The sequence below is a fragment of the Lonchura striata genome, chromosome 12 (assembly GCF_046129695.1).
Source record: "Lonchura striata isolate bLonStr1 chromosome 12, bLonStr1.mat, whole genome shotgun sequence".
Taxonomy (NCBI): domain Eukaryota; kingdom Metazoa; phylum Chordata; class Aves; order Passeriformes; family Estrildidae; genus Lonchura; species Lonchura striata.
The window spans coordinates 5,684,775-6,261,490 of NC_134614.1; the positions used below are offsets into that span (position 1 = coordinate 5,684,775).

At 41.5% G+C, this 576,716-nt stretch overlaps 2 protein-coding genes and 1 non-coding gene across 22 annotated transcripts; all 3 read right to left on the bottom strand.

The window, feature by feature from the left end:
• Positions 1-48,065: 48,065 nt before the first annotated feature.
• ATP2B2 (ATPase plasma membrane Ca2+ transporting 2) lies at positions 48,066-444,972 on the bottom strand. Of its 18 annotated transcripts, XM_031505907.2 has the most exons (26): positions 444,846-444,972; positions 343,705-343,756; positions 307,236-307,335; positions 216,061-216,545; positions 163,516-163,713; positions 140,822-141,079; positions 139,706-139,831; positions 138,908-139,033; positions 135,494-135,586; positions 129,621-129,662; positions 127,848-128,012; positions 125,526-125,740; positions 123,194-123,436; positions 101,093-101,334; positions 99,907-100,141; positions 94,025-94,204; positions 92,962-93,049; positions 86,500-86,606; positions 85,685-85,876; positions 77,006-77,219; positions 73,685-73,896; positions 72,027-72,134; positions 68,248-68,430; positions 61,915-62,086; positions 55,919-55,974; positions 51,400-51,539 (listed from the first exon to the last, which is right to left on the bottom strand). In XM_031505907.2, the coding sequence occupies exons 4-25, from the start codon at positions 216,257-216,259 to the stop codon at positions 55,967-55,969; spliced, it is 3,606 nt and encodes a 1,201-aa protein (XP_031361767.1). In that variant the 5' UTR covers positions 216,260-216,545; positions 307,236-307,335; positions 343,705-343,756; positions 444,846-444,972; the 3' UTR covers positions 51,400-51,539; positions 55,919-55,966. The 18 variants fall into 18 exon arrangements, with proteins under 18 accessions (XP_077642193.1, XP_031361764.1, XP_021386148.1 ...); XM_077786067.1 differs by lacking the exon at positions 55,919-55,974 and having other exon boundaries at positions 48,066-51,539; positions 62,000-62,086; positions 444,846-444,971; XM_031505906.2 differs by lacking the exon at positions 55,919-55,974.
• Positions 444,973-460,813: 15,841 nt separating this feature from the next.
• Positions 460,814-554,494, bottom strand: IARS1 (isoleucyl-tRNA synthetase 1). Of its 3 annotated transcripts, XM_021530477.3 has the most exons (35): positions 554,432-554,494; positions 552,674-552,763; positions 550,271-550,390; positions 549,639-549,795; positions 549,081-549,200; positions 546,193-546,275; positions 538,505-538,622; positions 535,842-535,989; positions 534,590-534,677; positions 530,717-530,777; positions 529,104-529,199; positions 524,316-524,438; positions 522,781-522,872; positions 518,365-518,463; positions 507,974-508,100; positions 503,144-503,217; positions 502,118-502,312; positions 497,222-497,308; positions 496,469-496,552; positions 492,956-493,103; positions 490,169-490,289; positions 486,407-486,498; positions 485,998-486,075; positions 485,488-485,609; positions 482,810-482,912; positions 482,634-482,717; positions 478,680-478,854; positions 477,672-477,775; positions 477,311-477,406; positions 476,391-476,567; positions 472,828-472,939; positions 471,769-471,894; positions 467,347-467,490; positions 466,304-466,456; positions 460,814-462,341 (listed from the first exon to the last, which is right to left on the bottom strand). In XM_021530477.3, exons 3-35 carry the CDS (start codon positions 550,387-550,389, stop codon positions 462,259-462,261), a joined length of 3,789 nt encoding a protein of 1,262 aa, XP_021386152.1. In that variant the 5' UTR covers position 550,390; positions 552,674-552,763; positions 554,432-554,494; the 3' UTR covers positions 460,814-462,258. The 3 variants fall into 3 exon arrangements, with proteins under 3 accessions (XP_021386152.1, XP_077642194.1, XP_031361849.1); XM_031505989.2 differs by lacking the exon at positions 460,814-462,341 and having other exon boundaries at positions 466,063-466,456; XM_077786068.1 differs by lacking the exons at positions 460,814-462,341; positions 554,432-554,494 and having other exon boundaries at positions 466,062-466,456; positions 552,674-552,759.
• On the bottom strand, positions 551,988-552,121 carry LOC116184109 (small nucleolar RNA SNORA84). The gene has a single exon (XR_004148849.1). It is a non-coding gene; the product is annotated as a small nucleolar RNA SNORA84 (small nucleolar RNA).
• Positions 554,495-576,716: the final 22,222 nt, after the last annotated feature.

Genomic DNA, 576,716 nt, shown 5'->3' on the forward strand with positions numbered 1-576,716 from the left:
TTAATCCTGGAATTTCACAAAACCAACTTGCCTTTGGATTGAGTCTATAGCATAATAATTAAAAAAATGAAATTCCAGCTTATAGATGAAGATGATCACTCCATGTATGAGGTGTCATGCTCAGCAGTAAAAAATGGGGCCAAGAGGGAGGGAGGACAATAATTTGAGTGATGATATTTGTCTTCCCAAATATCCCATGGGATTAAATCCTGCCCTCCTGGGAATGGCTGAACATCCACCTGCTGATGGGAAATAGGGAATTTATTCTTTGTTTGAATTTACTTGCACATGCTGCTTTGCTTCATGTGTTAAAGTGTCTCCATCTCAGCCCCTGGGCTTTCTCATGCCATGAGTTTTCCCACTTTTCCCTCTCTGATTCTCTACCCTGCCAATATGGGAACCTGTGCAATGTTCAGGTTCAGTGAGGGGTGGCAGCAATACTGCACGCTCTGCCAAGTGTTCTTTTAAAATACATTAAAATCAAAAGCAAGTTACCATTAGAAACACAGTGATGGGTGTGAATGAGGGAGTGGTTTGGTTCTGTGTCAACCTGAAATAGGAAAAAAGCTCCAAAAGACAGGTCAACCCAGAATGAAGATAATTTCTTTTTCTCCCCAGTGCAAAATAATAAGAATTATATATAACCTCCTAAAATTTCAACTCAATCATGTTTTACTTTTGAACTAGAGTGCAACAGCAATATATTGCTTCAAAATTTAAAAAGAGGTCCCATATTTTCAGAACATTTCCTTTATTGAAGTTTTTTTGGCTGAAGTTGCATGTCAGTAAAGCAAAGTAATTGCCTGGAAAATATTGATTAGCTCTTGTCAAACACCCCCTCTGCTATTCAGTATTTCCATTTCAGCACTGTCAGCATTCAAGAACCAGCACAGGAATTTAACTGTGTGTGTTAAGTTCTCTAAAGCAGCCCCAGTGCAGTCCCACAGACACTGAGCCACTGCAACAGCTCTGCCACATAAATTACATGTGACAACTTGGACCAACTCAGCAAACAATCCTGTCCTGAGCTGTCTACTGGCACATTGCTAATTAACAATTAATTGCCTTCCACAAGACTCCTGCAGAGCAGATGATGTGATACTGCAGATGTTTCAGCCAACTTGTGTTTCTCTGCAACATTGCAAAGTGCCCAAACATTTCTTTTACTATCTTGCTTTTTGTAATGGTATTTTTAATCTCATATATATATATATATATATATATATATATATATATATATATATATATACTAGTTTTGTTATTTTTAAAAATATGTATCAGTATTTAAATACTGAAACTTCTTTTACTAAAATACTTTAGAGTTGTGAATCATCAGTTGTTGGTTGACACCTGTAGGTTTATAACCTGAAAATTGGGTCAAAATAGAACTTAGTTGGCAGACTAGGAAAATAAATTCTTGTGAAACACCATCCAATCATGCCCAGCAAAAGCAATATCTCTGCTTCAAGAGCCAAAAGAGAAAATACTCTCAAATTTTATTACATCCACTTACTAAAAATGCATTGACTTCTTTGTCTTTCCCAGCTAAAAGAGGAATATTTTATTGTAGGCTAATCCACTGGGAAGGCAAATGGAGAAGACACAAAAATTATCCAGAAATTCATCTCTGCTGGAGAATTATTTTTCCCAATGACTCGTTAAAGGTGAAAAAGAAACACAGTGAGAGAAGAACCCTCCAGCAACAGGGCAAACCTCACATTTAGGTGCACAAAGCTGGGCCTGGAGGAGCAAAGAGCAGCAGGGGGATCCTGACTCGGCTGGCACAGATTGCAGGAGCCGGCCAAAGGCTGTGGTGGGAGGGCAGGAGGAGATCTGTGGGAATTGCTGCTGCACTCCTCTGGAGTGGATGAACAATTCGGGCACAGAGGACAAAATAGGCAGGTTCCTATCAGTGGGAAAAGCCTTCCTGGCAATTTTCAGAAAGCCCTGAGTTGATTTTAGGTTCTTGCCCCAGAGGGTGCTGGCACTGCCCATGCTCCTCAAGGAATGGGCACATTCCCAAGGCTGCCAGAGCCTAAGGAGTGTTTGGACAGCACTCCCAGGGATGCCCAGGGTGGGATTGTTGGGGTGTCTGTGCAGGGCCAGGGGTTGGACTGGATGATCCTTGTGGGTCCCTTCCAACTTGGCATATTCTATGATTATTTTTATGTTTCAGGATATTTCTGACCATTCCTACTCCCTCTCATCTCAGTTCCTTTCCTATCCACAGGAAAACTGAAAGAAAAGCTTAAAATACACTTGTCTCCAATTCTTTTCCATGTGTCTGGCACTGAGGAGAATCATCACTCTACCAGAAACACAGAGCCTAATCCATGGAAAACTGAATTCAGGAGAGGAGAAAGAATTTTGCTGGAGATCATTTTATGCATAACTTCTGCCTACTTTTGACTCCCTCAACACCCTGATGTTTGTAGGGTGACATATATAATAAATCAGGCAGAGAGAAGACATCCCATGTTACCTCAGACATGGAGTTCTGGCTTCACAACAGCAGGAAAAAGAAGTTGAGCTTCTTTCTTTTTGCAGTCTGTAATAAGGAAGGCAGTAGTAGAAATAATCAGTTGAGATTCTGTGCTCCCACCATGCTTTAATTTAAGCACAATATCTGGTGAATGGAATTCGCAAAGCAGCATCTATTTCTTTAACTCTTTCTCTAAAATTGACTTGGAATTTTTTTAATAGGAAAAAATCCCTATGCTGAGGAAGGCTAGGCATACATTTTTTTTTTTAAAACCCCAATTTTCTAGATGTTTAACTTTCTCTGAATATTGTTCTAGCCATCGTTTCCTCATGATTAGAAGTGTGTAGTTAACTAAAACAGGAAGAACAAAAAGATCTCCTCATTCAATGTCACTTTTACTTGTCCCACTGGGAAAGGAAGACTTTGCTGATGGAGTCAAGGCAAATAAGGTTCCCCTAAAATGTCAGAGCACAAGTGACAGTGACACATTCACAAATATCACATCTTTACCAGCCCTGCTATCACAACCATACAATTTCTGGGAGCATCATTCTGAATATGCTGTAAATAAACACAATAAAGTTTTCCACCAGTGCATAATTTACATAACTTTCAGCATATTCAGCCTGAAATTAATTTTTAAATATACTTTGCAGATTTGGGGTTTAAAGGTCAATTTTTTAGGAGCTAAATTACTGAGGTGGCCTTTTTTGCTGAAGAGGGGCAGAATATGGCACTTGATTCATTGTTTGCAATTCAAATGGGGTTTGTGCACCTTTGACATTGTTTCGATGATTAAAGTAGCTGAGACTACGGAGATATGGCTTTATATCTGCAAATACTTTCATCTTTCCAGAAAGTGTGGGTTTCCTCAGTTCATTACTGACTTTGCATACAGAATAAAAAGCTGTAATCCACACAGTAATAGAAATAAAGGTTTTAAATCAGGCAAGGTTTACTCTTCTGAGGTTTGTTTTCAAACCAAGCAGGGAGGGTGTGGAGCAGCCAGCTCTTAGTGCAATTAATTTCAGGTCCTTGTTAGTAATGATAAGAAAGTATTACATTTCAGATGATAAGAAAGTATTACATTGCAGCTGCTTGTGTTACATGGATTTTTGATTCTAACCGATTCCTATTTTAAGTCTCTTTAAGCTTATTAAGAGCTTCCCAGTTCAGCCCTGGCTTTTACAAGAGCCTTGAGCAAGGAGCAGAGCAAAATAATAAGAATTACTCTCCTCCAGCCCTTGGACACACAGGGATGGTTCAGCTGCTTCCAATGAAGGCAGAACTGACAGGTGAAAGAGCTGAGTTTATACAGACAGCAGGTGCCCTGGAAACTTTCTCCTGTGCTCCTGTACACTCAGAAAAATAACAATTTATGTTCATTTGCTGCATGGCCAATACATCTGCACAGATTGCACTTGTTAAACACGGATTTTGTGAGCTGTAACACAACACAGATCATTACCTACCAAATATTTCTATCATCTGAAATGCTTCTGCAGGCTGGGGGTTGTGCTCTGGCCTTTTGGCAGGGCTGTGGCACAGCACCCTGACCCATGGAAGGCAGCACCATCCCTCAGCAGGAGGACACACACTGAATTTTGTGTGGTTCATGAGGAGCAATCATGGAACCGTGGAACATCCTGAGCTGGAGGGGACCCACAGGGATCCCCGGGTCCAAGCCCTGCACAGACACCCCAACAATCCCAGCCCGGGCATCCCTGACAGCGCTGTCCAAACTCTCCTGCAGCTCTGGCAGCCTCAGGGCTGTGCCCATTCCCTGGGGAGCCTGGCAGTGCCCAGCACCCTCTGGGGCAAGAACCTTTCCCTGAACCTGCCCTGGCACAGCTCCAGCCCCTAAAACTCTTTGTTCACACTTTATACCCTTGTGCATTCAGGATATTTTTAAGCACGGGGGCTCTCAGTGATTTCTTGAATGGTTTCAGTGCCCCTTTGCTAACAGCATCCTGAAGTCCCGAGTCCCCTTTTCTATTTGCAAATCAGAATCCTGGCCAGACACAGAAAACAACCCATCTATGAGTCCATTTGATTAAAACAAAATTTGGCTGCTGCCTAATGGCTTGCTCAGGAAGCATTTGGGCTGCATTAAAATGAAGAGGCCGAAGCAAGTTCCTGAGCTGCATTCAAAATCCAATGTTAAAGGTCAAAATACCAGAGTGAATGGCACCTAATCTGTGGAACAGCTTTCAGGAACTCTTTTTTCCACCTTCAACATTTACCACCCTATTCTTAGCTGAAGCAGATGTAAATGATGGTCTCCTATTAAAACAAATGAGATATTCAAGAAAATTTCTTTGAGGAAACTGGAAGAGTTAAATACAATTAACTCAAGACACACTTGAGTTCTGTAATTAATCTTATTTTCCCATAAGTACTTTAATTTAATGAAGATTGTTGTTTTACAAGATATCACCCTAACATAAGTGTTGCTATCACATCTTTGTCAGGTACACTAAAATATCTGAAAATCTGCCCAAATTACCATTTCAACACTAGAAACATCATCCTATTCCAATTCTAGGCTGAAAATAAATTCTCACTCTGCACCTACAACTATGAAGAATCTAAAATAATTCATAGAGCTAAACATATATTCTAAAATTTTTTGGGAAAAAGGTATTTATGCTTTCCATGATCCAATTCCTAATTTAGATTTTTTAGAAGTAAATGCATCTTTGACCTGTTTGTTTAAAAAAGGGTTACATTCTAGTGTATGTTGCTTACAGTTGGTTTCTTCACATCTTCATCTTACATTTCAAGGCTTTAAGATTATTTTAAAATGCCTTTTTCCAAATTCCTGACCCTGTGATACCCCCCCTGCAAACCCTTTACAGCAGGTCCTTACCCAAATGGAAGGATTTACTCACAATAGTAACAAGTTAGTGTTTTATTTAAGGATTTGGGGGTGGAGTGTTTAAAAAGCAGCTCCTTGTAAAATTCCCTTTCAATTACAATAATGGTGCATCTCTAAAGTATGGAAAAATGAGTCCCTGAAAACTCCAGCCCAGTCCTGAACACAACACTGAAAACTAAACAGCAATAGTTGGAATATTTTAAAATATTCCTCAAACTTCATAGAGGATTTCATTCCCTATTATAGAAGTCAAGCCTTATTTTCCTGGGATTTTCTACAGGAAGATATCAAAACCATTGCCCACCTAAAACTCTCTTGACAAATTAAGGCTCATTTTGCTTCTGCTTTGAATTAATTTTTCCTCAAAGCTTTTGGGTTTTTTTTTTTCATAGTAATAACTTCCAAGACTTCTCAGTTCACAGTTTGGGACTAAAGAGTTTGAATGGAATAGTCCAGCTGGATTGCCCTGTCAGCATTTTACCTTTACTTCTCTAATGCTTGATAATGCCTCCCTAAAACAATTTTTACTATTGGTTTGCAAGGCAGAATTACCTGGATGTAATCAGGTACAGCTTTCCATTAACTGAAATATGTCTCTGGGCCATAAAGAGTTCTCTGTGGTTTTACAACATTATTTTAATGTATTATTCAACATATGTAATATTATGTGTTTTATTATTTAATGCATTATTTAATAATTTAATATATTAATTCATTTTATTTAACATATTACTTAACATGAGAATAACTTTACTTATAAATATAATGCATAACTATTTAGAGGCCATTTTAACTCCAGCATTATGATTTTGAAATTATTGTTCAGGTTGCATCTTGCATTTAGTTCCTCCACTCTAGATTACCTTAAAATATAATCACAAACACAAAAAAAATATATTAAAAAATCCTACATTTAGACATAATTGATGACCTAAAGTTTCCTGCCCATGGCAGGGGGAAAGAACAAGGTCATTTCTAAGGTCCTTTCTAAGCCAAACCATTTTGGAATTCTCTGAAAATGGGCATCCCATTCCCAATGCCCTTTTTATTAGTATTGCCTGATTTTATAAATCATGTTCCAAACCAGGCTGTGTTTGCTCCACCTCTGGATGAAACAGGTAACTATTTATATAGAATATTTCTAATTTTCTATATTGTCCCATACTGTTTCTACAGGTGCTTTCTAAAGACGGTAAAAATGGCATAAACAACAAAAATTCCTTGCTAAGGAATGGACTTCCTCCATTTATTCCTGTCATTAGCTTGGGAGCACCGTGCCTAATTGCTGCAAGGAGGGACTCACAGAGCTGAACAAGATCTTGGCACTGCAAAAAGAAACAGAGCCAGGCTTGCCTGTTTTCCTGAGCAGCTCTGAACTCTGCCCAGATGTGCTGGGATCCAAGGAACTCCTGAGGGGATCCCTGCAAACAGAACATTCCAGGTCACCAGCAGCTCCCCCACTGCAGGGGCTGGAGATGTTCTGCTTGGATGCTGGCAGATAAACTGATTTAAAACCCTCACCTAGACAGAAATAGGTGATAGAAATGGAGATGCAGAATTCTCAGTTCAGCAGGGATGACGTGCAACAATAGATTCATGAGAGAGGCAAGGAGGAGAGAGAATTCCCACAGGAATTTCTTATCTGGGTGAACCATGAGAACCCCAACATTACATCAAGGAGGAAGAAAAAAAATCCCACAGGAATTTTTTTGTCTGGGTGAACCATGAGAACCCCAACATTACATCAAGGAGGAGAGAGAAATCTCCTCCTTGATTTTTTATAGTTGTGAACCATGAGTGCCCCAGTATTACATCCCTGTTTTATTATGCTTGGTTCAATCTCCCACTGACTTTAGGAACAACTCAGAAAATTTTTTGTATGACTACACCCCCAAAGAGTTGACATCTATGATTTATAGCTGAATCTTTATGGCATGAGCTCTTTTTGAAAGAAAAGCCTGCTGTTGTCACCTTGTCCTGTGTTGGCAGAACAGAAAGGTACTGGGGTTTTTGAAGTGTGTGATCTGCAGCAGTGAATTTGAGCTCTCAGCCATAAAACCTGCTCCTGTCTCCCTGAAACCTGCTTGCTGCAGCTCTGACAGGTGTCCCAGACTGCTGGAGATGCTCAAATTCTCCTGAACTTGCAGATATTGAAGGCGAGACCTTCCCAAGGAGCAGCTTTCCTCCACCCCCTCCCACCCTGGAGAGGACTCTATTATTACAAAATGGGTTTCTCAGCAGGAGCTGCTTAACAACAAAATGGGCCCTTGGCTCAGCCACCCGATGTTGTCAGAGCTGAATATCTGCCTGGAACAGGACTTGATATTCCTTAAAATCAGTTCATTAACTGCTTGACCTTTTCTACTTCCTAGGAAGATAAAAGTATCAATGCCAAGCCCAAGCACAGCCCTGGACCACCTAGGATGCTGTGCCATGGTTTACGAGCAGGGAGGTGGGTGAAGCAGAGCCTGGGCTGCCCAGGGAGGGCAGGGCTCCAGTGAAACTACTAAAAGTCATTAACATTCTCCAGGACTCTGCTGGGAGCCTCAGTGCCTCGGAAATGCCCTGGCTGCTGAGCCAGGGCACAGGCAGTCCCTGAGCCCAAACATCCCCCCGTGCTGCAGTCCCCAGCTGCCAGGCTGCCTCTGTGGTTATCACTTTTACAAGTGAACAAAATGACTGGAAAGCAGCAAGAATTCTGCTCGTGCTCCAGTAAAGCACATTTTGTGGCTGCTGTTCATCTCAGTAACAGGGTAAACTGAGCAACTGCAAATCTGGGGATTGCGTTAACCACAGTGCAATAATGGCAATAATTCTGTTGATAACAACATCATTCAAAGCATTTACACATCCAATGACATCACTGATATATGAACAAAAAAGTATGCAAAAATATTTTCACCTTAACTGCTTTCTTGGGTTATTTTCCAAGGGTTTTTCATGCAGACCATCATGAATTTGTCAACGACTTGAGCAACCAAATGACTGTGTGGCCTTGTTCTGTACAAATCCCATCTTTCCTCTGCCTGCTCATTAGCAGTATTCCCCAAAATATCAGCAACTGCAGCCTCAGGCCTCCAAGGCCTAACCCATGCTTAGCTTCAAACATTTAAGAATTCCAAATAGCAACATCTCTTAACAACCAAAATCCAAACTTCTCTTTTTACATGATGGTTATGCACAGATGTGACCAGTTCTGGCCACCCACAGACAACAGATCCTCCTTTAGCCTCTGGAACCACTCTGCTAAAACAAACAGAAAATTAGTTTTTACTGGTGGCAAATCTGTGTCATTTTGATCTCATTTCAAGTTGAGGAAGAATTTCTTTTCCTCCCATACCAAGTCAGAATGATTAAACAATTTACACAGTTCCAGAATGACTTCAGAATAACTTCTTCCAGCATAACCAAAACCAAATCAAGGTTTTGGATGAGTGTCAGTTCAAATGATAATTGAGAGGATCCTGGAGTAAAAAATGACAATTGAAAGGATCCTGGATTAAAAATAATTTGGATACAAATATTACAGTATAATAGATGTTGATTTATCACACTCTTGCAGCCTAAAGTCATTGATCTACCTTATCCACATTTGTGTTGTGCAAACACCACTTAGAAAAAAGGGAAACTTTTTTTTAAATCCACAATGCTATTGATTTCAAATGCTATTATACAGAGAGGAGTTAGAAACTGGGGTCTGGACTTTACCTTGTAAAATGAATTTGAGAAGAGGTTATGTGGGTAAAGCTGGAGTCTCCTAGAGCACTTTCATGTCTAATTCAAGAGAAGTTGTACAATACAGAACACCAGCTGTGGGATGCTACAATACCAGTGTAATAATATATTAATAGAATAAATTATCAATACAATATCAGCCAACAAAATCACGAGATCCTGCCTGTGCTTAAAAATAATGAGAGAGATCCTAACTCCACTTCTGGATTTTGTAGATAAAAATTCCAAAACTAACTTTAAACTAAATTCAAAGGAAGAACAGACAGGAATTTGTCAACACTGTCAAAGCAGTGAGTCTTGGTGGCATCCCTGGGTTTCATTGCAAAGGGAGGGGTCAGAGCAGGGAATCAAACCAGTGCCCCTGGATTAATTCAGTGATTTAAATCAGGTGTGATGGCCCGGCCTCAGCTGGCAGATATATGTTGATGTATTACCTTGATAAAGTCCATTTGCATGCCAAAGAAATAATCCGTTTCTTCACAAATGCTTCCTCTACTCTCAGAAAATGTATTTTTATGAACAGACTTAAACTGACTTCATGATATTGTGGTTTATGGGTTAAAAAATACAGCTATTCTACCTCTAGATGGTTGAAATATATTCTTTCCATCAGAAGAGGAAACAGGCAGAACAAAGTTACTTCTCACACAGAAAATTGCTGGATAAAAAATGCCAAGCAAAGCCAACACTCCAAACATGATATGTGTATCAAGCATTGCTCACAAATATCACCTGATAGGATGACAGGAATTCATATCTTATACTAATTTTGTCTTTAATTTATCTTTCAGCAGAAGCATCTTCTTTTCAATTGCTCTGGAAAACAAAAAAAGTCGAAGTTGTTATACTAAAATATATTAATTCTTATAATACCAGCCAAGGCAGGAGAGTGCTTTTATTGCCCCACCCACCAGACTGAGCAGGCAGTGCTTTGGAGCCCCTTTTTCCACTTTGAAAAAGAACATTTCTGCTCTGTCACAGGGGGTTTGCCCAGTAAAGGGGCAAACCCAGCAGTAAATCGCCATAAAAATAAAAAATACATTGACAATTACAAAGTGACAGAATCAGTTAGCTTGATCCCTCAGAAAATGTCAGCTTTGCCTGGCCAATTCAAAGAGAAAAAAAGGATTTTGTTTTCTATAATCTTTGGAACATGTTGAGTGCTAATCCTGCTATGCTGAGCAGGACTTGGGGGATATTTTCTCTCTAAATCCACACATTTGCTGTTACACTCTCAGCCCATTTATTGTATATTTGAGTAGCTTGCTGGGGTTTATAAGTAATTATTCCCTGGCCCAAACTCTATCAAGCTCAGTTCTCCATAGGACAATAAGGGACTCTTTTTGGTCAATAAAAATAATTTCATCTGTTATAATTTCATTGCATGGCTCAATTTTTCTCCTTACATCACAGTCAAGATGATTCCTGACTATTGCAATTGGTTTAATTATTTTAGTAATAGCCTTCTGAGTTATCACAACTTATTTTTCTGCAGCACAATCATTTGAAATCCACAGGAACCTAAAAATACATGCAGTTTTTTAATATGTAATACATTTTTAATATATATACTAAAAATAGCAATATGTGGATAAAATAGCTTAAAGAAGAAATGGAATTTGTGGTTTTTTGCCTTTTCTGAACATGATTAAATGCAACAATTGTTCAGTGAGAATTCACTGGGTTTTGTGGCTCCTAGAACACAGATTTTCTATACTCTTGGTAAAGAAATTACAGCAAAATAAACTCCTTAGAAAAGTTTAGCTGAGATCTATTAAAGGCAGTTAAGTTTTATGGTTTGGCTGATGAATAGCTCATAAAAGATAAAGACCTCACTCTTCTGTAATGGATTTCACTCTAGATCTGCACACAAACTGCAGAAGAGATTTTTAATAATTCATCTGTAATTTCACATCACTGCAGAAATAATTCTAAATGCTGTTGCTGTCCACAAAGAAAAATGCTATAACCACCCTCATAATGTTCTTTGCAAGTTATAATTTTCCTTGCAGCCAATAATAATGGCTGTAATAAGCAGTAGGTGATGGGAAGGCAGAGTTTTATTTGCATTTATTTATAGCATTATTTAGACAGTGGTTAGAGCAAGTTAGGAAAGGATAACTTGGTAAGGCAGAACCATATCACAGATAAACATTTTGGGGAGAAATAATGTGGGAAATCATGTTTAAATTAAAAAAAAAACAACAACAACAAAAAAACACTAAATGTGGTGGCCCTGCTGAGCTTTAATGAGTTAAAACACTCCACTATTGATTGCTTTGCAAATCCATCACATTCCACTGCAGTAGCAGCAGAAAATCTGTGGGTGGAGGTGCAATATCAACTATGATAAAAGAGGATAGCCACCACAAAAATCCCAGGAGATTATAAACCAAAGCCTCGCCAAATGTTTGCACAATGGAGGAGCCTCATTCCACCTCTTTTGAGGGGAAGAGGAGGGTTGGCTTGTGGGAATTACTCTGTGGTAATAGTGTGCAGACCAAAGTTCTCAGAATTTATCTGACATTTCCAGTTTGGAAATTAGCTATCCCACTACACAGATATATTCATATTTTCCTTGTGGTCAGTTGTGTCTTTGAGAGCCAGCACCAAAAACCAAAGGGATTCTCCAAAAGTAAAAATAAAGGGTAAAGATCATCATGTAACTAGAAATCAACACTTTTTTAAAATACATGTAAAGGAAATGCTACATTTCATATATATCTTCTGTGGAAGAGCAAAGCAGTGTGAAGCCATTTGAAAAACAATTTAAGTGTATCCATGTACATGAGAAAATTCACAACTAAAGTTAACCTCATTATGGAAAAACCCAATGGCCTTATAGAAAAGATACATGAATCTAGCACAAAAGAGATATCTTCCAATATTCTGTGTGGAATAATCTGATCTTTGAATGTGGAAAACATGGAAATCAAGAGCTGCAGCCTTGTAAATTTTTTTTGTTAATTAGGAATCATCAGGGAAACACAAAAGTTTGTGAGAGGGCACATTCACTATGAGAACTGAATTATTGCTTAGCCTTGGTACACATGACCAGACTGTAGAAACATTCAATCCCAGCGAATCAATTAAGCTTTGTTACTTCTCCATAATTAAAAAAAAAAATGTGTGTGGAAACTTGTATTACCACACTGAATCCAAAGACAGTGTCTGGAAAACACACACAAAATTATTCAATGTTAAAAAAAAAAAAAAAAAAAAAAGGATTAAGATTTTTCATAACTTCCAGAATATTTTGTTCCCAGTCTGGTCAACAGTTTGTTTTACAGACATGAAATACATGAAGTAATCTATATTACATGTACACATTTAATTAAAAACTATAGAGTCAAGGAATTAAAAAATACCTGTTACAAAGAGAAATACTTTGAAGGAAATGGTCTAAAGCTAAATAAATATTCCTTGTCAAGAAGTTAGAGCTATATTCATCTTTATATTTTTTTCTTGCCATATCATTCTCCTTTCTCAAAAGGAGAATTGGAGTAGCTTTACAGAGATCTAATGCACTGCTACTGTGTTTTTGAGTTAGGTCTTGGAAAAGGACTGCTAGCTACCTGCTGGGGTTATTTTTAGGAGCTGAATACATCACCAAAGTCTGTTCTGCACTCCCAGAGCCAGGCCCAGGTGTCACACGGAGCCTGGATGCGTTCCTGAAGCCCACGGGCAGGGATCCAAGGGTGATGGTGCATATCAGGCTGCCACGGAGCAGGAGGGCTGCAGTGCACGCTGAAAAACGGCTCCAGGCAGCCAGAAATCATGCCAGAGAAAGGAACATGTTGGAATGGCTTCCTTTGTGTTCATCCCTGTACTTCTTAGAGACAAAGGAGGAACAGGAACACACTACCAGGAGTTTAATCTCTGGGACAGAAGCTTAATGGGGCTGATTAGAGGAACAGAAGGTCACACACACTTTTGTCCCCTGAGCAGGAAGAGCAGTGCTCATCCAGAGGGCAGCCAGCATCACTGAAAGGCATTAAAATTTAAAAAAAAATTAACTTGTGGGGCCTTGCACTGATGTTGCAGTTCAGGCACTCACAATAGTGCCCAGGGAGCAAGTGTTGATTCCTGAGAAGAGAACATCAAGGACGACAGAGACACCTTCAGTGCTGCCTCCAGGACACCAGCTGTGCCACTGGGTGTCCTGGGCGGGGAGGGACACACGAGAGTCACCCAGGCCAAGCCCTGGCTCTGCACAGACCCCAACAACCCCACCCGAGCCTTGTCCCCGTGCTCCTGCAGCTCTGGCAGCCTGGGGGCCGTGCCCATTCCCTGGGCAGTGCCAGCACCTCTGGGGAAGAACCTTTCACTGGTCTCCAACCTGAACCTGCTCTGACACAACTCTGGGTCATTCCAAGTCCCTGGCCACCACAGAACTGCTCGTCCTCTTCCCCTCAGGAGGAAGCTGCAGATCCCTGACGCCTCCCCTCGTCCCCTCCAGATGAGCTGCCCGAGTGCCCTCAGGATCTCCCCACATGGTTTCCCCTCACAGCCTCTGCCATTTTGTCTTCTTCCTTTGGACACTCTCTAGTAGTTTAATATTGTTTTTATATTTTGGCACCAAAAACTTCACACAGTACTCAAGGTGAGGCTGCCCCAGTGAGACATGAGAGGGTCAGAAAATTAACTTAGAGTAGAGCAGGAGAATGTCCTCCCTGGCCTGGCTGGCCACGTGGGCCTGGTGCCCTCAGGACACTGATGTCCCCCTTGGCTGCCAGGACACACTGCTAGAGCCTCAAGAGAAATATTTGCACCTCAAACCCCACCAAAGCACTGACTTGTGCTCACAGTTCTCTGGGAGCTTTGCTAAGTCACCTCTCTCTCTCATCATTGGGATTTTTGTTCAGGTGTCAGTCCTGTTCCGAGCAAAGCCTTTTCCTTCCATTGGATGCTCCCGGGATGAAGACTTTGCTCCAGACACACACTGTGTTTTGGGGAGGAATCTTCTCTCTCCCAGCACAAGGTCAGCCTGTCCCACAGGGTGGAAGATCCTATGAGCATCCATCCAGTGCCACTTTCTTCAAAAGGCAAACTGGAAGCGTATCAAAGGTGTATCATTTGTGGCAAGATGAAGGGAAGTCTAATTTAGTATAAAATGTTGATATTTGACAATAGTGAATTAATCTCAGCACTAATGAATGTGAAGATAAATTGTTTGACTGTCTGTTCTGTCCACAACACTGGTAGTCTTAGATGAGATGCTCTGGAATTGCCTCTTTATGGAAATGATCCTGATAGAACGGGTGGTGTGAATTTGTGAAGAAATGATTGACACCAAACATTGCATTAACTGCTAAAACAGCATAAAAAGGATTAGTCCAGGAGTAGAGGCACAGTACCATTCCAGATGAGAGCTTGAGCCTTGAAATTCAGGTAGCTTCACTACAAATATGCAAATGAAGCACAAGATTACAGGTTACCCCTGTATCCTCCACTCCACAAAACCACACTAAAAATTTTTGGCCACATACTCACAATTAACAAGAATTAAAGTTTTGTTTATATAGTGAATTCTGTTGTGGATTATATAATTTAATTTTTCAGTCAACCAGTACTCAAAAGTGCATTTCCTATGTATGAACTGTGCAAGAGAGCTTTCCAAACTCAAAAAGGCTGTAGCTTTCTTACATTCCAGCATTTGCTCTTCCATTTGTTTTAGAGAAATTTATAACAACATACTGGTTTAGCGTTCATACCCCAGAGTGTGTTTGAATGCAGTAAATTGGTTTAAAACCATTGGGCAGTGATTGACTCCTGTCCGTCACACGAGCACAGGCAATGCTGCAGGATGAGAGAGGAGCAAGTCTCCAGAGGGCAGGAGCTGAGATTGTGAGGATTACCAGATCGAAGGGTTTTCTGCTGTTTCCCCGATTTTAGCATTGCAACCCCCCTGAAACAGATGAAATATTTGTCCTTGGAAGCAAAACAGAGTAATTAATGAGGTGTTAACGAGGCAGTAAAAGCAGGAAGGTAAATTGCAAACCCATTTAAGAAGCCAAACTACAGACAACGGCAGTGCTATTCCATTCCAAGAGCTACCAAAGAGTAACAGGCAAGATATTCAACAAAAATTCCTCATCTGACTGCCCTCCAAATTAGGGTGGTCTACTCTGTGTGCTGCAGAAATACTTCCTCTGCTCACCTCTGGCTCCAGGTCACTTTCTCACCCAGCACAGTGACCAGAGTGTTAAAAATAAATCAAAATGAAAGTGAACAATCAAACCACTGCATTTCCAAATCCCTGTAGTTTTTGTTAAGTGGCTATGATATTTAAATCTCAATGGATGACCTATTGATCAGGAAGCCTTGCTGGACAGAGCTATCTCCCAATTTATAACTCAGAAGCAAAGGCCAAACCACTTGTCAGAGGTCCTGTGCATAATTGAGTGATCAGAGTCTCTTGAATTCTAAAAATGTTGTGGAGAACAAAAGATCTCTCACCCACAGAAAGAAAGGCAGCTCTTGGCAGTCCTCACCATCATTTATGGCAGCAGGAGAATGCCAACAACCATGCTTAAAAAACCACGTGCTGAATTTAGTGAGAAGTTCCAGCATTGTTTCAAACTACTATGGAAATGAAAGGGTTCATCTACCCCATTTACATATGCTGTGGAACCTTAGTGGATCTTCCTAGAAAAGATTGATTTTACCTGAACTTTAGAAACCTAAAACACCCAGAATAACCTCCATCCTCTCTTTGATATTTGTCATGGGCTACCAGCCTAGGAGATTCAGCATTTTCAGTTTTGGGGCTGGAGAGGGGAGGCCCATTTTTTATCTAGTCAGACTAGGATCCCTGTTTGGTTTAGATGAATTACATAATGACTATAATCAGAATTTGGGGATGGTTCATGGATAAGAAAACACAGGCAAAAGCTTTTGTGCAGCAGTAAGTGCTGGTAATTAAGTATCACCCATTCTTCCCTTTATTTGGTGAAACTACACACAGAATAACAATTATTCTGTGTGTATCAAATTCCCAAAGTTACCACAATGGAATTCAGTCCTCCCCCTTCAACCAAGGTGACCTAATTTGACTCATCTCAGTTTTACTTTAATCACCACAGTGCAACCAAATCTAGCCAGCAAATGGGGCAGGACATCTGCTCACACAGGACATGTATGAAATCCAAACTCATGCCAGGTGTTCATATTTGTCTTTTTGTGGCAGGATTAGGAAGAAGTTTCCTTACACAACTCATAAAAGTTATTTGCTGGTGAAGATAAAGGTGCCTGAGGAGCTGCGTGACAAATGTGAACTGATAGGGGCTTTTGGAAAACATTGTTCAGGTATTTGGTTTAAGGAACAAAAAGGGAAAGTTGGATTACACTGAAAGTTTGCCTCACCTTGGGTGTCTGGGAATGAGAGGAGACTCCTCCTATTGAGGCAATACTTCCCCAGGCCCAAATCCCTGCCCCATTTCCTGGGAGTGGGCTTGGGAAGCAAAGGTTTTCCTCGTGCCCACTATGCAGGTATTTGTGGTAAAATTTTCTCTTGGCTCCTTCAGTCTTTCTCACCTTGGAGGAGCCTTGGCAGCATTTCCCCGGGCACAGCTGGGTGGGAGCTGCTCCCTTGGGCTGTGTGAACCTGAGAAAAAAGACACAGCTCCCAACCTCAGCTTTTATCTCCTCCTCACTTGGGTTTTAAGCACAGGTGTTGTGGATTAAGGATAACAAGGAGCTGTCCCTGTGCTCCCACCTGATGGTCTCCTCTGGTGCTCCATTTTCAGCTGTCTGATTGCAATTACACCAATTAACCTCAGGAAAAGATGAAGGCTTGCTGGGGCCAGGGGTTAATTTTCCTGAAGCCACGATGTAAAGGTGTGACTTGGGCAGTCTCTTGTATTTGATGTATCTCTCTATGTTCTCAGAGTTTACCAGCTTTGCAGCAAAGGAGTTTTGAGCTCTAGGGCACACAAACGATGGACCATGGATGGAACAAGCCCTTTAAAAAAGCTTCTCAACCTTGTTTTGTTGTAGTCTTTATTAAATATAACCTGTGTATTAAATATGTAAATGGAACCTGTTCCCTGGCTGTATCGAGGCATTCCTGAACATTCTCCTTTTATCCAAAAGATGTCTGGAAGAACATGTGGAGGGGAGCTTTCCCAACCCCGTTCTGGCACTGGCTGCTGTTCCTAGCTAGTTTTCCATACCATTTCCAAGCTGTTGCTTGAGGAACAGACCATGAACAGCCCTGTTCCAGGAAAGCAGAAAGTCCAGAGCATCCAGGAAACAGGGGATAGAGATCTGGGGAGGAACTGGTCAGTAAGGCTCATTCCTGATGGTGGCATTTGTTTTACCAGCTGAGAAAGGCAGAAGTCTAAACTGGGAATAGAAAAGGGAGAGTTATCCAACTTTTTACCACCAAAAACCAAAACTGGCTGGTGCTGAAGCTGTCAGTTTGTAGCAGGCGTGTGCAGTCACCATGTGAAGCATTGAGCTGAGAGCAAAGCTGGTTTGGTTTGGGTTTTTTTCTGTTCGGTTAGGGTTTGGTGGGGTTTTTTGTTTGTTTGTTTGTTTGTTTGGGGTTTTTTTGCTTGGTTTGAGTTTGAAGTTCCTAGAGGAGCACATATGTTCCAGCACACGAACAGGCTCCCTCTGGTGGCTCATTTCCATAAATGACATTTTTTCCCAAAAAAAGCAGCTCCGTGCCGTCCAACCAATTGGAGTTGGCTGGATGAGGTGGAACCTGTTTGAGAGCACGTAGGTTCAGGAAGCTCTAAGGTTTTTTGTAAAGCACTGAACAATTAATTCTTTTATTATGAGTAAAGACTTGGGGGTTGTACAGACTCTTTGTTGTTGCTATGCAGGCTGAAAAAGCATAGAGAAATCTTCATCTTTAAAAAATAACAGCCTTTTAAAACAAGTATATTAACTGTGAAACAATGTAATTTTATTTAATAATGCTTAAAATTGCTGATTATTAATTCCACCCCCACTTTATTTAAAGAATTACCTCCTTGTGATTACTTCAAAGTTGATATTTGCTACTTTTGGAGGTACAGGAATAGAATGAGGCTTAGAAGTTTGAAAGACTTTAACAGAAACAAACCAAAAACATAAAAACTTGGAAGAGTTGATATTGGACACGTACATATCTTTTAGTTCAACAAGATATCAAAATTAAAAAAAAAAAACAAACCAAAAACACCAAAAAACAACAAAACCACATCCCACCTTAAAAATAAAAACCCAAAGGCCCTGTGATTGTATAACCAACATCACTGCACAGCTTCCAGCACTTGCACTTGCTATTCAGCCTTGCTCCCATGTGGTCCTACCCCAGACCTACCAGATTTTGACTGAAGTAGTTAAAATTTCATAGGTGGCTAAATATAACCTGCCAGTCAGGAAAATGCTGCATGGATGGAACCTTCCAGCAGGGCAGGGGCAGGCATGGAGATGGAATAGATAACCCAAGCACATCCAGAACATTTTACACCAGCCTGCTGTTAACTCTGGGCACGGCTGACAGCTCCTGGGGCTGCACCCGCAGTGAGCAGGAAATGGTTTGTGTTCATGTCATCTCCATGTCCTGTTATTGCTATAAATCTCATCAAGGAGAACTTTGATATTTCCTAATTCTAGCTGTAAATATTCTGGCTGCAGCAGAACAAACTCCGGGCCTGAATCGGCTTCAACAATTTTTTGTTGCTTCAAGTTTTCACCTCACCAAATATTATTCCTAAGGATTTGTCCCTGAGTCTCTGCAGGGAATGATCCCTAGCTCTGAGTTAGCCCTTTGTGAAGCAGAAATCCTTCTTCAGTGTAATATTCCATAGAGTTGCAAACTCTTGGAAGTTACTCCAGGATTGTTCTTCTGCTTTTTGTCCCCTTTCCCTTAAAACCTGTCGGAATTGTCAGAATGGTACTAAAGAAAATTGTGCCTTTAAGAAATGTTCTTCTGTCAGTTTGTTTTATATTTTAGGCCAATCTCTCCAGAATCCTTACCTAACCTTTACAGTGCTGGAGAAAGGGGAGGGGAAAAAAAAGGTTGCTAGGATACTTGAAAAAAGGCAAATTAGCTGCACTTGAAATAAAACAAAAGGATTAAAAATCTCTAACCTTTTGAATTAAACACTCAGTTCCAGCCACTGCCAAAATATCATGGTCCTTCTTTTTGAGACAAAGGAATGAAGAATGTCATAGAGCCTCAATTTCACAAGCATATGGGATTTTAAAGCATTGCCTCACTGCATTAAGGTTAAGATATGACAATCTCTACGGTAAGTTTCTCCTGCTATTGGCAGAAAATTTTATGATTATTTAGAAATTTATATATTTCTGTTTCTATCCCTGTTTGGAAGTGGAACTTTGGAGTTTTAGATATTCCATAACACACTGAGCTCAGCTGACCAAAGCTGAGTCCCTAAAACCAGGTAGAATGTAAGGCTTTAATTACTTTTGGACACAGCTGTGGAGTTTTCTTTTTACATCACTTTAGTTCTACTGAATGTTTCTCCTTTTGTAGCTTTGGCAGCAAAAAATCCACAAGGAAAGTAAAGCTAAAGATGGAGATTCTTTCCCTTCACTAAAATATGCACCACTGATTGAAACACTGATATGAAATCAACCCTTGCATATTTTCCTTCATCTTAAGTGTAGTAAAATTTCTGCTTATTTCAATGAAATCCTATTTTATTAATTCAAATCCACTGCAGCAGAGAGCTCCAATCCCCTGTGCGAGCTCTGAGGCAGAGCCAGCACTCAAGGAGAGCTGCTGGGATTATCAAAGCATTTTCAGGTCTCTCTACTCCACTGAGCTGAGCAGGTTCTGATCAGATCCAGGCAAAGGGTGAAGCCATCACTGCTCTGGCCCCTCCAGAATTTGGATGCAGCTGTGATTTGTAGGCCAGCAAGCACATCTGCATTGATGGCTCTTTCTTCCTCCCTCCTTGCCCCAGTAATGCCTGAAGTAAAACCCCTCTGTGCATGGGAGATCTTCAGAAGCACTCCACAGCCAGGGCATGTTTGGTGTTTCGGTCCAGAGAGATTCTACATTACATTTACCCCAAGATATTAAGAGGAAACACAAGGCAGAGGAGTGCTGGGCTTTAAGAAACCAACATTGTGGATGAAAATGGAGCAGGACTGGCCCCTTGCTCAGTCCCAGGTGGGAGGAGTGGCTGGCCTGGGTGCAGGACGGAGGGAGGGCAGCCCTGCCAGCTGTCTGCTCTGCAGGTGCTCAGCAATGAAAGGCTCCTCTGCCTCTTCACCTTGGCAGAAGGCAGAAGTCAGAAGTCAGAACTCCTTTTCCCTGGACAGCCAGTGAGAACTTTAGAAACTTCCGGGGAGGAAGAACACTGCCAGTTTCACAATCAGTTCCATGACTCTGCCATTCTGATGGCAGATGCCAGCAAGGATTTGTTCTGCACCCCTCCTGATGGCACAGAAGTCACAGATGGAAAGTTGGAGCTTCCTTACTTACAGGAGGAGTTGGAGATCATGATATTGCTCTGGCTTGACTATTTCCTTTCTCCAGCTGAGGCAGTACATGATATTTCAGACAAGAAAAATGTGTACCAGGAGCCTTCCCTTGATGTATTTTGTCATTTATCTCTTTGACCCCATGGATTTTTCTTTTCCTCTTCTTCCTCTCACCCTGACGTAAGTCAGAAGAATGAGTTTGCAGGTTTATTTTTTTAGTTGTTTTGTTTAAATTAAAAACATAAAAGTATAATTTTTGCATGCATAAATGGAACTGGAGTAGTGACAATCTGAGATGGCAAATTGGGAAGCATCCGAATGCAGCTGCATAAAGAGAGACAACAGCAAATTGGAATGAAAACACATTTGGACAATTACAAACTTGCCAAATCAGGACATGTAAATCTCCTTTTTTGTAAAAAAAGGCAAAAGATGTAATACTGTTGTGTTTCTGCAGTGCTTACTGAATTAAAAATGCAGAGGCTGTAGTAGTACAAAGCTCAGGATTCACAAAGGAAAATGAGTTGTAGGAATTTAGAATTACTGAGGTCTAACAGGTCATTTAAAAAGAACTCCAGAAGAGCAGAGCAGAGCCAGGGCATTCCATGGGCTCACTGCTCCCTAAGGAATGGGAAGCAAAAGGCATCAGCAGCCAGAGCCCTGCCCAGAGCAGCCATGGGAGGCAAGAACAGCCCCAGAGATGGTCTCAGGCTCAGACAGAAGCCCCAAGCTGCAGACAAGCCATGGAATCCCAGACTGAAACATCCCAGAATAAGCCATGGAATCCTAGACTGAAATGATCCCAGAATAAACCCTAAAATCCTAGATTCAAAGATTCCCAGAATAAACCATGGAATCCTAAACTGAAAGGATCCCAGAACAAGCCATGGAATTCTAGACTGAAAGGATCCCAGAACAAGCCATGGAATTCTAGACTGACAGATCCCAGAATAAGCCATGGAATTCTAGACTGAAAGGATCCCAGAACAAGCCATGGAATTCTAGACTGACAGATCCCAGAATAAGCCATGGAATTCTAGACTGAAAGGATCCCAGAATAGGCCATGGAATCCTAGATTTAAAGATTCCCAGAAGAAGCCATGGAATCCCAGACTGAAAGGATCCCAAAGCACTGAGGCTGTAAAAGAGCTCCAAGGCCAGTGAGGCCCAGCTGTGCCCCGTGCCCAACTTGTCCCCAGCCCAGAGCTCTGAGTGCCACCTCCAGGAATTGCTGGGACACCTCCAGGGATGGGCACTCCAACCTGCCTGGGAAGTTCCCAGGCCTGAGCTCCCTTTCCATGGGGAAATTCCTGCTCACGTCCCACCTGGCCCAGCCTGGGGCCGCTCCCTCTCCTCCTGTCCCTGTTCCCTGGGATTGGATCCCAAATTCCCCCGGCTGTCCCCTCCTGTCAGGGGCTGTGCAGAGCCACAGGATCCCCCTGAGCTCCTTTTCTCCAGGCTCAGCCCCTTCCAGCTCCCTCAGCCCCTCACAGGACTGACACCCTGCCCCTTCCCTCAGGGTCACCTTTCTCAGGAACTCAACAATCTTAGGAAAAATATTAAGGCAATTTAAAAGCCATTAGATATAAAACAAAACTTAATTAATTTTCTATTCCAAAATCCATAAAATGCCCTATTTTTATTTTTATTTATTTTAAATGGGGTATATATGGTGCAAGATGTTGGTTCCTGTAATACTTTGTTTGATGTTTTTGTGTGATGTTCCTCATTTCATTGGCCATGCTTTTGAGAGGACATTAAATATAATATATATTCTTTACAGGATAAATAAACTTTTAATATGCCAGACTTTTTTTTTTTTTTTTTTGGAGGGATGGGGAGGTAATATTAATAATTCAAGTCATCATAGTACTTGATTAAGCCTCTAGGAATTTCAAATTATTTGTTAAGGAGCTGGAGTACTTCAGAATATCTATTTCTGTTTAAGAATCTTAAGATTGAAATGACTGGTGTCTCACTCAAAAAAGATCAAAACATAAACTTGAATTAATTTGCTTTTATTCAAGCATATGGGAACCTGCTGGAGGAAAGAAAAAATGTGAAAATATAGTAGGCATGGCCACAGATAAACTTTTAGTAATAACTTCTGTTTGGTAGGAAAAAAAACCCTCAAAATTAGGCATGTCTTGGGGTAAAAAAAACCAAAAAAAATGGCATTTATAGTGTGAATCTCTGCTCCAGGACTGAATTCCTGCTATTACAGCTTTATGATTACAGCAAAGTGCAACAGAGTGTGTTGTTGTGTGTAAAAAGTGAAATAAGGTCTGGCAGGATCCAGCACTTTGGATTTCAGTGTAAGTGAGAAAATTAAGAACCTAACAGGAAGCATAACTTGGGAATGTGATTGCTGGTTTTGTTGTTTTCGTTTTTTGGTTTTTTTTGTTTTTTTTTTTTTTCTTTCTGTTAAAATAATTCCTCCATTTTTTAATCACCCTTTAAATCTTGTCCAGGGTAATTAGTGAGGGCACTAAGGGAGGCAGGTTGCAGTCTCACATATCCAGAGGGAAAATCATTCCCACTGTTTATTTTCTGTGCTACCCTTGATTTCCATCCTGCACCATTGTCTTAATCCACATATAAGTTTAATAGAAAATGACAAATGTCACTAATTTTCACCTAAATAGCTTTTTAGAATTGCTTTTTGTTTCCTAAAAATGTGCAGCACAGGTATTAAGTGTCAGTTAACTTTCACAGCACAACCCAAGAGTTGTAAACACCTCGGTGAGCAAACTCTGACAGGTGAATAATGTGAGTACATCCTCCCACAGGAAAGGCTTTTTCAGGGTGGTGAAAGTCTGGTGGTTCACACTTCAGCTTAAAAACTAAAACTTGGGTTTCTCCGAGGAGCTATTTTTGTACCACCTGTGCAGAAATAATGCATTAAACCACTTCAAAATATGGGGCAGTGAGCCCACAACTCTGCACCGTAAAGAGGTTTTATGCTTTAATCAGAATGAGATGCAAAACAATTCCTTGGTGGTATTTTTCAAGGTTTCAGTGGCTGAAACTCAGGTTTTATTGGTTGAAATTTTTTAGGAGATGCTAATAAGACATTTTTTGCTTTTTCCAGTCGTGCTGCACAGTCAAGAGTGACAGGGGAAAGGGGAAATGCCTGCTAGGATTTTAGAACTTATATCAAAATCTAAAAAAATATAGAATTCTCTGACAGAAACAACTCTGGAATTCCTACTAAGCTGATACCTTCCCATTCCCCAGAATGCAGCTAAATTATTAAATACAGCTTAAATATAGAAATAAATGTACTTCTGTAACATCTGTAGGAACAGGGGAAGTATTGATACTAATCTGGTCTCAGTGTTTTGTGTTTCCAGCAAGGGTTAATACCATTTTTATTGTCTTTATAAGTCAGTATTAAGAACTTTACAAAAGTCTGAACAAGTCCTGTGACACTGAAGTGTTTTCAGGGATTTGTTCTTCAGGGATGGAAAATTTCCTTTTTTTTTTTTCTTCTATGGCCAAACAGGAGTTTTCTGTCCTTTTCCCCCTGAAACAGGAGGGCAGCAAAATGCAAATGCCATCAAGCTGTCACCTCAGTCCCTGCTCCATGTGGGTTGCACATCCTGTCCACTTCCAGCAGGGATAAATTCTGCACACTGAGGAGTCTGTTCAACCCTTCCCCTGGGTTGTTGTGACCCCCAGCACCTGCCAAGCTTTGGTTCCCCCTGCTCCCAATGCCTCTCCTGAATTCCCCAGGCAAGTTCATCACAGGACAAGTTGTCAAATTCCCCCTGGCTGAAATGTCTCACCCGTGGGATGTTCTCTCATTATAAGCACACCACAGTGCCAGGATAAATGCATTAATACCTCAACATCTCTCCTGTTTAGGAGATGGAGCTATGCAAGCAAAATATAAAATGAGTATTTCAGAGGGGCAGTTAAGAGGCAGAGCGTGTAAGACATGAAACTTCCGTTGAGCTCCTTCCAGAGACTTTTAAAAACATCTTTCTTCCTCTAACAACATATTTAACTTGTTCCTCCTCTCTGTGTTTGTTGGGGATTTTGCATAATGCAGTGTCACTAGAAACTTTCTGTCTAGCTGAATTAAGAACCACCAAAAGTCCCTCTAGAATGGAGTTCCTGAGTGAAACTGAAAGGACTAAGTGGCTGAATAACTTTTTTTAATTAAAAAAAAAAGAGGATATGGCCAGTTGCTTTGGAAAAAAGGCCATTCACTTGCCAGAGGACTTGGAGATCTTCAGACCACCCAGAAGGCAGAGACCCTGCCAAATCAAAACCCCAAGGACATCATGCAGAAAGGACTGCACTTGGCTCCCAGGACTGTTGGGATTTCACTTTTTATACTCCAGCGTTTAGAGCCATAAAGAACGTCTGGCAGGGAAACTTTGTGTTTTATCATTCATGAGTCCCACCTGTCTGAAAAAAGAGGCAAGAGCAGAAGCAGAGATGAGGTGATCACTGGGAAAATCAGTTTTGCAGTAGAATGGGATTGGGAATGCCAGGAAGATTGAGATCTCCTGCTCCAGGATGCCCTTGCCTTACAGAGCACCCGGGGGAAGCTGCAGCAGGTGGAAGAAGAGGCCACAAGGACAGAAACTTTTGTACCAGAGGGGCAGCACTGGTGCCACTCAGTGAGTTTTGGGAGCTGACACATGACGTCACTCAGAGCTGAGACTTCTGCTTGGGGTTTCACAATTGTCATCCCTGAATTTCCAGCTCTGACATTACTCTGTCCCTAATTAAAGCCTAATGATGGATATTTGTGAGGCTTTAGAGCTATTTGTTGTGAAACCAGCTGCACTGTTAATAAATGGGGGAGTAGCACTGTCAGGAATGTTGCCGTGTAAATAATGGTGGCAGTGGCTGCTCTGGGAATGTCTTCAGAGTTTCCATTCTAATAAATTCAATATTAAATTGAGGAATATTAGAGTGAGGCTTTGTCAGGGCTACCTAAATCAGAGACAAGAGAGAATTAAGAGAATAAAAAGCAGTTCTACTTATTGAAGGGCATTCAGGTACATTTTGGGCAGATGAAGACCCCCCAAAATGGACCACAGGTCATGGTTTTTTATCCTTTTATAAGTTTATAAGGTCCATTTGCACATTGGGGTTAATCTTCCCATTCCAGCTGCAGGTAATGCAGTCACTGAGCCCAGGTTTGCTCCCCAAGTCCCTTTTGTTCCCATCCCTGGGGCTGAGGCAGTGAGGTGTCCTTGCGTGCCAGGCCTGGAGAGGAATTGTTGGGAAAGCTGCAGCTGGCACCGTGTGTGGGGTTTGGAGTTACACACTGAAGAGCTGCAGGGGTACAGATAGATGGAAAATAGAAAAGCTGAAATCCTAGGAGCATAGTATACACTCGCACTTAAAGATAATCAGATAAAAAACTCTGTAATGTTTATAAATGAGCAATCCATGCTCATGAGCTCACTTCCAAGGAGAACTGGAGAAACATTTATTGGTTTGCATGGCTAGGGAATGGAGCTTGCAGGCTGTGCTGGGGCAGCAGGGCAGCAGAGCCTGGCATCCCCGAGCTGGGATTGTGTGGCAGCACCTGCTCAGCAGCACCAACCTGCCAAATGGCAGGGACAATTCATGGCACGTGCCTGACTCTCCATTATTTCAATTTGTGTTGGAATGAGAGCAGTGCTAGCAATGAGAATAACACAAAAAATGTAATTTTAGCCATTTGGAGGTGCTGGTGATAACTCAGATTTACAAATTCTTTTACTATACTTGAAAAATGGAGCTGCACATTAACTCGAGGCACAATTAAAATTGAATTTCACAATTGAAATTCACTGCTCTGAGGGATGGCTGTGGCCTCCACCACCTGCACAGCACCTCAGTCAATCACACTGGGCAACAAGGCATCCACCAAGACTAAATTATAATTCCTCCCAAAAGTATTCCTGGTAGTTTTCCGAGAGTGAAAACATTCCTCCCTCAAGTTTCTCATTTGAATGCTCTATATTTATATAGTGGCGTGTTAAAATAATTAAATTTTAAGGCCAGACTATGATAATCTCTTTTGACAACCTAAGTGGGTAGAACAGCCATACTTTTTTTCTGGTAATTATTTGAGTTCTAGACCAGCTTTCAGGAAAAAATCCTGTTCCAGTTAAAAAATGCAGGTATAAGAGAGGTAGAACTTCAGGAATTTGTCACAGGTGAGGTAATATGTCACTGGCAAGTTGTGCTTTTATTTGACTGTGGGGTTTTTGCAGCCCCAAATTTAGATTTTGATTAATAAGTTCATACATTTCTTTTCTTCAGGAGTACCAGTTTCTGAATGCAGAGAAAACCTGACCACCCCCTAAAAACCAAGGAGGAGGGAAAGATTAAACTTCTGTGTGAAGTAGATAGGAAATAATTTTAAAAAATATTTTTAAACCATATTTTGGGAGAGGGGTAATATTTTTTCAAGTAAATACATATTTTTTTTTTACAATATTTGATGACCTGACTTGTCAAGCTTAATTTTTGCTAGTCCTGATCCTAAGCTATTAACTCTAGTCTGAGCATTCAGTCAAATAATCACTGAGTAAAATACAGAAATGTTTTTCTAATATTTTTGTAATATATATGATAAGCAAAATAAAAGTTTTGTGAACCAAAGATATTCATAAATTGAGGCAGATTTGTACCATTTCAGAGAAGGTCCTGAGTGTGGGCCCTGTATTTCACACAGTGGAACTCTGCAGGACTTTGAGGTGATTGAGCAGTCCAATAAATGAAAAAAAAAAGTAAATTATTGTAAAATAATTGCTTTTTCTGAAGTGGACACACAGAGATATAAAAGAGAGGGTTCCAAGAGCTCCTACAACACAGAAGGACTTGTGGTTTTTGGTTGGGATAGTACTTCCAAAAAATAAAATTTCATCCTTAAAGAAATCTCTTATCTTGTTGAGCACATGAGGCTTTCAGCTGGATAATACAAACATTTGGGGGCTCTATTCCTCTAGTACAGCCACAAAGTTAATTTTTGTCACAGCAACATTGATTCTGTCTCGTGTCTGCTTTTCACAAGATCACAGAATAATCAGGCTTTTTCTTATTTTTCTTACTCTATTCCAAAATGACTTACAAGGAAAAGCTGCTCTCTCCTGCACTTTGAAAAGGCAATAAAGCTTCTTTGGATATTCATTGTGCACAGGTGTAAAACCCCATCAGAAATTAGGAAAGGTTTTCCTCAAAGCATCAGGTGGTTGGAATAATTTAGAGAAAAAATTATACTGCAGAAATGACTTGCACAATGCATACTTTACTTTAAATATATTAAATTGCCTTTATAAATATAAATACTAATTCCAGTGTTATTTACTGCAGAACCAGGTGCTTTGGGTAGGACTCGGAAAAAACAAGTCACTTAGCTCTAATTGCTGAATATTCTTCTTGAATACTTGATTTTAAAAGCCCAAAAGTCCAAATTGTTATTTGAAAACCGAAAACATTTAATTGTTCAACTGGATAAATTATCTTAGACTGAGACAAGGCTGGAATTAAGTGCAGATATTTCTAAAACTCCCTGAGAGGAGGCTATGACCATTCCATTAACAGAATTGTTGTACTGCTTATGCTCAACAATCCACTTCATTTTCCTTTCCTCTCTGTTTGATGTAGTGGAGATCACAGCCCTCCAACATGTGAATTTAAGTTTTCAGTGCTGATGACAAGTTAAAATTGAAAGTAGTTTTGTACAATTGGGAGTGTCTGAGCAGACAGAACAGAACAATGTAATTAACTGCAGAGCAAGTCATTAAAGAGAGAGAAGAAATGAAACTGCAAATCAGCTGCAAAGGCAGACTCTGAACTCTTGGCATCACAAATTGCTAATTCATTATCAGCATTGTTGTTTTCAGCCCTCTGAAATATATGGTGACCTTTAAGTTTAGAAATGGAGCTTTGGGAGTTTGAGAAACTCAAACCACTAAAAATGTACCTTTTATATTTTTGCTTAATTGAAACAGGTTTTCTATTTAAGCACAGCAGCTGTGCCCTTCAGACAATCAGTTTTGTGGGATCACTACATAAATTCACAGAAGACCACTACAAACTGCATGGAGCAAGTCCATAAATATGGTAGGGAAGTGTTTTGAGCCATTATAGGCAGAAATTTTTTAACCAGAATCTATAATGCTTCTAAAGTTATGGGTTTTTAATGCTAGAGCAGTAATTATTACTTTTTAACTTCTGGAAATGAACAGATAGAAAACAAACAAAACCAAACCATTTGGTTCCTCACTGGAAAAAAAAGTAAAAATTAAAAATATTTGGTTTGACCATAATATTATATATACATATATATATATATATATATATATATATATATATATATATATTCATGCCAATAAAATTAATATGTTTTTGAAGGATGGGAAATAAGGGCATGAAGGGAATTATGGGCTCATTTTTCAGTGTTTATGGAATCAGCCAAGGATAGTTGCAAACTCCCCTACCTAGGGAGATAAAATCATGCAAGGAGTCACAAATTCACAGAACTGCACTTTGTACAAACAGACACTGCTGCATTTAAGACCAGAAATCACAACTTTCACCTCTCAGAAGAAAGTCCAGCCAGAAATGCTGCAAGGGCTTTCTGCATTTGCTGAGTCCAAGACAGTGATAAATGTTTATACAACAAGAGACAATTCCAGCAGAGAGAGTTTAGAGCTTCTCCATGAGCAGAAATGTGGAAATTCCAACACCCAGCAAAAATAATACAAAAAAAAGAAGTGGGAATTCCAGCAATAGGATCCCGTGGTGGTGGAGTTGCAGCATTCACATTTATGATTATTATCATTACTCCTCTCTGACAGGAATTTTAGGATTTTGTTTTGAGATGCATTTGTGCAGCCTGCTGTTTTAGCTGAAATTTACTAGGAATTTTAAGTCTGGAAAGAGTATTAGAATAAATCTTATTTTCTTGCAAATATTTCCATGGCCTCTATTAGTAACTGGGGACAGGAAAAAAAAACACTCAGAATTTCCCTCAATTTCTTTAATTCCGGTGTATACTTTATCTATAAAACTCCATTTGCTTCCAGCTGGAGAGCAAATATTTTAAGGCCCAAGGAAGAGCTGAACAAGGAAAAAAAAATCAAGAAAAATGGGAATTATCTGTCAAGTAAAACAAAGCTTTTTCAGGAACTCCTTAATTTCTTTATTATGATCCAAGCAGATGAAATGGCAATTTTAAGAGTCAGGAACAAGCAGCAACAACAACAACAACACCATGAGCGAGGGGCAAAGAAGTCCTGACCTCAGACTTATGTTGTTTTTTATTTTGTTTAATGTACTTTTTTACCTGAATATTGTTTACATAAAAACATATATTCATTTTTATATTATTTATAGTTCCTGTTTTGGGCTATTTTTGAAAGCCCATCTACCTCTAGTCAGCAATGCAAAACAAGTGTGATTCAAGAGAGCTCCAACAGAGGTCTTATTCTTTAGGGAAATCAGATTGAGTATGGGCTTGAATAAATTCAGGTTGCAGCTCCAGCAGCCTGTGGGTGTCTGTGAATGGCTCATTTTGTATTCCAGACACACTGTGAGCTACAAATGCCAACCACCAGAGCTGCACTACACAGACCAGGCTGTTTCTCCATCTTAAAGCAACCACTTCCTTTCTGAAAACACACTAAAATCCTCCGAGGACAGAGTGCTTTATTTGGGGAATTTTTCCTCATCAGTGTTGGGGTTTTTTTCTGATTTCGACTCAAATACTGTCCAAATGCAAGGTTGTAAACAAGGAAAAGCAGCAGCTCACGAACAAAACTGAAATGGGGGAGAAACATGGGAGTTTATCTGTTTTGGCAGATAAGAGATTGCTGCTGTGATCTGTCATCTGGGTCATTTTCCCCTTCAAAGTGGAAACTGAAATTCATTTTGCTGATATTTCCTTTGAAACTCTGCATGCAGGGAGGCAGAGTTTTCCCACAGGACAGAGTTATTTCACCCCAAGTTAGTCGAGACTCCAGCACCCAGGGCCCCCTGATGCCTTGTGAAGGCTGAGCTAGAACAGAGGTTGGACAGAGCTAAAGAATAAGGCAGGGATTTATTAAAGGATCTCCTCCATGGACCCACCCTGGGCAGCACCAGAGCCCAGCCAGGGCTGCACCCAAATGACCCAAAATGGTCCCAAAATGCACGAGCGCTCCCGGGGGCTCTCCCTGGGATCAGTTCTGCTCCATTGGCACCTGGAGTTCATTGTCCCATTCCAGCTCCAGCCCAGGCAGTCCCACCCTGCTTGTTTTTCTCTCTCCAGCCCACGGTGTTTGTGCTCCTGGGCTGAGGTTTGGATCATTTGTCCTTGGTGCCCAGCTGGAGCAGGAATTGTTTTGTGTCCCTGCTCTGTGCAGAGCTCACCATCCCATAATGTGAAACCCTGACCCACACATTAAAGCAGCTCAGAATCTGAAAATATAAAAGCCCAAACCTGAGGCATCCCCCCCTCTGCCCATCAGCTGGACTCACTCACACATGAGGCCCTTTCCCAGCAGCAAACCTGGGGTGGCTTTCAGAACAAAAGCAGAAAATCACTCAGATTTATTCCTGCACTGAGCATGCTCCTCCAGCTCTGGGCATCATGTGGTTCCCTGTTCCCAAGGAAACAACGGTGATGCTGAGCACATCCTCTCCTATCATGAACTGCAGGAGGCTTTGGGGATTTTTTCCCCCCCTCTGAGAAGTTTTTGAAGACATCAATCTGAAATAATTTGCTGCACTTGATTGGCATTGATTTCTATTTACAAATATGTAATTCTTCCCACGAGTAGAGGAGATTATCTAAATCTACGCTGAAATGAACTGCAGGAAATACATGGCACAGGCAAATTAATTTAATTATATTTAGGATGGGATTGCTGCAGTTGACAAGGGAATGAAGATGTTACAACATTGTGATCCCTAGATGGGGCTTTTATTTTGATTCTTTAGAGGCATAATTTGCATTATGGCTGATTTGTCATTTAAAAAAATAAAAGAGATTGACAGAGCAGCTGCTTCCAATGATCGTGTCTGGAGCACCTGGAAAACACTGAGGAAAACAAAGGGGAAATGGGGGAAAAATGGGAAAAAATCTTAAAGTGTGGCACACCTGAGAGAAGTGGTGCTTCTGCCTATCAGTGGATTGGTAAAATAAAGAAAAAATGGATTTACAGTTTCACAGGAGCTACAGAGAACCCTTCAGTACAATGATAAGGGATTCCTGAAGGATGCTTTTTCCCTTCTTGTTGGAGGCCTGGACTTTATAACCCAGGACAGTTTTCATGGATCAAACCTCATTAAATATGACTGGAGAGTTGCAGTAGTCAGGTTTCCAACTTGAATCCACATTCTAAACTATGAACTGTAAGTTTTCATTTCTTTGTTTCTTTGTGTGAACAGCACTAGTACAAAAAATGACATTATTAAATCCCCCAGAGAGTATCAAATTAAATTCTAATTAAAGTGAAGAAATCAGCTGAAAGAGAAATAGGAAGTGCAAATAACCCTTATTAAATCTATAAATCCGAAATGATACAAATTCAGGTAATTTCTAGTGTCTATGATTAGGAGCATTTGTAAGAGGGCTCTGAGGTATGCAGACATTAATTATTTTTAATGAAAAAACATACCCAGGAGATCACCAAAGCACCAAGAAAGGAGTCAAGCAGCCAGGAATGTTTCCATACCAAGGCAGGCAGAAACTCCAGGGATTTTCAGAGGCTAAGCTGGCTCTGTTTGGACACTCAATGAAAAGAACATCATTTCCTCTGCCATATTAAAAATCAAGAAAAATACTGCAGAGTTTGTAGGGCTCTGTTAATCTGCCACCTTTGGAGAGAATTTCCAGGTTTTTGGAGATCACATTGGGCTGCAAGTGCTTTCTGCCTTATCTCCAGTGGGAAAGCTGATAACGTGGCCAACATGAACTGTCCCCTGTCAACAGGCAGGGAAAAAGAGAATTGGGTCTGTGCTTTAGGAAGGGACATTTAAGTGACAGGATTTAAGCAGGTAATTTAATCTAAACACACTTAATTTGTTGTGCTGAGTAAAGAGAATCAGCATTTTAAAAGGGAATTTATTTAAATCCTTCTATCCTGATCAAAGAATCTCTGTACAGCCTTTGTGATAAGTTACAAAATCTTGCCCTGAAAAACCTCTTTCTTTATTACGTTCTATTCAAAAGCACAGAAATATTCACAGAAGGGAAACAGCTCTGTGGAGGTTTCCAGACAAAAATATTACTCCAATCAACTCCAATCGGCTTTAATCAACTGGTTTTACTGGAGGTCAGGAATGAACCTCAAAAAATTAAAAAAAAAGCCTTAGCAAAAAAAAGGGCCTTAAGCAGGTAATTTAATCTAAACACACTTAATTTGTCATTCTGAGTAAAGAGAATCAGCATTGAGAAAGACAATTTACTTAAATCTTTCTGTTCTGAGAAAAGAATCCTTCACCAAGGCCATTGCCCATTTACTGCCTTTGTGCTGAGTTATAAAACCTTCCCCAGGAAAGTATTCTGTTCAAAAGGACAGAAATAGTCACATATTCCTCAAATGGAATATATACCCTTTATATGCCTTTTGGAAAATATTTGTGTGGAGGTTTCCAGACAAAAATATTACTCCAGCTTCAATCAACTGGTTTTACTGGAGGTTGGAAGTAAGCCTCAAAAAAAAGAGACTTAACAGTGGGGCTTCCCTGAATTCAATTTAGCTGCAAAATACTTGAAATTTTCGTCATGAATGTAAATTAAAATTAAGAGCATTTTTCCAAGTTGAAACTGTCAACAGATTGTTTGATTAGACTCCAGATTCAAAAGCAAACAGGTGGGATTTCTGTGGGTTTTTTTTCAGAAAATAAGGACATTTGAAGGCCAAACCCAAGGCCATGGTGAGTTCCACACTCTTCATTGATGACTCTGTTAGAAGGGGTAGAGTTGATGAGCTTTTACTCTGAATCCTTTCCTATGCAATTCTCTATTAAAACAGAATAAAAAGGAATCAGAATTACTATTTACATTTACATATAAAAATTTAATTGATAGAGGAAATTTTTTTATGCAGCAGCATGAAAAGCAGAAATATCTTCAAAGTTTGAAGGTCTTTTCCAGCTTTTTTTTTTTTTTTTTTCCTTACAAATTCAAGAACTGATATTTGAAAGTTAAAATCTTGACAGGAAACCTCAAGGGTTTAGGATAAAGTGTTTCTGCTCAAAATTTATTTGGGGGGGGGGGGGGCAGGGAAGGGAACTTAAACATTTCTTTATCTGTCCCTGCACAGTGTAATATTAAAAAACAAAATTATTTCCTTTAGAAGGTCTCATGAATGGATGCAACATAGTGAAAAGAAAACTTGAGAAATTAAAACTCTCTTATTTCTGGGACATATATTTTGTTTTGGCTTCACTTTCTGATATCCAACTGTACTTAAATTTAGAAGGAATAAAATACAGGAATAAATATCCTGAGTATTGTAATCAAAGGTGTCCCTTATTAACCAAGAAGCAAAAAACTGTTGCAAAAATCAACATTTTAAAACAGAACATGTGATCATATAAGCTCTGATTGAACTTATTAAATACTGAATAATTCCTTTTTCAGTGCTGAAGACAACAATTAGACCAGGTTTACAATATCACCATTGGAAGATTAATTCCACTTTGGTTTAAAAAAAAAAAAACAACTTCTGCCAAAAATATTCTCCTCTTGAGTGTTATCCTGAGTGGGCCTTGATCTCTAGAATATCCAGTCTTGGGAACTGAACCTAGGTCAATTTGAAAGCACAGATTATGGACAAAGTGGCAAGAAAACTGTTCTGCAAAGCAATCTTCCCTTTAAAAATCCACATTTTAGGGCATTGCTCTTGCCTGAAAGTTGCTAATTCATTTTCTCTGCAAATTCAATGATATTTTCTTGAACATAAATGCATTGGAAAATAATTTACTTTTGGTCTTCCTTACAATATTTTCCTTTTGTAAACATTAAAACTTTTAAAAATGTATTTTCTATTCTACTTGTACCTTTCAAAGCTCAAAAAGCCAAACCCCCAATTTTCCAGACATGAAAATGATCACTCTTTCAAAGTTTTTGTATCATCTAGATCTAAATCTGGACATGGCCAGCTTCATTTTAAATGAAAGCTCTATGGGGAAAGTCCAGTAATATAAATCAATTTGTAGTCCAAACAATTTCAGAAACCAAGTAGAAGGATGTCAGATAGGAGGTTTTGCCTTGGGACCACTTCTGAAGCATCACTGGAGTAATTTATTGGAGTAAAGCCAGAGGGCTGGGCTTTTTCTGAACCCTATGTATGCCTTCAAACCCTAAATTATATTTTTCAAGTTTGGAAAATTCTGCGTTTGACAGGAAATCCCCAGGAATCACAAAGAGCAGACTTAGAATGTTCACTTGAAATCTGAAGAGTGCAGAGGCCAAGCTGTCAGGCATAAAGGAGAGCACAGAGCCCTGTGCTGATGGCAATTAGCACAGATAATGAGGTGGCTCCTGCCCAAAATTCCAGCAACACCTGGGCAGCACGACTGCCTTCAGAGGTGTTATCCAGGGTGGAATAGATCCACATGGGAAGTTTGTTAATTTATTTAGAAGCAGAAACCTTTTTCCAGCCTGTTTCCAGGCTGGGGATTTGGTTGAGTGCCTCTCATTAGGCTGTGTGATGGTCTAGGGTGACACTTTGTGGTTAATCCGAGCACTGAAATATCAATTGCAAGTCAGCTCTTGGAATAATTCAGGAAGAAACTGATCTCGCCTCCTGGTTCAAATCCTGAGCAGGCAAGTGTGGAGCTGCTCAGGTTTTTGGAGCGTGTCATGTGGAGTGGTGAGCATATCTGAACTGCTGTTTTCAATGCAAATCACCTGACATAAATCACTGAAACAAGGGAATGATCACACTGGAAGTGCCTTTAACAAGGGTAGAAGAGTTTGGCTTTGGGATAGAAAGAGAAAAATAACTGGTGGAATTTCTTTGTCAGTGTCCTCTTGATGCCTCAAGTTTTAGCTTTTCTATTTTTCACATTCTGTGCTGCTCTAGTGTGTGGGTCAGGGCTTCACGTTGTGGGATGGTGAGCTCTGCACAGAGCAGGGAGACAAAACAATTCCTGCTCCAGCTGGGCACCAAGGACAAATGATCCAAACCTCAGCCCAGGAGCACAAACACCGTGGGCTGGAGAGAGAAAAACAAGCAGGGTGGGACTGCCTGGGCTGAAGCTGGAATGGGACAATGAACTCCAGGTGCCAATGGAGCAGAACTGATCAAAGTCGGAGCTTTCATGTCCGAGCCTCTTTTGCTTCCGTCTTGGAGCCATGAGGGCATGGCTCGGTACTGCCAGGGTGTGGCCTTTGAGGGCACTTCAAGAAATCTCCTCTTTATTGCCCTTAACTCCATCTAGCCTCTGTTCCAGCTCCTCGAGGCACCAGTTTTGGTGACCCAGATGGAACAGTGAGGCATCTGGAAAACCCTTGGATCCGACATTCCCAGAGGGGCCCAGCTGAGCTCCAGAGGTCCGTAAGGCATCCCTGTCTGTCTGACATCAGCTGGTTTCCCTGGGGGTGCTGGGGAACAAAGAGCAGCTCTCAGTCCCTCACCTTGAGCTCTCTGTGTTAGCCTGGAGCTCAGTGTGGTCTCCTGGCTGCTCTCAGCCCTCACATTGCTGGAGCCCACCCTAGCTTGGGGGTGGCTCTGTGTGGTGGAAAAAATTCTCTTCTAACTTGTGCTTTTAAAGAAAGGCTCAGTAGCCTTTTGTTGTCTGATTTCAAGGCAGTTTATTGCATTATCTAAAAGATTCTCTTCTTGAGATGCTGCGGTTTGCTCAGCAGCTCAGGTAAAGGCACACACACACCCTGACATCCTCTCTGACTCTTGTCTTCTTCTTCTCTTTCTTTGCTTAAGACTGGTGCTATTTTTTATATGGTACATTAAGTGGTAAATGTTTATAGTTGTTTTCTAATCCTTATTACCCATATTAAATGGTGCTATTCTACTCTAAACCAATCTGTGAGTGCCAACATCACCAAGAACATGGAGGTGAGGAAGAAGAAAGAGGGAGGACAGGACAGGCCTAAATCTCTCTATCAAAAACTTCTGACCCCATGTTTAAAACTAAACCCCCCCTGTACAAGACTTAAAACCCCCCTGTACAGCACTCAAAAATTCTTCCCTCTACTTTGTGACTATTTCTGCTATAATATTTAAACTTTTGTGACTTCTTGTTCTTCTTGTAAGGTTGGTAAATCATTTTATGGTTTAAATCTGAAATTACAGCTGTTTCTAGCTGCCTGCCAGGGTCTCAAGTGCTTCTGACCTGGACCCAGAACATCCAAAAGTGTCTGAGGGACATTTTGAGTTCCAACATCACGCACACCCCTCCTCGTGCCCCATCCCTGTTTCTGGCTCACCCAGCCACGTGGACCTGCAGCTTGTTGTGCAGATAACACCAGACCTTCCCCTTTCCATGGATTCTCCTTTATCCCTACAGCTCATGGCTGGCCTCACACAGCTTTGTGTGAGGGGACTGTTTATTTCAGCTCATACATCTTGAAGGGGATGTAGCTCAGAATTCCACAGATTTCAACATAGCTTCACCCTTCACCCATCCAATGTCATCAACTCATGAATTTATGCAAGGAAAAATCCCTTCACAGGAGTCACTGGTGGGTGCAGCCATAACTTTTAATACTTTAAATACACCCGTTTAAATCTTCCAGCATGCACCCAGCTGGGAAAAACAGTCCCAGTGTGACACTTTGAGCCCCTCCAGGAGAGGGGCTCAGCCCGACACAAACCACTCTGAGCTGCACTACCTGCTTTGAGAGCATCTTCTATTGTCCTTCAGCTGCAGCTCCATTTTCACTTGTAAGATTTAGGGTAGAAAAGAGTTTGAGGCTGTTACAATGTGCAGGCCTCCTCCATTGCAGCAATGAGTAAGGGCTTTCATAATTAGCTCAAGCATTTTTGTTTCATCTCTACATAATTAGATCCTGCTTTTCTCTTGACTTACACAGTGAGTGAGGCTATTTTAGCAGTGTTTATACTGAAATTTCTCATCCCAGTTTGCAGCAGTGTTTCCCTCAGAACTAACATGAGTCTGGCTGGATTCAGAGACCATCCTAAAGCAGATTTTCTCTTTGGCTGCTCTGCTCATACTGAAATCCACAGGAGGATCAAATCTCATGGTGCTTCTGGGAAAGGTCCTCCTTTGGTGTCCCTTCACAGCTGTTTTGTATTCCAACCTTTGCCACATCCACTAGTGCAGTTTGGGGTCACAGTCCTTAAGTCCATCCTTCCCTCCTGCAGAGCCATGGAAGTTTTGGTGGTTAAGTCCCACCTGAGACATGTCAGATTTCAGCCCCTTCCTGAGCTATCACTGCTGCTCTCGGAATTTCTATCCCAAGAGATCACTTTTACAGCAGAACTGTCCTTTTCCAAACAATTTCTTTGTTCAAAGGGAATTTCTGGTTACTTTGATAGACACTTTTCCTTGCAATTATTACACAGTGAAAACCAGCCTGACAATTTTGGCTTTCCCTCACTTGAATTTTAACACTAACCTGTTAATTTTCTTAAATTCTTTCATGGGCTATATCACTATTGAGACATGAGTATCCCAGTGGGTTTTCCACTGGCAGGATGCTGCAGTGTCCTGTTTCCTTGCCACAATGGTTTCAGCAAACAGAGCAGCCTGATTGCCTCTTCAAAGATGTGAAATCACAACAAAGCTGTTATGAGCTGCATAAACTGTGGGTAGATTTGAAAGTCTGCATTTAAAACTATGATAAGAAAATACAATTAAAAGATCAGAAGGGATTTAATCTGTTTAAATGATTAGAAATTAATTCAGTCCTGCTGGAAGGTGCTGCTCCCCTGTTGAAAAGGGCTCAGAAGAGCTCCCAGTCTGAGTTTAGCCCTGCAGTTATCAAATATGTGAAGAATTGGGTTCTTGTACCGGGGGCACAGAGCTCTGGTTATAAAACCCAATTTCTAATTTGAATTCCTGCACACTCTGCAATGCCATAAAGAATTCTCTACTTGCAGCTGCCCAAATTCCTGGGTCCACCCTCCTTGTAAAGCCTCTGAGTGCTCTTGTGTCTTTGCCCTGTGAGTTCAGCAGGGCGGTGACAGAATTCCCCCTCTGGAGTGGGGTTTGTGATGTGTGGGATGTTTATCTGTGCTTCCAGCAGATCCTGCACAGCACTGGGAATTCCACACAGGAGCTGCTGGATCTGGAAAAGCCTCCTCTTTCAGCTCAGTGGAAAAAGAAAAATTATTGGATGAACCTTTTTCGTCTTTGCTATCCTTAACCTGAATGCTTTAATTCATCTTTGTGAAGAAAAATTTTAAGTATTACTTTTTATAGATTTAAACTTATATTACTCAGTTATTAGACTATCATCAACCTTTTCTGCAGCCACACTGAAGCCAAGCAGAAAAGAAGAAGCCCAAACAGGAAACAAAATCAAAGAATTTGGATCACCATGTGCATTGCTACTGAGGATGGCTTGGGTTTAAAAAAAAAAAAACAACCTCCTGAATAAAACCATAATTTACTGATATGATTTTTTTTTGTCCTGCTTTGATAAACCAAAATTAAAATTCCACCCACAGCAGTTAAAGACAGAAATGAAATCAAAAACCACCCCCCCCAAAAAAAAGAGGTAAAATGAAAAGAAGGAAAACTGATCAGAAAGAAAAGCAAGTCTTAGAAACAACTCTTCCTTTTGATCAGAGTAACTTCACATGGAAGAGACTGCTTCAAAGCTCAGCACTTTTCTGGGAATTATTGAAGCTTGAGGGGAGCATTTCAAGTGATAATCTGCTCCTTTCGTGGTGTGGACTGCACAAAATGGCCTTAATGAGATTCAGTTCTAATGTCACAGGTCTTTCATAGCCGCATTTTAATCTCTGCTGAGGGCACCCAGGATGGCTGAATGAATGGCATTTCTGTTCTGCAGAAATAAAAATTCCATTTGAAGATGAGATGAGATAATTTGTGCGTTTCTCCTCCACACAGAAGTGCTGCTGTGGGGAAAGGAGCAGGAATGGGATGTCAGGGTCTTCATTAACCCCTCAGAGGGACACACAGTGGTGGCACTTTGGTGACAGAGCTGTGCAATATGGGCAGGGGTGCTGGGGAATTGAGTGATGCCTTGGAATTTTTTGATTTTCTATTTTCCATCTATTTGCAATCCTGCAGCTCTTCAGTGTGTAGCTCCAAACCCCACACACGGTGCCAGCTGCAGCTTTCCCAACAATTCCTCTCCAGGCCTGGCACTCAAGGACACCTCACTGCCTCAGCCCCAGGGATGGGAACAAAAGGGACTTGGGGAGCAAACCTGGGCTCAATGTCTGCATTACCTGCAGCTGGAATTGGAAGATTAACCCCAATGTGCAAATGGACCAAACTTATAAAAGGATAAAAACACAAAATGACCCGTGGTTCATTTTGGGTGTAGGCCCTGAGCATCTTCATCTGCCCAAAATGTACCTGAAGGCCTTTCCATAAAAATAACTGCTTTTTATTCCCTTAATTTTGTCTGGCCTCTGGTTTTAGGTAGCCCAAAAAGGCATCAGGTACCTCATTGATTTCACACTTTTGCCCTCTGTTGTTACTCTTAACAGTTTTTTCCAGCCTGGGATGCCTTGGCTCCATTAGAAGGAGAATCTCTCCCAGCCTGGCCCACTGGCATGGTGACAAACACCCTGTCCCCTCACTGGTGCCACTGTCAGGGGCTGCACCTGCAGCGTGAGGCGAGTCTGGGGAATCACCACACACAGACCCCGCAGCACTCAGCTGTACTGGGCAGGATTCAAACAAAAGCAGCTTCTGAAGGTTAAAATTCCCTCACTCTGGCACTGCCCTTGCCCTGCTGCAGAGTGTTTCCCTCCTGTGACTCAGACCCAAACCCAGCCTCTCTGGGACGTCAGAAAGCAGAGCAACCCAAATGTTGTGTCTGAAGGATGCTGCTGTGATTCAAATTCTTTCGTTCCTCTGCAGCAAATGTTCCTCTAAGATGTGCCACCCTGTCAGAGTCCAGAACATCCCTCTGGCTGCCCTGGAGGACTCGAGCCCCTGGCAAAGAGCCCAGGAACCTTGACAGCAAAGGAAAACCACCTGTGGATTCGATTTCAGCCCGTGGGAGAGGCTGCCGACCTTACATGAGGAATTACAAGCAAAAAGGGTTTGAATGATGTAATAAGGAAATTGACAGAGGGTGGAAAAGTAGAATTTTGGGATTTTTTAGAATGAAATTCAGAGGTACAAGATGGAGGAATCTGGGCGTGCCCTAGCTTCTTCTTCCTTCTTCTTGTCCTCCATGTCTCGGTGTGATAGGGACACTTTTCTATTGGTTTAGGATAGGGACACCTTGTCCAATGTAGATTTTAGGTATTGGTACAGGAACTGTAAACATGGTACACGTAAATTTGGGTATATAATGTGGGAGCCACCTGGGGCGGGAAGGAGACTGCCACGGCTTCTGTGCTGGCTGGACCTCAGCAGGTCAGAGAGAAACTATTGTAGATAAGGAAAAATAAACAACCTTGAAAACTTGGCTTCATGCATTCCAGACCTCTTCTTCAGTGGCCGGGCTGGGGAAAAAGGACTTGCACACTGCTGGGGAAAAAGGACTTGCACACTGCTGGGGTCTTGCCCAGTGGCCCCGACACCACCCATGGCCCGGAGCTGACAGCTTTCCAAGCCTCTGTGGCACAAGATCAGCTTTGCCAATCCAGGGCCCCCGCGGGCTCCTCAGAGATTGGCGGGACAAGAACAGACCACCATCGTTTCTGAAATGTGACATTGCTATTTATTTTTCATTCAGTTTTCCATATCAAGCAGCACATCTGTGTTCTCTGGCTGGAAATCAGCTGTTTTTTCATGTAGAAACCTGGTCCTGGCATTTCCCTGTGTCTGAATCCAAAGCATACAAACCTTATGCCCACAATTTGGTTCATTTCTATGGCACCATCTCAATCTTTAATGCCACAAGAAGCACATAAAAATGAGTTGTGCACTTGCTATCTTTCAGTATTATAATCTGAGGAACACATTGAAAAGCCTAACACATGAATTATTCCAAGATATAAGACAAAGGACTATAATTTAAAAAGTATCACTGCAATAAGAAATCCACTATGAGGAGGTTTTAAAAAAACAACCCCCCCAAAACCTCCCTTAAATCTAAACCAACACATTCATGTCCTTTCTCTGCATGAACAGATTTTAAAATATTTAATATTAATCCTAAAAACAATGTACTGCTTGCACTGTTGGTGACAGATTAAGCACAAGAATGAGCAACAGGAGTCTGATGAGATAATTTTTTTTAGTGAATTTTAAGATGTATCAGAAGAATCTTTGAAATCTGATATTGATTTCCACTGAAGGTAATTCCTATCTGAATCCTGCCTCCCTGTTTAGACAACAATAAGTCATTAATGTTAATTTGTGCTCTGCTTATACTCCAGGATTGTTTTTAATCACTGCCCATGGCTTCCCATCAATGGAGAGATCCTAAAACACCAAACAACTACAGAATTAAAGTGCAAGCCCACAGTTCCTGTGCACCCTTTCCTGGCCTTGCTCTCTGCTACAACCCCCGTGGACACTGATGGGAAATTAAGGATGATAGATAGGGAAACTTGGGGGAACTCGCAGCAGGAAAGAGGTAACTCCTGAAATCAAAGATACCTGTGCTCTATCAGTTGAAAGCAAAGTTAAACTGAGATATCAAAAGCTACAAAACAATGCATTAACTTTGGGACACTGGAATTTTTCATGGTTTATGGAAATTATTCCAATTATAGGTCTCTAGTGCAATTTCAAACCAGCAGATTAGAAGCAAAAAACAACACCAGCAACTGGAATAATATTCCAAAGAACTGAAATAATGTTTGAGGATACAGACCACTGGCTTGCAAACATCTCTCATTGCCATCAAAGGTAATCACAGTTTTGGGAGGAGAGAAGAAAAGCAGGATTTCCTCACTGGGGCTTTGCTGTGCTATTCTGTCCCATAAAAGCCAAAATTTTACCAGGAATTTTCTCAAAGTCTCTAATGGCAAACAGCAGAATAAAGGAAAAAAAAAAAAAAAAAAAAAAGAGCAAGGATGTGCCAGATTCTAAATCCCAGCAGGGTGGGTGGGGAATGCAGCACACAACCCTCACTATTCCCTCGCAAACTCCATTAGCAGCAGCCTGCAGGACACAACAGCTGAACAGAGAGGGATCACTCCCCTGAGCTCCTCGAGAAATGAATTGTTCCCTCCCTGCAGCCCTGCTCAGCTCCTTCACCCTCTCAGCCTGACCCTTCAGCTCTTTAATGTGGATTTGATGCTCCTTAGAGATGCAAATGAGATAAACCTGTCACAGTTAGCAGAAGAGCTGGTGTAGCTCAGAGCTCTGGATTTAATTGTTTACATACATTAGAATTTCTGGGTGCCTTTAAAAATTCCCTTTTGGCACTGCTGTTTCCTTTGTCTGCCCAGCAGTCCCCTCAGCACAAGATTTCAAACACTTGTTTTGCTTTTTGGCTCAGCCTGGAATTGAGTTTCAGCTACTCAAGTCTTGAACACTTTTTAAAATGGTTTCACCTACAATTTTGTTTAAAGAATGGACATTTTCCTGTGTTGAAATTACTTGATCAGTGTTTCAGTATTTGAACTCTTCTGCCATTCTGACACATTTAGTTGCAGCTTCAGGAGAAAAAGCAGTATTTTTTAAAGCTGCTACCATTGCAAAAGGCAGGATTTCTTCTCTTTTCCTTTCCAACATTGCCTGCAAAGTCTTGACATCATAAGCAGGCATTTTCTGACCCCAATGACTAGTAGTTTGATTTTTTTTAAGCCAGCCAGATTTTTTTCTACTTTGACAGCATTTATGGAATGATATTCTGTGGAACTAATTTACAAGGAGAGATCATTCAGGATGTTTAAGTACCTACCTCTTTTCTCTGTTTAATCTCAGATTTCTGGGGAACCTAAAGAATGTTTTTGGTTTTTGGTTTTTTGTTTTTTTTTTTTTTTTTTTAATAAATCCATGATCTGTAAAATGTAACGTGTGCATGAACTACAGAAGAAAGCAAACTCAAATTGTGACCACAGCTTTGTCCCATTTCAGGATTCAATATTACAACCAAACACTTCAGTGTGGTGAGACTGCAGAGGTTCTGCATTGATGAAGAAATTAAATTAATTCTTGACTATAGGTAGCAAAGCTTTCCTCTGCTGTGAGGTGATTCAGGGCTGTCCCAGCCATTATTTGCAGTGTCTGGTGTTCGGAGGGATGGCAAATTTCCACTGGGCTCACCATTAGCATAAGGATGCTCTGCCAGTGGCAGATCATAGATCAGCCTCCAAACCTTCAGGAACAAAATGTCCTGGCAGGAACACTGAGGAGACAAAATGCTTTGGCATTATTGGGGAGTGCTTCTGTCCTGATACATGAAAATGAAAAGAAAGGCAATTGAATCATCCCTGCAGCAGGCTCAGCCAAAGTGGGTTTTCTCTGGGTTTTCTCATCCAGTGAAAATACAATTTATATCCAGGAGTCGTGGGATACAGGAGACTGTGGAGTTTAATACCAGGAAAGAAGTCAGAAGGAATATTTCACTACAGCCACTTTTATCACCTCAGGCTTTCAGAAAAGAGCACAGAAAATGTAATAGAGAAATACTGAAATGTTCCAAATCCCTCCCAAGCACAGACAGCAGGATAATAAAACCAGCTAGAAGGGATTTATTTCTTGCTAGTAGAATAAAATCTCCAAAAAGGTCCCTATGGCACCAGAACCAGCTTCCCAAAGAGCAGGCAGAGCTCGTTCTGCCTTCCCAGGAAGTGTGAAGCGTTTGGCACAGGAGAGCCTCTGCCTGGCAGGAATCCCTCCTCTCTGCAGATGTTTGTGACCCTGCAGCTCTGCCTCTGAAGCCAGAATCCTCTCTGAGAGGTGGCAGGACACAAAGACAGCCCAGAGCACTGAATCTCTGCTGGGGAGCTCAATTCCCTTTGTTCTGTAGGCTTGGTAGAACAGACATTTTACTCTGAATTAATTATGGCATCATTCCCTAATCAGGCACCACTCCCCACCAAACCAAGTGGTGAGACCAGGCTGGAACTGGAGAGAAAGCCACTGAAATCCCAAACAGACAAGTGGAGAAGCAGTCTGGCCCAGGCCAGGAACCCCAGTGCTCTTCCCAGCCAGTGATTTTGGGGGAGCAGCAGGGCTGTCACAGGGCCATGCAGCAGTGCTGGGCATCCAGCAGGGTCATTTGGGACAGGAAGGTTTCTATTTCATTCCCTTCCTTCACACAGAGCACTACTTATGTGCACAGTGACATCTCCTAGAACTCCTGGAATCTTTGTCTTCTAGAACATAATTCCAAACATGTATCAAATTAAAAATTGTAATTAACTCTCCATATGCAAAGAAGCATAAGAGAGCTTTCCCATTTGACGCGCTATGGTGAGAAAGTATTAGTAACTCACTCCTGTGACTTATCATCCTGTCATTCTTATTAAATTTTCTTTAATAATTTTAGATAATTATTTTAAATGCCTCTTTTGAAACTTGAATCTGGAATAATTTTAGATAACTGACTGATGAAAGCACTAGGAGGCTTTATAAATCCATGTGTCACCCTCTCTGGAGACATTCCAGACCCACCTGGGTGTGTTTCTGTGTCACCTACTCCAGGTGACCCTGTCTTGGTGGGGATTGGACTGGGTGATCTCCAGAGGTTCCTTCCAACCCTGGCTGCTCTGGATTCTGGGATAAAGGCCCAACTTTAGCAGGTACTCTGTGAAACTTTCCAAGAAAGCTCAAAGAAAGAAGCAGAACTCGTTTTTCTGATTTCCACAGTCTTGTGAAAGCTGTTTGCTGTGCACCAACAATGCTGATTTTATACCAGTTCAACTTCTAGAGATCCTTAAATGCCCACACACAAGGGGTAGAGGGAGGTGCTTTGTAATTTGCTGGAAAATCAACCAAATCCATCAGAGGAAGGAGTGAAGCACATTCCCTCACTTGGAATTTAACACTTCACTTATTACCAGGCAAATGTGGGCTCCCAGATAAACAGAAAATCAGTTTGTTTGAACATATGGGAGAAAATGTTGTTGTAAATATTTCCTTGGGTTTGTGTTTTTCAAACAGTCTGCCCTGTTTAATAAATTAGTTGTTTAATCATACTTCTCTTCAGTTCCCATTAGGTTGGATCATAATGTGCCTGTTAAAACCTGCTTGTAAAAAGAAAACCAGAATCAGACACTTCCCTATTGTTCACAGTACCTCCTACAGCAGTGTGCTAGTGATCAAACTCAAGCATTCCCTACAAGGATTTCATAAAATCAGAAATATGGATTTGTATTTCATAGCCCAGGGTGATGCACACATGGACCCTTGTCCAGATCTGAGCCAGGAATAAATTTTAAAATTATTATTATTATTATTATTATTATTATTATTATTATTATTATTATTATTATTATTATTATTAATTAATGTTCCATTCTGCCAATGTCTCACACAGCTGCAGGAATACAAACACAAATGGCAAATATCCAGTGCTTACCTTTTGTGGTGCCTCAAAAGCCACTCTAAAAGTGCTGGAATAGCAGGAGGAGGTGGGAAGAGTTGAGCCCTGGTGCTTCACCCGTGCCCACGTTGGCTGCCACGGGGAGGAAGCAGCACCACAGGTGGTGCCAGCCCTCCTGGTGGCATGGGACAGCAGCAGACACCCAGGGGCACAGGGATGCTGCAGGTCACCTACTCCCAGTTTGGGACTTCTTTGGAAAGGGCCTTCAGACAGGGAATACTCTTGGCTTGGAACTCAGTGCCAGATCAAGCCAGCAACCGGTCAAAACCAAGAAATTTCGACTCCATTTCATTTCATATTATAGATGCACCTGCATTTTCTTCCTCTTTCTCCTTTATTTCTCCTTTTTGCCTCTCCTTTATCTGCTATTTATGCACCATTTCCCCCTTCCTTATCAGTACAGCACCTCAGCAAATCATCACCCTCATGGTGGAGATCACAATGTTTACCCTCATGGTCTCGGCATAAAACAGCTACAAACTTCCAGCATTCCTATTTTGAATCATAGTATTCAACCTGATATCAACCTGATAGCAACCTGATAGTCTCCCTCATGGATCAATGGCCTCAAATATGTGCCTTTCTTTCTGAAGCCTCAGTTTTCTGCACAGGGCAGGAATTTAGCATTGTGGGGAGTTTCATTCCTGCTTTCATTCCCAATTTTCACCTACAGCTCACATCCATCCCATGCTCAGAAGTATTTCACAAACTCTGCTGCAAAGGTGAAGCTCCTAAAGCACATCTCAGGGGCTGCAGCATTCCCAGAGTGCCCAAAACACACTGAACAAAGCCAGAGCTTTTTCTTTCCAACACCTCCTCACAGATGCTTCTCTGCAGAGGTGGAGAGTCCTGCCAAAAGCACTCAGACTAACGCTGCAAATCAACTTCTGTGTCTAAGGAGGGGGGAAGTGAGTAACAGGGAATTAAATTAAAAATATTTTCTGATTATTACCTGCCCAAGCTCCCAAAATCAAAGCAGAAAATAGTTTCATTCCAAAGTAGCTGTAAAGCTACATTAGTCCAAGAAATCTGCTGTCTAAATAATTGTTTTCTCTAGGGGTTTTGTTGAATTCACTGTGCTGAGTACACTTTTATTTATTGGTAACTTTCCTCACCGTGTAGCACTATTTCATTGTGGACTCTATCAAGTATACCTTCTGATAGAGAATTGTTGAATAAAAAGTTTGAAATCTAGGCAAGAAGATGGGAAAATCTGTAATCTGAAGCATTTTACCTTTACGAATGAGATTAATTGACAGCCACTCACCTCATACCTGGCCTGCTTGGCTAACTCCTAAAGCAACAATATTGTGTGAGCACAGCTGCATCAATCTAAGCTGGAAAAAAAAAGAGAAGGAAATTCTGGGCTCAGGGCCTGAGCACTGGAATGAGAATTCCCTCCTTTTTCCCTAGGTCTTCAGTGGCAGGAGGAGTCCTGGACTGCACTCCCCAATTCTAATTCTCCTGGCTGAGAGTCCTGATGCACTCCCCAGTTCTAAAAATTCAAAGTTCATTTTTCTCACTCTGACAGAGGGAGAAAGAGCTGAAAAAAATCAGTATAAGTGCAGAGCTGTCATCAGTGACAGGAAAAGCCTTAGAGAGCTGCTGTTCTCAGGGCCAAGATTAAACTCCTTGTTCCCTAAGCAAATTCACTTCATTATTTGACTTTCCTGAGCACTCAGTGCAGTGATTTCCCTGCAGCACTCCCAGGAGCATTCCCAGCTCCAGGGAATGGGCCAGGCAGGCAGGAATTAAAGCCCTGGGGGCTGCTCAGCCCCTGGGGCAAGGAAAGCAAACTCTGCCTGGGGAGAAGGGTCCTCACTGCCAGTCCAGATTTCCATCCACCTGCACATCCAAATATCCCAGCGGGAATCCAGAGCTGCGTCTCGTGATTTCAGGTGAGAATAAAGAAAGCTGTTACATTCAGACCATTATTGTTCATGCTGCTTTGTGAATTTATTTCTTTAAATTTTCCACTTGTGCTCCTGCCAAGAGAGATCTATTAGACAGAAAGCAGCAAGAGTAAATCTTTATCATTTTGTTTCAAACTATAAAATAATTTACATCACATATTTTACTTACTTTTGTCTTTTTTGTTTGTTTTTTTTTTTGAAACCACAAACATTCCAGCATCACACTGTAGGAATAAGAATAACAATAGAAAGCATAACCTTTTGCATAGTATTAAATGAACAGACAGAGTAAGTTCTTTATTTACAATTATTGTCTAGATAAAAAAATTCATAAAAACAGATGAATGAACATATATTAATAACCCCTAGTGGGATGGATTGCCAATGTACCACTGTATTGTTGTCCACAAATCTCATGCTGCTAAGTACAGTACGTAGAGAGCGAGCATTTATATATTGCAGGGAATTTTAACAAACTGATCATTTTGGTTTTTGATCCATTGTTCCCATCACAGAGAGGTCAAGCAATAAAAGAAAGGAATTGTGATGCACGACTTGTAGTTGAAAGGTCATAGCTATTCTGCTTTAAAAAAAAAAAAAGTCTATCATTTATCATATACATAAAGCACAGTCTCTGCTCACAAAAGCCCAAGTTTTCTATGCATCTCAGTTTATATATGTTTTACTATATATACACAGAATGCAGTGTTCATTTTCTTAACAGTTTTCAAGTCTGCGAATGGTACCTTAGGGAGGGGTACTCCTACAGGAAAAAATTCAAAAATTAAAAAAAAAAAAAAAAAAAATGGAACCGAGAAAACATATGAAGAGTGTTGGAAAACAAAAAGGCAAACAGTCAGTGTGTTAAGATGCTGAAAAGAAACCGTTCCAGTATTAATAGCTTCTGTAGATGTTCAAGTCCAAAGCTAGAGGCTTCCCTGTCAATAGATACCGCTTTTGTCTTCTGGCCAGAGCTGCCCGGGAGCCGCTCCGCGGAGTGCAGGGGAAGCCCCGGGTACAGAGCACCTTCCTGCCGGGGCTGGTGCCTGGCAGTGCCCTGCTGCCCTGGGCACCTGCCAGTGCCACGGGGCTGGGGCTGAGCCGCAGCCAGCGGCGCTCCCGGCACGGGGCGCGGCCGCCGGCAAGGGAACTGCTCGGAGCTTTACCTGCTGAGAGTCCCGATGCACCCCGAAATCGGGGTCAGTCTGCAGTTTGGCCATGAGTCTAAGCTTGGTTTGGAGAGTTCTGGCTTGGTTAAGCTGCTGTGACTGCAGAGATGCACCACTGCATGGAGCCAACTTTAGGACAACCAGAAAGACACCTTAACGACTCAACGGATCGAGAGGGTTGGAGGGTGTTTTGTTCCGACACGCCTGGCATAATCGATTGTGGAACTCCAAATGTCTTTTGCACTGTACAGTTATGGAAAAAATCATATGCTGAAAATTCTCCAAGCAAACTTTATATTAAATACAAAAATTATTTATGAAAAATCTGTGATCCACAAAGTGCTTAGCATTCAAGTGGTTGACATAGCAATTGTATAAGCTCATAATTTTTACGTCTTTAGGGCTGTTACCATCTTGAAAAATGTTTGTCGCCTTCCATAATGCAGGTTTTCAAAGCAGCTTTCTTGGTAGAAAGCTCAAGGTAAAATAATGTATTACTGTGTTACTGCAGGAACACAAGCTTGATTAAAAAAAATTACACAAAGCACATCTCAATACACAATTAATAAAGATTCGTTCAGTCCTAATAGTGCAGAAATTATATTTTTCTTCAAAAAAAAATCAAAGCAACAACCTAGAGTGATTTTCATCCAAAATGCCAACAGCCCGTACTTTGCAAATAATAAGGAAATAAATGCCTAAAGTACTAATTGAAAAGGGTTAACACAGTATATCACAAGATTTTAACATTTCTTTTATCTCCATATAGACAAACCAAATATAAGTTATTTTAAATTATAAACTCATTTAATGTCTCTCTAAAAATAGTTTCCAAAGCCTGTATGTCTGTATGTCTGAAGAATGAAATAGCCTCCATTATTGTATGTTGCACCAAAACGAGTTCAAGCAGATTATCAGAGGGAAGGAAGGAAAAAATAAAAGGAGAGAACCTGATCATTTTGATTTTTATTTGAAACAAAGGAAGCCTGGTTTACCTCCCTGTATATAGGATCACAATGCTACATCCAATGTGTTATATTTTGGCTTCTTTTGTTATTTACTAGCAGTATCTACATTATTAACAAAAAAAAAAAAAAAAAAAGACCAAAAAAAACCCAAAAAAGAAATCAGGCAGAAATCAGAGCACGGTTGTAATAAAATATCCAGGGTGCGAGAGTACAGACATTTTCAATGAGCTGAGCTGAGCCATTTTTATACTACTTCGGCAGGAAGTGCTTTCTTAACCCTACAAATAGTTAAGGATATTATCTACAGGTTTGTAAACAAATTACATTCTTTTTTAGGACATAAATAAGTTAAAATAGTCAGAGCAATTTGAGCAGAAACAAGGCAACATGCCAACAAAGAAACTTTATATATATATAACTATATATATATAGATAGATATATACATATATATAATTAATTATCTATATACTTATATGTATATATCTCTATATATAGTCTCATAAATGTTTAAGTTCCTCTGTCCAACTGGTGCAAATCTACTGTGCAAGTTAAGCTTCGCAACTTCAAAAAAGTTATTTAAATTAATCTATACAATTGAGTCCATGCCACACAAGCATTTCAAAAACTCACAGACCAGTGAATTGGATAAATAGCCTCAGAAAGAAGTCCTCTGCAGTTCCTGCTTAAGGAGGAAAAAAACAAAAGAAAAAAAAAACCAAAAAGGAAATAAAAACAAACAAAAAGAGAGAAAGAAGGGCCAGCAGTGTACAGTACATTCATGCAGGAGGATTTTTTTTTGTTTTTGTTTTTCTGAAAGGGAATGGGGGGTATGTAAATCAGCCATTCATTCTTTCCCCAAAACCATTGCGATCAACAATTCATTCACTTGTCTCAGAGTGAATAAGAGTTCAAACAGCTTTTCAGCCAGCAATGTTTTTAATATATATATTTATATATCTCGGTTGCTGTGGGGTTTCTTATTTTATTTTACTTTAACTTTTTATATTTCTTTTTTGTTTTCTTTTTGCAGTGACCTTTTCAGCTAAAGTGATGTCTCCAGGCTATGTATTGGGCTTCCTGGACTAGAAGAGGTAGCTGATTTACTTGTATCAGTTGTAAGATTGATTCCACTGTCGATAGCACTGTTGTTCTTGTTCAGTGAGGACGGTGGACTCGAGTTTTTCTTGAGAGCAGGGTCTTCTTCTAGGTCTGTGTCATCAATGAGTGGGATGTGGGGCTGGGAATCTTCTATCCTAAATTCAGGATGAGTCATAAAGTTGTGAATAGAGGTTCTAGATTCTGGTTTTTCTAAACCTTCATAGAGAGAGCTACGGAATGCCTTCACGACGCGGATCTGGGGGGAGAAAAGGAAAGGGCTGTCAGAGGGCACCTCCCCAGGGCACAGCGGGCAGAGAACACTTGGTGAAAAATGTAGCACATGGTTAGGGCAGTGCAGGCAGCTGGAGTCCAAAGTCTCTGGATGTTATATGCATAAACGAGTGGCTCAGTTATGTGCATTTTGAATGTCTGTACCAACTGCAATATTAAAATAAACCAAGGTTTAAAGCCATCAAAGAACTGATGGGGAGGAGTGGTTAAAGAAAGCCAAGGTCCACTCGTGTGGTACATCCCTAGTAAAAGACAAGCCATGTTAATTGTAATGCAAATGTCAAACCATGCATGTTGATAGTTTTTGTGGGTTTTTTTTTTTTTTTTTGCAGTGAGTAAGTAGAAAGGCTTTTTTAAATTAAAAAGTCTCTTGTATTGTTGTTAAAAAAACCATTACACATAACATATCACACTTCACAAACAGAAAAGCACGGAACACGGACACGGTTGGATGGGTACGTATGAGACACACACAGGAGCCAAGTGTGAAAACTAGAATATCAATGTTTTAAAGCAAAATCTAAATGGATGCAGCCAAGAGCACAAAAAGCCAAGCAGACAAAGTACTAAGCGTAATCATGCTACCACAGGGGGAAAAAAAAAAAATCACAGTTACCACATGAACAGAGATAACTTGCACACAACAACTACACTTGGAAGCCTGGATAATGTGAACATAGTATCGTTGAACCAACTTTTATTTGTCCTTCATGCAGATGTGAGGTAAACACTCGAGTATAGACCCACTGTTCTAGCCATTCAGCTTGTTAATAAATAGAAGAACATGTAATAAAATAATGGATTGGTTGTTGGGTTGAATTGAGTCCCATTGTTAACAGCGAGCTGTTTGGATTTGGTGTCTTGGTCGTGCAGTTAAATGCTGAAAGCCACACAATTTATGCCATTTATGCAGTTCTTAAAGCAGGTCAGTGACCTGTGCCAGGGGCCACCTAATGCCAGAAATCACCTGGCAGTAAGAACAGAGGTGAAAATCAACTCAAGACTGAGCCCAGTGATTCTCAGGGATGGTGCCCACCATTTTCCCAGTAGGAAATGGGATGAGCAGACGAGGAGCAGGGACACTACGGCCTCTGTGGGTGGGCAAAGGGAGGGATGCTCTCTATGTCCCAGGGAACTACCAGTTCTCAAAAGAAGTGAAGGGTTGTGCTGGGTTACTGCTGAAAAAACAGAACTTTTTGGAAGGGAGCGGAGGGGCAGAGAGGAAAAAAACAGAATGGCAAAACGTGATCTGTTGGCAAATGTTTCATGACTAAGTATGAGTTCTATCCCTCTGCTTCCATGTAGCCCATGAGTGAACCTTGAGCATTTCTCAGGGGGGAGACTAAAACACAGGCAGAGGCAGAAAAGGTGCAAGCAGGTACTGTGAAAGCTTCTCCACACACATTTGAAATGGTTTGGTGGTTGGCATGTGGATCTTTTTACATGTAAATATGCTGCACATTGTTGGTTGGCCTGATACACCACTGCTTTGGAAAGCTTTAATTCCTCTTTTCCTTGGCAGACTGCACTTCAGTAATGGCACGGGCCACTGGGTTCCAGCTGTGGGGTCCAGCTGATCCCATGCTTGGAGCTGGCCAAGTTGTACAGAATTTCAGCACATTTGAGGAGGAGGCTGACTTGGTTTGGGTTTTTTTCCTCTTTGATCTCAATCCTTGTTTATGCTCTCTAAATTTGGATATTCGCCATCTTTTAAAAATCTTAACAGCTGAAGTCCTGCCATGTTCAAATCGCTGGACAGCCCAAATGCTCTCCCTTCCCTTCACAGATACATTTGGTAACAGCAGGGCACAGTACAAAAAGTAGTTCATGTGTCTGCTTATGCTCCAGGTAAGAGGATTGGAGTGGCACAGGACAGCTCAGCCAGGCCTTGGGGTGCGAGAACATCTTAGGTTGGCAGAGGTGCAAGAGGGAAGATTGTCTTGCACAAAAAATCAAAAAAAAAAAAAAAATCAACAAATAAATTTGGAATCAGTTTCACCCACTGCAGTCACACAGTGTACCTAAGAGGGCTCCTGGAATTAAAAACCAGGGGTTTATGAGAGCTGAATCTGAGTTGTGTGAGGGCTCTGTCAAGTCAACGGAGTGGGGTAAGAGATTCATCTGCATTGCTAAAGACAGAAAAGGTGACAAATCCCTTCACTATCTATGCCCTCCTAGCTTGTGTTTTAAAGTGCAGAGTAATTAGTCTAAATTATGAAAAAAATTGTATTACTGTTGAGGCAGCCTTAAAATCACATTCCCATATTGCCCTATTTTAAATCAGGAAACTTTCTGCACCATGGGTACTTTCTAGTATGGCCTGATGAGGTGACATTTCTGCAAACCTCCCCATTATTTCTGTTTTCTAAACACAAATACCAGTCACCTCTTCAGCTGCAGCTGGATGCTAGAGATAATCAAATAACAAGATAATTCTATTTTCTTGGAAACACTTCTTATGGCATAGACTTAGGTTCTATTTGCCAGCTGGATTCTTTATAGTGAAGGTAAATTTTTACTTAAATAAAAGAGTTTGTTATTACCCTGAACAGATCCAGCAGAATCCAAAGAAAGGAAAGCATTTCTTCATCACACAAATTATATTTAAGCCTTCAAGATTTAGCAAGGGAGGAACTTATGTCAATTTGTGAGATGTATGTCTCACAGTAGGGAAAGCATCTGTATTGCTTTAATACCAATATTTGGCATCTTGTTTGGATTTAATTCCAAGCACCTAATCCATCCAGGGAAAACTACAGATTCCAGCTGTGTTTGATAGGCAGCTCTGCAAATGTGCCTGCCATGACCTGGATTTGGGGCTCTGCCGTGGCTCTGGAATTAATTAATTAATGAGCCATTGAGGGGAGCAATAATGACTTTTAGCTGCATGACCTGAAGATAGAACTGCAGCTTCTCACTTTGGGTGAAGGTGTGTGGCAGAATTTTTGGCCTGGATTGTTTGGGTATTGCAAGAACATTGAGGTGTTTCTGGAATGGCTTCTACTTGTTCCCATTGGTTTGTACTGGAAATATTAGCTCAGGGCTGCTTCAGCTGCGCTGACACCTAAGGTAGGTCACCTCCTGAAGGCAATGGTCATGGAAGGGCCAAACTGGGCAAGTCCCTAAAGCTAACAATAAATCACATTAAATCTTTAAAGAGTTTTCTTCACAAGAGAGCTGTAGAAACCCATATCTTTACTTAAAATTTCTCTACATACATGTATATTTGATTTCCATTAATTTTTCACTTTAGAGGAAACTCCCTCCTCAGCTTAAAATGTTGCATCCTTAGCTTGGCATCCAGAAGAAAACATAGGTTTTCTTTAATTCACACATCATTCAGTGACAGAATTTCTGCATAGCAATAAAATTCAAAATCTTCTTCAAAGCCTGTCCCCCAACGGATTAAATTATTACTTTCAGGGACAAAAACTTAGTGGAAACAAAGGCAGGGTGTTTGTTGCATATAAAAGTGGCATTTTAATTTCTCTACCATAATACCACAATATTTAATCTACCTATTATAGCTGATCCAACTCCCAGATTTAAAAATATTATTTAGCCAGAGTTACATGGCCCAACAGCAACAAATTCTTTTAATACATGCTTAAATTCAAGGTTTGAAGTAGTATCTGGTGTAAAAATGTTTTGGGGCTCTGCTGAAACAAAGCCCAGCCAGGGTTTTTTTTAAGATAAAATAAAGCAGATGAACTTGGGATGTTGTTATGGCTGTAAAAGCATGGAAAAGCAGGGACATCCATGATGGATAGAACCTGGGAAGTGTTGGTTTAGTATGAACTATGTAAGTTCATGTAATGGTGTTTCTTTATGAGACTGACAATGCCAAGGGAAGACAAACAGTGAGATACAGCTCCCTTTTCTCACAGTAATGGAGACAACAGAAAAAAAATGAACTGCTTTTAACAAAAGACTGCGGGGACAACACTTCAGGACATTTTTGACATTGCTATAAGTTTCCACTTCTTTCTTCTCTGGAGCTGTAACAGAAAAAAACTCTTCAGCTTCATCCCACCTTGAAAGTCAGATTTATTATACTGCATCAGGCAAGAAAAAAAAAAGAAAAAAAAAACAACAACAAAAAAAAGAAATAGAATTTTAGATACTACAATTTTTTTTTCCCATCAGAAGAAAAAGGTGATATTCAGAATGTCAGTCCTAAGTACAACCATCTAGGCAAAATCTCCAAAGCCTGGTAAGCACCAACAGCTGTGTTCTGGTTGTAGTATGTGGGCTTATACTCGAATGTTTACCTGGCTTCATCTAAGCCAAGTATCTGGAGTTTGGTTCACATTCATTTCAGGCTCAAGGTTAAAGACTCACAACCTCTTTTTATTTCACTCTCTCCTGCTGAACCCTTTTGTCCAATGTTCTCTAGCCCTCTGGGAAAACAAACACATTTAATATTCAGACAGTAGAGAGTAGGGCACTGCAACAGCAAATAAATTCAATACTGAAAGGTCAGTAAGGTGATTAGTATAAAATTGTAAACAAGAGGTCAATTTTGCAAAGAGATGCCAACTCTTAGGTGTAAGTGAGACTATTCTAGGTCAAGACTAAACGGTACAAAGGTAAAGGAGTTTGGTTAAGGACTATTGCACATGGAAAGCTTTGAAATGGAAAACATCTTCAGTATATTGGGATTTCTTTTTGAATCCTCCCAATTTTAGATGAGTAAAATCAGATTAGGTCTCCACAGGAGATGTTGTATGAATTGGGGTCACCTGTAAATGTTGTGCCTCCTATGCTCTGGGGACTAGGATGCAGAAGTTGAGCAAATTCAAATGTAAAGTTAAAATTTAGAAATTCTAGTTCTCTACTTTAACGAGTGAAACAGATGCATAACATTAACTGTGCTACTCTCTTCCTACATAAAGATGCAGCAAATTCTGCAAATGCTGCTCAAAATTCAAACCACGGGCAGCAAGGAAAGCAGAGCACCCACACAGGTCTGGTTCTCATTCCACAAAAGGGCTGAATTCCATTGTATTTTAGAGCAAAAGAGCAGAGCCCTGTGCAGGGCTTCCACTTTCCACAGCAGGATCACTGCAAAATTATGGAGTTGGACATATTTGTATCAGATTTAAATAAATTACACAAGCCTTTAAAAGATCCTGTTTGTGCTTTAGGATATAACCCTTCCTGCCATAGCACGTCTCCACTTGAGGGCTTGGATTTATATTTAGGCTCTAAATCTGCTTAATTATCCGTCAGGGAGGAGATCCAAGGGTTGATTTTGATTTTTTGCATATCCCAGGAGGGTTTTGTCAAACCTTGGTTGCAGCCAGTGGGAAGTCCTAGACTTTAGTACGGAACCCCAGTCTCTGGCTCAATGGTGCAACTTTTAGAAACATAATTTTAGCTGTGGGTTTGATTTAAGTTCTGCTTGTTCCTTTTCCTCCTGTGATAGTTAAACCTTCCTGCATAGCAATTGCCGACTGGGCTTGGTCTGTGATCTGAATGTAGATCAATTCCGAGCAGCAATCTTTGCCTCAACATTTATTAAAATAGAGGATTTCTTTAAAAGAAATTAGTTCCCATTTTAATTCATGAAAAAATTCCATCCAAACAAGACTTTAGCTCAAGCTTTAGCTCTGAATTCTGAATTATTTCCTTCACAGAAAATTAAATATGCAAGAAATATAGAAGCTCTTCATACACAACAGCTTGCAAACAGTTAAATGGACTCTTTAAGATGATCTCCTGGGAAATGGGCTGTGAGAGCCACTGGAGCTGAGCTTGCTGAGTGCCTCACATGGGTGTGACACAGTTTGGAGATGCCCGTGGCCTCGTGCCAGTCCACAGCAAAGCCATGGGTGACACCTCCACCTGCACGTGACAGCTCTGCCCTCGTGCCACCCCCAGCAAATGCTGAATGTTCTACACAGGGCACATTCTTGGCACATCTCAGAAACTGCAGCCATTCTTTAATCGAAAGGGGATTGGGAAAGGTTCTCTTGCCGAGCAAGTGAAGCCCCAGTTCTGGAGGCTGTGGCTCCTCCAAGTGAGGCAGAACACAAATCCAGCCTTAAGGGTGCTGTGCTCTGCTCTTGCAGGAAGAACTTCTTAAAAACCAACCAACCAATCAACCAGACAGAAAAATAAGCCAAATAAACCTTCCAAGATCTGTGTGATGAATAAATATCGCTGAGAGCATTTTGTGGTTGATTGATGAAGTTTTAACCGCTGCTATAAAATTTGGAGTTGTGATTCTGTGTTTTCTCCTGTCTCACCATACAAGTGGGTCATTTGAGGCCACTGTTGCTGGGGTTCATGTGGTAAAAAGTTTCAAGTGATTGCTTTAAATATTCACTTCTAAAAACCCCTGACAAGACAGTTCTCATCAGAACCAAGAAAAAGGAACTCCGGGAGGTCACTTTTCCTGGGGTTTGTCTTTAGCTTGTTTGTTGTTTCCCCAGGGCTCCCTAAACTTAAAAATTAGAATATTTTCTGATAGAAGGGAGAGATTTTTTTTCAGGGACCTGCAGTTCCTGACTGATTCCACTTGGGAAGATTATGAGCTCCATATGAGAATGAGAGGAAGAGCAAGTACAAAGGAGTACTAAATGTGTGTCTTTCTTGGAAAATCTCCAACTGTGTTCTTTTGCAAGGGTTACCTATTGCTAACACAAACATCTGAGAACCAGGAATACACGGAGTAGGATAAATACTTGTTTACTTTGTGTACAGTTAGATAGTCTCACCCTCTACCTAACTAAAAAATCTAGTGATAAAAGCTTTAATCACATACTCAGTTTTAACTACAAGATAATTTTTGGTGTTACTAATTCTGAGCTTCAAAAAGAAAAAAGGATGTTGAACTGCCCCAGGGTTCTGGGGTTTTTCCCCCTACAAATAAAATATAGAAAGAAATGCATATAAAACACAAATCCACCAGAGGTTGTACCTGAACCCACCCTTAAATCTGCAGTGCAAGAGCTTTCAAATGATGGAAGTTTGTATCTGTAAATCAGTGTCTGAGAAGATCTGACACCACCTTGCTTAACTTCCCCATATTTTCATTTTCAGTAGCTTAAAGGTTTGCATATTAAACAGGTGCACGTTTAGTGTGCATTTAGATGAATTTCATAACTTCATCAGAATATACAAAATGCCAGGTTTTCATTTGCAGGAATTTTTGCTCTATTTAAAGCTGCAATGTCTTTCAAAAGAGATAAGAGACTCGCAGACATCACTGTTATCCATTCATGGTGTTATCCAGAAATGTGTAATTTGTTATCACAAATAACACGCTGACGGCTCACTAGGGAAATTTTAGTTTTGTATTAAATATTCCCTTGTACAAACTGCTTTTAATTAAGGGATTCCACAACTCTGAATGGACCATATTTGTAAATAGCTGCTAATTACTGGTAATAAATTGCTGACCTGTTTCACAAACCACTCTAGGGCTGGATGTATTCCACAAGCAGACTTCTCTTTAAGCAAGCATTAAGCTTTGAATTAAACATGAATTTGCCCAAAAGGGATAGAAAAATATTCCCAAATGTTACTATAAACCTGCAGCAGACATCTCACAGAGTGGCAAGGTGTCACAATAAACTTTATATTAAAAAGCAACACAATTAGTAAAGAGCTTCATGAATGCTCTGTCAAATTAGACTGGCATATCAATAGAGCATCATATGATTCCTATTTTTAAAATTAAGTATTTATTGATATAAGACCTTCTGCATTTTGGGCACCCAAAATGACACCTGAAATATCCCAATTGTTGCAACATCCTAAGCAAGTTTCAAGTAGACCCTTGTTTTCCTTCCTATACTTTCAAGGTTTTCCCTTGATACTACCCATAATACCTTTACATATATTTTTAACAATCCTGAAGACTGGGAAAGTACAATTATCCCATTATTCCCCTCCACCCCATAGGAATAAGAAAATGGGGTTTGAGCCATTCTGAGCATCTCAGAGGAAAGCATCCAGTCCTATGTGCCCACACACATTTTAAGCACAGAGCTGGAGAGCAGCCCTAGGTGAGCATTTTGCAAGAGGGATTTCCTCAAAAAATGCCAGTTCACAAAAACATCTCCCATTTTTATGAAATTTGGATTAGGAAAGGTTTTACAGGTTCTTGAACATGAGCAACCCACTGTAAACACCCCATTTAAAAATAAAAACCATGGGGGTTTTACTAGATGGGTTTTTTCACTGCCATTCATAAATTTGTGTCTTTGTATGAAGAATTCAAAACTTTCCCTAAGTGTTATAATTTTTGATTTACTTCCAGCAGACATTCTGCTGTGGCAATAAAACACCAAGAGTCCAGAATAACTCATTTAAATCCCAATCTCTAATTGCCCTCTGCCATAGAGATCCTTATCTCTGGGCATTTTAACAAATCAATCACCTAGCTTTTATTTTACTGAAGAAACGTGGCTATAACCACGAGGAGCTCTGGACACCTGTTTTATTTCTCCAAATGAAACATGACAAAGTCTGGAGCAGATTCTGCTTTCTCCTATTAATTAACTTCAGCCCATAAACGAGTGAGGCCCTTGTCAAGACACAATAACATCCAGTTCTTGTTGCTTTGCTGCAGTGGAGAGTAGAGAGGGAAGATAAATTGTCTATTTAAATTTTATTAGATCTTTCCTCCCCGAGTGCTGGCTACAGCATATTAAGGAAACATTTACCACTGTACAAGCTGCTCCCAGTTTCCTGCTCAAATGGAGAAATTCTATCCCAGGCAATCATTCCCTGGATGAAAAGCTGCTTTGGGATTTTGGGGTTTTGTGCCCTGCTCAGTGTGGAAATGAGGGAACCTGGGCTCAGGAACCTCCATGACTTTACTTGCCCTGATCCTGCTGCTGCCCTGGAATAGTTAGGGCTGTTAAGGTGAAAGTTCTCAGGCCAAACTTCCCAAGACAAAAAATAGGAAAATATAGAAAAATCTCCAAGAAGGAACTGACAAATTTGGAACCTAACAGCTTTAGCAAAACTGAAATTTCTCCTTTAAATCCAACAAAACTTCTGGTGCTGCGCTCTGCTCTTGCATGAAAACACTTTAAAAAACAACCAACCAATCAACCAGACATGAAAAAAGAAAAAATACCCTTCAGAGATCTGTCTGATGGACAAATACTTCTGAGACTATTTGTGATTGTTTGATACAATTTTAATTGCTGCTATTAAAGTAATGTCTGAATGTTTGGTGTGCAAATACTGTGAGGGTTTGCACTCAAACAGAATGGAAAGGTCAAGCTTCCTTTTTTCTGCAGAAGTTCTGGAATTTTACCCCCTCTTCTTCCCTGCCTTTTCTCTGTCTGCCTTCCCTTTCTCTGTTGGCCAGACAGATAAAAGCAGCTTCTTCTCTATTTGGCCAACTACTAAAACTTTTATAAGGAATATACCCAGTTATCTTCTGAAGTGTGTGACAGGCTCGTAAACCGAATTCTACATATTCAGATATTCTTTTAATACTGTAATAAAAATAGTTACTCACAGCCCTGAATAAATAAAAATCTAGAAAAAGAGTTAGATCTTTCTGAGCAACTGGCATTTTTCACAGCCCTTCCTTATCAGCTTCATCAAAGATTTTTCATTCACTTCAGTACTTCTTCAGTAGATATTTTCCCTCTTAAACCAAGCTGTGTCAGGATATTAGGATTCAGAAATCTGTTTCTTCTAAAAAAATTTGCCACCACACTGATTTTGTTATTTCAACACTGTCCTTTAAATTGTCTAGGTCCCTGCTGCTTCAATGGTTACCTGCCAGTGAATTTAGAGCTAATAAATCTACATCTAAATAAGACAGAGATAATAAAGCTAAATAAGATAGAGAGAATAAATCTAAATCTAAATAAGACAGAGGTAATAAATCTAAAACTAAATAAGATAGAGAGAATAAACTGAAAGAAGACTTTCATCTTTCGTGTAAACTTTAAGCCTGGCATCATAAACTAGATTCCCTGTTTCTTGTTCCTTCATTTCTATATCTTTCCTGGATGAGTTAGAAAAAGTCTTCGTGGTGGAATGGTCTGATATCTGAAAAGCTCTAGAATCAGTAAAAGTCTGTATTTTAGGTCTGAAAAAAGAAAATATGACAGAGAACTTTAACGAAATTGAAATCTCCTCACAATAAAAAATGACCCTAAATTCCTGTCCTCACTGTGAGTTAGCAAAGAGACAGAGAACAACTCCTGGGGAGCATCCACTGTACACAAAGTAATCGGGTCACGGGGTTTGGAGCTGATTCGAGGGGGAGCAGAGCCCGGGGAGGGGCAGAGGAGCTGAGTCTGAAGCGACTCTGGCTAAGTTGGCATCTCTGAGGGTCGGGTGCAGTAAGAATTCACACTCACGCCCAGCCGCAGCAGCAGAGGTGCTGGTAGGAGAGGAAAGAGCATTGGATAACGATACGTGACTAGGGCTAGAAATATTGGTTACATCCTGGGTCTGGCTTGTGACGGAGGACTGTCTCCTGAGAGCCCCCTGAAAGGAAGTGCCACTCTTGAAAGTATTGACTACTTCGATCTGTAACGGAGGAAAGAACGAGACAAGTTGCTTAAAGTATGGATACAGTTGCATAACTGACAGGAATAATCATGAAAAACAACAAATCAACCGTGCACGCATTTCTACTCCAGCTGGAATCAAGGTGCCCCTTCTCAGTGTTTTTACAAATGATTCAAATTTTCTGTCTGGATAAAATGAGGCAGCTCCGTAGGAGGCGGTGGAGCTGCATCACTTTAAACAAGTAGAATATTTGAAATAACAGGGTTTTTTTTAAAGTTTAAACCATTTTATTTAGAGGTAAATAAAATCAGCTGGAACACTTGATGTAACTAATCTCCACTCTTTTTTCCTACTGAGATTCAAATTATGCTGTTATGTCTCTCCAGGGGGAGAAAAGTTCAGTCACTCAATAGGAATCTGGGGGATGGGGTTGGGGATGACACTCAACCAAAACAGAAAAACTTTAAAATTCAATATATGACTCTATTTTGTCAACAAACACAGGGTTGTCAGTACATTAGTTTGATAAAAAAATTCTTCCACTAGTTTAGCCAACTTTTTCTGTAATGAAAGTTACAGAATAAATAAATGTATACATTTAGCATAGTGATAAAGAATGTTTGGGTTTTGTAACTGGAGATTTAAAAGTATAAATATTTTATCTTTATACAGAGCACTTAAAAGCATCCAGAAAATGATGTGGAACTGGATTGACCATTGCAGCAAATAACACGACAACTTTCTACTTATTTACATATGACCACTGTATTCCCTCTTTGCCAGACCCATCCTGGGCAACTTCCTTTTACTCCCCACCACAGAGGATGAGTTAAAAATGGAGCTGAGCATTTCAAGGCATCCTTTGGCACCAGTAAAAACCCATAGAAAGCAGGCTCTGGGTACAGAGGGAAAACCAGGGACTGGCAGGAGTAAATCCCACAAATCCCAAAATGTCCTCTGTGTTGCATTGGTGCAACCACAACAGATAAAGCAGTGGATTATCCACGGAGAAATTCAACTAACTACTTGTTTGAAGTAACCTACTGTTACCAGACCATGCAATCCACATTTCTGGAATTCCCAGTCTAGAAAGAGGTAAATTGGTGGTGTTTTTATCAATTTAAACAGCACAAATCTTGGTGCAAACTCTCCTAAATTTTCCAAGTGGGAAGCACTAGAATGAATTTATGATTTTCTGCTGTGGTCAGACTTGGGAATAAACCAATTTGTAGGGCTGAATCTTTAATAATATGGTTCTTTTCCCTCCCTTAATATTGTTTATGGCCATCACTGTTTATTTTCCTGCATGTTTTTATAGGAATAATCAACCACAGCCAGCTGGAAAAGGGATCCCAGGTTACTGCTGTGCAGTTATCATAGTGAATTTTCCTCCACAAGCCCAAGCAGCTGGTTTGCTCTGTCTGAGCCCTGGTACCATTTCTTTGTGCACACCCAGGGCTGGGCAGTGTTCAGCAGTCCTCACAGCGTTGGAGAGCTTTGTTTTTGGCAGCAGAATTACATGTCCAGTGCAAATCTCACAGTGAATCAAAGGTAAATCAGAGTAAATAAAATGTGAGGTGAGTTTGCACGTGGGGTAGGGGATGAGGGGGGATCATCAGCTCAGGCTCATGGAAACACCACATGGCTCCAACCACTGGTGAGGTGGCACACTAAATACTCACCTGAAATGCTCTACAAAAGTAGAATTAAATACAGATCTTGGGTTCTCAGGGTCTAACCCAGGTGACAGAGCACTCTTCAAAAGAGACCATTCAAAAAAAGACTCTAAAGACTCTCACTGAGGGCATGAAATGAGTATTTCTGTGATAAACCCTGAGATGTGCAAAAGCCTTCCTGGCAAACTGAAAGCCTTTGGTACAAGAGGGAAAAGATGAGGGAAGATCTGTATTTAATGGTTTCTTCAGAGAAGAAGAATTACAGCCATGTAATTTGCTTTTCTCCTGAAGCAATGAACTCCAGCTGTTCATGGATATAATTCCTGGTGGGAAGATGACAGCCTCCTCAGAATCCTAAAAGCTGAACATACAGGGCTGTGCTTTGCCTGAAGCCAAGAAAGAAGAGAAGAACTTGGCCCAAAAGTTTGTCTTCTCCAAGCAGAAAATAACAAGAAAAGAGCTCATGGAAATAAACAGTGAATTTTGAATTAAGATGGAACATTTTCATGACAAAGGAATGCATTTATTTAGAAGAACTCAAGCTGCTAAAGAGGAGAAAGGAAACAAAAATTCATAAGTTAAAATAATTTCCAACACAATATAGGATGCAATCATGTTTTGATTATAGGTCTTCAGGTAGAGAAAAAATACTGTCCTACATTTGAAGCTTATCCATAAGTTGACATTTTTCACACCTGTCTCATTTTTCTCTGTATTCTATACTCTAGAAGATCCATTTTTTTTAGGTTTGCACAGCAAATAAAAATATCAGTGATTAGCAATTAAAAAAATTTTAAAATCTGATAGTAGCAGAATAGTCTTGGCAAAACAGATACTTCTTCCTGATTTTTAACACAGATTTTCAGAAGCATTTCTGTTTTAATTTAAGTGATTAGAACCCAGGTGTCATTCCCCTAATCTCTAAGCAGGATATAAATTAACAAAAAAAAAAAAAACAACCAAAAAAAACCCAACAACAACAACAACAAAAAAAACCACCTAAAAAAGCCACCTTTCTTTAAGAAATAAAACAGTTTCCATTCCACTTACATGGGGCTACCACGATGTTTTCTATATTAAAAGCTACATGGAAACCATAAAATGAGGTGCTGGCTTTTTATCCAATTTCAGAACCTCTTGCCAGGAGTGACTTTCACTGCTGGAAGGTTTGAATTGGTTCAAAAAAAAAAAGGTTTTATGTTTCTTACATGAAAAATGAAGGGTGAAAAATGCAGTCCAGCACCTTGGTGTGGTTTTTTAGCATCTGAAGAGGAACAATCTTAAAGTAGCAGTTACCCTGTCACCTCTATTTTTTTTTTCAGCTTTTCCTTTTATTCTCAGAACATTCCAGGCACTTGCTTCCCCTCTGAGGCAGATAAAGCAAACTGAATTTCAGGATGAATGAAGCAGAAGAGGAAAGAATCAGGCCAGGGGTGTAAAATTCTGACAAACATGAGAAGTTTTTGAATCCCCTCACTTCAGAACATTTCTATTCTCAGATGTGAGGGAACTGGAGAAGTTTCCAATATACAATTAAAAGATGTGAGACGTGGGGTTTTTTCTGTTATTTTTTTCTCAGATTATGCAGTTTGGCCTGAAGGTGAGCTTGGTGAGCTTCCCAAAGGCTGTTAGACCTGCCAAGAAGGTGAGATCAGTCTTGTCTTCCTTCAGAATGAAGAATATGTGAGAAAGGCAACAAAAACTTGAGGAAAAATGCAGAAAACTCTTGAAAGTCCTGTCTCTATGCAATTTCAGACCTCTTTTAGACCTCCTCAAACTTGCATCTCTAAGGTAAGTCATTTGTGGAGCTTCACCTCTCAGTGGTCATCTGAGAGAGCTTTCCAGGAAGGAAACATTTCCATCCAGAGACAGGGAGCACACATCCATCCAGAGATTCCCTATTGTATATTTATCAGACAACAAAAGATCTAAATGAACAAAAGGAAGCCAAAAAGACCATCAGAAGTCGATAGCCAGTTCTGGCCTAGTTATGTGCATCTTTCATACACCTTTCTTTCAATTAAATTTATATGTTTTTTATAGGAACAGAAAAATCCCAGTGGAAATCCTTTCTCTGGTCCTTGGGTTGAAGCCTCTGTTTGAAGGAGGATGTAGACAAAAAAAATCTCATTAACACTGCAAAACTTCCTCAACTGACTGCGTTGTCAGCTCGGATGGGTTGAAGCAGGAGCACTCCAAGGAGGATGTGCTGGTTGTCTGGAAACAGCACCCACCCTATTGGAAGTTCTTTGTTTCACCAGTGAGGCTTTGCTGGGGGCTGGGGCCACCTGTCCAAGGGTGACTGAAGAGAAAATAAAGGCAAATAGTCCAATTTACAGCACAAGTGTGGAAACTGGTGCTGTTAGGATTGAATGACCAATGTGGTCCTGAGCCCAGAGTTTCATCCTGGTCTGCCATCCTCAGAGAGATAAAATGAGGGGATGCTCTGCCTTCTTCTTCCACATCTCCAGGAGTGCATTAGGCAGCAGAGGATTCCTGCAAATCCTCCCAGAGACGCTAAAGGTATCCCAAACTTTTCCAGAAGCTCTTCTTTTGCTGGCCTGAGAAATGTTTATAGGGGAATGAATCCACCTGAATGGGCCCCACACACAGCTCAGGGCCCTCCAGCTGGGGTCAAATTTGACCTAAGTCCACCACTTTCCACTGCACACCTCGGCACTGCTTTGGAATCTGTTGGCTTCTCATATTTTTTCTTTTTTTTTTTTTTCTCATTCCACAGATGTGAAATGAATGCAAAAAAATCAAGGTCATTGAGTAAATAAAATGAGAAGAAAAATCACAGAGGCCTCTTGGCAGAGAGGAGAGAGACATCCTACTAGAGGTGCTTCTACAACTAAGAGCAGAAAGGAAACCAAGATGGATGTTAGCAATGAGACATAATTAATGTTCATTTGGGTTTAAGTAGTGGAAAAGAATCATTTTTCTGTGAATTAAGTGGTCAAAGAGATGCAGAACTAAAAGCTACCTTTCAGACTAGAAAGAGAACTGGAAGGACGTCATTTGCTTTGTGTTGTTCGAAGCTGTTTACACTCACCCCAACCAGAAAGACATCCTGACAGAAGTGCCAACAGGCAACACTCCTCCTACAGCCACCAGGGAGAAAAGAATGCACATTAAGAGGTCATCTTTCCCTGAAGGTCACCAGTACCTGGGCACCTGTTTGTCACAAGTGAAATTTGAATTATCTCTAGTGATGAGTGCTCCTGACTCAATGGAGTCAAGACACAGAAGCTCAGAGCTGAAGATCCATATTTAATCACTTACCACAGAACCCTGGGAATTCCCCAGCTCTTAATCTCTCTACATTTTATGCTCTTCAGATGCAGCCAAGAGACCTCACCACCCCAATTTGATTCTTTCCATCATTTTTTATTAAATTCATGGCTGCATCTTCCCTCCTTCCAAAAAAAAGGTATCAATTTGTAGATGTGAAAAAGCAGTATGTGCTGTTTATCTTGGATGAAGAAAACCCCAAATCTTCTCAGACAAAAATGTGCTTTAGAAGATTCTTTCAAGGAAAAAAAAATAGATATTTTTCTTAATTATTCACCTCTTTTTCTTGTCAGGCTCATGTAAAACACACACATCTGATGTGATATCTGTTCTCTGCTGCAAGCTGGCAGAAATACTTGATCTTAGAAAGATCAAGCAGAGCACACCAGAGTGCAATGAAACACTTCACTGCAATGGAAAAGGCAAAATACTTCACATGATTTTCTTCAGCACTCCAGGACAAATTTCACAGCTCCTTAACCTGCACTATATTTAGCACCATGATTCAGTGCAAAGGTCTGGTATATTAAAAAATGCCATGGATTTTTGTGTTTGGCAAAAGTTGGGGAGAGATATATCTCAGGAATCATTCCTAATAGCCAACTCTTACACCTCAATATTTAATTGCTGCTTAATTCCTACTAAAATCCAGAACCACATTTTTCATTACCGAGTAGGAAAGGAAATCAATCCCTTTTAATCTTGATCGATGTGTGGCAGTGCCAGAACTGAACAGATTTATTTTTTTAATCAAATTATACATCATACTTCAGTCTCAATTTCAATTATTCTGTTAGTGCAGCAATGGCAGCAACAATGTATTTTTTTTTTTAGCAAATCAAGCAATACATTTTAAAAAGCTTTCATAACATTCTGCGAGCTGACATTGGCCAAGCAGCACAATTTTATGAGCTGTCATCACTCCAGGAGAAAAAGAACATCCAGTCACGGTATTCCCAAATCACAGATCCCTGGTTTTGCATTTGATCATTTTCTGTCTTTTCAGTTTATCTCTTCAGCTGCACACACCCCCTTTGCTCAGTTCTCCTATTTTGTTTTTCATGTTTTTCCTTCGAGAGCAATTAACCAGTGCCATTCCTCCACACACAAACACTCCATGGCTTCCCTTTTAACATTAGCTTGCCTTGATCTCACACAAATAATTTCTTTGGTGTTTTTAGACCTTGTGGACATTTATTTTTAGCATACCTGGGTCTGGATTCTGTTGAGCCCTCGGAACCAGAGGATTTGTCCACGTCGGAGCTCTCTCTCTGCATGATCTATTTCTTCAACATCTTCATTGAGCTCTTCCTCAGGGACCTCCTCCTTCTCAGTGAGCCTCCCTGCCTCCTTTAAAAACTTTAGCCTACTTGTTGGGATGGTTGCAATGACCTAAAATTATAAAAAAGTACTGAAAACATAAGCCTCATTCAAGAGCAACACTATAACAATCTGCTAATTACAGAAGAGTAATCATAATTTTAATAAGGTCTTTAAAGGTGAGCTAAGCCTGTTCCTAACAGCACTTTGCACCTGGACAACTCCACTTTAGTCCAAAAATATTTAATTTACTGTGTAAACAATTAGCATGACTTGCACCACTAAACCACAGTGTGGAGCAGGTTCAAGGCTGGGCAAAGTCTTATCAATTTAATAAATAGAAGGTAAAACAAGATGGAAATATTTAAATGCAATTATGCAAAGAAAACTTAAACAGATTTATAGCTCTGCAATTAGAGTTTGGGTATTTGCAAAAACTTATGGTAATGGGAGGTGAAAATTCATTGTATCTCATGCTGATAAATCTTCTCACACTCCCTTGGTTCATGGATTCAGCTTCCCTTTGTTCCAGCAGCTGGAATGCTTTTCTGGCATTTATCAAAATTGAGTTTTCTGAAAGGCGTGGGTCTGGTTGTTGGATTTCTCACAGGGCTGTCTCTCACTCTGTCCTTACCATCAATAAATTCTGATTAACTTAACCCCTCTTCTTATTCTCTTTGCTCACCCAAGTGGTCCTTGGAAGTAACTAATAAAGGAGAATAATCTTTAAAAATTGCAGATGCTGTAGCTGGACAATTATTTTAAATCCATTTCAGTGTTACCCTGTTGGGCAGTAATTTTCTCTTTGTTCTGATTCCTTGCATAAAACCAGGACCAAATCATGGCAATTTAAACAAGACATTACCTGGAACACACTGAAGGCTTAAAGCAAATCTCCTGCAAAGCAAATTTCTAAACCCACTTATCAAAAATCTGCTGCAATTTTCTTTTTTGTCTTCTTTTCAGCAGCGAGCAACCACAACAGTGAAGCTCAGATGTATGAAAAATGAAGAGAGAACTGAGACAGCTGCCAGAAAATTGAGGAGAGCTTTGGAAAACCGGAATGGATGCAGTGAAGGATAGGAAAGGTCCTGGATATTTTCAGGGTGAAGGCAAACCTCTGAGTTTGCTGAGGGTCTCCTTGAGCTTCACAATCCACAAGGCCAGTTTTATTATAATGCTTTAAAGACAGATTGAAAAAAAAAAAAAAAACAAAACCAAAATAACCAAACTAAACCCAGTTTCTACACTACTATAAAACCTTTTTAAAGGGGGGTTGAAAAACAAGATGCAAACCTGGAAAATTAATGGTGTGGCATGAGCAAAGACAGAACAGGAGAGAAAAAGAAAGGGGAAATGCTCATCAATTAAATACTTACTTAAAGTCCTTCAGCCTCCCAGCTTTCAAACTACAATGCCAGCACTCTACAGAGAGAAACTACTGCAAACTCTGGGATCTGATGAAAATGATGGTGATAAAGGATTTTTAAGCCAATATTCATTAAAAAATAACTCTATTGGGTCAGGACTGTGTTTGACAGAATGTTCCTCTCTTGCAGCACCTCAGCCAAGCTGATGAGACTCTCCTCTAATAATTTTCTTAAGGTGTTTCCATGGCTTTTTTTATTATTAATTTATTTTCTGTATCTGCCAACATCCACCCAGTTCAGGACACAGACTCAATAGATGCAGATTAAAGAACTAAATATTATTCCCAGAAAAATGATTACAGTTTTAATAAGTCACCAATAATTCTGGGAATGGGATATGAAATACTTAAGAAAGTCTTGGTTTTCAGAAGAGATGGGAGCTGTCAGAAAACTGTCCCTCCAAGCACCTCAAATTGCTGGAAACTCAAATTCCCTTCAGAAGTCCCTGCTTTGACACCAAAACTTGGAAATCTTGATTGCCTTTCATGGCTCACCAGAACAGCGGGTCCAGCATGTGGATTAAAAATAAATAAAAATAACAAATTTGTTTTGTGCTGAAGGAAAAGAATTCTTTCTCACTGAAGAGCTCCATGAAGATAGCCCTGCCACAGACTATAAATATGGACAAAATTGATTTGCTTTAGCATTCTATTTTCTCTTCTGGTCACTAAATATTGACCACAAGACATATTTTTTTCCCTTCATATTTGCTTTCCTCTCAGTGCTAAAACTGTGGAGGTGTTCTAATACCAGTTTTAATTTAATGTCTAAGGTTTCACAATAAACCTGGGGCAAGTAAAGTGAAAAAAAATTGCCGATATTAGTATTAGTTCTTGGTGGTTATGTAATAACCATGGATAACAAAATTTAGAAGCCAAAAAATTTGATCAAAGGCTGTGGAAAATTTTCACAGCTGAATGAAGCAATTTGGATCCTTTTCCCTCTCCCCGTTTGACTTACCCTTTCTCCAAAAGTTGGTGTACTTTCCAAACAGGAGGGAGTAAAAAACCAATATATCTTTCCTTTCTGAGATTATCAAACTGATTTTAGGTCTTCCTCCTGCAAGGCTTTATGCCAAATCTCAGCCTCAAGTAATAATTACAGCAGAATAATCTAATGGTGATGGTTTTCAGCCAGATATGCACTAAAAGCTGTTCTGATTCTGAGTTTTTTCTAAGGAAAACTGAGGTCAAACTGTCAAAAAAAAAAAAAGGGATTTTTTTTTCCCAGAAGAGAACAAATAATCAAAATTGAAAGTAAGCATTTATTCACTACAGTTCCAGTAGAACCACAGCAGAATTCAATTGCAGTGGGCAATTTCTTGACTCTTCATAGAGCCAAGCTGTGGATCTACAAATATCTTTACATCTAAGAGAAAAAAATGTAACTTCACATTTTTATTTACTGCACCAGGTGGCAACAACTTAAATACCCTGTTAGTGCATTCAGAAGTGAAAAAATATTTTTATTTTGAACTTTGCAACCTGTGTTTTCACATAAAAGAACAATGTAGAATGTTAACAATACTGATTGTGTGGTGTGTGTGTGTGTATCACTTAATCCCAATTTATTTAATATCATCTCATTGACATTTGTTTTTTCATCAATACATAATTCTATATTAGCCAATGATGACAGAGGATATGGCAGAAATTGAAACACGTGTTAATTTAACTGCCATTTTTTACAACTATTAAAGGCAAAAAGTTTTTGTTTTTGTTTTTTCCCTCTTCTATCCTGCACACACAGAATTAGGTGGATGGAGAATCACAGCAGAAATATTTTAAAGGCACTGGAATTTTTCCTATGACAGTAGCAGAATGACAATTTCAGCAAGGGAATTTGCTGGTTGACCTAGAACTGGAACTTCGTTTCAGCTCCAAAACTTTGCCACATCCTACAGGAGGAATTTTATTCCAGGGAAGGTCACAGTGCATTTGCCTTTGCTGCATTTTTTTGTGACTAAAAGACTGAAGTTGTGACTCAACACCTTTCACAAAAAAAGCCTGACTGAAGATGGCCCTGGTGATAGCACACCCTGCTAGAAAGGAGAGATTTGAAAGTTAACAAAAAGCTCCAAAGGAACAGAGAGATAAATTATCCTTACTAATAAATCTCTCCTTGAAGCTCTCAGAGAGCACCTCGGGTTTCAGTGAGGGCCGCACTGGGCACTGAGAGGAAACCAGAGGAATATCAACAATATCACACCTTTGAATGTGCATCTTCCTGAATGCTTACCTGACCCCACACCAGCTCTCCTAATCCAATAAATACACACCACATCCACTGGTCCAGCTGCAGGGGAGAACAGCTGAATGGTTTTCCTCCAAACTGGACAATTACTATCTACAAAGAGAAGCATGGAGGAAAAAGGGTCAATTTTTGAGGGTGAAAACACAACAAAACAAAAACAAATGCAGCCAGGCAAAAAAACCAACCAAACAAAAAACCAAACAAAAAAAAAAAAAAAAAAAACAAACAAACAAAAAAAACCAACAAACCAAAAAACCAAAACACCTGCATAATTTTTGCACCTCACAAATTTTTGCATCCCTAATTAAAAGTGAGAAAAAGAAATAGCAGTTCAGACTGAAGCTCCTCAGCCTCATATTTAACAGTGGTCAGATATGAATGGTCAGGAAAAAAGAGAACAGGACAGTCCCCATGAGCTCCCCCAGCTGATTTATTGACCCTGATCCAGTTAAATTTGGAATGTCCAGTGCAAGAGAGGCTTTTCCCTCTGAGTAACATTTTATTGTGTATTTCCAGATGTGCATCATGGTGAGACAGAGGGTACAGAAAATTCTAGGTCTGTTGGAGGAAGGTGGTGGGAGAACTCCACAGCTTCAGCAGGATAACAACACACAGTCTGAGCGGACTGAGAAGGTTTTGCTAACTGAAAATCAGATATTATTGATGTTTATTGTTAATATTGCTGCTGCAAAATCAGGGACCTGAAATCACATCCAGAGATTTAAATTGTCCAGGTTTTAAACTCATTTTGACTTAGATGTTTAAAACCATCACTGCGAGGTTCTGCTCCTATCGCTGCTGCTCTTCCTCCAATATTTAATTAATTGAGGAATTCTCCTTTTTAAATCACTGTAGCCAAAACTCAAACTGCTCTTTCCTCCTCCTTCCTCCTCCCAGGAGAAAGATGCCAATGCTGAGCTGCCACTGCAGAGCTGAGCAACAATGGCAAGATAAAAATAGATTTCTAAATTATAATATCAAATAGTATCAAGTACAGGATGGATGCCAGCAAAGGAATGGATGCAGGAGCAGAAGGGGTAATTCTTACAGAAGAAAAATTTGGGAAAAATATGTTTTACTGTGATCATGTTCACTTGTGATGGGACAACAAACTCAGGAGAGGAACATGAGGAATCACAATCCAGGGGCATCATTGCTGGGAATACTGAGCAGCATTGGGCAGTGACATTGAACAGAAGAACAGTTCAGCATCAGCTGTTTGAAGGTATATTTGTCTCTTCAAGTAGTAATAAATAATTGTAAAATGCTTTGTTGGTATGCTATTAAACAATTTCTTCTTTAAAAACCAGTTACAATATCAATGATGGCTGTTATTATTGTACATGCTAAGGTAAATTTAAGAAGTAACCCAGTTATAAGGATCAAAATTTCTGTTTTATTAGTATGGCTGCTTAACATTTTCCGTTATTAACACTTGTATTGATTGAGAAAACACATGAAACCGGGTGCTTTACTATTAAATGAGCCTCCTGCAGCACTTAGATTTAAAATTAAAGAAAAAAAAAAAAAAACACAGAGAAGAAAAGCCCCAAACAATTTTGTGTTTGATTTTTTTGAGTGGATTTGTGATGATTTGAATGGATTTGTGATGAACAGCAACTGCTTCTTGCCCAGAGCCTTACCTGAATGGCGAATGTGCCCAGGACAATAGTGCAAAAAATGGGGTTTCTGAAGATGCCATCGAAGACGTTCCTCTCGCCGTGGATCTTGCGGGCGTTGATCTCGTTGAAGAGCTGCATCATGACAAAGGTGTTGAAGATGATGGTGTAGTGCTCAGAAGGAGGAGAGTGAAGAGGGGCGTTCCTCCCACTGTCAATCTTAAACATTTTCTCACCTAGGTGTAAGACAAAAATAAAAGTTTCCTCCAGAATGAATCCAACCAGTTTATATTCCCCTTTTCTTCAGCCTGTTGCCTTCTCTGCTCTGCTTTTTCTAAATACAACTTTTCTTGGACCAATGAGCAAAACATATCTCAATGGAGCAAGAAGCTATACTTTTATCTAACAATACCTAACTCCTATCTAACAACACTTACACAATACCATCAGTCCTACTCTTACCTACCCAAGTAGGAATTACTCTGACCGCTCAATTCTTTCAGCTGTAACAAAATCTTAAGGTCATTGCCAGATTGTTTGAATTTTCTGCAATGGTTAGAAGCCACTCCTCTTCATCACGTTTTACCCATTTACTAATCAGTAACTTCTGCTAAGCACTGAAGGATATCAGTCACAAAAAACACAGGCATTTCTGGTTTTAAGAGATTTGGGGTTGTGCAGCATCAGGTACTGCTGTTTAGTTTGATAATTTGGCTTTCACTCATAGATCTGACCAATCAAAAAGCAACAATGAGTAACTAAAAATGTGGTGAGCTTTGAAAAAAGAGAGTTAAGATTTTTTTAATACCACAGTCTGACAGGACCAGACAGTGAATGCTGGAGTTTTGATGTCTCAGAGACATTTATGTTTTGTATTTTCAAATACAATGTATTTCTAAAAATAAAAAAGATAAAAACTTGATGTACTGGTCTCTGAAGAAAATTCCTACAAAAGAATTGACCAAAATAGAAATAATTCTCATTAAATGGAAATTTAATTATGGAGGCACTGAGTTTTGCACATCATGTCACTGCAAAGCTGAGCCTTGTGGAGTTTTGAAAGGAAAAGATTATTTCCAAGGCTTATCAGAAAATTGTCTGGGATGTGTCCTTCAAAGTATGCAAGAGTTTTCCAAAGACACACAGGAGAAATTAGAAGAGGGGAGGAAGGACTGATTTGCTTTTTATCTGGATTAGTATAAAGTATTTTAAACCATAAAATTCATCAAAAAGGCATTCTAACTATCCATAAAGATCACAGAAGTTCTTGTTTCAAGAAGATTCCATATCACACAAATTACCAAGAGCTTCTTCACCTGTTTTAGAGAACCTGAAATTCCAATTACTTAATGCAGACATTCTCAAAATTCCCTGTAAATCTAACAATGTTAGAGACCACCTCTCTTCAGAAACCTGGCAATTCTTTTGGTTTAATTCCATTGTGAACAGATCATTGCCTCCTCTGAGCATCCCAAATAAGCTGCCAGATGGCCATAAAGTGGACAAGTCTTTCACAATGAAGCACAAAAACCTCCTAAAATTCATAAAATTCATAAATTTACATGTGCAGATTCTCTAGAAGTCTATGCAAAAGGAAAAAAAAGAAACTGAAAGACAACACATGTGATTTAACAGTGACTACAAAGTGACAAGAAGACAATACCCAGCTGAAAAAAATCATCTGTCCTTTGAGAGGGTTCAGTTATTATTGTAGAGAAACAGAATCTATTATTAGCTCCTACTATTTCCTGCAGCAAGAAGCATTTCTCCTCCTTCCCTCTCCTCTCCAAAATACGACCTATAAAAAGCATCCATTGCCAGCAAGGCCTGAAGAAGAATCCAGTAATCCAATAAATTAGACTTTTCTCCCCCTTTTAATATCCATTCCAGAAATTAAATGTCAAAGCAGAGTGTTATTTGTATCAGTTAATGCTGATTACTTACTTTCCATACCACTTAAGATCAACATTATTTCTGGACTGTGGACAACACTTTGCTCTTGGTAAAATGGATCTTGATTTTTATTGTAGTTTGTTTTGCAGGATTTCTTAAATTTGTTTAAGTCCCTACTCACCACAACAAGCCTCACAATGAAATCTCAGTATTGAAGCAGCAGAGTGGACATTCCTATTACAGCATAACCTTCTATGCTGTGTTTGGATACAAACTTCTGCCAAAGCCTAAACCTGTATTTTACATGGGGAAAAAAGCTCAATGAGGCCATGCCCAAGGTAACAATACATGGAAAGTGACTACAACATCATCTGCCCTGCTTCTCATCCCATCAACCAGGATTCACAGAATTCACAGGATCACCAGGCTGGAAGAGACCTTCAAGATCATCGAGTCTAACACAACTCTAACACCCCAGTTAACCCTGGCACCCAGTGCCACATCCAGGCTTTGTTAAACACATCCAGGGATGGGGACTCAGAACCACACAGAGTCACAGAATCACAGAATGATGAGGTTGGAAGAGACCTCTAAGATCATCAAGTCCAACTTATGCCCTAACACCACAACTAGACTATAGCACCAAGTTCCAAGTCCAGTCTTTTTTTAAACATATCCAGAGATGGTGATTCCACCACCTCCCTAGGGAGACAATTCCAGTATTTAATTATTCTTTCAGTGAAAATTTTTTCTCCTAATATCCAACCTAAACCTTCCCTGATGTAGCTGAGACTGTCTCCTCTTGTTCTGCCAGTTGCTGCCCTATGGAAGAGATCGACCCCACCTGTCTACAACCTCCCTTCAGGAAGCTGTAGAGAGCAATAAGGGCACCTCTGAGCCTCCTCTTCTCCAGGCTAAACAACTCCAACTCCCTCAGTCATTCCTCACAGAGTTTGTGTTCCCAGCCCCTCTCCAGCCTCATTGCCTCCTCTGGATGCACTCAAGCATCTCAGTGTCCTTCCTGAACTGAGGGGCCCAGAACTGGACACAGCACTCAAGATGTGGTCTCATCAGTACTGAGTATAGGGGAAGAATGACCTCCCTGCTCCTGCTGGTCACACAATTCCTAATGCAGGCCAGGAGCCATTGGCCTTCTTGGCCACCGAGGCACATTGCTGGCTCATATCCAACCGGCTGTCACCAGCACCCCCAGGTCCCTTTGTGCCTGGACAATGTGCAGCCATACTGTCCCCACTCCACCACCTCCCTGGGCCTTTCCAGTACTTTATCACTCTTTCTGTGCAAATCTTTTTCCCAAGATCCAATAAGACCTTTAAGGACAACAAAGGCAGGCAATAAGTACGCGTTAATTCGTTACATTTAAAGCATTTTGACACGTTGGCCGCACAACCCAGCTGCTCGTGAGCTGAGCAGTGTGGGCGAGCTCCTCACCGACAAAGAGCAGGGTGAAGATGAGGGTGAGCTGGTAGACGGCATGGCCCAGGATGTTCTTCATCATGGTGCGGGAGATGAGCGGCTTGTTGCGGCCGTAGGGTTTGCGCAGCAGCAGCGCCTCGGTGGGCGGCTCCGTGGCCAGCGCCAGCGAGGCGAACGTGTCCATGATCAGGTTGACCCACAGCATCTGCACGGCCTTCAGGGGGGAGTCCTGAGGGGGAAAATCAGGAAGGTTTGTATTTCCCAGGAAAACCCTGGCTGGGGGTTCATTTTTCCCACGGCACTCAGAAATCTGTGCACTGAGGACCCTTCTTCCATTGCTGGGACCCTTCTTACATTCCTTCTGCAGGACCAGGAGTACAGTGATCTGAGCAGAGAGAAATTATCTCCATACAGGCATTTAATCAGCACCATTTGCAACCACAAAATTCATACCAAGCATGACAGTAACTCCTTCCAACACCTACTGCAATGCTCTCTGTTCCTTTCTGCATCATGCTTGAATTTTCAGCTGAAATGAGATATAACTAGAGAATCCAAGTTTCTCTCTTGGAAGAAAAAATATATTTAAACAGATTAAAAAGTAACATTTCCTTTATACTAAAACCTACCTGTCTTTTTTTTTTTTTCTTCAGAGATAGCTTGAAATTATAAAAATTTATGAAACAATTACAGTGATATCTTGATACATTGCACTTAAATAAGATCTTTAACAGTAGTGACATAACAAAAAAAAAAAAAGCCTGATATTTTGATTAAAAATAATCTGAAATTTATTAAACTACATCAAATGTGCAAAAAACAAGACAACCTATTATTTTTGTAGTAAAAGGAAAGCATATGTGGCACTATGGAAATGGAATGAAAAACCCAATACTGCTGATGCAGGCTGTGGTTTCAGAAGCAGCTCTCCAGTCACTAGAAGGAGCTCTTTCCTCACACAACCCCATAAAGTCTGTGGTCATAATACAGAGGACTTTAGGTCATGTTTAAAAAACCCAGAATTAACTAAATAAAGCAACGTTACACAGATCTCAGGAGGATGCTGGACAACTCCTGCAAAGTTTTGATGTGTAACTCCTTGGGGCAGCTGTGAGGAGAGAGAAATGTTTCAAGGAGCCAGGGGAGGAAAAACAAAAAACTCAAACTCCTGTGCCTTTAGACTCCATATAAAACAGGCAGCATTAGCAAGGTCTGCTTCCTGTTCTAAATGGACCGTTTTTATGAGGGGAAAAAGAATCAACAAAGTAATAAGGCATCAACATGACAAATTTCATCATGAAATTGAGTTATTCTGTTGTGTAAAAGCTAGGAGAGGGAGCAATATTTTTATGTATTTCATTACCATGGTGCTGCAGCAACAACACAAAAACAATGTAGAGGACAGGATACAAACCAAAGCAAAGCCAACAAAGCTCCCTGAGAACTCTGCCCATTTCTTCAAAGGGTTAAATGTTCATTTTTAATGAAATACCATAAAAGAACATGCATTCAGTATTCCAAGGACTGATAGAAAATAAGGGTAAGTGCTTTGGTCTCTTGAACATCTGGTTTAGATTCCAACTCTCCCTTGAGATAAAATATTATTTCCCCTTAAAAACACATTTTTAACCCATTTACACTGATTTTTATTTTTAAAATATTTATTAAAAATAAATAACTTTTGGCTTATTCAAAGGGATGGAAAAAGCGACCTCCTGTTTCTCCCCCAGTTTTGCAGGCTGGGTTCATCATGGCAAGGAGGACAATTAGCATTAATAGATTCTTGACCTCTTGGTTATGGGTTGCATTAATTGGGCTTATCTGCAGAGCTCAGCTCACTCATTTCAAATGCAGCTGCAGAAACAGGAAATGTCTTTGTCTTTAGACAAAGCTAAAAAACTAAAGGTGATCGCAAACTTCTTCATCCTAAATCAAGACTTCATTCATTTTTATTAATTTTAATGGCTCCAACAAAGAGAGCACTTGCAGTAAAAAGCAGTTTGTAGCTGGGGCTCACAGACTCTTGATGGGATACAGGTAAAAAGGAAAATATCTTTTCTGCTGAACAATTTTCCTTATCATGTTTTTGCCTGTCTCATTAACAAGTTTGAGCAACCTTCTCTGCTTTGATCTGTTGCAAAAACTCAATTTCCACTTCACACACTGAATTCTCTGTCAATAAAACCACAGTTCCCTGTTACATTTAATAGATGGAGTCAGAGATTCAGGTGTCTATCAGAGCCTCCCATATTCCCAGCAGAACAGAAAAGGCAGGGTATTTCAGTCTCTAAATCACACAACTGTAATTGGCAGTCATCAGTTTTGGCAACAACATGTTCTCACCATTTCACACTGCCAATCACCTTGGGTGGCTGTGGTGCCCCTAATAATTATCTATTATTGGCAGTGCTACACTGCTCAGTGGAGTGTGAGAGCTCATTCGAGGCTGAAGCCAAAACATTAAATACACATTAGTCTGGGCAGGCAGTGGAATGAAATTTCCACTGTAACTCTATCTGATTTCTGATTAGTTGGTGGAAACTAAGGAAAATACATATCAGCTAAGGAGCTTAGGCTCCCACTGCAGACTTTAGTCACTTATGCACGTGGGATGCAAATCAACCTTCTTTTTTTGTGTTTTAGCCACTAACTGACCGGCCAGTAATTCTCAATTCCCTCTCTGAAAACTGGGGATGTGAACTACCCAAAATCACCACTTATTCATCAAATTCGTCTCACTTGACCTTGGAATAGGTTAGCCTTGTCCTAGAGGTAAAAGGAAAATGTCCCTTAAATCAAGTGATGTTACACTTAATCTTGGAAACACTTAAAAGTACAAATCGCCAAAGGCTGGAAACAAACTACAAATCTTTTGTGACATGCAGAGCCTCACAAATTTTAGAGCTTGTTACTTTTGATTTAGATGACAAGCTGCAAGGGAACAAAAAGGTATTTTCACCCTTACCTCTTTAGTCCTGTTTGCCACAGAACACATGCAGGGATTCATAAAAATTAGGAGTTACCTTTCTATACATCAATGCAAAAAAAGTCCCTGTGCTGCTAGATCTCACTGTCTGCTAATTGTATGGAAGTGGCATCCTCAATTCTATTCCCATGACTTGACAAAACAAAGCTAAATAATACAGACTTTGATTTTATATTACAGCTTCTTCCAATTTGCCAGTGCTATTATTTTAGGATTTGCCAAGTACAGTTCTGCAGTAAAACATTATAACCACGTAAATTACTCCCTTTTACATGTAAGTATAGATCATCCTCATTTTTTTGAACAAGATCTGTAAAAACAATCGGTGATTCATGCAGCAGTTCATTGCTACAGTGCCTTTTAATTAACATTTAATTTTCCAAACATAATGTCCTATGGAGTCACTGTTTTCAGCTCCTAATGTCTGCTAAAACACTAAGTCTTTCTCAAAGTGCAAGAACAATAATTTGAATGTAAAATGCTAAAACACAGCCTTTGTCTTCCCTTTCTTCAGTGCAACCCTTTTGAAGAGTTAAATTGCCTCAACAGTTGGAGCCACAGACCGAACCTGGCACGGAGAGAAACTCGCTTTGTGGCTCCAGTAAAAAACTCTTTCCATTTGACTGAGCTGCATTTTAAAATCTTCATTTTTTTCATTGCCAGATCACTCTGGACAGCTCCAAATGTAATGAGGTGATATCCTCTGGGTGCTGTGCTTTTTTTGGGGACAGGGAGCAGGGTGAGCCCATACAGCCCATGTAGGACACCCAGAGATGTGGAGCAGTGACTCACTGCAAGCACAAAACTCACAAGAATCGTAGGCAGAGCTCCAAAGAACCACCCTCACTGCATCAATCAGGGGCTCTGCAAAACTGCTATTCAGAGAATGAAGTCAGAATATAAAAGTTTGTAGCTCATAAATCCGCTGGAAAAACAAACAGTGGGTTTAGGCTGAGGCAGTGGCTGCAGACGAGAAAGGACAATTCTACAGAAACTGGTCAAGACCACCACACCCTGACCACACTGAGTGTGCAGTGGGCACCACAGGGAAGGCAGCAAGAGGGACCTGAGTTAGATTAATTAAAAATAAGGTGAATGAGCCCATCTGAGCTGCACTGAGCTACTCAAACCTCTCTGGGAGTAAGCAGAGGTGTGAACTCCTGCGGGGTCCGTGCACACACAGACACAGAGCTAAAGCCACCCCTGCACCCCAGACTGAGGGCGACTGAGTCAGCTCCCACCAGAGACTTCTCCAAGCTCTGCTTTCCTGGATGACCCAGATCCCAGAGTGCCTTACATAATTACAGACTCACAACCCAGAAGTTCATTATTAGCTGAAAATTCAGATCTTGTGGCTTATAGACTGAGCAGCTGTAAACTGAAACAGGGCCCCATGTAAGTGAGATCCTGGGAGGGGTGGCTGTGGCAGCAGCTGTGCTAAGCTTGTCAGCAGGTGACACTGGATCTGTAATTCTTATGCTGCTTAGAATATGGCTGCTGTCACCTTAACATGACTTCGTGCTGGGAGCCAGGGGAGACAAGAGAAACAACCATTTGTATTGGTCCTGTGCATAATAAGTTCTTTGACAGCCCACTGTTTGTCCTGCATAAGCTTTATCTGGCACTGGAGCAGTACAGAGACATTTTGTACACATCACTATCCACTGAAACAGCAAACCAGGACAAAACAGAAATCGTAGATATGGCAGATATTCTCTAATAGCAGCATCTTCTTGAAGCAGGCATTGGGTAGATTAAAAATAAAATGATATTGGCTTAAAATTAACAGAATTAAACTAAACAACAGTTCCCTGAAGTGGAATTGGCACGGGCCCTCACTTCATTAATCTGTTTGAGGAAAAAAGCAGCAGATTATTAAAATGGCCACTAATGGTCCCAGGTTCTCCGTAATGTTTTTCTTAAGCTTCTCCATGGGCCTCCCAAGGTGCCCTGGACCAAACAAATCATCTCCTGCGTGGGCAATGCACTCTCTGGGTGCCCCTCAGAGGGTTGGCTTCACTCCCACCACACTCACACAGTCATTAATTAATTCATTAATACAGAATTGCAGTGCTTTCACTCGGAGGCCTGCAGGGAGATGACCACATTCTCATATTTACATGTACACCAGAGCAATTGCAGGATCAAGACTGAATAAAATTAAGCCCATTAAGTTGCAAAGCACAAGCCAAATGTTAAAAAAAGATTACTCCAAGCAAAGATTTTATTATCTTTGTACTTCCTTTAAGCACAAGCCAAAAAGAGTAGGTGAGTGTGCTGATTCCCAACTACAGAAGAGATAACCTGAGAGGTGGCATGAGGAAGAACAGAACAAATGTTATTATCTACAGAAAATTTTTCTCATTCTAGATATGAAATGTCACCAAAAGAACAGTCTGTGTAATGTTCATTAATCTGAATGTTAATGATGGACTGAAATTATGTTCTGTGTGTCAGAGAAAGTCAAACTGACCACCTAAACCAAAGGAAAACTTGGTCCAGTGTGGACTTTGTTCATGTTCATTTTGAAGGTCACAGGAAGATGTGCTGCCTTTTGGAAACTACAGATTTAAGCTCTGTCTGTTTGCTTGTTAAGGACTAAAACATTTCAGTCAAAATCTTTCAGTCAGACCTGTGCAGAGTTCTGCAGATCTGGAAGTACATGTGTGCACCTAGACTGTTGTAGGCAAGATTTTTCTGGGAGAGTCCTGCACTTTGTGCTGGGGCTATTTTCATAGCAACCAGAGGGTACAGCATGTTCCCAAGTGAAATTTTTAGCAAAGCTTTCAGGCCAAACAGAATGTCCTTTGGCTGGCTGGAGTCAAAGCCTAACACAATAATGTGCATTTGTGAGGCAAAATCCTTCTTGAATGAGACAGAACCAGGAGCAGCTCGAGATTATTCACAGAGTGTAAACAGTGGCAAAGGACAGAACTGCTGCCTTTCTGCTTCCATTTCCACTTCAGCTTCCCCCACACCTTTCCTTTAAGGAATTTCACAAGAATCTGCTTGCAAAGCAACCCAGGAGTTCTAGAAGGTGTCCACAAAAACCTGTGAGCAGGGACAACAGGCCCAGGGATGGTCTCACAGACCTCCAGGGCAAAAGAAATGCACTGGGCCTGATCCAAATCCTTGTAGAAGCCAAAGGAGTGATTCAAAATATGAAAAAAACTCCAGAATTAAAAAGGGGATTATGCTTGTACTGATAATGCACTTCACATCCACTTAGACTTGATTTAAAATAGTCCTTGCACTGATCCAGCAATGTTTATCCTCCTCAGGGATAAAAAATTATTTGGTTAACAAATAGAATGAGTTTCCCTTTGTGCTTTCACAAAAAACTGAAGAAATGCTGGACATTGAATAAGAAATTTCACCTTAAACAAATGCTTACAGTCAGACACCGATTGTCAATAAAATCAGTTCCAGTGATGGTGCTGCTGTCAGCACCTTGTTCTGGCTGGGTTTGTACCACTTGTAAAAACCTCCCAGAGTTTCACTCCTTATTCCTGTGTTACCAGCAAAAATCATTTCACAGCTGGGCATTTCCTCAGTATGATGGGAAATATTTCCAAAGGGAAATTAATCTAACTTTGCTGCAACTCCACGAGTTTTGTCCCTCAGCACAGGCTCAGTGGTGACAAGAAGGGACCTCCAAGGCCTCCGAATGCCAGCCAGGGCACAGGAGAAGTTTGAGCTCGTGGGTTTGTTAAAGTACTTGGGTTTCTGGTTGCAAGGATCAATTCCATGATTCCAATGTAAGTTTAGCCTGGAGCAGAGCTGATGACTTATTCATTGCTTTGCTCAGGTGTGCCTGGGCTGAAATGTACCTGCTGAAACAGGTATGGGCATCTGGGTGATGCACCATGAGGGAAGCATCAGCTTTCCCACAGTGCATCCCAATCCAGGGGGGCATTGTGACAGCACCTGTCTGCAGCATCTAAAATATACATTATTTTAGAGACTGACAGCACTAAAAACCCACATTTTGTTATTTTCTCATTAAAACAAAAACCTCACACTGTACTGCATAGATTCTGTTTACTCTCTAGAGGGGAAAAAAAAGTAATTGTATTGCCCAAAAAATTATAATTTGAGGAAAAAACATGTTTACTTTGAGATATGCTTCTTGCAAATGACCTGGACATTGCAATGAAGGATTAATGGAGTGGAAGAAAGAGAGGTCTAAGTCCAACTCTATGTGTCATTTAATTGGTTTGTCATCTGCATCTGGAATTAAAAGTAACTGCCTGAAAGCAACAAAATAATTTTATCAGTCAAAAAGATTGTGTGTCAGCACTGCTGTCTTGAAAATAACCTCATTCCACAATACATAAAAAAATTATGTATTTATTAGTGAAGTATTCTGAGAGGAAAAGGCAAATTGACATAATCTGCTCATTTCCCAATCTATGGTGTTTTCAATTTGACCATCACAGGCTCAGGGATGACAACACTGAGGGTGGCAAAAAAGCTCTTAAAAGGGAGTTTCTCTGGGGAAAAAGCTAGATTAATCCAGCCTGACCTCAGCAGCTCTTTAACCCTCAGCAGCCTGATCCTTGGAATGCTCAGGATCTTTCCAAAGGTTTTGATGCCACGACAATTTTTTGCCCTTTTCTTATATACCTTTTATGTATTCTCAGTGCTCTTAGCATGCATACTTGTAATTTCTCAAATCTGATAATTTAGCATAGTCCTGATATTCTGTTAAGCCAGAAAACCAAACATCCTAAAGGCCTTGCAGTTAGAGGCCAGAAAGCCCTAAGCTATCTTGAAAAACCAAGGTCTCCTCTCAAATACATCCTGTAAACTAATATTAAGCCCATTCAGGAAAAAATAATTCAGGATAAAAAGATATCACACTATTCAATCAAGCATTTCATTGGGGCATCTTTGTTGGATATGCTAATTTGCAGGGTTTATAAAAGCTCATATGCAATCTATGGTGTGTACGCATTTTGGCGTGCTCCACCTTGGTGAAGTGTTACTCCACAAAAATCCTTATTAAATACAAGGTAAAAACCCTTTAACCCTTAACCAAGCCTAGCTCTTCATTTTAGGACCAAGGAAAAGGCATCAGTTTACTTGCTGTGTGCCAAGCAGGACTCAAATGCAAGGCCCCATCCACTGGGAGCATGGATCACAGCAGGATTGCTGCTGGATCCCAGCAGGATCTCAGCAGGATTTCAGCAGGATCCCAGCAGGATTTCAGCAGGATCCTAGCAGGATTTCAGCAGGATCCCAGCAGGATTTCAGCAGGATCCTAGCAGGATTTCAGCAGGATCCCAGCAGGATCTCAGCAGGATCCCAGCAGGATTTCAGCAGGATCCCAGCAGGATTTCAGCAGGATCCCAGCAGGATTTCAGCAGAATCCCAGCAGGATTTCAGCAGTATCGCTACTGGATTTCAGCAGTATCGCTGCTGGATTTCAGCAGAATCCCAGCAGGATCCCAGCAGGATCTCAGCAGGATCCCAGCAGGATTTCAGCAGAATCCCAGCAGGATCCCAGCAGGATCTCAGCAGGATCCCAGCAGGATCTCAGCAGAATCCCAGCAGGATTTCAGCAGGATCCCAGCAGGTTTTCAGCAGGATCCCAGCAGGATTTCAGCAGGATCCCAGCAGATCCCAGCAGGATTTCAGCAGGATCCCAGCAGGATCCCAGAGGATCCCAGCAGGATCCCAGCAGGATTTCTGCAGGAATTGCTCACCTGGGTGATGCAGGCGCCGGTGAAGGCCACGATGACAGCCACGATGTTGACCGTGAGCTGGAACTGCAGGAACTTGGAGATGCTGTCGTAGACGTTGCGGCCCCACATGACGGCCTTGACGATGCTGCTGAAGTTGTCGTCCGTCAGGATGATGTCCGAGGCCTCCTTGGCCACGTCCGTGCCCGCGATGCCCTGGGGAAAGGGGTTGGGAATGAGATTCCCTGCTGGACAGCACAAATCTCCGTAGTCAAAGCCCACAGCTTTTTATATTTCCTGGAATTTGGCTAATTTGGCCTGGGTTTGATGTGAATTAGGCCACAGAAAAGGGAATTGACAGAGAGCAGAGGAGTTTATGTGGTGATGGCTCTGAGTGCTTTATCAGCTTAAAGGCTACTGATCATCTGAGGTATTTTTGTCATTGATGATGGTTTTTTTATCCATGAACAGAACTGGTAACAAAAATGAGAATTATGTGTCTTTACATATAGTTAGAGTACGCATGGAAGATACCTTTCCAATTAGTGGTGGATTTTACCACAGCAATAGAGAACTTTGGTGTTGTGAAGAAAATGTTCATTTTTCTGTATGGGCACAGTATTCTGCATAAAGCAAATGATTAATTAGACAAAATCCTGAAGAAGTATGAAAACAAGCAATGCCAGTGAACCCAAGTGAATTAAAGGATTCTGAGTCAACATTACTCATTCCCACCAATATATTCCTTCACTGACAAGTAATAACTAAGCAATTTCACATTTAATGAATGGAAAAGCCCTTACAGCAAATTCATAATGGCACAAACATCAAGATTATACCATTGCAAAGCCAACATCAGCTTTTTTAAGTGCTGGTCCATCGTTGGTTCCATCCCCAGTCACAGCTACCACCTGCCTCTGCTCCACCTGTGTGCTGTCAATAATACCTGCAAAAAATGTATGTATGGGTGTGTGTTTAGAGACATTTATGGGCAATAATTAGCAAGATAAAATGTCCCTGTAAAAAAAGCAGGGTCTGTATAATACTGATTGGATAACACCACACAGTTTTACAGAGATTAAAAAGGCAGAACTTTAAGGAAAATAATGATGAAAGCTGTGGCATCACCACCATCTACTACTAAACATCACCATTAGAATTTACATGGAAAGTTCTGATCCTGCATCATCAACACATCAATAAAACCTGCTCAGGCTTCAAAGGCAATGAGAGCAGCTCATTATGTCCTTCTGGCAGATTCCTGCTCTTTAAAGTTTTGTGTCACAGCCCAGCACTGATCAAACATCGATGGAAAGGATTTGCCAAAAACTTAAGTTCATGTTTAGGGCTCTCCTTAACTTGGACCCAGCTGTAATATCAGTTTTACTAAGAGGCCTTCTTAACCTACAGATAACAAAAGCCATAGATGAATTTTATTTGGCTGGAGAATTTTAGCAACCATATTCAATTCTGCCAAACAATGATTAAGGAGATACAAACTAATTCTTTAAATTCTGAAACCAAGCATTTTAATAAATAGATATAATAAAATAATTTTTACTTTTGAGATCATTTGAGAGAAATAAAAACCACTTTTCACTTGGTGAATCAAGTTTCTCGCACAACAGTGCTGCAGGGAATTATTTTCCACTTATGCAGATAAGGAAAGTCAGGAAAATAATGAAGAATTTTTCAGAAGCTAAAGAAGGAGCCCAGATTTTTATAGGATGAAGCTCATTCACCACTCATGTTTCTATTTCCATGTCAGAGTCCATCTGAGTATGAGTCCAGAACACAGGATTGTTGTGTAGGATACAAGAACACATTTCCATATTGATAACTTAGGGGAGGAAAATTACAGAATTCCTTTTGCTAACACATTTTACACAAAGTCATTACCTCCAAAAACAATTATCCAAACCTACACAGTGTGAAAGGCTTTTACTCTGCTCTGGAAAAAATATTCCCTCCCATATCAGATAACCAAGAAGAAATAGGAAATTGCAGATTACAGAGCAATAGCTGCCTCTTGGCAAGGCTCAGGCTTATCAGGCACCAGAAGATTGCAGTGCCCTGTGCAAGCAGTTATTGCCCTGTATTTTTCAGAGTTATGAAAATGAGAAAAAAAAAGCCCTATTCACTTTCCACTGGTAGCATGATCTCAGAAAAATGGCAATTACTCTGATAAGATCTCACAATTAGAGCTTTCAGCTTGTTGGGGTGATTTGCCTTTGGTATTACTAAATAAACAGGAACATCAGCTGTCACTACTGTTAAAAGCATTTACTTTGTCTTGTTATTAACACATCCTTTGATGTTAAATTAATAGTTTAAGCTTCTGAAAAAAAAAAAAAAGTCATCAAAATCTCTGGCTCATTAAGGTATTAACTGCTCCAAACAGGTTGATCATATCTGCTGACAACTGGGCTCCAAGTGGGAGCAAAACCCAAATCAAGTTGAAGAGGCTCAAACAAATGATCTCCTAATAGAGATAAATGGATATAAATAGTGACTGTGCTGATGACTGTGCCACCAGCTGCCCTCCACCAGCCAGCTCCTGGGTGCTGCCAAGTCATTCACAAGGTTTAGGAGACACTTTTATCCCAAAATCCAAACGATGCAGCCAGGATGAGCCCAGAGCACAGACCTGAATGCAGCCATGGAAAACCAGACATAAAAAGGTCTCAGGTATCATCAGCACATGAGCCCTAGACCTTCCCTGCAGTGCCCACTGAGTGCCACAGGAAATATGTGGAATTCTCGGGATTGATTTCAGTGCTACCCATAGAAGAGAGAAGGACTTTGCAAAACTCCCATCTATACGTCAGACAAATCTCTAAAATGGAGCAGCCACGATTATTTGGGATTCAGAGGATTTATCACAGCTCTGCCAACACTCCCTGACTTCTGCCTGCTCTTTTGAATCTGTTCCTCCTCCCTGCTCCCTCCCGTCGCTGAATGTTTACCTTCTTTCCAGCTTGTGCCTGCTTCCAAACACATTAAGGTTTGTTTTTAATATTCTGTTAAGGGCTGTGATAAGGTTTCACCTCAAGAATTTTCTTCAGTACTGAGAAATGCGCACAGATAAAATTCACAGTGTGAGAAGACCAGAGAAGAAGGATGCCCAGGAAGGGCTCTCCCTCTGAGCTGTGGGGATTAATCTCTGATGTGATCAGGGAATAATGTGACTGAGGGCATGAGCTAACAGGCTGCCAGTAAAGAGAACATTCCCTGGCCTTTGCACTCAGTCCAAGTGGCTGAAAAGAAGCTCCAGTAATAATTAATCATGTCTAACAGCCAGAATATTTCTTCCAACTATATAGCTTTACTCCAGTTGAATGCTTACATACAGAATTTTAATAAAAATTAAGGTTTTCACAGGGAATTCTACTCTCAGCAAAGCTTCCTGCCAAAACAGTCTTTGCTCTTTCATTGGCCTCTTCCCCTCATGTTGAGCTGTTTGGCCACGACTTTCTGCTGTCAGAAAGAATTTCATTCAACAGCCCCAGGAGCACACCTCGAGCAGAACATGACAGTGTGCTCCACACAGGGATGCCACTGATGTGGCAGGAATTTGGTTAGGAAATTTGGGCAGGAATTTGTCCTGTGGCTTGCATAAGACACAAGTTTCTCAGAGCAAGCGGCTTGTGTCAGATGAGGGTCAAGATCAGATTTAAAACAACCATGCAGAGCTGTCAAGAAGGGCTCCGAATGCATAAGCCTGCCATAAAAAGTACAAAATACAAGATACAAAACTGAAATATATCCTACATCTCCCACCTTCCTCCCATCTAACACTAAGCAAGCATTAAATCAAATCCACTCAGGATAATAAACTCAGGGAATATCAACCAACAGTGTCTCTTCTGCACCTGTGGCTCAGCTCAAACCCATCACAGCCAGCCCAGGTTCTCCCTTTGTCACAGGACAAGTGCTGCTCTGTTTACACAATCCTTTTTCATCACCCTTAGAGTTGCATCAGTTAGAAACTCCTGGGAGAAAAAAAAAAATTCCTGGTTTAGAGATTTCTTTCTGTCTCTACTGCTTAAAACAGGCAGGAAAATTAATCTGCAGCTGAGGATTTCAGAGCTGAAGCCCAGTTCAGGGTTAGAGAGGCAGGAAAGCTGATCCTCCCACAGGATCACACAGATTTGTGTTTCTCTGACAAGCTAAACATAGGTACAGCCACGTATTTTCATACACACGTCCTCTTCAGGTTAATTTTTAATATTTCCAAATTTCTGGAAGCTCCCCGTTACTGTAACAAGAATTTGCAAAGTCTGTCTGAAGGAGAAAACTCAAACTTATTTCAGTTACATGCTTGGGTACCAGCCTGGATAGAAGTTTAAAGGTTTATATAAAAATGTTCTATTACAGATAGCATTGGGAATTAAGTGAAAATTCCTCCCCAGAGTTCAAGATATCAATTAATACAATTTTCTGTATTTTGATTTTTCTACTCGTCTCACAGCTTTCCACATTAATGAGGTTATGAACATACTACCATGCCAGGCAATAATAGTTGAAATATTTGAGTAATTAAGGGTAATTACTAAAAATCTTTTCTTCTTAAAGTTCCCTTTCTGTTTGATAACAAATTAGCCCTGCATAATAATAGCTGTTTTTAATATCACACACACACACAAAAAAAATCCAGCCTAATTTAAATATATTGGAAGGTACCACTGTTTTAATTGGTTAATTGAGTATTTCTTTGATCTTTTCTATTCCTTCTGATATTTCCCATCACTGTTAAACAGTTGCTTCCTCCAGTGTTTTTAAAAGATAAACTGACAATTTTGAACTATTTCAGCAATAGCACTGTAACCTCCTATCAGTATAAATTATATGTAATTTTACTTGTTATATTTGGAAATTGAGCTTAAAATATAAAATAATACCGACAGGTGTCTTAAAATCCCTCCCAAAGCGTATTTCAGGGGGACTGAGATTTTGGTTTCACTGAAGCAGTTTGTGATGATAAACCACTCTGATGGGCGATTTCCAGTCTGCTTCAAAGCCAGAGATATTTGACTGCAAGTGTCTGACCAGGCTGAAATGCTGAACCATGCCTTTCCCTGGTCCCTGAGCAGCAGTGAAAACAAAAGTGAAAAATCAAAATGATCTTTTTTCTGGGTGGGATTGTGCTATGTTAAGGGAAAAAAAGATTCCCTCCAGCAGCTGTATGTCATTAAAAATTAAATATAAAAAAAAGTTTATTTTCTGATCTGTGTTTTTAGCCTAGAGCAGATAGAATACATCAAAGGGGAGAAAATCCTCTCAATCCCTCAAGTGTCTGAGAAAAACATAACATTTTAACAAGAGGCCCAAAACTAGTGAACATTTAAATAGTTTCTTGTAACTTTTAATGGCCCTTAGAGTATTACCAGCCAAAAAATTCCATCATAATTTCCACAGACGCCTTCTTGAACTTTGTTAAGACACTTAATTGCTCTCTCGACCTTGTCACATTTTTCAAACATTAATTGTGGTACTTGCATATGGCATTCAGTAGGAGTAAATATCTTTTGGGCTGTTGAAGTGCTTATGCTACAAACCATCAACAATTTGCCATTCCTTTTTTCTCCAGCTCTCCATTGATTTCAATTTCCCTGGCAAAGGTTTCCTGCTCCTCTTGAAGGAAAATACTGAATGATTCAGACGAGCACTCCTGAGGGACTTGGTTAATCCACTTAATAAAACACAAACTGTTGGGTTTCTGAAACAAATCAGCTCTTGGGCTGAATAAGGGCTGTTCTCTGAGAACAGATCCTGGAACACAGGATTTGACGTGCACTGGGGAGGAGACTTCAGCTGTCCTTATGTCTAACAAGGACCCATGGAGATAAAAATTTCTTCCCATCCTTTCCAATCCTGCTGGAAAACCCCTGCTGGAAAACGATTTTGGAGCACACCTTCCCTAGAAATGTGTAATATTTATTAATTACACATAGGTACTGCCATACTAATCAATTGTGTACATTATAAGATAGACATATAAAAGGGTGGGATGGAGATGATACATTCTGTCCCCAGCTGCCCCTTCCAGCACCATTCCAGAATTCCCTGGAATGATCCATTTCCACCTGATCTCAAAGCCAAAGGACCCAATCTTCAAATTCACAATGGAACTTCTGATCTAGAGTAATTTAGGCATTTTTTTTAAAAACTGCCTGATGCTCAAAAGCCTTTGTAATCAGTAATGTATGAAATCATAGAAACAAAACCTAAAGGATTTCCTGCCTAAATGTGGATTAATATTGAAGTAGTCAACAGCTGAAAACAGTATGGGATCAGCTGGATCTTAGCCTGAACTTTTGCTGCTCCAAGAATTGCCAAAAGGGGCTCTCCAGACTTTCCAGGCCTTACCAAAGCATTCCAGCTCTTTCTTCATCAGGAAACAGTAACCTGCTGACAGGTCTTCTACCTGTGCATGGCCAAAAATGATATTATTCCTGCTCAGAAACTGCCTGATTCCATCAGCCATGAAGCATGTACCTCAAAGTCAACTGAATAAGATGTCAAGTCATCAAAAGAAAGACAAAAACGGCAAACCAAACCATCTTTAATGGGAGCATTCCATCTGCAGACAGTGTGGGGAGAGAATGGAGCTTGTATGGTGCACTTCCTACAGGGCAGATTCTAAAAATACAGAAATCTAAAGGAAGTCAATGCAAATCAGACAGCTTAGCCTATAGGAAAAATGGAATTGGCTAAAAATCCCCATCTCCATTGGGCAGCTCCAGTTCCACCATCCCAATAACTGCTGCTATGACAGGAAAAGGGTTTTTTTTTCCTCTTGGAATACTCTTTAGGATAATTCTGGGAGAAGAGATGCACTAGAGTGACTGGATTCACTCTAAATGAGATTGCTCTTGTTTCCCTCATAAAGCAGTGCAGGCAAAGACAAAAAAAAAAAAAAAATCTATGTCCCCTCTTTGTTTATATCTTGTTTCCCAGCAATATTTATTTCCTGTCCACCAAATGCACATTTTCCCTTCCCAGCTCGAGCCTCATTCCAGTTAAAAGTCACAAGGCAAATATGAGATTGCCTAAATCCCCTTGCCAGGCATCTTATTGCTATTTCTCTTATTCCTGCCAAGGAGTTTCCTATTATTTTCCATGTCAAGGCTGCAGTAGAACACAAACACATGAGTGCAAGAAAGCTTCCTTGTGTGGTGTAGGGATGTGCAGTTAAAGATGGCAACTCAGGTGGATTTGTAACAGTGAAATCAAAGCAGATGGTGTGCTTCAACACCTTAATCATTGATTTCCACCCCCCACAAGCAGTTTACACCCACCTTTCACCAAAGTGTGTTTGTCCGTGGGGGAAGAGCGAGCAAGCACCCGGAGCTTTGGCCAGATTTTGTCAATCCGCTCCTGCTCGATCTGCAGGGGGGGAACACAAAAAAAGAACCCAAAGAGTAAAACTCCTGACCTGTGGTGAGCAAAAATGTATGTTATGATGTCAGAAAATTCCCCTCATTGCTCAAACCTGCATCTTTTCTCCAAAAGCACAGAAAAATTCCAGCAGCCATTGATGCTGCAAGTGAAGACAAGACCAGTACTAACAGAGCTCAACTGCTGGCTAACACAGGTAAATTTTCCCACAATACCTAACCAGCCTTTCTTATCATGTTTATGGATAATTCCACCCAGAATTGGCATTCTGGATAAAGGATACTGTAGTTTCTCAAAGCTGATCAAACCCGTTCACAAGTTTGTTGCTCTGCTCCACAGGAGAACCCAAATCTTCATTTAGCACCAATAATGGCAAGATCTTCTTGTGTAGCAAAAGGAACAAAGCCAAACTTGTTGCATTTACTAACATTCCCAGGATTCCACCCATCCATCCATGCAGGGAGAAAATTACTGTGTTCACTCATTTATGATGGACTTAAGAGCCAGCACAGTTTTTTCTTTTTTAGAACTGTGTGTGAACTCCATCTTTGATGAGGAGTTTAAAATCTTCCAAAGGATAGATTTTTTTAAATGTAAATCATTGCTGTGAGTACATTAGAGAAAATGGAATAAATTAAAGAAATGAGAGGAGCTGGTTCTCAGTACAGATTGCATCTTAGGAGCAAAATTGCTGTTGAGTTCCTTCTCCTCCTTGCCATAAACCTGCTTTAATGGGCTTAGTTTTGATTGCTTGTGGAGTAGTGCAGTGGTTCAAAAAACTGTGGAATTAGACCAGCACTAAACAGATCCTGGAAGAGCAAAGAATGGAATTTCACCACTGTTTTGAATTACAAATATTTAGTGGGAGAAAAAAATAGGAATTTTTCCAAGTGGTCTTTACTGTTATGAGGTACACACCAGTGCAGGAGAATATTTTAGCATTTTTCACTGGATTTTATTCACCTCTCCCTTCTCGTTTCGGATCCTCCTGTTGAACTCCTTCCCCTCGAGGCAGAGGAAGTCCTCTCCGGGGTGGATGATGCCACATTTGATGGCGATGGCACGCGCAGTGTTGATGTTGTCCCCGGTGACCATACGCACAGTGATCCCGGCTCGCTGGCACTTCCGGATGGCTTCTGGCACCTGCAGGTGACCCCTTAGGATTTTAGCTTTTGTATTTTTCAATTCCTGTGCTGCATTAGTGCATAACTCTAAACTCCACACAGAGTGCTAGTTACTGTCCTCACATTTTGGTCAGACACAATTATTAATTACACACAGGTACTGCCACACTAATAAATTGTGTACAGTGTAAGATACACAACAATTCCTCTCTGAGCCTGGAACTCAAGGACACCTCACTGCTTCAGGCCCCAAAAAGTACAAACAGAAGTGAGCTGGGGGGAGCAGACTGGGGGTAAATGACTTCATCACCTGCAGCTGGAATTGGAGCATTAACCCCTGACATGGAAATGGCCCAAACTGAAAATTGTGTGAAAAACTGGTGCCCATCGCCCACCTTGGGTGCAGCCCCTGGAGGCTGTGGCTGCCCAAGCTGTGCCTGCTGAAGGCTTTAATAAATCCCCACGTTATTCTCTCCCCTCTCCTGGCTCTGCTCTGGGGCCCTGCAAGGCATCACAGAAGCAAGGCAAGGGCAAAGAGAACTCCTGGATCAGAGATCAAACACAAGGCAGGTGTTCCCATCCAGAACAATTTCAGGCTGAGAAATGCCTGAAGCGGGAAGAGGAATCAGATGTGTTTTATTGTTACTTGACTGTTGAGTTGGGGTCACTCCACAGGCAAGGCAAATCTTTTTATCAAGTAAAAACATATCTTTTAGATCAGTTCCTTCAACTTTCTCCTGGACTGAATATAAATGAGTGCTCTGCAGCTTTTCTGACCTTTAGCAAGCTGAACATAACTACTTAATACACATAAATATGAATGGAGCATACAAACATTCTGTACAGAAAATTATTTTACTTCTGATCCAAACCTTCCTTTCAACAAAATTTTAAAAGTTATTGTAATTTAGCACTGCTTAATTCATTCTTATCAACAGGTGGAATTCCTAAATACAGGAGTTTAAAATTAGTATTTTATGTATTTCAGAATCATTAAATGAAACCTCACTTTACTTATGCTTTTTAATGAATGAGATAAATTTCTGCTGCTCAGGAAATGTATCAGGGAGAGAGATATATTCAGGATATAACAGGGGCTGTGATATTAATGTAGGGGCTCCATTCTGACTTGGCATCATACACATCTTTTTAAAAAAAATTAATAAATTCAGGAATTAAAAGAAAAGATTGATTTCTAATAATTAAATAAAGCTGTTTTAATACAGTACTTCAGTAAATGAAGGCTACAGAAAGGGTCCATGTCTATAGCTCAGTTTCAGATAAGGAAAAACATTCTGTTCCCTTAAACTACATCCTAATTAATTATTATTTCTAAGTAAATATCACTAACCAATTAATTCAGCCTCATCACATTTTTGCATTATTTTGCATCATTGTTATGAAAGCATTATTTCTTCAAGAGAAAAACAGCAATATTGTTTAAAGTGGGAGAATAAGGAATGTGTTTATCATGTCCAGAACAGCCTGGATGTCATTCTTCAGCACAGCACTACTTCTCTAAATTTCATTTTTACCTACAAGAGTCTAGAGCACCCCAGAATTCATCACGAAGGCTGAAGCTCTTCACAGAACTACAGGGAAGTGAACTGCCCTACTCAGAAGATAGCAATGTACAATTATTAAAAAAAAATTATTTTAAAACCCCTCAACTATTTAAGAAAAGGTATCAAAATGGATATTACTGTGTGTATTCAGTGCACCTTGCTGATCTCAACCTCCAGCACAGATGTAAATGTGTTGTGCAACTCAATGCCAGTTTGAGTGGATTCATCTCATCCATTAGAGCAGAAAATGCTGACAAAAGGAGACACCATCTCCAACATTACACTGTTAATTTTATGCATTTCTAGATATTTTCATTTCCTCTGTAGCTGGGAACGCCACTGAGGGCATTTATGACAACCCTTGCTCTGAGCCAGTGGCAAACCTTGGGCTTTAAGGGATTTCCTGGGGCCAGGAAGGCACTGAAAACCCTAAAGCCCTCCACCACACTATGGATAATGCTGCTCCCAGCTGGGAATAATTTCACACTATGTCTGTGAATATTTATTAAAGGCAGTTTGTGGAGTTCCTGTTTTCCAAAATGCCTCCCTAACCCAATGCCTCAGTGAGGACCAGAGCAGCACATTTCCCTGGATTCTCAGGAAAATCCCTCCACCCTGAGTGTGTCCATAGGATGTGCTGTTTGCAGGACTCTGGCAACACAGATCACAAAATCAAGGGCAGAATTCAGGGACACAGCTTTATCTTCCCATTTCCTCACCTCTAACTGGGGATATTTCCCCCACAAATGGTACACCCTGGAAAAATTATTTCCACCTGAAGGTTTTTAGTGATGTGGCCTAGGTTTCTATAGGGGAATGTATAATCAGATCCAACCTGTTCCTTAAGCAAATGGCCCCTGATTTCCCCAGTTTTCACATTCATAATCCTGCCTAAATCTCATTTGTCAACTGGAAATGCTTTTGGTACCCACTTGGAGCTGTGGTGAACCTGGTGCATAGGACAGGACAGATTTAGATGGAAATCTGGAAAACCAGCCCAATGGATGGACCATGAAGGAGAAAAATAAATTACAGTGCAAGCAGCAAAAAAAATGTTCATTCCCATGAAGGGTCAGTCCCATTGAACAAGGTCAGGGGAGGACAGCCCCAGTTGCAAACACATCTCAAACTCACATCTAACTGGAGAAATCATTCTGTTTTCCTCTCCTGTCATTTTCTGGACAGCTGGTGGGTGGTATCTGATTTAATAGTGTGTACAGTAATTACAGTTAAAATATTGTTCATTTTTTTTTTTTTATTGCTGTAAGGGAGAAAGAGTGTTGGCAGACTGAGTGGGCAGGAGAAGCAGATATTTTCCATCAGTTTTGCAGAGCTTAAGTACACATTTCACAATTTTTGGGTTTATTTTCCCTCTGCAAAGCAAGAATTCCAATGCAAGCACGCATGCACAAAGAATCCAATGCAGGAATATCTTTCCCAATCAGGTGACAAATAAATAGGAGATATTTGGAAGGGATTTACATTCATCTCCCAGAAATAACAGACTGGAGGCGTTTTCTGGCAGATCAGTGTGAGCCAGTTCAGGCTCATTAAAATCAAGCCAGAAAGAGTGTCAGGATCAACAGAGAATCTCTGCAGGAGAAGGGCATCACTCTGTTTGTTCTCTTCCTGTATATTTATCAAAGAAAAATAAAAAACACGCCCACAAAATATAAATATCAAGCAAGTAGTTCAGTGCTTGCTAAATCCAGCAGCTGCTGGTGGCTAAGCTGGTGTCTGAATTACCTGAGAATATGGAAATGCCATGGGTGTCCATGGTGGGAATTCAGAGAAAACTCAACAGTTGTTGGACATCAGTGTTGAATAACTCGTTCAAATTGGGTTTTTTAGTGTATGAGGGAGAGGTGAGTGCCAGAAATCTCCCTGAGTATCCCAAGAATATCCCTGGGAGGAGGAGGGAGGAAGGACTCATCCAAAACAGCTGGTGTTCCCATGTGGGATCACTCCTGGATGCACAGGAGCCATGTCCCACAGGATCCACAGGACAGCCCAACACCACCTCAGGGAAAAGGAGAATCCTGATTCTTCCCCAGAGAACACAGGAATGTAACTGAGGGGAAGGTAAAGGCTGCCAGGACTGGGACATTTTTATTGGAATTTCCTGATTTATCACCTCCATTCAAATAAAGCCTGACACCCACGAATATTGAGAATATTGATAAAATAGCACTTTTAGTAAGAATTCTAATTTTTGTGTTCTTTTTTTTTCCCCTACAGAAAGCACATTGAAAATGCATAAGCACCAATGGGGAGTCAATTTAATGAGTAGATTTCATTTTGGCTAAATATTCCCTATAACTGCTCAAAATCTTGCTATTTACATCAGCAATGGGGATTTCACACATGCACATTACAATATTCCAACCAAGTCAGATATTCCAAACTTAGAGAGTTTTCTGAACTTTATGTTTTTCTCCTGGCTCAGGGTTTATTGGTTCATTTATTTCCCCTAAAGTATTGCTTCTTATAATGTGCACAAGAGTAATAATTTAAATATTGGTTTAAATATTTTCATGATGATATTGCCACTTCGAAACAGTCAAAAGGGACAAGGTGGAAAAAAATAAAAACCCAAGTCCCAAATCCCAAATGTCCAAATTTTGCTAAAATTCTGAAATTGCAAATATTTTATCATGCATCTTGCACTAAAATAGAAATGTTCCTGCATGTTCTGGTGTATTGAAGAAATTCAATACACTATTCAAGTGTTTATTTAGAAGTAAAATGTTTTCCTGCCTTCATTTCTTTGATTCTTTACATAGAATTCAAATTTGCCCTCTATTTTTAGCAAAATTATTCACTTTTACCTCAAGCTCCCAAAAAATTATTCCCTACAAGATAAGAGCAGCTCTTTTACAAAACACCCTCCTAACAATCACATGAAAGGAGAGTTTGCAGCTATTTTCCATAATAACTGCAAATCCCACTGCTCCCCAATCACTCAGCCTGTCACACCACACGGAACCTGACTTAAAGATGTTTTCTAACGTGGATCATGATTTAATTTAGGAGGAGGAGAGGGTTGATTCACAGTTCCAGTGGCCACTGACAAAATATTTCTGAAAATATCTATATTTTCTACAAAATATTTTCTGCAAAATATCCATCTATGTGAGCTGGAGCATTAAAGGAGCACAGCAGACAGAACTTCTAAAGGACATTTTCCAACATTTTGAAAGGCTTGCAATGTCAGGCATGGGGACAGATGGATTAGCAGCAGGAGACCATCTGATGACAGATAAAGTGGATGCTGTTTATCTGCTCTTTGTGGAGATAAGGAGTTTATCATCCAGTTGTCACCTAGACAAGATTTACTTTTTATTTTAACCTTCATATTGAGTGAAAAAGCTCAATAAAATCTATTCTGAGGCAAGGCTCAGTTGTGCAGTCAATGCCTGGGGTTGTATCGTGTTAGTTCCAAAGTTACTGTCACCATTTCCAAACCTTAACATGGAATTAATAATTCTCCATTATTTACCAGGCACCAAATAGAGAGATCAGAATTCTCTAACTTGACCCTTTGTATTTCTATAGGAATGTAATTTACAAGTGTAGAAGCAGGGATGTGCTTCCAGTGTGCATGTCTACTACTGATTTATTCAAGTGAGTTGAACTGAAATTATATACATATTTGTACAAGCCATGTAAATGTGATGTCCATGACAACTGCAGCCTTTCCTTGTTCAAATGCAACATTAAAAACAAATTTTCCTGGGTAGTCACCAGGTCACAATATTAAGTAAAGTGACAACTATTATACTAAATGGCAAAAACTCCAGTTTCTTTGGAAAATGTCACTATAATCATGGCAATTTTAATCACTGCACTTGTCTTCCCTTCTTTCAGAGTTGTACATCACTGCACTGCTTAAAGGAAAATTCTTTAACATGTGGGAGCATTACAAAACCTCTGCTGATCATCTCAGCCCTGCAGTCCAAAAAGCCCTATATTTCTTTATTTAAATATAGTTTAATTTTATCACCTTAATTATTTGGCTTTTTATCAAGCAAAATCCATTTCTAAAGCTGATTTTCAGCTTCTTTGAACAACCTAATTTAAAAAAAGAGATAAAACCTGTAAGAAACCTGCCATTCAGGTTATGTCTGATTTTATATAAGATAAAAATTGTATGTACCTCTGGCCTTACTGGGTCTTCAATGCCAACAACACAGATGCAAGTCAGGTCAGATAAGATGTCGTTCTCGTTGTCCCAGTCGGGCTCGGGGCTGCTGGGGAAGTCTCTGAAGGCCACACAGATGGTTCTCAGCCCATCACAGGCCATGGGCTCGATCACTTTCTTCACCATCTCGTCCCTGTCGCGGGGTCTGAAGATCCGCGGTTCCCCAGCGGCATTGAGGATCCTGGAACACCTGGTTTGGACAAGAAAAAGAGATTAAAAACTGAGTGTGATGCTTTCGGATTTCAGCTTGTCTATTTTCCATCTATCTGTACTCCTGCAGCTCTTCAGTGTGTAGCTCCAAACCCCACACACGGTGCCAGCTGCAGCTTTCCCAACAATTCCTCTCCAGGCCTGGCACTCAAGGACACCTCACTGCCTCAGCCCCAGGGATGGGAACAAAAGGGACTTGGGGAGCAAACCTGGGCTCAATGACTGCATTACCTGCAGCTGGAATGGGAAGATTAACCCCAAAATGCAAATGGACCAAACTTATAAAAGCATAAAAACCCAAAATGACCCATGCTCCATTTTGGGTGTAGCCCCTGGGGGACTTCATCTGCCCAAAATCTACCTGAAGGCCCTTCAATAAGTAGAACTGCTTTTTATTTCCCTAATTCTGTCTGGCCTCTGGTTTTAGGCAGCCCCAAAAGTGCATCAAGTGTGCATCTGCATGACTGCCAAAGTATTTCCTGTATAAGCTCATTTCAGTCAATGCTTTCCTTTTCTGATGTCAGGTTATAAGTTTCTGCTGTAAATTTCTAGAAGATTCACAACTGAAATATCAGAGAGAATTTGTAACTTATTGCACAGACACCAAGAGCTCTTCATGCAATATTTTCTCAATAATCAATGAGCTGGCAGCTTACAGTTAAATTGAAAGTGCTTATTTTCCATATGGATTGAACGTAAAGAATCCATTTGTAAATTACCAAAAGCAGACCCAATTCTTTGCTAAGAAAAAGAAGCCAATTTCCCAGAAGCACTTAAAAAAATTAAAAAACAATAATAGCAGCTCATGCTGCTGAGGTGTGTCATATTTCTGGTGCAGGCAGCAAACTCCAAACCTCAGAATTCCCACATATTAGTGTTGCGTTGGTTTAGAATTTTGGACAAAACGAGGCCAGGGATGCAGTGCACTCACTTCTTGAGAACAATCTCGGAGGCTCCTTTGCTGTACATGCGGAAGCTGCCGTCTGGCATTTTAATGACCGTGCTCATGGACTTCCTCACGGAGTTGAAGGTGTAAACTTTGTAGAGCTTCTCCTCGGGGATGAGGCTCCGGACGGGCTCGTAATCCTGCTTCAGATCCAGGACAAACCCCAAGAGGCCACACTCCGTCTTGTTGCCCACCTGACGAGGCAGCCCGCCCTCTTTTTCTGGTGGCTGGAGAGAGACAAAAAATTGGAGATTAATTTATCTCATTTCTCTGACTTCATAATTCAGAAGTTTAATATCTGATCTGGGCAGCCACAAGTCTTCCAGTTTTTAAAAGCAAGGTAAAAATTCCACAGAGCTCCAACAGACCTGAAGCATCTCCTCACAAGAAGAAACATTTCTCTAGACAATATTTGCCACATTTGGTCTCTTGCATTTCTTCCTTCTTAAAGTAGCCATTGGCAGCTTGTGATGGTTGGGCAATCCATTAAAAAGGAAGTAACTTTCCTTAGGCTGAAAACCAAACAATTCTCACTTGTCACAAACAGAGGATTTCCTTTTGTCTCTTGCTTAGAATTCCATTGGTTTGCTGATTTTCACAGCTTTAAAAGTGAGTTAAAGAAAGCTCTATCTTATTTTTCTTTTTTTTTTTTTTTTTTTTTTCCTGCCAGGCATTTTTTCTATAAAGATAAATCTCCATCCAACCATAACAACAAATCTCAGTGAAAAAAATCTATAAAATTATAGTTCTGTAGCTAAATATACCCATTTCTAGAGTTACTTTGGTCTGTTGCTTCAGACAAATAAATTCTATGTATGTTAGAGAAAACAGTAGGCTGAACACTGTGCAACTTCTACCAGTTTTCAGTCCTTCTGAAGGAGAGAAGGAAGGACAAGGAAGACTTTAAATTCCCTTTTAAAGCAGAAATAAACACTTAATTTACAAACTTTCTTGGGAGTGCTGTACACTCCAAACAAAATATTCCTGTGCCAGGGCACCAGACATCAAGTGGCCAATGCGTAAACTATAAACTATTGATAACGTACATTTTCTTATGCTCAGTAGAATTAAAAAGTGTTCCTTAAGCCAGGGCTAAACTCCCCTTATGGGAATAAAAACAGGAAATCATCTCACAGCTTTAATTTGCACTGAAAACAGATTTTGATTTGGCCCAAGCCAAGACTCTGAGTCATCATTTTCAATGTGCATTAAATATTTACCTCACCTCACATTTTGCAGAATTAGGACTGCAGGACTGTATTCAGAATCTGTGTTTAATTTCACTTTAAAACCCAGTTTACTTCAGAAATGGGCTTCCTAATAGATAGAACCTCCTACATTGTCCATCACCGGGATGAGGGCACACAAAGGGAATGATTAAAGCTGCAAATCAGCCATCCTACTGGATTTGGATCCTTACAACAAGTATGGACACCAAAAGGGAAAAGGGGACCTTTTAAATGACCAATAGTAATTAATTATCCCAGAAAACGACCCATTGCAGCTGGTTTAAAAAGTGAAGGTGAGGTAGGTAACAGACTGGTCTAGAACTGAAGTAAACAAATAAACATTAAGTTTTCCAAAAGAATCCTCTCCCTACCAGCAGGAAGGTTGATACCTGGTGCCAAGTAGATGAATGTATTTTTTTTTTCATAGAGAAGCAGCTACAAAGAACAACAGAGAAAAACCCAAAAATCTCTGTCTGAAAGAGATTTATCCTTCCAAAAAGGATTGTAACATCTTTCTTTTTATGTGAACCATCATTTATACTGACTAATATGGGTCACTCTGGTGTTGCTGTGACATTTTAACATCACTCCAGGGTCACTTTAAAACACTGACATTCAGCAAAAATGCCAGTGAGATATATTAATTTTATTACCTGCTATAACAACTTGTCCTGCTGTAACCTCATTATACTGTGATGTAACTTCCCTCTGAATTCTCAAATTCACTTAAGAATCCCTAATTCAAAATGGGAGTGCTCATAGTGAGGTGTATCTGGAATTCAGTGGATATGAAAACCTCAGGAGTCAAAAAATACCTTTTAAAATCCAGTTTTGTTTACTAAAATAAGCTTTGTTTTCCTGGCATTGCAGGCACAGGGTTCCTGAAATCTGCCAAGAACTTCAGGTTTCTCAAAGCAACAGAGGAACCAACATTAGTGCCTGGGTAGTGATGGTTGCCAGGGAAGATCCATTCCTCTGGGCATATTAAATCCAACTCCTCTCATTTTAGATCTAAATCCTCATTTATGCTTCTCTTTGCCACTGAACTCAATGAAAATTGTCATTGAAGTAAATGTGAATGTGGTCAGGCCATTGGAACACTTCTGAAACCCAAAGAAAGACAAAATTTTCCATCAAAGTCAGAAAACTGTAGACAATAAATAATTTATAGATATGATTTCATCATGCCCTGATGCCAATGGAAATCAAGAAAATAAAAACCTGTCCACATTTCTCAACACAAAAAACTAACCATCAGAGTCCTTCCAAAATCCCCTTTATTTCAACAAAAAGTAGATCACACTTCCCTGTTCTTACCACGGCCTAAAAATAGATTTCTTTCAGGGAACATCTTTTGAATGCAAATACATAAGCAAGGAGGGGAAAAAAAATACCCATGAAAAGAAAAGGAACAGACACTTCGGGAAGGTTTCAAAATCGAACAAGTGGCCACCTCCCTGCAGAGCAGCTGCTGTCTCCATATTCTTTGTGCACTACATTAGGGGCAAGCATATGGTGCTGAGAGCTGGCACGGAGCACTTCCTTCCCTGCACTGTTCCAGCTCAAAATCTATATGCCAGGAGCAGCCTCCTTGCAGATTGTTCTTGACAATCTCTTGCAGAAGCTGCTGCCTCTGAAACGTCCTGCTGGGCTGGAGCTAAATTTATTTCTCGCTGAATTCTGCGGTTCATGGCACCTGGAAAACAAGGACAGCCCGATGGGGGTGCTCTGGAAGGATTGGCTGGGAGCAGCTTCAGTGATGGGACTGATGCCTTCGGATTTTAGCTTGTCTATTTTCCATCTATTTGCAATCCTGCAGCTCTTCAGTGTGTAGCTCCAAACCCCACACACGGTGCCAGCTGCAGCTTTCCCAACAATTCCTCTCCAGGCCTGGCACTCAAGGACACCTCACTGCCTCAGCCCCAGGGATGGGAACAAAAGGGACTTGGGGAGCAAACCTGGGCTCAATGACTGCATTACCTGCAGCTGGAATGGGAAGATTAACCCCAATGTGCAAATGGACCAAACTTATAAAAGGATAAAAATGTGTGACTTGTGGTACATTTTGGGTGTCGCCCCTAGGGGACTTCATCTGCCCAAAATGTACCTGAAGAGCCTTCAATAAATATAACTGCTTTTCATTCCGTTAATTCTGTCTGGCCTCTGGTTTTAGGTAGCCCCAAAAAGGCATCATGACCCTTGGAAGAGGTGAGAGGGAAAGGCTTTGAGCTGAGATTTACCACAGGGAGCTCCAGCAAGGACCTTCTGCTCCCCACAGGTCACCTGCAATCTGTTCCATCACCTGCTTGGAAGGGACTGAGCCAGGATCTTCCCCCAGCCATGACCCTTGCAGAGTGGATTCAAACATTTCTCCCAAGCCTTTGGATTTTTTACCCACAGAATTTCAATTGCAAGCAGCTACTCCCATGTAGAAAAACCCCCAGACAGATGTTTAAAAAGCCATGGTTACACCCAGCAGATCAAAATAGGTTTCTAGGTCAAACTACAGCTGCGTTACCAAGGCTTAAAAATACCAATCCAAAGCCAGTATTGACCTGATACTGAGTTTGGATTACAAAGGGAATTTTCAGAATTGTTTCACTGGGAAATAATTGACTAATAAAAGGGTTTAATAAGAAAGATAATGTTCTGGGCATAATTTAAAGAGGTGCTCCAACATGTAGAATTAAATTAGCAAGTAATTTCCATTTTTGTCTTAAGTCTTTACTAAAACTCCTTTTTCTCACTGCCCTTTCTCTGCAAAAAGACCCAAGAAATCCTTCCACATTAAAATGTCAGGATTTTCCATATTATCTGAAGTCTTAATTTGTTGTATGTAACTCTCCTGTGTTCTACAGATTGAACTACTCCTTTAGAATAACAATGACATTAAATATTCTAATTTATTAACATGAAAAACAAGCTTTGCTAGAATACTATATCACTATTGAGTTTTCTATTTCAACCCAGCATCTCAACAGGAAAACAGAGGAAAACAAAAACTTTTTAAAATTAAATTGCAAGAGATTTCCTCTTCATACTCTAATTATTCAAACAAAAGACAAAATGGACCAGGATGCACAGGATTTTTTCTCTGTATAATTGAACATTTTATATGTAAAATTTAAAATAACCAAGAAGGATGAATACTGTTCAAACTATGTGATATTTTTATTTGTGAATTCCTAACACTGCAAAAAGAACTACTAAAGAACTGTGGTCCTATCAGAGATATTCTCTTGCTACATAATTTAATAATATTTTAATGTAAGAAACCTAAAGCAAGTTTAAAACATGCCAATTTATAACCAAATGTTCCAGCTTTTTGCAGATACAGCTTCTTTCAAACGACTTCAATCTAAAACAACAGAGATTTTGCCTGTTTATCTTAGAGGAAAGCTGAAAAATGAAAGGGGTGAGTTTTTTTTAGCCAAGGATTAAGAACTGAAAACTTTTCTCAACTAAATAAAGTTTCCCATTACAAAATGGGAAACAGTTCCAGAAGCTCTATTGGCAAGAGGATGGCAGTGAAATACCAGCCCTCCGCTGGTTTAGAATTTGTGTTTAGAATTTCTCTGGGATTCTGGAGCCAGAGCAATGGTTTAACCCCAGCTGGAAACCAAAAAAGGAGCCTCTTTGCTCACTACCCCTTCCCCCTGAGATGGTACAGGGAGGAAAATCAGAAATATATCAACCCCTGACTGAGATAAGAACAGATTCCCTACAAATACCTGGCAGCAACTGTGCACCCTTAAAATGCTGTGAATTTATTTCCACAAGGTCTCTCTGTAGGACTAAAAATCAGCTTTTCTGTCTGTGTAGACTGGGATCCCTGCAGCCTCGAGGGCAGCCCTGGAACAATATCACTGATGACAATTTGTCCTCACAGAGTTTGAGAGTTTCTGGGAGGTTTCCATGTTAATGGTGAATAAGTTGCTTGTTTTACACAGAGCAGGATGATTTGTGGTACCACACAGCTGCTTCCCAGCTCAGAACCAGCACTGCAAGGTACAGGGCTGCCGAAACTCAGTTAAAATAAAGTCAAAAGTCAGCTTGAATTGAGGTCAGCAGAAGGGATTGGAGAAGAACAGTTATGGACTTGGGGCTGGTTGTGTAACCTCCCTGGCACCGGCAGATCCAGACTGCAGGACTTTCACTCTGAGCTCCCTCACTGCATTTAAAGCCCAACACTTCAAACTTTGAAGCTTTGGTGGCTTTTTACTACTCTTTTGCATAGTGCTGAGTAAGTTCACATCAGTGTTCCCATTCACTTATATTTACCTGTTCATCAGAAAGTAAATTGATCTCCTTTTAAACTTGAAAAGATTAAAAATATTTTAGCACTGAGCTGATACAGATCTCTCCCATCATTTCATTTCAGTTCCCAAGAACTAAAGGTCCACAACCCTTAATGTGAGCAAGCTTCTGAATCCTTGACTTTGACAAGTTTACATCATTTTTTGGGTCCAATGATTGCACATCCATAATTTCAAAGCCCTATGGCTCATACATTTGGAAATTAGCTCAAAACCAGTCAACAAAAAATGCTTGGAAACCCTTTAGCAGATGCTTTACATGCCCTGCTACCTGAGATTGGATATATTTTCCAAATATGATTGGATTTGCTATATGTGGTACATAATGGTGTTACACAGTGCTTGCAGAGAATACAGAAAAATATCTAATGTTTGTAGAAGTGTTAATACAGCTTCTCTAAAATAAAATCATTATAGGCTTAAACAGGAGTTTTGATTGTGAAGAACTTCTGACAGAGAAGAGAAAAACAAAGACAACATTCACCTCTAAGAGTGCCACGAATTTTCAGAGAGAAAGACTCAAACAAAAGGTGATGGGAGAAGGAAAAGTGGTTTTTGCTAATCCCTACTGTATTGCCAGTTCTCTCCCTTTTCCCCTTATACATTTCCTGCATGATTTAGACACTTAAACACCTCTGTAGCAGACAGGAGCTGTTGTAACATCAGAAAGTTTGAACTCAAAATTGGATCAAGAGAAAAAATTGGGTTTTACTGATTGTATCAGTGATCCAGCACATCAGCAGCATTCCGAGGCATCAAACAAGACTGAAGCAAAGGAGAATGCAGAGAGGTATCACATAATTAAATAAATAGCTAAAATTTCACCAGAGTGGCCCTTTATTGATATGTCCCCCATATTTCTAATCTGAAAACACAAGAAAAAAGGGTATAAAAGCTAATTCCTTCTGCTTCCCATCACCCACAAAACCCCAAGACCCACAGCAGTTCCATCTCTTGGGAAAAAATGGCACCAAACAAATCACCTCAAGTTCTCACTATTTCCTTTAGACATCAGCAGCCACCACCAAATGCCTCTCAAAACCAAGGCAATTTATTCCAAACCCTGGCTGGCAGGTAAGGAATTGCCAGCTCATCCCACATCTAGACAACCTAAAATGAAAGCACAATGAAACACCCACAGGGGATGTAAAATCCGAAGACTGGAATCAAAAATGTAAACAAGATTATTTTATAATAACGAAGTTCTACGTTAAGAGGTTGCTCTAATGTGAGAGTTTTAATTTAGTATTTGATGTTTTTTGGGAGAATGTATTAGTACTGAATGGTTATAATTGATTTGTAGTTTAATATATTGTGGTAAAATAGTTGATACTATAGGTACTAATATATATATGTATAATATTATATAGGTATAATTATAATATTAATATTACAGGTATGTTGGATATTGGTGTAGATGTTATAATTTTTAATGTGTTTTGGTTGAGTGATTGGAATTTAGTAGTACTTATGGGTGTTTTTATAGGAATTGAAGGAGATATATTGTGTTTGTAAAGTGAATTTATGATTACTGTTACATTTGTGAAGGGAAGATAGTGATTATTTGATTTTTTGTGGCGTAAAGACTTATTATAGTATGGGGGAGAGATACATTGTTTTAGTGGGAAATAAAAATAGAAGTGAGTTTTTGATGGGATGCATCAGCTGTGAAAGATGTATTGTAGCAGGACCATGTGGGGAAAAATACAGTTGATTGGTATTAGAAATAATAGCAGCATTGTGTGGCAAAAGCTAATTGTCTGGAAAACATTTATGAGGGATTGTAACCAGGAAATAGGTTGGTTCTGATGGAATAGTATTGAGTTTACATCTCTTGTGTCTCACCCTTCATCCAGACTGATAATGGAATAAAATCTTTTAAGACACCTCTCAGTTGCCCCATCTCTGTAAAAGCTGGGAAAACCAACACAAGTTGGCTGTGAGGCTCCCAAATTACCCAATGGTGAATATCCCTCATGGTTATTAAATCTACTTAAATAGCAAGTCTGCCCAAGCTTCCTAAGAAAAGGGTGGCAGGAATTTTTGTCTCACCCCTGTATCAGTAGAAGAACAGGTTCATGTGTGATGGATTTATCCAGGGACAGCTGGCACCATCAGCTCTCCCACAACATTTGGAGGATATTCAAAGGCTTCCTGTCTCAGATTAGCTGGGATGCAGGGTAATTATTCATTTTTGGGAGGATAATTATTGAATAGTTGATCTGAAAACGACCTTAAAATGATCAAAGGCAATGCTGTGGCACCACATCGTTCTGCTGCTGCTCGAGGTGGGGACAAGTTTGGTCAGCTATAAATTGATATAAAAATGGTGCATTTCAGCATCTTGCCTGCAACTCCAGCAAGGCAATCCTCCCCTGAGAGGGGGCCAGCTGGAATTATGCAACGGGTCAGGGTGACATTTCCCAGCAGCAAAGCTGAGGGAGCAGCGCTGATGTGGCTCAGTGAATATGGACTCGTGCTCCTTTCAGCTCACAGAACAGGGACGGGGAAAAAAAAGGATACAGCCCATGAATTCCCCCACTGGAAGAAGGGGAAATCAGGCCTGAAGAAAAGACTGAAAGGCTGGTGCGACAGTCCACATTCCCACTCTCTCTGAATCTCACCCATTTTTACATTCACAATGAGTTCTTTAATAAAAACTCCTCAATTTTAATAGCAAATAATTTAATTGTCCTTTTAATTTGAAGAATGTACCTGCCTTTCATTCACTTAAAAAAAAAAAAAAGGCAAAAAGTACTTCTACAAACATGAAAATTGTTGATTCTTCTCACTGGCTTAAGATGCATATGTCAGGTTTGTACACAACTTCTGAAAAATTAGAGGGTTGCTCAGGGCTGTGTCCAGTGGGATTCTGAATATCTGCAGAGAAGGAAACTCCACAACTTCTATAAACAATCTGTGCCAATGTTTGACCACCCACCCCACTAATTCAAATGAAAATTACTCTTTCAGCTTCACAACCAGATAAAAAGAGGGATAGCTCTAGAAAAAGTAGTTAATAAAGCTAAATTTAACCACATTTATCAATTGAATTAATATAATTTGGACCAGGGCAAGGTTTCCTGATTCCAAACTATAAATAAAACAACTGATAACTTTTAAAAACTAAGAATATCTATTCATAAGGTCCTGCACATGTAATTTAACAATACCTATTCTAAGGAACCAAACACTGACAGAGATGTTACATTTATACATCACAGTTAAGCAGTGACTCCATAACATAAGGATATGAATTATTCCTCTCCATCTCCTAACCCTTTCTGGTTCTCTCATTTGAACTTTTTACTTTTGTAATAAATAGTCTATGTTTCAAGACAAAAATAATTAAATCAGAAGGCTAGAAGTCTTTTAATTTAAAAAACAAAACTAATTATGAAAAATCTCTCCATTCCAAATGACAATAATTTGTGGCTGGATTTAACCAGGGGCACATTAATGCACCACACCACAGTGCAAAGAATGAACTCTGCCTTGTTATGACACTACTGATCAATTCTTAGTTATGATTAGGATCTTCCAGCCTTGCTGTTTCCAGATGAGATTAAACTGATTTTTACTGGCACAGATTTTTCTCCATATTTCCCTCAGAGGAGTCTTGGCATATTTGTCGCACTATAAGATATTATTCCTCTATATTTAGGGACCTTCCTATTATTGATCAAACTCATTCCTACATTCCCTTAAAATGTGCCATTTCATGACAATTTAGCTCTAAATTTGGAATATTCCTATTCCCTTTGCAGACATGGCCACTGAAAACCTGCACTCTTGTCCTTTTGTACAGCCCCAGGGAACTGGCAATGGTTGGATTTATTCTGGCACCATCCCAGCTTTAAGTGCAACAAGAACTGTTGACAAGTAACCTATATAATTCAAAGTAATTAGACACAGCAATTGTTATAAACTAACTTCAATTAACAACTAATTTAATTTAAATATAGTCTGAGTACAAGGATTCTGTTTGAGTTTGCTCTGAAGAAAGCCTCAGCATGTTTCTCATTACCAATATCAGCAGAACCCAGACCACAGGGACAGAGGGACAACTTCTAAACCAAACTGGCAAAAATTAGAAGCAGATTAAAAGATTTCATACATTTCTAATGAATTCTTCAATACATTCTACAAACACTCCCCAGATTGTCATGAGCAGCAACCAAGCAGGCACTTTTCATTTCAAAAGAGAAATTCCACTGAATGGTAGGGCTGTAATTAATGGCACCCAAGAGCTGCTACCTTGGGTTAGATGTGTTACACTCAGGTTTTAGTGCCTGCTGGTCCCAGACTGGCTCTGTGAGAGCTGCAGACAGAGCAAACAGGGCAGAAACCCTGGGCTGGAGCCCATCGTGTAGGAAAACTCCAGTTCCAAGGCAATGTCCCTAGTTCAAAAAGCCTTTTTCCAAATTATACCCAACATTGGGATTTACAGGGAGTTGGCCAACATTAAAAGCCTTAGGGCTGAAACCTCACCTTTTAGGTTTAAGGAAACAGAGTTACATTTTCTTCAGTCTAAGCAGCATCTGTACACTTGGAAAATGTCCTTGGAGCCACTCCACTGCACACTTAAATAATTTAGCAACAGATTTTCCCCTCTCAGTCCTTTCTCCCACCAAGCCAATAGTAATATTCAGTGATTCTGACCATGTGATTTTCAAAACTCTTCACCTTTTATTAACTTTACTCTTTTAATAAAAATTAATCACATTTCTTAAAAACACCTCCACTGGTAGCCTGAGTTGCATCTCATGCCTGTTTTTGCCTGGTCATCGTGCATGAATTTCAATCACGAAGTGTGAAACCCATCACCTATTCCATGGTATCTACATATACCCACTCATTTCTATTTGCTTCTCTTCTATGCTTCTTTTAGCTAATTAGAAGTGGAAAAAACAATCAACCAACAAAAATCCAATAAAACCCAGTCCTACCATCTGGAAAACATGAACTGTGATGATAATCATAGTATAGAATAATTTAATCACACATTAAATAACAGAAAATGACTAACTTTTACAGATGTGCATAAAAAATCTTCATTTCCATAAAACAAAGAGAATTTACAGGTGGCTGATCAGTCCATCCCGTTTTCACATGCAGAAAACTTATTAATACTCTGGGGATTGTCTGTTTTTCTATTAAATAGAACCAGATGGGGAAATAAATTTCTAGAAAGACCAAAGCAAAGATTAATCTTAATACTTGCTGCCTTTCTGGTGGCACCACAGCTACAAACAATTTGTACAGTTGAAGGCGCTAAATTTAGTGAGTGCAAAGCAAATCTAGCCACATGAAAAAGGAAGTTTTTTCACTTGATTGAAGCTCCTGATTATAGCCCATCATAATTACAGATCTTTTCTGTTAATAGTAATCATTTCCAGAGTAAGGAGAAGGGTTCTTCAAGCACCTATCTCCAAAGAAGTCTAAAACCACCACGAGCAGAAATTTCACTGCTGATCCAAAATGTGCTCCTCTTTACCAGCACACCACATCAGCTGCAACTATTTTTAGATTGGTTTTGGTCTGTTCCATTTGGGGCTTGGGAGGCAAATGGATGAGCTCAAGTGGATATAATCTGTCAGAGCCATGCTTAGCTAATATATTTTCTCAGAGGGATTTTTTTGCATGATTGGTGGGATGATGTTTGGGATGCATTCTAAATTCAGTCCTCTGGCCAGGCCCTCTCCTTGTCAGGACACCAGGAATGATGCCTTGGCTGGGCAGAGCAGCAGACGGAGGCTGCAGCCAATTTGTGCCTGATTATTCATTCAGCAGGAAACGGGACAGCAGTGCTGGAGAGCTGGAACATCCTGTCCTTCTTTAGAGAAAAATCCTCCCAGAAAAATCTTGTTTCTCACCTCTTCCAAATGCACAGCCCCTATCACACCAGTACTGAGCACTGCCAGCCTTTGGAGTGAGGGGAAATGGAGGGGGATGGAATAAATGGAAATGACAGAAAAATAACAGTAGCATAAAAAAATCTGCAGTGGAGATGTTTAACATGCTCAAAGCTTTCCTGTGGTGCTATGGCCAATGAGCCACATCTTCTGCCCGACTTTCATCCAGCATTTCCCAAGGATAAGGTGTCCCAATGTCCCCACAAGGACTCACCAGGAGCCAGGCACACTCTACTGCTCTGTGTGTTTGCACCTGCACAGGTGAGGCAGGCTCATATATTTATTCCATTTCTTCCATTTATTAAGGCAGGCTCACAGATTTATTCCATTTACCCCATTCCCTTTCTTCCATTTATTAAGGCAGGCCCACAGATTTATTCCATTTACCCCATTCCATTTATCTAAGGCAGGCTCACAGTGCTTATTTCCTTTCTCTTAAATTTTTATAATTTCTAGAAGGTGTCTAGAAATTTTTCCATGCAAGGTGTCTGCATAGCAGCTCTGTCATTTTTTTTCAGTGATGCTAAGGGACTGGATGGCTTTGACTAAGTTAAAATAATCCTTATAAAATTTGAAAATTTCCTGTTTCCTCTGCAAGGCTCCAGCTGGGAAAAGGATTTTGTGGGACACATCTCCTGCCCGTCCCTGAGAACCTGGATCCATCACAGCCACCTGTCTTTGGGAAGTCAGAGGCCCTCATGGATCCCTGGTAACAATTCTCTGGGTTTCCACCCATCCTGGAGGTTTTGCTGTCCCAGAACCCCCTCTAAAAGCAGAAAAGCCCAGGATTTTTGGACACCTTCCCACACCCACAAACAACCCAGAAATAAAACTGATTTTGCTCCAAAGGAGCCAAGAGCTTCACACAGAAGAAGAGAAAACTGGAAACTTGATAGAAAAATGGGTTCTACCTGCAGGAGAAAGCAGGAACTGGAAATTGAAGCCTAGATTTTACTTATCATACATTTAATACCAATTTTCTAAGTTATCTGTGACTCAAAAAGAATATAAGATTTTGCTTACATGAAAAGAAAATTAACAGATCTTGTGAAGTGCAAGGTCAGTCACGAAGAATAGCAATGAAAGTCAATTTAAAGACTTGTTCAAGTCTGCAAATAACTCCTATAACACCTGCCATGTATTGGTCTGAAATCAACACATTTCCTGTGAGACTTTATTCCCAATCCATTGTACTTCAGATCTTGTACAATTTGCAGTCTCTTGGTGATTGTTGACTGTTTTTTTCCCCCCAGTGGTATAAACCACTTAGGATCTCTGAGAGTAAAAAAAAAAAAAAAAATAAAAATACTAAAACTGCATTGGATATAATATATATATTTACACAATATAAATCTGAAAGAAAAGTAATTTCCTATTTCATTATGAGGTGATTCACCCACCACATTGATTTCTAATCAGCCTGTTTGTGTACCTTATAACAGCACCACCATTTTCTGTGAAATTGGTATTAAATCATCACATTGGAAGGTATTTTCCTCCTGTTCCTACGACTGAGAGCACAAAGAAAACTCTGATTAAAACAAAATGTGCCTGAAGTAATTGGTTTACACCAACTCATGTGAAAACAACAGTTCCCATCAGGAAAACATGCTCCCTGAGAATATTCCCTGAAAAGTGCTAACACCACACCCCCAGCAGCACATCAATCAGCTCCAAGGTGTGATGGCTTCACCTCCGCAGGGTGGCAGAGGCAGCAAAAGGAGCCCAACACACTCCAATCATTCATTGTGCCAACATGTCTAAAAAAATAATTTTAAAAAAGAGTCCTAAAATGCTCAGACAAGAAGCAATATTTATAAACCCTGATGAAAACACTGTGGAGCACCTTGCAGGAAAAACTGATTTTTAAAGTCTGATTTTTAAAGTTCCCTTCTCCTTTCCCTTCACTTTTTTCCTTTTTTCTTTCTTTTTTCCTTTTCCATTTCCTCTTCCCTTCCTTTTTCCTCCCCTTTTCCCATACCTGTTTTCCCTTTTCCCCCCCAATTTACCCTCCCTAAACCTCTGGTTTTGGGGCTCTCACTCCTTTTCCCATCATCTCGTCTGCTCCCCCAGCTCTGGCCACTTGCCCACCTGCACCTTTGGGAAGAGCTGGAGTTATCCCCACAAGTGAATTTTCTCATGCCAGGACAAGATTTGTGCAGAATGAGAAAATGAATAGAAGATAAATTACATAAAGGAAAATTCTATGCAAGGGAATAAGAAAATCATTTGTTGCATCATAGCAAATTCAAAATCTAATTTACTCATTTTCATACCAGCAAGAAGGAATAAAAACTCAAAAAATATAAAATTATATTATAATAACAAAGAGCTTCCAAGTGATTTTAGACTGACTAAAAGCTTGCAGTGAATATTGTTTGCAAGTGGAATTAATGGAATCTGCAATTACCAAACTGAAGGCAAAGAAGGCCAGGATGAAGGAGGTGTTTATTACCATGGGCTCTGTCACTTGAAGAAATTTGACAAAACAAGGATGCAATGAAAATGAAGAAACAGAATGTAAACTTTTAGCTGGGATGGGAATAACTTATCAAGCAGGATTCTTTATTTATCCATCTCCTTTTCCTCTGGCCATTTGGTGCTGGGGCAGCACAGCCATCCCTTTCCTGGACAGGAAATTCAGAATAAGGGAGGGAGCTGCTGGTGCCCAGTACTCCCACAATTCCTGATCTCTGGGTGGGGGGAGAGAGCTCTGTCCCAGCACATTTATCCCCCATTCTCCCCTCCAACATCTGTGTCCCTCTGCAGGGAATCCCCCTTTTCCTCTGGCAAGCAGGGCACCAAATCCCACAGCCTTGGGGACATGGCAGAGGGAGAGGATGGCCCCGTTCCCATCCCTGCTCCCAAATCCCCTCTTCTCTAAAATCCCCCATCCCTGCTCCCAAATGCCCTCTTCTACTCCTAAATCCCCTCTTCTTCTCCTAAGTCCCCTCTTCTTCTCCCAAATCCCTTCTTCTGCTCCCAAATCCCCCATGCTGCTCCCAACTCCCTTCTTCTGCTCCCAAATCCCCCTTTTCTGCTCCCAAATTCCCCTCTTCTGCTCCCAAATCCATTCTTCTGCTCCAAAATCCATTCTTCTGCTCCCAAATCCCTTCTTCTCTCCCAAATCCCCCTCTTCTGCTCCAAAATCCCCCCTTCCTTGGCAGCTGATTCCATTCCACCCCTCACAACTCACACAAAAAAAAAGAGATTTCATTAAGACCCATTTTTTTTTGGCAAGACAAACCCCTGCTGCCACTGGCAGGAAGAGCAGGGTGGGATAAGGGCCTGTCCCAGGCTTTACACACACAGTTATTTCAATTATGAAGTCAGCTGCTAATTTGGGAGAAAAGCTGGTTTTGTACCTCTCATTCTGCACAACTCCAATGGCAAGTGATGTGTGAAGATCATTACTCTCTGCTAATTACCACCCCTAGAAGCACAGACAATTAACTACATCATCTATTATCCCTAATAATTATTATTTACACAGTAAATAAGATGGACACTGTAGGTTGGGTTTTTTTTCCTGCCTAATTTATCCTGAGAAAATGCTTACCAAGGGCTTTATAAAAAGTTTTAAATATGCTGGGGGGGATTTTTTGGGTGATGATTGTCTTGTTTATATTTAGAAAGGTTCTCTGGCCTGCATTGTCTGTTCCCATCCATAATTTATAGCTGCTTACACAGTTGTGTAACACTGGGAACAAAATACAAAAAAATCAGATTAAGCAATAAATTTACCTAAAATAGGAATTTTTTCACCTAGGAAATAAAACCTCTTACAAAATATACAGTTTAATCAATTTTTAACCAAATCAACAAAACTTTTCATTTTAAATGGTTCAAATGCACCATTTAGCTGGAGACACAAGCAATACTATAACCCTGTCACCTGAGCTCTTCAAAAAGAAGATTTTCACAAATTTCCAGTAACAAACTAATGTGCTGAAAGCAGGCAATAAATGACTTGCAGCACTATCCAGAAGTTCTTTGATTCCTGGGATGCCTTTCCTGATCTGAAGTCACCCTGGAAATCACACAGGGTATCAGAGGCAGGAAAAGAAGCCCAACATATTCAAATCATTCACTGTCCCAACATATTTTGTTAAAAAAAAAAAAAAAAAAAAAGAAAGAAAGATAAAAAAAAAAGCTCAGCCAACAAGAAGCAATATTTATAAATCCAGATGAAAACACTGTGGAGCATCTTGCAGGAAACAGTGATTCAGTGATTTTTAAAGCCTTCACTTCTGGGAAGAGCTGGAGTTATCCCCATAAGTGAATCTGATTTTTTGCTAAGCAGATTTTCCTCAGTGATTCTCTTGGTATCCCATATTTAATAATTTCTTGTAGCCCTAAGGCTATAGGATCCAAACTGGAAAACCTGGAGCAGTTCCATGAGTTGCCCCAAATTCCCTTGGTGTTTTTCAGACAGGGAACAAAATGAAGATCCTTTAATTTCTCCACCAGTTCCTCCCAGGACATTTTTCGGAGCCATTTTCTCGATGGATTTAATTACACAAGGAGAGGATTTTAGGACTGCAAATGTATTCCACAGGTGCAGGAAGGTGATTCCAGCATGTTGCTCCTCCCTCATCCAAAATCTGTGGCACCAACGAGCTGGTCCAGTGCCATTACAAGGGCTAAGATGAAAAAAAATATTATCTCTTACTGTTTACTGATTTCCTGTATTGTTATATGAGGATAAAACATTGGACAGACCTATCCTTCCATAAAATCCCTGTCAAATAGCACTTCTCTTCCTCACCAGCTTTAAAACACAAATTATGAAATCGTGACAGGGTGTCTGAAGGGAGAATTTACATTTGAGCATTGCCTGAGGAATGAAAGCAGAGATAAACAAACATTCTGAAGGATGGTCACTGCTGAATTGTCACCGAAATTCCCTCAAGCCCTTCTGTGCCAACACCAGCACTGCAAAGCTCCCTGTGGACAGAGCTTGGATTTGTGGAGCACACATGGTGCAGAAAACAGGGAAAAGCACACTGTAAATAGAGGAGCACAATGTGAAGAATTCCTGCAAACTCTTCTGCTGCCAATTCAGAATTTCCCTTTCCTTTCCTTTCCTTTCCTTTCCTTTCCTTTCCTTTCCTTTCCTTTCCTTTCCTTTCCTTTCCTTTCCTTTCCTTTCCTTTCCTTTCCTTTCCTTTCCTTTCCTTTCCTTTCCTTTCCTTTCCTTTCCTTTCCTTTCCTTTCCTTTCCTTTTTTCCTTTCCTTTCCTCCCCTCCCCCATTCCCTTCACTTTTTTCTTCTTTTTCCTTTCATTTTCCATTCCTTTTCTCTTCCCTTCCCTTCCTTTTTTCTCCCCTTTTCCCATGCCATTTTTCCCTTTTCCCCCTCAATTTACCCTCCCTACACCTCTGGTTTTGGGGCTCTCACTCCTTTTCCCAGCATCTCGTCTGCTCCCCCAGCTCTGGCCCAGGCAGCTCAGCCTGGGCTGGCCACTTGCCCACCTGATAAAAAACTGACTGATCTTTTCCAAACACTTCCAACCAACAGCTGCAGCTGCCACTTGTGCCTTGATGTCAGTGGCAGAAGGAAAAATCAGAATTTAGGCCATGCCAGTGCCTCTGCTATAATTTAAATTGTCATAAATGAAAGCTTTGCTCAACCTATCCTTACTAATTTTTTTTTTTTTAACCACTTTTGTGTCCATTTCTGTCCTCATATTTTGTGTCTGGAGGGGCTTTTTTAAGTATTTATCTGATTCATTTTTAGCAGCAATTGGGGACCTGATGAAATTAGTTGGATGAAAAAAGAGATGGCTTGAACCTTCATGTGCAGCAAAAATAAATGGGAAAATCATCTGTAACATAAGAAACAAAGGGCTTGAGAATAGGTTTTAAGCAAACCCTACCTGAGAGCAAAAATATCTTTGCAATTTCATATGCCAAAATAACTCCAAAAGGCTGTTTGGAGGTCAAAGGCTGTTTTCTTATGGTTCTCCTTGGAATATAAAAGGGAATTCTAGTGACATATAATAGCAGTTTCATTTAGCAGGCAGCCCTTGGCAGACAGCTCTGCTGCTGTAGCCTCAGGCCACAGAAATTCCCTGATTTTCTGTTGATAGGTGTGGCCTAATCTGATCTGTTGGGGCTTCAGCTTTTTTAGAAATGAAATTTACAAAAAACCTTTCCTAAACACTCAGGGTCTCCATCTCCTTTTCCATTTCCAAAGCAAAACTTCAAATAAATACAGGGACACATTAAAATACATGCATGCATACATACATACATACATACATACATATAAATACAGAGGCACATTAAAATACATATATATACATTTATAGATATGTATCTTTATATATAAAGAAAGGTAGCTAGATAAAGGAAAGGTCTATTCTCTGGAAGATGAGATTAGGGACTCACAAGCAACCACTGCTTAAAAAGTGACATTTCAATTCTCCTTCTCATCACTAATAAATTTACACATTACTGTGGAGAAATGTATGGAAAAATTCATAAACATACCTGCTACAGCTCAAGTTTTGAAATTATTTGGTAGGAAACTTCCAAATATCCATATTCCCACAAAAAGTTTAAAGTTTTTTTTTTAAGAAGACCCTACTATATTGAAATTGTTGGAATTATGAATGGTAAAAGGAAATGCCAGGAATTTTCTGTTGGCTAAATAATATATATATATATATATATATATATGTAATAATATATATATATATATGTAATAATAATATATATATAATATATATATGTAATTACTGAGAGAATTTTTTTATCTGATTAAACAAATTTTTAAAAGTCAAGATTAATTAAAGCATTTGATGAGTAAAATTCAGTCTTTGAATAAAAAAAATAAATAAATCTCAAAGAAAGAAGCATATTTTGCACTCTGCACACCTTCTCAAAGGCTGCTCCTGACAGGAACATTGTGACTCCCAACAATCAGAGAGCTGTTCTTGCTTGGGATGCAAATATACTCTCCCAAAAAAACCCAACTTTCACCTGGTTACCATATCCATGTTCCCAATACCAGCAATAGATTTGCACCAATCCTTGCAAAGCAGCAAGATTGTGCTAAATTCTTATTTTCCCTCCTTACACCATTTCAATTTTGTAGAATGCCATTTCAGCTGCAATAAAATTGTCTGTACTCTCTGTGTTTTATTTTATTTTCCCCTTTAGGTTACATCCAACAATGGCTTTTTTCTCCCAAAAGCTTTCCCAGCTCACATTCGTAACTTGATGAATATTTACTAACATATAGGCCAACATATTTTTATTTTCTTTCCTCTAGGAAAATGGAGTGAATGTGGAAGGGAGTGAATGTTTTGCACTTTTCTGTGGCATCTCTTCCTTTGGTTCAAGGTTTGCCACTACATCCTCTGTGCAAATGCACCAAATCACAGCCAGAACAGCACTAAAAACTCCTCCTGGAATTCCAGATATTCACCCAGCACGAGCAAAAGGAGCATTTTATCCCTCAGCACCCACCAAGAAGCAAATGAAAAGTCAGTGTTAGATCCTCACAGTAACAGCTCCAGCTGGGACTTTTCCACTGGTGCTGAAAATCCCTCAGCTAAACCCTAATTGTTGTGTTTTCTCAATCAGGCACATCACACCCAGCCAGAAAATTAAAAGAAAAAATTCCTTTCTAATTAAAACTGGAGATATGAAAGCCAGAGCTGCACAAAAAATTGAAATCAGTGGTTTTGGTGTCTATTTAATCACTGCTCCTTGGCATCCAAGATCAATGTGCTCCTGCTCCAAGTGCAATAAAGGATTCCCAAAATGCAGAATTTGCTCTCAGAGTCTTTGCAGTCCCCATCACAGCTCACAGGCAGAAAAGCACAAAGCCTGATTTTATTTCCATGTGGGAACAGGAATATTGAACACAAAGGTTTGCTGGAGAACAGCTTCACACAAACAGCAGAAAAGTTGCTCTGAAGCTAAAGAAATGTAAAATCAGCTCACCCAGCAACTTAATCTTGGAAAGCAGTAAAAAGAGCTATATTTAATGATGCTATTGTTCAGTTGGAATAATTTATGTTTAATTTCTCAGGGAAATTCAAATCTTTTATGCCAAGCACTGATATTATTCCCTTTTTATATTTTTATCAATGGTTCAGTTGCCCCTTAATCAAAAGACAATGCAAAAGGGAATATTTCTCATTCAGCAGAGCATCTTGACTAATTTTATGGTCCCATATGTGATCCCTCTGAACAGAAGTTCACACAAAGAGCAATTTACAGCACACACATAGCTGGAGAGCTAAAAATAGAATATGCAAAACTCAGTCTTGGCGACAGAACCCTTCCAATGCCCTTTGGGTTTCAGCTGATATTCACAATTTGATTAAACATGCTCCAAGAATGAGTGCACGAGCGTGCATTCTGTGTTAGCAGGAAGGAAAATAATTCTGTCTGTTTATCCTGGAAACATCTCCCTCAGGTGTTTTTTACTGCATTTATTTAGGATGCAAAATGGGCTATGGAACAATATCTTGTATCTTAAAGGTCAGCTGCAGCTTGTTATAAACTGTGAATAAAATGAAATCCCCTGAGTCTGGAGCTGTGGTTCTCATGGAGTCCATATTGCAAAGCTTTAGCTCATAAGATCTAAAAGATCTCCATAAATTTTAAACAGATAAGTTCAAGCAATCACTGATCTGCATCCTGAGGATTTCACCCCTTTATCAGTTTAGAATCAGTCTCTGTGCAAAGTTAAAAAAGCACTGAAATGCTGAAATATTGACTCTCTGATAAGCACACGGAACTAATTCCAACAAGGAGCAATGAAGCCAAGACAGAGAAAAAGAAATTTATATTGGAACCATTTTAGAACTAGTATTCACCAGAAATGTTTCAGTGAACCACAGAAAAAGACAGATTATAAACTTAATATTGCAGATGTGGAAGGTGTGATGGTTTCCCATTTACTCTGGGACTCAGAGGGGTGAACTGGTGTGGAAGCTGAGCAGAAACACTTTGGTACTGGCTTTGATCTCAGAATGAGCAGCAAAATATAAAACTCTGTATAAGCCTCTGCCAGTCACACCTGACCGAAAAACCAACCCCCCTGCCTGCCCTGCTGCTCCCTGGGAAGGAGGAAAATTCTGCTGGCACTGGGAACATTCTCCCAAAGCCTTCCCAAAGTCAAAGCCTACCCCTTGTTCTGATCCTGGCTGTCCAGGGTGTTTTATTCTCTTTCTCCAGGAGGAAGCACCTGAGCTGACTTAGGCTGTGACCAAATTTAAATAACCAAGGTGTATTTTCCTTCCCCAGGAATCAAATACTACATTGATTTGTCAGAGCAGGAATTACTCAGCAACAGCAAACTGTTCTTGCTGGTTTAGAAGTGCACAAATGAAATGTAAGGAGCTGCTGCCATAAAATATCCACTCTGAGTTATCACACAGGATTTGTTTTCTCTGATTGCATTTTAAAAGATCACTTTTAAAACAAACATCAAGTACATGCCTGACTTTATTCTGCAGCTCAGCACAGTCCTATAAAAAGGAAAATACATATATTCATAAACTAGAAAGAAAAAATCTATTTGTTCAGCAACATTTGTTCAAACATTCAGCTTGACCTTTCAAAGAACAAATCTATTGGAATTACAAAAATTTGCAGTCTCTTAATTAGCTCTGTACAAAAGAATCCAATGCCACAAGCAAACAGGATATTTCCATTCTGGCCTCCTATACAGAGTAAATAAAATACTTCAGGATGCAACTCATCTGAAACCAGAATGAATAAAGGTCATTAACCTCACTGATTTAACCAATCCAATTTGTGCTCTTTGAGCATTAATTGAAATTTCTTAGACACACAAAAATAATTTTGCACATATGAAGACTCAGTGAAAACCAGATGTGTTACCAACACATTTGTGTTCCCCAATTTATCTGCACCAAAACTAACTAGATTGGCCACCCCAATCTAATGACAGAAGGAGTTTTTTAAACGGTCTTGCAGTCTTAAATAAATCCCTGTCCTTAAAAAAAACAATAAAATATACAGTTTTTAGAGCACCTGTTCTCATTTTGAAGACCTCAACAGTACTTAATGCTTCATAGTCAACAACAAGACGTTAAAGAATTAACACTTCTCAAAAAAAAAATTACACCTCCTTCTGCTGATGCCTCAGGTTTTAGCTTTTATATTTTCAGATTCTGTGCTGCTTTAGTGTGTGGGTATAGGATTCCCATTATGGGATGGTGAGCTCTGCACAGAGCAGGGAGACAAAACAATTCCTGCTCCAGCTGGGCACCAAGGACAAATGATCCAAACCTCAGCCCAGGAGCACAAACAGCGTGGGCTGGAGAGAGAAAAACAAGCAGGATGGGACTGCCTGGGCTGGAGCTGGAATGGGACAATGAACTCCAAGTGCCAATGGAGCAGAACTGATCCCAGGGAGAGCCCCCGGGAGCGCTCGTGCATTTTGGGACCATTTTGGTTCATCTTGGGTGCAGCCCTGGCTGGGCTCTGGTGCTGCCCAAGGTGGATCCATGGAGGAGATCCTTTAATAAATCCCTGCTTTATTCTTTAGCTCCGTCTAGTCTCTGTTCTAGCTCAGCCTTCACAAGGCATCACTGCTAAGCCTCACTTAATTACCCCCCAAAAAAAGGCACCGACTCACCAGAATTTTTGTAGTGTAAGCACTGTTGATAGCAATTGCATTGACCAGCAGCTCCATGGTTTTGGCAGGGATGGAGTCGGGGTCGGGGATCTCCTTGTAGTGGACATCACCCACGTAGGCCTGCACCACGGTCATGCGGTTGGTGGTCAGCGTGCCCGTCTTGTCCGAGCAGATGGCCGTGGCGTTGCCCATGGTCTCGCAGGCGTCCAGGTGCCGCACCAGGTTGTTGTCCCTCATCATTTTCTGAGGGGAAAACCCACCAAAAACCAAGTAAGAAACCCTTGGATGTCGGCTTTGACAGGTTTTTAGTCATAAAAAGGAAAGCAGCCCATGGTTAGTCCTGCTGGTGAGAATGTTCCCTAAAGCAGAGCTTTGGTGGGGACCAATAACTCCAAATCCCAGTTACAGACAACCAAGCCATGCCTATTCCTGTCTCTATTTTGCCTTTGATAAACTTTTAAAAGAATTGCATCATTTTCCTGCAGTAGGTTTGCATTTTAAGGAATAGCTGGAGCAGGTTGTTATCCATCATCATTTTCTGAGGGGAAAACCCACCAAGAAACCCTTCAATGATGGTTTTTCAGGATTTTAGTCATAAAAAGGAAAGCAGCCCACAGTTAGTCCTGTTGGTGAGAACGTTCCCTAAAGCAGAGCTTTGGTGGGGGCCAATAACCCCAAATCGCAGTTACAGGCAGCCAAGCTGTGCCTGTCCCTGCCTATTCCTATCTCTAGTTTGCCTTTGATAAACTAAAAGAGTTGCATCATTTTCCTGCAGTAGGTTTGCATTTTAAGAAATATCTGGAACAGGTTATTACCTCTCATTTTCTGAGGGGAAAACCCACCAAAAACCAAGTAAGAAACCCTTGGATGTCGGCTTTGACAGGTTTTTAGTCATAAAAAGGAAAGAAGCCCATGGTTAGTCCTGCTGGTGAGAACGTTCCCTAAAGTAGAACTTCGGTGGGGACCAATAACCCCAAATCCCAGTTACAGAAAACCAAGCTGTGCCTGTCCCTACCTATCGCTATCCCATTTTGCCTTTGATAAACTTTTAAAAGAATTGTATCATTTTCTGCAGTAGGTTTGCATTTTAAAGACTAGCTGGAACAGGTTTTACCCCTCATCATTTTCTGAGGGGAAAACCCACCAAAAACCAAGTAAGAAACCTTTCGATGCTGTTTTTTCAGGATTTTAGTCATAAAAAGGAAACAAGCCCACGGTTAGTCCTGCTAGTGAGAACGTTCCCTAAAGCAGAGCTTTGGTGGGGGCCAATAACCCCAAATCCCAGTTACAGACAGCCAAGCTGTGCCTGTTCCTGGGGTAATTTGCCTTTGATAAACTAAAATAACTGCATCATTTTGCTGCAGTAGGTTAGCATTTTAAGAAATAGCTGGAACAGCAAAGATGAGCCAAAAGAACCAGAGATAACAGCGTTTTTTAAAAATTATGGTTATAGCAAACATTTGGGTTTTTTTCTTAACACTGCTTGGAATGCCAGGACATTATCTGGCAGCACACAGATGGACCACACATTTTGGGGGAAAAGCAAAAGAGAAAGGGTGTCAGAGGAAGGACATCAGGAGAATGAGAAAATATTTTCAAAGCAGCTACACTCTTCCTTAGCAAAACCCCATCTTTGAGACCTCCTCCTTGTGATATTTGAGTACACAGAAGCCAAGAGATCCCTTCCTAAACTTCCTAAGATAATTTGTTTACATGCTAAATGGAAATTAACTTTACACCATCTTAATTTAAGATTTCAGAATGTTTAAATCATCTGATTAAATTGTTCAAGTAATCCTGAAGTCCAGGATGCTAATCCTCTTTAATTTCCTAATAGAACCATTTACATTGACTTCAAAGAACAGAAACTGCATTTAGGAAAAGTACATGAAAGCTTCAGTGAAACTCTTAATTTCTTTTAGTAACTCCAATTTCCCTGAGAAGTGTTCCTGAAGACTTCAAATCCTTGTCAAAACTTTGTACAACTGCACAAGAAAATTTGAATACAAAATTATTCTATATCAAAAGACTGGACTATTTTCAGAGTACATTCTGCTCAATAAATTTCTGGTTCCTTGCAAATTAAGTAGGTATTTCTATTGTTTTATATTCCTGCGCTGTGCAGTTTTAAGGAGATGTGTTGGAAGATACATGTGCATTTTTGTTAGAAATACTTTCAGTATAAGTTTTCTTTAAAGCAATGTCATGAATATTTTGAGCACAACATTTTTAGACCACCTTTCATCCCATCTGATAAAACCTGAAGACCAATTCAGTAGTGAACTCAAGCAAACAGCACTTTTCTCCCTGGATTATTTTGAATGTCTCTTACCTTTACAGAATAAGCCAGAGAAATAGTGACAGCAAGTGGGAGTCCCTCAGGAACAGCAACCACGAGCACAGTAACACCAATAATGAAGAATTTAACAAAATACTGAACGTAGACAGGAGTGCACTCAGGCAACCACTGCTTCTTGTTGACCACAAAGGTGTCAATGGCAAAATACAGTACCAAGATGATGACAGTGATGGCAGACATCACCAGACCTGGGAGGAGAAATCACCAGTTACCATAAACCCAAACACCACTAAGAACACGAGCAATTAGAAATTGGGATTTGATAGGAAATTCTTTCTTTCTTTCTTTGTGATATTTTTCACCAGTACCAATAACAAGGATAAACTGTACAATGAAGAAAAAAACATTGACATAATATATTTACGGCAAGCACACATTCCAGTGCACCAGGAATTCTAGGGAATTCATTTTTAAGCACTTACTGCTGCCTTTAAAACTTCCCAGGCAGCACAGGAGTTCTGCTGTCACTTGAGCTAAGCTTATTCAATTTAGCACATTACTTTGCCTGGTACAACATTTGTCTGGCCTTTTAACCCCCACCTTTTACAAATTACTTGTCTATCCATATTTAAACACCTTTCTTCTAAGTATATCTTTAGAGGCTTGAGCCAAGGAGCCTCCCATAGTTTATGTGGCTGTATAAAATGCTGTAGAAAAGCCTTACAGATGAGTCTGGGGGAATATAAAGAGGCAACAATGCAGAATTATCCACAGGACAGTTTTACACTGGGTTTCTTTAAAAAACTGACTAATGCAGGCTTTCCCAAGATGTGCCTTTTTAAGGGAACATCTGCAGAGTGAGTATTTTCATGTGCAGAGGTTCTAAAGAGACAGAGCCACCAATAAATATTTCACAGAATTGACAAAACATCCCAAGCATTCCATGCCCTCTCCCAGTGGCACAGGCTGCTGGGATGACACTCCTGCTCCACAGCTTTATCCCTGGGTTTGAGCACAAAAATAAAATTTCCATTATAGCCTCAGCCTTGCCTTGCTCTGACCAGCCCTTGGTTTGGCAGGTTTGTGTGAAGCAGTTCAGCCTGCATTTTGGAATAAATTAATTTCTCCCTAATGAAATCATAGAGCAGAAGGAGAATGCTGTGAATTTCATGTCTTGACTGCAGTTTTAAAAAAAATTGGTAAAGCTGAAGGATGCTAAGGTCGACAGGAAAGGGATGAGTCAGGGAGATCACTCTGTGCCAGAGGATAAGGGAATATCCATTAAAATATTGTACAGGAAAATACTCCTGACAACACAAGACATCCCCATAGGTTGCTCAACGCCAAAGAAAAACCAAATGAGGCAATGATTAACTAATTTAATTGCTGTCCCTTGCCACATTCTGGTCAGAAATCCCTACGCAATTACTTTAAGAGTGGTGTTCACGTGCCAGAGTAGAAGTCAAGGCAATGAAGAAAAGCATTTAACCCAAGGAATTAATCATCAGGGGAAACAAAGGAGAGAAGCTGGAAGAATATGAACTGGGGTAAGGCATGAAATTGGAAATCAGGGATGATAATCCTGGATTTGGTCACACTCTGCTCAGGCAAAGGGAATTGGCATCATGGGGTTATGTGATCAACTCCTGTGATGAACTCACAGAGGGATGGGAAGGGAAAAATCAGACTGGGGGAGAAGGCTGAGGGAAATGGAACAGAGGGAAAGGGATCTTGTGGGGCCTCCACCAAGGAGTGGAGATCAAAATCTCTTTAAGGAGATCAAAATCTCTTTAATACCATGAGAAAAGCAAACCTAAGGAACTTTAGGCCCTTATGGAAGGTTTCCACTCTCTGCCTACATGCTGGAGAAGTTCTGCTGCCAGCACCAGGGGCCAGATGGTTCTGGATACAGGAGCTGAAAGATGTGTTGTGCTTGGGGAGAAGGCAGGAATGTGGATATTTGGGGAGAACAGAATGATTTCAGAATCCATGAGAGAGCAATACTGTGTGAGTGATATTTTGAGATGGTATTAGAGATCCTGAAACTGTGCACTCCCAAGTTCTGAGGGGAGATGAAATTAAATACGCAATTATTGCACTTGGGAATATTAACTCTGAGAAAAGCTGCATTTCATTTTGATTCAAATATTCCAATTCAAGTTGCCCAAAGCTCCTTGACAGTCAAAGCTGATTTTTAGGAGAATATAAGATCTTTAGCACTACATATTCCCCTTAGAACAGCTTTGTGATGACCCACTTCCAAATCCTGCAGTAAAATAGGGCTTGTCCCTTTTCAGAACCATTTACTTTCCAGCCTCCTGTGACCCAGAGGGGTTTGGTGTCCCTCAGCCATACCTGCTTTGCCAATCTGCACTGCCAGCTTGGTCAGCTTTCCCTGCAGGACGGATTTTTCCTTCTTGTGCATGTTGGACTTCTTCTTGTCCTTGTCGTCTCCCTCTCCCCCTTCTGCACTCTTCAGCGGCTGCATCTCCATGGCAGCAGCCCCGTCCTGCTGCTTGGCTGATAATGCAGAACAAAACTGTTACTCCAGAGCTTTATCCCTTCCTTTTCTCTGGGTTCATCCTCTGTGAACCCAGCCAGCATCACAGGGGACAATCTCTGCCAGGGACACCCTTGGCTCCCTGGAGACCCAGCGGGGCTCTGCAGGACACGGCTGTGCCAGCACATCCCGTGGGGATTTGGGCTGGAAAGCACTGATTGGGTTTATTCCTCATTTCTACCCCCACCCACGATGCTCTGGCCATACACATATATGTCACTGAATGTCTTGCCCGTGACTCGGCAGGGACAGCCCCAGCCCTGCAGGATTCCCTGGAACAGCAGAGCTCAGGTGCCCCCACAGATCCATATTCCTCTGGATTTTGGGATGCCTCTCGGAATGCAGTGCCCCCTCATGATCATATTTCCAATGCAAAGGTTTTGAAGGCCACGTGGCTGCACAGGTGGCCCATGTGTCACCTCTCTGGGCTGCAGGGGCACCTCAGTGACCAGGGGACCACACTCTGCCATCCACCATTGCAGAAAATCCCTCTGTTATAAAGTTTCCTCAGCATTCCGTGATCAAGGTCCTCAGCCCCTCGGGTCTCATGGTGGTGGCACCACCATTCCCCCACAAAACCCACACCCAGTTTCAGGGCTGGTCCCTCCTTTCCTGACAGAATGCCAGCAGAGGAAACTTTATTTTTTTAACGTGTTTCTGAAAGGCGATGACATTGCAGTGGATATATGTACATGTGTCTGGTTTGTACAGAGCATAATAACTAAAATAGGATGAGATGAAACAGCTTTGCTTTTGTGAAGAGATTGTACAAGACCGTGCTTGTTTGACCTGGAAATCTAATTTATCTACCTAGCCTGAATTCTTATTATTTAATAGCATTTTATTTGGTACTTTTGTACCATGAACCACTGAGTTTCTCTATCCAGTTTCTGAGCCATCACCTTTGCAATGTTCAATATTATCTGAGAAGAGAAAATTATAATTTTATTTGGTATAACCCAAAGAGCTCATGATTGCTGTGTCTTATAATAAAAAGGGAACCATGACTTTGCTTCAGAGAAAGCAAAATATTGATTCCAATTTCTTCCCGACACTGTATATTAAATAAGAAACTCCTAAGACTCTGAATCTTCCTGTTGTTTATCCTTATAAAAGGCTTTTACACTGCTAAACAACACCTTGGCTTTAAGGTTTCCTTTTTTTTTTGCTTTGCCTTTTCCCTGCAAATGAAGAGATGTCCAGACAATGCCATCAGACACCAGACATGATGAGACATAAAAAAACTGGGCTGGAAAATCACTAACAATACGTAGGATACACAACTTGCACAGGAAAAAAATTAATTCAAATGAGCTTTATGAGATGAAAGCAACATCTATAAATGGTTCCTTTAAAATACTCCTCTCCTAAACCTCTGCAGCTTGTGGAAGGCACAATCTCTTTGGTTGAGGTTGGTTGTTTGGGGGTTTTTGGGACATTCTGCATGAACAATTAGGGCCAGTTTCACACACAGGCACAGACCACAGGTTCTCACTGTACTTTGGGACAGGCTTGAACTACATGCTCTCAATACAATCCACAACCTCCTGAATAGCAAAGAAGATTACCTTTGTTCTGGTTGTTCTCCATATTCCCATCCTGCATCTTGCCTAAATGATGAAAAATTCCAACAGACAACAGACAGTAAACAACCTTCAGCCAAGACAGAACACGAAAATGGGGATTTTTATCAATGGGAGACAAAAGCCATGAGCACACCACGGGCACCTGGGCACCATCCCCTGCCCTCACACCTGCACTCACAGAGGGGCCAACCCAGCCGGGCATGCCCAAGGAATTCCAGCCAAGCTCAGGGTTGGAGTACCTTAAATGCTGAATATCAGCACGAATCTTTGAGGAATCTGCATAAATTCAGAGGGGGAAATGAATAAAGTGGATCTGGTGGAAAGAGGAATTGGAATAATATTCCTGAGCTGATGTTTCAGAGGGCTGGGACTTAAAAATTCTGGCATACACCAGTAGAGAGTATGGCTTTCTTAATGTATTCCAGAATTAAATTGATCATGTTACTAAACTGAGGAAAAAATAGAAACAATGGTGTTAATAAGTCTAAATAACTAAAAAATGTAAATCAGATAGGATTTTAAAATTACATCTTCCTCGCTTGGTTGTTCTAATTAGCAAATTTCTTCTGGAAATACAAGTGCCAGGTGACTTAAATTTTTCAGATTTATCCTGAACATAGGTTTACCAAGTGCCTCTTTAATTTCCAGCTTGACATTTTATCCACAAACAGTTTTACCACAGCAAAGTCCTTATTCCTTTGTGCCTTTTTAAAGTGGTAATGTCATTTGAAAGTGTGCATGAGATAAAAATGGCAAAATGTACAAATCACATAAAAAACTTTGGCATTCAGAATAACAGCTATATATTTTCCAATGTATTCAGAATTTCTTGGTAGGATCCTTTATGAAACTTTCACAGTAATTATATTAATTTATGGAAAAGACTACAAGAAATATTATCTCAGAATGGATGACAGTGTCTTTTGGTAGTTATGTAAAATGCACAAGAAAAAATGATGCTAAGGGAAATTAAGTTAAAACTCCATTACAGGATTGTTGACACATTCTAATAAGAAATGTACCATCAGAATTTATTAAAAATGTGCCAGCAGGTACATCTTGTTCTTCTGACTGCTATGTGGATTAATTTTTTCACTCTGCTGTGAATAAATCATAACAAAATGGAAAAGCTAAGATGTGTCTCTTGCACGTTGGTCTTTGCACTAAGTGGGAGAGCAAAAGTGACCAAATCAGTCTTGTATTTGTCAAAAATAGGGCCCAGTGCCACACTGAGAAATTTCAAAGCCCAGAAGCAGAGCCAGGGAAAGGACATTTCCAGACCTAAAGTCATCTGAGAGCTCAGGTGGATGAACCACTGACCATCAGCTGCTTCTCTGTATTTCTAATTCTATTCCCACCCTGGCAATAACAGGACTTCTAAAAATCCAGAATTCACCTTCCAGAGCTTTACACTTTGCACAAGAGAGAAATCCCTGAACCTGAGCAAAACCAAGCTCAATTTCACAGGGAAATTCACTATAAAACCTTGGCTCTGGGGCACAGTTGGACTCAGTACCTGCCTGGTGGCTCTTTGTCTTAGAAGGGCTTTTAATAAAGTTACTGGAAGACACAAAGTATCTCTGGAGATTTGGATTTCTGGCTGGAGCATAAAGCCTTCCCAAAGAACTGGAAGGCATTAATTTAGAGCAGGCAGTCTGCTCCATTTCCTGCTCTGGAGATCCTTTTGCAGAGTGCAATTCCTAACCTCGGAGTGGCAAAAAAATGGAACAATATTCAACTTTCAAAAAGATAAAAATCACCAACAAAACCCAAACATGGCTGTCCCAACTGGCAAACACATCACAGAGATAATTTTTTTTGTCAATTAAAATATGTACTTTTAGGACATATATTTGCTATTTAATAGCATAATTATCATAATAAATTACACCAACAATTGACTGGCTGCCTGAAAACAGCAGTACACAAAATAAACAAGCATTAACAACAGTTTAAATGCAGATATTTTAAAAATACATTCATAATATTCTTAAATCTACTGCATTCAGGTTATTGAGTGGGGGAAGTCATCAGAGGTAGTTACAGTACAGTTATTTAGACAGAATAACAAAGAGAAGGTAATTTGAGTAATGAAGAAAAAGAAAAGGAAGCTGTAAACTATTTATATCCTCCTGTGCCAAATAATTTTAAGGCTCCATTTTGGTATAAAATATGGACAGGGAAATTAAGGCAGAAAGAAAGGTGATAGAATCACCACTGCTGAGAGATCCTTCCTCCTTCCAGGTCCAAATACTCCCCCATCCTTCTCTCCTTGGTGCATTATTTGGAATTGTCAAAAGGAGGAGTATTTATTAATATTTTGATAGCATCATGTGAAATAATACTTTAAAAATACAGTATTTTTTTACATATTTCTAAAAATACTTTCTTCTTTTCTGTTTGGAGTAATAAATAAAATAAATGTTGTTTGGGCTGGAGAAATACATCTGAGATTTTTATCTCTTTTCTAAGCAAGGATGAAAAATCAGAAAGTTTAGAATATCATTTCTAACATCTGCATTCTGCAGCTGATTTGAAAGTTCTGAATTTAAATATAAATATTTTTCACATGCCTTTGCCTCACTACCATTCCTGTATTTTGGAAAGGACTCCTGACACCTTTACTGACAAAACTCTTACTGTAAAAGTCATGGACTTCACCAAACAAAATTCCTAAGAAAAGCCTCTCTTTACCTGCTTTAGCCCTTGAGGAAAATGTCACAGAACAACAAATTCCTATCAGTATTTTGGAAATTATTTCCCTCATTTGGAAATTATTTCTAAATTGGAAAAAGTGCTTGGAATCAACCAAAGAAAATAATGGAATTGTTGTCCAAGTGCTGAGAGGGAACCACTGTGTTAAACAGGAAGTTTTAGATAATTCCTCTATGCATTCAATAAATAGCTTTCCATACAATTCAGAAATATATTAAAATATAAATTTTAAAATGCATTAAAAATAGAAAAATTATATTTAAAAGTGAGCTCAAACTGCAAATTGCTTTGCAGGAGGAGAAGTAGCTCAGTACCTACACTGGGATTGGCTGTAGATGTAAAATATTCCAGCAGAGATTTCTCTGACTCTGGTAAGCCATTTCTATACCTTTTCTATATTTTCTGAACACACATTTACATAGCAAATTCTCTATCTTACAAAAGCCAAAAATACCCCAACAACCCACCCTGGAAATCCTGATTTAGGAAAGTGGCAGTGCTCTACTGGAAAGAAATCAAATTTGGGGTAATTTGAGCTACTAGGAGGAAATCAAATTTGGGGTAAACAAGCTGTAAACAATGATTGCTGCTTCCTTGATTTTCATTTTTTAAAGTTACCTTTACTAAATACTTTTTTAATGAGTTTTCCTGAATTACTACATTTATGCAAAATTTTCTGCTCTGTTTAAGGCCTTAATTTGCAACCTTTCAAAAACTGAATGTATTGTTCACCATTCTGACAATGAGATCAGCAACAACTCTTTATTTTGATCACAACTCCTAAAACTCAACATTTATAAGAATTTATGAGTTCCTTTGGTACAGCACATAATACTTAGGCTGGGTCACAAAATAAATGAATTTATCACTACAGGCTCACAGGTTGACAACAAACTCTGTATCTTTTGTCAATTTTTTATTGACAATTAAGAATGAATATATTTTATCTGAAATGCAATTGGCTGATTTTTCAAGCAATAACATTTCCTGAGCTTGCTACTTATTCAAGTATACAATTATTAATTCTTATTTAAAGGTATTATCTACACAAAGGTATTACTTTAGGTAAAATTCTTGTTTCCAATCACACCTCAGGAAGAATTTTCAGACTTTAAAAAAACATTCATTTCATCCAGACCAGAGAAATATGCAGATGAATTTGTTGTGCTTGCATTGTAACTTATCCTCTCCTTCCTTTCTGCCCTTCAAACCATATCTATATTTTCACTATTTAACTCATCATAATCAGCAGTTCTGAGAAATTACCCAAAATCTGTTGTTGCCCATTTCCCAGATAATTCCAAAGCACTCAGATCTATGTTTGCCTGCCTAATTCTCTGAGCAGTTGAATTGTGGAAAGCCTCTCCTGTCCTTGTCGATCAAAGAGCAACAGAATAATTGCACTGCCTCATCTCAGAGGAGCTAAAATCCAAAACATCCTTAACTGCACGAAAAATTCCCTGCACACTGCAAAGCCCTGAGCTTGTATCTCTCAGCTCCAGGATAAACATGGGCAGTAACTGTTGTTCCTGACTGGAGAGAGGATGATGGAAAACCACATCCCTAATTCCGACACTGATCTAATATCCCCTGGAACTCAATTTCCTCATTAAGCTCAGCATTAGGCCCAAACACAACAGGGATTTACCAGGCAGCCCCAGCTCTGAGCAGAGCCCAGGGCTCCTTCTGCACCTGCTGAGCACCAGCGAGGAGGGGCTGAACTCTGCTCCCATCCCCTCTGCAGCTGGCAGGGACGAGCAGGAGTGCTGAGCATCCCAGGGCTGTGGGGGAGTTTGTTTTACACTCACCAAAGTGGAATTATCACAGAACCTTCACAGAATGGTTTGGGTTGGAACAAACCCTAAAGCTTATCCAGTGCCACCCCTGCCATGGCAGGGACATCTTCCACTGTCCCAGGCTGCTCCAGCCCTGTCCAACCTGGCCTTGGGCATTTCCAGGAGCTGCTCTGTGTCAGGACCTCAGCCTCCCCACAGCAATGGAGAATAAAACACTTACAATTCATTCCCTGGTTCTTGATCTTTAGGGAATCTGGAACCAGAATGATGGAGGTCCCTGCCATGCAAGGAGATGTAGGGATTGTAAATCCTAGTTTTCCAGAATGGGTTTTAAATCTGCTAATATGTTTCTTTTAAATTATTTGAGAATAGGCTTAAATATTTCCTGTGTCACTGTTTTAAATAAGATCCTACAGCAGTAAATCCTGTTCCTTGTTTAGCACTTGATATTGCTGTCAGAAACTCTGATTTCACATGTGAAATGCAACCTGCATGGCAAAAAGACTTCTTTCACCAACGTGATGAAAAGTAGAATGACTTTACTCGGTATTTTTGGCTCTGCACAAGATGGAAAGGTTGCTTGGCAAATAAAGGCTCATGTATCTGATTAGCAGCAAAATACAGCTGATGCCTACACTAATATTGACCCATTCAATCCAATTTAACACTGGAATTGGACTATTAGGAGAGACACTGAAATATCTGCGTGCTAACAAGCAGGGTCAGGAATCTGTACTGGGACACAGTCAAAACTGGCATCAGGAATGGTTTGGTTTGGGTTTAGTTTGCACAGGCAGGCTCAGGAAAAAGTCACTGAGGGCTCAGACAATTATCCACAAAACTTCTTGGTCCCTCCTGAAACAGATGCTGAAAACAGATGTTCCTAACACAGCATTGGTTGAAATGGAAGCAGATCCCTGATCCCACCCAGCCCTCTCTCAGAACTGTGTGAGGAATTAAGGGTGAAAAAGAGGAGAAGCAGAAAGAATCCCTTTCTCATGCTGCTCCTCTCCAGATCTGCGCGGAATAATGAAATTTTATAATAAAACTTCAAGCAAATCTGCCCAAAAGTTTTGAAACTGGCCTGACATAGCTACTTCTTTTAGCTGCAGTCTGAATGAAACAGATCACGATGCCAAGCTCTGCCAGGCTGAATTCTATGGGAATGAAGCTGCAGCACCCCTGTGGCCCCTCTGCCAAGCTCCTGCAGAGCATGTGGAGCAGGATCTCTCAGAGTGCACTCACACACACACAACATCTGTGCAGGGCAGCCAGGGGAGAGGGAATTTGACACAGTCAGGAGAGAAATCCATCAAATCAGACAAGCTGGGGGTTGTGACGTACCATTGACTAAGCTGGCATTTGCATTATCAGTGGCATTTGCACCTGCTGCACCATCTGTGGCTGGAGGAGGGTGGGAGGAGGGATGGGAAGAATCTACTGAGCAATAATGGATAAAAAAAAAAAACAAAACAACAAAACAAACAAAAAAAACACACAAAAACAAAACAGCAAATAATAAATAAATAATAACAGCAACGCGAACGAATGCACGTGACAGAGCGAAAAGCCTTCGTGGCTTTGTTTGCTCCCAAAATCAAAGAGTATGAAATTAATTAACACAAATTTCCAAAGCAATGTGGCATTGGGAAGGAGTCACAAAGTAAGCTGAAAACTATGATAATAATAATAACAATATTAATAATAATAATAATAAAAGAGAAATAAATATGAAACACATTTAGCGAAGTTAAAGGAGTTGGTGAAAACAGACTGTACAGAGTCCTGTGTGCATTTCTTTAGTTCTTTTATATATTATTTTTTGTATTTTAATGTAATTTATGCACTTTTTAAGTGGCTGAAATGTTTCTTTTGGTGTTAATTTACACAGTGCATGTGTAGCTTTAAAATTTGCATTTAAAAATGTTTTATATCTATATCTGTACATACTTCTACATAGTACAGTAGTAATTATTTTATGTTTTAAATAATTTTGCACATTATGATTGATAATCACTGGTGCATCCCAATCTAACAGGGCTCAATCCATGCCCTGCCATCACCCAGGTAAAATGTACATTGATCTGAGTAGAAACATGGAATTTTCCTATATTTTATGTGGGAAAGGCAAATATAGTCTTGAGGAGAATAAGGAGTTATTTTAAATCCAGATAACAGACATGATAAATTTCCTGGTTTGTGATAACATTAAAGAAGAATCAGAAAAGAAAACCTCTTCTTCTTTTCAGTTATTATTCACATATTAGAGAAAATTGGACAAGAAATCTTTCCTCACAGGAAGGTGAAAAGCTTAAAGAAGGTTTTATCATTTTACTATGTTTTTTTATAATAAAGTTTAATAAAATTAGTCTCTGCAAATAATAGCTGAAATTTATTTTGTTTTGTTTCTGGTGGTGAATTGCTCACAACAGAATCAAGTCCTCCCATGAATCCTGACCTAGAGTTTCAAGCTGCTCCAGTCCTTGCCCCACAGGGATTATTTCGTGCTGTACTGGGTTGGTACTGCAGAAGAATGGGCTGATTTTATTTACAAATGGCAAATTGGGAGAAAAAAATAAACAGCTCCCAGGATTTAAAAACACACCCTGTGCAACTGCATTCAGGAAAATTTCAATTGCAAATTTGATTACTGTGGTGGCAACTACTTAAACTGTTTTGGTGACTCGTCCTTGCTCTTTATTCCGTTTGGATCCCCACCCCAACCAGCACAGCGAGAGCTGCTAACAGCAAATCAAGTATTCCACATTAAATACTTTGCAATTTACTTCTGGAGAACAGCTGATTATTCCAGCTGAACGGGAAGATTTGCAACACTAACAATGCCTGCACACCAAAAGATTTGGCACCAGCAATCTTGTTGATTTGAAATAATTTTTTTTTTTTTAATTTCAACTTGACTGATTCAAAGATGATTATTTCAATCAGCAGTTCCCCCCTGATTTGCACCATTGGATGGGATATAATTCTTACTCTACCTGGAAGCTGCTGTTCCTCCTCCTGTTTCACACCTGCATGATGATTTTTAAAGTGTTAATGAACAATAAAAGCACACACCCACACGGACTGAAAGGGGCAGGATTTCTGAGAACTGCAGGTTTATGTACCAGAGGTTTTGAGTTGGTGCCTCCATCTGCCACCAGCTCTGTCCAGGCACGAGCACAAAACTGCATCAGAAAATGTGGAGGAATTCTCTATTTTATGGGTTCTTTATATTCTAGCTGTTTCTACAGAGCAATGTTCAATTAAATTCTGTGTCTGCATCCAAATTCTAACACACCTCTGTAAGAATCTCTGTCTCTGGCTAAGTTACAGCCACAAAGTGGTGAAAACTCCCTGATTTCTCTTTTTTTCCTGCCTTTCCAGGCTCTTCCCAGTGAAACCTGAGAGAGGCACCAGTGTCCTGAGCACAGCCTAGGGAGGCCAGCCCAGTTAAACCCAGCCCAGGGAGCTCTCACATCACACAGGGGTGAAGCTGCTCCTCCTCTCCTCCAGAGCACACAAAGGCTCTGAAGGACAGCAAAAGCAAACCCCAAGGTGCTGCTCAAAACTAGCCTGCCATGAAAGAGTTTTGCTTTGTGAAGTTTCAGTCTTTTCTCATTTTAATTCTCCTGGAACTCCCATGGCCGGCAGCTATTGAGCATTTCTGTGCAGAAACGAAATGGTAAACATTTCATTTAGTAAAAAGAGATTTCCTCAAAGCAGCAGGGAGTCAAAGACAGACACTTGTTGAACATACTCAGAAATGGAAATTGTAGGTCTTAAAAACCATTTGAATTTGGCCTTCCTCTCTCCAACTTCATATAAAAAGATGGAAAGAAAAAGAAAGGTGGAATCATATTGCCTGACAGATAGCAAATAAAATGTTCAGTAAAGCTTTAACTGCTTTTTTAATTAATAGTGAAAACCACTGGAAAGAGCAGAAATGTCTGAAAAACCTGTATTAATTGGCCCTTAATCATGTCTGAAAGACAACTATTCCTAGGACAGACTTGGAATGAAATTGTGGAAGCAGAACCATTTACAAGACTGGGTGAAGAAAAACTGGCAAGGACAGACATTAAATCATGTTTCTGCTTAGTGTGCAGCCCATAAATTAGCAAATGCTTGTGACATCACACTGTAATAAGGTGAAAAGCCCAAAGAGGCTTCTTGATTTCATTAACTGATGCAGGACATGAAAGTAAAACTGTCTGCTAACATTTACTGCTACATTCTTGGCTTTTACTATTCTTAACTCGACCTTTACACCTGAAGAAATTAAAATGCCTCTCAAGTCAGTCACTGACATTAAACAACCAGGCTAGCAAAGAGCCACAGCTTATCTTTATTTCAGTCCTGAAGCTCCAACACAGATGCTATTTCCATGGCCAAGGGGTTTTTTTCCCTGGGGAAAAAGAATTGAATTGGTAGAAAAGCACAAAATCTTATCAAACTGTAGGTGAGCATGGATTCATGTAGAGAAGCCACAGCAACTGGAGCATGCCCAGCTGTTCCCTTGCATTTCAGTATGGACTGGGAGCCTGCAGTTTCACACTGGAAAAACATCTTGTTATCCAATGGATTTATTGGCTAACAGCTTCTGCTGTTTTTCTGTGTGACATGTGATGATAAAAATGTGTCATAAAAAAAAAAAAGGCAGTTTGAAAAATCACATTTATTTGTCAAAAGCGGAGGAGAGCTCTGGCTGCACAAAGCCCAGGAGCTTTCTCTGGAGCATCCTGGTGTTGGGAGATTTACCTTTCTTGTCTTTCTTCTCCTCCTCTTCTCCCCCAGCTCCCAGCAGAGTGAAGATGATGCCAGTCTGAGAATTCACCCCCACAGCAGTCACCAGCATCCTCCCAGAGCCTTCCATGACATGGGTGCCTGAAAAGAGGCAAGAAAGGTTACAGAGAGCTAAAATAAATGTAAAAAATTATGTTTTCTGACTGTATTGAGAGAGATTTGCTGCACTTTATAAAGCTATATTGAGGGGGATATCACCACATAACCAAAATAAACCCTGTTGTGCATTATTCTCAAACAAGAATTAATGCTTAAGCACAAACCTCGGGCAGCACATCCATCACCATCAGATTCTCTTTTTAAAAGAAATATTGTCACTAATAGAGTTTATCTTCTGCAAGAAAACAGTTTCATCAAGACATCACAAATACACCAATTAGGTAAAAAAAAACCCAAAATAAATTCAATTCAAACCTAAAGATCAGAAGATATCTTTAAAAGCCAGCAGAGACTTGGTTGGTTCAGTGGGAAAGGAAAAGCGCTGAAACCTTCCTCAGAAATTTATCAGAGCTTCCTTTAAGATGTGCCACAATTTCCAAATACCTTTTAATTAAGGATTTGCTACTTGCATCCCTGTGCTTTGTTCTGAGGGAATCTTCTTCTGAATTGGATGACAAAGGTGGATAAAAATATCCTCCAAGAAGTGCCATTGGCTCCTACGCTCCCAGAGCAGCTTTCCCAGGAGAAGAGGCTCCCAGCAGAGCCCAGCCTTAGCTGGAGAGGGCAGGGCAGGGGGGATGGGGCAGGTTTTACCTGACAGCAGCATTGGGTCTTTGTCCACGGACTTGCGGACCTGGTCGGACTCTCCAGTCAAGGAGCTCTCATCGATTTTGAGATCATTTCCTTGAATAAATATCCCATCAGCAGGTAGAAGGTCACCTGTGGTCAGAACGTGGCGATGGAAAACCTCCATGAGATTGCTTTTAGAATTACATGGTGAGTTTTGTTATAAAAATCACAATTAATTGCATTAAAAGGTGAAATGAAAGAGAAGGGAAGGAATTACTCCTGATTCTGCCCACGTGAACCACAGCACTGCAATCCAGCAAGGAAAGGCCTTTTATTGCAAACATGTTCTGCTTTGTGCTATCCCAGAGTCCAAATGCAGCACATTTAACACACAGTGGACATCTCCATGATGGGGGTTTGGCAGGGAAGTGCTCCTCACATCACCTGAAGGTTTCTCCATCAGACTGCATAGGAATTAACAGCAGCTAATTAACAGCTGAGCTGCCCTTTCCCCTTCCCCTTCAGGGAGCCCTTAGGTAAGTCCAGGAGAAATATGCTGGCTGATGGAAGAGGGATATTGCTGGAATTAATAACTTGCTCCAGAGCACCCAGAGTTCCTGCAGGAGTCTTTCACTCCACTGGAGCACAGGGCTTTCCCTGTGGCATGGAATTGTCAGGCAGCTGATCTGGGGGATCAATCTGGGTCTGAAGCAACTCGTGAGGCGATCACAGAGGCCCAATTCCCTTCTACATAACATTTAAAAACACTTCCTCTTGCCCCTAACCAGACAGAAATAAAAATAAATAAATCTGAATAATGTAATAAATCTGAATAATTGTATGAACGAATACAGGAAACTGGAAGGACAAATACAGAAAACTAGAAGGAGCTAGTAAACTGACCAGTCCTTCTCCTGGTCAGTGAAAGATGTTTACACTAACTAAATTGGTTTCTTAGCAGCTTTACAGCAGGTCTTTATTTTGCTCTCCTTTTGCCCTGACAGCTCAGGTGTCACCTCAGCGTGGCCAAGGGTGACTTTTCTGCCATCCAAACCTGCCGTAACCCTGCCAGTGGAGCGTGTCCATCCTGCTGGGAAGGGCCAGCAGAGCAAACCAAGGTCCCAAAGGCCGTGCACTCACCATATTTGACCTGTGCAATGTCCCCGACCACGATCTCTGCCACGGGGATCTGGATGACCTGTCCCCCTCGCACCACGGTGAACTTCTGCTCCTGCTCGATGCGGCTCTGCAGCCCCCGGAACTGCTTCTCCTTGCTCCAGTCGTTGAAGGCAGTGACCAGGACAACACAGATGACAGACAGCAGGATGGCAGCACCTTCAATCCAGCCAGCTTCGGCCTCCCCCTCATCCTCAGCTCCCCCTGTAGCAGTACCACACCCTGCAGAGATGGAAAGGAGCAGTTTAGGGAGTGTTGGATGTACCACAAGAAATGGAATTTCTGACACAACAAGGGGGTGCGGCAGGCACATTTCTCTCCCTCTCAGGATTTTTCATAGAGGTGCACAGAGAGAAATGAAAGACAAAACAATTTCTATTTTTGCTCCTTGTTTTTCCAATGTTGAATTTATTTGGAGAATTGTTTACCTGGGGTGAGTGCTTGGTTGGATTCTGGTGAGGATTGTTTGAGCCTGATGGCCAATCCAGTCCAGCTGTGTCTGGACTGTCAGGAGAGGGTCATGAGTTGTGTTACAGTTACAGTCAGAGAAAGTAGTATGTAATTATAGTATCCTCCTTTTATATAGTATATTAATGTATTTTAACATAGTTATAATAAAGAAATCATTCAACCTTCTGAATTGAGTCAGACATCATAATTTCTTCCCATTAAGTTCACCTATATTTACAGTAAAGGGGAGGGGATGGAGCTGCTTTTCCAAACACTGCCTGCTGATGAAATGTGGCAGAGTGGAGAAAAATGACAAATAATAATTTTTTTTTTTTTTTCTGTGGATAAGAGAAATGAAATAAATTGACAAAAATCTTAATCCTTTTAAATTTTCTACTGAGCAACCCATCTTTGCTGAACCCAGATTAAACAAATGAAAGGAGAAATTATGTTATGTGATAGAGGACTCTGAGCTTCGCCTGAGCCACCAAAACTGCAGGATAAGAATAAGAATAATACTGAAAGTGACAGGAAGGACTAAAACAATGAATGACATTAAATAATGCAAAACAATGGCATTAAATTCACATTAACACCCTACCAGATTAAATTAAACCATTATAACACAATTTTTTAAAACAATTTTCAACACAATTTCTAAATGTTCTCAACTAAACACACTTACAGGGAACACTCATTAAAAAAATACTGGGGTCAACTGAGTTTATCAGCATTTCAATTTGATAATGAATGTATTAAGGAACACTGAGTAAAAACAATTCCAGTATTAATTCATCAGTCTTCCCTACACAGAAATGCAGTGGGATGCTTCTAGAACTGCAAGTACATTATTGCTGCCAAAGGCAAAACAGTATTAAGAGAACCACTCTGTTCTGAATTGTTAATTCTGAATTAATTTATATACATCTGCTAATTATTTATTTCAAAGTTGAATGCAATAAAAATTTAAATAGATAATATTCACTAAAGGAAAGTGGCATAGCTCTCCTTTTTACTTAAAGAGCACCTGGGAGAAATACTGGACAGGCAAGGGCACATTCCAGAGTCACAATCCAGAGAAACCCCAGCAGGTGGGAGAGAGGAGACCTCAGCCTGGCCAGCAGAGCCTCCTCTCCTGAGGGGTCTGGGAAGAATTGCTCCAATTTTCCATGAAGAATGGGACCAGGCAGGAATTTGACATCACTTCTCCACCTTACCCAGGTACCAGGGGCTTCAGCAGCTTCACTTCCACCTCTGACTGAAGTTTAATTTGGTTTATTCATCACCTCTCACCGGAGAGAATTTACAGCCAGGTTGATTTTTGTATTTAAATTACAAACTGGAGCATCATAATCCATTACCAATTGAGTAATTACTCTTGCATGTGAACAATAACAAAACTACCAAAAGTCAAAGGAGGAAAGATGAGTCTGAACAGCCACCAAGAGAGGAAGAAAATAAAAATGAAGGGAGTTTTTAGCCAAATTCTCTGTAGTTTACACTGAGTTTCTGAGGCAAAGGCTGCTCCCAAGGCATCTCCTGGCAGGGATCTCCTTCCACTGCTGGCCCACCCAAACCTTCAGCACAAGAACCTCACTAAAACCACTTTCTCAAGGAAGAAACTAAGAAAACTAACTAGGAAACTAAGAAGAAACTGAGAAGAAACTAAGAAGAAATTGAGAAATTAACTCAAGGAAGAAATTAAGAAACTTTTTAAGTTCAGTGCCTTCAGCTGCTCATTACCAGCTTCAAATGCAACTCGGAATCCAACCCTGCAACTTCCTCCTGCGGCAGAATGGGGGCTTTGGGAAGGACTAAGGAATTTTGCTCTGTTTAACCTTAATCATCTCAACTGCGCTGTCTTGGATTTTTAGATTCCTTTTCCAAATCAGCAGATTCAATTTTGTCCTGATCGTTTTAAATGGTTTCCTAGTGCAAGTACTTCTGTTTCAGCAGATGTAACACCAGAATTCACTCTCCTTTTTTCATTAGATAAGACTTAGAATTAAATATGATGAATATTCTGATTTTTAATAGCAAACCTCCTCTTCTATTTCTCACAAAAGAAACATGGCCTGGTCTAGCCACAGTCAAACACTGATTTTATTTGCTTTTCAGATGGTTGAAATTTAGCCCAGCTTGTACAAAATTACAAAGAGCTGCTGCAGAGTAATATTTCCAAGACTCTTCAGTTTAAAAAAAAAATAATCTTGATTAAGCAAAATCAGGTGAAAAATAAATATATTCCTTGACTTGAGCAGTGACGTTAATTTTGTGTTTGTCTTGTCAGAACTGATCTCCATGTTGACATAAATGGTACCATGGAGCATGCAAATAATACAAAATATTATCATTAACATAAAAGGACTTACCTGTAGATACCTTGTAGATTAAGCACAACCAAATAAAATATTTCACTTTTCAGCTGAAAACTTTTTATTCTGGCTGAAAAAATTGTTTGTAACAATGAAAGAAAATCTGAAGGAAACAGATTGAACTTAGATCAAGTTTTTGGAAGGTGTCCCTAAATCTGACAAGCTTCCACACTGAATAAAAAAATATGTTTATGACTCAAAATCCTGAGACAATCCTCCACAACCCAATGAAAACAACAAAATTTTAAATGCATTTAGTTTTATTTTCTGTTCCTTTCATCTGACAATGATAAATTCAGTGGAGCAGAGGTGTTTGAAGGTAGGAAGGAATTTTAGGAGTAGAGGAATTAATTGCCAGACCTCATCAGAACCTGAATTATTTGAGAGAGCTGGAGGAAATTCTGAGTTGATTTTTGAGCTGTTAATTGTTGAGATTCAATGTGGCCCCTCTAAAACACCAGGGGATCCCCTGGCCCAGGTGAGAAGTCAATCAGACCATCAGAATTTCCCAAAATTTTGCCTTTGCATTTTACACTCCACAGAAAGGAGATGGGATAAAAGTGCTACACAAATTAATGCAAAATGTTCTTTTTCTAGGAATAAACTCTAACAGAAAACGACCTGCTTCTTACAAGAGCCAGATTTCCAAGCAGATTTTTTTTTTTTTTAATATGAAAAGCAAGATTTTAAAATGCAACCTCTGCCCTTTACAAGATGACCCAGCTGTCAGGAAATATTTACTTGAATTATGTGGTGTTCTTTCTTCCAAACTGTTTTAGAGGTGTTCCTTTAAATAGGAAAAAAAAAATTAAAGGAAACCTGCATCTCCATTGGCTTGAGTCTGTTTAATGTTATCTTATCAAGTTACAGAAAAACAATTGGGTTTTAAATATTTTTTTCTGCTGTTACAGTTTTCTAGAAATTATAGGAAGACTTACATGGATTTACAGAGAGAAACTATGTATTTATAGGGGAAAAAGATACAAACTTGTTAACTCTATATTTAGATTATCTGTACTTATTTCAGTGTAATGTGACCCAGAATTGACCTTACAGATAAGGAGAAAATAAGAAATATTAACAAAATACGTCATATTAATACACCTAAGTAGCAAAACTGAGTTTAAAGCACATAATATTTATTTAAAATGTTCATATAAGCTTGAAAAAATCATGTTGAGGTATAAGATTGCTGTTCTGCTTTCACAGAGAGCACGTGGCTCTCAATGCTACCCAAAAATCTGCCTGAGCATTTATTGAAATGCACCGAGTGAAAAGCACCACAAAAGAGTTATTAATATGCAGATGTGATTTCTGGCAGGGTTTTATTCCAAGACAGAGAATTGTGATGTTCTCATCTTAAATTACCTTTAGCAGAGGCCCTGTCTGTGAGAAAATCCAAATGCAGAGAGGTAAACAAGTTTAAAACACGGAGCTCTTTCTCCTGTGTGCCATGGACAAAGTCTGAGCCTCTGGGGACAGAAAATGTGCAGGGCTTGAAAATGAGGTGCTGAAGACATACAAGTCTGGCACTGAAAAAGCAGATGGAGCCCTAAAATGGATCACCTTATCCCAAAAAGAGCACCCAGGTGAGCTGGAACTCCCCAGGAGAGGGAGAACCTGGCAGCACAGCCTCCAAAAAGGCTCAGAAACACAAAAAGGGACAAAGGGGACTTTTGTGCCCATAAAATATCTGAAAGGACATTTCCAGAACCTTGTGGAAGTAGAGCAGAACTTTTAAAAGCTAAAAAAGGGGCCAGAAATAGTTCAGCAAAGCTGGTGAAGAAGTTTTCTACAGAGGGGAGATGAAAGGAAGGAAAAATCCAAAGGAAAGTCAAGAATAGGGAAGTTGTGCCACACATCACACGCAGTGAGCCCAGCTGAGGTGGCAGCAGCTGGATTTCCATCCCTGCAGGGACTGGAGGGCTCCAAACCTGCCCAGGAGCCTGGGGGGCTGAGCAAACTCCCAGGCACTCACCTGGGCTGCATTTCATCTCAAGAAAATTCACAACTGGCCTGAGAAATGTACTCTGCATGAGCAGAATTTAATTATATGAGAGGGTTTAGGAAAAAAAAAAAAAAAAAAAGGAACAGGTTATTAAAGGGAAAGTTAGAAAAAACTGGAATGTGCTTGTGAAAATGGGAAGGAGGAGAGGAGGAGACACAAGAACAGGTTAAAGCACTTCAGGAACAGTGAGCAAGAGGCAGCACGAGGTAATAATCTGGTGGCTGTTATTAATCATTTCAATTTAGTGAAAACTAGCAAGCAAGAAAGGGAATTAATAGAAGTCCACAAAAAGCCAGACAGCAACACCTGACAGCTTGCCAGGCTCATGTCCTGTTGGATCTGAAATGCTTTTTCACCATTTCAATGTGTATTTCTCCTGATATCAACCAAATCTGGGCAGATACAGGAGGAAGCACATGGGCTCAGTGCAGCTAAAAAGAATATCTGCTTAAAATTTCAAACAGCTATCAGGAGATTCTTTAAGCTGCTTTGAATAACATAATGATTATAATTACAAACTATACGGTCCTGAGCTGCAGCATGATAATTTTTAAATCAGAAAAAGCACATTTTTAAAAATCTGGGAACATCTGTATTCCTAAATTCCAACCTACAGCACAAACCTCTCAGCTACTCATTTCAACCTACACACTGCTATTTTTAAGCTGAGAATACCTTGTGGCATTTAAATTCCCTAGGAAAATCTCCTCACACCCCCAGAGGTAATTTTTTTTAGTCAGTCAAACTGGTTTTGTCATCAGAAAGACAACAGCTCCCCGATAAAAACTTTTTATTGAATCTCTTTCTCTAAAGACATTTTTTCCCTCTCTGCAGCTCCAGCACTGATGTTATTAAAGCAAATTGAGCAGCTCGAAGTTACAGCTTTGTCATCAGCTCTGCTTCCCAACAGCACCACTGATGATCCTAACTTCACAAATGCATTTAGCTGTGTAAGAAAAGGAACAATAACCCGAAAATCATGCGAAAAAACCCATAAATCCCCCTCTTTAACAAGGCTTTTAAAGCTGTAACAAACACTGCAGTGCTTATTTCTGCAGGTTCCTCCTCGTGTGGTGTCTTTTGCTACACAAGGAGTCCCAGGAGTGGTTGGCAGCACCATTCCTGCCCGAATCCTCCTCGCTGAGGATGCATCAGCAGATGTTGAATCACGTCCCACGAGGGCAGAGCAGCAGGCACAGGGCTGGCTCAGCAAAGGGGCAGAAATCACTGCCACTTCAACATTTCTGCCTTGCCCTCGCTCCCTCCCAGGCTTTAGTCAGCCCTGACAAACATTTCCAAGTTACCTGCAAGGTCAACTCCAGCTAGAAAATAATCCAATTATAAAATAATAGAACCTGATCCAGAAATACTTCATCTTTAAAAAGTCGCATGATAAAGATTCTGCGAATTTGAGCACTAATTGGTATCTTAAAGCTGCCAAATTAAAAATTAGTTTTAAATCTTGGTGAGATAAGAAAATATTCTATTATATTATTTTATTTCATAAGCTATAAACTTTTATAATAAAGATGCTTTCAGAGCTTTTGGGTTCCCATTGATTTGAGGGAATTTAGTTTTTTTTTTTCTTTTTTCAAAAAGCAAGTAAATATTTTTAAGGTAATACTTTAGCTCTCCTTGTAAGCTTCAGTGCAATATTTGCATTTTCTGTACTATTGCCATGCTGTTTGAATCTCAAATCCCCAAAGAAAAAGAGGGGGAAGTCTGCACAGACAGACTCTCCAAACCCACACTCCTTCCTGCCCCACAGGAGGGAGGTATGGGGGTGACAAAATTACCCTACAAACATCCTCAGTCAGGGGGTTTGGACATTCACTAAAAGCCACTTTTGGACACGACTTTGAGCCCAATATTAGAATTCGTTGCTTTATGATCCATCAGTTTGTTATGTAAGGGCTCCAGGGGGGCAGGGAGGGGGAAGCAAAGAGCTGCTGTCCCTGTGGGTTTGTTATGTAACTGCCAGCTCCAGAGCTTGCTATTAAATATTTACACTTTTTTGGCATCTATATGCAAGGAAACTAATCTGGGGCCCCTGTAAGCATAGATTTATATATATATTCACACGTTCTTCAGCCTGATCACAAACAGTCATAGCACAGGGATGTTAATTGACATGTTCCCTCCACTTCAGGAGATGGGATGTGTCAAGCAGGATTCTCTGCCTGGCATCTCCAAGGAAATTCATTTTGGAGAGATCAGGCAGTGAGATGGGTCCTCACTGCACCAAAGGACCAAGCAACTACTTCTACAATGTTTCTATTCAATTTTGTTTCCTTTTTTTGCCAGAGAAAAAATAGAGAAAGGCAAAAAAAAGGGGAATTTTCATCAAGAGTCCTGTTGATAGGAATTGCAAGAGAAAAACCTTGATGTTGGGTTGTTGTAGCTTCACTTATATTGCTCCAAGCGAGAGATGTCAGGTAAATAAAACCTCATATTCCAAAGGTAGAACATGGGTTCCAAATGGAGGAACCAGACCTTGAAAAGTTGTTCTGTGTTTATTAACAAGGATTCAAGTGCAGTTATTCAACCACTTGACTTGCAAGGTCACGTCCTCACCGAGTCCTACTTGCAGAATTAATATTTCTGGAGGATGTCTTCCTGGAAAATATGTGAGAAGATTTTTTTATGCTGTCCCAAAGTTCTAAATCTCATTCCCTGCTGTCCCCAGCTGAGAGCTGAGTTGTGCCTGGCAGCCTGGCAATGTGTGATGTGCAATATCCAAAAGTTTTGTCAGAGATCTGCACATCTCTCCTGAAGGGAAGGCATCCGGGGGACCTCAGATTTTGCAGCCCAGCACAGATTTGTAGAAAGCAGATGTAGGTCACTTTGCATTAGGAAATAATTATTTAATCTGCAGGGCCCACATGACAAAAAAGTGCACATTTTGCACTGTACATGTTCTCAATGTGTTGTTACTGACACGAGCTTGAGACTAAACTTCTGTCATGCAGACAGGAATTGGCTCCCAAAGCTGACCTGGTGTGGGGAACCCCACAGAATGGAGACTCTGATGAGTGGGGCAACACCAGATTGTAATAAATAAAAACCAGTATAAAAGAAATTTAAAAAATGAAACATACATGAAAAATGAAAATAAATAAAAACCAATATAAAATAAATGAAAATTAAAAACTCCACATCACAACAAAAATATCAATTGATTCAAAAAACCCCAAGCAGTGCTGGATGAGCAGGACCTCATTTGTTTTCTCATTCCAAAGGTGATGGGATCAACACAGAGGAAAGAGAAAGTCATAAAGACAGACAGGCTGGCTGGATATCCAAGCAGGAAGGCAGAAAATTAAGAATCAAGGATTTTAGAATGGGAGGCTTCAGAAAAGACAATTTCTACTAATAAAATTTCATACAATCTCAGTCTAGAAGCAGCTCTTTGCAAGCATTTTAGAATATGGCAAAAATCAAGAGGGACATATTCTAAAACGGCCAGTGAAATATACCTTCATCAAAACACCTAGAAAAGAGCAATTGCATTCACTTAAATTTCTGCAGTCCAGCAGGAATTTGCAGAAAAAGTGCTTTTACACAAGAGTGTTTATCCTCATAATAACAACTATAAACAGCCTCACAGGCACTGCTAAACAAGCAAAAAAATACTTTATATTTAAAAAAGACAAAATAATTCCTCATTAAAATTCTGTAAGTAAAAATTATTTGAGGAATTGAGAGGTTATGAGCCAAAATTACAGGACAATATATTCCATAGTGCAAGGAAGGCTGTGCTGGGATAATTGTTACAGTGACCTCCTCTCAAAAAAAAGGAGCTCTTAGTATGAGCTACAACTATTCCATAAAGAAATATACTTCATATTATTTAACTCTCTCTGTCAAAAAAGTGGAAAAAAGTCAAATATAAAAATACATTTGTCAGTAACAAGTGATTCTGACATTGCTTTTCATTTCAGTACAAATATTAATGTCCACAAGGAAAATTCTGGCAAAAGTTGAAGCTTTCTTTGTATTCATGCAGGATATATAAAAATAGAGCTACAAAATTCTCCAACTTTAAGTCACTATTCCAAGAATGCAGAACAGGTGCACATGGTCTTAACCTTAAATAGTTTTAGGCTCTTTTTCTCAGGGTTTTTAATGGAAAAAGCTGAGCAACCTCAGCTCAGTTCCCGTGCAGAATAAAAATACATTGAGAAATCTGGTTCAGCAACTAGTCTTTATACCCCCAGAAACTCTACCAGGAAAGTGTTTTAAGTTCAGACTTCATCAAAAACCAACTGACAGCAATGAAGAACACACAGCACAAATAAGGGATCCCCTTCAGATTAGGCTGTTTACATGTCATAACTATGAAAAAAAATCAATGTAAAACACAAACTCTGTTTGAAAGATGTACAGACTAAATTGAATTAGCAACATAGGGAACTGTGATCCCAGAGCTGTGGATAGAACACTAATAAATGTCATTGGTTAGATCAGAGTAAAAGAAGGAGGGAAATAAATCCCTTTTTTTTCATGATCACATGTTGCAAGCCCACATTTAGAATAGGTTATTGTGCCAATGCAAACAAATCATTAGGAATAAAACCAATTAGAAATTAGAATTTCTGTTAGCTTGATATTAGCAGGGAAGTGGCTGTCCATATGTTGACATTTACTCACTTGGAAAAGTTTAATTAAGTTTGATTTAGAATTCTAACCTTGCTATTAGGAAATAAAAATAAATGGCAGAGGGAACGCTGCAGCTCCTGGGATAAAGTTGTCTTTTTGAACACAAATGGATGTAGGAAAAAAATATATATAATATCAGGAGAATCTGCTAGGTTTGGAGCTGTCGGAACTCAAAATGTCCCTCAGACATTTTTGGATGTTCTGGGTCCAGGTCAGAAGCATCTGAGACCCTGGCAGGCAGCTGCAAACAGCTGTGATTTTGGGTTTGAACCATGGAACGATTTACCAACCTTGCAGGAAGAACAAGAAGTCACAAAAGTTTAGATGTTAGAGTAGAAGTAGTCACAAAGCAAAGGGAAGAATTTTTGAGTGCTGTACAGGGGAGTTTTGGTTTTGTACATGGGGGTCAGAGGTTTTAAGATGGATTTGGGATTTGGGCCTGCCCTGTCCTCCCTCTTTCTTCTTCCTCATCTCCATGTTCTGGTGATGTTGGCACTCACAGATTGGTTTAGAGTAGAAAAGCACCATTTAATACAGGTAACAGGCATTGGGGAAAAACTGTAACCATGTAACACGTAATGTACCATAGAAAAGATAGAAAAGCACCATTTAATATAGGTAATAGGCATTGGGAAAAACTGTAACCATGTAACACGTAATGTACCATATAAAAGATAGAAAATCACCATTTAATATAGGTAACAGGCATTGGGGAAAAACTGCAAACATGTAACACGTAATGTACCATATAAAAGATAGAAAAGCACCATTTAATATAGGTAATAGACATTGGGAAAAACTGTAACCATGTAACACGTAATGTACCATATAAAAGATAGAAAAGCACCATTTAATATAGGTAATAGGCATTGGGGAAAAACTGTAACCATGTAACACGTAATGTACCATATAAAAGACAGCAGCAGCCCTGGCAGGGAGAGAAGAAGCAGTCGGGGTCAGAGAGGATGTCAGGGTGTGTGTGTGCCTCTGCCTGAGCTGTGAGCAAACCACAGCAGCCCCAGAAGAAAATCTTTGAGATAACTTGCAATAAAAAACCATGAGACCAAACAAGAGACTGCTGAGCCTTTCTTTGGAAGCTCGGGTTGGAGGAGAGACTTTTCCAGCACACGGAGCCACCCCTGACCCAGGGTGAGCTCTGGCATGGAGCTGCAGCTAAGCAGACATGTCAGAGGTAAAGGTGCAGTTGGGCTCTAAAAACAGGAAGAACGCTCCCATTTCTCATGGAGCAATCCCTGACAATTTCTGATGCTTTAGGATTTCAGCTTTTCTATTTTCCATCTATTTGCAATCCTGCAGCTCTTCAGTGTGTAACTCCAAACCCCACACACGGTGCCAGCTGCAGCTTTCCCAACAATTCCTCTCCAGGCCTGGCACTCAAGGACACCTCACTGCCTCAGCCCCAGGGATGGGAACAAAAGGGACTTGGGGAGCAAACCTGGGCTCAATGACTGCATTACCTGCAGCTGGAATGGGAAGATTAACCCCAAAGTGCAAATGGACCAAACTTATAAAAGGATAAAGACCCATGAGCCGTAGTCCATTTTTTTTTTTTTTGGGGGGGGGGTCATCTGCCCAAAATGCACCTGAAGGCCCTTCAATAAATACAACTGCTTTTATTCCCCTAATTCAGTCTGGCCCTGGTTTCAGGTAGCCCAAAAAGGCATCACTTCCAGCATTTGGGAAGTGCATCTGGAAGGAGAGGAGGCTCTGAGCACTTCCTCAGCTCCCACTCGGATCACTGAGAGCCCCAGGAAACACAGAAACCCGGGCAAATAAAGAGATGTTTCCCAAAAAGCAGCTCTCATCGGGGCACTCGGCTTTAAATAGAGCCCTGCAAAATGTTTCACATTGACAGAGAACAGCAAATCTCTCACAAATGCACAATCAGATCCGAGCTGTCTGTCCTGTGCCTATCCCAGAGCCTCTTCCCTTTCTGTCTGAAGCACAGGGATGAAAAGAGCAAATCACTGAAAAGGGTTTTGGGGTGGCATCTGCCTCAGAAATGGATGCTTGTGCTGTTCCATCACCCTCTGTGTTCTGATAGAAATGAAATGTGCTTGCTTCCAAAAATAGTCTCCTTTTCTTTTTTGATGCTTTAAAACAAGCATCAAAAATCCTGTCTAATGGACAGGATTTAACAGAAATACTACCAAAAATTTGCAAAAACAAGATTGAAAAAAGGTTGACTTTGCCTGGAAATCTTGACAGATGTTTCACTGGAGCTTCTAAAACCCCAAGAAGAGCAGAGGATGGAGCGGTGATGCCTGACCACACTCACACAAACATCTCTTAAAAGTTCCTGGATAATTGCAGTTGCTTTGGTTGTGTGTGCTAGCAAAAACCTTTTCCAAGGTCTGAAACACTTCACACACCCAGACCATTTAGAGAGAAATTGCCAACTTTTTCCACCTTGCAGGGAGAGGGTACTGAGAAAAGGTGACAGATTTAACAGGTCCTTAAAGAGTAATTCAGAGTTTTCAGAGGTTCAGAGCTGGAAAGGCACTCATAAAGAAAATTTGCAATTGAGGAGCTTAAACAAAAAACAGAACAAAAAACACCCTGCAATCCCAGAAAATTCAACAACTGTCCTTGGATCCGGTCCTGGAGCACCTGGGCCTCTCCTGATGCTGTCCCTGACTAACTCAGGACAAGGAGAAAAAGGAAAAAGGAAAAAGGACAAGGCAAAAAAGGAGATAGGGAAGATTTGGAGAGCTGAGCCACAAAATCCCCTTATAACCTGCAGTGTTTATTATTGCTTTCATCCCATTTCTCATCTCCATTCCTTCGTGCTGGAAAATTTTAAGGGGTGAGGAATAAGCTCAGTAAAGTTTAAAATTCTGCCATAATGTCTTACAGCAGCAGGCATCAAGAAGTTATCCCAACATTGGTGTGGCCCTGTAAAAGCAGTTTTACAGGGCAGAACTCTGGGATTCAGTTTATTTTCACCCTAAAGGATGGGATGAAATCCCCCCTAAATGCACATAAAAACACCTTCAGTGTGAACCCCACTGTGGACAGTCAGGAGATGGGATTCTGAGACAAATTCTAAATCTTTTGTCAGGCAATTATATTTATCCATCCTTTCCAATATAAAATGTTCATATGGATATATCCAAAGCTGCAGGAAATCAGGATACTCTCCATTTAGAACGTGCATTCTTTATTTTCTGCATATTAAATATCCACACATAACTGAAACAAGAGGAGCAGCATCTCCTGGAGAGAAAAGGCAGAACTTGTTCAGAACAGAATGAAATCAAAATTACTTGTTTAAATGCTACTTTTCTAATAAGAGAGATATATGTGTGTGTTTATATATATATATATATATATATATATATATATATATATATGAAAATATGCATATATGCAAAGTGCCTTCCTGTTCAAAAAGGTATTTCTGGTTTGTTTCTGTACTTAAATATTTTTTCTGGGCAATAATTTTTCATTCTAATTCAAACCCACCAACAGTGAGGAACTGTAAGCACAGGCAGACTTTGGGATGTAGCACAATTTGTCTCAACTCCAAATATAAAATAATCCTAGAACCTGATCCAGAAATACTTCATCTTTAAAAAGTCACATCATAAAGATTCTGCAAATTTGAATACTAATTGGTATCTTAAAGCTGCCAAATTAAAAATTAGTTTTAAATCATGATGAGATAAGAAAACATTCAATATTCCTGTCTTTTATATTATTTTATTTCATAAACTATTAACTTTTGATAATAAAGATGTTTTCAGAGCTTTTGTGTTCCCATTGATTTGAGGGAATTCTGATTTTTTTTTTTTTTCCAAAAAACAGGTAAATATTTTTAAGGTAATATTTTAGCTCTCTTTGTCATCTTCAGTGCAATATTTGCATTTTCTGTACTACAGCCATGCTGCTTGAATTTCAAATCCCCAAAGAAGAAGAGGGGGAAGTCGGCACAAACAGCTATTCCCTGGTATTTATAATCAGGCTGACTTCAAGTACACAAAATATGGCTGGAAATAAAACACCACAAATTGGTCTTTACATCCTTGTAAAACACAAAACGCAGCGTTGAGTTTAAATTATTACAAGAGACACCCTAGTTACACACCAGGAATTAATGTCTCGGTGCAGGGACACTGATTATCCAGGGAATTCAGAGAGTTTCCATGCTGGAATCTTTTAAAGATAACTCTGATAAATGTCTGACAGGGAGGGTTGAAGTACTGATGGTGCTTTTTGAGTGTGGGAGGGACCAAATCCCCTCCAGCATCCCCTCAGCTGGGTTTGCTCATCATCTCCTGCCTCGCTGGCCTTAGGCTGGTGTTGCCAGGCTGGAGTGCTCCGATTGACCCACCCAGCATTCCTCCTGGCATCATTCTTAATTTAGGGAATGCTGGGGAGCTCTGGGAAGCCCAGCCTGGCTACCCTGCAGGACTGCCCTGCCTTCCTGGCTGGCCATGGGGTCAGGACCATGGCCAGGTGAGCCCTGCTCCCCCTTCCCCGTCATCCCTGGCTGTCAGCACCCCCAAAGAACCCCCCAGGGGCTGGCAGCTCCCCAAAGCCTCAGATCCAGGCAGACCCCACATTTACCCCTCTCCCAGCCCCACCAGCTGAGAGGCACCAGGGCAGCTGCTGTGGCCCTGCCTGGGCTTGGGGCTCTCTCCAGGAGCATCGTCCCAAGCCTGGGGTGCAAAGCCCCAGGAAAGGCTCTGCAGGCTCAGCCTGAGCCCTGCCTGGCTCCACTGCCCAGCCCCATGACCTCACACCACAAAGGACTCTCACCCGTTCATCCCAACCTAAATTTGTCCCTTCTTTTGACAATAACACAAAAATGTTTCAGAAATTCAGCAGTGCCTCCAGGGAATGATGGCCAAAAGGGGCACAATCCTGTCCCTGTGAGCTCAGCCTTGTGCAAGTGCTGGTGAGGGTTGGGACACACTGTACACACACTCCGAGCTGTCCTGCTCTCTGCTCCTGGATACTGAGACCTTGCATTGAAGTAATATTTCGAGCAGGAATTGAAAAAGCAAATTCTTAAAAGAACTAAATTTCTTTAGCCAAACAGACTGGGGTAATGTCTCCAGAAGCCATATGCTGCTTCACCTCATCCACATTTTGGGAGGAAGGAGGTTAAATGGGAGTTTTGGCAGAACAAGCTGTTTTTAAGAGGGCAAATACTTCCATTTCTTCTATTTTCCAGGCTGCCAGCTGCTTCATCCCCTTCGTGCTGACAGACTGCTTAGACTGGTTTAAAAAATTCTTGGGGAATCTCACAGTTTAATTTTTATGGTGAATGAGAAAAGAATTTGAGTGTGTGCAGCAACACTCCTTAAAAGTTGTTTTGCTAACTCTGACAACAATCTCTGCTTTTGAGATTCATCTATTTTATATTCAAAAAATGCTATTTTCCAATAGCTCAGCTTCTCTTGAGAATGCTCCTCCCTGGGCAGCCCAATAAAACTCTCAGGTGCAGTAGCAGCTGGATCAGTGTGATCTGTCTAGCAGCAAAGACAATAAAGGATTCCTATTAGGACACATCAGCTTTTAATGGCCTTTATACCCCCTGATATGCATGATTTTCCATTGATCTCTTATTGCTCAGTGCCTGGAGAACATTATGTAACACTGTGCAGACATACAGAATGAGGCAAACACAGCAGAAACCAGATGTTCACCACTTGTTTTCAGCATTTGCAGCAAAGTTTTGTGAATATTTTCAGTTCTTTTTGGGGCTTTGTACTGACACAGGCCCTTAAGCGGGTGACATTTAGGCTTCAAAGCACTGCAAAGTGTTAAAACAAATGAATTTTGGCTCACTTTTGTCTGAAAAGGCTTCATATTTTCTCCAATACATTTTGTTTAATGGACAGGACTTGAAGAGATGACAGATTATCAGTACCCCAAAAAAATTTTACTTGGAGACTTTGGTTAAAGTGCACACACAGAAGTTGTGGAGTAAGTTTTTCATCTTGATCTTGGATTCATAACTGGGAGGGCTGTCAAGACACTTACAGTTGTTTATTTCTGTGTTCTGCTATGATTTTAGGAGGGTTGCAAAATAACATTAACATTGGCCTTACAAAATAGGTTTTTGTGCTGCCTACGTTTGTGCATTTTTAATGCAATCTACATTATCACATGTAAAATGCTCTTAAAAAAAATATTAAGATGTAAAGCTACCACAAAAGACTAGAGAATTAACTTTGGTTCAGCTGACTCATTTCTGACATTTCTGAGTTTTTCACTCATTAATCAAATTGATTAACTGCATATTAATGAACCTCAGTGTGGCAGATTTTTAGAGACAGGGAGATGCATGCAACGTTTTCTTGTGGAAAATATCCAGAAATCTTGAATGGACCCTGAAAGACCCTCAGGATGGAAAGGTCTGGCAAAGGATTTAAAAAATGGATGTGCTTCATTACACATTCAATAGCCCTTCTGAATTAAAATGCTAAGAGAAATGGAGGCTGGGCTGAAAAGGTAGAAAAATTGATAAATGCTGTATTCAAACATTGAGTTTCTATTTCATTGTGCCTCACTAGAAGTAAATGAACAGAATTCCTCAGAGGATGGCACCAGACCTTCATGTGGCTATTTATCTCAGGTTACTTTTAATTCAGTTCAATTAAATTTGCTTCGAGTTCCTCAGCAATCAGTGCTTTCCCTTTTTCAGACCAACTGTTTATTCCCCCAGGCCGTTTAATCCGATGGGCACAGGAGAATTCCTTGTTCCAATGAACTCTTGAGCCCTGCTCATTTCTACGCCTAAAACAACACAAACACTCGACGGCCAGAAAGCCAAACCCAATAACCCCGACGTGTCCGCCCTTGGCAGGAGCTGAGCGCTCTCCCCAGAGGATTTCACAGCTCCCAGTGCCATTTCCCAGAGCAGATGAGGTGGCAGAGCTCCTGCAGAGCCAATCCTGCCATGCCTGGTGGATCCAAGGGTCGCCTCCCGCCCCGCCGACACCTGCGCGCGGCTCTCGAGCCAAGCCACGGTTGCGCACGCGGGATTCTATTTCCAGGTTTCCCCACCAGGCATCTGCTGTGTTTATACAATCTAAGACCAAGATGATTTCATCACAGAGATAAAAGGTTTCTAGAATCCCCAGGAAAAAAAATAAATATATCCACTAGACCCATTTCCTGAGACATGACGCTTCTTGGAAAGGGAATAGAAGGAGTTTTTTCATCTGGGGCAGTAAGTGTGAGAAAGAAAAATGTTGCTGGGAGAGTGGGAAGAAAGTTGTTGAGAATTGGATGTGGAAGGAGTGAGAAATTCCAAATATCACCTACCTGAAATTACTAAAATGAGTCCAGTTCTGCCACAATTACTGGCAAAGAAAGTGAAGGGAAGAAAATCACAGTTTAAAAACTGAGCGGAAAAAAAAAGAAGAATTTTATCCAATCTCTGGTCAAGCAGTCCTGACACATATGGCAACATAGAAAGGGCTTTTCTTGCCTGTTTCACCTTCCATGAAACCCTGAAGTTCTCTTTAGCAGCCTAAAGCAGGAAAACCACAAAGTGACCTAAAGAAAGGTGAGAGCTGGAACAATAAAATAAAATGACACAGCACAATAACAATATTGTGAAGTGTTTTGACAGAGCAATGGCTCAATTTCATCTTATTCCAATGGGTTTTAATTTTTTTAGGAATACCCACACTGAGTGCTGGGGGGATTGGGAAATACCTCCCATCTTTAGGAGAGGACATCGTACCTGAGCCTAGCAGACGCACTATTGCAGCTGTTCTGCTACAGCAGAACTCCAAGGAAGAGAATTTGCATGGAGGAGAATTAGACTGTCCAAACTGATGGGAATAATATTTTTTTAATGTACATCATTACAAACTGCACAGAAATTCAAGCTAGCTGATTTTACATTCAGTGTTTTCACTCCTAACTAAGAAAAAGAAGCTTGTTGCCAACTGCTCTGTATGTTTTCATATCTAGATATTCTTTTTTATAGACATTCTTTCTAATATCAATCAAAGTTTTACTTCTTTTCACTTTCTCCCAGAGATGCCCAAACTAACAGCTGCTCAAATCTTCCTCACTGTGACTTATTTCCAGACCTGCTAAAGAGATGAAATGCCAAAAAACACATCTTGGGCTGTACTCCACAGGAGGCACCTGGGAGAAGATGGGAACAGCAGAGCACTTCTAACCCCACACAAGAGACCTGGCCAAGGAGATGGGGAAGTGGTTTGTTTGGCTTTGGTTTTTTTTCTCCCCCTCTGACTTGATTTTTAGAGGGTTTTTTAATTTAAACCCCCCTTGGCTGCCTTGGCTTCTGCAGGGAGAACCTTTCCTGCTGCCTGGTGACTCAGGCACTGCTGACAGGTTGGCTCCTGCCTCTCCCTGGCTGTTTGGGCCCTGCTGTCCATCCCGTCCGAGCAGGGATTTGACATTCCCACAACAGTTGTGCAACAATCTGAGCAAATGCTGCCTCCACAGAGAGGCTCAGCACAGAAACAGGGCAAGGATCCTTAGAGGATCCTCACAGGATCCTCACAGGAGCTGTGGAGCTGCTGCACCTTCCCTGCAGTTTCTGGATGTCCTCTCTGGTTCAGATCTCCAGCTTGAGTCCCCACTGAGCAATGTAGCACATTATAAAAATGATAAGCAAACCCTTGAGTGGTGAACCCACTGAAACAGCATCTCTTTTATTTATAGAACATGAAATAAAGTCTCTTTTAGGTCATGAGAGGCCAGTAGGAACCTCAGCTCCAGCCCTGGGCAGCAGCAGCTTTTACTGGTGGTCATAAAACCACACAAATATCTCAATGCAAGAGGTTTGGGAGGCCCAAATTTCAGGGGACCATGTCCTGTTCCTGCATTTTTCTGACTTGTTGCATGAATAAGGGGAAGGGTAACCCAGCCAAAGCCCTGCTGAGCAGCACTGAGCAATGTAACTGATCACTTCACTTTGTTTTCAATCCAGACCTTTGCCTTGGGAATTTTAACAGAAGCTGCCTGAACCAAAAAGACTTTTCCTTTTTATTCCACCTTTAAGCTGCTAAAAGCTGTAAACTGGAAAATAGATATCCTGCCTGGGGCTTCCTGGTAAACACTGGGATCTTAAAACATCTTACCTCAGGCTGCGCTCTGCCCCCTTTGCAATCCACAGAAGGAAAAAGAATTCAAGGAAGAAGAGTTAAAAGGTTTGGTACACTCCTGTAAACAGCAGATGATTGGCAGGGCTTGACATCAGTCATTTTTGCAATAAGATCCACGTGTGATGCAGGGGCTGAAGACAGAAACAAGGAGGAGGACTGGAGAGGGCTCAGAACTTGCTGCTGAAGGTGTTTGCAGAAGGCTCTGGGAATTTTTGACCAGTTCACATGGGTAGGGATGGGGGAGGCAGCAAAGCAGCAGAATCCTGCTGGGGGACTGGGGGGAAGCAGCCCCAGAAAGGGACAGAGCTGCAAAGTGACATCAGGGCATTGCTGCCAACGGGACTGCCCCAGCAGAGCTCTCAGGGAAAATAGTGAGGAAACCAGCCAAACAAACAAACAAAAAACACCCTAAAAACCCACAAACAAACAACAACAAAACGAAACAACAAAAACCAGCAAAAATAACAAACGACCAGGTAGAAGAGGCGATTCTTGCATTTCTACAGGCACGATAAGACAGAGATTTGGGAATGGCCAAGAGAAGCCATTTCCCATTCCCTTGCTGCATTTCTGAGTCCAAGCTCTCTTTCCTAAAGGGTGCCCTCTTTCCTCAAGCAATGTGATGGTTTGAGTCCATTGCTCGCTCTCATGAAGGAGCTCTTTCTACTCAAACACTGCCTTTAAAAATAGGACAGGGCATTTCTTTACAAACTGTACATAAAAATCATTTCACCATATACTGATCTACAAATATTTCAGTTTTAGTCCTGAACTACCTCTAATCTACATTACAAAAGGATAAGGTAAATTAATTAAATTTTAATTATTTTTTATTTTTAATTTTAATTTATTTATTGAATGTGAATTAATTAAATTATTTCACACTTTCATCAAATCCTCTATCACAGACCCCCTGCTCTGCATAGTCAGGGAATACCCTGAAATCCACAAACCCAGGCACAGAAGGGATTTTCCTGAGGAACAAAGTATTTTTACCCTGCCCCAGCCACCCCCTGTATCCTCATTGCAGCGGAGGCTACACCTGCACTGGAAATTTTCTCTCGAGATGCATTTGCTAAAATCCAGCCTCAGTTTTGCACTTTTTTGAAAGGGCACAAAACTGATTTTGTGTGGCTCACTAATGAGAGCAGTAATTGCCACGGGGTTGACAATAATTTATGCAGAAGTTCTCAATTGCTTCTAATGGCCTGTCAGATGGTGAAAGGGAATGCAAAGTAGATCATCAAAACCACTCCTGAGAACATTCTTGAAACCTGAGCTCCTGCTAAGGAATATGAAAAGAAAGAACAGGGGTGGCTTCTGGAGAAGCAGTAAAACTGCACTTTTATCCAGAGATTCCTCTAGATCAGATTCCTGATTGCACCAGAAATGGAAATAATGTTCTCCAAAACTCACCCAGGTCTGAAATGAAGATGTGAACACTCACAGCCATGAGGCTCCACCCTTACACAAAGCTCCTGAGCAGCTCATATACTCTAATATTTGTTGGAAGTGTGGATTTTGTCCTGCTTTTCTCCTTTAAAAGCCTCAGGATAATTATATTTTACACTTCAACTGCAGAGAGCAGTTAAATGCTAATTCTGTTACAGCATCAAAAGTTATGAGTGGGTTTCAAGAACCAAGAAAAGAAAGAGTTATACTAATTTTAAAAATACAGGTGTCTTCAACTTATTATACCAATCAGTAATGCCACTGGTAGATATAAGTCTAGTATGTGTGAGAGACAGATACATTAAATAAAGACAGATAAATGCTCAATTAGATACAAGTGGTGTTTCCCTGACATTGTGCTCTTAAGTCCCTTGTTTCCATATTATCCTTTAATCCTCCAAAGCAAGACTGTCACTTCTAGGGGGTGGCAACTTTTCAAGTTGCTCCAAGCAAGAAGTTGATGAGCTCAGAATATTGGCAGTGGTGGTTGAATAAATCAGTGTGGAAAGAAAACTCCTCTTAGCTCATTTTCAAAATGAAAATGCATTTCATTTGGAAAAACAAAAGAAAAAAATAGAATTTTAAAGAGGAGGCAAGATCAAGAATAGAGAACAACATGTGCCAGCTCTCCTTTCTAACACCTGGCTGTACTTTCAGAAGTAAATATATTATTTTCAAGGGGGGAAAAAAAACAACATAAAAGTTTCCAATAAGTGTATATCTCAATGAAATTTTCATCCTGGGGAGAGTCAAGAAAGGAAAATACTTAAGAAAAACCCATTAAAATCAATTTCAAGTGGGATTACTCCCCACTTCACTAAGGCAAAATCAAGCTTAATATGTCCATTTTCCATTTTGGGACTCTTCAAAAAGTCATCTATCAATAAATTAAAGGTGCACTCAGTAGCAATTTATGATATACTTACCTTAAAATTAAATGGAATTATTTATATAAAGAAAGACTTGCAAAAAAAAAAAGTGTGGAAGACCTTTGCAATGTGTTCCACAAATTGGATTATAAGATATTCACTAATTTGATTTTTTTTTTTCTCGTGTAAACCAGGGCAAAACCTTTCAGGAAAACAATTCTTAAAGCAGGGAAAGCAGTGACTATTGAATAGAATGCTGTGCTGCAGGAAAACACAAACACATTTTCCCAGGCTGTGCTGCTGAGCTTTCCAAACTCCCTCAGAATCTCAGCTGGCTCCTGTCTTCCCATGGGAAAAGAAACATTTTAAATGCAGGATCAAAATAATAAGAATAACAATTTGAAAAAGAAAGGAGCAAGCCACCACTGCCTGATGACACAGCTCCACTCTTCCTAAAACTTGGAGAAATCATGCTTTCAAAATTCCTTTCCCCCAAAATAAAACAAAATAAAATAAAATAGGGCAATCTGCACATTTAGTCTAAGCTAAATCCTAGTTTTGTAAAGAATCTCTCATGGTTTATATTGTCCCCAAGGTATCCCACCAGTTAGATGAGGTAATTCCAATAAATAACATTTTCTTCAGTTCAAAAAACTGCAATGACTCCTTTATCTTTTCATGCCTAAATCGAGCACCTGCTGAATCAATAGCCAAGTATTCAAAATTCAGTGAGGAAGCCATGAAAGACTCCCAGTTATTCATAAAGGATTAAAGAAGCCCAAGCAGGACCCAGGAGCTGTGCATGGCTACGTGCTGATTGTGCTGCTCAATGGGAAGGGAAGGGAAGGAGGAAGGGGCTGCAAGGAAAGCAGCCAAAGGAAACTGCAGCAAATGTAAAAAGCATTTCAGGGCTATATTTAGAGGAAGACATTCTTCCTACATTTGCCAAGCTGCTCACGTCATTTCACACAGCATGTTTGATCCAGCTTTAGAAGTCTGGGAGGGAGCAGGAGAAGGGGGGGAGGAAAAAATCTGGATCAGCTGCCAGAAATGGAAATCTTGCATTTATGGAGGGGAACAAATATTTTAAGCATGTGAATTCAAGACTGCTTTCCAAAGAGGGTGGGGGGGGCGGGGGGAAATGGGAAAAAGGAGGGGGGGCAGGCAGGGTGGTAAAATTTCCTGCAGCCAGAAAGGCCCTGCAGAATATGGAGAATATTTATCAGGAGCAGGACTTTGCTCCAATATTCCCTTTGGAGCCAGGCTCACGAGCCTGAGCTGCACCACTAAAAATACTAAAATGTGTGAATCTCACTGAGTTCAAGCCTTCATCTGGTGTAAACTGGAGGTCTGTTCCTGCAATGGGATCCAGCAGTTACATAAGCAATTACATATTTCTCATCCATAATACGTGATAAACGACCACAAAGGATGAATTAAACACACTCCAAATGCAGGCTCAAAGGTGAAAACTGTATCAAAACCACTCCAGTTTCACAAGAAACTTATAATTTTCCTTTAACTCACGTCATGAGGTTCAGGATTTGCATAAAGAAACGTCAAGATGAAAAGAAAAATATGTCAGGACCAGATGTAATGGGATCAGGAGCAAACCACGTGGAAATTTCCTGTTAGTGACGTTCTGGAGGGTGGTGATGGAATTGATTTGAGATTTAGGACATGCTTTGCTTAAACTGAGATGACTTCTGTGAAAAGTTTTTACCTTCATTCCCTTCTCCAGGTGGCTGATAAAAGGAAAGCCCCAAAGATATGATGGCTGCAATTTCCAAGATTATAAGAGTCACGTCCTGCAACGCTTCCCAAACTAGCTGTATGAATGTTTTTGGCTTCTTTGGAGGTATAAAATTTTTTCCAAAAATAAGCTTTCTTTTTTCTAGGTCTGCAGCAGTGCCAGCTAATCCTGTAAAGAAAATAAAATAAAAACAAATCAGGTCAAATTACCATGAAATAGAAAATGATCCCTATAAATTACTTCTCCAAGAAAAATTCCAAGCTGTAGCACCTATGGCATATTGACAAAAGTAAATATTACACTTCAATTGTGCTTTTGTGAGAGGATTTGTCCTGATCTTCTGAACAGAATTCTCATGAGCTCCATTTGGTTCTAATTTCTGCCAGGTTTAATCATTAAAAAGTCTTTGAATTCATAGGTTTATATTAATAAGACCTATGTCTATACATATATAGAAGCAATGACTATTGAAAATAGATCCTAAAGCACAAAGAAATTATTTTTGGGATGAAACTGGAATAGGTGATGGAAGCTTTTGATAATACCTGTAGCAGATCACACAAATCTTTGTTCTGAATGCAAAGGATAAATCAATAAATCCTCTGTTGTACTACTTCAAAGCAACCAGTGGCTGCAAATGGACTTCAGCACATCCCTGGAATGAGTTGCATCACATTTTTGTAACAGGAAAAAGGCAAAGGGACAAGTTACATATGCACAGACAGGCAAAAGGAAACTACATGGCTCCATGTATTTTACACTATGCTTCAATTTTAGAGCGTTTCAATTTAAGGACACAGTGTAAGAATGGGTGGCTGTGCTGAACAATCCACTGGGGTGCTTTTTCCCCTCCTCTTTAATTATATTAAAGGATGCATGTCTGGTGCCTTTCCAGAAAAGCAAAACAAAATTAAACTAGATAAAAAGTCAAACCCAAATAAACTAAAAAAAACCCAAAACTTGCAATCATCAAGGTAAAATAACTGAGCTCAAATACCCCTCTGAGCAGCATAAAAAACTGCAAGAAGTGTTCCATATTTCTGCCAAACAATACTTGATATCACTGGTTAGATTGGAAAAGACCTTTGGGATCGTCCAGTCCAGCTGTCCCCCAGCACTCCCAGTGCCAGCAGCAGCCCCTGTCCTCAAGTGCCACATCCACACATCCCTTCAATGACTCCACCACAGCCTGTTCCAAAGCTGATAACCCCTTCCCATGGAGAAATGTTCCCTAATATCCCATTTACACCTCCCTTGGTGCACCTGGAGGTTGTTTCCTCTTGTCTTCTTTAGAGAGGAGACCAACCCAGCTGGAACCCTTACAGAAATTTAGGTTTTGAACCTGACCAGCAACGTGAAGCTATTTATGGTTATTTAGGATTATTTATGGCTCTTTATGGCTATCCATCTGTACATGCCACCAGGAAAACACCGGAGCTGAGGAACAGAAGGAACAGAAAGGTGCCTGTGAGGGAGGAAACATCAACCCCATGCTGTGAGGATTCCTGGGCTCGGGTGGTTCGGGACAAATCCCTGCCTCCCCCAAAGCATGTGGGATACCTCAGGAATGGGAAGCCCTGCAAACATCCTCTCCAAGCAGTGAGGGAATGCCAAGAATCCCCACTCTGTGCCTGGCTCCCCCAGCAGCCCTGTGACCCCCAGTCCTTCCTGGGTGATTTCTCCATTTCCTTGGAGGAAAGCTATGGAATTCTTTGAACCCTTCAGGCAAATCCCCAGGGCTTTGCCTTGGAAGAATTTACCACAGAGTCTCTTCCTAGGCTGAAAGAGAAGACTTCCCCCATAGAACCTTGCAGCACTATTATCCACCCAGTTCCTTTCTCCATACATCCCAAATTCTCATGGTTTCTCCTTTCCCTGTTTCCTCGTTGGCTGTGGTATCCCTGGTGGCCAGCCCTTTGCCCTGCCCCTGTGCCCTCAGACCATTGGCCACTGACCCCATACTTCACCCTGTGCACACCACTTGGCTTGGTCTTTTGTCCCCGATTTCCCTTTGGCATGCTGGAATAAACTTTTGCTGGAATTTATCACAAAAAAGGCCCTTCTGCCTCTCTCGGCTGAGCTTGCCATGGTGAGTGTGATGTGTGGACTTGCCTGCTTTGCCTGAATGCTTGCCCAAGCAGCTTTTCCACAGGAGATGCTTACTGGGAAATAAATATCACCTCCCACCATCTAAACCCCACACTCCACAGAAAGCGCTGCTGCCCTGGCCGGGCCGGTCCTGCCCCGTTGCAGGCACAGCCTGACTCACCTTTCCCTTCAGGTGTCCCCTTACAGCTGCTGGGAGGCTTCTGCCTCTTGGTTAACTCATCAAAGTTTCATTTCCCCCTCAGCTGCTGAGAAACACGAGCCTCTCCCTTGGATCAGGGGTTATTATTACCTCACCTCGTTTAATTTGCAGGGCCTCGTGCTCAGGGACACTGGCACAGGCTCCAGCCAGCACCAAGTGTCTGCATCACCCTCCAGCATCCAAACTGCTCTGAGAGCTCCCAGGCAGCTCCCAAGGCTGGGAAAATCTTTTCTCCTGTGGCTTTTTGCGAGCCCACGGAGGTCGCAGGAGTTTGGGCAATGCAGGTGAGGGATGAGGCAGCCACTCAAACCAAACCAGGGCACTCTGAGCAGCACCAGAGGGCTGCCAAAAGGAAGGAATTACACTAAAAATCAGAGACTCATGGGATCACTTAGGTTGGAAAAGACCTCTAAGATCATTGAATCAAACTTTTAAGCCAATGCTGCCAAGTCCACCACATCCCCGCTGCACCACATCTCATGTTTCTGAATGCTCCCAGGTATGGTGGCTCCACCACCCCCCTGCCCTGGGGAGCCTCTTCCAGTGCTTGACAGTCCTTCCATGGAGAGATTTTTCCTAATATTCAATCTAAACTTCCCTGGAACACCTCAAGGCCATTTCCTCTTGTGGACCTTGTTCCCTGGGGTCAGAGCCCGACACCCCCTGGCTGTCCCCTCCTGCAGGGAGTTGCTCAGAGACAGAAATTCCCCCTGAGCCTCCTTTTCCCCAGGCTGAGCCCCTTTCCCAGCCCCTCCTCATGGGACTTGTACCAAAGGCACCCACAATTTGCATCACACCCCCAAAACTCAACCTCACACATGAGGGGGAAATTCCACGGGCACCACTGACAGGGATTTGAGGCAGAAATTTTTATCTGACACAGCTTCAGACAGCAACACAAAACTCTGGAAGGAAAAACTCCAAGAAAGGAAGGAGCAGACATCTGAACAATGCCTGTTTTCCAGCACAGAATATTTGTGCCCAGTGGTGGGGCAGCTCCAGCAGCTCCAGCACGGCAGGGATGGCTGGGACAGCACAAGGAAAAGCTGCAGGGATTTTCAGTAATCCCAGCCACAGTTACTGGGATGGGCTGAATTCCTGAGTTTGAAATGATGCCCTGCAGCTTGCTGCCAGGAGGGCACACAAAGGACAGCTCCTCTCCTGTGTTCATCATGTGTAAAATTCACCTGAGGAGCCTCCAAAGCCAAGGAGAGACTGCAACTCCAAGAGCTGCTTTTTTTTGTAAGATAAAATGTGTCCATTTAGTCACCATAAGGCTGAGGAACAGACTGTCTAAAGCATCCATGGTCATCCTTATTTTCCTGACTATAGTCTACATAATGCTGGAATTCAGACATCAGTCATTCAGACTCTTCCATTTCTGTTAATATTATTTTCCTTAAGAACCACAAACAAGGGTAAATTATACAGATTATTTTATTCTTTTCTCTAAGTCTTGGTGAAATTACTCACTTAGACTCATCTAAAAACCAGAGTATATTCATCCTTAATAATGAAATTGATTTCCTTGTAAATCATTTAGAAATCCTGGAAAATGACATCCAGTGTTCAGTTCAAAACAAAAGGTTTCCCTTCTCCTGTGACCCAGCCATCACTCACAATCCTGTCCAGCAAAATTTTGGGGTTGCTTTTTTTTGACTCCCACTGAATGCCAGAAATGAACAAACTCTTTTAATGAGTGAGAGAAAGAAAAAGGAAAGGAGACAATGGAGAAACGTGATTAAATCAGATTGCAAGACTTCTGTAGAGATAAGGTGCAGAAAATGCATGGATATGACAAAGATGTGGGGAAATGGGGCTGAGCCAAAACTCCCAAAACTCCTCAGAATTCATAAGAAGGTACTTGAGGGGTCCTCATTATCTCTTCCAATTCAGCTGCTCTACTCAAAAAGGTAATTTTAATTATTCCTAAGGGGGTTCTGAGCCAGGCTGGGCTTGGCCAGGCCGGCGGTGGCTCGGGGTGCCCAGATGGCACAGCCAGCCCTGAGCACAGCGAGGGCAGCACAGGACACCTGCCCCAGAGCACCTGAGCCTAGAGATGCCTTCCCTGCTGCCCCAGGCACGCTGGGGTTTTATCATGTTAAACACACCCACTTCATCTCCTGAATATTATTGTTTTATTTCTCCCTAGAGCCCTGTGACAACAATGAAAGAGCGTTGCAGATGAAGGCAATTTAAAACATCATTTCTGTGTGAGGATATAAAACATCCAAGGACGTGGAGATGAACCAAAGGGGACTCAAAAACATCAATGGAAATAGAAGCGCCGTAGGACTTCGGATTTCACATATTCCCAGCACAAGCAGCAGCCTCCCATCTTCTGTTCAGTGTGGCAAGAAAAGTCACAGACTGGCTGGGTTTAGGTTCATTTCTCCACACAAGCATGAATATTTTATTTAAGTGCTTTTCTAGGTCAAAACTGTGCAGTAAAACTTTGCTTGACCCAAGTATTTAGAACAGATGTGCAGATTCAGGTTATATTTACATAGGAATATTGCACACAGGTTCAGGAAATACTGTGAAAATTTACTGATGCTTCTAGCACTTGAGTAATTTCTTAAGGTTTCATGTTCCAAAAGTTTTCACCAAAATTTGTGGGAGAATGAAAGTGATTGCATAGTAAACTTTTTCTACAATGTCGTGCAGTATATTAAATTCATTTATGATTTAATCTGGCATTGTTGCCTTTTTGGAGGGAGGAAAATAACACAGAGCTGGAGAAATGCCACTTAATGAATTTTCTCTGTTCCTTATCTACATCTGCCAGTTCCTGCACATTGAATATAAAGCCATTTTTTCAATTAATGCCTGGAATTTGTATTTTTCTGACAGTCATCTCCACTGCAACCAAATGGAGTATGACAAACACAGAATGATTCTGATGCTGCAAAAATAGCAAAAGCACAGCAAAACTACACAACAATGAAAAAAACCCACCATAAAACTTTTAAGAGAATGTTTGATATTGGCTCAAATTAGGAGCTGAAGAATGAAGAATTTACATTTGCATTAATTTAACAAATAAAACAGTCATTGCTTATTAAATTCCTTCTGTGCTTTTTCTGATGCAGCCAGAAAAGAAGATAAAAATTTCAAATAACAAAACTTGTAAATAATGGTATTTTAAATATTAAATGTGAGATTTGTTCATCACGGAAAGGAAAGGCTTCCAAGGATGCTGTGGAAATGAAGGGAGAGAGGAAAGGCAAGTATTTTGATTAGAGATAATTAAAAATTAGGCATGACACACCTGAGTTCTTCCTGTGAGAACCTAGACCTGGGTTTTATCTCTGAAGCCAAAACCCCCTTGGCCTCAAACTCTCTTCTCCCATGATGAGCACTCCCACCATCACAGAAACTGAGGAATATAGCACCCCAAAGAATCAGCTGGACAGTTATTTCATTTTCTTTGCCTGCTTTCACCAATTGCATGTATTTCCCATGGAGCTCCCTGCCATTCCTGCTGCTCCGCAACAATTCAGGAAACCCTGCCCCAGGCCCACAGAGCTCTTGCAGACTCTCACATATTCCTGATGAGCATGAATTACAAATATCAGCCCAGTTCCTGCTGGGGTAACAAGGACAATTCAAGTCCCACACTAAATATTTTTAGCGGGATTTGACTCTCTGCTTTTGCAGAGTTTTGCTCTGCTTTTCCCTCTCCAACAAGCAAGAAATAGCTTGGCTTTTTTTTCCTTCCATCTCCGCAGCAGCAATCTAAGCAGCTTCATCTCTGTAACAGTGACTGAAAGAGCTGGAAATGTCACATTTTCAATTCAAATGACGAGCTTGGAACCAACAGATTCAGTTCCTGAGGTCTGCCTTAGCCTAACTGGGGAAGGCAGAGGGACACTCCCAGGAAACTGTTCTGGTTTGGATCAAATGCTAAGGAAGGTCTGGTTTGTCCCTAAGGTACAAAGATGTCATCACTGTGATGTAATCCAGAATCGGCCTCTCTTATTTCCTACTGGAAAGTGGGACTGGGGGAAAGAAAACCTTACAGTCCCTCATTTTCTCTCTACCCCTTCCTAAAAGCCCCAACACCATTCAGGAATTCTTCATGACCCTTGTTTATCCAAGGAAAACAAACACCTGGAATACCACAAAACCACAGCCTGCATTAAACTGCCACAAGAGGATTGGTTTCCAAGGAAAACATACCCCAAAGATGGGAAGCACAAAGTGGAAATATTCCCCCCTGGAATGGATGCCTCTGTGGCCTCCCAGTTTTACCAAGATTTTCCACACAGTACATTGAGATTCTGTTCAGATGATATTCACATAAAGTCAGTTGAGAGAATGCTGTCCATCAGTAAGAGAGAGTTTAATGAGAGCATCATCTAATTCCAGCAAGGTGAATTGGAATTTCACTACTGAATGAACCTCAACAAATAATAATTTCCTTCTAATCTCAGGACTACAAAGCTGTCTGTAAGTGTAATGAATATCATTACCCTTTTTCATTAATATCACTTGAATACTTTTTCTTATATAAAGGTAAAGAAAAACATCCAAAAATTAAAAGCCTTTGGCATTACAGTCATCCAAGCACGTGTCCTGTAAGCTTTATGCTGCTGCTGGGACTATTTCTATGAGCAGAACCTTGCAGGACCCAAGTCCTTGAGTCCTCCTGGACTCAAACACTTACAGCCACATCCAGACAGCCAGCATAGAGAAAAGAGGGCACAGAGACAGGAAATTAATTACCTCCCTCTCCATTTCCTCATTAATCATCATCCCTCTTCACATCTGACAGCAACAAGTGGCCCAGCCACCCTGTCTGCCCTCTGAGCTCTGTCACCCCTCAGCACCCCAAATCCAGCGACCTGAGCACAAAAACCCTCCTAAAAACCTTCCCTCTGACAGGGTGCAACCCAAGCTATCCCCTGAGTCACACAAAGTATGCAAATACCTCTCTAATTCTGTGACCTTTTGAAAAACAAAGGAACTGAAGAGCTTAACAATTGTTCTTACAGACTGCTTGTCTAATGCAAATGTTAGGAACAGGTACAGCTGTTAGGAACAGATATAGAACAGCTTGCAAATGAATTTCCATCTCTCAATCTGCAGAAATTCTAGAAAGCTTTATCTCAATTTAATGAGACAGGGGAGGGCTGAGGTACCTGCCCCAGACAGGTTGGGGGCAGTTCAGGGGAGTGAATGCCCATCATCTGAGATTGCTGATTTACATTTACACCAGGCAGGGTTTGTTACTGCCCAGAAGCACTGAATGCTCCATGACATCTCTAATTCCCCATCAGCCATTTGGGGCTTTATTTCTTCCATCATTTTTTAATTCCTTTTTAAAGTCGAATTGCCCTGAAATGAAGCCATTGAGCAGGAACAAACAGTTTACATAAGATGAGTAATAACAGCAGCACCAGAAATGGTTCTTGATAGTGGCTGAAAACAGCCCCCAAAAAAGCCACTCATGTGAAAGATGTGCCATGATTTCATAATAATCTAATGACTGGACTTATGTGCAGCACATAAACATGAACCAGGACTGGGGCAACAGATGAGACATCAAATATTAAAGGCAAGACATGCACTGCAGCAGATGACTAATGGTTTTCTGGCCTAAACAGAGAGCAAGAAACTTTCTGTAAAGGCTGATAAAGCATTCAGTGAGAGCTCAAGGTCCAGGATGAAGAAAGAGGAGTCAGGATTTTTTTTTTTTTAATAAATATTCTGCTGTCAGTGGGAGTGGGGCTGCAGAGAGGGAAGAGAATTACCCCACCAGAAATCATTCCTTCAGCTCTAACTCCATCTAATAGTCATGAAACCATCCACATGTCTCACCTCAGTACCCCAGGCTTCTGGAAACATTTTTGTTTTGCTCTATCATGATATAATATCAAGTACAATAAAGACATTATATTTGGGAGGATTGTAAGAAATACTAATAATCAATAATAAATAACCATCATCCCAACCATCACCAGCTAGGTAATAAAATGCCAATACAAATTCCTTTTTGTGTTAGATATGTAAATACCAGAGCAGTAACAGCACAGATCTTCACCCAGCTCTAAGAGACAATTAAACTGAAGGTTATGAAAGGGTTTGGCAGCCAAGCCAAAAATCCCAAGCCAGTGGGATATCCCACAGACACTGGATCCTCCAGGTTTGTTCAGCATCACAGACCCTCAGCTTCTGAATGGTGTTGGGGCTTTTAGAAAAGGATAGAGAGAAAATGAGGGAATGTAAGGTTTTCTTTCTCCCATTCCCACTTTCCAGGTACTCAAAGCCTTGAGAATGATTCTTCAAACATATTTTTTGGTTATTAAAACCAAGCTAGGATTTTCCACCCACAGAAGGTAACATTAGAATTTAAAGTGGACCACACAAATGCCCTCTGCACATTTTGCATCACCCACAAAGCCCTGACTCCCTACTCAAACACAGATGTCTAATGTGGCACCAGTAAAAGGAATGTTGACTGAGAGTATACAGGAAATAGTATCAAAAATGTGCTAAATTATAATAATATAATTGCTCCAAATAATGCAAAATCTTTTTTTGTTTTCCTCTTGATATTTAAATTAAATGAACATGCCTGGGTCCATCTTAAGAGACAGTTAAGACACATTAAGTGCTTGCTCTATAGGTCAGGATTGGAAAGCATTAACGCATAAATCAGGTCATGGCAAGGAGCAACCAAGGAAGTTGAACAGAGGAGATCCAAGGGGATTGTCAAGAAAACAATCACAGACTGAATGACATCAAAATGTCAATGTGGAAAGCCTTCCTTAATTAACACATCTTCATAACCTCTTATTACTGTTCTCACTGGACACTACAAAAAAAAAAAAAAAAAAAAAAAAAAAAAAAAAAAAAATCACCCCTTCACAAAAATTGCCAGTGGCAATTTCAGGGCAAAAAAGACCCTCAAGCCCATGTGTGAGTGCTGTTCCCAGCCCACAGGTGAGAAGTGCTGCTGGAGGGGCAGCCTGTGCCTGCCTGGGGAGCAGGGCTGGCAGGGCAGCGTTTCCATCAGGAGCTCTGGGGTGGCAGCAGTGCCAGCTGGGAGACACTGCCACCCTCAGCCTCGCTGGGAGGGGTGACAGCCCCGAAGATGGGAAATTAAAGCCACAGAGCTACATGGGAGGTTTAAATCCAGAGAAAGGGCCGGGTCTCCATGATGCCACACAGGTTTCCCCATGCCATGTTCTTCAGGATATGGAGGCAGATCCTCCTCACCTAGGAGGACATGAAAAGGGCCTCCATTCCCTGGGCAAATTACAAGGCCTTTATAAAATATTGGGGTGCACATTTAATCCTGAGTGGGAAGTACCTAGCATTACAGAAACAAATTTCTCTCTTAATATTAGAGATGAGATTTCCTCTAGAAATTGGAAATATTTGACTCCAGCCAAATTAAGGCCCGAGAGCATTTCCTACTTTCCAAAAGAAACTTGGATTAAAAACAAATACCCAGGGAATGAAAAACTTAATCAACCTATAGCTAAACTTTATTTAGAGCAACTCTTTGAGGCTGGCATCCTGTACAGACTAGAATCTCAACATGTGATATCCCATGAATGTCCTGCCTTCCCTTGGCAGGAGCAGTTCCTTGTCTCTGAGCCCTGGAGAGGTTCAGCCAACAGCTGCCAGCACCACCAGTCCACCACAGCACCTGAGGGCAGGGGGAGGGCAGGGAACACCAGGGGGGCTGTGCAGGGACCCTTCAGCAGAGAGGGAGGACAAGGATGGAGCCACGTGGGTGAGCAGGACACTGAGCCTGGGGACCCCACCAAACCCACGTCACACAGCTGCTGCACGCTCAGCTCTTCTCAGGTGGCACAATCCTTCACCTCTGGTTTTTCTCCTGTCTTGTCACAGCTTTTGGAGTCACTTCACGTCACTCAGAGTTTTGCAGGTACATCATTGTGTTCAAAGGGTGTTGGTGCCACTGAAATGTCCCAGGATCTGTGGCCTGGGGACCAATTCAATGCAGCTGAGGGGTACCATGGAGAGCCTCAGCTGCCCTCTCACACCAGAAGGTGCATTCAGGGTGATGTGGCCTAAATTGCTGAAGACTTCTCATGATTTTGTGTGCCAACTCAGGGTGACACTCTTAGCAGCTAGAAAACAACAAAGGAATAAAGGAATCAAAGACATGAGCCTGGGAAAGCATGGCCTGATGAGGGAGACATTCTGTAAGACACATCACACAGATTTTAAATCCAGCATATGCAGTATTCTGAGAGTCTCTTTTTCAGGGAGGGGAAAGAACCTCTCCTCTTCCATGAAGAACCTTTCCTATTATTATTTGTCCCTGCAATCCCCACAGTTTCTGTGCCATCAGCAGTTCTGAGGGTCTGGAGCTCAAATTCTTTGATGAAGCCTATTGAAAAGGTTAAAAGTAACACAGATGCTCTGACAACAACTGCATGGAAAAAAGGAGCTTTTGATGAGGCCAGTCATGGGTAGGGTAATTAGTTAATTTCTCACAGGGTGCTTTAATCTTTAACATAAAAACACAAAACAGAAGAATAAATGTATATTCTGATGGGACACATCTTTGTGAGGTCTGTAAGGAAGTTCAAACAAAATCTCAAAATCCACTTTGCCCAGGCTGCTTCCTTGGCATGACTCTTTCCCAACTCACTCAGACAAAGCAACAAATAAACCAAATTGCATTTTCCTGAGGCGTTACCTCCAGGTCCTGCTACTTGGCAGCTCTTAATGTCTCTGTCAGTGTCACCCAGTGCTCCTGTGAGCAATGTCACCGTGTCACCTACACAGCACTGGCCTCTCCAGCTCTGCAGGGCTGAGCAACCCTGCTGTGCATCCAGGGCAGGGGGAGAAGAAGGAGAGTGAGAAGGCTGAAGGAAACAGTGCTGTGATCATGATGTCGCCTGCAAGCAAGGCTCAGCACTGCTCTGACTCCTGCAGTGACAGTGATTTCCCTCTGCCCACGCTGCCCAGCCTGGGAGGTGCTTTTGGAGCATCCAGAGGGTGAATCCCACAACCCAAGAGCATCACAACAATGAGATGAGGCTCTGGCATGAGATGAGCCCTCAGAGCACTGCCACTGCTGCCTCTGTGGCTCTGTACTCATTGTTTCCCACCCATTCCATTCTCTTGTGGCACCATGTGTGGATCTGCCCCCAAATCCCATCCTGTGGCATGAGGAGGGGCCTGGCTCCAGCAGCACCTTGGAGATGCTCAGGTCAAAGTGGGCTCAGCAAATCCCTCACGCTGAGGGATTCCCCTGTTCCCAGCTCTGCAGTTATTCTGGGATAGCTGTTCCCCAATTCCCACCTCAGATTAACTCCTTCTGTGCAGTTCTTCCTCTGGATTCAGGGGCTTCTTCAAAGGATGAAGCAAAGCAAGGAATGAGTGGGCTGGAAGTCCAATGAAATGGGTGGCACAATATCAACAGAGGGAATTGCTGTGCAAGGAAAAGCTTTCAAGACATGAATGGATTAAAGAACTTCTCACTGGAGACCTCCTTTTCACTAAAATCCTAAACTTCCCGATGTACAATGAAGGTTAATTAATTAATTAATAACTATTGGGGTTAATTGAGGGGCATTAAGAAAATGCAATATTTGTTTACTCAGTGAAGCTGCCAAAGGAGGTTTGTTGATGAGAACTTGCTGCGTCTACTGCAACACAAAATAATTGTTTTCTGCGGATGTGTCTCACACAAATTTGTAAATATTTGTACACCCCTCAGATCATCGTCTGCCTTTCCTGCAGACTTAAATACAGACTTAGAGGAAGAAGTGGAAGAGGCTGCAAAATTCCATCCAACAATGCCAACATGAGCTCTGCTCCAGCGACCAACCCAGAACTGAACACAGATGTACACTCACAGCTGGGAGTACCTGAGCACTGATAATTCAGCAAGGCAAATGAGCTCCCTCTTGCCCCATTTTCCAGATTAAATGGAGAAAAGATGCAAGCAGAGCCTCAGGACCTTCATGTTCTGTGGTAATGAGTTAATTCAGACACAAAAGGTGTTCAGGTGTCCCAGAGCAGGGGATTCACCGTGAGCAGCAGTGTTTTAGTTGGGAAGATGGCCCCACTGGAAACAATAGAATTTCATTATTCCAAAGAGCTCTTAGCCTTATTTAAAGCTAATAAAAACACCAGGAAAAGTGGCAATGTTTTCTCCACTCCTGCATTATTTTATTCCTATACCCCCATGCAGCAGAACTCCACCAGGAGCACAACACCCACAGACATCTCCCAATTTAGCACACAAAAAGCCCAGAAGAATAGATTGTCTCTTCCACGAAGCACAAATTGTCAATCACCTTGATTAGCCCGCCACACAATTAACAGAATCTGAATGCACTAATCACTACTGAACTTCTCTAGGTTGTGTTCCAGGGCAAATCAAAGATTAAATTAAATTACAAAGTCAGCCAAGGGTTCCATGGGTTTTTTAGAGCCACCAAACGGGGCCCACTTCAAGTCCTCCCAGTTCACAGCCACAACAAAAGCAAAAGTGAGAAACACTTTAGGGGTACAAAAGGCGGAGTTCCAACAATCCAAAAACCCCTGAGAATCACTCAGCTAAAATGGAGTTCTATTTGAGGTGGCAAAAGTGGGGAAGTCTCTGTTCAAATCTCTTCACTTTTTTGGTCACAATATCTATGTGTTTGTGTTCTTTTCATTATGAATGACTTTTTCCTCCAATTTAATTTTCTGCTCTGTGATTTGAGAAGTTGAAAATTCGGTGCACATTGAGGATTAGGGGATGCAATTCTGTTCAAAGCTCTAGCAGAAGTGTGTTCACATTGCAAATGTTTATGAATTTGTGTGAGACACATCAGCAGAAATCAAAATATTGTATTTTACCATAGTAGATGCACCAAATTCCTCTTAAGAGACATCCTTTGGCAGCTTCGCTGAGTAAACAAATATTGCATTTTCTTAATGCCCCTCAATTAACCCCAATAGTTATTAATTAATTAATTAACCTTCATTGTACACCAGGAAGTTTAGGATTTTAGTGAAAAGGAGGTCTCCAGTGAGAAGTTCTTTAATCCATTCATGTCTTGAAAGCTTTTCCTTGCACAGCAATTCCCTCTGTTGATATTGTGCCACCCATTTCATTGGACTTCCAGCCCACTCATTCCTTGCTTTGCTTCATCCTTTGAAGAAGCCCCTGAATCCAGAGGAAGAACTGCACAGAAGGAGTTAATCTGAGGTGGGAATTGGGGAACAGCTATCCCAGAATAACTGCAGAGCTGGGAACAGGGGAATCCCTCAGCGTGAGGGATTTGCTGAGCCCACTTTGACCTGAGCATCTCCAAGGTGCTGCTGGAGCCAGGCCCCTCCTCATGCCACAGGATGGGATTCCACACATGGTGACTCAATAACTTATGTTTTAGAACAATATAATTTATCGTGTTGAGATAACACAATAATTTACGTTGTTAAATTATAAACAAATTCTTGCAAGTAAAAAGAAACAAAAAGACCAAGAAGCAAAAAGTGATTTAAAGAAAAGCCACTAAAATTGACCTTGGTGTATTATATCAAAAGGGAGCAGAATTCTAAGCACTTAAGTACTTTTATCATGTAACACAGAGGCATAGGTTTAGATAACAACCATTTAAGGAATTAATTACATTCTTTACACCAAAAGAGATGGAAAAATAAAGTTCTCCCAGTTATGCTCACTGCAAGGAAAGGAACACTTAAAACATTTTCCAAACTTAGCATACAATTGTTCACCTGTCTCATTAGTAACTTAATTGGAAATTTTATTTTTGATTTTCAGTAGGAGAGTATGTTTTGCTCTGCTCCATTCCTTGACTTGTCAGGCTATTTTTTATTGTGTGGTTCCTTCCTCTCACAAAATGGTTTGGGGAAAGTCAGTCCAAATTCACAGTCCAAAATCTTATGCAAATTACTACGAGCCAGCTGCTGTACAAATATTATGAAACAGAAGTCTCCCCAAGTCCTTTTCAATGGCTGCTGAACACAGCAGGATCAGACACTTTCTATTTTTGTTGAAGCTCAGGTTTCCAAGTTGGTAGAATAAAAGGCATTGGAATAAGTCTTTCTGAAATAGCAAAAAAAAAAAAAAAAAAAAAAAAAAAAATCAATTCCTAAGAAAGAAAGCTTTGGGAAACTGGCAATCTTCCTAAAACCCAAAATGTTCCAGAAACACAGCCTGTGATTCAAAGGCACTTTGTCATCTGTACAGTTTTGCTTATAGCTGCATTGCAGCATTCTCTTCAGGACTGCTCACTGCTCTTGGAGGATAAAATGACCCAAGTGCCTCCTCTGTTCCATCATTATTCATTAATGAAGAGTGAAGAGCCTGGGCCTAGAGGATTGGCTTTGCAGGAGAGAAGGAAGCTTCATTAACTCATCCCTTCAGCACCATGCATACCAACACCAAACACGAGGCAAGAAAATCAGACACAGTTTCAGTGGATGCTTCTGCAGCGTTCAGAGGCTGTTAGCAGCTCAAACAGCACTGATAATGCTGTTCTGTTATGAAATCATCCTGAAGAATGCAGGAAGGGCAGAGAACCAGCAGGGCTGGGGATGAAGTCATTGCTTTCAGCAGACATTTTGAACATGCATCTGTTTTCCCCAGGTTATGTAAATGATGAGCAGAGAGGAGCTGAATGCTGAAATAATCAGGGTGCTCAAAGGCAGACTTTGTGTGTGTGTGTGTGTGTGTGTGTGTGTGTGTGTGTGTTGCCTAATTCCAATATCCCTTTTGTTAAACAAATTTACGTTTTTCTCTGCCTCCCCATTCACCTTCGGGGCCTACTGCTTTTCCCAAATTCCCAAAGACCACCTGAAAAGATTTTCCCTCCCTTCATTTTCCATCTTCCTCAATTTCCTCTTCATTTTATCTCAGAGAAACTGATAAACACCAGACAGGTCTTCCTCCTTCCTCTGAGTTCCCACTGCTCACCCTCTCCTGCTTAACCCCTGCACTCTGATTTAACCTCACACACCTCTTTGGAAGGGTTTTTTGCTTCTTTGCCCCTTTCAGTCAAGAATCATGAACACAAAGCAAGCAAAAATTTGGGAGACCAGCATGGAGCAATATTCATATCCTGACAGGAGTGTCTTCAAAGACAACCATGAGTACCACACACTCTGCAGGCTCATTTCTTCTTCAACAAAGACAAGCCCTCTCAAGGAAACAAAATATTCCTCACATTGCAAGACTTTGAGAATCTTAAAAAAAAATCTTGTATTCATTTCATGATTATGAAAACCAGCGGACAACAGAAAAATTCAGAAGTAATTACGTGAGCCTATTAATAGCAAGTGCCAATAAATTTCCATTTCTGTGCCCCTCATTAGAAAAATGAACAATTTCTGGAATTGTGGAAACAGGCTTGAACATAAAAAGACTCTAACAGCATTAATCTTTTAGCTTCCTGAGCTTTATTTGTACCACAGCCTTTATTTGCAATTAAGCTTAGTGCAGTTGAAGTTCACTGCCTGCCAGCCCTCAGTGCCTGATCCAGCCTTGGTGGGTAATTCAAGCTCCTTTTCAGTGACCTACCAAACTCTGACCTGTTGCACCTGGCTGGTAAAAGTGAGACGGGATTACAATTTCATTCAGATCGTGATATCTGAGCAATTCATTCAACAAGGGGACCAATTATGTGTGATCCCCTCACCTTTCCCCCTGCTTCTGGACTGGACTGATTTGCCAGGAGAAGGTAATCCTGAGTCAGGGTGAATTTGATCACAGGGACCCGAGATGAAGAGTGCTGGATTTTGAAAATGATCTCGAATTCATCCAGTTTGTTCAGCTGCTATAGATTGATACTATGAAAGCAGAGGTTCTTTGCCTGGAGATAAATATCCTCTACACTCTTATTTATTTACACAGAGTCAGGATGATGCATATGAGACCATCATGTGCAAAATGATGGGAAAAACAAAAACAGAGAATGTTTCACAGTGGTGCTCTGCTGTGTCAGAACATTCAGTCTACAAAACATGGCATCCTCTGCCACTGGTTGAAGGCAAGAGGGGATTAATTAACTGATGCCAAACCATCAGTCCAGTCTACCTAATACACATTTCTCTCGTGAGCATAAAATTAATTAATTAATAACTATGTTCTATAGCCAAATACAGCCACTAATGCAGTCAGCATCTAACCAGAACCAACACAGAGCAAACTCCTCCACAAATGATGCTTGGAAAGCTGGTGGATTCTTTGGTTCTCTCACCAGAAAGGACTCTGCTCTGCCTTGCTTTGCCTGTTACAGCATTGGGCACCTGATGCCTCTGACTTCCCCATGGACAGAGCTCACCAAACCTCCCCACGCCAATCATGGGAGGAAGGATGGCAAAGCCACAGGAGCCTGGGGTGCAGCCCCAGCCCCCCAAGCCCCAGCAGGGCCCTGTCCATGCCCCACAGGCTGGGACCCAGAGCTGGCACCCAGCTGCACCCATCCAGAAAAGTGCAGCACACCTGCTGCCAGCAGGGATTTCCAGCTGCAGTGAGGATGCAGATGCCTCCAGGACTAGATTGCTTTATCAACAGCTAATTTAGAGCCTGATCCCACCCCTGAGGGCAGCAGCAGTTTTGCTGCAGGCAAAGCAGAGGGTTCAGAGCCCAGGGATGCTGTCCAGCACCAGCTCTGGCTCCAGAGGTGACCCTTTCCCAGCAGAGCTGCCCTCCCTCCCCAGGAGAGCCACACTCTGCACTTCTCAGGGCTGGCACACCACAGCATCCAGATGCAGTGCCCAGTTGTAAATCCTACTGAAAATCTCCTTACACATTCAAAAGAAGCAATGCCAGGCTGAGGCAGTTATTAAGCTCCATGTCAGCCCCCCCTTGGAAATTCTGTATAATATCCCTTTAAAAATCTCTCTGGGCCCTGGCATTCTGCTTGGCTTGGCCACACACTGTCCCCCTGCCCCTGAATGCAGACTGCAGCTGCTGTGCTTTATGTAACCCTGCTTGCTGCAACCTCACAGGACCTAAATACAACATTTCCACGCAGGAACACATCGGAAGATTCGCCTTCTGTTGATTTTGAGTGAGTAGCTCCCCTCCCAAGGCCTCAGCTCCTTCAAGACGTATTCCTGGAGGCTGGAAAGCGCTGAACTGGTCCTGGATCCTGGCTTTGTCAAGCTGCTGCCTCCAACACCCTTGGCGTGCCCTTGAAAAGCTTTCTGCAGCCCTGACTCACTGCTACAGCACAAACCCAGCCCAGCAGCAGGGAGCTCAGCAGGGAGGGACATTTCCAGGAGAGAGGGACAGCAGGGACCTTCCTGGGGCAGAGGAGGGAACACTGAGCACCCAGATCAGCGCTCCTGCAGGTTAAAAACAAGCAAAGTGACATCTACTATTCCATTTTCCTGGCCCCAAAGGCACCGTCTGGATTCGCAGTTTCATTCAGCTGCAGGAAATCAAATGGTACAGCCAAGCTTGGGCCTTGCAAGAAACCACTTAAAGGGGGAAAAAGTGCCCAGCAGGAAGGATTTGAATCATAGAAGTAGTGGAAGAAAACAAGAAATGGCAAAGGGGCAGGTAATGAAGCTGTTTGCAGCCAGCTTGGATTTTCAAAGCCCACATCACTGGATATTTGTCCTACAGAACAAAACTCCTTTCATACTGTATGTATTTCTGGAAACTTCCAGGTATAATTTTCCTAATGGCCTAAAATAGAGCCCCAAGTGTTCAGTCCTTTACAGACCCTGAGGATTTTTGTTAATAACAGAATTCTGTCTGGAAATTGCCTTTGGATGGATGAAACAAGCTGCCCAAAAAGCTGCAATTCCAGGAAGGATAACACAGGGTGCTTTTTGGGACATATTTATTTACCTGAAAACCACGTGTGGTCATTAGGTTGCTTGTTTCCCAATAAATATGAACAATCTGTGATCTGTGGGATATCAGCTGAGCTTTCCATGTCCTCCCCCTCTCCTATGCCCACTCAGTGTTACAAATGGTGATGAGACATTACTGCACTCTCTGGCACAGTGGGGATTTGAATTCTGATTGAAGACCAGCAAAACACAAACATATGGAAAAAATAAAGCTATTTACATCTCAATGTGGCATATCCCATGCTCTGTACAACTAATTATGGATCTCTGAGCTCATTAATTTTCCCTGGAATTCCCATGCAGTGGTGGCAATGAAGCCAAGTGTGAAATACCCTATGGCCAGTCCCAAGCCAGCCAGGCAGGATTCCAGATGTGTTTCCCAGCACAGTCACACATCCAGCTGTGCTGACATTGGGAACTGGAGAGGATGACAACAGCCCCAACTTGGAGCATCCAAAGTATTAAAAATACATTTAAAAATAAAATAAAATAAATAAATAAAAATAAAAAACCCACCCCAAACATTGCATGAGCACAAACACCCACCTAATAAAGGAGCAGGGCTGTGAAAATCCCAAAATCCAAAGGATTTTTCCACAGCAGTGCAGTGGCAGGCAGAGGGTCACATGTTAATGGGCTGTACAAAAGCAAGTGATGGTCAAAAGGTTGTGTTTATCCTCGTAGCAAGGATTGTTTATCCTCACAGCACACTTGGGGCTTTTACAGCTCCAGTGTTTGCATAACATAATGCTCAAGCCATTAACAGCAGAATCCTTCTTGACCCTTACATGCCCAGGTATTGCCAGTGTTTGGCTTCTCATTAATCCCAGGAAGTTTTATTCCTGGAGAAAAGAGAAGGAGCTAATCCAGCATGGATTACACATGGCTTGTGCAATAAATGTCATGCCATAGATCAGAAGTGTTTGCTCTTGCTCAGCTCACACATATCTGTCACATAATTGTGCCTTTATGCAAACAGAGACCGAGAGATTGTACACAAATATTATCCACAGATGTAGGAACCATTTCCTTTCTTCTTTTCAATTATACTTGCAGATAAAAAATATGACCTCCTTGCAACAAAGGACCAGACTGATGGAAACCCATCTCCAGAGAGTGGAGCTGCTCTGTGGGGCTCACACTGGTTTAAATCAACTTTTCCCAAGCCACGAGATTCCATGGCTCCCTGTCAACACAGGAATTTCATGGAGAAATCCAAAGCAGGCCATTCCAAATTAACAGGCACTCACAAGGAGGGCACAGAAGTGGGGTTTTGGAGCTCTCATTTCTAACGTGCAACACAAAAGTAGGGATGAGTAAAGGCACTGCTTTCATGGCCAAGCTGGATCCAGTTTGTCACTTCTGTTGTGGATGGAAAGGATTTCAGAAAATTAAATGTATTCTAACTTCCAGTCACTTCTGAAATCACACACACTTGAAAGATCACATTAAAGGTCCTTTATCTCATGCCATAAATCTCCAGATCTGGAGAAAAAACATCAGACCTCCAGGAATAAGTACAAAAGCATTATCTCTAAATACCATCAGAAAATAAATAACCATGGACTTGTGGATCTGAAGCTGAGAGAACAACAGACATGGAGACAGGAATTTAAGCAATTGTGGGAGGATTTTAAATGTTGTAGGGGGCTTGTATTAATTTCAGTCTTGTTGTAAATCTTATTGCAGTGATAATGAAGATTTCTAATGACTCTGATGTTTCACTGATTGCTTTGGGCACAGCTCATCTCACATTTATGGCAAGAAATAAAATGTTGCAAAAGCAACAGTATTTTTTTCCTTGAAAAAAACCACAAATAATCTGGTCTGACAATAATTTTCTTTTATCATCAGCAAACTAACAAAATGCAGGAATCTCAAGCATTCTTGGCAGTTTGCAATACAGAAAAAAGCAGCAGAAAATACCGTGGGGATGCTTATATTTAGATTTCATACTCTCACACACAGAAGTCACAACCTGATCTCAGCCACAGGAAAGCAAACAGGCTCCTCTCATTGATGATCCCCAATTGTTTGGGTTTTACCCCCTGATCTATTGTCAGATGTTCTGTGTCCTGCTTGAAGGGAGCCACAGGAAAGATGGACAGGGACTTTTTACAAGAGCCTGGAGTGACAGCACAAAGGGGAATGGATTCCTACTGAGAGTGATCTTAGATGCGAAATTGGGAAGAAATCCTTCCCTGTGAGGGTGGGCAGCCCTGGCACAGGTGCCCAGAGCAGCTGTGGCTGCCCCTGGATCCCTGGCAGTGCCCAAGGCCAGGCTGGACAGGGCTTGGAGCAGCCTGGGACAGTGGAAGGTGTCCTTGCCATGGCAGGGGTGGCACTGGGTGGGCTTTGAGGTCTCTCCCAACACAAACCATTCTGGGGTTCCATAATTGCCTTTATTTTCAGTTAACTGCTATATGCTGGTGTTTTAATTCCCAATTTCTAGTAGAACAATTTAACTTCAAACATGATCTTGAAGTTAACTTCAGCTGAGCTTCAAGTATGATCTGCTCTGTAGCAAGGATTTTTCAGTGCTACTTCAATTACAACCTTACAGATTCCAATAAAAACAACTCTGGAAAACACAGGATGCACTTACAAGTTACAAAACTCTCCTGCATGACTAAGCTGATTTCTAAATAATGACCATTCACTCTTTTTCCAATAAAGGTAATTACAGGGTTATATAAAAATGTTTATATAGGCAAGGCAAAAAGCTGCAATTGACAAGTAAATTATTCATCTATTCTAATTGCACCGTTTACAAAAATTGGCTCAAAAATTAAAATTAAAAAATGGTTTCTAACAAAAAACCCTGAGAAGTACTTGAAAGTTAAAAGAGTTGTGCTGTAAAGTTCACTTCTAATCTTTCTTTCCACTCAGTTTTGGTCCCAAGGCCTGGGAAGATTTCCGTAAGATGTTGTAACTTCTTTCACATGGGGTTGTAAAAGTTGTAGTGCCAGGGAAAAAAAAGTAATTTCCTAAGATGTTACAAGCTGAACATAACAGTAAAATCTTGTAGAGCCTAGAAAGGAGATGCTGAGTTCTGCAGCTGTGAGTCTGCACAGAGGCACAACCAGCACACCAACACTGCAATCCTGGAGTGCAGAGAACAGCTGGCTTACTCCTGTCACTTCAGTCCATGGACAAGGGGCCTTAAGAACACAGCAAACCAAAAACAACAGTGAGAACCACCTAACGTTTGGGGTGGTTCATATGTTCCAGCCAATGAAAAGAATTTGAAATATTTTTGTCAGAACTCTGACTGATAGTGGCTTTTTTTTGACTGTGGGAATCAAACCTGGAAGAAATGAATGCCAGATTCTCTGGTACACTCAGAACACTGATAAATGTCAGAGAAGTCTGGAAACTGGGGGTCAGATTTCTCAGAATACGTTGCACCAGGTGTCACTGCCACGAAACCTCCCAGAAATTCAGGATGTATCAAAACAGCAAAAATAAAAGACTCCTGCATGGAATGATTTGGGTTCCTTGGAGCAGACAGGTGTGGTGAAAGGAAAAAGAAAGTAAATACAAATGAAGATATAAACCCACCTTATTTATAAAGGAAAAGAAATACCCTCAAACAGGCTTAAGTTCCCATATAGATGTTATTTTTACAAGGTGTTTTATCAGCCAATTTGAGTTCCATTTTTCCATTAAAAACAAGGTATAAGCAGTTGATTTAGACACTTTGATTTCCAAGGTAAGGATGAACACCTGATCGTGGGAGGAAGAAGTGCATGTGAAGGGGAATCAGTGGAGGTACAAAGCCAGAGATTCCGTCTGTTCAAATTCAGGGCACACAGGGAAGAGAGGACTGTGTTGGAGCAGAGGCAGGTGCCCTTCACAGCACCCAAAAAAAGGGAGGGAAACCCTGGCAGATCTCCTGGGGTTAAACCAGCATCCCTGGAGGGGCCTGAGCTCCCTCCTCATTTCCAGAAACCTTCCAGCACTTGCACTTTAAAGGCTTTTATCGTTATTAAGGATATTCCTGTATATTCATCCCCTTCATTCAACCCCCAGCAGCTGATGGAAGGGTGGAAGATGATCCTTGAATACAGAAGCAGGTAAGTTACACCTGCCTCCCAGAGTGACAGAAATACTCTCCAGAGCTGCTCCAGCCCCAGCAGAGCAGGCAGAGGCTGTTATTGACACATTGTCTTGGCTCATGCAAGTTCCCTTTGATGTTTCATAATCCCAAGAGTACTGAAAACTCAGTGCAAAACACATTCCTCCTCCTACAGATCTGTCTCATCCACCAGGCACCTCCTCTGCACAGAAAATTGATCCCCAGGAGAAGGGAATGATGGATGGCTTAAAAAGGAATGATGGTGGCAGGAGGAATGGCCAGAGCCAAGGACACCAGCGTGTCCATGCTCTGGGTCACTGTGGTCACCCCTCTGGGATTGCTCAGCACTCATCTTGGTACACTCCCAACCAATCATTTCAACTGCACTGGTAATAATTAGTGATAAATAACTCACAAATGAGTGAGAGCTCATCACCAGCACTCCCTGCTCCCAGGACTGCCAGGAGAGGTAAATCACACAGCACATATGCACATAAACACAGACTTCCAAACCCAAAACCCTCCCAAAACCAGAGAGAAGTTCTCAAATGATGCAAACATGACCTTTCTGCACACATCTGCTTATATTCCTACAGACATAAATTGGGGAGAAAACCCCAAACCATTGGGGTGTATCACACCAGCGCTGACAGGGCAGTGTTTGCCCAATTACATACACTTATGAATGTGTATTAAATGCTTTTATATGGAAATCCAGATGGATTTCCAGGTTAGAGGTGCTGCAGATGGGAAATGTGAAGAATGCCAAAATGTGGGCAAGCTGAGAGCTCCAAACTGTTTGATTCCACACCTTGAGCTGAGATGGGGAAGCAGGGAAGTGGCTCCAACTGGGAGCCAAACACCAACCCCCTTCAAACACCTCCACATCCACTTGGAAAGGATGCAAAAGGATAGGAGCAACTTAGGGTGAAAGTAATTCCTCAGGTGAACCTGATGCCTTGGTTTTCCACCCTCTGGAGATAGCAAAGCCTGTGGAAGTTAAAGCAGGTCACTGCTGGAGGAGAATGTTATCAGCTCCCACTTCAATAACCAGCATCCTCAAGATTTATCTCATGGAAACCAGTGATTTCCAAGACTTTTCCTGCAGGGAAAGAGGCAAGCAGATAACAAACTCTGAGTTCTGGTGGTGGGAGGCAGCAGACAGGAGCAGTGCGTGCTGCCAGTGTCCCCATGAGCCCGCGGGGCCGGATAACGTTACCCTGCACGGCAGGGATGGTAAACGGAGCCACGGCTGGAACCTGAGCTCTGGAAATTTCTGCTGGTGCCTTGAATTGCCCAGGTTTTGCTGGAGAAGAAAACTTCAGCAGAGCTATTTCCTGGGCCACCATTTCATAGATGTTTGTTTGGTGCGTCTGTTCAAATTCCAGCAAAACGTGAAGAAACTTCTTGTGAGTATTCAAAGGTCCAGGTGGTTTTTAAACGTGATTCCATGTTAAGGAATTCATGGAGGATGTAAGGATAGAGAGGATTGCCCTGCCAGCAACACTTCCAGCGACGGATTAGCAGTTTGCAGAAGAGGTCTTGAGGAGAATTCGTGCAGTTTTAATTCCTTCCAGTGGAGGCCAGTGGTTTACAACAGAAGGAACTGCTGGCCGCGTTTCATCTGGGCTGCGTTTCCCATGGTGGCAGTGCAGGGAATTCACCTTGCCCAGGTTTTAGGGGAGCTAAGGATGGAAAACCCCAGCCTGGCCTCTACCCGTGTTGCTTCAAACACCAAATTTTACTTTAAAATTCCCCTGGAGCTTCCAAAACATCCCTGCAAGGGTGAGCTGATTTCAAAACCACAATTACCATCGCGTTCCTAAAAAGGGACAACTGGACCCAGTACTCAGAATGCTGAAATATTTTAAGAACTTTTTTTAGGACTATTTGTAGGATTCAGTATGCATCAATTTAACTGTATAATACAGTGATTTCTGGCTGAAACTGCACCTCTTTAAAGGCTTGATTTCCACTGGGAAAAAAATCTCTTATGTAATATTTAATATTTGAAATAAAATGCTGAGAAGGCATGTATCTTAATTATTTAGCTTCTGACACATACCCTGCCTTTAAAAATTCAGCGTCTGACTGTAGATCTGAAAGACTTTCCTATAAATAAGTTATCTTCTCTGAAGCTGTAACAAATTTCAAAAAGTATTGCAGTGGTTCTTAGCTGATCAGAGCAAGCACAGGACTGTTAAAATGTAAAAAAACACACATATTTGAATATTATTTTAAGGCAGAAAGCCATTCCAGGTTGGTGGAATTCTACAAAAAAGACTCAGGGAGAGCAGCTTGAACAAAAGGAAATTAATTTCACTGTTCCCAAGTACTTTCTGTCCAAAAAGTAAAGCAAAGATTGAGGGAGCAGTTACAGTTTCTCTTATCTACAACAGACCTGTTTCTGCAGCAAGTATCTTCCAAATGGAAAGCATTCTAAATTAATTAAACAAATCCCAAGAGACAGTAAACTAATTATTCTGGGCATACATAAAATGCTGTTGAGTTAATCTCTATGAACACAAGCGAGTTAAGTTTGTATTGACATATTGGGCCAAATTTATTGTCAGAGAAATTAACTTCAGGGGAGTTAAGCCAAGAGTGAATTTTTCCTCATTAAGGAGAAATAGGCCTATTGTCTGAAGTGTGAGGATTTAGAGCCTCTTGGGAAAATCATATTGCACTTCAGTTTTATAAGTGATGAACTCTTGCACAGAGTTGTGCTTCAAAATGCTCAGAATTCTGTTTAACCACCTCAGAGCTGGGCTGTCACATGGGGCCTCTTTCACGTGAGCCCTGACCTGAGCACTGAGGATGCAAAGTGTTCCACTAAGCTGTGGCAATAATTATTCCTGGAGCTTCCTAGCAGCACTCAAAGTGCTTGTACAAGAGACAAAACCCTCATACCTAAATATAACACAAAGTTTATTTAATTGCCACAAAATATCTTTTTTGTCTACACTTAACCTAAGAAAGATATTTTTGAATGAACAACTTAGAGAAATTTTCATCCACTGCAATTTTTCCTATTTAAAAAATAATAATTCACCTAAATTTTATAATTACTGTGCTCTACATATGGGCTATAGAATGGCATATATTAATATTTAAATGATTTTGTCCAGCAGAGCAGAACTCAAGAAAGCAATTGCTAAAACTAATTAAGAAATAGATATAGAAACTGGCATGAAAATCATGTCTCGAGATAAGCAATACAAGTCCCACCTGCTCAGGAGTTGGTCCCCAAACTCCTTCAGTTCTAAAAGTTCACCCGAGGCAACTCTAGAATCCTTCCATGTGCTAAGGGGACAAATCCCACCACATGTGGCAGGACAGCATTCCCAGCATCCTGGGGGACTCTCTACCATCCTTAATGCCCCTTAGCATCATCCTTTCTTCTGGATCTCTTCTGTAATTAATGGTTTTTTTGGAGCTTTCCATCTCCACAATTCAGGGATACTCAGCACTGCGTACTAAAGGTAAAACATGATTTTTGTTTAATTTATCCTCTTCTCTTTCCACCAACTTCTGGTTCACACAAGCATCCCAAAGAGAAATCTATTTTCAGCATGGCCAAGAGAAACTCAAGAAGTGCCCGAGGGTGGAGTGAAGCCAGCTTTGGATCAGGCTGGAACTATTGGGAAACATTTGTGAGATCTGGCACAGCTCCACAGAGCTAAGGGAACTCCCTCGACACAGGCAGAGGCCTCAAAGTACCCTGAATATTTTCTGAAGTTAATAGTTCACCTCTTCTCCTGGGGACATCTGTACTAAGTGCTATTAGCGCTGTCACCTCTACTTGGTTTTCAAGAGTCCTTCCCACGACGTGAGAGAGAAAAACTAATCAGAAGTCAGCCTGACCCAGGTCATGAGGGCACACAGCAATTACCATCCTTCACCTCCCAGAGCCAGCAAGAGAGAGGAGAGCTCGGGCAGGAGGTTAATCCCACTGGCCTTGGGATCACAGCCTGGCACGGCACCTCCTCTGGCCTCACACTTCGTGAGCTCCACTTAACAGCACTGCAAACATCAAGTTTCAATCTTATTTAGCCTTTCTTGCTGTTATCTTGGCAAAGGCAGCCTGAAGTGTGGCTTTAAATACCTCTGAAAAAAACCACGTTAAATTACATTAGGGAAACATCCAAAATTACTGGTTTTAAAATCAAAACCCCCAGTGCAGAGTATTATGGTAATGACTAAGAAAATTGCTGTAAAAGCCAGGAGGTTGTTTTCTTAGCAATACCAAGAGGATCTTTGCCATTGTTCTGCCAAGACTCGCAGCAGTGCCAGAGATGTTCGGTTTTCCTGAGGTTCATCTCTGCACTACAGCTGCTGCTTCAGCCACTGAAGAGTGGCAGCCTCCTGGAGAGCCTTAATTAAATAAAAGGCAATTTTAGAGGGTGGGGGGGAGCATCACTGCTATTTGGATGTCAATTGACACAAAGCTAAATTTGCTCTTTGATTATATTTATAAATGGCATTCAAATCAAAAGCAAAATTATCGCTGAATGATTCCACTTCAATTATTTATCACCAGCGTTTAGGCTGAGGTGGTCAGTAATTTAGGTTATTTTTCAGCACATTTCCTCCAGGAAATAGTAAATTTCCAAACTTCAAGCATGGATCCTTTTTTCTTGGATGAATATCTGATGTATTAGATGTATCTCTAGTGCTGTTCCCAACCAGGATGAAGCACAGTGTCCATTTTCCAGGGATGACACAGAGGAGGAACTGGAAGATATTCTCATTTTCCAGGGATAATTCTAAGGAGGAACTGGAAGATGGTGCCCATTTTCCAGAGATAACACAGAGGAGGAACTGGAAGATGGTGTCCATTTTCAAGGATTGTCACAGAGAGGAGCTGGAAGCTGCTGCTGCTGCTCACGAGGAGGAGCTGAGGCTTAAAGGAAGGGCAGCTCTCACCCAAGAAGCAACAGAGTCCCAGCCAGAGTTTATTAAGGGAAATGTTCCCGATTAGGAGTGGCTGTGCGCACCAGGACCAAAACCTTTCCCCATCTCTGATCTGTCAGAGCTCTAAGTGCCAGTTGACTGTACAAAATGACAGCTATCCAGGCTCATCCCTTGCAACAACTGGCATCTGCTCTGGAGACGTTTGAGTTGGTTTGAATGGCACTAATTAGGAGTAGTTACACATAAATGACATCCCAAAGACTTGACACAATAAACATTGCTATCTAGTGCCATTCATTTGCTCTCCCCATTCAAGCACACACAGTATTTACGATAATTTCCATGTTCACTGCCACCTTTATCCCACAAATAAGGTCAGGAGACAGACAAACAACAAATAGATGGGAAGAACCACATGGGAGTTGAATACGTAATAAGTTATCAACTGCTCTTTAAAGCATGTGGGCCAGGGATTTGATTGCTCCTGGAGGTGGATGAGAAGGCTGCCTCCTTGTTTGACCTTGCAGGGAATCCATTAGGATTCCTCACAACCACCAGGCAGCTTTATAAATACTATCAGAATTCCTTATCTCCCTCTGCTCTGCAGGCAGAGAGCAGCACTAGTGAAAAATAAAGATATTTCTATTGTCTCATGGCTACAGACTACTAGGAAAGATGATGGAGCTCCAAGCTACCAACAAGAAACTTCTCCATTTTCCTTTTGCTGACTAAAAGTCCTCTGTTTCTGTCTCAAGAAAAGGCAGCCACCACCAAGTGATTTTATTTGATTTCCACCACCCTACATTTTTAGCATCCCACTGCCTGTTTTAGACTTACAGCTTTTCTTTATCCCTATTTCATTGCACGTGTCTTCAACACCTCATACAAACTCTCTCACAGCCATAGTGGCAGAATGTTATTTTCAAGCACCTTTAAATAGTGCTGCTGATTAAATAACTCGTCACTAATGTGATTTCAGGAATCCAGAGCATCTCCTAAGGTGTAACCTTTACCACTAATTGCAAATATAGAACAGAAAATTAAGTCAGGCTGACAGAATTAAATCATGAGCTTTCAATGCAATGTCAAATTTCTGACAAACTGCATATTACCAAAGAACAAACTATTTCCCAAGCGATTAGAAATTAAAATTTTCTTAAAGATGTTTTTGGGCAGCACATTTTGTGTACAGCTTCACAGAAGATGGAAGGAGAATATCCCAATGGATTAAGATCAAAATGCTCATCAAAGATTACTGGGACCTGTCAAATTCTGAATCCCTTCCACCACCTTTGAAAAAACTGGAATGTGCAGCTTCATTTCCATTGTTTCAACTCTCAGGCAATAAATGCAGACTTTTTTTTTTTCTTAATTATTCCCATTTCCAGCTTTACATGTGCACACACTTGCAACAACCTGACAGGAAGGCTTTGGAGTCTTCATTTGTTGGAGTCACAGCATAAAAGCCAAACTCCCTGTGCACTGAGCAGCGTCAGCCCAGAACAAAGGAGGATGAATAGAGACTTGATTTTGTGTCCCTGCTTATATCACAGAGCACGGGAGGCTCAAACAAAACCTCCACAGATTAACCATTGCTCAGGCACTAATTAATTCTTTTCCAGAAGAGAGCCAGTTAACACACAACCTTCTTTTTACTTAACAGCCTGTTTAACTCTCCCTGTGGATGATCCAACTCCAGTTGAACTACTTGAGCACACATAGATTTCCTGGCAATGCCCTAAATTACAAAAATGCTCAAAAGCTTTCTGAGGGTGTCCCAAGGTGTGCCTAAGGTGAGCCTCACCCAGTGTGTCCAAGGCGCTGCAGAGGGATGAGTTGTACCTGAGAGATTCCAGAGGTCTGGGAAACATTCCCAAGGACAACCTCAAGGTTTTGAAAACCTGTCATGGTTCCATTCCACAAAGGCCTTCAGCACAAAGACATGTGAGAATGTGTGACAAAACCCAGTGTCCCCCTGCCTTTCATCAGGTGAAAATGGTGCCCTCGACTATGTTTGACTTATGTCAAGTCTTTAAAAAGGAGTTTTTAAATCCCTTTTCACCTAAACTGTGTAACCTCCAGAGTATCAAACTTACAAAATCTCAGGAGAAAAGATTTTCAGTGAAAAGATCATCCTGTCATGCACTATGAGATGAAGCCCACTTTTATAAACTCAGAACTACCAATACCTATCAGGCCATACTGACATTTCCAAAACCAGTCAGGTACTTGGGCTCCTGCCTCAACACTGGTGCCAGAACTTCAGCATATTTTATCAAAGCAGAAGTCAAAGCAGGCTAAAAGTTATGCAACATTCTTTTTCATTCAACTTGATGATTATATAATCAGATGCTTTTCAATATCCCAGCAGTACCTCTGTGTATGGGTCCCTGAAAAAGACATTCTCAGTCCATCCCTGCCCACAGCAGCTGCCTATTCTTTCCTTCCATTAAAAGACCAGTCTGGAGAAAATGGATGTGTCTTTTCCCCTCAAGGTAGTCTGTTTTGACAAAGCAGTGCCATTCCCCAGGCACAGCTCCCCAAGACTATAAAAATCATTATTTCTTTAGAGCAGCTGCTGGGCTGAGAACTAATAACTAGGTTATTTCCTTTTTTAACTTGTTACCTTAAAAGTTCTCTCATCTAACCAACCAGAAAGTTATTTATCACAAATGCACAAATTACGTCTGAGATATGTAAGAATATTCTTAGTAGCAGCATTATATTTTAGGAAATAGTGGGTCAACTCACAGTTTTATGTCTGTATTCACCAACCTGTTCCAAGGATGGAATTTATTAAAGAAATTATTTTATTCACTACATTACTTTTAGCAGCCTAACTCTTGAGAATTATATAAAGATAAATTAATTTCAAAATCCTTTGCCTTCATTGGAGACAGCCAAAGGAGCAAGTGAATCAAGAAGCAGTTGCAGCACACAACAGGATGGAAAGGTTAAGGAAATAGAGCAAAGCGTCAGCCAACAGGGAACAAGAGTTATTCACGTCTTTCTATCACTAGGAAATGTGTAGAAGTTCCAGAAAAATCTTTAGATCTGTGAAATAGGAACTATTCAGAGGATTCATTTGCACAGCAACTCCCTCATACCTACAGGTTACCCCAAAAACCTGCTCCATACCTGCTCTGTGGTGCAATCAGTACTTTACCCCCTGACAGAAGGTTGTGAATCAGTTAAGAGCCAGAGCATTCTGTTCCACATTGATTATTCACCCACACAAATACAATAAGTGCTAAAGAATATCCAAATGCAAGTGTGAATGACCACATTTCACTCTAGCATGAATTTTTTAATTGCACTTCAAATTGTGAAGCTGCTGTTCTAAAAAGGAGAATAAAAGCATCAGGCTTGAGGTTAAGTTGCAGACAACACTCCAAACTCTTCAGAGCGATTTCCATATGGATGCACAATGTCCTGCACTGCTTTTCAGACCATAACAGACACACACACCTAGAAAATGGTTGTTTATCCAGCAATTGCCAGTTACTCTGATTAACCACTAACACACTGTCTTTCTTTGTGCCTGCAAGAATCAAATCATAAGCTAAAATAAATCAGAAACTCAGAGCAAAGCACACCTGTGATCAGCCCCAACACTTCCAGGCACAAGCATCCTTCTTACACTGCTTCCTAGCAGCACTTTGTTGGGTTTGGCTTGGTTGGTTTTTGGGGAGTTCCCTTTGTGTTTTCAAGCAGGATCTCTGGAGTTAGATTGTTTAGAACCACCACACAAGTGTTTCCCTAGAGACCTTGGAGATAACTTCAGACTCCTGCACACAGCACCTCCATTTTATTCCTCAAAGCAGCTGGATTTCCAGGGCTAACCCTCCCTCACTGGCAGTCAGGCACATCTGCTCTGGAGCTGTGAATTATGGTTGGAACATCCTCATCCTTCTGCATCCTGCACTTGCAACAGGGAATGAGGCACTGACCTTGCCACTGCACTGAATAAACTCCAAATATAACTTGATTTCTAAGTATTCCAATGTTCTTTCACCAGTTAACTGTTAACTCATGACAACAGGCAAGTTTTGTCCTGAGGCACACATTTTTCCTTTGTTGTCCTCTTGTTCCAGGTTAGAATAAAACTGGTAAAGAGTCAAGATGACATTCAGGTTGTTTCCCCAGGCAGCTGCTTGATGACTTCAGGGTGGAAAGGCAAAATGCACCCCGGACAAGTGATGCACCAACAGCTTGGATTTTATGAGTCAGATCTTATTTATCACTCCCTGGGCCTGTGCTTTGGTTTTGTAACTCACCACAGAGGTGGTGTTGGGCTACTTGAACTCAAATGTATGGATATCTCTGTGGAAAGACCTGCAGAATAGGTTGGGTGTCCTGCCCTGCCCAAAAAATCCTAATGGAGAGAGGTGGAGGAGCTGAGGAATCCTCCTTAGCAGAGCCCTGCAGAGAAGCATCCAGGAGAGCTTTTTGCACATTTCCAATCTCATATTTCAGCACAGTATTTACCCAAGCACCAGTGGCACCATACAGGAACAGCCACTGCTGAAAGAGACAAATCAAAGCATTATTCCCCCCTCCCTTGGCCTCTCTGTAGATTTAGAAGAACTTCAGCTCTGCTTTAAGAAATTTCTAGTATTTTCTCCTCTGTTGGAAAGATCACTGAAATAAAATGAGACATTGAAATAAAATTTTTCTCTTCTCTTCACCCTTCAGCTGTTGCAGAACACACCTGGAATGCTGTGAACACTGGAGGAGTCCAGTTTTAAATAGTGGCCTGCTTTGGACATAACTGCTCTTTCCCTGTGTAACTATGAACTCTGTGGGGAGAAAATCCATCTCCTTCACCATTTTGCAACATTTAATTGTCCTCAACAAACAGCTCTACTTGAGAGGCCCAGTTCTACCACATTTTCCCTCATGAGTACCCATAAGAGCTCTATTGGGAAAAACCTCCTCAAGCAATGCCCAGCCTGCTGGAGCCTCTCCCACTGCTGTTTTCTGCCACGGGCAGGACTTTTCCATGCTCACCTGCACTCCAGCTTCCTTTTGGGAACTCTGCTTTTGTTTTGCTCATTCAGCATTCAAAGCTAAACTCTCCTGGATATAAAAGTTGGTTTGGATGAAGACTTCAGTAGCAACAGATAATTCCCTGTTTCCTTCATGCAGAGGCTCAGCTGGAGCCTTCCCTTTCCCTGTCAAATGCCTTGGAACACTATTTATTTATTTATCAATATTTATCCAGGAGTGCTCCAGCACAGGACACCTGAGCTGCCTTCCCTGGCCTCGTTCAGGTATTTATAGCATGGCTGGGCAAGGGACTCCAAGGTGAATGTGAAGATATTTCAGCTTCCTTGAGGATTCTCCCAGCCTGGGAAGGAGTCCCAGGTTCATGCTGGATCAGGCACAGATCCCTCACAGTGCCCCAAATACCCTGCAGTGTGAACAGCAGGACCTGACCCCAGCAGAGCCTGGCCCCAGACACTCATTATTTGTCCTGAAAAGTGTCCTTAAACACCTGAGCAAAAACACTGAAAAGAAAAAATAATTACCATGTCCTAGGGTATTCAAATTCCACAAAAAGAATCCCCTCAGGAAATGTAGTTCTGCCTGCTCAGAACTGATCTCTCAGAATTTCCAGTTCCATGATTCAGGATTACAACTGGAATTCTCTATTTTAGCCCACATTTTAGTATCAGCATGGGGGCACTAAAAGTACCACATCAGAGGTTGCTTTAAAATGAGGATTTAAGGAGGGCTATAAATCAAAAGGTATAACAAGGAAATTTAATAAAGATAACATTGTTATGTCAAATGCAACATGGATTCTAATACACAAAGAGCAATTGTTTTTCCACATAAAAAGCTCTCAGCAAGAATTTTGCACAGTGTGAAGCTAAGAATTACTAGAATAAAGCAAATTGTTCTTGGAAATTAATTGAACAAATAATCTTCTTTATTATGAAGCCTACAAAAGATAAATACCCATGTACTGAAACAGAGTCTTTAACTTTATTCACCTTTGTACCACATTGTTGGCATTTGCTTTGCCTCTTGCCTATAAACAATGATGATTTGGAGAACACATGACAGAATAAAAGCAGAATATTATTACAGGGTTCATAAGAATTGCATCTTACACATGTGTACAGAATTAAAACTTTAAAACAAACTCAAATGCCAGAACAGGAACTGCCATCTAATCCTATCTTAATTTGTTGGTAGCTGTGATGATGCTGAATATGCAATGGAAAAAAATCACTTTTCCTGTAGATACCACGGCTAATAATAATTAATAATAATACACAAGGATTCCATTCCCCACTCGTTTCCAATGCTGCCAAGGGGGCTTCTTGGAAATAATTCCATATTTTGTAGTAAAATGTAAACCTATGGTTGTCTTTTTTACTGAGTGACAGAAATGTTCGTGTGGAGGAAGGCAACATTTATGTCTCATGTCCTAACAGATAGATGCTTTCATTAGTTCAAGGGAAAATGTGGCATTTCTACTTTCCCTCCAAAACCACCAACTATCTGAGTTTAAGACACAAACAAACTTTTTCACATAAATTACTGCAAATGCTGATGTCCCTGAAACCAATATTAATGGAGGAATATAACCTGACTGAAAACCAGCAAAATGCTCAAACAAAGCAGCTGTAGACAACCTTGAGAGGCACTAAAACCACTTTGCAGTTCCCACATGAGATCCGTGATTCCAGAGCAATCCCTCTGGTAGCACACACAGGATTCCCAGTTTCAGAAGTAACCAGCTGCAGTCAGTGAATTCTGAAATGACTTCACTAAAAACCCATTTTGCCTTCCAGGGGAGTCCTGCAGTTTCCTCAGGTGGGCTCAGGGGGAAGCTGCCCAGGACATATCCTGCCATCCAGCAATGATATTGATGTTCTGTGTGCCAAGGGCACCTCATGCCCAGCCCAGCCTCCTCAATTATTAAAGGCACCATTTTCTTCAGGCAACTTTTTCATCAGAAAATTCTGGGAACAGGCACCTCAGCCCTCTCAGGTGCTCTTATCCATAATTCACCATCCCACGTTCCAGCTCACAGAACATTTACAGGCCAAACCACAACTCGGCACAGTCTTTGTCTGTGCAAGACAACTGACAGAAGCTGAGGGTAGCACATCAGGGGCAATTTTGGCTGAGCAGAGGCAGCTGGTACAGAGAAAAGCAGGACATTTAAACATGAAGACCTGAAACTCGGTACACCCCTCTTCATAAAAATGTAATTTATAATCCCAGCAACTAATCAGTTACTTGGAATACAGAAGGAAGCAAAGCTGCTTGGAGTTTTGAAACAACAGATGAAAAACATAATTTCAAATATGATCTGAACAAAACAGTCAAAATGCAAGATTCTTCTTCCAGGAAAGTCTCTTGGGACTAATTCCCAATCACCACATTGCTGAGTTTGTCTGTCATAACAACTAGCATCTATGAAAGCTGGAAAACTTCAACATTTTCCAGCGCTTTTCTTATTCCCTACAAAACCGCAAAGTAAAAATGACAACATCTTGGAAAGCAATGCCATACAGATCTTCTGGTCATGCAGATGTGCAGTTTGACCATTTTTCCTTTGAAGTCTTTTCAGATACAAAGCACCAAAGACCAATCCTACACAGCTGGTGTGACTCTAAAAACCTATTCCCAAAGGCCTGGATGTGCAGTGGATTTTTCCAGACCTCAGCACCACAACTGCCCCATTCCTGTGAGGAAAATCTCATCTCTAAATGGCAGAAAAGTCCCTTTTCTGTCTGGGACACGCAGAAACAGCCACACACTGATCCTTGGCTGTTCCTCCCCAGCCAGGCCAGGGCTGCCTGAGCTGGGCTCACACCAGTTTGAGAACTGGGATCCCTCCAAAGATCCGTGTTCTCTGAAGCTGAAAGCAGATCGCTCACATGGGGGCAGCTGTGGATTTTGTAAATGGGTCTGGCTTCCATTTACAGGTCAATAAAGTGCACATGGAAACGGAAGCAGTCCCAGACAGCCAGAATTCGGTCATTCAGTAATGCAGGGTACTGAGTACCCCTCACAGGTATCCAAACACTCCCAGTGCTTGGTCCTCCTCAGAACAGGAGGTTGCTGAGTTTTTGCCATGCACTGCACCAGCTTTGAAATTGAGCTGCAGAAACCCATGACTCAGAGCCCTAAAGCCCCTCAGCTGTGATCTGATGCACAGCCCACATCCAGAACCCTTCCTTACCATGGAAATCCATGTTTTCACCTTGTGGTTGATGCAGGTTTACATATTTTAATCCCAGATGTCAGTTTAACTCTCTTACACTTTACAGCTGGTCCAGGATTTGTTTTGTGGTCTGTTATAAAATCTCCAACTCTTGCTCTAATTCCCTTCAGCTTTTTTTTTCTTTTTTTTTTTTTTCTCAATTGCAGGAGCATATCCAATAATTCCATGACAAACACTCATTCAGAACTGTGCTCAAGGATGCTGCTCTGTGTCAGAGTGAAAAACACAACAGTAAAATATGTTCCCTCCTGTGTAGAGCAGCTCAAGCTTATGAAGTAGAAGCACTTAAATTAGGAGCAAGTGCTACTTTATAAAATCAGGGCAATATTTCCAGCATTTGAAATGCACATTGCTGTCTCTGTTTTGGCAGAGACAATCTCTGCACTGTTCAAAACTAAATTCATTATTAGTACACACCTGAATTATGGTAGGCAATTCCTTCAAACGTGGTATTGCTCAAATGAGGTTAATTTTGTTAACACAGTCTCCTAAATAGTCCAAATTCCTTAGAAAAGCTGTGGTTTTTCCATTGAAGAAAATAGTTTGGGAATCCATTGTGTCCTATGAACTCTGTCCTGCCTTCCTTCTCCTTCTGCAAGCTTTGAAAAAAAATTAAAATATCTTCCAGGTTTTTAGTCAGTTGGAAGTGGTAATATGGTTCATTGATTGATCACTCCATATTTTTGCATATCTTTTAATAAAATTTCTTTTCAATCTTGGATCCTAGAAGTTCTTAAGTACTTCAATAATTTCCTTTTTCAAAAGTATATTGCTACTGCAGATACTGGGTGGATTTTTGCCAGAAAATGGGTGGAAAGAGATGAGTAACTGCAATCAAATTCACTTTAAAATGTTCCTTTTCAGAGTTAGATACTATAAAAAACATCATATATACAACATTAACAGCACTGTAAGTGTTTACAGAAGATATTCTGAGAGAAAGATTAGATTTTCACTCCATCTAAACATAAACACCTGGATTGAAGAAAAAAATATGCATCTATTTTAGGACATCAGAAGTCAGACTGGAAGCAAGAGAGAATTTTCAAGGCTGTTTGGCAGCACATTAAACTGCAGCGAGTAGAACATGCAAAATTAAGTCAACGTGACACTGAGGAAGGGCTTTTTACCCCTGCCAGAGATCATTTTTGATGCAATTAACCCACACCTACAAATTTTCCTCTAAGCCTGCTGCTTTACCACTCCCTCTTAGGCTTTACTTAGGCAAAAAAATATTTGTTTAGAATTGCTTTATTAGAATAAGTGAAATAAAGTTGTCACCTCTTCAGTTGATAGCAAGGTGTTATTTATCAATTGCTGCTTCAGATTTAAGGAAAGGTCAAATTTTTGAGTATTTCTGTAGACTGAAACTTCTATATTTCAAAAGGATTAAGGGGAAACTCCAAGCACACCTCCCAAAAGGAGGAGTATGAGCAGCAGACTCCAGCTGGAAATTGCAAAAGATTTCCAGCTGAAAAATAGATTCAAGTTAATGAATTCCCTTGTAACTTCAAGCAATATAAACAGAGTTGTTCATAAAGGACCAGGCCTCTTAGTTCTTTTATTTAACATTTAACCCTCCTGGAAAAGGAAACTGTCATTCCAAGGGAGCCACTGGCACCTTGGGCCCAGCCCTGTTGTGCGAAGAAATTAATTTGAATAAAAACTAGGCAATACTGCTGCCAGTTTAGAGCAGTGTGATTACTGGGTTGAGGTCTGCACACTCTTCAGGACCCTGCTGTCCCAAAGCTGGCCATGATTACAAACCCACAGGCAAGCCTGGATGTTTACCTGGCTGCACCTGGGAATGCAATTTTGCCTTAAACGTTACACAAAAACAAAAACCCCAAAATAAACACAAAATCCCCCAAACCAACCCAAGCCCCAGCATCTTCTCCTCTGTGAATTCCACCTGCAGTAGAGAAGACCACACCAGTGGTGGGCTCTACCTGCACAACCTGTGCTGCTTTTACCCTATAAACCACAGCCAAACAGGAACCAAAAATGGCGCCAGGTGAATTTTGCCCTTCCATTTCCCAAAATCTCCCAGCGCAGCACGACCTGTAGAACAACCCCTTTGCTAATGAGGATGGATGCATTAATTAGTTTTGCATGCCAGCTCACCTTACCCTCACACCCTGCCTCAATACTGAGCACAACATCAGGCGCTCACCTCTGGAGAGAGGCGGCCTTGCTCGTTAATTAGCACTGCTTGCCAGGTCCTGTTAATGAGCTGTTGGTTACTGAGCAAAGCAGGGCTTGGCTGTCCATGAGGAACTCTGTCCTGAGCCTCACACCCAGGGCCACGCCACCATCTGCTCCTGACTCCGCCAACACCGCTACGAACGCTCGCGCAGCTCCGGCTGATTAGAAACGCGCCTGAACCCATGGATTATCCTCACATTTCACTTTCTGACACTTCCTTTCCTGCTTCCCCAGCCTTCACAACACTTCCAGAGTACTACAGGCTGTGTTTTTTTTTAATGCTTTTGGCTACTTTTAAGTTATTATATTTTCCTTTCACTTTATGTGGTTTTGAGGATTAGGTACAATCAATCTTTTGTGATATGGGAAAAGCAGGAGCGCTGCTGTAAACTTGGATTTGCAAAGAAGTCCTGGGAGAATGTCCCTGTTCACCAGCAGCAAAGGCTTCCTTGGCTTTACACACTCAGCACAATTAATTAAGGTTGCCATTCCAGAGTTCCTCCCAGTTCTCAAACCAAAATTACCTTGAGCGCTTTTCAAGAAGCCTTAAGTAAGGAACAGTTAAATTTAAATAAAGATAATTTAAACAGAAGAGAATCTGCTAATATTATACCTTATCACTTCCAATCTTTTCCTATGAAAACCAATTATCATCATATGAAAGCATTTTAACAACTATTTTTTTTTTTAATAATTACATCTTGATTTCTTAGACTGGATAGATTATTTCAGTTGACCAAAGAGTCAAAGCACCAAAATCCATTAATTTTTAACAATATTATAAAAGTTTATCACTTAAAAAAGCTTGTCATAAACCCTAAATGTTAAATTGATAATATTTTTTCTAGAAAGTATTGAAAACTCTTGTGATATGCCCAAAAGCAAAAAACTTACATTATCTAGCTTAAGAAAGAAACAGAAATTTCATCTGTGGTGTAAATAAAATAAAGGTTAAGTCATGGGAGAGAATGAAACAAAACCCAATTCTTGCATGTCTGGAAATAGGAACACAAGTAGCCAATCTTCCCCGTCATTTAAAATACTGAGTTGCAGCCTGTGACTTTTACATATAATTATCTCACCCAGTGAAAACAGGCAGAAGTTTTCAAAATTAATTCCTTATATAAATACTTCTCTTGACAGCCTTTCCAGCAAAGAGCAACCTAAATTTTTTTCAAAGATTCAGAAACAAAATCTGATCTCATTTTAAACGGTATGAAAATTACTGTGTAATTTGGATTTGGGGCAGCTTTGGGGTAGATTTGGTTGGGTTTTTTTTTCCTTTTTAAAGCCACAAGCCCAGTTTGAAGATCACTGCTGGCCTTAAAATAGTTTCAACTGGAAACTGGTACATCCATTTACAGAAGGCCATCTAGTTCCTCGTTCAATGCACCTGGCTTGTAATTATCAACTGTATTTAATATCTCAAGTAGATTTATTTAAAAGTCATCCTGAACTATTTGTCTTTAACAGTCAACACTGAATGTGCTGCCAAGAATTAATGTAGCCACAATCTCCCAGTCGTACAAGGGACTGATGCCACCGTCCTGCAGAACAACCTCAGCATATAAGGGAGAGACAGCCCTGCCAAAGGGCCAAGTTCAAACAGGAAAAATGGGCCAGAGCAAATAAAGGAGATGAGTTCTGCCAAAAGGGCCAAGTTCAAACAGGACAGATGCTCAGCATGACCCAATCAATACCTGAAAGCACACGGTCGCCTCCAAAGCTTGGGATGGTTAGAGAAAGTGGAGCTACCTGAGACCACAAGAGTGATTTCACCACCATTTCAAAATCAGAGATATTTGAGACCATAAGGAAGCAGAAAAATGAAAAAAAAAAAAAAAAACGCCAAGCCACCAAACAAATATAGACCAAAAGCAAATGAGCAATAAAGGAAAAGTGTATCTACAAAGAAATTGCAATCAAAGGATAATGTAAGAAAGTAAAGAAAATTGAAGCTAGAATGGTTTGGTCTGAAATCACAACAGAACAGAATTTTGATATTTGTTTTTTCATGTTGTCTAAAAGGATAAATTCAGAAATGGAAGAGTCCATAATAGGGACTATTATACTGAATTTTAGATGTGGAAAATGTAGATATTCAGAAATACTCAGAATATTACAGAAATAATTCAGGAAAATTCAGATAAATTATTTAAATTTATCAGGGAAACATTTCTAGCATTGCTGACCACTCAGACCAGCACCTGCATTTGTTCAATAACACAAGAACACGTGGATAATTTACAAGATGAATTTGCAACCTCCTAGGCATTACATAGCTTAATATTTTTTTGTTGTTCCTGTCAGTCACCACCAGTCATTGCAATCCACCAAAGTTATAACATTCCTGGGCAGTCCCAGGCAGCTGTGTTATCAATTTTTAATAATAGAATGAACTTTTGCAAAATATTTCAAACTAAAGCTTAATAGGCTTAAGCCTATTCCCCTCTTTCCACCCCCCAAATATAAATGAAGCTAGCAAAAAATTTCTCATAAAGATCCCATGGCAGCCTCCTGTGACTGAACCTTTTAAGGAAGATTTAAGCAAGACTGAAGAAGCCCCCGAAATAAAATCAGGACTTTTAAGCAACAGTGCAAGTTAAGAGGCTTAAAATAAAGGTAAGAGAGGAAGAAATTCTCCCTAAAGCACCATGGAACGGTGATACATAATGAGAAATCCAGAGGATTGCAAACTGGGTCCCAGGTTTGGGGCATTAATTCCAAATCCCTCATTTAAAATGGAGTTTGCTGCTCCAGCAGGAACACGGCTGGAGAGAAGAGATGCCACAGGAGCAGCTGGTGGATCCTGCAGGGAAGGATGCCAGCAGTGCCTGCTGCACCCCGAGCAGCAGCTGCAAGTGACTCCAGAGCAGGGCTGGATGTCCCCACAGGGACATCTCCCACCCACACAGGCGGTGAGGTGTCCCTCAGCAGCTGCTGAGCATGGGGACATCGGCAGAGAGAGCAGCAGAGCAGACACAGAGCTCTCCCCACCCAGGGAACAGTGTGGATTGCCACCCCACAGCAAGTCCCACCCAAATTTTCTCTGTAATTTTAAACTGTGAGCTGCAGAGACATTCATGTCAGCATCAATACTTTGGGAAAAGTGGGGCAGTAAAAAGAACTGCCAGCATCTCATGGCAAAACATTCCACACTGATAGCCTTGTTCAACAAGATTAACATCAGGAATTAAAAATAACATCTAGGTTTGGTGAAGAAAAAAAAAAAAAACAAAACACTGCTTTTACCTCAGGAGTGAGTCCCCATCTATTGCAAACGCTAAAACAAAGTTATTTTTAAATCTTTTCAAACTCTGTAGATCTCTTACCATGCCCACTCTTCAGGGCTGAAGGCACAAAATGTGTTTCTTCAAAGCCATTTATTTAACCAACCCGTACATTTCTTATCCAACCCAAATGTGAATCCAGCTCACTCTCAGCCTGCCGTGGCATTCTGGAGCAGTGGTGCACACACACGTTAACAAGCTGGGTGTATTTGTCCTCTGCTGAGGGGTCACTTCAAAACAGTGAATAAGACAATTTGAGCTTAATGGCTTCTGCCATCTGATATTTCCTAGTGAGGCAAGTGAGCTCAGCTGTGCTGTGGATTAAACACAACCAAACCAGCCGGGCCAGCTCATTGAAGGAAACACAACTGACCTGTGGCACCTCCTCAGCTAAAACTGCTCCATTTCTCTGCCAACACAACAAACTGTGCACATGCCTCAGTGTGCACCGTGGGCTTGGGGGAAAAGAAAGAAAAGAGAAAATACCAGTGGCTCAGAAAAGAGTGGTCATTCCTCCCAAGCTCACTTCTGAGGGTTCTGGGATTTACCTCATGAGGTTTCATGTTCATAAGCAAGTAAAGCAGCAGGAGGTGTAACACAACCACTGAGACTTCCTTGGGAACAAACCCAGCAACTCATTTTCCTTAGCTGTCTGTGAATTTTAAAAGTTCATTTGTAGAGTCCTTCAACCCCCGGAGCTTGAGAGCATCCGATGGACAAGGCACCAAAAATAAGCAATTTATCATCCTAGGGCCAACTGCAGCTCTCATGTAACGGCCTCATGCAGCACTGAATTGTTGGAAATTATATAACTCTAATTAATTTTTAATTAGTTGTTTTAATTAATGACAAGTAGTGCCCACTTTTAGCCAACATTAGCTGAGTTTCTTCACAGACTCTTGCTGGAGTACCAAAGATACAGGGGAGATTAAAGTCTGGAAAGCTAGAGAAAAAGGTGATAAAAGGACTAAAGAATAGGGACCAAATTAGCATGAAGAGGAAAATATAAATAACCAATAGAGGACAGAATATTCATTACTGAAGAGAATCATGTCAGAACTAATGAATATAATTTTTTTTGCTAAAAATGCATAAATAAGTGTAAATGTTTTATATCAGAATTGGTGTGGAGGTTGGAACTTTGTCAGCCACTCACCTCTGGGCCAAGATTGAAGTAATGCCTTGTTAATACTAAAAAGAGAACGTTAGAGAGGAGGTTTTTTTCCCATTTTGGGAGGATTTTGGTACCATCATCGCTCCTGTGCCACTGATAACCACCTCCAATGTACCACCATGGGTACACCTCAATGATGTGTCTGAAGTCTGGAAAGCAAATTGTTCTGAACACTTCAATGGGCACACGTTCCACACCCCAGGGAGGCAGGGTGAGCTCTGTCACACTGTCCCTGACTGCCCCACGCACCCAAAAACTCACTGGCTTGAGAAAACAATGGAACAAAGGAGCAGCCCAGGCACTCTGCACCCCCACGGGAGAGCTGCACAAAGCCAGCAGGGGAGCACACCTGGACGCTTCCAGAATTTTCCAATTTGCACCATATTTCTGCAGGAAACAGCAGGGGGCTTTAAAGTATCTTGAGGTTTTTCTCTCCGTAAAAACTCAACAATTTGAGGAGTGAAAATCACAGGTTCTGATCTGGCCAGCCTCTTCACTCTTTGGCTTCATTATCACAAAAAAATAAGGGATTTTCTCCAGGGTTTGTGTGGGCTAAAAGCCACCTGTAACACTGCAGTTCAAGGACAGGCAGAGATTTTGGCTGCAGATGCCAAGCTGGATGACCTCTGCTGTCCATGTTGCGTGGAAAACCATGCAACAGCCATGACTCCACTGGCAAAGTAGAATGCTGATGTAACCCAGCAATTCCTCTTACTGTAGGATTTTTAAACGAAGGTAAAACAACTTCAGGGTGCATTTAGAAAGCAAGCAAAAGCAAACTGGAAAAGAGAGAATGGAATGGCTCAGAAAAGAATGACCAGTCCTTTAAAACTGGGCTCTTGTGCCAGGGAAAGGGACAGGGCCAGCACATGACTGGAGTGAGGCAAACCCAAGGAAACTCCCAGTGCCACCCAAGCTTCCAAAATGAGGTAAACTCTTGAGACTGCCAGAAAAACTGCAAAAAATCCAAGAGGATTTGCTGTATTGTTTAAGGAAATAATTAACTGAGGTGCCCAGACTAATGCTAAGATTATAACTGCCCAGCTGCCCTGCAGTTCCACGGCCTTCCCATATATTTTTCTTCCACAATAATGCTGCCACAGTCCTGAACAAGCAGCACTCAGCTTGTAGCACCCAAGGAGCAGTGGCCTCACTCATGGAGGCAGAGTGAAATCCTGCTGCAGCTCATGGGGTACTCACTGGATGCTCCAAGAAAATTCTGCTCTCTTATTCTGTACCTCCTTCAAGGACAAGCTCACCTATTGAAGCACATCTGTAAAGGAGTGGGCTCTTCCCTCCTTCAACTCATCTCCAATGCTAATCAGAGGAAAAGAACCATGACAGCTTTTGAACTACTCCATAAATTTGGTCGGTTTTCCTTCCCAATACTCACTTTTTCAGCCTTTTTGTACCTCAGAGGACTGTACCTACCTAAGCTGCCTTCACACTGAAATAGACTCTGGAAAGTGCAGGGGAGGAGAGATTGACACAAAATGCAAAAGGAATAATCAAAGGAGAAGCACAGCCTCTGGAAGCTCAGGTTTGCACGTCTTAGCAGAACTGACTCAGCTCACAATCCACACAGGAAAAGAGTATCTGCAGTCCCTGAAGAATTTCATTTGAAAGCACAGAGGAAACAAGGGCTAGTAAATGCTATTGTTACAGAAATAGCAGCTACATACACCCAGCTATTTCTATTACACAACTGAAATCCTCTGCATTTAATAGAATCCGTGGCTGCTTTGCCAAGTTCTGGACTGGCAATTAGGATGGGACATTGAAATGCATTGTTTTACCAGCTCCAAGGCAAGGACAAGGAATGGGATTTATAATGAGCATTCAGAAAAGGGTTTATTCCTTCTTTAAAAGTTGAAAAGGAAGTTACTATACCCTGCTGAAAGCTGTGCCAGAGAATGTCATCTATTATCTGTGAAAACAGGTTCTTTATGTCTGAGGTAATCATCAGCTTTTCAGGATGTTGGGGAGGCTGCTTTCTCCTTACACCTTGCAGGATCTCAAGCACAGTTTCCAGAACACCTACACAGATGTGAAAAAAAAACCTCCTGGAGATAGAGGAGAAATAATTTCTAGAGATACTTCGAAGGCATGTCAGAAACTATGAGTGTACCACATTAAAGGAAGTCAGCACTGAGGGAATGCAGATATGTTTGTTTTGGAAGCACATTGAGCTGACTGCCAAAAATACATATTTGGCTTTATTTTCCACTCACCTTTATAAATAACAGGCATGTCAAACACCAGCCTCTGACTTCTTGGAAAACAATTGGAAACTGTAAATTTGAACAGTCTACATTTGAAGGGTGAGTAGTAATTGCAAAAGGGAAAGGAGGCAGGAAATCATTACTGCACCTAACACTGTCCTTATCCCAGGTCTCTTGATATAAGTTATCTTCAAAAGAAAAATGACCATTTAATCATACTAATTCTTCTTGCAGGGCTGCTGAGCTTACATTCAGTAAAGCCACTGCCTCATTTTATCAATAATAAAAAAAAAATATAGCACAATCCTCTTTTATGAAAACACAGAAATGCAATGCTGAATAAAAGAAAACCAAAATTCAACATTTCATTATTGTGAGGAATGGCATTATCATCACCTGTCCAATCCACAGATGATCCTTACAAACACTTTATCAGCAAAATTTCCCAGTTTCCATGGCTCAGCTGGAAGCAGCGTCACTGCTAACAGTGACACTTGACAAAATGTCTGAGAACATATGACAGAGATTGAAGTCATTGTTTTATCTCTACATTTTAAGGTGACGCTTTAAAGGAAGCAGGTTTTTGCACCCCTGTAAGTGTCAGCTGAGGCAATGAATTAAGAGCTGTGCTCTCACTGCATGGCAACTCTTTGCTTTCACGGGTCACCAACAAAATCAGGCATAAACCCTTCTCTGTCTCTGATACACTGCAAAGGCAAAGCTTAATTCCATCAAGGGCACACTGGCTCCATCGATTGGATTATTCATTTGGTGTAATGGACTTCGCTTTCTTCCTGCAGCCTTTTCAAAACAAGAACAAAATGAAGATAAATCAGCTCTCACTCAAGGCTGGCAGTCTATAGGTATTTATGGATTTCTGAGCCCTGCAGTACAACAGGAGGGAGGCATTCCCCAAGGATGTTTTCCTCTGCAGTCCTGTTACCCTCCCAGCAGCCCCCCAGCACAGGGACACACCAAGGAAAGGCTGCAGCCACTCCTCCCCTTCAGGTCTTTTTTTGCTATCACTGACCCAACCTCCAGCTTTGCCTTCCCCAGCACAGGAGGCACTTTGACACCCCAGCCCAGAATGATCCCTGTTTGATCCTCCAAGCAGAGCTCTAATTGCCACTTTCCAAGGGAGCACCACCAGCGTAATCCCAGTTTGCCACTGGGACAGCTGACGTGGCTTCCATGGATCACCAAGATCCCTTCCCCCATCGTTACACTGTGCCCATTACCTTCCAGGCCTGGCCTCATCTTTTTCTCACACAATGAACGAGCTGATTATGCCAACAAACTCAAACCACTACTCCTATGAATGAGATTACAAGTTTATCAACTGCCCCAAAAAGTGGCAACACTTTCCATCACTTATTAATTTAGCAGAAAGGGGCTGACTCATTGTACTGCATCACTGCATTCAGATCGAGGAGAAACTTGGGGCACAACACGTTATGGAGAATGCTGACCTGTGATAATCTCTTTGCAAAGAGGGAAATAATAACAGAAAGTTGCTGGGCCAGGTTTTCCTTTGACTTATGACACATTGTAGTTGTAATTGAGTTAACTACAATGAACAAACACTAGTCCTGTGCAGAATAGGTATAAGAATATTTCACACATAATAATTACTCTGTTCATTTAAATCTGAGGTACAAGAGCAGAATGCATGTCTGTGGTCAGTACACCCTGCCTGCATGTATTTAATGTCTTACAGGGAAAAGGGAATTCAGCTTGCATGAAAATAGCCAATTTTCTAAGCACTGCACCTGCTGAGGTAAGATAATTGTTGAGAGGAAGATTATGTCCTGGATAATCACATAAATAAATCAGCACCAACCCCAGAAAACCTCTGATGCTGCCTAATAGAAAAAGCAGAAGACACTCACTTGCTTTCTGCCTTTCCTGGCCTTACTTTAAAGCACTGCCTGTAACCTAGAGAAAATCTTTTTGCAAGCCATTTAGGATTCTCAAAGGGCTAGGTATCTTTTTTCTCTTTTTTTTTTTTTTTTTGAAGCCTTATGGGGAAAATGCATCATGCAATATATCTCTAGTTCTCCACAAGTAACTGAACAAAGCCAAAGTAAATCAGCAAGGGGCGTGACATGCAAGAACCCAGAAACAAAATGGGCGATGAAATTGGACTTATCACAGAGAAAAATCTGAGCCATTCATTTGAGATGCTTATGTTTGGGTAACCTTTGGAAGAATGTTTGCTGTTCCATTATATAAACAATGGAAATATTAGATAAGGAAAAGAAGCACCACTGCCAAGAAAGCTCCATGCACCCCTTCCAAATCATGAAACATGGAGACGCGATTTTATGGAACTATAACATGCTGTCTGCAGCAGGAGTGTCCAAGGTACAGAGCCATTCCTGCCAACCCCAGTGGTCCAGGGAGCACAGTTCAGGAACCCTGGGGCAGCACATCTGCCTGGCACTGGCCCACGGACACATCGGGACACAGGAGCCAAAGGCAACCTCCCTAAATCCGAGCCTTCCAGCTGGGCCGGGCGGGTTGTGCAGGGCTGAGACAGCCCCTGTGCCAAAGCAAACCTGCCATGAGTTATTCACACACAGCCATCCCTCCTCGGGCTGCTCCAGCCTTTCCCACCCTGCAGGAGCCCGGTGGCACCGGGGTTCCCTGTGGCTGGGGACAGGCCCAGAGAGCAGAGCTGCAAAGGGACACAAACAGGGAGCTGGGGCTTGTCCCTGCAGAGAAGGGGCAGGAGGAGCCCCTGGGTGCCACTGTGGGGCTGCAGAAGCGGGGAGGGTACACGCTCTGTGCTGCCCACTCTTCCCACAGAGCCATGGAGCCCTCCGGCTCCCCCAGAGATAACGGCAGAGAATCATGGAATCATCCCATTATTTAAATGAGGATTTCAATGTTGTCCAGTCCAACTCCTGCAGAGAGCAGGGACATCTTCAGCTAGGCCAGATTTCTCAGAGCCCCATCCAACCTGGTGCTAAACATTTCCATGGGTGGGACATCCCCCACCTCTGTGGGCAGCTTGATCCAGTGTTTCACCACCCTCATGGTATGAAATTCCCTCCTTATACCTAATCTCTATCAGTATCCATTCCATACTCCTTCAGTATCAATCCATTACCCCTTCTCCTATCACAACAGGTCCTGCTAAAACATTTTTCCTAAGTTTCTTGCAGACCTTCTGCAAATACTGGGAGACTGCAATGGCCTCTCCCTGGGGTCTTCTCTTCCTTGGGGAGAACAAACCCAGCTGGGATACACGAGGGCTTCTGCAACTGCAACTTCCAAATGAAGAAGCATCCAGGACCCCTTTCCTTCCTTCCTAGCCAGCCCCTGATGGACAGAGCCAGCCCCTTTTCCTAGGACAGGTCTCTGGGAGCCTGTTGGGACACTTGGGGCAGCCCACTGATGGAGCCACCCAAAAATGCCAAGTTATCCAAGCTCTCAGCAGCTCAGCCACACTCGGCACTGCAGGATCAGCCAGGTGAAATAGGAGTTTTAAGCTCCTCCATGGGGCTTTTCCATGCAAGGCCTTGGCCCTGCCAGTGCTGAGGGGATTTTTCATGGCCAGGGTTGCTTTCATTGTTCAAACCAAACCTTCCGTGCGGGGAGAACACATCCAGATAAGGGCTGGATGTGGACTTGGAGCTTGGCTGCTGCCTGGGGGGTTGGCAAATGGGCCTGAACTACAAGAGATGTTTTGACACCACAAATAAGGATGAGGAATTAGGCAGTGTGGTGATCCAGAGAGAGGATGAGCGGGTCTGCTCCTACGGGGCTTTTAAAGTGCTGCTGTGAAGGTTTCCAAAGTACTTCAGCTCAACATCACAAAGAAACTCATCAAATCTACTTTCAGACAGCTGGCAATATTCCTTTTAAAGAGATTATAAAATTATTCAAATATTATCCATCCTTACCTTAAATGTAAAATAATGTAAGAAGATCTTGAACTTATGGATAATATTTAACACATGACCACCTGTATTCCTTTAACAATGAAAATGATGCTATCACAAATTTCTTTACATTCATGGTCTGTTTTGACAGTGTGTTAAAATAAAGCTCAGACTCTGACAGTCATAGAATCAATTATTTTATATTTCTATTTTAAACTTCTATTTGTCTGAATCAAGTACTTTTCATTCCTTTCCCAATTTCCTTTCCAAATTCTGTGTATCTCTGTGGCTGATTGAACACAGTGGTGCACCTGACTGCAATTCAGTTTGAACCAGCAAGAACAGCTTCCAAACAGACTATCAAGTTATTAAAGGTGCATTTTAATAGAAGCAAGTGTAAGGAACCAAAACTAATGAGTATTAAAAGCAGCTGGTTAATTTTGTTGCATTTAATCTTTCTTCATCTTCTACCTCATCGTTAAAATTGTGAAAGGCTTTTTAGATTGCAATAATGAAAAATAAACACACCTCCCTAGATGGCCCAATTAATTCTCCCTGTATCCCCCACACATCAGATACACACTTGAAAAGAGAGAAATTCTCTGGTAGCTCAACTACGGGCAGTTGTAATTATTAAAAAGTCAGCTTCTACAGTAGAAATATTAACAGTTAACTGTTAATTGATATTGTGTATTTCCATAAAACCTTTTCATGGTATCCTGAGACCTACAGCCAGAAAAAATAAAAACATGAAATTAAGCTGAAATATTCTCCCCCAGTGCACTCCACCAGCCCATTTCTAGAACCTTAACCAGTTCTTCTCTGGTTAAGGTTCTAGACGTCTCTGTAGTGCTGTAACTTCATCACCAACATGTGACACCTTCTGGAGCGCCTGTTTGGGGTGTGGTTGCACAGATACCACCAGGGAAAGGTTCTTCCTTCATATAAAAATTTAAACAGCTTAACTATACTGTGCTGGGACATGGCCCCAAAGCTGCCAGAGCTCCAGGACCCTTTGGAAAACGCTCCCAGGGATGCACAGGGTGGAACTGTTGGGTGTCCGTGCAGGACCAGGGGATCCTTGTGGATGCCTTCCCATTTAGGGCATTCCATCATCCTACACTCAGTGAATCCTTCACTTTTTACATGCACTGGAAATTACAGCATCCAAGTATTTTAAGCAAGAAATCAGAGAATTTAATTCACTGACATACTCCTATAAGAAATAAACATTTTTATAAGGGGAAGTAGATGAAAAAGTTGCTGTAAATTGGTGGGTATTATATAAAATTGTGGGCAAAAATAGTTTAGTATTGGAGAGAGTGGATTCCACTCTCATTTGGTATTCATCCAACAAACTCATCCCATTTTACCAGCTGTCCTTTATAAGGTATCACTGATGCTCCAGTGGGCCTCGGAGACTCCAATTGCATGGAAAATTGTACAACTGTCAGCACAGTTCTGCCCAAGGGGGGATTCAGCTTTGTTTTGCAAAGTGACAGGGCTAGATCCTGCCTATATCTGGTATTTCTGGGATAATGAAAGTGAAACCAATCTGAATATAAATATTTTTAAAGCAAATTCGACACATATGTGTATTTTTTTGGTATCAATTATTTCCATAGATTTTTGGGAGGTTCTTTTTATGAGCATTTAAAGGGAAGCTTTACATTATAATATAATCACTTTAGGGCAGGAAATCCCTCAGGCATAACTGAGAGCTGGGATCTCCACTGCATCTATAGCTAAAGGAGCAATCAAAGAAAATTTAAAGGAGAGACTGAAGTCTTGTAACCCATAATAATATTATTAATTCATCTGGAATGCAGATATTCTTCCACTCAACATTCAGCAGACTTCCCCAGCTCCATGCTGAATTGAGACAGGTGTTCAGTGGGAAATTAAGCTCACAGCAGTGTCAATGGCATCTGAGTTACAAATACGATGTCTTAACTCGGGAAGTTCAGGGCCTTTAAAACAGTCTCAAAAAGCACTTCTAAGTGTGATTGATGCTACCAATCCATAGGTGGGACATCAAATATTAACATGGGAAATTAATTGAGTCAGCTCTGAGCTCATGACTACTTCTTGCTTTCTAAATAAACCAGTAAATTCAGTTTAGGCCACATTTTACCAAATTATCATGTCCCTGGCAGGAAACATTTTTTTTTTCTCTGCTCTGGTGTCTGTTTCAGCACCTATCCCACAAAATTACAAGGACTTCATGCAGATAAATTCTGAAGAAGAACTTACAAGGAAAGGAAGAACCAAGTTCTATAGTCAGGTCCTTTTCACTGTTTCAGTCACTCAGAACTCCTACTCAGCCATTTGGTTTCTTCAAAGAAGTGCCCTGCAGTAATTCTTATTTCCCATAAAACCATGTGAGATGTGCAACACACCGAAGTATGAAAAACAAAGGAAGTTCAGTGACGCGTGCTTCACCAAAAATGATTCCTGGTTGGAAAAGTGATTTTCAGGCACTGTAGCAAATTGTGGTTTTATCATAAAGGTATTCAATGAGGAATCCACAGTTTCCTGCAGAGACCAAAAGATAAAACTAAATGTGCCAATAATTAATTTTCAAATCATGTCTGCTTGATGTTAGGATTCCATTCCCACATAAGAAATGATTATGTTTCTTTCCTCTAAGAATAGGTATGTCTCCAAGTGAATATCCTCTTCACTGAGCTTGGAATCAAGAAAATCAATGGCTTGGGACTTAGAACCAAATAAAAGCTTATGTTTGCCATAAGCCTTTAAAGTTTCTCTGTGATGGATACTTTCTCTCCAGTGAAAGTTTCCAGAGTTTGACAAGACATTTCAGAGAATTTTTCCAAGCAAAACAATTAAAAATAAGATGTAAGCTTCATGTGACTGGGAATTCCTATTATGTGATCCACTTGAAAATTAAAACCCAGTGGAGCCTTCACGATTCCAAGGCTATGCTGATTGCCATTTGAAGCTGGAAAGGTTTTTCCCTAATGCACAAGTGATGAAGTGCACGTAATGCTTGGAGGAAAGTTACCTTATCTGCAGTATCAGATATAGATTACTGCTGGAGTCAGTGTGCCACGCTGCTGGATCCATACACTCTGTTCCAACATGAGGAATTGAGTTTCCCTGATGTCATAAATTGAACACATAATGCAATTAACATCTCCTTTGAAGTTCACATTGACCAGGTAACCACTAGAATGAGTTGGCAAAACTTAACTGAAGTCACCGCCATGAGCTCAGAGACTTCAGCACTGAATTAATTTCTGTGAACATGGAATTCTTGAGGCTGAGACATTGATAGCTGCTCCTTTGGGACCCCTCAGCTAGGGTAATTTATGGTATCACACTACAGTTGACATGTTTATGATCACTCCAATAATTCCAGACTTTGAGGCATTCAAACACTGGAGGTAACTAAATGATTAATTTTAGAAAGAAGAGAATGGAACAAAGCCAAGACTTCTATCTTTGTGAAAAAGAAAAGAACTTGAAATGAACATCTTGGCTACTTTACAAGACTGCAGAAACATTATAGACTGAAAGACTGTGTAATTTCCAAAAGTGTTAATACTCCTTGGAGATGAAAATACAGTGACAAAAATAGAATTCTTAGAATAAAACAGAATTTTATTTGCACTTAAAGAGAAAGAAAATTGTATGAGGAGAGGGAAAAATTGCCTCATTGTCAATGCTTATGGGAAGCTATTTGGTTTGAGCACTGAAAACCAGACTAATAAATGATCAAGTAGAAGTCGCTAAAAAGACTTAGGAAAATAGATACTGGAAAGTTATGATTGGTATTATTAAGCATAAGAAAGTATGGAGCTTAGTTTTACACACAACAGAAGTGCAGCTAATAAAAACATTGATACAATCACAGACTGATGATTTAAGCAAAATTATCTCTGGTAATATAATAAGTGAAGATTAGTAACTGATATATAAATATGAAAAAATATATTGATCTACATGGTATCATGAAGTGCATCTCAAAAGACCATTTCAGACTCTCAAGAGGTTCAAATACCTAGAAGCTGTTTTGGAGCAACTATTTTGCACCTTCTTACCCCCAGGAGCACAGAGATTAAAGTCTCTTTACCTAAAGCGTGCTGATTTTTTTTTTTTTTTTTTTGTGTCATTTTAAGGACAAATTAATGCATTTAGCTGTTAAAACAAGAAGAACTCATTTCAGTCTCATGCCAGCTTTAGTTATAGCTGGCCTGGTTTACCTTCTTTCTTAGAAGACTCTTGTTTTATTGTTCAGAATAATGGCAGCTCCAAGAGAATTCTGTTCAGGTAGGAATCAAAACCTCTTTTTTCGCTGTCAGGAGAGCATTTACACAAAGTCCCCTAATTCAAGTGAAGAGAGAAGTGCTTACCTTCTGTTGGTGATGTCTTCAGATGTCTGCAGAGCCCCTCTGTTTCCCCATAAGTCTCTTTAATTTTTACTACTGCTTCTGTCCCTCGGAGTTCCATGAGGGAGCGCAGTTCCTGCAGTGTGCACCCAAACTCTCCTGCATGGTTGGCCTCATTTCTTTGGTTCTTGGAATAAAAATCGCTATTTGTCATGTCACCCATCGTGGCTGGTTATATTGCTCCACTCGTTGTAGTTGATACAATCTTAAAACTCTTTAAAAATGGAAGGAGAGGAATCTCGAATTCCAAATCGGAGAAATTAAAAAGAATCCCGCGTGTGTCCGGCGAGCGACGTGGAGGATGCCCCTGGAGCGGAGGGTGTCCCTGACAGACCGGAGGTCACAGAACGGCTGCTCTCAAGGCTGCAGACCAGCTCCACTCCATTCACCATTTCCCATTATGTTGCACCCAAGCTGTAGAATCTACATGGTCATTTCTTCCTCTGGACCTTTGGGAACAAGCAGAGAGGACTCATTACAAGGTGGGACATGGGATGGTGTCAAATCAAACGGGTTGTGGCATCTCAGAGGAGCTGCGCAGCACCACGGTGGGGTGTCCTGGAGGAGCTGCAGGTCGGCAGCATCCACCCCAGGACAGCACCGCCTCTGCCTTAGATAAAGCTCTTCACAGCTCCAGCACCAATAGCAGCGAGTCCAAAGAGCAGCCGCTAAATGAGATGAGTCATGAATATTAATTAGTGAGCGATTAGCCCGGCGTGCAGGATGCACCCCCAGTACGTGCTCTGCTCCATACAGCCACCCCGGGCTGTCCTCTGACCAGAACAAAGGCTCCCTGATATGGCTCCAAGGTTAACAATGGGTTAAATGCTACCAGTTTTCATAATGAGTTAAACCAAAACAGCACAAGGGTGGTGAAACTTGGGGAAAAACTATAGAGTCATCATCACGAATGCAGAATATATTTAAATACATTACGTCTTGCAGCCTTGCCTTCCGTGCAAGTGAGCACAGCATGGATGCAATGGGATGTCTGCCTTGGAAGAGGCAGAGCTCTGTATGAGGAGTCCTTTCCCCTGAGCCCAGCCACACACAGCATTCTGCTGGGCTCTTTTTTCTTCTTTTCCCCTTTTTATATTTTCTTTTTTATGTGCAGTGTTGAACGAGTCCCAGTTGGACCATCTGGGAGACAGTTGATTACTTGCTAAAGCCAGCCTTTAAAACCTGTTTCCCCTTCCCATATTCTAATGAAGTTGGTTTAAATACTGCTGAAACCAGCTATTATATTTGGCACGCAGAGTTTTAACAGAGATTAAAGGTTTCTTTTTTGCCTCAAGCTGGTTAGTGTGAGTGCACTGTCTAATCTAGAGGTATCAGAATCATTTTTACAATAAAAAAGATCTTTCAAAGGGCACCTCAGCAGCCTAATAACTGACCAACCTGTCACAGGCAAAGGTCACACATTGAACTTTCTAGGCACAGCAATCCCCAGTGGAAATTGTAGATAAATGCCCAGATAAAGCACATCAAGAGGAGCCCAATGCCTTTCAAGTCCTGGTTTTATATTTGTGCAATAATTTTAATCCCCCACCCAGCTACAGTTGACGTAACACATTGGGTTTGCCGTTTCCACTCTCTAAAGACATTGCCATTGCTCTGCAGTGACGAAGATCAGACCTGTGTGAGCACTAATTTGGAGTTACCTTGCTCAATTAACAAAACTGAACCTCTACCAGTCCTCTCCTTTATAGCTTCAAACTCAACATTCCTTTGACTTCTGTGGAGAAAAAAAGTTAAAGAGGAAAAAAAAAAGGAAGTTCAAGTTCACTATGATATTACAGACCAAAACTCAAATACCAGCCAACTGCTACACATTTCTTCCACCCATCCTATTTACTGATGTATCTTCCAGTGCTAAGAACTTCTGCCACCCTCAATTTCACATATTGCTTTTCACATTCAAGAGATGAGAATTTCAGCACAAAATGTTTTTACAGGAAACAACAAAGACAAACCAGAAGTAGCAATTAAAAAGGGTCTTCATTTGCCAAGCAGGAGCTGGTGAACCAGACTCTGCTCTCCATGGCTGCATCCTGGGCACTGCTCAGCCTCAACCCATCCCCAGGTAAACCCCTATATGCAGCAGGAAAAAGAGGCCTTACTCACTCTATTGCTTTGTCATTTTGTAAACAGGATGGATCAGTATTCCAAACAGAAATAGCATCAGCCTGCAGCATTATTTGGGGAAAAAAATTGCAGGCCAGAAATGTCACAGATGCCCAGTGAAACAGGCTTCATCCCAGGAGGCAGCACAGGGCTCCTCCTTCCTACCAGCAGCATCCCAGGCTCTGCCTGCTGCCAGCCACAGCAAAATGCAGATTGAGGTCTGATTGTCAGAAAGACTCTGAGGCTACAGTGATGATAACAGAGAGCTGAAATAACAGGCTGCTCTCTACTTCCAGTGCTTAAAAAAAGCCCAATAAAGTCTGCTCCTAAGTGCAGTTCAGGGTTTTGAAAGCTGAGCATCTCAAACAGCCATGATTTTAAGAGAAAAGACAGAAAAAACATTGCTCTAATAAAAAAAAAAATATTTTTAAACATTGCTCTAAAATAATAAAATGATTCTTAAACTGTTCCATAACACCACAGGAAAAAGCCAATTTTGAGTGTTTTCTGAAGAGAACCATCTACTAATTTCATTTCTGATGCAAAGGGTACTAAACAGCAAAGACATTTTCTCCATTATCTTTCTGTGGGATGTGTCCACTCCTCTCAATCAAAGCATCTCTTTAGGCTCCCTGAGCTATAAATTAATACATTTTTTTCTGTTCTTAGAAATACATTGTCATTTGTCAGCCACAGCAAGACAGTGCTGTTGCTTTTCAGCGTGAGTCATTTGCCTGCTTAATTTTTAATTTCACCTCCAATTAAATATTAACCAATAAACAACAAATATGAAGTTTACACTTCCTTCAGAGCTTCCAAACCAAATCACTGGCAGTCTGTGCTGCCCATGACTCACCCAATGCTGCGCCACCAGGGAAACACCACCTCGTGTTTCTGAGAGGCAGATGGAGAAACACAGCAGGCACAGAGTGTGACTGACATTATTCCCTGCTAATGCAGCTCCCTAATCCCATGGAACAGGATCCTCAGGCTCCATCCCACCCCAAAATCTCTCCTAGCCAAAGCCCAGCCCCCTCACCAGGCTGGCAGGACTGACACGCCACCACCTCACCCCTCCTAAGTGCTGAATATTGAATATTTCTTCACCAAAAGCTGAGGAATAGATGTGGCAATATTCCCATCATGGGGCTTTGCATTTCCAAAATACATCCAGATAGCACAAATGGGAAAATTAAGAGTCTCATCCACAAGAAATCCCATTATTACACTGGGTTTGGGTGGTGGTTTTTTGGCTGGTGTTTTTTGTTTCCAGGTTTTTTGGGTGAAGGCGAGGGAAGGGACTATTTTACAAAAAACCTCACAATATTGATATTTTCAAGATGTTCTACATGTTCTAGGTATTGATGTTTTCAAGATGTTCTAAGTGAACTACCAAGAAATCCTGATTAAAGGAGGTGATAGTGGCACATTTTTCAATCAAAATTGTCTAATATCCTAAGAAACCAATACATAAAGTGAGCTGGGTGCTGCTTTTTCTGCTCTACCCATGGTGGGCTTCCGCAGGTTTAATCCATAACCAAAATCTTCCTGGAACAGAAAGAGGCACCATCCCCAAATCCTGAGAGCACAGCTTTCCACACCATCCTAGAACAGGGTCACCTCCTCCTCTCCTCCAAATCTCCAGATTTGCTCTCATCACTCCCTGTGAGAACAACCTGTAGGGAAAACGTCCCTCCTCAGGCATGTTCAACAAAAGAGAAATAAAAACTCCAGTAAATTAATTGCACACACAACAGTAGCTGGTTTTCCCAGAAAAAAGCAGTCACTTTTAATGAAGGTTATTCGGTTTTACTTGTTCTTCCCAATGCTTCTGAAACTAGAGAATTGAGTAAAAGAAGTCCCAAAGTGCACTTGAAAACAGCAGACTGCTGTGGAGCAGAGATAAAATCCCAGCCCATTTAGATACAACTCAGGTAACAAAAAACTTCATACTCAGAACACCTGAGTAAAAATAAATAAATAAATAAATAAAGATAATAATAATAAAAAAAAATCCTTATTTTCCTATTTAAAAAGAAAGAATATCAGCCTGTTCCTTGGTCTGGAACTTTGTCAAAGATGTATTTTTTGTTGTAGAAATTGCAATATAAACTTGAGCTGGCTGCTTAGTTGGGTTGTTTTAGATTTTTTTTTTTTTTTTCCAGAGTTGCTGTGTCTGGGGGAAGAGGCTTCCAGTCCTGTAGAGCCCAAGTCAAATATTTTTAATCTCCTAGCTGCTTAGAGGAAATGCATGCCAATTAAAACAGAAGCAATTTGGATGAGCTAACTGCAGGCCTGCTGGGAAAACTATTCTTTGATTTCCCTAATCAGGAAAAGTCTCATCTTGGAAGCTTGTAAATATTTTCACAGAGTGTTAGAATGTAGATATCATCCCCAAGTATTCTGACATCTGATTTCATTCAGGCTTCTACTGGCAGGAAAGTTAACAGCAACGTAATGAACCAGATTTCACCAGAGCAGAATCCCAAGATTTGCATTTCACAGTCCTTAAAGTCTGGACAAATAATGGATTCATGATGAGTCAAAAAATAAAAAGAGGATATATTTTTAATTTGCCCGTTTTCTCTAAACTGAGATGATGGCAACTCTGATTTCACAGTTTGCTGTGGGGAACTGTTTGAATCACAGGTTAAGGGGTGATCCCCTCTCAGCCAGGACAGGGATCAGCACAGCCCAGGCTCTGCTCACTCCTCGGGCAGCTGGAAGGTGGCACACACAGCTGCTGCTCCAGGAATTAAACTCGGGGAATTAGCACTTCCCACCCCTCCACAGGGAGCATTACTGCCCCACTTGGGCTTTATTTGGCTGGAAATAAAATTCCAGCTGAGCCCTATAGACAATCCCCAAGGAAGGGGAGGGGGTAAGCAGTGAAATGTCACATTTTAGTGAGTACAAGGTGCATAACCACATTCTTCTGTATTCACTGGTACCATTCCTTAATAAAGCAGGACTGGAAGCAGATTTAAGGGAATTTTCCCTTGAGTCTGAACAAAATCATGAGAGATGTTTTGAGACTACAGTTCCTGGGAGCAGCAGGGCAACAACTGATTGCAGAGGAGGAAAACCTCACTGCAGACCTCTGCAAGAGGAAAAGAGCTGAGAAGGAAAATCATAACCTGCTCTGCAGAGGCCTGCAGATATGTGAAATAAATCAGGCGTGGCCCAGCTGTGGCATCTTTGCATGACAAAGCCAAAATGTCCATCCATTTGTGAACACAATCTTCACGGAGCATAATGAGGAAAGGATTCTCTATCCAGAAGCCAAAAAAGTTGATTTAATGTACCCAGCAATGCCTAAACTCACACCCTCTTAAAAAAAAGCCCAAAAAACAAAAATCACACTGACTTTGAAACTCAATTATCAGCAATACACAAGATGCAGAAGGAACTAAGGAAAACCACCATCTGAATAAAAGCTGGTTGGCACCTTACAACATGTGAAATTTCTGTTTAATACCAGGAAGGCAAGAGTAGATAAAGAGAAACTGAACTTTTTCACTGAAGTGCTCTCATAAAATATTCCTGACTTCATCCCTACATTCCCTCATGAATTGGAAGCTGTTTTATGTTAACCTGTCCATCTGTGACCAAGCTGTGCCTGCCCCATCCCTGGCAGTGCCCAAGGCCAGGTTAGATGGGACTTGGAGCAGCCTGGGATAGTGGAAGATGTCCCTGCCCATGGCAGAAGCTGGAATAAAATGTCATTAGGGTAATTTCCAACCCAAACCAGTCTGTGAATCTGTGATCATTCACTCATGATGAGCACACACAGATGAGACATTCATTCAGTTGTTTTCAGACAGAAATATATTTCCCCTGATAATAGGATAACATTAAGACAATTAAGTTAAAGTATTATTTTAAAAATATTGCAAAATGAAAACATAAAAAAAAAAAAAATCACAGGCAATTGCCTCTTACAATCCATTAACAACTGTTCCAGTCTTTCAGCATGAACCTGAGTCTCCAGTCAGTACCAGTTTCATTATCAGGTAGGATAAATAAAAATTATTCCATGCCTCCTGTAGACACTGCTGAATAGTTGAAGGCAACAAAAGTCTTGTCACATTAGAGAGACAAAAAATATCATTAATTTTAGTTCTACAATAAGCATATTTACTTAGGACTTCTACCAAAGGGCATCTTGCACAAATCGGCTGATTTTTCTTTTTTCCGTGTTGTATTAATGTAATTAAGGGAATTGAAATGAGGGTTGTGAATTAAAGTACCTGCAGCCCCTGCTGCAGTGCACAGTTATTCAGCCTGCATTTGAGCCCAAGCCTTTCCTCTGCTCCTCGTGGAAATGGCTCCAGCAAAGCCAAATGAACTCCTGACAGCAACAAAACTGCTTTAAGGGAATCAATTCAGGCCCATTAAATAACGAAATGACTCCATCAGTGACTTCTGGGGGACTGCAGCAGCTCCTGCAGATGAAATCCTTCCTCCCCTGGTGCCAGAGCCTCTGTAGGAGCCTCCCTCTCTGCCTGCAGAGGTGGGATCTGCCCTGAAAATGAAATTTTTTTGTTAAAGGCTGCCCCAGCCATCAGTTTTCAGAACTCACTCTCACGCCCTGCTGGTGCTAACATGAATTTATGATCTTTTGCTTCCAGTGCTCAAATGAAGGGTTATTTTCCATCAGCCATTTATTCTCTTGAGGCTCCCATCCCCCACTGCAAAGCAGGTTTGGGGTTTCTTCCACTCACTGCCTTCCTACACACCACATATTCCCATTCTTTGGGGTTGTGTTTCTGGCACTGAAAAGGCCACCCATTCTACAAGCTTTAGAAAATTCATGTTTTCATGTAGAATAGATTTTATAAAGCACAGCTGTTGCAAGAAGTGTCAACTTCCAAATTTTCTTATCACTTTAATCAAAAACAAGCTGGGAAAAAAAAAATAGGGATATTCAGACTTCAGACACTCGGCATTAAATAAAGCAGATGTGAAAAACAAAATCTAAATTAAATGCTCTAATTTAATTTAGATCAGGTGATCAAGTAAGGAACATTTCCCAGCACAGATTCCAGCATCACTTCCAGAGGGGGGAAAGCCTTTTTTTATGGCTGAAAACACCCAAAGGATGTACTAGAGTGCTGCTACATCACAGAGGGATGTTACAGAGCAGTTCCTCGCCATTATCTCCAGGGAAAAATATTCCAAATTTCTTCCTTGGGCTGAGGTGCCTTTCTTTTCTCCCCCGAAATTATAGCTCTGTCCAGTCATTACAGTTTCAACCCAGGGGACAAGGATAAAAAAAAAATCCTATAAAAGAAAAGAGCCCAAATTCACCAGGCTATAATTCAGGTATTCTCATTACTTTGCTCCACTAAAAGCAAATTATTGACACATGAACACTAAAAAGATGAAGCATTCTACATCTGCCCTGCCCTTCATCTGTGTGTTTCACAGACCACCAGACTTCTTAAATCTAGAATCTGAGTTACCATGTGACCTTTAGCTGATTATCAGCTCAGTGCACACAATGTCAGGGAGTTCCAGGAGTCTGTGTGCCTAAAATACCTAATTATAGCCCATTTTATCAGAAAATTCTCCAGAATATCTTAAAAGAAATAGATTTTCCATCTCCTTCCAACCTAAAATTCCAATCTAACCTTTTCCTGCTCCATCCCACCTACAATTTTTTGGCTTTTGTTCAGACTCTGAGTTTGGTTCCTAATTATTACTTTTTTTAGTCTATTGATAATGATTGCAGTATTAAAAAAAAATAAATAGCCTCTCTAAACTACATACCTTGATACTAACCCAATATTTAATACTTCGGTAGAGATTGACATTGCTCCTGTTTGGTCACATCCATCTTGACTTCTTTTCACATTCCTTCCTCTGATTTTTTAACAATATTTTACAGGCACTTTCAATCCTAAAAATTGAGGTTAATGAAGACAATCTTACCTACAACTGAACCACCTATCAGGCTTTTAATCAATATAAACTGCAATTTCATTTCATGATTCCTCTGTGCTCCCAGCTCTACCTTGAGGGTTGCATCAACCCACGACTGGTTCAAGATTTGTTAAATGAGACTTGAAATATTTCCAGTCCTGGACAGGACTTTGTCACATCAAAGCAAACTCAAAGACTTAAAGGAGGCCTGGACTTGATTAATTTTTGAATAAAATAGAGATAAACTGAAGCATTTTCCTGCCTTCTTAGGAGCATGAGGAAGTGCAGCAGAAGTGCACTCATTAATATGAAATAGTATTTTGATGGATTGCTTTTACTAAAAAGTTGACAGGTATAGTGTTTTCCATAAATATGGATCTATGAGATAATAGAGAGAATAAAAATCCTGGGGAAATCCATAACTGGCCAGCTGTAGAGAAATTCATTTTGTTGTGACATAATCTGAGCTCTGGAGGTTAAAGCACCTTTCCACTTTTAACATCCATGCTATTGTAGCATGATCACTGTTGACACTCATATCCCTGAGAAAGAAGCTCCAATTTCTACATAACAACCCAAGGGAGACCATTAAGGGAAAAGAAAAAAAAAATAAAAAGAAAAAAAGAAAGAAAAAACAAACCCTGGCCTTGTTCTGCGGTTCTCTCTGTCCTTCTGTCAGTATCTATCACATAAAACACCCATCCATTAGCAGGGAAAAGGACTGACTGACTACTGTTGTCTATAAAAGTCAAGAAATTCTAAGCAGATTTAACAGACCTTTAGCCAAAAGACAGGAGACCACAGCACAGCCACACAGACATGGAATCAGATTGCTGTGTTAACCAAAAATGCCATAATTTCAGTGTAATACATGCAAAGTCTCTTAGCTATGAGAGGCTTCAAGACTGATTGAAGAAAAATCCAATTTTCCAGGAGTTACTCTTATTTTTCAGGTGTGCGATTGCTCAGCAGGTGAAATGCTGAGCCTCAAACAGATCATGAAAAACAGCTGGTCCAAGGGAAAAAAAGGAAAAAAACCACCCCCACTAAACAAACTAAACCAACTTCCACTCCAGACTAAATTTGCAGACCTCTCTTCTGCCACCTTGGTTTCACTGTCTGAGGCATTTTCCTATAACATTAATTTAAGATATAAAGACATGAAGCCAATGTTGAAGCTTTTAATGCAGCACCATTGGTTGTTAACGAGATCCAGAAAACTAAGCTTCCATGCAAAAGAAGCACAAGAAGAAAAATAAAAGAAGAAGAAAACAAAATATAAAAGTAAATAATTTGGTTGTTAAAAAGCCCCCAAACAATATATTGTAATTTAATGGCTGAATAGAAATATATGCAAGTAGATTTGGAAGAAGCACATTTTTCACTTGCACCATTCCCATAAAGGCTGAAAAAGCAAACTGCAGGCTATAATCTGCTTTTCAGAACATATATCTACAGTTTCTTTTTGTTAACAGTGAAAAGAACTTTTACATCTTTTCCTTAAAAAAAAAAATTAAAAATTCTTACATAAGACTAGGCTATTTTATTCTTGGGATCGGATACAGTTCTCTAAAATGAGAATAGAGAGACCAAATTATAACTAACAGGGGCCATCTCAGAAAGATTTTTGTTGCCAGCTGCACATTTGATGGCAGGAGATCATTTTAGTTAACCAAGGGCATAATCCCAAGCGTGTCCTGCTGTGTGCCGGCACACTACAGAGCATTGCTACTCCACCTCACCTATTTATCAGAATTCAAAAGCAGCAGGTGAAAGTATAACAAATTTAAAACCAAGCTTTAATATGTTAGAAACTGCTAAAAATAAACTACCAGCAGTTTACCACCACCAGTACACAAAGCAGAGTTCAGCTGCTATAAAATTTGGCATCTCTTCAAATCTTTATGCCACTGAACTCTCAGACCATCATTATGCAACAACCAGAGGTAAAGAAAAATAACTTATTGCTTTGCTCCAACATATGGAAAAGAAGTTATGTGGTAGAAGAAAAAAGCTTTTTCCCTTCAAAAGATAAATTTGCTTCAAGTGCATTCTGTTATTTTTTTGCTAAAAATATAATCCATCTAATATTTTTTATTGTCACAGCTTTTTAAGTTTTTCTTATAAACCAGCCCATCTTTGCTACTAAAGAGAGATCCAAACCTGGCCAGCTTTGAACTCCAGCTCCACATCCTCAGCCATGGGCTTGCAGGTAACAAAAAGCTAGAAGAATAAATTGCAGTGAAATTATTATTTGGGCAGAATTTCTTTGCAGTTTTGCAGAGAGTGGAAGAGAGAACAGCCACCTCATCTGTCCCCAGCTGAAATGAAAGGCAAGAGGCCCCAGCTGGCTGATTTCTCTCACCTGCCAGGAAAACCACAGGTGATTCTGATTCTCTTTAATCAGGGGAGAAGAAGGAGAAGCCCTTGGATAGGTTCAACCCAACAGCCCCCAAGGCATTTTTAATCACTAAGAAAATCAAGTATAAACATATTTTCTCCCTGGTGATTCAGAAGATCTGCCCTGTAAGGCAAGAGGAGCAGAGCTGCTGGAGAGGTGAGTCTGCACCATGAAAATCCTTGTGAAAGGAGGAGAGGGGAAAAATCCATCCCTGCAGGACTCGGGTGTACAGTGGGAGCTGCCAGCCAAGGTGACTCCTGAGAAAGAGAGCAGCCAAAAAGGAGGTTTTAAATCTCAGTGGGCATTAGCTGAAAGACACACAGCGATGTTCTGTAGAGCTTTTAAATAGGGCATGCACAAAGGGTTCCAAGGAGATGGCTATCAGGCAGCCCCATCAAAATACCATTTTTTTTTTATTTTTTTTTCCCAGGTTATTGTCCTCTACAGAGAATCACGAAATCATTTTGGAACAGAAATGAATAAGTACAATTTGACAGAAATCACAGCCAGGCCCTGCATAAATCCCTGACTTAAATGGCCTTGCCAGCACCATCTGAGGGGGATGAGGAACATTTGAGAGCCCCCAAGCAGAAGGAAGGAGGGGAGAGGGCCCTGCCCAGGAGCTGCCAGGGACACTTGCAGAGGGCACTGGGCACCGTGGGCCTCCAGCTCTTCTCCCTGGCACCAGCTCACACCACCTGGCCCACAGGAAGGCACGCTGGGGACAGGCATATGTGGGCAGAACTGGCATGGTAATGCTAAAAAACTGGCTCATTAAACCTAAACATCCAACAGGAGGAATAAAAAATAACAATAAAGGAGTTTGGGAAGAGAAATTTCCAAAGCCAAGTGTTCTCTGCATTCAGCTTGAGGGAAAGCATCAATTTTAGCAGAGGGGAAATAAAATAAAAAACCCATTCTTCCCTCAAAAACATATATGAGTACAGACATTACTCTCTTTCTGCTTCACAGAAGCAACATTTGGAAAACGACTTAACCTTTCTATTTTTATCTGGGTGCATTCAAATTACCAATAATGTACAACATGCTGTAACAAAACCACTGATGTAGGGTATAATTTTCCCTCAAGCACATTATCCTAGCTGGTGGCTCAGAAAAATAAGCTGATAAAACAGCAGCAGACATCAATTGATGGATAAAAAGCGATCACAGCTATGTAGAATGTTGCTGCCCAACCTTAAAATCATACAATTAGCCAAAAAATACAAGCTGTAGGACAGGACATACCAACAACCATGCATTAGCTACGAGGTCATCCCAAAAATCCTCCTACAAACACATTTTTAGGCAGACCAGCAGATTATCGCCTCATAATTTAGCTATTAACACATAGATTTATTTTAAAGCCATCATCATGCCTGGTACTTTTATTAAATAACTTCTTCCCTGTCAAGTTCAATCGGGATCTCATCCTAACCATGATGAGCTTTTAATTTTCTGTGCTATTAATAGCAACTTAAAAATAAAATGTTCTCTTTTGAAGCTATAAAGCTGTAACTTTCTTTAGGAGCTGCAAGGGGGAAGAGAGATTAATCTTCCTACTCTGCATCTCTTAAGCTACATTAGTTATCTGCATATATGGGAAAAAACCCAGGAGAACAAGGAAGAAACAGGAATTTTCTCTAAGAATCCCTTAATATCACTCCCTGTAAGGATTTCACATGGCTGCAGCACAGAAATGAAGAATTACCAATACACAAGGAATAAATACTTTAATTGCCAGGTAGGTTCTGAATCCTTCTCAGTGACTCCCGTGCCCATCACCAAGAGATAACAGATTAATGAATGACATAATTAGCTGCAGGATGCACAGAGTCCTGTCCAGCAAAGCCCTTCAGCAGATTCTCAAATTTCAGCACAATTGGGGTCCTCATTAATTGGCCAGCAAACGAAGAAAGATGGGAAGCTGGAGATGAGCCTCATGGCCCTCTGTGACCATCTGACACATGGATCAGATGTTCCAGCTGCTCTTCCTCAGCTGCCTCCTCCCAGCAAGGGCAGAAGGGAAGGTACAAAGCTGCTCGGAGCCCTCTCGGGGTCGGGAGGAGCAGAAGGAATACAAAGTGCTGCCCACTCCCTTGCAGCACCCTGCTGCAGGGCTGCTGGCACTCCCAAGGGATGACACAAGGAAGGGCAGCTCCAAAGCTGCCACCAGAACCACAGAGCCCCAGCAGCTGCACAAAAGCCCAGAGAAAGCTCCAGGGAGAGCTCAGAGCTCTTCCAGGGCCTAAAGGGGCTCCAGGAGAGCTGGGGAGGGACTGGGGACAAGGATGGAGAGACAGGACACAGGGAATGGCCTTAAGCTGGAGGAGTGCAGATTTCAATTGGATTTAGGAAGAAATTCTCCCCTGGGAGGGTGGGCAGCCCTGGCACAGGTGCCCAGAGCAGCTGTGGCTGCCCCTGGATCCCTGGCAGTGCCCAAGGCCAGGTTGGACAGGGCTGGGAGCAGCCTGGGACAGTAGAAGGTGTCCCTGCCATGGCAGGGGTGGAGTGAGATGGGCTTTAATGTCCCTTTCCACCCAAATCACTCTGGATTCAATGATTCCGTGACCTTGGGACACCACGGAGGCCCTGAGCTGCTTTGGGATGTATTTGCTGTGAGTGCCTCGGTGCTTGTGACCTCTCTTTTAGGATATGGGCCCTGCCACAGCTATTGAAGCCTATCTTTATCTAAAGATTGGAACACTGAAGTGTGTTTTAATGACGGATAAACTGAGACCATCTGGATGTCTCAGCTGCTACAGAGCATGATTGTTTGCTGATTTTAACCACGGCTCTCACAGAGAACATAGACCTGTGTTGCACAAAGTGCACGAGCTCAGCTTGATTTCTCCTTGTAATCAAATGTGTTGATCTAAAATCTGTTTCCAGCAAATTACTTGTCTGTTTTGGGAGCAGCTCCCTCCCTATCTCTTCAGCACAATGATGGGGATAAGCAGAGACAATTGAGTTGAAAAGGTATTTTTGTGAGGGGCTGCCAGTGAAATCTTCCATTTTGGAACACAACCACCATTTACTCACAAACTACATACCAGGTGCCAACTCAAAATCTGGAATTTTATTTCCCTTTTTTTTCCCAAGGGTTTTGGTTCATTTTTGTTGTTGCTGTTGGGTTTGTTTGGTTGGGTTGTTTTTTTTTTCTTTACAGAGATTTGTTTTAAAAAATTGGTAATTACTTGGTCCCATTTGAATGGTGGTGGCATGAGGACAATCTGCATTTCTTCATGCACATATTTCAATAGCTAAGTGTTTTGAATACTGGATAACCATATTGCAATTAAGCTTCAATAGATAATATCTTGACCCTGTATATGTCCTGCAAGATAAATAATGAGTTTATTTGGGAAGGTAAAGTAAGAAACTACTCAAAACCACAACAAAATTAATGATGAGCAAAAGAAACTGTGAAAATAATTCTGCAGAATAATTATTAGAATATTGTCTCGACAGCTGAGCTTTCTGTTATTTCTGAAATTAAACAAAACCAGTAGGGGGTCTAATCCAAATTTCCCATGTTCCCACAGTTTTTTTCCATGTCAGAAGACTACAGGCACTGGAAACATCCCAATTCTAAAACCTTCAGCAAACTTCACAGCTACTTTTCAAGAGACCAGGTCTGGGTCTGGAAGTGGGGGTGGAGTGAGTGTGTAATGACTTCCACCCAACACCTCAGCCAACAGGCACCATGAACAATTTGAGATTGGAACATTCTGTTTAAATTAAAGTGCTGTTAATTATGCATTCACCAGGAATGCCACCTGTAACTTCAAATTCCAAGCAAATCTTAAAATTAAAAGAGTAAAAGCAACAAATGTTCTTGTAAGAAGAGCTACTCCAGGGACACTGAGATCAGAAGTAATTTACCATATTTTAGCATGTTTTTTTTTCACCCTTTTTCAATCTAAATAAAGTTTCTGGAAAAGAAATTTCTATCTGTTGCTTTTACCTCTCAAAAAGTGATCCAACACAGAATGCTCTGGCTTTTGACTATAAGGTGACTGTTTGAAAATAAAATCCTAACCTGTGTTCTTTTCCTATCACAGTATCAATAAATGCCTAAAAGGGAATTTCTGGAAGAGGTATCTTGAGATGCTTGGGAGAAACACCCCCCCAAACACCAAGATAAGCTGACTGCTCCCATTTATTAGGCACCATCTGGCACCAGGGGACATTGCTTTATTGATTTGTTGGGCTCAAATCCCTTTCAGGGACAACACATAAATACCTACTAAGATTTCAGCTGGTTACTACTTTGATTCCCACTTGGAAACCCAAATGGTTTGGATCATTTGAATTCATGTCACCCATCACCAATGGCCATCCCAGATGTGCTGGAAAGCCACATCTTTCCCTCTGACACCAGGCCCGCAAATATTTCATACTAAAGGATTCCCAAATAAATTAATTCTGGCATTAGAGATGTGGAGGCATCCAATGGACCAATAAAATTAAATCTCTCCCTCTACAGGCAGAAGTGATAACAAGGAATTACCAAATTCTCCAAAGATCCAGCCTAGAGCTAAACATGCCTAAAGTTATTAACCATAATGTTATTAACCTGTGATATTATTGTCATATCTGTGCCTTGATGTGTTCAAGGTGTGCCAAGTTTTAAAACAAGTTTTAAACACTGGGATTTCTATTATTAATCTGTTTGAATCAAACCCCCTGCATTGACATAATACCTGAAATGTGCAAGTAAACAAAAGGCAAAATCCAGCTGTTGCAAAGGTTTTCACACCCATCAACTCCTACATATTTCCTAGAGAAGCAAACTCACACCTCCTGCAACAGCTTTGGTTTTCTCTGCTTTTTGTGAGCCCATCTGAAATAATTCAGACATCAGGTAATTGAAATTACCACATTTCTAATAACTTTAAGCAATCTCCCAATCTGTTTTTTTAATCAGAAATCTTACAGAGAGAGCACCCCCACAACAATCTCCAGAATAAAAGGAAATTGTCAATCCTTTGCATGTTTATCTACAACCCCCAAAAAATAAAAATACAAGCTTATCTCAGAAAATTTAGCAAAACTGATCAAAGCTGAGCCCACATCTCTGATTTGCATGCACCTAACCCACATGCCATCCCAAAATGCAGATCCAGCCCACGCCTGATGGCAGCGAGCAGCTCTGCCAGGTTGGGGATTAAAAAACAAGATCCCAACTCTTGCTTCAGCCCATCTCAATCTGGTGCTCCCTATGTAAATCAATGCAGGTTTTTTAGCATTTTAAATCAAGACAACTTTTGTTCACATATGCTTCTGTGATTATTGTTTTGCCTTCTTTGAAAATGAACAGAAAACACTTCCTCAGATGTGTTCCTTAATAACCTTCTGTTTATCTTGCTTTTTGTCACTTCTTGCAAGAACAAAACTTCCCAAGTTCTAGCACAACCATTTTAAAAAGGACTTAGCATTGATAAAGATTTGTGGAAATAGAGTGAGTGGAACAGACCCTTCCCATCCCTGTAATAGCAACTCCAGTGACCTTGATAAAAACAGATAAACAGGAAAAACACACAGCTGCCATCTAAACCTCTTTAACTCTTCCTGGAAGCTGCAGTTGCCCAGTGTCACCCTGACACTGCCAAGAGCATGTGCACATCATTTAGAGGGGCTGAAGCCTTTTTGGGCTTCCTAAAACCAGAGGCCAGACAAAATTAGGAGAATAAAAAGCAGTTGTATTTATTAAAGGGCCTTCAGGTACATTTTGGGCTATGCCAGAAATGGACCACGCGTCACAGGTTTTTATGCTTTTATAAGTTTGGTCCATTTGCACTTTGGGGTTAATCTTCCCATTCCAGCTGCAGGTAATGCAGTCATTGAGCCCAGGTTTGCTCCCCAAGTCCCTTTTGTTCCCATCCCTGGGGCTGAGGCAGTGAGGTGTCCTTGAGTGCCAGGCCTGGAGAGGAATTGTTGGGAAAGCTGCAGCTGGCACCGTGTGTGGGGTTTGGAGTTACACACTGAAGAGCTGCAGGAGTACAAATGGATGGAAAATATAAAAGCTAAAATGATGCTAAGGCATCACGGAACCACTCTTGTGGCACTGTGTGTGCTCATGTTGTGCATTTCCATCCCAGTCAGGAGGCAGTGACACAGGCAAAGCTCTGTGTGTGTGTTTGCCCCTGCTCAGCTGCTGCTCTGCTTGACCTGATCTGCCACTGGCAAGCACAGGCAGCAGAGTTTATTTGCTGAATCTGTTTACCCCACTGTCAGTCAAGATGTAGGATGATGCTTAAACAGGCAACAGTCAGATTAATATAATTGAGCTGCAGCTCGGAGCAGCCAGGCAGCCGTGCTGGAATGGCAAAGCTCTATTCCCTGATGATTAAAACCTCCCAGGCTTGTATCAGTGTAAAGACACCAAACCAGGGATGCACAGGGCACCCAGAGATGGGAGCGTTTCCTTTTGGGAGCAGCTCAGCAGTTTGAGAGGAAGCAACGTGAAGCACAAGGAGATAAGTTGCCATTTTAATTGCATAAGGAGCACTGGTGGATTTGTCATTCCTGGTGACAGAGTTTTCTCCCCAGAGTCACATTCTGAGCACAGCTCTGTTGCTATTGTGTTAGACATTTCATGCACCAGGGTGACAGCCCAGCACACAGATCCAGAGAGCCTCGTAAACAGACTGTTTTCATTGACTCCAGGGATAGATGCCTCTCTGCTCTTCCACAACAGAGCAGGAAGACTCTGTCCAAACACAAAAAAAAAGGAGCAAATCAGTGCCTGAAAAGGAGCTCAAGTCCTCAGCACCATCAGACTGACTGAAAACCACATATTTCTTTCTGCTGGCAGTGCTATTTCCAGCACAGGGGAAAACAGGCAGGCAGCTTGCAGGTGGCATCCTCCTGCAGGGACCAACACTGCTGGCACAGATGGCACAGGCAAAAGGGGAGTGATGCTGGTGGTAAATCCTTTTGCTGAAGTCTTTAGGACCCTTTGCACTTTAACTCTTTAGTACCTCAGCACTGTGAATCCCAAAGTTGGAAGGACTTGTGCTGACTCACAAGTTGTCAGGAGTGAAACACACAGAGTGAGGTTCTCGTGGTGGCAGAGGGCTCCTCAAGGCCTGGCACCACACCTGTGGCCGTGTCTGGGAGCAGAACGTCCCCAGGGAGAAGTGCTGTGCTGCAGCTGGAGCTGCACCCCACCAGCATCCCACAGCTGGGAACCCCTGACTGGGTGCCACCACTGACCTGGTGCAGTAATTTCAGTGACATTTGCCTTAGAAATGAGCCCTCCAACTCCAGCTGAAGCACACAGGAGCCACCCGTGGCACAGCACACAGGAACTATTTCTGTATCTGTGTAGAGCTGATCTTTGCCTTTTCTCTAGCCTAGATTTTGATTTCCCCTAAGTGATCAGTGTTGGCCTAATTCTACTCCCATTTACATCAGTTGAAGCTTTACCATCAACTTCAAAGAAAATGGATTTAACCCAATATAGTTCATTTTGATAAATTCTCCTTTAAGAGAGAACCTCTGCTTCTCCAGCAGAGGATAAGATGATGTATTTTTACACCAGGCTTCAGAGCCAGATGACTTTGCTGTGCCCTACATTCACGTTTTGGGTTTGAGCAGCTCTGCAGTTCAGAGCAGCTCGGCTCTGGCTGTGTCTCAGCTCTGTTTGCAGAAAGCTCTGGAGCTCAGGCAGGAGATTTCTCTGGGAGAAAGCAGAGCAGAAGCCCCACTGCAGGTTCACACTTGGCACACAAGGGCAGGAACAATCAGAGGGCTCTGGAAAGCTTCCAGGCCCAGCAGGAGCACTTTGAGGCCAAATGCTCAGACTGAATCCAGTCAGACACGAGACCTGCACAGATCCAGGGCTGCTCCCCACTATTGATCTGCCTCTAATGCACCAAAAGCCTTGCTGATGGACACACATTGCAAACTCCACTTCTGCCTCTTATCTCTAGCATCTTTTCATTTCCCATCCCTTTCTAAATAATTCATAACTGAGTCTTCACAACCTTCTGTGTCTTATCCACAGATTCTTATTTAAATTACATCGATTTGGATTTAGCCTTTTTGGATTATAGCCTTGGAGCTAGGCCTCCCTCTTACAGGGACCTGACTCCAATTGTTAAAAATTCTCTCCCAGAATGAACCTTCCAAGACACTTTAGACATGGGATCATTTGTTTAACATTGTATTAACCAGCAACCTCATATCAAGAAAACTTCCCTTGTAAACAAGATTCTGTAACAAATTATCTGATGCATTAGGCATAAGAACTTTAGACCAACTTATGCACCAGCAAATCCACTATCAGAATTAAATATTGAAAAGGAACACCACAAAAACAGCCCTTCAAATAAGGCTCAAAATTCAAAATCAGAATATCAGTCTAGCAGGAACAGCCGTGGTTTAGGCTTTTCAGCTTTTACAGAAGGAAGGACTTTTGCAAAAGGTACCTCTGCAAACACTACAATGGTTGGGAAAGGAGCTGCACTGAAGGACTTCAGGAGGAATTTCTTCACAGAAAGGTTGCTTAGATATTGGAAAGGGCTGCCCAGGGAGATGGTGGAGTCGCCGTCCCTGGAGATGTTTAAGGAAAGACTGGATGTGGCACTTGGTGGCATGGTCTGGTTGATAAGGTGATGATCAGTGATAGCTTGGACTTGATGATCTCAGAGGACTTTTCTAACCTACATGATCCTGATTCTGTCCTTATTAGAAAACATTTTATCAGAGGAAGAGCAACCCCAATACAGTTCATCACAGATACTTAGCAGGAAGGGAAGACAGATACAGTTGTAAATGCAATTCAAATATTTCAGCCTTTATCCAGCTAGAATCCCCCTTTAACAATTATATCCTAAAATTGTTGGAAACCCTCTGTCTGCAGGAGTATCTCATTCTGCCTTTATACGTAATGATTTATTTTCATTCTTTCCCCCTCATACCCCAAGATGGGGACAGAACCTGCTGACTGTCAGATCTTTTGCCTCAAAACCAAGGTACACTGTGGCCACCCTGACCCAGGCTGGCTCATCTGCCTCTCTCTTCCTGATCTGCCTCTGCTCTTCTTGATCTGATTCTTGATCTGCCCTTCCTGATCATCTTGTGCTGTTTCTGATCTGCTCCTGCCCTCTCTGATCTGCCTCTCTCTCCCTGATCATCTTGTGCTCTCCCTGTTCTGCCTCTGCCCTCCCTGCCATCCTGTCCCCCAAGGCCTCTCAGGGATAAAGTGACATCCCTAAGGATGATGACATCCCCCAGAATAATAGTGACACTTCCCCCAGCAATTTTCCTTTTAACCAGAGAGGGGGGTAGTAGTTTCCAAGCAGTTTGCATCCTTGTAACCTTAATGAGCCCACCTGACATTTCAGAAGTGACACCTTATATTAATTGAGCATGTTTTATCATAACTCATTTTCCTCTTTAATCACATTTCCCCCTCAGACACAAGCCTTTATCAAGATGATTATCCGATGTATTATTTACTATTTTATGGTGCGGGAAGAACTCACCCAAAGGAAGGTGGCACTTGCAGGAAGGGTGCTTTAACAAGAGACATTAATTAGCAACCACTGTAATAGCACCACAGCAACAAGTGTCAAACCTCCCTACATGGACTCAAGCAGTCAAGACTAAGTTAACATTTTTTTCCTTATTACTCTGACTTTTATATAATTTCACACCATAAATGGAAAAGTCATCTAGAAATTTGGGGCAGGTCATTTATCACTGTTGAAAGCAACTGCACAAATTTGTCTGAGATGGAAGAATTTCAGTAACATTTTCTGAATTCCCAGCACAGGATAAGACTGTGCTGCTTTCATTCCTCCTGATTCTGCACTTTGGTCTTACCTGTGTGAATTCTACTTGCTGGAATCAATTAGAGCAGCAGAAGATCACAAATCTATCATGGAAAGGTAAAAAAGTCTCATAAAGAATTGCCAGCAACAACCCAGAGGAACAGCTGAGCCCGAGCTGCCATTGCAAATCAGTGCTCCAGGACTGCCAGAGGACTCCACAGCACAACTCTCACAGAGGTCCCAGCAGACTAAAAGTCGTCCATGTCTCACAAAAACACAGGCTCAGGTTTCCCTGCATTTCTGCTTGGAAAACTGACTTCAAATCAAACAGCTCTCTTTTGGTTTGGGGGCTGTTTTTTTTTTCCCAGTGTTCCTAAGAAAACCATAGGATGATTTAGATTGAAAGGGATCTTTGAAGGTCATCTAGCCCAACTCAGTGCCAACTCCAAATGTGGAACAGCTTGCTCAGGGTCATGCCCAGCTGAGCTTTGAGCATCCCCAAGGATGGAGATTCCCACCCCTGTCTGGGCCACTATTCCCATGTTGGAACATCCTCCTGGTGAGAAAGCTATTTATATTTGACCAGAATTCCCCTTACTGGAATTACAGCTTTTACCTCAAATCCTTTTGCTGTGCACGTTGGGGACGAGTCTGGATTTTCCTTCTTTTATGACCTCCATTGGATAAATGAAGAAAGGAATAAAACCACATCCACCTCTTCTCCTGAGTGAGGAATGCTGACACTCCCGAGCCTCTGCCTGTGTGCCACGTGCTCTCACTTTGGTGGCCCTTCTCTGGACTCCCCACAGTCACCAGTACCTCCCCTGTACTGGGCAGACTGGTCACAACTCTCACGAAGCAATATCGCAAGTTTGAAACACGACAAGGAAGTCAAAAGGAGTGGGGAGCACAATTATTGAAGAGTTCAATGCCCACATCTTGGCTGGGGTATCTCTGATAAAGCAGTTAACCTGCACCTGCCATTCCAAAGGGCTTTCCCTGAGCTCACAACGCCACCATTCACCCAGAGCTGCTGAGAGCAAAAGAAGAGTTGGGGTGAACTTTGCCAAAGTCCCTGGGAAAAGGATTTTATTTCCAGAATCAAGAATAAGTCTTCATAACTGGCACTGGAGGGGGAGGGAAAAGTTTCTATACAATGAAGGCCATCCATTTAATCAAAGCATTAATCCTAGAGTGAATTTTCTGGACACATTTGAACCTCAAGGTCAAAAGTTGCAAATACAGATTAAATACATTTCTTATATATAGGATTAGCCACACAAAAGAGATTGTTTTAAAACTTGTTTTCCTTCAATCCACAAAGTATTGGAATTAAGGGACTTGAAAAATCAGCAAAGGAGTTTGATGCATTTACAAATCTCCATTCACAGTCCTATCAAGATAGCTCTGCTAAAAAGAATTAATTCTGAGTATCGGGGGAAAAAAATTGTTTGCCTACTTTAGCAGGTTGCATAATTCCCAAAAATACTTACAGCAATATTAAATTCTGCTATATTGGAAGTTTTACATTATACAGGATAATGCAATACCTAAAACTGAACACGACCATTTAGGATAAAGTAAAACAGATTATCAATCACCTCTCCCTCTGTTTCATAAACACAATTTGAAGAATGAGGCTTTGGTAAAGGCAGATACCAAGAAACAAATACAAATCAGAGCAGAATTCAGAGACTAATGACTCAACCAATTTCCTAAAGCCCAAAATGTATCCAGAGGGGCTCTGCGGGGGGGAAAGGTGCACTGAGAGGTGGGCAGGGATCATGTACAGTGGTGGAAAAACAAAGGACTAAAACAATCAGCATTTCAGTGCGGCCACAGTGTCAATAAAGAGAACTTGTGCGTGAAGGCTGTGGCTGTGATCTTTAACCAAAATAAAATCAGCACACAGCCAGAAAAAGCAACAGGGAGGCAGGTGGCAGCACAGGTAACAAGTGGGAGAGGATTTGAATTCAGCTCTGAAACGTTTTCCAGCATCCCCTGGTGCTCAGCTCCTGGGCAGCAGGGATGCTGCAGCTCCAGCAGCTGGGCAGGCGAGGTTTGTGGAGAAGGGGAGGCTGGTCCACAGCCCTGCTGGAGGCACTGCTGTCACCCCACGTGTCAGGAGAGACAGGCAAGCAGCAAAACTGGAGAAAGGAGGAGTCAGGAAAGTGGCTAAAGAGCAAGAGATGCATTTAAGCCTTCGCCAAATATGTGCAACCCGAGGGAGAAGGCAGGGAAGGAGTGGGATGGATACAGCCCTTCACCCTGAGATTCAGGGGAAAGGAAAGCTGCCAGCACTGCTCTGCAGCACAGATCTCTCAGTTCCTCATGGGTTAGAAACAAACATCCTCATTTCTGCTCCCCAGATACATTATGGTACCTTGCAGTGCCCTGCTCCCCAGGAGCAGAGAGCTCTGGCTGTGCTGGCCAGCCCTGACACCCCACTGGCCAAACACAGCCGGGGTGCTCACGAGGAATGAGGCCAGGGAAGCTCAGAGCAGGGCTCTTCTAAAGCCAGTCTGGGCAACGTGAAGTCACCCCAAGTTTCAGAAATAAAGGCTGAACAGCTTTCTAAGGCACTCTGATGCACATTTTCTGCTGGATGAATACAGATTTTGCAACACTTGCAAATCCCATTAGCAGCAAGGAGAGCTGTAGGACTCTGTGCACAGGATGCATTATCACTGAAGTGATCCCTATTTAATTACTAAAGAAAACACAAACACTTTTCAGTTGATTTTCACAGTGTTAAATAGCTTACAAATTCTGGCATAGATGCCTTTCTTGGCATGCATCAGGTTCAACATTTGAGCAAAGTCATTCCTTCACCTCAGCTGAAACCTGGGCCCTCAGTGTTGTGACACTGCCCTTGATTCCCCACAAAAACTGTGGTCGTTCTTTAGGAGTTTCACATCTTCACTTTAAAAACCAAGCAATTACAGCTCCTTCATGTTCTATTTTATGGTTCCAGCAGTTTTCTTAACCTTGAGAAAATTTTGGCACCATTATTCTAATTATGAGAAGTGGGAGTACATGAAATCTTTCCAGCAAAGGAGAATCTGAGCTGGCAGATGCATGAAATTCTATCCTGCAAAATGACAGAAGGGGAAGTAATGGGACACTAGACCTGTCACTTACCCAGGTAAGTGCTGTAAATAAAAAACTACATTCTTTTAAGCTCATTCAGCTCTTGATAAATTGACACCAAGTAGGGATATTGTTACAAAATGCAGCCGCAGTAACTCAAATTGTTTATTTACAAAACCTGTTGTCACTATAACACAAAGACAAGCAGTGTGTGTGTGTTTGTGGTACATTTAAAGCCCCAAACCCCAGAAAAGAAAGTCTCCCATGTGTGTCCTGACACAGCACCATACATGAAAAATGCATGCACTTTCCTACTGTGCTCACACATTGAGTTACAGCCACTGGGGATTTAAATACCCCACTGGCCTTTTTCTTTCTCTGGGACAACTGCCCTGGAACCCAACATGCACAAGTCCCAGGTGCCATGAAGCCTATGGAGCCATCAGTCCCTAAAATTTGGAGAAAACCGAAGGAGTTTATATTTTAACAATTTCCCATTAAAACCCTCAAGTTTATTAAAGTCTCTGTGCTAAAAATATTAGAAAGCTTTCATTCCAATAAAAGACACCATTCCACAAGGTATCCTGAAGCACAGGAAAGCTCAGTGAAATCTAGGCAGGCCCTCACAGACATCCCTGTTGCAGAGGGGCAGAGCTGAGCTATCAGGGATCTCCTCCCCAGCAGAAACCTTCTGAGATCCCTGCAGTCACAGATGTCCTCACACACACTTAAAACCACACTTCAATCCCTCCTGCATCTTTCTCTGTGTTGTACTTGGCTAACCCCTTACATAATCCCAGGACTTCCTTATTTTAAAGCACATATAAAATAGCCCGAGTTCAAGCACGGAGATAACAAAGTCGTCAAACAAATCTGAACGCTTCCAAAACCTACTTTTCTCTTTTGACAACTGTCTGAGAACAGAGAGTGCAGAGAACTGTTCCTCCTTTAAATTTAGCTTCAGCCTCTGTGAAAATTCCTCCCAACGCTCCAGCATTTGCTGCCTGGTCTTTCCATTCAAGTGGAACGGGGCAACGAACCCGATTTTGCTGACCCATTCCCATGGCTGTGGGATTACAGAAGGGAAAAAATGAACACGTGTCTGAAGAGAAAACCCAATTTATTTATTTTTTTTACATCTAAGGCTGCTGCTGCACCTCTGTTTGGCACGTCTTTGTGCGCCAGGGAAGGAGCTGGTGCTGGTGCTGGCGCTGTCCTCGGAGCCACGTGAGCTCTGGAACTGCTCAGATGTCTGCCTGACATGGGATTGCTCTGAAATTAGAACATTGCCCCATTTTCAATAAAGCCTCCAAGATTCCAGGGTTGTCCCTGTTAGCAAGGGATGTCCTTGAAAACGAGGACAGCTGATGACCTTAAAGAAGGAGGGTAATTAGTCACAGCCCTGCAACCTTTTCTCCTAAAGAAACAGTGATAAAAGTAAACTCCTATTAGAATATCATTAAATGCATTATTATGCAATACTGGTTACATAACCATGCTTTACCAACTCGGGGTATTTTCAGGCAGAATTCAGTTTCACAGACTTGCCCACACAGAAAGGTTTTTAAAAGTATGAATTGTCTCTCTGGAGGGGATGAAAAAAGCTCAGGTAAATTGATGAATGGCAGATTGGCTGCCAATATTTCACATCCAACTTCAACCCTTAAAAAAAAAAAAGTATTTTTAAGAATCCCTTTTAGCTAATTCCTCCCAAAGAAGTGATAAAATTCATAGAAGCATTTGCAAATCCAAATATATCACCCTATCCAGACATTCAGTACCATTTGAATTTCAGCTAAAAATTGACTGTGAATCCATGCAAAAATCAAGGATTAAGCAAAATTAGACTACACTAAGCATGACAACTTGAAAAATGTGGCTGCATTTTGTCAAAATTAATATTGTCATCTATTTTCCTCTATCCCTGCTTCCAATAGCAAGGAGGAATTGTGATGCATTCTATGTTTTACTAAAATATTTCATCTAATTGTACTCATTTAACAGCTTTAACAGTTAGTTCAGAAATGTTCTCACCTCTAAAACAAATACCTGAATATTGTTCTTATTGGTGCCTGAGCTCAAGTTAAATAAAACTCACAGCTATTATAAAGTCTAAAAGCAAGAAAAGAATGAAACAGGAGAGCATGTGAAATTCTGACAAGGCAAAAGCTGGTGCTGATGGATTTTTAAAATATCAGGTTTAAAAAGAAAGGATGTACATTTTCAGCACAGAAATCTACATGAAATATAAGCATGATTATTTTTTAAAATTCATTAGTAAGCTGCTTATTTCCTTGCCAAACATTTTCTTGCAATATCAGCCATTTACTGCTATCTATGAAAGTCATCCCAAACACTGCATTTGTACTGGGCTACAGTGACAATTGTTAAAGAGAAAATAAACAGCTGACGAATATTTCAACTACAGCATCATCTCTAGGTAATAAATCCAGCATAGTTACATTTTTCTTTCACATGGCTCCATTCTAATGAATCATTTCTATTCCCATCCTTCCTAAAAGTCAAATGCAGGGGACATTTTTGAAGCAATTACCATTTGCCTTCTGGCTCTGCAAACTAATAATGGACATTCTCCCTCTCTCACCAACCCACATTTCGTTCCCTGAGTGGGAACTCAGGGCGCACACAGCTTTGTGCGTGCCTGGAACCCAAAAGCAGAACCCAAAACAGCCCAGAGCGATGGCGCGGGGCAGCAGAGGAGCGAGTGCCGTGCCGAGCATCCCTGTGCCCTACCTGGAGGGCTGCAGCCCCGGGCGGCGGCGGACGAGCCGTGCAGGTGAGCGCGGCTCCCGGAGCGGCGCTGGCCATGGGATGAGTGCGGCGCTCCCGCAGCACACCCCGGGGTGTGGCGGCAGGGACACACCTTTCCTGCTTCTCTCCACCCCCTCGAATCGCTGGATCCCCGGCTCCTTCCCGCTGGCGGCACGGGCAGCCTGGGGAAGGGAGGCAGGAGCGGGGAGCTGCGGGCGCTCCGGGAGGCGGCGCCGCCGGCGGGGCGATGCTTTCCTTCCCTTACTGCCAACCCCCAGCAGCAAAATGACGTTCCTGCGGCAAGCACCTTTCTCTCCCTCTCAGGATTTTTCATAGAGGTGCACAGAGAGAAATGAAAGAGAAAACTATTTCTATTTCTGCCCCTTGTTTTTCCGATGTGGAATGTGTTTGGAGAATTGTTTACCTGGAGTGAGTGCTTGGTTGGATTCTGGTGAGGATTGATTGAGCCTGGTGGCCAATCCAACCCACCTGGGGCTGGACGAGAGAGAGAGGGTCAGAGAAAGGAGTATGTAGTTTTGGTATCTTCCTTTTATATAGTATATTAATGTATTTTAACATAGTTATAATAAATAAATCATTCAGCCTTCTGAATTGAGACAGACATGGTCATTTCTCCCCATTGGGCTCGCCTGTATTTACAATACACTGCCCCTTGCAGGGCAGGTGGATTGCCTGGGTTCCCGTGCCGCCGGTGCCCGGAGCACCGTGCCCAGCCCGGGCCGGGTGCGCGCCTCGGGCTGCCGGGGCAGCTCCGAACAGCCGGGAGCCCGCACAGCCCAGCCACGCCAGCGCCTCTGCAGCACCCCGAGCTCAGCAAGGGCTTCTCTCAACCACTCTGAGCAAATGCTGCTGAAAAGGCAGGGAGCCGTCAGTTCCAGCCACCACCTTTTATCTTTTTAGTTATTTATTGCAGTGCTGAAACATAAACCCAGCAGCAAAGGAAGCCTTCACACTGTTATTAAAAGGACACACCACCCAGAGCACCTGGCTCGTTTTGTGGTATATGAATATTTGGGGAAATGAGAGGTAGAGGATTAAATGGGATCAAGCAGAGGATGAAACTGAGTCCCAGCCTCCCTCACCGATCCCTCAACCACTAAGAGCCCAAAAGAGGGGAGGCAGCAAAGCCAGTGCTGCAATTCGCAGCTTCTCTGCCCAGGTTCGGACACCAGGTGTAAGCCTGGCCCTCTGGTTTTGTACAGCTTGAACTGTAACAAGATTTTTCTGTAATCAACATAAATATGTTGAAGTACTATTCTAAATGTTGGAGGAAATAAAGGTATAGAGGAAAGGAAAAGAAAGTTCCTACTAGCTCAAATGTTTAGAATGTCCACACAAAAATAAGTGGGACAAGTGGGACAATCCACATTAAAAAACAAACCAATACTTTTATGGAAAAGATGCATACACATGCTAAGTTACTACTACTACTATTATTGTTGTTATTATTATTATTAGTAGTAGTAGTAGTAGTAGTATTAATAATAATAATAATAATTAACCTCAGGCACTTTCTCACAGGTAAACATTTTCTCCCACCAATAAAAAAATTGGCATTAGGAAAATAAAATAATGATAAAATATCCAAAAGTAAGAAAGTTTAGTGCTGCTTTTTTAACTATTGGCTCATTTTCTCAGGAAACATTATTATATTTTAATGATGCAAATTACATTTATCACTGTCACACTATGGAAATTAACTTCTGATTGCTTTAAATTACAGACCTTTGTATCTGTGAAGAGTAACATTTTCTCCTATAAAAGTATAAGGACTTTTAATAGAGTCTAGAGGAATTATACTGTGATATTTTAAAAGAAACACTGTCAGACTTACCTGAGAAAATCAAATCCTGTGAATTAATGCAAGTTTGACTAGGCAGAATTTTAAGAGAGTATTTCACATGTACAGACCTTCCATGTGAAGAAACCAACAGTTCCAGGTCTTTAAATTTTGGGACTGTAAAAAGAGACTCCAAAAATACTCAAGATGGTTTCACCCAACTATTAAAATAAGTGGCTAAAACCTAGATAATTAAGAAATTCAAAAATATGCAGAACAAAATATGGCACTAAACTGCTGGAAAAGTACATTTGTGGCATGCAAATGTCTCAAGATAAAAGAAAATTATACCTGAACGGGAAAGCGGCATGCGCAGCCTTCACAAAATATTATTCTTAAGTACTGAGAGGCAAATGCTGTTGGTGAGAGGACTCATTTCTTAAGTGGGAGTAATAAAGATGATAAAGATCTATTTGTTATGCATTTTAAAATAATTTTTATTCATATTCCAGGTCCAAACAGGAGTCTGAGAAAGAGAGCCCTGAAACTGTGCTGAGCTGCTGGGTTTCAGGTTGCTGTAAACCCCAAACGCTGGAGCCACTCTGCCTTTGTTATGGCAGAATTAAACACCTTCAGCTCACCCTTCCCTGGTGTCCTGCAGGCATTTTACACTGATTTCTCCCGAAATAAACCCACAATTCCATCGGAGAGCTCCCTGCATCCAGCCCAGGCTCTGACATCCCACATCAGCACCCAGGGGAGCAGCCAGGGCTCCCCAGCCCCGCTCAGCTCCGTCCCCAGGAGCAGCTGTGATTTACGAGGGCTTTGCACACTTTGTGCAGAGGGCAAGAAGTGCCCGCGGAAGGCTGGCACAGCCCTGCAGTGCCCCAGTGGCACCGTGACCTGCAGCAGCACCGAGCACACCTGGCGCCTGGCACAGCACAAATGCCAGCCTGTCCCCAGCCAGGAATAACCAGTGCCTGCAGCTGGCACGGGGCTGCTCCCCCATGGGCAGAAGGAAAAATTCACTTCAAAGCAAGCTCTGTATCTTTCTGTATACAAATAAACACTTTTTTTTTTTTTATCCCATTTTCCACAAGGTAAATGTTCACCAGCAGCCCTTCCCAACCTGAGCGGAGCAGGCTAAATTTAAGAATCGAAGGAATTTATTTCCCTTACCTTTGTGGTACTTTCCATTCTGAATAATTCTGAGGCTGTTTTATATAAATTTACAGAGGGGGGAAGAAAAGAGCATTGGGGTGGGGAGTGTTTAAAAATGACAGAAATCAAAGGGGAGAAGTTTGGTTCACAGCATAGGAAAAAGGACATTCAAGACCAATCCGAGATATTATTTTGGGAAAGTCACTTTTGCCACTGCTCTAAAATTTGCATGAAGCTCAGGGTAACCAAATGTTATCTTCACATTATATTATATAATTGTCATTTTAGGCAGATACATTCACATTTTTATTCACATTTTCCTGTACATAAATGTAACTTTCTGGCCTAGATGAATCCGCAAACAGATAAAGTATTGCTTTTTAACCAGGTAGTTTTTAGGAAATTTTTAACAGTAAAACCAGATTTTAAATTTTTAAAGAGTTATATGTAAGATAATAGACAAGAAATATGTATCAAATAATTTTATCAAGGCACAGGCACATGGCTAAAGGAGAGAGAGGAATTTCAAAGAATGAGAAAGGAGGACCGGAGATGATGGAATTTATGTGTGGGGACAAAGAACAAATTAAGTAACAATACTGAGAAACAATTAAATGGAAAATGGTAATAGAAATGGAAATAGGTAATAGAAAAACTAGATTAATTTAATTAATTTATTTTAAACTTTACCTGGTTTTCCATAAATTTAGCAATGTCATTCAAGAATACAATAGCTCATTTAAAAGAAACTACTATTTTTAAACAAAAACTGTCTACCAAAAGTCTGAAATTAAAAAAAAAAAAAAAAAAGTGGGCTTGATCCAATCAATACAATCCTATCCATTACAGTTTCAGGGGTGACCTTTACATCAGATCTTTGCATCTTTGTGCAATTCTGATGCACCAATTCTGTGTAAGCAGAGCTGAAAAACGTGTGAGATATGAATTCTGACAAAAGGTGTTTGTAGGCCTTTTACAGCACAGGTGTAAAACCTATGAATTCTGACAAAAGGAGTAAGAACTCTGAATTCTGACCACAGCTATGAGGTGGGGAGCCCACAGCTCTGAAGCCTCAAACCCCAACAACCCAGAGTCTGCCGGAGCCCAGCATCCCGCCAGCTCCCCTGAGCAATGAGCTCCAAAACCCACGTGTGCACAGGGGATTCACCTCACCTCCAGCAAGGGAAAAACAAGCCCAAGTGCACAGATTTTTGTGCTGTTGCAGCAGTACCCAGCTGTCCCACACAGCACATTTTTCAGCCACGCAGAGGCTGAGCACTAATATTTCATGAAGTGTCACGTTACTCCCCCCAGAAGGGGAATGAGACATGCAAGGCACGCCTGGCGTCTCCAGATTTTACAGATAATTGCACAAACCTGTCACAAAGTGCTGACCATCACTGTGATACAGCTCATGGACAAATACACATGTTAGAACTCCACATTTTTATGCAGGTTGGGTATATTTCACATCATGAATGGTGGCTAAATCCCCACAGCAGGGTGTGGCACTGGATGAGCTTTAAGGTCCCTTGCAACCCAAACCATGCTGGGATGTGTTACAAGAGCACAGGGCAGGGAGAGAGGGTTTATTTTTTTTTTTTTTCCATAAATAGAGGTGAATAAGCAAAACAAAACAATTTTGCTCCACTGACATCTAAAGATTTGTCAACTGGAACCCAAATTTTGATTCAATACTCTCTTGGTAAAATTTATCACTCTCTTTATCCATTCCTTTTATCTGTACTCTTCTCCAGTGTCCATACCACTGTTTGGTTTGTGTCCCGTCAAACATTTCATCAAGCAATATTATTAATCTAAATACATCCAAATATATCTGTCACAACAATGTTTCTCCAATGTAAGAACAGAATTCTTGATTGAGAAGAAAGTTTTAAAAGTAGGTGTTTTCTACTTTCTAAGGCTCCGGAAAAAATACTGTGTTTTTTTCAGAAGAAATAGTCTTTTAAAGTAATTTGTCTGCTTTTTGAAATAGGTAGAACAGCAGAAGACAAAGCTGCAAAACCCCTTTCAACCTCAATAAAACTATCATTTAATCCCATGCTGTGTTACATCTCCTACAGCAAGAGAACAGGATTTAAAGATTGCATTTGTACACTTTTGGGACTGTTCTCACAGTCCCAATCCATCCCCCACCATGCTTTTTCCATAATTATGACAATGAAAATATACAAACTATAATAAGCATGTCCCAAATGTTTGACCCAAACATAAACATCACTTTAAAAATATCCTCATCCCATTTCACTGACTAATCCCAGATAACAAACCTTGCCCAGATAGAATTAAGTGGTTATTTTCCACAATTTTCATGTTGGAGTTGCCATACTCTGATCCCAGCTGTAAATCCAGCACGACATGCACACGTTGGACAATGCTCTGAGGCACAGGGTGGGATTACTGGGATGTCCTGGATGTCCTGGATCCCTGTGGGTCCCTTCCAGCTCAGGATATTCCACATATCCATAAGATATTCCACATATCCATGAGGATTTGTACAGCAGGAAATGCAGAGTGAGGCTCTGTTCCCTTAATCCAAACACAAGCAGGGCTGACGAGGGTTGAGCATGGAATAATCAGAATAATCTGAACGATCAGAGCCACAGCAGACACCTGACAGCACCATCCTGCATTTCCAGAGCATCAGGGTCAGGAGTGAGGCTGCATTTCCAGAGCAGCTGCAGCTCCTGGAACCTCTCAGGCTCCTCTTGGAGATCTCACAGGTACAGCAGCCACGCAGTTCCCAAAGCCAAGCTCTGGAGCATGGACTGGCAAAAAAACATCTCCCAAGAAACCTCAACAGCAGCTACTGCCTTGTCCAGTTATCCAGTAAAATCAACGTGGAAAAGATCTTGCATCCTTTAATAGCTGCTTTGCTTTGGGGATGAAGGCCAGTTCTAAGACAGAAATCCTGCTCTTTTTAATAAAAATTTAAAAACCCCCACAGAATTCACAGAATGACCAGGCTGGAAGAGACCTCAAAGACCATCAAGTCCAACCCAGCCCCAGCACCTCAACTCAACCCTGGCACCCAGTGCCACATCCAGGCTTTGTTAAAGACACCCAGAGATGGGGACTCCACCACCTCCCTGGGCAACCATTCCAGAACTTTATCACTATTTCTGTAAAAATCTTTTTCCTAATATCCAACCTGTGTTTCCCTTGGTGCAGCTTGAGTCTCTGTCCTCTGGTTCTGTCAGTGCTGCCTGGAGAAAGAGCCCAACCCCACCTGACCACAGCCACCTTTCAGGAAGTTGTAGAGTGATAAGCTCACCCCTGAGTCTCCTTTTCTCCAGGCTAAACACCCCCAGCTCCCTCAGTCGTTCCTCACAGAGTTTGTGTTCCCAGCCCCTCTCCAGCCTCGTTGCCCACACACATGGAATTAAAAAACTAAGGCATATTTTTAATTAACTATTCAGCAAAAGAGAATTTTCAGCTGGTTCTAGCGCTGGTGGTCACAGCCCTTAACACATGGCATTTCTAGGAAAGTGTGTTTCCAGTTATCTGAGTGGTGATTGCTTCTGTTTAAAATATTTCTCTTTAATTGCTCAGGGAGCCTAATGCTGCTCAGCCTTTAGCAAGGGCAGCACAGCCCCAGCTCTCACCAGCCCCTGCATGGAAGTTTTGCCCCCAGTTACCAGATCAGGTAAAACGAACATCTGAGTGTCCCTATTATGGACCTTTATATTTTACAGATTGAGGGTGACTGCTGGTTAATAAATCATTGTGTTTCTCTGAAAGTCACTAAAATCATTAAATAAAAGTCATCACAATAAAAATGTCACTAAATAAAATTCATCACAATAAAAATGCCTCTCTTAGTGTTCCTCAGAGCACCAAGAGCTGCAGAGATCCCAAAGACCACTCTGCCTTCACAGACTGCATCCTTGAATTCCCAAAGGAGGAATAAAAGCACTTTCTAAAATGAAATGGAACCTGCAGAATCCTCCTTTCAGACCACTAAAACACGCACACACAAAGATTTTTTTTCAGAAGATGATGCAGGAACACAAAGGAACAGACAATTTGCCCTTACCCCAGTGACCAAATCTCTCAGGTTATAAAAGCACATGGTGAGGCAGGCATTGCTCCCAAACTGAGGAATGGTTCACACAGACAAGCAGGCATCCAGGCACTGCTTCATCCCTGTGCCACAAAGGCTGAAATCCCAGAATATTTCTCCAGAGCCACTTTGCCAACCATTCCTTGTAAACAAGAAGTGAGCTGAGAGCAAGGGAATGGGCTGGGGGATGAAATTCTGCCCCAGTGACACATTAATGCAAATCAGGGGAGGAGAGATGGATTTCTCATTCCCTGCCTGTGTCTCATCCTGCATCCAACCATTCAGCTGGAAGATGGGAGCCACTCAGCAGCTTGAAAATTTGAATCTCATTGGTCCAGAAGAGCAGAAAGTGTAAATATAAATATATATAAACACAGAATTAAAACATTACCTCCCCTAAGGACGGAACAGTGCAAAGAAAAGTCACTGCCCTTTTCAGACTGACTCTGTCTGAAGATGAGAAACCACTGTAAAACCCCCCCCCAATGCCTTCTGGCAGCAATTCCCACCCAGCTGGGGCTCAGGAACAAGCAGGGCATGTAATAAGCTTTCAGTAGTTGCATTCTGAACAAATGAGTTCATTTTCATTTCACCAGGTGGAATTCAGAAATTCTCAGGACAACCATTTAGTTTTGAGATTTGAGATTAATATGAAACCAATCATTCCATATTAAAAATTCAATATGTTCATAATAATAATGAAGTTTATTTTGCTTCTCTTTATCCCCCCAGATTAAATTTAATCCATGTTTATATTGGTTGCCTGAGCATCTGAGCAAAAAAAATCTAGAATTAGGAAATAAAATGCTGACCACTGTGATTTTAAAATAATCTTGAAAATCTCAAAAGAATCTGTTTCCAGTAGAACAAGAAAAATGTTGATACTTACAAAGCATTAAAACATTACAAAAATACAATCTAGCAATCATGAAAGATTGCATTCACTTTTTGTGCAGCATTTTATATTTTTGTGAAATGATTTTAGAACAGCTTAAGACGTCACAAAATTGAAGTGCTACATTTAGTTTGGACAATGGAAAGTCATACTGAAAAGCAGAAGCTTCAATACTAAGAATGCTTACACATAAATAATATGTAAATATCTTAAACCTCATAAATAAAGTATTATGGGTGACTTTGATAAGGAAAACTTCTGCAAGCATCAGTGAAATGTATTAATGGTTTTTTCTATTTAATCTTCTGCACAAAAAAAAGGACATAAATAAGGAAAATAGTGCAGAACGAGAAAATCTATTTCTAAATACACTTTTCTGTTAGAATCACAAGCTCAACATGAGAAGAAGTTCAGGCCAATTCATTCAGGCCTGTGTCACTTTAACAGAGGCCGTTCAAAATTCTCTTAGGATGGCCCCAAAGAACCCTCTGCACATTTCCAAGGATCAGGATGGATTTTGCTTCACTGAAAGTAAATTTTTGAACAGATAAAAAGATTTTAAATGTGCTGAGATCTCCTATGGTTACCCCAGGACAGAAAAACCTAACTTTTCAAACCCTTGGGTTTGTCAGGGCAAAAATAATCTTCATTAAAACAGTGCAAAAAAAAAAAAAATCCCAAGACATGACTTGAGATTTGGTTTCGTTGGTAATGGAACAAATTTCTGGGTCTGGATTCTCAGTTTCCAGCCTGGGCTCTGGACCAGCAATTTGCTCCTGATTTAGAAGAAAAACAAACCCCAAGTGTTCTCTGTTGCACCCTCAGCAGAGTGGGAACGTTCATGCCTCAGCTTTGTGGCAGGGCTGAAATTCCAACATTCTCAGTTCACTCCTCATGACACGTGCCAATATCACAGCAGTTTTTTTCCAACACCAAATTTGTGCCTAAACTGCTTAAAGAAATCACCCAGAAAATTGTCATATTTGACCCTTCTTATTCTATACTGCCAGGAAGAAAAGAGACAGCAAAGGTGAAACTGTCACTCCCCACTATAGCATGAAAAATCATGGATTTGACTACCCAGAAGTTCTGGCTGAAAAACAACTTTGGGTACTCTTGAAGGGCCATGTCCATGTTATATGACAGCTGTAATTTTCAGGAAAATAATTTTTTCCTAATTTTTATTTTTCTTTTAAAAAATATATTTAAAAACATTATTTGAAAAATTTTAGTGTGACAAATTATCCAATGAAAGATTCAATAGCAAAGTCATAATTTGTCCCCCTTCAATCACACCCATGGGAAGCATGGAAATTTTGGGTTTGAGTAGCTATTTACTTCCATTTGCTTTTGGCTAGACTCTGTCAGGAGCTGTAAAAACACTGCCTTTGCGGGCAGAAAATCTACATTTTGCTGGGGGCAAATTAAATAATATCCTGAACTTCACAAATTGTTTCCATGGCAAACTTAACACCAGTGAAGATGCTCACTGGAAATTTTGGCAAGAGCAGTTGCAGAGAGTTGTTCCCAAGACTGACTTCAAGCTCTTTTGTTCCAGTTTTAAAAGTGACTTTTTAATGTGGGTCTAAGCAAACAGTAGAAATTCAGATCCCCAAGTCATCCTCTTTCAGAAAAGAGTGGGGGCCTGCTTGGTTTGGGGTTTTCTGAGTTTTTTTCAAAACTGGCACAAGATTCTCCTAAAGCAACAAAACAGATGTAAAAGGAATTCCAGTGGCCCATTTCAAATGTTGAAATCTTGACAGCCAGCTACTCCAGAGTTACTCACAGTAGGAAAAATATTCCTGTGCTCTTTATTGCACCCCTCAACTGTATTATGAACAGGTTACAGCACTGTAACCACATGGCCGTTAAGCTTTTAGAAATAAGACAATAATTCAGATTACAAAATCAGTTTATTCCCTGAAAACCAATGAGAAGCAAGGTGGCAATATTTATTTGATAAACAGACACCCCAGGAAGTGTCAGTCTCTTGGAATACTCCTGCATTTCCATTTAAGTCACTGCTGGTGCTTACCTTGAGAGCACACACCTTCAGAGCTCCTCTTACCACACTGGGATGTCCAAATTCACTTTTCCAGAATTTCTATTCCTGAATAACATCAATGATTTGAGTTTGTTGCAGAATAAAAATGCCTCGTTCACGCTAAGCTCCAAGTTTTGTGAGAACGGTTATTTTTATCAAAATTTGTTCTTGGCATTAACTGAAATAACTTTGCATTTATTTGATCTGGTTTAAGATATTTCCCTGCTATTTCTCTTTCCTGGTTGCTTCTGCCCATCTTCTGATGAAGATCTGCAAACACATCAGGCACGAGGATCTCCTGCAGAGACGTCAGGGTGTGGGGTGTTGCTGGAGCAGGACAAACGTGATGGGTTTTGCCTCTTTTGAAACACTCTGGCCACTGGGCCAGTTCTGCTTGAGTCTTCTCCAGGCTCAGCTGGCCTTTCTCAGACAGACACTGCTGCCCATGGCATCCCAGCTGCAGGAATGGACAGTTCCCTGCCTGCTGGGGAAGGAAATGCTGCAAAGGCTGCAGCAGGAGCTGTCCCCGCTGCGACACACAGGGTGACAGGGATGTCCCTGCAGTGGCAGCAGGGCTGCCTGTGTCCTGCTCACCTGCTCCTCACACCTCTGCCCCTTCTGCCACCTGCGGCACCTTCCCCCTCACCCCACCCGCACCTCCAAAGCCATGGGGACCAGGGGGCTCCTGGAGGAGGGAGATGCTGCAATCCATCCTCCTCCTCCTCCTCCTCGGGAGCAGCTCCGGAGTGAGTCAGGATGAGCTGACAGATCCCCAGGTGTCACCTGGGGCCGTGTCCCTGCCGGGCAGTGACCCCGGGGCACGGAGGAGCTGGAATCAGCTATTTGAAGCTCATTACAATATCGATGGCAAGCTCAAGGGGACGGCCACATTCCCTTAATGCCCAGCGCTCAAAACGCACCTTCCAAAGCCAGGCGTGCTTATCTCCATCCTGCTTCAGCCTGGCTTTTCCTTCTCCTCAGAGGAATCTTTGCAGTTATTGCTCAGTTAACTCGAGAACTGTTTGACAGCACAGCACCTCTTCATTTCCCCTCTGTGCCCATCGGTAATGGTCCCTCCACGCCCCACATCAGAAGGAATTCCCAATAAACGCTGCTGTAATCAGTTTACTACATCCTGTTTATCCCGTTTAGGCTGTACTAAGCATCCCGAGCGGCTTAGAGCTGCTTGATGTCATAGGGCTGGGGCAGCAGCTCTCGCCAGACCCAGAGCTGCTCCTCCACATCCCTCCTCAGCTTCGTTTCAAGAAATTGATTTTTAAATTCCTATATGTAGGGACTCACCTTCCACGTGTTCACCATTGGGAGAGTTCTTGCAGGAGAAATAAAACCCATGGATTTTATATCTATTTCTGTAACTTTAGCATAGCATTGAGCTTTGATCCTGTTTTGAAAGGGCCTTGCTAACATGAAAATGAAGGGACAATAATAGACCTTGTCTCTGGCTGGAAAAGCCATTCAGGCACTGTTGTTTATTATTCCAGGGAAATTGTAGCCACAGACACTTCAAGGAATTGTAGCCACTACTCAGAGACGTGGATTTATTGAAAGAAAAAGCAAATAGATTTACTACACTCCTCTCTCACACAGTGTTTGGGTATTTGCAACATCCACATGGGGCTCACTGATGGGTGAAAACCACCCTGACCTCTGCACTCCCCTGCTCTGATGGATCCTTTTCTTAAATGCAAGGTGTTTGGGGTTTTTTCCTGGGAATAATACTGCTACACATCACAACAGCAGCTTGCTCTGAGTCCAGGAAGGCCCACCTGTGGCCTTTCAATATAAAAATTTGGTTTAAAAGAGAGGGACTTTTTACCCTGTAAAAGTCCTGTAGTAACAGGAAAAGGGGAAAAGTTTTTTAACTGGAGGAGGGAATTTTTATTGAATATTGGGAAGGAATTGTTCCCTGAGAGAATGGTGAAGCCCTGGCACAGGGTACCAAGCAGCTGTGGCTGCCCCTGGCTCCCTGGAAGTGCTCAAGGCCAGGCTGGGATGCCAAGGATGGGGCTTGGAGCAAGCTGGGACAGTGGATGGAGTCTCTGCCCATTGCAGGGGGTAGAACAGGATGAGCTTGAAGGTCCCTCCCAGTCCAAATCATTCTATGATTCCATCTCCTGTATGAACTCTGTGATGACATTTTCACACAGAGAAGAGGGAAAGAAAAAGGAAAAGCTGAACAAACCAACCAGATAAAATTAAAACATATTTTGGAAAAAGTGAAGTTGAAATCATGGCTAAACCCAGACGGTTACAGTTAGAAGCCAAAGGAAGTAAAGCCCAAGTGTTAAACCACCTCCTTAAAGCTGGCATTATACACCCACAGGTGCAGAAGAGTAACCACAGTACAAAGCAGTGCCCTGGCTGCTGCTCCTCCACCAGGAAATCCTCACCTGAGCAATCTTCAGAAACCGTTTAAGAAGAGAACAGAAATCCCTCAGGAGAAAACAGATCTGAGGACTGAAACCTGCATCAACCCTTGGAAATTATGCCAGTTTTTGCAGAAATATTCCACCAAAAAGCCTGCAAAGGCAACATAGAGTGTTTAGGAGGGAAAGGTCAATAATTCCAAATCCAGTCACAGTGATTTGGCAAACAATTCTGTTGCTGAATGTTTTTAAAACATTCTAAACTCTAAACAGCTGAAATCCAACAGCTTTGGATGGGCAGATAGGTCACAGCTTTATTTTTTTCACTATCTCTTCTACTGCCACTTTGACCTTTGTTTGCAATCAGAAAAGGACAGAATTTAAATCCAGTCTGGTGGAAGTCCAATAAAATCTGATCTCTTTAGCCCCATTCTCTACAGAAAATCTGCATGGAGTTCACTGTGTATTTTTAGTCTCTTTAATAAAATATCAGACAACAGATCCTAAAAGTTTTTAAATGCTATTATAAATTCTAATACCACCAGGCAATCTGGGCTGAAATTTGGAAGCAGCGATGTCTGACTTGAGGGAAAAGCTCAGAAAAGAAGTTGGGAAGGGAATTTAGTGAGCTAGACAGAAAAATCATACATGGTCTTATCAGGAGTTAGCTGCAACCTTTCAAACACAGACCACAAAATGGAACTGTGGAGAAAGGGCATAATGGAAGAACATTCCCAAGGAAGTCAACAGGCAGGTACAAGACCTCCATTCCCCACACTGTGCTGACTTTAGCACAGCTGTTGCACAAAACAAAACATCAGAAAAAGCCTGTTTCACTCCAGTCAGGTTTTGTTGGTTTTTCTAAAACCCCCAACTCTAAGTTTTCTACTCTGTGATATTACACATTTCTAATCAACTACACACACATAATCTCAGTGTTGCCAATCAATTTTGGAATTTTTTGCTATGGCCTCAGGCTAAATGTAGTGTTCTCTTGGGGGTCAGAGTCTGTCAGCACAGAAAGTCTAAAATTCTCCGTATCCAGAACGCTAACAATAATTTCTCACACAAAGCTGGGAAGTTTTCAAAGACTTCTTCCCTGTCTTTCCCCCTCAGCTGCACAAAGATCTGACTGGCAGGACCACAGAGGTTCAGGATCAACCCAGGCCAAAAGCAAACCTCAGGAGTCAGGGATTTTGTTCTGAGGACAAGGTCTCCAAAGAGAAAAGTTTGGTAAGCCCTGAAGGTTTACCAAACCTGAAGGTGTGATGCCTTCACCACAGCTGCTGCAAGAGGCAGGAACCAAGGGCTGGAGAGGGAGCAGCTGTGCTGATCTCCACAGGAATCCCTTTATTCCACATCTTGGGGGGTGGAATTTGGGTTCCTCAAGCCCATCCTTCTTCTGCACCCCTTATGCTGCTGCCCAGTGCCCATTTCTGCTCTGAACGACCTGAGGAGCAGTTTTCTGTACATTCTGCACAGGATCACTGCGCAGAAAGGCTGCAGGAGCTGAGCTGACAGGGTTTGCCCCTGTCCCTCGTGGTGTCCATTTTCCCTGGAATTGCTGCGCCTGCAGGTGGGACACACTCGGTGGAGACAGCAAGTTCCAGCAGGGAGGGAAGTGCTGGCACAAGGATGGGGCATTTTCCTGCTAAACAGAGCTCAGCCTCCCATTTACAGCATCAGGGAAGATGCTAAATGCACAGAAAATCAGTTCTTCTGTTCAAACCATGCTGCCCGTGGCTGCCCTTCCCCTGACCTTGCAATGAACACAGCAGCACCAGGCTGCTCCAAAGGCAGACTACTCATGGCACGTTTTTCCATGAACACTTTTGTGAGTTAATCACACAGTTACCAGCCCCTAAAGGCCTATTTTCAGTGCTGTAGGCCCATCTATTCAGCAAAGGTGTGTGAAGAGTATTGCAGTTCTATACCAATGCAGATGGTCCTGCAGCTCATTTACCCCTCAAAACAATTCCCCCAAACTGTCACTGTTAACCTTATTATTTTTAAGGCTTTTCTTTCCCACTTGCATACATGATATTTTTCATCATATGACTTAAAACAGAGAGTTTCTGCCTACAGGATTGGTCTTCCAGTTGGACCAATACTGAAGTTATAATTTGCCACTCAAATCTGAGAAAAACATTTCAAACCTTTCGATCAGGCAGAAGAGAAAAGGACTACACATCATTCACAGTTTATTGCTGGTGCATTTGCTATTTTAGACAGAGAAAACTGAGTACATATTTCTGTACTAGTCCAGCAGTGAACTCTCCACAGGTGCACAGGAAAAGGATAAAATACTCCTGTGACTACACTGAGACTTAGTTCAAACATTTCACAACGGCAGCTGCACCCTGATTTCATAGCTCAACTTCCACTGAGTGAGAGATCCCTACAGGCAAAACCTTAAAAAGGCTATTGTTGGCAGAAAACATAATTTAAGGATTGTATTAAATATTAAGTAAGGCTCTCTAAACACAAACTGTTCCAATTTTCCATGCTGTTGTTGTACAAGCTCACTTGCTGTAAGCTCTGGGCTGAGAACTGCACCATGCTCAAGTACAGCAGTTCTGCAGCTCCTGCCAGTTATTCCAACCCAGTCCATTCACTGGAGTGACTCCCAGTTAGATCTCCCCTGTATATCAATAAATACACAGAGTAAATCAGTACAAAATAGGAGGTTACAGGGAACTGTTGCAGTCAGTTATTTCTCTGAATGCTCGAGGTTAATGAAATCAAGCAGATATTTACAGAAATCATATCATTCAGGGGCTTTAGGAACTCATTACTCACAGTTGTAATCCATTTTCCTAATCCAGTGATTCGTATTGAGCAATAAAACATTTTGGTCATCTGCTGCAAAAATGTCTCATAAGTGATTATTTTATTTGCTGATACTATAACAACTGAATTAATGCACAGTTAAATTAAATTATTTGGGGCCCAGCATAAGTAGCATCATTTGGGAGGTTTCCCATTTTTAACCAGTGAACTCTGCTATCCATGGGATGAAAATGGATCTGAAAGCACTGAACACTTCTGCATTTAACAGTGCCAAGCACAGGCTGTCTCTAAGAACTCCAGGAGACTTTCTGTGACACAGGGCTGACATTTCACCGTAGAAGATGCTTGGGTTTATTATCAATACACTGGCAAAATCAGAGGTTATGCCCACAAAGCAAGTTTCCTTTTCCATCACTTGATCCGAAGCCTTTCCCTTGCAGTCCAACCTGCTCTCCCCAGGACAGGAGGATTTTCTAACTCTGCCCATCCCCACCTCCCCTGACAAATCTCAAATTCATCTTCATGTTACAACCAAGTTCATGGAGGGAGGGAACTCACGAGGTCTGAAAACTGTCCTGAATATTTGAATCCCTCTCTGAATTTTGAATCCTTTGAATCCTTCTCCTTCTGATGAGAAGGAACACAAGCCATTAGCATGGATACTGATGGAAATGTATCTCAGAGGTTCTTCCAAGCAATTTCAGAAGCTGCTTTGCTTGTAAAACATCTTGTTTAACCACATGTTTATGTGAAATAACAGCTCTGTCAAAGCAGCACACGGAGAATCAAGCACAGATAAAAATACAAAAGAAACAGAACTGCTATTGAAATGCTCTGAATGCTCCTCTCATGAGCTGAAAGACAATAATGTGATTGGTAACAGAAAAACTGTGGATGGAGCTTCAGGAAGTTAATTTAAGACAAGCAGCTCCTCAACTTTGGTTTCAATGGACAAGACTCTGCTTAGCTGCAATTTGGAGCACTCTGTTATCTCATTTAGATTTTCCAGACTGGTTTACCCATCCTTAATAAATTATATGTTTGACTAATTAGCCTTTAACCCTTCACTGAGAATATACCGTATATGAGATAAGGAAAAATAATACAATAAAAAAATAACACAACATCAGAACCCAAACCAAACCCTCTGCATCATCTGCTCCTTCCCCCACCACCCTTCATGGTGTTCAGAAGCACAAAGTGTTTTCAGCACATACTCAAGAGGAATAAATAAAATTTTAAAAAAGAAAACAACAAAACAATGCAAAAACCCCCATCACTGCTCATCAAGACTAAACAAAGGAAGAAAATTGCTGAGCACCAGCTGTCACCAAGTAGGAACTGAGAGAAGAAATTGCCAATAGACCTTTTAAAGTCTCCTTCTTTAAGAAAATCCCTCCCTTCTCTCAAAGCTCTTTTTTCAGCCTTTTAAACTCCAAATAACTGCCTGACAATTTATCACTATATTTTCATCTACAAACTCTTGCCTGGGGGGGTCTGTCAAAGGTTTGCATCCCAAAAATCTTTTCAAGCTGCCTTGAAAGCTCCCCCTGCCCAAGCAGAGCCTTGCTGCACCCAAATGGAGACACAAAACCTCTGCAGGGTGAACACAACCCCTGGGGCTGGACTTCTCCTCCCCAAGCCCTAAAATAAGTTCAGGTGGCAGCACTGAAGTCAGTCTGGGACAAATTCTGCCTTTTAGAACCTCATTCCTGTCTATTTAAAAAAATGGCACAACAGTGGTGTCTGGTAGGTTCATAGGACTTTGCTAAACAAGCTTTTGCTTAATAATTCATTCTATTTTAGCTGTTTAATGTTTAAATCAACTTCCAATAAAATACACCTCAAGGCTGGTCAGGTAATTCAGAAAGCATTCCTTTAAAAAACCCAAAGGTTTTAGACATATTTATAAATATAAATACACACGCTGTCAATAATAAATGTTTTGGGAATGTTAAGAGTGCAAAACTCAGTGCTCAAAGTTGGCCAAACACAGTTATTAAACATTGTGTTACAAATTACCTGTGCTCAAGCCATCATAAGGTATTGCCTATACTTGTCCATGCTTCTCATTTTCAAAAATATCTGCTTACATAAACATGTAGTTCTTAAAGAAAATATTAAAATTAGCTTTATAGAATTCCCAGTTCTGTCTCCAACATGCATTCTGGGTTTTCCCTTTTCTCTGTCTACTGGCCATACAAAACTTGGATTAACTTGGATTTTGACAACTGTCCCATATTTTTAAATTAAATTTCTAGTTAAATCCTCCTAAACACAAGAAAGAGACTTTTTCTGAAAGGGAAAAAAAAGAGAAAAGTAAAACATGAGATGAAATGTGACATTGGAAAAATGTGTGTTACCCCTTTGCTTGAGCTCCTAAGTACTGAGTTACCTGAAGCAGAACATAAATAAAACCAAGGTCAAAGAAAAGAAGATTCATTTGCTACTTCTGTAATGAACTATGTCCTTAAAGGCTGTAGTCTGAATTTGCATGAAATTAAATGTCTCATCTGGAGAATGGTCCAAAAGTCCGTTATTATCTGTCTAGTTGGTTTTCCACAAGTTTTTTCCATAGTTGAAATGCATGTGGTAATAATATTCTTTTGTCCAGAAAATACTGTTGAGAAGAAATAACTTTAAAGAGGTATCTGATAGCCAGCTCATGTATGTTTTAAAAGTAATTAGATTTTTTTTCTGTCTTTAGTAGAAATATATATATCTCCAAACATTCAGAAAAAGATTAAAGCCAAGAGCAAAGACATGAAAATACTTGGATGCATTTCAAATTCCATGTGGAGCATTGGAAGATCTTCACATGCAGAGAAGTGATACCTCTAATATAATATCCAAATTATTTCTCACAGTTCGACTTTACCAAAAAAATAAAGTTTCAACCAACTGCTTTAAAGGCCAAAGTGAGCATAAGGAGTCCTTCAGCACCTGAAAAAAGTGCTCAGTAGAACAGAAATTGCTAAGAATTCCCAGGGCATCCCAGGATGGAGGTTCTGATTATTCCCTAGACAGCAAACTCTTCACTCCCTTGGGAATGAGTCTGGTGATTCTGTGTTTGATCCATCTTTGCTGGGTGCCTGGCCCCACAGGAGCCAGCCCTTCCTATTCCCTGATACCTATTTACAGGCAGGATTAATTTAATGAACAGGCTGTGTGTGTCACACAAACTCCTCAAAACCAGCAGAGTGGGGCTGGTAACAATATTCAGTAACAATATTCTATAACAATATTCAGTAACAACATTCTATAATATTCAGTAACAATATTCTATAACAATATTCAATAACAACATTCAGTAACAATATTCTGTAACAATATTCAAACCAAGGCACTGCACAAACTTTAATCCTTACCATGGAAAAGCTGCAAGGAAAGGCAGTGGAGCCCATGAACAGTGGAAGGCACGATGAGAGCTTTTAGGAAGCACATGCAATGAGCTCCAGCTGTGCTGGTTCTCTTTAGTTTAGAGGTAAACCTAAAATACAGAGTTATTTCCCTCTGTCTCCATCATCCAGTTTCTTTAACATGGATTTTTTTTTAATATGGATAACTTGCAAATCTGTCACACAGAATGATTTTGGCTATTTTTGTCAAGATGCACTGAACACATCTATATCCAATGCCTCATCTAGTGTAGCTGCACTACAAAAATAATTGAGGTTAAATAAAAATAATTTTGGTTAAAACTCTGGAAAATAAATATGATTGAAAAAACATGCCATAACAAACATGATACATTAAAATAAAGGGTGAAATGCTTTAGATAGACCTAATGAAACAATCATATAAAATAAGCTATTCTAATAAATTCAGATTCAGGAGTTCTTTCTTTAACCTCTGATTAATTTACTGGTCGTGATCCTAATTACTATTCAGGGCACTGCCAAGTGCTGTCAATGATATCTATTCCTTTGTAGCACAAATTACTGCTCAAAATCTGAGGTAAGATATCTCAGAATGAATGAAGGTTTTGAGGAGGCCACAGGGTTAATGGGATCACTTAAGAAAAATATTCTGACTCAGCTTATCATTAGGATTTCCACTTTTACTCAGCTTTGGGGACATTTTCTCCAGAACAGGATAGAACTGTTTAGGCTGGAAAAGCCTTCGGAGAGCACTGCATCCAAGAGTTGTCACCACCTAAACACGTCCCCAAGTGCCACATCTAGATGCTTTTTGAAAATGGCCAGGAATGGTGACTCCACCATTTTCCTGGGCAGATTTCCCAATGCGTGACCACTCTTTTAGTGTTTTTTTTCCTTCAGTTCCCAGGTCTGAACCTCCCCTGGCCCAGCCTGGGGCCGTTCCCTCTCCTCCTGTCCCTGTTCCATGGGAGCAGAGCCCGACCCCCTGGCTGTCCCCTCCTGTCAGGGGCTGTGCAGAGCCACCAGGTCCCCCCTGAGCTCCTTTTCTCCAGGCTCAGCCCCTTCCCAGCTCCCTCAGCCCCTTCCCAGCTCCGTTCCCTGCCCTGGACCCCTCCAGCCCCTCCAGCTCCTTCCTGTGAGGGGCCAGCGCTGCCCCAGGGTTGGGGTGGTGCCTCAGCAGAGCCAGCACAGGGGACAATCCCTGCCCTGGTCCTGCTGCCAGCCCAGGGCTGGCACAGCCCACCGCTGGCCTCGTGTCCACCTGGGCACAGCTGGGCACCCCTGGGCACCCCTGGGCACACCTGGGCACCACCCCAGACACAACTGGACACTGCTGGGCACAGCTGGGCACCCCTGGGCACACCTGGGCACCCCTGGGCTCGTGTCCAGCCGCTGTCCCCAGCACCCCCAGGGCCTTTCCCACCTTTCCAGCTGCTGATCCCAGGCTGGAGCTGCAGGATTGCTGTGGCCCCAGGGCAGGACCCGACACTGGGCCTGGCTGTCCCCAGCCCATGGATCCAGGCTGTCCCCATCCCTCTGCAGAGCTCCTGCCCTCAGCACATCTGCATCCCCCTGGAGAGCCAGCAAGGATAATTGCACAGTGGCAAGGTCTGTATTGAATATTTCCCTCCTGAACAACCTGCTGATGGCAGCTCTCAGTGACAGCGCAGGAGTCACACAGCTCCCAGCACGGCCGTGGCACAATCCCAGTCTGACACTGATGCTGACATTCCCTTCTGCTGGCTTTTACCCACCTGACCCCAGTAAAGGCAGCAGGCAGCACCACCCTCACCAGTGGCTTTGTCAGAATTCCTGCAGGAACCTCACCAAGCCCCAAAAGAACTGTTAAAAATATTCTTTGCACAACTCTGGCCAACTGTTCTGCAGCATCATACCAGGCCACTTCCCCTTGATTAGAAACATTTGTTCAAATGAGGCTATTTTGAGTTGCAAGTACATTACCTTGTGTCAGAGAATGATTCACACATACAGATTTTAATAAAATAATTAACATTTTGTGCATAAGATAGTATTTAATGTTCTAGACCAAGATGTCAGTCTGAATCCTAGGCAGCACCACACTTTCCATGCCTTGATTATTCAAACATCAAATCCTTGTCATGCTGTAAAAAAACAGCTGTTTGAGAAGAATAATTTTTAAATTATAATTATTTTGTATATGTGGAATGGTGATTAAACCACTAAAGGTCAGACTATATTTTGTCTATCAGAAAATACAGGGATTTATCAGCCTTTTTTATTTGTAAGCAATGTTTAGAAGGTCTGAATATGCAAAATCTGTTCTTGCAGCTAACAGACAGTTGATGGATAGGATCAAATAATGTCCAGAACAACAGGTAGGTTGATAAATGCATCCAGGAGTTTGGTGGCAAGGGAACAATTGCAGTCCACAGGAGAAGAGTCAAAATATTGTTTTGACAAATTACATTAAATTATGCTCTCACATTTCTTTCTCTGCAGCGAGAGGCACTACCAAAAACTACAAAATTTTTTATGCCAAATTTTTGCTTTGCAAGAATTATCAAAATCTAGTCAGTGCTATTTGCAGAAAACCCTTTTCATTTAATGTTCTATACACATTTGCAGCTGACCTCTCCCTGCATGTTCCCCAGCCTAAGGAGCACCTAATTTGTCACCAGCACATAATTGGGGGACAAGTCTTTGATTATTTGTGATATTTCCAAGCTGCAGGACTGTTAGAACATTTCACTTGCAGAATGCAGCTCTTGAACCACTCCTTGCTGCATTCTCCCAATGAAATTATCCCTCCTCTCATCCCACCATCCCTACAAACTTACTCAAGGGCATCCTGAAAACCTGGAGCAGCACTGATGCAGCAGTGCTCAGCCCATCCTCAGGAGCCTTCCTTTATCCAGGGCTGCTCATTTCACCGGGGAAGTGGAATTTATTTGGATTTCAGCAGGACCTGCTTGCACTTAGAACCAACAGGAGTATTTTTGTCATTTGGTACGTGACAAAATTCCCAGCCAGGAGCTCTTGTTTGTGATGGAAGATGGAACAAACAGCAGCAGCCTGAATTTCCTCACCTTCCTCCTGGCTGCTTTGCATTTTGAAGAACAAATCCAGCCATTCCAGCCCTCCCATTAATCTACAATCCCAAAGCTCTACACAATTGTTGCTACACAGCAAATGCTCACATCAACCACTGGGAAAAGCACTGTTCAACCATTCCCAGAAAAAACTAAGTGTGGTAAGAAAAGCAGAATTTTTTACCCCAACTATCCATTTTAGTGATTTTATTATGAAAAAATAAATCTTACCTGTAAGATTTTTTTCAACCGTTATATAAAATCTTCATCAATAAATGGCACAATATTAAAACAAGAAAAAAGATGCAGATTTCTTTCACTTCTCTTGTTTTGTCCTATCTTCAAAATATTAGATGAAAACCAAATTCTTGGTAACTTTACATCTGATTTACTTAGAAAGGAAGTACTTTTGAAAAGCACTGTTGACCATTTTCATCCCCTGAAGTCATTGGACAGGTCAATTCTGCTAAGAGAACTGCATTTAAGCCTATTTCTGGAAAGTGGCTTTTGATTGTGGTTTTTAGGCTGAATGCAGGCTGGACTAAAATTGTATTTCAGCTTTGTGAACATCCTATGAAACACTTAATAAGAATTCTTCAACCCTATTACCATTTTTTTTTTTTTTTAAGGTTCATCTCGTCTAATAAGATGATTGATAAAGCACATTTCCAATCTCACAGTGACATATTTGGGGGGTGTTGAAATGCTCCCAGTTCTAGGAATTAGTTCTGCAGTAAAACAGCCCTTCCATCAGGAATTCCAACTGGGATTTGCTCACAATCCAGACCAGCTGGGCAATGCTTGAAGCACCACAGTTTCTGCATCAATATCCTTGGGGAAATATATAGATTTCTAATCATCTATTGCTTCCTTTTGAACGATGCATAAGGGATTTATGAAAAGGATTTTTCAGGCACGCCATCAGTCAGAGAGCTTTAGAGACAAATATTAGGTTCTGCAAAAGCATTTTTACACTACTTGGACACTCACAAATGCAATCACTCCCTCCTGCCAACTCCCAGATTATTATGTAATATACCCAAGCTTTTACATTTATTCAGTATACACAACTGTGGTTCAATTTGGCACATTTTTGGCTTTTAAATATGAATAAGAATGCTTCAAAGAATAAAATGGAGTTGGGAAATATTTATACAAGAAGCTGAGTATGGATTAAAATTGCTTGGCTTCAAAAGTAAAATTAGATGATGTTTAATTTAGTTTATTTATGAAGTTGTATTTGTTCAATTTAAATACGTAATCTCCTCTGAGAGAGTTCAGCTTTGCAAAATGATAATCTGTTCCTATATTTCTATTAGTTGTGATTTATTCTGATTCATTCCTTTGTTCAAAAATGCTAATGAAAGCAGATGATGCCGAAGAAGATCCACAAGCAACAACCAATATATCCATCAGTCTGAAAAACAGGGAGAGACTGCTCCACACAGTCAGGCAAGAAATCCCAGACAAAAGATTCCTAGGGAACACTGGCTGTGGAGAAACCCAAGCACAGGCTGAACCAGCACCACCTAAATTCTCAAAACTCATCTCAAAAAGTCCTGCAAAGACACACAGCAAATTCCCTCCCTCCTCTGGGTAGGCATGGAAGAGAGATGAATGCTAAAAATCAACTTTGCTGGGCTGTGATGGAGAGGCTCTGGGGAGGAAAAGCTGCCCAAAGCTCTGGGGACATGGGGATTGCATGGGGGGATGAGGGAAAAATTGACAGCATCTCTACCACTCTGGAAATGTTCTGAGAAGGCACCAAAGAGATTTTCCCATCAGACATCAGGTTTGGAGTGGTTTTTCACAGAAAGAGTGATAAAGTTCTGGAATGGGCCACCGGGGAGGTGGTGGAGTCCCCATCCCTGGGTGTGTTTAAAAACAGACTGGATGTGGCACTGGGTGCCAGGGTTGAGTTGGGGTGTTGAAGCTGGGTTGGACTCAATGATTCTGAAGGTCTCTTCCAGCCCAGTGGTTCTGTGAATTCTGTGAATTTTCCTGTCACCAGCTGTGGATGTGTTTACTCCACTGCTTGGGTAAGAGCCTGGAAGCGCTGGGGAGCCTGCATGGCCCATAAAACCTTTCTTCCATCACTGGCTCCTACAGCTGCACCCAGAAACTCCCACAGAAACACCCCTGGGGCTTGCCAAGGTCAAGACCTGTTTGCAGACAAAGGAATTTACCGCTGATAACAGAGATCCTCGGAAATACCTTAATTACGACGAGATTTTTTCCATGGATTAAAAAACCTCAAAACCACTGTCTCTGGCCTACATACCTTTTCCTTACAAGGCTATGTCTTATATGCACGCATGGAGTATCCCACCTTCTGCCTTCCCCACGGAAGCTGATGGATCTTCAATTTAAGCCATGTAATAATATGGTTTGAGGGGATAATAAACAATAATAACAACAGGTTTGAGGGGATTCCCTATTTCTATGCTCGTATTTGCTTTGCTCTCCCTACAAAGAGGTAAAAAAGAGTAGGATCTCCTCCCTTTTCCTTTCTGAGCTAAAACCAGCTTCATGGAGCCCTTATGGCCACCACCACAGATGTTTGGTGCTCTCTGATTTAATGGAGTGTGTGGCTCATTCCCTGGTCTGTTCAGTTGTCTGCAGGAATGAACTCCACAGCTCCCAAGAAGAAATTTTTATCTGAAGTAATCACAAGCATTCCTGTATTTGTTTTCTTACTGCTGTGGTGGAACTTGGGGGCTGTAAAAAAGCAGAGTCATGGGAGAGAAAGTCAAATCCATATAAAATTTTGAATTAAGTAAGGCCTCGAGCTCTGAGGCTCTGTGTTCACTACAGAACAAACACAAAAGCCAGACCAACATGGAAATGTGCTGCTGCTCCTGAGGGTGACTCCTGAATAGAAATATCTGGCAGCTGGGAGGAAAGTTTCTGGAGAACCAGCTGTGAGGTCAAACAAGAAATACTGAGGAAGGGAGTGGATCTGGTGTGTGGGAGGCAGTACAAAATTGGTATTGTTTTCAAGTGAACCACTGCAAGATTAACTTTGAATGGAATTAAACTCCACAGTAAACCAAAGAGCAAGAAGGATTTTAGAGCAACTGCTCTCTGTTTGGGGGCTTTTAGAGATGCATGCATGCTACACACACACAGATACTGATTTTCTTCTCCATGTGCAAGGACTTATCCTTTCTCTAATCCAGCAATGGGCAGAACTCTTCCCAAGCTTCCCTGTGAAATGTGCCCTCTTTCATGAGCCTTTGCACTTTGCAGGGTCAGTGTGAGCCCTTCCAGCACTGCCATCCCACTCTGATTTGCTGCCACTGCCACCAGCCTGGGTCATGCTCTGCCTGAAGGCAGCAGGGTTAGTTCTCTGACAGGATAAGTCCAGCACAGAGGCTTTCCAGAGGATCCCAGACCCTAATCCTCTTTGATTCCCAATGCCCACAACAGCACTGAGCTCACCAGGACTGACTTCCACTATAAAGTGCCTTCTTTAAAAGGAATATGTTTTGATGTTTCTACTTACTTTAATATTTGGTCTTTCATAGCATTCTAATTCAGCTTTACTTTAAATATTGCAATTATTCTTCTCTCAGGGTTTGGCAGTTAAAGCTCAGAAAGCACTGCTGTTTACATGATCAATACTAAAAACTTTAACATGTCCTGTATCTGCAGCTTTCATTGCTCCAGATAAGGTAAAGGAGGGGAACAAGATTTCCTTAGAAGGAAGCTGGACCCAATTAAGAAATTGTATGTTAGTTTTCTCTACCAAGTGGAAAAAAATCCCCAAAAATACTTTCCTAGCAATATTTTTCAAGATCCCATCCTAATCCTAAAGCAGATATGTAAATGAGGCTTGTATGTTAAGACCTCATGCACTCAATTTTAAGGCTCAAAAAGGTTCAAGAAAAAAAAAACACTTTAGATGTCTTCCATTTTCCTTTCATTCCTTTCTATCCTCAGTTCTGGTACCAGAATCATGTTTTCAGATTAAAACTTCCAAGTGTATTTCTAAACTAGAAAAAGGAGGACAAGGGCAGGGACGAGGACGCTTCATTTATTATCTTTTCACATTAGAGTTACAGGGAACCTTAATGATATACCAAGCTGTAAACCCTGTAGCTGGTACTGTATTAATCATCTGTCTACATGAGAACTCAGATAAATATATAATCCTATTTCTGCATTGCAGATTTTATATGTGCCTTCCTCAGACTGCTGCTTCTTTTTTTCTTTATTTTGAAAACATGGCTGGAGGGGAGGATCCATCCCAAGGTAGGGAATAGCATCCTAACTGCACTTGCTTCAGCTGAACAGCCATATTAAGATTTATAAGAAGATAACCAAAGCAATAGGCAGCAATTCAAGCATCTGAGAACACTTTGTCTCTCTAAACACATTCTCCCTTCTCCAAGGTCAAGTCTGTTGCCATCCACAGGCAGCAGCTGGCCCACCCGGGCTTCCCCCAGCTTGGGGACAAGCCAGGTCCCACCTGCACATCCAAACCAGTTCATTTTAGACAGGCTCCAGTGGTCCCTGTCCATGTCACCTCTTGTCGTGTCACATATTCCTGGGAAAAAACAGATTCCCCTTTTTTGTCTTCCCACTTCAGCCCAAGCATGCCAATAACTCCAACCCCTCCTGTACCTCCAACCTCTCTGTACCTATCTGTAATATTTAGGCATCACACAGGACAGACAGAGATACCCACTCCTATTTTAGATGAATCAAAACAAGATTAAAAATCAATTAAACCAGAGATTCTGCCAACAGTTGTGCAAACTCACCAACACAGTGCCCTGGGGTTAACAGCTCCCCACAAACATTCATTATAAAACATCACCTCAAAACCTCCATGCCCTGAAGGGGAGCTCTTGACGCTGCAGTGGGAACATCAGGGCAGTCCTTTGGGGTCAGCCCAAGACACTCAGGGCACCCCTCAGCCTTTCCCCTCCATGGCAGGAGCTCTGTCCTGCCCGGGGCACAGTGATGCAGTGTTGGGAGCAGAGAGGCACCAAACACTCAGTGAGAGCCAAGGAAATTACCTGCAGAACCAAAAGCTGGTCCCCAAGAAAGCTGAGAGGTGTCTTACTTCTCGTTCCTCCTGTAATCCTCCTGCTCCAACAGTTTGTTTTCCTGGCATTTTCAGCCATCTTATTCAGCACTGCTGATTTAGCACTACCATTTTATCCTGCAGTTCTCTGCATAACAATCACCACGACAGCATTACTGAGACAACCAGTCCTACCATAATGCAAATGTCCTCCATGGGTACTGCAACAATTTGCATTGCATCTCAGGAGCCGTCTGCAATTCTTCTTGGAATTTCCCAGGTTAGCTCAACTGCTCATAAATAGGTATTGCTTCAAGCACTGGGGGAAGGAGGATGACAATCTCAATGTGAAAAACACCACAAAATCATCATTTCATTGTTATTGCATTTCGCTGGTCCCTTAATACCAAGCATCATTTGGAGGTATTTTTAGAACAACGTGTGAAATGTTCATTACAATGCAAGCAGAGGAAAGGGACATGGGAAGCCTGCAGTGCAAATTGAGCAGCTGTCCTCAGCCAGGACAGCAGCTTCTTCTCCAACTGACTTACAGAGGACACAGATCAATGCTGCCTCCTGACATTTGGGATTGCACATTTCCCAAGGAGACTGGAAGGGTTTATTGGGAACGCTGTTCCCTTCTAATTACCTGTGTGACACAAGGTGTACCACTGTGAAAGACAGGTCGGTGGCAGAGCATTTTATTGTGCTTCATCAGCACCAGGGGGTGCCAAGGTTAGTGAGATGCTGAGCACAACCATTGCAACAAATTTGTCCAGCCCCAAGACAAACAGTGCACGTGCCAAAGAGCCACCACCACTCTGGGAAGTGTCCCTCTTCCCCCAAGGCCCACTGAGGCACAGACAGGTTGCTGAGCAAAGGCTGTGGATGGCAGGACCTGCGCTTGGAAGGCTGAGGCAGCCAGGGGAATGGGAATGGAGCCCCCCGTTCCAGTCACAGGTGACAGATGGCCTCAGAGCAGAGCACAGCAGATCCCAGAATGTGTGTGAGGCTGTAAAGGTGTCCCAGACTGTCCCACCCTGGGACATCAGCACGAGCCTGCTCCTTGCTGGTTCCAGCCTCACTGTGTTGGCTGCAGGTTTTACCTGGACTAGAAAGAGTGGAGCAAGGAATTAGTGCAGAGAGATGAGACAGCACCACCAAAGGGACTGATCGTGGCAGGGGGTCTGAGATTTGGAAAACTGAGGCCCCTTGAGCTCCAGAAGGAAGACGAGGCTGAACAAAGTGGTCTCTGAGAAAACAAGGGTATCCAGGATAAAAAAAGTAGAGATTGGAGAGAAGACCAAGAGGAGTTTGGAAAGACAAGTGAGGGAGATCCTGGAATTCTGAGATGCATGGAGACAAAAGCCGGGGGATACCTGGGAAAGCCTGTGTGTGAGATCAAGCAGGGTAAACACCCAAAACTTCTTGGGTCTGGAATAAACTCCATCATCCCATCCCAGCGTGGGCTGTTCTTCTCTGCCTCACCTGTGACAGCTTGTGGGAATTGTCATTTGAGACTTTATCTGGGGGATGCAGAAGGAGGAATCCCAAATCCCAAATCCCGTTTAAAATGCTGCGTCTCATCCTGAACTGCGGTCCAAAGTCTGCATGGATTTATACTGTGGAACACAATCCAAACCAAAGCACAGAAGATAACTTATCAGACTAAGACAGCTCTTGTCTAAGTAAAAATCTCCTCAGATGGAGTGTGTGTATGAGGAGTGTCATTTTCTCCAAATGCCCAGCTAATTTCCAGAGGTCAGGAGCTGGGAAGGTCAGTGAACTGGACAGGCGAGGACTACAGAAATAGCTCTTTGCCCAACATCCCACAGATAAGCATCTTCCCTATCCTGTTTCCACATTCTGTGCGACAGATTTTTCAGCAAGATCCAAATCAGATTGGACTAAATCTCATTTTATTTTTAATTCATTTCATATGGTTTTATTTTTAACTCACTTTAATTGAAAGGCAGTGAATGAAATTATCAATTGAAATTACTTCATCAGCTGTGAGTCTTCATTCTTTAATATATAAAATAAGCTCTCAGTAAATCTGAATCACTGATTTTCCTGTTTCATCCTCAAACCCTGGGATGCTGATGCAATGCACTGGGCATTCAGTATTGCAAATTCCACACTCTCAACCATAAACGTATTCAGAATATTGACCAATTCTTGGCATTTTTTAACACAGCACTTCAGTTCTGGGCTAAATCTTGAAATTGCAGTTCCAGCTCTAATCCTCTCCTTCCAAGGGATTTCTTTTGATGCAATAGCCAAGTGTTTTATTAATGGCCTGGATGAAGGAACAGAGCACCCTGTGCAGGGGCACAGAGTGGGCAAATGGGGAGGTGTGGTTGTGCCACCAGATGGATGAGCTGCCTCCCAGAGGGAGCCACGGGCCAAGAGGAATCCCAGGATGGCCAACAAAGGGAAAGGCAAACTTGTGCCCCTGGGGCAGGCCAGGCTGGGGGCCAGCTGGCTGGGAAGCAGCTCTGCAGAAAAGGCCTTGTGGTTCCTGTTGGAGCCGAAGCTGAGCAGGAGCCAGCAGAGTGTCCTCACAGCACAGGGCTGCCTCCTTCTCACCAGCACTTTGGGACATCCCAGTGCTCCCACCCGGGCTGGGCTGCCCAGAGGAGACCTGGACTTCCTGGGGAGAGTCCTCCAAAGGCCTGCAGAGGGGAGGAAGGGACTGGAGCAGCTGACATGCAGGTAGGAGGTTCAGAAAACTGGGACTGCTCATCCCGGAGAGAAGAAGGCTCAGGGGGACTTCATCAATAAACAGCTGATGGGAGAAAGTGAGGGAGACGGAGCCACACTCTTCTCAGCGGTGTCTGGTAAGAGGCAAAAAGGCAAGGAGAACAAAGGTAGAAGAATCAATTAAAAGGTCAAAAGCTGTGAGGGTGGCCAAACACTGGCAGGTGTCACAGGTGGAGAAGTTGGGAAGTCTCCATCCTTGGGAATGCTGAAAACCTGACTGGACATTGCCCTGCTATAGGTGACTCCACCTGGGGCAGGAGGGGTTGGGCTGCACCATCTCCAGAGGTACCTGCCAACCTCAACTCTTCTGTGCCTCTAAAGTCAGCTGCTTTCTCCAACCATTTCACCTTCACCGCATGGGAAAAGGAGACAAAAGGCAAAAAATGCACAAACTCTTCCATAGAAATCTCAGATTTACTGTTGGTGCTATTCTAGCTTTTCCCATTAACTGTTTCTAGGATTCTCTGAGAGCCTGGTGCACAGCCCTCAGATGCTTTAACTATGCCATGAATGTTTTAAAAACAAGGGAAAACATGTTACCAGCAGGATGAACTTGTTCATGACTTGGTTACCATTTCCCAACTCTGCCAACTCTGGTACCTAAACAGGAATTCCACATCCCTTCCGAGGCTCCATGTTTCACTCATCTGCAGTGTTCAGAGGGAACAACACGTCCTGCCTTTTACAGAGCTGACAGCCTCTTAAATTTATTAAAATACGCCTCGTTTCTAGCCCTTCTCTTATACATTGGTTCTTCTTCAACTGCAAATCTCCAAGTTTAATGCAAAAGCCAAGGTTATTTATCAAAAATACAACAGTAAAACCATGCTTTTTAACCTAAACATGAGTAAAACTTCAACCAAAGACCCTAGAGCTCTTAAAATGGTATCGTATGCTTACATTTCCTACAAAAGGGCACCAAACTTTCAAATAAAGATTACAATAAAATACTACTGACCCTCTCTGTTGTTTTACAGATGAAATTAAAGCCTATACATTTATATAACCTCCACAACACCCTTTATTTATCTCTGTTGGCACACAAAAAAACCCATCCAGCACGCGGAGCATAACCTACCTAGAGAGAAAGACTGTTCTCTTATGCAACTGCTCCACTAAGGATCCATAAGCTCGGAGCCCGGCTCGGGAGCTGGGGAAGGCTGGATCCCGTGGAGCATCCCTGCAGGGCAGGGTGCAGGGCGGCGGGGTGGTGCTGCCCGGGTGCCAGCCCCGACTGCAGGGGCTGCAGAGGCTCGGAGCTATCCCGGCACACACGGAGGGAGCTCTGCTGCTCCGCCGGCAGCGCCAGGGAGGCTCCATTCAGAGCGGAGTCATCGCTCCCTGCCTGCCTCAGCACCAGAAGGATCCCACAGAGGGGCTGGCTGAAGCTTTAGCATCATGTTTTAATACCTAAATTAAACAAAAACACCTCTCGAATCCTTAGCTGTTGGGTTGGTTTTCTTTTTTTTTTTTTTTTTTAACCCCTTTTTTCAACTGGCACGTTAAAATTAATCAGAAATGTGTGGTTTTAACCGTGGGGGGGGAGGTTGACATTTGATCAGATAATGTATAATCTGAACGTAATTAATCAGAGCAGTACTTGCTAAATTCCACATCCATCATTGTGTCTCCTTGAAAACAGAATGAAAAAGCCTGGCAAAAGGCAGCTTATTCTCCACAAGGTTTCTCAGTCAGGTTAATCAAATGAACCACTTTCTTCCCTTCAGAACATGATTTTTATGTGCAAGCTGTAAAAGTATTTCCATTTCTTAAAGGAGATGGGGTCCATTTAGAGAACCCCCACTGCCGGAGTCCTACTGCAGTGCAATGGGCTCTCAGTGAGTGGGAGAGGGAGTTACAAGGTCAAGACTTCTACATTAATTCCAAAATGTAACAAGGAATTACTACGTGCACAACTGGCATTTGACAATGTGAACTCCAGGATGAAAATGAAAAAAAAAAAAAAATTAAAAAAAGCAATAACACTTTTAACATGTTCATATCTTAGCAGGATATACGCTCACAGTTGCTGTATTCAGACAGGAAGATATATAAATATATATTTAGTAGGATTCAAAAAATGTTGCATCCCCTAACCCAACAGCACCGGGAAAGATAAGCTATACATCTGGGGGAAGATGAAAGGGGGAAAGAAAATCTTTCCAAGCTGTTTCCTAGCTACATGGTATGAAATTTAAAAGGAAAAAAGCACTCACAAAAGTGACTTCACAGCAGCTCTTAGAAGAACAGTATGATACCTAGTTCATCATTACCATGTCTTCTGCAACCTGGAATCCTGCTGGGAAGCATGAAACTCTTCCAAGCTGCTCCAATATACATGCATGCAACCTTTTTATATATGCAGAAAGCATGAGGAATATCATGCCGTTTTGATTTGCAGCAGAGAAGAAAATTGACCTTTTCCATGAAAATGAATGTATATTTAGCATTGATGCAGACCAAAATCAATTCTCTATAGAAATGAAGATAGATACACAAAAAGGATGAAAAGGGGGCAGACAGAGAAAAAATAAATAAATAAAAAGGAAAAACCTTAATGCTGCATTGCTCTACACAACTTATCCACAAGCCTTATTTTATTGCCTTATTCACAAACTTACTCATTTTACCAGCACTACAGGGAAAATGTGAACCACCTCTTCACAGGTAGCAATTTGGATTAAAATGAGAGGAGCATGAACAAAGTAAAAGCTGTCTGTGATCAAAGACCTGCTGGATACCTGAGTCAAACAGTTATTCCAGAGCAAGGTACAAGAGCCAGTCATGCATATGGATGACCTCTCACAAATTAAATGCTAATCAGGAATGCATCTCAGCAGTAAAAAAAAAACAAACATGTGGACTATGAATTCGATCTGTAATCCCTTCTCTAAGCAAATACTGGCAAAAGCCCCCGGTATCAGTTTCATACCACAAATACCTGACATCAACCTCAGATCCCAGCAATAAAAGCGCGATTTCCCCACATTAAACGTGCCGGCTCTCCTCCAGACACCCCAACTTGTGTAATATCCCCGCAATCCTTCCCCAACCCCACAACAGAAAGCAACCAGGGGCTCAAAGAGCAGCAACCCTGTGGAGCAGGGATGGAAAAGGAAGCGGTTTATCCCGCAGGCAGAGCCATTCCCTTGGAGCCCCTTGAGCACTCACCTTGCAGAAGGAGCGGGAGCAGCGGGCTAAGCATCCTCTCGTGGCTGCCTGGGAGCGCCAGGGGTGCCCCCAGCCATGGCCTGGCAGCCCTGGGAGCGCCGTGCGAGGCTCAGGGAAGCGCCCAGACTCGCTTAGGAGCAGCCTGAAGTGGCGATGGGGAGGATGGGGCAGAGCCCGGCGCTGGCGGAGCGCGGGGCACAGGAGCTGCCAGCGCCGCAGGCACGGATCAAACGCACAGAATCTCCCTTTACATAATCGGAAATGACTCCCGTAATCTCAGCTTTTCTCTTAAAGCGTTGGATGCCTCACGGACAGCCAAAAGCTTTTTCTCCACGCAGCGTTCCGTGGATTTGGAGCCGATTCTTCTTTTGGTTAAGTAAATAAATAAATGAATGAATGAAAATGAAAGTCTATCTGTCAGAAGTCTTAATTATTATACCATAACATCTCAGGAAATCCTTTCCCCATCTTCCCACAGGAAACACCATGCACGGTAAGAAGGAATTACAGAAAATTCCCTGTTTCTTCCACATTATTTTCTAGTCCATCTCAATACAAAGGCAATGCTTGGGGGTTTTAACCTGCATGCCCTTTACTTTCAAACAAACGCACTGAAAGACTATAAACAGCTCTATAAAGGGACCCAGTTGAAGATTACAGATTTTTCTAGCATGAAATAGCTTTGCCTATCATAAGAGGTCATTAAAGTAGAAAAATAGAACAGTCAAAGTGTACTGATCACATTTTAGTGAAATGTGAGCTTCTGAAAGAAAAAAAAAAAAAAAAAAAAAAAAAGGCACATCCGATTCTTACCATCAATGATAAAAGCAAAATCCCATCCACGTGTTTTCCTCATCACTAAAGAACTGATTTAATCAAAATCAAGCCCATACGTTTCAAAAACGAGATCATGCTGAATTCTCAACCTACCGAAGCCCGGAAAACGTTTTCTGATGCAAGAGAGCCTTTTAGCTATGCAGTTTCTCTTTGACCTTACAGAATAATCTACCCGAGTCGCAGCATTACCTTTGCAGAGATTCCCAGGGCACGAACCAAAACCTAATGCATCACTCAGCCCCGGTCCCCACATCATCTTCCCATCAGCTCGCGCCTTCCCCGGCAGCCAAAATGCCAAATAAAGGAGCTCAGGAACGGAAAGGGGAAATAATTTTTTTTTTTTTTTTTTTTTTTTTTTTTTTATTATCATCACCATCATCACCGCCACCACCACCATTATTTGCTCTCATGCTGTGGATGTCGCTACTTACTTGGCTAAGACATCCTCCCCAGCGCAACCTGCTCCCGGCTAGCGGGCGGAGGGCTCAGGGCTCGGCATGGGCGCGGGCAGGCGCGCAGCGGCCGCGGAGCCGCTCTGCAGACCGTACCACCGCGGCAGCGCCCGCCGGGGAGGCAGCGCGCTGCGCCCGCAGCATCCCCGCACCGCCGCCGCGCCGCACCGCGCCGCACCGCGCCGCACCGCGGGGACACCCCGCCGCGGCACGGGGGGGGGAAGGAACCAAAACAAATAAAAAAATAATAATTTAAAAAAAAAAAATATGGACTGAACCACCATGTTTGTTGTTTGCGATTTTTTTTTTTTAACGCTTCCCCTGGGATAATGACAAAAACGGAAGATGGCAAGCGACCAGGAATATGCCACTTACTCAGAAACGGGAGAAACCTTCAAGGACAAGGGCTGTCAAGTCCTATCACTGTCGCTGGAGGAGGAAAGGGGGGGATGGAAGGTGGTGGAGGAAAGGGGGCGCGGGGAGCGCGGGGAGCGGCGCATCCCCGGCACCCCCGAGCAGGCGCAGGATGCGGCGGGGCTGGAGCCCGCAGTGCCCGGCGATGCTCGGGCTGTGCCCGCTGCTGACAGCCCGCCACGGCGGCGTGTCCGTGCTGCAAATTACTTCATAATCACCCTCTGCAAAGATCCGGCTCGCTCGCCCTCCCCTGCTCTTTCTGTTTATGTAAGAACAATGGGGATTCTAAGGAAAATAGGGGAAAAAAAAAAAAAAAAAAAAAGCCTTGCAGCGCTATGGGGTTTGTGTTGTGTTTGTGTCCTTGCCATGCCTGCCAGAAATCCAAACCCGTAAAGGAGGAACAGTGAAATATCCCCGTTTAATCTGATCTGGTCACATCAGCATGTGCTGTAAAACCACACACACATGCCAGAGCAGCTCTCTGCCCTTCTCTTCTTCCTCCTTACAGCCCTGCACTTTGGGGAATCACTGCATTTTATCTACAGCTTCTTACCACCCTTCTGAGTTGTTATGATGTGTCTGCTATTTTGAATTATTAGCACATAGAGGACTCAGAAATGTAAAAGGCTTTTCCAATAGAATACTGTGTTATGGCAGTGCAAAACAAACCCAAACACCAAAAATAAGAGAGAGACATCAGTCCTTTGAAAAGCAGAAAATTTTCTATGTAATAGTTTAAATTTTTTCAAAGGAAATTGCGATCAGTGCATGTACAATGTCCAAACTACAACTTCAATATCCCTACTTCAAATCGTTCAATCCTGTGAGTGACTGAACACATACTTTTTTTTTTTTTTTTTTTTTTTTTTTTTTTTTTTTTTTGGGAAGAATGTGTAAAACAGCACAGATAAAAGTTGGGATGTATTCTGTAGCATCCTAGGAGAGCAGTGGCTCATGGCTTGCCTGTGCCTTGGCCAGGGTGGGCAGGAGCACCACCCTGAGCAATAACAGGAGTAGCTGTGCTGATGCTCTGTCATCCTGCCTTACTCGCTGCTCAGAATATCAATTCAGCCAGTTAAACCAAAAGTCTGCACTGCACCAAAATGGAAGCTATTTAAAAAAAAAAAAAAAAAAGTGCTGGGATCATTGATCAGGAGTTTTATCTATGCTGATCAATTTTTTCTTAACGAAGTAAAATTTAAATCAGGACTAGGATCAATGCAGAATTTTCTCATGTGAGACTGCCTTTATCATTAGGAAGCTACAGGCAATTACATGCATGCCAGGACACCAGATGCAGTGACTTTGGGTTATATTAAGCAGAGAGACGTGTCCCCTTTTCAGAACAAGTTTTCAGTACAAACTGCAGCTCTGAGGAGTTTGTGGTGCAGCTCAAACTGAATCCCAGCACTGAACAAAGCAGTGCTCCAGTTAAATGTCTTGTGCTGAGGTCCCAGACCCATAAATGTTGGTGACCTCTACTGCTCTGTCAGAAAAGCAGGAAGATACTGAGACATCTGCAATTATCTGGTTACTGACATTCATTTTTTTGATATAAATTTTGAAGATAATTTGAAAAGCAATAGAGAAGGTTGATTGACACAGTACCAAAATATATTAAAGAAGTCTTTTTTATTTATCTCTCTTTCCTGAAGGAATAGAGGACTAGCTTAAAGAAATTCAGTACAACATAAAAAACTTGTTCCACACATTTGGTTGTTGCCAGTTTGAGGAGTGCTGCTCTCAAAGACTTTGTGTCATACTACAGAAACTTCAGGGCAGAGACAGAATCATAGGATCTATATCAGAAAAAACTCGAATTCTTATTTTTTAAGTAAGAGGATAGGCAAGGGAATAAGAGAAGGAGAAAAAATTAAAAGAATGTTCAAAAAGGAAGGAAAAATTTAGTTTGAACATTTCATTATATACCCAATCCAACCAAGTTTGCACATGGATATTCCCGGTGCTCTCTCACTGCAGGCCTCCAAAGCCCCAGACCATGTGGGGAGATGGACAAGCCAGGAAGATTTTGGGAGGTGTGTTTGGAGCCTACTCACAGGGTTGTGTTGCTTCTACCTCCACCACAACGCTGCCATCCTGCAGCCAAGGCCAAGCATTAATGCTGATCTCCATCCTAAAAATGCAAATCCTGGAGTGGGAGCTGAGCTCCCAAGCCTTGGATTCGTGCACACGCTGGAGCCTGCCCTGGCTTGGAATAAAGAGGCAACCTCATGTTTGCCCTCATTTAAAGCTCCCAAGTGAAAACTCTTAAGAAAATGGCCCAAACCTGAGCCCCAGTACTGCTGAGACAGGACCAGGAATTCTCTGGTTCCAGGCTGACACCTGCTCACTGCCCGCAAAATTACAAGACCACAGTCCCAGGGAATAGCTGCTACCCACAGCAAGTGCCCTCCAACCAGAGCTAAAACCAGCAATTCCACCCTCAGAAATGGGCCAGCCAATAAACAGCACCTCTAGGAACACTCTGGGCTCAGAATTTAAAGGGTTGGGGGGTTTATTGTTATTACTTTTTGGACACAACTGTGAAAATATTAACATTTTCCAACCCATCTTCCAGCACGTGCAGCTCAAAATGGCTGCACCGTTGGCTGGTGCTTTTTTGAGGTATTTCATCATCAAATTTAATAGCAAAGCCCTGGCAAAGCAAGATACCATCTGAAATGAGGGTTTGTCAGCACATCTTCATGCCTATTAAAGCATCCAGCAGCATGTTATTTAGCTTTGACAGAAAAACAATTTAACACCTTAACTTGGGGGCAAGGAGTGGAAATGGAGCAGAAAAACGGAATGGAAAATAGAAGGATGCTCTTTGGGAGTAAGTTTAAAAAACACGACAGTGCTTACAAGATATAGAAGGAATGAGACTTTCGCTGTTGAGCTTGAACTGCAACTTGAAAAGATTGTTTCCCCAGTAAAACTTCAACTGACAATTTGTATTCGGAGGCAAAAGACCCTACCTAATCTCTTTGGAGAAAACTTTAATTCCGTATGTGCTGGTGATAGACATCACAAGCACATTTCAAGGTCTTTATGAGATAATTAATGACAGGAAACACAGGAACATAATTTTAATTCCTCTTTCAGGATCCTGGGGACCAAGACCTCCTTTGCAGTGAGGTTGTCCAATCAGAGGAACAGCACTGGAAAACAGCAGCAGATTTCTAATATTTTCCTAATCACAGCCCAGATACTTAAACTAGAACAGCAGACTGGCAGCCTCTCATATTTTTAAACCTCATTTGCTACATTTTTCAAAACAAGAATTAAATCTGTTTTCAGATTCGGTGTCTCTCCAGTTTGGGAACACAGAGCAGTAATATTTCTGCAAGGAAACAGCTTGTGCTCCCAAACTGTGCAAACATGTTGTTATCCTGGGAAGCAACACGACCTAATAAAAGGAGTGGAGGAGAGGGACCTCAGAACAGTCACATTCAAGGACTTGCCCTGCTGTTTCCTGACTGGGAGATGTTAGTAGGTCACTTGATCCCACTGTGCTTCAATTTCCCTAACTATAAAGTCAGTGTATTCCCGAGTTTAAATTACAGCTCTTCAGAGCTGGTTGCTTGGTTAACCCTTCCCTGCCCTTGGGAGAAGGTGTTGGGCACACCTGGCTGTGCTGGGGGAAGTTCTGCAGTTAATCCAGGCACAGGGCTTGGGCTGGGAGAGCCCCAGAGCTCCCACCCAAGCCCAACCATTTGCTGCGTGATTCAAACCTCAGAAGCTCACGGTTGCCTTGAACTCTTTATTTTATCTGCCACATTTATTTTCCTGTACAAATCACCACTTACTCGGACTGATAAATTATTGCAGCTCCAATCAGCTCACTTCCTTGACCAGCATCCCAACTTTCTCAATATCTGAAAGGAAAACTACCAGCCAGCCAGAACTGCAGTTCCCCCCTCCCCTTCAATCTCTGCCATCTGATATCTACGAATATCCCAGTTTTTCTTCTTTCACCATCTAAAAGCCATGCCCACAAAGAGCAGGTGCCTGCAAGGCTGGGCTGCCATTGCTGTCCCCTCCTTGCCACAGGTTTAAAGCTCAGAAAACAACACCGGGCTCCCAGGATCACCCCAGAAGGAAGAGAAATCTTTAGGCTCTTGCAACAACAACAAAAAAACCCAAAAAACTAAGGAAGAAGCATTAATTAGCCTGAGCTTTCCAGTAGAGCTTATGTAAACCCAGCTCACTGCCACAGTCTAAGCACAACAAAGACAGAGAAGCATCTCAGCAGGCTCCTCCAAAGGGATCTGCCCTAGCCAGAGTGAGGACCTGCAATATCTGACACAGCTAAATCTGAATCCACTGCTGAAAACAGCTTCTCAACAGCCTAAGATGGGCCTAAGAATACAAAAGCTGTCTTATACCAGCCTTCAGCCCACTTGGCTTACAGACAGAATCTGCCATCTCACATGCAGATGAGAGAAAATATTTGTTGACACTCAGAACAAATCTTAGACCAACCAATAGAGTGGCCTGACAAGAGCCTTGAAGAACAACCTTGTGAGTGAGCCACAACTTCTGGGAACTGTGGATAGGCAGCAAAGGAATCCCCCTTTCATTCTCTGGGCTTTTAAACCCCATAAACTGCCAGTTCTCAAAACAGAATTTGTGCCAACTGCCTTCCAGCATTAATCTGTTTACTTAACGTAATACAGTGATACTGGGAGGCAGACTCCAGTCCTTTGTGGTTTCCAGCACAGGAATTCCCTTCCCTGGGTTCTGGAAGGGAATGTTACTCTCCCCCTGCAGCCTCATATCGCTGGTCCTGATGGAAATTAGAAATGTAATCCAAAGTCAATTAAACTCAAATTATACGATTGTACAATTGATAGGGGACACATCAGCTCATACCAAACTGCAGATTTCAGACAACTTGACTTTGAAGGATGGTTGGAAATAGGGGTGAAACTTTTCACAGGTAGATGGGTTACATGGACTCTTTCTTCTATTGCATCAAAACTATTCTCTCAGACAAAACCAGAGTTTGGAATCAGAATTTTGATTCAGTATGTTCTTCTGATATCACTGATGCCAAATACTACCACAATGTTCTAAAAGTTTTTTTTTCCTTCTTATTTGCTAAACTTCTGTACAGGAAACCTCTTCCCTTTGGAAAGAATATCCCCAGCAGGGTGTGTTTGAAGGAGCATCGTTTGCCATGAAATTGTGTATGACTGTGGTGTAGATGTGAAGCTCAAGTACCCCCTTTACACAGCCAGGTCACACCATGACCTTGGACTGCACCTGAAAGAAGAAACACACCATTGTTCTACTGAAACTGCTCAACCCTTCCAGTCATATTTCAGATTAGACAGTAAGAAATAATAACAGAGAATTAAATTACAAATATGGACTGTTATTAAATATCATTAAGGAAATGCACACTCCTTTCACAACTTAAAGCTTTCAATCTTCAATATATGGACTTTTCCTACATACCTGCATCTTCTGACTGTAAATCTCATTAACTGACACAGTAGCTCCCATTGTAGCATTTTTGTCAAATGGCTCCAAATGGAAGCCTGGATCAGCCTTGTTTATTACTCTAATAAAGTGAAATTATTAACATAAAGGGAAACAATGGTGTGACAAGGTTCAATCACTCTCAACAATTCGAATGGTATAACAGAATTTTAACAAACTATGAAAAAGTGAATTCTGATATCTCAGCAAACAATCCAACTCCCATACACACTTCCTAGTAATTAATCACCTGCAGTGATTGCCTCGTGTTGAGGAGAGGGTTTTCCCAATATAATGAGATAAAAGGCTATGTTTAGCTTAGTGGGCAAAGCAGGCTGACCTGTTAAGCTTTGCTAAGCCCTGGGTATCTGTGCCCTGGAGGAACGTGCACACAGGGGCAGCTCCCAGTGGGGCCTGGAGCCCCATTCCAGAATCTCAGAGCTCCTCCAGAGGCAGCTCCTGCAGAGGTGTCCCCACAGCCCAGAGCCACACCCTGGGAATCTCAGGGCCACCCCAGAGGCATCTCCTGCAGAGGTGTCCCCACAGCCCCATTCCAGAATCTCAGAGCTCCTCCAGAGGCAGCTCCTGCAGAGGTGTCCCCACAGCTCAGAGCCACATCCTGGGAATCTCAGGGCCACCCCAGAGGCATCTCCTGAAGAGGTGTCCTCACAGCCCAGCCCCAGGGCTCTCCTGGCTGCAGGGTCACAAAGCCACTCAGATCTTGGTGCTCCTCTGGGTGAATGGAGCTCACCCATCACACAAATCACTGAGAACCTCAGATGTCCTTCCCTGTGCCACAACCTCCAGCTTAGCCAAACCTTTGTTTTCACTTTGTTTTCTGCTGATGTCACCCGGGCTGGCAGTGCCACCCCACCTGTGTGGGAAGTCAGCCTGGTCCCAGGGCCTTGGAAAGGTTCACTGGTGTTGGCTGGAACATACCGGTACAGCCCAAAGTGTTCCACACCAGTCCTGTCCTTCCCTGCATGGCAGCATTTGACAGAATGGCTCCACTTCAGCCAAAACAAACAAAAAATGTGTGAACTTCAATAAATCAGACCTTTCAATCCCACTGGAACATCTGGGAAAAACTCTTACAAAAGCCAGTTCTAGGGTTCAAGAAACTATAGAGTCAAACCTGATCTGAAATTATCACAATGGCTGTTTTTGGCTTTTAGATATAAATATTATCCTATAAGAACTCAGAATTTGTATTCACAATTGTATCTAGAGTTGAAATAAATGTTCAAATTCTTCAGCAAAGAATGAGCTTTACAACAAGAAACCTTCAAGAATTATTGCTATAGAAAATTTACTTAGAGGTGCAACATATAATTTGCACAAAAAATGCTTATTCACATTATTAAATATTAAACTAAATACAAGACCCAAATGTTATTGCAATAAATATAGTCGGTATAGGAAATAAAAATACACTTTAAATGAAAATTAGGTGGGTGTCAGGCTTGGCTTCCAGACTGAGCCATGTCCTGAAGATCCATGAGCTGTTCCTTAACCCCAGATGAAACACTATGAAACAATAGATATCAACATTTTGCCAAAATATCAGAACTTTTTGAAGCAATTGAGTTTACGTCCTGCCAAAACATTATTGTAGAGTAAAAGAGTCTGTCCAGCACAGAATAGTGAACATGTGAACAAAAATGTTATTGGAGGAAAAACCTCCACCAATATCTAGTCTAGAATACTCAAACATCCAAACAAAATTGACACATTTTATAGTATTTCCCTTAGCTAAATAACCCTTCAAACTGTCCATTATTTTAAAAATATCTTTCTCCAAGAACACTGATGGGCTGCAGATTCCTCACTGAGAGGAAATGTTCCATTCCTTCAGGAAGAGTTAAAAAAACCTCAAACGAAAACAAAAAAAACCCACCACAACTCATTTAGTTTGGTCAGAAATGTGCCAAGAAAGGATTTAGGGGCAAACAATGCACAGTAATACCTATCCCCCATAAAGGAGCCAGGAAATGCAAGAACCAAAAAACCAAGCAGAAGGACCCAGAACCAGTCATTACTTTGCAGAATCCCAGAATATCCTGGGAGGGAGCCTCAAGGAGCACTAAACCCAACTCCTGGCCATGGCTGGGTCACAGCCAGGTCTAACCTACCAGAGAGCACAGCCTGGGAGGTTTGAATGATATCCTAATTACAACTTGGGAGATTTATTGACTGCATTTTTACCTCCCTTTCTTCAGAGCCAGAATTGTTCTTTTCTGCACCAGCAACAATTTGTTTTAGGCACTGAGAACAGGATGCAGCATTGTGCAGGGGAAATAAAAGTCTGGTTATTTATTTCACTGGGGGTCATTTGTCAGCTCCCATCCCAAACCCAGCCAAATTCCCCTCCACAGGGCTACAGGGACCACCAGGAAGTGCTCCAGGACCAATTCCAGAGCCCAGAACTCAAGGCCTCATCCAGAACTCCTCCATCTGATTTACCAACATCACCGTCCCCCTCTTCCAGGGGTAACTCACAGACATGATCTCTTAGCAAGGATTTTGCTCCAAATAAATCTTTTGGATGTCTTAATGTCCAGTAATAAACCAGCAGATTATAGTGATAAAATCCCAACAGCCTCCTCCTGTCGAAGGCTGGCAGAAACCCCCCCTCCTCCTTGCCCTCACCTGATCAACCATACACATCCTGATCTCCATAAACAGAAATAATGGGTGAAAATAATCAAGAGGAAAAAAAAATAATTTACTAGTGAATAAATACAAAAGCCTCACTGGGAGGTTGAGAAAATAAATCAGCAAAGCTTGCTTAAATCACTCCAAAAAAGGGAAGATAAGAGGGAGAGTTTGAAGCACTTGTAAACCAGTAAAATCCAGGAGAGCATCTTTTTTTTTCTCTTCTTTAAAGTGTTACAAGGTGGTTTATCAGCATGGGCTGATAATTTAATACCATTAAGAATTTACCTGCCATTTCAGCTCAGCAATTTTGAAAGTGTCCAGCACCATCAGATAAGCACAAATTCTACTTTAATCCACATTTCTTCTTGGAATTCCCATATTTAGAAGGATTCCTTAATTTCTTTATACAAATAACCTTTTTTTCTTTAACACAGCACTGTCCTACAAAGATCAACTTCATACCTCTGTTACGTATCTTGGAGTTTTGCTCCCTAAGTCAGACATTCCAGTCTCTAAAAATATGCAGCTTTTATTTTCAAAAGCCCAAGGAAAAAGATACTCAGGAATGCATATACTTGTGTACATATATAATATATACAGGGAAATTCCTAACCTTGAAGGGAACCATATTTCTTGAACACTGATGTCAGTGCTCAAAGATGTTACTTGACCTTGAGGATAAAAATAAATTGTGCAGTCCTGCATCGTGTCCTCGACTTAGTTCACTAAAGACATCTAAATGTTCTGTGCTTACATACCATAAAACAGTTAAACACAGATATTCCATATTAATTATATTTAATACTCCTAACTTCGATTTGTGGAGAGGAAAATTGGGTTTCCAGGGAGCTGCTGCAGCTTCCAAACATCCTCTAATTCACCAGCACCAGAGATGCTCACACTGTTATATTTAGATAAAGTAGTGATGAGAACCCTCAGCACATTATTCGTAAAATTAAATCCCACTGAGGTTTTTTCCCTCTTGCCATTTCATTAATTCCAGCTCAGGAGCAACAATAGAAGATCATAATATGTGTAAGAGATAAAATAATAAAATATATAATGAAACATCATTCGGAATTCTATGTTTCCTACTTTTAAAATAATATCCTCTAAAATAGTTGGAAAAGCATCTTTGGGATGCTTCTTCTTCCTCCCTGCAGGATTACAAAAAAATCTGACAGAACAGAACTTTATTTTACATCATTTTCTTCCTCTCAGTCTAAACTAAGTTAAATATAATTATGCAGAAATTAAGTCTATCACATTATTAAGAAAAGAAGAAGTTAATTTCTCTTGGAGGATATAATTTTGATGGATGTAAAAGCAGGTATTGTAAACCAGATGAGGAAAGAAACTCAGTGAATGCCCTGGAAGGAAAGATGGCCAGGTTTTATGAAGGACCACCTAAAATCCTTCAATATGGTATTTAAGGAGCCCACTGGAAAAGCATGAATTATACAAATGAAATATGACATCATTCAAGAGTCTACACCGGGATATTTAATTATACAAGTTTTGGATCCTGTGTTTCCTGGAAGGCAAAAATAATAATAAATGCTGAAATCACTGTCTGCAAAAAGCAAGATTACCTCACTTGTAAGAAAATCTGGCTTATTTTCTCCTGGTTTATGAGAAAACCTAAACACATGGTTTGTTTGGGCACCATGAATAGGGAAAGTGATTGCACTGGTGTTCCAGCAGTGAAAGACTCTGGGTGTGTTTGCAGAATCAGCACGAGAGCAGCAAGGCAGGGATTTCAATCTCTAGGAAGAAAATGTTTAACCAGTACAAGGCAATAAACTTTATTCTGGCACATTTTTCTATGCCTCATAGAACCAACCCAAGGAATTATTTTAAAACACCATTTCTGACTTGTGTATCCAGCAAGAGGAACTAAAAAAATTTGCTGTTGGACAGCAAAACCAGCATCCAGTTAAGTTAAAGTAATACAGTTTTACAAAGATTTAGTGATAGCCTTAAAGAGCTGTGGAATTTTATTTTTTATAAGAGCTTGAAACCTCAAGATTGAAAATGGAATCAGAAACTTAATTTTCAAGCCAACAGCCCATCTTTTATAAATATGGCACCCAATGAAATCAGGCATCAATTTTAGTTTATGCTGAGCAAATAAGTGTGATATTGAGCACTTCTCTGGAGGTACTGTAACAGTGAGATCCAGATCCTTTATCCCTTCCTCTCTCACCCCAAACTTCATCTGTAAATAACTGATCCCACATTTCCAGGCTCTAATATGATCCCTGTGGAGATCTCTCTCAGATCTCCTACACACGCCTTACATAAAACGTTGCCTCTCCATCACCACACAATCAGCTCAAGCTCCACAAGACTCCAGAGATGTATATTTAGCTGGAAAAGAATGGGAGTTAGCACAGCTTATGCTCAGTTATATCATCCTGGAAAATCCTGGAGTGGAGAGCTGAGCAATTTGTCTGTGCTGAGCTCCATGCTGCCCCAGTTCTGTGATCAGTTCTCAAGGCAGACCCCCAAAAACCAAGTTTGAGACCCCTGCAGGTTTCTCCTCCCCTCTGCACTGGCCCCTCTGGTGGCACTGCCTGGCATCGAGGTGTGGGCCAGCACCTTGAATTCCCAGCCCAGGGCCACTCCTGCTCCAAGATCCTTTCTGGGAATGCCACCTGGGATAAATGCTTCCTCTCCATCCCACTGAGCCATTAGCTGAGGCTCTTCTGAGCTCTCAACTCACATAACAACTGGGAATTCCTCCAGGAGGAGGGGTTCACTCTCCCCAGCAGCTGGGGAGGGGGGGACAGGGGCTGCTTGTCCTGCAGTGTCCCCCCTTGGGTACCACAGACATTTTGTGGCTGCAGCAAACTCAGCCAAAACCACAAACAAGCCTGTGATGACAGAGGAGATTTCAAATAGAGGGTGACCATGCTGCAACAGGATTGGCTCAGGGCTAGGAAGATCCAGGCTTAATTTCAACATCCATCTCAAATTCTCCCTGTAACCTTGACCAAGTGATTTAATTTCACCGTGTCCGCTTCCTAAATATATCCACGATAGATCATCTCCCAAATGTGCAGTGAGGACAAACAGAAGATTGCTAAATACTCTGATAAACTCTCAGTACTGAGAGCCTTACATAGGCAGATGAAATCTACTGGGTAAATACAAAATAAATATTAAGTAGTCAGATTTCTGGTGAATTTATTGCGCTCTATTACATTGCAGCAGAAATTCAGAGGAGTAAATTCAATATTCCATGTTTTACTGAACATAACACAGAGCTGAGAAGGACTACAGACTTTTTTTCCTGTGAGTTCTTAAAAATATTGAATACTTTCTCTTATTTTCATGGGTTAGAAGAGCCTCAAAACTGTTCAGGGGACCTTTATCCCAGTTTTTAGCCTACACATATTCTGGTCAAATCTCAGAACATTGACTTATCAAGTATACAGGTCAACACAAGACTGAATCTGAAGGATCAGCTCTTCTGGCTGATCTCAGGAACCAGCTCCTCTTTCTCTGGCTTACCTTCCACACCCGATATTCTTTCCTCAGTGCATTTAAATTACACCTGTTAATTTAATTGTGCTTCCAGATCTCTTCAGATATAAGACTGAATTCCTGCTTCCTCAGCTTTCAACTGGGATATCTTATAAAAAACCCAAACCAAACAACAAAAACCCGACAGTCTTCAGAACACACACGTCATTTTGTGTGACATGGATGTAAAGCTTCTGTATGCACACCTGGAGCAGCTCCTCAAAGCCTCACACACAGTAGGATTTAGGTTGGAAAAGACCTTTAGGACCAGTGCTTCTTGAATGCCATAAACCCCTCCAGTTTTAGGGTTTTTTGCTAATAGTGCCTCTTTCTGTCTTCTGTGAGCTCCTAGTAACAAGCTCTCTCCAAAGAGTTTGTTTTACCCATGTTGAAATGTTTGAAATCTGTTTGAAATATGTTTGAAATCTGAAAAACAGCAGCAATGCTGCCAGCCCTGCTTTCTGCAGGGGAGAACCTCCAAACTGCCTTTACTTATCCATAAACAAGGACCTCTCCCTCTCACCTCCAGAGCCATTCCCAGTTTGCTCCAGAAATCCCAAATCCCAGAGCAATCCTGTGTCTCTGCCCAAGGGTTTATTGGCCTGTCTGGAGGAGCTGCCCATGACCAAGAACTGGTGGCCTCCCTACCAGCAAGGTCCAGCAGGATAAAGGGGGAAAACAGGGATCCTGCTGCAGGGACAGCACCAAAGCAGGGCAAGGCACCAGGCAGAGGCACAGCCTGCACACAGGCACCAGCTCACATCAGCAGTGCCACAGTCGGAAAACCCCTGCTCCAAAAACCTGAAATCCTCCAGAAAAAGTGAGTGGGACAAATATTAAACATTCTGACATGGAAACTCCATGGAAAAGGCAGAAATGCCATTGCCCAGACTGCTGGTGTCACTGTATTTCTCCGCACAGCCTTTTAGTTGTTAGGATGAATTATCTAAACGTAACCTCAGAATCCTGGCTGTAGGAGTCTGCTTAAAGCAATAACAGACAGAAGCAGAGAATCTTAATCCCAGCCATTTGCTCCAAAGGAATGCTAAAGGGTTCAAGAAACAGCTGGACATGGTACTCAGAGCCATGGTCTGCCTGACAAGGTGGTGCTCAATGTTTGGACTCTGAGATCTTGGAGGTCTTTTTTAATCTTAATGATCCTGTGATTCGTAACAGGAAGCAGAAACAACATAAAAGTTTTCAGAACTATGTCAGTGCAGACTCTACTGGAAGATCCAGGCTGAGTGCTTATATAGCATGGCTGGAAATTAAAAAAAAATAAGAGATGGGAAAGAAAGCTTCTCCTCCTCCTGCTCCCTGCACTTTCCCAATGTGGCAGCATGTCCTATTTCCCAAAAGCTCATTCTATTGTCTCTCTTTCATGTCTGTAAACAATTGAAATCACAGAACACTGCTATTCCTTCTGTTCTACAAAAGTAGGCATCACTGTTACAGGTGTGTTTTGCTTGGAATGTTTTTATTTGCTTTTTTCCATTTCCTTTCTCATTCTGGATATCCTCACTGCATGCACAGGTAGTGTCCAAGGGAATATCAGCTGTGGAATGAGAAAATGGAATTTTTCCTCCTTTTGTTTTCTCCTGCTTAATCTGCACTTGTCTGGTTTTGCTAATCCTCACACCAAATTCCTGCCCTTATAGAGAGGTGTGAGTGGATCTTGCCAGGGGGCTAGCAAAAAACTGGTAAGGGCCCAATTAGCCAAACCTTCTCACAGGTGTAGGTGTATTACAGAAACCACAAAGAAAAAGAGAAAAAAAATTGTTAGTGGTTCAAGATCCCCTTTGATTAGGATTTGGTTTTATTGTTACTATCATTGCAGTTTTGCTTCCCTATCCCAGAGGGAGAAAATACCTGGCTTTTCTTGCCTGCCTCACTTAGAGCACCTAATGTTTCCCTAACAAAGCACCCCGGGTGTGCACAGAGGGTTTGGGAGGCTCTAAGCCCCTCTCTGCTGAGCCCTGCCCAAAGCTCAGCCCTACCTAAAGCTCAGCCCTAAACAAATCTCAGCCCTAACCAAAACTCAGCCTTAACCAAATCTCATTCTGAACCAAAGCTCAGCCCTAACCAAACCTCAATCCTAACCAAAGCTCATCCTGAACCAAAGCTCAGCCTTAATCAAATCTCAGCCCTAACCAATCTCAGCCCTACCCAAATCTCAGCCCTAATCAAAGCTCAGCCCTACCTAAAGATCAGTCCTAACCAAATCTTAGCCTTAACCAAATCTCAGCCCTAACCAAAGTCATCCTGAACCAAAGCTCAGCCTTAACCAAAGCTCAGCCCTAACCAAAAGATCCCTAACTAAATCTCAGCCCTAACCAAAACTCAGCCCTACTGAAAGCTCAGCCCTAACCAGATCTCAGCCTTAACCAAAGCTCATCACCAGCCAAAGCTCAGCCCCAACAAAAGCTCAGCCCTAACCAAATCTTAGCCCTACCTAAAGCTCAATCCTACCCAAATCTCAGCCCTAAAAAAAGCTCAGCCCTAACCAAATCTCAGACCTAACCAAAGCTCAGCCCTAACCAAATCTCAGACCTAACCAAAGCTCAGCCCTACCCAAATCTCAGCCCTACCCAAAGCTCAGCCCGAATTTGCCAAAGCTCCTGACTCAGGTGAAATTAGGTCAGCACAAAGGCGCTGCTGAGGAGGAATCACATCCTGAGTCTCATTTCTCCTTGAAGCAGCAACCAAATCAGGGCATTATTTTCCATCTCCCATCCTGGATGGCTGCTGTAATTTGGATTTTCTTCTCCTTAGCTGAGCAAGCGTGAGGGAGGAGGAGGAGGAGGAGGAGGAGGAGGAAAAGGTACTAATCTCTTTAGAAAGCAGCGCTTGACACCCAGTATGTAGGTGATAATGAGCACTTCTAGGGAGCTGACACAATACCGAGCATTTACAGGAGGGAAACTTTGCTGCGAGAGGAGCCAAGGTCCGCTGAAGAGATTAATTCATGATTTCTCTTCTCTCACACCGTAAAAAAAGCCCCAATACGATTAACTCTAAAGCGATTCTACAGTTGTTCAAAGATGCACAACAAGAAGTGACAGTGGTACCTCAGCCCTCTTGGGTGCCTGGAAAAGAAGCTACAATTCACCTTAATTAATTATCCAGAAAGAATGAAAATATCACCTATTAGATTAAAACCAGAAGGAAAGAATGCACATTTTTCCATGCAGAAAGAAAAACAAAAATAAAAACCAAAAAAAAAAAAGTGTCAACTAAGTGTGGCAAGTAGCAAATATATAGGAAGCAAATTTAAAATGAATCACAAGATAAACATTGCCCAGCTCCCCACATATTTCTCTCACACATAATTAAGCTGCAACTGTCCTTGCAGAAGGGAAGAAAGATGCAATAGCTTTATTTACAAATAAACAATTAATCAGCTGTAAACAGAACTCACACACACAGGAGTTAATGGAGACATCATCAACACAGCTACCGACTACACTTAGATCTCCTCTTCAGGTGCCAGGTAGCAATTACAGACTCCTTCACCTCGGGAATTCTTAAATATTCCCCTCTTTATCTGGACTAACATGTGCCACTCCTATTTCAAATACACTAAACACTGGCTCAGGTTGGAGCTTGGGGATATTAGCCTCTGTCAAAGCATATTTGCACAAAGTGTGTCTGAGCCACAGTTCAAAACTAAAAATTAACCAGGCACATGTAACTTTATAGAGCCTACCATAAAATGCCACCAAAGGCGCAGAGATACTGCCTGAACCATGGCCTCTTTGGAAATCCACAAATGTTTGCTGGAGAATTGGACACGTCTCGCCACACCAAATCTCAGTTTACCACTAAAAATCCCCATGCAAGACTTGTTTTGAAGCAAAATTTCCACCTACTCCTGCATATTTTCCTGTCCAACTACTGCTTTTGGCCCAGACACTGGCCTCCATTCCCTACTCCCAGCATTGAAGTTTTTATTGTACAACTGTGTTATTTGGAACAAGGGGAATGAGGCTGAGTGGTAAATTAGCACTTTATCTTTGCGAGATGAATTAGGCCTAGACACAAAGGGGCTGAAGGTAATTATCACATTAGAGGAGGCCCGGCCAGAATCATAAAGTTAACCTCTGCACAGCTCTGCCCTCTGGAGCTGAGAGTTTGCTCTTCTCTGGAGTCTCTGCCCACACAGATTTCTCCCTCAGAGGTGATAAAGAAACCTCATGATCCAAATTAATGTCTCTGTGAGAGCCACGCTGCTCCCTTATCCAAGAACAATCTCACGTTAGGAGAACTGTGAATTTTTGTTTCATTTAGTCTTTCTGCTTGGATACAGATTCTACAGGTTCTTTTCAACACTCTTTAACAATGCAAACCATGCAACATTTCAGTTTGGGAGGTAAGCATCTCTTGGAGGCAGAATGGAGCACAACCAAGCAGATCCAGGAGCTGTGGCACATCCTCCTCCTCCTCCTCCTCAGAGCAGCCTCTCCCTGCTCCCTGTGTGGGACCACTGGAGATTGTTTTCACCTCAGAGACATTCATTTCAGAGAGCTGGGTTTACAGAAATTTCATTTCTGTCTTCCTGAATCTCAGCTTTTGCTTTGTTTCTGCTTTTTCTCCTTCCCAAGCTAGCTCTCTGCAGGAGTAACTGCAGCAAAGCTTAAGGAGAAGGGAATGTGATTCTTTTTCTGCTTTTGTCAACAAATATTCCTTCATGGATCTTAATTTCAACTACTACCCCATTGGGCCATTGTCACTGCCCAAGCAGTGTGCTGGTATTCCATCAGCTCCAGGAATAAGAAATTCCCAACTGGAAGCCAACAGTTGCAACAGCTCAAATGCAAATTTAAGTTCATAAAGACCCACAAGTTTTGATTTTGCTTTCTGCAATAATGACCCCTCTTAAGAAAGAAAAATTAAAACAGGATGAGAGAAATTATGATGAGCTAAAGCTTTTCCTTTTCATGCAAATGTAGCTGAAAGTGCATTAACCACAGAACATTCATTGGGAATTAATCCCAATGTTAAAATTACCTGTGATCTTATGGAATGTCTGCTCTGCCTGGGAAGGATGGAGCACAGCTGCTACACTGAGGAATTTTAACAGAATCAGCTCCATCCTAGTTTTTAAATAACAAAACTCTTTTCTAGGTGCTTTTCCTTCCACTCCAGAGCTTTAGGTGTTGGACAGGCTGTTCCCACTTTGGGCTCCTTGAAGCTTCAGCAGGACTTGGGTCAGCTCCAAGGTGAGTGCAGGAGCCAGAGCAGGGCAGGACTGGGCCCATGGAGGTGAAACCAAAAGGGCCAAACCCCAATTTTCCATCAGCTGAAGCTGTGCTGCAACAACCACGTGTCCCAACCCCACCAAACCTCCCAAAGGTCAATAATCCCCTTCCACAAGAAGGCAGTTGTGCCATGGATGATGATTCCTCACTGACCACAAAGTGGCTCTGATTTCAAGCTGTTAAACTCAACTGAAGTGTCCCAGTGGAGAACATCTATGTTTATATTTGTGCATATTCACCGTGCAAAATCAAACATGAATCCCTTCTGCCCAGAAACTCCATGGTGTGCACAAAATCAGAGTTCTCTGTATCCCTCAGCAGTTACAGCTTCTTTCAGCAGTTACTTCTCACAGCTTTTCACTAATATTACCCACAATAGCAAATAGAATATGCATGGGCATAGTCACAACTGCAAAGTTAATCTTTCATGTGCTCCCAGTTATTAATATGTTCTTCTCAGGATCTCATGGACCATGTATTCATAACAACCATATGGATCAGTTAAAAACAAACAAACCAACCCAAACAAAAACAGGTTGCTGCAAACTCCAGAGTGGTTTTTCATTTGGGATGTGAAAATGTTTACAAATTTCCCTGAATTCCATTCTAAAAATCCCATTTTAAAATCGCCACATTAATCAGTGACAGTGAAGCAATTTCCCAGAAGCCATTTTGATTAAATCAAAGCAGTTAAGCTGTCACAGAGATTTTGGGGAGGAACCAGGAGGACTGGAGGTATTATGGCTGCTTTTCTAAGAGAAGGTACTTGTTCAGTTCTGGATGCTGAGGATTTCAGACTTTCTGTGCTGACAGACTTTGAATCCCAGGAGAGCACTGCATTTGACCTGAGGCTGTGGAGAAGCTTCCAAAATGGAATGACAGAACTGGGATTGTGAATAGTTGATTAGAAGTGTGCAATGTCACAGGTGGAAAACTTAGAGTTTTAGGGTTTAGAATACAATAATATATCTAGAGCAAGACAGAAGTACCTCTCCCAGAGGTACCTGGAGAGCCCAGTCCCACTGCCCTGAAATGAGGCTCATTGCTCTGGGCAGCTCCTCCCGACAGGTGACATCAACAATTTGACATTTGGACACCACAGACTCATTCACTGTGAGATTTGTGACACATTTGGTGTGGATCCTGCATCCAGGCACTGTAAGAATTCCGTGAATGCTGCTTCACTGTGCCACTGAACAGATTGGAGGCAAAGGTAAGAGGAGGGATTTAAGAGCAGAGAGCAGAAAAAAAAGGATGAGTTTTTAAAGCTTCTCCTGTGTTTGAGTGTGAGCTGGACAGAGTTAAACTGCTTTAATGAATTAAAGGATATTGTATTTTGTACACACATATTGTAAAAGAGCAGTCTGCACAAATTCCCAGACACTGAAATTAATCTGTCATCTCGCAAGGTCACTATCACCTGGGAGCAGCTCTGGCAAAATGATGGGTGATGGAAAGGCAGAGTGAGAAACTAAATCAATGACTCAATATTGCTCTCTAGGAAATGATATTTTGGGTTGGTCTGCTGTGAGATAACACTTCAGTAGGGAACAAGGTCAGGAATAATATTGCACTAACCAGGAGCAAATAAACATGGGGATCTGGCATTGCAGATGGAAAAAAAATCACTAAAAATGTTTTTCCTACATCACTCACTAATTATTAATAATAATTAAAGTTTATAAATATTTCCTCATACCACATCACTCTGAGTCCAAATCTTTTCCAATATGCATCTTCCATTCTAAAAATATTTTCTATTTTACCACGCAACCATCAGCTGAATCCTTCCCCTAATCCTTTCCAGGTATAAAATTAAAATCAAAATGAAAAATGCAATTTCTACAAAGCCCCAAGAGCCCTTCTGAAATGTGCTGTGCTGACAGGTGGATTGCCAAACCACATTAGGACATTTTTGACCTTTTGCACTTTCAAATCAGTTGCAGTAAACATATCAGGCATTTTGCAATAGGAGCTCTTCCCAAAGACAGTTTCATAAAGAGTTGCTTCTAGGAATATTTCCTTCTATTTCAAAATATGAGTGAAATTACTCTTTTAGAAAAAAGGAAAAAATCACAAAAATGAAATTTTAGTGATCTATTAGAAGAATCTGTTAAATCCTGGATGGCAGAATTACTCCAGATATACAAATGACATTCTGATGAATAATGTCTATCAAAAATTGACACAACCAGACAACTCCAGCACCAAATAATTTCCAGTCTAATGTATACCACCACCTTCTAAGTTCATTTTCCAAACAATCAGAGGTAGAAAATTAGCAGAATAATCTCAGGGAATGTATTTAAGACATGGAAAGAATCATTAAGGTTTCTTAACAGAGTTGTTTTTTCTGCATTCTAAGTTGCTTTGATTCCCTGTCCTCAATTTGAAGAGGAATTAACAGGTGTGATGTTTAATGAACTTCTATAAATACTGTGGATTGCATTGCCTTGGAGCTCCATGGGACTGGCATTGTAAAATTACTGGCAAGAATTCCTTGGCTTTATTGAAGTTTTATTGGGATAAAACCTTTGTTTTATAGCAATGCAGGACTTAGGTAGGAATAACTCATTTTGTGGTGGTAAAGTTGCTCCTCAATGGCCATTCCCTGCTTTCCACACAGTAAACCTTAATCCCTGACCACCCAAATTCTGAGGAGTCCAAACCTCCTTTTGTCCACGTAGAAATCCCCACCCAGAGCACAGGAGCACACCAAGAATGTGTCAGGAAATCTCACAGTGGGGAGAAGACAAAGATCATCCACTACCTCATTGTTCACCTCTCAATATTTTGTCAGAACACAGATTTCCCACACCAAACATGTCCCAGGTGGAAGGAGAGCTGTGAAAAGAACTGGAACATAAGAAGCACAAAAGGAAATACTTCTGACAGGCTTTCTGCACAGACTTGGAATCCCATCTGCTCACAAAACAAGTGAATATTCATCGCTGACTGGTCAAACTGGGCAAGTGTAACATTGCAGGACTTTTGCCTGGGCTAAATTACAGCTCCAGCCTATAAACAAAGAAAAAAACCACTGCCAGCCTATTAAAAATAAAATACAAAACCAAAACACCCCCAAAAACACCAAGAAACACTGCACAGAGACAAAAAAAACCCTTAAACAATATTATTCACAGCTTTCATTAAAAGTATTATTAAGATTGCATTTTTGGACATTATTTCTTCCTGCATTGAGAAATGTGGATTATTTCTCATTAATCAACAAGGAACCAAGCCCAGTGTAACAAATATTCATTAAATTCACTGCTCATTCAAAGTTGCAATAAACCTTTTTCAATACACTACTGCATTTTGATTGTATATGAGCAAAAGTGAATTTTGTTTCTCTACTTTAGAAATATTCATATAAATACCATCACAGTATTTCATTTGATCAAAATACTGAATTTCACAGATTACAGAAGAGACTGGCAGCACCTTCAATCCAGAAGCCACTGCCATGAAAACAACATGACTGTTACTCGGTGCAAAAGTTTTATATATTTTTTTTTCAATCCAACTTTTTAAAACATCCAACTCCTCTCTTTGGAAAGTGACTTTCTCTGTTTATCTTTTAGAGCTCTAATGACAGACCTGTGTTCTCCCTTCCTCCTCCATCCTTCCCAACCAGAGACAAACAACCCCAAACCCCTTCTGGGAGCAGATCCTCCTGCCTCAATGTGTGAGAACACAAGCAGAGCCTCTCTCCTGCCTTGCTGCAGTTTTAATTTCATTGGAGCTGGTTGGGCTGATTTTCTCTGCAAACATCTGTGACTTAAAGCCAAGTGTGACTTTGGATACTGCCCACAGGATTTCCTCCCTTTCCCACTATTCCTCGTTCCTGGGATCCTGCCTTGTTTTTTCCCTGATGTATTTTTAAAGCATGTTCTTCCCAAAAAGATCCCAATGACAGTCTCCTGCTCAAGTGTTATGGATTTCCATTTAAATTGCTAGGTGGAGGAGGGATATCAACTCCCATTTTCCCATCCATTTCATGTGGAGATGCATCCAAGATTATGTGAGTACCCCCCAAAATAGCTGCTCAAAATGAATCATTCAAACCAGTTTCCAGCTCCTAAGAGACAAGGACTGAGCCTCCATCACAAAAACTTAAAATGTCATATAATGAGAGAGAGTTATGTGAGCCCAACAAGCATTTTGTAAGCAAAGTGAAAAATAAAAATCCAAATTACGTGCTTTTTAGATTTGTAGTATGAAAATTATCTGTTTTACTCAAATTTGACCACAGAAATAACAAAAGCCTCATCATGTACAAAACTGATGGAAAAATAAATAACAGGGGATATAAATGAATAACTCATCACAGGGGTCAAGGCTTCTGCAGCAAAATCAAAGGATTCAAATGAGCCTCCAGATGGGAAACAACTGAAGCTTTTCACAGGTTTAAATCTTGCTGTACCTTGGGGCTGCTGCTGAACTTCAGCAGTGCATGTATGAGCAGGCACACCAATCCCCCTGTGTATTCATACACACACAGCTGCAAAAAAATCCAGTGCTTTAAAACCCTCTTTATATCCTCAATATTCAAAGTGTAATGATGATTTGGAGGGGTTTCTATTTCTGCCATTTTTCTTTCAGATACAGATTACAATAATTTTTTTTTAAGTTCTCCTTTTTTTAATTTTACTCTTTACCCATCCATATCTTAACAAAATTAATTTAAACTCCATGAAGTCAAGATAAAAATTCTCTGATCATTAATAACATCATTTTTGAACTCTTGCTGTCTCCTCCTCCTCTAGCCTTTGCAATCCCAGTTTACTATCCTTTACTCTGAAACACAACAACAGTTGGGCTGGGGCTGTAATTTGATTACCTCAGGTTGGTCTTTTTCCTTTCCTCCTTTCCTTTCCTTTCCTTTCCTTTCCTTTCCTTTCCTTTCCTTTCCTTTCCTTTCCTTTCCTTTCCTTTCCTTTCCTTTCCTTTCCTTTCCTTTCCTTTCCTTTCCTTTCCTTTCCTTTCCTTTCCTTTCCTTTCCTTTCCTTTCCTTTCCTTTCCTTTCCTTTCCTTTCCTTTCCTTTCCTTTCCTTTCCTTTCCTTTCCTTTCCTTTCCTTTCCTTTCCTTTCCTTTCCTTTCCTTTCCTTTCCTTTCCTTTCCTTTCCTTTCTCCATCGGGGAACCCTGCCTTGGGTTGTTGAGCTGGAGACTCACCCTATGTTCTGACAAGACCTCATTGTGTGTCCATTCACCAGATTTCCCAAAAATCATGACCTGGTTTGACCTGTTCACACAAAGCAACCCCACTATCCTACAAAATCCACCAACCAACCTCTCTCAACAGCTCCCTGAATCACCTCTACAATGAACCCACTCCTAGTGGTTCCAAGCTCTGGTTCAGATGCCACTACTGATCCAGAAAGTCTGGAACTGGATATGGAAAATGAGTTTCCTTGTTAAACTCTCATCATAAAGAAAGAACCTGCTGCTAGTTCTCCTCAGAAACTATGCATTGCTAATTTTCAAGAATGCTACTTGATGGGATTTAGGAAAGATTTGAAAAGACTTGTGAGGAAATGAGGATTCAGCAGCTCCCTGAGTCTCACATGCTCCCCCAGGAATCATACTGAGGGCAGAAACCTGCACGCCACAAAGAGCTCAGCTGGGATGGGCACTGATTAAATTCCCATTTTGGCGCTGTTTCTCCAGCACCACTGACAGGGATGTTCACAGGGAAGAGCCACCTGCTCCAGCAGGACTGGGCACCCTGGGGACCTGTGGGATGATGGGGAAAGGAAGGAATACTTAGCAGTAAGGTTTGGAAAAAAAAAAAACCCCAAACCAACCAAACAGCAAACCTGAAACAAAACCCCAAAGGAAACAACCAAGCAAACTGAAAGGCCATCAGCCAGAGCAGCCCAGGTGACAGAAGTACCTAGGAGAAGGATGACACCCACTGGGGTCATCCCCACAGCTTTTCCAGCAGTGCCAGGGATCATTTCATGGCCAGGCTTTTCAGGTTCTCCTGTTTAACACAAATTTCTACAGACTAACACAGACTCATCTCCCTCCAAGCTGGAATTTACATCCAGCGGCTTTGCTAAGGTTAGAAAGTGTAAAGATAAAAATGCCAATCAAGATTATAGGAGATGATTCTCCTCTTTTCCCTCAGCCCTCCCCCTGGGCAGTGCTTTCCCAGCAGAATCAGCTGGATCATTGCATCCCAGCCACAGCAGCAGCTTCAGCTACGGCTTCAGCTCTGCTGCAGCGCTCACACCAGCTGCTCCAGCAGAGCTCAGCACAAAGAAACAAAACCCTTCCTTCCCTCTCCTCCTACACTGTTTAAGCCACGCATCTGCAGTTGCCAAGTTCTCTTTTTGATGCTGGAAATTTACATTTGCCTTCGTATACACACATGCTCCTTTTATCACACTCTGATAAGCTCAGTTTTTATCCTCACCCAGATGATGCTGGTGGAGAGAAGAAACTACCTGCTACAGAGAAGAAGCTGGACAGCTGTTCCTGCAATAAAAACGGTGGGTTTTTTAAACTGAGTCCATAAAAACCCATTTAATGGACAAAAAGAAGATCTATGCTTGCATTTATAAAGCCAGGAGCTCATGTAATTTATGCTCTCTTCTTTTTGGGTCTGGGCAGAAGTATTCACAGCACATCATTCCCAGAAGATGAGTGGCAGACCTCTGCTAAGTGTTATCATTTATAAAGTGATACTTGAAATTATAATAGATTCCAAAACAGAGGTGTAAAATTGCTGCAAATAAGATTAAGAAAATGTTCACCAAATTCAAACTATAAAGCTAGGATCTCTGCTAAATTCCTGCCCAGCTCAGATAAGTCACTGATCCCAGCTTTGCATTTCCAGTGCTTTCACTTTAAGGAAAGGGGGGAAAAAACACAACCACAAATCCCAAATAAACCCTACAAAATCCAGCCTTCCACCACATTCTCTCGCACTGGATTTAGCATCAGTTCAGGTCAGTGCTGGTTCCAGAGCTGGCACTAAATGATCTGGGCCAACAGAAGCTGGAAGCAGCAATTTTCATATTTATCAGATAATCAAGTTTTGCAGGACAAGTGATGATGATGTGTAAAAGTTCCATAGCAGCTAATCAAAGACAAAACTTGAGGAAGCAGCAAAAATCTCATAATGAAGAAATATATTCCACCACAGGTGGCAGGAAATTGTAGCTACTGATAAGAAGTGCTATGGGGCTCTGGCAAAGAAAGACAATCAGCATAAGCATGAAGGCAAAGTAGTGATAGCACCAATAAAAAAAAAAGCCTCAGAGCACTCTCCAGAAATCTATGGTGAGAATCAAGTGACAAGTAATAAATTTGCATTTTCTCTAAGACCTTGCATTCAAACACATTCTTAAATACTTTGTGAGTTTCAGGAGCTGGCTGCAGACCATGTGTTGCTTGAGAACATAAAAAGCAAAGCATCACTTCACTGAGCACTGAAGCACCAACATCTGCAGGGAGAGATTATGTGGAAATCTCAAACGAGATTCGGGAACAAGCTGCTCAATCCGTCCAAATGGTGCAAATGATGGAGAAGGCAAAGAATTCAAGGTTTGCTTCTTTTAAATCCTAATTTTATTCCCATTAATATTCCACTAAATTTTTTTACTCTGTGTTTCCACATTGTAGTTTAATCTATGCCTGTGCCTTGGAATATGACAGGGACAAGTAAAGGGACAAAGAAGGAGGCTGAAGTCAGGGCCAAGCCAGAAGTTGGCCAAGGTGGTCCCATCCTGGAGCAGTCACAAATTCCTCTCCAGCTGCATTTGAAGGATCTGCAGCTCAGGGAAAGGCACGCAGGAAGGTCAGTGGATCACAGAACCCTGCAAAAGATGGGCAGTAGCAAATACCCATTCAGGATAGGTATTAATATCCCTGGCTTAGAGGAATTCTCCAGGGGAAGAATGGATTGCAATGGGAAATAAATGATTGGCTCAGCAGACTGAAAGCAAGCAGGGAATTCACCCACTGTGCTGCCGTGAGAGAACACGACTCCTGAATTCAGGGGAATTCCAACAGCCACGACCAGGAGCAGGCAAAACACAGAGCTTAAAGCTGCTGAGCAGCATCTGTCAGCTCAGTGCACGTTCTGATAAGGACCAGGTGAAAAAAGGAACTTGTGTTTTGTCTAAAAGGACCTCAGGATGATTTAATGGCAGGGTAAATTGGAAAAGAGAGGAAAGAACACCAAAGTCAAGGACAGATTTCCCAGCACCCAGGAAAGCAATAAAATCAGCTAGGAGGGAAAAAAATATCCCCTATCCAGACTCTGCTGGATATATGCAGTTCAATTTCTCCCTTAAAAAGGGAAATTTAACACGGAAATGCCAGAGAAAGTGGAGGAATCAGCAAAGCAGGCTCAGGTGGGGTCATGTAAGGAAAAAAATCACTTTTCCATGGGATCAAAAGACTTAAAACTATGCAAAAAGGAAATTCTTCTCTCTGCCTTTCAGGGGTGAACTTGTACAGTGTAGAATGCTCCGAATGTCAAGGAAGGCTTGGCATATATCCTTTGAAATAGAGTGTGAATAAAGACAAATGTTAACATGCTCCTTTGTGAGATTTGGTTTCTACATATTAGCATTTGAATTGTACTCAGCCCTCTGTGTGTGTCACATTAAGAAAAATTCCCATTTCTATGCTCTGCATTAGGAGAAACCTGCTCCAGGAAGAGCCAGAAGCCAGTAAAAATCCAGGAACACACCTATAAACCCTGAACCATCAAAGAGTCTGCCAAGAAAAACCCTAAAGCACAAACAGCACACACGAATTTCCCTTCGTGGGCAGCAGCTCTTTATTGATCACAGGCAATTTATTGGTATCACCAAGGATTGCTCCAAAGTCAGGAGGAATTTCTTGTTTGCAGCTGCTCCCTGGAGCACTCTGTCTTCCCTCAGAGAGGGAAATGGGTCCAACAGCACCTGCAAGGAGCTCCCATTGTGCTTACAGAGGTGGCCAGTGCAGAAGTCCTGAAAAATGCCTTTTTTCAAAAAATTACTGAGCAACACCCCAGAGAAACACTCAGAATGTACAATTAACCACTTCCTGGCAATCCTCAAAGCAGCTCTTTTGGTGACAGTGAAACAAATCCACTAAAAAAGCAGGAAAAATAAATATCCCCAACATGCAAAACTAGAATTTTTCTTAAACTATAATAAAATTAATATTATAAAAGTACTTTCATTACTGTGAGATCTTATCTTTTGAATTACATTTAATATTTCTAAAGATTTTTAAATCAGAAAAGTGCATCAAAAGTAGGAAGAAAGAAAAAAAAATAATGACACAGTAATTAGTAAGAGAGTATGAAAATGTGATTTAAAAAATAAAATCTTTCAATCATGTTCTAATGTGCAAGAAAATTCCATGGAAACTTTACTTGCTGGACATGGCAGGAATTATCCTGCCTGGCTCCCAGAGCCACACAGAATTCCAGCCAGGGTCAGGCTATCATTTATAAACTGATATAGATCAAATACATTTCCTCCTGTCCCTTGAGCAGGCACTGAAGTCTCACTTGACTTTCCCCCCACAAAACTGCTCAATTCCTTGGAATCCTGGGGAGCACAACCACTCTGTTCTCTCTGCCAGAGAGGAAAAGGAAAAGCAGCCCCTGGCACTGAGGCTCTTTGACTTTTTTAATAGTCAGGTCACACGAAGACAGGTGAGAATTGCTTAAATCCCAGGGAAGCACTCATTAATTAGAAAATTAACTGACATTACATAACTTCATGTTAATCCATCCACGAGATGATTTGAACCAAACACACAATACAGAATTCAGCAGGAATATGTTCAATTTTTTTCAGGTTTCAGAATTCCAATTCTATTCCGTTAAGATTCCATTAAATTTTTGTGTTCTTGTGTTTCCACATTGTATTTTAATCCATTGCTCAGGAGTTTTGATGGGATGTTTAGGCAATAAAACACAGAGAGAGGCTCGCACAGCCATGCACAGCCTCAGAGTACCACAGTTCCCATCACCTTTAAAACAGGGATAAAATCCATATTTTTCCAATGCATTTCAAGATCTACTGATGAGAACCCCATGCAAGAACTCCTGTCAGCTGTTACCCTCTCACTGAGTATGGTCATGTTGGAATATTACCCTTCCTGACCTCTGAAAATAACATAAAATTGAAATGAAGCAGTAACTGTATGACTATAAAATGTCACTAACATCAGAGAGTAGGGAAAGACTAATTAAAGGAAATTTGCTCTTAAAAGACAAAGAGTTCAGATTCATTCACAGATACTTATATATCTAATTTAGTGTGCAAAGAGAAAATGAATGTGCAGGTAGCATGAGAGAAGAGCTAGATTCATTCACAGATATTTATATATTTAATTTATTAAATATAGAGAAGATGAAAACACAGGATTTTGTGGGCAGAGATCTGCTCTGCTTCTGCACAATGCTTCTGAAGGAGCAGCATCACATTCACAAGTGCCAGAAGAAGGAACAGGCTCTTCTTCCCTTCAAATGCAGGGACAGAAGTAGCACAGAAATGGATGGATGGATGGATGGATGGATGGATGGATGGATGGATGGATGGATGGATGGAGGGATGGATGGATGGGGCTCTCTCTGACATCCCACCTGCAAACCAGACTTTGCTGATGTGTCTCATTGTTTGGGATGAGCTGCTGGATAATTTGTGCTGGGAATTGCAGTGAAGGGAGCCCCATGCTTTGCTGTTTGCCTCCAGTGGAGGTGGCAGACATGACAAAAGCTGTTTGCCAAAGATTATCTCACTACTGGAAAAGTTTCAGTGGCTTCCCAGTGCCTTGCATTTACAGGCCAGGAGAGGAAAGCAGGTGCAGTTACACAAGATAAAACCATTCCTTCAGCTTTCCATCCTCAGTTCCAGTTGGCATTTCAGTGCTAAGCAGCACAGAAATAACAGCACAGCCCAAAGTATCTCCTTAATAATTCCAATAAATCACAGGGATGACAAAACAAAAGCAGGAAGGATTTCACATGGGAACATCTTTAGGAGAGGACAACACCTGCAGCTGCCTTTGAGAAGAGCAAATCCTTGTGAGCTCCTGGGCATAGCAGACACATTCCCAGAGCATTCCCAGAGCACTGTGACCTCCTGGCTCTTGTCTAAAGCTCCTGCCAAGCTCTGGCCACAGCAGATGCTTCGTGTTCAACAGTGCCAGCAGCAACACCTTCCATGTGTGCAGGCCCAGCTCTGGTTGGGAGGGACTTTAAACTAAGGGATCCAGGGATTCAGCCCACTTTATCCTGGAATGGGATGGGAGAGGCTGAAGGCTCTAGGAATGTTTGCTTTGGGTGGGTTACAGTTTTTTTATCTCTACAAGCTCACTGAATTGTGTGGTTGTGCCTGGCAGTTTGCCTTCCACAACAGGAATTGAAACTATTATACTGAGAAATAGAGAAAATTACAGTATTTCAATCTCTGCTTATTTCTCTGCAAAACAAAAAAGGACAAAAACCTTGGGAGGCTTTTCTTTTTTTAATAGCTGAATGACTAAGAAAGTTCCCTCTCTAGTAAGTCTGTCTTTGCTTTTCAGTCTCTTAAAGACATTTAAATGTCTGACAAATAGATTATAGACTACTTGTTTTAAGAGTTTGGGGGGAAAATGAAGCTCGAATCTGTATTACTTTGAAAGGCAAGCACAATATTTGGTCTGCACAGCTTGTGGCACCTATTAAAACCTTCATTAAAGCACCAGTGACAAACTGCTGCTGTCAGGGAGAAGTGATGCTGAGCACTCTGCAATATTTGATGGTACACTTGCCCACACAGCCATTATGACCATGTTTTCATTCTGCTCTATACTGAAAAAATACAGGCACCCACTAGAACATTTTGATAGAAGTTGGGTTAGTTTTAGCTAAAAGAGCCCATCAAACATTTACATGGAGGTGAGAACCATAGGTACACACATCACCTGAGAGGAAGTCCATCTGGAAATCAGCAGTGGAAAAAGAGAGCAAACCTTTGAGTAATTTCTCTCCACATTTACATTACATAATATTTTGAATGCGTTAAATCTGTGAAGTGCCTCTTTGTATAGTATTATTTTTATTAACTTCCTAACACACAAGTGGTTTTAGGTTTTTCAATATACAGTATAGAAAAATTAATCTGAAACAAGTTTGTACTGTATTCTGCATAGCAGCTACCCAAAACTGAGAGCTCTAACCTATGGAGAGCCTCCTTCATTACCCACAGAAAACCAGCAAAGCCTTTTTATCTGCGTTATTAATTTCTTTGTCCTTCTCCCATTGAGCTTTAAGTCTGCTCCACACAGATCTTAGGAGAGGGAGAGTTCTGTGCTCTTGTTAAATTCTGTTTCCCATGTTTACTTGTTGAAAAAAGAGTGTGATTCTCACTCTTCCCTAATAACTTGCTAATTATCTCAATATTCTTGGAATATATTTCTTGTCAGCATAAAGCAAATTTGCTCAGACATCTCCGTGCAATCATAAAAATGAATACTAAGCTATACTTCACACTACAAAATTCTATTTCACAGTTAATACTTACTAAATTTTCTTTATTGGTGCTACTATTTCATAAGCCCAAAACTTACTTGATAGTGAGTGCTATTTTCCCTTTTTTCTCTAACAGTTTGACTATTATATCCCATTTTCCATCCCTGGTTAATGAACCTTCAGCAACAAGAGTGGTAACAAATGAAAATACATATTGTACCTGCATTGTATCACCACTTGCAAGTTACTAGGATCACTTGCTATTAAATAAAATTCAGAATAAATACCGGCTTGTACAAAACAGCAGAATTTTTATACAACCAGCAGCAGTTGGGCAATGCTATTTTCACAAGATTATGAAGTTCAGCCAACCCAGCCTGCCTGGCTTTCAGTGCAGTTATAGCTAAAGAAAAGCTTGAGATATTGTGGTGCTGCCCCATACCTAATAGCACTGGCTGGATTCCTGCCCATCTAAGTGGGACATCCTGTAAATGTATGGCTTCCAAAATTTAATAATGAAACCCCCCACCACCTGGTTACAGAAATTAAAGTCTCATCATTGTTAAGGCAGAGCATTTTCACACAAGTGAAAAGGGATAAATTAGATTCACACTGCACCAAACACGATGACAAATGTATCAGCACTCCACCTGGATATAATAATTTTTTTTAAGTTTAGCTTATAAAACATAGCTCATTATATAGGCAAAAAAAAAAAAAAAAAAAGCCATGCACTGCTGGAACTTTCATTTCTGCATCTTCAAACTTGCATTCCAGACTTTAACTGATATTTTACCTGAGAAATTCTAGTCTGAGTAAATTTGAGGCTTTGCCTTATGAAGAACAAATTTCTAATTGTGGAAAAAATCCCTGTCTACATCAAGTACAGAGGAAGCAGTATTTAGTCCAAAATGCCAGGGTCTGGGGGCTGTGGGAGAATGCAGAACTGTGCCAGAGGTACCTGTCTGCACACGAGCCAACTCCTCCTGCACCACTTCCATGCTGGGATTCAGCATCTCCTCATACAACCCACCAGCACTGCACTCAAAGCAGGTTTGTCACACTCCCTGATCCCACACGTCACACAGCACAACATAAAGAGACAGCAGATTGATCTTCCTAGCCGAGGGAATCTCTCCTTAAACAATGTAAAACCATTACTATGTGGAAAAATCTCTGGTAAAGTGAATAAAGCACGTCTGGGTCCTTGGCTGGCATCACCAAGACAAAATTCAAGATTGTTGTTACCAATAAAAGTGAATTCCTCAAGAATTCAAGAATTTTCTGGAATTTCTATGAAGTTACAACAGTAGATTTTTAATTTGAGGGAGTAAAAGAAAAAGAAGCAACTTACAGTTGTCTTGTAAAAACAAGCAAGTGCCTCATGAACAGGGTTCTGAGTCACATAGCCAGCTGAGTCGTCTCGTGTTGGCTAATCAATCCTGATTTCAAAACTGGAAGAAAGAAAGAAGATAATTAGACTTGACAAACCCCAGAGAATTAAGCAAATTAATAGAACAAACAAGGATTGATCTAAAGGATGCCCCACAGGAGAAACGGATCCAAGAGCAAACATCCAGTGTCATAAATAGTTAGGGACATTTTGCAGTAAAATCAAGTGATTAAAAAGTTCCAACTCGGTGGCCAAAGATGTGAATTAAAGGCTTGAAAATACAGTCCCAATGATATCTCTTCTTACCCATTTATCAGAGCCGTAGCCCTCTGGCCTCTCATATTTGTAACTAAACGTGATTTTTAATGTTTTTGGAGACTGAAATCTCCATGTGTGTTGTGTCTGTTTAAAAGGAAAGGCCAGCAGAGAGGGCAGGAGCAGAGGGGAGACATTCCCCTGGTTTTCCTTGCATGACATAACAGCTTGGAATGGAATAATTGAGAGGTCTTAAAGTCAGCACAGAGATGTCATGGTGCATAAGTGACATTCTGGTTGGTTTCATAAGAGATGCTCAGGAGGGAGCAGGGAATGACAGGCAAGGAGAGGCCCTCCTTGGACAGGATGTGGGAACACAGCCCCACTACACTGTAAGGACAGACAAAAAGAAATGCATTTTTCATGTTTTGGTACTAAAAGAGAACTGTGGTGCTCCAGCACAATGCCATGTCTGACCCAAGCACAGAATTACATTCAGTTCCTCTGCTGTCAAACCACAGCATCTGGCAGAGCCAGAGGGGCACTCCTGGGAGAGCAAACATCCACTTCTGACTTGTAAGTTCCAGCTAATGATCAATTCATCATACCCCTGAGTAAATCATGTTTGGATTCAGCCTGCAAAAACTGGATTGTTTAAGGCCTTTGAACACCATGTGAAAACATCTTTCATTATAAATGAGGATTTCCCTGCAGACACCAGGAGGACCACGTCTCCTTCGTCTTGGATTAGCATAAAGAAGTGAGCTTCCCCACGCTCCTGCCACTAAGTGTCAGCTCTGCCAGTTTGGCACATCATGGGCTTTATTCAGTATCCACCTTGTGCCCAAATGAACATTTAAACTATCCAAACAAATTTAAGTTCCATATTGCTGGCATTTGTAGGACTTGTTTGAGGTATAGCAACATCCCTTAAATATTCTTACTCAAACTTAGGTTGGTTCTGTTTGTATAATTCATCTGGGACTTCCAGGACGTGGGCACCATTCCTTTGTAAACTGCATTTCAAATGTATTGTGAAGGTTAATGCATAATGCAGTGTTCCAGGGCCACAGAACATCCCCAGGCTTCCTCTCCCCTCACGTCTCTGGAAATCAGGGGGAGCTGGGGGATGGAAAGATGGAGCAGCCCAGGGGAGAAGCACCCAGAGGTGCTGGTGGGTGAGAGGATGGACATGCTCCAGCCATGCCAGGACCCCAAATTCCCTGCCCTGAGCCCAGCGAGGGCAGCAGGGGAGGAGATTTCCACCCTCTGCCCCTCAGGTGAGAGCCACCTGCAGAGCTGGGCCAGCACAGGAGGGAGCTGGAGCTGCTGGAGGCACCAGCAGGAGCAGGGGATGGAGCAGCTCTGCTGGCAGGAGAGGCTGGCACAGCTGGCACCGCTCACCTGGGCAGGAGAAGCTTTGGGGCGAGCCCAGGGTGACCTTGCAGGGCTGGAGGGGCTGCAGGAAAGATGGAGAGAGATGATTTACAATGACAGGACACAGGGAATGGCTTCACACTGGCAGGGCAGGGTTAGATGGGACATTAGGAAATTAAATCTTCCCAGTGAGGATGCACCTGGCACAGGTGCCCAGAGCAGCTGTGGCTGCCCCTGGATCCCTGGCAGTGCCCGAGGCCAGGCTGGACACTGGGGCTGGGAGCAGCCTGGGACAGTGGAAGGTGTCCCTGCCATGGCAGGGGTGGAGTGGGATGATTTTTAAGGTCCTTTCCAACCCAATCCAGCCTCTGATGTGACTCTGTGACATTTAATGCTGAGGTTTGCACAGCCTTGCACTGCCCCAGCGCAGGGCACTGACAGTGGAGGAAGAACACCCTGAACCTGCCTGCTAAAAAAAGGAAACTTTGTAGGGTCCAGTCTGGAATTCCAGCCTCAAGACCTTGTCTACCAAAGAAAATATGACTTTTGGGACAGGTTTCTAACCAAATATTTATTATCAGGCTGTACCACCAGGTGGCAAGATTGCAAAATAAAGGAATTTTTTTAATTGTTCCTATAACCCATTCAGTCACGGCTGCTTCAAGGACAACTGGCTGGGCCATGGTGATTGTTTTGGGAGGAATTGGGCAAGTATTTAACATGTACCCAGGTGGGTCTGTAGAATAAAGTACTTTAACTTTTCTCTGTCACTCCTCATGTAGTCAACACTCAAATGCAACACGAGATTCGCAGCACATGAAAAAGGAAATTCTGGCCACCAGCTGCACTCTTTTGAAGAACTTGGTTTTCCCACTGTTTTCATCCTGCTCCCTCTTTCCCTGATAACCAGTTTAAGCTTTTCAAAAGAGCCTAAAACCTGACATGGCTGCAGGGAACCACATAACAAATGGGAATACAACTCAGAAAGATTAATAAAATTACTTTGCAAAGGGAGAGTAAAAACTTTACACAGAGTGTACTTACTATCATTTGGATAATTTTTTCCCATATATTTTAATTTCTCAGGTTATATCCTAATTATCTGTAAACCAAGACACAGTTCTAAGTTCTACACTAAAGGTGTGCCATGGACATACGAACTCAGTTTAAAGAGCTGAATTTTATAGTATGTTCTTTTAATTCAAAATTTAGGGAAAATATAAATCTCCAGGAACAACTTGGGAAGCTCCCTCTCTAATGCTTCACCCTTAGATCACAAAGGACACCATGTGAGCACTCATTCCACGTTATGGGATTTATTTATATCTAAACACACAGATATATGGCTAAGTGCTAAATAACAGGATACAAAATATTAGTAAAGCTAATACTGGTAACCAGACCAAGCTGGTGAGAAGCTCTACCTGACCCTGAGATATACAACACAGGAGAAACAATGATTCCAGAGATAGTTTAGGGATTTTTTTCTTTCCATTTGTAGCATTGCACCTGCTCCATAACACACAGCTACACTTCACAGATGCTTAAAATATTGTCATTATCCCTGGAGCTAGAAGAAATTAGGTAGGTGTAAAATAATCAGAATGTCAAGCACATTAAATGTCAAGCATAAATAAGAACCAAAATTGGAATCTCTCAAAGATGCTGGTACTCCCACAGTTGGGCAAAAAGTGTTAACTTCAATAACTGCCACCATTTGGGACTTGTATTATTATACAAACCACAAAATTCTCTGCCTTAATGGCATCAGCTTGAAAAATGATTTGGCATTAGAAAGTAGAAGTAAATGTTACCCAGAACATCAAGAAAACTTCCTGCCCCAAAATAGATTTTTATTTGAGATTCTTCAATTCAAACACTCCAGGGTATTGAAATTAAAAAGAGAAATAAAAAATCCAAAAGGTTTTGCAGGAGAAGGGACAGATGAGTGATGCAGGAGCCTGTGTTACATGAAATGGCACCAAAAATATAAACTGCAATATAAACTGCTGAGTTATGTTCCTTCAACCAATAAAACAAAATAACTTGTTCAATCAACTTTTAATTCCATAATCCGATCATCATGAAAATTAAAACCAAGCACTTTTTCCCCAGTGAATATGTACTAACTAAATATTTTAAAGTGGAGGTACCTAAAAACTGAATTAGATTGGAAATTCTTTCAAGAGATATTTGCTTTCATCTAACTGCATACCATCCCAGCATAAGTCAAGTCCAGAAATCTAAAAACTGCAGTTAACTGAAATTTAAGCTTGAAAAAAAATATTAAAACCCACACAGCACATTATGCCATGCTTAGAGAGTAACACCTATTCTGAAATGTCCAATGAATTCCGCACAAGTGTTTTGAGTTTTTTTTTTTTTCTGGAATCAACATTTCCTTTTCTTTCCACATTACCTATTTAACTTTCTATTTGAACTGTACGACCAAAGCAGATTTACAGGAGATTCAAAGCTTGGGAATGGCTTTGCTTTGAGGGCTTCAGCTGAGAAATTCCCTGGAGAATGTCTGTGGCCCTGGAGAAGCCATGAACCCATCACAGAGATATTCCCATGGTCAGAACATGCCATAACAAACTCACAAAATCCTCACAAAACACTGATTATTTAAATGTTCACGTGGAAATGATTCACACTCTTGGACAGAGGCAGGATGGAAACTTTTCTCATCTCTGCTCATCCTTGCAGCCGTGGGGCAAGAGCTGGAACAGAATCAAAGGGCAGACAAGTGGATCAAGAAGATCAAGAGGTCAGCAGAGCATTTGGCCCCAGCCAGAGGAATCAGGCCAGGGCAGCAAGGACACTGCTCTCATTTGCAGCAAGAGAGCATCAAGGTTAAACCACCTCCACAGAACCACGCTGCACAGGAGGGAAAACATCCCAGGGAGCTGAGCTTTAAAACTCCAATCTTCCTGTAAAGCTCCAGAACACATCACACCTCTACCAGCACGTGCTGTGCTGTGCTGTGCTTCAGACTTCTGGAGCCTGAGAGAAAACACTCAGACTCACAAACTTATCCAATTTTACAATGAACTGATAGAATTAGGGCAAGACAGATTCACTGCCCTGCTTTAAGGAATAAAGGCTCTCTGCACTGTTTAGGACTTGCTAATGTGCAGTGTTAGGATTACCATGCCAGCTTAAGCCTCTGTTTCAAATCCCAAACTAACAAGAAAATACAAAGTATAAAGGTATTAATAACTGGAATTTAAATGACATTAAAGGCTTTGTTGGCTTTCTTTTTTGCCTTATTAAATAGAAGGAAAATAGAAAAAACAATCCAAAATTGTATAAATAAAATGAGACAGTGCCATATAGGTGAGCACCCTTCCTTAAGGTCTTCATGAAAATAATATTTCCTCTTCCTAGAGAGTACTGTGATCCAGCCACAGACTCAGGTAACTGAAGTACATCTTCACATTTCAAAAAAAAAATAGTAAAATCAAATCCTCTTCACGTTCAAGAACACTCTCCAAAGCACTTACCCTATAAAAAGAAATCTGAGAGTACATATACCTGATTTATTTCAGGAGTCAAACAAAAATAACAAGAGTGCCACCTATCCTTCATTAGGAATAACAGAACTTCCTGTGGACTGACCTTGCTGCTAAAAGCCCTGCACAACAAAACCTGACAGCTAAGAACATTTAAAACTCCCCATCTGGGCAGAAACTTGGGGGGAGAAATGCAAAGGAGTGTTGCATGGAAAAGCAGGATTAAAAAGAAATACAGGAGGAGGAGGAGGATTTGGGAAAAATAAATCTGTTAGGTATCAAAAGGATAAAATCCAAAAGATTAAACCCAGGAAAACTCAAGATGTTTTAAAGCTTGAGGCCACATTTTGGGTTTCAGTAATGATTTTATGAAAGTAAGTTCGTGTGTAACATGCAAGGAGCAAACTTGGTCTAGAGGAAGCTGCTGTACAGAGGCAGCAGCTGCCACTGAACAGGAGCCAGGGAATGTTTATCCACTGCAGAGAGCTGGAGCAGGGAGAGGAGGTCATTATTTTCTCTTTTTTAAGTTATAGTAGGTATAGAAGTATTATATACTATATTATATAGTAATATATTCTATATATTGCTCATACAGATGAGCAATCCTGGCACCTGTACCAGGAAAATAAAAAGAAATTATTGCACCTAGTGATAAACACATAAATATATTTATTCTATAAAATAATTATAAATAAATATAAATATATACCTATATAAATAGAAATTATATCTTTATAAAAATATATATGTTTATATATTGCTTTATATGTGTTAATAATTTATTTAATTTATAAATATGAATAAGTATATGTAAATATATAAATAGGCATTATAGATAAATATATTTTTTTAATAAAAAAGGAGAAAAGTTTTCCTTTTTGGTCATGGCTCACAACCTGCTACATGTGATGAGCGAAAATCCATGTATTTGCATCTATTAAAATCCAATAGATATTTGTAGGCTTTCCAAACTGCCTACCACAAAAGGAGTCACATGAAAACTAAGCCACTATGAGATAATACAGAAGGCCTTTGCTTTTCAGAAAAATCTGGTGACAATATGAGGACCAGAGCTCAGTTGTCCTTGCAGTGGACACCACAGAGCTCTCCAGGGAATGGGATCAGCAGCAGAGACAAGGGAAGGGGAAAAGTTCCTCCTGTACAGTGAGGAGGGGCAGCCATGCAGAAGAGTGAAAAGCTCTTTCCATCTGCAGCTGCACATTAAGGCAAGAGATGAATTTCAACAAAAAAACAAACCCTACATTTACTGCTCAAATATGGGAGCTCTGAGCTGATCCCCTCCCCAGAGAAATGAGGCTGGGACAAAATAATGACATAAAACATGGCCTTATGGGACAACATCCCTCCCATTTTCACACAATCACACAGGACAAAAAACAGCCAAATATTTGTCACCTCTCCTTTGGAGAAGGCTCCAGGGAGAGCTGAGAGCCACTTCCAGTGCCTAAAGGGGTTCCAGGAGAGCTGGACAGGGACTGGGGACAAGAGGGAATGGCTGCAAACTGCCAGAGGGCAAAGTTAAATTGGATATTGAGAGGGAATTCCTGGTATGAGGGTGGGCAGGCCCTGGCACAGGTGCCCAGAGCAGCTGTGGCTGCCCCTGGATCCCTGGAAGTGCCCAAGGCCAGGCTGGACACTGGGGCTGGGAGCAGCCTGGGATGGTGGATGGTGGAGTGAAATGATCTTTAAGGTGTCTCCCGACCCCAACCATTCCTAATGCACAACCCACTGCCTGTAGGTTGGTCAGAAATCTCTTGATGATGAAGCAGTATTTTTCAAATCAAGTGGACAGCCAATGCTGACAGCTAAACAGTCATCTGCACTAAATTTCCCAGGAAATTGAGGTGTGAGACACCAAGCTCCAGGAAGCATTGCTTGCCAAGCAGATCTTCCTCGGAGACATGATTTACAGGATAAACAAAATGCAGTGTTGTGTTGGAAAGTAATGGAGGTTACCTCAAACCTGTCAAAATTCACAACTTCAACCTCCCCTAAAGTATTGCAACTGCTTTACCGTAGGAAAAAGGTGGGAAAGAGTCCAAATGAGTACTGCAACCTCTCCAAAGAACACAATGTGAACTCAAATAAAGATCATTCCATGAAGTTCCCCAGCAGAAGCTCCATGGCGAGAAGTCCTTATGGATTGATTTACAAATAAAACAGCGAATGATGGATTACCTATTGAGGGAGCTTTGCTCCAGTGGTTTATACAATACCAGTCCCTAAGTATAATTACAGCTATATAATCAATCAGGGACTGCATGTTATTTTACTCTCGTACAGATCTGTTTGGAATCACATCCAAGACATTTAAAATTGTAATCCAGTTACAGCTTAAAAAAATCTGCTGTATGGTCTCATCAGAGAAGTTTCAGAAGGATGCTATTAATAAGTATTGAGACAAATACAAAGAATGGCAAAAAAACAGAAGTGTGAAAAATATTTCCCATTAACATGTGCATATGGTTTCACTCAAAACAAATTTTCTTGCAAGAAACATGTTTATATAACAATATTAAGTTGTGACATTACCAAACTGCCTATAAGTTTATAATGGGGCCATTTTGATTTAGGCACCGTAAAAATTTCAGCTGGAAGGCAAAAGTTTCAAATGTATATGAAAATAATGGAAGTAAAGTCCTGGAGGAAAACTATTTGAGAGAAAAATGATAAAGACAAAAGAAACAAAGTGTTTTTTCTGAGCTCCTAACGGATGCCAAAAGCCGAAGGAAAGAGGAGGGAGATTGGGATTCGGCCTCTACCTCACACAAAGATGTTTAAGACAGTTCCAATAATTGCTGCCAGTGCAGTTAATCTTAAACTCTCTCTGCAAACTTCCAGTTTTAAGTGGTTCTAAGAAGCCCATCAAGCAGCAGGGGCCACCCGTCCCCAGGCATTTTTTGAGCACCCAAGTCCTTGTCAAGCTTACCAAAGCATTATTTGAGTAGCCAGCTGCAACAGGATTTTTAAGCAATTTTTAATCCAGCTCCATGCTGGGATGAAATAAACAATTTGTATAGAAGATTCTGTTGCAAATGTCAATTTTTTTCTTGGCATTTACTTGCTTTTGGGATCTGGATTAGCCTTCATGCTCGGCAGGACCGAAGCGGAACTGATACGTGATAATGCTAAAAACATAATAATGCAGGAATTTCTATGTATGAGCATTAACAGGCAAGACTCACCCAAGGAAATGACCCAAACTCTGTGAGTTTAACACTTCTCACTGCACCAAAGGAGAGACCAACACAGGCCTGGTATGAGTCTCCCCATCCTGTGAAAGTTGGGAGTTCCTTCTGATGGAGGAACAAAACTCCCACAGCAGGCAGGACACAGCTGGGCTGGCTGGGTGGGAACCAGGCACAGGGCACCCAGAGAAGCTGTGGCTGTCCCTGGATCCCTGCAAGTGTCCAAGGCCAGGCTGGACAGGGCTTGGAGGACCCTGAGATGGTGGATGGTGTCCCTGCCCATGGATGGGGTGGGTCTGGATGAGCTTTAATGTTCCCCCCGAGCCAGGGAAGCTCAGGGGTTTTTAAGGGCACCTCCCTGCTTGGACAGGTAAACCCCAGAACCACGTGCACATGCTGGTGTTTACAGCCCTGCCCTGAGGTGCTAACCCAGCTTTGTAGCAGTGTAATTCTGCAGTTTGTGGCAATTAAGGAAAGAGCAGGTGGGAAAACGAGACAACAGCTCGGTAGCAGGAATGTTCTTGGAGCTGTGGATTGGAGGAAGCACAATGGCACACCCACGCTGCTCAGGGCAGAGTGACACTTGTCTTTGGGGAGGCAGGGATGCTGAAAGAAAAGCCAAAGAGAGAAGACTCTTCAGGAGGAAAAGCTGATGCATGAACCCTCCCAGCGGGTGCTCAGCGGTGGGAGAAAGGTCTCAGCATTGTCCTCTACCACGGGTAAATTAGATTCAAGCGTATTTTTCATTATTTTCCGAGATCGAGGGGATAAACATGAAATCAGTGTAACAAATTGTTACTCTGGGAAACAAAAGGGGTACATTTGTCAGCAGCTATACATGTACATTATCATTTCAGAAGTGACACATTAAATATGGATTATTATGCTGGGAAGGAGCAGCACCATCCTGCAGCACCATCCATATTGAAGCCTTGCAGGCGGGCATCTGAGTAACTGCAGTCAAAAAAACATAAGGAAAAATCCAAACCCATTATATTCAGTATTTATACTTGTTTGTGACATTAAATATTTACTCTTTGCTTTCTGCTTTGAAAATATCAGATGCAATGCTTTTTGCTCCTCATCTAGCAAATACATAAGAATAAAAATAGTTAAGATAAATCCCTCGATGGTACCCAGAGCAGCTAAAGAAAGAGGACAGACTCTCCATATATAAAAGAAGAAGCAGGCACTAAGTTCAAAACTCCTCATGTCCCTCCAACTCCAAGTCAAGTGAACTGAAAAGGCCACTGAGAGGAGGGAGTCCCACACAAGTTGATTCACTCTGTGGATTGCAAGAAGTGTTTGACACCATTTCCCTGGAAAAGCAGGGCACTCTCCCAGCCCTGAGCAGCAGCATCCTCCCAAAGAGCCAAGAGCTCTCTCACCCTCACTTAGCCCAGAGCCACCCTGGTTGTGGTGCTTTTCCAGGCTTTGTCACCCTGGGTGCCTAAAGCAGCACATCCTGGATGCTGCAGCGCCAGCAGTGTGTGAATAAATGTGATGGATGAGTTTAAAAGGTTCTCTGCAAAGCTTCCTTGAGACCAAGGCAATTTTCATTGTCTCCTCCCTTTTTGCAGCCATTTCTGTGTGCTCTGCAACTCTGCAACCCTTCTTTCTCTCACACGATTTCCCAAAGTCACCAATAAAGCACAAACTGCTCAGTGAGCTGCTGCAGACTGCTGAATGATGGCCTTGCACAAAGCTCATCAGCCTGACTTGGATATTGCAATCACCAATAATAATTTAGATATTTCATGCAAAATGCCATCCTATTCCCCTCTCAGAATTACCAACCTTCAAAAGCTCCTTCCTAAGCCCATCTGAATCACTCAGAAATAATGGGTTCATTCCTTTCCAATTAATTCAACCTGGTTTAGGAAAAAAGCCACAAATTTTATTTGCTTCTGAAACAGTGGCAGTTCCAGATTTCTAGTACTTGAAAGAGTCTCTGTACAGGTAATAATACTTGCCCAAATGTCTATTCCTTTAAAATTAGCACCTAAAATTAAAAAAAAAAAAAATCTTCCATATCCTGCAGGATTTCCTTATCTGCTTAACTCCTCAAGGGTTTGCTGTAAATGAGGTGAAGAAATCTAATAATGGGGCATATGAAAAAATAACCCTCCTGACCTTGTTCCAGGAAGAAAAGACTTTTAAAAGGTAGATGCAAGGTACAAAAAGGCAGAGAGCAGCAGCAGAGGTGTGTCAGTTCTCCCAGGCAGGACACAGCCCAGAGCTGTGCTCAGTGCAGCTCTGCGTGCAGGGAGCAGCCAGGAAGGTCCCCAAATCATCAGGTTAAGTTTATCCCCAGCTGGCACATGGAACATCCACTTGGTACAGCAAAACCAGCCAGAAACAGGCTGTGGCTGTGGCTGTGGCTGTGCCCTCCCCCTGCCAGCTCTGTGGGAAGCTGAGCTGCCTGGCCAGCTCTGTCTGTGGCTATCAGCCCAGCGTGGCTGCAGAGCAGGGGGAGCAGCAGACACCAGCTCCAGGTGCTACAAACTGGTGTTCCCTGCCTTCTCCAGGGTGTCCATCCCTGTGCACAGCAGGGGGATATTGAGTCTCTCACAGGCAATTCCAACAGCAGTTCCAGGATTTGCTCCTAATTCTTGAAGCAATCCCATTTTTTTTTTTTTTTTTTTACAGAGGAAGTTTTGGCTGGAGTTGTCAGGCTGGCATTTCTCTGCAAAGCATTTATAGCTGGGAAGAAAAGACAGGAAGGTCATGAAGAAATTCTTCTCTGGTGAAGGTACCCAGACACCAAGCAGCCATTTGGGAAGTAGAGAAAACTGAAATTAAATTTAATTTTTTCCCTGTGAGGGTGGGCAGGCCCTGGCACAGGTGCCCAGAGTAGCTGTGGCTGCCCCTGGATCCCTGGCAGTGTCCAAGGTCAGGCTGGACAGGGTTTGGAGCAACCTGGAATGGTGGAAGGTGTCCCTGCCCCATTCTAGCATTCTATATACTCTATATATTGATTCTATAAACTCCCCTCCCAAGCAGGAACATCTCAATGCCAAGATTTGTCCTAGGAACAAAAATTCTGTTCAGTAGAAACCTTCTCTCATCACCTTTTATTGTCCCTAAGTCCATTCTGCTCCCAAAGTTTGGACCCAGGGAAGATGCATTTCATATAAGAGTGAAAGCTGGAGTGGAAATAGCCCTTTGTAAATGATGGCTCTGCATTACACCCTGAAAATTCTTCTTGGGAAATGACAGACAGCTCCAGCTATGGTCAGAGGCATTGGATGGATTGTGTGAATGCTGCCAAAGTGCAGAGAACTCAAAAGGTCAGGACAAAGACCTAGCAGGAAGACAAGGAGGCAATCACATTACTCATCAATTTTCAACAAAATGAGAATTTCTAAAGTACAAATGATGCATTATTAATTTTCAACTTAAAGATTATGCAAATACTCAGGAAAACAGGTGTAGTAATAAAAATTACTTTGCTCTTCAGACCATTAAACCAACCAAACACTGGAGTTCTCTTTCACTGATGCCCCAAGCCCCCAAGGGCTCAGCTTTGCTGGCAGAGTTGTGTGGATTTAGTCCTCACTGCTTAAACCCTGCCCAGCCAAATGCAGCCCAGCAGCCTCGTGCTGGCAGCTCTGACCATCCAGAACCACAAGTCAAGCTCTGTTCTAACCCTAACACTCATCTGAAAAGCAACCTAAAACATTCATCATTTTATTCAGAAGATAGTCTTAAAATCACTGTTAAACTCATTTAAGGAAAGCATTATTTTTTAATGTGCTCCTAATTTTCCCTTATCAAGGCCAAACAATCATACAAATAGAAGCATAGCTTATTTAAAACCAGAACAAACTTGACAAAACATTCCCACATAATTGTAAGGGGCAGGAATAACCATCATGGAAAGAAAGCAAGGCTTAGTTTGCTTATCAGAAAATAAAGCAACTCACCAAACATCTAAAAACACAAAAATGTGTTGGGAATGATATGAAAAAAATTCTCTTAATTGAAAAATAATGGCTTGTCTGAGTTTTATTTTCTTTGCATCTTTAAAAAGGAGATTCAGACAGCTCTGCATTCACATTGAATCTAAATATAATTGCAGTAGATCATGATGGTTCTCACAGAAGAGATGACATATCAGTGGCAGGCAGACCCTGATGAGGATTAGGATAATGGGGAAGAGCAGAACTCTCCCCTGCACAGCATTTTTCATGCACACTCTACATCCCCACAATCAAAGACCACAGTCACCTTGCTGAATAATGAATAGCAAAATGAAAAGAAAATTAAGGAGCAGCAAGCAAAGGAGAGAAGATTCAAGCTGACATTTGCAATGAGGGGAAGTTCCCAGTGGCTGCTCCAGATGGCTGCAGCTATTTTGGCCAGACTACCTGGCCAGGACAGAGCTGCAGTGGGGGAAGCACAAGGGGACAGGAAGAGGGAAAGGAACAAAGGGAAAAAAACAACCACTGAAAAAGAGATTTGGAGCCTGCAGGCCACCTAACTCTGGAGCTTGAGAATAAGAGAAAATTACAAAATAAAATAGTAACGCACAGTGACCATTTAGGAAAAGGAAACCAATTACCACTTGGGATTAGACAGAAATTTATTTTGGCTACTGTATGGATTCATTATCTCTCCCATCCCTGGCTTTCTATAAACATAATTAAATTGACCATTTCTTATGAGTAAATCTTATATGTGCTTTAGGCCACATAAAGCATCTTGCCATCTAATTGTATTTTTCATCTGTACTTTCCCCCATCGACCTCCCTTACAGAAGTGGGAAGAAAGGAAAAGCCCTTCTGTATAGATTCATCTTTTTTGGTTGTTTGCCTTAAGGTCCAATGCATATTCTAGCTGTCAAAAGTGATTTCCCTGCTCACTGAGCAAATATTCTCAACAAGGATTTTCTTTTATACTTCCTACTATTAAACAATGATTTTACAGACACAGGTAATAGAAATGCAGGCAGGTCAGAGTGCATCAAAGATTTATCTCTGGGCAGGAAGTCAAGTTTCATTAAATATAAAAATGAAGTTTATGTAAGTGGAATACAGGGTTGCTGCGAGTTGGCTTTGGGACATAGGTGACAAAGTTGCAGCAAAATTATGAAAAACGTAACAACAGCCAGCAAAAACCTTACATGACCCCAGTGTGTTACTACTGTATATTCCTACAGGTGAATATTCCACTTCTAGAAGGTTGTTTTAAACAATATCTTGAACAATACATCAAAATATATTTAAAGACCCAAAACTGGATTAAGTCCTAAGTCCTGATGCCTGATAAAACCAAATCTTTTGTACTCCCTAACACTGGGCATAAAATGAGAAATAAGCCACAAAGTAAAAAAATGTCAAACAAGTGCGGAAGTGGTGTGTCTGTAAATGTAAAAATGTAAAATGTAAATGTAAAAAATGTAAAGCAAGTGTAGAAGTGGTGTGAATCAGGTGTGTGTCTGACAGCAAGGTGTGAGCTGTGTGCCAGTGCAGAAGGGCAGAGCTGCCAGCAGACCCAGGGATTTGTCTCCACAGTGCCCAACTCAGCCTCAGAAGGCTTTTCAGTCTCAAACTCAAGGCTTTTCCCCAGGGCTGTATTTAGGGGCCTGAGTGGAAATGATGCCAGGGTTCTCACAAACCTGCTGGAGCCCAAACACAGCCTGGCATAAAAAAAAGGGTACAGCCTTGGGGAGCTCCTGCCAGAGCGGCTGATGTCCTGCTAAGAGGTCTCCTGGTGAGCAGGCTGACGGTGGAACAGCATTGACAGAGCTGTAAAGCCCAGCACATCAGAGTTTTAAATTATCAAAGCAGATAACAAGGAGCAGAGGATTACTGCAGAGGCAAAACTGAGCTGGAGGATATTCCTGTAAATGCAGCCAGGAGAAGCCCAGTCACGTTTTCATTTAGGAATTCAAACACCGGTGGCCTTCAGTAGTTCTCAGGAACCCAATACTGGATACTGGAGTATTTAGGTCCAAATAAGCACTGATTACCACTTCAAAAAGTTCCTGTATTTCTTATTCTGAACACCAGGTATCAGCATCTGATGTAGCTGAATTCCATTACTTGTCACTGTGTGGGCTCCCTACTGCAAAAACCCAGCTAAACTTGATGTATTTTACAAATGCTAAATGCACATGAAAGTTAATAAAGAGAGAGGTCCTCACAAAATGTCTAAAGCTTCTTTAAAATCCTTGCAATATTTGAACAGTTGTTTTGAGTAAACTGCTAAAAGGAATTAAAATTCAAGCACGATCAGATACTAGGAAAGATTATATTCCCTAAAAAAATCAAATAGAAAACTCTGAAATATTTCAGACAAGCGTTTCTACGTTCATTAAGCACCATGACAAAACAATAAACCAGAATATGGAAAGCAAAGCATCAGAGCATCAGGAGAGTTTAGGAAATTGAGGATGGAACAACATGAAGACAAACAACTTGTCAAGCAACAGACATTTCCCTCACATGAACAAACCTCCAAACTCCATGATGTGATGCAATTTGGAAAATGTCTGGATGTCAAAAGATACCAATAAGTAGGAAATTGGGTGTTTTTTTAATGGATATAAGAGAAATGCAGGCAATACCATCCCATCACTAGGAAAATAATGGTGTAAATACTAGAACAAGGAAAGTACACACCAAACGTGTATCATTCATTGCTGTTGCCAGCGTGCCAGAAATGTGAGTATAAAAACAGGGCTTTTTGTTTCTTTAATTAATTAAAAATAATTAATCCATTAATAAAAGCCTGAGGTTTTTTGAGGTTTTTTTTAAATTAAGTCATGTCTTGGGGTTAAACAATTTTAAATAGAAAACATAATCAAATAGGGTTTTTCAAAAGAATTGTAAGATATCTGTGTTAAAAAAAATGAAAAATAACAAGGCTTCATTTTTTCATTATTATTATAAAACATGAAATGGAAACTACAGAAGAAGAAAAAGATGCTCCCTGACAGAAAAAAAAAAAATTATTAGGACTATTAAAAGAATCCAAATTTGTACAGAAAACAATTTTTTGCAATTAAAGTAAAGCATGTAGTCTAGAGCCCATGGGTAAGAGATCTGAAATAAGAAAAAGATACGGGACAATACAAGACAAGATCCAAGCTTTCAATGCAAAAACAAGTAAACTTCTGATTTCCAATATTGTCAAGATTTTCTGATGATTAGGAAAGCTACAGACCTTCCATGGCTCTTGCTCCTGAGGATACACAGCTCTGCACTCTGCTGCAACAGCAGCAAGAGCCCAAATAAAGTCAAGCTAAGTTAAAAGTTCAGCCAGAGAAGAATGCCAGTAATGAGAAGGCACTGAGAAGGGACCATGAATGGAGAATGGTTACACAACAGAGAGGGGAAGAAATCAAGAAACCCCCTCTGTGACTGGCTGAGCTAATGAAGCCTTGCTTGCTTCTCTGCTGTCTAATTGTATGCAAGATTAAAATGGAGCTTTCTTCCCAAATTAGTGACGTCTCAGGAGATCTTATTCCCCAGCAGCTCTTTGGTATTCAGCAGGGATCATCAGCCTTTTTCTTAGGGCTTGCTTTCCCCTCAGCCTGGTCATCTGCTTTCCCTGCTGGCAGGAGCTCCCTGTTTTCTGTCCCTACCTGCCTGCCAAATGGACTCACACTGGCCCAAGGACTCAAGAATTACTGAAGTGGAGGAGGGGAAAAAAAAGGGATGAATGTTGAGACACACCAAGAGATTTGGTCTGAATGTTTCCAAGGGGAGCTACTGCCAAATCTTTGCAGCTCCTCCTCAGTCACTTCAGCTCCTCGCTTTGCATTTTCCCTCTCCTACCCCTACTCAGAAGCACCAAGTCAGGAGAAGGAATCTGGGTTTTGGGGAATGAATCACCTTCTCAACACTTCTCTTCATGAGACTCTTTCCTCTTTGGAAACTCAGCAAGAAATCATACATATGCAACAGAAAACCCAACAAAGTCAATTTATTTTAAGCCCGGGGAAAGGGAATTAAAAGCCAAATACTTTGCAGGAGTTAAACCTGAGCCATTTGCTGATTATTAGCAATGAGGACAAAGAAGGCAAATGGTCACAACAAACTTGTCAAACCTTCCCAGCACCTCCTCGTGGGGGAAGCTACCCTACTTTCCAGAGTAGTTTTCCTCAGACTCATCACTTTCTGCTAACAGATGGGAAGCTGAAGATAGAAAGAGGCATAGTTTATGCCTAGCACCAAGGGGAGGGAGAAAAATTATCTCAGCAGGAGATTCTTTAAAAAAAACAAAATCAGCAACTGTCCTTCTCTTTAGAAACCAGGGAAGGGGGAAGTGTTGAAGACAAAGGATCACAGACTTTTCCTGGCGCTGCCCATGTTCTGAATGCCAAGCCCAGCTCCTCCAGCCTCTTCTGCTCTCCTTGCTCCTTTGCCTAATCACCCAGCAGTGCTCACATAACAGCAGTAGGAGAAAAAAAGTTCCTTCAGAAGTCTGACATAAAGAGTTCTATAATGAAAAAGGCTTCCTCATACTCTATAAATTGGAAATATGTTTTTTCTGTAAAACCCAGAACATTTCAGCTCATCCTTAATCCTGAATTCCTGTCTGGATTAGTTTCTTCACCAAGTAGTCAGGATTTCCCTAACTCAGAGATGGCAAAACACTCTGTAATGATCCAGCAGCAGGACAAATCCTGGGATACACATTGAAATATTGTACAGTGAAATGCTGGGATGTACATTAAAACGGACTCTCTGATGCAGATCGGATTTTATAATTTGCCCTTGAGATCTACAGATTTCCTGAAATTGTGATGATACTGTAAGAATGTCTTAGGTCACTTAATGTTTTCTTCCTTTCCACCATTATGGACACATGAGAACATCTATCAGTAGTGGTATTAAATATGAAAAAAACCTCAAACACCATCCCCACAACAAATTAAGATGAACTAAACACCTTCAGATTGTGATACTTTAATACTCAAGGGGGGAAAGACCCTATACTAATTCAGCAAGCTTACCTAGACTGGAAAGGACAAAGTGCTAACAATTTTTAGCATTATTTGTCATCATTTTCTAGATGCCAGCACACACTCCACTTAAATTTCCATGTGTTTGTGCATGAACGTGTGCCCTTTTGTGTGCTTACATTAAAATGCACACGCATTTTGGGGACAGTGTCACCAGGAGCGTTAAAACCACATTATCTGCACACAACTTTAAATTCAGATTGGAACCTAAACCAAGGAATTTGGGAGTGATTCTTTGGTTTTCCTGTCAGTGATTTACCAACTAAATTGAGCAGGAAAGGGCTGGTTTGCTGCAGTGCTAACGTTCATTGTGGAACATGAGTCTTGCCCAAACCCTCAGCAGCTCAGGGCAGAAGGAACAGCATTTGCACAATACTGATTTTCAATTTTTTTAGATTTCTATCCTGTGTGGGTGCTGAGGGCCTGGCACAGGTGCCCAGAGCAGCTGTGGCTGCCCCTGGATCACTGGAAGTGCCCAAGGTCAGGCTGGATGGGACTTGGAGCAGCCTGGGACAGGGGAAGGTGTCCCTGCCATGGTAAGATGTGGAATGAAATGATCTTTAAGGTCCTTCCAACCCAAACCATTCTGTGATTTCTCTTTAGTTCCAATTTCAAGAGCCAGCTAAGAGAATGCAGGGATAATTTTAAAATTATTGTGTGTATAGTTCTTCAAGGGAAAAGCTTCCATTTCTGTCTTCCCCAAGAGAAAAGAGGTCACCAGAATCAGGGTGAGAATTTTTCCAAGGAAGTTTGCCTTTGACAGGGCAGGCATGGAATTGCATGAGTGATTCTTACACAGGAGTGTGAAGATAATAATCAAGCTCTAAGAAGGCTGAAATTCACAGGAGGTCTATACACACATATAAACCCTGAAATAATGGAAGGAAAAGTTTAGTCTCAATGTCTCTGTTATTTCTGAACAGATACCAGGTGCTTAATAGAAAAACAGAATACAAATACAGAGGCCCACACCCCCAGACACAAAACCAGAAGTGAGCCAGAATGGTTTATTAGAGATATCAGAATATCATCAACTATTTAAGTGCCTCTTCCCTTTTGGGAAGATAACTGCAGCCTCTTTAGACTTGAGAAATCTACATGGATTTGGACAAATATGGAAAATGGAACTTGAGCTGCCTCTTTAAATGCCAAGTGATTATAGGATGATACTTTTTTATTTTTTTGGGGTCCATAATATGACCACAGAAGAAACTGCACCACAGCAAGCTGCCTGCCATGGGCATTAAGCACTATTTTATCTTGGAATTTCATTAGACCATCAATTGAGACAAGCACTAACAGAAAAAATCAAAAAGAATTATTTACCTACAAGCAGTGCAACAGATTAAGTTACCAATAATTACAGACATAAAATAATGCAGACTAGTCTACAATGTGGTTTTGTGAGCTTCTGTTTTGTTGGGAGTTTAATTTTGTACCATTCTTATAGAGTGTTCTGCAGTGTCATCATAAAGAAAATTTAAACCAGTTTCTCTCATTTCCCTAAATCTTTCTGACTAGCCTAATATATGCCTTGATTTATAAAGTCTGTGGTTATTTACAGATTTGCCCTCCATCATTCTGAAATGAATTTTCCTTGAACGGTCACTTCCTGTCTGAAATCTAAGAGAAAGTAATACAAGGAGAACTTTCAAGGATAACCTTGACTGTGAAATAGGTTATGGAGCCTTTAGTTCAGAGGATCCTTGCTGAGAAACTACTACAGGTGGTAGAGTGATGAAAACAGTGAAAGAATTCTGGACATGAAAATGGTAAATAAGACCCAGGATGAGCATCCTTATAGTGAAGACAGGCCTCTCATCCCAGATTTCCTTTGGTTCCCTGAGAGTCTCTGATTTCTAGCTCCCTATCACACCCTTTGGTTACAATGATTTTGGGAATGCTGGAACTTCCCCAGACACGTTTCCAGAGCCAGCTGGGTTCCCCTGGTGCACAATGAGCTGCTGACAAAAGTGATATTAATGGGGAGCCCATCTGCTCAGCTACCAGAGGAGCCCCTGGAGCAGCAGAGCTGCCCCAGCCCTGGCTGTGCTCCCTCTGGGCTGGCACTGGGGCAGGTGCCAGGGCACAGCCCAGCTGTGACCTCCAGGCTCTGCTCACTGAGACCTCCAAACTCCAACCTTCCTTATGAAAGTCGACCAAAAACATGTGCCTTCCCTTTTTACTCCATTTAACGTTCACTGCTGGACATTCAAAACAAGGTCGAGAATTGAGGGTGTTCCATTCTCACTTGTTAAACAGAGGGATGGGCACTACACAGATTTCTCCTCTTTCAGACCAACCCTCAGCTGGGACAGCTCGGAGCTGTGTGGGTGGCAGGACTGCAACAGACACTGGGGGGTCAAACTCCAGCAGCATCATGATTAGGTTTACAAAATTATTTCTAATCAAAATTATTAAATTATTTCTTATTTTTTAAAAAGTGAGAAAAGCCTGAAGTGGTTTCATTTGGCCAAAAAAAAGGATGCTTGATATGCAGATGTTGTTTCATTTCTGATTAAATGAAAATTGAACTCGATTAAGGTGGGAGTTGGAAGATAAAGTTAACCTGAGTTACCAGCACCACCAACCTAAGATGATTTCACATAAAGCTTGAGGAAATTTTATCAAAACTATGAAAAGAAGATTTAAATATTGAAAACAAAACCAAAAAACCTCGTTAGCTAGTCTGCCATACCTTATGTTCCAGTGCTTAGTTTATATGTTATCAAAACAGAGGTAATTAGGTTGGCATTATATTCCAGTACATAAAAGCTGCTGAAATTTTCATTTGCAGAGATGTTTAACCATAATTTTCTTCACACTTTGAAAGTGAATATAGACAGTCTGCCTAATGTCCTCTTATGTAACATGCACCAAATGCAACAGAAAGTAATATGGCATAAAACATATCTGGGTATTTTCAATTTTACTTGTATTTCATACATAACACATTTAACCTGACAAGAAGAAAGGTAATAAGAATAAAAGTCATCAATTTGAAATAGTATTTTTTGGTTCTAATCCTTAAGCTATGAAAGAAAGTCTAAGTTTCCATGGAAAATGTTCTATTACTAAAAAACAGAAACAATATTCAGATAATAAATCCTGAGCAATAGACTTTTTAGCTGCTAGTAGGTGAAAAAATACTGCTGTCAAGTGACTAAAATAAGCATTCAATTCTCTAACAGTCTAAAATATAACAGATTTCACTACAAAATCAAAGTGCACTCAGGTATATGAAATACATGACACAAAGGACATCCACAATCACATTAGAAAGATTTTTTAATTTACAGTCCCAATAATAAACCTCCTTTTTCACGTGCTTGATAGAGAGGGCAGATATATGGAACTGCTGCTCTTCTGCAGCTTAGCACAAGCCATTCCCAAGAAAGAGAAAAAACAGGATATTGGGAAGTGCTGCTTAGAGCTGGTGAGAAGCATTTTTGTCTTTAACGTAGTGACCCTGCATTACCAGAGGCAGATGAAAATTCCTGACACCTCTATTTCCTTAAATAAATGAGAATATTCAATATTGCTGTACAATAAAAAGGCTTTTTCTACTACTGAACTTTTATGTCCATTTATGGGGATTGTAGACCAAACCATAAAAATATCCAGCAGATTTGGCTGCTTCTCCTGGACTGGGAAATTTGCCTTTCTGTCAGGAAGATGGGTGCCCATTTCACCTGGCCAGGAAGACTAAAGAGGAACCACCACAAACTTCCACACTGGTATTCCTGTAGCAACATCATCCCCACTTGGATCTTCTTACATCAAAGCTTGTCATGGAAAAATGGATGTTCTTTATGACATGATGCATAAACAGCCATTTTTTACCCATTTCTACACTGGAGAAATACCTGCATTGGCCATAGCACTTTAATATATGTCTGCCTACTGCCTTAAAACACTTTAATAGATGTGCTACCAGCTATCATACCTGGATTTAACTTATTTTAATTGCCAGTCTCAAAACCAAATGATAATAAAATAGCTGTTGGACCTGTCGCAGCCTGAACATAGAAAGAACTTAATGCCATATTTTCAGCTAGTCAGAAAATTATTTTTAAATAGAGAGATGATGATCATACCAGAGGACATCATCAGCTTTCACATTCAAAATTCCTTTTGTTGGTTGCAGCATATTACATGGCAAAACAATTAGAGATAAATACAAAAATATATATAAGCATATATATATATGAGTTAGGTCTGGAATAGAGTAGCCAAGGAAAATTCAGGGAGACACAGAAGCAAAAGAAAGCCCAAGTGTGTGTTAATTTATTATTATTTTACACAGTCCCCTCCCAGGTCATTCTGTCTGAAAATTAAGGTGGCTTCAGGACCACACTTCCAAAGCTGTCAAAGACTAAAGAGAACTTGACAGCTGACAATTTACTGCCACTGATTTTAAAAATATCACATAGATCAGCTCCAAGAAGGGTATCATGACCCACTAAAAGAATGCAAAAGGAAACATGAATTAAAAATGTAAATTCTCTCAAAATGAAAATTCTATCAAAATTCTCTCTTTTATTGTATAAAGTTCCTTTCTCTAGATAATAAAAAAGCTGCCAACTTGTTTCTTCTTAATTTTTTTTTCTTCTTACTTTTGTTTCTCCCTTTCTTTTTTGGCTTTGGATATTCAAGAATCACAAAGAAGAAAAGAAGAAAAATTAAACTATATATAAAAATATAATAAGAAACCCACAATTATGATTTTGAAAATATAATTTTAAAGCCAACTTAATGATATTTACACTCACATTTGCAATATTCATTTCCCATGCTGGATCTCCCAGCACTTGGATCTTAACACCACTACTGATCCATGCAGGCATCTGCAGAGAGTATTTTGGAAAGAGCATATATTCGATTCTGGTTTTTGCCTCAGGATGGAGACAGGACAGCAGTGATGACTCCATTAGAAACACCAAACGTCCTCATGTGAAAACCTAATTTTTGTCTCTAAAATCTTGAAAACTTATCTAAAAAAGAAGCTGAAGCATGCATTAGATGCTGTTGCTCATCTCAAAGCCTGTTATGTACAAGCTCATTTGCCAATCCCCCCTTAGGGAGAGGGAAATGCAATTCAAGAGGTGCCAAAACAACATTTTCTTGCACTCCTAAGAGTGGTGGCCAACACATTTGGGCCAGCTCCCTTCCCTGGGTGACTGGCAAGGACCTGGTTGAGCTGCAATTACTGCTGGCAGCAGGAACTGCCTCCTCTCCACAGCTTTTGGAGAACCAATTCACTTCTTTCCAATGGTTCAGGCCATAAAAGTGAATTCCAAGTCTCCCACCTCCTATTTCATGTTCATTGTTCATGTGCACGGACGCTGCTCCGGAACAAAATCCTGACATCCTGTTAAGGATCCCTGCCTGAGTCACAAGGCACAGGAAGAGGCTTTAGAGGGACTGCTTTGTCCCTGAGCTGTTCCTACAAAGATTTATGGCAAAAGCAAGCTGCTAAAATGGTAATGGAAAAGGGAGGAATTTAATGTGGGACATAACCTAGGCAGTGCTATAACCACGCTGTAAAAATTTCAGCAGGAACCTTTTCTGTGCCGACTTTTCGAGGAGCCCTTCTTTGCTTCAGATATTTGCTCCAGCTGAAATATCAGGCACATAAAACACCCAGACAACGCCACCACCAAAAGCATAATTAGAGATTTGGAAGAACAGCTTCATCAGATGTCCATTTAATTCTCTCTTCTGGCTCCAAGAGTGGCAGCAGCAAATGCTCTGGAACAAAAATGCTCCAAATAAGAGGAATTAGAGCATTCTGCAATCTGGTAAAACCCTTTCCCGTGGAAAGGTTCCCTGAACTTCTCTCTAGCTCTTCTTATAGAATATAAACAAGTCATACTTTAATTACTGTAAGCTTTCACATACTAATGGAATATAAGGAGATTTAAAGAAATTTAGAAAGCAGCAATTTGCTTTGGAGTGATGTAATTTTACTTAATTGCTTCTAATTAAAATTATTCTACAAATGTAAAACAAAAATGTCTATTAATTCTCTGCATAAACTAAATTTAGATATCAACTGAGTAGCTTATTCACAGTATTTACTATAATTACTGCAAGACTTTTGTAACTTTGATGATTTAAAAGTTTGGAGGCTTGATACCAAATAATGGTTTCTGCTGCATAAAGCAAAATAATCTTTCAAACTCCCAGTGCCTTTGTACTTTGACTGTGACTCACTAAATTTACATTGTGTGAAAGTACATGTAGGAGTAAAAGCACTTATGTATTATCAAGAAATATGACATTATAATCCCATGAAGTTACTAGTTATAGAAAAAAAATAAAACTGCTCCCATTCTCTTCCACACCTAAGTGTAAAGTGAATACCTTCCATTAATTTTACCTTGGATTAACTTTAGAAAGAAAAAGGACACTTAATATTTTTGCATATATTTTAAACTTCACTTTTAACAGAAAGTCTTAAAATCAGCCATGAAACATAAAAATTGGAAATATCTTTCTATAAACTCTAACTCAATTGAAAACAATTATTGTATATTAAATTATCCTGTGATTTGTGTCAAATCTGACAAAAAGTTGCAGACAAAGTTGGGATAGAAAATTAAAACAAAAAAAAGTGAGATCATTCTGCAAACTTTTGTATTTTAGAAATAGACCAAATTAGGTCCAAAGACAGGGGTTTTTTAATTTCTTATCTTCCTTATTCTCTCTTCACGTTTTTGCTTCCTAGATGTACATATTGTTCTTCAAACATCCAACAAGCAAATGCAACAGGGTCAATGTACCATTCTGAGGTGAAACTGGCTAATTTGAGTAAAACCAGTACTTAATGCAATTTTCTTCCTGCAGATAAGCCATTTTCTTCTCCAAATTCTTTAATACTTCAAAGTCAGTGCATCACAAGACAGCCATGCCTGATTTTATTCTGTGGGGAGATTCCCTATGGAGCTCACCCCACTAACACCTAAGCATGGACCTTTAACAAGAAACAGAAATCAGGAGGAAACCAGCATGCTCAGAGCTCCTCTTGCTGTTGGGAATCATGGAATGGTTTGGGTTGGAAGGGCTCTTCAAGCCATCCAGTGCCACCCTTTTCACAGGGACATTCTTTTCTCTCTCAGGATTTTTCACAGAGCAGCACAGAGGAAAAAAAGAGAAAACAATTTCTATTTCTGCTCCTTGTTTTTCCCATTTGGAATGTGTTTGGAGAATTGTTTACCTGTGGTGATTGCTTGGTTGGATTCTGGTGAGGATTGTTTGAGCCTGATGTCAAAGCCAACCCACCTGGGGCTGGGCTCTCCAGAGAGGGTCACGAGTCGTGAGTGAGTAAGATATGGTAGTTAGAACAAGTAGGTTTGTAGTTTTAGTATCTTCCTTTAAATAGTATATTCATGTATTATAGTATAGTTATAATAAAGAAATCATTCAGCCTTCTGAATTGGAGTCAGACATCATCATTTCTTCCCACTGGGTTCACCTGCATTTTACAATAACCCCTGCCATGGTATGGACACCTCCCACTGTCCCAGGCTGCTCCAAGCCCTGTCCATCCTGGCCTTGGGCACATCCAGGGGCAGCCACAGCTGCTCTGGGCACCCTGTGCCAGAACCTCACAAGAAAGAGTTTCATCCTAATAGCCAACTTAAATTTCCCCTCTTTCAATTTGTATCCATTACTCCCTGTCCTGTCACTCTAGTTCCTGACAAAGAGCCCCTCTCCGGTTCCCTGCAGCTCCTTCAGACACTGGAGGGTGCTGGGAGGTGTCCACACAACCTTCTCTTCTCCAGGCTGAACAGCCCCAGCTGTGCCAGCCTGTCTCCTTAGGGAAGGTGCTCCAGCCCTCCTATCAACATCATGGCTTTCCCTGGACTCGCTCCAGTAGTTTTTATGTTGGAGGCACCATTTGAAGACGCTTTCAGAACCTGGCAAACCATGGAGTATGGAAATCCAGACCCTGGCTTTGGTTTTAAACTTCGGGGGGAAGAATGTGGGAGGGGGTCCTGGGGACAGCCCACCTGGGATGCCCTGGGAAACCACTTCTGTATAATTTTCCCACCTGCCCCGATGCCAATCATTTATCCCTGTTCATGTCCATATTCGGTTTGAGCTATCCCTCTATTCCTCGTTCTTTATGCTTTTATTGGTTCCCGATTCTTAGCCACCCCTTCCCCCTGTTCCTGTCAGTTCTCACCCTGTCACTCATCCCCTGTATCTGTCCATCACCAGTTGATTTGTATCATCAGTGCAGGGGCATTTCCCTCTGCCAAATGAAATCCAAGCCAAATTACCACCAAAGCCCAGAATGAGATCACCGATGTCATGGCAAAGCAACAAGCAAAATAAAATGAAGTTGTAGTGACAGCAGCACCCAGGAAACAATCTCACACAGTCGTGTACTTCTCACATCACTGTGTGGCACTGGCTACATCCCTTCGCTGCATGGATGCCACAGGAAGCAGATGGTTAAACAATTTTAACCCCAAGCTCATAAAGTCTAAAAACAAGCTCCTAATTAAGAAAAAATAAGGGAAAATAGGCTTTAATAAACAAATGGGTTACATGAATACAAAATGCAGAGGGTATGTTTGAAAACTGGCCAAGATCAAAAGCAGGAATAATGAGTTAAATTACAAAAACAGTTATTAAAATGTCTGGTTTGAATATCTGCAAACAAAAACCTTGAAAATGCACTTTTCCAGAGCAAATTCTGCAGTGGCAGGAAGAGACTCCCAATGCAACTTGAAGTTTTTTCTTAAATTCAGCAATTCACTAACAAATCATCATTAAAGCCTTGATCCCCAGGGCATCCTAAAAGCACTTTTGCAGTATTAGTAATAGGCCATTTAATTCTCCCACTTTATTTCTAATTTCTAATTAGGCTTTAATTCATCATACATCTTATCCTCTCATTGTGATAGCCTGTATTCTTAAGGAAATGGGAATTTATCTTTCTAAGCTAAAAGTTTTTACACTCAGAATTGCTGGATCATGGTGTTCCTTCTGCCTGTTTGCCATCTCCCTCAGACTATCCTAAAATAAATCTAAGTGTTTATTATTGAAATATCCTGTTTTTCCCTTATCTGCTTATGCTGCTCAGCTGGCATTTTGGAAATGCAAGAATTGGTGACATTCCATGGATTGCCACCTCAAACCACATTAGAAAGTCCTCTGTACCAGCAGCTTTGGCTTAAAATAACCTTGAAGAGCTTCACCATGGAAGACTGATTGAACATCTGGTCCCACTGCATGTCACCCAGACAAGGGATGGTGCCAGGGGCTCCTTGTCCTGTTTGGATTTCTCCTACCTATGGATTGCTGCAGCACTTGACTCTCTAGAAGGTTCTACAGGACAGCTTCTTTTATTGTCAAACAAACAAACAAACCAACAACAACAACAACAACAAAACACACAAAGAAAACCACCCCAAAACAAACCAAAAACCCATCCCCACATCAGCTGCTTTTCCCTGTGAAGCTTACTCCATTTTCTCCTGCCCTGGGTATAAGGTTATCAGCGTGGTACATCTAACTCCAGGATTTGTTTGTAATCTTAAGCAGAAGAGAAGAACTGGAATGAGGGTAGAGTGGGAAGTGGAGCAGAACAGAACTGGGTTGAGCTGGGGTCAGAGCAGAGCAGATCCGAATTCCTGCACCTGCAATGCAGCACATCTGAGCTCTGCCTCGGCGACTCCAGCAGCAGCAGGAATCTGCTGAGGGGGAGGGTGATCAGCTGCACCTCAGGAATTGCTCCTGCACCCACAAATTCTGTCTCTGGGGAGACATTTCAGGACCCTCCCAAGTGCCTGTGCTGGGGACAGGAGCGAGACCCCAGGAAATGCTATTCCTCTGGTTCTTTGTCAGCTGGAAGCCTGAGTTTGTACCTGATACCCAGCAGATTTTCCTGTCATGTTTCAGTTTAATTTTTTGGTTCTAAATATCATCAAAAGACAGAGTTGAGGAAAAAAGAAGAGAAAGAAAATTGTCTCGCTGACGTACGGCAGAGCCTGGGTGGGGCTGCCAGGTGATCCCACACTCGGATACTCATCTGAGGCTGAAAAGCACTGCTGCACTGCAGGGTTTGCATTTCCAGTCCTCCCAAACCCTCACAGCAACACCAGCACCCAAAATCAATCCAGTTCCCTCTGCTGATGCTTTCTGAACGAGCGGCATGCATAGATCATGCTAAGAGAAAGGCTGCTTTTCTTTAGCCTGCTGATCTCATTATAAGCAAATACGAGGGCAATCTAATTTTATCAGCCACAAAACAAAGAGCATGTTTAAATTTTAACATCCAGCCAAAACCTCTTCTGCTTATAATTTGAGTTTAAACTTATACAGCATGTTCATTACCATAAACAATCTGCGCAATGGCCAGAAAACAAACTCCCCCCTTGTAATCTGCCATCAGAAAACCACAAAGAAATAAACATTGGCATCTCAGCTTTGCTTTCACTTTGCTCTCAAGGCTTTGGAAAGACCAGCTGAGAAGTTTTCCTTCCAAATAAAATGAAGGTTTTAAACAAACAAAACAATGCTTCCACATGTTTTTCTTTCAAGCATACTTTAATAAATGACCCTGAATAAAGAAAACTTCAAGGTAGATAAATAGTGTCTTGGAGGATAATGAATTAGGGAAGGGCTCTAAGTATTACAAAATTATACTCATGTTTCATCTCAATTGATTTTGTCCACCTAATCAGTAAAATCAACAATAACAACTTGACTTTCTCCTTTTTGAAAGGGAACAAAATACTATTTTAAAATATGAGATAATTTCAATTTAATAAATACTACATGTGCAGATAATGGGATTTCCATGAAAAATTCAAAGAGCATTGCTCTTCGTCATTAAATTCAAGTTAATCAGCATATTCTGCTGCAGATTCAATTAAAAACCAATATTCCAAATTTATTACTCAGTTGTAAATATCAATTCCGTTTCCAAGCAAAACAATATGAATCTGCAGTAAACAGCTCAATCATTCTGGAAGTTGTCTAAATACCAATCCCAATAGCAACAGAGGAAATAAACAAGAGAAAAGCCACAACAGCGGCTTCACCAAAATCCAGGATATGTGGTACAACATATTGTACCTTAACAAACCAAAAGAACTGACAAAAAGTGGTGATAACCTACAGGAACAAAGACTGCTATTTGGTTATCAAATGTTACAAATTGTTCTTTTAAACAGATGTTCATTTTGAATGCCATATGGGAGATGGGAAGGGTCTGTCAAAGCACAGTCCTGATGGAAATCTCCTGATCAAACCTGACAGAAAACCAACAGATCGACAGCCAGCAACTGCAGATGCCTCCCTTCCTTTGGAAAACCAGCCTGGAAGGAAGGGCTCACTAACAACCACCACATCCCCTCCAGAGATGATGGCAGCACCCTCAACCTGAGCACGACAGGATTTGATGGGAAAACAACGAATCCAGGGAGCACAACCCCTGGAGAAGCCATGGAGATGGAGCCAGGAGGAGCATCTGCCTCTCCTCCCCGTGTGACGGCCTTAACTCCCTACAGGGCTGTCCTGCTGGAGGGTCCCTGATGGAAGGATGAGGGACAAAAGCACAAGGATGGGGACAGCGAGGGCATGGAATGAAGGCAGGCTGCTAAAATCTGATCAGCTTAGTCCTGGCTTAGTCCTGGCTTTCCAAACCCAAGCCCAGCAGCTGCTCCGAAACTCCAGCCATGGGGAACAGCCAGGTTTGGTCAAGCTGGAGAGAGCAGGAGATGAGGGAATGCTGGAGAGAGCAGGAGCTGAGGGAAGGTTGGAGAGAGCAGGAACTGAGGGGATGTTGGAGAGAGCAGGAGCTGAGGGAATGATGGAGAAGAAGAAACTGAGGGAATGTTGGAGAGAGCAGGAGCTGAGGGAATGCTGGAGAGAGCAGGAGATGAGGGAATGTTGGAGAGAGCAGGAGCTGAGGGAATGTTGGAGAAGAAGAAGCTGAGGGAATGCTGGAGAGAGCAGGAGCTGAGGGAATGTTGGAGAAGAAGAAGCTGAGGGAATGATGGAGAGAGCAGGAGCTGAGGGAACACTGGAGAGAGCAGGAGCTGAGGGAACACCACGCTCCACAGCCTGAGGAGACCCTCAGGACCATTGGGAACGTTGCTCCCAGGTCTGGAAGGCGCCCTAAGTAGTAACAAACTCCACTTTAATGTTTCCTCCTCTTCTTCCATAAGTTCTGTTCATTAATTTCATATTTTCTGTTTGGCATTTAGAAACAGGATAATACCAAGTTTGAACTAAATTTCTCCATGACTATAAAAATATATTTGATTAAACAGATGTCAGCAAAATTTTATGGAGTGAAAATTGAGTAACAGATGGTGAGGTCTGTGGAGTTCAAAGAGGCTGTATTTTATTAAATAGGAAATTTGAGGAAAAATAATTATTTTTGCTGGAAATATTGGTGCAGTGTTTGGGCAAATGTAAAAGCATTCTTACTTGATAGAAAACAGTAAGCTTAAAAAAAAACTTTGAATAGCTGTATTGATACCATGAACCTCACTCAGACCATTAAAAAAGGGGATTTTATTCTACCTTCTTTTTACTGACTACAGCACAGCAAGGTTCTCAAAGAAAAATAATAGAGAAGAAAAAACCCAGCTACCAAACCAAAAACAACAATGACCTCGATTAAGCATCCTGAGCAAAATACATCCTTTGGATGATACACAAATATTGTGAAAACAAGTTTAGAAGTACAAAACCATGGGATAATAAACAGTTATACCCAACTTACATTATAAGCATTAAACAAAATTGCAAATAATGGTTTATGTGTTATGGGAAACGAGACAGAAGGATTATAACTCCTGACTGCCATTAATGTATCACCCCTACTCCAGCTTTACTACTTGGAATGGTAGAGGAACATTGCCACCAGTGGAACACAGACAGAGAGTCAATGAAATGAAAAGAACATCATAAATGTAATTATTATTGCACAATATGATTTGTCTCCCTATTTCTATGGCTCTCAAGTCCCTTTTCAAGCTGATATTTTAAACATTTTATTACATCATTGGGAAAAAAAAATTCAAAGGGCAGAAGTAGTTTCAAATTCATGACCAGGCTCCTTCCGCATCAAAGAGAAAGCTACAGTACCCTGTGGAATAGCAGTCAGGGAGCTGCCTCAGATGTTCAGGGGGAAGAATTGGAGAAATCCAATAGTTCCAGAGCACTCAACTGTGCTGAGAGCTGCCTGTTGTCCAAACAAGCCTTGTGTTGGATCACAGGCAGGAGACGCCTCTGATTCCCCCCACAGGGGAGGAATTCTGAGGAGGAGAGAATTGGAGCCTCTCTCACCTGCAAGAGGCAGCAGCCCCTGTGGCCAGGCCAGCACCAACACAGCCCAGCTGCATCAGAGAGCTCTGCTCATCCCCCTCCCAAAACCCTGCCAGAGAGCTCTGCTCATCCCCCTCCCAAAACCCTGCTGGGAGCTGTGTCTGCTCTGATCTCACCCGGCACAGCTCAGGGGCTGGTGCTCCCTTGGATCAGAGCTGTAAGTGCCGATGCCACCAGGAGTGAAACCATCACAAACACATAACAGATATTGCTGAGCTCGTGTCTGCATTTCTCAGTGGCATTTCCCATCAGGTGTTCAAGTGTGCTGTCAGGGCTCCTGGTGTGTGCAGCCCCAGAGCTGTGGGAGCAGCTCCATCCTCACAGTGAGAAATGCTGCTGCTTTTTCACAGAGTGGTGCAATGAGCTGAGCCCCCCAGACTGTGAATGCAGAAACAGAGCTTACAACACACCAGTATTTATGGCTTATTTACTAGGATATGTCTTATTAGTGGGTTTAAAGCTTGACACCAACACCACAAGAAACATTTTCCCACAAAGACTGTATTTTAGGAGAGAAACAGTCAGATAATGTTTGACAGAGTGATAAAACAACCAATTCAAGCCTTCACAAAGCAAAATACTTTCCTCAGGTTTGTACTTCAGGGTTTTGTACAAGCACAAAACTCTTCAGGAGCCATGCCTAGCTTTACAACCCATCCATCCTTCCTTCCTCTCTCCTGATCCATTTATCAGTCACATCCAGGTATCTTGGCTGCTTCACAGGCTCCAAATAAACACATGAAATCGTTCCTGGGTTTATATCACTCCCAGAGTAATTTAGATCACGTTTAGCACAGCCCTCCAGCCTTCCCAAGCACGTTGAAAGCACATGTATGTTGTCTGAACTATTTTCACATGCTTTTAGACCTAGAAATCCTGTATTTAAATAAGCAGAAAAATGAAACGTTGGAGGTGGGTGTTAATTACTCCTATTTACAGGCATTTTAGCAGTTTCCCATATTGGTTAAAACAGAAGCTGTATCTTATTTTCAGTGATTCAAAAATCAAGGCAAGAGACAGAAATTCATCAGAAAAATCAGAGACTACTTTTTCAGAGATATAAAAGAAAATGCAGCTTTATACATCTCAGGCATCAGCTTTTTGATCTAGTCTTTATCTTCCTAAGGCAAACATGATGATCAATCCATTAAAAAATCCTGAAAGAGTCACAAAAAAAAAAAAAAAAAAAAAAAATCCTCTTAATCTTCAGCTGTTCAAGGATTCTGCAGTTTTCAAAAGAACTCTTAAGCACAGGACATTTTGGGGTTTGAAACAGTCAGTGTAAGGGCATGAAAAGTCTCACTCAAAATATTTAAAAGGGATTTCAAAGCTTGACCCAAGTTGGTAACCTTGGTTAAGATTTTCATTTCTGGATATTTAAGATAAAATGGCTGAGGACTTAACAGAGAGGAGAAACCAGTTTTACAGCAGCATTTTAAGTTGTGATAAGATTCCTAAATATAAATGCCCAAAGCTGATCTGCCAGAATGTTCATTGGGTATTTTTTTAAAGGAAGGCACAAGGAATGATCATAAACCTATATTTAACCTCGAGTCAGTTCAGTATTCAGAGACATCTGAAGGAAGGTCTTGCTCTCATCAAATCATCTTTCTTCAGCTGTGGTGGAACAAGTGCTAATTTTCATTCTTCCCCATTTTCCAACGTGTTTTAGTACTCATTGTGGATGTGGGAAAAGAAATAATTTGACCTCTTGAATAGAAGGAAAAGGGAAGTGGGTGGGTCATGTCTGGAGAGAGATCTCTGCCCCCATTCCATGTCAACATTCTGGGGCCTCAGGCCTATTTCTCAGGGCCAAATCTGACAGCTACCAGAGGGGTTTATTGTGAAATGAAACAAGGAAAAGTATTCTTGGGATAATCTTATGGAACCCTCTTTTTATTCCTGCAGTGAAAGACAGGAAAAATCCATCTAAAAATACCAGATCATTTACAAATGGAGTCAGAAAAGCAAAAAAATTGTGTCAATATGTGTAACACTCCCCAAAGTGGATGAACTCAATCAGAAATAAAAACAACTTGTTAAAATAATCCTTCTAAGGTGCTTTTAAATACATCTAAAATAGTTGTTACCATACTGCAGCCAGAAGTTCCTGAGGAGCTGCCTATTGATCCCTCTCCCTGACAAGTTACTGTTTAGATAAAATCTCATACCCGCTGTTGGTGCCTTTTTGCTGGTATTTTCACAGAGAATGCTGAACACTTTTTAAAAAATTATTTTGTTTGCAGGAGGCTGTTCTGTGCCTTGGGAATGCCAATGGAGCCCTGAGTGGTGCCACGTTACTGACACAGAGGTGACAAGGACACAACGAGGGAAGTGTCTCCCCAAGCACAGCCTTGCACTCAGTGCCTTCTCCAATGCAAGCTGAAAGCAAACTGCTCCAGCTGATAACCAAAAAATAGAAACCAAACAGTTAAGGCCTGCCTCATTAATTGCTCTACTTAGCTAATTTGATAAACCCTCCATCAGTTTTCCATGCCTCCTTCATTGGCTTGATCTACTCTGTAAATTAATCTAATTATGAACACCTGCAGTCCAAAGCCCCATCTCTGTAGAAGTTCAACAACTCTTATTTATACACAGGATTTCTTTGAAGTTCAGCTGAGCCCCATGCTGCCACAAAGAGCCTTTCTGGGGTCCAAGGAAGGGACACAGCAAGTGGAATATGCAGTAGAGGAACCATTCTGCCTCAGCAAGGCTTTATTCCCTCTGTATTCAGCAATATAAACTGCATTCTGTGAGAAAAATATAATAAAAATTTATTTACAGCAGACAAAAGATGACAAACTAGTCAAAGTCATCACAGTCCCCACATTAATCAGCTCAGCCACACACCAGGAGGGGAATGATAATGCCAGCTCTAATTCAGGGTGCCATGGGATCCCCAGAGAAGCCAGACTGCACAAGGAAAGAGCCAACTGCAACCTGATTAAAACTATTTGGAAAAGTTCAGCATCACCTAGAGTGAATACATGTTAGATAATAAAAGATTAACTGTGTGTTTATGGTGTAGATGTGTGGCTTACCCTTGATTCCCTCAAAAGTCATTTCTATTTGCATCAGCTCTTCACACAGGATAGAACTCTGTCAAGTCACAAAAATTGGGCTGCAGTATTTTCAAAAGTATCGACTGGTAACTGATTTAAAACCAATTGTATTGATAGTTTTAATTGATGTCTCTGATTGCTACTTTATCCTCATTAATTATTGTGAATATGAATTAGAAACAAAAGGAAGCCCCAAGCAGCTTTATCTGGCTATATAGATTTCTTGCCATTGGATTTGCAATCCCTTTTCACAAATTATTTTGTGGGCAGAATTTTTAATACTCTGGTTTAATCATAATTTTCTCCCTCTCAACATCATTACAGAAAGATTGAACTTCATAAAATGATTTTTTTCATCAAAATCAGAAAAAAATTATAGTTCAATTCATATGGGGGCTTGTGCTAGCCTTGGTAAAATGTATTTTTAAAAGACAAACAATAACACTGTCAGACTTGCCTGACTCAAAAGCAATTTGCATTAGTAAAATCTAACTGTAAGCCCTTGAGATGCCAACAGTTTATTGTATTTGTTGTAAAACAATATTTGAGTCCACCAATGCCAAGCTTGGGGCCTTCTGCAGTAACTGTGGCAAGAAAAATGAGGATGTTGTGCTTCAGAGAACATCTGCAGAGCTTGCAGGGGATCCCTGCTAGATGGACCCCAAAATGAAGGACACTCCTACCTCAAAATACTGGTTTTTTTATTGATGAAGCCATTAACTGTCTCTCTGGGGCTCCCAGATTAATTATATTCAGAGTCAGTGCTAGATCCTCAGAGCCTTTCCAAACCTCCAGCAAGCACCTGCAGAACTGCTCCAAATATCACCATGCTGGACAGCACACCATGGAAAAAATGTCATGCATTACATGGAAAAGCTGCAGAATGTCAGAAAAGTATAGAAAACAACACACACACAAAAAAAAGTTGGCATTAAAACCCCTGACAGAGGTTAAACTTTTATTTTTGCATCATCTCCCATTGCAGAGCTCTGAGTAATTACATGTGATGTGTTGCAATGTATTTGCAAGGGTTAAACCATAGTGTGCACCAGTCAACCTGCTTCTTAAGTTTGTTATCAAAGCAGCAAGAATTGGCCAAGGCTATTAGATCATAAATAATACTAAATTAAGGAAGAAGAGGCTGAGAAATCAAATAAGACCACAAGAACTGGATAACAGAAGACTGTGAAATACCTGGACTATAACCAATAATTTACTCTGACAAATGCAGACAGCAAATGAGTGAACAAGACAAAAGCACCAGTCAGAAGTGTATCTTAGTAGTTTGTAGAATCTATAAATATGTGCATTATGTGAACAATAAACAACTTCTACTTAATCATATTAGTCAGCTATTCAAAAACCCTAAATTTCCCACAATAGTGATGTGCAACTGAGTAAGGGCTTGTCCCTAAAATTGTCCATGATCCCAAAGCTGCCCAGAGCACGTCCCCAGGGGCTGCTGGAGACCCTGCAAGGCAAAGGATTCCCCTGGGAAGTGGGGATGGTTACTGAAACCCCAGTGGGTATCCCAGGATTGAACACTTCCTCCAGGAAGCCACAGCACATTTGTGGCTCTCAGAAACGCCAGGAAGCTCAGCTGAACATGGCTATTGATTATCCCAACAGCTCAATAAGGCAGATCCCACTGGCTGACTCAGCTGAGGTGAACTGGGGAGGAAGATTCAAAATCCCTGTCCCTTAAAGCCTTGGCCACTCCTCTGACATCCCTAATCCCATCAGCAAGGGAAAGCTGTTTATTAATTTCTGCTCTCAGAGGTGGAGGTCATCAACTACCTCAAACATCCCGAGGAAGGTAAGGGAGGTCTTAAGAGGAAAAAAAAAGTAAAATGGGGAATAAAAAGAAAAAAAAAACAACACTGGAACCAAATGAGGATTGCCAACTTCCAGTTAAAAGCATGACAGAAAATAATCAGTTTTAAAATATGTATCAGTAAACCCAGAAATACAGAAGGTGTTAGCTACTTGAACCCTTAAAAAAAAAAAAAAAAATAAAAAGCAGAACACAGTAGGAAACTATCTGATAAATGTGAGGCCAAATCCCAAAAGCTGGTTTATTTTCAAAAGGGGCAATTTGCTAATATTTGGAGGAGAAGGGAAAGAGAAGGAACATGTGCTGCTGAGGAGCAGCACAGGACAGGGGCTTCTTTTGCCTATACAAAATGAGTTTATGAAATATACTTAACTGAGTTATTTTAAGAAGTGCCAAAAAGTTGGCAGCCAAAGAGAATTCCTTAGCATAGCTAAAGAGCCTGATGGTTTGGAGCCAGGACAAAATGGGATTCACTGGACCCAGGCTGGGCCTTTTGTGTTTCTGTTTGTAGATCTCCTCGTTTGAGGACGTGTCAGGAATTCTGACGCCACTGATTACTTGAAACTATAAATTTGGCCCCATCCTGCCTTTTCTGCAATTTTGACCATGACCACTGGAACTTTGAGGCCATTATCAGATCCTTCACAAGTTCTTAAAACTCATTTTGCATCGGATGTTGCAGAAAACTGAAGATTTTTCACTAATTCAGCAAAAAACAAAGACTAAGCTCATTTCCATATGTTTATGATGATTTTAAATTATTTATTGCTAAAATAACATGATACCCCTTTGATATAGTAATTCCTGGAATGACAACAGGGGCAACAGGAGGATATGAGGCTCACCATGAACATAGCGCACCAGGCGATGAGATCTTTGTGTCACAGAATGCAAGACCTGATTAAAAAAAAAAGAAAAAAACAGTTTATGTTTTGGAAATTTAAATAATAATGGTTATAATGAATGTAAAATCAAAGACAAAGGCAGTTCAATCATTGAGAAGCAGCTGGTTTCATTTAAACCCAAATGTGTTTATTGCACAATTGATAAAATTAAGCTCATCTCTTTTGTGTTATTCCATAACAGAAAATTTAAAAGTGACTCTTAAAAAAATGAAGTATAATATACCTTCAAAAAATAAAATATTACACACCTTCCAATAGAACTGAAGAATTTAATATTGCCTAATTCCAGAAAACTCCAACTAACAATGCACACTATCATACTTGTTGCCATTTATAATTCTTTTGTAGTAGCATTCAGGTCTACAAGTATTCAACAAAACTGATGACCTCAATTTTTCTCAGAATAAAATACCTTGAAGGGAAAACATTTACTAAATAAATACAAGCATAAATCAGGGCACATGTAAGTTTTCCTCCCTTCCTGTTGGAGGTGAAAGCAAACATCTCTTCCAAGAATTACATCAGAACAAGCAATCAGGTGTCACAAATCTAATGCCAGGATGAAATTTTCAACAAGGAATCTATTTCAACCCCTTCTGGGGGTAATTTCACATCAGCAGAGACAGAATCCTGTGTGCAGCACATTCATCACGACACAACTTGCCAAGCAATCAGTGCAGCACAGCCCCTCACGCTGCTCGGGGAATGTCTCCTGAACCAGCAGGTTGCTGCAGGAACACAGCAGTGCCAGCTCTCCCAGAGCTTCAGGACACGGGCATTCAACAGCAGCTTCTCTCCTAACTCCTCAAAGCACTTCAGAGCACCTCAGAGGATGCACACACAGAATGGACCTTGTGCTATTAAGAGCCAAAAAGGAATTCCCGGAGTCACTGGCTGCGCAACTGCTCGGCCAGAAATTAAAAGGACAACGTGACTTCTCTAAGAGCCAAAGCTGACTTAGGGAGGTGATACATCATGAATTAAATTGAAATCTGGCCAAAAAAAAAAAAAAAAAAAAAAAAAAAACTAACCCACTTGATTGAAGTGCCATGTAAGCACTACAAGTGATAAAAATACCTCCCTCCCATCCTAAGCTGACAGAAGTGCTTGCAGGAGTTCCAAGCCAAACATCTTGTTCCACTACCTGGGCTACCAACATCTCCTCAGCACATTTATTCCAGAGATTCCCCATTGTGGGAATACATGCAAACAGCTCAAAACCAGAGCTCTCTCACTCTGAATTGCACACACAGTGCTGGAGCTGAGCAAACAGCAAGTCCATCTTCTCCAGGAGCTGACAATGCAATCCCTCTACTGGATCCCAGTCCCAAAACCAGCAGGTGACTCCAGGAATCAAACAGCAAACAAGGAGACACAGCAGGGGGAAACACCCAAAATGCCAAGGCTCTGGAGTACAGCAAGTCAGAACATCTGTGCCAGAGGGGACGGAAATGGTACAAAAACAATTAAATGAGTGAGAAGGGGACTCCCAGCAGGACTCAATGCAGTCAGGGATGGGAACACTTGCCTCTGTTCTGGCTAAATCCCAGTTCCAACACCTACCCTTGGAGGCCTAAGTTGTAAAATCTGTTTGTGCCCAGCAGCATAGGTGTGTCCGTAAACCTCCTGCCTCCCTTTGCCTCAGCAGTAAATTTGTCCCACTTCTGTGAGATTGATTTTGAGTATAAATTCAGAGGATAACATTAAAGTGCTCAAACACTGGGGTGATAGATTAAAATAAATGTCTCATCGGTATTCTCAATATATTTCTCTGACTCTGTAAAGACTCAACATTTTCAGCCTGGGAAGGATAATAAAACTGGAGTCTAGGAGTAATCAATGCTACTTTTAAAATGCATTTTTACTTTAATCAGGGATTACTTAAACCTCAGTCAGATCAATATTTATTTATTTATTCTTTCATCTGGCTTTCCCAGAGTTGTAGAAAATTATAGCTGTCAAAGGCACTGCCTATTGCTGTAAAATTCCCTGTGAAGGAGTTTGATGTAAGAAAGCCAGTCACTCATGAAAAAAATTAAAGTCATACAAAATTTATAGTTAAATAAAAACCTGTGTGCTTCATTCATTTCCCTAAATAGCTTAAACCCTTGCTGGAGCAGAAATTCAGAGTGCCTGCAAATCAGTCATTTGCTGCAGCTGCCTAAAAATATGAATAACCATAAAGAAATGGATAATCAAAGAATTTGCTAGAAAGAAAAGAATCTTAGTGATTTTTAAGACTGGTTTTGATGAGGGAAAGGTTTCACCTTTCCAAAGTGAAGATGGAATTATAACAAAAATGTGTAACAAAATTATAACAAAATAGATGAGTTCCCATTTTTCCAATATACCAAAATCTGGAAGAGTCACATAGGTGGTAATGGTGGGCACTTCATCAACAAACCCATTTCCTATGAACAGGAAAATAAATTTTCTTTGGGGTACAAGGTCATGGGGGAAACTTGATTAAGTATTAAAAGAAAATTCTAAAAGGGGAGGGAAACAAAAGGATAATTTTTCTGTCTGTCAATCAACTTTGGGATGCTCAGCTGCTGCCAAACATCCTGAGAACGTTTTATTTACTTTAAAAACAAATTCAGAGCTATTTCTCTTTATATGTGGGGCTGCTGAAGTGGCTTACAAGGTAAACACAGCACATACAAGGTAAGGCACAGCAGTTCCAGCCTTTCCCAGCCCAGAGCTGCAACCCTGCCAGGCGTTTTCACTCAACCAGAACCCAAAGTGAGACAAGAACAGAGCTACAACAGCTCCAAGGAGAATCTGATGGTGATTGTTTGCTTTATTTTTTAAATGCTGATGACCAAGGTCTAGCAAATATTTTATCATCTCTTGAGAACCCACGTGTAATGCTGCAGTCAAACATTTTAAGTCAATTTTGTGCTGCTGAAATGGGATCATTTCCCCAGGATTCTGTGGCAATTAGGAGCAGCACTCAGTAGGTTTATTTTTAGCAAGTGCACCTCATTCACACGTTTTGCAGTGCTGCTCAGGGATCACTGATCTATATGCATGACTGAAGTGATAAAATCTGGTAACACTCTTTAATAACTGTTTAAACTGTTCTAGGCGTGTTTCAAGCAATGTACAATTATTCCAACACCTAAAAAGAGCTTTTCCACTTGCAGGATTTTCCACTACTCAGTATGTGCACCCTTGCAGTCAGATAGTTAAGATTTTCCATTATTTCCTTTATTTGATTTGCACCTTTTCAGCCAGTGGACAAAGAAGGTGTCCCTGCCCCTGGAAGGAGGCTGGATCTGGATGGTCTTAAAGGCCCCTTCCAACACAGACTATTCTGCTCACAAAAGATACCTAAGATGGGATTTGCAAAGGCTGGAATGATAGATCCTTATCCTGGTGCACAAATTCATGAGGGTACAGCTGAAAAAGATGTCATTCATCGACACATATAAATATTGAGAATGGTCACCATAAGATCTGTATGATTTTGTTAAATTTTAGTAAGCATAATGTATTTAGCATGACACTGTACAAAGCCAAAATTAAAACTGTAGCTTGGTCAGTTTTGCTGTGTTTTTCAATTTACAGCAAACTCCAGTAACATTTTTACTGCATCACCACTGAATTTCTATTTTCTAAACATCCTCAAATGCTGCTGCTGTACAGTACTTCTTAAGATAAACAAAACAAATTGAATTTATTGAAATGAGCATGGATGGAGATTTTGAATAAAGCATAGCACTTTTGTTAGTATAAAAGGTTGCAGAGCTTTGGGTGAAGTAAGAATAAATAAAAGTTAGCTGTGTTAAGACATCTCCAGGAGGAAAAGTGTCCTGCTGGCCATGCTTCCATCCTGTGCAGTGGAAGAGACCTCAAAACCCTGCTCCACTTGGCCCTGGCATTCCAGGACAAAGTTTGCTCATGTTTGAAGATGGAATGAGTGTGACATTAGCAAAAAAGCCCATCATGAATTGTCCAGGTGCAATTCAAGCTAGTGGAGAAATGAAATCACAAGGGTTGAAAGCCAGAGACAGGACTACAGGAGAGAAACCACAGTGATACTTGGAAAACGCATCACAAATGATGCATGGAAGGAGGAGAAAGCACTGCTTTTAAATTAAATGGTCATTTTGAGGGCTTTGTCTTTCCCTAAACCCCCCTGCAATAGTGGTACACACCTCTACCACACCTTCAACTGCTCCCACCTTTCATACGTGCATTATTCCAAGTTTATCTCCCAGTGTGGGATGCATCTCGTGCTCCCTATAGTTCCCAGGATCTCAGTGTCTGTAATTACTTCACTACAAAACAAACCTGACAGCCATCATGGCAGCTCTTTTTGTCACAGACAGGCAGCAAAGCTTCTCAGGGGCTTTGCCACATCCACTGTCAGCTCTCATCGGGTGGAGAACTGAAAATCAGCAAGTGATTGTTCTATCCAATGAGTCAAAGATGTTCTTCTGAAGGGCTCTTCTGATTCTCAGTCAAGTCCTCACAGAAAATGGGAGATGCAAATACTGCCCCACAGCACTCAGACTTTGGAATATGCAAACCTTTTATCAGACTTACTGACATTAAAATAAAAGTGGTATCCCAGGCACCTTGAGTCACTCTTGGAGCTAGAAAAGGGTTGCAAGCACCAAACAGACAACACAGCTTTCCTGCTTGGTCATGGAAGTTCAGGATGGTTATTTAATATCATCCCATGTGTTCTGTTTGCAGACCTGAGGTGACTGATGCCCTCCTTCCACCAATGGCCTGAGCTGGTGGGAGCGAGGGAACAGCAGAGCTGAAGATAAAAGTGTTCCTGTGCAATGTCCCAGCAGTGCCTCTGGCACACAGGAGTCCTGACGGACACTTCCCAATGTGCTGGGGACTTTCTCTGGGGAGCTTTGGCCAATGAAAGTGTTACTCTGCTGGAGGAAAGGGGCAAAACAATTTTGGGATTGGGGTTTTCTTTTTGGTGGGGTTTTCCCCCTCTTTCTTTATTTCTTTACCTTCTCTTTATTTTAGACGTGCAGAATTCTAATGACAAAAAAAGGTATTCATCACCTAAGAAACTTCACAAACTTCAATCCTCAAATATTTCGTACAATGATTATTCTGTATGTTAATGTAAAATACATGAATGAGCAACTCTACCAAAATCATACAATATATCCAGACAAATTTGGTTCAAATGTCTTTAGGTACAGGGTGATTTAGATGTTGATCTGCACTTTGCCTTTGGTGCAGTTAGTGGCTTAAGATCTGCTGGTGTATCTATTTTATCCTAAGGCCATCTATTACAGATTTTGAACAGGAAAAAAAGAAATATGTAAGGGTCTTTCAGACAATAAACATTTTGTTCCCTAGAGGTATTCAGCTTCAAAATAAATTATGAAACAGGGATTTAAGATTTTACATGCTGGAATCAAAGCTATGTATTTCAGAGGACTCTGGGTGATGTCCAGCCGTCGTTTGCCTGCACACTGCTCATATCCCAGGAGATGGGACTTTTTGTTCTTCTGAAATTGTTTCGGTTATAAGAAATGCAGTAGTTCAAAAGGCACAGTAATAGCTTTCTCTCAGTCATATTAGACATATATTTTCTAAATATTCCCTTTTATTTCTAACAAATGGGTCTGGATTTGTAGCAGAACTTGACTATCAAAGAATTTGATACAATTATGACCCAGCTTATCTGCAAACTCCTTCACAGTCTGTATTTACCAGCTCTTCATAAACTACAGTTATTGCCAATTCCTTTAATAATTTGGCTTTCTGACTTTAGGAGATTATCCGGGCCAGAAGAATCCTCAGATAACTCTGTGCTACAGAGCTTTACAGCTGTATTCAATATAAGTGAATGTTTTCTCCCAGAGATCAGTTCAGGGATCCAATAACACTTTTGGACAGTTTAAGGCTGTGCAATAAACACCCCATGAAAACTGATTCAAAACCAAATCATCTTATAAAATCTGAAAAAACATAAATCATGTTTGAAAACCAGGGGGGTTATTATGGAAAACCACAACTTTTCCTATATCTGAAAGCAGGAGTCAAGAACTAACAAACTGCTGCTTTTCCAGCATTCCCAGGAGCGATTCCTCTCTGCTGTCCCTGCTGCTGACAGGAGATCTGTCCCTGCAGAGTCCCAGGAAATGGGATTTCTGTGCCCTGCTTTGGGAACAGCAGTGCCTCCAAGCCTCCAGCACCATGGCAGAGGCTCCTCCTGGGGGATGAGCAAAACCACAAAGCGAAGAACTTGATTTAGCCAAAAATACAAATTGCTCACTTGTCCCAGTAAATCACAGGTTTAGTGAGCAGAGACACCAACAGGTATTTGCTTTTAGGCAACACTTTGAAACAAAACTGTCTCTGGGAAGGAGGAGTCCATCACTCTCTCTCAGTGGTCTTAAACTCAGCAGCCAAGAACAGTTCCAATATCCCAACCCCGTGGAGAAGCTGTTTCAACTCATTTATAACCCTTCAACATCTTCCCAAAAAGCAGAAAGATCATGCCAGGGTCCAAACACTCTTTCCACTATAGCCATTATGAAATAGCAAATATTTCTCCCAATTTCCTTCCTGTATCACTTGCCAGTGGTACTGATGAGCTTTAATTCCTCAACTTTCTAATGAACATGGCCCCATTCTCTCCGTAATATATGCAAATGTACTACAAGAATTTTCAAAGCACTGAACAAAACTTGATATCAATTTCTAATTAGAAATCTCTGCAGCAGGTCTGGAAATCTCAGCCTCCTCTCTGTGATTTTGTTAAAAAAAATCCACGTAAGTGGTCATAGAAATGTGTATTGTATGAATGTGGTTTTTTAATTTATTCATGAAGAAATATTTTTAAAGGCTGCTCAGTGACAGAGGATTTAACACAGTGTTATGCAATAACTGGTTCAACAGCTTCCCCCACCATGTACTTTTCTCTGCATGTAAATTTTTTGAAGTTATTTCTAAGGCAATAACTCGATATCAAAAGTTTAATTTCAGAGTGTGACAGATGACAAATATCTTCTCCCTATTTAAGTGCTCCCCCCACAGCACTATTCTAGTCTGTGCAGAATATAAATGACCGACTGAAGGCAAAAGAAAAAAAAAAAGCCAAAAGCATTTCTCAAGGTTTTTCATTAAAATCCACATTTAAGAGAGAATTAATGAGGGGGAAAGAAGTTACCCTCCCTGAATGATGCTGATCAAAGTACATTTCTTCAGAAGCTTCAATTTGCTGAGCAATACATCACTCACGTCCCCTCCCAAGGAAAAAAACAAATAATCTATTGAAAATTTGGGTTACCTACAGTTCACTGTAAATACATTTATGACACTGCAACAAAGGAATGTTGCTGTGTACACAGGAAGGAAAATTCCTGCAGCCTTTTTCTTGTAAAAAGGGCTGCACTGAGTTTTAACACCACAGTTCAGTGTGTGCTTAGGTGCTGAACTTGGCCACACCTCAAAAGCTTGCAGAGCTGCAAGGCTTCGTGTAAGAAAGATGAATCAGCCTTAAATTAACCCCACAGCGGCAGTGAGGCTGTTAACCTTTTCAGAAATGCAGAGAGAAGGGTTTCAGCTCTTTCTCTGCTCTCTGTTCCAGCCCAAGCTCACGCGGCCATTCGCGATCCCAGCTGCACGGGCCGTGCCATCAGGGACTTGGGGTTGTGCTGGTACTTTTTCAGGTGCTAAAAAACAACAGGAATTTTCTTTCTTTGTGCTTCTTTCTACTCCTTCATCACTCTCAGGTGATGCACACAGGAAAATAACTTCATTCAAGAGAAAATCTCCCTGAAGCACCAGAGACAGCTGTGAGTTCGCTTTGAGTCGAGCCCAAAAGGCAGCAGGGCTCTGGCTGTGCCCCCATCTCGTTTTGCAGGGCAGCAGGGCGTGCATCCTGCAGGAGAAAGGTCACATCCATGGGCAGGGCCTGCCAAGGGCTGACCTGCAGCTCAGCTAAGCACCCTCTCACAGGAGAGGAGCTATAAAAATACAGATTACAGCAGTTTGCCAGGCAGGCAGATCCCTACCACAACCATGAGCATCTCACTGGGAATTCAGAGAATGAGCAGCATACTCAGCATTTCCCACAAAGCTTTAACACTTCTGCTTTTTATTTTATCCATATCCCTTCCTTCAGGGTGGGTACAAGTGTACCCAAACATCCTGGATCTGGGAAAGGGTGTAACACCTCCCTGGTCACACAGCTATGGTTAAACTGCTTTTCTAACATAGTTTTATCTGCAGATTCATTCATTTTCTCTATTAAGATCTTCCAAAGCATCAGCAAAGTATGGTGACAGTACTGCCAGGCAAGGTGATTAATGCAAAGATGCTTTCCAACATTTTCCCAAACTAAGTTCAATGTAGTAGTGATAGCTGGTTTCCCCATCACTTATAGTAAGCGCACCCATTAATTATTCATTACAAATTGTTATCAATTACACTGTTACAACTTGAACTATTGCAAGGTATCTTACCAGGATAGTCCAGTTAGTTCCACAAGTTAAATAAAAAAGGTTAATTTAAATTTTCTCTGATTAAATAACATACTGAAATTATTTCCATGGCACATCCAGAAGTGGTACAAAGTGAATTCTTTTGATTCAAAAGCAATGAGGACATTTTTTTCAATTCAAATATAATGAGACGCCAGTGAAAAAACTTCCTGGTGGTTGACAGGTGCCTCCATTCCTGAACTATTCCTTTTACCTTTAGTGGATGGACCTGTGAAAAAATGCTTACAAGAGCTGTTTGGAAAAATATGTTTGCTACTGGGATTTTAAATTGTGTCAAAATATTTCCTGCAAGATTAGGAAATAAAAGTTAGGGCCTGCCCACCCTAACTGGGAAGAATTCCTAATTCCCAATATCCCATCCATCCCTGTCCTCTAGCAGTAGGAAGCCATTCCCTGGGTCCTGTGCCTCCATCCCTTGTCCTAAAAATTCCCTGGAGCACAGCACCAAACCCTCCCTTTACAAGCAGGTGATTGGAACCTGTCTAAAGGCAGAGCAGGGCTCTTCCAGCCCAGGGGAAGTATTTTAAACCATTCCTCAGCTCTGGAGCCTTCTCCTGTCTCCTGCACAGCTTTCCCCCCACACCATTGTCCGAAAAGGCAGCCCTGACAGCTCTCCAGGCTCCAGCAGGAATCCACCCACCCCCAGCGCCAGGAAAGCTCTGCCTGGGTGAGCTGGGCTCTCCTGGTGACATCTCAGGTGACATCTCAGCTCTGCCCAGGGTGGTGGCACTGGCAGGATCCCCCCTGGGCACCCGGCAGCTGCCGCTGGCAGCTCCTGGCAGCAGGAGCAGTGTCGCTGCAGCTCCTTCCATCCCACCCCAGCTCCTCCCTGGCTGCCCCCAGAACACATCCTGCTCTCTGCTGCTCTTCCCAATGTGTCCCAGCAGCCAAAAGTAGGACAACTGTGCTACTTCTTCCCCTCTGCTGGGGGTTTGCTATACTGAGAAAGAGAGTAAAATGGGAAAAAACAAATTTATCCCTTAGGGTAGTAGTACAAAAGATGATTATTCTACCTTAGATTTTCCCAAAAATCATCTTATCTCAAGATACCCATCAGGCACCACTATTTTCAAAACCATTAAGATATATTTCAGTTTAAATTTCCTCCGACAAGGGGTTTTTACCTCTGTAAAATGTCTCAGTTTCAAAGAAAAGTTCCCTTATTATAGATAAGGGGGGAAAAAACCACACAAACACACACACAAAACCCAAAACCACAAACAGAAGAACTCAGAACTGCTCATGTCATTTAAGAGAAAACTGTAAGTACAAACTTCCATGGCAAAAAACCCACAAAATTTGTAATATTTTCAATCTCAACAGACTTTCATAATCAGTCACCACTATTTTCACAACCATTAAAAGACATTTCAGCTTAAAGTTCCTCCGACAAGGCTTTTTTGTACCTCTGTACAACATCTTGGTTAAAAAAAAAAAGTTACCATACTACTATGGATTAGAGAGTCTTGGTTTTATTGATTGTCTTTCTGTGAAGAGGAAGAAACCCTAGTATTCCTTGCTATGGATTGGAGATCTTGGGGTTTAGTGGATGCCTTTCTGTGCAGAGAAAACTCTAGTTTAGGGTATATAGCAGCATAAGCCACTGTTTGAGATAATTTCCAACCACATGAACAAGTGCTTGAGAAGATGCAGGCTTAAAATGATCCTGTTTTAAATGTTCTAACTCTGTAATATATATTTGTCTTCTTGATCTGATAAAACATGCATGTTGACAAGAGAAAAATGGAAGAGAGATCCAAGGGAATAAAACCCCTGCCATCAACCACAGAAAATGTAACATTATTTCTGTTGTACCAGAGATTAGAGATATTAAATGCAAATACATGCAAAAATGCTACTCATAAAGTGATTTAGAGGCCTTGAATAACCTTTTTTGGTAAAATGTGTCATTCACAGAATAAATGCAGATATATCACATTGTGAGATGTGATAAAGAATTGTAAGTGGCATATTACATTTTTGAGGGATTTTTGGCCCTCATTTGAGACCATCAAGATCCAGATCCTCAGAGGCTTCAGCATTCATAGGATCTTAGAAAGGCCTGCACAGGGTGCTCAGAGAAATTTATCAGTGATGATTAAATTATGAAAATGCTTGAAGATTACTGCAAATTCCCCTTGATGGCAAATATTTAACTTTACACAACAAGCACCCACATGCCAAATTAAAGAAGCTGCAAACCAACATAAAATTTCACTATTAGTCTTCACAAGATGGAGAAATAAGACAACAAATACAAGCTGGCAAACCATCAGAACTATTTTTCAGCAACTGCAGGCAAAGCTAGAAATACATCAGGCTTGCAGCAAGTGAAACAAACTGGAACCAAGAATTGTCATGAAAACTCAGCCTAGAACCCCTGCAAAAGCTGCTTATGTTGGTATGACTGGGCATTAGCCATTATTTATAAATAATGGCATCGTTATTATCCCAGGCTTCCCCACATGGATCCCTCCAGACAACAATTTGCCCACTGCTGTCACCATTCCTTCAGTTAATGAGCCCTGGGAAAAGCCCCACTCCCAGGCACCTCTAATCCTTGGAATGTGCAACACAAGCAAGGTTTGGTTATGTTTTGCAGTCTGGCTTGATTTACTGCCTGAACTGAAGATGACTCCTCAGACTCCTGCAGCACTCCCAGAAAGGCCATTTCTGGCTGCAAAGAGACCCCAACGAGCTGCTTTTCCAGGCAGCTGTGACACCACTGCAGTCCACAGCTGAAAAACAAGGCACAGCCCTCCTTCACTTCCACCAAAAGTCATTTACTCCTCTGTAACTCCGCTAGCATTTCCATCTGGGAGCTGGGAAATATCTCTGTGCCTCATCCTTGGCTGGGACCAGTCTCACAAAATAAAAGCTGCCAAGAGCAGGATGCTGCTGGTGGCTTCTGCTCCCAGAGCCAGGCCAAACAGCAGCACCCAATAGCCACAATCTGTCCTCAGAGAATATGTCCAGCAGGATGGAATCATAGAAACGGTTGGGTTGGAAAGGACCTTAAAAATCACCAAGTTCCAACAAGCCCCACCCCCTGCCATGGCAGGGACACCTTCCCCTGTCCCAGGATGCTCCAAGCCCTGTCCAGCCTGGCCTTGGGCACTGCCAGGGATCCAGGGGCAGCCACAGCTGCTCTGCTGGGCACCTGTGCCAGGGCCTGCCCACCCTCACTGGGAAGAATTCCTGATTGCCAATATCCCATCCATCCCTGCCCTCTGTCAGTGGGAGCCATTCCCTGTGCCCTGTGCCTCCAACCCTTCTATAAAGACTCCCTCCATCTTCCCTGTGGGCTCCTTCGGGGACTGGAAGAGTCCAATTAGGTCTCCTGGCAACTTCTCTGTTTGGTTTTGGGGTACAACTTTAAAAGAAAAACCCAAAACCACAAACAGAAAAGCACAAAACTGCTCAATTTGTTTAAGGGAAAACCATAAGTACAAATTGCCATGGCAAAAAGCAACAAAATTTTTAGTATTTTCAATCTTAGCAGACTTTCATAATTACTTGCTCCCTTAGCAGTAAATCTCACTCCCAAACAGAACCTCCTATATTGTGTTAAGTGCCAAGGGCTCCAAAGAACATATTCCCCAAAATATTTCTCATATGAATAGCACATTATATTTACTATTTGATACATTTATAGTGGCACACTAAATATATGCTTCTGAGAAAGGCTGGATATATTTCCAACATATGAAAGGCCATATAGTTTTCCATCCACAGGGGACCAAACTAATCATAGTCCATTCAACCATTAGACTCAAAACATTTCTGTCAGACAGTTTGATTATCTCACACTGAGGACACATGTCTCCAGATAAATCTCCAACATGAGTTTAAGGAGTAAAAGGGTTAACAAGGGGACCCAGGTATTCCGACACAAAGGCATATTTTTATCAGTCTTATTTCCACAGGCCAAAAAGAGCATATCGGATTTCTCACCAGCGTTACACACAACAGAATGCCCCACATTTCAAAGCAAGGATGCATTAACTTCATTTAAAATTTCTCTATTCCCATTTTAGGTACTTACATGTTTAGCCTAATAGTGGACATTTTGTCATGCTATACTCCACTCTCACCTCTTACTCTCACTGCTTGAGATTGAGCTTCACTCATAAATGGACAAAATGGCCAATTTTTGGATGAGCAGAGGAAAAGGTGATTGTTTGGGGTTTTCAAGTGAGTCCATTTTCAACTGTCTCAAAATGACCATTTCAAATCAGTAACCAGCTTTAAAGCAGGCTTGGTCTTCATCTTTTCATTTACTTGCTTTCATTCCCTTAAACTAGCAAAATAAAAAGCTTTCAGGGATATCCAGAGTGACCCATACTCATTTCTGCCAAATGGAAAATGTGGATTTTATTGTAGTATCCTACAACAAGATCCTGTCACAGAGGAATACTCTGTATGAAGCAGACATTTTGCATTAGAAGTGAAAAAAGGATTCCTCCTTTTATTCTTTTTTCTTAAATGAAGTCTGCTTCCTTACAGTCCACATATCTAATTTGTGTGATGTAATTATAAAAGTTGCCTTCTCAGAGAGCAAGTTTATAGTCAGAATAAACTGTTCTGGAGCATCTGAAGATGCATTTTATCTCTCATTACAATATGTTGTGTTTTTAGAACCTATGTGAATATAATATAACCAAACCCAGCCCCCAGATTTTTACCCTCAGTGGAACATGAGTTGTGACAATGGACACAAAAGCTCTCACTCGAGTGGCAGCACAGCTTCCTCAACACCTGATATTTGTGACAGGAACTGTTCACTGAGAGAGTGTAGAAATGAATATTCGGACTTTTCTACACATGGAGATTTGGGACGAGAAACCAACAGGATCCATAGAATTGTTGGGAAACACTCCCAAGGTTGTTGAATCCACCTGTTAATGCAGCCGTGTCCCCAAGTGCCACATCCACACGGCTTGATGGAATGATGGATGATCCGACCACAGCCCTGGCAGCCTGTTCCAGTGCCTGGCTGCCCTTTCAGTGCAGAAATCTTTCCTGATATCCAACAGAAACCTCCCCTGGTGCAATGTGAGGTCATTTCCCCTTGTTCTATCACTTGTTATTTGGGAGAAGAGACCGACCCCCACCTGGCTGCAGCCTCGTGGCAGGAGCTGTGGAAGGAAACCATAATTTATCATGGCAAGACTTTAACACTGCACATGAAGACAAAGCAGGGATTCTCAGAGCAGCAAACTGTTCTCCAAGCCACTAATTTCTAATTCTTTAGGACACAGATCAATACTCTTCAGCTTTACGAGCCGATTCACTCCAGTTATTGTTCCTGCTGCACCTTTAGTGCACAGCAGAGAGGTTTAAATCAAACCCAGGGAACAAAGGAGGGCTGATGTGCCCGTTGGGAGGTCTGGATGAGATGCAGGCTCTGCTGAGTGCCTGCAGCCCCCTGCTCAGGAGTGCTCAGCACCACAATGGAGCAATCAGCAATACACAGCACTGCCACCAACAGCAGCTGCCACACCACCAGCAGGTGACTCACCTTGCCACCCACTGCTGCACAAGGGAATTTTTTAGGAAGGGAAGAAGACAAAGGAAGGAGGAGAGCACCTGAAATCTCAGAATTCCTTTTGGAATACCAACTTTTGCATGTATCACTGCCCTCGCACACAGAGGGACACAAAACCTGGGTGGTTTGCACACAGACCAAAGACAAAGTAGTAGCATGAGCTCCTGGCAAAAGTTGCTGAACAGGGAAAGGGAAATGGCAAAATTAAACATTATCTTAGATAATCTGGGCTGAATATTGTTAAAATCTTCTTTCAGCTTTACAATCACTTGCCTTTTTTTTTTGTTGTTGTTTTCATTTCAATGGCAGCTTTCAAACCTCACTGAATTGCAATAAAAATCAAGTGCTTCATGAACATAAACGATTAAAAAAGCTACCATTTATTTCTCCAGTGAAACAAGAAATGGAAACTCTAATGTATCCCATCTGTCTCAATGGTAATGAGCCCATGCAAAATTCATTGCAGGGTCAGAATCCAATATTTCCCTTTGGATCATTCAGTGCAAACAAAGTTCATGTCAGCTCTGGTTCCAACAGCATAAAGAGGCAAAATGAGCAGCAGCTCCCAAGATTTTGTTATGCTGATCAGATAATTCTCAGGGTTTGAAGCTTTTCTGTGTACAATCTGATTTCACACAATCAGAATTTGGCTGGAACGTGTTTGCAGCTCTCGTTTCTCAAAACGCTGCTCCACCTGCCTGGAGAGTTTTTCCCAAGGAACACGGGCTGGACTCACCCTGGAGTGGGAGCATTGTGGCAGTCAAGACTTGCATTGCCTTCAAAACTCAAGTACATAGCATTTGCAGAGCATTTTATGTCTTTATAAAGGTTTTTAGAACCTAAATGTACATTTAAACACATAGTTTACTAACACTAGTTGGAAGCTTTTTTGAATTAAAAATAGTCATTTTTGAGTTCTGAAGATTTGATTGCCAAAGCTGAATGATCAGGACACAGTAACGACCTACGCACTTATCTTAACACAACTGGCAGAGATCCAAGCAGCTCCATTTAAACGAAACAAAAAAAAATAAAAGGAAGAAAGAAAACCAAGTGGACAATGTTCAACATCTTCCTTTAAAACAATAACAAACAACAACAAAAGGCAAAAAAACCTTCACATATTTTCCTACACTACTTGACTATAAACTGATTTTGAAACTCAGCTCCAACAGGCAGGTTTACAGAGCCTGAAAGCAAACTGAGTATTATTTGTTTTCCTTTGCAGTGCTGCAGAACCAGCAGCCAGAGCAGAGCTAAGCTTTGGCTCAGGTTTCTTTGATCCTGGAAAACCAAGTTCTGCCAAAACTGTTCAAACAGCCCTGCAGGCTTAAGGCTGCACAAGCAAGGGAGGCTCATCATATTCAGCACAGCTGAAGGGTTCTGGTGCTGGGAGCCCAGAGCAAACCTTCACAGATGCTTTCATGGCCCACACCTCTTGTGATGACACCACCCACACTGGGCTTGCATGATAAGCACCAGCATATCAATGTGTGATCAATTAATTTATGAGTATTTAATATGCTAAGGAAAGGTCTAACTCCCTCACAGAGATTAGGAGACTTTTTATCACTGGTGGCAGATACAGGTACATCTGTGGTCCTGCAGCTCAAACATAACATTTTAAGCCCATAGGCACAGACATCTACTAAAGCTGCCCACGGAAGGATGATTTACCTTTTCACACTCACTTCCCACTAATTTTGTTACTGGCATACCAGTAATTACTGTTTCTAAATGCCTTCCCTACCTTCTTCAATTTTAATTATACTGTGCCAGCACCTAAAAATGTACAAACCATGCAGAAGACAAAGAAGATGCATTTTCTACAGGGGCTACTGAGCTTTCAAAAGAAGGAATACAAGAGCAAGGCCCCAGTAGGCAGGAGTCACCAGCTTTGCACAGGGAGTCCCAAGTAGGAATAAAAATAAACTTGAAGTTTTGAAGGGCTGAAATAGAGGGCAAAAAGAGAACTGCAAAAGATTTTTCCCGACTTTTACTTGCCGTTCTTCTGAGACTCATTTCTTCCTAAGAAATGGCCGAAGAAAAAGTTTGTCACACCAAATAATACAAAAACAAGGCTACCAGTCAGCTTTTAAAAGCTTTTTCTGTCCTGTCCCCTCCAGCACTTCTGCCACATCTGTATTACTCCCCAGGGCCCATTCCAATAACAGTACATCAGAATTTACAAAGGAAGCAACTTTTCCTTGCCACTTTCCTGAGGAGAAACACATCAGTTAGGGATTTCTCCCACATCCAACCACCTTCTCCACTGCCAAAGAAGCAGGAACACGTGCAGGTCCATGTGATCTGCAATGGTTTATAAATCAATGCAGAACAATCCCCCTATGAGGAGTTCCTTATCAGGGGGACATGAAATAATGTCTGAGAAGGATTCTGGTGGATCAATAATGATTTGTCTTTAAAAGTAAGGTGAGGTCAGAGAGCCAGAGCCACGAGGAGGGTGGAATGCCATGATTCAACTTTCTCAGCTGTGGTTAAGTTCATGAAAAGCTTCTCAATCAGGCTCTCACCTGCCTCCCACCTTCAGAAAACTGTGACAAGCCAAGGAATCTGACAGGGCCTTTCTGGGAGCCTGTTTTCCCTCTGCCTCCTGTTAAATAAGCTTGCCTTCCAGTTCTCTGCTATTAAGAACTCATTCCCCTTCTCGTGTGAGAGGGAATTACCTAATTCATCACAGCTCAGCCTTACTCTCATAACAGCACCTACAATCGGGGCATGTGTCTGTAACACCGCCCCAGCACATTAACCCTTCTCCTCCCAGCCCCCCTGGTCTCAAGGAAAAAGTCACTAAAGCTGTGGAAAGAAAGAGCTGGAGGCTGGATCCAAAAGGGAACTAAAATCCCTCTGGGCAAGGCACAAAACCTGTGCCAGGTCCAGCCCAAGTCCTGTTTTAAGGACACAGACTCCCTGTGGACATGAATCAGGATACTTCAAGAGACAAGATCCACCAGAAAAACACAAGTGTCTGTATTTGGAGTCCCTTCTCAGATCTTAGGAACTTCCCAGGAAGAGGCACTTCTTTTGTAAGGGTTTGTAAAACCTTCCACACCCAAGGGAACGTTCCTCAGACTAATTTATCATAGAAAAGGAGCAAGGCCTCAACTATTGCCTTCAGCCCCTGCTATTGCAGCTCCCACAGCTTTGTTCAATGCTTTGTTAACTTCCATTTTCTGGAGGATAAATGGCATTGTTTATAATGAAGCAAGGCTGATACATGAAAGACAGTGCAGAGAACTCCTGCAATAATGTTTTTTGTGCCATCCACCTGATGGAGGGTTGTACCTGTATTTTACAAATCAAAACCAAAACTGGTTCTTCTGCTTCCCTCTACTTTACATTCTTCCATGTCTCACTAAGGAGATTTTTTACCAAAGAGATCTCTGATGGACATCTGCAGATCACAAAGCAACATTTATAGGCAAAGTAAAATTTAGTGCTTTGCCCACCAGTAACATTCAGTACTTACAGTGCTCATTATTTATTTATAAAAGATTCCTGAGGAAAGAGGGTAAATATTTTTTCTAATGCCATTTAACATCATTTTAAAATTCTGCTGGTATGGTGACTTGATGGCTGTGTTACTTACACACTAATTGAGGACACATCAATTACTTAAGAGATTATACCAAAAATATCTTGCTGGGAGACTTTCTGTCATCTAATGAAGAAAAGAACCTTTTTTTTTTTTTTTTAAGCACCACAATCACCTTTTAAAATACAAAACAAACTCCTGCCTCATTAGGAGTGTACTATACACTGACAATTTCAAAGCCAGATGCCAGTTTCTCACATTAGGTCTTACAAGAAGGAAAATTTAAGTATTTTTCAAAGCCTGGAGAAAATTTGGGAAATGTTTTACACTAGCATCATTTTTTGGAAGAGTTTTAGCAGCTAAGATTTTAATAAAGTAACAATTAAGATTTTCTCTATCACACTTTAAAGTATGCAGAACCCAGCTCCTGGTCTGACTTCACAAGCATCCCAACAGGACAGGCTCTAGAAATGAAGCTTGCTGGCTTAGAAAAATGTATTTTTCCTGCAGGGTTTTAACAGTGACACACAGGAAGTCAAAGGCTTTTGCTGGAGGGTTTTGCTCCACAACAAATCAAAGCAAGCAGGCCCCAGTTCTCATCTCCCTCAGGATCCTGCAAATGCAGCTCCATTAACATTCAACACACTTGAGCTCAGAAAAGGAGAATTTTGTATAAGTATTAATTATGCAAATTAAATAAGTATATGCTTTTAAATATATCTAATGTATGGAAATGACCCACAGTTATATCTTCAGTTCAATTATTGTCTAATAATAGAGAGCTGCTGGTGGTGCAGAGCACCGTGCTGCAGGTACAGCCTGTGGGGTGACATCTTCATCATTGTGGCCAACATTTTCAATGAAGGGAAAAGAGAAAGAAAGGGGAGAGGAGCAAGAACATTTTCCTTTGCTAGTTTGGCATCAAACCTGAGATAAAATGAGCTGGAATCTGTGTGTTATTGACCAACACTTGCACAAGTAGCTGTGATAAATACAGATATAAATATTCTCTAGGCATCATCCTGGAGCACATTCCTGGGTTTAGGTGTCTGATTCATACATTTGACCTGCAACTTCAGTCCCACCAAGATGAATCTGCTGCAGCTCTGTTGGTTCTCTGGCAAAATCCTACTTCAGAGAATGAGAAGAAAGGAGGAGAAAGAAAGGAGAAGGAAGAAAGGAGAAGAAAGGAGAAGAAAGGGGCTGGTAGACTGGAGAAAGAAAAGGACTGAATAGTTGAACATTTTTTATGAGAGAAATAGTATCATAAATGTCATGTTTTGTTGAGAATTCAGCTAAAGGCACTGGAAGTGGCTTTATTATCCAATGACTTGTATTTTCCAGTCTCAAGCCAGACCTGGGCAGAACAAAATCTATGATGAGAGAACATAATTGAACTCGAGAAATATATGATTGAGTAAATAATTGATGTTTTTCCCTCAAACCCTTTAATGGCACTGAAATAATTTTAAAATTAAAACCAAAACATGCTACTTTTAGTGATTCAAACTAGAAACCCTTTCTAGAACACATAAATTGATTAACCCATCATACTGCCATTAAAAAAGACATAATGGAACACCAAAAAAATCTGATTTAAAAGTTTATTTTTAAATTAATAATGGGATGGCTCCTTTTATTTACCTCTAACTTTCAGGAATGGGTTAATTATAAAAAAAAAAAATGCAAGCATATATAGAGAAACATCTGCTTGGGATGACTTCATTACTACCACCCTGTGCTGGCTCCACAAAGCTGTGCCACAAGTGTCACGTTTTTGGCATTTCTTGCCATGCCAAGCACACTGTTCAGCAGGATTGCATGAACATTTCCTTGCCTTGCTGACAAACTCTCTGCTACCAGGATGCCACACTTGGTGGGTGGAAAGCAATTTTTTTTCCTTCACACTCTTGTGGTGATAAAGGCCAAAATACAATTTTTGAAAATTCCCCTTCTGTTTCTCCAGCACCATCATTCCTGAACTTCATGGTCCAATTATCCTGCCAGAATCCTTTCTCTTCCAAGTTTGACAGCAGCTTCCTCTCCATGGGCAGCATCCCTCTCACTGCAGCAACTGTCACACAGCTCCAAGGCCCAGGGAAGTTTGATCAGCCAAAATAATTTGACAGCAAGAAGAAGTACCTCACTTGTTGGATGAAGATGTGCTGTGCTGAACATCAAAAAGCCTTAGATGATCTTCTCCATCAAAAAGCACAATCTGGGGGAGAACAGTTTCTCATCCATGAACAAGAAGATATCTCATTGCTGTAACCTGTTTCATGTTTTTCAAACAGTGCTTTATGCTGAAAAAAAAATGAGTGTACGTTCTCAAACATTAATGCTTCCTCTCTTCCAAAATTCAGAGAAAATGTAGTGAAGAAAAAAACCACCTTACTTTACTCAGGGGGAGAAAAAAGAGCCCAGTGCCCTAAAGCAGATCTGAATTCTTGCTGATTATAAATGTCACAATACCTTGGCTGTTACACAACTGCTAGGAAAATGAAATGGCAATGCTGTGGGATTACTCACATGGAACAACCAATCCCCTACTCTCTGAGGGAAAATATTAAACTTAGTTGTAAGCTAAATAAAAATGTGTTTTGAGGCAACAGTGCATTGATATAACAGCAGGAGTGAAGAGAGACTGTTGGAGGTATTTGGGTGGATTTCACTCTGTTCAGATTTGCTTTTACATCAGTTAGGCTTCCAAATGGACCCATGAAACACAAGACCTTTGTCATTCACATGGACCACCAGGACAACATGTGGGAGAGGGAATGCCAGGCAGTAAATGGCTTTGGCAAAGGAACCTACTGAGCAGGAGAGTCACAGCAAAGGAGCAGGGGGAGGTGAACTTGGAGCCCTGCATCATTTTTCCCAGTGCCTGGGAAAAGCCTTTGCTTTGTTTCTGCCATGAATTGTTAAATCATTGCACCCCCACACAGAATAAAATTGGTGTTCCCTGTCTTCTTCAAGCCATGGGGTTTAAGGTTCACCTGAGCTAAATTATTCCAGGCAGCTCTGGCTCCAGTGGCCCCGGCCCCTCTCCAGCTGTGTGACAGTTTGGATAATTGACTTCCAAAGCAGAATGAAACGGCACAGTAACGTAAGCCAAATCTCTCAGTAGCCAAAAAATCAGCTACTAAACTGCTGTCAGCATACAGCAATAACCACCCCAGCTGTGCACTGACACCAAGCTATTGGGCTGGCCAAGAATTTTTCAGTTTGAATTTTGCCATGACGACAACCCCTGTACGGAGCAACAAATGACAGACAGGCCCTTCTGACCCCACTCATTTTTTAGTTTCGATGAGGCAAGGTAAAAAGTTGGGCAGTGCCTTTCACACACACACACACACACACACACACACACACACACACACACACACACACACAGAGAGACACACACAGCCCATCCTTGTTCCAAAACAGCTGCAAGGGTCTGCACGAGCAGGAGCCAAGGTTGGGACTTCAGGAGAAGTGGTGGAGCACGAGCCAGGCCTGGGACAACCTGGAGAACTACCCAGGGGTTGCCTTCAATTTCTGCACACGGCTGTAAATGTTCAGTGATGCCACAGAAAAAGTGGTGTAGGATAGCACAAAACTACAGTGGAAACAAAATTGGGGTTTTTTGCTTTCATCCTTAAGTGTCTGACAGAAGTCTCCTTCAGAAGAGCAGAGCTGCATCCACCCTCCTCAGCACCAACAACAAATTCCAATTTGAACTTCACTTCTGCTGAAGGTTGTTTTGCCAGAAAAAGCAATAGGCTTGCCTTGTTTGGTTTGCTTTTGTTTGGTTTGGGGTTTAAGTCAATGTGGTCTGCAAATAGTACAGCAAAGAAATTAAATAGTTCTAAAGGAAAAGGAAAGCTCTTTAAAAAGCCAATAGCATTCAACGCTCTGACTTCACCTCAAGGTTCCCTGAGATGAGTCTGTGAAATAACAGGGCACGAGGGCTGAGGCTGACAGATAGATCCACCTTGAAGTATTATTAAACTCCAAAGAGCTGCCTCAACAAAGCCGTTGCACTGATGTGGGCTATCAGATCATATAGAAAGCGTTACATACTTCAAAGAGAAAAGCCCTTCATGTTTCCTCTTATTATTATAATAATAATTATTGCTTTTCTTATAAGACGTTTGGAAGCTACAGGTATCTGTGAAATTTCAAACCTGCCTGCTAATACAGAGGTGCTCGACACCAGAGAGGTAAAAGCAGTTCTAAGAGAGAGGTCCTGGAAAAACCACCTGTTTTATGAGAGCCCTTCAAAGATTTATCATCTCTGCTGTTTTTTTTTTTTAAACCTCAATGTTACATCTCTAGTACAGATGTATAACATATTTCAGTTTTAAAGGTGGAAATGAAAACTGATGGAAATTGATTTTAAACTGTTCTCAAGCTGACTTAACTGAAGTCACCAAGGCTTTTAAACAAGAGCAACGAGAAAAAATGAACCCAAACAAAAGCAACAAAAAGGTGATTCACCAGGAAAGGCATTTCCTAATCAAGCACCACTGAAATATGTTCAGGACACTCACATTAATTTTTCCTACATCACACTCCACTCTTTTTCAAAACGCATAACCAAGTCCAATATTCTATCACATCCATGATCACTGTGAAGAAGCCAGTAAAGTCTAATTTTCCAAAATAAAATCGAAATAAACAGTCACAAACAATTATAACTGCTGGAACATGTAATAATGAAGGAAAGTAACAGGCTGACAACATTACACATTTAATTGCTTTAGAGAAAGCAATTAAATCCTAAATATTAAACTCTCTTTACCTCTACTTATCTTGGGATGCTTTGCAATTTCTGTTCAACAATAACTACACACAAGATAAAGGTTCAATATCTGAGTTCTATGTCAGGCACCTGTATTTGGTACATGCCTTGTGACATGTTCCTGTACCTGTTTCCATATGCAAAAACCTGAAAGAAACAAGGCTGTACAACATTTTCACATAAATGAACCTCTACACCTGGTAAAAATATTACTTCAAGTGCTAAAAACCCCTTGGAACTCCTAATGTCTAAAGCAGTGAAAAGTTTAGAAACTTTTAGAAAAAAATTGTTCATATAACCATAGAAGATTTCCCAAAACCTCTCAGCTTCTTGCCTTACTCAGGGCAGGTCACATTCACCCTTGCCTATCTCTTTATTTAAAAAAGTCCAAACAAAAGCCACTAAAGGAGCACCTTCCAGCTGGGACTTTTCCAGTGACAACAGCAACTATTCAGAGCAGTAACACTCACTTTGTTACACTGAGCCTGGTGCAAAATCAAGGTAAAATAGCAGAAGGTGCTGGACACCCTGAGCAGGTGAGTGTTTAGAAAACTTACCCAACATTTCCAGAAACACATCACTCCAGGATAAAAGTGTGTTTCTGCACAAATACCAATGGGTTCAGGTTCTCGGAACAAAATTTCTGTATGGTAAAATGTCATTGGCAAGGGACATAACTAGTCCATATGATTCTGGCTTTAGAATCTTTTCATGGAGTTAAACCCCTTGCAAAATAATGAATTCTGAATAAGTGAGAATAATGCTACTTTTATGCACTTCAGTCACACACTCTGCAAGTAATAAGGTGTATTGTGATTCAGGGCCAAGAATGGAGCTGTCACCTGCCCACTGCCTTGTGTCACTGCAAGTGGCCCCACAGGTCACTCCTGCTCCAGCCACCCAAAACAAAGCCGTGCATGTGACTGAATAATATGATTAGAGACAAAAAAATTAACATAACTCAGCTAAGTCAGCCCTGATAGCACAAGCGTTGTCACCCCCACCCCCCTCATTTATTGACAAGATTTGCAAAAGAAGGAACAAAAAAAATCTTTACAAAAAATTCTGAAAAACAGAAGACTGATATTGCAAATCTTCCCAAAGGAGAGGAAATCAAAATAGTTTTTGAAATATATGACAATCACAGCTTGGTTTCTAAGAGTCACCAGTGGCTTCTGGGCACTCCTGGCTTTTCAAAAGGATCAAGAATGGCAGGGTGAAAGCAGAGGAGGCTCAGGCTTTGGGAAGTCCTGTTGGGAACCAGGGAGCCCTGTCCTGTCACCAACCCAAGCTCCCAGCTGGGACCACAGCAGTGTCCTGGAGGCTCTGTGTGCCACTGCCAAGCCAAGGTGGGCCAGCAGGAAACCAGCAGGTCCCAAAGGTCTCCTTTATTCCCCTTTCAAAAGGATACATTTCCACAAACGCTTGGGAATACAATGAATTTTAATTCTTCAGCCAAAATTGTTTTGTCACAAGTTTCCACTATTCCTGCCACCAAATTAAAAACCATTAAAAGAATGAATTTGTTGTGCAATTCTGGCCAGCTGGATTCTTCCTCTGCAGCTATTGCAGAATTCTTACATGACCTGGAGCCAGCAAAATTTTTCACTGATGCTCACGGATCACGTGCTGTGCATTTTGTGTACCCAGCCTGAAGCTGCCAAATGAAGCTCCCAGCTACAACTGCAAGGTGGGTGTTGGAGCCCAGACCAGAGAAAGTTCTGTCAATACATAAAAACTTCTCAAAGGCCTGACAGCATTGCAAATTAATGCTCTTGACAAGGTGACACTGCTGTGCATAAAATCATTAGATTCTCTTTCTTAGCTAGCTCGTGATTAAAAGAGGGAGAGAAGTGTTCTGTCACTGACCTACTGACCTCTCAGCACACAAGCCCTGGTTCCCTGGCTTTGATGTTGCACAACATCCACTCAACAGAGCCACGTCCAAATATGTCCTAAGATGAAAATTACAAACTCAGATACACTCCTCAGACCCTACCAGAGAAACTGTTACTGCAAATTCCAATAATTATCTCTTGCTGCTGAAAGAAACAAAGTCATTTCAGAAACAAATTAATTCCTTTCACTAACACCATTGATTAGGACTTTGCAGGAGGAATCAATGCTGGTATGGCTGTACCTGCTGCAGCCATGGAAATAGCTCAGTTACTCACTCACTCTCCAAAAACTGATTATTTGCCAGGCTCAGGGTGGCAGAGCGTTTCCATACTGTGCATTTTACACAAATCAAGCTTCACAGGTCCTCCAAACAGAGACTGAAAGTGGTCTCTCCCCAGCCTCCTCTCATACACCACACAACCAGGAGCACAGGGAAACACACCAAGTGATTATTGGAAGAAAAACTTAATCCACCCCATCCCAAAATATTTACTTCAGTCTCTGACAGCTTTTCCATTAGGGAAGGGATGTCAAGTGGAATGTAAACCATTATGACACACAATATTTCGGTAGAACAAGGATTTGAAAAGATTAGGCTTGATTCTGGCAAGCATGAAGCATGGGAGTAATTTGTTATTATCAGGGTAATTGGTGTCAGTGAGACCCCAGCTGGAGAATTGTGTCCAGCTCTGGAGCTCCAAACAAAATCAGGGCATGGAGCTCTGGGAGTGGGTCCATGGAAGAGCCACAGAGATGCTCAAGGAGCTGGAGCCCCTCTGGAGCCAGGCTGGGGGTGCTCCCCTGGAGAGGAGAAGCTCCAGGGAGAGCTCAGAGCCCTGCCAGGGCCTGAGGGGCTCCAGGAGAGCTGGAGAGGGACTGGGGACAGGGATGGAGGGACAGGACACAGGGAATGGGGATGCCCCAGAGGGCAGGGATGGATGGGAGATTGGGAATTTGGAATTCCTGGTGTGGCCCTGACAGGTGCCCAGAGCAGCTGCGGCTGCCCCTGGATCCCTGAAGCATCCAAGGACAGGTCAGACACTGGGGTTTGGAGCACCCTGGGACACTGGAAGGTGTCTCTGCACATGGCAGGGCATGGAATGAGATGAATTTTAGGCTGCCTTTCAATCCAAACTATTCTAGGATTTCTAGCCTCACCTGGCAGCTACCTTTGATGCACAAAACTGCAACACATTTCAAAACAAAGATTCTATCTCTCTTTGTAGGGGTTAGATGGATCTCCCACTTGAAGCAAATATGATTTATTAAAGCATTTAATATTTGGAGTAGCATTTATGCTTTCACCTTCTACATAATATTGACATTCCAATAAGACAATTGAAAGCAACAATAAAGCAGAAATATAACTGCATTTTCTTATCTGCACTAACAGAGAAGAAAACTAATGTTGCCATCCCTGACACTCCATAATGTAATTTTTAGTGTATTCTTTTGGTTTTAAATTAATAATAATGCTTCCTTTCAGGAAAATCTCCCCATATAGAAAATAAGATTTTACAGAGTTTTTCAAATATTGAGTCTATTTTCACTCTAATTTATGTAGTTACAGTAATAATAGATAAAGTTGCCCATAACGGTAATAATCAAAAATGCATCAGTGTGACGTCTGGGATCTCCAGGTTCCAAATCCAGCTGGGGATACTGAACAGAGAGTATTTGGCTCCTCCCTTTGAAAGGACAGTGCATTTTGATGTAACTACATTTCTTTGGAAGTGTCTGAGACTAAAAGACCACAGCCAGTGGCTGAGGATTGTCCTGAAGAGCTCGATCCCTGCTCAAGATTCTGCTCACAAACCAGCAGCTCCCCCTGATGCTCCATCACACAACTTTTGAAACAAAGGAGTTCCTATCCTTAAAAGACCTCACAAGTTTTTCATCTTCCCAAACGAAGGTGGTCTGAAATACCAAGGAAAACAGTTTAAAAAAAAATGAAAATTTCTCTCAGAAACACTAAGAAATCCAGTTTTCATGAGAGAAACCCACATTTTTTATATCAAAGCCTTTGGAGGATGTTTTCACTTTTGAGCAACAGCTGCAAGTAGGGAAGATGTGAGGGTTTCATTCTGGACTGCAATATCTGGGGGGGAACACTGGGTAACATTAGCAACTGGATTTTACTCGGATTCTATTGTGAGTGCTCATTCCCCGGCAAGCTGGGCTCCCTGCTTCCTTCCTTGCTTTCCCAAAGCCAGCATTGCCATAAGGAAGAAATGAAGAAGGGGGTGGTACTCAATCAGGATGTTTTTCCATGAAAGGAGTAACAATAGAGCTATTTTTACTTTTATTCATTTAATAAAATGTTGGTAATCAAGAGAAATAAATAATCAAAACCAACCACCTTCAATGGCATTTTAGATAAGTTAGGATAGATGAGTTAGGAACAACCACTCTCCTTCTGCTCACTCCATCCCAAAGGTAAAATTACAGATTCTGTCTCAAGAAGAAAACATTTTTTGGAATATTTCCTTTCACCAACTCAGACTTTTAGACAATACAATAATAATTTTACTTAACTTGTTTTTATTTTATTTTATTAGAAAGAAAACAAGGTTATGGGCTAAAATACATAAGAAATGGGACTGTGAATGCAGCTAAGCTATGTTGTGCTGCTCATGTTGCTGTGTCCCACCCAAGTGCTGCAGCACCCCTGGCCCACAAACCCCTGGCCCAGGGAATTATTCTGCCCTGCTCCACAAGATCTCCCAGTTTGTCAGTGATTGAGTAACTCATTTTGTCTCATTTTGTATACAGGAGTGATTCCCTTTTTCTTAGAGCTATTGAGACAAGATGTCACAATATTATAAATACTGGTGCAAATACCACAAAGTACAACAGAGTGCTAACACACTTCCACTCCAGGATATCCCAGAGGATCCAGCTCTGTGCTGGAGAATTCCCTAAGGAATTAGTTTCACTTTTCTGCAGAACTGTACTGTAGGAAATATTCTCCAATTTATTGAGGTACATGGTCCAGCTTCCTGAAAGGAATGGATTGAGCTGGAGACAAATTCACATCCATTGTGGACCAGGCCCAATCTCAATGAAATCCAGTCCTTCTTCTGAGTAAGAATCCAGATACAATTCTCTTGTTTTAAAAGCAATAATTAGACCCTCAACAAACATATTCTGCTCGTTTTTACATTGCCAGAAGTCAGAATGATTTGAGTGCCTTCTGCCAGCAAGTCTGCCTGAAGCCATTGCTTTTTGTGTGGCTTTTAAAACATAAACGTCCTCTTCATCTCCCCAGACCTACTGAATAACCATTCTTTTGGAAGTTTTTGAATTTGTCCAGAAGCTTGCCTTTATGCAAAAAGGGTGGTTATGAAAAGGTCTTTTACCTAAATGAAGCAGTCAGATTATCAAAATTATCTGCACACACATTTTATGTATGTGGACTGTTGGCATGAACTGCCCCAGACACTTCTAGGATCCAGTGATGCTGAAAAGGGTTGTGTCACTTCATACATTTTTCACATTTCAGGCTGATTCTTAGGCTACTTCAAAAGCTGTAGTTCCATATTATGTAATGGCCCCTTTTTGAGACTTTTGATGTTTATACCTACAATACAGAAAAAGAGAAAAAAGCTCATTTTTCGGATCATCTTTTTAATGCCTTTGGCTTCACACACTTTAAACGCTCCAAGTACAGCATGGAAAGAAAGCTCAGAGAATGTGCAGCCCTGCCACGGCCAGGAATGCACAGGATTAACACAAGCAGTGCTAAATCATGCCTGCCAATATGTTTCCAGGGGAAACAGCTCTGAACAAACTTGACTCAACCTTCAGCAGTTGTGTTGTAAAACGAGGTCCTCCAAAGACAAAGGACAAGCTTTATAAGCAGCTGAGACAGTCACCTCTAAAAACAGCAACTCAGCGTTCATAACTGACCTTCTTAGACTTGTCTTATAAATCCTTTTGCCTCTGGATGCCAAAAATCTTTGGATTCAACACCTAAGGGTACCTGCTGTCAAGGAAGAAATACCAACAGCGTTATGAAATGCAGTGTTAAAAGGGAATTCTCTGAATATCTCCTAAAGCTTCAGAGAAGCAAGTAAACAACCTTATTTTGCTGCTTGAAAATCCAAGGTACAAACCCTGAAGTTGAATATATTATAGTCACTGTCTCCATAAGAAGATTATAAGCAATCAGAATCCTTAAAATCAATTTCAACTAACTGGTATTTGTTTAGCTTGAGACAGAAAGGCAGCAGCACACCACATGCAAAGCATGATGTGCAGGGAGAGGAAGTATCTTTAGTGAGAAGAAAATATATACCTTGGAATATAGGGTACAAGTATTTTTTCCTTTCAGCTACTGATGAGACATGCAATTATAGTATCAGTGGGGATTTTTTTCCCTCTCAAAGGGGAAGGCAGTCGATGGTTTTCCAACCAGATCAAAGCAAGGTTCATGGTATATCCAATGTTAGTGTTCAACTTCCCCAATAAGAGTCAGGGAGGAAAATATAATTTATGAAAAGAGAACTGAAAGAGGTCAGTTTGACATCATATTTCTATGAACTGCACTCAGAGCATTCCCAGCCCAGCACACCCCTAAAAAGGGTTAATAGCAGTTCTAAAGTGCTAGCAGACAAGTTTTTAGCCATCCAGTTCTAGTTCTATCCAGCAGTATTAATAACAAATACACAAAATATATATTACCCACAATGAAGAGCAGTTTCTAATGTTCCTGCATTTCAAAAGAACAGGGAAGAAATTGTTTTGGATAATAAACTAAGCCTTCACAGTTAAATCTAAGATTTGTGGGAGAAGGATTATCTACTGTACAAAGCTGGAGAAAGCTAAAAACAAAAACCAGCATATGCCAATTAATCTTGCAGCATGACGACATAGTGCTAAAATCAGACTACTAAGACACAAGTGTAGGCAGAGAAATAATTTGTCTTCTGTTCAGAGGATTTTTTTTTCCTTGGGAGAGGGGAAAAAGGAGAAAGAGATACAAGAGCCCAAATAGAAATTTTAAAAAAATATCTTCCCATGCCCTTTTTCATCCAAGGTTGGAAGTATCCCACAATCTTCAAAATAAGTAGAATCTGCTAGTATGAGCTAAATTTAGTTGCATATGTTTTTCACAACATATGCAAGTACCACTTCCCCTCTTCCTCCTGGGGCACCCACTTTGCTAAGCTGTGGTGCACTCATAAATCCAGACTGCTGCAAACCTTCTGAGGAATATTCCACCAGAGGAACAGAGAGCCCATCTGTGACTGAGCCCTGGAACAACACTCTCAAACCAAGAAAGCAAAAACTTTCTCCTCACTGTGCCCATAAGTTTCCCACCCTGGTGGAAATCAGGATCAGAGAGAACTGTGATTGCAGCTATGGCTGAGACAGGGCACAAGCACAGCACAAACCCCTGTCCCTCTTTGCAGGATGATTTCTGCTGCAATTCCACTTCTCACTGGGCATGAACGGTTTTCCTATTCCATCACTGAACAGAGAGAATTTGAATTTCCTACTGATATTTGCTTTCTGCCTTCCAAGGATAACAACAACGTAATTATTCATTCTCCCTTCTTTTCCAGAATGTTGTTCACCATCTATTTTTAAATATGAAACTTGAATTCTACCTGTAAAATATTTCAACTGCACTAATTAACATTACTAGAATTAAAACAACACTAACTTCTCTCTCTTTGACTTCTAGATCTCCTTACCTCTTTGTGATTTCCTGTTCTTGTCCCCTGTGTTAATGAAATAAAGCAAAGTTTCACCTTCTGGAAACCCTTCAGTGCCTGTGTCTCAGCACAGCTCCAGCTGTCTCAAGGTTTCAGTGCAGCATCACCTTCCCGTGGAAATGCTGACACAACCAAAGGCAGGCAAGCACAATTCCTTCAAATAAACCCTTCCATGGACAGTGGGGGTTGCACTTGGTAACGCCATCGTGAGGAAGAAATCAATTTAAACCAAAAGTGACTTTCAGAGCTACTCAAGAATGCAGTAATTTCACATCATAGTCCCACTGCCATCACTGAAAAAGCAGCTTTATTATCTTTACACATGTAAAGATAATAAACATGTTTATCATGTCGTTGCAAGATAATAATGAAAAAAAATAAGCAAATCAGAAGTAGCAGCAACTACCCTTACCATTGCCAAATCCTACAGCTTAAATTTAAATACAGAACAGAAAGGGTACTGAATTAAGACTAATTTTAAGCAATACTCAACATAATACTGATCAGTGACATCGTACACAAAAATAGCATTTGAGAAGATGAGACCATAATCCTCACTGGTGCTTCAAAATGTTGCTTATAAGGAAAAAATTCTGCCCTAAAGGGAACAAAACATGCAAGCAGCAAGCAGTGAAAATAGAGGCAGCACTGAAGGGCTTCAAGGCTGCCATCGTGCAGGCAGAGCAGCTGCCCAGCGGGAAGGGAACCCCTCCTGATCCAATGGTTCCACCCCAGAACTGCAAATCTCTGCCCAGGAATGAACATCACCATTGGGACTTCATGAGAGGCCAATATTTAATGCTGTAGAGCAGAGGTGGAGCTGCTTTCCTATCATTATCCAAGCTAGAGGAGTGTGTTTGTTTTGTTTGTAAATTCTGCAAGTAGTAAAATAATTCTGCAGGGCCTCATCCATAGGTACAATAGTCATATCACAGCTTTCACAGCAAGGTTGGCACAGATCTCTGCATGTCCCTTTAGGTCAGTCTGTGGTGTTTTTCCTTGGATTTTTTATCTCAACTCACAGGCCAAGAGACCAGAAAAAGTAAAGTAAAGTATGAGGGAACACTCAAGCTTCCAGGTTTGACTCAATTCTCTCTCCCTGTTAAGCAAAGCTGATACAAGTTCACATTTTATCCACAAACCCTTCCCCTTTCTAAAGATCCCTTCCCATTCTCTTTCACACATTCACTGGAAGTGAAAAAATGTTATTAATGACTTCTGAATGCTCCCAGTCAGACCAGGTTTCTCTGACTTCACAGAAGTGCCCTGCAGATTTACAGAATTATTTGGGTTGGGACAGTGTTTCCACCTCCCTGCAGTGAGCCAAGGAACGAGGTTAATGTGCAAAATGTACCTGGGAGTGTGGGGAAACAGGTAATGCAGAAAAAGCAACAATTTTTGCTGCCTCTGTGGCTCATACAACACATTTATCAAAATCAACAATGTCTAAGTACCAATTTCTAATTGAGCTCTAAAAATTCAGTAGAGTTCAATTCTCCAAATATACAGTTTGAGGAACACCACCATGATCAAATCCTGTCTGGAAGTGGCTTAGACACAAACCCTCCTCAGTTACCCACAAGTGAAAACCAGCCCCATTCCTGCCAGTAATGCCCATTAAAACCTGGAGATCTGAGCCAACAGAACCCTCTAAGCACACCTGTAATTAAAAGTACATTTTCACCCCAAACCAACAAATAAGACTACTAAATTTCTGCCCTTTATGTTCTAGTAAGGAAGAAAAAAATGCCCAAGTAGGAAATTACAAGGAATCAATAAAAAGATGGTGTAAGTCTTGAATATTGCTCATATTGCAGCCTAAGCTATTTTGGGAGTTTGTTTGTTTGTTTGTTTGTTTGTTAATTCTGGCAACTGAAAAATCTTTTTTTTTAATAAAGCATGGTACAGAGTCTGGCTTAAACACATGTGTAACCTGAAAGTTGAGATGAATTTTTATTTAACATAATCAACAAATATATTGCAAAATTTCTAAAGAGCAATTATTAAAATAGCTCCATTGGGAAATTTTCTGTCAACTTTACATTTCATTTGTAGGCAAAATTTTATCTGCAGTTAAGAAGGCACTTTTACATTTGTATGTGTTTTGATGTCTGATGTTTATAGGTCTCAGACACTGGAACAGAGGAAGTATCAGGAAATTTTTTGAGGCCAATATTGACTTCTTTGCAAAAGAAATTTTAGGAATTGTGAGAAAAGAGGAGCATATCCAAACAAAGATAGTTTAAGAACAGCCACAAATAATTTGATGTGAATAAAGGGAAAATAATCTATGTGTATATACACATACAAAATATTTAGACGATATGTACACAAGCACCCACTAACAATGATAACCAAAGCTTCAGGAAAGAAAGTAAAAGCTTTGTCTCAGAAAAGATGAGTTGAAAAATAAAACTGCAATAGCCATTCACCTGTATTTTTTATTAAACCATTCCCAAAAAATCCTTTTTTAAAATTTTATATTTTAGCTAGGAATGTCACACCAAAATTAGTCTGGGCTGAGTGAAAGAAAACACTCAACATTAAGATAATCATTGCAATTGCTTTCAGAGAACTACAAGGGAGAACAGTGAGGTCTTTCAATATTCCCAAAAAGATCAGAAAGTTTTGAAAAGGAATACACAGAACTGCCTCCACTATTATTAGTTTTAACCAAAACATGGAGTCTTTAAGGTTATGTGATTTGTAGACCAATTAGGACAAGTTCAATGGGAAATGTTATGGGACAGCAAATGCTTGAGAACATTCATTTTAAATAATGCTGACCACACACATCCAGCCCTGGGTTTTTTTCAGTACTAAATTTTTTCAATAATAATTACAGCTAAGAAATAGCAACATCGTTAACTAAGAGTAAATACAGCCCACACACATATAAGAAAGATTCTGACAGAATAAATAAGTTTTACAGTTTTTGCTGTGACATCCCAGCGAGGTGAAAACCAAAGGAATCATAAAATTCCAATGCCCTTCAGCTGAGCAGCAGATCCCTGATCTTTTCTCACAGAGAAATGAAAGGTTGTGGAGACGCTGCCTAAGTCTGCCTTGCTCCAGAAGCAACTTGGAAAAGCTTCCCTCTTCCCTCAGAGAATGTAGATGATAAAGAGCAATGGATATTATTTATATAAAATTACAGATAAATACTTAAAAACAGCTATAAATTTGCTTACTGAGTAATCTATCACTGTTTATAAATTATTTTTATTTCCTTTTTCCATCAGCACTCTGGGCAATTTATTTCTGATGTCTTTAGGAGGATGTGACACTAACAGGAACAGGTGATAACTTATATGGAGAACCTACCCCAAAATGTAATTTAGCTTGAAAGATCCCACATACACCTTTTTTATTATTTGGGAAAATGCCTCCTCCCAGAATACATGGACACATGAAAACATTTCTGCCTCACAGAACTGATGTACATCAAATATATGAAAGGGATTTATTCATTTCTGATATATGTTGACAATATGTACATTTAGATAGCTCTGAGATTGTTGGCAATTCCTATTTGTGTCCACAGCAAACCCAGAAGTCTGATTTTATTTTTAATTTTTTTTCATTTGATTCACTGGTTGTTTTTTTTTCCAAACCGTTGCCCTCCACCCTTGCCAGACACTAAATGCTGAATATTTCCTGAACTCCCTCAGAAAATTGGAGGGATAGCACTCCTTTGGAAAGCACTGAAAATTCCAAATGGGGAAAAAAACCCTATAAATATAAAACAGTTCAAGGTTGCTGCCTCAGAGAACTCCAAAGGACAAAGGCAATCTACTCACAGAAATGCATTTTTCATTTATATTTTTAACTACTGCAAAGGGAAAGTAGCACACTTTATTTAATGTAGGTTGAACTCTCAACTCTTAGCATTGAACCATGTAAAAAACATAAATAGAGCTGAAATTGAGTCCTCCACGTTTCAAGCATTGGGCTTCTCACTGCTTAGCATTCTCCAGGGGTGAAGATCAAGCACAGCACTCGAGGAGCTGCTGTCTGCAGGATTTGTACAAGAACCTGCTGGGAACTATTTCAGGTTTTACAAAAGCCTCAGGAGCCAAAGGCCACCAGGCAGCTCTCACGGTGCTGCTCCTTCCCAGGAATGCCAAGGGATTGAGAGAGCCACAATCAGCCTGTCCCACCTGCCCACCCTCTGAACACCGAGGGCACATTTCCACAGAGCTGTTGCGTTTTCTTCACGTTTCCAACTTTGTCTTTAAGATAACATGCTAAGCACAAAAGAAGAATTTTCTATTTGTTAGCAGTTTGCCAATCATCGCCTTTGTCAACGCTCCAAACTGAAATCCCCAGGAATAACTCCAAATACTGGGGGCTTGTTTGCTTCTCTCCTCTTTCCTGTGTCTCTATTTCTCCATGAGTGCCTTTCCTTTAGATGCAGCACACGAGCAGGATTATGCTTAATTTAACAAGATCTCTGAAAACAGATTTTTCACTTTGTCCTAAAGCACAACATACAAAGGCAAAAGGCCAAGTCACAGTCACATGAGAGATTTTAAATGTGAAAATAGTAAACATAAGGGTAACTTGAAATAAATAGTTTACTTTGAGTCGTTAAGCTGTCTAATTAATTTTTGTTTGACATTATTAGTATATAGCAGCAAGCAGCCATTTAAGCAGCTGCTTAAACACAGATCATACAAATATATGAGTGTAGGCTAATGGAAAGAATGGCATATTTATTTAGATTAAACATTCCTGAATGATTTAAATAAAAAAAATGCTCAGCTCACGAGCACTGTGTGGCTTTCTGAATTGTGCTGCAGAAAAACCTGGCTTAGCTGCTTTGCATGAGGGAGAGCAGCAAATGGAACATGGTGAGTCCAACCAAGATTGTGAATTTGTTATAAGCTGCTAACAGACCTCATTTGAAAAGACTTACATTAAAAATAATTCCTCAGCTTGCTCCTTTTTTTAAGTACATAACCTTTTTTTATTACTCAGGCTAATTTTCATCACTGAAAGGCATTGCAGTTTGCTTTGATGCTGTGTAATGCAGCTTCTTTCTGTTAAGTGGTACGTAATTATATTCCTCCCCTTCCCCCAACAGAGATCATAAATTTGTCATCTCCTGACAGCTTCAAACAATTCAGCTTCAAAATATGCAGGTGAGGCAGATGGGTTAGAAGTCATGTGAAGTTGTTCAGCTTTCAGGTGACAGAAGGGGTCTGAGTGTTATTTAGTGCTTAACTCCCAAGTTCTGAAGATCTGAGGAAAGCGGCAGAGCCACCTTTGGTTATTCCAATATCTGGAGACAATCCACTTAAATCTAAGGCAATAGCAGCACTCAATCCTCTGACCTTTCAGTGCAGCAGCAGAGCCTCAGCAGTGTGAACAGACCTGGAGAAACTTCATGTGGATTTGCTGTCTCATCATGCTGGCTCATCCTGAGTTTTGAAAGTAAAATAACAACTGTTGGATGCAACGGCACTTCTCAAATCGGCAAGGAACATTCTAGATCTGGGTAAAATCCAGAGCATGCCTGAGGGTTTCCCATTTTGCCCGTGCAGAGCCTCCACAGGAAGGAACACGGCTCCCCTCCTCAGGGAACATTCCCTTCCCTTCCCTCAGAGCCCTCCCCAAAATGATGGCAGCTAAAGGGGCCATGCAGGATGTGCCAGGTGAGGTTTGCTCACCTGGAAAAGCCAGGCTGGGAGGACCCTGAGTCCTTCCCCAGAGTTTGGAGCTGCCTGGAGCTGTGCCCTGGTCCCAGTCCCAGCTCTGCCCAGCCCAGACCTCCAAGTGCAGCTCCACTCTCGCCTCTGCCCCCACTGAAATCTCCCTTACAAACTTTACTGGTGATGACTTTTCCTGCTCTGCTTCTGGGAGCACAGGGAACAACTGATTCCCCATCCTCTTTTCAGAATCCTTTCTTTAAAGAATCACATTCCCAGGTGATGGTTTTCCAGTTCTCTCAGGGTTTTCTTCCTCACAGAGCACTTTGTCAAAATATTTTATTTTTCCCTTATCCATCCTACCCACCACAATTTCTCCTTTGCTTTAACTTCCCTTTGACATTTTTTTAAGTGCTCAGATGAGAGGCTAAGTGGGCTTCCATGAGCTCTGAGCTCAGAGCTGGTGCACATTACAAAGGTAACCCCAAACATCCCAGATTAAAAAATCTGTAAAACACAAACCTGCCATGTTTGAAGTCTGCTACAATTGTACACCTACTCTAACCCAAATTTCTTCCCACCTACTAAATTAACTCTTATTTTAGGTTCTCATTTGTAAGAGCAAATAATACATTTCCCTTTTTCTTTGTTCTTCAATGGTTTCTATTAATTCCACACCTTTTTGCAAATATCAGTTTTAATTCCAATACTGCCTTGCAAAATGCTTATGAAATGCATTTATCCTGAAAGCACTAAACTTTGCACATGGTTTTCTATTCTAGTGCCAACCTGTTAATCAAAAAATTACATATAAGGATCAGGCCCTGAAGATATTCTTGAGTGACCCATTCCAGTGAGGGAATGAATAACTGAGAATTCTAAATATTCTTCAAAACTGGCTTAATTCTTTTGCAGTCATTTCACCTGTATCATATTTTTCTTCTGAAAATGTCCTAACAGACCATGCAAAATGCCCTCCTGAAATGACATTTGTGTGTTTCCCCTCTTTTGGTATCCCTTTCAGAGCCATACAGGATTCTCAGTACAACCTGACCATCCTCTGATGAAATCTGTCCTCTACGTCCTGTCAAACTCACTTTTTAAAAATCTATTTTGAATCTTTCCCAATATCCAGTTAGACACTCTTTATCATCCTACAAAGCAAAGTAATATTGCTTCCCACGCACCCACAGCACCCAGCTCTCTGGGAATGCTTCCTCCTAACAAATTCTCTGTGTCAAATGGCAGCAAATCATACATTACTTTAAAGAATTCCTTAAATAGCACAGAACGTGTTCTCACTGTGCCTGACCAAGTGGAATTCATCTAAATCACCTAAACATTTTCTAGCATCCTGTACTATTTTGAAATTGCATAAAGCATCTGATTCTAGATAATTTTTTCTGAATTGGTTAAGGAAATAGATAGTCCATGCTTCAGCTTTGTCCAAATCATCTGCTCTTTTCTTACACTCACTTGCAGAATGAGACCCCTCCCTCTCCGTGGGCCTAAAGTTACCAATCACTCTGGTTTGACCAGACAGTGCCCATGGAAAAAATCCCAATTACCCTCTCCAGCCTTTTTAATTGGAGCACAGTTTTCTCAAGTTAATTAACAGCTTGTAGGGAGCCAAAACTGTTGAACCTAATTTTGAAGCAAATCACTATAAGTCAGAACAACACACTGTCAGTTAAGTGCCTCTAATATGTTGATTTTGCCTTTTGGCAAACATTGTCTGCAGCTATTTACACTACGTTGACTGAATGAGATTTCAGTTTCCCCTTTTGACAAGCTAATACACACAGAGTTTCTAGAAATATCTGATTTATTTTCTTAAGGATCTTACAGTAATCTCCCATCAGGTGCTAAGGCAAATGGCCACCAGCAGCCTGTGTGCAAAGAACACCCTTACTCAGGTATTTCTAAAAATATCTTGAATTTATAAAGCCAAGACAGAAATTTCATTATTAACACAAGTTATTCATGGCCAACAGCAACACAGAATTAATTTTTCCTGAAATTCTTACAAACTGAAAACTCAAGGATCTATGTATTGAAATTATTAATAAAGATAATACTGTCAAAGTTCAGGAAGGTTTGTAATTATTCAGAGTGATGGGTCAGAACAATTCATAATCTGTTCTCACCTGCTCATATCACTACTCTGTTGAAAAAAAAAATATACAAAAACACAGACAAAACCTTAAAATAATGCAGATGGTATTTACAGACTTTTTAATAAAATAGAACTTATTCATTGCTCAGACAAACTGCCCAGCAGACAGAAATTCCAGGCAAGAGCACCATTGCAACACTGCTAATTCATTTAGAAAAGCATCTCTAAGTGGAGCTCTCAGGGAGCTCCAGATCCACACTCTGAACTTTCCCAGCAGTGGGATGGAGCTGCAGCTATTTAAGCAATGTTTGGCACTTCAGACAATTTCTTATCACAGACAAAAATCAGAGCTGTCTGTTTCCTGCCTGCCTTTTGCATCTGACTTCTGAATTTACAGCCTGGAGCCCTCTTTCACTTGTACTTCAGTTACAAATCATTTCCTAAATACTACAGAATTGCTTTAAATCCTGACAATTTAACTTAATCTTAAGTGTCCCAGATGCTCCCCAGTGTGAGGAAGGCTGAAGTGTCATTCTCAGCAAAACCAGAACCAGCAGAACTGTTCCTGTGCATGGAGCTGGAAATTCATCTGTTAGCACAAAAACCAGACAATTCAAACCATTATTTTTAATTTTTTGGTCAATCTAAGGCAAACTGCTCTATCAGGGGCAGTGCACTGCCAGCTCCTCTCTCAGGCCTCATCCTCCACTACAACATTAATTTGGTTCCAAAGGATTGGAGCTCAGTCCCAATGCCCAAGTACCTCTTCCATGCTGATTAACATTTAAAATACCAGGGTACATCCAGTTTTGGGAAATTTATTAAAATAAATGGTATTTATTCTTTATGTCAAGTTGGCACCCTATCTTTAGATGGTTAGACTATCCACTCAGCTATTTTCTGCTGGCTTCTTTGCTAAGGATTGAAACTGAGCTACAGTAACTATCTTCAGTTTATCTACACTGAATACACCATATCACTATAAAAACAGGGTCTTTTAAATGTGCAATTTAAAAAATAATAATAGTTTTTAAAACCCCACCTTGCCAGCTTTTTTTTTCATTTGTTCCAGAATTCATTCCAACTTCTGTGCACTAATAATGCATGCTCTGCACAGCAAAAAGTGATGTCCAACCTCAGCAGACATTTTAAGAGGACAACTTCAAACTTGGAATCAGACTAACATTTAGCATTTAGTCAGACAAGAAAATCTCTTTTCAAAAGCATTATAAATCTCTTAGAGCACTTTAGTCAGTGCAGCTGGATTTCTATGGAGAAAGAAAGTCATTATTTATTAGCAAGTTAGATTATAATTTATATAATACGAATTACATTAAATTCCTCCCAATGTAAAATGGTTTTAAAAGAGAGTATTTATCTAGAGTACATAAAGGAATAATCCATTGATTAATTCATGTTCTATGTGCCTTTTCTGGTCCCTTCTGGGTGGATACAGGAGCTGGTTTTAACCAAAAACTGGCAGGAGTCTCACAGAGGAAAATCCATTTGCTTAAGCTTCATATTCTGGACTATGAAGTTTTAAAATGCCATGTATTGGTAAGGATGCTGCTGTGGAACCCCTCAGGAGTCCTTGGTTTCTGCCTGATGAAGAGATTTGTGCAAATCCAGAGCAGTCAGTGACGTGCAGGTGTTGTAGCAGCTGGTGCTGAGCTCAGGAGCTCCCGTGCCCCTGGTCCCTTCTGCACAGGTGACACAGGGGTGCCCTGTGCTAGCAATGGATTTATCCAGGGTCAGAAGTGAAAACCCAGTGGGAAAAGCCACAGTTCCACACTGTGACACTACAAAGGCTGAAAATAGAAACCCAAGCCATTGTCACCACAGACAAACCCAGGGAGAGGGATCAGCTCAGCGTGCCTAAGGACATGGGGCAGGCACAATGAAATTGTGCTTCTCACGGCTTTGCTCCTTTCCATCCATCTTTATTTCCAGCTGCATGAAATCCCCAGAAGCACATAAAATATTTTAGGACTCTCTCTTCCAGACTGTCAGAAACAAGAGAAGAAAAGAGAAATGCCTCTAAACAGATTTTCAGGATAAAAACCATCAAATACATGATTGACTACAAACTATAATACTTTATGATCTTCCCCTACAGCTCCCCAGCAGGGGCTATGCTAATGCTGTTTCTTTTTGAACTTCACTGGGTTGGAACCTCACAGTGAATGCAGCTGCAAGGGCTGGAAATACAAATCCAGACTGTGCCATCCTCCCACCCCTGATTACTCAATAACCACATCTTGGTGCGGACAGAAATTCTTCCTCCTGACCTTGAGGGTTGAGCAGCCACGACACTGCCAGGTTGTCTGCAAGGTTCTGTGTGTGTGGTTATCTGTTTGGTGTGGAGTTTATAACTTACAGGAGTTTATAAATCCTGCATCCTGAGTTAAACTGCAAAAGGAAAACACAAAGCAAACAGAAAATAGATCTTGTGGTTTCAACGGGAGCCTCAACAAATGGACATCCCCTTTGAACTGAAATCCCCTGGAAATGAGGAAGCACATGAGACAAAGTGGTTCAATACATGAAAGCACAGGACAAAATCAATGAAGAAGATCAAAATCAATGAAGAAAATAATTGAGAACATTCAGTCTGACAGTGAAGCCTCACGTTTGTCTTTGGTGAAGATCTGGAGGACTGTGATTCTACTGTTTCTTTTCATGTCATGTAATGAATAGAAAAACACTGAAAACACTGCTCTTACCAAATCTGAGCTGGAGCAGAATTAAAAAAGAGCAAGGAGAGAGGTGGGGAGGGATCCAGTGAGGGATCCTGACCTGATGCTATAAGCCACAGCCCGGCCAGGTGGGCTCAGGACCTGCAAACACCCCCTGGCATGGGGAACTTCACTGGAGTTTAACCCTGACACACTCAAAACACTTCCAGCATTTCAGAGTTGTATTGAAATAAACACAGACACAGAAAATGCAGTCAGAGGGCACCCTCAGTTCCCCCAAAACTAATTAATAAATCTGATTATGATGATTGCAAGTGATTTAAAATTGACAACAAAAAGTAATAAACTTGCAGGTATAGAATTGTCCCCAAAGAGAGCCAGTGCTGTGCCAAACTGTGAATCATTATATTTGTTTAGGACTCAGGTCAGAAGACATAGACCCCATCCATGTTCTATTGCTGTTCAAATAGAAATACACAGTCATTGCAAGACACAATTTCCCCATTTTTTGCAAATAAAGAGATCAATGAAATCTAATACAGAAAACTTGAGAAAAATGGGCTCCCCTTTTAGTGCCTGAACAAGGGATGTGGTGCCCAAGGACAGGCATCCCAATATTTACACCCTCAGTCATTTAATAGCTGAGCATCAGGGAGAGATTTGAAGCTACAAACTTAAAAAAAACCAAAAAAAAACAAACAAACAAAAAAAAAAAACCACACAAAAAAAAACCAAAAAAACCAACAACAACAACAACAACAACAACAACAACAAAACCAGGAAACACTCAAAATCTAATTTTGTCATATATAAGCACTTGAAAGCCAAGCCCTGCTCCCAAAAATCCAGCCAGAGATGTCCAGGAGAAGCCAAGCTAGGCAGTCTAAGTTGTTCATTTAATAGCTCAGATGTTTAAACTCACTCCAGTCAATGCAAACTGACATCACAGAGCACATTTCACTTCACCATAATGTGGCAAAACTCAAAGATAAAATTGGATATTGTTAGCAAAGAGAATCGTAAAATCTGATGAAGTAAAAGCTAAAAATTCTTCTTTTCTTACAAAGTGAATCAGTTTTTTCCCCTTGAACTGGCCAAGCTCAGGCTGGATTACAGCTTTCTTCAGGTGGAGCATACAGAGAGCACAGACATCCCACAGTATTTGGGATTAATTCCCAGTGCTCCTGCAGCTGCCAGCGAAGCCAAGTGAGTGACAGCAGATGATGAGCAGTTAAAGGGTGAGGAAGAGCAGGGGAAGCCAGGGATCACATTACACACATCCTGACAGCATCAAAGCATCAGGTGCAAACCTACACAAACACAAATTACACACAGAGCCTGCCACTACAGTCAAGCACGAGGCAAGTAAATATTTGACAATTTGAAATGACAGGCTGTGAAACAGAAAAGCATCTGAACCAAATGTAGCAAAGCACCTCTAATTTCATTGATAATGAAGGAAAGAAAACCAAATGTAGCAAAGCACCTCTAATTTCATTGATAATGAAGGAAGGCAAAGCACTATTTCATTGATAATGTAGGCAGAAATGGTTACCACAATTTAAATCTTGTAACCCTAATCCTTGCAAGAAAGCTGGCAAAAAATTCTACATTCATGATTTTCCAGATAAAATATTTCTGGCCTTTTACCCTGAAATATTTCAGCTGAACACCACCTAATTCCAATCATTTCCAAAGCCCACAGTCTGTTTGTCCCAGCATGCAGTGACTTGAGCTTGTGATGGGAAATGGGTTCTGGCAAAAGCAAGAGGGAGAAGAAGCACGAGATGCCTTTATATTAATTTAGTACTTGAAAATAATTGAGCCCAGCAGAACTCAAAGTACAGAAGTTTCCTGTTGTCTCTTGAGTGTGGGGGTAAGACCAGCTACAACATCCACAGAAAATGATACCAGTGCTTGAGTTGAGGGTATGAAATCCCACATGGATTAAGTACTAAACACACATTTGGGAAGGGTAAGGAAGATTACAGGCATTTTACTCACCATTTCTTACGAGAACTTGTAATGCACAAAAGGTAAGAGAGTACTATGGAAATCCCAGCAAAATACAGTGCCAAGCATTAAAGTTCATAAAATCATGGGAGATTTTTCAGAAGCCCAGGAAAAACACCTCCCAAAATAGCTGATTTTGATGAACCACACGGAATTCCAGACATATTTTCTTCAGAACCATCCCCATTTCAATCCCACTAAAATGGTGGGAAACTCTCACATCACAAGCTGAATTTTACAGAATTATTGAACTAACACACATTAAAGAAATGGATCCCTAAAGCACAGTCTGGGTAAAAAGGCTCTGTTTTCCAGTGTAATTGGAAATATGAGTAAAGATACAATTATTTGCTTGTCAGACCCTCTCTAGTCAGAGGCATCATTCCCCATTGTTCACAGAAGGAAAATCACCAGCAACACCTGTAACCCTGTCACTGCTCATTCTGTCAAATCCAAGGGAATATTCCCCTAGCATTCCAGAAACACCAGGCTCCTTCCAAGAATTATGGAATAATGGCAAGTCACTGATGGTCTGTGGAATGAAAAATAATTTCCAACAGACAGTGGGGGAAAATGTGACAGAGAACAGCATCAAGATCCCTCACATCATCCCCTGCTTCCTATTTAGTATTCATCACACCACAGTACCTAAATGCCTATCAGAAATACATACATCAAATTAGAACCTCCAATTAACACTTCGTGCCTAAGTAAAGCCAGCACACAAAATGCATTTTCATCTGTAAAAGGAGGAAAACTTCCTTTCATATTGCTGAAGAGGGGGTTGCAGCATCCTCCATATACAAAAAAAAATCTCATCTGAATTGTAACACAGAATTAAAACATTCTGTGGAAAGGAATTTAAACCTCCTTTATCGAGTTTTAAATAAAATACCTGGGAAATATGCCAGGTCTTTAAAATATCTCCCAATGTAAGAATGTGGGGCAAAACCAGACAGAAAAAAAATCATTTTTTAAAAATACTGTTTTACAATCCTTTAAGAGAAGATTGGTGAAATTAAGTTTATCTGATGGAACGTGTTTTGCAGCTATTTGGTTTGGATGCTCTTAATTAATTTAAAAAAATATTTATGCAATTTGTTCTTAAGCAGTCAAGAAAAATAAACTGAAGAATTCTCAGCAAGGCAAATTCTGCAGACTGGAAGTAGCCAATCAGATCTCAGGTGCAAGGCACAAGCCCAGAGGAAAATCCAAATGTTCACAAAACTCACATTCCTCTGTACTGTTCTAAACATTATTTAAGTCTCATTGAATGTGAAGCATTCAAAGAGAGCAGTTACAGATTAAAAAAAAAAAAAAAAAAAAAAGTCAAAACAAAGCAGCCCAGGACACTGAATATCCCTAAAAACCAAAAACGTTCTACCTGATTAAACCAAAGAGCATCAGAGGGATTTGGAAGAACACACTGCATCTATTTCTGACTGCTTTAAAATTAAAGACTCAAATTATACTGGAAAAATATTTTCGGATTGGAACTATTTCAGCAATATTCTCCATGTACACCCACTGCAGTGAGCACTGAAATGAGCACTGCCCACTGCACCACAGGCACTGTGTGAAGCCACAGGCTCCCTTCCAGCTCCCCAGAATTCCCTTCCCACAGGACATCAGGGAAGAACATTCAATAACAATTAAGACAATTAAACACCATCAGTGTCTTCATGTTAGTGACCTTACTCTGTGTTTTGGCTACCAAGAAATCAGGAGTGATGGCACAGGGCTGGATTTAATGCCCAACAAGGGAACATGTTGCCATGTCTGTACAGTCCCCAGAGCAGCGAGACCCATTATTTACCAAAAACTTCACTTTTTCCCCCTCACTCATCAAACCTGGAAAGGAAATTAAAAAAAAATAAAGCAAATAAACAATTTTATCACAACCTTTATAGCTAGTAAGAAAATAAAATATCTGGTTTGGGAGTTTGGGCTTTTAAGTATCTTGTCTATGAGGAAAAAAGGATTCCTTCTGATATTTTTCTACCAGGCTGGTTTCTAAGTGACCAAGGTCACACCTTCTTACTCGTTCTGGAATCAGCTTTTCAATTCTTTGCCTTGAGTAAACTCCCAAGAGCTCTGCTTGGTTTCCATGCCCTCGATCTCTCCCTTTAAAATGGAAATCAGCTTGGAATTTCAGCCTTCCTTTTGCCACAGGCAGGACCATCTCAACATGCCAGCAGAATCATTATTAAATGCAGGATCCTGGCTGTTCACATGGGGATGCATCTTTAGCTCCCATTTACCAAGCTTTATGAGCTATTCAATATTTTACTAGAGAAAGGGAATTATGCTTTCAATCTTAGTGCCCTTCTGCTTTTAGCAGCCACCAATGACAAATCTCTTCTGCACTTCCACGTGTTCCTGAGCATGCCCGTGTGTAACTCCGAGGATTCCCAGCCTGGAGCTGGAGCTCCTTGTGACCTCTGCCCCTTCACCAGGAAATGTTCAGCTCAGCTGGCTCACTGAATTACCCTGTGATCCTTAACAAACAAATTCTCCTGGTTATCCTAACTCAGGGAGAGCAGCAGGAGGGGAATGCCTTAAGGAATGGTCAGCAATGGCCCAGTCACACTGAATTCCTCCTCTGGCCTCTGCAGGGCTGGTTCTGCACTTCAGCCCTTCTCTCCTACCCTTAAGGACACTTTCCATGGGATCAGTCAGGAAAACATCTCCGTGGGGGTGGCACAATGGAAGCAGGAGCTGAAAGCATTCAAAAACGATGCTCTCCACCTCTCCAAAGAGCACATCCTCAGGAGACTATTCTGCTAAAATTACATTAAAAGTTCAGGCTTAGAATTAAAATGGGTGTAATAAATGGCTGCCTTCATGCCAGATAGCTCCTTATAACCACAATAAATCTGCCATTATTGTCATTTTGCCCTGTAATGGAGAAGAAGCTGAGTCCTGTCACACCCAGCTCCGTGCCTGAGCTCAAACAGGTGTTTCAGTGGCAGTGGTTCATCAGTCCCTACTCCCTGCACACTCCAGGAGAGACAGCAACTTATAACATTTAACTGAAGGCTGAAATCCCTTCACACTCCAGGAGGTCAAATTAAAGTCAGTCATTTATACAAATCATGCAGCAGGCAGCAAGTGGCTGCGTGTTAATTAAAATGAATGGCTGTGTGGGCAGGGGAGCAGAGCTGAGCAGGGAGCACAGGAGGCAGCACAAGTGTCCCCTCCACTGCCACAAAGGGACACAGCGTCAGGATAGCCCTCAGGGGAGGCAGGACAGCAAGAAAAGCAACGTTCAGTCACACTCAACCTTCAGAAAACACCTAAATGCCAGCCAGCAACAGGCTGGGAGCCCGCTCAGCCCAGCCAGGCTGGGTGAACTCAGGGAGACACTGCCAGGCTGTCCCTGCTGAGGGTCACACACACAGAATGGGCACCACACACAGAATGGGCATCACACACACAGCACAGGCATCACACACAGAATGGGCATCACACACACAACATGGGCACCACATACAACATGGGCATCACACACAGAATGGGCACCACACACAGAATGGGCACCACACACACAGAATGGGCATCACACACAGAATGGGCACCACACACAGAATGGGCATCACACACAGAATGGGCACCACACACACAGCATGGGCACCACACACACTCCTCTCTTGCCATCACTGCTACATCACTGCTCCAACACCACCCAATGCCACCTCAAACATCAGCACTGTGAGGCTGAATTAACCTTAATTCCTGGACACTTTTCTCTGCAATGGCAATAAGAGAAGCCTTGAGTAATTCCCAGTTGTCGTTTGCATGGCAAGGTGTGAAAGCCACCATATAACTGGAATATTTTTTTTTAAAGTATGCAGAATTAATGCAAATTTTTATAACTATGCTACCTGTGGTTAGGAGATAAACCAGCAGCACACCTTGGCAGCTGCTGCAGGGTTGACACCATCCTGTTTCTCAGGTATTTTGGCAACAGCTTCACCTCCCTAAAACTCAATGGTGCAAAGTCAGTGAGAAGTGCTGCAGGACACCATCTAGGGCCAAGGTAATGTCCTACAGGTACTTCTGCTCAAGCCAGACCTTCTTGGCAGCTTTACCACCAGCTCTGGGACTGGGCCAGAACACTCCCAGGTGAGCTGGAAAGTGGCAGTGCCATCACTGACCTTGTCTCTGGGAGCTCCATATTGCCATTTAGGTGTTAATATTCAGCTTTCACTGGATTTTGTGGAGGGCTACCAGCTGCTGGCTCTTTAAAGTATCTACTACAGGAGAAGGGACAGAAATGGATGGTGCCTCATGAGGGAGAGTCGAGCAACTCTTAACATTGAGCAAGAAACAGAGAATTTCATTGGGCAATTTTTGCTGGTCAAACTGATTTTATCATGGAATCATGGAATGGTTTGGGTTGGAAGAGACCTTAAAAATCATCTCATTCCACCTCCTGCCATGGGCAGGGATGCCTTGCACTATCCCAGGCTGCTCCAAGCCCTGTCCAGCCTGGCCTTGGGCACTGCCAGGGATCCAGGGGCAGCCACAGCTGCTCTGGGCACCTGTGCCAGGGTCCCCCCACGCTCCCAGGGAACAATTCCTGCCCATTATCCAGTCTAAACCTGTTCTCTTCCAGTGTGGAGCCATTCTCCTTGTCTTGTCACTCCAGGCTCTTGTAAGAAGTCCCTCTCTGTCTTTCTTGTTGGCTCCTTCAGGCACTGGAAGGCCACAATTCAGTCACCCCAAAACTTCTCCAGGCTGAACAAACCCAATTCTTGTCTTATTTTGAACTAAGCATTAAAAGCACCATTAAATTAAGTAAATAAAACAGGAAGTAATGCAAGAAATACAAATTCTTCTCCTCCTAACTTATTGCAGTATGCAGGCACTGCTTGCACACAGCCATCTGTCAAGCCTCAGAGTACAATCTTTGGGCTTAACATGGTCCACCCAAAGATAAGTTTAATTATGACAGAATAAATCAAGCATATCTGTTAAAGGGGAAAAAATATATCAGAAAAAAGTTATTTTTTCCTACTGAAAAAATAGCTCTGGATAGATACATCAACTGCACAGCCCTGCAACCTCCTCCACCTCAACTGCAGTGTTGGCAGCAGGCTAAAGGTTCTCAGCTAAAGCAGCAGATTCTGTCACTGCAAAGCTTGCTTTGATTTGGATCATGAAAAGAAGTTTGATTCAACGGTCAGTGAAAGGGCAGCATTACCATATTACAACAAATACAGCCACATTTCTCCCTCCTGACAGAAATAAACACAAATCTTGCTTCACGTCTCAGATTCAGCTATGGCAAGTTATCATGTTTTGCATTCTTTACTTGCATCCTCCAAGGGCTCAGGCAGATCAGGAAGACTCAAGATGTCAAAATGCAGGAGTAAAGGAACAAGTTTCTCTAAGGAAAATATCATAAGACATTCTAAAAACATTAAAGAAAAATGCATCTTTGTTTATTTCTTCCATATTTAATACAATAAAACAAAGCAACCAACCATATTCCTCTCTACATTTCAGAAATAAACAGGAAAAAAAAAAGTAAAAAGATTGCCTGATCACCTAATAATTGTCTCTGTAAATCCCTACCAGTGTGGCAGCATGATCCCAGCAATGTTCATTAATGTCAAACACAGGTCTGGGAGCACAAGTGCAGGGTAAGGAAGGATTAAATCCATTTAATAGTGTTGTGCATATCGTGATGAATGTTATTAAAGAATCTAAACAGTGCAGAGGTCAGTCAGAAATAAACAGAACATTAAGTAAATAACCTCTTAAAATAATAAGATAGATTAATTTATTAAAAATAAATTTTAAAATAGATGGCTTTTCTGACTACTGAACTTGCTTTCCCTGGCAAAGGAAATGGGAATAATTAATGGATTTGGCTGCTTCTCTCCAGGGACAAAGATAATCAGTCTGTGGGGAAAGGCCTTAATCTAGCACAGAGATTGTGCTGGAGCAGCAGAAGGAAGAGGGGGGAGAGGTGTTGGAGATCTTTTCCTGGCACACCTTCAGAGCTGCTTATCAGCTCTCACTGCTCAAACTAACTCAGCTCCAGGTATCTGAAATGCTGAAACACTGCCAACTAAAATATTCCTTCTTTTATGAACCAGAATGAAAGAGGGGTGTCCCTGTTGTTATTACAATAAGCAAAACCTCAGAACTAATCCAGAAGCACTAAACAAACTCCTTGTTCTTTTCTGGCAAATGCAGCTCTTGAAAGCAAAGACTTTTTTTATTTTATTTTTTTTTCCTCATGTATTGCTGGAAGGTGTTCCTGCCCGTGGCAGGGGGTTGGAACCAGATGATCTTTTCTGGTCCCTTCCAAATCAAACCACTCCACAATTCCGTGCAGTTACGGTAGGAGTGCAATCATTGCCTGACAACACAAACTGCAGGTTTATCAGAATTAAATGGGTTTGGGATTTAGTTATTTATTTTACAATAGCTTAGTTCATTATCTACTCCACAGCTGAGTAATTCTTGAAACACAAACCTCTTTTTCAGTGCACAAGAGATGCAATTTAATTCATCCCTGCAGGCAGGGAGCAGTGTGACTGAGACCTCCAACCTTCCCACCTCTTCCAGAGCCCCAAAGTCTGCACAAGCACCTCTAGGAGTGATTATTCAGAAACCTCATTCTCAATGGTTCTGGCAATGGTTTCTACCTAAGATTAACGTTGTCTTCATTTTCTGGAACAAACAGTGACTATTCATATTTTTTCCCCAAAAGCTTCATGATTTAGGATTAAATAAAATAATTGTATCAGACCGAAATGAGCTCAAAACTCACCCTTGGTGTTTGTGATTATCTGGCAGAAAAAGAGGAACATAAAAGAAGGTGGTGGGTTTTTAATACATTCTTAGAAAATCACATGGCATTGCTCAAAATAGCACGAGTTGAAAATCTCTGAGAACACACAGGAACTCACAGCTTCACCAAAGCCATTTTAAGAAAAATTAAAATACCTTGAAAGGAATCAGATTCTCTAGGAATGTAGAGACCTCCTTCCTTGGAGGAGGACAGAACTCAGCTTCTTAAAATCACTGTACAAGTGGCCTGGAACCCAACCAGAAGCGCTACAAGTGCCTGAACAAACTCTACCATAAGCAGCCTAGATTTTCACAGGAAGCTAAACACTGCTGATCTCCTTTCCAAATTACCATCTAATTTTCCTCTGTGAGGTGGGAGGGAGTAGAGTGTGACAGTATTTCATCTATCACCAGAAATAATCTGTATTCCCACTGTCAATCACATGGTGCTGATTAACTCATTATTTCAAATCAGCACAAACAAACGAAAAGCTCTTAAGAAAATCTAGTCCTACTGGTTTGTCAGAAATATGGAGACTCAGACTAATGTGGAAAAGAAAACAGATACATGATCTGAGTGATATAAACAAGTGTTTACTCAGGAAAGGTCAAGTTCTCACCTCATACAATTATGAGAACCAGCAATGGCTGAAAGCACCATAAAATTTGGAAAGAAAATAAAATGGGAAGAGGGGTTGTTCTCTGGGGCTTAGTCTATATCACAGGGTAAATTCTGCAGGAAAACAAGCAGAAAGCAAACAGGAGTGCTCAGCAACACCTTCTTAATCAATCCAAACATACAAAAATTGTCCTGGTGATCTTCCTTATATCTGACCCCCGTTCCATACTAAACATTTTGTTTTTCAGCCTTATTTCAGAAGCATGTGAGGAAAATCTCTTCACTTTCTTAATGTGCAGTTGATAATTTCATCAAATCTATTGTCTCCAACCCTTTCAGGAGCAGATAAATTATTTAGCACCAGGCAGCTAAAAATCAAAGTTTAGTTTAACATTTATTCTTGTAGTACATCATAACTATGTGCTCAAATCTCCCTTTTCTTCCAGTGAATGCTTCAGCAATTAAATTTCAAATTACACCTACTTTTCTTTCTTTTTAGAAGTAATTAGAACAAGAGGAAAATATCCTAAGTAAAATAAAATTTCAAGTCTAGATCTCGACATGAATAAATTGGTTCATTTGGAGCTAGAGAGAAAATTGATTTCTGACCTACATAAGGATGAGCTCTGGACAGGAATGTCAAACCATCCTCAGAAAATTCATGCTGTCAGCAGCATGATTACATCAAGCAGTGTGCAATAGTGAATACGATTTTTATTCCCCCAAACACATGAGGGTTTATGTCCCATCTCTGCTCCTTCTTCCCCTTTCCCACATGGAATTGTCTGAGGATACAGCACTGCAGTAGAGCTGCTGTGGCACAGCTGCAGAGCACTCCAGCTTCCCACAGGCTCAAGGTTAAAATAAAGTTGGGCTTGTACAGGTGGGGAACACCCTGGGCACTGCAGCCTGCCAAGGTCACACACTGTGGGAATCCAGAGCTTCCCTCTGGCTGCCCTGGCAGGTCTGGGACCCTGGCAGGGGTCAGGAACCCCCTGGACAGAGCCCCCAGAGACACTGGCTGTGATCTCTGTCCATGGAAAAGAGTTTTCAATCTTACAGCATGAATTACAAGCTCTGAGTGTTTGATATGAGTAATAATTAAGTGTGGCACGGGTGCAAGGGTGGAATTTTGGGATTCTAGATTAGGGGTCCAAAGGGGACAAGAGGAGGAAATTGGGTGTGTCTTGTCCTTTTTCTCCTTCTTCATGCCCTCCATGTTTCACTGTGGTGTTGGCATTTTTCTGTTGGTTCAGGCTGGGGACACACTGTCCAACGTAGGTGACAGATATTGGCACGTTCTTGTAAATGCAGCCCAGGGAGTTTCTGGTATTTAATGTTTGTAACATCCCACTGAGGGCAGAGCCCCACACGCTGCCCTGCAGGACAGAGCTGGGCAGGGCAGCAGAACATGTGAGAGATAAACAGAATAAACAACCTGGAAACCAGCACAGACCAATTATGGCTTCTGCTTTGGCAGGGGGCTGAGAGACAGAGACTTTCTGCAATCTCAGGATCATCAATAGCTCAGATTCCCACAACACACCTGCACTCCAAAGCCAAGGAACCACCAAGCGTCCATCAGAGCAGCTGCTGCTCAAGAACATCAACCTGATATTGCTCACTGAATAAAGACAAAGGTGTATTGCATGAAATTTGAAAGAAAGGATATTGTTATACCCCCAGCACCATGCCACCCTCTGGGCTGAAGGCAGCCTAAATAAAGTCATTGGAAAACATTCCCTTCCAAGGACTGAAATCATCTGGATTTAATGGCCAGCTCAGTCATCATTAAGTGCTTTATGAAACTTGGAAGTGCAGGGCCAAAGTTCAGCTCAAACAACCATTCATCTCCTCATAAGTTGGGTAAATATTCCAGGGAATCAGCTGTCCTAAAGTCCCACTTGCTGCACTCACTGAGCACTGAAACACCCAACAGGAGCTGCAGGTCCCAGACCCCATTCTGATTTTCCATACCTATAACAACATCCCAGGAAATGCACACACACCCAAAACAAGAACAGGAGAGGGCTCAAAACCTCTGGAGTTCTGTGGCTGCAGGAGATCCCCAGGAAGGAGAACTGGAGAGGGCAGCAGGCACATCCCAGCATGTCCTCTGGGCTTTTGGGGGAAGATTTAATACATATACACACCATGACAAAGTAAACTCTCTCAGCAGACTAAACAACTGATGTGAAGGTCTCCCCTGGCAAAATTTCCACATCAAACTAAAAATTGTTTCATACACTTCAGTTGTAATGAAAGCATAAAAAAAATAAATATTTGATATTGGAGTTAGAGCACTTAAGTGCTGAAGTCAGGAAAATTAGTGGCAAAATGCAAAGTCATTTTCAGAGAAACAAAATCATTACAACTCCCCCCTTTAATTTTTATTCTTTTTCCCTGTCTTCCTGCCATCTCAGGCTTATCAACAGACATTTCATGTCACATTTTAAACAATATACTTAGGCTGATATTTAGTTTTGTGAAAACTGAAATAATTAATTGTTGGCTATGGAAAATAAGCTACTATGTTGGAATTTATTACCCCATTTGGAAATAACTGCATATGGCCTTCGGTTGATGTCCAGTAGATATTCCAGTACCATCAACCCTCATCCTTGAATCTCCAGTGCTTTTCTGCTGCCTCATGTCTCATCTTGATACTACAGAAAGTTTGACAAAATAAAGCAAATAAAGAAATCCCTTCCATCCCTAATCTCCAACTTTATTTCACTAAAATATTACTGGTTGTATCAAAGAAATTACTACGAGAAGTCTTAAAATATTCTCTTTTTTTTTTTCCCTTACATTTCCAATATTCTGAGTCTGTTAAGTCAAATTATTCTGTGGCCTTCAGCCATTCACATGTGAACATCAACCTCATCCAGTGGGAAGAGCCAAATTCAGCCACACTTATGGATACTTCACCTTTCCAAGAGAACTGGAGATTAGACATTAATGGAACATGTGTCAACAGCACAGATATTAGCTGCCATTTACTGAGACATCACAAATTATTTGTCCAGCTTGCCAGAGAGATCCTGTAATCTACCACAAAACCCCCAAAGACTTGAGCAATAGAAGACTGGGAGCAAAATATACAAAATAAAAATAAGTACAAAATACTCATATGTTTGTGCCATGCTAAAGGCAAACAGTTTGGCTCTAATCCAACAAAGCATTTAATTATATGAGACAATCTATTGCTAAGCATGACTTCAGCTCCTGAGTGGAGCATTTGGGATCATGCAGGGCACTTCTATAAATATATATTTTTAGTGCCTACTTTTTAATTTCCATGAATAATTAAGCAGTTGACTGCAAAATAGAAAACCATTTAAAAATTTGATATTATTATCATAATTATTTCTTCCAAACACAGGTTCAGGAAGTGCAAAGCTTTGTGATCCACAGGCAGGTTTTGGGTGAGTATTAGGTGGTTTGATTTAGGGTTTTTGTGGTTATTTTTCCTCCCCACAAAATAATTCCCAATTCCACACAGCCAGTAAGACACATCTCTCAACTCAAATTAAAAAAAGCCAAATCTATTTCAGTACAAGTTTATTCAAAGTGTCAGTGGCTACAGGTACTTATTTGGAAAGCTCTCCTACTGCATTAAATTTCCTGGGAAAATTACCATCTTAAGGCTGAGAAAAGCTCAGCAGAGCAGCCCACCTCTCTCTATATATACATCTCTCCATAGCCCATCAGAAATCAAGACAACTTTCAAGTCAGGATGCAGAAGCCTGTGCTATATGCAGGGCTTCCTTGCTGCCTTCTGCATGCAAATGCTCTGGCTATTCCCTATTAATATTCTCAATTACCATATGACCTATTATTCTGACAGCTATGCAAAAGGCTGAAGGACCAAAAACAGAAAAAAAAAAAAAAAAAAAAAAAACAACCAAACCCACAAAACAAAAACAATGACTCCTGTACTGTTAGCAAAAGCTCTCTCTTGGTACTTCACTGTCTCTTCTACTCTACGAATAAACAATTCTGGGGTTCTGCTCTGCTGAAGATTTCAGCAATCATTATTATAGCACTGTTTAAATAACAATTCTGCCTCTACAACAAAGCAGAAGTATTGTTATTTTATATGAAAGCCCTGTCATAAGAAAGATAAAAACCTCTGTGGTTTTCTATTAAGTGTAACTCCAAATAAAACAAATTTTTACCAATTTATTTATATCTATACATATAAAGGCACATTCCCATGGCAAGGTTTCAGAATGTTTTTTTCCAAAGCCACACCTGGAGGAGCCTGCACACACCAGGTCATGAACACACAGAATACACAGCCAGGATTGTTCCAGAAAGCCAATACCCATTCTCTTGGTGGTTTAGCCCCAGATCTATTTTGGTTTGGGTTTTTTTTTAACCTCTATCACAGACAATGTTTCAGACACCATCTTGCTTCATAATGAAGACCTGAATTGCAGACAAAGCAAAAGCAGCAAAGCAGAACAAACAGCTTTGATTATCTTCTTCAAATATTGTTATGTTGGCATAAAAGTGTTTGGCTCTCACAATGTCTTTTTTTATTGTTTGAAACATGAATGGGTTCAGAGGAACAGAAGCACAATGGGGACGATTCAGTACCTTTTTCACAGAGACACAAATGCATTGTCAGAGCAAACATTGCTTTCTGCATTCACCAGTGCAGAGGTCGAGGAGGAGCCTTCAGTGCAGACACCTCCCCAGCCCACAGCAGTTACCACAATTATTCTTCCAGCAAGAAATCAGCTGAAAAGAAAAAAAAACCAACTTGCCTATATATATATATATATATATATACACACACACACAAAATTATGTTGTCTCCTGAATGTTTATTCTGTCAGCACACACAGTTTAAAACAACAGTCCCATAAAACAGCAGGCATTTGCTTTTCTGGCTGAGCTAGATCCAACAAAAGCAGGAAAAAGAACTTCTCAATTTAAAAAATACTACACAACTGGTACCATTAAATTTGTTTGTTAGAAATCTTTGAGCCATTAACAGGGAAGGAAGTACCAGGCCAAAATTTACAAGAACATTATAAATGTGTCAATTGCATTTTGCATTCTGCTGCCACTCATTTATTCAAGAATGCAAGAGGAAATAAATAGTCTTTGACTATTTGACAGCTAAATAATAAAAAAATATAAATTTTTAAAGGTATTTTCTCTCTTGATTGACCACCTTTCCTTTATATGGTGTGTGCCAGTTTAATCCTACCAGTTTGCCTCAACAACTTTCTAAAATAATTCTCCTCCTTACTCAAGAAGAGCTCTCTGAGTATCACACGTTCCCCGCAGTGCCCTTGAAATAGAGCCTTGCTATTCCATCTGAGCAGGAAACCCAGAATATCAAAGATCCAATCTCCACAGAGCTCAGCTGCAAGGGAAAAGCAAACACTTGGGTTTGCATCACTCTGATCCAAGGGAAGAGGAGAGCTTTGAACAGCATCAAAGGGATCCAGACCAGCTCTTGCCACTCGCAATCTTTGGGCAAGTGAAGTCAGCACATTTTAAACAATATTTGGTGTGTTAATGTTCATTTCAGAAATGGGCAGGTGGCAATTATGTGGCACCTGGAGCACTGAGTGCAGTGAGAGATGGACCCAGAGCCCAGGGAACACGTGGAAAGGAAATGGCAGACAGAGCTTTGCTAACCATTCACCTGCAGTGCTTCTCTCCTGCTCTACAACCAGAATGTTGCTTCCTAAAATAAAAATGCAACCCCAGCATAACAAACCTTCCTCATGTTCATCTGCCATTCCCACACTCCAGGCCAGAGAGGAGTTCCAATAAAATATCTGTAAAACACAGGACACAGCTAAACCTGCACTAATCCAAAGTGTCTGTCTTTAAGTCTCCTTCAAGGATTTATCTATGCTCACTGAGGAAAAAAAGAAAAAGAAGCATCCATGCAGCACAATTATCTCAAATATCAGTTACCATCCCCAAAATAAACTACTACTGAAGCTTGACATTTCTAGGAAGGAAACTGCTTAACTAAAATTGTTCAGCTGAAATATATACACTGTCAATACAACAAGTTCTCTGCTCTGGGAAGATGCCAATTCAATTCACTTATATACTGCTCCACTGCTGCAGGAGATTTTTTATTTTCCTAGGGGAACAGGAAACAAATAAGCTGAAAGCTCATCCTTAAAATGTTGCTGGAATTCCTGTATCTACTTCCACGACTATGGGCTCTGTCCCATCTCACTAGTCCTGACTCTACTCCACTGTTGGAAATACCATTTCTTAGAGACATTTGACAGAGCATTATTCACCCAAACTCATGTTTTTAACTTCCACTGTGCTTTATAAAAAGAGTAAGTAGATTTTGACAAGGGTTGAGATGGTACAGCTATTGATCCAACACACACGTCCACTCCTCTTTAGTCTTCTCTATTCATGAGAAATCTTTTCTATTCTCGCTGGTTTTTTACAAGTGAGCTTTACAAAGAAAGATTTTGAACAATTGCCTTGTCATACTTCATGCACACTTTTAGAGATTTTCTATACATGACATTCCTTTCTACAAAGGGATTATGAAGAAATGGGTTTTTTTCCTACATGAAATAGTAAAATCAGGTGCCTCAGTCAAATTCTAAGACATGAGGTCATAAAATAAAATATTCTGAGCTTTGTATTCCAATAGTGATTACTGGGAGCTGGTCAAAACAAAATGCTGATGTTACAGCCAGAAATAGCAAAGCTCTAAACAAGAAAGGTGATCCAGCTTCTCCAGTGACACCACACTCCACATGTGAAGCAGCTGGAAATTTACTGCCTGGTGGTTTGGAGCCCCAGGAGTTCCCACCACAGCTGACTTTGGCATTTTCATCCCATTGACAGCTCTATGGCTAAACAGTTATCAAACACAAAAGGACAGGCAACAGATTGGCCCTCCCAAAAGAGTCTGTGTCAAAACAGCTTTTCAACAATACACACCAAAGACTTAAAACTTGGCAGGGGAACATGAGGAAAAGATTAACATTTCTATTCAAATGTCCAAAACCCCCAAAATTCATTTTTCCAGGATAGAAAGTGAAGCAATAAAGAAGTGGAAATTAGTTAAACAATGTGCAGGCTTCAGCCAATTACCTCTCCAAAATGAGTTAGCAGCATCTATTATATTTCATGTTAATATGCATTTTCTTCCTCCACTCAATGTCAAAGCTTTCCCAGTACCTCAACCAAACACCACAAGAAAAATATGCACATTACTACAAGTATTTCTTTGCTCATTCCCAAAAGAAAGTGGCCAGATGTAGTCTGTGAAACAATTTACCATGATGAGCCCTTCCCTAAAATTCTCATCTCCCACTGCCTACCTCAGCACCAGAACTGTCCACAGAAAATATCCCACAGTTGCTAGCAGCCTTTCATAGCAGGTATTACCACCTTAAAAACTCTTGTAGGGAAAAAAACAAAATAACAACAAAGAAAGAAAGAATAAAATATTTACAAAGGTAACTTTTCACTCCTGTGAATTTTTAATCACTGAATAATAATGCAGGTCTTAAAAAGCATTGCCTGATAAATGATCGCTGCCCACTACAGAGCCTCTCAAGTGTCACATCTGTTAAAATTTCATGGAGGCAGAAGTTTTAATGATGTCTGAAAAATATCTATTTTTAAACACCAAGATGAAACGGAATTTTTTTTTTTTTTAATTACAAAATAATTTGAAAAAAAAGGCACATTCAGAAAAGGGTGGATAACATCCAAAGCCTCAATAAGTGGCTATTACAAAAGTGGGCATTACAAAAGAACTGCTGGAAATGTCTATTTGTGACCTACAACTCCAACAGCAGAACTCCCATCCTGCAGCACAGCAGCAGAACTCTTGCATGCAGAGGCTGCTGGCAGCGGCTCCTGCTGCAGAACCAGCAGGAGCTCTGCCTGTCCACAGGGACAGGCTTCCCTGAAAGACATTTGTTTGTCTCAGCCACCCTTGGCACTAAAAATGAAATCAAGGACTTTGTGCAGGATGGTGACAGGCTGGCAGAGCTGGGGGTGCTCCTCTGGAGAGGAGAAGCTCCAGGGAGAGCTCAGAGCCCTGCCAGGGCCTGAGGGGCTCCAGGAGAGCTGGAGAGGGACTGGGGACAGGGATGGAGGGACAGGACACAGGGAATGGCTCCCACTGCCACAGGGCAGGGATGGATGGGATATTGGGAATTGGGAATTCCTGGCTGGGAGGATGGGGAAGGGCTAGGATGGAATTTGGGATGGAATTCCCAGAGCAGCTGTGGCTGTCCCTGAGTTCCTGGAAGTGTCCAAGGCCAGGCTGGATGGGGCTTGGAGCAGCCTGGGACAATGGAAAATGTCTCTGCCCAGGGCAGGGGGTGGATTGGGATGAGATTTAAGGTCCCTCCCAAGCCTGTGACACCGAGGCCAAGCAGAACAAGGGCTGTGACCCCAGCTCCTGGGCAGCAGCAGCCTGGCTGTGCTCATCCTGCTGGGACAGCCACCTCTGAGCCTCTCCCACAGACACGTCCCAGGGTCCCCGGTCCTGTCCCCACGTCTCAACGCCACTAAATAATGCCACGAGACCTCAGCTCTCCCCACTCCCTTCACCAAAGTGTGGCTCGGGGTTATTTTTTCCATTAAACTTGCCTCAGACTGCCAGTGTTTAATCCTATTTTATAGATAGAACACATTACAACACTTTACAAGGCAGGCGCTCCCACATACAGCACAGGTTTTTATTTTCCTCTCCAAATTAACTGTCTTTCATGGCTTCATAACCTCTTCTGATAGAAAAACAGCCTAAGCAAATGACTCCTCACCCCAACATAACAAAATTAATTCTCTAGCCCAAGGCAAAGGAAAACGAAATGTTAGAAAATAAATCACTAAAAAAAGCAACTTAACTGCCAAATCAGCTTCTCTTATAAGGTTTTAATAACTACTAGCTTTTCCAAATGAACATATTTGTAAAACATGAGAATCAACTTGACAAATCAGAAAAATAAAGTGAGAAAAGACAATTTTTTATTAATGGAAAAACCTCTTCAAAAAAAAAATCAAAAAATTACTACACAACACTACTTATAGAGTTTGCATAAATTCTATATACCGTAGTATTTAACTAAGGATGCATATTTTTATGAGAAAATTGTGGTTTAGAATTAAACTTTGAACAATTTTCTTTTGGAACAAATGTAACAATGAAAGCAAAAAGAAAACAAAACCATAAACATTGTAGGAAAGAGATGACATAACAAACACACAACACTATTTCCATAATTAGTTGTTACCTTTCTTGCAAATGGGTATCCAGAAAATACTATTAAAAAATAACCAGGCGAATCAAAAGCAAGCCTAGGAAGATGTTTATCAAATACTTCTGACCTGATAAGGAATTAAAAAAAAAAAAAAAACATCAGGACAGGCATAAAACAAACTGAACCCAATCTCAGAGTAAGCAAGTAAAATAACGGTTACAAAAATAAATCTTTAAATGCTCTTAAAAATTACAAGACATTAACAATATGCTCCGTCATTTCAGCAAAACAGTAAAACACTGCTTGGGAAATGTTCTGCATTCTAAATTAAGTCTGCAGATCCCAGGGATTATTTTATTTTGTGTTTGCCTCTGAGGTCATGTACAGTTTTGCTGCGAGTTATTTTCCTCTAGAACCTATAAGGCTGAAGCACCTCAAAATTTCTGACCTTGAAATACAAACATCTGCAATCAAACACAGAAAACCTTATTAAAGTGGGCAGCAAAAACCATGGAATTAAATTATAGAAATGTATCTAAATGATAGAAATGGCACTAAACAGAAATCCCTAAATTCTTTCCTTTTGTGCTTTACCTGCACAAAGGAATCATAATGCATCTATGCCAGCAAATTGAACTTTTCTTTTTGCCCTGGTTTATATCCACTGACTACTCCCAGGTTTGCTCTTTTCTGCTTCTTTCTCTTTTTACAGCCCTTACTGCCTTTTGAAAGGGAAAACTTTTCATCTTTCATAATTCCTCCTGCATCCTTGTGTTGGGACTCCCAGTGCCAGGAGCTCTGCCAGCCACCCCTGGAACAAGGGAGGGTGCCCCTTCCCTCTGGCTTTGGGCACAAGCTTCAGGGTGCTCAGGGAAACAGGAGAGAAGAAAGTGGCTTGTTTGTCACACAGCTTTCATTAGCAGAATGCTTAAGTCCAAGTACAGCATTGTTACTGGAAAACGTAACACAAAAAAGCTTTTGAAATACTATTGGACTCATTCGGGGTGAATGAAAAAAAAAAACATGTTTAATGTTTATTAAACGTTTAAAATTGTATCATTTTCTTTATTAATGTTTCATGTTTATTAAACATATTTAATACAGAAAATGGTACCATTTAAAGAAAATTGTACAATTACTACTTCAAATGTGGAGCTGAAAATATATCTGATGACCACCTAGTGACACAAAATCCGTGGAGAGAAACACATTTGAAAATAATTTCCTGCCTCCAGCTTCAACAGGTGGAGCTCACAAGTGATGGCAAAGCCCAGGAGAGGAATGTCCCTTCCCCACCTGTCCCTACCCCGAGGTCAACGCACCTGCCACGGAACCACAGACAAAATCTGCACACTGAAAGCAGCCAGTGCCATCAAACACGGGCAGAGCAGGCGACAGATGGGAAACAACCAGGACAACGCTTCCCAGCAAAGCTCCAAACAGCTCCTCAGCGCAGGGCAAGGGTGTCCAAGGTGTGCTCCCCTCTGGAGCTGCTGCTGCCCGGCTCTGGGAGGCAGCAGGGCTCTGCAGGCTGTGCCCAGCTGCTCCTGCTGCCTCCTGCAGCCCCAGCGCCCAGCCCGAGCTCTCCTGCCCTGCCTGCACCCAGCAGGAAAGGAGAGCTGAGGAGAGGAAGGAACCCTTCAGCCCTCTCCCTTCACAGCCACTTGGGTACCAGCAGGACACAGGGGGGGCCAGGACACTGCCCGGCGTGTTCTGGTGCTCCTGCAGGCTCCACAAGCTCCAGCCCCATCCCTGTTTGCCCTCAGCTGACAGGCTGCCCCTCTGCAGGCTTTACTGCTGGAAATAAACAGGTCCCAAGCTCAAAGCTGCTTCCTCGTCCTCCCGCAGCATCTCCTTGGGGCTGCTGCCAAGAAGGAGCCAAGGCTCTGATGTTACAGTGAGCTCATGGGCACTCTATTTCCCCTTTCCGGGGACCCTGTGACTCTGATCAAGATAACCCTGGACCCCTCCTTCCTGCCCCAACGGCGTTGGTGGAGAGCCAGGGAACCCCACCCTGTCCAAAGTCTGTATAGACCCCTGACATTTCCTGTTTGTTCTCTTTTGCCCCGCTCTCCCCTTGGACACCACAGAATAAAGAGAGCTGAACCAACGTATTTTGGGGTAAGAGCCTCTTTTGGGAATCTCTGCCATCTCCTGATATTCCTCCCCTCACAGCCTCAGACCTCTGGGCCAGCCTGATATCCAGGGGGCTGTGCGAGGGGGGAACGTCACTGCTTACACCCACTCCAGTCCTCCCCTCACCAGCCTTGGCACAGCCGTGTTTGCAAAGAGTTCCAGCAGCTCCAGAGAGAGCTCCTCCAGCAGAGCCAGCCCAGGAGGAGAGGGGCTGTCCCTCAGTGACAGCTGGGACTTGCTGACCTTGCTAGAGCTGAGCACTGGCCCCGCAGACTGCACCCCTTGCCCAGCAAAAGGCGCCTCCAGGAGCTGCCATCCCTTGAGGAAGGCATTTGCTTCCTGCCACGGGCAGCTGAGAACCTGGAGCCCAGCACTGCCCTGCCAGGCGTGGGGACAGCCCAGCAGCCAGCCTGGAGCCCGGGAGTGTTTTTTATCCAGGTGTATTGGCAGCAATTCCCAAGCTCGCTAGGAAGAGGGCTGCAGGGGCAGTGGGAGAGGGCTGGGGCTGCCCTGTGCCAGCCACTCCAGACCCTCCATGGGCCAAAGCTGAGCCTAGGGAGGAGCTCGTGGTGCCCCTGGAACACCCAGAGGAGCCCGAGAGCTCCCACGAGAGAACATTTAAGCAATGGCAGTGGCTGGAGCATGCAGCAGTGCCAGCACGGAGCTGGTGGCACGCCTGGAGGGGCTGTGGGTGCTCAGCAGAGCCCAAGAAACAACTGAGGAGGAAGGAGCAGGGCCAGAGTGAGGAACAGGGAGCAGCTGGAACTGATCCCAACCACAACAAGGGAAGGGCAGGGGTGTTCTGTGCTGAGCTCAAGCCTGGCAAAGGGGATGAAAGGTGTCTTCCTTAAGTGTTTCTGTATTTGTTATCTCTTTACCAATCAGTAATCAAACATTTAAAATCAAGCTTGATACCCTGAGTTCAGACCATTCTGCCCAGAGCAGTAACTGGCGAGCAATCTCTCTGTCTTTATTTTGAACCATGAGATTTCTGACTCCGGTTCCTCCTGTTTTCTGCTCCATCCCACTGTGGGGAAGGTGAGACAAGAAGCTGTGTGAGTGCTTTGCTCTTAGCTGGGGCCACCCCATCACGCCAGGGCAGATTGTCAAGGACTCTGTGGTCACATCATCTGCCCTAATCCATAGTAGCACCATCTCCATCATTAACAGAACAGAATTTTAATGACACGTCCCAGCCTGGAAGGCACCAAGGGCATGAATAAAGCCCAGCTGTGATTTGTTTTGCTTACAAAAACAACTGTTCAGCTAGCACAAACCTCATTCTCAAACTGCAATAGACAATTCTGTACCAGTTTGAAACTTTTCCCAAATGCATGTGCCACTCATGTTCCCTTTCAGCAGGATTCAGGTCTTGTTTATCTTAACCCATAGCAATGAATCTTACTTGGAGGATTTATCATCAGCTCAAAGCTTTCAGAGAATCACAGAGCAGTCAGGGTTGGAAAGGACCTCTGGAGATGACCTAGTCCAAGCCTCCTGCCAAGGCAGGGTCACCTAGAGCAGCTATTAAGCAAGGCCACCAGCTCCTGCAAACTGTCAAATCTCCCCACTTGGTTGCCTTATTTACCTTTCAATAGCAATAAAAAACAGAGCCAAGTCCTTTGCTCAAGGGGATCACAGCATCAGTAATATTGCTGCAGTTAGCATTCTCCAATTTTAAATTTTCATTAAAGAATTCATATTACTCATGAGCCTATGCAATATTCTAATCATGCTGTATTACCTTTTTCCATTAAAGAGTCAGTAAATTCAGAGCACAAGATCTTTTCATTCTCCTGACAGCCAGCAGGGACAGAAATACATCTCCTGCAGATCTGTCTTGTAGGTTTTTATCTACAGACCAGTGCCATAAGTATAAATCATTTCTGAGCAAGTCCAGGAAGCTCTTTTTGCAGAATCTTGCTGGAAATCAGAATCTAACCTTTTCCCTGAAAATTCATCAAGGATGGATGACATAAAGCATATGTCATCAAGACTACATTTTACCTGCATTTAACCTTGTCCAAATTTAACTGTGGCCAGCTTAGCAGAGTGTCCAGCCATGAACACATGGGCCACAGTTCAGCTTTTTTTTGCTGATAAATGGGAATTGAAAAATCTTATATAAAGCACGCAGCCAACCTTGGAACTTGAATGCAAAATGGTTGCGTACATCTTCATGTCTGACTCTGCAAGTCTTAACCTTCCTCATATTTACCACCAACTTTTCCAAAGAGCAAACAACCAAGAACAAACCACTTTGTTGTGTCAGCAGAGCCTCAGTTGGAGGGCTAAGATTCAATTCAGAGAAAGACAATGGATGGGTGATAACAGGAAAAAAAATTGGTTTAATTATTTTTGTTTGTTTGTTTGTCTTAATTTTAAAAAAGCATCCTTGAAACATGCTCAGAGAAAAAAATCAGCCTCCAGAAATAATAATCTTGTTTTATTTATAGTCAGGGTCATGGGAAATCTTTCCTGAAACATAAAAAAATACAGTTTCCCAGATTAGTTTTGGTATGGGAATTCAAAAAATGAGCAACTATAGGAAAGTTTAAATTCTCATCAAATACACCTGAGTGTCCTTGTTCAAAGTGGTTTGTACTTCCTGTCACTCATTAAGCAGAGAGCACAAAGGCAATTGTAATTGCTGGAACACCCAGGACTAATTATTGTGGTAACCCAGAGTTTACTAAAAGCATGAGCATCTCTAGTGTTTACAGACTAGAGTCTGTGATCATGGGTAATCAATGCATGATTAGGATATTATTTGAATGATAATATTTGACAAGGAAAAAAAATCTATAAAATTACTTTATTAGACTAATAAAAGCAATCACTAAATTTTTGTTAAATACCCCATATATAGAAGTCTGCTGTACATAGTAGTGACTTAATGGTATCTAGCAGCACTTTATATCCCTTAAAAAAAAAAAAAAAAAAAAAAAAAAAAAAAAACCTGATGGCAAGAGGATGCCTTCTTTCTATACTTATTGCTCTCTTTGGTGCTTGCACAGCAAAATCCATCCTCTGTCACTTGTGCTTCACAGTTTAAAATGCTGTTTGTTCTGAGCACTGCATCACCAAAGTACAACATGACGAATAAAGCCCCCAGGACTGAGCCTGAACCCGGGGCAGCCTCTGGCCCTGAGGAAAGGATCCTGGCTCAGCTCAGGTTGTGTTCCTACATTCCCAGCCTCTCACCCTCCGCTCTGCTGTGCCAGGGGCATCTCTGGCACCATAACTGCAGGGAGAAATTCTGTGCTCTCTATAAATTCCAGCTGCACAGCCACGGCGTGTGACTCCAGACAGACTCCACAGAAATGCCACCAGACTCGAGCCATCTTCAGCTCAGAGCTTTGGATTACCCTCCAGGAAATAGCACCTTACTGAAGAATGGTGCTCGTTCTTAATTTTCCCTGTGACAAATTTATGCTTTTGGGGCCGATCCTTTCAGGAAATCAATCAGGATCTGAATCTCAGCAGTCAATCCACAGAGTGCCATTTTCCCCAGGGCATCCAAACCACAGGCTCACCACTTCTGGAGGCAGCTCTGTGCCAGCCCTTGCACGGTCTGGCAGCTGTGGCCAGAGCTCCAAACATAAAACATTCATTTCATTAGAACAGCAGAGGTGACACCAGAGGTGACACTGCTCTGCTGGCCCTCGTGTCCTCCACCACAGGAAGGGGAGTAAGGAAACCTTTGCATTTCTGTCAAGCAGCATCATTCTGTTCTCTGCAGCACCTCCATCACCTGATGGAGTTTAGGTTTGGTTTTAGAGGTTTTGTATGGTGGATTTTTTTTTTTTTTAATTTGTGTTTTTAAAGAAAGGCTTGGTAGTTTTTTTGTTGTTTGGTTTTAAGGTAGTTTATTGTAAGTTATTTAGAAGATTTTTTTTTTTTATGTTATTGTGGTTTGGTTAGTAGTTTAGGTAAAGGTATATATGCTCTTGATATGTTTTTTTGTTTTCAACCTCTTTTTTTTTGTTTTGGTTGTTATTTTTTATATAGTATATTATGTGATAAATGTTTATAGGTTTTTTATATTTATTATTTTTATTAAATGGTGTTTTTTTATTTTAAATTAATTTGTAAGTGTTAATATTATTAGGAATATAGAGGTAAGGAAGAAGAAAGAGGAATGATAGGGCTGGATAAAAATTTTTTTATTTTAAAACTTTTGACTTTTAAAGTAAAAACTTTTTTGTATAGGTGTTAAAACTTTCTTGTATAACACTAATTTTTTTTTATTATTTTGTAACTACTTTTGTTATAATATTTACACTTTTGTGACTTTTTGGTTTTTTTGTAAAGTTGGTAAATTATTTTATGGCTTAAATTTAAAATCACAGCTGTTTTTATTTGCCTGCTAGGGTCTTAAATGCTTCTGACTGGGGTCTGGAACCTCTAAAAATGAGGGACATTTTGAGTTCCAACAATCACCCACTCTGCTCCTGCTGCAGGAGCCGAACACCCCTGGGTGACAATGCCAAGCAATGTCCCACACCTCTGCCACAGGCACCCACTGCCCTGAGTGCCTCAGGAAGGAATCCCCCTGCAGCTGACTGCCAGAAGAGTGGATTTTTTCTCTCCAGAAATGCTGCAATTATCTTTGTCAACACTGCAGGCAGGTGAGGTGTGGGTGCCAGGTGCCTGCCAGCTGGAATGCAGCCTGGAATGCAGCACCTATGGTCCCAGCTGCTCTGCACCTCGCCCATCACACTCTCAGAGACACAGGTTTGGCCCCCAAAAACTCAGTAACTCTTCTAGAAAAGTACATTCATTAACCATTGTGAGAATCTGCAGCAGCACACAGGGATATGTGGGCTCAGATTCTCACAGACACACACAAATACCTGCCTGCATCTCTTATTTTTTCCATTATTAGGCTTTCTATCTGCCCTGTCCCATTTCCTTACCTTAAAATATAAAATATAAAAAATAAAAAATATAAAAAATATAAAAAATATAAAAAATATAAAAAATAAAATATATAAAATATAAAATATATAAAATATATAAAATATATAAAATATATAAAATATATAAAATATATAATATTTCCTTACCTTTTAGAATAAAATAATAATGTTTCAATTTGACTGAATGCATATCACCACTGTTCATATATATGCTATTTAGATTCTCAAATACAGATATATTATATGCATATTCAATTCACCAATGCTCTCTAGGAACTGCTGGCATGATGATAAAATTTCCATCTTTATTTGCCACCAAGGAAAATCACTATTATATTATTGTGCCTGTAGTTACCCAGATTCAGGGAACACTGGGGTTTTTCACTGAATTGGTTGTTTTGGGTTTTTTATTGTTGTGGGGGGTTTTTTGTCTGTTTTGGTGGATTTTTGGTTTTTTGGTTGGTTGGTTGGGTTTTTTTGTTTGATTTATGGTTTTTTTGGGAGGTGGTTGTTATTTTGGGTTGACTTTGTTTTAATTTTTTGCTTGTTTCATTTTTAATGAGGGATTTCCTTAAAAGAAAAGCACAAAAAAAAAATACATATATTTAAAGCACACAGATAAACTCCACTTCCCTGAACAAACCAAAACCCCAGCAGGGGAAAACTCCTCTGTGGACAGAGCAGGGCCTGTTCCATGCAGGTCTCTGCTCCTTTCTCCCATAACCAGATTTCCCAGTGTACTTTCTGTTTCCCTCCCTGCACACAGAGCCCCCCACCCAAAGCCCAAATCCAGCTCTGACATCAGCATCCTCCTCAGACACGGAGGAAATGCAATTTCTAAAGGCAGCCCAGACTCCAGAGCCTATTTCAAAGCCAATGTCACACTCTTGAACAGTAACTGCATTTGTTCCCTGCCATTTCAGGGGCTGTAGGAAGCCTTGCTTCACCCAGTAAAAGCACACACTCATCCCCAAACCTCATCTCTTTAAGATACAATATATCAAACACAAAACCATACAAAACTGAATATAGAAGTATTCAGAAACTATTTCATTACTCAAGCTAGAAGTTTCACAGTTACCTTTTTTTAGACAACTATAATAAAATAAAACACAGAAATTTAGTATTCTCAGGATCTATATTAGAAGGAAATAAGAGCACTGCATCTCAACAGAGATCTGAATGAACAGTGGCATTGGTAGCATCCATGCTCACTGGCATTCTGGCCAGGAGCAGCACCTTCCAGATTTTGTCTGTAATACTCTCCAGGTGCACAGGAGAACCCAAAACCACCTGACAAAAGTTCTGATCACTTCACTTGAGGAGAAGCATCCACATTAATCAATTAAACATTTCCTAAGCACACAGAGCTGAAGGGCTTACACACTTATTCAGGATGACAGGTACCAGAGATCATCCCAGCTCCTGATACATAGTCCCACAGGAGACTGACACCAAAGTGAACATTCGTTTTAATCAGTTGCTCCTATTTACAGCATAGGAAATTCAAACTGCTCCTCCTTAACAATACCTATCTGGTCTTATCAACAAGGGAGCCAGAGTAGCAAATGTTGTGAGATGTGAGTGCTAATTAATTTCCTCTTTGTCACTCACACCATGCAGTGAGCTGAGTTCCTGATTTCTATCAACACTTTGCCCATACACCTTCACCATCTCTGTCCTTCACACTGCTGGAATGCTACACAAGGCAGAGGATTTCTCTGGTTCTTGCAGTTGCTTCAGGACAGTTCACTGAGCAAAACCTCTTATCACCCCTGCTCTCTGCTGCTCACACCACAGGGGTCTGCACAGAGCCCATGGATTTTCTGTCTTCAGCAAAGTCAAGCCTCCTCCTGCTGACACACACAAAGCTTCCTCAGCTTCTGGAATGGGCTGGAAATTACATGCAGAAGTACCTGTGTTACAAAACAGGGTGAGCAGAAGCACAACTGAGATGAAGGCAAAGCCCCTCTCAGCCTAGCCAAGCATTTAGGCACAAAAGCAGGAGAAACAGACCCTTGTTTTTTCTTCTTTAATTAAATGAATGGGAAGGATACCCAGTGGTGCATTGCAGCAAAGCAACAGCCCCCTGTTAGTTTACACTGGTAGGCTGAATTTTGGACATTAAACCTTTAAAACATAACATTTTGTGAAAGGTGGACCATGTAGGAGCTCCAGATTTAGATTTCCTAAGGAGATCACCTGGGACAATGCTTATCTCACATTAACACAGCTGTGTCCAGTCTGATCTTCCTTTCTAAGGAGATGTTCTTTGTATGTACAGAAAGCCTTTAGCAGAACACACTTCTTTTTGCTTAAAGTATTCTAAAAATATTACTTCCTAATGAGGATCTCATTTGCATGACAAATTCTCTGTGCAGTGTCAGAAACATCTTGAAATTAAGATGTCATGCTTACAGGAATTATTCTGCACACAGATGAGTTCTCACCAAACTTTGCTTCTGACAAGTTAATTTCATTTTCCTCATCATGTGCTTTGACAGCAAGATAAGGGAATCAAAGCCTTTCCCCAGTGAGAATCCTTTGCTCCTACATTAATTGGAACCAAGGAATATCATCCACTTGAATTCATCCCTACTTTTCTGGCCAAATATTTAAAATCAATCATTTTCTAAGCTAACAGTACATAATGTCACCCATGCCTTCCACTGTACTTCTTGCAGGAGGGAATTCAGCCATTGAAGAGAAACATTAATAAAACAATTAAAGGCTTTTCCTACTTCTACGCAATAGATTTAAATTAAAAGAGAGCATAAAACCATCAAAGCTTTAAAACGGGATAAATAAGATGAACCTCTCATTTAAAAAAAAAAAATTAAAAAAAAAAAACAACTTTTAAAAAGCTGATATTCTCTACCTATCTACAGAGCGCAAAGAAACCCATGTGCATGCACTGAGAGACAGACTTAGGTACAAATCCTCTGCATTGAGATTGAGCAAATTCAGGAGCTGCTTTCTGCTCCCAGCCATCCCGAAACATCCAGCAGGACAAAGGAAAACCTCTGCCCAGCCTCGGGAAGCAGAAAGCAGCAGGACTCCAGCCACAGGCTGCAGAACTTTCACTTGCTTTAAGAGTGTTCCCTTCACATCACACACTCAGCTTTCCTGGGAGTCATGGGAGAAGGAACCCTGCAGGCGTTCCAGCATCCCTGTGCCCCTGGCAGCAGTGGGAGCAGGGAGCTTTCAGCCACGCTTCCCTGGAAAAAGCTGCCACTGGATCCTCACCCAATGCGACAAAAGCTTGATGGAGCAAATAAAAGACATTTCTTCCTCTACCTGGAGTCTGAGAATACATGAGAGCTTTGCACCAGCAAGATCAGAACCTGTACACTTCTTTTCTCTCCTCAGCCTAGAAACTTTGGGAATTAATGGTGAAATCATGAAGGAAACCTTAAATAGACTCTGTTTTCCACCATCACCAAGCTCACTTTCTCAGATTTTATCTGCTTCTGTTTCCCACTCAAATCTTATATTAGATTTTTTCCTCTTTTTTCTCCACCTCCAAGCTTTTCCATTTTCTTACATAATACTGAATAAATATTTTATAGCCAAAGAGGATTTCTACCTGTTATGTAACTCACATTTTTGGAGGCAGCTTCCCATGTCATTTTTACTGATAGAGCCTTCAGTGAAACCAGGAGCTGTACTGATGTAAGCAGAGTGTGCCTAAACTTAAACAAACAGCTCTGTTTATGCCACATTAAAAATGCTAAATGGGGTGAAATTTCATTCCATCAAAATGCATAGGGGGTTGACAATATTGAGGAAAATATAAAATATTGACATATGTATATAAACATCAACAAAACTATTAATTGTCACATAATGAGGCAGCAATTTAAGCGTGCTGAGCAGATGCATCACAGCTAAACTGGAAGGAGCAGTCACATTCTAACTCTGCACCAGACTGGGATGCGTGTCTGGAGTTTGGATGTCCAGCCACAGGTGCTTCCCAGAGCCAGAGAAAATTTTGAACAGTTCCCTCTAAAAAGTGCTCTGAGCAGAGCTCTCAAAAACCTTGATAAACTTCCAGATCTTTCCAGATCTTGGACAACAGTGTCTGTTCAAAAGCTAAAAATTCTTTCTTTAGCTCTGGCTACAGCTTAAAAAAAAAAAGAAAGTACTTCTACTTTGTCTGGCCACCCACCTGTTGGTTTACACCATAATGCTGGGCATAGCAGGAAGGTGCTCGATTATCAAAAAACGTCTATGCTCATCAATATACAATCAGGTCACCTGCAGTGGATGGCAAAAATCCCGTGTTACACATTCTCTGTTACACATTTCACATTCAGGAGCCTGATATTTCCAGCCAGGCCACCACCGGTGGGTACAGAAACACAGCAAGATGACAGCAAATACATTTTCTTCTCCCTCACCATAAGGAACAGTATGCTTCATTTCAGAACTACAGTTTTATGACAAATAATTTTTATTTCAGATTTTAAAAATTTAAAATTAGTTCTGGTTGGGTTTCATTTTAGTTAGGAATTAATAATGCAGTGATGTACCCTGATTGATAACACTGGGGGGAAAAATTTTGAAGATTGGCTTTGAGTTTGATAATGACAACAATATTACAAAGAACACAGGTGTTACATTGCCATCAGCCCCTCTCAGGATGTGTCCTGAATGTGGAATTTTTTAAGAAATGTAAAGAAGACTCCGTATAAAGCTATTAAGTTGTAATTGGATTTAATATGATCAGCTGCTTTCACTTGTGATTTTATGCTAGAAAACAGATTATAGAAAAGAAACATTCTCTGTTTAGTCAGTCACTTGAATCACTTCAAGGAGACCATGTAACAATCAGAAAGGCCCCATTTCTTCCTTCCATATGGCATTAAATCAATGGCAATGCTGGGCAGCACAAATTTGGGGGTTCAACACAACATTGGGACGGATTTCTGGGGCTTGCTTTCCAAAGAAAGAGTAGGAAGCTCTTTGCTCAGCACTAAGGGCTTTACCACACGCCAGGAAAAGAGGGTGCCTGGGAACTTGGGAGGTTACCGACACAAAACACCATTGGGATGGTACCAGAAGGATTTATAAACGGGGCAGGAGGAACCTTGAAAAGTCTCCTTCGATTCTGACTCCCTGGGAAAGCTTCCCTTCCTCCAGGCACCCAAAGCTGGAGGGTCACAGCTCTGCCCCCTGAGCTCGGGGTCCGCTTGGGCTGGGGGGGTCCCCGATCCGCGGAGGGTCAGAGGGAAACGGGGAGAGCGGAATGGGAAGCGGAGAGAGAACGGAGCGGGAAGGGCAGAGAACGCGGCTGTGCAGGGTGACAGAGCCGGCACCCGAACGGCCCCGCAGCGCCGGCAGGACGGAGAGGCGGGAGGGGCAGCAGCCAGGGGGCCGGGCCGGGAAAGGGAACGGCACCGGGGGTCGGGACCGGGGGTCGGGACCGGCACCGGGGGTCGGCACCGGGGGCCGGGACCGGGGGTCGGGACCGGCACTGGGGGTCGGGACCGGCACCGGGCAGCCCCGGGGGCTCCTCCGCCCGTTCTGCGCCCCCTGGCGGCCGCGGCCGGTGCAGCCCCGCGCGGTCCCGCCGCGCTCCCGGAGTATCCCCGGGATGCAGCGGGAAAGGCGCTCCCGGAGCATCCCCGGGATGCAGCGGGAAAGGCGCTCCCGGAGCATCCCCGGGATGCAGCGGGAAAGGCGCTCCCGGAGCATCCCCGGGATGCAGCGGGAAAGGCGCTCCCGGAGCATCCCCGGGATGCAGCGGGAAAGGCGCTCCCGGAGCATCCCCGGGATGCAGCGGGAAAGGCGCTCCCGGAGCATCCCCGGGAGGGACGGGAAAGGCGCTCCCGGAGCATCCCCGGGATGCAGCGGGAAAGGCGCTCCCGGAGCATCCCCGGGATGCAGCGGGAAAGGCGCTCCCGGAGCATCCCCGGGAGGGACGGGAAAGGCGCTCCCGGAGCATCCCCGGGATGCAGCGGGAAAGGCGCTCCCGGAGCATCCCCGGGAAGCAGCGGGAAAGGCGCTCCCCCATCCAAGCTGCTGGGCTCCCCCGCACTGCCCCAAACCCAGCAGAGCTGGGATTTGCTCCGCTGTCAGTAACTCAAACGCTGTCGTCTCCAACACGCTGACAATAAGGCCGCAGCTGCTGCAGCCCTCGGAGGAGCCGCATCCAATAAACGTTGCGAGCACCAGCAGCATTTAAAACAAAAAAACCCCTTACATCTCCACAGCGAACAGTACGGGAGACTGAGGCTGCTGACAGAGCTTGGATATCTTATCTTCATTTATCCTGAGCAGATCGCATTATCAGCTGCTGAATGAATTCTCTGCAATAGAGGGAGGTTTAACATCCAGTCTTTTGTCCTGGATCTTAAAACCCCCTTTTTAACAATAATAGCTCAAAAGATATATTCCTTCTATCTTAAATAGATGTCAACTCAATAGCTGAAGTTTGAATACAGTCTTCAATAAGAGTAATTCAGAACTGAAGATAAGGCAAAGGATGAGGGAAGTGTTCAGCGCCTCCCTTGTGAGTGCCCTATCACAACACAAGGACTTGCTTGAGAAAATGCCATTAAATGGAGAAAAGGGAGTGAGACATTTATTAGCACTCACACATACAGGTATACATGAGGAGGCTACTCGTCTGAAGAAATAAAGTTTAACAGCTCAGAAAACCTGGCCATCAAGCTCAGGGACAAAACCTGTTTCTAACCTGTTTCTTTAACCCCAGGTCAAAGGAATGACAAACATGCACCAACAACCAAAAATATGATCTCCCAGTGCACATATACTCATTGGCCATTGACCAGTGATGTGAGCACAATAACACCAAGACTGGAGTATCATTAAGAGGGATTTGGAGCCTCTAGACAAGACATTCAGTTTCTTGAAGCCTCAAAAAAAAAAAAAAAAAAAAAAAAAAAAAAAACAAAAAAAAACCTAGAAAGCAGCCCAAGTTTCTGTATTAGTTTCCAACTGCAGAAAGAGGATGTCTTTAGTCTCTCAGCAAACACCAGCATGGAAACAAACCAGACAGTGTTGATGGTCTGAGCCAAAGTAAGCACTGGGTGGGATGGCACCAGTCTCTCACTTGGGATGAGTTTTTTTCTTGTAAAGGGAGAATTTTTCAAATAACATCAAGCATCTCTAAATAACTATTTGTAATCAAACGAGTGTTGAGACTGCCTGTGCTGCAGCACAAATTAGAGCTGCACAGTGATAATCTCAGCTGGCTTCTGGTGCCACAGTATTTGCATCTTACGTCAGCACGAGCAGAGCAAGCTTATGTTTGTCCAGACACACATCCAGGGATTTTTGGTTGCTGGCTGGGGCAGGACAGGCTAAAGCCATGGAGCAGAGCCAGCCCAGCACTCCAGCCAGCAGTGCCAGCTCCCGGGGTGACAGCTGGACACAGTCTCTGCCTAAGAAGGTCAATGTCCAGGGGATCTGTCAGTCTCAAATACAAAAACAAGTTTGGTGACATAGCTCTGTGCATGTGAGTGTAAAAAACGTCTGTGGTGCATGCCATGATAAGCAGCTGGTTCTGCTTTCCCACACGCTGGGCATTACTACCAGGGGTACCAACAACTGCACAGAAATCAACCTCCCACCTCAGCAAAGATGGGTTTGGCTACTTATAAACAGCCACTGGTGCTGAAGGGTTGGAGAGCAAGACAAATTTTACCTCTTCAAACACCTTTTGGTTCATGTGCACAGAGAGCCAGGCAGCAATGGTTGATAGAAGTACTGATGTGCAAAGAGAACAATAAAATCCCATTAACTCTTCACAGAAAGAGCTGAATATCATTTATATCCTAGGAAGTGTTTGGTGTAAACTCGTCTGTCCACCCCCTCCTGCTCACCTTGTACCTTTTGTAGGCACCATAAAAACACTGGAAAAGCAGCAAATTCAGTGCTTTGATATGTGGCAGCACATGCATTAGAATTTCCCACGTTAGGAAGAACACCGGGGAGGAAGTCTCAAATTACACAAAGTTGGCAAAGTTGGTACATTGTCACTACTGAGTGAAATGCAATAAAAATTCTGACAAGTCGTGTGTAAGGCTGGCACCAAAGAACTGGAAGCTCATACAAATGATACTTTGGTCCTTTTTAACTGCTACTTCTCTGGGTTTTATTCTAAGAGAAGAAAAACTGCACTATGACTAAAAATTTTTGGTCCAAAATAGAAATTTTAAAAAGACAGACTATAACTAAAAGTCAAGAAGAAGCATTTAAAGATCTTTCAAAGCTACAGAAATGAGATTTTTAATCTTCTTTCTTGCTTTAGCCCACTTCTATGAGAAAGAAATATTCTAAGCACAAAGTGTTTCACAGACTATACTCCTGAGAGTTAAATATTGCTCCAGATTTTTGTTGGTTTTGGGGGTTTTTTTAAGGCCAACTGTATGCTCTATTTAGTTTTGCCTTCCCACTCACACACAACACTTTAAAATTTACAAGTTCCAGCGATACCAACTGCTTTCATAAAATTTAATCCTCCTCCTGACAGATCTTGCTGCTCTTGAACCTCCAGCCATCGCAGCTACCATAAATCCACTACTCTCAGGTTTCTCACACGCCTGGGAGTCCAGCACTGTGCACAGCAAAGGTCACTGTGAGCGCTTCAGGAGCAAAACAAAGGCAGGAGGTGATGCAAGCCTGGCAGGGGAAGCTTTGCCCACGCACTGCACGTGTCTGCTCGTGCTCCGTGAGCAGAGCCCAGGGCTCAGACACCCCGAACCAGCAGCCCCAGAAAACCCCGTGTGCCCCAGAAAATGCTGCTGCAGCTTTTTGCTGGCACTCGGATGCTTGGGCAGAAAAGTCACCTTGCTCTTGACGAGGTTTTAAGGGTATTGTACGGGAAGTTGAGGTGTGAAAGTGAGATATTTGTGAAGATCGCTTCTTGGTGTAAAAGCAGTTCAAGCCCAGCCTTTTCCAATCCAATATTCCCCACAGCCAGACCAGCCCTCCTGGAGGTCTGTAGGGCAGCACAGACACCCCAAAATCCCACACGTGGGGAAAAGGGACGGAAGAGGAGGAGAATGAAGACAGAAAAAGCTTTGCTTTGTATTATTTCTGTGTTCCAAGGAAGACTCCTGAAGTATTCATTCCGCTTTCCAGAAATTACACCAACTTGGAGTTAACCTTGTGAAATGTGGGCTAACTTTAGGACAAAGGATATGCTATAAAGTCAAATGAAATTATGCCCATTTACACCAAAATTAAAATAAAATGTGCTATTTTGGGGTTTTCAAGCAAATATTTGGTTAAACTGATTTACAATGATGCACTAAAAGATGGCATAAAATAACAACCCATCACTTCTGTCACCTACAGTATCCATTTAAATTATTTCATATAAATAAAAGTGCCAGAAAATACCTGCAGCAGTCCTAGCTTAAAGGGGTTTGAGACATCCATAACCATGCAAAGTAAAAAAATATTTACTTTTTTTCAGACAAGGCTCCTGAATTATGTATGGCCAGTAGAAATACCTTTGCCTGAAATCAATTGAAACCATCCATCTGGAGCAAACAAGAAAATTAAACACTTAAGAAAAAAACTTTACAGCTTACCACCCTCAAGCCAGGGAGCCTAAACCTTATTTTACACAATAATGCTCAAGTATTAATGTTGTCCAGTAGCATTCTATAAGAGCAAACTAATCTCCTTAACTGAAATCCACTGAGTGGAAACATATTGAATATACTGTGGGAACAGGCTGAAATTACAACCTAAGCTGCCCAGGAAAACAATGGCAGTCCCATAAAACATTCTGTGAGCAGAGAGCTGGACAGGAACAGCAGAGACTGGACCAAAATGAGAACAAAAATGTTGAGTCTCAGGAATTTTTACACTGCCTGGTCATCTCCCAAGGTATTCCCATCCCTTAGGAAATGGAACATGGCATCTTCTGCACATCCTTCTTTCCTCTTCTTCACAGCCTGCACTCAAACAGCTCCAAGTTTTGCCAACTCTTTTGAAATGGCCACTATTACCTCCAAATTCTACTGCCTGTAAATGACTCTGAGCTCAGCACAGAGGCTGCTGCTCAGGTCCTGTCCCTGCTGGGTGCCAAGGCCTTTTCTCTACCAGCACTGAGAGCCACCAGAAACAGGAGAAAGGGAACCCGTGGGAGAGGGAAAAGCAGCCTGGGTGAAATTCTGAGCCAATTCAACTCAGCTGTGAGTGATTTAAATCACTGCTGAGTGAAAGCAGCAAGCCTGTTTTCCTGTTCTACATCACACAGTGAAATAAAATCTCTTACCATCTAGATTTGAACAGTTTTGGAGTGTTTTGATTTTTCATGACAGTGCCTTGCCTCGGAAGCCAGATATGAACAACTGGTAGCAAGTGCTTGTTCATATATCAGTGAAGTCAGGTCTCACCATTAAACACGTGGCCTGCCAAATATTGTCCCAATGGCTTTGCCCTGTTTTTTCAAAAGTTTTTTTTTTTCCATGTTCTGAGCAATTACTCCTCTGATAGACCCCTGCAGCTCACCAGGTTGGTTTCTGCTCGCCATGATGACTACAATTCCTGTTCTAGGGAATTAAAGGCAAATCCTCCCCGGGCACAGATAGTCCCTGCCTTAGTGGTCTGGCTGACATCTGGGTGGGGCTGAAAATGTTTGCTGCTCTCCAACCATGCCCTGTTTGCTCTCTGAAAGCACATCCCAGGGAGCATTTTCAGAGGAGTGCATGCCTTCATTGCTGCTCTACCTGCAGCTCTCTCCCCTCTGCTCTCATTGCTGGCCAGGCTTCACTTTCAGTCTGCTGCACAGAAAACCTGGTGATTTGCAATATCTTAATTACTGTTCCTTTTCTTTAGCATTCTCAGTGTTCAAATACAAGGGTCAGTTGAGAACACAGCACGGTCCTGCTGTTGGCCTGAGAGACAAATTAAACCTAATTTGCCTCTGCCTTCCCTCCAGAGCAGTGAGGACTCTCAAGTTGAACTCTCAAACATCCCCACCTGTGTCTCTCATCACTTCTCCACTACAAAATAAAAGGCATTTTAATTGGAACTTCTGGCTGTCGCCCTTACAAAAATATACTGCACTCCTATTTGTTCTTTGTAGGAAGAGTAAGTAAAACTTCAATATTTGTAGGGTTTGAAAAAGTTTCCCATTGATCGTGTGAAATCCATCTGAATAGATGTGATTAAACTCCCAGCTGATGGCACTTAGCCTGAGGTCAGCACTGTGGGATCAATGCAAATAAACCTTTTCTGCCTCTAGAAATCAGTCATATCTACCCAAAGAGAAAAATGTTCAAGGCAGAGACACCAAGTGATTTACAGCTGGTGGCATTACTTCATTTAAATAAAACACTCATTTAACATCCCAACAGTGATTCTTTCAAGCTGAACTTACTTTTCTGTAAGAATTATTAACCAGAAAAAAAATTTTTCTCCCTTCAACCATACCACCTCAATCCCCTTTTTTATTTGTATTTTGTTTCTGGTGTGGAAAAAAATTCTCCTATAGACTAAAATTGTAGAAAAATATAAATTTTCCTATAGAAAAGCTATTGTATCAGCAAAATACCAGCTATCAGGTAATGACAGAAGAACTCAAGAGGAACATTAACTTTCACTGTCTCTGAGAGAAGGTTTCAGAAGACATCACCTTCCATCTGCTATGGAGTTACCTTAGCACCAAAGACAAGGCAAGACAACAGATTATTCAGATTATTATGAATAACTAGAAAATGACAAGAAGATGTGATAGGAGTTTCATGGAGTTTAGGAGAGCATGGTTCAATGCATTAGGAAAAAAAATCACATTCCCATCAGAGTATTATTTCTTTCATATTAACGAGTGTGAATAAATGTTTCCAAGTTGAACCCTTGGTAGTGCAAGTGAAAATTGAATTTGGGAGCAGGAAAAAGAACACAAAGAGTGTTTTTTGTAACATGGACTTTTGTCACATTGGAAGTGGACTGAAAGGCCAAGTACAGGCTGGAAGGCACGGGTATGACCCGTGTCCCTGCTTGCCAGAGCATGCCAGGCTCTGAGGGAAGAGTGCCTGGGAAGAATTCAGTGCTGGGATCACCATTTTCCATCCAGGGGTTAAAACAGAATTTGCCTTATGGGACAGTGAGTCCTGCATTTTCTCCTGAACCCAGTCTGAGACAAGTTTGAGCAGAATGCTCTTTGGTCACTCAGTGTGAGCCAGGATCACACACACAGCAAAAGAGCTCAGCTCTCTCAATGCCAGAGACAGGAGACTGAGGAGCAGCTGAGAGAGCACTGCAGAACCTTCTCAACCACAGCAGCTGGAAGTGCTGCCATCGATTCATTTCTTCTCAGAAAGGTTCTGAGGAGGGGAAGGAGTCAGCACACAAACCCTACACAGGCAGCACAGGTTATGCTGGAGAAAATCCAAGTGCAGAGAACAAAATGCCTGTTCTGGCACCTGTAACACTGACCCCCTATTCCACCCGAGCTGACCCTGTGCATGACATGAGTGCCTTCAACAGCTGCCCAAGCCTCAGCAGACAGGCAGTGGAGGCTGCACCAGGAGAACTTGCTTTCTGAAAAAAAAACCTTTTCAGGAGAAATTTGCTACCTAAACTCTCTCAGACTTCTCCCATACCTGACTGCATTACCTAGACCAGCTCCAACGGGACTGACAATCTACACTGAGCAATCTGGGGTCCAGCATTACCCCAGGAAACAGAATGAGGGGGTTTTATGCCTCCTTTGAATAAGCTGAAGCAGTAAACTTTATTCCAGGCAAGCTGAAGGTTTATAAAAACACGGAGAAAAACTAACGAGCAGCCTGCTAACACAAAACTCTCCTGCAGGCCAAAGGCACAGAGCACTCGTTTGGAGAATGGAGCAGCTGAGAGGAGCTGAGCCCCAGGAAATGCACTAAATATCCTTCATTCCTTCTTGTGCACAGCACAACAAGCACAGAGCACTCTGCAGGGGCTGCTGGCCACGGAGATCCAAACCTCCACACACTGCGGATGGGGACAATTATTCAAAGAGGTCTGCAAGAAAATGACAGAAGGGGCTGTGCAGTTCCCATACACAAACAAATAAATCTCATTCTCTGCAGCCACTCTCCCCAGGATCAGACTTTTAAAACTCATCTTCGCTATGGCAGCTCTTAATTTTCCCCTTGTTTGTCACTCCCTTATGAAGCTCCAGCAGTGGCACATGGTACACCTGGTGTCAGAGCCCACAAATCAACACACATCCCCCTAAATAAGAAAATAACAACTCACTGTTTAAAGACAACACACGTGCAGCCAAATTAGGAGAGTGTTTTCCACATTCCCACTCCAGCCCTCTTGCAATGATTGTATTTCACGTACTGCAAGAACCTAAGGAAATTGAGCTCCTTATCTATAAAAACTACTGTACTTTTTTTCTCAAAGATTTGTCTCCAACAACAACCAAACGTCACATGAGTGAAAGTCTCAATGATATTGCACTCATGTGATTCTGTTTCTATGCAGGCTAAACCTCTCTTTTCTGTTTTGCATGACTCCACAAGCTTTTTTGAGATTTAAGAACTAATCCTATTTCACCAAAACATTTTTTTTTTTTTTTTGCCTCAGATCCAGTTCTCCCCTCTCCCCTTTATTGTCAGTGAACTTTTGGATTCTTTTCAGTTTGCAGGCAGAGGAATATAGGGGAATGCATTTACATTTTTCAAGAACTTTTGGAGAATAAGCAAAGGACATTGGTTAAAGCTCTTATGAGAATTTTAAGTCTTTAAATCTGGCTCTGCAGGTGCTGTGTTTTGGAGATGAGGCTCTTCCAGCAGCATGGCACATTAGGGGAGGGTTATTGCCAATACTCATGACAAAGAAGTGTATCAGCATTTACTAGAGCAAGCACTCACTGCCCACCACACATTTCTGCCAAGGATTTTTTCTGACAGCTTCCACTTCCACTGTTTGACTGTGGGGTTTGGGAAGATTTTACAACTCCTCTACACTTCCCTTACAATCCTGTTGCTCCATTCTTTGGAATCACCTCCCAACACAGAGGCAATGGCAGCAGCATTTTGCCATAGTATTTTCTGAGTTATCTGGTAGAGCTGGTAGTCATTCCTCCTCTCTGTTAGGTCTAGAGGTGTCTGGGAAATATTTCCTGAAGTAAATTCTAATTCAATATTCTAGAGAAGTCATTTATCCTTGGCTGTTCTTGTGATAGTTGAAATATGAAAAAATAAAAATCCTTTTTCTTTTGGATCTTGGTGTAAAACATACCTGCAGAGTCTGAAGGTACCAGCAAAACTCTGGTCTCATTTCTCCCATGTATCACTGGGAGACAAAGTTAATTGGATGGCTGGGTAAAAAAGCCCTGACAGACAATATTGATCATCTGCAGGAGTTAGTCAGTGGGCTGTAAGGGGTGTGGAGAATTCTCAGCAGAACTTTCTCTATATAATTCAAACTATTTCTCCTTTCTTTCATATTTGGAGACCTTGAGCAGATCCAAGGATGAATCATTCTTAGAGTTGCAGCTACATTACAAGTCTGTGGCAATCAGTGATGCCATTTCAGTGATTTACACAGGCAATTCTTCTCCAGAAGGAACAGGGAAAGGAAAAGTGCTGTGATGAGCTCATTGCACAGCAGAAGATTTTAATGAAAGGAAAAGAACGAGAAGCCCAGGCTGAGCCAGGAATATGCCCAGATGAATATGCAAATGAGAAACTTGTGGGCAGACATTTTCTCTTGATTTTTTGACAAATAGTATCTGGCCTGTGAAAAGCCTGCTTAAGAGCAATGTTAGGCAGGGCTGTGGGAGAGCCTGGAGATCAAAGGAGGAAGATTTTGCATTTAAAACCAGGAATGATGATTAACATTAACAGATGAGCATCAACACACACAGAATTGTCCAGAGTAAATGACAGAAATGCCACTGAGCACCATGGTCAGTGGTGCACAAGAGGAGACTGAAGCTCTGTACGTGCAGCTCTTCTCATCCTTTACCACCTGAAATTTAATTCCAGCCACTCTTTGTAAAGTATTTCTTCCAAAATTAAGCAATTTTAATCCAAGTCTGTAACAGTAGAATTTCTAACTACTGTAAAACAAACAAACAAACAAAAGCTTTTAGACTGCTTATCAGATAAAAGCACATATGTTGCTATTCCTATACAAATCATAAATAGCACATACAGCTCCTGCAATAAGCAGTTGGTGGGAAATGGCCTGGATGAAGAAATAGCAGCACTAATTTCAGATGAAAGCCCCTGCCACAGAGCACAGGTCTGCTCTAATCTGAATTATGGATGTGTGCTTTTCTTGATGAACCTAAAAATAATACATGCCTTAGACTTTCAATCCATTTAGAGAATTAGAATATGAACAAATACAGACATCTTCGATTTTCCTCCTTTCACTGCTTAGGGAAGGGGTTATCCATATCACTCATCAAGCAGCATGCTGGAAGAAAATGGGCTGAGCTTTCTTGAGAAGTCCAGCTGCAGCCAACTGAAAACCTCAGTAAAGAGCATGTCACTCCTCCAAATGACATTCACTTAGCACAGGAACATTTTGCAGAAGTCAGAGGGATCAGTGATAATACAGCCAGCAGGAAAAATTATGGTTGTCTTGGGGAGAGCTGGGCAGTGCAGGAGCAGGAGAAAGAGGTCATGACTAAAACCAATTCCCATTTAAGTCGTATTTGACCAAGAGGCTAAATTGGAAAACATGTAAGAGCAAAAGTTTCAAAATGTAAAAGATTTTGAAATCCAAGTGAAATGCTTTTTTTTTGACAATTTAATATTTAATGTTAAAATATTCTATACGGTTAAATTTTCATTTCAAAATTCACTTAAATTCAAGGAAATCTGAAAAACATTTAGTTTTAATTGAGCTGGTAAATATTTTAGGCTGAAAAGCAAATCCTTATGCAGTGTTTCGCCAACAATCCTGTAATTGTCGCTTCAGTTCAATTCTGGTTTTCTTCTTTCAAAATTTTTGTTTCAATCATTATGAATATGAAAGCAGACAAAAATTACCAACTTTATCCGAGGGATAATTCACAGGGATTTTAGTCCAGTGTGGAATGCAAGTCTGCTCCTCGCAGCTGGGTAAAATCATCCCCTGAGATCCTGCAGGGGCCTGTGCAGTCGGCACAGGAACAGGGTCAGTACCTGTGCTGGCAGGCAGAGCTGACAGGAATATCAACAGGAGTATTAACAGGAATATTAACAGGTAGACAGGTAAAAGTATATTCCAGGAGTCAGGTGCATTCACCTTCTCAAACCCAAAGCTTCAGCAGGGAAAACTAAGGCAAAGGACTTTCATTACTATGAACAGCCATTCCTAAATACTTATAGTAGTGAAAGGGCAAAATATAAAGGCTTCTGCCTCTAAGCTCTTATTGAGGAATACGAGAAAGGAAGGGCCAAGGAAACAGCTAAAGAAGGGACAAGAAAATAACCAACATTGCTGTAGGTTTGCTTGGGTCTGAGCTCTTCTCTTGCAGCCTCCTGCTTCCCCAACAATTAGCATTTGTACTTTGATTCCTTTGTGCATAGTTTGGAATGCTGGAGAGAATTAATATTTCAGCAAGGCTAAAAGGTTGTACAGCCTGCAGGCTCCTACTTACCTAGAGCAGGGGCAGTCCCAGAGGGCAGGAGTTCCACACAGAGCCCTCCAGCCCAGGAGGGGAAGGGGCCCTTCCAAGGATGAGAAAGCAGCTCAGTCATTATTCATTTTTATTGCAGTGCTACTCATGCACCACATAAATATTATTTTTGTCTCAGTAGTCTCTTGCTGAACCTACAGGATGATCATTAGTGATCACTTTCTAATCTTATTTTTAGTTTTCTGCTTTAAACCTCTATTTACTGGCAAATTGGCCAAGGTCCCTTTACCAATGGGCCAAACATTGCATTTCATAAGAGCTATATTATATTCATTCTTCCTGTTAATAGCCTTGAAACAAAAATGTGAAAACTCCAAACAGATAAGAAAAACAAATCTAGATACACAAATACAAAAGTCTATGTCCACATGCAAATAATAAATATGCACAATATTTCTATAGTGTCTAGGCAAGATAACATTTTTAATCATGGTGCTGTATACATAAATGCCAAACATTTAGCAAGATGCAAGGGAGACGCACAAATCAATTTCATACAAAACAAAATATTTAAATGCCAAGAAAGTGTAATGTATTGCTAATTTTCACAGTCACTTCCACTATGTTTCTATGCTCAGACATGAAATGACGTCTCCCAGAACAACACTTAGCCTACTGCCCCTAAAACAAACCAAAAGAAGAAAACATTCTTTTTGTGCCCCAGGACACAGAAAACAGGAAGATTATTTGCTTTGGGTAGTAATTAGATGATACTGAGGACAACATGTTTGTGTTTATGTGCATTAGACATTCACCATTTACCCCGAGTGATAATTAAATGATTTCGTGTTTCTGTGCACACACACTTGTCTTGGCCAAATCAAAGAGCCCTGAAAACCAGATCAGGCAGACAGGAAAATCAGCTAAGAGCAAGACTAAGTGCACCAGGTTTTAGGCTTTCCTAAATCTGTCATGGTTGAAAAGTTTGCAATTAATACTTGGTAACTCTTCAAACAGCAGAGTCCTGCCTCGGCAACTGTAATTCATGAGGCCTTTGAGTCATTTGAACACTTTCATAGAGGTTTATCCCCTCTGCTCATACAAGCCATAATTCTTCTCATTCACATCATTTCCTTGAAAACTTGGCGTTTCTAAATTTGCCCGCGATGCCGTGAAACATTTTGAATCATTGACGTGGGGTTAACAACAGGACTGGAGCAGCACTAAACCAAACTAAGGTCACAATCTTTGCTAAAAGGCACCGACAGATTTACAGCAACCTCTAAAGCTTTGCTGTGCTGGGACTGGTTGCACTTCCGAGCCAGTTAGTCCTACCCAGAAAATCAATTTGGGAGTCAAGGCACAACATCAAGTGACTCCATGGAGAATTCTTGTGTCTGTCTTCAAACCCATTTATTTATACAGCAATTAAACGTCTCTATAATTACATTTTATAAATGTTTATAGCTCATCTTGCAAAACAGCTACATAAAGAGGAACTATACTGAAAATTAAAGATACTTAATGCACACTAAAAAAAGCAGAAATAAAAAGTTTATTTTTTTGCAAGAACTGTTAAGGAAGGAGAAACAGGCTGTCCATTTGCACAGATTGTCACCATTAGAAATAAGATGTATGGAAAATTCTGTTTACATATTCAATAGCTTGGAATTGCATTCAGCCCTAATTGCTATGTTTCCACCCTACTGTTGTTGAATAACTGCTTCATTCTCTGCTTCTTTGTGGGAGCTACAGAAGATCACATCAGGAAGGTGGGCAAAAGAAGAACAACATACTGAAGTTTCCTCAAAATCATTTGTAATTGCGATGTGATTTTGACACACACTACTAATGTCTCTGCCTAACAATATCATTGTTCTTGGTAATGGTGCTTATTTGCAGGTAAATATTTTGCCCATTGTATACTTTATATACTATTTGTCAAAGATAACATTTATTCATATTACTTTTAATTTCTCTAATGCAATAACATGGCAGTAGATTGTTAATTTATGCTGCATATTGACCTTCTGATGGCCATGGGAGAGACTTTATAAACTTTATAAACTACCAGATTATAAAAACACTTCTGCTGAAGAAAGCACTGAATCAGAAACACCAAAGCACACAAACAGTGAGGAGATATCAACACACCCACCCAGTTCAAAGGCACTTAGGAATGTGCCTTTATCTGCATTTTGCCTGCACTCCCCAGAACACTCAGGAAATGGAAAAACCATACCTGGAGAGACACGAGAGAGCAGCTGCAATACAAATATCTCAGCTCTGTTTGTCATTCTCCCCACAAAGGTCTCTTAAGCAGTTGCCCACCTTCAGTTACGCAGCAAAAAAGAAAACCCAGCACAAAAATAGCTGCAAATAAACTTCTGCCACTCCCCTCTGCTTCTGTGAGGTTTTGTGTGGAGTTTTAAGCATGATGGCCAGTGAAGGCTTTGCCTCATCAGCTGCCTTTTCCTCAGAATTCACTCATGTCAACAATTCTGTAAAGACATTTTCAAAAGGTTCTCAACATCTATGACCTTATTTTTCTTTTTATCCAGTTCTTGGAGTAATTGGGCTATCTTCTGTCTGAGCTGAGATTTAAAATATCCAACAACAACTAAGAATATTTTCCACCCATCTTACATCACCAGCTTTCTCTTGGTCAGGGCATCTCCCTCACTTGCCTGCCTCAGCTCCTGTGGCCTATTCAATCCCAGATTTCTAAATACTGGGTTTTTTTCCAGTGCTTAAAGTCAGGGGCAGGGAAGCTGGATGCTGAGGGATGCAGACCCAGAGCTCTCCCACACCTGGGAGTAACTGCAGGCTCAGCCAAGGATTTCCCTGCACGCTCCTCTGAAGGAGCCCTGGGAGCAAAATTCATTTTTTATGCCTTCATCCACTTCACAGAGTCATCAGAGCTGAAACTTCTCCCAGTGCAAAGACCCCCAAAGCACTGAGCTCTGCTGTCTGCAGAGATCCTTGTCGTGTTTGTAGCACAAGCACACACAGAACTCGTCCAGGCTGTGCTGAACAAACAGCTCAGGTGGGATCCTGCCACCCCTGAGGCTGCCCAGAAGACAGACACTATAGGATATCCTAACCTGGGACTAGCTAATTTTATACCTTTATTTCTCCCTAAAAAGTATTTTGCATATAGAAAATGTCATTTTTAAAAGGTGAATCCTCTGCAAGTTTAAGCCTGCAATTAGAGTTACTGTTTGGAGGATTTATTCCAGCACCAGTTTCTGCTTGCCATAATCACACTGAATTCCCTGTAACGTAGCTGATAAGAATGGTTTATTCATGGGGCTTCAATACCAAGTTTCAGATTATCTAACAGAACTTGGGATTTCATTTCTGTAGAAAAGAGCTCTCTTTTTTAAATACAGGAAAATACTGAATGCTCCTACTTGATTTCTGTAATCTGCTCTAGTACAACAGCACCACAGAGCGCACCAAGGATTCAGCTTAATATGCAGTTTCTTCATTTTCATCTACTTTTCTCAAGTTCATTAAATGATTCTGTGTCTGTAAACCTGCTGGCAACTGGATACTCCACCTTCCTGCACTTCCTGCCCCAGTGAGTTTAAATGCTATTTTTCACTCTCAATTGAACATTAAAAGGGCAATGATACACTCTAGGAATTTGATGCAGCTGTATTAATGCTGACTACTGTAGCAGAGAACTGGCTTCCAAAGCAGCCCCAGAATTATCCTGTAAAGACATTATTACCAAGAAATGGAAAAAAAAATCCTAATCTGGTTATTCCTTATAAAAATGAGGAAGAAGGAGGAAAAATTGATGGTTTGTTTCAAGTCAACATCTGAGGCATTTAAAAATATTTTTCTACACAATTACAAAGGATTTTTCAAAAGGAAAGTCAAAGAAAAAAAAAAAAAAATTGGTTTTGCAGCATAATCTGATTCCAGGAACTACAACTTACAGGAAAACGTCACATATGATGGAGATGACGCAGAGAAAACCTTGTGCCAGAAACAGAAAATTAATCAATTTAGTAATCTGTGTGTGTCATCAGGGCAGAATATTCATCTATAAAAAGCAGCTCTTTGGTGCCTCATTGGCTCCAGAGCTCCAGCACCATCTTCACTGAATCTGGTGTCTTCTAAGATCACATCTCCATCCTGCCTTCCCATTTATAACTGGACAGGGTTTCACAAATATTTATAGACAGGAAGTGCTTCACAGAAGCTCCTTGTAATTCCTACTTCAACATACACAAAAACTTATTTGCCCTCAGAAAACCAAGACATTATTATGCATATTAATAAGCATCTTAGGAAATATATATTCAATATATGATGTATTTAAATATAAGTCCCTTATATTTATAATATAAGTCACTTATATTTAAGTGACCTTATAATGATCTCAAACAACTATTCAGATAAATAACATTTGTTATTTATCTGAATAGTTATTTAACAACAGTTGTGTTATTTCTGTGAATCCAGTAGAGCTTTCCACAGCTGGACTAATCTGTTAAGAACTTCAATTCCTACCAACCAAGGTGCTAAAAGAGTATCTTGGATAACAAAATGGAAAAAAAAAATATTAAAGAGAGAGAGAAAAAAAACAACTTGAAAATACACTGAGTTTCTCAGACCAAAGCTATTTTGAACATTGTCACTGCACCTTCAACATCTACAATGCTGCTGGGTGAGGATGAGAAGAGTACAAAAAGCTGCCATCAATCCTAAATCCTAAAGCACGAGCCCAGCAGGGGCACACAGGAGCTGGAACGTGAATGTGGCCAAAGGAAACTGCCTTCCACATTCAGGAGGAGCTGGACATGAGCAGAGATATTACTCAGAGTTGACAGATCCATTTTTCCTCCCTCAGAACTCTTTCCCTCCTGTTCCTATGCCCAGCCCTGGGTGTGCATTCCCATATTCCGTGTGGGTTGTCTGGGACAGAAGGGAAGGACGGAGGCAAAAGCCACGGCCCTGGATTTGGGGGAGGAGGAGGAGCAGCCGAGTTTCCAGGTCCCCACTGCCTTGCAAGTTGATTACTGAACCCACCACTAATCTGCTGCACAATGCAATTTGATTTCAATTTCCCCAGGAGCTGGAGGAAGGGAGAGAGGAGAATGCATCCAGGTGATGAAGCCCTGCTTTGGATAAAGTCTGCTGAAAGCTTTCTGCAGAAAAAATGCACAGAAGGCACTGCAAAGGAATTAATGACTTATCATGTTTTGCTGATGCTTTTTCCTTTATTAAATATTTTTGTTAACTAAATAAGCATGACCATTTTGTTCAACTTTGCAATACCCCCTAATACATGCAAAATTCTGTCTTTGAAAAATGGGGTATTTTTCCTAAAAGGAACAGAAGGCAATTCCATTTCTTGGATAATTTTTCTTGATAAAAATTATGAACGTGTTTGTATTGAAAGTTAGTAATGGTACTTCATATATAGTTTAAAATATTTTCCCTGCTCCTGGAGGTAAGACTTAAAGGCCTCTGGCACCACCATTGACCAAATAATGAAAGAATTTTTTGCCATGCAGCTTTAACAAAACAGCTCTGGAACATTTAATTAAAAATGCTGCAGTTCTTTTCAGCAAAGAGGAAGCCTGACAGAGTTTTATACTTTTCGGAACTCCTTTGCTTCATTGCATGCATATGTCAACATCAGACCATCAAATACTTCATCAGTTTATTTCCATTCTAACCTGTCATTTCCCCTGGCAATATCCTATTGGAAGTTACTCTCTCTGCATATTTCACCAAGACCAGCTCATTAGTTTCTTGCCTACCAACCCACTTAATTACATCCCATAGTGAAACTCCATTCATTTTAACAGAAGTTATGTGTCATTCTACAGCCTGATTTTGGTGTTTGATCCCATTTCTAATGGACATTTTGATCCTTGGTACAGAAAGTGCCACTCACACAGTTTGAAGGTCCCAGAGATAAATCCCATTTTGTGTAACTCGAAGTGCCAAGTGCAGCCCACGGAGCCAGAGCCCATCCTGGCACTGGCCAGGATTTGTATCAGCCCAAAATGGCCCTTCCTCAATGCTCTATCTGCCCTAATCAAACAGAATGCAAAGCAACAAGGGACTTTCACTCAAATATTTATAGAGGAGCGTTTTTAATTATAGAATTGAAAAATTTCAACTATTACACTGGGGGGATTTACATGAGCTTATTATGACTTTATAGACTTGATCTGGTTTAAATTATGAAAGCCTTTTATAACTTCCTACATAGGGATCCAGATTAGAATTTCTTTAATCAGCTCAAATGTATAACATTTGAATTAACCATTCTTACAGTGTGCTTTTCCTGGTTTCCACAAAACAGGTACACAGATTTGCTCAACAGAGAAACACTGAAGTAAACAAAGCCCCAGCACTGTGATTGACAATTAGCACCAGGTATGACTTGGGGTCTACAGACTTCTTTTTAAACAGTCACAATTCCTCAAGGAATATTTTTGGAAGTGGTCTTCTAGATCCATTTGACAGATATGTGTCTGTTTGTATATACATATATATATATATCCACTAAATCATCATGGTAACTCTAGTTAATCAAAACATCAGAACATTTTTGATAAATCTTTGCTTTATCAGAAGTCCAACCACTTATTAGTTCGACCAGATTTCCAGTGGAAAGAAAATTTTTAAGAATTATCCCAGCTGTGAAGGTGACAGATAACCAATATTCTGAAATGCATTTGGGGAATCTTGGGCTGATTAACTTTGAGTGATCCGAGATGTGAAAGCTGCACTGTCAGTCAGAGCAGGGACTTAGGGCAGGTTTCTCAAAAGCCAATCTGTACCTCAGAATCCCTGATGAGGGACTGACACACTAAAGTTTCCATCTCCGTGGAAATGTAAGTTTTAGAACCTTCATATTTCTACAAATGAGAAAAAAAAAAATTGTTTCACTGTCTATATCCATGCTGTAAAAAAAAACAGGATATATTGTACTTTCATTATTTTCACCTGATTGAGACACAGTTTCTAATTCTCACTTTCTGATGGATCCAGCCAGCCACAACAACCACTATGGAACTTATGTGGAGCCTTTCCAGAAATAAGATGTCTAAAAACAGCTGTCAATAGTCAGGATCCATGTAGAATAATTGTATAGTGGGCAATACTTTGAAAAACTGAAACGGTAAACTAGATTTCTTTATATGAAAAGAGATGGTATTTTTTGAGAAATAAGGCCTTTGTAAGAGATCTTATGTAGGTAACCCTAAAACTGAGCTCCAAATGGTTTTTAGATGTACCTGAAGACTCCTTGAGAGTGTTAACTGGGGTACCTGGATGGAGAAGCCCCTGCTCTGATCTGAGTGCAGCTGCCTCACTGATGGCAGCAGGAAAATCCTCGTCATTTTTACAAAGAAAATGGAAATTCACTTTAGTGGATAATACAGGTCCTACTATCACAAAAATAGCAGTTATTAACTCTGATCAATTGGCAAACAACACAAGAACACAATTGTTGGAATATCAGAACACAATTGCTCTGCAATACTTCTGTGCCCAGCAGTTCTCCAAGTTAATTGGTCAGCGCACAGTGTCAGAAATTTCCTATAAAACACTGCCCTGCAAAGGCTCCCAGCCCAGCAGGGGCTGTGGAGCAAAGCACCCTTCTCTGGGGGCAGAAATTTCCTATAAAAGGCTCCCAGCACACCAGGGGCCCTGGAGGAAACCTCCCCCCTTCTCTGTCGTGTCCCCACAGCCCCTAATTCCACCCAGCCCTCGGGCTGATGTGTAATGCTTTATTCCAGCAGAATTCAAGTGCACATGTAAGTGCTTTGTCGAACAAGGAGGGATTTAGGCATGTGCTTAAGTACTTCACTGAGCTGGGACCAGGCTACTATTTATAGCAAGCTTTTTGTTCCGGTTTTATTGTTCAACACTTAAAGCCATCCTATGGCTTTTCCTGCTGTATACCCTCCCCTCACACAGCAAACCTTTTAGGGCTGCAGCCTTCTTCCAGATGTCTCAGGTTTCAAATCAGAAGGCTCCTCCAATTATATAATTTTTTTTTTCCATCTTATTTACATAAATATGAAAAAAAAAAAAAAAACAAAAACAGAATGGTAGGAAAGTCATGAAAGCAAAAGTTGCATGTAATAACAGGAGGAAAAATCCCATCCCACCCCACCCCCAGCACTGAAGCATTCACAGAGGAACCAAGCACTAATGTGTGCACCCAGAAGTGTTCATCCCAACTTCCCCAAGTGTCGTTTGCTGTGCAATCCTCTGTTCCACAGAGAAATTCAGGCATGTCTGAGGCACGATTTCACTGAACTTGGGAAGCCATCAGTGCTGAACAGCGCTTGCTGCTGCAGAGCAGGCTGCTCACAGGCTCCGAGTGCTGTTGTGAGGATACAGAAATACTTCCAAATGACTTCAACACCAGCACTCTGTTTTTACTTAGAAAAATTAATTTCTCCACTGCAGAGGCATCTGGACCCATCAGCTCATCTTTTAATGTTAATGAACATGTTTACACCAATCCTCGTTTTGATGAATTAATGTCTTTTCACAGATATTGGTATAATAATAAAAAAAACCCACACATCTCCTCAGAAATCTCACACTATTCCACCTGCTTTTTTAAAAATACTGTTGTTTCACAGATCTTATGTTCCCCATAAAAACGCACATGGGTTTTCTGTACTTGTACACAGGTTTTCTGTATTTGTACACAGCTCTCCCAAAGACAGCGCCTCTGGGACTCCTGCAAAGGCAGCCTGAGAACAGCGGCAGGTCCAGCCGGCATCCCTCGGTCAGAGCAGCGTGCTTCCAGCCCGAGCGAATGGAAATGCTTTACAGGGAAAGGATCGGGGCTGATTATTTATCGAGAACGGAGGGAGAGAGGAGAGGCAGACGGGGAAGGAGCGGTCGGAGGCAGCGGCGGCTGTGGCCGTGCCGGGGAGGGGCTGCGGGACGGGAGGGGAGGGCAGGGATGGGATGGGGATGCAGGGATGGGGATGCAGGGATGGGATGGGGATGCAGGGAGAGAAGGGGATGCAGGGATGGGGATGCAGGGATGGGATGGGGACTGCGGGCAGAGGAGGGGGATGCAGGAATGGGATGAGGGCTGCAGGGAGAGGAGGGGCTGCAGGGAGAGGAGGGAATGCAGGGATGGGATGGGGATGCAGGGAGAGGAGGGGGATGCAGGGAGAGGAGGGGATGCAGGGATGCGATGGGGATGCAGGGAGAGGAGGGGGATGCAGGGAGAGGAGGGGATGCAGGGATGGGATGGGGATGCAGGGATGGGATGGGGGCTGCAGGGAGAGGAGGGGATGCAGGGATGGGATGGGGATGCAGGAAGAAGAGGGATTGCAGGGAGCTAAAGAGGGGATGCAGAGCCCTGTGGTGCACAGCAGGAACAGCCACTTCCCCACTTCCCAAGGAAATCCACCGCCGAGCACTGCCTGTGGAAATCCTCCACAGAGCAACTCGCTTTGCCTGATTCCTCCTGAGCTCAGGGGGACAGGATCTTGCACATCCCTGTAAATACTTGCATGTAAACAGCATTAAGGAAGGCTCCAGCATCCATTTCTCCTGTAATTCATGACTTTCAGTTCTGACTGCCAAGATGCATTGAAAGGGGCAAAAATCATCCCTCAAAAGCACATTATTTCATCAGAGTGCCCAACAATCCAAAGCCACTAAAATCACAGAGAGAAGCTTTTCACCATTTTCAGGAGGTAGAGTTGGACTGCAATAACCTTCAGCTGAATTATTAATGGCAACTTGTAAGCCATTATCATGGAAAAGTCTCTATTAGTTGCCAATTTACAGTGTGATTTTTCAAAAACATACAACTTAGGGATGCACAAATCCCATTGACAAGCCAACAGGATTTAAAATTCCATTTGGCTTCCATTCCTCCCCTTTTTAAAAATCCTGCCCTTAATACATTAAACCTTCCCACTGCATTATCTATAACTTATTTGACAATCAGGCCATAAATGCTACTTGACAAGAACACAATCCTTGGTGCTAAGCCTACAAATTCTCTCCCTAGGGCCGGGTGAAATTCTAACCACAGAGCATTCAGTTCTAGGCAGGTTCTTCTACTTGAAATGCAAAGGTTCTCAGAAAAGAGTCCTCAAGAAGAACAGCAAAAAAAGCCTGATATTTTAATGTACAGAATAGACTTGGTTGGTTGTGTATATGTAGGACATATCACACTTCACTTCTGCATAAGTAAATGGCTTTAATGCTCTTATTGAATAACATTACAAATATCTTGCACATATAAACAGAGCTCTGTGCTTACAGCAGCATTTTCTGTCCAAAATTACCAGCAGATTTAGAAGTAGTGATTAATAAACCCTTGAAACAGGCAGGTTACATGCACAGCTGAATTATAAATCTGAAGCAGCAGCCCACCAGGACAAGCAATGTGTATGGAGGCACAAAATGTCCCCTAACAAAGCAGGTAAACAACACACAATTTGTTCCCCCATCCCATGCCACAGCCCTTACATGCCTGCATTATTTTAGTCTTTCCTTGAGCAGGATACATGGGATATCATCAAGCTGGAGCTGTGCTAACAGGAGAAAGGTATGAGCATGGGAGCACTGCTAAGGCTGCAGCTGTGTTTTATTCTGACTAACAGGAAAGCATTGACTGGGATCTTAAGGGCAGTAATACATTTCAATTGAGCATTATCCCAAGTCAAGAACTGACCAGTGACACATTGAAAGGAAGATGTGAAAGAAGCACAAAAAAGAAGTGGAATTCAGGACAGCAACTTCAGTCAAATGATATGTAACATCTCTTAAAGAGAGGATCAAGGAATTCAGGAAAACTTACAATTACCAATGAAATGTGTATAAAATAGTGCAAGAGATTACCTCAGTGCAGGAGGAATATAGGAAACACCGGAAGAGGCTGTTACAACCAGAATCTTCCTTTGCAGCAGAAGAGATTGTACAAAAGGTGAAATAAGAACATTTGACAAAGAACAAGAATGAGAATGACACAAACAGCTCAATTTTGATCCAGATGAGCCAACATACAAAAGGATCAACAACTAATGAGGGACGCAAAAAGGCACTATAAATACAACAGAAGTGGGAGAAAAAGATAAGCAGAGGTTCTAGTATTTAATGGGAAAGGAGAAAAAACAACAGATGGCAAAGAGAAAGCTGAAGGACTCTGTGCTTCCTTCATATTCTTTTATGTCTCCATCTAAAGGATAATAAAAAGCAAAAATGTTTCTAAAGTGATTTTCACAGAAGACTAGAGGCCTGAAGAAAGAATAGGCTAAAAAGTATCAAAAGAAGCCAGACATACTCAGTCTGCTAGAGAATGATGAAGTTCACCACAGAGTACTTAAGGAATTACCTAAAGCCATCCCCAAACATTAGCTATTATATTCAATAATGCACAAGGGGAGCGCAGAGCTCCCAGAGGACAGTGGAGAGGCAAAGCCAGCGTGCAGCCTCAAAAGGAGAAGCAAGGCTAAACTGAAGAAACTGCAAACCCAACCACCTCCCTTTTACACCACAGAGGACACTGAAACAAGTTAAATCACCATCCAGGATTAAGTGCCTAAAAACAATCAGAATGTCAAAGCAGTGACATTTCCTTTTCGATATGGTAACTGGGCTACTACAGAAGGAGACCCCAGCAGGAGGCAGTTTGGACTGGCTACAGTAAGGCTTTCTGTACCTGGCCAATGTGATGTTTTCATGGGGTGGAAGGACTGGTGGGAAATTGCAGTTTAGTGGATGCTGTTTCTTCAAAAAAATCAAAAACCAAACAACCACCCAAATTAAAAGTGATTACTAAAAATCACTGCCAATGGAATTAATCTCAGAACTCGCTGAAATGCCATTAGAAAATGCCAGGAGAGGAAAATGTGTGTGAAGTAAACAGGTAGGGTCCACATCACCTCCAGCTCACGAGCAAACAAGATCAAAATTCAAACTAAAACTTGAAGCATTGAAGAACTTAAAAAAGTGAAGTGTAAGTTGAAAAGTGAAGTGTAAGCAGAACAAGTGCAATTCTAAACACCAAGAAAAACACTAAACAGAGATCAGCTGAGCTCTGTTGGAAGGGTTCTAAAAACCACAATTTACTATAAATAAAAAATATTATAATGGTATTTTTTAAAAGGCATATTTAATGTCAGGATGCCACTCAGACAGTAACCTTTCCATTTTTCTCCACTGTCCAGAAACTTGCAGAACATGAGTGGAAAAAAAAAACAAAACAAAACAAGAAAATTCACAGTAAATGCAACTCTGTCTTGTCATCCTATTTAGCTGGGGAGCAATAAATGTCAGCAGTGCCGAGGGGAAATATGAGGGGAGCAGTGCTGGGTCACAGGAAAAGCAGTGTAATAGTGTATCTTTGGAGGGAGCACACCCATTAACACCAACCTTCACAGGCCATAATGGCATTTTCGTGTTCCTACTGCTCTCGAATTCTTTAGCACTTGACACAGAACCACCAAAGCTGCTGTATATAACACATCAAATTTTCAGAGTATTTAATCTTTCTAGAAAAATCATTCTACATTTCCAGATTGATTCTTGTGACATTTTCAAGCTTAACTAAAAAATGGGCCTAGTTCTTGTCAGGGCTTTTGGACACTTTCTGTAATTAATAAAAACCCAGTGATGTGGAATAGATCTCTTCCAAGTAAAATTTTAACATTTTGTCTTCATGTAATTACTTTCTACTGTTTATAGGCCAAAACTCGTGCCAGCCTTTTATTTTTACTTCACATAAACTGATTTAAAGTTTGTAAAATACTTCACACATTAGAAAAATGCTGGTGAATATGCAGACTTTGTAGGCTAAACCAATGCATTAACACTGCATTTGAACCTAAGACCACAAATTCAATGCAGCAAAGCAGCTGTAAAGACACTAATAATGCCACAATTAGTTTTAAATTATGAAATTTCTCCTCAAAACTTCCATTTTGTTTTTCCTGTAACTGTAGGCCAGCACCTAAAAATGCACATATCCATTTCCTCAGATGGCAAAGAATGCAATTATTAATTCTTCTGGAGTAATTATTTTGAGCTTCAGCAATTACAAAGAAATCTGACGATAGCACAGCTTGATTATCATAAATCTCCTCATTCACACTTCTGCTTAAAACTATTCTGAAATGCCTATTGGGATACTTTCTAGGAACCCATCATCAACCTATTGGAAGTTTTCAGTATGGGTTACAGAGAACATTCCCTGAAAACACAATTCCTATTATTTCAATCCTCTTAAATAGTATTAACCTCTTTAAATAATAACAACAGTACAAAAAAGTTTAAAATAGCAAGAAATTACCTGAGTCACAAAAAAATGGAATGCTGGATCATCTAAAATATGGCCCTATTTTGTCTGCTGTGCTGAATGCAATCACACCTTCCAGGATGGAAGATTTCCCATCAGTGGGAATACCTGCCCCTAATGAAGAATGGCTATTCAATAAGCAGGACAGAATATACAGGATCAGCAAATACTTTCAAGGTGACTTTTTGTGCACAGGAAAGCTATCCAGAGGCTTGGAATCTCCTGCTCATAATGAGATAACAAAAGGAATGTGCTGGGCATGAGGCTCACTGATAAACCATCAAGAGAAATCCTGTTCACCAGAAAACTCCTGAATCCTAAAGCATTTCATGAAGAGATGCATCTGGAGTGGACAGCAGCTGCAAAATCTTGGAGCAATCCTCACCCCTGATGGATGATTTTAGAGTAGGTATAATTTTCATAAGTTCAATACAAGCTATTTGAGCCTTTTTAATAAATAAATGAGGCTAAAAGCAATCCCCCAAACACTGTGGAATTAATGATTTATCAATCTTAGAAACACTGAACAGAGACAGCTGCATTATTCTGGCTTCACAATGCACAAAAGGTTTTCAAAACTTGAAATGTGCATCCAAGGTCACTCTGCTGTGGAGTGTGAGGGAAATGTGAGTCAGTCTTGCAGCTCTAAATCCCATCCCTTCAACAAGTACCATCAATCCTTGGTGAATGTGCAACCCCTGTGACAGGTTCTGTGTTTGCACAATCCCACAGCTACGTGCAGGCAGAAATACCTCGGAGCACCAATGAAATCAGGCAGGTCTGGCTCTGAAAAACCCCACTGCTGGGGCTTTGCACCATTCCATCACCCAGGGAAAGAACTCCTTGTGCAAACAGAGGTTTCTGCATTATGGCAGCTGGGCAACCCAACACGGCCCCACTGCTGCTGCTCTCTCACGGAGGTTCAGCTCCTGCACCACAGCCTTGCCTTCCCAAGCCTTTGGCACCCCAAACGTGGCAAGCCCAGCAGCTGAGCAGTTCTTGGGATGTGAATGGGAACAGCAGTGATGGAGGGACTGTAAACCCCAGCAGTGCAAGCCTTTGGATCAGAGGAGAGAAAGGCTGGAAACAATCAAGCATCCACAAGAGAATTGCTCTTGAGGCACTGACCTGAGCAGGCTCTTCAGAAATTACTTTTCTGCACAATTAAAGGTGTTCAATGAGCTCTCCAAAACACACTTCCTATTGCACTAATTAAAGATGTAGCAACCTCTGCCTCCCAGAAATATTTAAAGCTTTTTTGGTTTACATTCCAGTGTGTGGAGGGTGTCCCTGCAGCACACCAGTTGTTTTATTTAGATATTACAAAATATTCAAGAATGCTGAGCACAACTTCCAAAATAGGTAAAAACATGGCCTTTTACATAATTACCCTTAGATACCAGCCCATGCTGCTGGATATGGGGTCATCAGCAACATGGCAGTTAAACATCCCTTAGGAAATGCTGTCTTAGATCACGTAGATGTGAAAAATTGGTCACACCCATAAAATGGAAGTCTGAAATATTTCACTACTAAATAACTTAATTTATGAAGATGAAACTTCTTTTCAAGGTAGTCTTTGGCAATAAGCCATTCTGATTTAACTGATAATTTTGTAGCATGAATATACTGAGACCAACCTGGATCTCAGCCACAGTGCCACTCTTTGCTGCCACCTCTGTCATCCTATCACACACAAATATTTCTTGTTCATTCTCTCTTTTCCTTTCTCAAATATTTAATATTTTTCTTTTCAGATAATTAAAACTATTTATCCTTTTGCATTTGCCACTTCTATTCATAAAATCAAAGTGTAATAAAAAATAAAATGTAAAATAAAATGTAAAATAAAATGTAAAATAAAAATATGCATTTTTATTTATCTTACTTTTTACAAAACTTTTCTTTTAAAGGACAACTTAAGTTCCACTCTGAACATTGCAAACTGCAACCATTTATTGCACAGTGTACATTAAATGTAAAGCTGTTTGGAAACAGAATTCTTATGTCTGACACGCACATTCCAAGTGTAAGTTTCACCAGAAGTTTGAACTTGTTCAGATGTTTGTTTTAAAAGATTTCAGCAGCCACACAATTTTGTTGAAATGTAAACATTCACTCTGTTCCCAATTATCTCCTCTGCTATCATCTCCCATCAGACTGCCACTAAAACAATCACTTATCTCTAGTACAATTATTCTGCTTTTTCCCCTGGTCAATGCAGATTACTTTTCCCCAGCTGCAGTCCTGAAACCATCCTTAAGTTACAAAGCAAGTTTTAGAACACCAGAATTTCCTTTTTAACCTCACATGCTACACTTCAAACTGCCTACAATGACCAGAATATTCAGGTTTTGTTGATGCAGGTAAACTCCAAGCACTTATAGGATTACCAATATTCAGACAAACAGTCCAACTTCTCAGTCACATCACTGAAGTCTCTGTGGTAAGTGACCTGAGGTGCTTGATTCTTGGATAACCAAGGATAAGGAAACAGCCAAATGCACCAGGTTTGATTCAGCCAGCTCCAAAAAGGCAGCAAACACTGTCAGAGGTGCCCTCCTGGTACATGACATGGGACAGAGTGGAGACTCACAGCCCTCTGAAACAGTGGCAAAGGCCAGGAGAGGAGCCCTGAGGCAGCTCCAACAACAGCAAACACCTCTTTGGGGAAACCAAACCCAACCCAACACACTGACTGTGATACTGCTCCATTCACTGTCCTCCCTGCACTCCTCCAAATTAAATCCATTGAGGTGACAGGACATCATATAAATATCCTCACAGAGCTTGTCAAAAACAATAAAAATGTACTTGGCATATCATGAAATAGACAATTGAATGGGTAAAAGATTTGGTTGGGATAGTGGCACAGTTGAGACAGCCACCATACACAGAGTAGCACCATACAATTTCAGAAAGCTTCCACATCAGAAGGCTTCAGGTGTCTGCCCATGCAGAGTAACATCATGCCACTTCAGAAGGCTGCAAGCATCTGCTCCTCTTGTTCTTCAGCCCAGCCTTTTATCCCCTCATGTTCCTGCAGTGCCCCTGTGTGCCCTCTGTTCCCTTTGGTGGTTGCTCAGAGCACCTGGGCACTCCATGGCTCACTGCTGCCAGTGCTGCTCACCTGCTGCTCACAGCTGTGCCCACTGGGGATGAGGCTGGGCCCAGGCCACTCCCAATTACCCCAAATTCTGTGCATACAGGATAGAGACAGGCCAGACATTTGGATCAATATCACACTCAACAGCCTGGATAATCAAGAGGTTGTGGTCCTGGATTTACAGCATGTGAGCAATGGACAGTGCTGGTAATGGTATCAAATAGGAATTCAAAGTAACAGAATACTCTGCATTCGTCCCATTAAGTGTTAAAGTGACTATGTTAATACTGACACTAAACTGAACATTTAATCCATATTCTTCTGCTTTAGGAAGAGCTTGCAGTAATGTTCACTTTGAAAATGGAGCTTAACGTTAGATCATGAAGTCATTGCAGAGAATACTGAGCTGGTTTCTTAGCAAGATACCACAGACAAACCACTTATCCACAGAAAAGTAATAAAAATGCTGAATCCTCTTTGAGTCAGCACCTGAAAATTAGTCACGTGTAGGTGAGGAGACAGGGTCAGAAACAAAGTGCTGCTGAGAACATGACAGTGTGCATGCAGACCCACTCAAAGAACTGCTTACGTAATCAGGGCTCGCAGTGTCTACCAGCCACACACAGTATTCCTTAAAAGATTCCCTTTTACTGTTTGGGAGTTGAGTTACAGCACTATCAGCTTTCACACTGTTTAAAAACTTATATTTTAGCTTATTTTGGGAGCAGTTAAGTCCTACTCTACATTGCTTTCAGCTTGCCTATCTTCGCAGCACCTTATCTTGGTACCCATGCTTCTCAAATAGCACTTTACTACAAAACACGCTTTAATTAAAAAGAAAGTAGAGAAAGTATTAGCATAGGGTCGGGTTGGTGTAACATGATAAAACTGCACAATAAGATGAAAAAAAAAAACCCACAAGCAAAAAGAAGGAGCAAGAAATACACAGAAAGAAATAAACTTTTGGACAGTTTAATTCAGCAAACGAGAGGCTTTCTCCACCTACAACACAGGAGGCCTTTCAAAGATACAGAACGGAAGACAGTGCCCCTCCTTTCACGTTTCTAGTACAGTCTCCAAACCAAGATTTCAGCAGAAGAACCCATTATGTTCGGTGACGGTAGGGAAGCACATCCTGACGACATCCACGCCAAGGTGGTGGCGACCGGGACTAGAGCGGCCGCTCAGCCGGCATCCCGGGCACCGGGGCGGGCTGGCGCACTGCGCGACCCGGCGAAGTTACCTCCCGCCGCATTCTCCTCGGGCTTTGAGCCGCTCGAAACGCTCCGCTGGAGTGCTGCGAGGCTTTGGAAACTACTGCTTGTAAAGCATGTAAATCCCCCCGTGGAAAAGAAGAAAAAAAATATTCCCGAAAAAGCCCCAAGCCGGCCGCAGCGGAGCTCAGCGGCACCGCAGGAGCTGGGCGAGCGCAGGGACGGCGCTCCCGGGAAGGCTCCTCCGTCCATCAGCCCCGCCGAGGGAGCGGGGCTGCGGGCAGCCACCTCCTAATGCCTCTCTCAAATTCCCGTTTCTAGGAGGAGCGTCATCTCCCGAGCCCGGCACCCCGAGCGCGTCCCCGGGGCTGCCGGCGGGCAGCGCTGGGCTCCGCCGCCGCCTCCCAGCCCCGGGCCGGGGCAGAGCGCGGCCACCGCCGCCTCCCGACCCGTTCCGGTCTCTGAGAGCCCTCCGGGCTGGAGCCGGACTGAAATCAGAGGCTTCCCGCAGCACAGCAGCCGATCCGCCCGCCCCGCGGAGCCGCCTCCATCCCCGCCCGAGCGCATCCTCCGGCCGCATCCCGCTGCCCCCGGCACCGCGCCGGGATGGGCTCGGCCCCGGCGGCGCCCCCGCCGCCCCCGACAAGGTCACCGCGGCTCGGGGCAGCCCCGGGGTCGCCGCTGCCGCTCCTACCTGAGCCGGCGAGCGGAGCGGAGCCGCCGGGAGCGCGGAGCCGCCGCTGTCCCCTCGCCGGCGGCAGCGCCCGGGGACTCGGGCCGCGCACGGCGCCTCCTCCTGCGCCGGGGCCGCTGCGCTGCGCCGGGAGGCGGCGGCTCCGTCTGACTTAGCGGGGAAGCCCCGGGGGGGCGGGCAGCGCCTCTCCCCACCCCGCGAGGTGCCGGAGCCGAGCCGCGCCGAGCCTCCCCCGCGGGGCTGGGGCTCCCCTCAGCGGGGAGAGGCTGCGCCGCGCCCCGCTCTGCTCCGCAGGGCTCCGCAGGGCTCCGCAGGGCTCCGCGGGCTCGCGGGATGCGCGGCGGGGCCGGGACCGCGCGGGTGAGCGCGGCCCTGGGGCGCCTCAGCGACACGGGGCTCAGCCGCGTCTGTTCAGCACCCAAGCTTTAACGCCAGCACCTTCCTTTTGCTTTTATTTTTCCTCAACACGCGGCAGTTTCCCGACAGAATTCTGCAAAAATCTCAAGGGGAAAGCCTAACGCGGAGTCTGAGAGCTGGAGAGTCCCACCCTGGGACACGGCACCTGGGGAAGCACAAAAAATGGAATTACGATGTACGGGTGATGTGCGTTACACAGACGGAGCAACGGCACTCCAGATTTAGAAAATTAGTAAGAAAACCCCACCCCGTGACTTAGATTTGAAGATACTACTTTTGTTCGCAAAGAGATGGCATCTTTGAAATGTTGCCAGAGTAGTTAATGCCGGGTATTTAACCAACACGTTCTGCTTTTACACATGGACTTAAGTTAGATATCATAACAGCTCTCTTGTGCCACAAAATCTTCTCACCCCGAGACATAAAACCAGTTACCAAATGTCCCCAAAGCTGAACAGAGACAGAGGGGATTTTGAAGAGCAATAAAGTGTATTTGGTAGGTGGGGTGGGGGTTTGTGGGGTGTGAGGGATGCACACACATCACACAGCACCTGCAGACTGCTACAGGGAACAACACCAGCATTTTACTTGGAAACTGGAAGTATTCCACCACTTTCTATTGGTGAATAGCAGCACTGCCCAGCCCTGGTTGCTTGACAGATGATACACTGTTAATTATATTCAGATTACTATCTTGGCTTCTTCCTTAACGCCATTTAAATTCCAGTTTTAACCTTATCTCACGAAGGACTAAAGGAAAAAGTAGGACAAGCAACATGAAAGTACAAATCCCTCCCGTCTTTTAAAACTATATCTAAGTCATTGAAACCCAGGAGAAGATGTTACAGTGTATTTGTAGAGCTTTCAGACAAGCTTGTTAACAAAATCCAGACTTGTAGGTATCACCAAGTTCTGTTACCAGCTTTGGAAGAAAATCAGAAACTTTTTTGGAAATAAATCAGAAATGTAAGTATTCTGCAAATATCTGGATTGGTTTTCTTATTTGATCTTAAACCATGTGCTTACTGTCAAGTGAGAGTGAACAAGGGTGTTTTCCCCTGCTACATTTCCCTGGATCATGAGGAAGATCAAACCAACTGAGAAAAACTGATCAAGAATAGCAGCAATTTCTGTTTTGACAATGCTTAGAAAGATGGCAGAGAAAGCCTGAATGAAAAGTTTACAAAAATAATCATGCAAACATTAGGTAAATGTGGTGCTATTTTCAGCTCATGCTTATTAATCATTTAAAGCAGATGATTGGAGTGCCATTTGAAAAGCATTAGATGTGCATCCTTAGTAGCTGCCTGCAAATGCATTTCTCTGGTAATTCTGCACTGCACAAAAACATTGCATCCCCCAGACTGTTTTCACAGAAATACTGAATTCCACACACAGCTACACCTGTTAAATGCCCAGGCTCAAGTGCAGAGCTCAGGGTTTAAATCTCACACAGAAGGACACTCTCAATCATGTGATTCTCACATCAGAACATCCTCCACAGGTCAGCTACTGCAGCTGGAATTAATAACACCAGAGCAGCACAAACAAATTATTGCTTTCCTTGCTTCCTCTCCATCTTGAGATGTTTAGCCCCTACAACTGATTTTGTCAATCATGGTGAAATAGAAGTGTCTGGCTGCTTATCACTTGTGATAAGCAATGAATGACAGAGCAGATTTCTTCATTTTAAATCTCCTGCCTATGAAAATCTCTCCCCATGCAGACAGTGAAGCCAAATTTTGTACATTTCTGCCAACTTCAGAAGCTGTCCCCGTGTTTTTGTAGAGTACATGACAGGGGTCTCAGTACGTCTTTTCTGTTACTACAGCATTTCTAGGAACTCAACCTCTTGCATATAGGTTTTAAAAATACTTAAAGTGTGATGTTAACAGTGACAACATCAACTAATGACTAAATTTAACACTTCTTATTATATTTTAAGGATTAGGATAATTTCTGTTATGTTTTTCCCTAAATTCACTGCACCTCCTCTCACCTAAGGTGATGCTTAGAGATTCCTTTAAATTCTTCCTCATTTTCCTGGTTAAGGGGGGAATATGTGCATAGTGGGGGGAATATGTGCATTGTTCTTCACCAAAAGAATGTAAAGGAGCAGAGATCATGTAATCACTAACCTCTGGCACTATGCTTGCCTCAATTGGAGTAACCTAACAGTGACTTACCCTTCTCAGACAGTGCTTCTCAGGTTTTAGCTTCACATCATTTTTACAACCTGGAGCTTAGTTCCACACTAACAAAACAGGAGAGGCTTTTCAAGGAAATTTTAGAAAGGAAGTGACAATGGATGCCAGTTTGGATTTTGGCTGTATTACATTAGAATGGAGCAGCTATTTGTATTTCAGCCTCCTTTAAGAAATTTCTAAACTAGATGTGTGTGTGAAAGGGCACAGCAACGATGTCTTGGTATCACATATAAACAGAACATCTTCCATCCCATGAACCCTCCTGCACTTACAGAGTTTATCTTTGAGCTGCTGGTGGTGCCAAGGGGTGACACGGAGAATGAAAGGGATGAACACCTAATCTGCTGAAACTGCATCAGTTTATGCATCAAGAGAGCAAAATCCTAAAAGCTGTCCCATCCTTCAGGCACGGAGGTGCTACCAGGAGTGGTCACCCAACACTGTGAAACACAAGCAGCAGGGAGGACATTTGGGGTGCCCACACTGGACTCCCAGCCACCAAACTGGGGCTTTTCCAACAAACTGGGACATTTCCTTACCAGAATGCTCAGACCCAGCCGTGGCTTCTATTGAGGAAAAACTCCCATGGTGTCAAATGCCACCAAACCATGGCACACATCCAGAATCTGATAGAGTAGAAAATGGATCCCTGTGAATCGCCAGTGAGATCTCCTGCAGTAATTTCACACCCTCACACCAGCCTGCCAGTGAAAAGCCAACCAGCCCTAAATATCTGCTGGTTTTAAGAGCAAAAGTAATGCCAGACAAAGGCTGTGTCAGTAAAAAACTCTGTGATGCTGCCATGATGTCTTATAGCAACCAGCATGAGGAAATTGATTTTTGCATTTAATGTTTCAACATTATATGCACTACAGGAGAAGATAACAAAACCCTGCCCTCTGCTTTGCTTTGAAAAAATACAAGTTCATCAGAGGATTATTAGGTATATTGGGATATTCTGGAACCATCATTTTGCTGTTCTAATTCAATATCAAAGCAAAAAGAGTCAAGTGCAAAGGGCACATTTTGTTTGCACTCACGTGAAATGACCTTGCTGTGGCCCAGCTCCAGCCACACAAAAAGTGGAGACACTTCCATTTCCTGATGTTCAGCAATTCTTCAGGTCAGACACGGAGCTCCCGTGCTGCTGGTACTGCTGACCCTGGCCAGAAACAAGATTGACTAAAAGTTACTGATTTCTCTATCAATGCTAACAAATACCAAAGCAAATCTGGTGCTTCCCTGGCAGAAAGAATTCTCAAGCTGCAATTTGTTAAACATGACATGAAGTTGATGATCTTGCAACCAAAAGCAGGAACAGCATAAAAGGCCATTTTCTGCCACATTTAGAACTCAATGGATGAAGGTGTCCACAACACCTTTATTCTGAAAAAGAAAAAAAATTAAAAATTAAATTAAAAATCCCTACCAGTCAACCTGAAGCCACCAGAACAGAAAAATCAGAAGAATATGGTGAAAAGTGACAACATGATATTACAATTACATATTTTCTAAAAGGGCCACAAGTTAGTTTTTCCAGATGTATAACCTAACTTGGTTTCTCATGATCTGCTAATTATATGTATCTAAAAGGGGGCAGGATAACTTTTTTGACCCCTGAACTCCTTAACAGTCACACAGCTCTTTTCTATACACAGGGTAAATTGTGCAAAAGAGCTTTTTGCAATATCCAAACCTTTTTGCAACACACCAAGACAAATCTTCTTAAGTGATGCAGCAAGACTGCTGTAAAAAAATCCCAAATTTTATATACCACCCATCCCACAGATTATTGTTAGAAATCAGTTGGCAAAAGTAAAAGCTTTAGTAAGGATGTCATTTCTCCAAGACCAACTTAGATATTTTGTTTTATTTATTTATTTACAAGGAAGCACACGAAGGAAAATACTCAAGAGGACCCAGTGTTGGATTTATAACTCTGAAAACACTGAGAGTCAAAAGATGGTAAATTACCAAATGTTAAGTCATAGCACTATTATTTTACAGTTAGGAACAGAAAAGACAACTTCCAGTTGTATAATAATCACAAATAATCTCAAATATGGTCCTCTCCTTTTGATTTTTCAACTATTTTTTTTTTTACTTTGTTTTCCAAGAAAAATCTTGATGGATTGAAATAGGCATCAGTTTGCAAAATTAGTGCAAGTACCAAAGGTCCTAAAAGTGGCAGAGCATTAAATTCGTGGACATGGGATGATGGGATGTAGGGCATTTCAGAAACAAGAGTAAAATCAAATTTAAAAAAGAAAAAAAAAAAAAAACAGTGAAAACAAAGCAGCAGCAGCTAAAGGTCAGTACTGGAAAACCAGCTGAGTATTGGCAAATTCATCTCAACATTCATATAAATTTAAAAGTCAGTCGTTGCTTTCTACAGCAGCTTCCCAAGGGGAAGGAGAATAATTGATTTAAATACTTGTTGTCATTAACGGTTGCAGCAGAAGTTCCTGGAAAAATACTACACAAAAATTCCTAAAATATTTATCAACAACATAGAATTCATGTTGCAAATAAAGTGAATTTAGCAAGGCAAACCAACCTAGGTGTGATCCTAGTGGTCATTTTATAAACCCCAGATTTAACTTGCTGCTGTGTGGATAAGAATAATTCACTTGCTTTGAGAATAACAACATTTTACAGTATCTCCTTTGGACTGAAGGCTGTAAATTACAATCCTGCTATTTTTTTAGGAAGCCCCCTTACCTTTGATATTTCAAGTCTTAATTAACACCAGCACCAGGGCAAGGCAGGTCTGTCAGAATGCATTTTGAGTGATTGCTTGAAGTCACAGCTGCCAGGAAAAGCAATCAGGAAGCCCTTGGATGCACTCAGGAGACCCATACCACTGCAAAAGGAAGTTAACAATGCTGTTCGGCTGCTCTGCCATTTATCAACAGTGAAATCTGCTTTTCCACTTCTCCAGCTTCTGGCCAAAACTCCTGCTAATGGATCCAGTGCTTATTTCTCACTGCGTTCCATAAAAAATCACCTTGGATCTCCTCACAAGCACTGCGAGCCAGCCCTGGGGTGGGATGAACACAGGAATTCCTGTCAGACTCCGGTACCTCCCAGCAAAACATCCCCAAATGAACCCCACAATCACCCAGCACTCCCAAATTTACCCCACAATCACCCAAGCCCTGGTGGGCTGAGCTGCCCCAGGGGTTGATGAGGTTTAACTCACATTAAACAGCAACAGTGAGGCCCTGCATGGCTCAGCAGGGGCAGACCTGGCATTTGTGTGGCCTCACCTGCAGCCTTCAGCTCTGAAAAGAGTGGGATATATTTTTTTATTTTTATTTTTATTTTTATTTTTATTTTTATTTTTATTTTTATTTTTATTTTTATTTTTATTTTTATTATGTTTTGCATTTATAATTCTACACACAGACATAAACCAATGACAAGAGAAATAAGCACACCCAGACTGCAATTCCAGATCTCCTTCAGTATCCCCCTTCCACCTCTCCATTATCTGAAGAGGGAATTTAAGGTGTCTACATACTTAAATTATGCACTTAAGGATTAATTAAGAATTAACCTCGGATATTGTTTTATAATTAAATCCATATATATGTCTGATGATCCTGGGCATACATTACAGTGATGAGTGCAAACAGCAGAAAGGCAGAAGTGTGCATGTGGATTACATTACAGATGGATGAATTACAAGCCTTTTCTTATTTTTGATTCAACCTTCTGTATTATAGCATTTCAGCAACATATTGATTTATATTGATCTAGAACTTTTAGACAAAAAATACTCCCAGTTAAAAATTACTTGCTGTTTTTTCTCAGCCAATAAATTCTGATTTTTTTCTCATTCCTGTAAATATAGAAATTGTCATTTAAAGCTTTAAATATGAACTTTGTCAACAACAATATACTGACAAAGTGCATCCAAATCACAGTTTTTCTCTCAGTATAATTTTCTACACAACTTTTAATTAACCATGGATAAACACTGGGATGCATTTTAAAATGCCTTTCTGGAGTGGTCTGCGTTTCTACAGACTTCTTGATGTTGAAAATACTCCCTTATCTCTAGTGTTTCCCAGTGATAGCTGGACCAAAATTACCTCAGGAATAATGTTTGACACAGAATACCAGTGCACTGTACAAAAATATTCCCCCAGCCCCTGAAGTTTTAGTTATCTTAGCAATGGTCTGAACTTTTTGTTATATGCAAGTGAAATCCCAGGACAACAAGTTCTTGGGAGAAATTATTCCCTTACAATGGGATTGGAATGGTTCAGGCTTCTCTGCAAATGGTCTTGTCCTGCTGGGCTGCCCTTGCTCCCAGGCTGATGCACACCCTGTCCTCACCCACAAACACTTCCTTAACAAGGCAAATATCACTCTTGTAGATCATACTACCATTTAAAACTCTTACCAAAATAAATTTTTGATTGAATAGAAGAATTTAAAAATAAAGAAATAAACCTCATGTCCCATCTTTGCCGAATGTAGGAACCACAAACGTTCCTGCACACAGGCAGCTGTCCCAGCTAGGCACAGAAAGCTGGACTGAGCTGGGAAACAAAAGCTGGAACAACACTTGAAAAGCTGGTGGTGGGTGGGCTGCCAGTCCTTCCATGACCACTCACCAGAATAGTTCTGGGGTGGCTGCTCAGACTAAAAAGTCCCTGGGTCTTTCAGAAATCCTCCCCTTTGCAACTCCACAATTTGTGTTTGCCTGGAATGAACAGGTTGGGATAAGCAGCATCACTTTCTCCCCAGCAGCTCTGGTTTCTCCTGACTTTTCCCTTTCTCTGTGAGGAAGAAGGGAGTGAGTTCTTTGCACAGAGCGAGGTCCCAGAGATGGACTGTGCTGTTCCCAGAGGAAGGAGGCAGCCAGGCCTTGGTCCTGGAAATTAAGTTATCTCTGTTTCCTCTTTCAGTTCTCTCCTGTCTCTGGTTTATTTCTTGGTTAAACCAAAGCTCATTAGTTGTGTCTGCATTTAGTCTCCAACAATTGGCAAAATTGAAAATGCACATTTGAGTCAGCGTTCGGGGAGATTCAGTAAGGAAAATCCAGGAATTTCTGCACTAAGGCAAATGTTCAAGGGTTAGATGAGGCAGCAAATCAACTCACAGAGTGCAGAGCAGCACCTGCCCAGAGGTTACAACCACCCTGCAACCTGCCTGTACACACAGAGGACAGGCTTAAGGGTATATTCAGTTATTTCAGATCAAAGAAAACAAACCCAGGTATGAAGATACAATATTTTTTAAAAGGCTGTTTTATTATGCAAGAGTAAAGCCATGCCAGAAAATAAACACCTTCCATAGCCTAGGAAAAAAAAAAAAATCCATGAAATCATCTACTCCTTAAAACTTCTCTCAGACTGCATACATACATTACTTACTTTTAATGGCCTGCACTGACATACATGAATCAGAGAGTCTCTGCTAAAGCAGTAATTATTGGAGTTCTAAGGGGGTGTTGAGGTACAGATTAATATTCCTTTAATTATGTAACTTCCTGGGATCTGTGAGTTGGCAGGGCTGGTGGTTCCTCAGTGCTAGGCATACATGACAAAGCTTCACCAGTCTCTCATCTTTTCCCCCCTCTCTCCTTTTCATTTATCACATGGCTAGATAAAAACAGCAGGGAAATGAATTATGCATGGTTTTTAGCACGCTGAGAAGTCAATAAAAAGTTACACACAACTCACACGTGTGATTGCACAAAGCACTTACGTGACCTTGCTAAGTCTGAACTCTAAGATTAGCCTGGCATGGATTTCAAGTGTCTGAAAGCAACAAAATTGGTTCTTAAAACACTAGTACAGACTGTTTCATGCCTAAATCCTCGTTATGTGCAGTGTATTTATAGGACAGGACTCAACTTTGAAGTGTGCAAAGACAAGTAAACTCTCCTTCCTCGTGGCAAAGTGGGGCTCGTGTTCAGATGCTCCTCGCCAAGCTGCAGCCTCCAATAAATCCTGGTCTGCACAGGGAGGAGTAAAAACTCTGCAGAGATTACCAGATACCAATTTTTGTCATAATGATTGTGAAATATTGCATATTTTGCAGCTGAGCAAATGGGAGAGATGGGAGAGAAAGAGGTGAAAAAAGGGAAGGAAAACCCCAATCCTCTGACCCTTTTCAGGCTGAGGGTTTGCACACAAACCTGAGGTTTCTCCAGCTCACTTTGCCTTTCCACCATTTGTTACATCTCATTTCAATGAGAGGTCTTACCAGCCACAGGGCAAAGCAAAAAGTAAGTGAATAGAAATGCCAAGGATAGAACAAAGGCCTGTCCTTCGAGCACCACAAAGAAAATGTTTTATTCCATTCTTCATTCCCTGTCCTTGTGTAGCAATGGAGAATGTGACAGTGCAAGATCTGACATACCATGAACCAACCCTCCATGCCCACAAGGAACACCATGGGAAGACTTGTTTCTGTTTATCCATTTGTGAAAGAGGCAATAGTTTAAGGATTTCTTAAAAATCACATTCTTGTTTAGCAACACCTGAAAAAATGCTGTATTTCCAATATTAAAAAGTTACTTCACTAACTGAGGTCTGCTAAGAACTCCTGGGCAATGTTTCACCCTCAGCTGACAGAAGCAGATCAGGTTTAAGTTTTCCTTACAAATTGATGCAAACAATGAGAGGATGAAGGATGTTAGACAGTTGTCTCCCAAAATGGTAAATACAGGTAAGCTGTGGGAAGTGATTTTTAATACCATTCTTATACTGGGGAGAACAGACTATTGAACAGAAAACCACACACGACACTCAGACAAGTGCATGTGTACCACTAACAGCTCTCAAGTCTTTCACCTTTAATCACTAATTTAAATTTTTTTTAAATTAGTGGAACTATTAATTTTCCTTGACTCAGCGTCTCTTCACCTGTAAAGTCTCTGTACACATTACTGTGTTGTGTTGCATTATTGCAGAGCTCCTGATTTCCAAAGGATAAACTCCTGGTTAACTTATGTAGGTCTGACCAACAGTTATAAAAAATTATTCCTCCAAATGCACCTCTTTGTATCATGCTCTCTATTTTGTCATGTCTGAATTAATATAACACATTGCAGCTTTTCCATGGTTGTACTGCTGGGGAATAATACATTTTTTCAAGTGATTATTCCATGCAAGAAAAGGCTTTAAACTGGCAATACTTTAGGCATGGTATTACAAAGGTGTATAAAATCTGTTATTGCCCCATGTAAATTACTTTGGCCTCTTGCAACTCTTAATACCTTAAAAAACAGCAGCTTAAGGAGACACCTTGTAATAAAGACCTTGTAATAACTCCAGGCACTCTGTGTTTGGTGGTCTTATCTTCCCTTTCTCTTTATTATATACACTTGCATGAAAATCTTTCACTTTGCCATCACTTCATTCCTTTTCCCTTCCCTCTCCTGTTGTGATGGAAATTATTCAAGAATTAACCTGCTGCCACTGGCTCCTGGGTGAGTTTCTCTGTTGCTGTTTTTACATCAGCTAACGAAGATTAATTTGGATCCAGGCTGTGAATGGCAGCTCTGGGAGGATCCAGCAGCAGAGCCTGCACTCTGCTACTGAGCTAAGGAAAAGCAGGACAAGTCTCACAGGCTTCAAGTTCCTGTGTTCACTTCTAAAAATGCAAACCTACAAAATCATCAGCCTATTTCTTTGCCTTAAAAGAAATCCTGGATTTGGATTTTTCCCCCTCAATGAGTTAATTGTTTATGCATGATGTAATTATTGAGTTTATCAACTTTTTCTCTGCACATCACAAAAGAAATCTGAAAGTGGGAATTGCCTTGGGACAGACCAAGAGCCTGGTCTTCAAGGAGATACTTTGATGTTTAAAAATATAAATACACATTATTGAACTGTCAGCTGCAGCATGTCTTTCTGGCAAACAGAAAAGTAAAATAAGTACCAGCCTTAAGAGGTTCTAGCTGTGTCACTGATAGTGGGGAGAAAAAAAACAAAGTGTTAAGGCTGGACCCTCTGGCAGCAGTGACAACATTTGTGCCTCTCTGTGTCACCACAGACAAGTCCTGCTTGGCAAATGAAACTGTGAGTGAGAACCCCTGCAGTCCAGACACAAGAAATTGGAATGGAAAGGCAGGAATGAAAATCCACTGTGCCAGAAGCAGCTCAAAGAACAACATTCCCACGTGCAGCCAGCCAGCCCAGAGAAACAGGGAGCAGGGAAACAACGCTTTGGGGGCCTCAGGGCTGTGCTGTGCAACCTGGGGTTAGCACATCTATCAGATCTACCCAAGACAAGCCTGTGCATCCACCAAGAGAGCAGCTCAAAGCAGAGTTTCACGCAATAATCCAAGTCAAACTAAACACTTGACAATTTTGTGCAGCTCTGTTTGGCTGAGACTGCTCTTGCTCTTCGCAGTGAGCTGTTTGTGTCTTGTACATGATGGTAGCAACAGTAAAATGGGATTTGGAAACTAAAATGATGGATGTTACTGGTTCTTTGCTGTTTTCCTCAGGGGGAGGAAGGCATCTCTTTGGAATACGTACAGCCTGAAATAGCCAGTGTTTTCTGGCAAATATACACAAGTGCTAAAAGCTGATGCCTTAGGATTTCAGCTTGTCTATTTTCCATCTATCTGTACTCCTGCAGCTCTTCAGTGTGTAACTCCAAACCCCACACACGGTGCCAGCTGCAGCTTTCCCAACAATTCCTCTCCAGGCCTGGCACTCAAGGACACCTCACTGCCTCAGCCCCAGGGATGGGAACAAAAGGGACTTGGGGAGCAAACCTGGGCTCAATGACTGCATTACCTGCAGCTGGAATGGGAAGATTAACCCCAAAGTGCAAATGGACCAAACTTATAAAAGGATAAAAACCTGTGAGCCATGGTCCATTTTGGGTGTAGGCCCTGGGGGGCTTTGTTTGCCCCAAATGTACCTGAAGGGCCTTTAACAAATAGAACTGCTTTTTATTCCCTTATTTCTGTCTGGCCTCTGTTTTTAGGTAGCCCCAAAAAGGCATCAAAGCAAAAGCAGAGGTCTGCAGGGCAGCGGCTCAGCCATGGAGGGGAAGAGGTTCAAGGCGTTCTGTAGGACTGAGATTCAGAACTCTGTATTGTGAAATTCAGGCAGTGGAGCAGCAAACAGAGCTGAGAAAAGAATCCAAGTGCTGCCCATCAATAGGCACTGGAACAAGTCAATACAGATGTGCTGGTACCATGGCACCAGTGCTTACAGCCCCCACCATCGCTGTGGCAGACACACTACACGGCTGCTTTGGGACCTTTTTCCTCAAAGAGATACTCAATTACTCCTAAATTTAATTTTAGGTGGAGGAAATAGAAACACCTGTGGCTGTTTACCAGCTCATCTCCTCTGTTAGGATTGAACTGTGAGTTTATGGCCCTGAGATGAGGGCAAAGCAGCAGAGAAAGGCATTTTTTACAAAGACCATTAAAAAAGAGGAACCTGAGACACTTTTCTAATTAATTTGCAGAATTAAGATCAGGAGTAAGCTCCTGCCAAGTCCACAAACTAACAGTATCATCCAGGGATTTGCAGCATAAGGTAAATGTTCCAGTTTGGGTTTGTCCCCTCCACTGCCCTTTGGGGCAAGCAGTCATAACACAGAGAAATAAATATAACCTGTGTTGTTCTGGGGGTTTAATCCCCTTCCTGTTACTTTGATTCCTCTTACAGAGCTGGTCTAAGTTACATGGTGTTTAACACCCAGTGAATGACAGAATCTTGAAGATACCCCAATATTGCCAGCAAAATCCATTTTTGTATCTGGCTTGAACATCCCAGTAGCTGATGAGAACGCCAAAGGGTGCCCCAGAGGTGTTCAGATATCAACCTGACCAACACATTGTCGTAGATATCCAAAGAAAGCCGCATTTTAGGACTAACAACCAGTTTCTTTCCTTGTATCCAATAATTTTTATGGGTGAGCTAATGAGGCTGAAATTTGTCACAATTTTTTTTTTTTGCAAATACCTCGTTTCCTTAAGTGACAAAATAAATTTTAAGAGTCAGAAAAACCCTGTCACTTTCCCAGGCCACCCATCCTAGGGACAGATTAATTCTTAGGCAGCTTCCCCTCATGTGTGGCCTAAATTCCCATCCCATTTCACTGCAAGCCTCTTGAAAACTTGTTCATTACTATTGTCTTTGCAATTTATATTTAGTTATTGGAAGACTCCTCACATCTTACCCTCAGTCCTCCCTGCTGTAGAATAAACATGCCAACTCTCTCGATCTTTCCCAAGACATCTTTGCCAGACTTTATTCCTGATTCTCCTCACAGGCCTGCCTCCAAATTGTCAACATCCTCCTCATGGCAGGGTTCCTAAAATTGGACACAGAGGAGCCTTATCAGTAATTGAGTGGAAAGATTACTTCACCACCTCCCAGACAATCCTGTCTATGCAGCACAGCACTTGCTTTTTTTGGTACTTGTGTTCTTTGGCAAGAATATGGAATTATTGGTCCTTGTTTAATTACTAATACGTGGCAACTCCCTTTGCTCTAAAGCTCTTGGTTTCCAAGAGCCTGAGCTTGGGTTTTGGCTTGTTCAGCTGACACAGTGAGCAACTTCTCTTTTTCATCTTAAAACGCTGTCTTCAGGAATATTCAGGATCCTTCATCCTTTAGATTTATTTAGATTGTATCACCAGCAAGGTTTGCAGTCTAAGATCTCAATTTTTCCACGTTGCCTCATCTCCTCCCACTTGCACTGCCTGGCACAGGACAGCCATAAGCAATGAAATCCCAAAGATCCCATGATTTTGGGGGTTGCCAACACATTAATCACAAAATACGTCCTAAAATCTACATTTTGATAGTCTTCACCTTTGTAAAACTGCTGACTTGAAAACTAAAGGATATTTTGTCCCCTTCAGGCAGACCACAAATGATATCCCATGACAGCACCTTCTGCACAGCTGTCCAGCTGTCACACGTGATCAAACACAGCAAATACTAAGTGCCAGGGTAATTCTGCTTGTCTGCAAAGTTTCAACAGTTTTCACTGTTTTGAACACTAAAGACAACTAGAAAAAATTGCAGAATTAGGACAGTGTTTACACAGCTCCCAAGAAAGTCTTAAAAATTCAATATCTTTAGGAACAATTTTAATTACATCTACAAGGAACTTCCGAAGTCTTCTGAGGAGTTTGTGACCCCCGATTACAACTTTGTACAGACACAGACTGGAAATTAACTGAAATATCCAGACATACTGCAATAGGAATATTCCCCCCCCCACCCTCAATTACATAAAAGCTATAATTATATTTGTTACATAAACATTTTAACTGGGGAAAACATTAGATAATTGATGACAGTCCCTCCCTCCAACCCAGCTCCCCACCATTCACAGCACAGCAAGAGTAAAGTTAACTCAGCAAAGTTGTGTTCCCTGAGCAAAGCTGCTCCTGTGCATGGATGTTGCTGTGCTGCTCATGCTGGGGAAGAGATGTGAAAGGACATTATCTGTGGTTATTTTGCAGGTCACAATCTGTAATGCAGCTGCAGAGTGTATTTTCAATCTGTTTAATCAGAGTTAAGAGTCCAGCTTGTAAGAAATCAGACAAAGAGCAAGAAATTATTTAACAGATTGAATAATTGCTTTGTACTTAACGAGTAATGATGAGGATACTGAACTCCACTGCTGCTGGCAGAAATCAGAAAGATTCTGAGCTGCAAAAGGGCTGAAAGGTTGATCAGCTGCCACTCAACTCATTGCAGGATGAGGAGAAACCTGTTTATTTTTTCTCTCCTAAAAACCATTCTTCTCTCTGGAAGTTACCTAGGGGAGGACACCTACAGTCGCTGCCTTTCCTGCACCCGTGCAGGACAGAAATGCAGCTCTGAGTGCTGTACCCCACCTGGGAGGGAGGGAGGTGACTGAGGCAGCCTGGCCCACACTCGGTGACGGGTGCACTGACACGGAGCAGTCCTGCTGCTCTCCTGCCACAGAACTCTGCTGGTTCAGCTCAGCCAAGCCTGAGGATTTCCTCTGCCCTCAGCCTTGCTCAGTGCCAGGCCCTTTCCTTGCCAAGGGTGCCAGCTAGGATCAGTTACAGAATCCCAGCCTGGTGGAACTGGGACAGAGCAAATCCCTTTGGGCTCAAACCAGCTCCCAGAGATTCAGTGGGGAGGGACACAACTCTGTGCACGTGTGGTGGGGGATGTCCCCATTTTGCTGAGCTCCAGCACTGTGGTTTTTGGATCTAACAATGGATCTGGGTTGTGTCAGGACCTCCTGCTCCCCAGCAGCACAAAGCTGGCTCAGCAGCCCAGCTCCTGGAGGCTGCACACATCCCAGGCAGGAGGAGAGCTGGAATGACACCAGGTGAGAGGCAACATCAGGATTCGAGGCTCCAAACTCCTCCAGGGACTGCAAATGCTGTGACACAGCCCTGGGAGTGCCCTGGTCATGGTTTCTCTAGGCAGCAGTGGTCTGGGACCTCATTTGTGAAACAAGCTATTTAAGAGGAAGCTAATTGAGGTACATAAATCCTGAAGAATATCACATCAAGCCAAGATACTATTATTAGCCCAACCTAGATAATGTTATAGAAGTGCATTAAGAAACCTCAATAAAAAAATTACTAGGAAACATTCCCCACTTCAAGATCCCAAGAGATAAATTCTCTCATGCAGAATAATAATATCCAGAATAATAAAACAAAAAAAGAGTACTAAAAATGGATGTGGAGAAGGAAGGTAGAGACAGCACAAGTTCACCTAAATGGGTCACAGCCTGTTCCTAACATTCATGGCTGTGGAGGTAAGCAATCACAGCTATCTAACAGTGGCACCTGAAAGGAAAATTAAGCCCTAATTCTGCCACCAAATTATTTTTTTAATTACATGCTACTTATGTTAATGTAAATGTTGATGGAAAGTTAATGGACCCAGAAGCATTTCTAGCAATGTGTTCTGATCAGCTCTGGTCTTGTTCCTCCATTCCGTGTCCAAAGTATATTGAATTTTCCCCTCTGCCAATTTCTACTGATCCTACCAGACAGAAAGAGCATCTATGGGCATTTCCATCCTTGTGATGTGAGCAGGCTGGAGCACACCTGGGTTTCTGCTCCAGTCATCACAACCCATGAGCACTGTGCTGATGTGGAGAGAAAGCAGAGAGACTAAAAGCAACCAGGTTAAAAAACAAAGCAAACAAAACAAACAAAAACAACCATACATACACCAAAAAAAAAAAAGAAAAAAAAAAAAGGAGAAAAAGGAAGAGTGAAGTGGTAAAATGTGTGCAGTGAAGAGTGAGATGAAACAGGACAAAATGCTAAATCCCAAACAAGTCTTTAAAAATGCAAGCACTGCTGTGACCTTAGACTGGGTCATTAAGAATGAGCTTAGGTTGCAATCATTTACCATCTTCCTTTATTCTCCATCAATAATAAAGCAAAGTTACTCCAGGAACAGCAATCTTGCTTTCATAGAAGATGAAACCTGGACATTTTTAACGTGACAAAGAAACCCCACAAACCAATAGAAATTGGATTTCCATGTCACTAGGTCAGTAAAAACCAGCTGACTTCCAGGTAAAAGTAGAGGGCAATGTCCAGTATTCATTAACCTTAACATGCCAGTGATTCAGGAGGCACAGCCATTTTTAATACTGATAATAATTTTCTGTAAGCTGAATGCCAGGAAGTTGGTTCACTTCAAAGGACTCCTTACAATTTTGGTACTGGTGCACAGGAGTTAGAACAGCTATTTATAGTTATTCCAACTAATACAGAGTTATCATGAACCAGCTTTTGGTTTTGTTCAGCACAAAGATGAAACAAACAGAGCCATGGAAAAATGTGCTCAGCGAGTCTCTGCTCTGCCAGGCTGCCACTGCAATGTTTGCAGTGTGTGTCCTGCTGCTCCTGCCCAGCACAGGGTCAGGACAGCCAAGGCTCATTCTGCCTGACCCAGGGAGGTGCAGAACACCCAGGTGTGCTCAAACCTCCAGCTGAACCAGGCAGAAACACCCCCAGCACTGCCAAAGGTGGGCTCTTCCTTCCCCTGCCAGCAGGTACACAAGTGAACACTGATACAGGGACAAGCTCTATGGGGCATTACAAAACCTAAAACCCCAACCTTTTCAGGCTGAAACTACTTCTGCATCACAACAACTCTCTCCCAAACCCCCAGACCTGTCAGCACCACAGTCCAAACAGCCATTGGTGATCAGCACTGTCACATCTCAGGTGTCTCTGGCTGCTCCTGATCCATATGGAGCTCTAAGAGGTGTCTTCTTCAGAAATCCTGAGGAAGCAAAGTACTCTGAACTCAGGGAAGCAAAAGTCAGATGAAGCAAATTTATTGTTCCAAATGTTGAAATTAGGGAGTATTTGAAACCAACAGCCACACACTTGATGAAAACCCAGCGAGTATGAATGAACAAATCCAGATAACCCTTAAATAAGTTACAAAGCTGTTGTGGGAGGGTGGATATATACCAGAGAGCCTTGTAGGTAAGCCACGGTTTAGAAAAGATGCCCTCTGCACAAAGGACAGGCAGAGAACAGCATCACTGAGGTACAAGTCCCATTTCTCTCAGGCAAATTACTGCATAGATATCTAAGGTTTCTGAACAGCTTTTACAGCATATTAAGATAACATAATGAAAATACATTGTATTTGAAACCAAAGAGCAGCATATTAGACATGCACTGGTAGAAAACATCCTCTGTGCCACTAGAGATGTTAAAAGTACCATACACAACTTGGATGTTCATCTAAAAGCATAATAATTCCCTTTGACTTCATCTTCTGTGGAAAAAAGTCTACATGATCATAAATCTGGAATTCTCAACATTCAGCTGTGGTGGGTATGACATGAACATAGAGGGTCTTCATGTTCAGGTTCTTCATAGAAATGTCCTTTGTGATCTCTGAATGAAGGAAAGAAGAGAGAAACAACAGTTAGTGCTCTTGCTTACCAAGAGAACTATGATTTTTTTAAAATTTGCTTTATTCAGACATTTTTGCTGGTTTCACCACAATGGGACTGGAACAGAAACTGCTCAGCTCAAAATTCCCTTCTGTTAAAGTCCAGGGCACAAAAGAAAGTCACCACATGTCAGAAGTGACCCTGCAAGAGCAGGAGAGCCTGTTTTATGTTCCCAAGTAGAACTTTTTGAAAGTCTCCATCAGCCCACACATCCTGACAGAGCAGCAAACTAGTTCAGAAAAGTCTAACACCATGATATGAAGTCAATATGAACAGTACAACACAATGTACTGGAAGCCAAAGTCCCTCATAAACAGTTCATATGTAAAGCAAGGATTGTACCAGTATCTGCTAAAAAACTACTGCTGGAATCTTGCTGAGTATGCCTGAAGACTTTCTTACCATACAGGAAAATTTCCTAAGTCTTCTCACAGCTACATGCAGAGAGTTTGGAACAGGATAAAATCCCAACAAACCTCTGAAGGACAGAGCACACTTCCAGCAGGCTGACTCATGGGTTGTAATTACTCAATAAACACAAACACAGAGTAATCCCACTTGTGTCTAGGGAAAGTCACCTGCAGAGCTTGCAGGAGCTGGAAATCTTTCACTATTACATTGTGAAATGTCAGGTTTTCCCCAAGAAAAACTTGGTGCTTGCTGACTTTGCTTTCAGCACCCATCAGCTGCCCCACTGAGAGCAGAGTGTTTGGAATACTGGGAAGTAGAGCCTTGGAACGAAAGTCACCCCAGTATCAAACACCCCAGAGGCCTCTGCACTAAGAAAGTTCAGAATGATAAACTTGGCAGGTGTAAGCACAGGAACACTGGTGGAACCCAGATTAACAAGGACTGACTGGGGTCACGGTGTCACTGCACCCCGGAACCCTGCTGACAACCCCAGCAAATACAAGATCATATAAAGATCTGGCACCAGTGTTAGCACAAAGGACACATTAATAACACCCAGACTGGCCGGGGGTTTTCAGGAGGAACCCTTTTGCAGTGCCCTGCCCCATCCTGCTTTGAAAAATGTTTCATTTTTAGACTAAACACACAGAATCTGTACTGATTTTAAAAGCCATCTGTTAATTAGAGAACTGAGAAGTCCTCATGGATCACGGTGTTTTTCAGGAGTTCTCTTCCATTGTAATACTACCCTTTAAGCAGCTGAATATCTATCCACAGAGCTATAATCCAATTCAGCAATTAGGGCTTTATTCCCAGGAACATGTTCCATCAGGATGTAAGAGTCTGGTCTGCAGAAGCAGCCAAGCAAATTATGAACTTAGGTCTCCAAATCTCTTATTACATATTTATTTTTAAGATGCTGAAAAATGAGGAACTTACATGAACCTATTTCCAACAATATTTATCACAACAATTATTTTTAAAAACTGGAAATTTATCAACCGACTGTAGGGACACCTTCCTTTCTGTGCCAATGGCTCCATGGAAGGGCTTTGCAGGGAGCACATGAAGTGTCCCCACCATCCCCAGTGGGGAACAATCAGGTACCTGAAACCTGTCTCTCCAGCTCAGGAATAAGCAACATTCACCACCTGGACATTTATTTTTGTAATATTTTCCAACATTACAAAGGGGAGTGAAAACCATGTTTTTTTCTGAAAAGCTGGTGAGTTTCTGTGCAATAGATAGCAGATGCCCAACTGCCTGGACCACAACATTTATAAAAATAACCTCTTCAAAACCAATAACTCATTTTCCAACAAGTGATTGTTTTTTCCTTTTTATTGAACAGGCACCAACCTTCCAATTTGTGGGTTATTTTCATCAAACGTTTCAAACTGTTAACAGCAAATACATTTTTATTTTTAGAATAAACCACAGAAAACCCACTCAAGAGACTGAACTTTGTTGTTCTGAAGGTAAGACCTTGAAGAGATTGATCAGAAGATGAATAGGGGATTACAAAGCTGCAACAATATAGATAAACACTAATTGACCTAATGTTTTCTAGAGGCATCAAAGTGTTTTATATGCAGCACTGATTTGTCATACAAAGAGATGTGAAGATAAAATACATCTATGCCAGCGCTTAAACTTAAAAAGTGTTATTCAAGGAGGTGAATGCTGAGAATTAAATCTGAGATAGCAGAAGTGTGGCTACAAGGCATTAGCTACACAAATAAACCTCTGGAGCCAAAATCTCTGTGTTCTGAGTTTAAAAGAGACCAAATCTGTTGTTTTGGCCTTGGAGGAGTTATCAAATCTGATCTTTCACATCACTGTGAATTGCCACTTCATACCCTTTAATTAAAATTTAAACAGTTCTAGACAATCCTTGCTACAAATGTTCCAGTGATTTAACCCATTTCTCTTTCACGTGAAGGCATTTTAAAAATCCTCACTTCAACTGAGCCTTAACAGCTGTTTTGCCTGTCTGTGGATTTTCCTGTCCTGTCAGCTCCTTGCCTCTTTCAAAGCTCTGCAGTTTCCTACAGTGGTTATTTCAGTGTCTGAACAGAATCATCTGGTGTTGAACCAAACAGGAACTGTGGCTAACATCCCTTGCTCCTGAGTGCCTGAATCCCCAGGTGGGCAAGGCTGCACACAAAAATACCTTTCAGTTCATGAAAAGCAAGTGTGGTTCATCTACTTGGTTTTTACCCCTTGTGCTGAAACACTCCAGGCCCCAGTTCCCTGTTAACACCACTCAGCACGTTATTTTTGGCATTTGCAGAAACTATCACTAGAAAGTTCCATCAACATCTGAAAATCCATTTGAATTACAAAAATGGCTTCTGAATAAATATACTCCAGGTCATATGAAGTGAAAAAAAAAAAAAACAAAACAAAAAAAAAACCAACAACAACAACAAGAAGCAACCAAAACTTCACAACAAAACCCCCCACCCCTCCTTGCTCAGACTTCCACGTATCCCACCTGAATCCTCAAGGGCAGCTGAGTGACCCCAGCTCTCAGCAGCTGCACCACAGCTGCCCTCTCCTGCCCTCTCACTGACAACACCTCCTGAGGAAGCTCAGCCCACCTGAGATGAGCAGTTTGAGCAGATGTCCAACTTCTGGACAAGGTAACATGTGATAATCCAATAAATGTCATGGATCCCTCCCAGACAGCTTGTAAACCCCATCACTGTGACACACTGCAGACAGAATCCTTAGCATCACTTCATTCAGAGAGCTGAATTCTCCTGAATACAGAAATCCCTGTTTGGAGTTGTCTAGGTTTTTACCATATAGCTTGCAATCCATTCTCTCTATCAAAAGAAGTCCCAAATCACTCTGGTCCAATTTTTCAGCACCACAGGTGGCTCAGGCTTCAGTCATACTTTCCTCATGAATCAGAGATTTTTGCTTCCCATCTGTCAGTGGTTTTGGGGGGTTCTTTAGCATTTCAGATCTTTGAGCAGGTGCTGAAGCTTCCTGCTTCCCAGGTATCCCAAATGGCTGGGCCCCACCGAGTCTGACCCACCCACACTGCTCTAACAGAGATCCAACACTCTTCGCCAGCCACTATAATTCTCCAAGACAATGCAACAATATGAATGTTAAAAGTTTGAACAGATTCTTAAAATAACCCTACTGTAGACCCACTTCCAGGAGGAGAGTCACTATTCAGTCACTCAGCAGGGCACTGCCATTCTCACTGCTGAGTGACCTTTACTGCAAGAAGAAAAAGCTTTCATAACTTGCCTTGGCCATTTAATGAAGGGAATGCATTACAGCTTAGAACTTCTACATCTGTATGTTTGCCTAAAGGATTTTACTATGCTAATATTGAATTACTGGGCAAAATTATAATCCAGTGTGTGAATAATGTGGATTTAGTAATTAAACTGGATCTCGGGTTACATGAGCTGCTTCTCAACAACAAATTCCAAGGATCCTCAGACGAGCAAACCAAAGATTTGTGCTTACCATGAGTTAGTGCTTCATCCAGGAACAACTTTAGCCTCCTGCTTCTGAGCCCAAAAACTTTTGCTGTCTCATGCAGAAGACCTTTGTAGGTTAATCCATTCTGACCAACAGGGTTTTCCATTAGGAGAGTTCCCACTGTTCCTTTCTGGCATTCTGGACAAGACAGAACAGCTGAGTCACTATTGGTAAGAAATGAAATTACTTCCTTTTATCTGGGTAAATTGAAATTTAGGGTTTCTTCTTCCATTTCACCTCTAATTACTTCATGGTACTGAGAGACAAATTAGCAATACTAACCTATAGATAGTCACTAAGTTCACAAATTATAAAACCAGAAATGTAAGTGATGACTGACAGCTTGATCAACAGAAGAAAACTTCTTTACATGGGTCAACTGGATAACAGAGTCTGGGAAACATGAAATATTTCAACAAGACATAGAAACCACTGTCACCAAGCACCTACTGATGATAAAATCCCCTGTAAAAAACACATTTTTTGGTTCCTGCAAGCTCTCAGTAGTGTTAGAAAGGGCTCACAGCAAGGCAAGTTACTAAAACAACTCAGCTGCTCCCACATGAGCTTTAAGAGTCCCAGATTAGCAGGTGGGAAACAGAACTACACGCACACATATATTTATAACCCTGAAAAGGTGAATAATACAATTAATTTTGCTTTTAAATGAAATGTTTCACAGGCTGTTTCCAATGTCCTGGTAAAGAGCCGGCTCTTCATTCAAACTTGGTCTGTTTTAGGCTCAGCCTTTTACAAAAAGCTGCACAGGCAAGCTGATGATCAGAAACAGGGAAACAATGCCCAGTGGCTCATGTTTAACTGCTGCCCCTTATCTCAAACTGGCTCTCCTTTTTCTGTTAGGAGAAGAGGAAGAAAAGCAAAGTATAAATGTTGTTTTTATCAGAAAGTACACACTAGGAAAAAAATAAACAAAATCACCATGTACCAATGAAAACCTACACCTGTGCAGCAGAACTTGAATGGCAGCAAGCCCAGGCTGTGAAGGAGCAGCCCAGGAGCCCACATACCTTGTGGCTTTGCATTGATCAGCTGCAAGTTGATGTACTGGCAGAGCAGGGCACTGGGGGAGCTGGGCAGGGCAGGGGCTGACCCTGCTGTCACGTGCAGAGTCTTCCCACTGAGGCCCAGCAGGTCCGTCTGGTTGATCAGCTCTGCAACAGAAAGTGACACCAGTCAGGGAACCCAGGACTGACAAGGAGGCTGTCTCACTCCTGTCCCCACTGCAGCAGTGCCTCCTCTCTCATCAGCCCTCCAGAAAGGGCTTCTCTGTTGGAAAAATGGAATTTGTGCAGAAATATTTGGTTTTCATAATAACACAAAGGGGGCGCTTAGTTTGCTATGGAAGTTAGCTCCTATATAACATTTCTTATGCATAGTGACTTATGCTACAATAGTTAGCTAACTTCAAACAAGCAAGAAATTATTCACCCAAGCCAACCATTCCTATCTCATTACATGAAAAGCTGTGATCTTTGCTTGCACCCAGACTTCCCTGGCCAAAACAGCACTGGGAATGTGTTACTATGCAACATCGGGATATTTATTAATATTAAATATATTAAACTCCAGAAAAAACAAACAAAAAAAAAAATCAAGTCATGGCTCATTAATAAAGCCCCCTACATGAGGATCTGGGTGTAATGCCAGCACAGCTCATGATCCAGCACATGACTTCAGCCAGGCAGATAGAGAGACTGGGGGAAGGCCAGACCCAAACCAGGAGCCCTGTCTCCAAGGACATCAGAAGTAATCCATGGAAGAGCTGGGAGGAGAAGTTGATGAGGTTTCTGTGACAAAAATGAATTGTGAGCCTTGAGGTCAAACAGATCCACTGATGGGCATGGTATTAAAGATACACAGGAATAACATCACTCTCTGCTGCAAAGAACTCCAGAAATCAAATCCAGGGAGAGTTGATGCATTTAATTTCTTGTCAGAACTGTGTGTTCCTGTACATATGGAACAGGGACACCTGTCAGCTCCAGACAACAGGTTTTCATTCCACAGCACCTATTCACATGTCAGGGAGCCTAAGCTGTACAAAGCTCATTTTCTATCAGTTCATCTGAAAGAATCTCAAGGGGAATAATTTATAAATGTATATATTTTGTAGGTTTATAAACTTACAAATAAAAAAACCCCTAAACTAACCACCCAGCTCCCCAGAAAAAAGTCCCAAATCCTCAAAAAACTTAACCCCACAAAAAGATGAACAGTAATCACTACTGATCTAAAAGCTCTCAAAATTCTGTCAAGTGCCACAGAATAGAGTGAGATGCACTGGGAACGTTTACAAGACTGCTCAAGGAAGCAAGAAGACCTCAGGCTGCACCTAAGATTCTCAAATGTGTATTTTAAATATCAACCTTTATGTATTTGTATCTAGATTTGTAACAGTTTAAAGAAAAAAAAGAAACCAAAAGCCAAGCACTTCTCTGGCCAGTCTCAAGCACAGGAAGGGGATTTGCTTTTGGTTTTATTTTCAGGAAAGCAAGAAAACAACTGAATTAACAACAGGAGAGGAATTACCAAGATTCCATCCAATAGAAGGGAGCCAGAGGCAGGTTCTTCCTGAACCAGCACCATTTCAGGCCATGGGGAGACAGCAGAGGGGGTGACAGAGCTGGGAACACTTGGCCCCAGTAACTCCCCATTTGCCATTCCCAGCTAACAGCATCCCCATGGATCCATGCAGGGCAAGGAGGTACAAGCTGCCAGTAATGGGGGTTTGCCCAATTAACAAATTAGTTTTTGGTATTCCAGGAGCACTGACATTTCCCAGGGAAGAGCTCAGGCACAGGGCTGTCAGAGAAGTCTGTTCACAGAACCCTCTCATAAAAGTAAGACAAAATGGATCATTTTTCCTAGATATCAGTAGTCTTCAAGGCAAGCAGGTATTACAAGTACTCAACAAAATCACTTTAAAAGTCAGTTCTCCCTGCAACTGGGGTTTAAGTGCTAATGCTCTCCCCTAAGGTACCTTACAGCCTCACAGCCTTTTAAATTTGAAGATTAAAAAAATCAGCCAGCTGAAAATCATAAAGATGAAATAAGGCATTGATCAAAAAGTTTGTAGGGGCATTTTTGCCCCACCTTCCTTGCCCCTGCATTTTTTAAGCTCTGCATGATCTACAGATGCATTTCTTCCCATAAACACATTGAAAGTGTTTTAAATACATCTTTTTCATTATGGGCTACTTCCATGAAAGCTGAGTGCAAGTCTACAAGCTTCCCAAACAAGAAGCTTAGAGTTTTCAGTAGTCTACAGGAAAAAAAGTTACCTATAATTTTTTTTACCATCTGACTTGAGCCCAGGTTCTTTCATTTTTTTATTTTTTTTTAATGTAGAAAGAGAGAAATTCTATTTTCAGTTTCTGAAAGTCAGTACAAGTCCCAGAGCCCTGTTTGGGGTGTGCAGTTACTCAAAATCCCATGACACACTGTTGGAGAGGAAATGTTTATCCCATTATTCCAAATGCTGCACTGAAAAGCAAGGACAGGACCCATTTGAGTTTCCCTTAATACAAGAACTGCCACAGCACAACCCTAAGGAAACCTCTATTACAATTAGAGAACAAGATAATAAATTACTGCAAGTACAGTGGACAGCCCTGGAAACCACAGGGAAGGAATGAGGAGCCAGAAACATGGTTTTACTGGGTCCCAATTTTATTAACACACGTGGGAGCTATTCAGAAATTATCTGTCTGTGCGATTCCTCTCGGACACAGCAGCTGATTCCAACCCCTGCTCACCTCCAGAGGCCCTGGAGTCACTGTGAGACCTCACCTGAGGTTACCCACACCAAAGCAGATGGATTGTATCCAAAGCAAACACTGGAATTCTGGTTCTGTTCTCTGACACCTTTCAGGACTGTTTTCCTGGCACAAGGCTTGAGCTGTGACTCCCCAGGGTGCCACATCTGCTGACCAATACTTGTTTGAGATGTGACACACTGCCACAAAAGCCAATTTGATGATCTCATCTTCCCAAAGTGATTTCCATATGGTTAATAAGTGGGCAGGGAAAAAATACCTGTTCTGCCCAGACCACTGACATATACTGAAAGGTGAAAATCAGCATGCCAAGATGTAAGTCCCAAAATGATTCCTAAGGAGCAAAAGTGACACAGAAAGGAAAGGACTAAAGCCTTTGTTACTACAGCAGAGGAGGAGGGAAGGTTTCAACTTTCTCCACCACCACTTCCCTTTAGGACTTCAGCGTTAATGGACTTGTGGTGCATCTTTTTGTCCTATAAATGGCAGAAAAAAAAAACCCAAATATGGAGTCAAGCTACTTCTAAACTTAATGAGATGGGAGTTTCCCAACTCTTCTGGGCCTTTTGCATGTCATCTTTTACTACCTGTGTTGGCAATGAACATTACAAGTACAGACCCCCCACTCTGCAGGCACAGACCACACTGTTATCCCTCCTACTTGGAAAAGGATTTCAAGGAAAACCATTTCCTTCTCAAAACACAACTGGAACTTGAGGGAGATGCTGAAGGATTTCCCCTAAATCCCCTCTGACTGAAAGCAAAGATTAATCCTTTTGCATGACAGGACTGTTCAGCTGAGCTGAGCACAGCCTGAAAGATTTATCACAGGGAGCTAATGGATAACACCAGATGGGAAACCCCCAAAATCCTCCTAGAAATATTCTCAGGACAGGACAGTAAGGAAACTAAGGACTGAGATGGCAACAGTGACACAAAGACTGTTTCTTTATGGATGTCATTGCTGGACATGAACTGGTGATCCTCAGCAGCCCTGGGGACACCCCAAATCAGCCAAGTCAAGTACCTCCTCCTCAGATGTGCTTCAATAATATTTCCATAAAAAAACACTAATAAAATGTTTTGCAGCCATCCAATTACCATTTTTATAGTGTTTTGGGGTGTTTTTAACATTCCTATGCCTCAACAAAGTTCAGGCTGCAAAAATATTCCAATAGGTTTTTCTACAAAAAGAAATGCAGAGCTCCTCAAGGTTCTGCAGGGTGGAAAGGCAACATTTTTCTTCTACAGATCACAGTTTGCATTCAGCTTAAGTTCTCACCCTGCCTACTGAGGCATTAGGGAAAAGAAAGCATGGAAAGGCTGATGGCAGCTTGCCATCAAGCTCCAGCATAGCCTGGGCCCAGTGGAAACACTGAAATAAATCACATTTTGTCCTGATGAGAACTGCAATGGAAGCAAGATAATAGATGAGCACCATTTAGCAGCAGCTTTTGGAAACATGTTTATGTGACTATAAACATAGTCTCATAAGCTAAGTATTATAAAATGGAATATTTCCTTAACCATTTTCTTGTCAATTTGATATAGCTAGCTAAATAGATATAAATTACACAGTAAATAATTATACAGTAAATGACTCCTAGCTGGTGCTAGAAAGACTTTCAATTTTCCTTGTCATACTCCATTTACCTGTGTTTCCATTAAAAACTGTCAGTTTGGAATTTTTAAGACCAAAAATGCAGGAGACAGCATCTACAAGTCCAGTGAAGTTCAAGGTATTATCTCCTTTTGGATTTTCCAGCAGCAACACACCATCTAAAACCAAAATTAAGAAATTAAAATGCAGTTTGGAAGCAATATCCAAGTTCTAATGATTTTCTAATGATGCTAATTACTTTCAGTGAGTTTCTAAGCCAATTTAAAACTGGCAACACTGCATCTTCCCATATTTTTTTTAGTGGGAAAGGGGAAAGAAAACAGAGAAACAGACTGATGTGTACTTCAGATTTATGGTGTAGAAGTTATATTTGCTTTTATTAACAAGGCAGTCTCATTTGTGTGTTACTAAAGTACCACTCAGTATTATATTGGTTAAAAGCTGACAGACTGTGCCCTCTGAGATGGTCACCAGCTTTTCCAGCTGGATTCATTCTCACTCAGGGTGCAGCTCTGTGACCATGTCCAACAAAGAACACTTATTTCCATACATAAACTGTCAGTACATGCAAGAAAAGCTTCCCAAGTGCATTTAGTTTTCTCTCTTCTTAATATATAACTCACCCTTGTAACAACATCATTGCACCCCTGTCCACTGCCCATGACACAAGCCATTATCTAGTTTTAAGTATGCTTTTTATCTCTGTACTTCACACCTGAGCTTTTCAAACCATCTCCTCCACATCCAGGCCTCACCTCCTGCACAGTGCTACATACAGCAGTAATTACAGATTCTCCAGCACAGCCCCAAATCCAGAGAGTGTACTCCCCACAAAGATACTCAAACACAAACTCTCCCTGGAGCAGGAGTAACAACCTCTGTGCCCACAGGAGCATTTCCCTCTGAAGAAATCATGGACAGGTGTGGTTTTACTTTGAATACACTTATTTTCAAGAATTATTTCAAGCTCCTATTGGAGGAGAAGTTGCACCATCTCTCAAATGAATTCAGGCTCCAGCATTCACCATAGCATTTTCAAACTCTCCCTTACAGCAGCCCTGAGAAACCAAGCAGGGGATGTTCATTCCTACCTTGCTCTGTCCCATTGACACAAACTTTGAGGTTCACATAGGCACAGGCTGGGCCAACAGAATGGCACACCCCCCCTCTGACCAGTGTGATCTCTAGCTCTGATCCCTTCAGCTGGGGAAAGAAAGAGATTAGCATTATTTCAATATTGCTTATTAAGCAAACACAACAAAATATTTTCCTTCAATAGACAACACTAAGATCTTGCCTTGTTATATTAAATGTGATTTACCATAAAATAGGGATTTTTCCTACATTTTCCTTCAGTGACAGTGCTTCAGACATGAGTCTGCCTGTACCAGATGTCAGGAAAGCAGGGAATAAACAGCTTGATTTTCCCAAGTGATGAGCCGTGATAACACCCTCCCAAAATACAATCCCAAAGCAAATCTGCCTGAGAGGAACACTCTTCCAGAGAAATTCAGAGTACTGACCAAGGCCCTGCTCTCAGTCACTGCTGGGAGAAGGCTCCACTATCCCTGGGGGACCACTGAGAACCCTCTGGGTCACAGCTGCCTTGGTACCACCAGCCTTTGAGTATCTCCCCAGGAGGTACAAGTGACCCTGTCAGACCTGGAGGCACTTCAGGAAATCCAACATGGCTCTTCCAAAAACGATCCAGAAATCACCCATATGAACATTTGGTACTAAAAGACCATTTAAGCCATTTTGTTTTATAAATTTAGAGATGGTGTTTGGCAAGAGACACAGTCTAAAGGGTGACATACAAATTTGGAAGTATCATTCTTTACTGAAGTCCTATTACAAAAAACACTTATGCAGCAACAAGTGTCATTCTTTGTTTATCCATTCTACCAACAACTCAAAATTCATTTTTCAAGTACCTGCTTTTCTGCCCCAATAGTTCTGAGAAACAGCCTTTTTTTTTTTTTTTTTTTGTGGCTTTTAGCAAGTCTTTGGGAAAGGAGCTCAGAATTAAAGCCTTATATTAAAAATTGATCCAAGATAATTTCCCAGAAGCAGTGTAATCACAATATGTAATATGTAATCACAACAAATGTAAAAAGAACAGAGTGCATTTCATTTTTCTTCCAGTCCTCACATATATTCAACATTAGGCAGACTCCTGTTACTCCTCTGAATAACTTCCAGAAATTTGGTGCAAAGATCCTGCCACAGCTGACTTAACTGACACACTCACATAAAAGGATTTCTCAGGAAGGGCTTTCTCATGTCACTGCTCTCGATGTGACAAAGGAGCTGCAGCAGAACACAGAGTCAAGCACCTGCCCTAAGCAATCCATCTCTGCAGGCCCAGCAACAGAAACCTCCAAGGGGCACTTGACACTTGCACTGGGATCTCAGTCATCTGTATCTCTCTGCAACATCCATTTTGAAGTCTAAGTGTGTGACAAACAGTTCAGAGGCACATCCAGCCCATAAGCACAGAAAAGGCAGCAGCAGGCACAGAGCTCCTCCACAAGGAGGTTTTCTACATGGAAAACCTCATGGAACTACATGATCTTCAAGGTCCCCTTCCCAAACCCAACCCATTCTATGATTCTGTAACTGAGACTCCTTAAAATAAAATAAGGATGAACAAGTGCATGACTTCTGTCCTTCTGTGCCTCCATTCCCCACGGACTGCACCCCCTCAGCACACTGGACTGGCAGCATTTCATAGGATCCTGGAGTGGCTTGGGTGGAAGGTGCTTTACCTTGGTGACTACCTCATCCCACTCTTCCTGCCACGGGCAAGGACAACCTCCACTATCCCAGGCTGCTCCAAGCTCCATCCAACCCAGCCTTGGGCACTTCCAGGGATCCAGGGGCAGCCACAGCTGCTCCGGGCACCTGTGCCAGGGCCTCACCACCCTCCCAGGGAACAATTCCTTCCCAATATCCCATCCATCCCTGCCCTCTGGCAGTGGGAAGCCATTCCCTGTGTCCTGTCACTTCATCCCTTGCCTCAAGCTCCTCCCCAGCTCTCCTGGGGCCCCTTTAGGCACTGGAAGAGGCTCTGAGCTCTCCTGCTCTCCCTGGAGCCTTCCCTCCTCCAAAGAGAAGAACAAGCCCAATTCCCTGCTCCTGGTTTTGCCTGAAACACTCTCCCTGCCAAGATTTCAAGGTGGCAGGAGGCCCTCTCAGCTGGATGCCCACAATGAGACAACTGCATTCCTCTAAACTGAGCTATCAACAGCCCCACAGAACCAGCTGGCAGAACAGTGCTAGTTTAGATTTTCTCTGTCTGAAATTCATTTGTGCAAATGCATGGCCTGACCTACAGACCTCTCCCAGGGTCACACACTAGCTCATCATCTCCACAACAGAAAGGACTGCTTGGTTTTGCTGACATCCAGATGACAGCCATCAGTTCTATCCATCAAAACCAGGTCAGGTGCCTGCTGTCAGCGAAGGATTTCACCTCTACACACAGATCATTATTTATGACTAAGCAAATACATTCATCTTTCCACAATGGTTTACTTCACTAAAATATACTAAATTAGATTTGGGTAAGAGCAAAATAATTATGGGGGAACCATATTTGCACAGGCATGAAAGTTTTCATGGAAAGCAACAGTGACCAGTACTAAAGCTCAGGTACAGGTGATTTGAGGGATTCCCAGCACTGTATTTCCAGCTGCTTCCAAATTCCAATTCAGATTTGATGTTGTCAATCAGAAGTATCAAGTAAGTACTTAAAGATTTTCAGTGATTTCTCAACCACAGTATTTACTTAGTGTTTCCCCCCCATCTGTCACTTGAAACTGATAGTTTTGAAAAAGGCCAAACAGGGCTTTGTTTCTAATCTGTAAAACTTCAGATGTGCCATTAATAACTATAAAACATTTCCTTTACACACACTATTAAGATGGATGAAATTTGCCCTTTTCTTTCAGCTATTCCCTGCCTTCTCAGCCATTCTGTAAATCAAATTTCAAGTCTGATAGATCATACACTCTTGTATGAATTAATCTTTGTGGTGCAGCAGGACATTTATATTGAAGAATAGTTCATTCACAGCTCTGCTAGGAACGTCTTTTGAATAGAGTAAGTTTCAGTAAAACCATGGCAAAACTATCATCAAATATGTCAGAAGAAGCAATCAAAGAAAACAACAGAAATTGCTGCTGATTTGAAACATGAAACTATACTTTTACAACAGACAACTGCAGCAGAACAGGGCAGAAGAACAAACATCCTTAAATATTAAACAAGTTGGTCTTAAGCCAAATTTAGCCTCGAAGGAGTAGTTCTAATACAAAAGTCTATTAATCTAAGAAAATCAGAGCAACATTTTGGCTGTTCAAACAACACACTAATCCAAGTACAAATAACTGTATATTAACTTCAGACAAACAATTGCCTCAGTTATTTACTCTGGTATCCAAGCAGCTTGATTTTCAAAATCACCACACATACAGAATTCAACTCCTTTCTTTTATAAACCAAGAAAGACTAATACAGAAAATTATAAATAGAAAACAATATCTGCTCTATCCCACAAATATATATTGACACCATTACTCTTTAATTGGAGCAGCTTGTTGGGTTAAAAGCAAGTAAGATGAACTGCGCAAGCAATGCTTTTCCTCCTTACTTGGGTTGTTTCCTGGATGAGAACTTCCTTTGAGGTAGGCACCGGGTAAGGCTTCAGGTCTGCCTTAATTGTGGCAAAAATGAACTCAGCATGTTGCTGGATGACAGTGTCCAGGTATTCCCCCTCTGGCAGGGCCCTGTAGTACACTGTGATCTCATCTGTGGGGACCAGGTTCCTCTGCAGGACACACATACACACACCATTACTGACAGCAAAACCACACTCCAAGGGAGGAATACTTGTCAAGTTAAAAAAAAAAAAGCTATTTATCAAGCAGTTGTTAAAAACTTCCACAAAAGACTTAGAAGAAAACAATGCTTCTACAGAAACACCAAGAATCTTAAAACATAGGAGTTTAGGCAAGATTAAGTATATTGACATTCACTATAGTGAAAATAAATTATAGTTTTATGTCATTACAGAATTGAATTTAAATCCAGTAACACACACGAGGTATTTCATGGCCACAATCCTTCCTGGTTATATTTTATACAGAAATAAATCCTCAAGTTTTATATATGTAAAAACCATTAAAATATATAAGTCTACATAGGTGTGTATATGTACAATCTACATAGATGATTTCTTAAATACATATAATGTAAAAAATATCTATTTTGGTAAAAATTTGTAGTTTTTCAGTCTGATGCTGAAGAAAGACCCTTTCCAACCCAGACTTTTCTATGAGTCTATGATTCACACAGCCTTAACTGCACTGATCTTTTCCAAAATAAAATGTCCCATGAAAATTTTCTCTACACATCCTTTAGAGCTCTTGCAAGGGAATCCAATCAGAAAGCCATACACAAGGAGTAAATGATACAGAGCTTCATGTTTAGTTAAAAATGCAGTCTCTGCATAGTGCCCAGACTGCTGGAAAGGAAATGAAAATGCCTTGTCCCACCCCACTGATTGCTCACCTTCTTGCGAAGCTTCTGGATGCGATTGATCACTTCCCGGGCAACTCCTTCATCCACCATGGATTGGTCTGGTGTCACATCCAGCAACACCAAAACCTGAACAAATGGACAAAACATTGATGAACAGGTGACAAACTGGAAACGAGGTGGAAGTAACACTCTCAGGAGCTCAGGATGCCTTCAGAGAGCTCCTCATGTACAAAACATGACGGTGGAGAGAATGTTGAATAGCTCCAGGATTCACACATTCCTGGAACGTGCTGAACTACCTGAACTAATAAACCCAAGCCAGCTTTATCTCACCATTTTCCTATTGTTTCCAGAGGAAAAAAAGAAAGAGAGAAAATAACCAATAAAATACCTGAGCATCGGAGTGTGCCTCGAACTGGGCAGATCCCTCTGTCATCTGATACATGAGACGGAGATCTTCCCCATGGAGTTCGTGTCCTTCCACAAAAATGCTGCCTGCAGGGTTGGCAGATGGAGGGCATCTCTTATCATCCAAGTAAAACCCCCAATTTTAAATTCAGAAAGCTTTAACCAAGTTTCAGACTTCAAACATGTGCCATGTATATATTGGCAATGCAGTCAAACAGCAGTTAAGCACTAGTAAGCAGCAGTGAATTATCCCACATTTCCATTTTTCACACAAGCACTTCTCCAGGCAGCAGAGCTCACTAAAACACAGGCACTTCAGCAACTGTTTGTGTAGAACCATCTGAATGGAATAAAACTTAAAAATAACCTCTATACTCCACCAACTCCGAATTTCCATTTAAGCAGTTTGCTAAACAGATATAGCTGCAAAATTCACACCCACTTGTAACTCTGGAATCAAAGGAATGCTTTTAGAATAAAACTGCACAAATACTCAGCTCCAATCTGATTCAGTCTCACAGAAAGCTTATTCTCTGCTTCATCTTGGCTTTACAGTAGCTCTTAGAATCAGAACATCCTGAGCTGGAAGGGACCCACAGGGATCCCCGGGTCCAAGCCCTGCACAGACACCCCAACAATCCCAGCCCGGGCATCCCTGACAGCGCTGTCCAAACTCTCCTGCAGCTCTGGCAGCCTCAGGGCTGTGCCCATTCCCTGGGGAGCCTGGCAGTGGTTGACACTCCCTGGGGAAGAACTTTTTCCTGTTATCAAAGGAATCTCTGACAGGAAGGAACAGTTTAACAGGAGAACAGTTTAAAATCAGTGTCTACATTTCTAAACTTTTCTTGCCAAAAAAACCCAGAAATAATAACCGCAAATTTTCTCCTCCTAACAGCTGAACAGGGATAATAAGAGAGAAGCAGGCCTTAAGCTGCCCTAAGCCCACAGAAGGATACCCTGCCATCCTCGAGGGGTCTGTCCCAGTACAGACCTGTCTCCTGGAACCTCTCCAGCTGCTCGCTGCTGAGCTCCTTGATGGCAGCCATGACGGGCTTGAAGGCGCCCTTGAGGCGGCGGCCCAGCACGGTGTGCTCGGGCTCGGCCCGCAGCCGCACGCCGAACCGGCCCTTGTCCGCAGACAGCGTCAGCGCCCGCACGTTCAGCTCCTGCAGGGACACAGCACAGCAGCTCAGCACGGCCAAGCGGCGAGGTGCAAGGCTTGGACGGGGCCGTCTCTACACACCGAGTCGTTGGGAGAGCAAACAAAGCCAATGCTGAGCCCACCCAGCAGCACAGCCCATCCCACCCTCAGCCCCCAGGGTGTTCTTTGTTATTACAGGCAGCTCTCGCCTCAAAGCAGCCCCTACTCAACAGCCCTTTGGATCTGCCCCTCACAACTGCCCGAAGAGCTAAACCCTCTGTGTGCAGCGGTGGAGCCAACGGCCTGGCAGAGCTAAGGAGAGCAAATTCTGCTGGAACAGTCCTTTCAGAACACACAGAGCCAGGAAATCATTACCAACCATTTCACGGTTGAGGCTGTACAAAATGGCCCCATTCTGTCTCCTCCTTACCTGTTCATTCCAGCTCCTCACTGTGCAGAAAAGCTTCTGGCTGTGTCCTGCAGCCAAAACAGCTTTATAAGACCTGCATGGACTTTAGGAGGGGCCCAAAACACTGCAGGAAGGTGTGTGCCCATTTTTCTGAGTTGCACATGCAGATTTTATTCCCATATCTGAAGGGAACATAGTGGTGCTGTGGGAATTTTTACACAACTGATTGAGAGGACAACATTATTTTCATATCAGGAAAGACCAAGGCTGGAATTCTTCGGAGAGAAGACAGCTGAAGGGGGACATGACTGGGGTTGGAAAACATGAGGCACAGACCTGCACGTACATTTCACTGCAATCCAGCAGGTTCTGTCTGCCAGGCTGCCCAACACTTGGAGCATTTGGTGTTTAATGCCCACTGGATGGTGGTGCGAGCTCCCATCACCATCCTACAGCATCACCAGGTGCACTTGGCAAACAAGCTGCTCCAAGGCATTTAGGAAGCAGAAGTAAATGGCAGCATCAGCATGACAGGACTAGCAAGTAGCCAAACATTTGGATTGAGAAATAATGCTTAAATACAACCTCTGAGCTGCAGCCTAATTCCCTAGGAAGTCCTACTGACATGAGGAGCCAAGAACACAACTGAATCTAATTTTATTTAATACATCTTTTAGGAAATCTAACGAAAATTATGCACTTCAGAAATTCAGTTTCAATGGGGTGCTGCTGGAAATGAGCCCATGAGTTGTAAACGACAACCTCGTGGGGGAAAAGAAATAATAATTCAAAAAATAGCACAAATTGAAAAATTACTTCGGGCCTGATTAGATAAATCAGAGAAGCCAACTCCATCAGGACAAGTTTTCTGTACTAATTAGATTAGGAAATCATTCTTTTGTACACATTATCCATTTAAAAACCCAGAATGAGTCTTAGAAAAACAGGCAAGTCTCTATCTTACGTCTGTTTACATCAGTCTCAGAGCATTGACTTAAAATAATTCTTAATTTTATCTTCCTAATTACTCAAAATTAGCTCTTTAACACATCTTTCAAGTCTCATGGGGACATACTGAGGCAAGCAGCCCTTCTCATGACAGCTGAAGAGCTGCACATGGAGTGCCTGAACATACAAGAGCCTTTAGCTGGTGCCATTTGCCCGGTCCTCAGAACAAGGACAGAAATGTCAGAAATGCTGTGCTTCAGCTAGGCTGGGCTTTCTAAGCAGGCAGCCTAAAAAGGAAAATAAGTACTCATTATGTAATAGTGTAAGAAATGAAAAACTGCTGGGCCCCCAGCCACAGCTCCTGTCAGATAATTCAGCCCTGTCACAGGCTTGGTTCCTGGGTTTGATGGAGAAGTCAATTTTCTGTTTTACGGCAGACCTACACAGGGCTGGGGATTGGAGGGAATACAAAGCTTGAATGGAAACAAGATTCTGACTGTGCACAGAGTCAAATTTACAGATAAAATCTTTCCCTAGAAGCAGCTGGGAAGAAAAGTCCTGACCTAGGCTTGTAAAAGGCCTCAAAGAGAAATGAACAAAATGCAACTGTGTCCAGTTGCTAAAAGCCTTCTGGGTTTATTTCATTTCATGATCTTGGCTATTTTTGCATGACAACTCTATAATCTGGCAAGTTCTAATATTAAAATCCATTTATTTAAATTACTTGCTGTGTTCTGAAGATGAGAGAGGAGCACTGCAGATCAAAGACTACAGCTCCTTCTGCAAAAGCCATGAATGAAATTTCTGAAGAATTGACAAGTATACTTTCCCCATTCTTTTGTCAGAAACTACACAAAATTAAATGGTGTAATTCTCCTTACCCATTACCTCTGGCATCTGCAAATTTACTCCTGGCAATCACTGAAGGTTCTAAAGCTCTGAATAGGCAGGAGGTTGATGAACAAAGCTGCAAATGCAGCCCAAGCAATGCTGCCCAGCCTGCCTGTAATCACTGACCTCTTTAGCTCTGCACCATCCAGTAAACAACAGGATTGACTGCCATGCAGTACAATAAAACACACACTAAGCTCCAGCAGCAGCTTGTTGAATTTTAAGACACATAATAAAACCAGGACAATAGACAGCACTTTGTGTTTGTGCTTCCACAAAGGCACTGAGCTTGTTTTAACTCATCTCTCCAGAAGAGACACTTTTGTCTGCAGTAGCAAAGGAATACAGATCAAAACATACTAATGTACAATCCAATTATGTAATAATTTAAAAATTGTTAGCTTCTTTTGTTACCTTTTATTAGCTGTAGAAGCTGACAACAAATTCTAGCAACTACTCTTTTGGAAGTAATTTGAGGAAGCAAACCTCATCTACCTCAAAACTATCTCTAGAATTTAAAATTCATTTCTCAGATCCAAAAAAAGGGACAAACATTTGCCTAAATTTCACAGAATTCCGCTGTTGAAGAGACTCAGATATTGAAATGATTATAATTAATAATAACAGCAATTCTGAAGAGAGAGATCATAACTGCCAAGTCTAAGAGCAATAATCAATAAGTTAACATGACAGAAAAGCTTTACAGTCCCACTTGCAAATCAATTACTATTTTTTAAATTAAAATTCCTCTAGTGAATAATTCTTAGGAATTTAACTCCCATGGTAACTAAAAGCAAGCAGCAAACAGCACTGATGAAGAGGTCCTGTGCACTGAGCTGTGACTTCCTGAGCCAGTGCTCATTCCCCCAGCAGAATTTTTAGACTTTCCACAGATATGTAATTTAGGCTTGAGGAAAGCTTATGTTGCTGGAATTATATGTAACACAAGTTTCAGAGGTCCTCCTGTGCTTCACCTCCTGAATTCCCTGACTGACATGGCTATCTTCACCAAGACAAGTGAGGTGAGCTGATCCTCTTTAGGAAGATGCACATTTTTGTTTTCTTTGACAAGGTAAAGGAGATGACCTTGGCAATGGCAACTTAACCATAAGAAGATGGCATATTTTAAGCAGATGTGCTGTTACAGATGACTCACTGAAGGGAAGAAAGGATCCTTAAGCTCCCAAGAACAGACACAGGATAAAGAACAAGCACAGGACAAGGGCCACACCATTTAACCACAAGGGAAACCCCCCTCAGATCCTTAATGCCAGTCGGAACAGAACAAGAATTTTGTGTCACTGATCCTTGATGATGGATTTCATGGCTTTAGAGAATGCAAACAGGCCAGATCCTAACAGCCTCAGTCCAATGTGTCAGTTTGTAGGATTAAGTATTTCTCAACACTAAACTGACTTTGGCACATCACCCACTAATATCCTTTTCATTACAGCTCTCCTGGAAATTCAATTCACCTGTGAAACGTTAATATGGTCAACAGGGGAGGTTGTTCAGGTAACCAACAGACACAATCCCCTCAAACATGATGTTCTTACCTCAAGTACATACTTCTCTAAAGACCTGATGTTTTCCAGAGCCGCTGGATCCTGGTGGATAACTACTACTTCTTTCAAAGGATACTGGGGGGAAAAAAAAAAAACAAACCAGAAACTTAACTACTCAAAGTTACAAAGCTGTCACACATTCCCAAGGAGATATGAGGAATTCTAACCTTGACTGGGATGGTTTTTCTGTCTCTGATCACTCGTCCCAGCTCAATCACAGACTGCAAACAAGAAACGGCACTTTCAATTTTTTTGTCGATGAGATCCTCCCTAGATTAGAAAGGACACATTATAATTGCTGCATTTTCATCACATCTCTTTGAGCAGATGGAAAACATTTTACCCCCTTGTCTGACATTTCCTGCAAGACTCAATTATGCCCTGGTTGGGGCAATTTGAAAAACGAACAAACAGGTTTTTCCTCTCTGTGGAGAAAATGAGGAGGAAATAAATTGCTGAAAACAAATAGCAGAGCTATTTTTACATCTTTTGTTAGCACCTCTCACAAGGTGCAGAGGACTGAGTCATGCAACCTATTCTAGTAATAGCCAATAAAAAGTACAATTTACATTAATAATATCATAAGAAGATGCAGAAAGATATTATAAATAGGGTACTTATAGCAACAATGAATTCCCTGTAACAACAATGCACTGGATCTCAATTTATCATCTTTTCCAGAAACTGCAGATATTTGAGCTTGATGTTTTAGAGCTTTAACATCTTTTTGGGCTCAATAATTTTAACACCCTTCCATTCTGAGGCTAAGCAGGGTTGGGTTTTTTTTGCCATTTGGGGTTTTTTGGGGGGTGAAGTGGAGAGAGAATTTGGGCTGAATTTGTGACTTTTTTTTTTTTTTGAGGCAAATGACATTTATGTCTTGTTTCAAATGTACAAGCAGTGAAATGTTATGAAAATGTGTTTCTCCTGATTTGTTGAGTAGATGCACTAACTAGACAGCTCCTTTAAAACCACTCAGGTATCAAAGTAAGAGCAGAGGTATTGGTTAAAAAGACAGATATTAATAAAATTAAATGAACACAGATACTTGCTGCAATCTAAGGAGCAGAAGTACTGGGATGAAAACTACAACTCCAGTAAGGCCTGGCCAGAAAAACAGAACTGATGAAGCAAAACTTACAACTGAAATATGCCCATTGCAGCATTAAGGCTCTGAGTTGCTTCTACCTCTTTTGAAGCTTTTGTTCTTCCAAAAGCCAGTCCCAGAGGATGCTCCCCCAACAGCTTGGAAATGTGGAAATTACAAGATGGAGTATTTTGTTCCCAGAAAGCTTCATACAGGATTATGTGACATTTCAATATCACTGAACCACATTGCAGAGCCACAACACACAAGAGTATTTTTCAAAGGCTGAATGCAAATCCACAAAATTTAATGCAACCCATCTGTTCAGACACTGAGCAACCAAGCAGGACCTCGGTGGGGTTTTAACACACGTGCTGAGTCAAGCTCAGCTGTGAAAGTGGCCAGGTCCTTCAGCTTTATCTGCACTCCTCATACTGGTAAAGTGGTATTTTCTCTAACTGCATAAAATGTCTCTTCCTATTAACTAACAGTATTGTCCTTATGCTGTATCAGAAAATTTTCAAAGTAAATGCAGTGATGTGCTTTGCAACTCCAGGTGAAACTCCAACAATACTCTGTGTTTGAAAAGGCTTTTTTGTACAAGGGGACAACTGGGATCAATAAATTCCACAACTAGTAACAGACAGAAACCCAAACAAAATGCAACACAGAGAAAAGTGGTGCAAGCTTCAAATACATCCCACATTTGCAGGATGCAGCATGAACTGCAGTGAAGAGTGACTAAGACACTTTTAAATGCTTGTGCGACACCCATGCCTGAACCGAGTCCCTGCAAACAGCTCTCCATCCTTCCCTGACTCCATTCTACAGGAGCCCAATCTTATTCCTGGCAGCTCCCTGATGAGGATGGCATTCCTTGATTACATATTCTTCACAGCACTTGCCCAGGGAACAGAAAATCAGCACCATCATTATGTCAATCTCCAGCTCCCTGTTGCAGTAACTCTCATTATTAAAGCTCTCACAAAGACCATACACCCTCCTCAAAGCATGCAGCAGCCATAAAAAGATACACCATTAGAGAAGGCTTAAATTTTTAAACTGTAAAGTATCAAGGTCAGGTCCCCTGTCCTTGAGGGTTTTCACACTCAGCTGCAACACTGAAGGGACATTTTTTCTCTTATTTTCAGATACCCAGAGCAGACAGTGCTGCAGGAACTTAATCCACTGCAATACCAGTGATCTCTCTGATCCTTTAGGGCCTTTCACAGTTAGGCACTACAGCTTTGAGCCAACACACAGTTTGAGGAGTAAAAAGGGATATTCCTGCCCACAAAAGGAAAATATTATGAATTTGGAACATGCATTCCTCCTAATTGCTTTCCTTCCTATCTCCAGTCCTTTAAGCTAACACAAATCTACTGCCTAAATATGGAGGGAAAATTCCCAGCTAAAACTGAGGGTGGAGTGTGAAGTGTACTGCAAAGGAAATGTTCTCCTACAGCAAAGAGAGTAAAATTCTTTAGATTTTAATCAAAATATAAACATTCTTGTGCTCATAGAAAAAACATGTTCACTAGCATCCTAAAGTTTTTTCAGAGAAAAGGAATATTTTATTAAAGCAGTTTTATTTCTTATTATGCAGTTTTAAACACAAGTGAGGGAGCACTGTTCTGTGAAATAAAAAAAAAAAAGAAATAAAATAAAATAAACCAAACCCACAAACCCCAAAAATGAACAAAAATCCCCCAACAAACAACCAAACCCCAACTTTGCCACCTAAGAGATGCCTCTTACCTGACTTGGGGGAGCATGAGGTAGTGAATGCTCTCAGTGTTCTTCTCCTGGACCGAGGCTGGATCAATGAGTGTTTTCAGATTCTGGTACATCAGCTCAGTGATAAATGGAGTATATGGTGCCTGTAATGTTGCATTCAATCACCACTTTCCTTTATTGCTTGGACATTATAAATCAGTAATACCATGAATTACATAAGGGCAGTTCAGCAAAAACAATGCTTACACAGTGTCTGCGACTGGGATGTTATTCAAAATGCAGACTGAAATAAATAATGGATTTCAGACTACTTATTTACCTCCTGCCTAATATTTAAATGTTATTTTTGGGCATCAGGGAAGAAATTATAATGTGTCTTTGTCAATAAGGTGATACAGACCTTCTTTTTACTACCATGGGGTAGACATAAGCAAAGAAGAGGGCAAGATGGAAAATGAACTGTACTACACAAATATGCTTTTGTATTAACTGCTTTAAAGTGCTGTTGAGAGTGGGGTGTAATTCCCTTACCATGAGTCTGCACATGGAGAACAAGACACTAAACAAAGTTTCCAAGGCCATAATGCAGTCCTCAGTCCCATTCTCGCCCTAAATGAAGAATTCACCAAGAAAAATAGCCATTTTAGGATCAGGAAATGCACTTCAATAGGCTTCAAAAGTTTCCTATCTTAATACAATACACTTGTTTTCCAAACTGTATTAACACTGGTCAATTCCACTGAGCAAGTTATTATTGGGCATTTTGGTTGGTTTTTCCCACAAAACAGAGAGGAGAAAGAAAAGTTAATTTTTGTGCCACTCTCAGGCACAAAATGACAGCATTTAAAGCCAAGACCTTGTGCAGAGCTGCCATGAATGCCATTCCCAGGGACTGCCAGGGCCTTGTTGCCAGGGCAGGAGTGCAGCAGCTGATCCCTACCTTGAGCCTCCTGCGGTTCATTCTGACGTACCAGTTGGTCAGAACATCCACAAACTTCACCAGCCGGGGCACCACCGTGTACAGCCTGTAAGCTGCAAGGAAAATGGTTCCTGCAGGTCAAACCTGCCCTCTGCACTTAGAAACCACATCATCCTTTACAGCCCTGGTGTTAAACACAGCAGAAAGCTCCAAAGAGTGACCAAATATTGATCATTTTACAGCTTTATTTTGAATATGCACAGCATCACTTTCATGCTCAAGACAAACACATTCCCCCCTCCCAAACTCTTCCCTAATCCCACACAAACAGACATTATGGGAGCCTTATGCTTTTATCTGACTGGTAAAGAGGATAGTGGATAAGAGACTATTAATGGCAAGGGATTGGGCAAATCCTCCATTTGCACATGCTGCAAACACAGCCGAGGCACTGTTAAGTTGAACAGAAATTACTGCAGAATCGGAAAATAAAATTTTCTTAATTACTGCCAACGCTTCCTCCTTTTGCTCAGCAGATTCAAAATTCAACCAAGTCTCCCTGAATTAATTATAGTTTTCCACTATTTTTCTAGGTAACAGGGTAAGCTAAAATGCAAAGCAGCAGCAAGGGTGATGAGGTAAGAGATAAACAGAGCTGTATTTTCAAGTTCTGTGTAACTGAAATAATGGAAAGCTGCCAGCACCAAGGTCATCCTCAACATCACTATGCAACAGGGAAACAAATTTCAGCTGTTCCTGAGAAAATTGGGGGATAAGGGGGACAGACCTTACACAGGACTCCATTTTCTAAAGAAATTTTCTAAGGAAAACTTTAACTTCTCTAAAAGCCAAGAGCTTCTTGAGCTCCATTCTGAAGCAGGTTCATTAATCAAGCAGCTATTGAATAAAATGGATCTTGGCTTTAAAAGCTCCACCACACTTTTCACTGTGTTTCATAGAACAGAAGTGTTTTTAAAGGCAAATAACTGGGATTTAAACCTAAAAAGGAATGCCCAGAAGATCCACACCATGGTGGGGAAGACATTATTTATGGGGGAATTTGTATCTCTAAAACATCCTAACCTTTCCATTATTTGTTAGGAGAGCTGATATACACAAATATTAAAATAATCAAAAATCCCACCCTTCAGGGACAGTGTATCTTTAATAAGAAATACAGTATTAACCTGTAAAAATGTATTTCTCTTCTCAATAGCTGTGACCAAATTGTGAAATATGCTCTTTGTGACTCAGGAAAAAGCCATGGATGTACATGGAGACACTACACACTTCTTTCCATTTTGGTCACCAGGCGAAAAGATGTTTTACTAAAATAAGTGCTTGTATTGGGTACTTTAGTAGAAAATAAATGCCTAATAAGGTTTATTGATTTCTAATACAGAATATTAACACCCCTGAAACACACCAGCTTTCAGCACAATGTAGCTTGTGCCATTTTCCATGAATATTGGGAATGGGGCTGGGCCTCTTCTTCTCCAGCTGCACACACTCCTGGAAGGCAAAGCTCTCCCATGTAGGACCAGCAGAGAGCTGTTCCCTGTCTCTGGAGTTTTTCCAGGCTCTCTCAAGCACCCAGAGTTGGAGGGGGCACAGGCTGAGCCCCTTCCCTGCCCCTCAGCCCATCCAGGTGAGGTCAATCTCACTCTGACCCCACCTGGGCTGACACTGCCACCTCTCCAAGTGCCAGGACAAACTGGGGCAGAATTACCATAAGCTGGACTTAATGGAAACATTTTTCCAGAGGCAGGAGCTGGGTGTAAAATTCAGCTCCACTAACAGGCGCTGGATGAAATGGAAGAAGCAGAACCCAGCTGTAGCACTTCCCTGGTCACTGGGGTCTCCTCAGCAGTGCCAGTTTCAAACCTGTGTCTTCTTACACCCCATGACCTCCAGCTGCAGGAATTTCTATTTTTATTAATCTCATTTATCAAGCATTTGACATTATCAGTCACCATTATAATCTTCCCTTGTCTCTTCCTAACATTTTTCCTACTTGAAGTGATACAAAGTAGAAAATATTTTCAAAAAAAAAAAAGAGGCTTGTAAAAGAGATTAGAGTATCATACACAGTACACAAATTCACTTCATCTCATTAAGATCTGCCTGACTGAATCCAGAGTTTATGCAGAAAAATAAACTGAAAAATTCTGTTTATTAATCCCTTCCACATGAGACTGCCACTCATTTGATGAGCACATGATGTTATCTTCATCTAACACAAGACAACAGTATTTCCTAACAACACTGCCTTGGAAGTCTGCATTGTCATTTTCCAACAGGAACTCTCTTCTGCTTGGAAGTATCTTCTTACTTTATAAAGATGGTCACTGACACATCCCTTTTTGTCAGCTTCATCTTCCTCTCAGAAGTCCAGAACAGATAATTCAAGTTTCTATCCCCATATTCACCTTCCTACAAATATTTCTATTTAAACCACGTACTGATCCATGATCCCAGGTTCACAAACTCACAAAGGAATTTTCTGCTGTCCCTCAGAGTATTTTCCTCTTCACAAGCAGCACATAAACTTGCACAGGCTCTGCTTATTTCTGCTTGGCAACACATGAAACTCAACACAAACCATCATCAAATTCCAAGGACAACAACTTGCAAGCCATATTTTCATCAATGAGAGCCAGCTTTTATCATATTGCTAGGTTGGGTAGCTTGAGGATTCTTTCTTCCTTTAATGAAATGTTCTTAGATGAGCTCACATGAACTCTGCTTGTACCAATGACCTGGTTCAGCTGTCACAGCCAGATAAAACTGTACTGCTCGTGGTGACAGTGACCATCCCATCAGTCAGAGGGGAAAGCAAGGGATGAGTGCAGTGCAGGGTTCTCCTGTGTCCTGCTGAACTCACATCCGGCATTCAGCTATTTCCTTATTACCTGTTATCCCACTTAACACCTTCCTTCCCAAGCCCAAGGCTTCTAACATTCTTCTGAGGGCAACTTAAGATCACAGGCATTGAGGGGAGTTATTTGTTTATTCATGACCGGGAGTGACAATGGCCAAATCCATCTTCTTTCCAGGATCTGGGTTTCCAGCGACCTCAAATGCACCAAAACCTCTCCAAATCCCATCTGCAAGTTTATCAACTACTTCAGGGGGTTCTTACAGCATCTTCTCTTTGCAATTAAGTGTCCCAATGTAATGTGAGCATCAAGAGGTATGGGATGATGAAAAAGACAACATGCAGGAAAAAAAACCTGGACAGTATCTTCTTACAGCTATCCTAATACACTTACCCTAATTCTGCTGCACACACTCCCAAAGCATGGTTCCAAAGAAACCCTCTCCAAGGAACTATACCAGGGAAAAACTTATTGCCAGTGCTCATATACCCATCAAAATTATTTTATTCAGCTGACTTGAGCACTGCCCATTTTATCCCTTTTTTTACAGCTTCTTCAAATTCTATTTGGCTTCCTTTTCACTGCTGTCTTTCAGTGACTATTATAATATTATTAATTGCTCCAAGCACAGCAGACGTTGTTACAGCAACAAGCTCCATCACCGAGCGCACAGGATTAGCTGTGACAAAAAAAGCCTCATCACTTTTTGAAATCTCATGAACAAGCATAGCAAAATCTGACTTAACACCCATGAAAAGAAGCGTTCCATGGATTATGGCAGCTGGTTAAATATTTCCTTCCTTTTATCAGAGTCTCTAACAGAATTTGGGAATCTCTGTGTGGAAAGGCAAGTTCTGCAATCAAACATGAAACACCCCCAGACCCCCTGAGCAAAAATGCATACCTGCCATTTCAGCTTTGAAGAACTGGATGAGAGACTGGGTGAAAGAAAGAATCCATTTATCCATGATGTTATTGCTTTCCTTAACTGTGTTCTCATTGTAAAGGAATTCTCTTCCCTCATCCTATCATCAAAACACAAAGCACATTTCCAAGGCATCAGGGTACATAATCAAACTCTATATCCAATTACCTGTCAGCTACCACTATTTTGGCATCTTCCCTGAGTTATACTGATCTCCTACCAGCAAACATTAAATTCCAGCCACAGGTATGTAAGAGAAGGAGTTGTGGAAAACCTGTCTCACTCCTGCCTCACCACCACCTTTAACTGCAAAGGAGGCTGGTGATTTGGGCCTCTTAAAGCAGATAAAAAGTAGTACCAATCCTTTTCCCAGCCCCTAGACACAGAGTAGGATCCCTGAATTTACACAGCTCCTTCATCCAGGAGGGTCTGTGGCATTTCTAAGGAATTCACTATGCAGATGGATTCTATTTGGAGAGTGGGCCTACTTTTTTAATAACATGGGACAATCTCAACACATTGAAACACAGATGAATGTAGCAACCTGAAAAATAGGTGGAATTTTTAGCATCCAACATGCACACAATGCATTTTTGCTGCTTTCCAGAGCACTGATGTTTGCAGTCATCTGAAAAATGGCATCACTTTGCTGCTTTGCATGACCTTGCAAGCAATACCATGTCTGACTCTTTCCTACATTCTTACAACAGGCTGGAAAAGAGGTTTTTTGGTTTTTTTCTTTAATTTACATTGTTGTTTTTTTTTAATTTACAAAAAGTATTTTACAGCTGGTTTTAAAAGCCTTTAAACGTTCCCTTCCCTCAGAGTCCAGATGAAAAAATCAGTTTGAGTTATTAAACCCAGACACTACAGATCCACTTTCACAAAGAAGATTCATAGGAAAGAAATGTAGAAGAGGAACAATCCCAGTGTGAGGTCAGCAGTCATTAACCAACTACAATTAAAGGGGGAATTACAGTAAGCATTAAATTATTATATCTGACCCAGGACACTGGGATTTTACTTTCTCCCTTTCAGGAAGCAGAACACAATGAAGAAGTTGCTTAAACCTGAACATGAAATCTAATTTAACCATTATCACATCCAATAGCACATTCTTTTGCCTAATATGGTGCATAGGAAGGATTTCACTATTTAGAAAGAAGAAATCCATCTGCTGAATTACCAAACCCATCTCCTTAAGCACTTGGATTTTCCATCCCCAATTAAGCTGACATTGCAAGATTTAATGGGATCACAGCAAAAAGCTATAAAGTTCAGTTTAGGCAATTAAAAGGTCACAAGGATACACAAGTGTATTTTGGGGGTAACATCTAAGTTTGTCTAATGAATACTGTCTAGGGATCCTAAAAAAAAGACTTGTTGAATATTAGTATCTGGAGTTAGCAAACTTTCTTCCCCAAAGAGGTTGCTAAAACAGATAAACACAATTGCTTAAGTCAGCTGTTTACTGTACTGATTTCTGAATTCAGCTGCCTTTATTGATTCAAATAGCAGCTCTCCACAGTGGCCAGGCTGCAACTGAATTTGTACTACAAGTTTTGGACTTCTCATTTAGGTCCCACTCTCCCATGAAAGTCTGCACTAAACCTGCTGTTATTAATTTCAGCTGAAAGATTAAAATTGGTTTCAACAGAAACTATACAAAATACACATCAAATCTTCAATTTTAATGAAAAATTACTATAAGAAAGAAATTTCAATCTTGCTTTCACACTGAAAGTGTAGAAACTCCTGTCACTCATTCAGCATTTTTAGCAGACTTCAAACGTAATCTACAAGTCTAAAGCATTATTGCTTTTGTGATTTGCCTTTCTTTCCATTCCATTTCACAATCTTTTTTCTAAGTTGCATTTAAATATAACTTTTTTTAAAAATTACTGTCATGTTACAGAAGACAATCTTCTTGCTCTAGCTAATGTATTCAGGACTGAGTATTCCCAAGTTAAGCATTTTAATGCAGATTCATAATTAAAGTTCCTGTAAATGAGTTAGCTCAAGAAACTGTCACAGCAGCCACTACTGCAAATAACTTTGCTGACTGATTTGCAGTTCTGCTCAGTTGTGTGGTGCTGAGCACTGATCTCAGTGCAGAGGAACCTGCAGCCCAAGTGACAGATCCTGCTGGACAGGGGCTGTGCTGGCCTCACCACACAGAGGAACAGCAAAGAAAAAGCAGCAGCACTAAGGCAGGATCAGTGGGAACTGCTGCCTCCAGCTGCTCTGGAAAACCCACCCAGGTTCAGCAGGGACATCTCAGAAGGATCCCCTCTAGCACACATGGCTTTAACTGGTGCTCCCAGGGGGTGAGGAGCAGCAGGTAATTGCTCAGTGTATCCTGACCCCTCAGACACCAGGTCTGGAACTCCAATTTCGCAAGTCTGAATGCAGCAGCAGCATCCCACAGATGTGAAGTAAAAGGGACTCAATAGCATTCTAATCTGAGAAATGAGAGCCGTCATGTCTTGGTAGTCCCTTACCTTCCTCTTCTCCTTTGTGTTTAATAAGTTTGGTCAAGAAGAGAAAGATGCAGGGGATTACAGATTTATAAAGCATGGTACAAACAGCAAATAACAAATTAAGAGCAAGTATAATATACAACCTGATTGAACTTAGACCAAGGAGGTAAAGATCAGACAACCTCCAGAGCCTAGACCTCCCTTCAGTCTGAATTTCCCTACAATGCTGATTCCCTTGGACCCTGAAGAAGCAGCAAGTCCTTGCCCTCAGTCCCCAGGGCTGTACCTTGTGCTGCAGGATCTGAACGTTCTGCACCAGGAAGCGATAGGCATTGTACCAGGGCAGGAACACATCCTTCAGGATATCCCTCACCCCCTCCTCCTTAAACCTCAGGTTTTCTGCCCTTACCACGGGAGAATTGATCAGGTACAACCTGCAAAACAAGAGCACAATACTTCAAAGCTTAAAACTGCACATACTGATAGGGTTTCACAGGAAAAACTCCAAAGATGGCTGTATTGTAGACATGTAACAAACTGAACATAAAACCATTTACCAGTAACTCCTCCAGGAGTTTTCATGAGATGCTGCATATGGAATTTGAATTTAAATTTTCTTTTTTGCTGTCTGTGCTAACACATGGTCAGATGCCATTACAGTATAAAACAAGCAGAGAGTGCACGGTTCATGTTTAGGATGGTACCTGTTGTTTTGGTAATATTTTGAATTCCTTAACCACTAGCCAGTATCCTTCTACTCAATCTTGTTCACCTCCTTAATTATGAAAAGCTTTGGCAGAACTAAGGAGCAAAACAAACCAGGCAAATCCAAGGGAAAGAGCAGATATTAACACTTTCTGAAAGACAGCCCCAAGAGGTAGCAAAGGATGTACCCCCTGCAATACAAATTGTATTATATCCAGAGGCAGCTCTGAGGGACCAGAGCAGAGGCTCCAGGTGACAGCAACTACTTATACAAGGGACAGCAATGTCCCTCAGCTTCTTTGCTGTCTCCGAGTTAAAAAAAAACCCTTTATGCTTTATCCCACCTTCTCCCTCAAATAAACATCTGTCTTCAGAAATAAACTGGAATCTATCAAGTTAGCTCAAGAGGAAACCAGGCTTTACTCAGGTGTCAAAAAATATTGAATACAAACCTGATTAAGATACACTTCATTTAATTTTCCAAATATGAAAACCAAACTAAACATTTTTTCGTTTTAAAGATTGTGGCATCTTTCAATCCAAATTTACTAACGCATTTTCTCACATTTTTAACCTTTTAAAATCATGATTTTAAAGTAATATAACTTTACAGGCACTTCCTTTAGAAGGCTTTAAAATCTTAATGGGGTTTGACACAGCACATTCAAGAATATCAGACCATAAATTCTTCAGGAGAGAGAGCTTCTTGCATTAAAACTAATAGATAAAAATAGTGCTGCCAGAATAAACAGACAGTAGTGCAGCACAGAAATGGGCTTTTTCAGTACTGGATTTAAACAAAACAAAATTTTAAATGCAGATTCATAGAATGGCTTGGGTGGGAATGGACCCCAAAGATCACCCAAGTGAATTCATACTTGAATTTGAATTATAAACTTACAGAAGTACAGAACAATTAATGGCAATGAACTAGTAAGTCCTAAATTACACTAGAATTTAGGTCTATCCTTAAACCACACCTTCCTGCTATCACAAATATTATATGCCACAGTTTGGTGGTGGTTTAATATTGTTTTTTTTGGGGAGGGTTTGTTTGTTTTAATAAGGCAGCCCTACCCTGCCTTACAATATGTAAATGTTACAAGAAGAGCAATTTCCTCAATTACTCCAATTCAAAGACACATTTATTGTATGGTCAGAGAAATAAGGCCCGCAAGAAAGCCAGAGTTCCATCAGTTTAGTTACAGCCATTCAGTTAGACACTGGGCAGAATATAAAACCTTCCTCAGATCAAGCCAATGTTACTGAGTTTGCTGGCAGTGCACGAGAAAAAAGTGAATTATCACCTCTTCACCCCTCCGAACTAGCAGCTTGTTGCATTATTTCTTCTGCATTTGAAGACCAGGTTGAGAGGAGGATGCAACTCCTCCCTTCTAACAGCAATCCTCACCCCAGGACAGAGAAAAGCAATACTAGGACCAGCAAATTCTTTCTGACACAGCTCAACTTGGACAGGTTGCCAGCCCAGGTCTCAGCAATATTGAAATGTAGCTGGTTTGGCCCTTCTAACAGATTTCACTCAGGATTCAAATTTCACAAAGCCTCAAGTTGGGCTGTTAAATTTATTGTGCTGTTATTTCTGCTGTTTGCCCTTTCTACTCAATTCCATATTCATTTCACCAACTTATATCTATATTTTCCACTGATCTATTTATCAAGCTACTGCTGAGAATACTTCAAAGCTGGAGTTAGAATATACATATATATTTGTGTACTGCAAAAGCTAAAGTAACTCTGCAGGGAAACGGTGCCAAGGAAAAAACCTCAGTTGTAGCTTTTGCTATAAACAGAGAACATCAAGCACCTCAGAAAAGGCAGAGAACTGAATTGCAGAGCTCCTTCCAGAAATGAGCCCAGGTTGCAATGCTTTTTTACTCTCTGTGTGGGTGTAGGTATAAATAAATGTGACATTAAAAAATGAGTACACTGGCAGAAAAATGAATTAGCTTCTTAGAAATTAAAAAAAAAAAAAAAAGGCATGAAAAATGGAAGTGTAACTTCTGGTGCTTGATTTTTTTTGTTTGTTTATTAAAAAGGCAGGTTTTTTTTTTTTTTCCAACAGAAACATCACCTGTGATTTAAAAAATCTCCAGTATGAGTAACTCCAATCCTTTTCACTCTTATTATTGCAGCTACCAACTCAGTGCTACCCTGTTTATTTATAAAGAGCAACCTTGATTAAATGTAAGAACTCCACCCAACTCTCCATCTTAACCATGTACTGGGACTTTCAAATGCTGAAGCTTGTAACAATTAGAACTTCACATCAATTCTGTTAAATTATCTAGAAACAACAACCATCTTCCCCAAATAAACATTCAGCTTCCATTTAGCCCATCTGTAACACACAATGTGTGAGAGTTGAAGGGTTTCTTATATACACAAGAATTACAGGGCTCTGGGGAAATGCCCAAGTAGTGCATTCCTGCAGTTTTAAAATGTCTTTTCTGTACCTTTACCTCAAGTACCACCTGATGCATGCAGTCAGTGCACCAAGCCAGAGTACCAAGTGACTGTGTAATTACTCCATGTGTTCCTGTAATTTTAATGAACCACTTGAACTGTGTTTAATCTGTTTGACCAGGACAATTTATCTACACACATTAGGCTGCTCTACTTCTGCTCTTCTGGTGCCACTACTATCAGGTGCAAACGATGAATTTCCATCTACAAAAACAAAGCACTTTCTCTCTGGAAAATGTATAGTGCAAACAGGAAATAAATGTTTTGTGCATTATGCACAGACCCTTCCCTAAGCCAATGATTTAACAGTGACCTTGTAGTGTTGTTAGCAAATATTTTATTCCCATTTTCACTGGCTCAGCTCAGACTATCAGTGCTGGAAGAAGCAAATCCCTTGGGCTTTAGGAAGGGACACATGCACTGCATCTATTGCCACTTTTTAGAGTCATCCACTCTTGCAGCTACTTCTGTCACAGTGGTCTAGAAGCTTCTAAAATTAACTTTCTTCCTGCTGCTAATTATCAAACTCCCCCAAGCAACCTCTTGGTATGGATCTGCCATGAGCAGAGAGCCAACACATCCCACAGAACATCCACCAGAGAAACCCTACCTGAGTGCATCAGCTCCGTAACTGTTCACAATGTGCATCGGATCGGGGTAATTCTTCTTCCTTTTGCTCATTTTTTGGCCATCACTAGAAAATATCAGAATGCAGGCATCAATTCCCAGAACTCTTAACACTTATTTTAATGGATAAAGAAAAAAGGCCCTTCAAATCCAGCTCAATTTTTCTGTCCTAGTATGTTCCTGGTGGCACAGACATAATTCTTTATATCTATATATTAGCACATCGTTTCGGTAGGACTGTTGAACCTACAAAAACAACTGAGAAAACCAAAATTCAACCCAAGAGGCTTCCAAGTTATAAATCTAAGCAGGAAATATGTCCTTCCTACCCAAGCTGAGGAAGGATGCACTTGTTTTGAATCGATTCCTCCAGCCCACTGACAAAGCTTCATTGAAAAATAAAGGCAAACAAATATAATTAATTTTAAATTACATCTAAAACTATATTTATCATCCCCTTTACCCTGCATAACAGGTGTAATTTCTTTCCTATTCTTGTTATTCATTTTCTCTCTCCAAGCAGGACTAACCCTGCTGGAAAGAAACCAGTGCAGCAGATGCTGGGATGTGTGAGCCTCTCACTCTCAGATGCTCTTATCTCCTGCAGCACAGATATCAGCCTGGCAAGTCTTAACAGCTCCAAAGTCCATTTCACATTCCATTTACAATTTGCAGGTCTTATCTGAAACATTATTTGACAAAAAGCCTACTCAGGAAGGAGCTGATTGACACCAACCTGGCAAGGACAAGGCCATTCACAATGACATTCTTGAAAGGAGGCTTCCCAAAAAGAGCAGTGGACAACACCAGCAAAGTGTAGAACCTGAAACAAGAGACAACACAAATTTGACTTTACAAATACACCAAGCTAAAGCCTGCATGTCTTCCATTACCAAATAAATGTTGCATTATGTTGCTTTCCTCCAGCAAAAATAAATTTTAAGTCTGGGAAACATTTATGTGGCAAAGAGTCAGAAGAGGAGCTTATGGAAAGTAGATCTTCCTATTTGAAGCATATCATGCTATTTGCTCAGCTGGGATCTACTAGTCCAGGAGGGCAGAAAAATTCTAATAGGAAGCATTAGGAAGATCATGAGGAAGATAACTGCAGCATTTTCCCTCTTTAGTAGAAAAAATTGAATTCTGCCCCTGAACAAGTTTCCTGTTTGCTCATTGCAAACCTGTGAGCACAAGATCAGTCAGGACCAAACAGAGCACTCAGGACCAGCATACTTGTGTGTGTTTGCTGTGTGTTCTTCAGCCTGACAGACAATGGAACATAGTATAAAAGTATAAAAGTTACCAAAAATGGGACAAGCCTCTTTCCAATCCTGCCAAAGGTTTGACTGGAAGGAGGTTGTGGTTGCCTGCTTTAATCAGCCATAACTAGGAAGTAAGAGAATGTTCTCACAACAAAGGGCAGCAATGGTTCCTGCCCACTCTATTTGCTGTGTTTACAATCACTCTATAAACTTGGACACTCTGGAAATCAGTGCTGGAGCAAGCACAGGCACCTATTGCTCACAGGCTGATATATGATTATATCTGGGAAATTTAAGTGGAAGTACAGGATGATGTGATAATTTCACACTCAGGAGCCAGAGCCTTCACCAAAGGAGGGCTGTGTGAGCTGCTGGAACTGCACTGTTGGTAATTACTTTTAAGAAAGTAACTGGAGGGTGGGCCACAGCTTTCCTGGTTCAAAACAGGCATCACACTGACAACTGCTTAGCAACCTTCAAAGAGAAGGTGATTATAGAAAAGCTATAATAAGGCACAGGAGGTTATGTCTCAGAACTATGTATTTGCATGAAGATTTAGTGGAGAAACACTTAATGGGGGGGTGGGGGTGGGGGGGGAGAAACCATCTGTATGTTCCAAAGTTGTTTTTATCAAAAGGCAGCCTATAATTGAAAAAGCATTATTCTGACACCTGAGGATCCTCTGCAGAGGTAGCTGTGTGCATTTATTAAGTGACTTCCATGACAACTCTCACGCTTATCTCAGACAGGCCCCTAACTCTCAAAATCAACTCAACTCACACTGCAGTATGCAAATTCTCTTTATTAAACTGCAGTTTAATTTAATGAATTTTAACCAATATTACTCCACCTACACACAAACATTTGCATTCAAAATCTGTCTTGATTTTTAACTTTCTTAAGAAAACCCCTAAACACAAATATCTGACTATTTACTCAGGTGTCTGACACCTCAAGCCTACAGGGCTGAAAGTTCATTACGAAGACAGCAGTTTTTCCTCTGTACTTACTAAAAAGTTCCTCACTGACGAACTCCCACCACTTTCTGCAAACTGGTCACAACTTCTCCTATTAGAGCACCTGAATTTGCAGGTAAAAAGCACAAAGCAGAACCAACTAGGGGAGATCTCAATGTTCTTAAGGAATTCCTAATTCCCTGTATTAGGGAAGTTGTACAGGCAGGCAGTGGACACTGAAAAACAGGATCCAAGGATACATCACAAATTTTATGTGCAAATCATCAAACCCAAAGAGCCTCAGCACAAGGTTCCTTAGTTGATGACAGCTACAAGACTGTCTCTGAAAACCTGTGATCCACATATTCTGATGGAACTCTTCTGATTCCTCCTCAGGTTGTGCTTTTAAAATTCACCTCATTCACTCTGAATATTTTAAAGCAGTGTCATTTTTATCTGCACCTTATTTCTGAAATATCTTGTCCACAAACACATTTGTTTCCTGAAAACTTCCTCAATTTCTCTGCTGCTTCACCTCCCATTCACCAAATCTCAGACTGTTCCTAGATATGTCCTTACAGATAAATACCTGTCACTCAACCAACAGCAAAAAAGCCGTAACAGGGACAGAAATCCACTCCTTTGCTCTACTTTCCATGGAGGAGAATACAGGGAAGGAGTCTTTTCTCTTTTTTTTCTTGAACATGTGTGGGTAAATTCATGATCCTGTGGTTCATGCCAAACCCTCCAGCTGTGAATTCCCCGTGGGCCACCACATTCTGACCACGAGCACAAATCTTGCCACATATTTCCCTATACAGAGGCAGAGCCTTTCCTACCACTCTGCCTGGACTGCCAGTCTTGCAACCCAGCCACTCTGAGATTTTGTCCTGTGGCTTTAACAAATATAATTCAGCTGTTTCTCTATCCCTGCAGAAAGTCATCAAAAATATCACTTTCCTGGACAATCACCTTTGTCACATTAATTTTCCCCTTGTCTCCCTTGATTTTTTCTCCTCTTCTGTGGAGTGAAGCAGAAGCCACCAGACCTGCACCTCCTGAACCTTTCCCCACCTCCCAGTCCTCACTTCACAGCAGCTGCAGTCTCTGACCTGACACAAAACCAATCTCCATTCTCAATCTTCACACTCTGTACAGGCTGTGCCAAATACAAATCACATCCTGTGCTCCCAGCACCTCAGAACTCACCTGCTCATTGTTCCCTTAGACCTCACATCTTAATTCCTTCTGTCTCTCACAAATCAGAAGTGCTCTACTACAAATCACCCAACACTTGCTGGTGGCAAAGCCCCAGCTCTTTAAAAACCTGGGAGAGGTGGGAGCAGAAGGAATTGAGGCAGCTGTTTTGATTTCCCACCACAAACAGGTGAAACACACCTGGCTCTGGGTAGGAGTCCCAGGAGCTCTTACAGTGATGTTAAGAAAAAAAAAAAAAAAAAGCCATCTGCCCCAGACTGAAAATGGAAAGCCTCCTCTTGTACCCTGACTATGGCACACAAGTCTGAGGGCTCACACCAAATGTCTTCATTCTGAGTTCCTCCATTAAAAAAGAGAAAAACCAATGTTTTCTAATTTTTTCAGATAAAAAGAATGAAGAGGGAAAATTAAGTTTTTAATTCTCCTTTTGCTACCCAACAGTATTTGATTGTATACTGAGGTATTAGATAATTTTTTGCATCACAATTAAGGGTTTGAAAAATGAAGATATTTCACTACAATAATGAAATTTAGTTCTATTTTGGCATCCTGCCTGCGTTGGTTGCTTGGTTTGTTGGGGGGTAGAGGAGTGGGCAAAGGGAAGTGCCAACTGTATTCCAGAGGAATTTATTTAGCTCTAATACCTCAAATCACTGGATTGAAAAGTTCTGCTTGGACACAGTCAAACTCACTAATCCAGAAAACACAAAAATTAATCTTAATCTGTCAATTTTCACAGTCAACCTCAAACTTCAGACATGGACTAAACACTTTGCAATGCTAGAATTAAAGCTATGTAGGCACACAAGTATGTATGAGAACATTAACCACATAATATCATTTTTGCCAATGATTGAAAAGAATTTATCTAGAGTGAAAGAAGCAGATGCAGTTTACAGCTAAAAACTTTAACTTTTTTGTAAAATATATAATCGAAACAACATAAGGTTTAATTTTTTTCTGGACTCACGTAAAACCAAAATTCAAATTTAATCTTGTCATAAAAATTACCAGGCTGTCAAATCCTGAACACATTGACTTCCATTTCAGCTGACTCACCTGCAGCTCTGTGATCATGCAGCTGTTGAGATTTTTCCTTACCAGGCCAAAGATGTGCCCTATTACCTAATGATGTTTTTCATAAAGGTTGGGAAGTTTTCTTGCTAATATTGTATTTCTACAACTTTTTTTTGTCACCAAGCTTTAGACTACCTTGTGTTTTAGTTTAAAAAATGAATTATACTCTTACCTGTACAGAAACAGCCATGTTATCTGTACAGCATTAAAGATGCGAAAGTATTGAAGTAAATGCATTATAAAATGCATTTAATAAATAAATATACCAAATATATATTAAATAAATATATTAATAAACAATAAATATATTACTTAAGTCAATATGTTAATAGATAATAAATATTAATAAATAAATGTATTAATTGTTAATTATATAAATAAATATATTGATTATTAAAGTAGATAGTAAAGCACTGAAGCACTACACATGGGGCAATAACCTGGTGTCTCAGGTTTTGCTGGGTGTGTATCCAATTACCATCTGTTAAAGGTGGGGCAGTTATCCTCTGCTAATTGGGCAATTTACTTTATCCCTTCCACAACCCATCCTCCCTCCAGGAGATCTCTTCTGTTCATAGCCAGTAAGTGTCCCTGCATGGCTGAGAAAATTCCTTCATCCCATGGGGAGATTCTCTGCCCACGGTAGGAGCCAAGCATTCCTACCTGGATACAATCTGAGATTTTGGAACAACACAGCAGCCTTTGCCCCCTGCATTCCCAGAGGAAGACCACGCCCATCTAAAACACCACTGGAGCTCCAGAGGAAAACTCCACCATTCTACAGGAACCCTACTCCAGCAGAAGCACAGCCGGCACTGCAGAAGGGCTGCAGCCACCATGGAATGGGACTGCTGCCACCACCCTGACCCACAGGGTGTCAGGGCTTGTTCTGGTTCTGGCAGTGGTTTGTTTTCTGTTTTTTTTACTACTGCATTTGTATTTTTTAATTTTCCTAGTAAAGAACTGTTATTCCTACTCCAATATCTTTGCCAGAGAGCCCCTTAAAATAATGCAGAGGAAGGGGTTTCACATTTTCCATTTCAGGAAGAGTTCCTGCCTTATTTAGCAGACACGTGTCTTTCCAACTGAGAGACCTGCCACCATAAAAGAGGAAGTTACCATCCTCGCGTCTGGTCGATGCCCTCGGCGATGAAGTCGGCGGGGAAGGCGTCCTCGAGCTCCCGCCTGTTCTGGAAGGGGTAGTGCACCTGGGCGTAGGGCATGCTGCCGCTCTCGAACCAGCAGTCGAACACCTCGGGCACGCGGCGCAGCGCGCCCTTCCCGCGGCGCGACGGGACGCTCAGCTGGTCGATGCTGCGGCACAGACACCCCGCGTGAGGAACGCAAAATTCTGAACGTTTGCTTAACCTTAACAAAGGACTGAGTGAGGAAAAGCAGGCCTGGGAGCTGCCCTCGTGGCTGGCTCCTCTTCAAGATGGATGCTTTGCCTTTTATACCCCTTGGGGATGCATCAGCCAACCCTGGCCCCTCCCAAAGTCTCTCAGTCAGCTCCTTCTTTGCTGTTTATCGATGGAATTGCTTTCTTGCAACTTGAATGGAAATCGGGTGTTGCCATGCTGCACCCTCTAAGCAACAAGCTTTTCCATTCCCAACTGCCCCATGGAAGGGGCACGTGTGCACACCTTTCTACCTGTCCTAGACACCCCAGGCTGCCTGATGGCAGCAGTACAGGGGGGAAGGGAACTATGGAAAGAAGAGAGGACATCTAAACTATAATGACATAACTATACATCACTAAAGCTTTTCTTAATATTCACATACTATTCATCCCTTGAGAGCAAATTATCTCATTATCCATCTATAACACCCAACAAAACCAAGCTAGGAGAAGTTCATCTCATGCTGGTATATGAGGATGACAGCAGCTTTGGCTTTCATGCGAATGACTCCTCAAAAAGGTCCTTCAAAGCATTTCCTTTGACAATCTGTGATTTTTGTATTAAGATTGGTCAGCAAGTGTTTTTCAACAGAAAAAAATAATTTTTGTATGTGTTAGTTACAAGTCCTGTTACAACTCTTCTATTACCTAAATCTGTTTCCCAGGATTTGGGCAAAAAAAGCCCAAGTTTTTTTTATGTCTGCTTATCGAATTCTAATACCCAGTGGAGAGTCTCTGTGACCCACTTTTCTCGATGCAGATCCGTCACTTTCACTCCAGACAGCTCCTCCAATTCTGCCACTGAACCAACACAAACCACCTGTAGGAGAAATTACAGAAATTTAGCCACTTATTTGTACACAGCAACTATTTTTTTTAATGTCAGACAGGAGACTTGCAATACCCTCTTGTAGTAGTTGACAGAGCTGACAAAAAAACAATAAAAATTTTGTACAAGGGTTTCCTGCCTCAAATGATGTTAAAGACCACTGCCCTGATTTAATACAATTCATGTTACAGGAACTGGAGACTCGAAAGCAGCAGCATATTGGCAGGTTGTCAAAATTGTGGGATTTTTGCAGGTGGAAGTGGCTTCTCCAAACCAGACACAACCAAAAACTTCTAAAATTTCAATGACTGACTTTTACACAAACAGGAGTTTTACATCCCAGGTTCCTCCTCTAAAGTAAGCAGCTCACTATCCGTAAGTGTTCCATCCCAGGTAGACTAAACTGTACACATTAAAGACTTTTTATTTAAAGTGAAGAAAGTGTCACAGCTACCAAAGGGGTTGCTAAGAAAAGACTTTTCTTAGTTTTGTTGCATCAACACACCATTAAGAAAAATGCCGATTTCCACACCAGACTTGCACTGACATAATGAAAAAATGATTCTGAAAAACTGTATAAGAAAGCAGAAAAGCAAAGCTTTCTTTTCCTTTAGGTTTTACTCAAATTGAGCCCTCCCAGAACCCTGTGGCCTCTCTCATCTGGCAGGACTCAAGAGTCACAAGCTGCAGTACAGGTCTGGATTTTGGAGATGCTGTCCCACATGTCACTCTTCCCATTTAGAATTGCCATGGAAAAACCCTAGGGTCTGACAGATCTGACAGGGAAGGAGTTAAATGTGGCACCATAAAGAAGCTGTAAATAGGCCAGACATTTTTCACATGAAATAACTTTGTAAGTTGCTCTTAAGATACAAAAAATCAGAGCACTGCTCAATTCCTTTAGCTAGTCTTAAACATATGCATATGTATACACATGGAAATTGTGACTAACTGAAAGGTTTTGGTGTATGTAATTCCAAAAAAATGTCATGAATTACAGAAAAGACAGAAACTCAGTCTGACTTGGGTTTTAAGACATGATTTTCCCAGTCTGATTCAAGTGCTGATCTGCATTACTAATCACCATTTGCTATTGTTAAAGTACTTTGGAAATGTGATGTTTTCATTGCTTATCTGTCTTTTTTTTTTTTTTTTTCTGTAGGAAGTGAGGCAGGACAATGATTCCACCAGCAAGGTACAAGAGCCTGCAGAATGCACACAAACTACACCAGGGGACTGCTCCTAGGTAAAAATACATCTTCATCAACAAACTATTTTTAACCCAGAGCTGTTCTTCATTCTTGTGATCTCATAAGTAAACACATGGGCTCAAGTGAGCAGCAGCAGGTGCTTAGTTCAGCACTGCTGGAGGAAGAAAAGGTATTAACAGAGAAATGGGTAAAAAATGCCCTTGGATACACCAATTACATCACCTGCCCTAACCTTTGTATCTGAATATACTTTCACACTAAGCTCTGGGAGAAAATCTGCTCATTATTTGGTGCTTTTTGAACAAGTACTTCAATGCTAAAGCAAAATTCCGAATACTGATGCAGAACTGCACCCATAAAACACTCATGGAAAAATAAACCTGAGTTCACATGAAAAATCCACCAACCCCCAGAGTAACACAGATCTCCCCCACTGAGTAAGACTACCTCTGTCCAAGGCAGAAGGAAGGAGCTCCTCTGTCCCAAGGGGAGCTCATTAGATACTGAAAGGCAAGAGGAGAAAGCAGCAAACAGATGCTAATCAAATTCCATCCCTCATTAGGCTGCACCCCTGGCTTCTGCAAGGAGCACACACAGGCTGATGCTCCCCAGTTGAAGCTCCTGCTCTGGATACATCCCTTCAGGAGCCATGGCTGCTCCAACAGCCCGGGCCTTCCCTCTCCTCTACCTACAGGCATTTGCTCCTCCTCCATTTTATGGCTCACATCAGCTACAAAAGCAGCTCTAGCAACATCTAACAGCAGCTCAGACCACAGCAGATGGGCTGTGTCAGCACCTCCAAGACCCAACGTGAAAGCACAGGTCAAGGTTAACCCCTGCTAAAACAATGAACATTAGATCCAGGATTAGCCATGTCCAGAGGAGCACAGATCCATCCAGCAGCAGTCATGGATCTCAATATTCCTGTGGCACAGCCCTGCAGTTCCTGCTAGATAAATATGTTTGTTTTTGTGGGTTTGCCATTTCAGCTCTGCCCAGTAGCACAGCTGAGGAGTAAGGAGTGCTCACAGGAAGCCCACACAGTGCCAGAGATGCCTGGGATCTCCAGAAAGCATCTGATGAATATTAAACAGGAGAAGAAATTACTGCTACAGTCAGCCAGAAGTGGCCCAGAAATGCACCTGGAAAGTTTTCCTCACCCTCAGGAGACAGAGCCAAAGCCCTTCTTCTGCTGGGCAAGACTGAGGGCACCCAGCCCAGGGCAGGGTTACCATGTGTGACAAGCCAGGAAATGATCAGGGAACTTGCAGTACATCAATGAATAGTGAAAACTACAATTTGTATGCAAGTCCTATAAAATGAGCCCATATCTGCTTTATCAACTTGGGTGTTATATTAAAAAATTTTATTATCTAATCCAAATGAGATGTGTTTCTCCACTGAGGAAATCGTTGGAATTTGAAAGCTTAAAATGATAAACTGTCTGCAAAAAGGTGGCAATAAACACAAGCTTCAAAATTTAACTTCCATTATGTGTCTCTACCTGATAATTATGCTAAAAGAAAACTAAAATAAAACTGTGTAAAACCAGTTATTGATCTGTAATAAAATTCATTTTAATACCAATTAATTCACCTTACTGTATATTAAATAAGGAATTGTTATTACTTCTCCAGGATTTAATATGCAAAGCATAATTGCATGCAACAAAGTGTTCTTCTGAGAGCAAGACATGAAGAGGCTGCTGTGCAATCCCACACCAGGCTGCAGTTAAGACTGGAGTCAGGGAATTCCGAGGGAATATCATTACTGGGAGAGCAGATGTCACCTAGGCTTTAAGTTCCACATCAATTCCAGCCCTATTTGTTTTTCAAGCCATATCTTGCACACACAAAAAGAGAGAATATTTAAAAAAAAAAAACTAACTTGAAATTTAGCTCAGTTCAGAAGCTATTCTCAGCTATTATTAAAGCACAATATCAGGCTCTGGAGCAAACAGAAATGTGTAACATCTACGGATAGAAATAATAGACCTGTTGGTATTTCCATCATTATTCAGAACACCAAGCCCTGAGGAATATTTGCAGCTCGTTTCAGAGGAAAGGTCAATCTTCCAAGTTAGACATCATTTTGTTATTAAAATCTAACAAATCAAACCTAAAAAAGCAAAAAAAAACAGTACACACAGGAATACAGATATGGGGAGACTGAACAGAAAATGAAATATTATTAGAGGCAGGGAGTGGAAGTAATGAAACCTTTACACAATCTTTTTCAGCTGTGGAATCAAATACTCAGCCACAACACTGAAAGCCTTTTTATTATCCAACAGAAATTGTTGCATCAAACAAGGGACTTAGCAATGTTGGATGAATGTGAAAAAAAGTGTGTATAAATTGTCAGTCCTCAAACCAAACTTTAACTGTTACATGTGAGACAGAAGCACTTGGTTTGTCAGTAATTTACAAACACACTCACAACACAAATAGAATCCAAATGCCAAGGCTTTCTTAGATACTTAAATCCTAATTGCAGGAATAGTTCCCTCCCTCTCCCAATATATCCCTGCCTACCAAGATCCCAGTGAAGAGGAAATAAAAAATGCTTTATGGTGCACATCTAAGCAATGGCAAGTTTAAGATCATAAAATAGTTCTCTAGCAGATGTTTTCCTACTCGAGGTCTTTCAGGTCTAAAATGAAGAGTAAAACTTTTTCAAATCAAGAGAGAGAAAAATAAAGGCTTGGGATGCTGCCATCAGTATTTACCTTCCCTGGACACCTTGACACTGATTACCATTTCCAACTTCTAGCATGAGGGAAGCTTTTCATGTGTATCTAATCAAACTAACCCAATGCACAAAACAAAAATAAATAAAGAAGGAAAACACCACGTAAAAAAAACCAGACCCGCTTTACCTTCAGAAAGTGTTTTAAAGCCATCAAAATTGTGTTAAGTGTTCACTCATGCCTTCTGCATTATGCTACCAATACAGGGTACCTTACAACTTGACAAATCTCATTTCTAGCACTACCACTATACATTTTCATCATTCCACTAAATTCATATTTTTACAGTCTGCTACATTCACATTGGTGGCACTACAAATATCTATCTTCACTGCTCTGCTGTGGTGGACTTGTTTTTACACCTTCAGCAAATCACTTGGCTTGAAGTAGCCAACCACCAGAATATCAAAAGCAGACTTAAAAAAGTTACCAAAAAAAAAAAATCTCCTCCTTGCCATTTTCTCACTGCATTTATTATTTCCTTTATATTTGCCATCACTGCAAATTCTTCTGGGAAAGGCATGATTAATTTTAATGTAAAAACCAAGAAAAATTGCTTGCGGTTCTCAAGCACAAGCAAAGAATACCTGTACAGGCACACAAAAGCACCCATAAATATGCACAGATCTATCACCTATTACACACATACAGATGGGTTATACAGATATGCTGTTACAACATGTAAATAGGACTTCAGGCTGCAGCAGCCAAAGATACACCAAAATAAGCACACAACAAGTACAGGCAGGATTTTTGCCAGCTGTAAGCTTTCATGTTCCTCCCTCACCTCCTCCAAATCCTCGCTGACCCACAGAGGGATGGGGGTGCCCCAGTAGCGGTTCCGAGAGATGGCCCAGTCCCGAGCGTCCTTCAGCCAGTTCCCAAAGCGCTTCTCCCGCACGAAATCTGGAACCCTGGGCCAGAAAAAAAAAAAAAAACAAGAGCATTCATGTATCATTAGGTTCCATTTAAAGCTAGTAAGAATTGGTTATATTTGATTTTATCCACCAGAGTAGTTAATTTCAGCATTGATTGACTTGGAGCACGTTCATGTTATAGCACTGGCTGCAGCAAGGCCCATGGAGGTGCTGCCAAAAAACACAACACTGCCTTTTTCTGATCTCAGGTAAGCTGCAGAAGTGAAAAACACCATCTTTATTGTACCATAAAGGAACTCAGGAAAACATGTGCAACATAAAATAGATTCATTAGGGATGAAACAATGGCTGAAGTCCTCAGGACAGGCCAGCACTGGAGGATTATGGCTAAGAGTGATCACAACACTACTGTTAAATTACATACAGAAAAAGGAACAGCCACTGATTTTGAGGCTGAACGAAATACCAATGATTGAAAAGCCTGGAGCAATAGCATCACAAGGCACTTTGGATTATGTGTAGGCATCCAGGTACATGCACATTAATCAGGTTGATAGATCATACAAAAAATCCTTTCCAAGCTATTTATCATCTCACTTTGAATTAACCAATTAAGAAACAAAACATGCCCCCAACCACAGAACCCTATCAATGCTTGCTAAAGCCTCATTTTGAGCACTAATGGGTACTAAGGGATGTTAAAGACAAATTTTCATTGTATGAAAGTGTCTTGAAGCTCAAGGGTTAACGCCAGAATCCAATGCCCTGTGAGGTTCCTGGTTGTGTAACATGGCCTGGTTGGATTAGAACCATTTTTTCCCAGGATGTAAACAAACAATTAACTATTTACCCAATAATTATAGGCAGATGAAGGAAAGCAATGGGTTTCACAGTCAACAATATGCTCCCCTCATGCCTAAAGGTGCATTTCAAAATACCAAATTCAAATAAAACTCACAAAAAGAGCAACCTTAAGACAGTGCCAGACACACAGAAGCTGTCAATGAGCAGCTCACAACAATACAGCAGCTCTGGAACAGAGCTTTGAGCAACCCAAGGCAGGTTTTGCTGGGTTTGTTTTTCCAGTCTAACTAAAAAGGTCCTTCACAAAGTCTGAGCTGGATTAGGAGAGCCACAGCTTCCAAAGGGGGAGCAGCCAAGCTACAAAGCACACAGGGTCTCTTCCACCTGTTCTTTCTGAAGCTCTTGGTCCTCTTGTCAAGTATTTCTTATTAAAGAAGATTTTTAATCACAGATCAGTCCCAAGAGTAACAAAGATGCAAGGTTCCTCTAGAGGAAAAATTAAAAGAAGGTATTCACATGACACAGTGAGGTAGGATTTGGCCCAGTAGCAGCACATTTACAAAACAAATGTGAACAAAAAAAAATAAAAAGGCAAACTATTGATGAAAATAAAAGCCACTCTCTTTTAAAAGTTTTACCCATGATGAAGCCATGTGGAGATCTAAAGGCTTCTTGATGCCAGTGCTGTCTCAAGTGGATATAAAGTACCCTTAAAAGCCTCACTAAATATCAGCCTGAGGTTCCACAGCTTCCCTCGCTATTTCTGGAGTTACTTTCAGCTGCAGAGTTGTCTTCTGTAACACTTCTCGAACAAAAATCTAATATAAAATTTTTTTAAACAAACTCAGTGACTCATGCTTCACATGACATCTGTAGCCCTGCTTTGAAATTTAGAAGGTATACAGGCTTTCCCAATTTGGTTCAGCGTGGGACTCATTACTATTAACTTTCTGTGCTGACCTTAGGAGACCCTCTCTCCAAACACAAGTGGAAACTGTACAAAGTTCATTAGCATTTGCCCAACATTCCACTAATGTGGAAAACTTCTCTTTACATCACTCCTAAACTAGTTTCCATTTTTCAGAAGTTGTTAGACACTGATTAGCTGAAATTATTAGTCCCATTTAACATAGCTAGAGGCTGATACAATCCCCCAATGACATTAAAATGCTAAGAGTTTCAACTCTGCCTCCTCAAAACACGCCTGAAAAATTAATTTTATCCCCAAAGTGGACACTAACCACAAAAATGTATGTGGTGTGATCTCCCTCTCTGAGCTATGAAAGCATATAATTTACCTCTTCTGGTAAAATTGTCTGACCCTGCTGCCAGTTTTCAGTGGAACATAAAACACAAACCACTTCATCCCCTCAAACCACATTTGCAACAATGATCTGCAGCTCTTTAGAGGTACAAGGCAGGAATAACACTGGCACAGCCATCAAGTCAAATAAAAGGAGCCTGTATCTCACACCCATTCTGAGCCCATCACTCAAGGGAAGTGTTATTTAAAGCAGCTGGGTTTTGCCAGTGCAGAGATGCTGCCCATGGGTGCTGCCCAGGGGCAGCCACAACCTCCAACTGGGATCAAGCTGGAAGAAGGATCTGCAGCAGGAACAGCCCTTCAAGTCTGGAGCCCATTTCTTTTACTTATTCTCACTAGATTTTGCTCCAGATAGATCAGCTTAACACTTACCTACATATCACAAGAGAAAAAAATAAAATCGGAGGCACCTTCTACTCAAGATTTGATTAGGCTGGGAAATAAAACAGTATTCTCAATGATGTCATTATTAACACCTGATCTTTATTTACACCATTTCCAGGTGAGTGCTCTTATAGAGTTTTTCAGGTTCTTTTCATCCTACTCTTGGATATTTTATTGGTATATTTCTCCTTCTAAATTTTCATAAAGACATCATCTTGCCACAGGCATGCATTAGCTGAGGGAGTGCTTTTTACTCTTCCATCCACACAAAGCATCTGGAAGAGAAATGAAAAGCCCTCTCCCATATGCCAACGCACATGTTTCTCACGTTTAACCCCACATCCATCACAAACCCCCTTCAGGCTGAAAGCACAAATCTCAGGTTCCTGCTGGTGACCACTGAGTTTGCAGTTGGGTGTGACCAGAGGCTGCCCAGTTCTGCCCATCCAGACCCCCTGGACTGGCACTGGACACCTTCACATCTCAGAGAAGATCAAGCCCCAGCACCCAACAGCTCCATGAGGCTGCGAGGGAAAAATCAAAGCAGCCCCATCTCTCCCAAAACCATTGTGCTGCAGCTCCTCAAAATGAGCTGAGAAACAGTTTTTTTTTTTAATTTCCCAACTGGCCTACAATTCGTTTGACCTTCAAATTTCTCTGCAAAATGACACAGACAAGATTTCATACTTCTTTCTCTGACATTTAGCAAGGTTAAGGAGACTGCTGCCTCAGCAGGTCAGGGGGCTCTTGATTCATGGGTGTGGAACAGTGTGGGACAATTGCAATTTCTCCTCTTGGCACCCAGGACAGGGCACTAAATAGACTTCAGCATGCAGACACTGCAGCAGTTGGAAAGTTCAGGGAACTGAATTCCACAACACAAAGGAATAAATATTGTTTTGCCAAATCATAAATTATAGGAATAATTTGAATCAAAGTATGTCAGTTCCAACCTGTTTGAATGCCCATGTCTATCTTACTTTCCCAGCATCAAAACTTTACCACACAAGTTAGAGATAATGAAAATTATTCATTTGCTCCAAATTTCCATGTACATTTTTGACTGTTTGTTCTTATTTTTGAAGCAGATGTGGGGTTTTGCTTAATTCATGCATTGCTAAGTCCTCTGCACAGGCAACTCCCACATCCTTTCTTGGTAGCTATTCATTTTCTTCATGTCTAAAATAAAAATTCCATTTGAGAAGCCAAAAAAACCCATGAAGAGCAAAGCAAAACCCAGTCTTTTAACAACATTTATTAACTTATTACAACAGAAACCATCTTCTTTGCCTCCTCAGTCTATGCACCACTCAGCACCCAAGTCACACAAGCAATGTGGGCATGGATTTGAAAACAGCAAATATTGACCATCCTCAATCCCAGAGCAGAACTGAGTCTGCTGACACTGAGCTACAACAGGCTGAGCCAGTGGGTTTTCAGCACAAATAAATACTCAAGTAACAACATCAATTAAAAGAAATAAATTTGCTTTCTGACTCTTTTTTCCAGAGGAAAAATGTACAGGATGCAACTAAAAAATATCCTAAATTATCACATAAACCAGAAGGAAACTTAATAAAAGGACAAAGACATCTGCTCCTTTTCTGTAGATGTATTTTGAAGCATATTTTCTTGTGTTCATAACACAACTGCAAATAGTGAACTCAGTTCCTTATTCCATCTGAGAGCTCAGATGTGCTCTGAGCTGGCGCACTGTGCCCCAGTCATGGGATGCAGGAATTGTCTCAAAGTAGCACCATTCCCCTTTTCTGTAAACACAAACAGCACTGCCAAAATAAAACACTACCCCTGCACCAGCCTTATGTTTTATCATCAGTTCAACATAAAAAGCTGTTTCAGATATTACATAAAGATAGGCTAATCCTTTCTCATTCTTCATTGTTCCTCTCACAAGCTAATTTTATTAATAATATTCTCTGCAAAACCACAGCACCTTTATGTATTGGGTAAGATTTACTTCATAATTGCTAATTAAAGGAGTTAAGAGTGTAAAGTTGATAAACAAAATACTGCCTTAAGCAGTGGGAATTAGGGGACCTAATACCAGATTAAGAATTCTAATACAGCTTTGGTTCTGAGAGGATGGTCCCAGATCTGTCCTGCCCTCTGGCAAGCTGGCAACTTTTTAAGTGCCACCTGAAATCAGGAATCAGTTTGAAGTCTGGAAAAGAGAAATTTACTCTTCCAGAAGATAGCTGAGTTGTATCAGCAACACCAAAGGTGATGAAGTAGTTATTCTATGTCATCTAACTAAATATGTACAGATTTATTTAAATTCCTAGCATACCAACTGGGGGGTTTATTTTAGGTGTAGGACTTGGCTTTCTTTTTAAACATTAACCAACCCTTAGAAGACAAAGGCTTGAATTCCATTATGTTAATTTACTCTAATAACAAGCCTCCTTCAACATGCCCTCAAATTGATTTTTAATGGTTTTTAATTCAAAGAGATAAAATAAGCAACTATTCATGCCCTTTTGACACTTTAATTAGTGCCAATCTATATCATGGATCTAATTAAACATGGGGGGGACAGGAGGAGGAGAGGGGAAGGGAGGAAAGGTCAGTGTGTGCCTGGCAGAATTTCCACTGCAGCAGCTCTGCTCCTCAGCCTGGGAGAGCTGCTGCAATGGTGCAACCCCACACGAGCCTGGGCTGCCTCCACCGCTGCATTTGCTGCTGATGGTGCAGCCTACAGGGGTTGATGAGCTGGGCTTTCAATCATTTTGATCTCCCAATGTTTCTCTTGCCTCTTTTCTCCAGGTTCCCATGGCAACCCCCACGTTGTGGTGTGACTGCAATGCTGCTGCAGACGCAGCCCCGGCACCGCGCTCGGACACGGCGGCGCAGCCCTGACCTCCAAGGCTGGCACACACCCCACTAAAACCCTGCTCCAGCTCCCTTCCACCACCCAGGCACCCTGCTAACTGCTGCTAAAATTCCTGATCTCACCAACAATCCCTGCAGCCCAGAGCCAGGGAGAAGGGAAGCTTCCGCTCTCCTTCTCTCTGCACACTTTCCTTGGGAATATTCTAAAATGTACTGGCACAACGTACTTTTGTAGGACATCAGCACTCAGGATCCATTTCAATCCACATACATCAATACATTCGCATTCCTGTGACAGTGGCAGACATTTAATACATTGATCATATCACAGATTTATCAGCTGCCCAAGAAAATCGTGCTGGAGTTGCTTAGTGAACTGGCATTTGGGAGTTTATTTCATAAGTTTTTCCTTGAAGGAAAAAATAAGCTTTTCGTGACCCTTCAGTGGGACTGGAAAGGTACCTCTGCATTCATGGCATCATCAGCAATCTCTGCACAAGAGGCTCAGAGAGGAAACAGCAAAATTAAGGCGCAGCAGAACACAAGCCATCAAAATCCAGTGAACAAGCCTCCAAATTCACTTCTAATCCTCAGCCATGTCTGATAACAGACAGTAATAAAACCCTCTTTAAATTAGACAAACACAAGGCTAACCCTGCAGCAATTTTTATCACCTCCTCCTGTAGGCAATGGCACTATTTTGGATTTTTCCTCGGGAAATGTTGCCATCTAGTGACTCCACGTTGCCGTACACATCACAATTGCTACTAGAGGGAGGATCTCATTCGTAGTCACGATTCCACAGTAAGAAAAGTGTGACTGATGACTCAAAAAGAAGAGTTACAACTGCATGGTGATACTAAAGAAAAGAAAAAAATGAAAAAATCTACACACACCATACATTTAAAACTGTTCAGATGAAATGTATTAATATTGACAATTGAAGAAAGAAAATATCTTTAGACTTTCTACAAAACAAAAATAAGCAGCAAAAGAAGGAAAAGGGACTCACTGATTTTCTTCCATTGCTCTACAATCCTGTTATGATTTAAAATTCTGTTGTCCTGCTACAGACTCAGATTACTCATGTGAGCAAAGAATGACCAGTTCAGTTAAATAAACATTTTCTTTCTATTGTGTACGGACTCCACAGCCCATCTCTGCACAGCCTCAGGGTTTCTGACAGAAACAGGCATCATTCCTGATCACATCTCACCTTTCCACAGGTGGGAGACAGTTTTGTGGTCAAAGATTAAAATGACCAGGACGAAAAGCTCCTCCAAAGCTTGATGTGCTCAATGGATACATAAGAAGACACCTGGGCTCACCCAGGAGCTGCAGGGAGTGTGTGCAAAGCTCTCACTTCAACTTCACTCCCAACAATGTGCTGTGAGTGGCATTTCCAGCAAGAACTAACAGCTTAAGTGATGGAAGTCAGGAAAATAATACCTTCAACCATACATCAAGTTCCTTATTACAACACCTGAGTTCTTCAACGGTGAGAAGATGCCAGAACAAAAGGTTTGGCTTCTTTGAAGTCCCTGACTGTCTCCCATCACTGCTTTCCTTCCACTGATGCTCATTTTTCCACTACTCCAAGTGCTGCACATCTTATGCAAACAATGTCAGAACTGCACAATGTCTTTAACATCAGAAACTTGGCAGCAGTTACAGGTCAATGTTTCAGGAGTTACTGAAGGAGAACTTTAAGTGAGGGAGGTTTAAAAGAAAGAAAAAAAAAAGTTCAAAGCTGATATTTAAATACAGAGTCTTTTCTATCAGTCTGCAAGAATGGGAATGTAACATCCACTGCCAGAAGGATGAGCTACAACAGTTTGGAATTCTCATTATAAGTTGTACAGATTTATTGCTTACAGTAACTTATAAATTTTCAATTTACACCAACTTTGAACACTGATGACAGGAATTAGTCCTATTTTATAATTATAATCTAAGGTGGCCTGGTTTAGTCTGTGGGTACATAAAAACACTTTTTTAACACACCATTTGAGAAAATGATGGTGACAACGATTAAGGCTGAAATCCAGACAGCACCTTGGTGCTGCATCCAACTCTCCTTAGCAAGAGAATGGAAAGCCAAGGTCTGACAAGCCTGGATTTTACAGCAGCCAAATCTGCCCCTCTTCATCTCAAAAACAGCAGTAGTGGGTGCCTGAATGCCAAACAGAAAATAACCTTTTTAATTTAAATTTTCTTTAAATAAGATCTCAGTTACAAAGTAAAGAACATTCAGTAATGGAAGTTCAATTAAAGGCTGAAGCACAGCCCCCTAAATACTGTTCCAATTGTGCATTTTCATCAACATCCAACACAAGCTAATTCCCAGTCTGACTGAAATAAGGATGCAACAGTGCAGAGAGGGTTTCTTGGCTTCTGGTTTTACAAAAATGCTGGCACATTACTCATGCAACCATTATTGGAAGTGATGGTTAAATTCATTTTGAAAAATGAAAATAGAGTTACTGGTTTTAATAAATTTTGAATGACTGTGGCCTTATAAGCTGGGTAATTCACTAAAAAACTAATTAGAAATGCAATCAGGTTGCAAAGTTTGTCCAAGTATGTTTAATCTATTTCATCAGAAAGGATATCTATCAAGAGGGCAGCTATTCTTAAGGGACAATATACCTATCAGTCATTTATAGGAATAAAAAAAGCAATGCAGTCAAACCCATTTTGTAAAGGTTAATATAGTCTGAAAAGCATTTATCCCAAATTTTCTCATTTTCAGGACATGCTGAAGCCCCAGAGAGTCCAAAAATAAATTTTTAAAAAGCTACATATTATTCCTGTGACACTTTCAGACATCAAGTCTCTTCAAAAGCAGAAAAAGTAGGCTTTGGGAAGGAAGGAGTTCCCTAAATTTAAACAAATTAATACTGCAGAAGGCCAGCAGTCTCAATGCCAACTTCAGAAGCTACAGCCCAAACAAAACTGGCATCAATGGAGAACACATGAAGAAAACCTCAAAAACACTCCCTTATTTTTTATAAAAGTTGGATTTTAAAAGCCAACTTCAAGATTACCCAGTATTCAAATTACTATGAAATCACATAGTGGAAATACATATTATTTATTAATAATTCTTTGATCATACATCTCTACTTGCAGCTATATTCCCAACAAAAAGTTCCCCAAAATCCTTAAGACCATATGGTTTTAAGAGGAGTCCTGAGGAATCAGTTTTATATTCAATCATGGAATTGTGTTTAGACTGAAGGACAAATGGTTCCTGTAATTCCAAGCATTTTGAAAATTGCCAAATTATGTCATTGCCTGCTCTTCTCACCCAACCTTTGCAACAGCAGCTCCAACATTTGCTTCCACTTGTATCCCCAGTACTCAGCACTTACAAAAAGTACCACTGAAACCCAAACATGTGCATGAGGCAGGGCTCAAACTGATCAGTAATTCTTACTAATTAGTGGTGGTGGTCACTTAGCAGCTTCTTCCTGAAGCTCTGCTTCTGGAAAAGCAAAACTCATCCATTCAAGCACTTCTTAACAGGATCATTACATTTTTCTTCTGTTCATGTGAAAATTAAGTATGCAGGTCTACTGTCATCCCAACAGTGAAAGCATCTTGAGGAAGCTAATTAAAGCTAAGAACAAACACTTTCACCCCCTCTCCAGCTTATTTTTGCCCCAAAGGAGGATCACAGTATGTTCTGCTGTGGAAAACAGAAAACAGCACTTACTAATCCCTAAACTCTCCTGACACAGCCAGACTGGGCATGTGCTGCTTGGCAAAGCCAGGCTGCAGCATTTCTGGGCAGGCTCTATTCTGGATCACTGACTTTTCCCACAGATCCCAGGATTTACACTGCCTGCACCACGTCAGCAGTTATGCAAAAGCTGCTCATGGAGAATTTAACTGCCAGCTACTGTCCATGAAAAAAAGGCAGCACAAGCTGTAATTGCTCACTGAAGGTTGAGTCACCTTCTTTACAAGAGGCAAATGAGGTGGGAGAGGGGTGGAATCTCAGCTCTCCCTGCACCCCTCATAAGGAAAGACTGAATGACGTTCTAATCTCCAAGCTTTCCTCACTCACTGGGAGGTCTCAGCCTCCCAGACACAAGTGATGGATGACAGGAAGGGAAATAAAAATGCAGCTTATGAAAGTGGAAAAGATAAGGTCCTTTTGTTACTAACACACCACAAACCCAGGACTGACTCCCTAAAAGGCCACCAGCACCAACAGTTCCCTTTGACTGCACTTAAAAATACATTTAATTTGTTATCTAAAGCTCATCTGCTGTTTTCTACATAAATCTCACACAAGTATTTTTCACACTCCCTATATACATGTCAAGATCTCATTTCTGCCATTAATAGAATTTTTTTATTTAAAACTGTGTAACTGAGTTTACCTACAACAATTAGGGCAGCTGGGTTGAGCTTTTTGTGGCTGTTTGGGGGGAGAATGGGTGTGGATTTTTTTCTTCAAATGCACCTATGATGAAGTAATCAAACTTATCTGTAATAACTAGATGAAAAAACCCACAACTTGTCAAAAATCAGTTTAATTTGGAACAACATATACACAGCACTAAGCTGTCTCTATTACTGTCTCAGGTGGAGCCTTTTGGGAAGAACATCCCTGCTTCTGGAGGAGGATTCTCCTCTGCAGTTTCTCTCATGCTGAATTGATTAGGTTTGCATAACATGATTGGAGGGCACTTTTAATGACCCTGTAATGTATTTCCCTGTAAATTACTAGGAAAGAGATAACCTAGATAAAACTGAGATAAAACACTGTTTAGAACTGGTCCCAGTAGCACTGGCTGAAAAGGAGTGGAAATAGGAAACAGAGTGAGCACAGGAGCAGTGGAATTGCTTTGGAGAGATCCAGCACACACCCCCTACCCCCCAAGTCCAGGGAAAGGAATGAATCAGATTTGTGCAGGGGCACTTTACCAGTAGCACTGGGCATTATTCTCCAGCAGCTTCTCCACCATGTGCTCCACTCTGACAAACCAGCTGGGCACAGCTTTGTAGATCAGTGGAGTATCTGACCTGTGCAGAGAAGAGAATAAAACAAACAAAAACATTTTTAAATGCTACATTATTTATAAAGTGCTCTTTAATATTTATTTTTGCACATGACAGTCCCCTTTCCACAGACTGAGCTCACTGCTGCTGAAATATTATCACAGTTAAAGGTTGGGGTTTGTTTGGTTTGTTAAATTACATAAACTGTTACACTTATGTGAACTACTATCTTGAAATCCAGTACTGAAAAAAAACCTTCACAGCCTTCAAACCCAGTATTTCAAGGAATTTGTATAGCAAGAGCAATCATGAGACTGTTCAAACGACACTGGAATTTGAAACTTGTGCTCCTACATAGTACAACATGATGAACTTCAGTAACTATTAAAATGAGTCATATTTCAGTCTTCCACATGAGCTCATTCTGCATCACTTTTCATGTGTACATGAGCCTGAAAAGCCAGGGAACATTATGCTGTGCTTTTACTACCTGCATTTAAAATAATAATCACAAATCATAAAGATGTAACAGCACCTAGGGTTAACCAGTAGAAAGTTCCATTGCAGGAGAGGGAAAGCAAGAAATAAGCATACAAACGAAGTTTTAAATATATCTTAACATATTGCTTACTTCAATAAGTACTAAAAGAAAATCCTTATGGGAGAAGAGCAGTTTCACAACCTGGGATTGCTTAGAAATGGAAACATGACTGGCCAGAGCACAGATTGAGCAATTTCCTAAATTACTTGGGAAAATCAATATCTCCAAGCATCTGACTGCAGCAACCTAACCCAGTCTCTGATTTATCAGTTCCATAATAACCGCTTAAGGTCTTGAATAACTGTTCAGGAAGCACATCCTTCTAAAGGATTCTGGGAGCCAGCAGTGGGCACAGGTCACTAGCAGGAGCTCAGACATTTCTAATCCTTCACATCCATCCCGTTATTCCATGATGAAAGGGGAGAAGAGCCCTAGGGGATAGGATGTGTCTATGGATACAGAGAAGCAAACAACACTAAGACAAGAAGCTCATTCTCCTTTCACATCAGTCCACCCCATAAAATGTTTCTGAAAAATATTACTTTTGTTTAAGTCACTCTGGTTCTTGGCAATACACAAAAATTCACCAGCAAAGATCCTGAGAAACTCCTGTTATCTCCCATGTGCAGTCAGCACTACAAATGTCCCATGTCCATGTGCAGTCAGCACTACAAACAGCCAAAGTTTAATCCATTTTACTTATATCCACAGCAAGAACACATTTGAAATCCACCAACTACTGCAGACTATGATGTAAATTAAAATTGCTACTGTGCCAGCACTTGCTAAAGGTGCACCTGGCTGACCCACAAAAGAAAGAAAACCCACAGCAAAGGTTGTTCAGACCTGAAAAGCTGAACTCACAGTGCACAAAGCCCAACAATAGAAAATGCATTGTTTCTTTTAACACTGTATTTCAAAAGACTTTTCATTTTGACTATAACCTGTATGTTTCCATGTGCTTAAGTGTTAAAGTACATATAACCTTAAAGGAAATGGTGAAAGGTCAAAGTAACAATAATGTTGTTGTGTCCTAGCTATTAAATGCAAACCTACTGATGGTTTGTTACACAAATTTAAGTCCTAACAACTTAAAAAAGGGAACAGTTCAGTTCACTCCTCACACAGCAGCAAGACACCAATAAAAAATAAAGCATTCCTCAAACTATAAGGTGTCTTGGTTTCACTGAGTATCTTGTTTCAGATGTGCTGAAGAATGATAAATCTCCATCACAAGATCTCAAAGAACTGGAAATAAGAAGAATAAAAAACTGATATTAAAAATTTCTCACATGGTCTTAACATGTTGGGAAGGAAGGCAATGATGGCAGCCAGCTCTGCGAGCGGACAGCAGCTGGGGCTGGCTGGCCCAGGGGCACTGAGCGGCTTCAGGAAGGGAGGATCCATGACAAAGGCCCAGCCCGGGAACCACTCCCCACCCAACACCGAGGTTGTAACACCTGATAAGCACCCACAGGGCTCTGCTCCTCCTACACGAAGGCAACAATAAAGGGGAGAGTGCAAAGTTTCCCTGAGTATTTTTCTTCTGGCTGTACTACCAAGCAGTGCCTCAGCAGGAGACTGCAGAGAACAAAACAATAAAATCTGCCCAAGCAGTGACACCTCCCACGTTTCTGCCCATCATGACTGGTGAGAAGCTTGAGGAATCCAGATGCAACTGGATTTTACTGTAGAATCAAATGAGAAATACTCATTGCTGGGTTTTGTTTTCCATCAACACAAGAGGAAAACCACCCAGACAAAGTCTGATGCATACGAAGTTCCCACCTAACCATTCCTCTCTGTCCCAACTGAACTAAGTTTTGTTTCCCTTACAGACAGATCCCTTAGAAACACATCAGAACAATCAAATCCCATTAATTGTGATCTTATTCTGTTTTCATTTAGGAAGGAAATTATCAATAACTGAGCCCATGCTTCTTGGCTTTGCCTTCTCTGGCTTGGAAAAGTCAAAGCTCCACATTTGCCAGTGGAAGAGCTCCCCAACACTGTTCCCAAAGGAATGGCAGGCAGGAGCTGTGAGGGACACTCCAGGTGTCACAACCAACAGCTGCTGAACTGCTCAGACCACACAGACTCCCAAGATCTCACACGTGCACAGAGCAGTTCTGACCAATGTCCACCATTTTCAGCAGTTCCAATAAAGACAAATTTAACTGAGGACTATCTACTGTATCCTTACCAAGCTGCTGTGTTTTTCTTATTTTAAAGTTTAGTTGACAGAAAATTACTACATAGAGAAGGACCCTGATTTCATGGTACGTAAAAGAAGAAGGCAAATTTCCCAACATTCCAAGGATTCAACAACTGCTTGGTTTCAAGGAAAAGCAGTAGTACCTTAAGAAGAGTCTGATTGCAAAGTTTTCTTACATTAATCAAAATAACTTATAACTATGTTCAAAGTTAAGAACTACTCTTCTACTTTTAGCATATTCCAATTATGGTTTGATTTGTGATGGCAGTGAAATGAGCTTTTCAAGTAGAATCCATTGTTCAGTCCTTCCCACCGGATAATTTGCTGCTAGGTGCTGCCTGCAACTTATCATCCATCAACAAAAATGTCAACAGAGTGGCAGGATTAAAGAACTAGTATAGAATCAGCACTTCTACATCCCTGCTTTTGTCTCAGAAGGCCATGACTGGATATTTGAGTTGATACACAAGAAAAACACAAGCTTTGCTTGATTTTGGGCCTGCCATTTTTCAAAAACTGTCCCAAATCATCAAGGACATAACACTTGAAGAGTAATTTCCCTTCTTCCTCTAGGCAGCTGCTAGAAACAAACCAATCTTGCTGTTCAAGAGAAAGCAAAGGTTATTTTTGCTATAAATTAAAGATAAATGTACCCTGCTAGAACACTTCACCTGGCAGAGTCAGAGCCAGACAGAGATGAGCTTTTATCACAGCTCTTTCAGTACAGGTGCTGTATACATCAAATAGGACTAAACATCTTCAAGCCATTTCAGATAATTAAATTAGATATTTTAATTTAAGTGTGTCTTTGCTCATAATAAGAATTTAATACTCTACTAAAAGATTACTGAAGATTCTATTTTTTTTTTATTTTATATTGTTTGGTGATTTTTTTACAACAGCAATTGTAGAAATTTCAAACCTGGGAGGACACTAATAAGAAGAAGCTTCATTTCTATATTAAATCTAGAGTCTAGCCTGTATTCCTCAGAACCAAAATTTGTTTGTTCACTGATACTGAAGGCCCATGGAGAATTCCACACGTAGACTTCCCCCAGAGACATCTACCTAGGGAGACATTTCCACATTTTAAGCAGCTGGGCTTCTTTCAAAGAAATAAGTCATCTTACAAGGTTCAAAAGAGCTATATTTTAGCAATTTTATTCAAAACATACAAAGCTTTAATACAAACATCTAAAGATCTTCTGTGATATGCTTATTTTGATACAATTCAAAGGGTATAAAAAAATCCTTTCCCATCACTCAGCTGCTTAAAAAATAACCTTTTTTACAAGAGGTGGTTAGTTAGGAGCTCTACACCAAGATATGAGCAACACAAACTACAAAAACACATTTAAAATCATAAACTAAATTTCAACACTGCACCTAAATTTATCAGTTTTATGGGAAAAAAAAAAATTCTTTGATGACTAAAGCAAAACTGGAGCTCTCCTGAATTAATAATCTTGGTTTATGTTACTTTGACTTTTGTCACGAAAATGAATGGGGAGGGAATATGGGAGAAAGGTGAAAAAACTTCTGTGTCAGAAAGCTCAGCTCAAGGCAGGTGCAGGTGTGTGCTTACCTCCAGCAGAAGGGGTAGCTGTGCTGGAAGGTGGTGCTGTGGATCAGCCGGCCCTTCTCCTTCAGCCATCTGATGATGTGCTTATCTGCATCCTAAAAACACACATTTGCCTTGGAATACACAATTCACTCAGCTACCACAGGGTTTGTCTCAGATACTCAAATTAAACTAAAAAAAAGCTATGCATAACCCAGCATTTACACACACACAAAAAGTTGCTATCAAGCTTATACATTTCCTGCAGGGCACTGTAAAATACTAAATTTGCAAAGTTATTTGCTCTCCAAGCCTTGTTGATTTACAGTGCCTTCAATGTGTCTCTGCTATATGGATAAATCAACATTTATAAATTAAAGCATCAGTCCTTTTATACCCTTAACTCTTTCCATATACACATAACTGTGTGTAAAATTCAAATTTTCTGAAGCACCAATACAAGCTAGAAACCACATTATTTAATATCCTAATGACTGTCTTCTAATTTTTTGGCAGGCAATCACATAGTGCTTATCTAATATTTAAACTTCCTGATACCACATTCCTCTAAAGTGACTGAATTTCAGAATTCGAAGCATATTTCACAGTACCTCACTAATTAACTGGGATTTACATGCTAAACTGGACGTGAAAGCTGTATATTGATAATTTTAGACAATCCACTGAACATACAAGTGTCAATATGACATTAAGGGAAAAAAAATACAAATATCTACGAGTGAAAAATTCAGTACCATAAGAAAATTTTCCAAGAGCTTTAAATTCAGATTTTTACCAGCAAGAAACTAAACATGGAGCCTCCAGTGTCCTCTTATTTGCCTTAATGCATAAAGCAGGAAGGAAAGATAGCTGATAGAATCCTCAACTTAATTGGAAAAGACTTTAAAGTCTTGTATTGCATTTGTTTACAGCAACATGCTTTGCTATCAAACTGTAGCAGCAGGGCTAAGAGCAATTTGTTTTCTCAGGACATGGAATTTAAGAGGCACTCCCTGCTAGGGACTTGTATCAGGAGCAATCTGGAGCTCCTATGGCCTCCTTTTCCAGGGATTCTCCTACATCTACTGGCAAATTCCCACTGCAACACAGCCCACAAGTGGGGGAAATGACTGCATCTCTCCCTTCTGGGGAGTCACGTTACATCAGCTGGCTGGGAGAAACTTAATGATGGCACCTGGAAATTCAGAGTTATCCAGAGGTGAGGGAGGCCCTGCACATGTGTCTGGGGACTCTGAACATGGCATTTCTGTCAGGAAAAAGCTCAGAGTGAGAGAGAATCTCTCTGGAGCAGCTGCAAACAGGATACTCCTCTGCCCTCTCACCACAGATAGACAACATTACTTGCATTTCAACTTTTTTCTCAGCTGCTTAATAAACAATTCCAACCTTGTTGCAAATGTTAAAACACATTTTAATTTCACCCAGATACCAGTCACACATTGAAAATAAGCCCACACAGGGAAAGCAAAGAAAGCTTTTACCATATATGAAATGTGTCTTCAATAAAGTAGTAATTTACTGTCTCCATGCCCACTGACCTTCACATACTGCCCAGCAAAGTCAGCCACTTCTGCTGTGAAGCAGCCTGATGCATCAACAGGACACACAGGGACAGAGTCCTTCTGAATGATATTAAAATCCATGCAGACTCTGTAATCATCCTGCAAAAGAGACAAGCACCAAGCTGTAAGAATACAAAATACTGGGTAAGATATCCATCCCTCAAAACAGAAATTAAATACTGAACAGAAAATGTGATGACTGGACAAGAAGAGCAAAATACTCAACCTTCTCTAATCCCAAATACTTAGGAGAAAGTCCTTTTTTATAGGATTGTAGTTTTAGTCATGCAGAAAATTATGATTTCTTCAGACTGCCACCTAGTACAGGGGATTTGTGCATGTTTTTCTATGCACATCAATGCATCTACACACACATGTATTTTTTGTCTCAGTACACACATACACACACGGAGTGAACAGCTCCAGGCAAGCATTGCATGGCAAAGGAACTCCAACCACTCCACCCTGCTTTTGTCCCAGCCAGAGCCTGGATCTGCCCAGCTCTCCAGCCAACAGGGCATTTTTCAGAAAGCAGGTTGGTTTAGTCAAAATAATTCTGGCATTTCACATAAGCAGTCCCATTTTCTGAATGTCTTAACAATCCAAAGCCTTTAAACCTGTATTTCTCAATCTTTTTTGGCCCATAGGCAATGGTACTGACCAAGAACCACACATGGACATCATCATATTTTTTTTCCTGGCCAGTCTCCACTTAAATTTTTAATTTCCTGTGGCAGTAAGAAGAAAAAAAGAAACAGTTGCTTCAGACTTTCCTGAACATGACTGAACGAAAATGGCATCAAAGAACAGATTAAAACAAAATAAGTAAGGGGATAGAAAAGTTAAGATTTTACCTCGCAGTCTGAAGTGACAGTAAATCTGTATCTTACCCAGTCACAGCAATGTCTGACAGGATACACAGCAGCTGTTTGACAGGAGCTGCACCAAAAGCACCCACTCAGGCTGCCCAGGGACACACACCGGAGGCAGTGTGTAAATACACATCTCACAAGCCAGTGCTCCACAGCTCCCTGCCTTCTCCTCCCCTGGCCCTCACCAACACAGGTGAGGCAGCCCTGGAGTGCCAGGGCAGGGCTGCCATGCCCTCTGTGGCCTCATCCTGTCCCTTCAGCTCTCCCCACTATCCCTGAGGCTCCCCCAGGCCAGACCTGTTCTGTTTTAAAGAATGCAACTCATCCACAGACAGGAAAGTTGGCTGCTTCACAGATCAAAGCTTTACACACAGAAACAAATCCCAGCACTGCCACCAGAGCACAGCCCTGTCCAGCAGCTGCAGAAAGCATCACACAAATATTCCCCTGCCCTTGTCACCCACTCCTGCAGTTAGGACATGACTGAGATCAGCCCTTCTCTGCTGGCCTTGCCTCAGAGGCACTGAGGGGCTTACAGCACAGGCCAGATGACAGAGCTGATGCCAGCTTGGCAGTGAGCTGTTCAAGCTTTGAAGCAGCAGCCAGCACACAGCACAAAGCCTGGCACACTCAGAGCCCTGCCGAGGATGGCAGCACAACAAACCCTGCCCCGGGCAGCACCTGCCCCAAGGTGCTTCAGCTCCACTTGCAGCACTGCTGCAGCTGAGGGCACACAAAGGCCTGTGCTGCTCTGCCGGTCTGTGTCACCCTGATTTTTTAAGGTTTTCCAAAGCCTTCTGAGTTTACATTCTTGTAACAAACTTTCTCACACAACTTTCTGTAAATAACCTATTGTTTTGCATTCCTTCATAGAGGTGGAGAAATTCCAGTGTCGTTGGAGAGGTGGCACGTTCACGCTCCAATCCATTGGCTCCTTTAGAAAACTATAAATGTTAGAGTCAGAGAAAATAAAAGTCTCTTTATTGTAACAATAGCAGTGACTGCGTCGTGCTTTCTTGTGTCTGCACTCAGCTCCCTGCTCCTGAACAACCTGAACATGAATGGAATCAGCTGCCATTTGACTTAATGAAGACTTCCTTCAGTAACCACAAGGCAAGAATATATTCAGGCAAATACAAGTAATCCACAAGCGCTAAGCTCAAATAAAAGCTAAGATCAATATCAGTTTTTTCCAGGATAGGAGCTACAGTGGTCATTCCTGTACCTCCAAATCCCTCAAAAGATTACACACAGAAATCGTAATATACAAAATTAAGAAGTAGAAACTATTAAACAGCTCATTTGTGAGAAATCAAAAGCTTTTTTATGTGAAATTTTAACAACAGAAACCAAAGTCAAATGTTCACCTTCAGCACCTCTTAGCAAAAACCAGTATCACTTTTGCCAAAAGTGTCAAGTACTGAAAAAAAAGTGCATCAGTAACAAATCTATGAAATTTGTGTGTCACAGCCTGAACAGGCACTAGCAGTATTGCAAATTAAAAATTTGTATGCAAATTCAAGTGTTATTAAAGCTTTTTAAGTTGACTGCAGGTACATCTACATATGATGAAATGCCTGAGCAGCTGAATTTTAGTGTCATGTTAATCTGGAGGTATAATGAGTTTACCGTGTTTTTAATACGGGTTTGTCTTGTTCTGTGAGCTTTAATTTTGATGTCTTTTGAACTGAAATAATAGAGTGCTCTGATATGGTGTGGCAGTTTGTATTTGGCAAAGGCATCACATGAGACAATGAAGCTACATCTGGAACTAAATGAAAATGAATTTTTACTTTCAATTTTTTTGGAGGCAGATACATTGCTGAGCTATCAGCAACACAGAACATGTATCAGTAAGTAGGATTAAAAAAAATAAATAAAACCCTGACTTTCCAACTTTATTTATCAAAGGGACTCACTTATATTGATGGGAAGGAACGGAGACAAGACCCAAGGCTTATTGCGAAGGATTGTGTTTTATTCTTCTCCTCTGACCATCCTGGTCCAGTTATTCCTTTTCTATTTACCTTCACCTCAACAGGAAGGTGCAGAGGAGCCAATTAACCAGGAACACAACCCCATCTGCTACCATGAACCACCTCCCATTTTTCAGCTAAGCCTGTCTAAAGGCCAACATGCAACACCAGCAGTATTCCACACAGTCTCCTATATAATAATGACACCCTGAACTTACACCAGGACCTCTGGGAGCTTTTTTGAACAGAAATAATCTGTGGGCTGTCAAAACTGAATTACAGGCACCCCAAAAAGAAGCCAGCAGCTTTAAGTGCAACATACACTGTGCACTTTCCTTCTGAAGGCAGCACAGCTCATTGATTCAGCCCCTGTACCCAAAGTTATCTACTCAAACCTCTCCTTAGCTGATGACTGCAAGGTTTCATTTGTGATGTCTGTGCACTTTTTCCTCTCACAATGTCTTATGTATTTTTTTCTTTGTGAAGCATTTAACTGTTACTCTCAGGTTCAGGTTTTTTCCTAAAAAAAATGTTTTTCAAGTAATTGCTGATTTCCCAGGAGAAAGAGATTTTTTTTTTCCTCTGTGTTTACAAAACTCAGTGGGCTTATTAAAAAATCAAATAAAACAGGGCAGATAATCCTTGCTCTAAGAGGTCAGTCAAGCTTTCCAACAAGCTGTTTCCAATAAGTTTAACTGGACTGTGCAAATACACAAACCACTCCTAGAACAACCCAGGGAAAGCTGCTTCCAGAGCTCCTTCCCTGCCAGCAGCTTCTTCCCCTCCTTTCCTCCATCTCCCTCACCAAGAGTTCCTGACTCTAAATCAACTCTCACTCCTCTGGAACATCCAAGATTCAGCTCCAGGGGAGAGTGTGAGGAGCAGAAGTGGGACAGGATTTACCCCTCCTGAGGACACTTGACCAGCCACCACCATTTTCTCTATTAACTGCTAATACAGCCCACTCTAATTTTCTTTATTCAGAGCTATATTAAGCTGGAACATCTTTTCATATCAACCATCATCCTGACAAGGGAAACACCACCACAATGGATGTTCCCTTCAGCAAAATGCAGGGAAAAAAGGACGGAAGAGGATGGGCTATTTCACAGGAATACAAAGAGGCCTGTTGCTAACGCCAAGTTTCTCTGGAAATTATGACAGAGCTCATGGTCCAGGGATTGCTAATTGCTAGGCACTGCAAGTTTTTTGAGGGCATCTTTGGATAATGGCTGAAGACAGGACACTCTACAAAAAGGACAATGAGCCTAAACTAGTGCATTTAATTCAAGTGTCTAAAAACTGAAATTATTAAATCCATGACAAATTATTCCTCTTAGCCTTAAAAAAGAACACACTGAGGGAAGGGACAATAAAGACAGGAAAAAAAAAAAAAAGAATGGAATGCAATAAAATCCTTTCACACCAAGGGATAAAGTCTCAGGACAAAAGCAGTGAAAGCATTTTCTCATTCTCTAAAAGCCCAGCAAGTAATGAAATTGAAATGCTGAAGAGGGGCAGTGTCCTGAGCAGAACTGCTGTTCCCAACCAAGATCATCACTTAGCAAAGCCAATTTTCACTACCAGTGCCACAGATCAGCTCTTCCTAATGCTATAGCTTCAGACTCTGATAGAAGCTAAGCTCAAGTGCACCCAAAAGACCCAGTGGAGAGTTCAGCTCACACACCACCACACAAATCAAAGCAAGGGACACAAAAATCTCCAGCCTAGTACAGGCACCAAGTGGAAGAGCTCATAAGAATACAAAGCTACATTATTATCTTACATTTTTAAGCATCAAATGGGAAGATTTGCTCGACTGAACATCAATCACCCTGAGAGAGTCCCAGGAGCTGGAAAGCCAAGCAATGTGTGCTGGCCAGAATTAGCATTACAGATTTGTGGTTCATACTTACAGCACCAAAATAGGGAGCCTGATGGACAACTCCTGTGCCTTCCTCCTCCTTCACATAACCATCCACTACCACAGTAAAGGCACCTTTTTCTTTGCACTGTAACACAAAAATATGGTTTTATACAGGGATACATTTACACATATACAGCAAAACAGAGTTGTTCAAACCTGGCAGAGGCACGAGCCACACCAGAGAGGGAAGAACTGGTCAAAAATCAGTGACACAGTAAAATGTGACATCCTTAACATGACTTAATGACTTCCCATAGCCCAGACACCTGTGTACTTCATTTAAAGAGTGTCAAGTATGATTAAATCTCACACCTCTCCAGAAGGCTTCCAAGTCAATTACTCTTCAAACCACAGATCTTCACACAGTCCTGTGCTTAAGAGACTGCAAATCAATACACTCCTGAATGTGAGGACACAGCCAAGAAAGGTACAGGAGTTTCCCTGCATTTTTGTATGTCCCCTATACCTCTGAATTAAATAAAAAATCTGCTTTTATAGTCACACATTTTCTTTATTTCCTCCAGAGAATAAGAGCATGGTAAATACCAACTAAAAACAGAGAAGAAAAGAGAAGAGAAAATCCAGAAAAAAATTGCTAAAAAAAGATATGACAATTTTCAGTGTGTTCAGTATATAGATAATGAAAAATAAACAGTTATTTACTATTCCTTAAAACAAAAATAGTAAAAAAAAATACTGGAGTCACAGCTGAACCAAATATGTTACAAAAGATTAGGTTTGGCTTGTTCTGAAGGGAGCTATTTTGAGATAAGATCTCCATTCTAAATAAAAAATTGTAGATGTCCCATCTGCTCCTTACAAGTACAGCAGACTCACAAAATTTATCCATTCCAAACCTCAGATGCACAATGCAATTTTCCAGATTCAGCTGTATTTGACTTGCCTCTAGAAATACCAGAGCTTGCTCCCTACAGAGGTTTTCCCACCTTTGCTGACTCCTGCACATCTTTCAGAACAGGAAGTGTCTCAAATGGCCAAATCCCTTACAGGAGCTCCCAGCTGCTTGGCCAGCAGTGCTGCACTTCTCCTCTTTGAAAAATGTAATCTGTTTTTAATCGGATATTTTTTTACAAATTAGAAAACTTCTCGAGGCCCTCTCCTATTGCTACATGTTATTTTACCACCAATGATGCCAGACCTAATGCAGTGCTTAAAAGCTGCATTCCAGATAAATCTGATGCATAAGCAGGTTTTTAGCAAAGACTTTTAACTCTTTAGTGGGAAACATGACATGTCTGTGATTGTTATCCAAGTCATTCCCTTGTGAAGACAAAGCTGCACTTAGGTAGACAACACTCACCAGATGAGAAAATGAGAGAATATTTGTTAATATGTATTGAAGTTTCTCTGCAATCTGAAACCAAACTTCTGCTTATCACCCAGTGTTTACTCTGAGTGTATTTAAAACATAAAGGAAAAAATTAGAGAAAAAAAGTCAATACTGTTTTTCAAACTTTCACCAGGATTTTAAAATACTTTAATACAACCAATATCTTTTTATAATATGAACAAGAAATACTCAGAATAGGTTTTATTTTTGTCTTTATATCCTGTATCAAACACCAATCTGGTTCATCTTACCTGAATAAAATATTCAAAGAGTGGTTTGTATTTCTTGCCTTTAAGAACAATACCAGGAAACCTGAGGAGAAAGATTTACAAGAACATAAAATTAACAACTTGAAAACTGCTTTTTTTCCTATTTGCTTCTTCACCTTCCTGACAGAATTTTATTTCAGAAGATGAAAATAATTTCCTCAAGTTTACTTCCCACCTCTGTGGTAACTTGGAGAAAAACCAATGTCTTTTCATGCATCTCTGCTACCAGTCAACAACTTGTACCTGATGGACTTCAAACAATCAATGTAAATTAATAAAGGAATTAAGCATTAATGACAAGCCCCTTATGGTAAAGCTGGGCAAGAATCTTCTGGATAAAACACGATAATCATAACAACAAAGCCCTAAAGCCCAGCATGTCCAACAGAACTAAATAATGATCCAAAACACCTGAAGTATTATGTACAGAAGATTGTGACACAGGATATTGCAGCCTGTGAAGCTCAGATGCTTCATTCCTTATTCTAAACTGGGCATCCAGACTCTCCACAGGCATCTCAGGGAATGATCCAGCACAGACAGGACCAGCTGAGCCAGACAAGACATGGAAGGCAGAGATGGAGCCTGCAGGTCTGGCTCCCTTCAGGCCCCTGACAGCAGCTGACAAAGGCAGTGATTAGGTTGGGATTTGCAGCTCAGAATGCCCCTGAAAGTGCTTAAATCATCCAATTTCAGGGGGAAAATCCAGCTAAAACTTAACTTAATCTAATAGATGGGCTGGCTCTCTGACTGTGTCCCAGGTGTGGTCTCTCCCTGCTCTATCCTTGATCTACAAATTCCAAACAATGGTCAAACCATAAAACACTTGACTCCTTCAAAGTGGGGGATTCTTCAAAGCTGTTTCACTGCACAGGAAGGACCTGCAGCAGCATTTACTGCCAAGTTCAAGAGCACGACTCCTCAGCTCAGTACACACAATATCCTCTAGGAATAGGGGAGATTTCTATTTTGAGCCTCAGCTTTGCAGATGGTTTTTATGTTTTCATATTACAAACAGCCTTAGGAATGTTTGAGGTGCTTAATCAGGATCAGATGAAAGAAAAGCATCCCAGTGCTCAGCCACGCAGATGCAGGAATGCTCAGATACAGAATGTGAAGCATCACAATTTGCTTTAAAAAAAAAAGTAGTTATATTCTTATTTACCACAAGTCAGAGAAAGGTAAAGGTTGTGGATCACATTCCTGATTTTCATTTTGGGATCTGAAATACTTTGCTTGTCAAAGTCCAGAACTTCAAGTTGAAAATTTATACAATGGTGCCTTCTTGTGACCTAAGTTATAGTAGTTAAATTTGTTTAAAATTCAGCAATCCTTCACTCTCAGATCAGAAATCTCTGGTTTGGATTCTTTAGCATCCAAAAATAGACAACAAGGGAAAACAGTGTGAAGAAATTAAATGCTTAATATGCCAAAGGACTGAAATCTAACAAGGGGAGGGAAATGCTCAACAATCACATCCCATCTACCAGTGCTAAATAAAACAGGAAGCCACTCAATGGCCAAAATTGGGGTAATACACCCAAACCAGTTCATGGTACAAAGCAGCCAGTTCAGGGGACTTCAGGCACTGAACATTTTCATTCAGACCATTCCCTAACCTCAGCCTGATGCCCGGTATAGATTAAGTTGCATCAATTCCTCCCTCAAGGGCCTGACTGCTTGAGAATTTAAAAGTGAGCTAAAGGAAGAAAAAAGTTAAGAGCAGAAGTGGTAAAGCTCATTTCCATGAACTTAGATACTAACAGATCTAAATCTTTTACAGATCCATTCAACTACCAGCTACCTTTTAATTGTCTCACATTTTACATTTGAGAAAATGAATTATTACATAACAGAAAAACTAGAGCATGACCAAAACCAGAAAAGAATTCAGCTTGAGACCATAGCACTAATACAAAAAGAATTAAAATACACTGCTCTTTAAAGAGATGTGCTAGCAGCCTTATAGATAGGCAGAGGTGTAAAAAAAAAAGGAAAATTAAAAAAATAATCAGAGATTGGGCAGGTGAGTGGTGGTGCTAGAAACACAATTAGTCAGGGACATAAATAAGCACCTGAATACACCTGAAATGTGTATGATTGCCTTACAGAGCAGGCTCTTCAAATTTTTGATGAAGACAGCACATCAAAAGAAGGCCAAAACGTTCTGTGTATTCCTGATATAGAATGACTGCAGTCACACTGAAGTTAAATTTGTAGTATTGCATTAAAAGAAGAATTTGGAAACAAAAGACAACAGATCAACAAATTTAATATATGAGCTATAGATATTGCTTTTTTTTAAGCCTAAAGCAAATGTATTAAAAAATACTTAAGAAAATAAAATGGTTTTGATAGAAGGCTTAGTTTTTAGACACTCTGAACAGGTTTCGAAAGACCAAAAACGAACAGAGTATCTGTATTTCCCAAGAGAACTGAAGCACTGATGCACCTAAAACCTACTGAGACAGGTCAAGCAACCTGATTAAACTTCCAAGTGATTGAGAGTATTTAGTATGAGAAGTGCTAAAGAACATACAATGTGAATTTGTCAAGAATAAACCACACAAAGCCAAAATTTTCTGGGCAGACTTGCCAGCTTAGATAGCAAGCAAGCAGATCAAATTTAGGTTTTAATGTTAGTGAGAGTTTAGACACTTTATCAAGCCAACACACACAAAATACTGGAACTGGAGGATACACCACCACTTCCAGAAAAAGCTGTTGTTAATTCAGTATCAGACCAAAAGAAAATTCCCAGCGGTGTCCTGGCAGGACCATCCTGACACTGACACTGTTCACTGGTTCTGCTTATGACTCAGAGGGGAGGAAAAAACTCCAGAGATCAGAAGTTCAGCCAAGCCTGAAGAATGACAGCACTGAACATCATCTTTAGAAACTGAACACCCGCTTAAATTGGTACAGACCAAGTGACAGATTAAGAGCATTCTCATAGAGGGGGAAGGACAGAAAGCAATGCAGAAACAGAAAGTTATTCAACTGTCACACTATGAGCCATCAGAACAGGAAACATCTTAAACATTCCAGTTCTGTATTTCCCTAATTTAATGATTACATACAACTGCTTGGCTGAAATATCCTCTATTTTTCCAATTTACAGTTGAAAACTTGATAAAGCTTGATAAAAAGACAAAAATAGAAATAAATGATGCCAGTGAAGATGGGGTGTTATTCTCAAAAACACGTCTAGTCTTAATTTTTTTATTGTGGTTATGTGGGGTTTTATAGGGTTCTCTGGGTTGTTTGTTTGAATAAATGAGCGAACAAATATTTGTTGTATTTGACCTCTTTAACAGGCTGCTGGTTTGTACAAAATGTTTAAGAAAATCCAAGACAGATATTTTGTCTAAAAGAACTACAGAATTTAATACTTGTACCCCCTGCCCAGTCTGATTTCTCAAATAATTCCTATTTTTCCACCTAATCAAGATGAATAAGCAGCCTGCAGAAAGCAATGACTGCCACTAATTAGAGAACTAATATTTATTTGCTAAAAACAATGGGATTGTTTTGCCCATTTCCCTTTAAATCTTTACATAATATGTAGACGAAGGAATCTGGACCACACCTTTTTCTCAAACTTTTACCTTAATGTAAACATAAATGAGAGGGGTGTACAATGTAAACTTTTTTCCCCACCATAATACAAGGACCCAATGAAACTTTTTTCTCTTTGTAGCTTCACATACAAGACTAATTTGTTCCAGCAAATTTCAATCCCTTTTATATATTTTTGCAATATAAACACAGATGCAGGGAAATCCATCTTCTTAAAAACACTTCTGATCTAGAAAAACACTGAAAGCTAGCAAGTATAACAATTTATGTACTTGCCTGTCAAGTATCTGATATTCACTGTCAGATTTGTACAGTGCCACCAGCCTGGACTCCATCAAAATGTAAATCTTCCCTGTGGCTTTATCTAGAATATAAAATAAAACAGGAGTTTTACAGATCTCAGTTTAATCCCCTCATTTGCACCATTATGAAACCTTTCAATATATGCAAGATCCTGTAACAATATAACTGCCCAGAATAATCCTTTACTACTTTCCAGCTACTTTTTCCCCACACAGCCAGTTAAGGAACACTTTCCAAAGGCTCAGTTTAAACAGAAACCACAGGATAAAACCCAGGCCACTGATTTTCAGTGTGCTTTGTTGTTGCAGAGGCAGAAATACCTTGTCTATTATTGCTGAGTCAAATAAAAAAACAATTGAGAATTTCAGTAAATTGTAACTGAAACAGAAGGAATGATTGGAAGATGGACAATGATTGCATAAAATCAATATTATTAAGTTGTAAGGTAATGATTGTAGTTTATGCAGCCTTCCTGAGATTTGCTATTTCAATTATATACTTGGATTCCTTTATAAAAGAAGTTTATGCCAACAAAGGAAGTTAACATCAAAAATGAGTGAAATGTTATGAAGAACACTAATTTTCTATCCCCAACCACCCTGATTTCCTAACTTCAATGACAACTTTTATTCAGGTTGCTACCCTGCCAACTCAAGGTCACTATCCCACAGCACTGAGCCAGAGACATCCAAACCCAACTCAAGGCCTCAGGCAAGTGAGGTTATTTCTGAAAATACACAGTATTTATTTTTAAGATGACCAAATTTATGTTGAAACTTTTGAAAACTGAAACATATTTAGTTCTCTTCAAAGAAAGAAAACCCAAACACGTGGAGTTCACTGCAAAGGCCTGCACAACCTCATGTTTAACACACAACAGATTAATGTGGTTATGTTGAAACTGGAAATTCCTACTCACCATTTTACTTTATAAAAAAAGAGAAGAGGTGTTTGTAGATGAAGGTGTAATTAAGACTACAAACACACACAACTTTTTATTATTATTCTTTATTTTATCTATCAGTATTTTGTAAGGAATAGTACTCTCAAATAACAAGAGCAGACCAGCTGGAAATCATCAGCCACATCCAAAGTGGATCTCATCCTTCAAACTATCGCTGGTTCAACCCCAGAACAGTTCTGTAAATTTAACACAAACCAGTCTAAAATACAAAACATAAGTACATATCCGCAGGCACTGAAGGAAGAGGTGTTCAACACTTGCCTCTCAGTTTTACATATTGCAGTTCTGGGTTAACACAAAGGGCCAGATTGCTGGGCAAGGTCCAGGGAGTCGTGGTCCAGGCAACAAGAGCAACACTTGGATCTTCTTCCAGTGGGAAGCTCACGGTCACTGAAGGATCCTGAACATCCTGAAAAACAATTTAACATGCCATGTTCATCTGTAATGGAAAAGGTGAAGCGGCAGCATTAAAGTCAGAATAAAGCACCAGTCACTGAGTTCCTCATTACACCAGTGCAACAAGGCCACAGGGTTAAAATCTCCCATTAGCAGGGAGACTTGGGGGATTTGCTGCCAAAACACCAAAGATAAATGCAGTTCCTATAGGCACCTCTTATAACCCCATTTTTGAAGTTTAGAACCAACCTCAAGGGTCAGGAAAACCAGCAGTTTCTCAGATACTGCTAAATAAAGCCTTTTTCACATTTTCTTCTGCAGCCAGGGTTTAGGAAGAACAGCCATCACATAAAACAATTCATCTCTAATTAAGAAGCTGTTGTTAACAAGGGGAGAAAAAACATTTGGGATACTTAAAAACAAAAGTATGTCAATATTTAAAAGTAAAAAACCCTCAGGGAAGGAGACCTTCAAATGAGTCCTAAAAATCCCCTGAAAATAAGTTTTTCTTTCAGCCAACTACAACCCTATTCAGTCACTTCACATTTCACATATGATGAAAAGCTGCTTGCAAAAGCAAGTCTAATCCTGCAAATGTGAAGTTTTCCCTGTGAAATTCTACATGCCAGCTCAGAGGGTGCCACGCACACCGACCCTAAGCTCTAAAATAGGTCCTGTGGCCTCGGCACATCTCGTGTGAGGCGCTCTGGTTTCCATCCAGCATCATGGAACAGTTAATGGCATCATGGGACAGGCAGCTATTTATGTCTGAGCTGAGGGCTGCTCCAGAGGGAATTTTCTGTGAACATCTGGTGCAGTCAACAGTAAAACATAAATATTACATAAGCCACGGGCCGTGCTCAATACCAGGCAGAGCTGGAGCTCTCGGTTCTGGCGGTACCGAGCGTGAGGCAGCACTGCAGGCTCCTCACTTTGCTTTCTGAAGCACTGAGCTCACCAAGGAGATTAAAACTGGCAAAGCATAAAAACTACCATGCAGGCTGACAGGTAATGGTATTGTGTAGTGTTTTATCTGTTAGAATTTCACCTGCAGACACCATTTCTTCAGTTTAATGCAATACCAGCTGCTGGCATTGCTAACTCAGGTGTGCTTCAACTCTGGTTCTGAACGTGCTTCTTGTGTCCTGTTGCTCCTGATCTGTGTCCCAGCTCTCAGAGGATCAATAAACAGTAGCCAAAGGCTGCTTTCCACTGTGAGAAAGGCAACAGCTGCCTCACACCCAGAAATGACTGTGCTCACCAAGAACAAATCCTCTCAGCTCACAGACCCACAAAATTCCAAACACCATTTCTGGCAGATGAGAAAGGTAATTTTTGCATGGAGTTGCAGAGCAGCATCCCACCCACACACACACCTCTGGTTCTAGAGTAAGAAACAGCATCTAAATATTTCATTAAGACTCAAGAAGAGAAAAGAGCTTCAAAGCTTTATGGAAAAAGAGAACTTAGATACACAGACACACAAAGCCTCCAAAAAAGTCTTTGTCCTAAAGAAAGCTTATGTATCTGAGGCTGTATGAAATGTCAGCCAATAAGGGCAAGAAAAGTAATTATTACAGTTGTCAGACAGTCACAAATATCAAGATATCTTTGCAAATCTCTTTCATAAATCACAAACAGTTTTTTCTTCAGTATAAATACCCTTCAGCAACACTGAAAGCTCTGGTATCTCTCTGGTATCTGTGGGCTGCATTGTACTCCAAGTCTATTTAAACATTTGCTTTAAAAACACTATATTTGGCCAGAAAACTGGCCTTTTTTAAGCAAGATATAGAGACCAGATGTACAATCTGTGCTAGCTCTCTGCTCTCACAATGCAAGTGAAAGATTTATGATACAAGTAAATCCTAGGTCAGGATTTGAAAGGATACAAAACCTCTATCTACAAACTAATGTGAAATTTGGAAATTTTGGACACAAAAGTTGTGCCTTCACATATGTGAACATGAGTTTGCTGCAAGTGAGAAGCTTCACTTGCTTCATCTTGTCACTCATTTTTAAAGGAACATTTTATAAACCACACTAACCCTGCATTATATTGGGCAAAACATTTCCCGGTGTTTCCCAATGTAAATTAGTAATTCTTGGAATCATTATTGTACAGCTACAGAGTCTTTGACATTCCTTATGAATCTTCTCACAGAAGATACAAACCCTGCCAAAGACCCTCTTCTTGTCAGATGTGCACAGACAGGGACAACTGCAGCTCTCCTCTGAAAATTCAGCATGAAAATCCACCACTGCAATAAAGCCTTGAGAGCACAGTGAGGGAGGAGTTTACCACAACCAAAAAAAAATGTGTACTTTAAAAAGTAGTAACCAAGAAAGAAGTCTAAGATCAAGTGATCCAAACAAATACAGCAAAATATGATTAAAATTAACCCATTTACCTAGACTTTTACTACTGATTTGCAGTGTAATGACATGCTCAGGTACCACCAAGCAAAAAGTGCTAAAACTTTTCAAGTTCAAACAGAAGAAAATAGAGAAATCTAGTTGTAGCTTACCTTGTAGTTCTGATGGGACTCAAAGTTGGACAGGGGAGTGTTGCATGCAGTTGAAAAAGGCATGACCTTAACCCCTCTATACACCAGGCCTTTGTCATAGAGCTGCTTGAAAACCCACCTGCAAGTACACAAGGAACAAGGAATGACTTGGTGTTTCACATTTAGTAAATAAACTGCAAAATGGGGTTTCTGCTCTAGCTGGAGTTTCTTTCTGAATAACATCTTTGTTTAAAAAATCCACCATAAACTACAGATGATATTTGCAAGTCAAAAGGCAGAGAGGTAATTGATTGCAACTGCATTTCTGGCAGATTTTTAGCTTCAGGTGGTACTAGCAGCTTGCTATTCCATGCATTGGCTGCACAGAGATTAACCAGCAATATGGATTTGTGTTCCATCTAAATACCTTCTCAGATTTACTGAATACAAAGATTACCTGAAATTTGAACAATTAACAAGGCTGAAATCAGTCATAACTTAGAGAAGAGCTGTAGTGACATGGCTGCTCACCTCTCACACGATCTTAAGTTTCTGCTGCAACCAGTGCTACAGCAGAGACACAGATACAAATCAGAGTCACCTGCAACCCACCCCAAGTAAAACCTGACAATCTGACAGCATTTTCCACAGGAGGGCACAGATAACCATGAAAAATAATGAACTCAGTTTTCTGGTGCTGCAATTTACTGTTCTACGTTGAACTCAGATCCTCTACCAAGACCACAGTCTCACACCAAGGTCTAACTCTGCCTAAGAAATCATCAGTACAGCCTGGAGCATAGCTGGACCCTTATGTTTTCTTGAAATAATCAACACAGCACTTAATATTGCAAGTGACAATTTGAGTCGGTGCTCAAGGTGAACGGAAGCTGGAAGAGAAACCCTTCACACAACAATTCAAGGTGTCCATGTGATGGACAAACTCTGAATGCTCCAGGGTTTTCTCAAGGATCATCAACATTTCTTAGCTTCTCATGTCTGGCTGACTTGCACACTCAGTGGCACAGCCTGCAGGCTGTGAGGCAGGAGAGGGCAAGCCTTAAATAATCCTGCCAACTTCAACTCAAAAATCAGAGCTGCTGCAGAGCCTCGTCATTTTGAATTTCACAGAAAAACTGCTAAACTCTGCTGACTTTAAAAGCTCCTTTATTCAAACTATGTTTTCAGACCATCCTGATCCCTTTTCTGGGTCCCTCTGCAGATAAATAGCTCATTGCTAAGCAACCAACCCAATCTTGGCAAGCAGCACTTCTTTCTGCAGGCTGTCATTTTGTGCTAGAGAATCTGGACCTGTATTTCAGTCAGTGTCTTGTCGTCTATGCTTGAAATTATCATCTTCAACAAAAAAACACAAGTAGACTATTGCACTGATTTTATATGTGGCCCAAAATAAGAAAATCAAAATACATGCCCTGGCTTGCTGACATGGAAGTCCTGTGATGCCTTAATCAGAATAATTATTACACCGCAGGTTAGGCAGCTGGAGGAAATACAGAATGTCACATGGAAATATGTGCAGTCCACTCAGATCCATCCATGGGCCTCCAGTAAAAGTCCAAAACTCTCCTATGAGTGGTCACTAACATCGGAAAAATTATATGATCCAAAGTCTGAGACGGAAAAAGCCTCTGAGACCTTCAGCAGCATCAAGTTCTGCCAGAGGAGCCAAACACAGGAGTCTTTCAGAGCTGTGCACTCCTACAAAGGTGCCTTACCTTCCTTACACACAACTCCAAAGAAACCTTGTTCAACCAACAAATGTCACCAACAGGCAAGATGTGGCTGCCTGACCCCCAACCCAAATCTGAAACACAGCAGTGAATGACTATTTTACAGTGGAGACTTTAAGTTTATCAACTTAGACTTGTATAAATCTAGATCAGTCTTTTATAAAAATGATCCCTGAATATAGTTTCACCAGCTTTTAGCATATAAATTTAAGCTGGCTAATTGCACAAGTTTTTGTGGGAGTTAAAGTAACTTTAAATGTATGCTTACCCCCTCAAAGCATAATTAATGCAGCCTGTGACAAATGACAGCATTCCTGCTGAAGGTGTTCTATTTGCCTTTCAAAAACAGTAACTAAAACACCTATAGAAAAGGGCTCCACTTTACTTTCTATAGAACACTGCCTACTAACAGCACACAGAAACTACTCAGAGAAACACTGAATATTTATTTCAGCTGTAAATATAGCTGTAAACTCAGGGAGCTGCTCAGGAAAGGTGAGCACTAGTGGAGCTGCCAAGCTCTCAATGCAGGCCAGCATCTCCCTCCTGTGGCAATCCCATCCCACTGCACTGCCTGGGCTCCAGCTGTGCACTCAGAGCAGGGATGGGCTTCAGAGAACATCCCTGCCCTGAGCACCACAATCCCTGCCCTGAGCTCCTCACTCTTTGGAGTTTGCCACAACCTGTCCCTTCACACAGCTATTCCAGCAGAAATAAGAGAATTATAGTTGAGTCAAGACTGCTGTTTGATGCCATAGCCCTCATTATCACTACAAAAGCTCATTTGTTATCTTAAAAAACACCTGAAATGGTTTCCTTAACAAAAAAGCTGCTGGGAGCTGCTGGTGTGTGACCAGCAGAGCTGCAGAGATGATTCCCAAAGCACTCCCTGCAGCAGTGCCCACCTGAAACACAGAACCTGCCAAAGATGAGATGGTTCTAACAGTAAGAGTCACTTACAGGTGGAGATCATGTTTTGAGTAAAAAGTCATCAGAATATTTTAGACAACCTCACAAAACATGATTTAACCCTTATGTTTGAAAAATGTTGACACTTTGCAAGAAAGGGGCCCCAAGTTTGTAAGCCAAAATGGAAAATGCAATGCCTTATGGAAAAACAAAAAAATCTAAAAAAACCACAGAGCTCCTTTCTAATGAGAAAAAAACCCATTTGCTCACAGAAGTGAGAACTCAAATCCTGTTCCTCTAATTTTACTACATTTCTCCTCATATATAGATAAATTTAGTTGCATCCTCTTGGCTATGGGAGCAGCACTCAGCCCTTTACTGAAGAAAAATGCAGTTTAGGAAAATATGAAATTCAATGCATATTTCAGCTTCTTGTTAAGAGAGACTCTGGTCCCTAAAGGTGCAAGGAATTTTAACTTTCAAAGTGGTAAGTTTGTTGTTCCTGAAGTGTCATGAGGTTCAAGCCCAGTCAATAATAAAGCCCCGCTCTCCCCAGAACACTCAAAAAACCAGAACCTTCCTGCAGAGTTTGTTTGTCCAAGTCACACACGCAGCACACAAACACCACATGGCTATAATCCAACTCCTGGAAGGGGAGCTTTTGCTTCCAAAAGATACTGAATCAGTCAATGCAGCACTGCAAACACCCCTGGCATCCCACACAGCACCCAACATCTCTCACTACCCAAAAGCAAGCTGCACTTCTCAAACACCAACATCCAGCTCACATCAAATTTGATCCTGGAGCTTCCCAAGTCCTTAATGCCATTCCTTTGAGCAATCAAGGGGCTCTGTTTGCAATCATCAGTATCTAAGGGTTTTCTTAGAGTTTGAGAACTCCAATTTTTGCATAGAACTAACTCATAACTAACACTGAGATTCATTTTCAAACACATATAAAGTGCTTTCCCCCCTTTATTTTTTCTCTTTAAAGAAAAAACAGCAGGAACTGTAAACAGTTCTGTGGCCATTAGGACAGCAGGATCTACAGGTCTATGATTTCAGCATATCCACGGTACTTTAGGTAAATGGACAAAATTACTGCTGTGCGACCTCACATCAATTCATATCAAGAGAAAAGGACAATTTTATAGCCTCTGTAGATCCACCAAACAAATCCAGGCAGGCACAAACACCACACTATGTAAGAAGCCCTGTCATTTTAAAGTTCAGCAAACACTGCATCCTAACAGCACCATGGGAAGCAGAGCTCCTGAGGAAAAGGTTTTCCTACAACTCAGGGACAACACTTGAAAAACAAGAGGAAATTAAAATGAAACCAACATCAAAAACAGATGCTTATGGACAAAAAAAAAAATCTCAAAAACACTGGATGTGAATCAAAAAATCATAAGCCTAAGTGGAACATGAATTCCAGTAACAAATACAACCTATCTTTAGAATAGCAGTTGGAAAGACAGCTCCTGAAAAAAGTCAGAAAAAGTATTTTTGTTCCAAGGCCTTGGAATTGTTGAGTACAGAAATTGTCAAATTCTATGTTAAACTACCACTGAAAGCTTTAAAATCCTGGCATACAGAGATCATCCTGTTCCAGGTCTACCCTCCAAGCTGTAATCGTCAGAACTGTGTGTTTGTTGAGAGATTCTGGATCAAGACAGAAATGCAAAATACCTGTATAACAGAAAACATGAATATCTAAAACTGATGCTAGACTTATCCTAAAGATCATCCACAGGACTGCAATGTTTTCCTCCTCCAAAATACAGGTAAGGAAATACAACAAGAGTGGAATGGGGAGAAGGTAACAAGGGACTAGAGAACTTAATGCACAAAAGGAATACAAGAATGAGGGAAAAATTACAGGTAGCTCATAGAAAAATGGACAAATCACATTTCTTATCACCAGGATCTCTAATCATTAATCACGGACTATAAAGAATACAATAGTGAATTCTATTAGGAGAAATCTATTTCTAGAAATCTATTGGGAGAATTTCTGTTCAGAGATCTGTTACTCTGAGATCATTCTTGTTTAGTGCCAAGTGCTGGGCCTGTCTCAGGGCAGGCTGGGTGTGAGCCCAGCTCTCCCTGGCACCTGCTCCCAGAGCTCTGTCACCAAGGGCTGTCCCTCGCAGGCCCAGCCCGCAGTTGCTCATTTGGGCACTAGATGGTGACAAGAATCTGCTCAAGCCACCCTCCAGAGGAGCAGGAGGAGAGGCCAAGCCCTGGCACCACCCCGGGGAACAGCAGAGCATCCCCTCATCCCACCAGCTGCTTCACACACACCACACCTGTGCAACAACCCAGCACTGAGGACACTCATTTATAGTTATCCCAACTCCAAAAAGTTTCTTTCAGACCACCTCAGTAAGAAACTCAAGCCCCCATCAAGCTCCTCTCCATTTCACTGGATGGGTCTTGTGACTGTACAAAAAAAGGCAAGAACATTTCATGTTTGTGCATGACAGCTCAAGAACATCACTCACTGCACTGTTCCAGTGAAGGGCACTTTTTAATTGACATTGTCCCGGCTGCAGGACAAATGGTACAGAATTAGAACTTAAAAGTTCTATTTAAGTTATTCAATATGTGCACTGTTGACTGGATCTTAACATGCAAACCCAGTGCAGTTTCACCTCTCACTGACACCAACTTTCAATCCTTCCCTGTAAAATTCTGCCAGGATACCACAGTTCTACCAATGTTTTGTTGTAAGTCAACATTTAGCAGGCAGCAAATTCAGTTTAGTCAGTCATCATATGACATAGCATCAAAATGCCAACAAAGTATTCATTTCCACCAGACCAATTCTAAAGATGAAAAAGAAATGCTCTCTAGCATTCTGAGCTTATTAATATTGTTTTGTAGAGATACTGAACAACAGATGTATTTGGTGTCTGAGTCCTAAATACTTCAAAGCTAAATAATTTGGATCAAATCAGCCACCACTGAAAACAACATTTATTACAAGTATTACATTATCTCACCGAACTCAACAGAAACAAGGAAGAAAACACCACATGTCACAAAGAAATTCCAGTTGAGGCCACTCCAGAGCTGCAGGAAAAGCTACAGACCAGAAAAAATATAACCTAAACAGACTGGTTTAGCTGATTATATGACTAAAGACAAACTCCTCACCATATTTTAACCACAAAACCTACAGCTGCCATGCCCACTACCATTTTCATAATAAGTTGTTGTTTTTTTTTTTTTCTGGGCCTAAAATCAGCATTGTACTCCCAGACAGAACAACAAGGTAAAACTACTGGACAGGCCAATATGGTCTCCAGGGCAATCAATGCAGAAATTAAGCTGCAATTTTTCTCTTTTGTTCATGGCTGGACACAAAATTTTAATGTTCATAGTTTAGTTTTAGTGAACACCTAGAGCTTTTTTAAAGAATTTTAAAAGGAGCTCAGAAAAAAATGGAATAAATTGTGTGAGAAGCATGCTGGAACCTACATCTCAAATTAACATTCCTGATGGACATGCAAAGTAACTTCAGTAACACCTTCTGGGTCTGATGATTGCCTGACTAACCATCCAATTTATTTAATTTTTAGGAAATTGTGCATTACCCTGACAAAAGCACCACTCTAAGTGTTTAAAGAGAGTTCTGTCACTGCACTATCTCCTCCAGCCCTGAGACAGTCCTAGGAGACTTTCCAAAAAAAAACCCCAATTTTTAAAAACAGAAAATGCATTTCATTACATGATTTAACAGAAACTTAACAGTATCAGGAAGCAAAAAAGTACAAAATTAAGAGGCTGTCTGCCTACATACTTCCTGAAATTGGAGTTTTCAGATCGATATAATTTAGAGTTTGTATCAAAGCAGGCATTAGAGGAGGTGATCTCTATAACACAGGTCAAAGACCAGAAACTGCCTTTTAAAGAGGTGGTGGGAGAAACCAACCACCAAAAAAAGGCTTGTGCTGCTGAGAGAGACCCTGCAACTAGCTCAAGACAGGTTTGGTTTTTAATCCAGTTAAACAGGATTTAAGGTGCCACTAAGTATTTTTGTAATTTACAAATGAAGGTTTCATGTCAGTTTTGGCTTTATAATTATGCAGGGTTTCTTCAGCTGAGTGAGTTAAACATCTGCTGCCCTCCCACCATCTTTCCAATGCTCACTGAAATCTCACTGGCACTTCAGTCCTCTGCAGTGGCTTCAGGGACATCTAAAAGGTCTGTCAATCCAGTGTCATAACTTCAGGAAACTAACTACACAATTAAAGCTGATTACCGATGCTAATATTACCAAATATTCAATAATACTTTATTATGCACATAATTTGCTTTTTAATGGCTTTTTGTCAGCATACACTTTGATAAGCCTCTCCCTGCAATTCTTACCTTACCATTCTATCACCCAAACGACTCACAGCTGCCATTTCTTCCCTGTGTTAAACCAACCTGATCATCCTTAACCTTTAAGGTTGTCTTGTCTTTTGAAATCCCAACAGGCACCTTGAATACATGGCCAAAACACCCGAATTTTATTAATCTCTGCACCAGGAGTCCAAGACAGTTGTCAAACTGTGCTGCCAAGAAAAAGATAACAGCAAATTCACAGCCTCTAAAATCAGGCTTGAAGAAGAGTTTGGAGCTAAACTGAGCTTGGACAGTTTGCTCATTTACAGCTGACAGTGTGAAGAACATCAAGAATGCAGAGCTAGAGTGTAATTTCCTGAACCAACCAAGGACTACATTAATAGATCTTCAGAACTGCTTTTAAACGGGCACAGAGCAGTAAGATTTCAGGGCTTACTAAAGGCAGTGTTATTTTATTTTATTGCACTTTACTTTGCAAAGTCCTGCTATCCTGGAGAAGGAAAAAATGGGACAGTTCATTCCATCACTTGGACATCAAGAGATTTCACATTAATTTAATTACTCTGCCTGATGTTTTACGTGCATTTGGCATTTTCTGAACAGTTCTAGTGATACATGGATCAAAACACGTTTGCAATGAGTTAAGGCTTTCTCACATTTCAAATCCTACAGCAATGTGTGTTCACTTACCACACAGACTCCATGAACTCGGGGTAAAGAGTTTTATAGTCATTTTCAAAGTCAATCCAGCGTCCTAATCTGGTAACACTGAACTGTTAGGACACAAAAAGAGAGGTTGAAAGGCATCTTAACAATGCATTGCCACGATACATTACCAACATTTATTCTGTAAAATAAAAATCAGCTGGATTTTAAGTGCAGTGTTTGTGCCATCTCAATGAAATAAACCTATAAAATATTTTAGCCTGATAATAGTTCCAAACAGTGTATTCATACAGGCAGAAATAAGGAAGGAATGAAACTATGAGTATGGCTATTTAGAACCAAGGTCACAAAACAGGCAAATGTGTTCAACACAGCAAAAATGGTAGATCACTTGGATCACTCATCAAATAGAAATGGTGGATCACTCGAGGTTCAGCCAAGGTTCAAATGCCTGAAAACTGCTTTTCATTACAGTGGTCTCACTTCTATTTTTAAGACTTGTTGCAGAGACAGTGAAAACCCAGAAGTCTATCAGCTTTCAGTTCCATAAAAACATGATGTAACTTGAAGACAAAGAAATGCTGAAAGAAATTGATACATGACAAGTTATCAAACTATTCCAGGGCCAGCTGCCTTCTCTGACTTCCCAGAGCCATGAGAGGGCTGCCAAAGCCACAGGAGTGACAGGTGCCAGCCCCTGTCTCAGGACAGGTCATGGTCACATTCAGGCACTAATGAGGAATGAGCCAGCTGTGAGATTTACTGGGACAAGTGGGATTTCACAGCCATCCAAACCCCCCAGCTCTGCAGACAGCCAAGCCAGGGACACCTGTCCTGACACTGTCACACACAGCCCACACTGAATGTCAAACCAGCAAAGTGAACACAAAACACATTCATTCCCTCACCTCTACATTTTCACACAACACCTGAGCTCCTGACATGGATCAGTTTCCATCCTGATCTTTAAGCCACTCTCACACTCCATTAATATGATCTATAGCCTAGAACTGATTAGCACAAGGATTCACAAAGTTGGAGCATTATGTTTGGTCTCAGCATTGTAAGATCCCACACAGCCAAGGAACCTTTTCTCTTTTTTCATAAGGCTCAAATTTGCTAAACACTCCAGGCAGAAAATAAACACTAACAGGAATGTTGGTAATTCCTCTCCCAGAACTATTCCAAAATATTTGAATTTATTACAAGTCAAAAGATATTTAAACAAATGCCATCATTTTCATTTATCATCTAAGATATACACACACACACACAAGTTTATGAACAAAACACAAAATCCATTCACCACCCAAAAGATCAAGTTGGACTAACCAGCACTGCAAAAACACCAGCTGCTGAAGCACATCATGTTAAAAGGTATGGAAAATGAACCACAAATGTTCCAGGTTTGGCTGTAATAGAGTTAATTTTCTTCTTCATAGCTGGTACAGTGCTGTGTTCTGGATTTAGGATGGGAATAATGCTGTTAACCCACTGCTGGCTTAGGTGCTGCTGAGTTGTGCTTGCCCTAAGCAAGGAGCTCTCAGTTTCCCAGACTGTACCAGCCAGGAGCAGCACAAGGAGTTTGCTGGGAGAAGAGCCAGGACAGCTGATCCCAAGTGGCCAAAGGGACATTCCATAGCACAGCACTGTGCCCAGCAGAGAACTGGGGGGACCTGGCCAGGAGCTGTGAATCACTGGGCTAGATATCACTCAGCAGCCAGACTGGGCATCACTTGGTTTTCCGGGCTTTTATTCCTCTATTCCTTCCTCTCTCCTCTTTTACTATTATTATTGTCATTATTAGCATAATTATAATATTTTATTTTGTTTCAATTAAACTGCTCTTATCTCCACTCATTGGTACTTGGCTGCCAGCTTGGGTTAAACCACTGTAACAAACCAGAATGAATCCTGCTATTTTTATTTCTAAAAGCAACAAAGAATTATCAATGATGGGTTTGAAATACAACATTTCAGAGTGTAATATGAAAAGAAAACAAACTTTCTGCTTTTCATTTAGCCACTCACTGAGGTTTAGGCCACAGTTCTCTACCCAGGGCACCTCTGGTTTCTTCAGACATTGGCCATAACTTCAGAATGCTCCCAAGGGCAAGAGGCAAGTTATACTCAAGTAAGAAACTCCTATCCTATTTCCATGAAAAGAAATACAGCAGGAGTAGAAACATGCAGAGGAGTGTGATGAAGTAGAAGAGTCTTTGCAGGAGGAAAAGATTAAAATAATTAGGACTGTTCTGCCTAGGGAAAAAAAAAATATGGTTAAGATAAAGCTTTATTGGAAATAATTTTAGAGAACTGCCATTCTTCAAACTTTCAGGCACCAACACTCTCCCAGTATTCCTGGGATGCAAAGCTGACACCAATATTCTCTGGGAAGACTGAGGGTTTACCCACACCTCTTGTGACAAAACCAGATGTGAGAATTTCTGTTCTTCCAAAAATACAAGCTGCTGCCCTGCACTCTGGCAGTTGAAATGAAAAGACTGTGGGGAAGGAGGAGCAAAAAAGCAGTGAGGTTAATGTTAATTTTCCTCAATGGCTCCAATAGAAAACCAAAATCAGATCTTTCCATTTTCTACACAAGAGAAGACACAAAGAAAGAGACAATGCTCAACATATCTGTTATGTGTTCACTGTATCTCATTAGACACTTTGAGCTCCAGGTACCCTGCAGGTAACCTTCCCTGGACAGCACAGCAGTGTCTGCTCTGAGCCACAAAGGTGGTCTTTTTGTTCCCCTTTCAGGATCACAGGGGAGAAACACAGGAGCTTAAAGACAAAAGTTTTATGCACATAATCAGACAAAAGGATGAAGTTTCCTCCACTTGAAACACTTCTGCACAAACACATTTAGAAATGCTCAGCAGAAGGTGGACTGAGCCTCCACTCACCTCCCACTCCTTGGCGTATCTCATCACAATCCCTCTGCACTCTTTGTTGTAAGCTGCAATCCCCATCTTTGCCACATCCTCTGGTCCTTTAATGCCTAAAGTCTTGTCAATCTCATATTCCTGAGAGCATGGAAAACAAGCAAACAAATCATCGATCAAAAGCTTTCAGTATTTCCCTGGATGCTTTACATGTCCTATACATTCTAATGAGGCTCAGGGGCCTCCTTTAACCTTTTGATATTTCACCAGAACTGCACCTGAACTAGGCAGGGATTTAAAACGCTCACCCTGGCATGACTGTTTCTTTAGTTTCTTCAGAAAAAATAAACAAAACACCAGTTTCTGAAATATGACCCAAATAAATACAGGTTCATAGCAATGACCAGCAGGAAGCTCCTGAACTCATGACACACAAAAGCCAGAGAAACACTGGACAAGGAACTTCGCTTTTAGCAACAATGTCAGGTATAAAAGCAACAGAAATATGAGTGATAAGCAGGGAACAACAGGGAAAGAGGAACCAACAGAAGTATCTGCAGGTAAATTAATGACACATACCACAGGTAAGCCGTGGCAATCCCAGCCAAACCTTCTGTCAACATGAAAACCACTCTGATGAGCAAATCTGGTCACAATGTCTTTAATGGTTCCTGCAAGAATGTGGCCATAGTGGGGGAGCCCCGTGGCAAACGGGGGGCCGTCGTAGAAGTTAAACCTGCAACACAAAAGATTCCTCATTCAAGCAAAAACTGAGCAGCAGGCCTTCAGACAGGGTGACTCCATTGCTTATACTACTTGTGTTTCACTTGGAAAATATCCATTTCTTCCACAATCACTCAGCACAGGTGCCACGCTGGCAGTGGGACTGAAGGAACATTCCAGCCTGTTCAGTTCCTACCACTGCCAGTTCTACCAGGATTCCCATGGAACTCCACAATGGGAAGAGTTCCTTGCTTACCTCCCCATTTCTCTTACAAACCCACCAGGCAGGAAATTACAGGTTCATTACAACTGTTTGAACGCTGCTGATTCTTCACCAAGTGAAATATAAAGGGACAGCAGCATGAGCCAGGCCTGCTGCTGGCAAAGGGAGCAGCTGCTGTTTACAGATTCAAGGAAAAACAAAGGGCAATTACAGCCAAGCCAACCCTTGTCACACACAGTTGCTACAGCTTGCAACAGATTCTTACCTAGGTTTGTTCTTTGATTGCTTCAGGCATTCCTTGAAACAATTAAGATTTTTCCAGAGCGTCAATATCTTCTCTTCCTCATTTGGAAAATTTATGTTTTCTGGAACTTGTTGAACCATTCTTTCCCAACAAGGATCAAGAAGAGAAAAATACGTACTGAATAGAAGTGAGAAAAAATAACTCTACATATACAACTTATATCTTTCAAATCCATGCTACCAATCCAAAGAGCCTGATTCATTGCAGGCATGGAAGCAAGCACTCCATTCTAAAAAAAAAAAAAAAAAAGCCTAATTTTGACTGACTCATACCAAAGTTTTGGAACAGGAAAAGGATTCTCCATTCAACTACGATTGTTCCCTTTTTTATCATGTTTTTGTTTCTGTTTCCCAGAGAAAACAGTCAAAGGGTAAATTATGTTTTGGATTCAGGTTTGGAGTTTTTTATTCAGGAAAAGCTTCTGAGTTCAACTGACCCTTCAGCACCAGTTTGTATCAGAGAGTTTCACTTTAAACTACTGAAGAAGGGGCTCCTTTTCACTGTACATTTATTCACACTGTTTAGATGTTTAAAAGAGCATTTTCCATCAGGCTGTGCCAGCAATCTCAGATGCCCCTAAAAACAACCAGACTGCAGAGAGCATGGCTGAAAAACACTGCAAAGATAAACATGAGTTTTGTAAGTACATTAAAACTAAGTCCCAACAGGCCACGTCCATGCTGTAAAAGCAACACATGGAAGAGGAATTCTCAACATAATTAGGAACACAGCAGTTGCCTGGTTCCAGACCTGCTATGAGATAGAAAAAGGGTGAGATTTCCATAAAATGCCACTGCAAGAATTAAACAAAGCTCTGGGGAATAAGGGTGGTCTGAGACATCAGCTCCCTAACAGGAGAAAATTGGTTATGAAGGTTGTAACAGATGATGCTAGAGAATGAAAGGGTTCTTCCACCTCTCACTTTAGTGCTGCTGCTCCTGAGCGCACTTACAACAGAAGTAGCAAATACAGCCTTGAGCTTCACTTGGCATTAGAGAATTGCAAGTAATGGCACAAGGCTTGAGTTTTGGGTTTACCCAGGTTTGTAAGTACTAACCATAAAGCAGCAACAAAGGCAAAAGACAATTCTTTCAGTGACAGTTGAAGCTCCAAAACATTTGCTTAAATGGAACCTAGAACATCACAAAACTTTCCAGCTCAAGGCTTGAACCCCTATGAAAAAACGTTCTACAGACCCAACTCCACCACTTCTGTATTCATGATAAATCATTCTCTTCACCAATAAACCCAAATTATCCTTTATCATATTATTATAATTGAGAATCCCACAACCTGGTGCACAGGCATCACAGCATTTGGAGGGGAAATCAGGGGCTGACAAGGAACACATGCACACGGCCTGGATGTATTTTAAGAGGTAATAACCAGCACAGTGAGTTACTCTACACACAACCTGTAGGAGAGTTCTCACCGTTCTGCCTCAAAGCACTGATTAGGCTGTGTCCTTTCTCAGTGATCTGATCACAGAGACAGTGGAAATGATAAAAGAATTCAGCCTTAAAGCTTTTATCTCCCACATGCCAGCTGACCTGAGGTTTGAGGACGTGCATGTTCTACTCAGCTCCAGCTCAGCCCTCCCAAATTAGTGATAACTGCAAAAGGTTTGGAGAGTGGCCAGCTGTCAGGTCTGAAGAAAGCAGAGGCAGGCTGGGGTCTGGGGTGTGCCTGTGACAGGGCTGAGGAGGCTGCTCACGGGTCACAGCCTCCCTGCGTAAGTCACAGGGTCACTGTGGGCCCATCCTTCCAACTGAAGCACTGCACGGGCACAGCAGCCTCCAGCAACCACAGGGCACAAACCATCCACACCCTCTGCAACAGCACCACTTTACTGCAGCAGAAGCAGGGGGGAGAATATACTGCTGGGAATTAATATGCAACCATCACTAGCGATTATTTTTTCCAAGTTACAAACCAGAATTTTATGGGAATCTATAATTTTAAACAGAATTTTAAACAGACTGACTTAAAAGGCAAAAGCACATTGAAAATCTTGCCACGGCTCAAACTCAGCTGAGAAAAAAAGCCAAGATATAACAATCATTTTATAGATAGAGGTGTGACTATCTCTACAGCACAGAAAAAAAGCTTATTATAAGCAATCTAGGTATTTTAAATCACAAAATAATAATGGACAACTTCATTACTTCAACACAGACTGAGCAAAAACATCACAAACCATATTACAGAAATTATACTAACATGTCTAATAAAACCCTACTTTCAGACAACACTTCACATTTACAGAGATCAGTAAACACATGAAGGGTTTTCTGTTCATTTTCTGCTGACAAGAAGTCTTAAAGACAATGCAACATTAAGCAAGTTTTTATTAAGTACACTCACTTTTCTAGAGGACAACAACATTCACTAGCAAAGGTGTCAAAGTTTGGAGATTGTACTACAGCAGTCTGAGAATTAAGCTGGGCTTCTTATCTACAAGAAAAAAAACATGCATTAAAACCATAAAAGCAAGCTCTCATGTGCTTTTTTTAAAACTTTTTTTATTAAAAACAATAAAAATTAAAATAGAACACCACTATGAATGAAGTGAACCCACATCTGAGAAATACTGTTATACTTTCTATATATCAGGAATACGATTAAACAAAGTGGATTTCATTATATTAATCATTTCGTTGACAGAGAAATGGTAAGTATAAATACACATGATGAACTAAAGGTGTACAAAAGGTTTCTGATTTCCAGGGGTTTATGATCAGTCTCTTACTGGTTCCAGTCACCTTCTCCCACAAACTATTCTGTAAAAGAGACCAAAATTCCTTCCAAAAACAAGGAGCTTCCTTTCTCCTCCTACAGGTGCCTTCTCCAAAGTTAAACAATGCTGTTTTCCATGCACACCTGGCCCCCCATTTCTGCCTTTTTAGGTATTGTTTAGGTACTTTTTAGGTACTGTTCTGGGGTAATATCAGTCTAAATTGTTCACCCGAGAGTCAAAATCCTCCATTTCTAGAAGGGGTGGAAACAACCAAGTTTAAAGCAAAAGGAAGGATGGATGGGAACAGAATGGTGAACTACAGAACAAATGTTGCTTCTGTAAAAGCTTGTGCTGGTGTTTTATACATGGAATAAAACTGCAACATTAGCCTAGCTGTCCCCCTGCGAGGGTTTCCTTGAACACTGAAAGGCCAATTAAAACACTGCTAAAGCAATAAGTATACTCATCAATTGATGCTGTCTTTAGATGTAAAAAGTTGATAGATACATGCTATCAGGAACACAGTTTACACTGTATCTTGTGATGGCATAAGAAATTTCTGCCATCATCATCATGCTACCTTGATTAAAAATGTAACATGTCATTGTGAAAAAAAAATCTAGGTTATCTTGAAATAGCTTTAAACTACGTCTTTTTAATACAAACTCAGAAACCAGTGTCAGCTGAGTTACTGAGCACTGCTTTTATGTGACAACCGGATTCTATTATCTGACAGCTGCTTTCTAAGTATGTCACCACCAAGCTAAATTAAAGCTTCCGTAAGGCTCCAGGAGTGTGGAAGCCAATGTTTGCTGGAGATATCAGTCACCGCAGCTGCAGCAATAACAAGGGTGCATCCATCAACCCCCCCTATTAAAAGGATGCTGAAGGGAATGCTTAAAACATATTACACATTGAAGGGACCTTAAGTTCTTTGTACAAATAACTAATGAAACCAAGATATGCGAACTCTTAAGCCCTGCAATAAGGCATCTGGCTAACCTTTAAGAGTACATCCCACAAGTACCCCCTAAACTGCCGAAAACGCAAAGGATCTGTACAGCGCCCAGGCAGTAAAACACACACACACGAACGCGACACAAACACCGAGCTAGCAAGGCCGAACGGCGCAGGGAGCTGCCAGCCCGGCCGGACCCCGCTCCCGCGGAGACAGCACAGGCACGGCCGGGCCAGGAGCCGCCGCTCTCCCGGACACCCCGAAGGTGCCGCCCAGCACCGGCTGCCCCGCCAGGCACCCGGCCCGCCCTCGCGTCTCGGAGCTGCCCGCAGCCTGCATGAGCCAAGCCGGGCTGGCCGGGCCGTGAGGCGCCGAGGTTTCGGGTGGGTCCGGGCAGGGCCGGTCCGGCCGTGCCCCCCCCGCTCACCTCCGTCCCGCCATGATGCAATCGCGCCCGGCGCAGCATGGCCGGAAGCACCGCCGGCGCCGCGGCCAATCAACGCGCGGCTCTCTGCGGCCGCACGGAGGAGCTTTGTAAGGCGGTCGCCCATTGGGCGCGAGCTCTCCGGGGCGGTAGGTCGCGGCGGCGCGAGGCAGCTCGGGAATCACTTCCCGCGTGCCCGCCCCGCGGCCCCTGATTGGGCGGGGCCGGGCGGGCCCGGAGTTCCCCTCACGGGCGGGGGGCCGAAGGAGCCCGGTCCGAGCGCGGGATTGGCCCCACCGCGGGCCCCGAGCCCGGAGCCGGGCAGGAGCCGGGCTGGGTGGCCTGGAGAGCCCCACCGGCTCTGACCCAGCGAAACCGCGACACCGCGCTTCTCCCAGTAACCGCAGGCCAAGGGCCTCCCCCGAGCTCCTCTCGGGAGCTCGACCTTACCTCCGTTAAAGGGATACTCTTAAATATCTCAAGATACCAAGTCTTAAGGCTGTAACTACCACAGAAGTCCCTCCTCTGCTGCTAAAATAAAAAAAAAACACAAACTTGTAGATGGGTTCCCCCATATCAAAGGAAACTTAAGGCTTTGAAAAAAATATTATTGCTGGCTGGCAACCACTGAGAAATTACAAAACACTTCATGATACATTAAAAAACACTTCCTCCACTTTTCCAGTGCTGAAAACAGCTGTGAAAAGGCTCTCGACAGGGAAAAATAGAAGTGAGCCAGGAAGGTGAGGGGAGGAGGTTTCCCAGCCTGCACACCTGAATCCTGCCCAGAGCAGAGCCTGGGGAATGAAGGCCAGGTCAATAATGGCACAAACAATTCAGCTGCCTCCAGGTAATGATTGCAAATTGCTCTAAAAACTTGCTTACTCATGGAGGTGTAGGTACCAATAAAGGTTTCAATAAAAGCTTTAGTTTTGGATTTGCAGGATGGGTACAGGATGATTTAACAGATCTGTGCAGGGCAGTTTCAGTGGGTGGATTAGAGATAACCCAGATGTGAAGAGAGGCACACTAACTGGAATTCTCTCCCGCACAAAGCAGCACAAGACTTCTTTCTACACAAAATTTCCTACATCCTTCCAGAACAGCTAAAAGAAATGCAGACGCAATCTGCCCCAAGCTCAGAGAAACAGAAGAGAAAATGGGAACTGAGGCCAGACTGAGCTGTGCTGATCAGCCACACAGGAGAGACTGGGTGCGTGTGGTTGCCAGGGCAGAGTCCCCTGTACAAACACACAGTTCTGGGATGTTCTGTATCCAGGAGGGAAGTCTGGAATGGCAGAAGTTTATTCAAGCCACACTGCTGCCTAATACAGCTACGAAAAAGCCTGTGACAACTCGGGATGTGGATTCCACCACATGATGTGGCATTTCTTTATAAACATCCTCATGAACTCTGAAAGCGTTGCAGCCTCCCCCTGCTCTGGCGTGCCCTCAGATCTGAGGCTACAGATTTTAGACAGCTGCTGCTTGCTCCAGTGCCAACTCCTTCCATTTTGGCCTTTAGTTTGTAAAACACACAGGTGGTAACACCAGCTGAGTTTAAATGGAATACCATATCATTCCTGAATGGAATTTGAAACAAACACTGCTTATAAATACACACTCTAAAGTAGTGAAACTGACAAATGGGGGCAATTTGGTTTCGGCAGCATCAACTCCCTACTTAGCCCAAATCCAGACTTTTACCTCATCTCCCCCTGTATATCATGTAGTTGTTGTTTTTTTTTTTTTTTTTTTTTTTTTTCCTTAACTGTTAAATTGTAATAAAATGTTACTTGCATGGGAGTTGCTACCCTGGTTCACGCACAGCCTTTACCTGGGAGCCTTTGGGCAACACAGAGCTTGTTTTCCATGAACAGATTGGCAAGGGGGACGGGGTGAACAGGGAAGTCACAGTCAGATTAGTTACATACACGGCAGAAAGACACCACCCAAAACAGACTGTAAAATGAAGGGAAATTTGTAAGGACCAAAGCCCAGCAGAAGTAATTGGGGCATTCCCCAAACTACAAGATTGAATGTCTCTGCTCTCATTTTTCACTCTAGACTTATGAAAAAGCACCGATTCAGCCGGAGAGGTTAAAGGGAAGAAGAAAAAAAGAGAAAACCACCGTGAAGCCCCTGGAGGGGACTCCCCTGGCGTGAAGTGCCCGAGGGAGAAGGCGCGGGCACCATTTTGTGGGACCCGCGGGAAGGTCGCTGCTGCCCGGCGGTGGCGCCGGCCGCAGCCTGGAGCTGCAGAGGAAGGGCGGCCGCGGGCACTGGCACCGAGCGCCGCGGCTTCTCCAGCGCCCGATACGGGCTCAGGCCGCTCCTTCTCCCTCCCCGCTGCCCCCGCGCCCATTTCACCACCACCACCCCTCCCCAGCGCCCCTCACGGGCGGCGTACGCGCTTTGCGTAGGGGTTTGCGTAGCGCCGCTGCAAGGGGCGGGCGGGCAACGGTGCTTGCGCGGGGAGCTGAGCGTAAACGGCCTTCGTGAATAGGGGATGAACAAAATGCGCCCGCAGCTCTGAGCCAAGCCAAAGCGCGCCCAAGGGGGAAGAGATCCCGGGATAAGCCGGGATAACACGGGAGATACGCGCGCGCGGCCTGCGGAAACGCGGAGTCCCCGCGTTCCCCGGGCGCGGAGGACCAAGTTTGGCGGGGACAGGCCGCGTGAGGAACGGCTGTGCTGCCCCGGGCCCCCCCCGCGGGGCGGCCGCAGTTGGACTGCGCCGGAGGTGATAAGTAGGAGTTGCGCAGGAGCGCGCTGGCAGTGGGCGCGGGGCGGCGGGCGGTGCGCGCGCTCCCTGTGCGGTCCCTGGATCCCGGCGCCTTCTCCCCTCGCTCGCTTCGCTCCCGGGCCCTGCCCCGGCCCACCGTGCCCGGCGCAGCGCTGACAGCCCGGCAGCGCCCGGCCGGGGAGTAGGCGAGACCATCTCCGAAGAGGCGGCTTGGAACCCGTCAAGCTGCCCCGCAGCCCGCAGCCGTTCAGCCAGGCTATGCGCTGCCAACGGGCTCCGCTCAAGAAAAAAACGGAGCGGATCGTGAAAAGGTAGAGGCGCCCGCAGAGGCCCCCGCAGGGCTCTTGGGAAGCGGCCGCTCAGCCCGGAGAGAAGCGGAGGACGCGCCGGAGAGGCGACGGCGCAGGAGCAGCGCGGCGGGGGCGTCCCGGCGGCTCGGAGTATGTGAGAGGCCGGGGGGCCGCGATGCTGCGACGCGCGGAGTTCATCGTGAGCCCGCCCTGGGAGCCCGCCCGGGCCGAGGGGGTGCCGGGGGGCGCCTCCCCGACGCCGCTGAAGGTCGGCGAGCCCCGGCGGGGCGGCAGCCGCTCCCGCTGGCCGCCCGGGCGGCGCGGGAGGGTCCCCGGCGGGGCGCGGAAGCTGCTGGGCAGCCGCACGCACAGCCACTTCCAGCACTACCAGCACCAGCAGCTGCAGCAGCAGCACTGCCGCGCCTTCCGCCGCTGCCACCGCCCGGCGCGGCCGCGGGTGCTGCTCTCCCTGCGGCCCGTCAATGTGCTGGGCCGGCGGGCGCCGGGCATGCGGGCGCCCCGCAACACCAACCAGTTCCTGATGCGGGAGAAGTACCAGCTCATGCACCTGCGCTCGGACTCGGTGGGCACCGAGAGCGGCGGGTCGGACTGCGAGATGGACCCGCTGGACATGGACTCGTACCTGGGGGTGCTGGAGAACGCCCGCGGGGCGCTGATGGAGTGCGCGGGGGAGCCCGGACCCGCCGCCCGCTCCCCGCCAGCCCGGGCCGGGGCCTGGGCCGATGCAGCCGCGGGCTCCCCGGAGGAGGACAGCCAGCAGTACTTCCCCTCGGAGGACGATGTGATCGAGAGCGAGCTCTTCATGGAGAGGGACTTCGACGAGTTCTGCAGCAGGATCGCCTGAGCCCCGGGCCGGGGGCGAGTAGAACCCCCGCTGGCTTGGAGCCTTTCCGCCAAGGAGGGTGGGAGAGGTTTATTTATTTCTCAGCCATTCCTTTGCGTTTTTGTCAGGGGGGTTGGCTAATTTTACAAATGTGCGTGTGTAAACCGAGGGGAACCCCGGGAGCCCCCCTTGTAAATAAAGTGAACTTTTCTGAAGGCTACATCAAAGCGGATCGCGCTTTTTGGGTTTTGGGGGGAGCGGGGGGGCCGTAGGGACAGCCAGAGCCACCGACTGGGAGGGAGGGAGGGGACGGGCAGTGACCGGGAAGGGGGGCGGTGACGGCCAAAGTCGCGGCGGAAAAGTTCCACGCATCTCTGGCACTCGCCCCGATTCTGGCTTACGACGGCGAAGTCGTTTAATCACCCCGGCGAGCGGAGGGCGGCCGAGGAAGCGGCCCTTGGACACGGACACGGCGGGAGAGCGACCACAGCTCCAAACTCGGCAGCTCCGAGCGGGCCCGGGCGGGAGCCCTGCCCGCCCAGCCCGGTTCGGCTCGGCAGAGCCACTGTTCGGCCCTGCAGGTCTTTATTGACCCTCCCTCGCTGGGGAATGCTGGGGACACTTTGGCCGGAGCTTCCATGGCTGCCCCGTGCTCCTGACAGCAGGTTTCTTTCTCTCTTACCAACTACAGCAGAGGGAGAAATGTCTAGAAAGAGGTTTAAAGGGCCACCAGCTGAAACAACTTCACCAGAGCCAGTTAGGATTAAGTTTTAAGTACCGTGCAGGGAGCAGATCGGATCAACGCTCAACTCACCAACTCCCTGAAAAGGGAACGAGAAGCATCATTTCCACTACAAACGGTTAAAAATTACAGCAGGTAACACATTCCTGGGACTTGTTGCCAGGGCAGAAGAGAGGGACATTGTTTTAACAGGTCTGAAACAGGAGATGCTGTGAGGCCAGCATTTCTCATGGTGCCTCCTGCTTTCCCCCACGTGCAGACTCGGTGAAATCAGAAGGACAAATGGAAGATAAATTTGCAGATAAGTTGTCCCTGCCCGTGGCAGGGGGTTGAAACTGGATGATCTTTAGGGACCCTTCCAACCCCCAAACCATTCTGTGGTTCTTTGGGATGTTTCTTGTAATTACAGACACAGAGACAGGAATTAACTGTTATCCTTACAAAGGAAACCATTTTAAAACAAAGTATTTGAAATTTGTAGTACTTTAGCTGCAATCCTCTGGAAGGAAATGTCTAAAGACACCATTTTCTTACCCTTCTTAAGAAACAAAGCTGCTGAATGCATTAAGACCAACATCGTGTTTGTTTTCTTTGGAATTAGCCAAGTGGTCTGTACATACAAACTTCAGTCTGTTTGATGCAGGGTTGCATTACAGCCATGCTTATTCTGGGAATTTCACTCCATGGGAACTTCCTGGAGAGGCACAAAGTGAAATAAACCTCTCACATGGGTAAATGAAACCTAAGTTTGCACCAGTTTGGTCATCAGCAAGTTTGTATTTTATTAATGAATCCAGATCTGCACTAACATGTTAAATTAATGGTTTGAATGCATGTTTTCTTTTTTTTCCCCTGACTCGTGATTTGAACAAGTACGACAAAACCTCCCTTAGGAGAACTTAACTTGGAACTTGGCCTTCATGCTGCTGGTGAATTTGCATCATAATATGGATGTGCTTGGACACAAGCAAAGTAAAGCAGGAGTGTAAATTAATAAAAAAGCAGAGGGCCATAATTACAGGTCAGACAGAGCCTGACGGAATTACAGAGATCTTCCACTGGGGAAGGGAGACCTGTGTTCTCTCCACCAGACAGAGACTTGCCATGAATGATCCATTCCTGTTGAAGCCCTGGAAGTTCATCCAGGCACCAGCCTTGCTCCTGGCCAGAGGGAGTTCTCTTACAGGCCTTTCCTTGGTGTGTTACTTGTGTTACTCAGATCTGGCTTAAATGTAATTTTTTTTCCTGTTTCTTTCTTTTCTCACTCAAATTAGGAATTTTCTGAGTGTTTGGAAAGTATCTGCCTTGTAATTGCTGCAGACACAAATAACCCCTTACTATTTAGTTTGAAAGTACTTAACAAAGCTGAAATTCCAAATATAACCAAGTTCCTCAACATCAAGGCTGGGAAAAGAAACCAAAAGCTGTTGCTTCAGAAGATCACCTATCAATCCAGTGGCCAACAAGCCTGATCAACTCAAACTTTACAAAAACAAATTTTATACGTTCCTAGGATTTTTCCTTTATAGACACACTTCTCATACAGGTGAGGTTTACAAATTTAAGCAAGTGTGATGACCAGAACCTTATATATCAAGCCTTTACATCAGTGAATTTTTGTTAGGGGTACAGCTGGAAGTCACTTATAAATAAATACAAATGACTGGGAAGTCCAAGGCAAACAGGAAGAAAAATTGAGGCCTTTATTACAACACAAGTTCTGCTGTAACCTGTGTAAGATATTTTCATGGCCAGTCTGGGCACAGGATGATTTAGGATTTTGTAAAATTGTTCCTGGAGAAAAGAAGGGTTTGGTAATATTCTGAAGGAGGCAGCAGCATTTATTATTCATTATTGCCATTTCAGCACACAGCTGAGCAGGTGCATTAGCAGTTTGTGGGGCTGTTTGAAGTCTCCACCACGGCAGAAATGCAGCTTTTTGCTGAGGAACAGTGATGCTGTTTTCTTTCACAGTTCCTGAAAAGTTTTCAGCCACATTCCTAGAAGAAAAGTAACCATGAGTGGAAGAAAATGGTCAGCCTGTCACCTCTCATTTCCAGCTGTTGTCATGGATCTGAGGATGTTCAATACAGCATGAGGTAATAAAAACTATTTTTCTAACTGTCTGCTGTAAAAGCAGTGATCATTTTGCTGTCATATGTTCCTATTACATTCAAATGTCTCTGGTTAATTTTTCTTGCCTCTTATATTCTTTTCCAGGCAAAAACTGATGGCTAATAAAATTTACAGTAGATGTAATTTATTTTAGCTGGGTGAGAATACTCTTTTTCACCATGCAGGGAAAAAAAAAAAAAAAAAAACTTCAATCAAACTGGGTGCAGCTCACCACCACTCCTGGCTGTAGTGCTGCTACATCACAGCCAGCCACAACAGGCCAGTTTTAGCTGAAAAACAAGAAAAGTAAAGTCTCATATGAAGAGAAGCTTCCATCTCCTGTCAACAAACACTTTTGCATTTCATGTTATCTTTAATGTTAATGATCCTTGTACCCTGAAATTTTATAGCAAAAAAAGATTAAATGTTTTATGCAATTCAGAACAAGGAAATTTTGTTCAGAATTAAATTTTGATTTATGTGCCACTCATCCCCGTGTTTCTTCAGGAAAGGAAATCCAAAGTCTAACAGCAGCAGATTTGAACTGAAATAAACAAACACACTGTCTAGCAGTTATTCCCAGCCAGCTAAAGGTCTTTTCCAGATGATGACTCCTTTGTTTAATAGCAACAACTTAATCAAAAGTTGATTCAAAATAATTAAAATTCCAAGCTCCAGAATAGTTCTTATAAATATAACCAGCAACTTCTGCCAAGAAAAAAACAGCTTCCTTCTGGCATGCCTGAGCACTTCAGTCAGGGTGAGAAGACTCAAAGAGGGAAGTGCTACAGGAGCTCTGTCCTACCAACATCCCTCCAGAGCCCGGCCCAGCTGGAAACTGAGTCACTGATCCTTGCTTCAGTAAGTGTCCAAGGCCCCAGAACATCAAGGAAATGTGCTAATTTTGCTGTTTCCAGGGTTCTTGCAAGAGTTAAGTCAGGGGTAAAAAATGTGCCAGATCCTCACAAGTGAGTCAGGACAGCAGTGCTGCTGCTGCTGCTGCCAGGAGCAGGGCAAAGTGGAGAGTTTCCTCCTGGCTGCTACCACAGACACTTGTCCAGGCCAGCATTTCCTAATTATCGTGCTCCACGCCTTTTCATTCCACAAATGAACTCTGTTCCTGTCCTTATCAGCCCCAAAGCAGGAATCCTGCAGGCAAAGTGTGCTTCTTCCAGCCCCAGGCCTGCTCCCCTCTGGGTCATCTCCAGCGAGGTGTGTCCACTCCCCACTTTGGGAATCACAGAGAACATCCTCTGCCTCCTGTGTTTGCACAACTTGTTGCCACAGAATCCTCTGCACAGCTTTGAACGGAGCAGGGCTGTCAGCTGAGCCCATTTACCAGGTCAGTGAAGGATTCTGCTGTTTCCCTGCCAGGCACAGTGAAACCATCCTTGTCACCCTGGGCCTGTCTGCAGTGCCCACCCTTGCTCATGGAATCTGCCAGTGGAGCAGGAAGATGGCTGATAACACCTCAGCTATGTGGCACCTACTTGAAGTCTCACTGTGTTTACTGCAGTTGAAATGCCCAGCAGTCTTTCTGCACAGCAAAACCAACAAAACCATGCTCCAAATCAGCTGTGTCCTCAGCACATTTCTCTTCCCTGTAACACCTCACTCCTCAAAGCAAGACTTTGATGTCTTTTTGGAATAAGCTCCCCAAATTCACCCTGGATTTCCCCACACACTGACTCCATCAGGCTTGTGCAATGCCTCCAGAGCTCTTGAATTAGAGGAGCTGCTGAACAGCCAGTCTTTATCTCATCTCACCAATGGTTTTATAACCTCTCCTGCATTCCAAGCTGTCTTTTCTCTGAACTGAAGGCTTCTGGCATAATCATCTCGTTCTCACACTGATCAGCCCTGGGATCCACACAGAATTGTTGCAAGGGTTGCATCTCCTCTTGCAGACTCTCTAATCAGTTTCTCCATGAGTCACCGATGCTATCTAAACACTCATTATCTACAAACGAAATCTTTGTGTTTTGTCCTGTAAAATTACAGGTGACTTGTACCTGAAAATGTCTTGCTCCTAGGAAGGTCATCTTTTATAAATTAGATCACTTAATTACAATTAAAAGTTACTTGGTTGGTAAATTAGTTTTACCTACCTAGTTTTAATTGATCTGTTGTAATGAATAAATGTTTTCCCCTTTTTTAACTGTCTCCAAGAAAATGCAAGTAAATGCAATTTTAAATAGAGAGAATTTTGGTTCAGTATTGAGAAGGAAGGAATATGTCAAATATTGCATGCTTGCCAGGTGGAAAACTTCTTGTGGTTAACTGAATGTAGGTGCTCAGTTGGATTTACTATCTTCTATGTAACAGAATAAAATCGGATCCAGCAGTTAGTAAACAAACAAAAAGGACTTGCTTCCAAATGGGAAAAAAGGAGGAAGGATAATAATATCACAACTCTCAGGTACTCCTTATCAATACCCAATACAGAGAGAAAACTCATTTATAATGATTTGAGAAGCCAGAGGGTGAATGGGGGAGGGCAATACCACAGTCCTAGAGTCACATCATCCCCACCTCAGCTTCTGGAAGAAATGCAGTGCTGGCCAGAGTTCCAGCCAAAATCCACCCCTGGAAACAGCAGCCACTGAATCCTGCTTTCCAGCAGGCTCGTGCTTGGCTCTTGACTGAATTATTTTCAATATTTTGATCACAATTCTGCATCACGAGTTCATCCCTCTCTGATGACTATCTGAAAACTGATAGAGAAGAGAGACTTTAACTGAGAGGTAAATCTGGGGCTTTCTTTTGTGGGTTCTTTGATGCACAGGTTGAGCTCATATTGCATTCTTTAATGCAACACCAGTCTGTGTATTTCCCCATACAGAAAAATGACTGATGTGTCCTACCTTTGAGATCTCTACATTTGGCTCCATTATTACATTTGGCTCCATTATTATAAGGGACAGATGAAAGGACACATGGAGCAGCATGAGAGAGAGACAAAGCTAGGGAAAAAAAAAATCTATAATACATATTTCAAAACATCTGCACAAGTGTTATTATCCTGTAGCTTGTGTTAAAGAACTTCCAGTGTTCAGCTTTACAAGTACACACAAGAAGGTGCCATCCCTACTGAAACTTGCTTTTTCCATTGAATAGTCCTGATCCATCTACACCAGCACACAGTACCAAAGCAACTGCATGAGGACAGGGACACCACATACAGGATTAAAAAATATTCTGAGTGGGTCTCACAAATACCAAGGAAATGTTGGATTAAAAAAGATTATTTTATGCTGCTTACATCAGTTTTCCTGCATCCCTATTTCATTGACATATGTTATGAGAAAAGATAAATCATATTTCCAGACCTGCTTCAATCCATTTTGCAAATAAGAAAAGCCCAGTTGCACATTTCAGACCATCAAGAAATTCTCCCTGTGCACAAGAGAACACATTTTTCCCCTCTTGTAACCAATTGCTAGAAAATTCAGCAAGTATCAGTTATCTACCTAAGGATATGTACATGAGAGAGCAGGGTAAAGCGGCCAGAACATCAGACAGCCTCACACAGAGGTTTGATGTTTCCCATTTTTGTTCAGAGAGGAGAAATGAGTCAGGCATACTTGACTCTGGTTTGCCTTTGGATCTCAAACATGTACTATTTAATTATGATTAAAATCATGCAAGCATGAAAGAATCCATAAGCATGCATGAATTATTTATTTGCTAACACTTGTACAAGGAAAGTTGGTCCTAAAGAGCTTGGAAAAGTAAAGCCAGAGATTTACTCTACCTTTACCATTCACACAATGCAAGCGTTGCTGTGTTCTGATCCCTTTATAGGCCAGGATTCAGCATGTCAATCTAAAGTCTATTAATTACAAAAAAACAAACTATCAAAAACAAACAAACAAACAAAAAAAAAAACCAAACAAAAAAAAGCCAAAAAACCCCAAAAAAACCCAAAAATAAAAACACAAAACAGAGCTGGACACTCACAAAATTAGAAGATTTCATTTTAGTAACAATTTTATACTCATTGATTATTTTGGGGTAGGCTTGAAGAGGAACCTTAGAAGTAAAATTCCCCCCCTTTCAGAGCTCTCTTGGGGGATAACTGCCTAAATGTGTGCCATTGTAAGGGTAGAGATCCAGCCTTAAAAAGCTGAAGCAAGCCTTCTCACTAGTGGTCAGAAGGGATTCCTCACATCTCTGTTTTCTGGAAATCCTTTCTTGTGGTCACATTACTCCATTTTGTTGAGCATCCTCCTGCTCCAGCCTTCTGCTGGAGATCACATTTCTTCCCTTTCCTCCACATCTCTCATTGTCTTGTTCTCCTTACCCTAAACCCATCCTAAACCCTTCTCTCAGTGGGACTGTAAGAGAAGGTGATCATCAGAACAAGAAACAGCTTCCACTTCCCAGTGTTTAGATGTGAGGATCAAAAATAATCACAAGCCAGCCAAGTTGAAGCATAGTGAGAGCAAGGCTCCTTCCACCTGGTGTCTGACTCCAGGAGGAAAGCACACATTTGCTTCCTTTTTGTCCTCTCACATCCCCTCAACATGCACGTTGTTATGCTAAATGTTCCCATTAGTTTATGGGTCTGTCATCACAAATGTGTCTCATGCCTGATTAGGCCAACTGATGCAATCTGTCCCCACCTCTCTTCCTGGGGCAAGGAGCAGGGCCTATGTGTATACTGTATACTACTTTCTCTGAACTAGTCTAAATTTAAGCCCCCGCTGTGTTCTGCTGTTTTGTGATTTAACACACGTGATAGTTCATACAGGAAACACTAGAAACATTTAACAACTATCAAAAACACGGAACAATGCTAAAGCTGCTTTACTATCACCCATGTTTCCCTCAGTTCCTTAGGCCAGGAAAGCTTTAGCACTGGCTTGCAGCATACCCTTGTGCAAGGCAGGTCTGCACTGGTGCTATGCAGCCTCACACCAACACTTTGGACCTCATTCAGCTCTGCCAGAGCAAGGCAAAGGCAGCAGGAGCTGTGTCTGCACTTGCCAGGATGGAGCCTGGCCCTGTATTCCTACAGCTCTCCAGCCTCTGCAGAGTCCTCCGAAATCTCTGGGGTTTGGGCTGGCTTTGACCAGGAGGTGAGACCTTGTCCCTGTGTCTGTCAGCACAGCCTATGAAACAAACACCACTGCAGAGCTCTACTTTGTCAAAGAATATGCACCTAACTTCTGCTTGACTTTTTTTTCTCTTTTTAGAAATAAATCCATACTTACATTACATTCCCAACACCTCAGGTTCTACTTCAACATATTTTGTATTGCTTCCACATTCAGGAAATATAAAACCTAACAAAAATAAGAGCTTAATTGTGCAATAGTATAGCGGGAAAGGAAAAAAGTTAGAGGTCTACATTTAAGCACTTTCAGCTTCTCTGAAAAACTTCTTTAAACCAAAATCCTTGCACAAACGATGAGTGTAGGTGAGTGCATTCTAAACATTTGATGATGGCCTATCTAGTAATATTAGAATTACAGAAGAGATCTAGGCAAATCAATTTCTGTAGCAATCTCAAATTCTGTTTATATCTAAACTACCGCTCTGCTTTTCCTTCATAAATAAAGTGGCCAAGCCCAAGACAAGCGAAACGTTTCACAAATCAAAACAGAACCTCTGTAAAATGTACCTGGAATACAGAGCAGTTTTGCACGGCCTGGGAAACAGAAGGGCAGAGTGGAGCAGAAGCTGCCCCCGGCAGTTCCCCGTTCAAGGTCTGCCCAGTGCTGCGGGCAGGGCGAAGCTGTGGGACACCGCTGGCAGCACTTGCCGGGTGCAGGATTTGTCCATCTGCACACAGAGCAAATCCCTGTCCCCTCTCAGCAGGCCCCGCGTGTGCTACAGCTCAGTTTCAGGTCACAATCCACTCCTTCTTGTGGAAACAACCCGTCTGTAGCGCAAACAAAAGAACAACACAACCTCTAATTTTAGAAGGTGGCTTGCCTGGGATCTGCATGCACTCATGAGAGGTGACCTGCTTTTTATGTGCCGGGCCAGTGTTTCCTGAGCCACTGGATGCTGTTTTGGAGACACTAAAGTGAGACCCGGCACAGCTGAGGGGTGGGAAGGGACGATCTGCTCCCCCAGGATCTGCAGCACTGTGCCCTCCATGCTGACACATCATCCAGCCTGTGATGGGAAAAAGGGGCAAAATATCCACAGTGCTTTAACTTCTGTTAAAATATAGCTTTAAAATCTAGTTAAGCATGAGCAAGAAACAGTTAAGTTCACACAGGAAAAAAAAAAAAATTGGCTTTTGATCAGAAGGAGGAGCTTGGCTTTCAGTGATTTTGAATGAGGAGTAAATCCAAGGTATGGTGAAGCTTCCTGGCCGAGCCTGGCCGCCCCAGGGTTCCCCTCAGCAGCCCCAGGGTGGCTCCCAGCGCCCCTCTTCAGCAGCCAGCACCCTTTATTTCCATGGCTAGGGGGGACACAGAGTCGGCAGTGCCCCCAGCAATCCTCACTGCTGCAGGCAGAGGAATTTTCAAGCCATTCCGGCTTTGATCACTAATTTATTTGACTTGTGTAAATTGTGAAGGGATTGTTTGTGCTGTAAGGGGAGCCAGGGGAGCCTGCACAGAGTCCTCGACTTTGCCAAAGCTCCCAGGATGGGAAGAGTCCAACAGGTCCCAGACGGCCTCTGCATTGCAGATTCCTTGAACCACTGAGGTTGGGAAAGACCTCTGAGGTCAAGTCCAGCCACTGAAGCCCTGCAGACATGACCCCAGTGAAGTTCAGTTACAGATGTGGGGTCAGGACCCTTGGCACTGGGCACAGCAGCACCAGGGCTTAGGAAAGGCTGCTCTTGCTGCCCAGTGGAATTAAAATCCTGCCATAGGGATTCCTGCCAGGAATCCCAGCCTCACATACAGAATGCAACAGAGCTCAGTGCTATACACCATTTCACCTCCTGACTCACTGCCTCTACCCTCACATCCATATGACCAGATCGGTTAATGTTTGGAGGGTGATTTTTCTAGAAATAATTCCTGTTGCTGCTGAGCACCTGCCTTCACCCTCTCCTCTCTAAGTAACTCTGTGTTTTTCACTTTCACATCTTCATTACCTTTTCCTTTTTTGGTTTTTTTTTTTTTCAGTCATTAGCCTCGGCACTGGGTTGTTCTTTTGGTTTTGGATTATTTTTCTTGTTTTTCCCCTTCTGTGGTTTTGTGAGGACATGAAAGGCAAAGCATGTGAGATTTACAATAGAAATGGCTTAACAACCTGAACCTTTTTTGCCTCTGATCTAGTGGTGGAAAAGGCAAGGCAGGACATGGACATAGACTCAGTAGGGCCAGAAGGAGGATGCTCATCAGCTGAGACACAACAGAAGAAAGTTACACTTACTGAGACCTGAGCTTTTTAACCTTCCTGAGGTACTGAGAAGTGCTCTCCAGCAATAGCTTTCTATTGCCTGTTTTATTTCTCACATTGTGGCCATTATTTTGACTGCCCCATTACTCAGTTCCTCTCCCTGCATTAGCCTGGATTCTACTTTGAAAAAATACTTTTGGATATCAGAAAAATATGGCATGGAAAATAGGTTTGAAATTTAGGCAGAGCAAATGTTTAAAAGCTTCAGGAAGCACTTCCTTTCTAGTGGAGAAAAAAAAAAGCACACAAAGAAATTATTTTTCTGCTTGTTTCTCTGGCTTAAGGTTTATTTTCTACTTCTCCCAGTTTTCCAGGATTTCAATAGTCCTAGAGGATTCAGTAGTACAGGTCTGTCCAGGTCTGTCTTAGGTGCACAGAAAGTCCATTTTGACCTGCCAGTACCAGCAAGGAGCCCACAAGAAAGATGGAAAGAAACTTTTTACAGGGGCCTGGAGAGACAGAACAAAGGGGAATGGTTTCAGACTGACAGAAGGTAGGTTTAGATTAGATACTGGGAATAAATACTCCCTGTGAGGGTGGTGAGGGCCTGGCACAGGGTGCCCAGAGCAGCTGTGGCTGCCCCTGGATCCCTGGCAGTGCCCAAGGCCAAGCTGGATTGGGCTTGGAGCAACCTGGGACAGTGGAAGGTGTCCCTGCCATGGCAGGAGGGTGGGAATGAGATGGGCTTTAAGATCCCTTCCAACCCAGGCCATTCTAGGATTTTCCAATTCTGTGTTGGCTGTGAAGAGATCCTTCAAGGCAGGGAATCTCTCCAGTTCTGGAAGTCCTGGCCTTGGCCACACTTCCACAGTACACCCCCTAGAAGGGTTTTGTTCAAGAACACTTAGAGAGAGAAACAGCCCTTCTTTGGCTGCACAGTGTTTGCACAGCAACTGGTATTTTTACAGGCACTAGAGCTGCTGCACATCTGTCCCCTCTGTGGTGTCCCTGACGCAGGTGCTGGGTGCTCCCGGAGGGAATGGCTGCACGTGTGGCACTCCTGCTTTGGGATGGGCAGCACAGCCAGCTCCTTCCAGAGGCACCAGCTCCTGCCTCACACAGCTCCTCTGCTCGCCTTCCTGGAAGTTTGGGCCTGCAGGACAAAAGGGTTGTGTTTAGAAAGCAGCAGAAGAAAGATTTTTTAATTAACACTATAAGTGATTAGGTAACAAGTGGCATCAAATTCAGTGTATTGTAAGAAATCAGAATCCTGTGTTTCCAGGTGTTCTGGACTGGACAGCAAAGTATGGAGTATTCAGAGACTGACAGTCAATTGTTTCCACCTCTGCACTCTGTGTTCAAACATTTGGTCTAGAGTAAAAGTCATAAAAATCTCCCTTGTGTGTGTCCCTCTCTTCACTAAGGAGGAGATGTACATGTCTGAACATGGCCCCAGTAATCTAGAATTAATATTTTATAGTCACATTTTAAGGACATGCACATAAATAAGAGGCTAGCCTAACTGATATTTATTCAGAGCTGCTGCCATAATAGGAAACCAACTTAATGAAAAACATCAGCAACTATAGCTAACAGGGGAAGGGGAACAGATAAATACAAAACATACACAACTGTTACTGTAAAATTTCACTGTGACAAAGAGAAGCACTCCTTTTCCAGCCTACATTGGCAGCCTAGAATATTTACCCATCACTAAAAATCAAATTAATTTACTCAGCTGTTAGTAGTTTAATCAAAATGTTAACAAAACCCTGTTAATAGATCAATTCAGGAGGGCCCCATAGCTCCCTGGTAGAGTAACAAAATCCAGAATTCCAGCTTGGTTAGAAATTGGAGTTTTTTGAGACAATTTATATTACAAGTGTTGCCTCAGATGGTATTTGTGATCCTTAAACATCTCCCTTAACCTCCCCAGGCCCCAGCTGGAAGGCATGGAGGAGGAGGTTATTTCTGAGGAAGTAACACTTGTTCCAAGCTGAGATCTCTGAATGATTATTTGTGAAAGGCTTTTTTTTTTTTTTTAATAGATTTTTATTAAAGCTATTCTCACAGTACAATTCCAATGCACCTAAGAAACAAGTTTGAAAAATGCACTCAGAATTTTAATAAAGTAATTTGTAACAGAGCTAAAAAAGATTCTCAGGTGACAAAAGAAGGGGGAAATAGGGAAAACACAAATTCCCTGCTGGAGGACTATTTCTAAAGTATTTTCCCTCACTGATAATGGGACAGACCTTGTTACTGCAGACCAGGAACCTGTTTCCTAGAACAGCCACTATAAATATGACATCACATTAATTAATTTTTTTTCCTCTGCATGAGTGACGTTACAATGGAAAGTCTAAGATAATATGCTTGTTAACTTTTCCATTCTTTGAAGCAGTAAACTGAAACATTCAAGCAGAAGTACTTGAAATAAGCTCCACTTGTCTCATTTTTTTCCTGGGTTATCTGCTCAGCATAAGAGACAACTTGTTTCTCATGCATGAAGCAACAATTCCATACCAAATGCTAACCTGAAATGTTCTCTTCTGTACCTACTTCACCCTAAAGTGGCTCATTCAATCACAGGAGGCTTTTAAGCAGCTGGTGGAGCTGTAGCCATGACTAAGTGACAATAATGAGACCAGACAGTTTAAAACCTTGATATTGTTTCTGCCTCATACCCAAGCGGACACCCCATTGAGATCCTTCCACATTTACCTCCCTTTATGATACTGCAAAAGGCACAGCTCATCAGAAACAACAACATTAATGAGATTTCTATTGGGATTGCAATACATTTTTCTATTAGGACCATTTGGACACTACTATTTGTCTAATTATTTCTCTCCTAATTAATTCTGCTGGCAGTTGCAGATCTTCAGTTACATAAATACTCTCCTGTGTTTGTTCAATTAAGTGGAAAGATTCCTGTAACCTAATATGTTAACATTAGGATAAAAACAACTGCATAACCTCCACTCAATACAGAAAATCCTGGAGCTCTCTAAACAAAATGCCTCTCAAAGCTCCTTATACCTCTTATTTTTTTCCCATGTAGTTTCTCATAATTTTCAAAAGCATATTCCAAATATTTTCTTCCATTCTTCAGAGCTGGTGAAAGGTATTAGACTACCAGTGAGTAAAATATTGCATTTCTTTGGAGAGCTACATGGCAAAGAGCTTTACTACAACTTTAATACACCAAATGATACCACTAAAATCTTTAAAGGCTTAAGGAATAGAGTTCAGCACTCTGCTACATTATCCATCACCCATACACAGAGCTGGGGATGACAACAAAAGTTCTGGTGTATTTTGTCTTCCTGACTTCCATTCCAGTGAGGACAGAGAGAACTCATTTACCCAGTTCTTTGGAGGAGCCAATGTCAGTCCTGTCTCAGCAAATGGAGCCAAAATCCACTAATAGGACCCACAGAAAAAGGAATTTTCCCAGCAGGAAAAATAATTTAATTGTGCAAAAGGACAAACCCTCTACAAGTGCCCACGTGGCCCATGTCAGTGTTCCCTGACTGTTCCAGCTCCTGTGCTGACTGACCACTTCCCATGGCAAGTTTTCCTACCCAAAAAACCCTTCCCACCTCCAACTTCAAGCTTGCACCTTTTTAAACAATTACAAATAACATAGAAGAACATCTTCAGTAATTCCACATCAGTGGTTTCTGTGTTTTCCAATGTGTGCACAACAGACTGTTTGCTTTGGTTTATGACTAGTGATTTACATTGAAAATTGCCTTTGAGGTTATGAAGGACATGCCAGCAGGTAAACACAGCACTACAGGCAGAGTTAGCTTTTAGGAAATGACAATCTCAAACTTAGGGACATATTTAGGACAGCCAGAGTTACACAGAGTGTCTCAGGAAGCTAGCTGGTGGCTGCAATTCAGTTATACCATGGATTTGGTATCTAAATGTTCTTATCAGGAAAGTCTTCCATTTCAGCAAGGTAAAGTAGAACAAGTGTTTTAACTCCAGTGGATTTTGACAGTTCTCATGATTACTGCATTTCTGAAACAAACACCTCAGAGCACATGACAGGCTGCTCACAATGTCTGTATTGGTGTTCCCTTATCACAGACTTATTTAAGTTTCCAGTTAGAAGCCATCAGCTTGGAAAGAGCTGATTTAGGGGTATTTTAATGAGGTGCTGACTTAGAACCCAATTTTAATACTCAGAAGGAGTAAGAGCTGGTAAGGACCAGCCTTCAAGGCTAAATGACACACATTTTTCAGACTATAAACAGGATTATTGAGTGTTACAAAACAGAATTAGACTTTTCATTCTCTGGGACTGTAAAATTATTTCAGTGTGGATTAGCTCTCGGTTTTTCAAACATTATCAACTGTAGGAATGTGCCCCCTGTTGACAGAGTAAAAAAGTTACCCTTTGTCTCCTTACAAAGGAAAAAAGCCCAGAAGTTTCTCTCCTCAATTTGGTTAAAAGACAACTCATAGGACCTTGGGGACTTCACCTCAAACTTAAGGATAGCTAACTGGACAGAAGCCAAAAAGTCCCACCTAAGCAATTCACTAGAAAAGAAGAGAACAAAAGAAGTAAATCGCTTTTGTGTAGTGTTGTAGCAGGAGCAAGAACCTCTTGCCTTGGCTCGGTTTTTCTCTGTAAAGAGCTTTTTTATTCTGTTGTTTATTAAAGCTTTTGTTTGCAACACTGTCACAGGAGCCATCCTGCTACTTTTATGCCACCTGAGGTAGCTGAGCTATCAAGGGTATAATACTCGTCTCTGAGAGCTTATAAGACCTGTCTTGAAGAGACAAAGTATTAATCGACATTAGCAATTCTATTCAATACAAGAACTTCCAGCTGTGCAGTTAAGACAGCAATTAATAAAAAATCATGCCCATTAAACAAAGAGCCTCACAAGATAAAGATGACACTAACTTCTTTTCAAAAGTTATATATATAACATCCCAGTTAATATAAAAATCCTGTTTAATTGTTCAGTAGTGAAGTGCCTCCTAAGCATTCCTGCTTATTTGGAGTTGTACAAAGAGAGCTACTCCCCAGTAGGTTTGTCATGGACTTGACATTAGTAAATAATATATGTTAAATATTGAATAGGGATGCAGCAGATTATACTCAGAACCAAAAAAAAAAAAAAAAAAAGCCTTGGATTTTTATCTCAACAGTTATGAAGCAGGAGAAAACTTTGCTAGGAGAAGGATTAGGATCCTTACAACTTGATGGCAGTGAAAATAAATGGTTCAGAATGTTCTCTGGCCTGTCTTCACCACAGAGATACGACCTTGGTTCCTAAATCCAGGTGTAGACACTTCTTTCCCCCACACCTAATCTAATCCCTGGTATTCAGGACACCAAGAGAACTTCTCTGCAGAGTTCCTTTTCACACCTTTTAACTTCTGCAACCACATTTTTCCTTCCAGTTCCTCATGTTTGGAACACAGCAGGTTTCCAGTGCAGGGCAGAGCACAGGCCTGGTGCCCTACATGCCAACTTCAGCCTTCCCCCCTAACACAAACCCCCTCTTGAACCTCTTCCCTTCACTCAGATCACCACATAATCCTCCAAACACATTTCAGCAGGAATAACAAAACTCAAACTCAGCTGCAAATTTTAGATTAGAAGGCTTATGGCAAACATCTGTACACTGTATTAAAATATGCACCTTTCTTGCCAGCCTCATCTATCTGCCTGAGATAGTCTGGCTGGTGTACATCTAAATAAAATTAGCTCAACTTGGATTTGATCTCAACTATTACTTAACTTTTAAGTAACACAGACTCATAGAAGGGGTTGTGTTGGGAAGGACCTTAAATACCATCCACTGCCACCCCCTGCCATGGGCAGGGACACCTTCCACTATCCCAGGTTGCTCCAAGCCCTGTCCAGCCTGGCCTTGAACACTCCCTGGGATGTAGTGTTCCCACTCCCAGCTTCTCTGGGCAACCTGTGCCAGGGCCTCACCACCCTCACAGGGAAGAATTTTTTTTCTAATATCTAATCTAAAACTCCTCTCTCTCAGTTTGCAGCCATTTCCCCCTGTCCTGTAACTCCAGGCTCTCGTAAAAAGTTTCTCTTCATCTTTCTTGAGGGCTCCTTTCAGGTACTGGAAGGCCATAGTTCAGTCACCTTGAAGCTTCTCTTCTCTGGGCTAAAGTACGTTGGTTTTGCTTAAGAGTGGAAGGGTTGAGGGAGGTGCATGTGAGAAGACATTGGTATGTTTTTCTAATTGTATCAGCTGATTTTCTTTTTCAAAAGACGTATCTCTATTTTTAGAAAATTATTTTTCCCAAGTACATGCACTGGACATGTAGTCAGTGAATAAATAAGTACCTGGGCTTGCTTCATTCACTACTGAGGCAGAAGAGGCAAGGCTCTTCCCTTGTGCTGTAAAACCTCAGTCTGAGGACTGCAATTCAGTTCTCCTTCATTAAAGAGAACACAAGAAAAATCATTCATCTGATGACCAGCAATTCGTGTTGTGATAAAACCAGTAGAAAACATTCAGATATATCCTGATTGGAGCTCCTGCTGTCCTAGTCATCAAAATGAAAACATGCATGGTCCCAGAAGTGCAGTTCTTCTCCAACCCCAAAATATGTCCTGTGCTACCCCATCTAAAGAACAGAGGACAATCAGTGGTTAAAGAAAGTATGGGTAGCAATCTAGTAGCACTGCTATAAAACAAGCTTTAGCATGGTCTCCTGATAAATCTGCTGTCATATAAGATGTAAGAATAGCCCTTGTCCTAAAAACACTGGAACAAGTAGATCTAAATCTTGTATCAAGTGAAGCTGAATTAGAAAACCACATTAACCACATGAACTTGCCACCTGTCTCTCACCCAAGCCCTGCCACCTCCACCTCACAGGCAACAGAAGAGCCCTATCTCATCACTCAAAGACTCACACAAGTTAGCTCAGATCACCAATTTAAGTCACAAAGCTGCTCTGGCTCACTTTGCCCAGAGCAGGACACTCGCATCATCCCTCCAGATGCCTTGCAAAAGGCAGCTGTTACCGATGGGGAGGGGATTAGGAGAAGCTGCAAGTCAGGGGGAAATAAACATCCAATTCCAGCTTTATGTATCAAATGAACATTTCCATAGCAACCACTGACTCAATGAGCCCAATTTTCAGGGCTGGATTTGTATTTATTCAAGAAAAGAAGCATAAAATGTTAATTTGAGGATGTGACAAAAGGGAAATACTCAGCCTGTTGCAAAAAACTGCTCAGCCATAAATTAAGAACAATAGTAGATGAAAGTGTTTGTATCTGTGCATTTCTTTGGGGCTATACATTCGTTCATTTCTTTGGATATGATCTGTTCAAATACCTCTACACTCAAAAATTTTAAAAAGTTGAAGTTTAACTAAAACATGTAAGAATAATTCAAAAGTAACAATGAATTACCTTTTTAAAAACGCCAGCCTGACCAAGTTTACAAGCATATCTTCTCCCTCATTTTTCAAGGTTTGTTATGATTATCCATCAGGAATGAATGTGCTCCACAGAGTTTAAAAATACTGGGGGTTGGACTAGATGACTTCCAACCATTTTCTCTATAGCCAGAGGAAAGAATGACTGGTTTGTATTTTGTCCAGCTATTTGTTAATTAAAATACATACTAATGACAACATATTAACCAAACTTCCATTGTCACATACTTCAGTAATCACCATAAAAACAGGTCTCTTACACATTCAATTTTAAAACACTTCAAGGTCATAGAATTTACTGGCAACCCAAGTATTACCAAACTTTACATTCCTAGAACTATAGAAGATAATATGAGAGCGAAGCAAACTCTACAGATCAGATGCCATGCCCAGACAATCAGATGAAGGCAGGGCATCAAACTATCACAGCATCAACAAGTCTTCATCTGAATTTCTGCCGTTTATATGCAGCTAAAGGAACAAGTCAGAAAGGCAACGCAAAAACAGATAAAAATTAAGATCTCCTATAATTAGCTGATAATTCAGCTGAAATGAGACACCACTAACAGCTGTTAGGTGTTTAGTTTTGCTATCTTCCCTTTTATCAGCAGCACAAAAGTCAGCACTTCAACAACTGATGTATTTTCCTGTCTGAAACCTGGTTTCAGAAACAATTGCAGGACAATGATGGCTGTTTGCTGTGTCCAGAGAGCCAGATCTAGAACAACTGGTACTCCACAGAATCCTTGAAAGCCTCTGGAGTAAGTGCTTAATTAACACATCCCTGAAGGCTTTCT

What these genes read in the sequence shown, in the direction of transcription:
- ATP2B2 (XM_077786067.1), bottom strand. Translation starts at nt 216,259, where the DNA reads ATGGGTGACATGACAAATAGCGATTTTTATTCCAAGAACCAAAGAAAT. An exon ending in AAGACCCAGTAAGGCCAGAG is followed by an intron (nt 94,205 to 99,906) that starts GTACATACAATT and finishes GGTCACCTGCAG; the next exon opens with GTGCCAGAAGCCATCCGGAA. An exon ending in GAGAGCTGGTGTGGGGTCAG is followed by an intron (nt 68,431 to 72,026) that starts GTAAGCATTCAG and finishes TTATAATTTTAG; the next exon opens with GTCATTGCAACCATCCCAAC.
- IARS1 (XM_077786068.1), bottom strand. Translation starts at nt 550,389, where the DNA reads ATGGTTCAACAAGTTCCAGAAAACATAAATTTTCCAAATGAGGAAGAG. An exon ending in ATCGACCAGACGCGAGGATG is followed by an intron (nt 497,309 to 502,117) that starts GTAACTTCCTCT and finishes CTCTTGTTTCAG; the next exon opens with GTTCTACACTTTGCTGGTGT. An exon ending in CTTCAAAGCTGAAATGGCAG is followed by an intron (nt 486,499 to 490,168) that starts GTATGCATTTTT and finishes TTTTCCTTGCAG; the next exon opens with CTTACAGGCTGTACACGGTG.